Genomic DNA, 471,668 nt, shown 5'->3' with positions numbered 1-471,668 from the left:
ATATTCTGAGGAATAACACAAAACCCACAAGAATCAGTCGGTGAACATGGCTATTATTTCTAAACTCAGCCCTACTTTGAGTATCCTGTGATGGCTATTCCAAGTCTCAACTGCTCTTCTTATGCCTCTCCTAAATTCTGGTTTTTGAAACCCTAAGCTAGTTTCCACTGTATTTCCGTGAATGATGGGATTTCTTTTTTTTTTTTTTTGTAGTCAAAGAAGGCAGGTCCTTACCCATGAGAAAAGAAGTAACAGCTTTAAGCAGAGTTACTCATAGTGTTAAAAGTTTTGTCTTGAAATTGGTACAAGCATCCCTTTATTCAAAATTTAAAAACTTGTACTCATGTAATCAGGGGCAGAGGTGCTGGGGGAGGTGTCAGGGAAGTCAAAGCCTGCCCTAGTTGTTTGTTTGTTTGTTTTTTCCTTTGCATTGTAGCTCGTGCCTGTTTGCAGATAAAGCTAGGATTTGTGATGCTAAACCTTTGATATAGTCAATGTTGGGAAGTTACTACCCCGACTTATAATTTACCTTCATAAACTCTAGAATTATCTTCATCATTTACATTGTTGCTGATTATAGATGACCTCAAGCAAAAAAGTCCCTCTTGTATCAGCCAGAGCCTGACAGGGAGGTGGGGGTAGAGTGAGTACCTCCCAACATCTCATGTTATTTCCAGACCCTTCACAAGCATCCTCCATCTGGGTCTCCCCCTTACCACAGAGCTGCCTGTGCCTGGTGAGCATTAAGGAAAACGGGGTCATCAGAGAAAGGGGGAGTGCCACTTACCAAGGGTTAGTAAGGTTACATAGCGCATCAGACATGACCCTGATGGCTCAACGAGGGAGAGCCGTCCTTGTCTCCCTTAAGTCCGAGGTGGAGCTAGGCTGAAAACGAGCTGTGGAGACAGAAACCACCCTGAGCGCTGCACGGCGCCGTCCACGGCACTGCCCCATCTGCGGCACTGCCCCATCGGGAGCGGGCCCCGGCATCAAGGGGCACAAGGTGACCCGGAGGTACTGGTGGCTTTGAAATCAATCCAAGTTCAAGTCATGTGTGCCGGCTCCTAGTTACGTGAGCTTGGCAGTTTAACCCGTCAGAGTCCCTCGTGTTCGACGTGGTTTGAGGCCGTCCTTGTGCTCCTAAGGGGTTCTGCTGTGCTCCAGGACTGCAGGTTAGTTAGCTGTTCACAGTTGCCCTCCCAAGTATACTAGCAGCTCCTTGAAGTCCTGTCGTAGGTCTTCATAGCCCCAGGCTCTGTCATAGTCCCTGTCATCCTAAGGCCTCAAAACGTGTTGAATGAATTACTGAGTATGGAAAATATCAGTGGTCATTGAGACTTGGCAGGAATAAGCCTCATTATGTGCCCTCTTTTGTACATCCTCTTGCAAGCATGTTATCTTTGAAAGCAAATTGAACAAACGGAAGCATTAATACAAGAACATTTACCACAGATTAGGTGTGTTAAAAACAAATCCAAAAGAGCTAAAGGATACTGCCTATAATCTAGTGATTATGTCCATAGAATAACTGTGTTAAACATGAAAGAAAGGCAGTGTGTCAGTTTATGAGCTATTTTGCAGTCTGTTCTCTTAGAGATAAAACCTGACAAGAACCATGTTCCACTTCCATTAGTTCCAATGTTTATGTTTACATGATGTAAAAATGTATATAGTTTGAATTTCAGTCTCAAAATCTTATATTTAACACTACCGTACAAAAACCGTGGATGTGAACATTTTGTCCCCAAAAAGAGTATTGCCCTTAGATCATAGCTTTGCTGAATGTTGGTGGAATAACACTCTTCCTCATGTCTGATTTCCCTCCATAGGGAGACACCTTCCAGTAGGGTCCTGACCTTGCTGTGCCCTTTTCCTCACTGCTCGCCAGAGCAAGAGTAAAAGAAGGGAACTCTAGAATGCTTTCTACTCAAAGTATGTGTACATTCTACTTCCTCCTAACGCCATGGTCTGTAAGAACAGGCCCCGCGGGAGAGCTTACAGCTGTGCAGTGGTGCCCAGGGATGGCAGGGTGTGTCTGGGGTGTAGCCTCAGGAAGCCAGATGTCGCCACAGACTTCGGCCGGCCGTGTTCTTTAGTATCCGTTTTATCAGTAATGAGGATGACCGTTTTATCTTCATCGGCCTGAAAGCTCATTTCTAAGTCGTTTAGAAACAGTAGAGAACAGTTAGGTCTACTGGGCTTCCACAAGCCCCAACATGACAGTGCTGGTTTGTTAAACAGTATGGAAAGTTTCTAAATGCAGTAGCCCTTTGGAATTCCAGCCAAAAAGGAAGACATTCTCTGACCATTCTGAATAAACCCACAATAACAACTCTGTTTATACAGTCTGTTTTTCTGCTATGGAGTATAGACATCTAAAAACATTTTTAAAGATTTGTTTTACTTTTAAGTGCTTTTCTTGGATGTCAGACTGGTGTTTTATTTTTATTTGACATCTTGCTAAGATGGGCAACACAGCATCTAGTGGGCCTCCTATATCTGCAACAACCAATTAGGACAGAAGAAAAGATCTTAAAATAACACAACTTGACTAAAAAAAAAAAAGGAAGGAAGAAAGAAAGAAAAGAAAAGAAACCTATGAATAAGCTAAATGAAACATTAACACACAAAAAGAGCTTTAAGAAGGTATTGAAGAATATAATTGAAGGCATGAATATCTATGGAAAGATAAGTGGGGTTTTTTTTTAAGATTTTATTTATTTATTTATTTGTTTGTTTGTTTGTTAGAGACAGCACACAAGCAGGGGGAGCATCAGGCAGAGGGAGAAGCAGACTCTCCACTGAGCAAAGAGCCCGATGCGGTCCTTGATCCCAGGACCCTGAGATCATGACCTGAACCAAAGGGAGACACTTAACTGACTGAGATACCCAGGTGTCCCAAGATATGTGTTTATATAAGAAGATTCAATGTTATAAAGATGTCAATGTTTCCCATATCAAACTACATACAACGTAATTTCAATAAGCATATGAAGGAGAGGACGCCCGCGTGGCCTAGTTGGTTAAGCAACTGCCTTTGGCTCAGGTCATGATTCCAGGGTCCTGGAATCCAGTCCCGCATTGGGCTTCAGGCTCAGCAGGGAGCCTGCTTCTCCCTCTGCCTCTACTGCTCCACCTGCTTGTGTTCTCTCGTTCACGCACGCTTGCTCACTAGCTCTCAAATAAATAAAATCTTTAAAAAAAAAAAAAAGCATATGAAGGAGATATTTTAAGTAGTGAGGCTAATTCTAAAGTTCATAGGGAAAAATGATCATTCAAGGAAAACCAGAAAAAAAAATGGTATTAAGGAGGGCACATATTGCATGGTGCAGTGGGTGTTATACACAAATAATGAATCATGGAACAATGCATCAAAAATGGGATGTACTGTATGGTGACTAATATAATCAAAATAAAAATTATTTTAAAAAGTAAAAAAAATCCTTTTGACCCCTTTAAAAAAAAAGGTAAAATAAAAGTTAATGAAAGGATTACCCCTACTATATACCAAAATCTATTATAAAATTATATTAATTAAAACTAATACTAGCACATGAGCAGTCAGATAGTTGAGTGGAACAGAATAGTGTTCACAAATAGATCTATATTAAAGTAAGGATATCCAGTTTAAGGAAAAGGAAAAACCAAGTGGCTTATACAAAATGAAAGATTATTTCTCATTTGGATAAAGTGCAAAACAGGTGTTTCTGCTTGGTGAGCTGTCCTGCAAGGAAGGATTCTGGGATCATGCTCCCTGCATCTGTAGCTCTACCATTCTAAACATGTGGCTCCCCGAGATTTCCTGGAGGATATCTCACCCATTCCACCTAGCAGAAGGCTAGGAGGATGGAGGGTCACATGCAGAAGACTTTAGGTATGAGGCCCATCATTTCCTAACTGCACGGGAAGCTGAGAAATCACCCTGTTGTGTGCCCAAAAAGAGGAGGGAAGAGGCTTGGTGAATACCTAGCATTCTTTTCACAAGACCCAAGTACATACTGGAATGTGATGTATACTCGGTGGGGAAAGATGAAATATGCAATAAATGATGCTGAAGAACTGGAAAGCTAGCTCAAGAAAATGAAGTTGGATTCCCAATTCACTCCTTACAATAAAATAAATTACAGTTGGATCAAATTTGAATAAAAAGAAGGAAAAGAGGGAGGGATGAAAAGTATTAGAAAACATAGGAGAAAAAGGAGGCCTTTTAATAAACCAGCATGCCTACCCGGAAGAGTCAGAGAAATATTGGGTGAGGATTGTGTAGTGCATTCACCTACTATAACCATCTCAGGTTTCCCAATCCCATTTCTTCCCTTCCACGGCTCTGACGGTAAGATAAGACCCCTGCTCTGGCAGTTCATTAGGTCCTCACTGTAGCTCTGACATTTCTATGATTGTATTTTGAGGCTAATTTTTGGCATCGTCTGCCCTCCTGCTGCAAGAGACAAGGGTCTAATTAATTAAATTTGGCCATTGAAAGCCTTCTAGCTTTTATCGCAAGCCGTGAGATGATAGTTGGCTGACCCGATGTGTTATTCTCCATGGCCTCCAGGAAAGTCAACAAAAGTCGGTCTCCTCCACCGTCCTTAATCATTACCATTGCCCATGTCGTGCAAGAGCAGTAACTTTTCCCTAGCCCAGTCCCTCCACCTGTGCCTCATCCTGAACAATCATACATGAACGTCTTAGTAAATGTGCTGCTACAGCCATAGATTATCACAACCCCCAGTTAAACCCGCAGTGAGATTCCTGTTGCTCCCTGAACAGGGAGTGAACAAATTCTCCAGTCCCATTCTTAAGCGCCAACGTTCTCCAACCAAACCTGGTACCATCTATTTTAGTTGAGCTCCTCCCGAAGCAGATATCGAGGCAAGGATTTGAGTGCATGTGGTGTATTTGGGAGGTGAGAGCAGGACGCGAGGGAGTAGGGAGAGTGAGGAAGGAAGGTGGAAACGTTAGGAAAGGATATTTCAATGAGAAGATTACTGCTGTAGTCAACAAGAGTTCAATTCCACTCAGAAATCAGCAAGAACATGGCTTAGAATTGCCGACTGAGGGAAAGGGAAGCTTGCGCATTTATCCACGGGCTCCCCTTCCTCGTAAGTGGAAACCTGCCTCTGAGAGCCTTGATGGGCTGTCACTTTCCAGCCACCCCGGAAGGCCCACCCTTGCGTAAGCTAAGCAAATTCCTGTGGCTCCGCACAGCGATTCAGGAAGAGAAGCAGAAAGATCCAGACACAAGTTAGGTGGTCAGAATGTGCAGGAACTGCCCTCCACAGCTGCAGATCAAGTTGGTGGGTCGTCTGCAGCACCTGCTACAAAAAGAATTAAGACGCCAGTTCTCCCTATTTGTTTCAGGCGATGTTAAACAGCATAGGTTATGTTGCTGAAGGTGTGGAGAAACAGCGTGCTGATAGACCGTTGTTGAGAACGTGTACGGGCACAGCCCCTAGGAAGGCAGCTTGAGAGTAGCTGTCAATACTAAATATGCATATCCTTTTTTTTTAAGATTTTATTTATTTGTCAGAGAGAGAGCACAAGCAGGGGGAGAGGAAGGCAGAGGGAGAAGCAGACTCCCACCTGAGCAGGAGCCCGACAGACGTGGGGCTTGATCCCAGGACCCTAGGATCATGATCTGAGCAGCAGGCAGACGCTTAACTGACTAAGCCACCCAGGCATCCCGAAGATGCATACAATTTTTGATCCAGGTTTTAAGAATTTCAGTTCTAGGAATTGCGATTCTAGGAATTGATCCTGCAGGTATTTGTGCACAGACTTTCATATAAGGATTTTCACTGTCATAGTCAAAGATTGGGCAAAGGGCCCCTCAGCAGGATACAGGAAATTCTTGTACATCCCCACAGTGTCACCCTTAAGTAGAAGGAGGGTCCTCTCTGGGTGCTGATACTGAACACTGTTGGGAGGGAGCAGAAAATATAAAATGATTAATGGAGTATACAATACACTATCATATTGTACACATGGGGAAAGGAAAAGTGTGGGTATCTCTCCATGCTATGGATTTTATTCTTTATATGACTTTTCTGTCATTCCTAGGGCTTTGGGATATAGATGGAGGCTCCAGGGTAGTATTAGTCCACCAAATGATAGACCGTGAAAACAAACATGATGAAAAGTGGCAAATAATAATAGAGCTGAACAAAGTGACTAGATTGCAGCTAGACATCCACAAATTGGTAGTTGTCCTGTCCGCCAGCAAGAGACAGTTAGAAAATGTAATGGAAAGAAATTTCACAACAGAAACCTGAGTATAAAATACCTATGGGGTCGCCCGGCTGGCAGAGTCGTTAAGCATCTGCCTTTGGCTCAGGGCGTGATCCTGGTGTTCTGGGATCGAGTCCCACAACAGGATCCTCCGCTATGAGCCTGCTTCTTCCTCTCCCACTCCCTGTGCTTGGGTTCCCTCTCTCCCTGGATGTCTCTATCTCTGTCAAATAAATAAATAAAATCTTTTAAAAAAAAACACCTATGAATAAACATTCAAATATTCATTCAACATTGTATAATAAAATACAAGATCTTTACAGGAGAAAAAGGTAAATGGTATAGTACATAGAAGAAAACCTAAGTGAATGGAGAATATTATTATTCATAGATAGGAATCTCAATATTTTATGATGCCAAATCTCTCCAAATTTAGCCACAAAGACAGTGCAATCCCCAAGATATCCCAATAATATTTAGTATATAGTTTGACAAACTTATTCAAGAACTCATAAGAAAGGCTAGACGTGTATGCATAACCTAGACAATTATGGGGGGGGTGGCAAATGATCAGGAATCTTATAAACAAATGTTTATTTTCCCTAGTCATTACAGACATGTAAACAAAAATAAGATGTAGCTTTTCACTGCATAATTGACAAAAAATAAAAAATGTTGATAATACCAATCAAGAGTGTAAGGAAATGGTATTCTCCCACTCAGCTAATGGAAATAAATTATTTCATGTTCTCTCAAAAGCAATTTGGCGGTAACCAGGAAAATGTTAATTATTCATTTTCAGTAAACCAATGACTCCATTTCTCTTTATCTTCTAGAAACATTCAGAGGCACCTGTGTGGCTCAGTCAGTTAGGTGTCTGCCTTTGGCTCAGGTCATGATCCCAGGGTCCTGGGATCAAGCCCCCTGTCAGACTCCCTGTTCAGTGAGAAGTCTGCTTCTCCCTCTGCCCCTCTCCCACCATGCTCTCTGTCTCCTCCCTTCTCTTTCTCTCAAATAAATCTTAAAAAAAAAAAGAAAGAAACATTCAAACATGTATTTGAAGTGGCAAGATATTCTTACCTGCCTAGTTTGTAGTTGCAGGGGAAAAAAAAAAGAAAAAGAGGACAACCACCTAAATATCCATCAATACAGTAATAAATGGCTAAATAAACCATAGTAAATCCATACTGTGAAATATTATGTAGTAATTTAAAAGAATGATACAAATCAATATGTACTGATACAAAAAGAACTCCAAGGCATTAAGAATAAAAATCAAAGTTTACTATAATGTATTCAAATGACATTCCATTTATGAAAATATAAAACTCCCCAAAACAATATTGTATACATATACAGGTATAAGTACATGATCATATCTTTATTTTAAAAAAGGATATTCACTGTCCAAAGCAGTGGCCACTAACCACATGTGGCTATTCAAATTTATATTTAAATTAAGTTTAATTTACAATTCAGTTCCTCAGTCTCACCAGCCACAACTGAAGTGCTGAGACATTACAGATACAGAATACTTGCAAAAGGTTCTATTGAAATATGTTTAGCCTCGTAAGATCTCCAACCTTCCTCATCAAAGAGGGTCTATAAACCACCATCAGCATCACCTGGGAACTTGTTAGAAATGCAGAACCTTGGGTCCCTCCCTACACTTGCTGAACCAAAATCTGTATTTCAACAAGATCCCTGGGTAATTTCTATGGGGCTTGAAAGCCCTACACTAGTCTTCAATAATCAATAATATTAGCATCATTATCACTGGTGTTGAGAAGCTCCCTTAGCTAGTCTTCCTTTGAACCTGGTGAGGACTTCTTTCGTGTGTATGTGTGTGTGAACATCTAGTTTTATTGTAATAAAGGAACTCATACACTTTTAATGTTTAAACCCGAGCATCATCTTTCCAGTGAAACAAAATTTTAAAATAAGCCGGAACAAAATTATGATAGAGAATGTCAATTCCAAATAAGATCCTACAGGTTCTGCTGATTCTCACGTGGAGGGACAGGGTGCAAGTCATCATTAGGAGAGAATTTTGTTTTAAAAGTGTCATCTTAGGGCGCCTGGGTGGTGCACTCGTTAAGCGTCTGCCTTCGGCTCAGGGCGTGATCCCAGCGTTCTGGGATCGAGTCCCACATCAGGCTTCTTCGCTGGGAGCCTGCTTCTTCCTCTCCCACTCACCCTGCTTGTGTTCCCTCTCTCGCTGGCTGTCTCTCTCTGTCAAATAAATACATAAAATCTTAAAAAAAAAAAAAAAAAAGAAAGAAAGAAAGAAAAAGAAAAAAGAAAAAGAAAGAAAATTAAAAAAAATAAAAAATAAAAAAATAAAAGTGTCATCTTAAACTGCAGGGATGTCCGTTAAACATCACAGTAAACATGCCAAAGGAGAAGCCTTGTTGTCAAAATGCCCACTTAACCTCCCCAAACATCTCAAACCCACCCTTTGCTGACCTTGGTGAAGACTTTTCATTAATAAAAGCTGAGCCATCACCCACTGATTACCAAGCAGTAGCATCTTTGCTTGAATTTTCTTAATTAGATGAGTTTGAATAATTTTAGGTGCTTATAGGATGAATCAGTTTTTATTTAAAAAGAAGGTAAAGAAATGTGCACACATTTATTAATTATTCCTACAGGATAGCTTCCCAATTGCGAGATATTATAAACAAGCTTTTTGAAAAGAAATACAGTAAATGGTTATGTTGTATATATAACAAATAATATGTGAGTACTTGGCTCAGAAAGAAGTTTCCAGTGACAGCATCACATTCAAAATCAAAACTGTGCTCTCTTGAAAATTTAGATGGAATTGAAGTTAATGTCCTCTTGAAATGTGTTAGAAGACTCCAAAAGTATAATAAAACCACTGATGGGGTGTTTCTGCTACTAAATAATTTTTTGCAAAAGCCTTATCTTCAGCAAACTTGCATACTAAAAATACAGGATTTATGGGGGGGGGTTGTTGAAGCAGGACCCCGAAAGCCTCTACAGCTCTATAACAAGAGAATTTTTTTAAAAAAGACATAATCGAATAAGAATTATTGGCATAGTAACAAGTGATAAATTCTTAATAAAGAAATACCACAGTAAGATTAGAATCTTACCCTTAAAAAAAAGAAAAACTGAAAGTGGTTTTATGGAAGGAAATAGAATGGTTGGGGCTTCTGAGATGTGGCAACAAAAGCAAAATGCACAGAAAAGGTGAAAATGGAATATTATGCACATCCAAGACAGAGCAGATCACCAAACTGAGCCCAAAAGAAGGGGGAGTGAAAGGGAGAAAAAAGCAAAGTATAGAAGAGTATAGTATGTTACCCTTCACATAAGAAAGGAGATATGAGAAAATACACATGCCTCTTATTTGTGCAAAAGATATACATCAAAGATAAATCAGAAACTGAAGAGGCTGGTCACCTACATGGTGTGGGTAGCAAAGGGGTGATAAGAAGAGGGGAATTAGAAGGTAGTGAGAATCCTCTGAGTGTATATACCTTGTATGTAGCTCTGACTCAGCACCAGAGTAATGTTTCATGTATCCAAAATATAAATTATTAAAAATAAGGCAGGATGGGAAAATAACCCAAAGTGGAAGACAAATAGCAACAAATCAACAAATTAAACACATTACAAATGACTAACATATTCATACTGAAAGAGATGGGGAAGAAAACAACCTAAGTAACTTTGGAAAGCATATATTGACTGGATACTGAAATGATAAAGACTAAAAGAAAAAATACTGTACATTAGTTAGTAAATTTGTTTCACATTGGGGTATGGATTAGCAATACATTAACTACTTTGTGCGTTTCTTAGCACTGAACAAATAAGTGAATATACCATATAGAAGAGCCAGGTCTCTCATTTTCCAAGAAATGAGAAATGTTACATGTAAGAAAGTGGGGTTGAGGGGGTGGCTAGAAGAAACTCTGTGGTGTTGAATTGGAATCAGAAGTATCAGTATTGATATCGTTGTTTTTAATACATATCTAATGTATACACATGCCACTACATTTAGATGGGTCAGTGTACATACTTACATTTCCAGGCTCCATCTGCTAAGAAGGCCTCGAAATAGTGGTACTCTTGGGGCAATGAGCACAGTTAGAACCTAGATCTTGGATTCTAAACACTATTCTTCAATAAAAGAAACAGGGCCTCCTTTGGAAAAATACAGTCTGTTGTACTAGAAAATAAGGAGGTGCTGGAGGTCATTGAAAAAGGATGAGAAGATGACAAAATGATACAGGAGCCAACATAGTTGAATAAATATGTAATTGGGGGGAAACAGTGTCTCTTCCTTACCAAAAAAATCCAACTTATAAACATAGAAGGAATGAGAGAAATAAAAAGAAATCACCACCAGGCACACACCACCATATTGTTGCAGACATGATCAACTGATAGATGCTAAAATCAGTCATAAGTGCTGGGGAGAAATAGGATATTTCGTGGTCTCAAAGTATCTCTGTAAGATATTTGTCAATTACGTAGAGAAAAAATATAGCTTTACTGTGGAGAATTACCACAGATAACACCTTAGCCAAGTGATCAAGTTTAACATTACCAGTAATAAATCACATTGATATCATTATGCACTGAGATGGAGACATCACACTTTGTGATTGGTAATGTTGCTAAAACTGCAAACTCCCAATCTAATCATGAGAAAATAGATGAACCCAAGTTGTAAGACATTCCACAAAACAACGAACAAGATTAGGAAGAGTAGGTCTGCTCTTGGTTAATAGTATTTACCAATGCTATTCTTTCTAGTTTTGGTGATTGTATAATACTTAATGGAATTGTGAAAATCAGAGGAAGCTAGAAGAAAGGCATATGTGAATCCTTTGGACTATGTCTGCAACTTTCCTCTAAGTGAAAAATTATTTCAAAAGAAAAAAAAGGAACATGTGAGAAAGGGCATTGTTTTCAATACTCTTCATCTTTGTATTTGCTGTTTGCAACCATGTCAGTGGGCTAGCATCTTGCTGCTGTATTTGGTGGCACAAAATATTACACGCCAGAGATTTTGCAGATAAACAGTTTAATTTATAAACTGATAAATACAGTTTCCATCGCCTACTGACTTCATTCCCCTACTTTCCAATCTCAAATGAGCTAATCCACCTTAAAGGGTTGTAGCAGAATAGGCTAGGTTGAAGTTGCGTGTGAAATGTTTGATTAAAATGGAATCGTGAAGCCTAACAGCGGGAAAGTCAGTATTTAAACTTCAGTGTAGGACTGCAATAACCAAAACAGTCCTGAAAACGAACAAATATGGAAGACTCATACTTCCTGATTTCAAAACTTATTACAAAGCTATAGTAATCAAAACTGTGACTGGCATGAAAACAAACATATAAACCAAAGGAATAGAATAGAGAACCCAGAAAAAAAACCAAACAAATAAGGTCAATTGATTTTTTTTTTTAAGATTTTATTTATTTATTCGACAGAGAGAGAGACAGCCAGCGAGAGAGGGAACACAAGCAGGGGAAGTGGGAGAGGAAGAAGCAGGCTCCCAGTGGAGGAGCCCGATGTGGGACTCAATCCCAGAACGCCGGGATCACTCCCTGAGCCGAAGGCAGACGCTTAACCGCTGTGCCACCCAGGCGCCCCAAGGTCAATTGATTTTTAGCAAGAGTTCCGGGACCATTAAGTGGTGAAAGAGCAATCTTTAAAAAAAAACAAAAAAAACGCCGCTGCGAAAATTGGATATCCACATACAAAAGAACGAAGCTGGGCCCTTACCTTATACCATACATAGAAATTAACTCAAAATAGATAAAAGACCTAAGCTTAAGAGCTATAACTACAAAACTCTTAGATGAAAACATAGGAGAAAATCTTCAGGACATTGCATTTGGCAGTAATTTCTTGGATATGACACCAAAAGCATAGGCAACAAAAGAAAAATAGATATATTGTGCTTCATCAAAATTAAAAACTCTTGTGCATCAAAGAACGTTATCAAGGGAGTGAAAAGACAGCCCAATGAATAGAAGAAAATATTTGCAAATCATATATCTGATAAAGGATTAATATCTAGAACATATAAATAATTCTCTGAAGAAGATATACAAATAGCCAATGAACACAGGAAAAGATGCTCAACATCATTCGTCTGGAGGGAAATGCAAATCAAAACCATAATGAGATAGTACTTCACACCCCTTACGTGGGCTACTCTTTTTTTAAAAAGGAAAACAAATGTTGGAGGCTTTGGAGAAATTGGAATCTTCATTAAATTACTGGTGGGAATGTAAAGATAGTGCAGTGACTGTGGAAACCAGTTTGGCAGTTCCTCGAAAAGTTAAATATGGAATTATCATGTGGTCCGGCAATTCCATTCCTCTGTAGATACTCAAAAGAACTGAAAGCAGAGACTCAGAGACCTGCACACCAATATTCATCACAGCATGTTCACAGTCGTCAGAAGATGGAAACAACCTAAGCGTCCATCAGCAATGAACGGATAAACAAAATGTGGTCCATACGTATAAGAGGATATTATTCAACCATAAAAAGGAATGATACATGTTACAACATGGGTGGACCTTGAATATATGATGCTAAATAAGATACACCAAACACAAAAGGACACATATTGCATGACACTAATTATACGAGGTACCTAGAACAGGCAAATTCCTACAGACAGAAAGTAGACTAGAGGTTACCAGGGGCTGGAAAGAGGGGCAGATACGGAGCTGTTTAATGGAAACAAGAGTTTTTGTTTGGCATGATACAAAAGAACTTCTGGAAATGGATGGCAGTGATGGTTGCACAACATTGTGAATGCCCTTAATGCCACCAAACCGTATCCTTAAAAATGGCTAAAATGGTAAGGTTTCTTTTTTTCTCTAAATATTTTTTTATTATATTATGTTAGTCACCGTACAGTACATCCCTAGTTTTTGATATGTTCCATGATTCATTAGTTGTGTATAACACCCAGTGCACCATGCAATACGTGCCCTCCTTAATACCCATCACTGTCCTATCCCAATCCCCTAACCCCCTCCCCTCTGAAGCCCTCAGTTTATTTCCCAGAGTCCATAGTCTGTCATGGTTCATTCCCCCTTCTGTTTACCCCCCTTCATTCTTCCCTTTCTTCTCCTACTGATCTTCCTATTTCTTATGTTCCATAAATGAGTGAAATCATATGACAATTGTCTTTCTCTGCTTGACTTATTTCACTTAGCATTATCTCCTCCAGTGCCGTCCATGTTGCAGCAAATGTTGGATAATCGTTCTTTCTGATGGCTGAGTAATATTCCATTATATATATGGACCACATCTTAATCCAGTCATCTGTTGAAGGGCGTCTCGGCTCCTTCCACAATTTAGCTATTGTGGACAATGCTGCTATGAACATTGGGATGCATATGGCCCTTCACTTCACTACATTTGTATCTTTGGGTAAATACCCAGTAGTGCAATTGCTGGATCATAGGGTAGCTCAATTTTTAACTTTTTAAGGGACCTCCACACTATTTTGCAAAGTGGCTTTACCAACTTGCATTCCCACCAACAGTGTAAGAGGGATCCCCTTTCTCCACATCCTCTCCAACATTTGTTGTTTCCTGCCTTGTCAATTTTTGCCATTCTAACTGGCATAAGGTGGTATCTCAATGTGGTTTTGATTTGAATTTCCCTGATGGCCAATGATTTTGAACATATTTTCATGTGTCTGTTAGCCATTTGTATGTCTTCACTGAAAAAGTGTCTGTTCATATCATCTGCCCATTTTTTTATTTGATTATTTTTTCCCATGCATTGAGTTTGAGAAGTTCTTTGTAGATCTTGGATACTAATCTTTTATCTGTAGTGTCATTTGCAAATATCTTCTCCCATTCCGTGGGCTGCCTCTTAGTTTTTTTGACTGTTTCCTTGGCTGTGCAGAAGCTTTTCATCTTTTTTTTTTTTTAAGATTTTATTTATTTATTTGACAGAGATAGAGACAGCCAGCGAGAGAGGAAACACAAGCAGGGGGAGTGGGAGAGGAAGAAGCAGGCTCATAGCGGAGGAGCCCGATGTGGGACTCGATCCCATAACGCCAGGATCACGCCCTGAGCCGAAGGCAGACGCTTAACCGCTATGCCACCCAGGCACCCCAGAAGCTTTTCATCTTGATGAAGTCCCACAAGTCCATTTTTTCTTTTGTTTCTCTTGCCTTTGGAGATGTGTCATGAAAAAAGTTGCTGTGCCAATGTCAAAGAGGTTGCAGCCTATGTTCTCCTCTAGGATTTTGATGGATTCCTGTCTCACATCGAGGTCTTTCATCCATTTGGAGTTTATCTTTGTGTATGGTGTGAGAGAGTGGTCAAGTTTCATTCTTTTGCATTATAGCTGTCCAATTTTCCCAGCACCATTTATTGAAGAGACTGTCTTTTTTCCACTGGATGTTTTTTCCTGCTTTGTCAAAGATTAGTTGCCCAAAGAGCCAAGGGTCCATTTCTGGGTTCTCTATTCTGTTCCATTGGTCTATGTGTCTGTTTTTGTGCCAGTATAAAATGGTAAGTTTTTAACACAATTAAAAAAATTCAATAAGGCGTTTGATTTGAAATAGATATGCATGGGGTGCCTGGGTGGCGCAGTCGGTTAAGTGGCTGACTCTTGGTTTCAGCTCAGGTCATGATCTCAAGGTTGTGGGATTGAGACCTGCTTCGGCTCCGTGCACAGTGGGAGTCTGCTTAAGACTCTCCCTCCATCTCCCTCTGCTCCTCCCCCTGCTCACACACACTCTCTCTAAAGCAAATATATAAATCTTTTTTAAAAAGGAATATATATGTATAATCACAGTAATTAACAACTGTAAGTAGACATTTTTCTATTTTGTCTACATCCCCCAAAGTTTATATATTCTAATTGTCAAAAAAACATTTTTGTCATTGGGAAATGAGGGATCTCCTAGGTACAGTCTGTCTTACCTGTAAGCATGTGTATGTACAATGGGAAATAGAAGAAAAGAGAAGAGGGTGCTGCCTCTTCATATTGAAAGATCATCATTTTGGCTCGTTCTAGAAAAACAACAACACTGCCATGAGATACTTTTGCTGCAGACTGATCAAGAGAATAAGGAGAGAAAGCATACATTTCCAGTATCACAGATGAAGGCAGGTATGTCACTGCAGAGTCTACAGACACAAAAGGCAAGTAAAGGAATATAATGATCAACTTAACGCCACCAAACTTGACAAGTTAGATTAAAAGTAGATTCCAAAAAAAAACAAAAACCACACACTTACAAAATGATACAAAAAAGAAATAGAAATCTGAGTAACTCTATTTTTAAAATTGAAATGTTAATAAAACATCCTCCTACAAAGAAAACTGCAAGTCCAGATGGTTTCCCTTGGGAATTCTATCAAACATTTAAGAAAGAAATAATAGTCATCTTACACGAACTTTTTTATAAAATAGAAACTGTTTCCAACTCATTTTATGAGGTCAATATAACCCTGTCAAAAGTTTGACAAGAAAGCACTACAAGAAAATCTGAGACCAACATCTCTCACAATGCAACAATCTTTCACAAAATATTAGCCACTTGAAAGCAAGAACACTAACTACATCATAATCAAGTGGGCTTATTCGGGAATGCAACATTGTCTCAACATTTGAAAATAAATTTTTGTTATTTGCCACATTGACAGAACAAAGGAGAAAAACTATATGACCATATCAATAAATGCAAAAAAAAGAAAGAAAAGCCTCTTATAAAATCCAGTAGCCATCATGATTTTATTTATTTTTTAAATAATAATTTTTTATTATGTTATGTTAGTCACCATACAGTATATCCTTAGTTTTTGATGTAGAGTTCCATGATTCATTATTTGCGTATAACACCCAGTGCACCATGCAATATGTGCCTTCCTTAATACCCATCGCCATCATGATTTTAAAACAAAAACCTCTTCACAAACTGTGACTTGAAGGGTACTTCCTGTCAAAGGCACCCAGGAAGGACCTGAAAATAATACCACACTTGCTGGTGAGATATTGAATATTTTTCCCCCAAGACAGTGAACAAGGATAAAATGTTCCCTTGCACCACTTCCATCAGTATTATCCTGGAGGTCCCATCCAGTGTGAAAAGGTAAGAAAAGTTATAAAGGTCAGACATATTGCAAAGGAAGAAATAAAACCATTGGTATTTTTAAAAGCCTTAAACTTAACAAAATTTGAGGAAATTTAACAAAAGCTATAAAAAGCCTGTACAATGAAAACTGTAGCGCGTTACTGCCAAGACTTACACTGCAATTTAATGACTGCTAATTTATTGAAATACTTTGTAAGGAGATAATTTTGGAGGTGTTTTAACGTGTTGATGAAGCTTTCTTCAAGCAGGGCAGAAGCCTTATAAGGCCCTGGAAAGATTTGCATCACCACTGGTCAGTCCTGCTAATAGTTGGTAAAAAATTTTACAACCAAAAAATAAGTCTGAAAGTAGTATGTTCTTCCTCATCCTATCTCGATATTATTGATGTACCCTTCCCATAGCACACAGTATGTGACATTCCAGAAAAGGCAGGGGAAACGCTATTGAAAACACAAGCATTTTAAAATCAATAACACAAGCAACAACAGGTGTTGGAGAGGATGTGGAAAGAAGGGGAACTGTCTGGCGATGTTGCTGGGAATGCAAAGGGGTACAGCCCCTCTGGAGAACAGTATGGGGGTTCCTTAAAAAGTTAGAAGCAGAACTAGCCTAAGATCCAGCAATCACACAACTAGGTATTTACCCAACGAATACAAAATACTAATTCAAAAGGATACATGCACTCTGATGTTTATAGCAGCATTAACTACAATTGCCAAATTATGGAAACAGCCCAAGTGTCCACTGATTGATGAAAAAAAATGTAGTGAATATATATATATATTCCAGTGTGTATACACGCTGGAATATTAATATATTACTCAGCCACAAAAATAATGAAATCTTGCCATTTGCAAGGATATGGATAGAACTAGAGAGTATTATGCTAAGCAAAATAATTAGTCAGAAAAAGACAAATACCATATGATTTCACTCATGTGGAATTTAAGAAACAAACGAGCAGAGGGGGGAAAAATAGAGAGGCAAACCAAGAAACAGACTCTTAACTACAGAGAAGAAACTGATGGTTACCAGAAGGCAGGTGGGTGGGGGGAAGGGTAAATAGGTGACAGGGATTAGGGAGCGCACTTGTGATAAGCACCGGGTGATGTATGGAAGTGTTGAATCACTGAAACTGATATTACACTGTATGTTAACTAACTAGAATTCAAATGAAAACCTTTTCAAGAAAAGAAAAGAAAACTCAAGCATTTTATCTGGTTGCTATTCCTTGGAGGTCTGATTAGCGCAATCTGCCTCCAGCACCCTCACTCCGAAAGCCACTCCAGGAGCAGCCCATTAAAATCTGCGGGGCGCAGAGCAGTCTCTCTCACCCTTGCTGGAAAAGGACCTGTACCGAAGTGGGCTGTTCCTCTGCTACTAACAGAGGTAGGTCCGTGTAAACAAACAAAATCCACCTGTCCCCTTCCTCTTCTCTCGCCTCCTCGAATCCCTTGACGTTTTTCAATGTTAAGTTTTTGTGAGCTTCGCTCTGGCCAGTTTGTGAACAAAACCATTTGCCCTGTAAACAAACAGAAAAGACCCTCTACTTGTAGATTTTATATATTATCAAGCAATATTTGGGTTTACACCTGCCTTCGTCAAGGTGAAATAACTTTAAGATGAATTTAACCATATTCTTATGTTTAGTTTGGTTTTTTCTAGCTAAGATCAGCAAAGCATAGGTAAAAAATCACTGGGAGGATTTTTTAATGGGTGGCCTATTTTGCAGACATTGGCAAAAGAGATGTTTTTTTTTTTCTGTTTATCAATTCCAAGTTACGGATAAAGGCAGAGAAACAGTTTAATGTCTTGACCATTGGATTGAAACATAAAAAGCATATCTTTACCCCCTAAAAAACTAAATTTTGCAGTATGCAGGGTAATGCCCCCTTCCCAAAAATGTTTTCATCCTACTCCCCAAACCCTGTGAATATGTGATGTTACATAGCAAGGGAGAAGTAAAATTGCAGATAGAATGAAGTTTGCTAATCAACTGATTTTGAGACGGGCAGATTATCCTGGATTATACAGGTGAGCCCTATGTAATTACCAGGGTCCTTGTAAGTGAAAGAGGAGGGGCAGTGTCAGAGAGACTTATCGCGAGAAGACTCAAATGGCCATTGCTGGCTCTGGAGTTGGAGGCAGTTACCAGCTAAGGAATTCGGGCAGCCTCTACCATGTGGAAAAGGTAAGAAAAGAGAGTCTTCTCTGGGAGTTTGAAGGAACACAGCCCTGCTGACACCTTGGTTTTAGCCGTTGAGATGCGTTACAAACTCATGACCTCCAGGGTTAGAAAATAATAAATGTGTGTTGTTTTTAAGCCACTAGACTTGTGGTAATTTGTGACAGAGGCAATAGGAAAGGACATAGCCTCTTTACTGTTAAGTCATGTCATTGAGCAGTTGGGACACACAGTGGCAGTAGTTCGCCAGATTTATCAAAGAAGGCTCCGTTTTGTAATTCTGTATTACTAAGGGCCATGGTTAAATTTTCTTGTAATAAATTTTTTAAAATCATCTCCTCACATTTGCATCGAAGTATCTTTGATATTGTTAGTAAATCCCATAAGTTGGCTTTGGTGAATTTTTAAGTTGATTTCTGGCAATGATTCTTTTTTAATCTAGAAAGATGAACTATAAATAAAAAGAAGCTCCTAGAATATGTCACAAACACAAGAACTTTTTTTGTTTCCAGTGTCTTGAACACTGACAACAGCCCATAGCAGTCACCCAATAAATAATCATTAAATGAAAGAACATCTCATGTCCAATTTGCATACACAAATTGTCAAGTCTTTTCTCGCATTAACCTGAATAGTCTGGAACTTGAAGAAAATCCTTTTGCTCGAGAATTTCAAATTTAGTACTATTCATAGAGCACTCCTTTATTCAAATGTGCTTACAATGCGCTCTTCTTTGTGCTAGAAATGAAACAGCCATTCCGTGTTCTATAGAGCCCTCCCTGCCCTCTCCCCTGGCCAGGCTGGCATGTCCAGTACAAGCTCAACAACCTCAGGCTTCTTCTTCTTCTCCCAGTGTGTGCAGAAGACTTCAGGGAAATGAGCAGTCAGGGCAACAAGGGACCAGAAGTTAATCACCTTGGGAGACAGAGGTACTAGGTACTCTGTACATTTCACTGTGTCTTGCTGTGACCTTGGATGCTTTCTGCCTGCTGCTCCCTCTGCTGAGGGCATTAGGCTCTCTCCTTTGGCTTGTCTGACCCCCAAGTCAAAGCAAGAACATGTCCTCCTTGGAGAGTTTTCCCCGGTATATTCTGCGTCCAGACGTCCTGCAAATTCTGATTCCTCTCTATTCTCGTAACACTTTGTTCTTTCCCTTTTCATATTGTTTTATAGCTCGTTTTGGAGGGTGGCACCAGATTGTAATTTCCCTGTAGAAAAGATTCTATTTTATTACATTTTATGTTCTTAACCCCCAACCAGGACTGGTAACAAAGTAAATGCTTTTGGAAGGAGGAAAGAAGGAAGGGAGGGTACGAGGGAAGGAGGATAGAAGCAAGGAAGGCTGTTCCATCATTGGGCTCAGACCGCAGATGGGTACAGTAACTGTTGTTGATTTCTTAATATTTAAATATGGGTGTACGCACATATTTTTAATCCAGAAGAAAGAAGTAATCAGGATTACATTCATCATTTAGGTATAATTTCCATTTGCAAACTCTTGGGGTAGTAAATAGAATGAGGCCTAAAATCAAGGCTATCTTTACTCTTTTTTAAAAGATAAGGAATTTGAATGCAATTATAATGTTTTTCTTCAAAGGGGAATGATTTGCCACTCTTTAATTTGATAAAGTTCTTTATGCTTCAAATACAGACTTTTAAATATTAATAAACCTCAGAAAGCAGGAATCAAATCCTCAACCCTTCATGAATTAATTATCACAATTTTAAAAATCCAATCCTACAAAGCAAATCATAAAGTGCAAAATGGATTTTCCAAATCATATCTTCTTTTTGGTACTAATTCATATTATTAAATAAAATTTTATGCATATTAAATTGAGTATTAATACTATAATTTGACGTTTCCTATTTTTTGGTATTATATAATTTCAAAAATGCTTTTTTTTGCTTCCAATAAAATGACTATAATTATCATTAGATCAACTTTTATTTTTATCAGCATGTTATGTTTGAATAGTATAAAAGATAAAATATTACTAAAAGTGATTTTTACAAAAGAGCAGTCCCTTCTCTTCACCTTCTGATCCCATCATCCACCAAGTACACAATTTCAATTTTTTAAACTATTTTCTCTGACTTTTTAAATTTATTTCTAAATAATATGTATATACTGCTATCCATCGATTCATCTGAATAGACTTACCTGTTGATTTACAGAAGTAATAAGAATTTTAGCTCATTTATCTCCCCTTTCCCTTCCATCATCCTCTCAATAAAATTATATCTCAAATGTCTATTAAATCTATATTCAGTGTTTTCATAATTTTGACCATGTGTATGGAGCCTGTAGTTTAAACGGTGATTACATATCCTTTCTTATATAACTTACTTTTCTCTGGAGTTAATAATTGCTTCATTTTAAAACATTTTCTTAATTTTTTTTGAACAACTGACTAAATATTCCCACATCCTCAACAGCTCTATAAAATGCCTTTCAATTCAATTTTATACAAAACATGTTAAGTGCTTGAAGAATTATGTCTTCGCCTTCCACCTCCCATACCCGCCCACTCCAGTCCCAGAGGGTCCTCCTAGCACCTCACACTGCTGTTCCAGTCTGGATGGTTCCTCTGTGGGCACTTGGTTCCTGTTTTGTTGGGTCTTCCATTTGCTGTCACCCTAGGAATTCTCTTTGTCTTCATTGGATCCTGTCTCCTCAATCCCATGTATCCCCATATCCCAGTGTCCTTTTTCTAAATTGAGCCCTTTTGTGTGTGTGTGTGTGTGTGTGTGTGTGTGTGTGTGTGTGTCTTGCATTCATCCACACTTGAGCACATCCTCAAATAGCTTCCTAAGAAAGACGATTGGGAAGTAAATTTTTGAGGCTCTGCATGTCTAAATTGTCTCTTTTCTACCCTTTCACTTGACAGAGAGTTTGGCTAAATAGAGAATTCTTGGTTTGAAAATAACTTAAAAATAAATTTGAGGGTCTAGCCCTATTATCTTCTACCTCCCATTTGAGAAGTTTGATGCCATTCTTATTGACAGTCTTCTATTCATTATCTGTCTCACCATCCCCCCTGGCTCTCCCCCACCCCCTCCATTCCTACCAGAGGCTGTTAGAATCCTCTGTTTATTCCCAGTGTTTAAAATTTCACGATAATGAGTCTTTTGTTGTTGTTGTTGTTTTATTGTTGGTTGGGGTTTTTGTTTGCTTTTGTTTTTTGTCTTTTATTCAATGAGCTGGATACCCAAAGGGACTTTCTGAGAAGAAGCTCATGTTCTTCAGCTCTGGAAAATTCTTCTATGTTATTTTATTCATACTTTCCTCCACCATTCTTTTCTTCTCTTTCTGGAGCTCCTATCATTTAGTGGTTAGGACTTCTGGATAAACCTTCTAGCTTCTTATGTTTTCTTTCTTATTGTCCAGTCACTCAGCATTTTGCTCTATATTTTGGATTCCCTAACCATGTCCTCCACTTTTCTACTCAGTTTCTCATTTCCGCCATCCAAATTTAATTTTTCTAGTGTTGTTGTTCTCCTCCAAATATTCTTTTTAATATTATTATCTTGTTCCTCTTGTATGGCTGTATGCCATCTCTTATTTCTCTGAGGACAGTAATGACTTTTTCATTTTTCTTCTCCCTCCATAGTTTGTTTCTCTGAGTTTCTTTTTTTAAACAGCTTTATTGGGATATCACTCTTTTATCATTAAATTCACTCATTTTAAGTGTCTAATTCACTGATGTTGGGTGTCTTCACTGAATCATTCCACCATCACTACAATCCAGTTATAGAACATTTCCACCACCCCCAAAAGATCTCATGGACCCATTTGCAATTCCTCTCCATTCCCAACTAGTCCCAATCAGCCAATAATCTGCTGTCTCTAGACATTTGCTTTTTCTAGACATTTCATATAAATAGAATGTACAAGATGTACTCCTCTGTGTCTGCTTTCTTTCACTTCACACGCTGTGTTTGAAGGTCGTCTTTGCAGCAGCACACATCAGCAGCCTGTTCCTTTTTTTATTGCTGAAGAGTATTCCTCTGTGTGTTTATGTACCCCATTTTGTCATTCACCCATTGACTATGCCTTTGGGTTGTTTCCACTTTAGGGCAATTATAAACATCCTTTGTTATTTTAATATGTTGAACTCCCTGTTTCACCATTTAGAGGGATTTTACCAAATGAATGCACTCCCTTGCAGTTTGCTAATGTTTAGAGAGGTCAAAAAAGTTATTTGGAAACTGTATGTGTGGCGCGGTGGGGGCTTCATTGTCATTCTTTGAGAAAATTCTCTTTCCTGTGTTTTTCATTCTTTTCTATTGGGCTGGTAGAATTTCCCAGAGATGACGCTACTAATGCCTTGGCTGGAGGATATAATCCTAGATTCCAGTATTCTAGGAATGGAGAGGAAGAAGGCTAAGATGTCACAAATTTTAGGACATAAACTTTTTTGATGCCCCCATTTTCAGTAAGCGATCCCCTGCCTTCTTTGTGCTTTGTGTGCCTGAGTCCAGAGACCCTCTGTTTTATTCTCTTCTACGGGGCTGGCTGCTCAGAGCAGACGAGAAGACCCGGAGACGCTAATTTCTAAAAAGACTTTGAAACAATCTATTTTTAGCCCTACCATTATCTCTCCTTCTCGCCTATTTCCACAGCTAACTGGTACCCATTTCTGAGCCTGGGGGTTTTGCAGTGTAAAGTAGGTTACATCTCTGCTTTACCCACTGGCCCGTTTAGGATTAGCTTTCTTGGCTCCACTAATCCATCGACCACTTTTCCTTTTACTTTGCAGTGTCCAAAATGTTACTGCTATTGTTTCCGTTCCTACTCTCCTAGGTTTGCACCTGTATAGAAATCCTTCTGCTCTCATTCTCAGAGCATTTTTGTCGTGAATACTTATTCAACCAGCCATATTTAATGAGAATCTCCATTTAATTCGGTAATGAAAAATAAAACTTTCAATTTCAAATAATGTATGTAAATCCCTCGCCCTCAAAGAAGTGCAGCATTACTCACCACTCCGTAAATGTGTGTTCCACGCCGTGACTTCCTTTCAGGAGTCCAGAATGCAAAGGGACCGGGGAAGATTAGCTATGCGATGGAGAAACCTGCCAAACACCACCTCAGCCAGGTGACCAAAGTCAATGTTAACAGGGATAGGTCATGTTCATAGTGTCTACCCTTCATGTGATGTGAAGAGAATGGCACTTTACCTTTGTGGCCTCCCTTCCCTAAACCCACGATCCCAGTCTAATCATGAGAAAAACATCAAACAAATCCCAATAGAGAGACAATTACAAAGTACCTGACCAGTACTTCTAAAAACTGTTAAAGTCCTCAAAACAAGGAGAGTCTGAAGAACTGTTACAGCCCAGGAGGAACCTAAGGAAACATGACAAATAAGTGGAATGAGGTAACCTGGACAGGATCTGGAAACAAAAAAAGAACATTAGGCAAAAACTAAGGAAATCTGAATATTATATGAGCTTTAGTTAATAGAAATGGATCAACATTAGGTCATTAATTGTGACAAAAATACCACACTAAGAGGAAACCAGGTGGGGTGTGGGGCACATGGCAACTCTCTACTATCTTCACAACTTCTCTGGAAATCTAAAATTATTCTTTTAAAGAGTTTATTTAGAAAATTAAACCTCTCTCATTTTTCCTTTGGCTATTTATTGACACCTTCAAGTCCATTGAAATGTGCCAGACTTTGGCTCAATTCTACCTTAGACAAAAACTATCGGCCATCTATTCGAACTTGTTCACCAACCGACGGCTCAGAATGAGGTGTTCTCCTTTCATGAAAGTCAATGGCTTCAATTCCATTGACTTCTGACTTTTTGTAATTTGTACTTTACCACGCTACTATTGGCTTTTGTTTTATATAATTTTCTGGGTTTGTGTGTGAATGCAAGAAACTGCTGGTATGAGAGACCTTTCTGCTTAGATTTAGAGAAACAGGTTTTACTGTCATTGGCATATTTCATTCCTTCTTGAGTTCAAGAAAGTTGCCATTCTCACCATAACAGGTTTGGATTTCTGTTATGTTTACTTTCAAATTACCTCCAGTTCCACATGCACTTTTTAAAAAAATTTTGTTTGGTAAAACATTTATTGAAAAAATATACTCTGAAAGGAGACAAAACGTATTGAGGTTGTTTCCAGTAACTGTGCTTATTAATCCTAATAGTTTGTACATTCATTTGGATTTTTTACATACATAATCATGCTACCTGCAAATAATGACAACTTTATTTTTTCTTTTCCAAAAAAAGTTTTTTTTACTTTTTCTTCTACCTTTTGTTTCTTTTTTTAAATTTTTTAAAAAATTTATTATTTGACAGAGAGAGCAAGTAGCAGAGAGGGAGGGAGAAGCAGAGTCCCTGTTGAGCAGGGAGCCCAATGCAAGGCTCAATCCCAGGACCCCGAGATCGTGACCTGAGCCAAAGGCAGATGCCCAACAAACTCAGCCCCCCAGGTGCCCACCTTTTGTTTCTTTTATTCTTCTTGCTGTATAGCACTGACTAGTACCTCAAGTACAATGTAGAATGGAAGTGGTGGTAGTGATCATTCCTGTTTTAATTCCAACTCAAGAAGCAAGTGTTCAAAATTCACTATTAAGTAAAATGTAGTTCCTGATTTTTTTAAAAAAAGGTCCTCTTGATGAAGTTAAGGTAATTCTTTTCCTACAGTCGACCTTTTAACAACATGGGTTTGAACTGCATGAGTTCACTTATACACAGATTTTTTTTTTAACTACAGTACAGTACTATAAATGTATTTTCTCTTGTTATTTTCTGAACATTTTTTCTCTAGCTTACTTTATTGTAAGAATACAGTGTATAATACATACAATGTACAAAATGTGTTAATCAACTGTATCTTATTGGTAAAACTTCTGGTTAAGAGTAGGCTATTAGTAGTTAAGTTTATGGGGACTCAAAAGTTCTATGAGGATTTTTGAATGCATGGGAGGGTGCATTGCCTAACCTCTGCATTGTTCAAAGTTCAACTGTAGTTTGTTGAGAGAGATTTTTTTTCTTGATCATACTTTTTCTGCATCTATTGAGATAATTATACGTTATTTTTCAATGAGTTACATTGATTGAATTTTTTAAAAAGAATTATACTCCTTTATTAGCATTTTTTTCAGTTTTAGGAATAACTTCTTATATCACTATTAAATCAACAGAGCTAGAATGATTGGGTTTCAATAGTTGGTTTCTTTTCTAATAGACATGGCACCTGGAAAACAATGTTTTATTTTTCTGCTAACGAGACAGACTGATAAAGCTGTTGGTCCCATGGCTGCCAATCTTTGTTTAAAAGAAGATAACAAAAGATACAGAAAGCTAAGAAGTATTTTTTGGAAACTGAGTCTATGCTCTCCTCTCCCTCTGGGTGATAGAGGAAGGGGTGGGACTGCAGTTTCAGGACATTGGTCTCTCTTTTTTTTAATTCAATTAATTAACATATAATGTATTATTAGTTTCAGATGTAGAGGTCTGTGATCCATCAGTCTTAGGTAATACCCAGTGCTCATTACATCACGTTCCTTCCTTAATGTCCGTCACCCAGTTACCTCATCCCCTCCACACCTCTCCCCTCCACATGCACTTCTTCAGCATCTCCTCAATTTAAACCTTTCCACAAGTACAGGGGCGCCTGGCTGGCTTGGTTGGAAGAGCATGTGACTTGTCATCTCAGGGTTGTGGGTTCAAGCCCCACATTGGGTATAGAGATTACTAAAAAAACCCAAAAAACTAAAACCCATGAATAAACTTAAAATTAAAACATAATAAAAAATAAACTCCACAAGTGCAAATTCTTTTATACTTATCAAAAATCGAGAGAGAAATCACAAAGTCTTTAACCCGCCAAAAGTGAAATCTGTAATTAGGGTATTTTCTAATAGAGATACGTACCTTAAAAATATATTTTGCTTGCATTATGCTAAGCCGAAGAGGTAAGACAGAGAAAGACAAATACTGTGTATCACTTATATGCAGAATCTAGAAGCCAAACTCCTATGAATAGAAGTAGATATCTGAAGAATATTCAAGGATAAGGGGGTTTTTATGCTAAGTCTCAAAAATGATGGTTACCAGGGGCCAGGGTGAGGGGGCAATAGAGAGATGTTGCTCAAAAAGTACAAACTTCTAGTCATAAGAGGAAAGTGTTCTGGTGATCTAATATACAGCCTGGAGTTGCAAAATGATCACCACACTAAGTCTAGTTAACATCAATATTTTCACTATTAAATAAGGTGAATTGCTCCATCAAGCCATGTGGGATGTGATGCATCCCATTTATGCTGCATATAGCGAGGGCTTCACATGACTTGCTCATTGCTCTGCACACCACTCGGGGGTAGGGAGGTACCAAGGGAAGTTAAATGAATAGCTCAAAGACATCAAGAGTCCTCTCTCTTTCCTCATCTTCTCTCTGTAATTCTCAGAGTGTTGCCTTTTGATTCAGATGTTTTCATGGTTGCAGAAAGGCCAGTAGCTCCAAGGATCCAACTCTTGTACAACAGTTTCCAAACCTGGCAGAAGTGAAGAGGCCCGGCTTTTCCTCCTGTGCCTTTTAAAGAGTTATAAAACTGTCTTCAGACCACCCAGTGTACTCTCATGTCTCTGGCTGGATTCTCATCCCATGCTCCTTTCTAAACCAATCATGAACTAATCAAGAGGCACACTTTGTGGCTCTTCAGAAGGACTCTGTCTCTTCTGAAGTCCATGGTTATTGGATGTGGGGGGAGGAGGGACAGGATAATCTGCTAGCAAGAAAGAGGGAAAATCTGTGAGCAATCAGTATCCGTCTTCCACAATCAATGGCAATGAACACCTTTTCTCGAGGTTAGCATTTCCCCTGGTCGATTTTTGTATTGCTGTACGAATAGTCTGCTGCTCGAGTAGTTTTATAATATGTCTTGATATCTGTGAAGACCAGTCCTTCCTCAAAATTGCTGAGCCCTTTGCTCATCCGTATGAATTTTAGGAACCATTTAACCAAGTTTCCTGAAACACCCTGTTGGGATTTTTGGGTGATATAACATCATGCAGATTTATTTGAAGGAACTGACATCTTTATAGTATTAAGTCTTCCCATCTAGGAACATGGCGTAACTTTCTGTGGTAAACAAATTCTTTGCCCCTCCTTCTAGGGGGAGCCCATTTTGCCACCTCTTGTGTCTGGGCTGGCTTTGCTGTTTGCTTTACCCGGTAGAATGTAGCAAAAGTGACCTTTTGCAAGCTTCAGAGCTTAGGGTACATGAAGTGATACGGTTTCTGCTTTCACTCTTGGAAGGCTGCCTTGAGACCGCCATACCATAATGAAGCCCAGGATAAAAGAGCATATGAAAAGAGAAACGCAGCTGTCTCAGCTAGGTTCAGCACCCAGCCAGCTGACCTGCCAGCTGATTGCAGCTGTGTGAATGAGCCTATGCGAAAGCAGCAGAGAATTGCTTAGCCAACCCGCAGAATTACATGAAATGATGAATTGTTGTTGATTTAAGCCATTAAGTTTGAGGGTATTTTATTCCACAACAAACACTAGCTGAACAAGAAATTGGTCCCGAGAAGTAGGATCTGCTTTAGGAACAAGGTAACGCATGTGCTGTGGCCTTGGGACTGGATAGCGGAGATAGATGACCAGGGCAATGAAGAGACTGTTAGCGGAAGCTTGAAAAAGCAGTGGGAAAACTACAGTTGAAGTCCAGAAGGATGGTAAACCATGTTTTGTGCTAGTGAAAAAATTGGCAAAAGTGTTATCAACACCACATGAAGCAAAGGAACCAGTTGGCTACATGTAGAATCATGAGAAATATTGAATTGTTATTGTATTGAGACCATAAAACAAGTTTTAGGATGGTTTTATACAATGCATAATTGAAACACTAATAAACTAGTGTTATGGACTTAATTTTTTCCCCTCAAAAATGCATATGTTGAGGGGCGCCTGGGTGGCACAGCGGTTAAGCGTCTGCCTTCGGCTCAGGGCGTGATCCCGGCGTTATGGGATCGAGCCCCACATCAGGCTCCTCCGCTGGGAGCCTGCTTCTTCCTCTCCCACTCCCCCTGTTTGTGTTCCCTCTCTCGCTGGCTGTCTCTATCTCTGTCAAATAAATAAATAAAATCTTTTTAAAAAAATGCGTATGTTGAAGCCCTAAACCCCAATATAACTGTATTTGGAGGCAAGACCTTTAGGGATGTGATTAAGGATAAATGAGGTCACAAGAATAGGGCCCTAATCCAATAAAACTGGTTTCCTTATGCAGGGAAGAGACACCAGAAATCTAGTAACCTGTCTGTAGACATTCATTAAAAAATTTTTAAAGATTTTATTTATCTATTTGTCAGAGAGAGCACGAGCAGGGGAAACAGCAAGCAGAGGGAGAAGCAGGCTCCCCACTGAGCAGGAAGCCCAAAGCGGGGCTTTATCCCAGGACCCTGAGATCATGGCCTGAGCCGAAGGCAGACACTTAATGGAATGCTCCACCCAGGAGCCCCATGGATTTTTTTTTTTTTAAAGATTTATTTATTTATTTATTTATTTATTTATTTATTTATTTATTTATGTATTTGACAGAGAGAGACAGCCAGCGAGAGAGGGAACACAAGCAGAGGGAGTGGGAGAGGAAGAAGCAGGCTCCCGGCGGAGGAGCCTGTTGTGGAGCTCGATCCCAGAATGCTGGGATCACACCCTGGGCCGAAGGCGGATGCCTAACGACTGTACCACCCAGGCGCCCTGATCCCATGGATTTTTTTTATACGGATAATATTGTCAGAAAAGGATGATGTTCATTTCAAATTATTATAGTTCATTTATTTTTCCCTAGCAAAGACAGCAACATTTAATATTTTCATTTAATTTTGTAATAGATGTTATATTCACATGCTTTAAGAAATATTAAAAGGTGTGTGGCAGGGGCTCCTGGGTGGCTCAGTCAGTTAAGTGTCTGCCTTCAGCTCAGGTCATGATCCCAGGGTCCTGAAACCTAGCCCCTGGTCCAGCTTCCTGCTCAGTGGGGAGCCTGCTTCTCCCTCTCCCTCTGCCCCTCCCCCTCCATTGCTTGTTCTCTCTCTCAAATACATAAAATCTTAACAACAACAACAACAATTTTTTTTTAAAAAGGATGTGTAGTGAAAAGTCATGCTGTATCTGTCATTCTTTTGTCTTATCATAATGGCAAATACAGTATTGACCAATATGGCTATCAGCAGATATCTCTGCCTCCTAGCTGCCTTTGATTAAAATGTTTCTGAATTTTGCACTAAAATGTTGATGTTTTCAATAGGCCTTTTTTTTTTTCAATAGATTTTTGAGAGAGATACTTAGTTCATCATGTTAAAGAAGTTACTTTCCACTTTATATTGCTAAAAGCTTATTTATCATGATTCTGAATGAAATCTTATCAGATTTTTTGTCTATTTTTGAGGTACAACTTATATACAGTAAAATGCACAGATCATAGGGGTGCCTCTGTGGCTTAGTTAAGCATCTGCTTTCAGCTCAGATCATGATCCCAGGATCCTGGGATCCAGTCCCACATCAGCCTCCTTGCTTAGCGGGGAGGCTGCTTCTCCCTCTGCCTGCTGCTCCCCCAGCTTCTGCACTTGCTTACTCTCTCTCTCATAAATAAATCTTTAAAAAATGCCCAGATCATAAGTGTATATTTTAACGAGTTTTGATATGCATGTGCCCATGTAACCCCTCTCAAGCACAGAACATTCTCTGGGGGTGCCTGAGTCGGTTAAGGGTATGATCTCAGGGTTATGAAATTGAGGACGCCCCTCTCCCCGCCGCTTCAGGCTCGGCAATCAGCAGGGAGTCTGCTTGAGAATCTCTCCCTCTGCCCCTCCCCCCAATTGTGCACATGCTCTCTCTCTCTAAAATAAATAAATCTTAAAAAAAAAAAAAAAAAAGGACACAGAACATTCTCATCACCGTAGAAAATTCCCTTATGCCTACCCCACTCTCCTGGGACAATCAAATTTCTGATTTTTCACATTAGATTAAGTATGTCAGTCCTAGAACATGATGTAAATCGAATCATTTGGTATGTACTCTTTTGTTGTATCAGTAGTTTGTTTCTTTTCTCCCTCTTTTTTTATTATGAGTAATATTCCATTATATGAACAGGTACTATTATTTTAGCTTTAAACAGTCAAAAATCCTTTAAGGAAATAAAAAAAAAGTCATTTATATTTACCCACAATTTTTTTTTTAACCATTACTTCCACTCTATGTTCCTTTGTGTAGATCTGAGTTTCCATGTAGTACCATTTTCCTTCAGCCTCAAGAATACTTTTTTCGACCTGTCTTATCATTTGGAAATGCTGATGATGAGTTCGCTCAGCTTTTGCTTAACAGAAAGATGTCTTTAGTTTGCATTCATTTTTGAAGAACATTTTTTTCTGAATATAGAACTCCAAAATTATAGGGTTTTATTTTCTTTTAGCACTTTACAGATGTTGATCCTCTGTATTATGGCTTTCATCATTTCTGACTGAGAATTCAGTGCCATGTCATCACTGTGCCCTATATGTAATGTGTCTTCTTTCTCTGGTTGCTTTTAAGATTTTCTTTTCATCTTTGGTTTTTAGTCATGTGACTAATAGGACAATAATATGCCTAGTATGGGTTTCTTTGTGCTTATTCTGCTCAGGCTTCACTGAAATTCTTGAATTTGTAAGCTGGTATTTTTCATCACGTTTTATCTTCAAATATTTCTTTCTGCAGCATATTCTCTCTTCTCCTAGGTTTCCAGTTGTTATACAGGACCCCAAGTCTACTCATTTTTTATATTCTACTGATTTTTCTGTTTTTCTAGTTTGGTTAGTTCCTGTTTTCCTCTCTTTAAATGCACTGATCTTCTCTCCTATGGTATCCAATTGATTGCAAATCTCATCCAGTAAATTTTTTATTTCAGAAATTTTCTTGCATGTTGAAGGCACTCAAATGCCTGGTGATCCCTGTCTATTCATTTATATTTAAGAATGGGACACAGAAAAGCTGACTGGGAGCTTTGTGTTTGTAAACAAGTTTTTTGGCTTTGCTGTAGAGTGATCATGTGGGAGCAGTAGGCATTATCTCAGAGAACAAAGAAAGGCAAAAATACAGAAGTCTCTTCTTTAGGACCAAATTCTCCACGAAGAAACTTCTAAATTTTTTCCTACCTAGTAGATACCTTGCTGCAAGCATTTTTTCTGGGAGAGAGACAGTGACAGAGAGACTTAGGTTGGGGTGGATAGAATAATAGCCATCTTTCCTCTTGATCATCTGACACAAAGAAGACAAAACAACCAATGCTGATAACAGACTTAGACATCCTCATCATCTTTTCAAAGCCTCATTTAAAAATCTGAACAGATCATCAAGGATTACCCAGACATTTGCTTTTCCATCAGTTCTGTTTTCAGCCCTATTTCTCATTCTTGCCCTTCAAAGTATGTTCCGTCTTTTGTCTCAAATTCTCTAGTTCAGGTCTCCCATCAGGGAATCCAATCAGTGGAAGCCTGTTGTTAGGGGAGTCCGAGTGATGTGGTTCACAGCAGTCAGCCTCCCAGGAGCCCAGAGCAGGATGGAGAGTGCATCTCCAGAAAGCAAAAAGGAGAAGGATCAGCACATGAAGATTTTGAGAGATAGCTGCTGCATAACTTGGGGAGAAATCAAGACATGCAAGCAGTCTAACCATTCTCAACCGGCTGAAACAAAACTGCAAACCATCTTGTGAAAAAAAAGAAAACGACACCAAACAACTTCTTCACTTTACTTTTGATGCCTGTCATATGTAGAAATACATGAGGATGGAAACACAGGCATTTCAAATTAGAAAACAAGATTGTTTCATATTGCATGCTTATGCCTTAAGGTGACTCCTAATTTATCACTTCAGTGATGGAACCAATTGCTACTCAAGGAGATAAGAAAGGGGCAAAATTGTCAGCTCTGACTTAGTGGAACTGACCAGGCCAAGGCATCAAGCGACGTTTCCAATGTGTGCAATTTCAGGAAATGTCTCAGTCTTGTCATGGATGTCCCTAAGGATTTGTTTAAAAATTCAAATGTCACATATCTATTGTATGCTGAGAAATCCACTGTGCCTTCGGTTGTACGTTCTAGATGACAGGTTAACATGATCCCGTGAGTGAGACTATTTATTCCTTGCCTATTACTTAACGCTTAATGGTAGGCCAGGCTACTTTTCCTTTTGTTAATAATAAACCCCAATCAGTATTTGATTCAAAATTATGTTTCACTTGGCAAAGCTGTGGCTGACATTTTGATACTTTGTATCTGGTGTAAGTATTTATCAAGTAGTGTGTTGTATTTCAGGTTGATGATTTTTCCTACTAGGAATCAGTGGTGGGATTCAGGGACCCATGAAACCCCTAAAATTGGTTCCAAAATGTTTGACATGCATACATTTCTCTGGGAAAAAAAATCTATTGTTTCCATAAATCCTTTGAAACTAAGCCTTCCTTTGCCCTTCTAAATTAATTAGCTCTCCTCTACCTAGTTTTCATCAATGGCCCTTCCACTTTTATCTCATTGTTTGGGCTTCCATATTTTCATTTATTAGCTATTATAGGGGATTCTCAAGAGAGAGAAAGATAAACAAGTGTGATCAGCTGTTTTTAATGTTGAGAAACCATGGCTGAATACAAATGTATTGAAAAGGAAACTAGATGAAGGATGGGAGGAAAAAGGTTTTTTTCAAAATAGAGATAAGAATGTATAACAAAGATGCCCTCACTGACAGTCTTGATGGCTTGCCTTATGGTGCTTATGTGAGAGAGTTTGGGGTATAAGCAATACAAAGTAAGACCATTGTTTCCCTGAATTTAATGATTTTCCCCTGAATAGTATTAGTTTCACGGTCCTGGGTTAGGACCCATTGTCTTTTTGAGAATTCCATCATACTTACTTGGGGTTTTACAAGATGGTGGGATAATCTCCTTGAGCCTGGCAGGATGATTATGAGCAGCCCCATGATAAAATAGTTGGTACTCCCTCCTAGGAATGGTGCATTGATATAAAGGAATTTCTGCCTGTTTTGGCAATATTACATAGATATGGGATAAGCAAGGGGTCTTAAACTCAATGTCTGTTGGAAGCTGGGCCAGTATGCGGCAGACAAGTAGTACTGGACCAAAGAAATTATGTTCTATATCCAAAGGGGGCAGCCTTTACTCAACTCCACTTTTTTTTTGGATAAAAAAAAAATACAATTTGTAGAAGTTGGCAACTAATTCAAAACATTTTAAAACACTGTGTGGGATGAACATATGTTTTGAGGGTGTATTTGGCCCCAGGGCTGCTGGTTTGGGATCTCTGGTGTAAAGGAGTCGTTCCCAAGCCTGGCTGCAGATCAGAATCATCTGTGGAGCTTAAAAAACACAGATGCCCAGTCCCCTCCCCAGACTTGCTGAATCGCATCTCTGGGGGTGATGCTGATGCACGGCCAAGTTTAAGAACCACAGAGCAAAGAATTGGTTGATGGAACAGCATTAACCATCCTTAAAGCTACAAAATTAAAAAATGATCACAATAGAGGAAGTCAAGATAAATGAATAAACTGTCACCCCTGCAGGAGAGCAAAAATGGTGAAGACGTCTAGGAATGCCTTTAAATGTTTTTCTCCCATGTTTCAAATTTTATTTTTTGGATCTTTTTTTTATAGAGTTGAGTGTTCCAATGTAGTAGCCACAACTACATTAGATTTTAATAAGTTTATATTTTAATTAAAATGAAATAAAATTTAAAATTCAATTGATTATTTGCACTAGCCACATTTCAAGGGCTAAGTAGCCACATGTGGCTTGTGGCTTTGTAGGGGACAGTGCAGATCTAGTCCATTTCCAACATTACAGGAAGTTCTATTTGTCAGCCCAGGTATAGAGATTATACATGAAATCAAGAGAACTTTGTAGACCTTTTAAGTCACTCATGTGGGATTCTGATATTTCAAGAGAGTGGTAATTATTAGAATAGAATAAAACATTTCTGAATTGGCCACATGGGTCTATGCCCTTAAAATGTGTGATGCTTTCCCTAATGAAAATTAATTAGTAAATATGGAAATTTATTTTTAAGTGCAGAAGTATTCATGCAATCATTGGATAAATATTTATCCAGTACCTTTTATGTGCCAAGCACTCTGCTCTTTGTGTTTTTAAATTATTCACGGATCCGAGTAAGGTAAAAAAATTGGTTCAGTCAGCTTCCAAGAGTTCTATTCCCAGGTATATATATTACTCTTAGTTTTCAGTCTACTTTCCCCCTTTTATTTATTTATTTTTTAAAGATTTTATTTATTTATTCAACAGAGATAGAGACAGCCAGCGAGAGAGGGAACACAAGCAGGGGGAGCGGGAGAGGAAGAAGCAGGCTCATAGCGGAGGAGCCTGATGTGGGGCTCGATCCCACAATGCCGGGATCACGCCCTGAGCCGAAGGCAGACGCCCAAACGCTATGCCACCCAGGCGCCCCTACTTTCCCCCTTTTAATTCTATGGAATTCCCTTTAATGCAACAGCTATATTAGGTTGAAACATGTTATTTGGAATATGTCATGTAGTTTGACGGTTAAAAGGAAGAAGAGAAAGGCAGCACTAGCTACTAGCAGAGAAATATTCTCTTTGCTGAAAAAGCGTAGATGGCCCGTGATGAGTTTTGATCCGACCATGACTAGGCAAGGATGTGACACTTGCCCAGCAGTGTGACACATCTAACCAGAGCAGCATTCTAAACAGCCATTCAATCCCTGTGAATGCATGCTTCTTACTCCTACTCAGGAGACATTCAGTGGGATAAAAATCCAGAGAGGCAGACAAAACAGAAGGAATCCTAAAGTTAGAGGCTTTAGGCCTTGGGGTTAAGAGCAAACTTTTAAATTTGTACAAAAGTCTGAACTCTTGGGAATCATCATAAATAAAAGAAAAAAGTAGACTTTAGGTACAGAAATCATTAAATAATTTAGAAGAAAGCACTGTTGGGTAATGTCAAGAATTGTTTAATCCAACTTTATGAAGATGTTGATTAAGATAAGACCAAGCAGGGTGATAAATAGTCACCAGGCACAAGATGGGAGTAAAGTGGCCCCACAGAAGATGGAATGGCTTGGTGCCTGGAAGTCTCTTCTCTAATCATGAACAGTTAATGAATTCCTCAGGGACATGTGGATTGTATTTTAAAATGGTCCAACAAGTTAACTTATATTTTGTCTGTAGTATAAATCTGAGTATTTTATAGTCTCCATGTGGCTCTTAGAATAATAATAAAGGCTGGGATTGCTTCTGGAATGCAATAAGTACTTGAGTCCTTATCTTCCTAGTGGTTACATGTCTCTGATAGTGTTAAGGAGTCATTACTGAGGAACTTGATTCTGGGAGTTTTACTGTAGTCTCCTTGTAGGATTAGAAACCCTGGTTACCTAATCTTCTCTCATGGCATGAGCCACCTCCTTTATGAAAATGTCAGCCAGGCCAGTTGGTTCACCATCAATGAATGAAAAAAAAGTACCACAGTGACTTGAGTTTCTCTCTCTCTCTTTTTAAAAAAGATTTACTTATCTGAGAGACACAGAAGGGGAGAGGGTGTGCAGGGGCTTGGGGCAGAGGGAGAGGAAGAGAGAAACCTCAGCGGACTGCATGCTGAGCCTGTGGTAGGGGCTCGATCACATCACACCAAGACCATAACCTGAGCCGAAACCAAGACTTGGACACTCAAACAAGTGTACCATCCAGTCACCTCAAGTTTCTCTCTTTCAAACACACACATATACATCCCCATATTTATAGTTCATATGACATGCCAGGTCTTATGTTACATGGCAGGGGGCAAAAGATCACTAAGACACCCACTCTACCCTTGAGGAACTCGTATTCTGGAAGATGAACAAATAATTACTATATGATGTAAAAAAATGCAATAACAGAGATACAAAATTGAAAGTGACATGAATACATATAAAAGGAGATTGTCTAGGGATTGTGGATAAGTCCTCCTTTATTTAATGTTGACTTTACAACAAAGAAAGAGCAACAAGGGTAAAGAAAATTTTGATATGTTGTTAGATCCAAGGTTATAATATTATTGTTTTAATCTTGGTCATCATCCTGTGTTGAAATAGCCCCTAAACTTCCTACTTCCAGACAAACCAGCTGAAGGAAGAACTTGGAGTAAGGCCAAGAATGAACTAAGTACTAGATGGGAAATAGATTCTTAAAACCTAGAAGCGTCTGGGATATGAAACACCAAATAGGTGAGTCTATTGTTTTGGCTGAGCAAAAGAGGATAAAGGATATGGCAAAAGAGAGCCTTGGCTCAATATCAGGAGGAGTTTGATAGACTTGTTTTTCAAAGTAACGTGTGTGGAGCTGACTGGTTAATTGTGAGGAACAGTGATCTGGAACAAAATGCAACTAGATCCACTAAATGAAGTTTATACCAACGTAATTACTTAGAGAAATAAAGGGACATCTTGGGTTTTGGCTAATTTGCTTAGTGACTATTTATGTTAGGTAGACCTGCCCATGAGAGAGCAGTCATCTTTGTATCAACATTATGAAAAGCAGGGCCATCATCTGTCATTGCAAAAATATCATTGTGGGTGGGGGTAATAAGCTTAAATAAATCTTTAATATCTGAAAAGACCCTAAGCCCTCAGGTTGCTTTTTCTCTGGATAGAAAGCAAGAACTCTCTCTGGGAACTATTTGTTTCCTGAATGATCTTGTCCCCGCCCCAGTTCATCTCAGTTTACCATGTAGTCTAAGATCAAGAGTTCTTGAAGATGGAATTTGTCCTCCATCTGTAGTACTGGGGTTTAAGTACCCCAGATTCCAATTTGGTGGGTACACTGACTGTACCAATTGTTAACTATTTTGAATATTAACAAAAGATAGAGATGTACATGATGAAGAATAAAATAAGGTGACTGATTTTAATAGACAAATTAGTACTTTCAAACTGACAAACTTAAAAATAGTCTTCTTGGATGAGTCCTATTCAGAACATTTTAAAAACAACATCAAAAATTTTCCCTTCAGATATTTCTGGAAGGAAAACATTCATTTGGATGTATAAATTATGGTCTGATTGTTAAGAAATCATTTATGGTATTTAAAGTTGTGCATGTGTGTGAGATCTCATATTAGACCACCACGCTTGCATGGCGTTATTAATGCAAATACTTTTCTTTTGAGTTGTGCTCACCAACCCCCATTGAGAATGGAAAACAAATCACACAATGTGACAATCTTAAGCTGCACCTAAGTACAAGCAGCAAAATAAAACAAAATACCAGAAGAGCCGAAAAGCATGTAATTTTATGTCTTTGCAGCTGCCGGGGGGTTAGGGTGGGGAGGGGCGGGGGTGGGGATATTTGTGACTGATGAAAAAAATGTAAGAAGCTGAACTAACTCACTCTGTCAGGTCAGCTCTCTGCTATGTCAGGTGAAAATGTACCTTGAGTATCTGTACTTACCTTGCTATCTGAGGAAGCAAGCATGGGCCCCATTTAGATTAAGAGAGGGGCAAGAAGAGGGATATTCAAAACCCTTGTAATGGAGATCCCAACCTGTCTGCCCTTGGCATTTATCTGTGTGGAAAATGTTATGAAAAGTGCTGTCCAGGGACCAGACATGTATTAAATGCCAGGATCTATTTAAGTGATGAATCTAGATCATAAAACTATAGTTATACAGAACTTACAGTGTTAAAAACAGTTTTCCATACTCTGTCCTGGTACAGGACTCTGGATATTTTTCACCCTCTTTTTATAGATGAAGAACTTATGACTCAGGAAGGGTAAGGGATTTTGCTCATGACCACACACCCAATGAGAAGTTGAGGACGCACCCAGGCTCCTCCGATCTCACTCATTCTACATTGATCTATAGCAGTGAGCAAAGACTTGGTGGAAGGAGAAGTCTGACCTCAGGGTCCGTCAGGTAACATGGCTGCTTCTACACGTGGTCTGTGGCTACCCTGGCAACCGATTGGGCCCCCCTTCAGCAAGAGTGTCCCACTTGTGCATATGGACCTACCTTGTGGCAGAATCAGGACCTCGGGCCTTCTTGGTATGCACCCTCATTCCCAGCTCAGTGCCTGGCATATACAGAGCACCTTGCAGATGTTTGATTAAAGATCCTGAAATATTGCCAGGGCATAAAGGAGAGAGCTGGCCCAGCTACTTGACTCACCCACTGGGGGTGGGCAACGATCAGCATGTTTAGCTATTAACAACACTCTATTGGGAAACCTACTTTTTGCCAACTCAAGAGGTCTCATTCCTTGCACACATGGGCAGGAAAGAGAAACGTTTTCCTATTTAACCAGATGAGAGTAATTTTGATTTGTCTAATCACTGCCCCAGTCCTGCCAGCCGTGTGGAAAAGAAGGACATTCATTAAGTTTTCACTCATTCAGGAATTCGGCTTTGTTTAGTCAGTCCCAAGGGTCTTATTGCACGTCTGAGATGAGAGAGCGAGGCCTCTCCAGGAATTCACTTGATTGACAGGGGGCTGCCCGTGTGTGTGTGTGTGTGTGTGTGTGTGTGTGTGTGAGATGGAGCCTGGGAGTTAGACCCCACCCTCTGTCTTATGGGCGAGCCCGTCCTGGGGGCTTTGGGAGTGTCTGCAGCACCCACCTGCTCCCACTTCTGCCAGCCTAAAGGAATGTCAAGTTCAGGGAAAGTGCTCCAGTCAGTGGGGAAAATTAACTCGCCATCATCTGTCACATAAGACTTGTCTTGTTAGTTCACTGCTCTGCTTGGCTACCTAGTCGTAGGCCACTAACCACCAAACCAACTTGATAAACTAAACTATGCCTGAACCATTAATCCAGCTTCGCTCTGTGTAAGTAGGAAATTACCCTGGAAGAAAAGCTAAAGCAAAGGGTCACATTCCAAGTTGCTGGGTGCTCTGACAACCTTTCTCCCGCTTCCAGATGGTACCCCCTCCCCACCCTTACGTAGCATGGAAACTGCCTTCACAAAATCATTTTAGTGAGGCGTTATCACTTGTATCTTCAGACTGCAATAATTCTTAGCAATTACCACTGGCCTACAATTATTGATTTGAGCATTTCCGCATAGATTACTCATTTCCTCCTTTTCTGTGTGTTTTTAATCCCCAACAGGGCTCTCGTGTGGAAACAATGGGCACAGAAAGCACTTGGAAGGATTGTTATAGGAAATGGACAAGTGGAGGAAGAAATTGTGCTTTTTCTTTCCCCCACTGCGCTTGTCTTAGTTTCTGGGTCAGTAGTTTTCCTTGAGGGAGCCTTAATTTTTAATTAATAGAACAGTATCAGCCTCAGCCAAGGCCCTTAGTGCACGCACGATCCACTGTGGGCCGATCTCATGAACACCAGCGTCAGTGAGTGTTGTAAAGCACATAGCCACAAAAACAACACGCCGAGGGCCTGGTGAAAGCCAGGCACCCCTGCTTTCTGGCGCGGGCAGAGTGAGATGTGGCTTCAGTGCCTGGGTCCTGTCGCCCTCCGAGGCCCCAGCTCCAGCAGCTGTTCTTTGTACCTTTCTAGGACGGCTGTCAGCCTTGGCGACCTCCATCATTTCACTCTTTCTCTAGAAGTTCTCTCAAAGCTCAGGAGCAAGAAAATCCCAAGGTTATTCCTTGAGAGACCCAAGAGCAAACCGTGGTGCTGTGTACCTTGGTCTTGGTGGGAGTGGTTGTGGGCAGATTCCTTGGGCCTAGGGTGCTGTGCTCTTTGTAGATGTGGGGCTGCCAGAGCTGCTGGGCTTGGCTTTGTGTCGCTCACAGGAAAAATACACAGGGCCCTCTAATCCCCACGAGGAGTGTGAGATGTCTCTCTGCTTCCAGCAGTGACAACTGAGAATGACAGGGCTCAGCGCCTTTTGTTTGAGACTATTGTTACCCCGACAATTGGGTGCCATGAGAAGGTGGCATCTTGGCCTAAGCTGTCAATAACAAGCACCTTGTTTTGAGTTTGGAAGGTCTGTGGAGTTCTTTGTATTTAGGGCGCCTCTGAGGAGTTGCCCACACCTAGCAGAATTCCTCAGAGGACTGAGGGGGAGGGACTGGAGAAAGAAAGAAACTCTGTTTTGTGGTTTTGGTTACCAAACCGCATGACCTAACCCACATCTCATCTTACTGACCTTCCAGCATCATCCCCTACCCCACCACTCACCTACAGCCCTCTCTTCCCTACATCTCCGCTCAGAGGCTGCCCTCACTTCCCCTCTCTCCCAGAGGCTGTCCTCACCTCCCCTCTCTGTCACATGTTGCCCTTATGTCCTCTCTGCTCAGTGGCAATCTAGCCTCTCCTGCTTCTTGAGCTCTGTTCTCCTCCTGTCCATATGTCGTTCTGACTCCCAGAGTTTTCACACTGGAAGGAGACTGAATACATGTTTCTCTGACCCTATTTGCTCTCTTCTATCGCCGTTGAACTGATCCTCATGAATGCAATACGGTTAGTTGCCCCTTAGTTCTACCCTGACGCCTCTCCAGACACTAGCAACTGCTACATTCAGAGTTGTGGGATGGGTTGAGTCTCAAGAAAGACAAAGCTCACACTGGCGTTGGATGGATACGTATGGTGACAGCAGGCCAGATCTCTCTTCCCTTGGCAGAATGAGGTGGCCAATCATGCCTAGAGGGATGGGGGACTCTCCCCCATAACTGGAGGCCACAGCGACCAAGTACCCAGGATCGGTGATCCTGGGAAGTCAGTGTAGAGAAGAAATGGCAAGAGAGCCAAGGACTGGTTGACAAGAGGGCCGTCGTGGCAGGCAGGGAGGGGATGGTAAAATGGAGAAGGGAATGTGTTGTGAGTTGAGTCTTCCAGGAAGCAGACTCGGAGTTGGAGATTTGTGCATAGTTAGTTGATAAGGGAGTGATGCTGGGATCAACATCTGGGGAAGGAAGAGAAGAAAACACAATTGGGCAGAGCAGAGTTGGTCTGTGATGCAGTCTTAACAGAGGCCTTGGCCAACCCCATGGGGAAATCAGAAGCTGAAATAACTCTTCAGAGTTGTCCTGAACTGGGGCAAGGAGCCTGGATCTTTATTTTGCCTTAAGAAGAGGCTTGCTCTTTTTAGCTAAGACGATTCCCAAAGAGGGCTAACAGCTGAGCGCTAGCCCTGAAGGGGGACTGGGGGAAGCAGAGCACTGAGGTATCCAATATACTATGCAATTTGAGGAATCACAGGCAGGATGTCCAGAGAAAAGGAATCTCCAGAAGGTCTGTGAAGAATTAACAAAAGCTATAGGTATTGTGAGGGCTAGACCAAGAAAGGGTCTGCCATCACCCCTATCCCCACCCTGTTCCCACCCATCCCTTTTTCTTTTTTTTTTATTTTAATGTTTTTTTATTACATTATGTCAGTCACCATACAGTACATCCCTGGTTTCTGATGTAAAGTTCGATGATTCATTAGTTGCATATAACACCCAGTGCACCATGCAATACGTGCCCTCCTTACAACCCATCACCAGCCTATCCCATTCCCCTACCCCCCTCCCCTCTGAGGCCCTCAGTTTGTTTCTCATAGTCCATAGTCTCTCATGCTTCATTCCCCTTTCTGATTATCCCCACTCTCTTTATCCCTTTCTTCCCCTACCGATCTTCCTAGTTCTTATGTTCCATAGATGAGAGAAACCATATGATTATTGTCTTTCTCTGCTTGACTTATTTCACTTAGCATTATCTCCTCCAGTGCCATCCATATTGCAGCAAATGTTGAGAACTCGTTCTTTCTGATAGCTGAGTAATATTCCATTGTGTATATGGACCACAGCTTCTTAATCCAGTCATCTGTTGAAGGGCATCCCGGTTCCTTCCACGCTTTGGCTATTGTGGACAATGCTGCTATGAACATTGGGATGCATATGGCCCTTCTCTTCACTACGTCTGTATCTTTGGGGTAAATACCCAGTAGTGCAATGGCTGGGTCATAGGGTAGCTCAATTTTTAACTTTTTAAGGGACCTCCACACTGTTTTCCAAAGTGGCTGTACCAACTTGCATTCCCACCAACAATGTAGGAGGGATCCCCTTTCTCCACATCCTCTCCAGCAATTGTTGTTTCTTGCCTTGTCAATTTTTGCCATTCTAACTGGCGTAAGATGGTATCTTAGTGTGGTTTTGATTTGAATTTCCCTGATGGCTAATGATTTTGAACATTTTTTCATGTGCCTGTTAGCCATTTGTATGTCATCATTGGAAAAGTGTCTGTTCATATCTTCTGCCCATTTTATGATTTATTTGTTTCTCGCGTATTGAGTTTGAGAAGTTCTTTGTAGATCTTGGATACCAGTCTTTTAACTGTAGCATCATTTGCAAATATCTTCTTCCATTCCGTGGGCTGCCTCTTAATTTTTTTGACTGTTTCCTTGGCTGTGCAGAAGCTTTTTATCTTGATGAAGTCCCACAAGTTCATTTTATCTTTTGTTTCTCTTGCCTGTGGAGATGTGTCATAAAAAAGGTTGCTTTGGCCGATGTCGTAGAGGTCGTTGCCTATGTTCCCCTCTAGGATTTTGATGGATTCCTGTCTCACATTGAGGTCTTTCATCCATTTGGAGTTTATCTTTGTGTATCCCACCCATCCCTTCTTTACCTTGGTAATTTCACAGAAGCACTGTGGTTGGGATGAGAGAGGCCCTACCAGGATTTTAGCCCACCTAGTGCCAACAGGAAGTGACCAGCTCTTTGCAAAAGATTGGACTACAAAATTTTTGACTTTGCAATATGCTGATCAGGAAGCCACTCCCTACTGCCCAAGTTTCTGACATTGGCTTGGCCCCCGTGTGGCATCTTTCCAACTGTTAGCACAATAGGTTACTAGGAGACTGGCCAATTTTCAATTGTTTTGACGGTCATTTCGGGATAAAGATGAATCTGAATGAGCCCATGGGCCAGCATGTATGCTTAGAGAAAAGAGTCATGCCCTGTTTCATTCTTGAAAACTGAGAGCTTTTCTCCAAAACAACCTCAGGTGTGATTGGGGCCAGAGACAAGCTGATAACTTAGCATATTGCATTTTAATAATGACCCCACTGATGTCATCTGAGTCTTAGTCATATGGGAGTATTTATGCGTGTGTGTGTGTGTGTGTGTGTGTGTGTGTGTGTATGCATGCATGCACTTTACTCTAAAGCAATGCTTTGCTTTGGCGCCCATTGGAGAATGTTTTCTCACTTGGCTTCTCCAAGTTTCTTCCACCCATTCTGCACTTGCATCCTCCTACCCTTCACTGTAACTTAGTCGTCTTCTGTCCATATCGTTTGCTACTGATAGATTCAAATGTTGGAGGCTCCTTTCTGATGCTATATATCTCCTTTCTTCAGTCTTTCCAGCCTCTTGCAGTCTCACTTTAAATATCACAGCTCATCATTTTGAACACTGCAAACACTTTGAATGATTTCATTGGCTGTGGTTTAGTTTTTGTGTTAACAATCAGTGGGGTTATTTAAAAATAAGTATCCTCTTTAACAGGTTTGACGGGTCTTGGAGATAAAAAGTGGATATTTCACAGCTGCCACACAGACATGGCTGATGAAGCTCATGTGTTCGTTCATGTCCATTCTCTTCTTTGTCATCCATTGATTTATGGAGTTGCCCATCCTCAATAAAGACTGATAGAAAATAGAACATTCCAGGGTGCCTTGTCCTCACAGAGGTCATGAAACTTGTTTTGGATAACCTGGAGGAAGTTTGATCAGGTAATGGAAACAGAGAGAGCTCCCCTCTTTGGGACAGTGCAGAATGCATATTGCTTACTGCATGAAATGCCAGCATGTGCCGCAGGGGCCGATTACTTGGGTTTGAGTTCTGGATCTCCTATTAATGATGGAAAGTGCACATAATACAAGGATAATTGAAGCTGGAAGAGATCAAAGTCAAGCCATTTAAGATGAACTAAAAATTTAAGTGAGGCTTTTTTTTAATCTAAAAAAATAGAGCTACAAATTATGAAAATAAAATTTTATCTTATTCAAGAGAGCATAGATTATAATTGCAACTATGTATTCATTCTTAGAATGAACACAGATAAATTTCACGTGGCTATTTTGGCATAATTTTTAAACTAAAATGATATGTGGCGTGATACAACAGCTTTCGTTTAATGTATGATTTTATAGTAGAAATTTTTTGGCAAACATACTAGAAAGCTCCATTCGTTTTTCCAAGGATCTTTCATAATTTCTTGACATTTAAGTCATTGTTTTTTGAAAACCACATCCTGTTACCATCCTTGTTGATTTTTCTTCTCCAAATGTTAACTGTTTTACCTAGTTTGTCAATGGCTTTTCATGCATTTTTAAGCAATATTTCAATACTTTCATCAGCTTCATAGACTCTTGAATCTTTTGAAATAGTTTCAAAGGTATTTGTAATCAATTTGCATTTTTATTTGCAATGCACTATGTTCTTTTATTTTTTATTTTGAAATAGTTTTAGATTCACAGAAAAATTGCAGAGGGAGTACAGAGTTCCTGTATGCCCTTTACCCAGGTTCCCCCTAATGTTAACAACTTACATAACTATGATAAACAGTCAAAAGCAGGAAATGAACACTGGCACATGATTTTTAACTGAAGTATACACCTTACTCAAATTGCACCAGTTTTTCCACTGATGTCCTTTTTCTGCATCAGGATCTGATCCAGGCCCCCCTGTTGCATTGTTCTTTTATCTCTTCGGTCCCCTCAATCTGTGAGGGTTCGTTGGTCTTTCCTTGTCTTTTATGATCTTGACATTTTGGAAAAGTATTTGTTATTTTATATGCCGTTTCTCAATTTGGGACACTTCTGATGCTTTCTTACAATTACATCGAGGTTATAGATTTTCGGTAAGGTCTCAGAAGTGATGTCTCCTCTGGGCATCCTATCTGGGCATACATGATATTGGTATGTCCTATTGTGATGACGTTAATTCTGCTCACTTTGTGGAGATGATGTTTGCAGGGTTTCTCCACTAGGAAGTTACTGTTTCTCCCTTTGAAGTTAATAAATATCTTGAGAAAGAGCTTCAGAGTCTGAAAATATCCTATATTTCCTCAAATTCTCATTCTCCAATTTTAGCATTCATAGATGGAACTTGCGTGCAATAATAATCACCATATGTGATTTCCTATTCCCCTCATTCCTTCTACATTTATTAATTGGAATTTGTATTTTGAAGACTTAGTACAAAAAAAGCAGAATATAAAATATCTCGTTAATAGCTTTTATATGGATTACATGTTGAAATGCCAATTTTAAAATACATTGGGTTAAACAAAACATATCATTAAAACTAGCATCCCTTGTTTCTTTTTACTTTTTATATCATGTCTAGTAGAAAACTCAAAATGACATGCATGGCCACATTTGTGGCTCATATTGCATTTCTATAGGACAGTACTGCTCTAGGGACTCAGATAATGAACTTCTGTGCTATCTCATAGGATGACTGTGAGAATAAATGAGAATGTTATATAAAGTGTTTGGCATAGTGCCTAGCAAACAGTGAGTACTCAGTAAAAATTGCCCACTATTACTGAGTTACGAAAGGACAGTCGGTCTCATGAACTCTTGACTTCTCAGGGGAACTGAAATGTTTTCATTGAAGACATCAGTCAATCAGGACTTCCCCAAGAGGAGGAGAACCTGCTGAAGACACTGAGCTCCTCCTCAGGCCTAGAGCACTTGTGCTTTAGTTGAGAGCCAGGAGAGGAAACCAGAGCTTACTGATGGAAAACAGGGCTGGTCTCTGACTTCCAACAGGAAATCTAAGGAGACAGGAGGACAGGGAAGAACACACACGAATTCAGCCACTGAGAAGTAAAAAAAATGTGTTGCCTTGTGGAGCAGAGGCCCAAATGAAGACTTTTTGTGAATGATGGATAGGGACTCACACCAGGCCTTTGGTTATCAGTGTCTGCTTAAAGGCATCTCATCTTTCTGGATCAGTCCGGCAGGTAAGGCCACCTACTGCTCCCCCTTCTTCTTGGGGCATAACTGATGAGCTTGCCAGGCTGAGTCATGTACCAGAATGTGCTTTTCCAATTAGTAGCATCCCAGGTATATTCTCTGCCTGAAGGTGGTTAAGACACAAGCCAAATTCCTTTGATCTAATGATTGGCACTGCTAGCAAAGCTTCCGTGGGATCTGTTATTCCACCCTAGTTATTTGGGCCCCAAGCAAAAAATGATGAAAAATCATGGAGTGGTCAATACTCCAAATGTATCTGTCTAAAGATACATGGATAACTCCTGAAACAAGTTTATTCAACTAACGTATATAGGTAGTCTTACTTGGCTCAAAGTGCTTTGCTTATAATCTCTCCTTTAATCTTCATGTAAACCCTAAGAGATAGATACTACCATTATGCCCATTTTACAGACAACGAAACAGAAACACAGAGAGGTTAGATTAAGTTACTTTCCCAAGATCACATAGCTAGTTAGTGGCAGAAGTGAGATTCAAACCTAGGTAGTCTTGTTCCAGAATCTATGCTTTTAACTATGACTCATACTGCCTGTCTATGGGAGCTGCCTTTTGCCCCCCCCTCCCCAAAGAGAAAAATCAATAGTAGTTTTGTATTTGAGGCTTTAAAATTAAAGCCCGTGGAGATTTTTGCTCACCTTAATGGGTAATTCCCCCCCCCCTTTTTTTTTTACCAGTTTTCCAGAGGAGGAAACTCCATTTTCCAGGGGAGGAATGAAGGGTTGTCTGCAATTTGCTCAAAGCCTTGGGCACTTTCTTTTAAGAAGAGGATAGAGAATCTTCTATACTGGTTGCCCCTTAGCTCTAAAGAGTGAATTAATTCAGCTGGGTAGATATGTCTCTCTCTACTCCTTTGGCTTTCTGTGTTTGTGTGCTATCATTTGCTAAAGATACGACAATGTGCTCTTTGCTTGGGTTTGCAGCTAGGAGACCTATGTGTGTTTTCCCACCTCCCCCAGGAATGTAGCCAGAAAAAGTAATGGCATCCAAGAGCCATCTGGGAATGCGTCCCAGACCTGCTCCAAACTGGGGCACAGAGCCAACTGCACACCCACCAGCTTCAGAGTTCACCTGGATTAGACTCACTGCAGAGAGGTTTGTCACCGGGAATGATTTATCTGGGATCCTAGCTGTCCAGATTCTGGCGGGTGATCCTCTGGGGGGGGGGGGCGGGTAGCTAAGATAGAGCTCTGAATGTGATGTATAAGGTTCAGAGTTGAGGTGTAGCTCTGACTCCGCCATCACCAAGCTTTGGCATTGTGGATACATCTCTTACTTTGATTGCTTCCAGACTCCTGTTGTCTCCCTGAGAAATGGGGAGAATGGCACCTAAGCTCATATCAGCCAAGCATGCAGACTGTCTGAGAGGTAGCTGAGAGATCTAGAGAAGCACATGAGAACCTCTTGATGTGATTTCATTATATTTATTTAGGCAATGGAATCATATGAGTCAGGGTCCTATCAGAAAACAGACAGCACACTCATGTAGGAATAATTGGGGAGATTTTAATTGACAAAGGTGTGGACAAGTTAAGGAAAACAAAAAGGGATAATGAAGCGTGCCAAGGCTAGCAACTGCAGGGAGCTGTAATTACTATAGGCCAGAACAAGCAAGAGGAAGGAGTCCCTACAGAGAAAGGGCCTGGTAAGAGTGATGGGTGAGAGCAGTCCCCTGACAGGAGCCAGGAACTCAGGCAGAGGAGCAGAGTCACCATCAAACCACAGCCCAAATGAGGAGCTAGAAAGATCAATGCCTTCTTGCTATCCTGCTTCTGATCTCCCATTGATAGTGCCCTAGCCAGAAGGCAAGAAACAAGGAGGGACCCAATAGGAGGTCAGCTTCCTGAGGCACGGAGCAGAATAAATGGTGGGAAGCAGATCTAGAGGGCAAGCAGGGACTATCTAGCCTAGGAAACACACATTAGTATGACTTTTGGCTTCCAGGATTAAATACATGGGTTTGTAGAGGTCTCACACTATGCAAAGTCAAATATGCTTGTTACAAGCAGCCAAACAGAAGAAATCAATTGAAGAACAATTCATGCTACACATTACAGGAATAAAATGCTTTTTGGTACCTTTTGTTGTTGTTGTTGTTAAATCAAGAAGTCCAGGAGCAATGCAAAGTAAAAGCATAATAATACTACTTTGCTGGTACATGACTATTAACTAAATGGTCTGTGTATATTACCTCCCAGTATCATGAGCACCTTATTATGCTTTTGCTATTCATCCATTTATTCAACAAATATTTTCTGAGTACTTGTGCCAGGCAGTATGTCAAGAACTAAATATTACATTTCTGAACCAGATAGACAAAGATTTTCTATCATAATACCTGCAGTCTGTATTTTTTTAAAAAAGCAAACATTAAAAAAATGATTTCACAAAGAATGAAGAGCAATCAAGACAAATGCCTTAAAAGTGTCATGAAACAGGGCACCCAAACTGGGAGAAAGAGAAGGCTTCCTGGAGGAAGTGAGGTCTACACAGAGTCCTGAAGAATAAGTAAGAACTGGATGAGGGGCAAATCGAGGAGGAAAAATACCCTCCAAGGCAGAGGAAACAAAATTTTCCAGATTCTGGAAAATGAAAGAGCATGGTTCTACATGCGTGGATCTGAAAGGCAGATAGCACTAATGGGTCTGGAGAGCAAGAGGCAGAGAGGTACAAGGTAAGAATGACAGGTAGGCAGGGGTGATCACATGGGGCCAAGCAAACCAGGCTAGGAACACTGCATTTCTTCCCAAGCATTTTGTTCCTGCAGTGAAGAATTCCAAGCAAAAGATGACTGGCTATATATGGGGCATGAGCTTGAAAACCGAATACCAGGCTTGGTGCACGGTGCTTTCAGAAGGTTCTGGCAATAGTGTAGATCAAGGGTTGGATCAGCAAACTGTCTCTGTAAAGGACCAGGAAGTAAATTTTTTCTGCTCTGTGGGCCATATGGTTTCTGTGGCAACTACTCGATTCTGCCCTTGAAGTGCAAGCAGCCATAGACAATCCCTAAATGAATGATCATGGCTGTGTCCCAATAAAAACTAATTGCCAACCCCTGGTGTAGACAAAAGATAAAGGTACCTTGGACCAGAGTGACAGAGCCTACAGTACTTGAGAAAGAATTGATAGAATGTGCCCTTTGGAGACGATGAGTGAGGGACATTGAGGCTTTGGGTTTGGATGTGTGGGAATATTAGAGCTCTATTTACCAGAATGGTTAGCAATAGAAGAGAATTCTGGGGGAAAAGAGCGTAAGTTCAGTTCATACTTACATAGTGTGAGGCACCTACAGGATATCGAAGTAGAGAGATGCCCCCTGAAAGAAGGAAGAGGAAGGTGGGTGTTGATTTGGGGAAGATCTATTAATCTGGAGGTAGGAGATTAAAGGAGCTCCTATCTCATAACTTTGATTTTATCTGAGAATTAGAAAGCAAGGTCATCTTCAGGTAAAGAGAGGGCAAGACAAGGATAAGACAGGAGGAGTCAGAAATTTGAACATGGTGAGAAAGGTTTGAAATACTGCATAAATGGGAGAGTGGGTTGACTAGAGAAATAGTAGTGGACACTGTCTGGAGCTGGTTCTGATAGGCAACCAGGAATGCACATCTACCCAGGTATGGTTTTGGACTTTGTTTTGTTTTTTGTTTTGTTTCTTCCCATCAGTTCTTCAGTCATCAGGTATTGGTGCGGGGAAAGGCCAGTTTCATCCTGGAGTGGAGTTTTCAGGTAGGTGCAACCAAAGCACAAGATAGTTTAGATAAGAGAGTGATGGAAATGATAGGCCACAGACCCAATGCATGAGGGTCCTCATCCTGTTCCTGACCTTGAGTTGTAAGGTAATGTTTGTTGTAACCAAATAAACAGACTTCACTAGAGAGAGCTGCAGGGGAAGCTGTGTCTTCACCGGAGGGCAAGAGTCTGGAGGCAAGAGTGTTGAGAGAAGAGGGTGAGGGAATGGGAATGCATGTTGATGACAGAGTTGGGAGTGCCTGCTGGAGATATAAGGGAGGAAACTGCAGTGGAATGGAGGCAGCATATGATGGATCTGAGAGCATGGCAAGTGGCAGATCACCAAAACAGGCTGGCAGTAGGGCTGGACTACTGCAAAAGGGAAGAAGGCGCATTTCCATCTCCAATGCGTCTTGGAGGCTGCCTTCAGTTGAGGTGTAAAAAATAGAAAGTGGACATGGTAGGGCCAGGCCTGCCTCTGCTGATGGTCTGTGAAGTGTTGACAGTTGTGCACGCAGCATGGATGTGGTCATCCATGAGGCAGGAGGCAGGGCAGCAAGTGTAGCCTTGCATCATGGGGCATGGTGTCTGGGCCGCGCTGGCCCCAGGTTACCCCCATGGACATTGGCCAAACCTAGACCACTCTTCAACAGTTGTGTTGTTAATCACCATTGCTGCACCTCCCTGCTGAATCAGCGTCCACACCTCTCAGGTGTCTTCTGCATTCTATGTGTTTGTCAAGAAACCAGCACCAGGGCTAGAGCCAGACAAGAGACGTGCCTGGGGCACAAAATTAAGGTGGTCCCGGGACACCTGGGTGGCTCAGTCGGTTGGGCATCTGCCTTTGACTCAGGTCATGATCCCAGAGTCCTGGGATCTGTCCCGCATCAGGCTCTTGCTCAGCAGGGAACCTGCTTCTCCCTCTGCCGGCAGGTCCCCCTGTTTGTATATTTGCTCTTTCTCTCTCACTCTCTCTCTGGCAAATAAATAAATAAAACCTTTAAAAAAAAATTAAGGTGGTCCTTACTGTCAGGATTAGGCACAGGCCAGAAAGTGAGCGCCCAACCCTAAGAGTGAGCACTTCTTTGTATTTTGTACCCTAGGCACCTCTCTGACCTCCCCTTGGTTGGGCGCAGCAGAAACCTCTAACACGGAATGTTATCTATGGGACCATTCACTTTAATTTTAGAAAAAGATTTACAATTAGCCATTCCAGAAAAAAAGTTCAGTTTTGGAGTAGATTGTGAGTCCTTGTTAGAAAAATATATGCATGCCAAAGAAGCAAACTTTGAGAAACTCTGCTATATGACGGTCTATATTACTGCATTTTCAGTGAACTTTTTTGATCTCTAAAAGCACTTTCTTGCAAATTCATGCTGGAGATACAATATTGATAAGCCCCATGACATTCTGACTGATGGTATATGTCTTGAAAGACTTTAATAAGAAAAACATCATTCTTTAAGGAGCATTTGGAATTTATCATAAGGAATTAATTTATAGGCCTGCTGCCTTCTGTGGAGAATATTTCCTCTACTCTGGCACGAGACAGAGATATGTGTGCACCCTTCGATGACAAAGGAACACGGATGCCCTCAGTCCTTGAAGTCAGGCTCTCTATTCTCAGAGCCCATCATCCTGAGATGCGTCATCTTGATTGTGAAAACCAGGCATTAAATAGGCAGAATTAGCATTTCCAAAATGATGGGCAGATTTCCAAAGTAGGGCAAGTTGATTCCTAAGGAGTCTCCTTTGGGCTCTAGAATTTTGAGCTCTCGTCTTCTTGTGTTGGCTTTCATTCTTCTGTTTCTTCTCTATTTCCAGGTGGTCTGATTGTCTAAGTTACAAAAACAAATTATTTACAAGAAATTTAGGTTATTTGCTTTGTTGATAAGTACACAGTAAAGCAGGAAAGATGATTCATTGCTCCCTGGATTCATGAAAAAAATTTAATAAATAGAGAAAATGAGCATTTAAATATTTTTTAATGGTTTCCTATTAACCAGAAATGAGACAGACCCTGTGACTTAAATAAAGGCCACCCAAAGCATGATCCCTGGAGCTCTTTTCAAGAGCAGACTTAGAGAAACCCACTCAGATGGGCAATTAGAAAGAAGAAGGTTGCTATTAGCATTTGCTAAAATAACCAAAAATAAGCTGTTCTTATATATTTTCCAATAGACAATGACTGGCTTTTTTCAAGTCCACTGTATTATTTCTTCAAAGGTTCTGCTCTCTGTGGATTTCATTTACCAGTATATCACTCCTGAACACAGCAGAGATGCAACATGGATTTCTTATGTTTGGCCCACTAAATCATACATCATGCAAATAAGTTGTTAATGATGATTTATTGGCTGCCTTATCTACTGTCCTTCGTGATTCTTGCTGTACACTGAGATGAAACGTAAATCATCTGAGTCATGTATTTCCTGTGACAAACTGAATTGCTATTCAAAGAGCTATTGGTCTCACCTTCTCTCATTTGGAGAGACTGTAAGTTTTTTCCAAGTATTTTTGCATCTATGATTTCACTGGGGACTCGAGATCCTAATGAGATTTTTAGAAGCAGATATTATTATCCCTGTTTGAGAGAACCTTGCCTGAGGTAACCCCACACTTAACTGAGTTACCGTGATTGGCCGCACAACACAGCACTGGTCTGTGGCTTTTGTAGGCTGGGTATCATTACCTGCCTTCTATTTCCGTGTCCATTTCAGCTGTCCCGGTAAAGACAGGTGCTGAGATTGACAAAAGAGACAATAAGGAGTGAACATAAAATTAAGGAAAAAAAAAAAAAGCAACAACAACAAAACAGAAGAGAGAGAGTAGTAATATGTTTATTTTTATAATTGCTTTTTTGGAGATTATTAAATGAAGATATCTGGAAGTGGAAGTATCTAATGAAGGAGTAAAAATAGCTTATGATTGACTTAGAATGATGCCTTTTCATAAGTAAGTATAGCAGACTGAACAACGAGAATAATCAGCAGGGGAGATGGGAGTTAGGAATGAGAATGTGTTGTGCACAAAATGAGGAGTTAGGAGATATCTTACCTAAATAGTCTACCAATTTAGATGCACGGTGATTTGACTGAATTGGAAGAGCCACTGGGGGAAGACACGCGCTTCCCAACTTCCGGAAGGAAAATGTCTTTTACAAGTGTACCAGTATGATCCAAGCCCTAAGCACCGAGAAGATCCCCATGTCCTGTCTCTTGTGTAAATTCAAAGTAAAGACACTGGCCAATTAGAAAACAAAACCTCTATGTATGTGGAACTAAAATAGCTTCTCTTCTCTTTAGATATGCTGATTGCACAGTACTGGTTATGTTAATCAAAGCTGAACCTCTCTCTCTCTTTCTTCAGTAGCCTGGTTTTACTGGTGCCCTGAGCATATAGGGTAGTTCAGCACTGGACAGAATTATTGAATCATCTATATAATTTGTGAAAATAATAAGCAATATCTGGTCTGTACTTGCTAGTGTATAATTCATTTTTTCCTGCCAAAAATTTTATTAAAAAAAATTACCCTAGCAACCATGCTTACATAGTATAAATGGAAGGCTGAGTCAAAGATAAAATAATGGATGATTTACCCACCTAAATAAATAGAAGGAGAGATAGTATATTCTGTATGAGGCAGCCCACTAGGAGAAATTCATAAATTCTGCATATGCCGTAATACTGTACAACACTGAAAACAACAACACACATTTGCATAAGATCCAATGTCATGCTCGTGGACACAGTGAAACTCATCTTTTTCAATATACACAGGATGAAAAGTATGTAAATCTTTCCCCTAAACAAGTATTTTAAAACAGGATACATCACAATGTAGGTCCATTTTGTGTATTGGCTAATAAAAGATGTGGACTGAGACAGAATGAATCTTACAGAATTCTCATCAAGGTTTAAAATAAAATCTATCAGCATTTTCACCAAATACTAGATTATGATCTAACTTGGGCTGCCTCCCATTTTTGAAGTCACTCTATTTTGGTATTTCTTCGAATATGTTCTGTGGGCCACCCAAGTGACACTCACAGGGCGCAGGTCACCATGCAGTGTCCAGAGCTGCCTTACGGGCTCAGCATACGATGATCTCAGGGGCTGATGCCAGGGCATCTGAATTTTCAAATCTCCTGATGATGAATGAATGCTCTACTGTTATTGTTCCTTATTTGCTTTTTTAAAAACCTTCCATGGCCAGGGAATGGCTCATTCCAATGTGAGTTCCTGAATGGAAGTTAGTAGCCAGGAATTTCCAGAGGAAAAAAAGGGAGGCTAATTAGCTGGGTAAACGGGAAGCTAGAATCTGCTTTGGAGATAAAATGAACCCACAGAGGCTGGGAGGAGGGAGGGAATTGAGCCAGTTGTTGACGAAGGCTCCTTCTCCTCCCAACACCCTTGGAAGAGCAGCTGGAAAGATGGGAAGCAACCTTCAGGATTTCATTTGGGTTGGTGATGAAACTTCCAATTCAGTTAGAGCTGCCTGGCGGGGGTCGTTTCTTCTTCACAGAGGGGGAAAGCTCAGAGGTAAACCAAAGGCTGCTGTAGCCCCCGTGGGAATCTCCTTGGACTCCCCTAGAGTATGCTGCATTCTTTTACCTCTCATTGATATAGATCGTGGCCCAGAAGAATACTTTTTTTTTTTCTTGGTTCATTATTTTACTCTTCTCTTGTCCCTACTAAGCCTTAAAATTTTCTAAATCCAACCTCTTCCTCCAAATCATGTATATTATGAGCAATAAATTAAAATGGCAACTTGGATAGAAGTACTAATCTGTGACTAAATATTTAACAAGGGGGCAGGAAAAATTTACATTTTGATCTTCAAACACTGGAAAATAAATGCCCTCAGTTGTGAGCTTTCCAAACTGGCAAGACTGCAAGGGCAAAAGAAAATTTCCATGCATTTGACTGACCCCTTGAGAGGTGAGCTATTATTAGCAGCAAGAACTTGCCAAAAACTATCTGGAAAATATCGGATGAAAAGTGATTGAAACTAGAAGTATTTAAGCTGGTCAGCAGAGCCATGTCTGAAGGAGACAGATGAGAAAACATTACATATGCATAAATAATATTTATATATACTACTTATGCCTGCATATAACACATATAACATATCATATGTATCTGTATAGATAATGATTCCTTTTAATCCAGCAAATATTTATTGAGTGGCTATTAGGGGTTGTGCATTATGCCATGTGAGGTTTGGGAAACACAAATAATAAGATCTAGGTTCTCTTTCCTCCAGGAACTCACAAACTGGAAATGTGTGCGGAAACACTATGATCCCTACAACTTAATACAACCTGACAAGGGTTATATTGGCAACTTACAGAAAGATTAATAGAGGAGAAGAAACCCAGTGTTGGTGCCAGTGATCAGAGAAGCCTTCCCAGAACAGGTGACATTTAACTCTTTGGGATTTCAGTAGACACAGAGGTGTGAGAATGTCATTCTGGCAGAGGAAACAATCTGCAGGTTAGGAGTACATGGCTGAAATGAAGGAGTCGGGGATGCGCTGGGTAAGGAATAGAAGTGCTTGATGGTTTGAGTGATAAGTTCATCTACATATTCATTTTTTCAGCAAACTTTCAATGGGTGCTGAAGGAGGTAGGTGCTTGGTACAGAGGAGGAAAGAGATTTTGCCTTTTTGTGGTTCATGTGATAGGAAGAGAGTGGTGGAATATGGGAATGGGACTGTGAAACCAACAGAAACTACCAGCCCTGTTTGATTCGAGAAGGATTTTCTGTGGTGTCCTAGTGGTACCCTCCTAGGTAATGGTTGCCATTTCACTGAGCACCTCCTAAGTGCTGTGCTGAGTAGCTGTGACCCTGCCAACCCTTACAATTCTGGGCGGTAGGAATTTTCTCTATTTACAGATAGGAAGAGAGAAGCTCTGGGTGCCTGAGATTGCACAGCTTATACTAGAGGAAGCTGGGATTTGTGCAGACATTGATCTCAGTGGCCTGGTAATTATAAAAGCTGAAGAACAGCTCTTCAGGTACTCCCCCACCCCAACCCCTGCCTAAAATACCATCTCAAAATGCGCGGGGACTACCCTGGCCTCTGATGCTGCGGGACAGCTCTGCAGGATCTGTGCAGGTGATTTATGTCTGTCTGTGCTTCTGAGAGACTGGAGCTTATTGCCTTGCTGGGCAAAGCTACCCCGATTCCTGCCCCACCCCATTCCCATCCCCCCAAAGCAAAGATTTCCAATTACTGCTCTGCAGAAAATGTCAAAAGCATTATTCAACTATTCATTATCCCAGGTTTTGTAATTTTTCATATGTTTTTAACTCTTATCTGCTAGCACTTGAAAAAGACCAGCTTTTTCCTCTTAAGAGAGCTTAATTTGCAGAGCTGTGCAGTCTCCCTATTATGTTCTTATCATCCTCTCCCTGTGGTAGGCAGAATGACAAGGATGACAAAAAAAGAACCAAAAATATTTGAAGGGCTTCCTGAAAATCCACGGGAAGGAAGGATCCAAAAAGCCTGAGGCTTCTGTTCCTCGACTGACCTGGAATAAGGCCAAGGGCGATTGCCATTAGCTTTCACAGTCCACTCAAGCAGGGGCTCTTGGCTGGTTGTCCCAAGGACCGAAACCACCACTCCAGGGCCGGGACTTTGTCTCTGAGGATTTCTCTCAGGAGCTTAACTAGGGGATTAAGCAGCTCTGAGGTGCCAAGAGGTTCCCCCGAAATCTCAAAATTCCCATACCAGTGTTAAATCAACTTGCGTATCAGAAGAGCCAGAGGCCAACGGTTTCTTGGTGTGGGTGGTTAGTCCTTCCCCCACCTCCTTTGGCCTCCCCACCCCATTCTTGTGTAAGGCAATTGACATTTTTCTCGACGCTATGCAAAGGCAACTTCAAGTCCCCTAGCTCTCTCTTTTTCCACCTAGATGGCGCCCCAGGCCCCGCCATCTGGCAATTCTGAGCTGCCGTCTCCCTGGATCCTTTCCTCCCAGGATCCCCGGGTTTCTGAAGACAGCGCACTAGGACTCCGGGTTCACCCGGAGGGACACTGCACGCGGTGTGCCTCGCTCGGGGGAATCCCCGCCCACCCTGTCATTCCTGCAGGGGAATCCCCGCCCCCCGTCCCTGTCACTCCAGGAAGGGAGTTCCCGCCCCTCGAATCTACCAGAGGGAGGGAATCCCCGCCCATCCTGGAGGCTCCGTGGATCCCCAGCGCCGCGCAGCTGGGAGAGCTGGGCGAGCAGCAGGCTCCCAGCGCCGGTGCGTGCCGGCCGCGGGCAGCGAGACGCGGTGGGGTGGCGGCTGCGAAGACCCGCCGAGCCGCGGGCGCCGGGGATTGCGCCTCCCGCGGCTGAGAGCGAGGCGCGGCGCTGCAGCTCCGGGCAGGCGCGGCGGCCGCACCGGCGGTGGAAGCGGCGGAGGCGGCGGCAGCTCGGGGACCCGCCGGGCGGCGCCTGGATCCGGACGCGCGAGGAGCAGCGGGAGGCTCCGCGGAGCCGCGCGCAGGTGAAGCGACCGTCCCGCTGCGGCCGGGACTCGGGGCTTCGGATGGGCGGGGGAGGGGCGATTTGGCACCCCCGAGACCGAGCGAGCCCGGGAAAGTTTAGCGACGAATCCCTGTGTGGGAATCCCAGCCCGGGCAAGGCGGTGTGTAGGGCGCCGAACCCGGGTTGGGCGGCTCAAACTCCCCTAGTATCCGGCCGGGGGCGGGCAGGACGCGGCCGCGGGAGGAGGGCCAGCGAGCGCGGGATAACCCGAGCCACACTGCTGGGCACACTCAGGACAGGGCCAGGAGCCCCTGCCCGGGCCCGCGCCCTGCGTCCTGCGTCCCCCGTACCTGGGCTGTCGCCTGGTCCTCTCCTCCAGGGCGGAGGTGCTCAGGTGCTCCGGCCTCAGGGACTGCCTTGGGGTCCAGGCTCCCGCGCTTCCTCATGTCTTGCCCGGTACCCTGCCCGCGGAAGAGACGCGCGGGTAAAGGGAATGGAGGGGGCGCGCAAAAAGCAAGGACATCTTTGGGGGCAGTATTGGCATCTCCCAGGGAGATGGGGAACGTACACAGGAGGAAATCCTGCTTTCCCTGTGAAGTCGAGTTGCTCCTAAAATCTGGCCTTGTTCCTTTCTCTCTCTTTCTCTTCCCCCTCTCCCCTCCCTCCTCTCTTTCTTCCTCTCAGGTTTGCTTAGATGTTTTAGGTCTTTGGGTTGCTCGTCTTTCTGCAATGCTAAATTGAGTAGGGGGAGGGTCCAGGGTCCCTGGCTGGAGTTTGCCAGAAGCCTGTCCTCAGAGGCCTGATCGATGCAGAGACCATGATAAGAGACACTGGAGTGTGAAGGGGACAGGTCTGGCATGGGCTGCTCTCAGAGACTGGAATGGCAGGCACGAGGGCATTCCAGAGCTGCCGCCCTGCCGCCCTGCCGCCCTGCACTGGAACTGGAGGCGGTGGACTGCTGGGGCAAGGAGCGGCGTCTATCTCTTGCAGCTGGCCTGGCCTCTACCTCCCACAGACTTAGGTGCTTTGGGTGGATGTGTTCCCCTTGACAAAGCATGATGAAGCTGGAGGGGGTCCCTGAGTGGCTGCAGAGAGTGATACTGTGGATCTGTTTCTAGAGAGAGCTCCCCAGGACCTTCATTGCTGCTAGTCCTTCCCCAGTGGGGGCTCCCACATTCAGCCCGCTCTGGGCTTGGGCTCTCGGAGCCTGCTGTTTCTACAGGGCCAGCTTTTCCCATCTGTGGCTTCTGGGTGGGGGTCGAATAGGTCTAGGTTGGCAGGTGTGGTGTGGGAGGGTTGCTGGCCGGGGTAGAATAGAATGTCTCAGAACACACCCCTGGCTGTAGGTGGTCGTTCGAGCTTCATCAGTTCCTTCTTCCATGAGAATGGGCTAAGAACTGCTCCTCTACTGACCGCAGAGTGGTGTGAGTGTGTATAGGGGGTGGGCAGACAGGGAGATGGAGGAGTGGGGGACTGTTCTGGCAGGGGAAGAATCAGAACCATGTAAAATATATACATGCACCTTCCCTTGACATAGTTAATATGCTCCTGGAAAAATAGTGAATTATACTTTAAATCTTTGTCATTAAAATTGATTTTGCATGCACTTAAGGCAGTTTACTATTTAAGGAAACTTATGATAATTTCTCTATTCATTTCAACCATTTTATTTTTGGAGTACCTGTGGTTTGCAGTGCACAAGCCCTCCGAGGTTCCTGGGGATGTGCAGAGGCTCCCTCCTTGCTGTCAGTTTCAGTCTGTCAGGAGAAGTGAGATAAGTATACTGACAGCTCCCACCCCAACCGGCGTGCGTGGGGCATGTAATAGGTGCCCTGTATTTATTGGATGAAGGGACAATCTAATGAATAAGGTACCTGAAGAGTGGTCCAAATAAAAACACTTTAGAAGGACAGAGGAGAAAGAAGTCACTTTTGACTGAGGAGATCTGAGAAGCTCTGTGGAGGAGAACTGAGGTAGAGAAGCTGTGGGCTGAGGGGTTGATCCTGAGTGTGGATGTGGTCCTGGGGGTATGATGGAAGAAGACGCTGGCCTAAGGTCTTGGGGGAACTTTGTTCTGCAGCTGATAGGGAAATACTTGGGATTTTTGAGCTAGGGATTGTTGCTTTGTGCTTTAGGGAGATGAATCTGTTCTCTGGCAGAAAGAATCGGGACTGGGAGAGATGGGAGATGAGCTGTCCAGTGGGAGGTTATTGTAGTAAGATGGGCACAGGAGGTCATGGAGGTTTGGCAGCAGGCCGTGGGAAGAACGGAAATGTGCATTAGACGTGGACTTAAAGTATGGGCATTACTTGGATTTGGAGTGAAGAAGCAGCAGAGATCACCTGAAGGCTAGGCCTGTGAATACACAGGTGACTGAAATAGGGAGCTTGTGGAGTTTCAATATTCAGCAAACTAGCAACCTGGAGAAATCCTTCTGGGCCTCTCCTCCCCCCTCCCTCTTCCCACTTCCACTCAGTCTCCCAGGCCTATCAGTCACCTCTCCTTATAAAACCAATCTGTGGCTCCCAGGATGCAGAATGAATTCCAAATCCTGTGTACCTCCTCAGACTGCTTTCCTGCCATGTCCCCTAACACACACACACACACACACACACACACACACACACACACACGAGCTGTAGACCTCCTGACCTGTCGTACTCTTGGCCTCTACAATGCTGATTTGCTGGGGGTGGTAGTGGGAGGAATGAGGTCCTGGAATATCCTTTCTTCTGCGGTCTTCCTGATGAACCACTTCTTACTCTTCAAGATCCAGCTCAAGGGTCACCTCCTCTGTGATTCTCTGTCTCTCTCTCCCAAGTCGAGCAGTCCTACCTTTGCACTTGGCTCTACAGAGCCTGTTGGCACACTGATCATGCTGCCCTAGGCCTGTTTCTTTAGGACCATATCTTATTCGTGCCCAGATAAGGCCTCTACCAGCCACCCGCTAGCTTTCTCAGGCAGAGAGGCAGAGGCAGCACTCCATGACCTCCCTCTCCCCACCACCAGCTGATTGTACTCTGTGTTGTCCCAGACCTGGTGGGCTGGACAAGATAACACAGAGCTGCAGATATTCCCTTGGCCCAGATCACGTGGGCCTAAGTAACTTAGACTATGGTGTGTGTGTGTCAGGGGTGGGGGAGGTGTCTCTGTTGGAATGTGGCCTCAGGGCCCTCTTACTGTACCAATCACAAGGGGAAGCATCTCAAGGAAGATGAACCCACAAAAGGTCAGGACTAAACTCAAAGAGAGGCTGAATCTCTAACAAGACAGACTTGGAGATTGGACGGTTTTTAACCTCTTTCTTCTGCCTTCAAAAGTCTCCATAGTACCACGTAGGATGTGGCAGGCAAGCCCCTGAGGGAGGACAGGTAGAGGCAGGAATGCCAGCCTTCACAAAGACTGAGAACAGCATCTGTCAAGGATGGTTCAGAGCTAGGTTCAAGGGACAACGGAGAGAGTGATTGCCAAGATGATTGAAGTTGGGAGTGTAGACAGTGGATCCAGAAGTGTGCCAGTTAAAAATACTCTGGAGGGTATTTTGAGGGGGTGGTAGTGTTGTGGGAAGGTTTATTCAGGAACATCCCGAAATCCCCTTCCCAGGCATGTGTGGTAAACAAAAGAACAGTGGGAGAGAATGAAGACAAAATCAGGGGTATTTGGGAGGGAAGAAGCCAGAGGTGAACAGGGGCAGGTGCAGGGAAGGAAAAAAGCTGGCATCTCCTTCCTGGGAAGGTAGGAGGGAAGCAGAGGTTGGGAGAGGCACTGGAGAGGGAGCCTGCTGAGCAGTGGAGGGAAGTGTCGTCTTGGTAAAACAGGAGAGGTGCCTGCTGCTGGCGGCTGGGGCACGGGGGTCGGGGGTCGATGGGTACTGGGGCAGGCGGAAGTGCTGCTGGCAGCTGGGCAGGTGAACCTGGTGCCTGGCACCGGCCGAGGCAGCCAAGAGGGAAAGGAAGGATTCTGGAATTGGGGTCAGAGACTTTGGCTGGAGTCCTAGCAGTGCAGAAAACTTCTCACTGGCCAGATCATTAGAAATATTGAAGCCTCGGTTTCCCCTTGTGCAAGATTGGGACAATAGCCACCTAACAGGGTTGTTCTCAGGAAGAATGAAGACAGTTACTGAGGTATGTATGCAAACCCCTCAATGACAGTGTTTGGTACAAAGTAGTAGGTCCTTCTGTTAGTGTGTTGAGATGTGAATGTGCCTCTTGTCAATGTCCGTGACAGCCCAGTGAGTGTACAGGCAGGACTTTTTAGCAGAAGCTTGCTTTCAGCTTTGGACGAAAAGCTCTGGACTGCTGGGAGCAGCCTCTCACCTCCCTATTCCCACTTTAAGGAATCTTTCAGGTTGTCTGCCTTTTTTTATCTGTTGACTTGTTTCAGTGGATACATCTGTAGTTCACATCCCTTTCTGATGCGAAGGTCAAATTGCCAGCGTTCAAAGCAGGGAGATCCTGCAGAGTCTCCCCTCCTCTGTGCTTTGGAAGGGGTGATGCATTCAGACTTTCTAATTGCCACATTGGAGGAAGCCAAGGCCCAGAAAAGTGGAGGACATCCCCCTTCTAGCACAACTGGAAGCGGCTAGATCTGCAGAATTATTGTCTTCAGTGGCAATAGTGCAAGATGCAGGTGGGTGAAGAGGAATTGAAAATCTGTGTACCCCCTTGGTTTTATGAATGAATCATGATTATACTTAGAAAGATTAAATACATATTCTCCCCTATTAGTGAAGAGCAGAGGAAAAGGAGCACTTAGTTTGATTTACTAAACACTCGCTAGGTGTGTGCCAGATTAAATGATACTGGGGGAACATGTGTAGAATGTTTCTTTAAGGAAATCAAAGTATGAAAGTATTTTCTCAGATCATTCCTGATTTATTTATTTATTTATTTATTTATTTATTTATTTTATGTCGATTGTGTTGTTCTTTGGGCCTAAGCATAGGTCGCATATACAGTGATAGATCCTTTTATGGCATTTAAAAATTTTAAATTCCTAACCTTATATTATCCATATGCTAGAAATGGGAAAAAAGAGAGAATTGGGAAAGAATTCCTTTCCTGTGGGTTCTGCAGTTCTGGGCAGAGGCAGGACTGGAAGCCAGGTAGGTCATCGGACTTAGGCTCGAGTTGCCTGTGATCCAAAGAGCTCTGCATTCTATTTACAAATGTGTTCAAGAAAACACTGGGAGCATTTACGGTTTGAAAAGTCAATCTTTGAAGAGGCCCTTTGTGGTCTGATAAGGCGCCTGAGCTTGGAGATGGCTTGTTAAGGCACTAAGTGTGCAGAGAAGATACATTTGTCTTTGAAGCTCCCGGCTCCGGGAAGAGGCCTGCCCCGGCGGTGGCCTCTCTCCAATGCCAATGGAGTCCTCTCCACTCCGCATTTTCAGTGGGGCCGGGAAACAATCCCCGTTCTCTGAGCCTGGCTCCTTGATGCGCTCATGACCTATGTGAATACATTGAGTGAACAGTGACTGGGCTATTAACTTGCAGAAAATCAGAAACTTAAGAATTAGCTCTCTTCATGAAGCAATCCAATGAAAGCAGATAGCATTGAACATCTGGCTGATTAAGTTATTCTTGGATTATTTGTTTTTAGGTTTTAAAGTGTTTCTTTGGCTCGTAAAGCACTCTAGGACACATGAAGGGGTTTTGGAGAAGCAAGGCTTGGGGAACTGACCTTACAGCAAAGAGGACTAGTTTGGCACACACTCTTGTCACAAGCTTTCGATGAAATAATGGCAAGGGAGTGCGGAAGCAGCCTGAAATGCGTAGCTACTCACACGAGGATTTAAAAAATCACAAACTGCTAAGATTTTGCAGGTTCTTGAAGGAACACTACCCAGTCCTTTGCCCCCAGGTTGAAGGCAAATTTAGCTCATTTTAGGTCGGATCTACGGTGTTTTAACAGCCTCCTGAGGAAGGGCTTCCCTTAACAGAATGATTCCCAGGCTGTGTCCTTTGAAGTTTTTAGCAACAGTGGAGTTGAATTTGAGCCGAGCCACTTGTGGTCTCCTTTTTATCAACATCCGGACAGTTCTCGTACTTGGCTTTGCATACGTTAGACTTTAAGTCTGCTACTGCCACCAGACCGTCCATACATACACCACTGTCCTGGCCTCTGAAGAGTGATCATCTGCTTTGCTAAAAATAAACACACACGGATACAATGCAGAATAGGACCCCTACCGTGAACGGGCCCTCCGTAGTGCTGTGCAAGTCCAAAGTCAACCCTCTGGCTGAAACCTGCCTGCTGAGGGAGTAGAAGTTGTGCTGGGCAGAGAGTAGGAGAGGGGGTATCTTTGGATCATGGTATAGTTGAGAGACAGTGGGGGGACTGGGCTGCCTCATAGGGAAGCCTCTGGGCATCCAGAGAAAGGGGGTGAAGGGGAGAAGGTGCCTCGGAGCTCTGCTCTCTTGCGGCTGGCTCTGGCTACTGTCGTGCCTAACAAAATCTTGGCATGCCTAGGGGGAAGACAGAATAAATGCTGGCATTTTTTTTTTTTTTTTTTAGATTTTATTTATTTATTTGACAGAGATAGAGACAGCCAGCGAGAGAGGGAACACAAGCAGGGGGAGTGGGAAAGGAAGAAGCAGGCTCATAGCGGAGGAGCCTGATGTGGGGCTCGATCCCAAACGCCAGGATCACGCCCTGAGCCGAACGCAGACGCTTAACCGCTATGCCACCCAGGCGCCCGCAATGCTGGCCTTTTTGTCCCTTTCACCAAAGGTCAGCACTTTACAGATGCCTGTCTCATGTGAATCTGCTTGTCCTGCGTACATGTCCTGGAATGAGACTGTAATTCCAATAGTCTCTTTCCAGACAGGAGAGAGGCAAGTGCGTTTCAGATTAGCCAGAGTATCTTCCGTTGGTGCTTGCAAGTTTGAGCACCCAGTAAGGCTCCTCACCCTGACACTCCTTATACTTGCATGCAGGTGATCAAATATGATCACTGACTCTCTTCAAGTGTTTGTACGTTTTTTTCTCTACCTATGAAGATGAGAACGGAGCAAAGTTTCATTAAGCAAGATGTCAGTAAACTCTTTACATTTTTGTGTGTTGGCCAATGGACACTTATAAAATGTCTGATCTCAGCTGTGTTTCAGTTGGATCCCTGCTGCACCCGCCTTTGGCACAGTGTATTTTATAGAGATTTGGGTAAAACTAGATTGTGCTATATGGGTCTCTTGGTGAAGAAAATTAACTTCCCAGGCTAAAGCAGCCATGCAAATATTATTACAAAATCACTCAGCATTCAAAATTGGCATCTTTCCCCCCACAGTTTTCCACTGCCCACTCTCTACCCCCACCCTGCCTTGGTCACCGTTATTCCCAATATCATTAGGCTAAAGGAAGGGACAGCTGTCCCCAGAACATCTGCTCCAAGTGTCCTCATCAACATGGGTTCTCATGACAGAGCAGGCAATGAGATGATGCAAGCAGAGGAACATACTGTAAAGAATTGTGTTAACCCTTCTCTGGACCTACTACTCATCTTCAAAAACCTGAGCAGATGTAAAGCTTATTGATTTCTTTATTGGGAAATGCTGGGGAGCGGTGTTCAGCAGTTTGTGGCATCTGATACCCTTCCCCCTTCTGGTCCCTCACCTGCTCAGCGTCTGGGCGCCATCTTTATTTTCAGGGTCTCTCAGCATGATCTGTCTTTCCCCCCAGTCTTCAGGCTCCTGCACCAGTACATGGATGTGTCCAGTGCATGGATAAAATTTAAAATTGTTTGAACATTCCCTATTTGGCAGACACTGTTCTAGATGCTTTACATATGTTATCTCATTTAATTCTCCTCACGAGTCGGTGAGGCACACACTATTACTATTTCCCTATTCATTTCCTGGGGCTGCTATAAAAAATTACCACAGACTTGGTGGCTAAACAACAGAAATTTATTCTCTCGTTGTTCTGGAGGCCAGAAGTCTGAAGTTTAGGCGTTGGCGGGTCAAGCTCCCTCTGGAGGCTCCTGGGAGAATCCTTCCTTGCCTCTTCCAGCTTCTGGTAGCTGTTGACATGCTTTGTACCTGTTTCACTCCAGTCTGTGTCTTTATCTTCTCTGTGTATTCATGTCTTCTCCTCTTATATCTGCATGTCTCTTCTGTGTGTGTTTCTTATATGGACACTTGTCATTTAGGGCTACCCAGGTAATCTAAGATGATCTCATCTAGAGATCTTCAATGTAATTACATCTGCAAAGACATTTTTGCCAAAGAAGGTCACATTCACAGATCTAGGACATGGACATGTCTTTTGGGGGGACACCATTCAACCCACTACATTCCCGTTTGCAGATGGAGAAATGGTGGTACAATGTGGTTAAGCAAATTCTCCAAGGTTATAGATGGAGCTGGGATTTAAACAGAGCAGTCTTGCTCCAGAGCTTACATTCTGGAGCTACTATTACATTCTTTTCTCCACTTTCTTTCATTAATGGGCTCAGTGATCATTTATGGAATGAATGGATGGTGGGATGCGTGGGTAGATGGATGGATAAAACAATGCTTATAACAATAATTGGCCGACATTCAGCTTCCCAATGTACTGAAAATAATAACAACAACTAATATTCAGTGTTTTATGATGTTGCTCCAGGACTTGACCTTGGGTCTTCTTCTCTAGCTATTCTCCCTCCTAAGGAGATCTTATCTGCCTCAAGACTTTACCTACCATCTATATGCTGTCTCCCAAATTTATGTCTCTAGCCTTGATCTCTCCATGGAGTTCCACATTCATACACCCCACTACCAGCTCGACGTTTCCACATCTGTGTGCAACAGGCATCTCAGACCTAGCTTGATCAAAATAGGATCCTTGATATTTCTCTCTCTGGCTAGTTCTTTCCTTCTCCTTCTCCCAGATCAGTAAATGGCACCACCATCCACCTAAAGGCTCATTCCAAAAACCTCAAGAGCTTCAATCTTTTTTCCTCACACCAGCAACTAAATCTCTAAGTCCTGTTGGCCCTCCCTCCACATGTGCGGCAGCCAACCTGGCTGGATTGCTGCCACAGTAGTCTTCTATCTGGGCCAGTTAGAGACTACTTTCGACACCTAGTCCCTCCCCTCAGACAAGCCAGAGGGGTCTTTTAAAAACACACGTCATGGGGCACCTGGGTGGCTCAGCTGGGTAAATGTCTGACTCTTGGTTTCAGCTCAGATCTCAGGGCCATTAGATTGAGCCCCATGTGGGACTCCGTGCTGGGTGTGGAGCCTGCTCAAAATTCTCTCTCCCTCTCCCTCTGTCCCTCCCCCCATTGCCTGCATGTATGCTCTCTCTCAAAAAAATAAAAAATAAGTAATAAAAAATAAATAAAAACACAGATCAAGTCATATCACCTAACAGTTTACAACTGGAGATTTCTCATTGCTGTTTGACTACAACTAGGCCCTTAGCCCCAACCTGCCTCTCAGATGACCTTCTCTGCTATGACTCATCACCCTTACTCTCTGTGTGCAGACACACTATCCTTTCTGTTCTGAGACATGACAAGCTGTATCCCAGAGTAGGGCCTTACCTCTGCTTGGAAGCTGCCTCCAGACCACATAGGCCCTCTCCTCCCTAACCATGTAATCTAAAATGGCCCCCACCAGGCACTCTATCACATTACTCCTATTCTGTTTGAAATAGAGTTTTGATTTTTTTTTTTTTTTATGGTTGTCTCATCTGTTGGAATGCAAGCTTCATCAAAGCCAGGGACCTTGTCTCGTTCACTGTATCTCCAGTGCTGACAACAGTGCCCAGTATACAGGAGACACTCAATAAACAACCATTGAACAGATTTAGCACTGTTCCCAGTTACCCTTATTTTACAGATGCCGAAAAGTAGGCTCAAAAAGTTTAACTTATTTGCCTGAGGTTGCACATCTGTTAAGACTTGGAGCAAGAATTTGAATCCAGATCTCTCTCTCCTCTAAGCTTGTGCTCTTCACCCTATTCCATACAGAATCTCTAAGAAGCAGGAACTTTCAGGATCCCTAATGTCCCTATGATCCCCAAGTTTTCTGATTCATTTTTCTGCTCATAAACCAAGGACATAGATTGGTAAAACACAGGAAAAAATTTACTCACTCGGATTCCAAATGTACTATTTCTCTGAAAGGTTGGCCCTGGAGCTTAAGCTTCAGAAGCTAAAATCATTATTTCTTTTTTTTCCATTTGGGTATTTAGGCTTATGACTTTTTCTGATCTATCTGGAGACGTAATGGTTTAAACCCCCTTCCTTGAATCCATACAGGAAAGGCAGAAATCACCATGTCCTTTATATGTCCTTTACGCAAGGGTGAAATTTGCATTCTTAAAAGCCCTGCAGTATTCGTCCTCCTGGACACCAACATTTCCTTACACACCAACATTTTCCTCAGTTTGGCTTTTTCTGCCTCCACATCTCTTTCTAGTTGATAGAACCCCGAGGTGAGAACATGGACTCCATTTTGCAATTGGTTGGTAGCAAGACCCTCTCTATTGGGTCTTGCTAGGAGACTGGTTCATTTCTCTGGGCCAGTCATGGAAGAGGCCAAAGGACAGGTTCTTGCCAGATGTGGGACTCAAAGGAACTTCTGCTAATGTTGCAGAGTGGGGCGAATGAGAAAGCAGCTATTGGTTTCCTTCCCTGGTGTTGGACCTCCTTTTAAAAATAAGTTCCATCTTGAGAATTACATCAGCATCCCAATAAGTAAACATCAGACAGAAGCTACTATTTCAGGCAAATAGTAATTGTAAGAATAGCCAAGACCCACAAATGTAGGTTGGGCTTTTATTTGTAGAGAGGGCTGTAGTGGCTGATTAGTGTGTCTGGCAAATATAACCGCTCTCCTGCAGGCAGGCAGAACTCTGGCTATTTGATATGTCATGTGCTTTGTCTCTGCTGTCTGTCATGACTGGGGTTTGCTGTGGTAACCAGAACTTTGCCCAGAGCGTTGTGCGTGTAAAATGTCACTCATAGGCAATCTCCTTTATTTTTATCATAAACCAAAGAGGGACTGCTCACTGTTCTTGCTGACAGGCAGGTGGGTAGTCACAGTGAAGTCCAGGCTGAATCGTATGTGCTATTCCAGTGTGGAGTATCACCCCCCTCCCCCATTCTCATTTGCCAGATCAAGAAGCACTTCTGTATTTCCACTGATAAAATCCGTGCTGGAACCTGCATGCTAGGATAGTTGGACTTATTTATTTTTTTGTTTATTTAAATTTTTGAAAAGTTTATTTGTTTCTAAGTAATCCCTACACCCAACGTGGGGCTCAAACTCACAACCCCAAGATCAAGAGTTGTATGTTCTTCTGACTGAGCCGGCCAGGTGCCCCAGACTTGTGTATTTTATAACTCTTTCTCAAGTGCTCTTCTCCGTCTTCAGCTTGACACAGCATACGAACTTTGCTAACAGTGCTGGTGCTGCAGATGGGAGGTAGGTAGTGTCCATAAAGCCACTGACAACTCTGAGTGCTCAGCAAACAGTTGAAGGAGGTAGTGTTATCAGTTATGCTCGGTTTTATCCTAGAGCTCATACTTTGTCCTCACTGCTGCAAATTTTTTTTTCTTTTCCATTCAACTACTATTTACTTAGTGTGTGCCACATAGAGAGAAAAGATATATACATTTCATATTCTCTGCGTGGGGAATAAAAAATAAAATTCAGATTACCTTGAATTGTCAATCCTATCAAACTATTTAACTGTCTTTTGGGACAAGGGAGAGACAATGGAGAAAGCATTGCTTCAAGATCCTATTGAACCTCATGAACCCCACTTCTGTTGGAGACTTAGAACGGACTGTCAAGGCTATCAAGGTCACTAATGAGGTCCGCGTTGCTGAGTCCAAGGACCAGTTCTCAGCCTTTTCCTTACTCCTTCAAAGCATTTGATGCACACAGTTAATCCCTTCTTGAAATGCTTCCTTCCCTTAACTCTCCGGACACCATAGTCTGTAGGCATTCCTCCTTGCTCACTGTCTACATTCCTTCCCAGTTTTCTTGGCTGCCTATCTTCTCCCTGACCTCTTAATGCCGGAGGGCCCAGGAGTCATTACTTGTGCTGCTTGTCTTTTCTTTCTGCAGTTGTTATCTGTGATGTCAGTCATTCTCATGGCTTTAAATGCTATCCATAAGCTAAGAATTTGTACCAATATATCTTCATCTTGCATATATAATTATCTACTTGAATCTCCACTGTCTAGTACTCATTTTAAACATTAACATCTAAAACCAAATTCCAGATTCCCACCCCTGCCCCTTCCAGATACTTTGTCTCTGGCTAGTTCTCCAAAATACATCCAGAATCTGACCATTGCATACGGCCTTTCCCCTCATCCAAGTTGTCCTCATCTCTCAATGGGACTATTTTGAGAATTGCTCAATTGCTATCTTGCCCCTTCCCTCCATAGTCTGTTCTCAACAGAGCAGCCAGAATGATTATCATGAAACTGTAAATCAGATCGTGTCATTTCTGTGTTTCCTGGAGTGTCCCATCTTATTCAACATAAAAGGCAAACTCATTATTACATAGCCTACTAAGCCCTTCCCTTTCCGACTTCTTCATCTCTATTACTTTCCCTCTCAGCTCCAGCCACAACAGCATGTTTCTGCCTCAGGGCCATTGCACCTGCTATGTCCTCTGCCTGGTGTGTTCCTCTCTCATGTAGCTGAGTTGTTCCCTCACTTCCTTTAGTTCTTGATTTAAATGTCACCTTCCGAGAAGTCTCCCATTCCACCCTACTTCAGCCTGACACTTCATATCCCCATTCTCAGCTTTATTTTCTCCTTAGCACATTGTCAGTTTTTTAACATGTCATATATTTTACTGATTTAATTTGCTTTTTTCTGCCTGCTTGACTTCATTATAACGTAAAATCGTAAAATCTATGAGGGTAGTTCTTTGCAAGAGGGGACTGTTTGGTTCATTCTTCTATCTTCAACACTTAGAGCAGTGCTGGCATATAGTAGGCACTTGGAGAATAATTTGTAGAGAGAATGAAGTAGAATCACTGGTATTTTTAATTTAAATGCTGATACCCCAGGGATTGTGATGTAATGGGTAAGAGGTACAACACAAGCATTGGTCATTTCTAAACACCACCCCTCCCCCCAGGTGGTTCTAATGCGGAGCCAGTGGTGCAAACCACTACTTGTTTTTCTCCTTGGGATATTACCTCTGTGGCGTATGTTGTTGCATTCTTAGAAAATCCATTAGTCTCAAAACTTAAATTGCAGTGGATGATTTTAATGAAATTTGTGCTGTGTATAATGGTTTATTAGAGTTTTCATAGGAGCATCTTGTTAGAGTTAATGTGGTGGACATCGATTCCTGCGTGACTTTGGCTGAGCTTTGATGGGAGGCACAGACCCTGTACGGCAGAGTCAAGTGTTTCTTTGTTAATTTCCCAGTTGAGCATCAGGCTTTTCTCTTTATATTTGAGAAGTGAGATGGAATTTGGATCTGACTTAACTTCTTTTGTCTACATTAGCTATACACATTTATTCCATACCTCCTACCCAGAAGGCCATCTACCCATTGCTTAAATTCTGTTCATCCCTGAAGGCCAAAGTGAAGTCTCATTCCCTGTAAAAAGTGTCCTCCCCTCCCTCCTGGCTGGCAGCCTCTCCCGGAACGTCTGGCGCACCTGCTGCCTGGCACTTCACTTGGCATCCCACATGTGCTGCTTTTAGTTGGTGAACTTTTTGGTGAAAGCGGGGTTGTTTTTTTTTTTGTTTACCCCCTCCCAAACTAGACTGCAAAATCTATGAGGGCACCTGGCCATACTTTTCATTTTTGTGTGTCCCCAACAGTGGGCAGTAAACCAATGTTGATGGATTGGCTAAACTATTTCTGTTTAATGCATTGACAGCTTCTAAGGAGTGTTGCCTAGGGAAAGAGGTGTCACTCTTGGTGTAGTTGGGGATTATACCCTTTGTACACACCGTGGCGTTTTTCACTCTGAGTTATTATTGATCTCTGAGTTATATGTTTCTCATCTTACGGTTTTCTTCTAAGTGACTTAATACATAGGTTGTGAACCTGGTAATGGGCATTAAGAAGGGCACGTGTTGTGATGAGCAATGGGTGTTATATGCAAACAATGAAACATGGAACACTGCATCAAAAACTAATGAAGTACTGTATGGTGACTAACATAACATTAAAAAAAAAGTTGAAAACTCGAATTAAAATTCAAAGGGAGAAATAAAAAAAATAAAATTCCAAGATTTCAGTACCCTCTTTGAAAATGATGTATTCAAGAAAGCTCAGATACAACCGTTTATGGCTTTACTTTTAAAATGATACTTGAGGAAATAAAATTTAAACTGGGAGGAAGCTCTAACACAAGACAAAGGAGGTCCCCCATATAAGGCCCCCCCATCTCATTTGAAGGAGTTACTTTTCTGTTATAGTCTCATTATTAGGCTAACATTCTTCATTTCAACTGCCTGGGAGATCAGGTAACCTGATACACTGGAGTAGGAGGAAGGTTTAGAAACAGAGTTCTTAACACCTTTGTGGCCTTTTGAAGCTCTAGGCTTGGGGAAAAGTGATGTCATGGTGAGACAGGAAATGTTATAAAGCTGTAAAATGTCATAAACCAATTTCCATCTGGTTGTAGGTGTATAAGACACAGCAAAGAAAAGCACATTGTGTTTTTGTCCAGTGGGGATAAGGTTACTAGAGCAGTACATCATGGGAAAGCTGTTGACATAGTGTATCTGGACTTTTCAGCAAGGTGTTTGGATGATCCCTTGTGAGATCTTTGTGGGCAAGATGGAGAAATGGGGACTGCACGGTAGCAGCTTTTGGTGATTTGTAGCTGACTGGCTAAATGCTGGACAAAGGGCTTGATGGATTGGTGTCCATTTAGAGAGAGGGTTCTAGTGGTGAGAATCAGACATAGTTCTGCTATTGGATTTATCCTTCTCCTGCTCAACATTTTTTTTTTTAAAAAGATTTTATTTATTCATTTGACAGAGATAGACAGCCAGCGAGAGAGGGAACACAAGCAGGGGGAGTGGGAGAGGAAGAAGCAGGCTCACAGTGGAGGAGCCTGATGTGGGGCTCGATCCCAGAACGCCGGGACCACGCCCTGAGCCGAAGGCAGATGCCCAACCGTTGTGCCACCCAGGCGCCCCCCTGCTCAACATTTTTATCGCCAACTTGAATAAAGACATGGATGACATGTTATCCCATTTGCTCATGACCCAGAATCTGGGAAGCACGGTGACCTCATTTCACACCAGTATCAGAATCTAGACTTATAGGATAGGTCAAATCTTGTACGAGTCAGCCTAAGGGCTCAAGTGAAGGTCCTGTACATATGTCTGAAAAACCCAGTTACATTTATTATAGAATGGTCAGATACCTGCTTTAACAGGGTCTCCGTGTCAAAGATTTAGATAATCCATTTGACTCTACCATCAATGTGCATCAACACTGGGATGTGACTTTAAGTAGGCCCAGAAACAGCGTTGACCCTTTGTACTAGGCCCATACATCTAGACTATCATGTGCTGTTCTGGGCAACACCTGGTGCCAAGCAACGTATCCCAAAGCAAGGGTCCAAGATGGGGGAGTTAGTGGGAGAGATTTGCAGGGAAGACAATAGCTACCTTCAGGGTAGTAAGGAGGGCACATATTGCATGGTGCACTGGGTGTTATATGCAAGTAATGAATCATGGAGCATTGCATCAAGAACTGGGGATGTACTGTATGGTGACTAATATAACAAAATAAATATTATTAAAAAAAATCAATAATATTGGGACAAGTGGTAGCCATTGGAAAAATACAAAATTGGATTTGTACCTTATACCAGGATAAATTCCAAATGTATTAGAAATTTAAATGTTAAAAATAAAACCATTCAGATACCAGAAAAAAAAAAAAGAAAAGACAATAGCTACCTTCAAATCCTTCTCCTTCCAGCCCACACCCCTATGGACCGTAGCTTTATCCATTCCTTTGTCAATACTCTAAACTCCCTTATCTCCTTTCCTTTTGCCATCCCCACCATCCAAACCCTCTCTAAGTAAGTTTAACCACCTGCATTTTCTGCCCCGATCTCCTGGCTGCCAAGCATTTCTGTGACAGGAAAAACCTACCCATCTATTTGTTGGGGGCACCTGAAGAGAAATGGTCTCTGGCAGACAGGCAGTTAGTCTCTTTGCAGGATCCCACTCACCTTCCCCTGCCATAACTCTTCCCCTCTCCTTCTAACTCCTACCTCATGACTTTCTCCCACCCTCCAAGCTAGGGACCTTGATGTTTTCTTCACAGAGAGAATCAGTAGCAACTGCCTCAGTCTTGCTCCCTCACAAACTACCTATTTCCACATCCAGCCTGCACTCTTTCCTTCCTGCCTCTGAGAAAACTCCCCCTGGTCTCAGGAGACTGTTGTCGTCTCCTCCTCCCCCTCCCCCTCCCCCTCCCCCTCCCCCTCCCCCTCCCCCTCCCCCTCCCCCTCCTCCTCCTCCTCCTCCTCCCCCTCCTCCTCCTCTTCTTTTTAATGATTTTATTTATTTGACAGAGAGAGAGGGAACACAAGCAGGGGGAGTGGGAGAAGGAGAAGCAGGCTTCCCGCTGAGCAGGGAGCCCGATGTGGGGCTCGATCCAAGAATGCTGGGATCATGACCTGAGCCAAAGGCAGATGCTTAACGACTGAGCCACCCAGGCGCCCCAGAAGTCTCTTCTTGCATCTTTAATGATCATTCTTGATCAGGACACCCTTTCCCCTCTGTCTTAAACCTCTCCCTGTCCATAAGTGTTTTGCCTTTCCATGTACATACCTCACCCCTCTTTAATTAAGACTTCTTTGCCCTCATATCCTTAACAACCGAATGACCTGAAAACTTGGTCTATATCAGCTATTTTCACATATTTGATCTCTCATTAATTCCTCAATGGACTGTGCAATCTGATTTCCATTCCCATCTCTCCACTGAAATTCTCTTGCCATGAACACCAATGGGCCTCTGCATCTAAATCCAATGGAAACTTTTCAATAGTTAATTCAGTTGACACTCTGACCAGTTCCTCCTTTATGAAACACTATTCTCCAGCTTTTCTGACACTACTTCTCTCCTGGTTTTCTTCCTACCTGTTTAACTAACGCTTAGTTTTAATCTTCTCTCTGAGCTCCTCTTTATGGAGCCCTTTCATATACTTTTGCAACCACTTTTATCCCCCTTTATTTTTCGACTAGATTTTATAGTTTGCTTCTTAAACATGGATATTCTCATTTCCCCCCCTGATCAGTTTTAGCTGCATTTTCATTCTACCACTACCTATGTTCTGATCACTCCCAAATCTGCACCTTTAGATCCAACCCTTCTCCTGAGCTCTGGACTCACATGTCCACTGTCAACCTACCATCTCCATCTGGGTGACCCTCAGCCACTGCATAGCCATACATCCCAAACAGCCCATCACCTTCCTTCCCCATACAAACCTGCTCTTCCTCCTCTGTACCCTGTCTTGGCCAATGACACCCTTCTCAACCAGCACCCCAAAAAAGAAATCTGGACCCATCCCTCACTTCTCTGTGGTTCTATATATTTGCACACAGGAGGTTTGCAACTACAATCCATTGGATGGCCAAATAAAGTATTTCAATGGTTTTCTTGTGCGGGACCGCTAAGACTTATTCTCATTTCTGGTGCAGAAGCCAAAACGAGGGCCAGAGCATTGAAATTAAGGGAAAGAGATGCAGCTCCATGCTAGGAATGTTTTTTAACCATTGTAGTCTCAAAGTGTCATGGACTGCCTTGAGAGGTGGTAAGTTTCCCTTCACTGCAAACAGCAAGCAGAGGCTAGAGAACGGATATTGTAAGATTGGGCTGGGGGACGTCTAATGCCTCCGCCAACTCTGAGATTTAGTTCAGCAGCTAATAAGCCCCTTCTGTATACTTTGTCCACATCATCTCATTTATGCTTCCTACTAGATTACTAGCCTCATTTTATGGATGAGAAGCCAGGAACATGGAGAGTTAAGTAATTTTCCTAAAGTGATACAGTCAGTATTAGGGCCAGACCTCCAAAGCAGCCCTGGTGTCCCTAAATCTCACTGTTTTTGTTAAACCACAGCCTTCTATTTGACATTGGAAGCAGACCGTTCAGTAGAGAACAATACCGTCAGCTTGTACCTTCACTGGTGGAGGTAGACCTTTGAGGATAATAGAAAGGAACAATTCTTTGAAACAGAGCTTAAATAAATAAATTTGGAGTTTAAGTTCTTCTTAAATGTGTCCCCATATTTATTGGCATATTACCCTTCCCTTCCATTTCTACAGATACTTTGTTATTATAATAAGCAATTCTAATAGCCAAATGCAATTTTCTTCATAGGTCACCACTTCCATTTCCCACAGGCTTGGAAAGGAACAAGGAAGGGTTAACTCTTCCATTTACTTAGAATGGCTTTTAATGAAATCAGGTCCCAGCAGCAAAGGTTCCAGGTTGCTGTGTGATGGAGGCTGAAAGGCGAAATCCTGGGTTTTCTTTTACAAACTTGAAAGCAAAGGAGATATCCCATATTGTGGGGATGGGTGGGGCAGGGTAGGATTGGCTTGAAGTGGAGAAAGACTGTATAAGCAAATATTTACCCCATTTTCATTTTTGCTTGAATACATTGTCCTGGAAGGAACCAGAGGTCTGATTAAAACAGATAAGTATTAAAATGGGAGGCAGTCCGTCTAGGGTGACACTTGGGCTGGAGGAAGGGGTCCAAGGGGACAGTTGAGTCAAGGATCTGCAATCCAAGCTGCAGAGACTGGACTTGTAGATAACCTGTGAGTGGTTATTTTTGTTGTCCTCCTTAGCCGCCATTCCCAGAACCCTAAGGAGCACTTATCCTCTTATGTGCTCAAAGGTATGTGATTACTTCTCCATCTTTCACCTGATCCGAAATTTATTGTTTGAATACTCAGAGAGCATTTTAGTCTGTAGGCTTGAGAGTTAGGTCAGGCTTGAAGAATTAAAAGCCAACAATACTCTTCCACAGGAGGCTTACACGCCGCCGCTGGGGCTGCCGCCATGTCTCTAGTGATCCCTGAGAAGTTTCAGCACATTTTGCGAGTACTCAACACCAATATCGATGGGCGGCAGAAAATAGCTTTTGCCATCACTGCAATTAAGGGTGTGGGGCGAAGATATGCTCATGTGGTGTTGAGGAAAGCAGACATCGATCTCACCAAGAGGGCCGGAGAGCTCACTGAGGATGAGGTGGAACGTGTGATCACCATTATGCAGAATCCTCGCCAGTATAAGATCCCAGACTGGTTTTTGAACAGACAAAAGGACGTGAAGGATGGAAAGTACAGCCAGGTCCTGGCCAATGGTCTAGACAACAAACTTCGTGAAGACCTGGAGAGACTGAAGAAGATTAGGGCCCACAGAGGGCTGCGCCACTTCTGGGGACTTCGTGTCCGAGGCCAGCATACCAAGACCACAGGGCGCCGTGGCCACACCGTGGGTGTGTCCAAGAAGAAATAAATCTGTAGGCCTTGCCTGTTAATAAAATCGTTTCTACACCTAAAAAAAAAAAAAAAAAAAAAAAAAAAGCCAACAATAATCCTCCAGCCGTAAGACAGAATAACCAGCTCCTCTCACCGTCTTCTTTTCAGAAAGGCAAACATGTACAGGCTGTCACTGCAGCAGGTGCCGAGCAGGACTGGGAAGGGGCGTGACAGTAGTAAGAGTGACAGGTCAGCAGCCGACACTCGGTTCCAGTCTAGATACTGCCACCATCTAGCTGTAGTAACTAGCACCGTTAGGTCCTACTTTCGCTGCACTTAAAGCGAAGCAATTGTGTTTAATGATTCTGAAAGTCTCTTCTATCTCTAAAAGAAGAAAATGTCCTGACACACAGTCAAGGCTCACTAATGCACACATTGCCCGTTGCTTGAGAACGGATCCTCCCATTCTTGCCTCTCACTGTGAAGACCAGCTCATGTCTGCTGTGCCTTGGACCTCACGTTCTGTCCTAAACGAATAAATTTCTCTAAATTAAGCTACCCGTAAAAAACACCCTGTTTCTGTTAGGAGTAGGTTCCATGAATATGAAAATACTTGCAAGGCTTGAAAAATTTTACTTCCGCTGACTGTTATTTCTTCTGTGGACTGCTAGAGATCAGCTATTTTAATCTCCTGTTTTACAAATGAACAGATCTAGGCCCAGAGAGGTGGGGCAGCTTTCTAAGTTCACACAGCAAAGACTCTTCTGTCGGACTTTCCCCCACTGCCCAAAATGGCAAGATGCAGGTACTTGGCAATCAGTGTTCAAAAGAAAATTATTGTTTCATGTCCAAGAAAGTTATTTTTAAACAGGAGGCTGTTTCACCTAGAAAATTTTTTAAGGAAAAAAAAATAATAAACAAGTGCACTAGATTTGTCCTTTTAAGCCAATTTAAGAAGTGTGCCTTCTCTGTGCTGTTGAAATTGGCAGGCCGACATCTTGCAGACAGACTGTTCTGGTCTACTCGGTTAGTTGTTATCCCAAATGCAAATCTGACTCACGGGTGAGATCATGAGAAATCTGGACTATTTTGCTTGATGACTTTTTCTTTCCTATTCCAATTTTCTTTTGCGGTATTTGGCCCTGTATGTTACCCATGCTGGGGAACAGAATCTTGAAAGGGTTGTTCCTAGGATAGTCTCTGCTGTCATATGAATCTAAAAACAGCCGGAACAGGTTTGGCCATGAAGTGTATGTGGCTTCGGTGTGGAAAATCAGGTTATGTGTGTGCGTGTGTGTGTGTGTGTGTGTGTGTGTGTGTGCTGGCCTTATGGCAGAATAGGAAGATTTTGTTTACTGGGATTTGAGGGATTCTGGGAAGGCCCTCCTTCTAATCAAATGGATTCTTTTCATTCAACAGATATCTATTTGATATCTACCTTTTGCTAGGGGCTGGCATCTAGCGAAGGTTACCTATAATTAAATAAGTAAATATTACCTAGTCTGTGTATTAGGGTAATGTTAGCCGCTGTGACAATCAAGCCCCTGAGTTTCAGTGGCTTGAGATAACACAAAATGATTTCGCTCACCTCTGAGAGCCTCATGCTCAGCACGTAGTTCTCCACGTGGAGATTTAGGGCTGCATGCTCTTTCCATCTTGTGTCCCCACAAGTTCCTAGGGCTGCAGTGTCGTCTACCCCCCAGTGGTAGAGGGGGAAAGAAGGGAGAAGCCACAGTTACTTCTGAAACGCCTTGGTTTGACGGTGATGCACGTCACTTGGCACATTTTACTGGTGAGAAGTAACCACAGAGCCCCACTCGGAGGCAGAGAGGACTGGGAAAGGTAGCCCATGATGAGTCTACCCTTTGGAAGTACATGGAATTCTGGTGTGTGGCTGGCTGTCTCTGTGTTGTCTGGTAAGTACTTTATGGGGCAGAGCGCTCAGGATAGGGCACCTGACGGCGTGTGGTGTGGGAGTCATTGCTGGCATTCTTTCCCTCCCAACCTGATTTCAGGTCTCCAATATCCCACTCTGTCTCTCTCACACAAGTCCCTTTCTCTCTCTAGAACTTTCCTCCCACCTCTCCTTGCCCTTCCCCTGGCTAACTCACTATTCCATCGGGTACAAACATACAGTGCCTTTTCCCGAGAAGCTTTTCCTGGACCCACAGGCCAGCTTCCATGTATGTGTTCTGGCCTTATGTGAAGACAGAGCAAGAAGATTATGATTTATTGAAATTTGATTGCCCCCAGGAAGGTACTCGTGCTAATCAATTGGAAGTTTTACCGAGCATAACCTTCAGGGGGTCAAGGAGCATATAGGGAAAAGAGGGAGGTAAGGAAGGTATCAGATGATGGGGGAGTGAGGAAGGGACCGTTACAACCTCCCAAGAGCTTGGAGGTGAACACTGTAGCCCTTTGAAGGTAGAGAGGCAGCACGGGGCGCTCAGGCCCCTTCACTTTCAGATCCTGCCCTCCCAACAGCAGCTTTCAGGGGTTCCCAGAGTTCATTTCTGGAGAATAAATGAGAAAATTTTGCAAATGCTGGTGATGAAGGAATGGAACATCCAACCATGCTCTTCCTGGGAAAGCATCCTGTGCGACCAAGAGAGGAGGAGATGGTTACCCAGCCAGCCTCCGTCTCCAAGTAGAAGCCAGAGGGCATGCAGAACCTTCCAGGGTCGGAGCAATCATGGAATGTATCTTCCTGTTCCAACAGGCCCAGGACCTTATAAAGGAACATGGGGTTTTAATTTTTTGGATATAAGAAATGGGCATGTTCTCTTGAAGCTGAACTTATCTCTTTATTAAAAAAATATTTTCTTACTAATTATTTTTAATGATCTCAAGGAAAAGTGCCTTTTGTGATTATCTTGACAAGTTCATACATGCAAGAGGCCTGCTGAGCCTGCATTTATAGGGTGACGGCTGCTTTTACTGTTTAGGTTACCATTAGAGTGACCTAAAAATAAACCGGTGAGCTGGGTGCTTAGAAAAAGACTTGGCGGGATGGTTTAGGAGGGATTAACCCCCCTGGCTCTCCACAGAGTGCTCTCCATTTCTCTGCTCTTCCCCACCATGGCCTGAAGGCTTGGTTTCGGGAAGCCTGGGGCTGGGCCAGTAAACTATGGGAGGATAATCATAGATGCAGAAACTGAAGGCAAAGGATCCAAGGGATGGGGCAGATGTTGGAGATCGATTGAGCAGTACTTGACCAGAAGCCTTTCAGGGACGTGCAGGCTCTTGGCCTCCCTGCTGGTGCGCTGTCTCTGTTTCTTGTGACCTCTCAGCCCGAGAACAGACACCCCTCCATTCAGCACATATTCACGGAGCCACTGCTATGCCCTCTTCTAGGCAGTAGAGAGGCAGCGGTGTGGAAGGCCTTCGAAACCTCAGCCCCACGTAGCGCTTACATTTTAAGAGGGGCAAGGACAGGGAGGAAACCAGTAAACTAATGCGTGTGCAATATAACTTCAGGAACCAAATGCTTCTTGTAAAAAAACACAGGTTAAGGGGCTACAGGGTCATGGAGGGGCTTAGTTAGACCGTATGGCAGGGAAGGCTGCTCTGGGAGAGGGACATTGGAGCAGAGGCCTGGAAAATAAGCCAGCCAGGCTCTGATGTGGAAGGAGAAGGAACAAGTACGAGGACCCCGAGGGAGGAAGAGGGACGCAGTCAGGGGCCTGGCATGGAGCACGTGTGCCGTGGGCTTACCTGGGAAGGGCTGTCTCTGGATCGCAGGAAGGCAGGAGGCAGTGGGGCGATGCTACGTGAGAAAGGTTGGACCCCTGCACGAGGAAGGTGAGGGAAGTCTATAGCGAGCGAGTTCTCTAGCGAACTGGCTTCTGTTCATCGCTACATTCTAACGTGTGCTGACATGGAGGTCTGGTTTCCAATCCATACAGGAATTTGCTTTTTGGTAAAAGGAAGGAATTGATAAATGCAGCCACCTTGGTGCCCCCTCTTTGGAGAAAGCCATTTGGAAGCTGGTGGGTTATAAAACAACTCCTTTCTGTCCCTCAAAACCATGGTGCCGCTCCTGCCTGCCTTGTGGGAGGGTCCTGCCGTGGAGCAGGGAACTTTGGGTCTAATTGACCCATGGTAGAGCAACTTTGACCATTGCCTGGAAAACGCCTCGGACTCATCTAGTTAACGGCAGCTCCATTGCTAATAAATCCTTTGAAATCTTCTGCCGTTGTTGGGTTTTTATGACACATTTGCATGTCAAGATCATTTGGGTTTTGGAGTTTAGGTCCCCTGCTGTTTCTAATGTCATAAATGGATCGTAATAACCTGGAGGGGATTACGTTCTGGGGTTGCAAGTAGATGAGCTTTAAAAAACATCAATCTTATTTACAGGCAAATATAGCTAATGATAGGCTAGAGAAAAAATAATTCAAGATCTGCAGTGAATGGTTGGTGATTTCCAGAGGCCTGGCTTTTTAATGAAGTAGAGGAGAGAATGGAGGATAAGAGGGAAAAAAGTAGAAATAGCATCTCAGGAGTTTCTTGGATATTGGAGGGGCTTGTTTTGTTTTGTTTTTTTTTTTTTTTTTTTTTAAGAATTTATTTATTTATTCGACAGAGATAGAGACAGCCAGCGAGAGAGGGAACACAAGCAGGGGGAGTGGGAGAGGAAGAAGCAGGCTCACAGCGGAGGAGCCTGATGTGGGGCTCGATCCCATAACGCCGGGATCACGCCCTGAGCCGAAGGCAGACGCTTAACCGCTGTGCCACCCAGGCGCCCCTTGTTTTGGTTTTTAAAAAATAAAAACAGCCCAAACAAGACAAGGGAGCAGTGTTGGAACCCCCTACCTTAGGGGGAGAGAGGGGCTGAGCCCTTCTGCCCACCTGTCCGTCCCTGTTCTGAACTCACCTCCAGGTGTGGAGTGAGTGGCTCCTGCCACCCTTTTCTGGGAGCTATTTCATCTCCAAGTGAAGACCTGGAAGGGGCCTTGGAAATAATCTAATACTAATCCAGGTTTTACCGGTAAGGCCTGCAGGACATCAGACAGATTGACTTTCCTAAATTCACACAGCTCTTGAGTAACAGAGGTAGGATTAAAGAACAGGAAGAGTTGTTAGGAGCTTTTGCAAGACAAGTTTTTGCAGGCTTTTTACATTTTCCTTACAGATGGTCATTTCTGTCATTCCTGCGCTAGGGGACTGTTGAGAGTCTGTCATGTACCTGGCACTGTGCTACCATCCATCACCTGCAGAAACGTGAAGACAGCCTTAAACGGGCAATACAATCATAACGTTAATTATAGTAATGTTGAGAACATTTATTGAGGGTTTATGCTGGGCCAGGACTGTACTAAATCCTTCAATAAATCCTTTATCTTATTAAATCCTCCCCACAACCCTGCAAGCAGATACTATTATTATTTCCCCGACAGGTGACAAGACTGAGGCCCAGGCTACTTAGCAGCTATCCAGTCTAGGAATTTGAGCCTAGTTCTACCTGACTCCGGGGCTAGAATTCCTACCCACTGAGCTTTCCTCTTTTTCTACACGATGATGAAAGATTCAGTTGTTACTAATAGTTAGGTGACTGTTGTTTTAGAGTTGTGGCCAAAACTCAAAGAGAAGAAATATAGATGGATTCTTCTGGATCATATCACCCAGGCTATCAGTGGGTTTTTGGCTGATTTTTGTTTGCTGTTTTTGGATTTACCAGGCATATCAGGACTTTGACTTCCATAAAGACTTATTTTTGTGAGCATTGACCATGTTAGGGAGGTGGCTAAATACTGGGGATTCAGCAGTGAGCAAAATATTTGTCTTAGTTTGGGTTCCCCCAAAAGCAGGCTCTGAGGTAAGGATTTGGGTGAGGGAGGTTCATGTCTTTGCAGAACTGGTGGTGAGGCATGAGGAGAAAAGTTACTGGTATGGTGTGGGCAATGGCAGCTCAGGCGCTCTGTGGGTCTCTGAGATGGTGCAGAACACACCTCAGAATCATCCCACAAGATGATAAATAACGAGGGTTATTTGTCCATCAACGTCCACTCTTATTCCTTCATTGGACACAGGATGCTTCTGGGGGAGTAAACTCCCTGACACTTCCCTCAGGCAGAGTCAGAAGAACCCTAGAATAAGTTTGAGGGCTACGTAGGGGATCTCCAGGAAGGGTGGGCCAGGGACTGTGTCCCCAACCTCTGCTACAATATAATTCCCATCCTCAAGGAGCTTACCTTGCTGTGGGCAGGAGAATTAGCAGAATTCACAGTATAGGAAGACAATGAGAAGATGAGAATGAAGAATAGAAAATAGCAAAAAAAAAAAAAAAAAAAAAAGAAAGAGAGAGATGATGACTCCATCAGGGGAAATCAGGGAAGGCTTTCCAGAGGAGGTGACATTGAAGGGCTGAGAACATATTAAATATAATTACCTATCACCAACATCCTCCTTATTCTCATTGCCAGGATGTGGTACAGTAATGCCATTTTGAGTGTTGTCTGAACATTTTGAGTGTTGTCTGAGATCTCTGAGTTCTCCTTTTCCTATGCGCTGTCATGCCAGGATACTCTTGTGGTCAGCATCACGACCATGAGCCTGGCACATTGCTCACAACAGTGGCCACAACCTGTAAACCAGTTGTGTACCAAGGAGGCTGGTGCCAACCCATTGCCTTCCACAGCCAGCAGAGCTGGCCCTTCCTCAAATCCTGGCCATAGTGGTTACTGGTGGGAATCTTGGGCAAGTGGAGAACCTGGCTGAGCCTGCCTTTCCTGATGGCCGTCCTGAGGGCAGGGACCCATGGCCTATGCTAATGCTTCTCAGTGCAAAATTCGAGAAGCAAAAAGCATGTATGCAGTTCCTATGGAGAGATTCCTGGGCTCCAGCCCCTGGAGGTTCTGATGCCGTGTGGGTGGGGTCTGGTCAGAGATTTTGCGTTTAACAGCTTCCTCCCCTGCTGATGCTGCTGGTCTACAGTCCACGCTTGGAGGAGCAAGGACCTCTCCTCCAGCTCTCTCCTGGACATTTCCATCCAGATCGGGATTTCTCAGTGTCAGCACTGTTGACATTCGGGGCCAGGTAGTTCTTTGAGTGGGGCCTGCCTTGTGTGTCATAGGGTATCTAGGAGCTTCCCTGGCCTCTACCCACTAGATGCCAGTAGTACCTCCCAGTAGGGACAACCAAAAATGTCTTCAAATGTCTCCAAATGACCCCATGGGAGGCAAAATTACCCTAGTTTGAGAACCACTGACCTAGATGTTCCAGAACACTGCTTCTCAGACTTTAATGTCCAAACGACTTTGCTAAAATGCAGCTTCTAATTCAGCAGGTCTGGGAGGAGCCGAGAGTCTGTTTCTGTTGAGCTCCTGGGTAATGTTGATAATGCTGGTTGGGGGACCACACTTTGAGGAGCAGTGGCCCACAGCAGCAGTTGGACCCAAAGGCACAAAGGTGTCCCTGCAATTGCTGGGTGCTGTCCCAGCAATTCTGGTCTGTCCCTGTAGTTTCTTCTTACTCCCTCAGGTTGATTAAAGGTGTGGCTGTCGTGTCCCCTCCCTCACCAGTCCCTCCTCCAGCCCAGGGGCCTCCTGTCCTGCTTGTCCAGGGAGAGGCAGCCTTCTGTGAGTGACGCAGATCTGAGTTGGCCTTTGTTATGTACAGGGATCTCCCGAGGGCCTCTCAGTATCCAGAGAGCCCACTTTGCACGTCGGAGTCTTTATTTTTTAAATATGAGTTTATGGGGGGGGGGTGGATTGGTGGAGGGAGTGTTCCTTATGGAAGGTAAGAAGTTTAGGTGTGCCAGCCTGAAGTTCTAGGAGCTTCAGAGGAGATAGTCTCTGGGGTTAGGGTTTAGGGAATGGTTCTTAGAGCCAAAGAAGCACCTGCAGACCTGAAGCAGAGAAGGCCAAAGGCAGGTGGGGCTGGGAGGTGGGGGGACCCACCCCTTTAGGTACCACTGGACTCAGGAATTATTTTGCTGAGGAACTCTTTGTAGGCTTCTAGAAATGCTATCACCTTACCTATTGTTATTTTTAGCCATAGTCCATTTCCTATTGGTGACAGTAAAAATTCTTGGGAGACCTTTCCTCCATGTTTTAGTGAGAAGGTTTGAGATGGTGGTGGGAGAAAAAGTGGCTGTTGTACTGGGAAAGACACCCAAAGCTGGCATCCCAGTGTGGGGAAAGGAGAAGAGCCGCAGGGAACAGCCGTCATTGGCTCTAAATTGGTGTCACGGGGTCCCCGCGGGGGCATCTCACGTGGGAATGATGGCTCTTTCCCCAGAGTCGCTTTCTTACCTGTGGCTGCTGGTTCTGTAGGCCTGTGAGGACAGGGCTTTCTCCCTTTCCTACAGACACTGTTGGGGCACAGGAGTCTCCCCACTGCATGTTTCCATGTTTCTATGGGAGAATACATTCCAAGGTCTAAAAATGCAGACTGTTACGCTGGGGACACCCTCTGGCTGAGCCTGGGGTGTTATATTAAATGAGCTCTAGCCCACAACAACAGGGTGTGACCCTTGGATTTCCAGCAGGAAGGTGATGTGGGTAGGGTGAATTGTGGAAGGATTTGTGTGGGACAGAGAGGAGAGAGATCAGTCCGAGCTATGGACTGAATGCTTGTATGTCGTCCCCCACTGCAAATTCATATGTTGAAGCCCTAATCCCTGTTGTGATGGTATCTGAGATGAGGATTTGGGAAGGTAATTAGGTCATAAGGATGGAGCCCTCAGGATGGGATTAGTGCCCTTAAAAGAAAGTGCTTGCCCTCTCGCTCTGCCATGTGAGGACAGAACCAGGAAGGGAACTGCATCAGCAGGCACCTTGATCTTGGAGTTCCCAGCCTCCAGAACTGTGAAAACTAACTGTTGTTTAAGCCACCCGCTCTATGGACGTTTGTTAGAGCAGCCTGAGCTAAGACAGTCAAGAAAATCACTGAGACCGCCATGCTTCCCAATGCTGTCTGAACCAGCTGGAGCTGGTGAGTGCTGGAATCTCTAATCGTCTGGGGTCGCAGATGAGAATAAGGCCCATACAGTGAGTTTTTCTTTAGCTGAACATACTCATTTTAAAGACAGCTTTATGCTGCATTTGTGGAAGAGATTAAACTGTCTTGCCATTAATTAAATTATGGTGTTTCTTAATGATATTTATTTACTTAGTATCTTTATGGGCAAAAGAAAAGTTAAGAAGTTAACAAGAAAAACTTTAGTTCCAAAAATAATTTGTAAGCTTTTTATTGGCCTGTATAATTCAGATGTCCAGAAATGCTGTACTGGGCAATTGTAAAAGGGAAGGCAAGAGCTGATAGCAGTCTGGACGAGGGCGGTGGCCGTATGACGGGGCGGTAACAGAGGAAGGGGGCCAAGGCAGACCTCTGTGGCTGGCTGGGTGCCTCGGAACCGGGAGACTCACAGCAAGGATGGGAACTTGTAGGGGAACGCGGGAATTGGAGAGGGAAGGAGTCTGAGACAGCCGAAACATTTGGGATTCATAATCATAAAACGTTAATGGCCGCAATTTGTTGAGGGCACAGCCCTGTGAGCTTCATTTCCATTATTCATTTAATCAATGCAACAGCCCTTCAGGGTTGGTGCTCTGGTGGCCTCAACATAACAAATGAAGAGAGAGAGAGGTCAGGTAACCCCGTCATCTGCCAGAAGCTGAAAGGCGTGGAGTGGAACTTTGGGATCCTAAGCCTAAGAAAGCACCAAATCATGGTCTGTGTTGCGCCATTATCTATGTGAAACCCACATCTGTGTGAATATCATCTGAATTGTGATGTTTGGTTTCATGGATATATACGTATGTTAAAAGTCATCAACTTGTAAGCTTTAAATATGTGCATGTCAGTTATACCTCCACAGAGCTCCTTTTACAAACCCAAACAGGTGGGAAAGATGGTCAACAGCCATTCCCCAAGGGCCCACCTGTGCTGCAGGCTGGATTTCCTTGGAAGCCAACTCTGAGTGGTAATACCATGGGGAAGATTCTGAGGCATATCTCGAGATCAGATCCAGTGGGGGAAAGGTGGAACAAGGGACTGGGTCAAGGGAAAAGCTGGGCTGCAGTGTGGTTTCAGCCAAGTACTCACGCACTCCCCAGGAGCTCTGGACTAATACTGCCCTTAAGAGTTGCCGTGAGCTGTGATCAGGGAGCCAGGCCTTTATGTCTCATCTTGGAAGCAGCTGCAGAGGGCGATTCCCCCAGTGAGTGGGCAGCCGAAGGCTGTGTGCTGGGGGCACTCGCGCACCTGGGGCCTTCAGTCCTGCATCGCAGTGCACACCCCATAGTCTGGGGATTTTAGTTGATTTTATCATTATTTTTTAAGACTTAATTATTTATTTTAGAGAGGGGGAGAGAGTGCTCTTGCAAGCGGGGGGAGGGCAAAGGGAGAGAATCTTCAAGCAGACTCCCCGCAGAGCATGGAGCCCCAGGCGGGGCTTGATCTCACGACCCATGAGATCATGACCTGAGCAGAAACCAAGAGTCAGACCCTCAACCAACTGAGCCACCCAGGTGCTTCTAGTCTGGGCATTTTAAATCGTGTTTCTTTCTTTAGCTTTTCAGTTATGTCGTAGGGTGAGTTAGCTAGGGTCCTGCCTCATTAGGGCACTTTTTTTTCCCCACAGAAACTTAGTGATGTCCTAGCACACTGTTTGAGGGGAAGAGAGGTGGGCAAGACAGTGGTCTCTGGTTACCAGCCACCGTCCATTGGACTAACCGAGGAGAAGGGCTTTCTTGTCTTGTGAGGGAGTCGTGCTTACCAGTGTTATCTTCCTATTAAAATGATTTTACAGGTGCTTCTTTTTTCCTTGCACTTGACTGAAAGATCTGTGCTGGATTGGCACAGATTCCAAGTTTTCTTGTGGAAATCAAAATATTTTTTCACTTTCACAAAGCAGCTTATGCTTAAAGACATTTCCAGGAGCTTATGCTTTCAAAAGTTTTCCTCTTAAAAACTGAAGATTTTAAAGAGTGGATTAAGGCAGCTGCTCTTTCATCTTGAGAAATGTTGTCTCGGAGGACACTAGGATTCATCACAGCTATCTTGTGGGGGTGTTTGTGACCTGAGAAGATACTTGTCATTGTATTGTGTTGTCCTGAATCATGTTTTTTATAATAGGCATTTAGGCAGTGCTTACTATGTGCCAGGCATTATTTCCATGCTTTATAAATATTAGCTCATTTTGTTTACTCTGTAACATCCCAATGAAATAATAGCTTTTTAGAAATGAGGAAACAAAGGTATTTCTGACCTCCAACTAATGGGCTGAAAATTTGGAAAGTTGTGTGCATATGTCTACTTATCCAAGTTTAATTTGCTTCCTTTCAGGAATGCGTATTAGATTTCTGAAGGTTCATTTTTTTATTAAGTTGCTTAGATTCTGTAGTACTGACATTGTATCAATCAAGGACTATTAAACTCACCTTCAAGGGCTCTGTGGATTGCCAAAACTTATGTAAAAACACAGAGTTTGTAGAATTTTACCAAATCCTTAAATACCATTATCCCCCAAATATTCAGCTCTAAAAGTCTTAAATTCATCTTACACAGCGTCTGGCTTAGATATCAGATATGGAATTATTTTATGTTTATGATGTGCTTTGCACTCATGAAATGACAGAGAAAGCTTGCCAAGTCCCCATTCATTCATACTTTCTTTCATTCATTTGCAATTGGGGTATATGTCACGGAAAAGCTGAATGGAGGGTGAGCTTAGAGAGGAAAAGACCCTGCACTGGCCACCTGTCTCCAGAATTTGCCTGGATCCTAGGGCACAAGTATGATGATGACTCCAGCATCCCTTCACAGCAAAGGCTCTTGTCGGAGGGAACTAGTATAGAGCAGGTATTAGGAATCAGCCACACTTTGCAGACAATGCAACAGAAAATCTTCCACCCGGGATGCCTAGGTGGCTCAGTTGTTAAGCATCTGCCTTCGGCTCAGGGTGTGATCCCAGGGTCCTGGGGTCAAGCCCCTCGTTGGGCTCCCTGCTCCGCTGGCAAGCCTGCTTCTTCCTCTCCCACTCCCCCTGCTTGTGTTCCCTCTCTCACTGGCTGTCCCTCTCTCTGTCAAATAAATAAAATCTTAAAAAAAAAAAAAAAGGAAAAGAAAATCTTCCACCCATCCTTCTAATCGGAGAGGAAATCCGAATAGTGCTGGGTACAAATAAAATCCTGAGGCAACTGCTAATGGGAGAGTGGGCTGGCTGTGGACTCAGCCTCCTGAGGGTTGGGAGCAACTTTGCACTTTGAAAACCTATTATAAAAAAATATTCCTCATTCATGTCAGCCTCAGGAAGAGAAGTCTTCCCGTGCTGCCTGGATCGCCCTGCATGTTGCTCCCCTGTCTGTGGCTGGACTCTTGGTGGTGAACACACACAGGCAGCCAGAAGCGGGCCTGTGGCTCTGCAGCCCGGGCCTGCCAGGCTTCTCGTCTGGACATGTGAGCTGCTCTCTGGAAACGCTGCTGGCTTGTCCTTGAAATCCCTGACCAGGCGCCAGGTCCTGCTGGGTTTGTAAATACCTCCTGTTGTGGGTGTAGGGAGCCTGTGTGCCCAGTCTGGCAGCAGGTCTCCTGCAGTTTGGAGAGAGGCACTGTAGAGACTGGTCTAGCCTGTGCTTCTCTGGCTGGTCTGGCTTCTCAGACAATACCCGATGTCCATTGAGAGGGTCGGCCCCCTCTGAACTCCTGCCCAGGGTTGCCCCGGCCTTCTTGCCCTCAAGGTCCACACCTGCAAAATAATTACCACCATATATGTAAATGTTTTTGCTTTTTCCATGAATGGAGACCCTTGCCAGATTATCACTAAACGCTTCTGAATATGGAGCCACCACTTGGGTGGAAAATGACTTGTTTCCTTCCTTTAACATGTGATAAACATGGAAGATTTAAGACTGTTGGCTTATTGATACTTTTAACATGTTTAGAGAACTTTCTCTTCTCTAGTAATTTTAGACAAACAGAAAAATTGCCAAGATAGTGAGAATTCCTGTTTACCCTTCACTCCTTTTCCCCTTTAGTTAACGTTTTACACAACCGTGGTACACTTGTCGGAACTGAGAAACCAACATGGCACATTTCTATTCACTAAACTGCACACTTTATTCAAATTCAGTCATATCCTTTCTGTGTTCCAGGATCTGATCCAGGATACCACAGTGCACTTAGTAACATCTCTGTTTAATATCAGAGTATCTTAACTCAGGGCATTAAAAAAGCAAGATAGTGAATTGCAGCGACGTGGGTTCTCCTACAGGAATACATTTTTCCTCTCTAATGACAGCTAAAACTTGACTGTCATCTGTCATCTTGGGTTGTGAACAGCAGATGGTATCAACTTATTTGATATCACAGATAGCATAGATTTTCTACAGGATTCATTGTCCAGCTTGGGTTTGAATCCAGGGTGTTAGTTTTATGGCCTCAAGAAACTAAAACACTCTGAGGTTCATGTTTCTCATATAATATATGTACAAAATGTATGTATAATATATATATGTTTAAAATATTTATGTGTGTATATATATCTGCCTATCGATCTTGCCTTTCCTACCATATTGGATCATAAAATGCTATGTAGAAGCTTTTCAAAACTATAAAACCTTTTCAAAAGTTCATCCTTATAATAAAAAGTTCACCCTAAAAGTGTTCGAGTAGGGGTGCCTGGCTGGCTCAGTTGGTAGTGCACACGAGTCTTGATCTCAGAGTCATGAGTTCAAGCCTCATGTTGGGTGTAGAGTTTACTTAAAAAAACCTTGTTTGATTAGACATTGTTTTAAGATATTTACAAGCTGATTTTTGCAACTGTTTGGATCACAGGGTTTATATTTTCTTCAGTTTTCCGTTCCTAATTATTTTGACTTCATTAAGCCTCGAATCCTTGTTTTTGGGTCATGGGAGAGTGCAGGTAAGCTTGAGTTAATTAGTTTGGACAATCCTCTCTTCTATAACCCTAGCTACAGTTCTTCTCTGTTGCTCTCAGGGTGTGTCATGCTTTTGGTGAATATGGAAACTCCATTTAAAAATCCCCACTCCCCTGGGCTACAGTCTTTCCCAAGAAAGCAGTAGTAAGTTTAAAGGAAGAGTACTGCAGAGGTGCTCACTCCCACTAAATATATTGTAGTGGCATAGTTTAGATTCCTTTTCCAGGGGCAGAAAATACAGAGTATGGGACCAAAAGAAGGATGTAATTTTTTTTTTTTTTGGAACACCATATTCTTTCTTCTCCCTGAGACCCACAGAGATAATTATACGATTGGAAAATTAGACCCAAGAGGAAAGTTTAAAGAAGCTGGGACTGCCTGCACCAGGGGAGGTGAGGGTGAGTGTAGGTTTGCCGGCCTGAGCAGCTGTTCTGCATTTCCTGTGGGACCAGAGAGGAGGGGCAGAGCTGCTCAAGCTTCCCCAGAGAGGTGCAGGGTAGACCTGGCAAGGGCAGGGGATCAGCAACTGAGTGGGATGCTCTAATGTCTGGGATCACTTTTGAGGATGCAAGGCCGGTGCTAGCAAGTTTAATTCTGCCACGGTACCACGTCCACAGTCAGGGCAGACTGTCCCGCGAGCAGGTCTCCGTGCCTTAGTGAGAGCTTTGGGGTTTCCTGCAGCTTGGCTTCCCATTAAAGTGCTTAATTGGAAGAGGTGGAATGGGACACTCTTGCTTCCTGTTAAAAACAAGGCTTTGTTACAACATTTGTTATTTGTTACAACAAATAAGCCTAGCGCTAACTGATACTATTAACTTTGCATTTAAATAAGGTATATCGTTTCAAAGGTTAAAGAAATGTTAAAAAAAAAAGAAAGCTAATTGGATACCTTCCTTCCTCATTTAAAATTCTTAATAACCATTCAGTTGAATTCTGGGTTGTTGTTTTTTTTCCTTCTCCAGGGTTAAATACAACAAATGCATTCTCAATGTTTAGGTCCTCTGTGTGTGTGTGTGTGTGTGTGTACGTACACACATGTACATGGTTCAGACAGTTGGGGATTTCAGAGCAGCTAAGCCTCAAAAGCCCTGCAGGTGAATTTCCACCACAAGCTGCTTTATTCCTTTGCATCCTCAGCTCCTGCCTTTCCGTAGCTTCCCATCCGGGAGCTGCAGGAGAAGAACCCCTTCTGCTCTTCCGTGAGCTGCAGGAGTCCCGTGATGATCTCCTGCTCCCCAAATCAGATGGGAGTCGTTTATCTTCCTCCGGACCTGACCGGTGCTCTGACTTGATCTCTTTGAGGTGCTCTCCCGCATGACCCCTGCCATCTGGTGTTTGCGAGCAATTTGCATTGACCCTTAAGTTTTGCTCATTAAACACCCCGTTTGGCAGCTTTGTAGCCTCCCTGCAACGTTTACAGCTTGGCTTTGGGTACAGGCTGCTTCCAACAGAGCCTGAAGGTACAAAATCTCAGATGAGAACGCAAATAAATAAATAAATAAATAAATAAATAAATAAATAAAAAATAAGAAAGAATTGGAAAAGAAGGTCATGAGATTTTCATGGAGATTTCAAGTGATTTGACAACACTCTTAGAGGGTAGGATGTGGGACCATATTCTCTGACTTTTTTTTTTTTTCTAACAACACTAGCTAGGTTGCTTTTTAAAAAATATACACTGAAGTATAAAGAAAACAAAAGGTGAGTAATAATTTCACTGTTCAGATAATCCTTTTCTGATAGGAAATTTGTACACACAAAATTCAAACACTGCTGAAAGATTAAAAAAATGACAAAGCCTTTGTACATAAACATACACATATTTACACAGAAGGATAATAAAACACAGAGGTTCTGGACTCTGCTGTTTCTCATTTAATGTGTCTTAGAGATAGTTCGATATCAGCATATAAAGTTTTCCTTCACCTTTTTTCATCATCTACAGATCAGTCCATCGTGTGGACATCTGATCGTTCATTTACCCAGTCCTCTGTTGAGACACACTGCCTGTTTATAATTTTTTACGACGGTGAGTCTTCAGTGGCCATTCTTGTACATATATTTTCTTCCATGTGTATCTGTTAGGTAAACTTATACAGATAGTAAGATCACTGAGACAAAGCAAACATGCATTTTAAGTTTGGTAAACAATGCTATATTATACCTAAGAAAGACTGCACAAATTTACCCTCCCAGCCAGAGGGCAGGAGGGCCATTTTTCTGTGTACCCTTAGCAATTTTTAAAAAAAATTTTGACCAATTTGGAAATTATTTTGCTCTGAGCTTGAAGCTTTTTAAAAAATTCCCAAATGCAAAGTTGTTTGTCCCAACACCAGTTGCCAAACACTATTTTTCCTGTAGATCTGAAATGCTACCCTCATTCTTTATGCTGGTGATGTTCAAATATATATTTGCAAGTTGAGCTCCGTCCTCACGTAGCAGCTGTCAGCCCATTGCCAGCCTGTGTGGATGTCTGATGGGCATCTCAAGTGATAGATATCATAATGACAGTAGAGTCCTTGATTTGCTACCATCACTGCCAAACCTCTCCCTGTTCATCCTGTCTTTCTCAGTTAATGGCACCATCATCTACCCAGTGACTCAGTCTGAAACACTAGGCAAAATCCTTGATTCCTTTCTGTTCCTCCTCCTTCACTTCTAACCCATCAGCAGACTGGCACTAGGTCAAAATTGTATCCCAAGTCAGACCACTTATAACCATTTCCACCACTTCTAGCTGGTTTATGCCAACATGATTTCTTGGGTAGACCATTGCTGAGGGAAAACTGAAAATTGCATCTCCATGCTTGTCTTCATGGAGTCCTCTCTCTACGTAGTAGCCAGAGTGATTTTTTAAAAATGCTAATAGGATCATATCTGCAGACTAAAACCCTCTACTGGCTTTCCATTTCAATTAGGCTAAAATCCAGATTCCCCACCAGCCCCTGGGAGGTTTGTATGATCTGGCCCCTGCTTAATCTTCCTGGCCTCCTCTCCTGTCCTCCACAGACTTTTTTCTCTGAACATATGCAGTTCATTTCAACCTCAGGGTTTTTGCTTTTGCTTTCCTTTTTGCCTGGAATGGGCCTGAGACCAGTCTTTGTCCTGACTAGTTTCTTAGGTCTCAACTCAAATGTCACCCTGCTCACTCTTTGATCTCATTGTCTTGCTTTCTGTCCTCTGCGGCATTTATTACCATGTGAATTCTTTTATTTATTTAAAGTTTAGAATTTTTGTCTGTTCTGTCGGGGGCCATTATCCAGCCTCCTCAGGAGTGCTTGGCACATAGTAGGCACCTAAACCTACTTCTGGAATTTTATTTTACATGATTCCCCTCTTTGTCCTCTATCACTAAGTTGCCTTAGTTAAGTTTTAGTGCTTGTAAGACCAGGCTTTGTCTGCCCTAAACCCCGTCACTCCTTACTCTTTCATAATTTTCCTAGCTGTTATATGTTCATTTTTCCAGAGGAACTTTCTAAAGTACTCCTTGTTGGTGTTTTAATTAAGTTCACATTGAATTTATAGTAAATTTGGAGGAAAACAAAATTGCACCTTTTTATTTAAAAGCACGCTAGGTCATTCTCTTAACTTAAAAATTTCTTCTAGTCCCTTAATAGATTTTTTAAAAACTTTTTAGTATGCAGAATTTGGAATATACACAAAAGTAGTGAGAACAGTAAAATGAGCCTTTCTGTACCCATTAAACAGCCTCTACTACTCTCAACCCATGGCCACAGTTACCTATCCACACCCACCCCACATGTTATTTTCAAACAAATCCCTGACATCATTATTCCATCTCCTGGTGTTTCAATATGTATTTCTAAAAGATGAAGACTTCTTTTTTTTAAAGATTTATTTATTTATTTTAGAGAGAGAGAGGGAAGAGAGTGCGGTGGGAGAGGCAAAGGGAGAGAGAGAATCTTAACTAGGCTCCACCCCCATCATGGAGGCCAATGCTGGGCTCCATCTCACCACCCTGAGATCATGACCTGAGCCGAAATCAAGAGTCAGTCGCCCAACCACCTGCGCCAGCCAGGTGCACCATCATAAAGTTGAAAAATCATAAATCCAACCATTGTGATTTAGGGACTGTCTGTATCTCCACTTTTAATAGAAACTGAAAAAGACTTTTAAAACCTTGATACAGGGCGCCTGGCTGGTTCAATTGGTTAAGTATCTGCCTTCGGCTCAGGTCATGATCCCAGGGTTCTGGGATCAAGCCCCATGTTGGGCTCGCTGCTCAGCGGGGAGTCTGCTTCTCCCTCTGCCTGCTGCTCCCCGTGCTTGTGCTCTCTCTGACAAATAAATACATAAAATCTTAAAAAAAATTAAAACCTTGATATATTGATATTCAATAAGAAATATATATCTATAAATGTATAGATATTCAATAAAAAATATGCCTGGCCTATTAGAAAGAAACTTTAAAACTATTGATAAAGAAATATTATTAGTTTGTTTTGGTATAATTATAGATGGCATCGTAGCTGTGTTTGAAAAAACCCACACTCTTACAACCACTCTTTCCCCGTTCTTTCCCCATACATAACCATCCTGCTTTCCCCCTTCAGTACAGTATTCAACAAATTACATGAGCTATTCAACACTAGTATAAAGTAGGCTTTGTGTTAGATGATTTGGCCCAAGCATAGGCTAATGGAAGTGTTCTGAGCATGTTAAGGTAGGCTGGGCTAAGCTGTGGGTTATGTAGGTTGGGTGTATGAAATCCCTTTTCGACTTAGGATATTTTGAACTTATGATTGGGATGTAACTCCATTGCAAGTTGAAGAAGATTTGTATTGGTTTCCACTGTATTTTCCAAACTTGTTTTTGTATGTATTAAAACTAACAATTTTCATATATAAATTTTTTAATCTGCGATCTTATTGAATTTTCGTAGTATTTCTAGACTCTCCTGTTCTTCTCATGCCTGTGGTTGCAGAGTTCTGGAATCCATGTGGTGAGGGCCTAAGCACTCAGGATCTTTGTACACCTGACGTATGTAGGGCTGCGGAGTTGGTGCAGTGAGGCTAAACCCAAGCAGATAATTAGGTCCCAGAGGGAATTTAATTCATTTGGCGATTCATTTGAGACATAAAAATGGACAAAATCATGTACTCACACTCACACACGCACATGGAGTCCCTCAGCGGGTCCAAACTGCCACTGAGCTTCAGGATGCTTTCTGAGGACAGGAGAGCTCACAGCAAGATCAGGTCCATTGGTAGAGACTTCTAGTAGGTGTGGATCCAGTCTGGCAGAGAAACATAGGAGCACGTGCAACCTCAGAACTTCTCAGTTCCTTCCTGGAATCCTCAGGGCCACCTGTGTTTCAGAACTCAGCTCTTTTTTTGGATCCTTAGAATGGTCACTCGGTGCATATAATATGTTATATGCCACTTGCAGAGGGTCTCTGGAGTAGCACCTCATAATCAAATGAATTGATAATTTGGCAGCAAAATACAGGCATATTACCAGAGTAAGATGAAGAAAGACTCTAAATGGCCTTAAGGCAGTTCCCATCAGGCGGTTTTGCTGCCAAATGCCTTACAAAACAAGCTCAGTTCTCAGAGCTCTTTGGATTTAGGAATTGCGAATAGAACTGTGGACCCTTGTAAGCAAAGGCCCTGGTGAGACTAAACAAGCCCCCTGGGGAGGCAATAAAAAGATGAGCAAGGCCGGCCCCTTTCTTGTTGGATTGGCTGCCATTGAATTAGTTGACCTCCAAGGTCCCATGCTCTGAGAGTTTCCAGTTACACATAGAACATACCAGAACCTTAGGTTTGCTAACAGTCCATGCTTCTTACTGCCTCTTATTCTCCACACTAGCCCCCACCCCGCTGACCACCACTATGTGGTAAAACCCAAGGGGTTGGATGCTGAGCCTCTGGCCCACTTTTCCCTACCAGGTGACCAGGGTGGGTGCTGGATGTCCAGAGCAAACTGTAAGGCCTGAGTGCTGGGACGTGGAGGGATGGAGTCTTCTCAGTGCTGGAAGCTGAAGAGAACCACTCCACAGGGGTGATGACCTCCCAGGGTCCCCTCCCATCCTTTTCTCCTCAGTGAAGATTGTATGCATATACTGAAGTTGACTTACTATTTGCTCCACTTGAGGGAACGAGGCTTCCTCTGTGCAGAGCAGGGGGCAGCAAGGCACAGCTCCTCGTGCAGCAGTTCTTGTTGAGTTTATGGGCCTCCCTGGGTTAATTAGCATTTCTGTTACCCAAGTAGCACTGAAAGCATCAGGGCCACTGCTTTCTATATGGGATGGGGATGGCCAGGGCCTGGGACTGAATGGCCCAGCATCTGTGGGATTCGGGATAGTCTTGTCCAGACCCGTTTCCACATGGAACCACATCCGGCCATAAGATATGTTGTGTACAAGGGAAACTGAGGGTCAGGCCAGCCATCTCTTCCCATGTATGTGGTATATCTAATAAGAGAAGTTAAAGATATTGGTGTGAGATTTAGTCCTTGGACCCCCCCCCCCTCCCCCTTCTGACTGGATTCTGCTAAGCCCTGTCAAAGTTGATTGTATCCCGACATTCCTGAGTGGAGCTAACCCTGACCTCTGAGATTTTCCTCTCTATTCCTAGAGAAAGTACAGGAATCTTTTCTGGTGCTCAATGGTCTGGGCCAGAGAGACTTCTAGAAGGTTATGATGTTCTCCTTGTGTGTCCAGTTTACCTTAATCTCTGTTCCAAAAGAGGGCAAAGATACTGTGCTGTTTTTCTTCTCCAGTAGTCAGTGCTGAGGTTTCTGTTGGTGGGGTCTTGGCTTCAAAGTCCTTCCTCAGGAAGGAGAACAAGAAATTCCCGCAGGCCCATCTGAACTATGTAGATGCTGGCAAACTCATCAGAATGCCACTCAGGTCATATGAAACGTTGTCTCCTGGCCCCGCAGTTAGTCATCCCCCGACTTTTGGGAAGAGCCAAGCCTCGGTGATCACTCTGGTAAAAATATCATTTGGATAAAAATGAGCTCAACTCCTATGTGCAAATTCCCGAGGTGGTTGCAAGGAAGACGCTGTCAAAGCACTTGTGGTCTTCTGGCTGGAGAGAGCAGCCGGATGGTGCTGTGTGTCAGGGGCTCCCAGATAGCTCTGGCAAGTTCCGTAATGTCATGATGCTTCAGTTTGCTCATCTGTTAAATGGAAGTAACAGAGTTGTTGGCCACCTTGCAAGGCGCGGAACGCTGCCTGGTGCCTGGAATATGCTAGCGGATGCTTGGTGTGTGCTCAATAGAGGCTGCCTGTGATGATGGTGGCCTGGTGCTCGGTGGCCCCGGCTCCTGGGGCTGCCCTAACAAATTACCATACACCCCGTGACTTAAAACAAGAGATGTTTATTTTTCTCCCAGTTCTGGAGGCCAGAGGTCCACAATCAAAGTGTGGGTAGGGCTTTGCTGCCTCGGAAGGGCCGGGGAGAGAATATTCCTTTTCTTCTCGCAGCTTTTCTTTTCTTTTTTTTTTAATTTTTTTTTTTTATTATGTTAGTCACCATACAGTACATCCCCGGTTTCCGATGTAAAGTTCGATGATTCATTAGTTGCGTATAACACCCAGTGCACCATGCAATACGTGCCCTCCTTACTACCCATCACCAGTCTATCCCATTCCCCCACCCCCCTCCCCCTGAGGCCCTCAGTTTGTTTCTCATAGTCCATAGTCTCATGCTTCAATCCCCCTTCTGATTATCCCCCCTTTCTTTATCCCTTTCTTCCCCTACCAATCTTCCTAGTTCTTATGTTCCATAGATGAGAGAAACCATATGATAATTGTCTTTCTCTGCTTGACTTATTTCACTTAGCATTATCTCCTCCAGTGCCATCCATGTTGCAGCAAATGTTGAGAACTCGTTCTTTCTGATAGCTGAGTAATATTCCATTGTATATATGGACCACAACTTCTTATTAATCCATTCATCTGTTGAAGGGCATCTCAGTTCCTTCCACGATTTGGCTGTTGTGGACAATGCTGCTATGAACATTGGGGTGCATATGGCCCTTCTCTTCACTACATCTGTATCTTTGGGGTAAATACTCAGTAGTGCAATGGCTGGGTCATAGGGTAGCTCAATTTTTAACTTAATTTTAAGGGACCTCCACACTGTTTTCCAGAGTGGCTGTACCAACTTGCATTCCCACCAACAATGTAGGAGGGATCCCCTTTCTCCACATCCTCTCCAGCAATTGTTGTTTCTTGCCTTGTCTATTTTTGCCATTCTAACTGGCGTAAGGTGGTATCTTAGTGTGGTTTTGATTTGAATTTCCCTGATGGCTAATGATTTTGAACATTTTTTCATGTGCCTGTTAGCCATTTGTATGTCATCATTGGAAAAGTGTCTGTTCATATCTTCTGCCCATTTTATGATTTGTTTATTTGTTTCTCATGTATTGAGTTTGAGAAGTTCTTTGTAGATCTTGGATACCACTCTTTTATCTGTAGCATCATTTGCAAATATATTCTTCCATTCCGTGGGCTGCCTCTTAGTTTTTTTGACTGTTTCCTTGGTCTTGCAGCTTTTCTTATGCATGTTCCTGGGCTGTGGGTCATCACTGGGACCTCTGCCCTCGTGGTCACGTTGCCTCCTCCTGCTCTCCATGACTTCTCTGTGTGTTTCTAACTTTCCTCCACCTCTCAGCTGTCAGGGTACGTGTGGCTAAGCACCTTCTTTCAAGATTCTTGATCACATCTGCAAAAACCCTAGTTTTTTCCAGATGAGGCAGCATTCCCAGGTTCCCAGGATTAGGATGTAAACATATCTCTTGGCGGGGCCGCTGTCCGGTCAGCTATGCTCAGTAAAGGGTACCTGTGGTGGTGGTGGTGATGACGGCGACAATGTCAGTGATGACACAAAGCAATAAAGTACAGGTAAGTGTCGGGGTTTGTGGGGCTGGTCCCAGGTGGTGCCAAAGAGGGGACCGGGCTCTGGCCTGACTCAGTTTCCTACTCTTCATTGCATTCCAGGCAGTCCTCTGCGTCCAGCCTTGTGGCGTCCTGCCCCAGGTTTGTCAGGCTTCTGGGCCAGGTCAGGTCAGCCGGGATGCCGAGGCCCCCGGCTGTTCCTCAGGCCGGGTGCCTGCCTCTCTCATGAGAGACACAGAGTGAGGGACATGGACTTCTGTGAGGGCTCTGCCTGATGACGTTTCCTCAGGCCCAGCCTGGCCCGTCACCTGCTGCAGAGAGGAGCCACGGAGCTGTGTGAGAGCTGGTGACAGGTCCCAGTGGCCCCTGGCCACCACCCAGGCTCGGGGAGGATGAGCCACCCAATGGGATGGCACTCCTTCCAGCTGGCATGCTGCTGTCCTTAGGGCCCTGCTTGGCTTGTGTTTGGTGACTTGTTTGTTTTAAATTTCAGGATTGAGGCAGCTTTGGATCTGGCAAGGACCTTGGTGTGAAGTGAAATCCTAGGTTGAGGGAATACGTGCGACAGGCCTACTGTGCAGTTAATGATTGGCCCGGAGGTTTCCAGGCTCTCTGGCTGCCCCACTGGGGGATAGAAACTGTAGGGCAGGCGGGAAGAGTGGGAAAGGCCTTTTGTCTTGTTCTGTCTTGTGCTGATGAAGCTCTGGGGCCGGTCATTCTCCGGCCACCCGCAGTGCGGAGCTCAGAATGAACCAAAGTGCTCTGCGTGCATTCACGTTTGCCCCCATCAGCTTGCAGCCAGGAGCTGCCTTCTCAGCAGACTTTAAATGGAACTGAAGGGAAAAGCTCTCCGTCTTGCTGGCGCGTCCCCTACACAAATCAGTGAAGGGACAGGAGGCAGGAGACCTGGATTCTAGTCCCACTCCTGCCCTTATGGTCACGAAGCTGAGGAAGTCGTTTAAATGCCATGCGTCTCAGGCTCCTCTCAGAAAGTGGGAGAGGGGTGAGCTAACACTAGTCTGCCACCAGGTTAACGAGAGGAGCAGACAGGATCTCACCTGTGAAAGCCCTTTTTGGAATGGATCATCACTGCATGACTGCCGTCAGATTGAATATTGTGTTTAAAGAAAATGATATCATGTGGGCAACTCCTAAATAATGCTTTTGTAATGATGGTAGCAATTAAAATGCCAAAGACGAAAACAATGCTTGTAGAATGTGAAGGGCCAGAAATGACATCGGGTGTCTTGGCTTGACATGAGCTCGTAGAGGACAGAGGTGGTATCTTCTGCATTTTCTCGTAGTTTCGAATCGGCACTACGCAGCATGTAGGAATTACTCCCTAAATGCTGAATGGTCAACCTGCTGTTCTACCTGTGAGGCACAAGACCTCAGAGAGGAAACCAGGCCGAGCGCTCACTCCAGTAGGAGCTGGGGGCGATCCTTCCCTCAAGCACACCAGGCCCTTCTGTCACCTGCACAGGCTGTGCCCTGGGGCTACATTGCTTTCATTATTTTATTTTTTGCTTATGGTAGACGCCATTTATTCTTGAGAATCCACTTGGAGTGCTGAGTCCTCAGAGAAGCATTTTTCGGCCTCACAGACCGAGCTGGTCCCTCCTTCCTGGGTGCTCCCTCAGACCAGGCGAGGGTAAGATGGGAGTGAGGCACTTACCTTGGGCACGACATGTAAGAGCACCAAAACATGCAATAATCAAGATGAATGCTATTTTAGTGTAACATGGTTAAAAAATTAAACTTAATGCAAAAAGAAATCGTATATGTAAGTCTACCTTGAAAGAAATATCAACATTTGGGAAAAAAGACAGAATCTAACCCTGTCTTGCATGATCCCAGCCTTGTCCATGAATCTTGTCTTTATTCGGAATTTTGACGTTTTGTCCATCATACGTTTTTGTATGAATTTTAATTTTGTGAGACACTGCATCAGTTTTATTATTCTTGATTGCTGAGTTTTTTGAAGCCCCTTAAATGTTGTGCCCGAGGCCCTGGTGACTCCCTTCTTGGTATATGTCACCCAAGGTGCTCATGTCTTTGTAGCATCTTCCCCATGGGACCGTGAGCTCTTTGAGGGCAGGGACAGCACCTCTTTATCTGGGTGTAATAGAGGCCTGCTTGAGCTCCCTTGTCAGCCTTTGCTTTCAGCTGACAGCCTTGCCCAGAACAACGTCAAAAGCTTTTGGTGAAGGGTGCAAATTTTCCTGCAGGGAAGAGAGAGGAGCATAATGTCTTCAGAGTCCCGCTTAGACATCTATTGCTTCTCTTCTCCACAATTCTTCTCTCCCATCCGCCGGTTTTCTCTCTCCTTAGGCTTCTTTTCATTTCCACATTCCTGTGTCCCTCTCCGCGTGTATACTCACTGAGCAAAACAAACACCCAACCATTGTTGTTCCTTAAGATTTCCTCTTGAGTGGTGGTGGTGATGGGAATACGGGGCAGATGGCCTCCGTTAATCATCCTGCCTGACAGACAGGATGCCTGGTACCTAGAGGGGCTCAGTGAGTGACGGATGAGCAAGTCAATGAATGAACAAACAAATAAATGAACAAAGCCTGGACTAGCAGAGGAGGTCTTCCACACCTCTTCTTCTTTTTTTTAATTGAAGTATAGTTGACAACAATGTTATATTAGTTTCAGATGTACAACAAAGGGAATCCACGATTGTATATGTTACGCAATGCTCATCGCACGTGTGGTCACCATATGTCACTGTACAACCTTATTACAATATTGTTAGCTGTATTTCCTATGCTTTAGTTTTCATCTTCATGACTTCTTTATTTTATAGCTGGAAATTTGTACCTCTTAATCCCTTCACCTATTTCGCCCATCTCCTCACCCCCTTATTCTCTGGCATCATCAGTTTTTCTCTGTATTTAAGAGTCTGGTTATTTGTTGTTGTTTGTTCGCACACACCTCTTCTTAACTGAGCCAAAAAGACCCTTTACAAGAAACCCTGAGGGGCTTTGGCAAGTTCCAATGGTTCTTTCATTGCTTTCTTTCAACAAGGGGTAAAGTTCCCTAGAAACCTGTCCTGTGAAGTCTTAGTCTTCACCATTCTCTTCCCCATTATCTGTCCCCAGCTCTGGGCTTCTCTTACCCATAAGCACTGACCGCAGAGACCACTGTGGGTACTCTGAATGAGCCTGCATCCTGTGTTAGGGGAGGTCTTTCTTCAGCTCACATCTTAAAAGCTGTTCTGCTTGGTAATTGCAGGGTTCCAGGTTCATCATGGTGGTAGGAACCTAGGCCACAGAGTTCCAAACCTCCTCTGTCAGAGATTCCAGAACAAAACTGGATGTTACAACTTAAATGTGCTCACAGGGGCATAACTTGCCTGGAACTCAGGAAAACTGGTCCTTTACTAAGGATAACACAGACATTGTAAATGTTTTCAGACAAGAGAAGCAATTCGCTATAGAGTTAGAAAGTAAAAACATTAAGAAGATTAAAAAAGAAACACCTGGAATCTTGCCCGAGAGGTCACCACTGTTAACATTTCCTCCTGTTCTCTTTCAGACTTTCTTGTTTCTCTTTGCAGAAAACGGTAATCTTCAAAGTGGGGAAGATGGGGAAAAGCCCACTGTTCTGTGTCCTGATCTATTCCTCTGGCATTGAACGTGTGTGGCAGGGGGAGGGGCATGTTGGCATGAAGCCCCTGCGAGCTGCCTCTTGGGTGTGCAGAGTCCTGAGAATTCTGTGTTCTGAGTGAAGGAGCCCAAAGACTTCTAACCCAGTCCAGGTGCTGTGGGCCATACCTATCTCCTCCAGTTTTACAGTCCAGGAAGTGAATCTTTGCCTCCTTCCCTGTTTCTTTAGATTGAGTCTTACCAGCAGGACCTGCCTGTGTGTTGGGAACACAGATTTTATTAGGCTCTGACTCTGCTTTGGTGTCACTGAAAGGAAGGGGGCTGGGTAGGACCAGCTCTAAATGCCTGCCAAGTACTCACAGGTTTACATACATAATTTCATTTACTCCTCATAATAACACGGTGCTGTGTGTTATTACTCTCCCTGTATGATAAAGTAGGAGCACAACACTCAGGAGGTTAAGCAGGTGGCCCAGGGCCACACTATGACCACCGGCAGGGACACATGGCAGCTTTGGGTCATCTGCCTCCAAAGCCCAAGCCCTTTCTTCCTTCCCACCATAGTTTGTGCCCGGGCTGGGAGAGTAAGGGGGGATTTATCTTTGCTTGGAGTATTTTCTATTCTCTCAGTGGAGGAGATCTGACTCCCAAGTGTCAGTCCTTTTTAGGCGTTGCTATTGTGTTGTATGGATGAGGCTGCTGGTTTTCATTTCTTCATTCAACAGCTATTTTAAGTGCCTAGTGTGTTCCAAGTGCTGAGCTGCCATTACATATGGGAAATAAACTAATATGGAGTCCCTGCTTTCTTTAGTTGGGTTTAAGTTCTGGTGGGGAAGAAAGACAAGTCAATGCCCTGTACCTTGCACGGTGGTGGGGGCGATGGTAGAGAAGGCTGAGATAGGACAGAGAAGCAGCTAAATCCCAAGTGATCTTAGGAAGGGAGGAGTGGTGGTTAGGCATGTCTTCCCAGAAGAAGCTATTTTTGAGCTGAGTTTTGAAAACACTGAGATGCAAAACAGCACAAAGTGTCCAGGAAACTACATGTGGCTCATGATGGCTAATTAAGGGTGTAGAGTGAGCGTGAAGGACGTCATCTGGAGGGCTCAGAAGTTCCAGATCAGACAGGAGGGTGGGTAATCCACTAACCATTGAGTGTAATCCCCCAAACTGGGGCGTCTGTGGACAGGTTTAAAGCTCCAAGCTTTAGAAAGACCACTTTGGCTTCTGAGTAGAGTCTGGTTGGAGGGGAACAGATTGGAGACACAGGCCTGTTGTAGCAGGGAAGTGACTGGCTCAGATGACAGCGCAGAGCTAGTGGATTGGGTGGGGGGACAAAGTGTGAGGAGACTGGGAGGAAGACTTCACATAAGAAGGCAATGAGTGAAGTCCAGGGCAAGAAGGAGAGGGGTGAGCAAAGATAAGGCCTAATTTCAGACTCAGGCTGAGTGGATGGTGGGGCCTTTCAGGAGATAGGAGGAAACAGTGATAGAAGTGGGGGCCCAGTTTGGAAGGGGAGGGGCTGGTAGACAGAGGAGGATGAGCTTGAGATGCCCATGAGTTAAACAGATGGTTTCTAGTGGTCGGAAATGAAGGATTTCAGGACCTTACTTTGATCCCCCTCCTCTGTTCCTTTCCCATGTTCCTGCTCCCTTTTACCCCCACCCCCAGCCTCCAGCTGTCAGTCCTATTATTTATTTACCCCATTCCTCTGTGCACTTTATTTAAGCTAGGGCGGCCACATTCCCTGTAAGGCCGTGGTAATATCCCCAACATCCCTGAGAAGGGGAGTTTTATATTTTTTCCATTGTACAGATAGGGAAACTGAGACCCCCACCCAAATTTTCGAGCTGTGATGTATTAGTCTCCCAGCGAGGGAAGGGTGAGCCATTGTGCCTCCAAGGGGGAGAAGGGAAGGAAGAGGGGACATGAGCAAGGTGACCAGCTCATCCTAGTTTGCCAGGACTGTGCCACACTCAGCATTCAAGAACCTGCATCCCAGGAAACCCTTTAGACCTGGGTAGGCCTAGAGGGTTCGGTAGGGAAAAGGCAGGGAATCTTCCTGCAGTGTTAGGAGTGAGGCATGCTCAGGTTGGGCTCCTATCCCCTGGGGGGCTACAGGGTCACAGGCTCTAGTCCTTCTGGAGTTGTCCAGGTGTTGTCCAGACCCAGGACCAAGTGCACAATAGATCCCGTGTAAATATTTGTCGAGTGACCGAAGCCTGAGTTATATATGGAAAAGGGGCAGATTGAGGATAAATGCTCTTTCTTGACCGGTGAAACAGCCGACCTCTAGTAAATACACAGGTGTCTTTCTGCTCCCAATCCCTTCTGAACCCTCAAAGATGAAAGCTTCCTATTTTATTTAGAAAAACCCATACCTGTTCTAATCTCCCTGAAGCCCTAACTCTGTGAGGACCGCCAGCGCCCGAGGCAGCTTTGATGTCCTATGTTTGCATCTGGGAACATAACTCTGGTCCTCTCTCGCATTTGGAAACCGTGAGGATAACGAGCAGATGTTTTTCTAATAACCAAAAGATGTGCAGGCGCGAACACACGAGAATAGTTTCCAGTCCGTAAGTTAATTAGCAAGCTGGGGAGCCCAGATAAATAACGCTTTCTGTTTCCTTTCCTGGAGTCTAAAATATCTGAGCTGGAGCTTCCCTCCCATCTTCCCTCTCCGACCCAAGCCTCAGGATTTGAGGGGAAGCATTGAAATGCCTGGTAATCTGGGTGTATGGAACTGGCTCCCAAGCAGCCGTATGGCCTGTGTTCCACAGAAACTCCAGCTCACCGACACACAGTCAGTTCTCGGTTATCTGCTGGCTGATCATCTGTCTCTCCCCACCAAACCTGGGCTTCTAGGTTCTTTATATTGACTTTCTTGTGTAGCATTACTGTGGGTGGAGGGGGAGAGGAGTTTGGGAGTGCGGCATGCCAGGCCCTCTGTTTGTGGCCTTTTTTGTGTCATATTAGTCGTCAAGCAATCCCATGAAGGAGGCATCCTTGTCACCCCTATCGTACCAGTAAGAAAACGAAGTCTTAGCCGTGTTAAGCTACTCTAGCTGTTGAGTGGGGAAGTGGATTGAAAACCTTTTGTCTCATAGCAGAGCCCGAGTTCTTCAGCGATGAATGTCCATCCCAGTTCAGCAAATTCGGATATTCCCTACTTGAACAATGTCTTCATCGGCTCAGGCTGCCATAACAAAATACCATAGGCTGGGTGGCTTATACTACATTTATTTCTCACAGTTCTGGAGGCTGGAAAGTCTACAGTCAGGTGCCGGCAGATTCAGTGTCTGGAAAGAGCCCTCTTCCTAGTTTGCAGATGGCTGGCTTCTCCTTAGGGCCTCACATGGTGCATGAGGGGAGGAAGAGAGGCCGGTGTCTTTTTTTCTTCTTACCAGGGCATGAATTACATCATGAGGGCCCTACCCTCATGACCTCATCTAACCCTAATTACCTCTCAAACGCCCCACCTGCAAATACTGCAAATACCCCATCACACTGAGGGTTAGGCTTCAACATACGAATTTTGAGGGGACACAGACATTCAGTCCATGCAATGTTTAAGTAAAACCCTTACTCCAGTAGGGACTTCTTGTTGACATGTGCTGGCTGACGATATAGATCTAGGGGCTGACAACCTCCCAACTCTCGGATTCCACTTTGCCTGCTCTGTAGTTCATTAGTCTTCTCTTTTCTGTCTCCCACTTCCAAAAAAATTCTGCCCTACTGATTTTCTGTCTTTGAGAAATAGTAAAAATGGGATAATTATTGTTTTCAAGCAGATTGAAGAGTCTTTTCAAGAAGTCAGAAGGCCCAAGAGATTATCTCAAAATTTATTCCAGCCAGAAGATCCTATGTTCTTTGTAAAAATACAATACTCAGAATTTGAGACTTGGAGTTAAATGACCGTGTTCCGCTGGTTGATGGTGTGTTTACCGAATATCAGTGGCTGTTGCTAACCATGCTTTGAAACAAGAGACATGTGTTTTTAATAGAATTGCAAGTTTTATGCCTTGTTAAAAATACCAACAGGGATATTGGCTGGAGGAATGAGCACTAGCTATGAATTCTCTTCCCAGTCTGCTGGGGCAGGGGAGAGGGACTGAGAGATGATGGCCCATGCCGTCCTTGGGCTTATTTCAGATGAATGGCCCTCCCTTCTCTCTTTTGGAAATGACCACTGGCCACCAGCTGGTCTTCTCAGCAGCACACTCCTCCCTACCGACCCCCCACCCCCGCCCCGGCCCCCTGCCCCATACATGGGACAGCAAAGGGCTTCGTTCTTTCTGAATGGAAGGACAAAGTGCTCATGTTTATTTCTAGAGAAGCTTTTGTCTTATTTGTGAAAAGCATCCATTGGATTTTGTGGAAAGCCTTAATTACACTGTATGTTAAAAGAAATGCAACCTTATTACTTAAAGCTATACTTTCTGAATGCTAGGACCAGGGGCCAGGCCCTGACCCCTCGCCCGGGATAACTGGCAGTCCTCACATTCCCCAGTGCAGCGCCCGTCCCTGAAGGGATGCTTTGAAATCCTTCTTTAACTTTAGATTTCCACAGTGCATGTGTCCTTTTTTCTAATTGTAAAAGTCATAGCTCTATAAAAATGACATAAATTTTCATCAATAATTTCACCACCCACAGATACTTTTCATTTCTGAGACATTTCTGTTCAATCTTTTTTTCTGTGTGTTTGGAGATATGTAAATGAATTATTTACAAAATCGAGCGCATACTCTGCAGTTTTGAACACTGCTCCCCCCGCCAGTTAATAGCACATTGTGTACTTCTTTCCGTTTCATTAAAGTGCCTTCAAATGTTTTTTAATGAATGCATAATACTCCATCCAACGGCTGCGCCACGAATGATTTAACCAGTGCTCTTTTTCTCAAATATTTTGGCTGCAGATTTTTCCTATTATAGAAAACACTGTAATATTCTTGTCCTTTTACTCTTAATTATATGAAATGTTTCTTTTGTTTGAAGTATCATTGCTTTTTTCCCATGTTAAATGATGGATGTGTTCTAGCAATGTAAATCAAATTATCTTTTAAATGCAGAAGAACTGACTTCACCCCAATTAAGGAACCACGTATTGTTTTGTAAAGAGGGCCAGATTTGAAAAATCAAATACTGAGAATAGGAATGAGAATGTCCACATATTACTTCATCTCTTATGTGAACCTAGATTGTATTGTGGGGGTTAAGAATATACATTAAAGAATTTACAGTCTATTCCAAGGGAAGCCTGATTTATACACAGGAAAGAATTAGAGAATATAACAGTGTGTCAAACTATACAATGGGTGAATATGTACTAAGGGAAGATGGTAAAAGAAAAGAAAATCCTTGCATTTTCTGGTACCATTAAAGACTTCTGGAAAGAGGGGATTTGAGGTTGGTCTTAAAGATTATCTAGGATTTTTTAAAAGATAGAAACCTGCCTTGTATTGAGCTTCACAATTGTGCTTATAATGTGCTTAAGATGTTATACATATCATCTAATTTATTCCTTACAATGGCCTTACTTGGGGGTGCCTGGGTGGCTCAGTTGGTTAAGCATCTGCCTTTGGCTCAGGTCGTGATTCCAGGGTCCTTGGATCGAGTCTCATGGTGGGCTGCCTGCTCAGCAGGGAGCCTGCTTCTCCCTCTGCCCACCACTCCGCCTGCTTGTGCTGTCTCTCTCTCATGTTCTCTCTCTCAAATAAATAAATATTTTTAAAAAACCATAAAAAAACAATGGCCCTACTTGTTTCTTGTTTTTTTAAAAAGATTTTTATTTATTTATTTGAGAGAGAGCACGCTCATGCACGTGTGAATGGGGGAGAGGAGCAGAGGGAGAGGATCTTGAGGCAGACTCCCTGCCGTTCAGGACCCGTGAGATCGTGACCCCAGCTGAAACCAAGAGTAGGACACTTAACTGACTGAACCAATCAGGGCTCCCCTACTTGTTTATTGTTAAAAGCAAATGGACCCTTGCAAAAAATATACCATATGATAAGATTATAGATTTATACAGTATCATAAGATCAGAAATATTTGCAAATACAATATGATTGAAATAGACACAGGACAATTTCAAAATAGATGAAATCAGGGCAAAGGGAAAATATGGGCAGAAAGAATGTAAGCTCTATGAAGGAAGGATTCTTCACCTGTTTTGTTCACAACTGGATTAATGGCATATATTCAGTATTCAATAAATATTTGTTGAATGAATGAATGAATGAATGAATGAATGAATGAATGCATGAGTTGACCAAGATCTTTGTTATATGGTCCTCACTAGTCAGGTGCAATTTTGACTCTGAGCTTTTTGTAGACAAAGCACATAGGTTAACCTGTTCAGAAATAACCTCAATTTATAAATAAATAATAGGTTTTGAAGGCAGTGGGGATAGGATTTAACCAGATTATGTCTGGGAAAAGTGGGGGATCTATTTCAAGGTGGAGGACTGCCATGGGCGGCTGTTTGAAGGAGTGGCTGGTGAGTGAGAGGAGCAGAGAAGCGTATTGGCAGGTAGACATGGGGTGAGTGAAGAGGAGCCTCCTAACTTGGGCAAAGGGCATGGTAGGGAGCTATAACAGAGAACATGGGCAGAAGGCAGGCTTATTGAGAAGCAAAATAATCCTGAGGCGCCCGGCTGGCTCAGTCAGTGGAGCATGCTGCTCTTGATCTCAGGGTTGTGAGTTCGAGCCCCATGTTGGGTGTAGAGATTACTTCAAAATGAAATATTAAAAATAAATTAAAAAATAAAAGCAAAATAATCCCATCATTTCCATCGGGAAGGAAATGTTAGTCCTCTGTAAGGGACTGAATTGTGTCTCCCCCTCAACCTCCCCCATTCATATGCTGAAGCCCTTGTCCCCTCATATGACTATTTGCAGATAGGGTCTTTAAGGAGGTAATCAAGATTAAATGGGGTAATAAGGGTGAAACCCTAATCTGATAGAGACTAGTGTCTTTATAAGAAGAGGAAGAGACACCAGGGAGCTCTCTCTCTCCCCGAGAGTGAGCAAAAAACCATGTGACAATATGGTGAGAAGGCAGGTGTCTACACACCAGGTGTCTTCCTTCATCTTGGACTTCCAGTGTCCAGAACTGTAAGAAAACAAATTTCTGTTGTTTCAGCCACCCAGTCTCATATTTTGTTATGGCATCCCTAGCAGACTAATGCACCGTCCGTAGAAAGGTGAACCTGGAAAAGGTAAACACCAACCTGGAAAAGGTGAACACTCAAAAGTGAACTTTAGGTCACAGAAGCCTACAACATCACAGAGTTTTCCATTTTTAGACAACAATTGAAACATCATCAATCTGTCCCTGAATATCTGAGAGCTGCCTCACACCCTCCATGGTGGTAACCGTGGCTCGCAGCAGCCCTCATTCTCAGAAGAATGAAACAATACCAGCCTGCGGGTGGTGGGAAGGGCATGTTCATAGTTTGAACTGGCTGAGTTCAATCTCTTCAATTTTGGTCTGGCATTTTTCACTGTATCGTTTGCAACCTATTTATCTAAGTCCCTTGGCCCCCCGCGGCCCCTCCCTGCCCCTCTCAAGCACAGATATAACTCATCCACAATTATAAATGAAAATTGCACATTATGGATAGCTGGTAGGGGGACAGCAGCAGTCACAGCATACCCCTTACTTACAGCGTTTGATTCCAACCATAAATGGCCCATGGGAAACTGGGAAGCGGCCACGTGGCCGGAGCCTGGACATGTGTTTATCTTTGGCTGTTCTGGGCTTGGATTTTGTTTATTCTTTCTCAACTAACTTCTGTAGCCCCCGAATCTATTTTTAAGGCAAAAGTGATGCTTCTGTTTTGTCATAAGAGGAAATGCTATCTCTGAAAATCATTATTTGTAAAATTGGGCTGCCATGGACAGGGTGTGCACTGATCAACTCAAAGAAGCAAAAGTCAGACTCCCAGAATTGTGCAACATGGTGGGCCTGAGTCTGGACTTTCACCTTAGCTTCAGGTCAAGGTCATTTGGGGTTGCCTACAGCTCAGGACTAACCTCATGCTTCTTTTATTTTATTTATTTATTTTTTTAAAAGATTTTATTTATTTATTTGACAGAGAAAGAGACAGTCAGTGAGAGAGGGAACACAAGCAGGGGGAGTAGGAGAGGAAGAAGCAGGCTTCCAGCGGAGCAGGGAGCCCAATGCGGGGCTCGATCCCAGGACCCTGGGATCATGCCCTGAGCCAAAGGCAGACGCTTAACAACTGAGCCACCCAGGTGCCCCTAACCTCATCCTTCTTTGATAAGACATTAAGAGAAGATCTCAGCTTGGATCTTCTCCTTCCAACCTTCATTTTTTGAACTTGGTCCTCATGGCCTTGGTAATTTTCACCAATTATTTTTATATGATTATGATAATAGGGATTTCATGGTGTTTTCCAAGAAGCCATAGGAATAACTGTACAAATTCAATTCCATATTCTAAAATCATGGGCTTTTAGGCAGTCATAAGACTTAGGAAAAAAGTTTAACAAACTCTTTTGCCCCCCCCCATTTTTTCTTTTTTTATTTAAGATATAATTGACATACAGCACTGTATGAGTTTAAGGTGTATGGCATGATGATTCGACTTACATATATCGTGAAATGATTACTGCAATAGGTTTAATTCACATCCATCATCTCGTATAGATTAAGAAAAAAACAAATTTTAAAAACATTTTTTCCTTGTGATGAAAACTCTTAGGATTTAGTCTCCTCACAGCTTTCATGTACTATACCAACTCTTTTGTTGTATACTCCCTGGAAAGTATTTAGTGACTTTAAAGAAAGTATTTAGCTACTGGAGAGATGTCTTTCAATGGAAAACCATTTCTTAGCTTGCACTGCTGTTAAATGGATGACAGTCCCCCACCCCCGATAATTTTGTTGTCCCTCTGAAGGAAGCCAGTGTACAAAATATATTCCTGAGCTTTTTACAGCATTCTCGCTATAGAGTCTGTGTTTGGAAAATCACTCAAGATACACAAGCCCAGAGTGTAAATATGACAGAACAGAAATTATTAATTGACTATGTTTCCAACCTTTCTCCCATTTGCCCTCCCTGCCCAGGAAGATTTCAGCCCAGGCTGTTTCTGCCCCTGGCTCACCCTCTGAGGAAGACCCTGCCTTGACCGAAGCGTTCTTTGAGGTCTTTGTAAGGGTTAAGGTCATGCTAATTAGTCATCAACAGGTTTTTCTCTTCAGGAGATAGAAGTCTGGGGCAGGGCAGCACAGCTTCCATGAGTGGGAAACAACTTTAGAAAAAGCACCCCCTCCATGCCTCTGTGGCCTTGCTTTCCACTGAGCTCCTTCAGTATCTTTTCCAAAGCCATAAAGTCACATCAAAACATTTCCTTAAAAACTAGCTAGAAATGAACTGCTTTGGGAAAGTGTCGTGTACACAAGGAACAGCTGCTCCCCTTGACTTCAGTTTCTATCTGGGGAAGGAGACTTGGGTAGATCTTGAAGAGGGAAGTACAGTAGGTTTGGTTGGTGAAGGAAATGGTTTAAAGATAGAAGGGAGATTTTAGGAAACATAGCTATGGTCTACGAAATTCCTCCATGATGTTTAAAAAATGCATGTAAAGAACATGAACCGTATTTCTCAATATATACAAATATCAAATCATTATGTTGAAACTAATATAATACTTATATGTCAATTAAATCTCATTTTTAAAAAAAGAACATAAACTATTTGAACTTCCCTTTGGTTGCTGGACTGTATTTCTGTGATCTCTGTACCATCCTGAGATTGTTATGTAAGTTATGGTTTTATATGTTTGATATGAATTACATTAATAAACCATATAGAGAAAGTTTATATAAATCAATGCAGTATGGTGGCTCAGGACATGGATTTTGGAGTTGGCTGGACTTCTATCCCAATTCTAGCCCTGCAGCTTACTTGCTGGTCACCTTGAGCTTGTTTCTAAACCTCTCTGAGTCCCAGCCCCCTCATCTGTAAGGAAGAGATAGTAGAGCCTACCTCATCAGATCGTTGTGGGGATTAAAAGAGATAATCCATTTGCAAAGCACCTAGAAGAGTGTCTCGCGCATAAGGCATTATTGACGGTAATTGGAAGTACATGTTGCAACAATTTCCAACAATGCCTTGTGAAAATAACAATTGTTTGAGGAGCTCTTCTGACCTACTGAGTCTCTGTGGGATACCACCAAGCCTTAGTCTTCAAGCTAGGATCAGAGCAGGAAAGGACATTTGTGGGCACCAGGGTCCATGAGAATGTCCATCAGTAGATGGATATGGATATGTGGATATCGGTAGAGGGATCTGGATGTACCCTTTCTGTTGAAACAGGAACCAGCAAGGTTCAACCCTTGTGGGTTTGCATCAAAAAATGCAATCCAACATAATTAAAGGGCAGAGGGTACACATGCACAGTATGAAACCAGAAAATATCCTATAACCAGAGGTACTGTATATATGTATTGGGGGATGGGAAGAGAGTTAAAAATAGAGGAGAGGGTCTTTTTGCTCTTGCCTATGGTGCAGTTTTCCTTGGGCTTTTGAAGAGAAACCCCCAAGTGGAAGCAAGCCTGTGCTTGGCTTGTATATGTGCCTTAAACCAAGAGTGGTTCAGAGGATGGTGCCACACGCAAACCAGAGGGTACGCAGAGGAAGTGTTTCCCTGGGGGTGTCAGCCTCTTCCGCATTGCCATCAGTCCAGGGAGACAGACAGTACTGGACTCCTGGACTGTGACTCGGGGGACTGGTGTCTGGCTATGGGCTGTGCTGACTTCATCTTTGACCCTGAACAAACCATGCCTGGTCTTCAAGCCTCCGTGTCCTTATCTGCAGATGGGCTGGCTGGACTCTGTGAGTTTTTGGGCCCCATTGAGCTTCAGTAGATCAGGATTGGTTTAGCAGTCCCATCTGTGATTATACCGTGGCCGGAGCCAGTGAGGGTTATCTACATGCGGACTCACAGGCTTCTTTGGAGGCTCTGAACCAACATGCTGTCCAGTCCTTGCTCAAGTGCAGGCTGATGCTTTCCAAGGCACCAGCCTCAAGAGAGAGGAGAGGTTTGCCCTTTGTATCCTTTAAAAACAGATTAACAAATAGGCAACACTTGGAACCTTTGAGTTTTGAAGTCAGCGATTAACTCGGGTTCTTCAGAAATTGTATATGGTGACTTAAAGGAGAAAAGTGGATGACGAGCTGAGGCCAAGGCTGTGAGTGATCAGAAGTGTGGCATCTCGATGTAGAATGCAGGTCCCTGACTTGTCTTGGACACAGTAAGACTCAGGGGACTTGCAGGGATCGGTGTCAGAACCTGGAGCCCTGAGAAGTATTTACAGTCGCCAGTGGAGTGGGGCTCATGCGCAGATCATCTTGGAGAGCTCTTGCTGCAGCACGGTCCACTCGACGTTTAGTGGCTTAAGAGAAGAATCATTTTATTGTTTATGATTCTTGGGCCAGGAACTTGGGCAGAATTTAACTGGGCAATTTTCTGCTCCATGTGGCATTGACTTGGATCCCTCAGAGAGATTCAGTTCATGGCTGGGCTGGTCAAGAGGTCCAGGAAAGCTTCACTCTCTTGTCAGAGACCATGGCAGTGAAGAGCTCGATGGCTGGATTCAGCTGGGGGACTGGGATGGTGGGTCCTCTTTCTCTCTCTCTCTCATGGTCCCAGGACTACTCCCTCTCCATCTGGTCTCTCAGTGGTCTCTTTAGCGGGGTCACCAGATTTCTTACATGGTGGCTCTAGGCTCCCAAGAGAGAGGAAGTGGAAACTGCTAATCCTCTTAAAGGTCAGGATCACAACTGCCCCAGCGTCATTTCTGCCATATTGCATTGACTGAGCAGCTTAGGTTCAAAGGGATGGAGGAATAAACTTTACCTCTCAATAGGCAAGTGGCAGGGGTGCACAGGAAAAGAAGGAATTAAAGGTGGCCATCCTAGAGATAAGCTACTACCAGGCCCCTTTGGCAGATTTTGGAAGGATTTGGAGCCTGGGGTCACAGCAGAGGTGATGATGCCCAGATGGTTCCAAGAGTGTCAGCCTAACCACCCCTTAAGATCAAACCTCCTTCTTGCTCTGGGAGTGAGATGTAACCTACATGAACACTCATTGCTTCTAATAGCCAGGAAAATGTCCTGACTCAGTGATCTGGACATGTCCAGCCCCAGAATTCCCTGCCTGGACCAAGTTTACCCCATTCTCTCTCAGGGAGAACAAAATGATTTTTGTCACAAGTGCTAATTCTGATTGACTATTAGTGGCTTCCTGGAGCACAGTGTTGGGAAGAATTTTGAGACCACAGCAAGGCTCATCACTATGACACATTGATCATATGTTTTGGGTATGGAAAATGGAGGAGTGACATCACTTGTGCTGTCACTTTAGATTTATTCTGTACCTGGGTCTGACCGTGTCATGCTTTTACCAGAGGGAGGCAGGTATATTGACTAGTCTCTAAACTTGCCATGTGCTTTCCCACATGCCCCCATGTGAGGGCATATTTCCTTCTCAGTAGTTGTCTGCAACTTGCCTGGTCTTCAAGGTCTGCCTTCTCCTCCAAGCTTTGCTGGACCACCCTAGCGTCTGGAGTTCTAGAAACAGGCTGAGTGAGTTTCTTCCATTAGATACTGCCATGCATTTTCAGTTGTCTTTTCATCTACATATTAATTATTCCTAATTAGGCTATTAGATATTAGGTTCTTATATGCCTTGGTGTCCTACTTCCATTTCCTGGTCAGTTGGTGTATCTCCTGATGGTAGTAACTTAAGATGAGCACCAGAAGAGGATATGAAGATACTGAATCTGTATTTTCCTGTGAATAGGCTTTGAAGGTAGCAGTGGGTTAATACCCATAGGCTCAGCTCAGTGGGTTTTGCCGGGAGAGTTTGCCTGGATGGGAAACAAGGATGGGCAGCCAGGGCCAAAGCACAGCTGTTGGTCAGGTAGCCCCAGGTGCTGGCTCTGGCTAAGGATGTTGGGTGCCTGTGCTACTGCACAGGTAAATCCTCATGACGTGTCCTGGGGTCCACGTGTGTCTAGGCTCCTGTGGTCATTGTTGTTGCCTGTTGTTTGAATTACCAGTCTGAAAAGTTTTAAGTCAATATTCTGGTAGGTGGATCAGGGATGTTTAAAGATTCCAGAGAGAGAAGCAGTGTGATGAAGGAGGCAAGAGAAGCTTTTGGAGGTCTTGTCGATGGGAATGGTGATTGAGCATCCTTGTTTTTCAATCTCACAAGTCCCAAGGAGAGTGTGTCCCTTCTTGTCCCTGGAGGGCTCGTGTTTATCGGGTGCTGATGCTCCCATATCTGGAACTCAAAACAGAGAAAATGGATTTGCAGAATTCCTTTGTGTATTGTCTGTTGAGGCATATAAAACTCATAGAAAAACCTGTAAAGCAACAGACATCATAATTTATGTTACCTTATACACAATAAATAAAATATCTAAACCTGCAGAGCCTGGGTTGATCCAGAGTGAAGGAAGAGTCAATATCTAATTTGGAGCCAGGCTCTTAGTTGTCTCTTTCTTGTCTGTTTTTCTCAGGTCTCTAGCCAAGAGGACTTTAGAGCATTTCTTCAAGATTAGATTGATTCCTCTTGGAGATAAACGCACACAGGTGACGTACCTGGGAAGGGTCCTAGCTCTGCAGATGCCCACTGTTAAGTCATGCTTCTTCCTGGCCCAGTGATGTGGTTTCTCAGCATCCCCACTGCCTCACCTTGTGTATATCCAGGAACCAAATGTAATCGGGATATTTTTTATGATCATTAAAATACAGAGGCAATTAATATCGTTCATAATATATCCGAAACTGGGTGAGATCTTAAAGTGTACTCAGAATCATGAAAAACAGCAAAGGAAGATGAAATATTATGTGCAGCCCTGCCATATGGTTGAATGAATTTCATTTTATTGTCTTTTTTGATAATTGGTCGTTTAAATGTGGTGAAGAATCCATTTTGCCCATCACTGAGAACAACAGCAGTAACAACTATGATTTTTTGAATGTTCACTTGATACCAGATGTTGTGCCATGTGCTTCATGTACCCATGATCTCGTGTCATTTTGCGTGATTAATGGGAGCTTCTGATGCCACCATTAGGAAATAAACCTCATAAAAAGAATGCTTCCTTCATCTCCTTGTGTTGATGGTTTGCATGGCTTTAATAAAGTCGTTGCTGAAAAAGGAAGATTCTTTGCTTTGATGCACCAGGTGTTAGCTGGATCATTCCGTCTTCTCCCAGCTTGTGCAAGGCTCTGCAGGGCGTATGGTGAGGGCCATCCTTTTGCTTTTTCCTTGCTCTTTATTCTTGCCCCAAACCCGTGAATTCACATTAGATTGGGGACTGCCTGGCTATGGATGTATTCCATCTTCTCCCCAAACTAGCTTTTTCTACCACTTCCATTCAATTTTAACATAATGATAGAACTAACACCTCTTGTCTCTCTTTTGAAGAAGATGTACTTTGTACTGCTTGGAAGGAACCAGTTGTTAATTTACAGTTACCAAATGCTTCTCTACGTTTAGCCATCTGTTTTAAAATGTACCCAGGATTTGTTTGAATCGTGTACGGTAAGACACACAGACACAGAAATGCCGGTCGTGATGGAAGTTTACATGCAGAGATCCCTAGAAGCAGGAGGCGGGCATGCCACACAGGGCCACGTGGGGAACTGCCAGAGCTAGTCAGGAGGCAGAAGGAGAGTGAAGGGAAAGTACAGGTGAAAGCCTTTATTATGGTTTTAGTAGAAAGGAATGGGTGAGGTGGGGCAAATCGGCTTAGGATCGGCTAGTTTAAATAATTTCAGTGGGCTCCAAGGTGTAGGGACTGCCCCCGGGTGGCTGGTGCCACTGGAGGGATTAGGCTCTGGGGTGATGTAGGGCGGCGGTCGACATGCGAGGGCTCGGTAGAGGAGGTAGGTGGCAATATGGGTTCTGGGTTGGTTTGCATAGGAGAGGGGTACTCTCAGACAGCTAGTTTGCTGTCACTAAGAATTTGCCAGCCCTGGGAGTCATCAAGAACCTGGATGCCAGAGCATCAAGAATATAATTACCCCTTTAAACATTTATCCAAGAGACAATACATGTGTGTGTCTGGTGCCTGCAAGTCTAGAGCGGACGTAGGGCTTGAACCAGTCCTGCATGCACGGTGGGCCTGCAACTAGTGTTTGTTAGGTGAGTGCTGAGTGAACGCTCCAAACTTGGGCCTGCGGTATCTGGGAGTGCCTGCAATGCTTCTCTGCCCTCAAGGAGTATACGGTCTAGTTGGAGAAAGAAACACATGAGTATAACATGATAATTGCCATAATAAAAGCTATAATTATCTTCAAACCTACTCCTCCGGGAGTCCCTGTGGCCAGAGCATGACCTCTTGGTCTCTCCAGCCAGTTAAGCCAGAGCTCTTGTGATCCTAGAGTGATCCTGGCTCCTCCCTGTCTCCACCCCCCACCCACGAGCCCTGCCAAGCTCTGTGCATTCTACCTTCTGCATCGATCACCCAGCTAGTCCCTGCTTCTGCAACTTTCTGACTGCAGAGAGAGACACCACGTGGCCGCGCGGAGGGAAGACCACTGCCATCCAACTTTCTCACACACCCTCCCAGAGGCCTCCTAGAGTCAGAACGGGTGGGACACCCCCATTCCTGTCTGTCCTCTGTTACACAGCAGGGCCCCAGCCTAATTCGGAGCAGCTGCGCACCCGCCGCTGCTGGGCATCTGGGAGGGGAGCCGTGTGGGAGGGGCGCCTGGCGGGGTGAGGCGGGACCCTCCACCCACAGGGCTTAACCACCCAGAGAGTCTCTCATGCCTATAAACCGCTGTCTCTGGCAGGGCCCAGGGCCAGAGGCAATTTTGGGGTCCCTGGGTCCCTCCCATCTCCTCTTGGTGTGTCCCTTTCCAGAGGGACCTGGTGCCCGCGGACTGTGCTGCCAGCCCCCCGTGTAACTTAGTCAGGTGAATGGAATTTAACGGTCATGCCTCCTGCTGGTATTTGTGCCATAAAAGACATGGGAAGGAGCACAATGCGTAGCACCAAGGGGTGAGTTTCTGATGGGAATAGTGAGGGGAGAATCTGTTGGTTTGTGGAGGACATCGGTGCGTGCCGCCCAGCATGGTTATGACTTGTTCCCCCACCTTTCCAACCAGGAGTAGGAGAACAAACTGAGAGGGAAGAAGGTTGACAGCCAGAGCCTCTGGTTCACGTTCCATCGTACAGGCCTGCAGCTCTGATCGCGGTTAGGAGGCCCGAAGGAAGGCGTATTCGTGTGTTAGGGCTGTCATAACAGGATACCAGGCTGGGAGGCCCAAACAACAGATATTTATTCTCGCACTCTTCTGGAGGCTAGTAGTTCAAGATCAAGATGTCAGCAGGTTTGGTTTCTCTGAGGACTCCCCTTGGTTTGCAGGTGGCTGCGTGTCCTCACATTGTGTTTTCCCTGTGCGTTCATGACCCTGGTGTCTCCTGCAGGTCTAAATTTCCTCTTCTCAGGACACCACATGTACTGGATTAGGGCCCACCCTGATGGCCTCATTTTAACTAAAGCATCTCTTTAAATGCCCTGCTTCCAAATACAATCGCATTCTGAGGTATTGGAGGTTAGGGCTTCAACATGTGAATTTCGGGAGGACACAGTTCAGCCCGTAAGAGAAGGGTAGCATGGTGATGGAAATTTAGAACCACAATTCTCGAAAGAGTTCAGGTAGCCAGGAATGGTATCCGTTCTGTACCATGTTGAATCAGTGGGTTCCATTACATGGACTAAGAACAACTTCACTAGCAGAAAATAGGGTTTGTGTTAAGTGTGTAATCGACAGGCCCAGTGAACACAATGAGTACGGGGCAAGGGGAAATTGTTGAACTAAGCAGACTAGCAGTTTTGAGTTTTTGCTGCAATAGTTGCTTACTTGCTCGATTCCTGTTTCATCCACTGCACTTGCTGACAAAACAGTAGCAGGTGCCAGAGTGTTCTGAACTTTCTGAGTGAAAACCTGAAACTGACAAAATTCCGTGTACTGAATACATATTCTATATCTATTTGGAGAAACTCCCTGTTTTTCAGGGTTAGCAATGGAAACATCATCGATATTGCAGAGGAACGTAGTTTGGGAAGCTATATTCTTGTGCATCTTCTCTAGTTAATCAGAAGACTTATGGGACAAATACACTTTAATGATCACTGAAAAAAGGGGGATTTAAAAGGCTAATTATTTGCAGTCTGACTTTTGCATCCATCTTTTCATTTATTCCATGTAATTGATCGAGCACCTTCAATAATGTTTAAATCAATATTCTGGTAGGGGAGACGGGAATGCACATAACACTTTGCTAGGCAGTAATGATAGAGAAGTGAATGGGGTTCCATCCTTGCCTTGAGGACCTCATGATACCAGTTAAGACTTTTGGCTGTAAACAACAGAATGCATTCTAGCTGGTTTAAAACAGGGAAGCAATTTATTAAAGAGGCTTTAGGCAGAGGGGCGCCTGGGTGGCTCAGTCAGTTAAGCGTCTGCCTTTGGCTCGGGTCGTGATCCTAGGGTCCTGGGATCGAACCCCATGTTGGGCTCCCTGCTCAGTGGGGAGTCTGCTTCTCCCTCTCCCTCTGCTGCTCCCCCTGCTTGTGTGCTCTCTCTCTCTCTCTCAGTCTGTCAAATGAATAAATAAAATCTTAAGAAAAAAAAAAAAAAGAAGAAGCTTTAGCAGAGGAAGACCTGTCTGGAGAGCGAAGCAGCCAGTCCTGGCAATGCACTGCTCCAGGGTGACCCTTCCACCCCAATTGGTGCATGGGCACCAGTGCTTGACATTGAGCACATGGCTGGAAGATTCCCAGCTGCTGCTGTCTTTGAGAGCTGGATGTCTGCAGCTGCCTTTGTCAGAATGGCTTCCAGAGGCAACCCCTGCTTCATGCTTCTTACATCTGATTGGCAAGGGAAGCTTAGGAAGCAGGTTTCTGCCTTCCACCTTGAAGATGTGTGGAATCAAGAGACGGGAAATTCTGCAAACACAGGAAAGGTGTCAAAAAGCATTGGGAAGACAAAAAGTGTGGCAGATGTCGACTCTAAGCTTCTAGTCTAATGGAGGAAACAGATGTATATTCAAAAATTGGTGGGGAAAGTGTTACAATTAAGACAGGTTAACGGCAATGATGGAGACCAGAAGAGGAGTTGCTGACAGCCTGGAATGGTCAGAGAAGGCTTCCTGGAGGAGGTGAGCTCACCTTGCTAGATGAAGCAAGAGACGGGCAGCTTGGAGCCAAATGAAAACAGGAACCCTCACTGTCTGACTTTAAACATGCCTCCACAGTGAGCATGCCAGATTTTAAAAATGGAAACCTGCTGAAACAAAAAGAAAAGGCAGATTAGAATCAGAATGCGTTAGTGGAGGACTCACGTGAGAGCCGGCTGGGAAATGCTCAGGGCATCCTGCGTGGGGCTGTCTGCATAATCGACTTGGCTTGTGTTCTTTTCCCTCCCAACTCCACTCCCTTCAGATGTCCTAATAGGGTATGGCTTCCAGGAGGAAACATGCTGTGCATTTTCAGAGGGGTTTTTTTTTGGAAATACAAAGCCTGACTCCAAAGGAGTAGCTCTTTTTTCTTTCTTAAAAAATAATGGTATTATAAAAGTAATAAGAAAAGTATAGAGTGCAAAGTTCAAGTCCTTTCGATGACTACCATTTATATATTTATATAGTATCTTTTTAAAAATCTCAAATGCAATCAGCTTACACCGCTTTGCACTATTTTCCCCCACTTTCCATAGCTTAGATTTCTTAAAAAGTGAGTCTTCATTGTATTTGGTCAATAAATATTTATTTATGTTGAGGAGGCAAAGAATAAGGGTCTTTTTAAGGCTGAGGTTGGTTTCGAGAGTTGAGATATGGGGCCCCACTCCTCCCTACATCTGTTTCCCCTGCCTTTCCCCATCTTGGTGAACGGTATCCAGTAGCAATTGCCTTTGTGCGGGAGTTTAGGCACCAGCCTTCATTCCTCCCTCTCCTGCCCCACAACCTTCCATCAGCAGGTCCTGCTGGGTCTACCTCCACAATCTTCTTCACCCTGCCGCCATCCCCGCACAAGGAATCTTCATCTCATGCCTGGCCCAGGGCTTCCTGAGCGGTGCCCTGCTTCTGGTTATTAGTTTTCTCTAGTCTGTTCTTCACATGGTAGCCAAATGATATTTCAAAACAGAAGTGGCTCTCTGTTGTATTAAACTTTCCAGGGCTGGGTCCCTGTGGCTCTCAGATAAAATTTAAGGTCTTGCATGTTAGGGCTACTGACCCACTGCACACCCTTCTCCCTCCCACCATCAGTGGAGACAGTGGTCCTTTCTCAAGCATGCCCTGAGGGTTCCCACATAGGACCCATGGCCCCCCATCCTCTCCATGCTAGGGAGCTCGTTTCTTCTTATCTTTTAGGTCTCGGCTTAAATGGTACTTCCTCCAGGTTCATTCCCCTGATTTTTTGTCTAAATAATGCTCCTTCCAACCTGGTATTTTCTTATTACCGCTTCCTGTTTATTTTTCTCTGGCACTTAACACGGTCATCTGTATTTTTCTGGTGTGCTTATCATCTGTCGCTCCTCCTAGAATCTAAGTTATGAGGAGGTGGGGATCTTATCTGCCTTGCTGGCTCTGTGTCCACAGCCTCTGGCCCAGAGCACTCAGTAAATGTTTCACGAAGGAATGAAGCAATCTAGGACCTTCCAGCCCTCTGCCAGACGTCTCCCCATTCTGCCTTCGAGGAGCACTCTCTCCATTCCTGCCATCAGCCTCACACTGACCCCAGGCTGTCCCTCACCCCCACCCACCCCCACCACACACACACCTGTTGTAGAGCCTGGGGGAGTCCCAGGCTTTGTTCTTCTCCTATCCCATGCTCCGCTATGGCAGCCAAATACAGGTGACCCACATTTCATCCTCCCACGTCTTAGTGAGACCAGCCTATCCCCCTGGTCTCTGCTGCCTGCTGTGTGCTTAGTAGATGATGAAACAGGCTCCCGTGGGCCTCCCCTGCGTGAGAAACAGCAAAGAGCTCTGGATTGGAGGCTGCTGAGGTTTAGAGACCTTCCCGTCCCCTCCCTATGTAACTGGGAAACTCACTGTATCCTGAGCTTCCCTTTCCTCATCTCTAGGATGTGAGCAGAGGTCCCTGTTCTAGGCTTCTTACAGGGCTATTGAGTGATGTTTGCGCATGCCTGTTGCCGGCTCTAAGTGTGTTGTAGCAGGGGTTTGTCCAGCACGAGTAGGTTGTCCTTGAGAATGAGGAGCGTGTGCTTGAAGAAGAGAGAGCCAGATGAAACCCGTTGACTGGACAAGGTTTCTGTACCCCTCAGTACCCCTTTAAATCACAGTGTTCAGGGCAGGTGGGGGCTTGGTCCTGTACACTCAGCTATGGCCCAGAACACTGGTTTGGCCAACAAAAATATCCACCATTCGAATAGTAAAGAGCCAAATGAAAGTTTCCTAGCAAACAGTAGACATTGGCTGATAGTAGACTTGGGTTGTATTTCTTCATTTCAGTGAGATGTCATTTGGGCCTTTCTGAGAGTAAGGTTAGCTGAATTTCTTCTTTCTTCTGATACTGTCTCTCACAGTGAATCTGCAAGCCTGCACTCAATGAAACTGGGCTCTTACTGTAAGATCAACCAAAAAATGGTTTCTGACCACCTACGGGCATCTGCTGTAGTCACAAGGAGATCTAAGATTCCCTCTCTGCCCCTAAGGCAAGGTCTCTCAGCCTCAGCACTATGACATTTTGTGTGGGATAATTCTCTGTGTTCCCAGGACGGGACTGCCCTGGGTGTTGCAGGATGCTTCGCAGCATCCTCTGGCCTCTATCCACTAGATGCCAGTAGCACAACAACCCCCCCTCCACCACACACACTAATGACAGCCAAATATGTCTCCAGACATTGCAAACGTCCCCTGGGGGCAAAATCCCTCCCCTCTTTAAGAACCACTGCCCCGAGGAAAGTAATTGTCCAGTAAATGAGACGGACTTAAAGAGTTCTAAAGACAAGTGTGCTTTAAGCTGAATATAAAACACGAATGTACTTATGCAAGTCGCCTGACTGTCTGGGTGTTGAAGGGCACTTGATTCTGGACATGGTGAGTGCCAGTAGTGGTGGGACAAAGACGGTACTTGGCCACACCTGATAATGATGCTTCTTTTTTTTTAAAAGATTTTATTTATTTATTTGACAGAGATAGAGACAGCCAGCAAGAGAGGGAACACAAGCAGGGGGAGTGGGAGAGGAAGAAGCAGGCTCATAGCGGAAGAGCCTGATGTGGGGCTCTATCCCCTAACGCCGGGATCACGCCCTGAGCCGAAGGCAGACGCTTAACCGCTGTGCCACCCAAGCGCCCCCTGATATGATGCTTCTGTACAGCGTTTATCTAGCCTAGGAATATTCAGGCATATGAATATGCTGCTTGGTTGCAAAGATTAGTTTGCCTTAACAAATGCAATGTCCATGAAATTAAGCTTCATTTATAAAATGACTAATAACTAGGTTGTTGGGAGGATTGAACTAGTTCATGTAGTATACTCAGTCTCTAATTTATAGCTATCTTTATGAATTATTATTAATTTCTCTGTCCTGTGGTATTTATATTATAGCTATCATAGAATGCACATCTTCCATGTTCTATTAACTTTATCTGTATCCCATTTGATGCTCGGAATGACCATGCACAATAGAGGGCATAGTGCCCATTGTATAGATGGAAGAAGCGAGGTTTGGAAAGATTTAGCATCTTGTCAGGGTCACACAGTCTGTACAGGGTAGGGACAGTATTTGAACTCGCATTTTCCACTTTCAAGGACTGCATTTCCACTGCACTGGAAGGAATGAGAGCTTAGAGGTTCAAGGTCTGTGCCCTGCTTTTTTCTTCCATCTGTCAACTTGAGAACAATCTCTTCACCTAAGGGTTGTTTTCAATATACGTAGCTTCTCCACCTAAAGGGATTACACCTTCCAAGATGAGAAAGAGTGTATCTTGTAACTCTCTCTATCTCAAGCATCATACGCAGACTTGATGCTGAATAATTTTTTGCTGTATGATTTTTCTTAACGCCTGTCTGCTTCTAGCAAGACTTAGTTGAGGAGAAGTAAAAACTCTTCATGTTTCCTAAGGAATGGAAATTTGTCTTAGAAGTTAGCTTCAGGGATGAATTATTTCTTCTAACCCTCTAATTTTGGACACCAAGAAGAGCAGCTGTTTTGACAAGAAGAATAGAACAGTATTGCCACTTTTCACATACATCGATCACTCTTTCTGCACGACCTGACTGCATTACCTGTGAGGGATGGATGATTGTGATTCTGACTCAAAGCTCATCTCTGTTCAGCTGGGCCACAGGATCAGCCCTCTGTGCTGTCATAAGGAGGACAATTCAGCCAAGGAATAAATAACTACTCCAGAAAGCCAAGCCACCAAGAGGGGTGTGTGTTTCTGTGTGTGTGTGTGTGTGTGTGTGTGTGTGTGTGTGTGTGTGTGTGTCTGTCTGTATGTCTGTGTGTCTGTGTGTGTGTGAGAAAGGAAATTGGGGTTTGAGGTGGGGGAGAAATCTCTACCTTGTGAATGGGTAAGGGGTCCTTCTACTCAACAGACCGCAGGAATCAGTGTTTTCAGGCATATTCTGGAATAAGTCTCAAAGTAAGAAAGCCAGTAGCTTTGTCATGGGATGGACCATGAATTATTTACGTTTTGTAATTTTTTTTTTTTTTTAAACCTGAGGATGTCTTCGTTGTCTGGGTTCCATTGATGTGTTTTTGCTCTCAAATGATGAAAGAGCTTTTGGGGTGGATACTTGGGTGATGGCGCACGTGACCACGCTAACTGCTGGGTCTGTCTAAATGAAATCATTGATTTTGAGGCCTTCGAAGCCTGTTCTGTCTTCTGGAGGTTGTCTAGAGTGAATCCTTTGCTTTATTTCCAGGTTAGGGGAAAACACTACTCCAGCCTTTGTTTGAGCTCCCAGAGTGTTTTCAAGCTTAAAATTCTTGGCCTTCTGATTTGCAAGGGGTTGATTTACATCCTAAGAGCCTTTTCAGAGTGGCTAGTGTTTTAATTGATTTTGTTCTAGTCGTTTTATTTTAAATTTCCAAATCCAGGAAATGAGTGTGGGTTGGGCATGCCTGGTCAAGAGGCCCAGAATGAAGGGGCCCTCATATTTTCCTGGTGACCTGGGTGCCCATGGCAGCATAAAGCCTGCTCACTCAGCATTGGTTTTATTTACTTATTTTTTATTAAGGAAAAATTCACATAACATAAAATTACAGTTCAGTGATGTTTCATACATTCATAATGTATAACCATCACCTTTGTCTAGTTCCAAAATATTTTTATCACTGCTCTGAAGGAGTTTTTACGCCCATTAAATGGTCCTTCCCCATTTACTCCTCCCCCTAAATCTCTGGCAATGACTAATGTGCTGTCTGTGGATTCAGCTATTCCCGATATTTCATGTAAGTCGAATTGTTCAGTGTATGGCCTCTGGTGTCTGGCCTCTTTCACTCAGCGTCATGTTTCTGAGGCTCGTCCCTGCTGTATCAGAGCTTCATTCCTTTTTTATGGCTGAATGATATTCCGTTACGTGAACATCCCATATTTTGTTTTCCAGTCAGCTGTTGATGGACATTTGGGTTGTTTCTACCTTTAGGTTGTGGCGAATAGCAGTGCTATGAATAGTCATGTGTAAGTATTTGTTTGAATACCTGTCTTCAGTTCTTTAGGGCATGTACTTATGAATGCAATTAGTCAGTAATATGGGAATTCTGTGTTTAACATTTTGAGAACTCAGCTTTCGTTTTGATGATTTAGCTCTTGATTTGCTGTTGGGACCATTAGAGGGCATTGCTAGACTCATGGAATCTGATAGTTCAAAAGAGCCTTAAAGATCATTTCCTCTATCTTCTCACCCATCCCAAGAAGTCTAACTACAAGGAACATTATAGAAGCCCCTCTACCCCCTCTAGAGCAGAGGGGTGCTACCTCCCAAGAAGGGCCAGTCCATTTTTGGCCAGTGCCATCTGTTGGCTTGTCCTAGTTCTACCCTATAAAGGAGGTGTTTGTTTGTTCGTTAGTTTGTTTTCAACCTGGAATCTGTAGACTCTTGGGATTTATCCACAGATGAGCTTTGGTGTGCAGAGGTGGGAGAACAGTTTAACTGTCATTACTCTTCAGGGGATTCCTGAACCACTGTCCTGGATTGACCCAATAATGCCATCTCTCTCTTCTACCCATGAACCTTCAAAAGTTTGCTGGCAGACCATTGCTTGATTGACAACTGCCCTCTGCTCACCTCTGCTATCCAGATGCAAGGATCAGCAAAGGGTGATGTTTTCCCAAATACCCACCTGTAAGAGGACAGAGCCCAGGGTGGGAGGCTGTGCAGAAGGAGATGAGAGGCTGAAGAGCATGGCCAGTCCCTGGCATGGGCCCCACTGCCTGTGACCTTGGTCACTTGTGGTTTACTGCAGATGCATGAAACATTTGCTGTCTAACAGATTATTTTGTTTGGAGAGAATGCGATTTCTGAAAAAGCTGAGAAAATTACACAGTTTAAGATGTTCATAGGGTGGGGAAAATATCATGATTAGCTCTTTTTTTAAATAAACTTGTTATTGAAGTATAATGTACATAAAGAAAGTGCACAATCGTCAGAGTACATTCTATGTGATGCCGTTTATATGAAGTATAATAACAGAATGTATCTGTGGTATTAGAAGTCATGATATTGGTTATCTTCAGGTGGGTCGTACCTGCAAGGGAGCACAAGGAGTGCCCCTGAGCTTCTGGTTATGTTCAGATTCTTGATTGGAAATAACTCCTCATCATTTATCAAAATCCCAAATAGTATTGAGTATGCACCCAATCTAGAATAGAAAAATCCTGGGGTTATTGTGATTTGGGCCCGCTGTTTGGGGATACCCTTCATTTCTGTCTTCCTGGCATCCTTTCCCCATCTCTTGCTTTGGAGTATGCCCTTTCTCACTCTCAGTCCAAGTGTCATGTGTAGTCTGTCCCATCCTCTAACTCCAGGGCCTGGGACATAATTCAGAGGCTGGTTAAATGATAGGCACATGGTCCAAGTTAGACCATGAGAATCCATCCTGGGACTTTTGCTAGAACCACTGAGAAGGAGGCACATGCTCTCAGCTGAGGTTTCTAAGCCTATAGAACATAAGCTTGGGCTGCTGGTGTCCATCTTTGCTACCATGTGCAAAGTGCCAGCTGGAAATGAAGCCAGCACAGAAGACAGAAAAGTCCAGATTCCTGGTGACAGCATATATGGATCCAGCCATGTTAAAAGCTATCTCCATTTCCCCATGGACTTTCCATTTATATGGGTCAATAAATTCCCTTTGCTGCTTCTGTTCTTCAGATTGGGTTTCTATGCCTTGCCTCCCATAGTTCTAATTGAAACAGATTTGCTTCTCTATCAATCAAAATCATGAAATAAGGGGGAGCACCTCAGTGGCTCAGTCAGTTGAGCGTTTGACTTGGCTTTGGCTCAGGGCATGATCTCAGGGTCGTGGGATCAAGCTCCGTGTCAGGCTCCTCGCTTGGCAGGGAGTTTGCTTGAGATTCTGTCCCTTTCCTTCTGCCCTGTTTCCCACTCATGCTCACATGAGCCCCCAATCTCTCTAAAATAAATAAATCAAATCTTTAAAAAAAACCAACCCATTAGATATACTTGTCCAAAGTTGACTTCTTACCCTGTGGTACTCAGTCTCTCTGTGAGCCCCCATGAGTGCAGTGGTAGCTCCTCATTGTGGGGGTTGCAGGTGAAGAGATTGGGGGAACTTCAGGAGTAGCTATTGGGTTGGAGGGATGGGCTGAAGGGTAGTTGTTCTAAAGTTGTGTTGCCATAGTCCCAAGTCCCACACTGTTTTTGCCTAGCGTGCTTATTTGGGATACCCTGGGGGGGGTGGTACTTGTTGCTGTTACTGGGTCACTGCTTCCTTCCATTCTCCTGGTCCTTGGCTCTTGATGCCCTTTTCTAGCTATAAGACAGAAGTAAAAGAGCTGAGATCACATGGCTTGGTGGGAGTTTATCAGCCTCCTGGAGATAGCCAAGAAGAGCCCAACAATGACCTTCTATTACCCATTTTATATAAACTCTGTATTTTAAAATATCCTAAGCTATAAAGTACACAAAAGAATTCTAAGGTGACAGTTTTGGAATAAAATTGTTAATGTGGTCCTATCTGGGGGTGGGCAGAGGAATGCACTAAATCAGAATCACCTAAATTGGAGGTATATCTAATAGTATCTTGTGTTTTGCTGCATATATTTTCAACTATTATTAACTGGATGGAAAATATTCAATAAAACATTTAATGATTTATGCTAACTTTGTAAGTAAACAAAAGAATATCATTAAAATAATGAGTAGGTTTCCTTGCTTTCGGCTTATCTTCCCATCACTGCTTATGATCTGCCTGGAAGGCCAGACAGGGTTGGTGGGCACCTCACTATTGGGTGGGGGTCTGCTACAGTTCACGGCCATGAGTAGCCCTTCAATAAGTATGTTGATGTGACCTAATTTGATGCTAGTGTTTTTGCACTGAATCCTACACGTCAACCAGCGGCCATATAACCTTGTTTCAAATTGACGTTCAACCCTTTGACTCATTTTCTCACCCTGACGTGAATAACTACAATATAAAAGAAGAGACTTTTCCAAAATCCACAGGAAAAAAATACTTTACTTTTAAAATTGCTTATGAGGCTAGATCCACATACTCTCCTATCACCGAGAAGTTTACAGAGATGACCCCGAGTTCAGTGACCTTATTCTATCAGAGGGCAGAAATGACTTGCTTAGTGGCAGAATAAGGCCAGACCCTAGGTCACTGGTGCAGCTATTTGTTGTTAGTTGGGGGATGGAGTCAGAAGAAGGTCCTGATGTTGGGCCAAGTTCACACAAATGTACGTCCTTTGTGTGTCTTTATAGCCTCGGATAGATGCATAATGGAGACAGGAATAGCCACAGGTCATTTGATAATTTCATTTTTAGAAGTTGTTACAAATTCCTCTTCCCATTATGTGGCTTACAGGGGTGGCTAAAATAATGCAAATGTGACTTTTAGGTTTCATTTCTTTTCTTTCCCTTCCTCTGGTGGAAAGGCTAGAGGGCAGTGGTTTCCAGAAGTAAAATGTGCCAGTGATTTATAGCTGGATAAATCTGCTTTTGAACTATACCATGACCACTAGCATTAAAATTAGCTCTTCCTGAGGGCCTTTGATAGGCCAAGTGCAGAATTTTCACAAGACCCCTGTGAGGCAGGCATTACTATTTGGCCCTACTTTTCTGATGCCGGAATGGAGGTTTCAGAGAGGTTAAGCGATCGGCCAGTTCTGCCTGACCCTAAGCACAAGCCTCATTCACCGTGGAGACCACAGGCCGGAAGAACGGGGGTTCTTTGGACATTTTGGGAACGTTAGACAGACTGCAAAGTGTGAAATATATAATGTGTGTTCCTTTTTTAAGATTTTATTTATTTGAGAGAGAGAGAGCATGGGGGGAGGGGCAGAGGGAGAGAGAGAATCTTAAGCAGACTCAGTGCCCAGCGCGGAGCCTGAGTCCTGGCTCCATCTCAGGACCTTGAGATCATGACCTGAGCCGAAATCAAGAGTGCCATGCTCAGTGGACTGAGCCACCCAGGCGCCCCTCTATGATGTATTTCGAATCATGGGATTTTCCCCCAGATCATTTCATTTCAGAGATCTGAGAAATAACAGCACCCCCCCCCCCCCGGCAGCTTTAACCTCAAAGTTCTACATGTCTGCACAGCCTGGTAACAGGAACTCTCTCCCTGCAGGGAGTGAAAATCTTGAAGGTCCTTGGAGAGACCTCTGGGCAGACACGCATCCTTGCCCAGGGGCGCCCGGGGCGCCATGTGGGGCGCTGTGTGGGCTGTGCTGTGTGTGCGCGTTGGCTGTGTGTGTGCTCTGTGTGTGTGCTGGCTGTGTGTGTGCTGTGTGTGCTGGCTGTGTGTGTGTGTGCTGTGTGTGTGCTGGCTGTGTGTGTGCTGTGTGTGTGCTGGCTGTGTGTATGTGCTGTGTGTGTGTGTGTGCTGGCTGTGTGTGTGTGTGTGTGCTGTGTGTGTGCTGTGTGTGTGTGCTGGCTGTGTGTGTGTGCTGTGTGTGTGTTGGCTGTGTGTATGTGCTGTGTGTGTGTGTGTGTGTGCTGGCTGTGTGTGTGTGTGTGTGCTGTGTGTGTGTTGGCTGTGTGTATGTGCTGTGTGTGTGTGTGTGTGCTGGCTGTGTGTGTGTGTGTGTGTGTGTGTGCTGGCTGTGTGTGTGTGTGCTGTGTGTGCTGTGTGTGTGTGTGTGTGTGTCCGCGCGCTGTGTATGTATGTGTGTGTGTGTGTGTGTGATGGCTGTGTGTGTGTGTGTGCGTGTGTGTGTGCTGGCTGTGTGTGTGTGCTGTGTGTGTGTGTGTGTGTGCTGTGTGTGTGTGTGTCCGCGCGCTGTGTATGTATGTGTGTGTGTGTGTGTGTGTGTGTGTGTGTGTGTGCTGGCTGTGTGTGTGTGTGCTGGCTGTGTGTGTGTGTGTGTGTGCTGGCTGTGTCAGCGCAGGGAGCACAGCTGACTCGGGGCGGCTTCTCAAGGCCGCAGCGATTCATTCCCGGGAGAGGACGACTGGGCAGCACGGGGCTCCTCACAGGCTTGCTCGGCAAACTTTCTAAAAATATTCCTGACAAACAGCTCGTGGGCATTTTGGCCACGCAGCCCCCAACTGCCGCTGCCCTTTGAAACGGGGCGCTTCTCCTTCGGGCCTGCACCTCTGGCTTACAGGACTGGGGTAGATCCCGCTCTTCCGTGGAACTTGCCGGCAGCCTACGCACCAGAGGCCCTCTAAAAGCACTAAGGAGCATTTTTGCTTCTTTCGGCGACTGTCGCGTGTTCATTTGCTGGTCCGAAATGGAGTGAAGTGAGAGAAAAGCTTCTTAGGGAAGAGCACAGCCGCAGGACTGCCTCAGGATGGCTTTAGCGATACGCAAGGGAGGGGGCCGTGTCTCCGGAAGAGCACTCGTTTCTGACGTTAAGGCGGACTAGAGGCCAGAGGGTTTTCAGAATTGTACAGTTGTCATGTAACTTGCTACAGCCTTTCTGGAAAGCGTGTTGACAATATGCGTAAAGAGGCTCAAAGTAGAGCCCTGTCACCCCGTAATTCCTTTTCTATAGGTACGTTTTGAAGAACTAATTGGAAATAGAGTCAATTGTGTATTCATCGGAGCGTCATTTCTGACAGCAACAAAAATGGGCCATAGCCTAAATTCCCAACAATAGAATTAGTAAACTAAATTATGCTGATCCATTTTTGCAGTATTACACAGTTATTAAAATGTCAGTTTTTGAAGAATTATAGTGATATGGTAAAATGTTTAAGGTATAACAAGTGAAAATACAAGCTGAATAGAGTGTGACCTCCGTCAAGTACAAAACTCTCCAGCTGTATGCGTGTGCACACACACGCTCTGGAAAAAGACTGAAGAAAGAGTCCAAAATTGTGATCGTCTCTGATTAGTGAGATTGTGGGTGACTTTATTCTCTTCATGTATTTCTCTGTTTTCTCTTTTTTTTTTTTTTTGCAATGAAATGGATTCAGTTAAGAGTCACGGTTTTATTTATTTATTTATTAATGATTTTATTTATTTGAGAGAGTGGAGGGAGGAACAGAAGGGGAGGGACTGGGAGGGGAAGGAATCTCCAGCAGACTCCATGCAGAGTGTGGAGCCCGAAGTGGAGCTCGATCTCAGTACCCTGAGATCATGATCTGAGCCAAAACCAAGAGTCAGATGCTTAACCGACTGAACCACCCAGGTGCCTCATGATTATTTTTTATTTTTTAAAGGAAGTCTCTTCCTGAGGATCTTCTTAGGGGTCTTGTACACAGGCATCCATGGCTCTGTAGCGGATATGAGCTGGGGCCTGCATCAGAATCCTCAAAATTTCACCCAGACTTCCTTCTCTTACAAGATGAGAGCCCTGGGAAAACCGTGAGGCACTCCAAATTCCTTTCTTCGTCAGGGTCTCTTGGGAGAGGGGTGGACCCACCAGCACCAGTTCAAGGCAGGGCTCTGAAGCAGACCCATGCTCGCATGGCCGTTTCCATGGTGTTTGTTCTTCTCTCTAGTGCCCCCGTTCTCATTCTCCTGCTGTCTGCAACTCTCCCTCAAGGAAACCTGCTCTGTGGAAAGGGTCTGGTTCATTCATTCAAACCTGTATTTATTAAAAGCAAGGGCACTGACTGGTAAATACTTAACCTATGACCCTGCCTATGGACGGTGATATTTTCATGAGAAAGGGGAACAACTGTAAATCAAAGCACAGCTCTTTCTCCAGCAAACTGCACAGCGGGACACACTGACCAGTGTGGTGGGGTTCAAGGGAGCCCAGCTTTGCTCCATGTTGAGTCTAAGCCCTCTGCCTGTGAACAGGTACATTTTTTGGGAAGGACGTGCATCCTCTCTAAGCCTTCATGGATTCTTCATGCATGCATCAGAAATAATAATACTTCCTTTACAGGATCCTTGTGAGAAGTGAAACCACATAAGTGAAATGAGCCTTAGCAAAGGGCAAAGGTAGCCCAATAGAGGGGCATGGGCTAACGCTCATTGCAGATGGTTTTCTTGGGTTTGCTGAGTGGTTATTTTTTGAAGATTGAATTTGTCCATATTTAAAAATCAAGAGATTTCACATTCGAACTGTGGATTTTTTTACTTGGCTGGGCACTGGCATTCTGGCATGGCACCAATCTGCCGGCGCTCAGGAAGGGCTGTTCGCGGTCATGGGAGCCCATTCCCCAGCAGCCACCATGCCCCAGCACAAACTTCCATCCCTCTTAGCAGGAGGGGGCGTAAGTTGCAGAGCTGGGGCTCTGAAGACAGAACACCCTGCCGAGTCTCTGCTCTACCATTTGCGGGTTATGTGGCTTTGGCCAACCTGGTCAGCTTGCAAAGCCTTAACTTTCTGGGGCCTCTCTCTCTTCATCTGAGTGGGATGATATCTGTATCTTCTTAGAGGATGGTGGCAAAGGACTAAGTGAAAAAATGCACGTGAAACACTTAGAACAATGCCTGGTGCAAACAGGTGTTTGATCAGATTTACCTGCTGGGTCCCTGAAAGCATTTGATTTAACTGCTGCTGGAAGATGTGAATCAAGTAACATTGTTTCTATTACTTATCTGCCCATCTATCCGTCCATTAATTTCTCTGCTATATGTTATCTGGCAGGTTCTGCAGGTAAAAGTAGGATTCTAAATAAATTTAAAACCTCTTCTAAATATTCTTTTAGTTTACCCAGTCTATCCTTCCTTTTGGAGAATGTTATCTGAATAGCATTAGCACTCTTTTCCCCTTGGTGAGTTGTGCCATGCCGGCCACCGATCTTGACCTCCTGTGAGTCTACATGACGTGCTTTCAGGCTTGATTTTATTCTGCTACTTGTTGCCTGTCTTTTATCTTCAACTAGAGTATGAATTCTAATTGAAGCCTAGTCTAGTCATAGTTTTCTGTTCCCCTATCCTGCATTATACCTAGCATAATAAATTGCTCATAGAATGAATAGCTGAACTTACTGCTAAGAAAAGGTGACATCCAGGTTCTTGTAGGACTCATTTTTCATGATAGCAACATTCCCTGTCCCTTCATCCTTCCATCTATCCATCCAGTCATTGACCCCCCTCAGCAACCACTCAGAGAGTCCCCACTGTCGGTCAGAGTCTCAGCTGGGAGACTGGTGCCTTCGATACTGAGGAAATAGAGGAAACATGCCCCATGGAAAAAAATAAAAGACCAGGCATACATGATGTGAAGTTCGCTAACGCAGACAATGACTTTGCATTCTGAGAGGCTAGTGGGGGAGAGGATGTAATCGATATTTCCAGGCTCAGGTGACATCAAATGTGTAGTTTTTCTGTCCTTAATTGTACCTATTTTGTAACCACAGGCACAAGCAACTTCTTACTTCTGTGGTAACAGCAGTATACACAGCTGACCTCCAAGGTCCATGGAACTGGGTTTGTCTGGAACTTTCTGAGGTAGTTAGTTTCTAAAGAGTTTATAGGTGGAAATTTTTTTCTTGCCATAATTGAACCATAAAGCATGGACCTTTTGAGGGCTATGGCTTGGTTGTTGGCTTTACTCTGCTCCGAAGTGGTTTCCATTTCTAGATCACGCTCATGTACTGAAAATTATATCAGTTCCTTGAGATTTGGACAGAGTTGTTAGTTTGGGTTCTTTTAAAACCAGGGCAGGACTTGCCTCACCCATGTTTACTGGCCATTAACTGGAGGGTCAAGACTGGGTCTACCGCATCCTTATTAGGCAAAAAAGTCCTTTGCGTCACAACTGGTGTCCGAGAGAGGGTCTTATTAATTCACTTTAAAAATAAAAAAGGAAAGAAAATTACTTGCTTAAAGAGTACCTTTTGATATTAGTATCATTTGAATGAGTCATATAATCTTTTTTCTTTTGACATTTATTTTCTTCTCCAGTATTATCTTGATTCTAATTCTAAAAAAAAAAAGAAAGATTTTTTTTCCCTTTGTAGTTTGAACAGGAAAGAATCTTATTGGGAAAAACACTGTATTCTCTTTTTCTTTCTTTTTGTATGTATAATTATTGAGGCTAAGGATATATTCAAATTATCTCAGAGGGCTTTCGTGAACTACTAAAAAGTTTAGAAGTGCTAAAAAAAATTCTACTCCTGGTAGGCTAAGAAGCTCTCTGTTAGTGTGGGTCACTTCTGCTCCTCAATCCCTCTGTGCCTGGGGTACTCCCAGGTCTGCATGGCTGAGGCTTCCCAAGGTCACTGGCGAGAGGGGAAGGAGTACTCTGGGTAAGTTCATTTATTGTCCTTGTCCCCACCTTCATAAGTCAGATGAACAAACAGGTACTAGTGTTCCTTGGATGCCCATCGCCTTTCATCTGTCTGATACTTGTGCTCAGTATCCTCTTTTTAATATCTCATTTTAAAGTAATATTTTGATATTAACAAAGAAATTTGTGTTCTTGTAGAAAAATCAGAAAATGTGAATGGACTAAAAGGGAAATAAAGGCCAATAATCTCACTTCCAAATAAAAAAGCACTAGTAACATCTATGTGTGTATCTGCATGCGTGTGTGTGTGTGTGTGTGTGTGTGTCAAGAGAAAGATGGAGATAGAGATACAAACAGAGAGAAATAGACTCTAGTCTCTGCCTGTTGGGTTCATTGTTATACTTGCAGCACCTAGATGAATGCTTGATGCGCAGTAGGCCTCCCTCCTCCAGGAAGCTCTCACACAGCAGCTGGAGAGAACTTCCTTTTCCAGTTCTCACTAACCATGCGGCCAAAACCACCTTCACTCACCCTTTCACTGTGCACACCTACCTCTCACCCGTCCACACTGCCGCGCTCACTGGAGTCTTGTCCCTTCCTGGAGACGGGTGCCGTTAGCCTTTTAGTCTTTCTATTTTCATACCTTACCCTCTTTGGAGAAAATGAGTTCTTTGTAAAGCCAAATTTCTTCTGTTTCAAGTTAGACTTGTGTTCCCATGTCCTGTCTTAGTGAAAATTTGCATTTTCTGGTGTAATGTTCATTGTGTACTTTTGTAGGAAGGTGTTCCCTAACCCATCTAAATGAATGTTTTTTTCCTTCTGTCAAGAACGAAATGGTCTGTTCTAGGAAACTGCATGTTCAATTTCAGCAGAATTTGACTTGTGCCGTTTGCCATTGCCAAAATCCGGGAGAAAAAACAAATGAAACAAAAACTAGTGAAACTTGATCCATAAAGCCAAGTGGAGGGCCTAGCATTATAGCAAGCCACTGCATAGATTGTCCCTTAGAGCAACCTAAGTGACCAAATATAGGGCTCAAAATAGAACTATGGGGCTCTAGCTGGTTGGGACTGCTTGGAAGTCAGGGGCCATGGGTTAGATTCTCGGCCTCCTGGGTAGGAGTCCCTGCCAATCCCCAAAGAAATAAGAGAATAGTTTTGGCTTTGGCCGAGACAAATGCCTGGGTGCAGCTGGGACAAGGCTCTTATGGCTTTGTCTTCGGGATCTCAGGAAGCTGAAGCCCTCATGAGCGGCTTCCTGAACAGATGAGGTATTGACCAGCAGCGGTAAATCAGCACCAGTTCATGAGTCAATTCATTTTCTTGCCTGTCCGCAGGGTTGTCCTAAGAGGATTCTATGGCTTTGTCTCGGCTCAGTGGGAAAGAGGGCTGTGTGTGATCCATGAAGGATGTCTGTTACAGGATAGGAGTGGGAGAGGGACAGGTGTGCCAGCTGTTTGCCATCCTTGGCGTAGACAAGGGATTGTGCTCAAAAATGGTATTTTAAATTATCGCACTTGGAGAAGTATGTTATAAAGGGTTACAGGGTGACCATATGATTTTTCATCAAATTAGGATACTTTTGAGAGTGAAAGGGGGTGCTATTGCCCTAGGAGTAAACAAGGACTGATGACAATTTGTTCATTGCAGACAACCCTCCTATATGTGCTCGCCTTGAAGTCCAGGGGCTACTTGGGCAAGATCTCCCTTTCTAATGTGCCCTGTGCTATTTCTGGGGAACCCTTGGATTGGGGCGTGCTTGTCCTAACTCTCCAACCTGACAAAGAGTGACCCAAGCACCTGCCTCCTTTTGTCTTCAACACGCTTGGTGTGCAGAGGGGCTCACGGTGAGAGCTCCACAGCTTGGCGACTTTTCTGGAGAGGCTGGCAGACTTCCAGGGCGTGTTCAATGCTGGCTTCTGCTCCCCCGATGGCAGAACCACCAAATCCATCTACTGGCTCTCTTTCTCCAAATGCCACGGTTGCCCTCCCACTCCCTGTGGTGTGAATGGCTATGCAGCCTGACCTCAGAGAGCTAGCTTCCCAAAAACCCAGCCCAACAGCCTGCTGCCGAGACCTGCTGGCCATCATTCTGTACCCCAGAGCAGAGTGTTCACAGCAGGGCCTGCAGGCCAGCAGTGAAGGACGGTAGAAGTCTGCTTGCTGAGCATGAGAGAGTTGGCATTCCGTAGGTATGTTATTTTTTTTTTCTTTGTTAAAAGTCTGCATCTTATATTCCCAAGAAGGCTTCCCATTCCTTAGATTACCATGAATAAACTCAGGTTATGTGGGTCTGAAATCACAAATGCGAAATGATACAATGGGTGGCTGACTCTTGACTGCAGAGATAGCCTCTGGAAATGTCTGCTCTCCTATATTCCTAGTAAGCTTGTTGACATTGCTCAGACCTCTCTCTCTGGGTGGGAGAGCTAGTCCCATTTTCCAGACCGAGTATCGAGCTATGTGATCAGACAAGTAATGTGCTCGGCCTGCCACAATATCTTCTTTTTTTTTTTGCTTTGTTGTCGTTGTTTAGTTGCCAACATGAGTCAGAAGACGTGGATTTTAGACCTGACATTGTCATAAATGATCTGCGTGACTGCGAACACATCACTCCCCCTCCCCCACCCCTTTCTTTATCTGTAAAATGGGAGGTGGACCAGATCAGCGGCCATCAAACTTTTTTAGAAATGCTTCCTCCTTTCCAAAACATAACACATATTCCTCACATACAGAAACAAAGCTGCTCTGATTAAAGCCAAAATAAGGCCTAGAGTGCACAGGGCTCATGGCGCTTTTCCTGACTCCTGGCCTCTGCCCCTGAGACTGCTCTGCAGAGGGGGCTGGGGGTCTTTCTGACTTCCCCTCGCAGCGAATCTGTGATGTTTCTCTCCTGCCGCCTGCCTTCTGGTCATCTTCCTGGGTAGGCCGTTCCCTGCTTGTAGGCATTCCTGGCAGGGGGTGGGTGTGGGAAATTAAAAGGAGATGAAATTTAAATCTCTGCACTTTGCTGCTCGTCAGCAGCTCTGAAGACACGCTTGGTTAGGGTGGAGGTTGAAATCAAAGACTTAGAGAAGGTTCTAGGTTATCTGTGCATTGCAATTCCAGGGCTTAGGTTATCTGTGCATCGTAATTCCTGTGGGGCTGAGCTCTCTGCTCCTGGGGATGTCTGCCGCGGATTGACTGTCCTATGCTGTATCTCTCTCCAGCGTGGCCTCTAAGACAGTGGTGCTCAGGCCTGGAAGAGCAGTTGAAGAACCCTGATATTGGGAGGTACCTGTCCCTTGTCAGCACTTAATGGAATTAGGGGCAGCCCTAAGCAAGCAAGGTGGAAGTGACTTGGTTGACTCTATTTTATACGGGGCCCTTAATTTATACTCTCTTTTTAAATCCTTGCGACAACTCTGTGAGGCAGGGTTTACTGTTTTGCAGTGGTTTCCTTGCTTATCTGTCTCCAGCTGGAACTGAATACACCTTGAATAGCGGGAATGGTGTTTTATCTCTTGACTTAGATCAGTGACACCTAGTAGGTCCACTGACTTTTGTTTGTTTTTCATGAGTAGGAGAGGTGAGTGAATGAGAAAATGAAGCTCAGAGGGTTAAGTAATTAGTTTGGCAGTAAATCTGGGCCAAATATCTGTCTCCATCATGTCTGGCTGATTCAAGAGTGGGAGGCGGCTGTGTGGGTCCGCCGTCTCCATGTTCTTGCTGCTCACCCGCAGTCCCTTGGGTTCTCCCCTAAGTGTCCCCAGGCCCCGCAGGCTTTCTTCACCATCAGGATTCCCCCAACCAAGCTAGCCCTGGCTCCCCTTTCCAGGAGAGGTTCTCAACCAGGATAAGAACGTAAGACTTCCTTAGAAAATTGGCATCCTGCTCTGATTTTTTTCCCTCTTTTTAGGATTCCGGGATTCTCGGTACAGTGGTTCCCAAACGTGTTAGAGATACAGACTCCTGGGCTGTACCCCAGGCTCGCCGAATCGGGATACCTGGAGATGAAGTGCTGTCTGGGCAGGTGATTTTTAAAGCAACTGCTCTTGGAAAGCAGGACAACTGATCCTGCCCTTCCTAGGCAACTTCATCTTCGGCTAAGAGCCTCACCAGGAACTGACCTTTAGGCTCACATGGGCTGGTTTGTCCTCTCCAGGCCCTGCCACCCCAGCTCCCACTTCTATACTTTGGGTCATGGTTTTTCTCCCACCTGAAAAAGTCTTTGCTCCTGTCCATCTTTCCCTCTGCTGCAGGTGGTCCTAGGAGCCCAGCTCAGCCCCAGGTCGCCGCTTTGCCTCCTGCAGCTCACCCCTGGTTCCTCCCTTTCTGAATTCTGCTAGCTCGTGTGGGCAGGGTCCTACAGTTCGCCCCTTTCAGTCATTCAGCAAAGAGCAAGCAGTCGTGATGTACCACACACTTGCCCAGATGTGGCAGGAACTGCAATGGACAAAGTAGACAAAGACCCTAGTCCCATGGTCACCGTCCCTCGTGTGTTCCTAGCACCAAGTGGCTGCTGGGCACTGGAGGCCCTGGGTACATACCCGAATGACCGTGGCTGGAGTGAAGAGAGTGGGATGGCCGACAAGGGAACGGGTGGTTAGGGCTAAGGTTATGCAGCCCTTGGAAAGCCACTGTGAGGACTCCAGCTTTTATTCCAAGTACAATGGGATACTGTTTGGTGTCCTGAGTAGAAGAGTGGCGTGAACAAACTGACCTTTCCTCCTGCATGGAGAATCAACTCTGGGGGGTTAGGGCAGAAGCAGAGAGGCCCGTGGGGAGGCTCTCACAGTGGTTTAGATCTAGGGCACTTGGGCTGAGATGACGTCAGTGCCGATAGCAAGAAGAGTTTGGACTCAGGATGCATTCTGAGAGCAGAGACTGTGGGTTTTGAGGATGGATGCAATGGGAAGTGAAGTCTGAATTCCAAGGCTTTTTACATAAGGAACTGGCTGGACAGATGATGTGAAACCCGCACGGCTGCTAATTTTCTGCTTGTCAGTTTCCTTTTGATGAGGGCAGAACCCCTGCCACGTAACGGGGCATAGCCCAGCAGGGGCCTGCTCCCAGTTGGTGCTGTATTAAATAACAGTCTCCACAAGCAGCTAGCACTGCGGATTGGTAACGTAGAGCCTGAACCCCATTCTGTGGCATCAGCGTCTTGGGGGGTGGTTTGGGTGTTCCCGTTGCAAGACTGTGAGGGTGGCCCCTCTGCATCACTCATTTGTCATCGGGGAGTTGAGCTACCACCTCTGCCTCTGCAGGAGTTGGGCCGGGGGAAGAGGTGGAAACAGAACCCAGAAGTTCAGCAGCCCGACTCCTCTCTTCCCAAGTTTGTACCTCTTTGGGGGAGGGTTACTCCCTGTTCCCTACCCACCCTGGTGTTTCTCTGCCTTTGCAAAGGCTCTCCTTGTGCCGATCTCTCTTGCCTTCCTTCTGTGCTTTTCAAAATACCGCCCCTTCCTGGAAACCCATTCCAAATGCTGTTTCTTCCATGGAACGCTTCCTGATGTCCTAGCCAGATGTGGTTTCTGCCTCTTCTGAACCCCATAGTGGTTTATGCCTTTCTTATGACATCATATTCTCCAGGGTTTTACCCAGTCTTTTGAGCTGGAATGCCCACAGTGAAGTGATGGGCCCCAATTATCTTTGCGTTCCTCCCCCAAGGCCCAGTAGATACTTGATAAGTATTATTCAAATTGAAATTGACTTTCTTTATGACCGATCCTTTCAGCAGCTGTAGGATACTTACCTCCTAAAGGAGACGTGGGCTAGGAATCCAGCAATCAAATAAGATGTGTCAGATGGAGACCACAAATAAATGAAGTGGGACAAGTAGAAGAAGATTTTGGATGGACATGCCATTCTAAGAATGCTTTCACTTTCTTTGTGACCTTTTATAGGCTGATAAGACCCCATGGATATAGATTCTGTGACAGGAAACAGTAGGTGGCTCTAGGCGGTCCTTGCCACAGTGTTCCCGGATAGTCTGATTTGTCAAGAGAAGCTGCAAATCCAGATTTTTGACAAGGAGAATCCTAATTTCTAGATGTTAGCAAGTGATTCCGCCCCCCCCCCCCCACCACTGTTGGGAGAGTCTGGCTGCTCACTCAGGACCTCTACTTTACATGGTAGGCTTTCCCCCTCTGAGGGAAGTAAGGAAATTTATGTTGAAATCTCCAGGAAATCTAACTGCTTTTTGGTAAAAGGAGGATGTTTGCATCTTGTTTTTATTCTCTAGCATTTGCTTTCCATTGTTCTGCTTCCCTCTGAGTGGGAACCCCAGGGTTATGATTATTAATTTGTGCTTCAATCCCAGCTTCGGGTGGCATAAGCACTTCTGTAGCTTGCCTTGAACTCTGTCTAACGGGCTTTTTATTTTCCTCCAGGAGTGGTTTAAATGGAGGCTGCAGTCTTCTGCAAAGCATAATTGGTTTTAAATTGTAGGTTTAATAATAATGATGTTGGGCTTAATGCAGTACCTTTCAGCCTCTGCTGGCAGCCCTTGGCAACCAGTCAGTCATTGACCTGCATGCTGTCCTCATGGGGGGACCGCTGTTAGGGATGCAAGGCTCCCCACTCCATCCTGATGTGGACTACAGGGACGAAGGGGTCCAATGCTCCCTCTAGCCATGGGCCACTGAAGGAGAGGGAGGCCCATGGGCATCCATTTGTGCCTGAGCCGGGATGGAAGGGGGGGCGGCATCCAAGACTAGACTTTCAAGGTTCTTGGTTGTCTTTTTTTTGCTCTCTTTTCACCCTTGGGTCACCCAGCAACTTATTAGGAATTCTACTGGTGGGTGAGCAGAAGAACCCAAGTTCCACGATCCGGCTTCTGTGTAGATGGCTTAATTGGGAGGATGTGTTGACTTAATTGGTTATCATCAGGCTTCTGGCTTCTTTCTCTATTTTAAGTAACTTTTTCTCATTTTCTCTTACCATGCCCAATAGCGCATGCCTTTAAAAAAATTAAATCTTGTACTTTGGTCCCTCCAAGTAAAAAGAGCTCTGGTTCAGCAGTCAGAGAGGCTGGATTCTGATTATGACTCTTTCTGGAATGATCTGAACAAACTTAAATGGGATACTTACCTCTCCTGGCCTCATTTCCGCGCCGGATAGACAAGTAGCTTAAATTACAAAGCCACAGAAGTCCCTTCCAGTGTTTGCAATGGATGACTTCAGTGTTTCTGTGAAATGACACCAAAGTCCTCCTTGAACAACATTTGCAGTGTTTCAAAAGTCAATAAAAATACCAATCTACATATGTTATACAACAGACTAACTGAGGCTTGGACAAGTGAGGGCTTGTTCAGCAAAAACTCAGCATTCTGGTATAAAAAGCACAGAGAAGGATGTTGGTGCTGTGTGATGTGGGGCATCCTGCTAGAAAATTACAGGCAGTGCAGTCAATGACAGGGTGGGAGCATCCACGGCCGGCCTTTGGAGGTTTCCCAGGCCCCACCCACTGGACAAACCACAGACGTTCAGAACTTGCGGTCTCGTTCATCATCCATGATAAACAACTCCTCATTTGTGTTGGGTTCTGAACTTCCTCGCTTCGACTACTGTTTCTGGTTGTTTTTTTTTTGTTTGTTTGTTGTTGTAGGCGGGAGCAGATTATGACATGAGAAGGAGTTGGGGTAGAAACAGACTCATTAAGCCTGAAGAAGTTTCCTTGGACTTGGAAGTCTACAGTGGCCATTTGACCAGTATTGTGGAGGAAGTGGTGTTTGCAGAGTTTGAATGTCGCGCACATAGCATATCCTATTTTGTGTAAACGCGGTTGGCAGCAAAGCTGATCAGACAGCCGGATTCTGCTTCTCTTTCCTCTTCTGAGCACTCTTCGCTCCTGGAGACTCCAAGTGCACGCATCAGTAGACTTCAGCTATCTGTATCACTTTTTTAAAAATCTTTAGGCTGTGTGTTTTATATTTTTGTGGGGGAAAATGGACAACAGAAGTTAACAGGTTTTATTCTCTCAATATAGACGTTTTTAAAAAGGACTGAACCTAACGTGAATGATAGCTCCACTGGGAAGGGAAACGGTGCCCCCCTTTGCCGGAGACAATTTGCCGATCTGTCCGTGAGATGGAGTAGCGTCTTCTGAGTGGCAGGTATTAGCAGCTGAGGAGAGAGCCTGAGCGGGCTGTGCAGTGAGGGAGAGGAGGGGGAGGATGGGCAGAGCAGGCAGGAATACCCACCACTCTTAAGAATTCAACGTGATGTTCAACTCCCTACTTGGACTTCTCTTCTGAGAATTAGGGCCAGGACCCTGGGATCATGACCTGAGCTGAAGGCAGACGCTTAACCAACTGAGCCACCCAGGTGCCCTACCTTCAGATTTCTTAAAAAGCCTTGAATATGAAACTGCTGGCCACTAATGAATGGCTATAATTTAGACCTCCAGGGGAGCCCAGGGCTGTACAGGAATGGGACACAGAAGAGCTTTGTTCTGATGGGGAAAGGCAAGGCCAGCATGTGGGTACAGGTGAAGGAGGTGGGTGCAGGTGAAGCACTATGGAGACGGGTGGCCACCGGTCTTCAGGACCTGGAGTGCATCTCTGTGTGTCTGTGCAGGGCTTGAGGTCATGTGCTTTCTACCATTGACATAAGACACTTTGAGAATGAGGCCAAGACTTAAGATGGGATGGAGAAAATTAAGAATTTTTGTGAAGTCCAGTCGTACACACTGAGAAAGGCTGTCAGCTCTCTACAGGTAAAGACTGTTCCAGGTCATTCACAACCACATTCCCAGCAACTACCAACCAACTTTATTATTCATTACTATTTGGTGGCTAATTAAATCAAATGAAGAGAGAGAGGAGCTTGGGAAGACCTCACACTGGTGAAATGACCAGCCATTCCCTGGGGCCACACAGGGTCCTATGGCCGTTGTGGGGCTTGTGGCCAGGTCAGCTCTGGGGACACTCTGGTGTTTGGTGGAGTAACAGATCTTCTTTGGATGCTCGAAGCATAAAATAATTTATTAGATAGAAGAATTTAAGGACATCGGACACCCCAGGGAGCCAATGGGAGATTGAAGACAAGGGGGCAGGCCAGGTGGACTGTAGGATGACAGCCAGGGTTGCTCACAGGGATGATCGGGAGGGACACTGGTGTGGCTCAGCACCCCTGGCACTGCCACGCACCCCTGGATGTCCTGTTCTACTTCTGGCCTCTCTGTGCTGCCCATCTGCTGAGAGCTCTCTAAACTACTCCTCATCTGTACATCCTTCCTGAAGATCTGAAGTCCAGGATAAGAACACTCATGCCTCTGCTGGCTTGTGACCTTGGGTGCTGGCTGTCCTCACTCTAGCAAGCCTGGTGGGAGGTGGGGTACTGCCTTACACGTGGGGGAGCCACTCCTTCCAAGTCAGCTGAGCAGGGCGGCCATGCTGGATGGCCAAGCAAAAGACACAACATCCCCTGGGGGCAGCCATTGGAAGAACCTTCAATTCAATGAGTAATCTGGTTACTTAAGCCAATATGAAGAAAGAAAAGAAAAGCACCACTGCGTCTAAATTTTAGAATTTAATTTTGTTATCAAGTCAGAGCCAGCAAGAGCCAACATGTTCCAGTGTGTTAAGAGTATGTTAAGGGTGGTTCCCAAGGGCAAAGAGCTTTCTGGCTGATGGGATACTCAGCACATTCTTAAGGAAAAGTCTCAAAGTGGAAGAGAATGGTCAAGGGGGTTTTGTTACCAGTTCAACCCAACCAGCACGTCAGAGAGAATGTCTGGGTGGCTGTGATTCACCACCTACGAGGTCAGCCCTGACTCTGTCCCTTCCCTCCCCATGTTGCTGCCAGCTGTTCTGGGCTGTTGTTCTGTGAGTCCCGTGTCAGGAGTCAGCTGGAGCCTGTCAGCCCAGCCTCATGCCCTATAAAGTGCTCCCCGGCTTCTGAGGTGAATTAACTCTTGTTTTTATTACTCTGTTAATTCCAGCTCCTGTCTGTCTGTCTAATTCATTCCACATGTCTGGTCCCTTCTGCCCACAGCAGTCACGGCGCAGGCTGGAGGCTCATCTGTTTTGTGAGTCCGGTCCACGATTCTGCCGGCAGCTCTGTCCGGAAGCCCTCTGAGTTCTCAGGCGTTGCTCCCAGGGATGCGCGCAGGGTGCCTCCTCCTGCTCTCGACCACCCTGGATTCTAGACGTTTTGAGGGCCTAGACCTTAGCTCGTTTGTATTTTTTAAAATTTACTTTTATTGAAGTATAATTGACATGGAATAGTCTATATTAGTTTCAGGTGTACAGCATAGGGATTCAGTTTTGAACATTCTGTGGAAGGGCCACCCCAGCAGCTCTGGTTAGCATCCCTCGCCAGGCACAGTATACATTTTTTTTTCTTGTGATGAGAACTTTTTAAGATTTACTCTTAGCAACTTTCAAACACGCAATACAATGTTATTAACTAGAGTCACCATGCCGTGCATTACATCCCTATGACTTATTTATTTTATAACTGGAAGTTTGTACCTCTTGACTCCCTTCACGCATTTTGCCCTCCCCTCCCACCCCTCCACCTCTGGCACCCACCAATCTGTTCTCTGTATCTATGCATTTGTGTTTTTGTTTTTCCTTTGTTTGTTCTTAGAGTCCACATATAAGTACGATCCTATAGAATTTGTCTTTCTCTGACTGATTTCACTCGGCATAATACCCTCAAGGTCCACCCATGTTCTTGCAAATGGCAAGACTTCATTCTTTTTTTTAATGGCCGAATACTGTTTCCTTGTATATAAATACCACATTTCCTTTACACACTGACAGACACTTAGATGCTTCCATATCATGGCCATTATAAATAATGCTGCAATGAATGTGGGAGTGCATATATCTTTTGAAGTTATTGTTTTTATTTTCCTTGGGTAAATATCCAGTAGTGGAATTGCTGGATCTTAGAGTACTTCTATTTTTGATTTTTTGAAGAAACTTCAGACTGTTTTCCACGGTGGCTGCACCAACTTACATTCCCACCGACAGCATGCAAGGATTCCCTTTTCTTCACACTCTCACCAACACTTGTTATTTCTTACCTTTTTGGTAAAAATCATTCTAACAGGTGTGAAGTGATATCTCGTTGTGGTTTTGATTTTTATTTCTCTCATGGGTGCCTGGCTGGCTCAGTCAGTAGAACAAGCTATCCTTAATCTCAGGATCATGAGTGCCCCATGTTGGATGTGGAGCCTACTTTTTAAAAAATGTGTTTCTCTGGGGCATCTGGGTGGCTCAGTCAGTTAAGCATCTGCCTTCAGCTCAGGTCATGATCCCAGGATTCTGGGATGGAGCGCCGCATCAGGCTCCCGGCTCAGTAGGGAGTCTGCTTCTCCCTCTGCCTGCTGCTTCCCTGCTTGTGCTCTCGCTCTCTGTCTCTCTGTCAAATATATAAATAAAGTCTTTAAAAAATGTATTTCTCTGATTACTAGTGATGTTGAATATCTTTTCATGTATCTGTGTCTTCTTCAGAAAAACATCTATTCAGATCTGCCGCCCATTTCTTAATTGGATTTTTAAAAATTGTTTTAAAATTTTTCATTTTTTTTCAATTGAGTTGTATGAATTTTTTATATATTTTGGATATTAACTCCTTACCAGATATTTTCTGATATATATATCAGAAAATATATCTATATATCCAATATTTTCTCCCATTTAGTAGGTTGTCTTTTCATTTTTTGATGGTTTCCTTCACTGTGCAAAAGCCTTTTAGTTTGATATAATCCCACTTGTTTTTTTGCTATTGGTGTCAAGTCCAAAAAACCATCACCAATACCAATGTCAAGGAGCTTACTGCCTATGTTTCCCTCTAGGATGGTTTCAGGTCTTATATTCAGGTCTTTAATCTATTTTGAGTCCTTTTTGTGTATGCTGTGAATACTATCCAGTTTCATTCTTTTGAATGTTACTGTCCAATTTTCTCAACACCATTTATTAAAGAGACTGTCTTTGCCCCATTGTATATTTTTGGCTCCTTTATCATAAATTAATTGACCATATATGTATGGGTTTATTTCAGGGCTCTCTGTTCTGTTCCATTGATCTATTTGTCTGTTTTTATCCAGTACCACACTGTTTAGTTTGAAATCAGGGAGTGTGATGCCTCCAGCTTTGTTCTTCTTTCTCAAGATTGATTTGGCTATGCAGGACCTTTTGTGTTTCCAAACAAATTTCAGAATTGTTTGTTTTATTTCTGTGAAAAATGCCATTGGAATTTTGATAGAGATTTATTGAATCTACAGATTGCTTTGGATAGTATAGACATTTTAACAATATTGATTCTTCCAATCCATGAGCATAGAATATCTTCATTTATTTGTGTCTTCAATTTATTTCATCAGTGTCTTACAGTTTCCAGTGTACAGGTCTTTCACCGCCTTGGTTAAATTTATACCTAGATATTTTTTTCTTTTTGATGCAATTGTAAATGGGATTGTTTCTTAAATTTTTTTTCCTGATAGTTTGTTATTAATGGATAGAAACACAGCAGATTTCTGCATATTGAATTTGTGTCCTGAAGCTTTACTCAATTTATTTACTAATTCTAACAGTCTTTAGGGTTTTCTGTGTATAATATCACGTCACCCGCAAAATAGTAACAGTTTTACTTTTTCCTTACCAATTTGGATGCCTTTTACTTCTTTTTCTTGCCTGATTGCTCTGGCAAAGGCTTCTAGTACTGTGTTGAATAAAAGTGGCAAGAGTGGGCATCCTTGTCTTTATTTCTGCTCTGATCTTTGTTATTTCTTTCCTTCTACTAACTTTGTTCTTCTCTTTCTAGTTCCTTGAGGTGTAAAGTTAGGTTGTTTATTTGAGATTTTTCTTGTTTCTTGAGTTAGGCACTTAATACTATGAACTTCCATCTTAGAACTGCTTTACATTCATCCCATAAATTTTGGTATGTTGTATTTCCATTTTCATTTGTCTCAAGGGCTTTTCTTTTCTTTTTTTTTTTTTGCTTTTGTTTGACCCATTGGTTGTTTAGTGACAAGTTAGTTTCTCCTTACTTCCCAGCAAATTTTCCATTTTCTTTTTGTAATTCATTCCTAGTTTAATACCATTGTGGTCAGAAACGATGCTTGCTATGATTTCAGTCTTTTAAAATGTTAAGACTTGTTTTCTGGCCTAACATATTATCTGTCCGGGAGAATGTTTCATTTGCACTTAAGAAGAATGTGTATTCTGTTGTTTTGGGATGGAATATCTGTTAAGTCCCTCTGGTCTAATGTGTCTTTTAAAACTGATGTTTTCTTATTGATTTTCTGTCTGGATAATTTATCCATTCATGTAAGTGGAGAATTTAAGTCCCTACTATTATTGTATCATTGTCTATTTCTCCCTTAGGTCTATTAATATTTGCTTTATATATGACAGTGCTCCTATGTTGGGTGCATAAATATTTACAAATGTTATATCTCTTGTTTGACCCCTTTATCAATATGTAATGCTCTTCTTTGTCTCTTACTACAGTTTTTGTTTTAAAGTCTGTTTTGTCTGATATGAGTATAGTTACCTCAGTTTTCTTTTGGTTTCCATTTGCATGGAATATCTTTTTCTGTCCTTCACTTTCAATCTGTGTATGTCCTTACATCTGAAGTGAGTTTCCTATGGGAGGCATATAAATGGGTGTTGTTTTCTTCCTCCATTCAGCCAGTCTGTATCTTTTGGAGAATTTAGTACATTTACATTTAAAGCAATTATTGATAGGTATGTTCTAATTTGCATTTCGTTAACTGTTTTTTTGGATGTTTTGTAGTTATTCTGTTTTTTCTTCTCTTGCTCTCTTCCTTTGTGGTTTGATGACTATCTTTAGTGATAAACTTAGATAACTTTCTCATTTTTTGTTTATCAACTGTAGGTTTTGGTTATTGGTTACCATGAGGTTTTCATATAAACAAGTTAAGTTTGAATACATTCTAAAGCTCTACATCTTTACTCCCCACCATGTATTTTATGTTTTTGATGTCACATTTTACATCTTTTTATAATTATTGTAGTTACAGTTATTTTTACTACTTTTGTCTTTTAACCTTCATACTAGCTTTATAAGTGATTAACCCATGACCTTTATTATATATTTACCTTTACCAGTGAGATTTATATATTCATATGTGTTTTTGTTACTAATGGCACCTTTTCTTTTCAGCTTAAAGATGTTCCTTTAAACTTTCTTATAAGTCTAGCTTAGTGGTTATGAACCCCTTTAGCTTTAGCTTGTCTGGAAGACTTTATCTCTCCTACAATTCTAAATGATAACTTTGCCAGGTACAGTATTCTTGGTTGCAAATTTTTTTCTTTCAGTACTTTGAATATATCATGCCACTCTCTTCTGGCCTGTAAAGTTTCTGCTGAAAAATCTGCTGTTGGTCTTATGGGGGTCCCATGTATATTACAAGTGATTTTTGTCTTGCTACTTTTAAGAATCTCTCCTTATCTTTAACTTTTGATATTACAACTATAATGTGTACTGAGTTCTTTTGGGTTCATCTTGTTTGAAACTCTCTGGGATTCCTGGATCTGTTTGTCTGTTTTTTTCTGCCAAGATTAGGGAAGTTTTCAGCCATTATTTCTTCAAATAAGTTTTCTGCCTCGTTCTCTCTCTCCTCTTTTTCTGAGACTTCTATAATGTGAATGTCAATTCACTTGATATTGTCCAGTAAGTCCCTTAAGCTATCTTCACATTTTTTTTTCATTCTTTTTTCTTTTTGCTGCTCTGTGAGTTCCTCTGCCCTGTCTTCAAGTTTACCAATCTTTTCCTCTGCTTCATCTAGTCTGCTATTGAACCCCTGTAGTGTATTTTTCAGTTCCCTAGCTCTTGGATGTCTATCAAAATTTTGTGAACATCCAAGTATCATTGTGTTTTTAGTAGTCCCCAGTATTTGTGATTGTACAAAGACCAGTCTGAGTCCTAAAGAGGAGAATCTCAGTCAGTACCTAACTTCAGGCTGATTAGAAGCTAGACCATCAGACAATAGCTTTTAAAGAAAGCAAATATATACAGTCTGATAAGACTGCAAGTGTAAGCCCCAGAGCCCACTGCCCTGGAAGTGTTCCTGTGCAGCAGTCACAAAATTGGGGCTCCAGATGTGTATACAAGTTTTTTCTGTGAAATGCTGGTGAGCTATAGCAAAGCAGAGGGAGAGTGCAAAGATGGTGTCCCTGGTTTACATTCCCTGAGAGCACCTCTATAATCTCTAGATGTGGTGTGAGACCTGAAGCCTATCACTAAGGCCAAAGCTCCTGGACTAGCATGTAGACCTCTTTCACAGAAAGGCTGGGGCTGTGTTTCAGTCTGCTGTCTGTGCAGTGCTCTGGGGTGGTTGCCTGCCAAGAATAGTCTCTCTGATTGTTACAGTCCCATGGGATCCAGAAACAAAAGCCCCCCGGCTGTCAGGGCCAAGCAATCAAAGGATATCTTCTGGGTAGCAGCCACAAAAAACAGGGCACTGGATGCAAAAACTGGGTACCAGACATGTATAAAAGCTCCCCTCTGAGAGATACTGGTGTTGTAGAGCATGGCAAGGGGAGTGCGAAGATAGTACCCACCCTCCAACGTTTTAGGAAAGTTTTACAGTCAGCCCTTAGATGTGTGTTTAATTAGAAGCCTGCCCCTCAGGCTGCAGCTATGATGATAAGCTAATAGGCTTCTTTCCAGAAAGATTGAGCTTCTAAGTCTGTTGCCTCTTGCTGTGCCCTGAGGGTTATATCTATTTAAGAATTCTTTATAGTACTAGGGGACCCATGAGCATAAGCCCTGCTGGCCACCAGAGCCAGGTGATATAGAAGTGTCCCCTGGCAGCAGCCACAAAAATGAAGTCCCAGAGAAGGGTATGATCTCCTTTCTGTAAGATAGCAGCAGGCTGGAGTAAAGTAGAGGGAGAGTGCAAAGACTGCATTTACCAACCTTAGTTCCTTGAGAGCTCCACTGTAGGCCCCTATAAATGTGTCAAACCAGAAACCTGAAAAAACAAAACAGAGCAAAAAACCAGAGGCCTACCCCTGAGGCCAAGCTCCTGGACAAGCAAACTGTCCTCTTTTTCAGAAAGACTAGGTGTGTTCTTCAGTCTGCACAGCGCCCTGGACTGGTAGTCTACCCAGAATGGTCTCACCAGTTGTTAGTCCCCTGAGACCCAGGAACACAAGCCCCTCTGGCCACCAAAGCCAGGCAATCAGGGAGCCCCTGGGTGGCAGCCACAAAAACTGGGTCCCCAGATATCTAACCTGGAACATCAGACATAGGTAGAACCTCTCCTCTGGGAGATACTATGCTCTAAAGTACAGCCAAGGGCCAGTGCAAAGATGGCACTTGCCTAAAAAAGGAAAAAAAAAGAAAAGGAGAAAAAAAGCGGAAAAAGAAAAAAAAAAGGCAGGGGGTGTGGAGAAGAGAGCACCTGCTGGTTTTGGCAAGATGGAGAGTGTGGAAGATGGTGCCCACCAGCCTCTGTTCCTGGAGAGGTTCCCAGCAGGCCCCTGCCCCTCAGACCAACACTTTAAAATTATGAAATGAGTCTCTTTCATGTAAAATCTGGATGCTTTTCAAAGGGCTGCTTTTATGGAGTCCTTGGGTGGGTGGCTCTGTGCACTAGCCTGTAAGGAGCCATTCCTCAGATCACCACAGCCCCATAGGTCTTGTGGGCATGAGCCCCATTTGTCTTCAAAGCTAGATGCTGGGGGGGAGGTTGTTTCTCAGGTGCCAGTCTTAAAAGTTTGGGTGACTGATGTGGGTTACAAACACTTTGCTCCTCAAGGAGAGGCTCTTTTGAGTTCCCTCCCCGTTGTGGGTCACAGCACTGGGGGTGGGGTTTATGGCAAGATTGTGTTGCAGCCTCTCCTACCTGTTTCTGTGTGGTTTGCCTGATATGAAGGGGTTGTTGCTCTGCCATTTTTTAGAGGTTTTTTTTCCCCCAAGAAAATTGTTCCATATATAGCTATAGATTTGGTGTGTCTGTGGGAGGAGATGAGTTCAGGGTTTTCCTACGTCACCATCTTGAACCAAAAGCTTCCACTCGTTTGTATTTTATATCTTCTCTGAGCCTGACACTTAGCAAGGCTCAAGAAATTTTGTTCAATGAATGATTCAAACACCTTGGAAGGCTATCTGCCTTAAGCCATTCTCAGCCATGGTAGGAAGAGCAACACTTGAAAGTCTTCCCAGTAGAGATGGAGTCGGGGTCAGGCTGCCCTTTCAGCCCAGGTAGGTGCTGAGAAAGGGGATGCCCCAGAACTCAGCAGATGCACAAAACTGACTGTGAAAGAGTGGGTCCAGGCTCTGAGCTGGAGATGCAGCATGCCTGGGGGTGACATTAGTATGGTTGTACAGCGCCTGGGCTGAAGAGGGACATGATGGGAGGGTGACAGATGCTGGAAGATTTACTTTCCTCAGGTGTGGACCCTGAAAAGGTCCGCCTGATACCATCTCATAATCAGTTGTCATCTTCAAGTAGGAAGGAACCTTAGGGACCTTAAATCCTCTAATTTTGAGTTTTCCAAAATGTGTGCCTTGGATAAGTCTTCCTTTCTCCCTCCTTCCCTCTTCTCCCTTTTTCCTCCCACCTACCTCCCTTCCTTCCTCCCTCCATCTTTCTCTTCTTCCACTCCCTCCCTCTCTCATCTTAACATAGCCCCCATCTTCCTACCCCAGGTGGCTTAATGTGTCCATTTTAGAACCTACCCATCTCCTCCTGAAGTATGGAAAGTGTATGGTCTCTGCCCTTAAAAAAAATGGTAGAGTAATAAAATGTCAGAGAAAGAATTCTTCTCTTCCTAACAGCCTCCCACCTCTCCCTCCCTGTGTGTTCCCTCGTTACAGTATGTTCCTGGTCCTGCTTGACTGTGTTCCCCACTCCTTCCTCCTCCTTCTCCTCCTCCTCCTCCACAGGTTCTCTCCCTCTCTGAGCCATTAGCTTTGCTCCAATTCTAATTCTAACCCCATTAGCAAGACTTTTTCAACCCACAAGCAGTGAGCCTCCATACCAGCACTTCTAATCATCAGCCCCCACCTCTCTTTGTCTGTGCCCACTCACTCCCCCACCTTCTTACTCTATCATTTCCATTGTTGTTATTTCTGGGTGCCTGGGAGGGAAGAGTGTAAGCTAACTGCTGTAGAATCAATGTGTATTGAGACCACCCTACTCATACCCACAGTGTATTTTTAAAAGGATGAGTTTGAACAGCTGTTAGTGCACACACGTCAGGCTCTTTGAGGAGGCTTCAGGGGGAGTGAAGCTTCCTAGGATGAAATGAAAAGGTCATTTCTTTATCTTTCACCCCAAACTTTGGTCTAGCCTGATTTGCTGGCCCTCTTGTCGAAGGCCAACCCGTGGTCCATGGAATGTTATGTGCTTCGTAAAGGCAGAGAGGGTTATGAGTATGGTTTGGGGAAAACATAAACAAACCTAAAATCTCTGTACTAGAGACTTCTCAGAAGTATTAATAGGTTAAGTTTGATGAAGACAGGGGCTGGGTCTTTGTTGTTCATTCCAATACTGAAAAATAAAAGATGATAAAAAAAATGAGTAAATGCATTATAAATTTCCAAGAGGGGATATGGCTTATGGCATCTTTTAATCTCAGGACTCTGCATTTGCAAAGTATCTCCCAGGGGAGGCAGGAAGGAGGAGTGGTAGGGAGAGAGTTTCTTGGCCTCTCCTTAAGGAAACCAACCAAGAGTAGAAGAGAATTACCCTTAATGGATAAGGTAGCCATTGGGTTGGTAGCTCTTATGTTGAACTCAGGTACAATTGCATTAAAACATATTTAATGAGCATCTGAAGTGTACTCAGCATGATTCTTAGGAAATGTGCTGGCAACATGCTAGGTGCTTGAACAACAGTAAACCAAACTCAGTTCCTGGTGTGAAACAACTTCAGGAGTTTTCTTGAAGCAAGCCTAAAGGAATAATCAAAGAACAATACAAGGCAATATATAATTGTGAGGTCAGGAGTAAATGTTATAAGCAGTTTTAAAGGGCGAAAATGGACATGCCTAGGGTTATCATGAAGACATTTGGGAGAAAGTGGAAGTATAGGTGGATATCAACGAATGGGATGGGTATGGATTGTAGAACAATAGAATATAAATGTCCCAAGGGATCCCAAGGGATCTTCATTTTGTCCACTCATGTATCCTAAGCACTTAGACCCAGCACACTGTAACAGCAATAACATTGGTTGAATGAATGATAGAGTAGAGCAGGGAGGAAAGGTACTTCAGAAGCCAATAGTAGAGCAGAAACTCTGGGGTGGGAATGTGTCTACTCCATTAGTAGGGCAAGAAGTAGTGGGGAGGAGGTGATATGGTAAGGTGGGGCTGACTTATAGAAAGTTCTGAATACCAGGATGGAAAATTGAAATGTGATGTAGGTTCTTAATTTAGGGAGATAAGATGGGGTAGCAACCACAAGGAAAGGTAATCGAGATGGGAAAATGACAAGAGCAGCAGTGTTTTAGTCTGGGATATGAGCTTGGCAACTGTCTACCGGATTGGGGAAAAAGTCAGACTCATCCGAATGGGGACAAGAAAGAAAAAAACTATCTGAGAGATGATCCAAAGCAAAGAATAGAGCTTGGGGGATAAAGCAGAGGAAAGTAAAGGCAACACCAAGAATTTGAACAATTAGGAGAATGTTGGTATTCTTGGGGGAAAAAAGGGGGAAGGCATTTCTAAGATTCCAGATATCGGTGTAGTCTTAGACATGTTAGGTTGGAAGATATGGCAGAACATCCCACTAGAGATGTCATGAGGATAGTTGGAAATGTTATTTTGAAGTTTGTGTTAGAGGTCTCAGAGAGGAAAACAAGAGAGCTAAGGGCTCAAGACTGCCCCTGGTGTGTTCTCCCATCTGATCACTATCTAGGGACAGTTTGAGGCAGGAGAGGGATCCTGAGGTCATATATTTGAGAAAGCTGGAGGGCTAAGTTTGTGAACAAGTTGGAATTTATAATGGGATAGTTTGAAGCAGACACTAAAGAATCAGATGTAAAAGCCAAAGAGACCTTACAGAAACTTTCTGGATCAGAATCTCTGGGAGTCTGGACATCTAGATTGAAAACAGGCATCTGAGGGGATTCTATGTACACAGTGACTTGAAGACCATTTTTCTTTGCTGACCAAATCTCATCCCAATCAATTAAATGTTACAGGAAAAATTCTACTTCAATATTAATAGTCTACTAATTTATTCATACTGACTTAACATGCAGTTTCTTCCTGGAGGTGGTTGAAACTAGATAAGTCATTCAAAATTTTAACGGCACCAACAGATAAACTGAGAAGTTCTGAGCAGTTGTACTGAGACACCATGGTCCATTAATATTCAGATAGAACTTCTGGATAGCTGTCATGCCACTTGATGATTTTTAATTTGTAAAGTCATGAGCAGAATAATAAAATAGACTATACTTATATATAAATTTTAAAAACCCGATTGACTTAGCAGCAGTAATGTTAGGCTGAAGTGATGACCACATTCTCTTGGTTGTACGTTGGGATGAGATGTGAGTGGAAGACCCTAACGGGAGTGTGCTGAGGCCAGGGCCAGACTCGGAACCCAGCAGTCGGAAATCACTGGCACAACATCCAGACTATATAGAGTCTGGGTCTATAGAGCCTAAGAAGCACAAGCCATGGGCAGCCATCAGAAGGGAATTGCAGCAGGCATAGGGACAAAGGCAGGGTGCTGGGGGTAGGGCAGGCACATAATTGACCAAGACTAATTCTTTAGTGTGTGCATGTGGCAAAATACACAAAGCATAAAATTACCATTTGAATCATTTTAAAGTGTACAATTCAGCGGCATTAAGTACATTCATAATGGTGTGCAACCATCACCATTCTTTAAGTCCGGAGTTGTTGTTGTTGTTTTTTTTTTTAAGATTTTATGTATTTATTTGAGAGAGAGTAAGAGAGAGAGCACGAGACGGGTGGAGAGGCAGAGGGAGAGAGAGAAGCAGACTCCCTGCTGAGCAGGGAGCCTGACGTGGGGCTTGATCCCAGGACCCTGAGGTCATGACCTGAGCCGAAGGCAGATGCTTAACAGACTGAGCCACCCAGGCACCCCTCTAATTCCAGAGCTTTTTCATCATTCCAAAAAGAAACTCCATACCCATTGAGCTGTCCTTCCCTGTTCTCCCTCCTTCTAACCCCTGGCAACCACTAATTTGCTCTCTGTCTCTATGGATTTGCCTATTCTGGATATTTCCTATCAGTGGAATTACACAATATATGGCCTTTTGTAACTGACTTCTTTCACTCTGCATTGTGTTTTTGGGATTCATCCACATTGTAGTAGGTATCAGCACATCATTCCTTTTTATGGTTGGGTAATATTCCACTGTATGGATAATACTGATTTTGTTTATTCGCTCATTAGTTGATGGACATTCAGATTGTTTCTCCCTGTTGGCTATTGTGAACAGTGTTGCTGTGAACATGTGTGTACAAGTTCTGTTTACACACGTGTTTTGAGTTCTTTGGGGGTTATATACCTAGGGTTGGAATTACTGAATCATATGGTAATTCTGTGTTTAACTTCTTTAGGAATTGCCAAACTTTCTCACAGCAGCTGTACCATTTTACTTGCCCCCCCAGCAAAGTACGAGTTTGTTTCTCTACATCCTCACCCACATTTGTTGGACCACAACTCATGGTTGTAAGAGTTTCACAGCCATGTGCTTCTTTGAGGGCCAGGGGCTGACCCCAGTGGGCTGACCTCCAATGGTCTTCAAGACCCAGTTCTCTGTGATGTCAGTGTGACAACCACCACCATGGTGATGGATGGAGAGACTATGTCTCAGCCACATGCTTCATGTTCAGTTTCCCAGTTACTACCTAGCACTTACACGGTCTCTGCCTTCCTGCTCAGTCACTCCCTCTGATGCCAGAAGAGGCCTTTCCCTCCCTTTCGTGTGACTGTTCAACACTTGAACCAGTCCACAGTTGTGCATCAGCTTCGATGGAAGCCATGTGTCCTGGTCGTTGTTGAGTCCAGCTGGCTGAGTGCAATCTCTGGCCACAAATCAAAGTTCATTAGATGGAGGCAGTAAATAACATAAGGACCGGGGATGGAGGTCTTAAATGGAGTGCTGAAGTCGAGAGATAATCCGGTCTGCTATCTCTAGTGTCTTTCCCGCTTGGAGTGTCCCTTCAGCTGTTTAAACTTGACCTGACGTTCATAGGCATTTTTTTAAGCCACCTCTCCTGCCCCACCATCCCCCACCCCTCACCACACACTTCCCCTCAGCAGTGAGCAAGCTGGGAATAATTTGACTTAAAAATCAAGGTGAAGCTCAATAGAGCGGATAATTAAGAATGCGATTTTTTTTTTAGGGAGTTACGAGAAATCAGAAATGTCTTTCCTTTGAGTAAGAGTCACTGGTTTGGGAGGCCAGTGACTGAGACCTCATCATCTGTGTTCGGGAAACTGAGGGGCTCTGAGAAGAGCCCCCAGTCGCTCTGAGTGTGAGGGCGAACGTTGCCAGCGTCAGCAGGCGGCCGGCTCCTGCCTGCGGAGCCCCTTGGGGCCGCTGCCGTCGGGCTGTCGGGCGCCTCCTGAGGAAAGTCCCCAGCGCGCGCGCCGGCCGCCTCAGCCGCGGAGCTCTGCCCGAGCAGCTGCGCGCTTTCTTAGTGGAGCCGAGCGAGACGAGGTCAAGAAACGCGACCACCTAGCAGCCACCCCACCGACGACAGAGACCAGGTTTACGAGCCCGAGGGAGAGAACTGAGAGGGAGGGAACCACTTCGGCAGGTTCTTCATTCGGACGTCAGTGACGTGTATTCTGAAATAGAATTCAAGATCCGGAACTGGACTCTTCGAGGAGCCTGGGAGGCAGTGACGTCAGCAAGACCGAGGGACAGGAGGTCCCAGCCCCGCCTGTCCTCCCCCAGAGGCCTCGGCCCGACAGCGGCGTGTGCATGGAGTCCCTCTGTGAGAAATGCAGAAACCGGGGCAGAGGCTCGGCAACCCCGGGGAGCGGGACGGCGGCCACATGAAGCCGGCCTCGGACCAAGTCACAAGGGCTAAAACCGCATCCAATCCGCCTGCGAGGAACTTGGAGATAAAGGAAAGGAGTCAGCCCTCTGATGATCGGACACAAGATGCGCGGGTAGTGGGAAAGGAAAGTGGCCGGGTTGGGGGTACTAAGGGGGGAAGCGTTAGGGGGCGAGCTCCAGAACTCCAGGGCAAGGCACCCCACCTGCCGCCCAGCGTGTCTACACTGCTGCTCGTCTACACTGCTGTTCGTCTACACTGCTGCTCACGGTGGTCGGTGAGCAGAGCCTGGGGCAGGAAAGGCCTCCTGCTCCTCCACAGGAGATGTTCTTCCCGTCTCCCGAAACAGCAGGGGCCACACTTTCCTCTGGTCTGGAGCTTCAGCCGCCCACCTCACTCATGCCTGAACGTGAAAACTGGGCAAGGACTATTTATTGTTTTAAGTGAAGGCTTTCGAAGACGGTCATTTAAGTTATAATAAAGATAAAAAGCCATTTCCTGCCCACCATGGCTCTCTTTGTCCTCTTCCTCCTGCCCTATTCTCTGAAAAATGCAGTTGGAGAAAATACGACCCTGGGGAATAGTGGATGTGAGAAAGCTGTGTAGCCTGAGCTGAAAAGCAATTAGCTGTCGCTGAGCAGTCTTGGAGCAAGCAGAGGCTCGGCCCTGAGGCAGGAAGACATCACCATGATTTAGTCCTGTGTTTGCTGGCTTGCTGACAGTGTGCTGTGTGTCCTGAGGCCCCATAAGGAATGGCTGGCAAAAACTGAGGTCACCACTCTGCCCAGCTGGACTGTTTCTTTGTAGTGACCCGAGGGTCAGTGAGTAAGAAAGAGAAGGCCCAGGCAAGCTGTAGCTTTGACTGTGTGTCCAGCCATGAGCTGTTGCTCAGGTTTCAAAATGGCAAATGAAGATTGGACCCTTCTTTATGTTTAAAAAAAAAAAATCCAAACTTCCTTTATAGTACCATCCCCCATACTATGAAACTCAGATGTCCACATCTGAAAAGGGCTCATAAGTAAATATAAAAAAGAGTTCCATGGTCAAATAAGTTTTAAAAGCTCTGTTTTAAGCCTGAAGCAGGTTATGATGGAACAGGACTTCTTGGAGACTTCAGGAAGAATGATGACTTTGAGACAAGTATGTCGTAGACAACTGTTGTCACACATGTCTGCTGATGGAAACCCTTCTCGGAAGGGTGGCTCTTGGCCATGTTATCTGGTAGGACGCCAGCCTCTCTACCTGTTCCTCAGGTCAGAGGCCTTCACTGTCTCCAGTGATCTTTTGTGCAAGATGACCCAATACCGCGTGTGCCTTCCTCTTCCACTTGGTGGTGTTTCTAAGAAATGGACCCATTGTGACAAGGTTTCATGAGAGATCTGTCTGCCAACTTGAAGTAAGAGGACTATTTAAAGACATCATCTGCAGTTTTAATGATGAGGAAATGGAGGCCCAGAGATGAAGAAGCCGTGCATGGCTGCACCATCGGCCAGTCGGTGGAGGGCCGGACAGCGTGGCAGTACCCGATTGCCGGCTCCGTGTGCCCCCGGCCCCTTACCTTTCTAGGCACAATCTCAGCTGAGCCCCAGGACGTGCCTCCTGGCTTGTTGCCTGGCTTGTTCTGAATCCATACGTCTTGAGGGCAGTCATCCAGGTCCCTTCTGCCAACTGTCGGTTAGCCATTTTCACTTTGTCCAATTTTGAATAGAGAGATTCCTTGCCAGATGTGTTTTGATAACATATATGAAGGCTGAATAATAAATTGGGAACAACCGGAGCTACGCCTTTGGAACAGCTTCTTTCCTACGAGCCTACCTTTTCACCTGTGGGATCAGTGCTTCCTTCCCGAGTTGTCACCACATCTAGAGGCTTTGCCCAGCCAATGGCAAGAGGTCAGGTAGTACCAACTGCATGGTCCCAGGACCTGGAGTTAGGTCTTGGTCCACCAGGTGAGGTAGGCAGGTTTCACATCACAGGGGTTCAGTAGCAGCCCACTGTGGTTCAGGCACACCGTTGGCACCAGAGTCTCCAAAGGCTCGTGGACCTTAGCGAGAGGTAGGCTGGTGGGCCACTTGGAACATGCAGCCACCAATGGAAGAGACGAGGTGGGAACCAGCAAGAGATAGGGGAGGCTTTGGCCATTAGAATTGAGGGTGTGATCTGACTGAAGCAGGGATGAGGATAAATTGATGCCGAGTCTAAGGGTGTGCTACTGAGCAGTTCTCCAGTCTCGCCTGCCAAGTGTAGCAGTTGCGCTGGAAGTTGCTGGTGGTGCCAAGCAGAGACAAGGTGGAAGGCTGCGGGGATCACATGGGCTGGCACGTAGCGAGAGGGGAGAGGCAGAGGCTGAGAACCGGCAGCATTCTCTTCTTTCCCCATCCTAACACTTGTAATCCTGAGCCTGGTCGTCACTCTCACGAAATCTCTGAAGGTGGGGACGATGCCCGTTTTGTTCTCCTTTGTATTGCCTGAGCACAGTGCCACCCCAGAGGTGCACAGTAAATACTTCGAGTGAATGAATGAATGAATGAATGAATGAATGAATGAATGAATTGGAGCTGTTGAACAGTAGTGGAGATGGAATTACATCTGCACCTGAGGCAATGCCCAGAATGCTGAGGGCAGATGCGACTGATGGGGCCTCCTCTGACACAATGATTTTCCAGACCCCTCAGGCTTGTGCGGCTGGTGTTTGAGTTAGTGCTGACCAGACAGTCTGAATGCAGCGTGAAGCTGAACTAACCTGGATAGAAGCAAACACAGTTGGATCCCAGGGCTGCAGGTCTGTTTCTATTTTGAACAATTTATTCAGTCAACATTTAGTAGGCTCTGTTTCACTTCACTGAGGATAAAAGGGAAGCTTTGGATCCGAATCCCAGGGTCTGAGTTTGGGCCAGCAACGATATTTCTAAAGTCATCAAGCAAATGTCTCCTACTACCAATTGTAATTTGGAGTTTCGATATCAAAAAAGGACGGTGGGTCAGACATTAAAATTGTATGGCCTCCAAGGTGATGATAACAGGGGAAAATCAATATCAACTTAATTTTGAGTCATAGAGCCAGGTTTCGACCCAAGCTGGGTGCTTGGGTTTTATTTTTAAATTGTTCCCCCTGATATTTTAAAACCCTGTTGCATTCTGATTCACAGAAGAGTTGGAAGAAGTCAATTAATTTTTAATGCAAAATGCAGAGTTTGGAGGTACCTGAGTGGGTTTTGGACTGTGGCAATGTTCCAGGCCAGAGTCCACTGTCACAGGACAAGGGTGGTGGTGAGGAACTTTGGAGTCACTTAGCTCATCAGTAACATCTTGATTTTTGTTGATGAAAATTTTCAGACTACATGCGAATGGCTATCAAGGGGCCAGATCTGGATTTTGTTGTTCCTTTTCTTGTGTTCAGTGAAAGTCTCTTATGAAGCCCTCCACCCCTGTGAAGTCTTTGTAACTCATGTGTCCTCATTGGTCATTTCACCAAGACTTATGTGTTCTGGCAGGCTGACGTGGACTGTTCTTTTCCGAAAGATGAAAAGCATGTCACTGAAAATATTAGTCAGGCTCAAGGAAAAGCTTTGTGAGTTCTGCATAATCACAAAGAAAAAGTAGGTCACATTTGGAGCCTGTTGTGTTTGTGGAAGAAAAAGGAAAGAAGATGAAGAAGAAATTGTCAGATAATTTAGTTTTATCACAGCTTCTTAAGCTGAGCCGACTGTGTCAGAGGCTCTGGGTCGGACACCATCCCCCCATTCTTGGCTCTCCCACGGGTTTGCAGATCCCCCACCCCCGCTCAGTGAGCCACAGGGGGTCAGTGGGGGGCGGTGCTTCAGGTGGGGTTCCTCTGCAGCTGAGCCGCAGGCGGTTGGATGAGAAGAGAGTATTTGGGGGTTCTCTGGACTGGGGGCAATCCATCCTGAGTAACTGCAGTCTCAGGTAACCCTAGGGCACGCCCACTTCCCAATTCACTGGCTGCTGCCGCCTGTCAGCGGGGCTTAGGAATTGTAAACAGGACTAGAACATTCTGCAGGCCCAGGGGAGACACTAACTTCCTTGGTCTTTAGGGCTGTGGGAGTTTTTTTTCGGATCAGGTCAGATTCTTAGACAGAGGTGCTAATAGCAGCGGTCATCCCAGAACAGCCTGGTAAAAACTGAGCCTAGCGGCTTGAAGAGCTCTACACACTTGCATTCGGAGGGATGCTTTATGTGCTAAGAACTAAAACAGGGCAGTCTCTCTGCCGCAGCTCCAGGTTTCATAGATTCTCAAAAGAAGTCAAGTATGCTGTGAATGGCTTCAGCTCTGGGTCCTGTCTTCTGTCTTTTCTGTTCTTTTACCTACAGTTTTCATTTTTTAAGTGCACCTTCTGTTTTGCAGGAGTTGCAGTCTTGAAAATTTGCATGTGTTTTGTTTTTTGTGTTTTGTTGAGAAGAGCATGTGGTTGAATCATTAGGAAAGCTTGCTGTTGAAGGAAGCACTGCGGTGATACAGTTTGTAAAGGGAAGACTTCTTGCGCTGTGCAAACAGGCACGACTTAATGGAACTGCTTGGGGGTGAGCTTTGAATCTAATGTGTTTGCTGTTCGTAAATTGGGAAGCTCTGTGACAATAGATGAAGTCCTGCCACTCTGTATTTGACAAAAGAGGAAATAGAGAGTGATATAGAGATTGCGTGTGACTATCTTAAGAGTGATGTAACTATCTGGAACTCGGGGGGAGGGGATCTCAGTCTATGTGTAGATGCTGCAGTGCATTTTGGTGCTTATCTTGTGTGTAGCTATCTTGTCATGCCTAAGTGTGTCATCGGCATCTTTAGTAACTGAGTCAGAGAAGACTGCACGGGGCACTGAGTTTATTAGAGTCTATCGCATCCCAGGTTGATGGGGGCGTTCTGGCCCTTCCCAGGACCACCAAAGTTGATGCAGATTTGCATTGTATGGAGAGGCAGAGAATAGAGAGGTAAGACAGGGTCTGGCAGGTCTGCTGTTGGACTGGCCAGGGTCCATGGACCGGAGATCTAAGTCAACAAGGAGGCGAGTGCAGGTAGTGCAGCCAGATCCAAAATTGAAAACTATTAGATCATTTCCTCACCGGCAAGAGTAGGGCTATGGTGGACCAAAAAGATAAGTGTTTCATGAGGCCAAGGTAAACGGCCTGCCAAGTCAAAGGATGGTTGAAGCAAGAGCGGATATGAGTATGATAGAAAGTCCTGGCTCCTCCACTCACTTCTGCCTGAACTTTGCCTCCCTGGGCCTCAGTTTCAACCTTTTAACATGGTTCGATTAGGTGAGTAACTTTCAAACTTACTATATTTAGGCACTGAAACCCTTTCTTAAAACAAGAGTTTGGTAAGCAAGCCCAGTGTGTAAATCAGGTCAAGGTGGGTGTGCTCCAGTTGGCACTGAGGGGAGGAACACGATTGGGTATCTGAGCCCCAAATACTCAGCTCCTGTATTGTGTATCAAGGTGGTTCCTTGACCTGCCAGGAACAGCATTGAAAGAGACTGGATTGGATAAGATTTTAAAATCCTGTCTAGCTCAGAAAGTTGGTCAACAGAACTTTGGAATCAGTGCTGCCTATTTTCTGAAGCTGCTTATGGTTTCCTGGGCACTTTTGCCTGGAGGGCTGTCCCTCCTGTTTTTAGAAGGGTTACATCTGCACAGGGTCAGGCCTCTGTGTCAGTTGCCGGCCAGCCTGAAGTTTCTGCAGGCCAGCTGAGTAACCAGAGCCAAGAGGCTCTGTGTAGACCAGAGTCGGACTGTGCGAGGGACACACATTGTCCCTGGCTGCTGGAGGAGACCTCGTGGAGTGTGAGACAGCCCTTCCCGCCCTAGCCTTCATCTTCCTGTGAGACGGGAATTTGGAGGCAACAGATGGGTCTTTGAGATTCACAGTCTGTGGGATTAGGAGGAGAAAGGTTGAAAAGTGACACCAGCAATAATGCCCACATTCACACTCAAAAGTCTCTTCTTACACAGGGAGTCAGAAAAAACATGGTGGACTTTTACCTTCCTGTAGAGACCATAAACTGGTTCCAAAACCAAGTCAAACTGGGGTTAGTATCCCCTTTTCCTTCACTTGAAAGGTTATCTTGGACTTCCTTAATCATGAGAAAATGGGAGCTCATTTCATTCAAACCATTCAGTCCAAAATTCAGGGTCTTGTGAAACATTCAATATAGTTGAGGGGAAAACACCTGAGTTTCAGTATCAATCCCAGATTGTTGTCCCAGCTCTGCTCTTGGCTGTGTGACTTTGGGTACATCACATGGGCTTTCCCTGCCTGGGTTTATGTCTGTGAAATTGGGAGAACACCCAACGCTGGCAAGGATACGGTGAGGTGCTAGATGTGAAAGTGTTGAACGGTCACCTGCCTTACAGATAATAGGAGTGGCCAGTATGTACCTGGTGAAAGCTGAGATGAATCCCTGCAGAAATGGTGTTGTCCCATCCACAGAGCCTGGGGTCACCGGGGCTGAGATTCCTGTTGTCCTTGGCTTGCCATCGCTCCTCTGTTAATTTACCAGTAACAGCTTTGCACCCAGGACAAAGGTCCAAAAGCCAACTCACCCCCGCAGCTGAGCCTGGTGTGGGCAGAGTGTGGGCTCTGTGCACCTGGAGCCCGCAGTCAGCTCACCTGTTCTCATTACTTGGCATTCTGCCTGCCTCCGGGATTTCAGCACCACCCTAGGAAGAGAATAAAAACCTGGGAGGCCAGGAAGAGAGGAGATAAGAGGAAGGAGAGGAAAAGGGTGAGTCAGAGAGCTCAGAAGGGAAAGGAACTGCTCCCTTTGCCAGAATGTTGGTTATTATACAAAGAATACACGTTCACTGTAGAAAAAAATATATAAAGTATAAGAAGATATAAAAAATTATTTGTTAGTCTCACTAGCTAGAATTAAAACAGTTAACGTTTTAACTACTTTACCTCCTGATTTACACACACACACACACACACACATCAGGGTGCATATAAGTAGACCTTTACATGAAGAGAGGATCACACTCAGTGGTGTGCTGTCAGTGTGTAACAAATGGCTAGGGGAGAGGCTGACCTGATTTGTAGCGTTTGCCAATTCCCATGGTGTAAATACTGCCACAGTGGCGGGTTTCACACGACCCACCTGATGTCAGCCAGCCTGTGAGAGTCTGGAAAATCGACCAGTCAGCTTTTGGGAACAAGCGAGAGCCAACTCCAGCACACCACCGACCAAGTTGTCTTCTAATTAGCCTTTCTCGATCACAATATAGTGCAAAAGTCTTTATGCCTAAACTTTTGAAAGTTGTCTTTATCAAATTACCTTTTGAGTCAAAATTGTTTTCCTTTTGAAACGTAGAGCTGAGTCATGGCCTAGTGCTCTAATGCTAAGTGCTGCCCCCTAGTCGGAATTTGCCTGCTCCTCATGGTCCCTAGATCCCTATGCAGTGGCGAGTGGACCCACACTCAGTTAGGTGTCGGAATAGAAATGTAGTTGGGAAAAAAAAAAAGATTACTGTGATCAAGCAAAAGAGAGTGTGGTGGCCTGGAACTGATTCTATAGTCCATCATCCCCGGACGGATTTGACTTAATAGAGGCAGTTTTCTCCTTTGCAGCTCCTTCTTGGTCCGGCCAGCTCAGTTGTGCAGTTGTTACTCGTTTCCCCTGGCTTTTCTGATGGAAATCGCCCCCCTCCTATCTGTCAGATGAGAATGAGGCTGCAAGTGTTTGGCCAGCATAAGACCTCCTAATCAGATCCGTGTTCAACGGGAGCTTTGGGGAATTGCGAGGGGAAGAGGGAGCGGAGGGCTGCACTCACAAAGCAGCAGTGTGTGTGTGTGTGTGTGTGTGTGTGTGTGTGTGTGTGTGATCTCTCACATGGTTCCCGGGTAACGCATTGGCCTTCCTAGGCTGGTGGACTCTCACGTCTGTGGTAAGAGTCTCTAGGTGGAAAAAGCAGTCGTTGCCAAAGGTCTCCCACACTGAAGTTTGAATTGCCTTCGAAGAGACCGAGCTTTGTGAGCTTCTGATAACACACCTGGCTCTCTCAGGCCCAGGGGGCTTAGACAGGGAGTTTCCGACTAAGACTTCACAGGTGTGGATAGCAGGGTGCTGCAGCTGAATGTGGGGGAGGGACAGTCCATTGTCACAGTGAGAAGGAAAGACTTGGCCTTTCCCTCACCAGTGTGACCAGAGGAAGGCAAGAAGTCGTTTGGGTCTCTGACAAGAAGGCCAAATTCAGATGCCTGGAGTGTGAGGCAAATGACAGAGCCAGCGTGAATAAGTGGCCCCTCTCTTGGGTAAGCCCCCAGGTCTCACCAAACCCTGGGGTCACCTTTGATTCCTCCTCTTCTCCAGCCCCTTCCCCACCAACCCACTTGCATGGGGTCTTGGCTAGTCAACTGAGCCTCTGAAATGGCCTAAGAAGCTGCCCCATTCCCACTGCTCCGATCTGGGTGGTCATGATATCACACCTGAGCTGTGAGGACGGTCTCCCAACAGGTCTCCTTGCTACCCAGTCTCAATCTGTAGGAATCCCATCTATATCCTTATACACACACACACACACACACACACACACACATACATACACACACTATTTTTTAAATCAGCAAAGTATGTTCATAAGCATTTAGAAATCCAGAAATTTAAAGGTGGAAGACCACTCAGATTTGCTTCCATGACATCAAAACAATTATCATTTTAATGACTATCCTTCAGAAAGATTGTTTTCATTCTTTTACACAATTAACATGCAGTCAAAACTACTTTGTGACCTACTTTCTTGCCTGTTATGGTGAGCATTTTCCCATGTTGATACCTTTCTAAAATGAAATCACATATCTGGTTATAACATTCCCTCACTTAAACAGTTAAACAAATAAAACCACCACCAACCAAAACTTGTTACCTCCATGAGGAAAGTCCGTGGATTGGGAAGGAGGGGACCAGGAGGGAAGGGCAAATGTCATCTGCCCCAACCTTCACATTCATCTCTCTCCTGCACCCACCACCCAGCACACTGGCCCGCCCTCTACGCCACCCCTTTTGCCGATGGCATGAACACACTACCTACATGGTTGCTTTGAGAATTCCGTATGAATTGGCTTGTGTAGATGACTCCCACCTTATGCAAGTCCCGCTTTGTGAATTCTTTCATTCCTTGAGACTTAACCTTATTTAAGTGTCTGTCCTTAGGAAAATTGGGAATCTCTTGAGGGCAAAAAAGAGAACTTATTCAGTTTGTATTTTTAGCAGCTCGTGGTAATGCCTGGCACAGGGTGGTAGACACGCAGTAAATATTTATGGAATGCACTGGCCTTGATTTGGTATGTCTATTTTCATCCTCTTGCCAGTTTCACGTGTTTGTTTTTATTAGTGTCCATGATTAATCTATATTATATTTTCTTTTCGCTCTTCACTGTGTTTCAGTCTTGCCATACTGAAATAAAAGCCCCTGGTTTGGAGCCATCCACTACTTTCGTTATGTCTTTGCTGGTGGATTGAAGATGTTGTTAGCTTCTAGTGGCTCTACTGTACTGTTCAGAATCCCTGAGAAGCAAGCTCACTTTTTCAGAGTCAACAGCCCAGAGTCTGGCCTCCAATTCTCTTCTGAAAAGTTGATTTATAGGTTTATGGAGATGTTTGAAACAGGAGAAGGCAGCATGGGTAGAAAGTTTCCAGAGTGGAAACTCCACCTTCAAAGCCAGGGGGTTAGCTCAGCTCTCCCTGGAGGGGGAAGGTGGCAGAAGGTGCAAGCGCAAGAAGCTGGAGAGGGGTGGAGCTGGTCCGGGCTCTGCCCAGGGCTGGGGGATTCTGCACCTTCAAGGGGCCTCTGCCTCCACCTCTGCCTGTGCTCCCCAAAAATGCATAAGGCCATTCAAACACCATGTGCTGCTCCTTGGGGTTCTGAGGCTGCTTTAACTTGGAGGTTTTGTCAGAGAGAGGAGTACATTTATTTTCAACATTTCATCAACAAACATTAAACTAGACCTATTTTTACTCAAACGCATAGGAAAGGGAAAGCTAGTTCAATTCTGTTCCTGCGCTGAGAAGAATGCACACATTTCTGCCCTCTGGAGTAGAAACAGAGGCAGGTAGATCCACCTTTACTGCTGCAAATCTCAGAAGTTTACATTTGCGGGTCTGTCTTTGACATTCCCTTTTTGTAGAAGCCCCAAGCACAGAACCACATCTGAAACAGGTTGTTTTCTGGATGCAAGTAACAGAAATCCAGCCTGAACAGGCATCCACAGAAAGGATATTCAGTGGTTCTGCAGGGTCCACAAGGTCATCAAGGTGTCAATTTCATTTTCCTTCTCAATGTGCCATCCTCAGCAGTAAGCTTCATCTTAGGCTGGTATCAAGATAGCATCAGAAATTCCAGACCTCGGACTCAGCCCTGAAGACATCTAGAGGAAAAAGAGGGACCATTGCTTCCTGGCACTTTCTCTTAGGAGTGAGGCAAGGTTTTCCAGAAGACCCCGAAAAGGCTTTACCTTATGATTCTTCAAGCAGTGTTGGGTCACCTGTCCATTCTTGAAACCACTGCTGGCAACGGAAGGATGTTACCATTGATCAACCCATCTTTAGAGCTGAGACACCTACTGTCCAGAAAAAGACGGATGAAACTCTGAACAAAAAATCAGAATTCTGCTAGGGGGTAAAAACGAGGGACTCGATGCTAGGCAGACAGTCAACAGTTTCCTCTACAACTCAAAATAAGCCATAGAATTGGTTGTATATATACTCTAGTGATTTTCAAACAGTTTTGAGCTATGCTGCTCAAATCAAATGTGACCCAGAGAAATAAGCAAATACAACTGATACAATAGAGCAGCTGTGATTGTAAACCCCAGGAGGTTATGGTTCTAGGATCATACTCTGACAATCATTGGTAGAGTACTTCTGGTGTTTACATCAAACGGTTTTCTGTTCCTTGTCTCCTTTCATCCTTATGACATCCTTATGACATTCTTGGTTGTATTGTGTGGGACAAGAGGTCAGCTGGTGAGAGAGGACCAGTACTCACAGCGTCCAGGCAAGCAGGGGCATTCAAGGGAGGGAATTGGGCTGGGAGTAGCAGATTTGGGCACATGAGACCAGAGGCCGAGATGACAGGGAAGCAGGAAGAGAAGCTCCTGTGAGTGGGGTGGTGAGCTCTGATCCCAGGGCTGACTCATTCACTCTCTGTCTGTGTGGTGTGGGTGGCTGTGGCCCATGGATTATATTTGCATCCAGGAGGAAGTAAAAGGCTGGTTGAGGCAGGAACACAGGTGCTGGGTAGGATTACTTCACAAATGGCACACAAAACATGCAGGTCAAAGGCTCTAAGAGCTTCATTTTGGTATGGGGTAGATGTAAGGTTACCACATAAAATACATGACACCTAGTTAAATTTGAATATCAGATAAACAATGAATACAATTTCAACATGAGTCCCAAATATTGCATGGAATATGCATGTACTAAAACATCCTACAAAATTCGAGATAGACTAAAACATTACTCATTGTTTATCTGAAATTCATATTTAACCAGGCACTATACATTCTTATTTGCTAAATCAAACACCCCTACATGGGTGGGAAATGAGGAGCCTCCTGAAACATTAGGAGGTTAGAGCTGATTTTGTTCCCGTGGTGTCCATTCTGAGTCACGGAGTAGCCAACACCTCTCGTTCTACCCAATAGTTTCAGCAGAAAAGCTCTGTTACATCAGAGGTACCTGAAACACTTGTTATAAATACAGAAATCTGAACGCCCCCATGGCCACCAGTGATCCTGAGGCTCAGCCCAGCTTGGGAAGACTGCTTCAGCTTTTCAATTCCTGAGGGTGAGGATGTCACTTTATTTATTGCATTCAATAAATATTTGTTGAGTGAAGGAGTGAATGAATGAATGACTCCTCCCTGAGGAATCCAGTGTTTATCTAGTACAACCCAGGAACCCCAGAAGCACAGACATCTTTCTTTCTGTTTCTCTTCTGGTCATGAGACCCGTGGGAAAGACTTGGGTGAAAGGCGTAATGGCAAGTCTTGGAGAACAGTGGGAAGGGAGGGTAATGACAAGACAGGGCAGGAGAGAGCAGAGCTACGACTGGGGCCCACCAGGCAGGGGGCAAGAGCATCTGCCTGGGGAAGTAGGCCAAGTTTTTAATCACCTCCTCAGGCAAAGAGACTTGCGATCTCAAGTTGAGAACAGGTCTTTAGTTCTTTTCACAGGATTCCTTTAGCATCCAACTTGGCACATGCTCCTTCGAAGGGGAATGATCCCAAACCTGGAGTCATCTGACCAGGGTGCTTAAAGCCTGTTGGAAATGCTTCAACGGAACTTGGTGGGTGGCAGGTAATGGCCATTTTGCTAATCTTGGTAATTTCCCAGATCAACGGGATGTCTGGGAGCATCTATTGCCCACAGCATCTACTCTGCAGGCCTAGCTGTGTAAAGACTGGATTTCTGTCCTAAAACTTTAAACCCATAATGGATCCAACTGTCTACTTCCCCCCCACCCCCATTTAGACATGCCCCAGTGCCTACATTTTCTCCAATACAGAGAACTATAAAGGGTCTTTTTAAAAAAAATTCCAATTTCCTATTTTCCTGGCAAGAGGCTTTGCCTTAATGGACAAGAACCTGCTTCCAAGCCGAAGTGAGTTTTTTGCCGAGTGATGTCATGGACGCCTAGTGCTCTCTCAACTGAATCGCAGGTCCCCTCTCAATCTGTTCCCCCATCTGTGTAGTAGGGATGCTGCCACAGGGCCGTGGGGCTCTGGGAAATGCTAGAGCTCCCTGGAATTCCAGCAGCATAAGGCTCCTCAGCAGGGCTCCAGGTCAAGAGTGATAAGGAGAACATCGACTCCCCTGGCTTTTCCTTTGTGACTTTAGTTCTGTCCCTCCTTTCCTCGCCTCCCTCAAGCTCATGCACACCATTCTGAGCACGCTGCAGAGCCGTGCGTCAAAGCCATGCTGCAGAGTGCCTGCTTCGTGACCACTCTTTGGTCTCCTGTGGTTTTGTTAAATCTGGAAGGTGTCACTGGTACTCCCGGGCAATAGTGAGATCACATCCCCACAACCCTGAACTTAGAAACAAAGAAGACAAGTTTATATGTGGAGAATGAAACTAGTACATAGATCATACACGGTCGAATACCCAGCCTCAGGAATACCTAAGTTAAGAAATTTTCTGCAAAACATAGAATCCATAGAATCATGGTAATCTTGAAGAGGATAGGCCAAAATATGATTATGCCCATAATTAAGAGAATTGAAATCAACACTTATGGATGTTATGGTATGCAGTGTGGAGAAAGGGGTATGAATAGAGGGGGGGTAGTTAATGCAGAGAGCAGAAAAAACCCTCCAGGAGCTAGAAGTTAGAGATACCTTTTCGAGTTTTGTCTAGTGCAGGGGAGTCTTAGCTAAGCGGTCTTCCTTTGCAAAGCCCAGGTCGGAGTGGGAGAGCAAGGGGAGAGTACCTCAGCTGGGGGAACCCTCCTGTGCTCACCTGGTTCTCCTTGTTCTGAAGCTTGCCTTCCTCTGCATTCTGTCTGCAGGGAAAGCAGGCACTGAGCAGGTCGACGCCAGCATCCTGCCCACTTCATAATTGTATTTCCAATTGAAAATTAATGAATGAGCTCTCTTGCTGGTAACCATCTCTTTACACTTGAGAGGCAGATACTCTTTCGATGTGCAGACAGAACTCATGTTTCTGAGTCTGGGAGCTGGAAGACATGAATGAGGGAAGGTGACCAAGATCAGGGTGACCTTGTGGCCATCTCCCTGGCCTACCAGTGGCCTTACCCAGCCACATCTTTTACCTTTGCACATGCTCCTGCACACTGATGCTGACGCTGACACAGCAACAGCAGGATCTTAGGAGACCGCGCATCCATCCTCCTCCTCTCTCCTGATCTCTCAAGGTCGTCACAGCAGTCCCCAAGTACAACCTCCATTTGCTGATTTCCAGGCTAGTTCCTTTAAATTTCAACCATCTCTTGTCTTCTTTTCTCTCTACTTCATTTCTCTCCCACCCCTTTTAACAACGAAGGTGGCACATGGGGTCCATCGAGAGTGCGGGCATTGGTCTATCACACTCCTTCAATCTTTCCTTCTCTTAATCCTTATCTCCTGCCTGGAAGATGACAAGTGAGGATTCTTTTTCCTTTCACTCCCATGACTTTGACTTGCTTCTCATGACCATCATCTGAGTCCTTTCCCACAGTCCTGGGAAAGGGGGTGCTTGGAGAGGCACACAGGCTGTGCTCCATGATCTTTTGGTTTCCTCTGAGGATACTGTCTCTGCACCAGACGTTCCAGCCCTGACTCCTGGAGGCAGGCTGGAAGGGAGGGAGTGGAGGCTGGTCGCCGCACAGTTTAGGCCCTTGCCAAACTGGAGAATCTGTGGGGCCTCAATGGAAACACCGGATTTCCTATTGTACCCGACCCCTCCCAGGCAAGTTGCTTCCCCTTCTTGAAACCTTGTGTTTTTTTTTCCTGCTGTTCCAAAGAGCTTTTATTCAATAGGATATATTTCTTCTTGTCTTCTGGAAGAGCTGAACTGTGGTTATAAGCACATGAATGTAAAACCACCCCAGGGCCCCCCTTCCTCCCTTTGTCTTGGCAGATATTCAAAATCTGATAAAGCAATTTGGCCCATCTCTTCTGCAGTTTAAAACTTCCCGGTGTTGTGTATATGCTTCTAAATGAGGCTAGTGACTCCCTCTTTGTCTTGCTAACTCAGCTCCAAAGTCCAGGAAAATGCTAGAACCGGAAAGAAACTTAGTAGAACCACTTCATTTGGCAGAAAAAGAAACTGAGGCTCAGTGATGCTACATGACCTGCCCGGGGACCTACAGCTAACTAATGGCAGAGTATATTACTGGCTATTATAAATATTTGAGTCATTGCTCATTAATGATGAAGTCAGAGCCTGTGCAGTTACATGCTAAGAATTTAAATATAGTGAGTAGATTATTTACCCAAAAGTCTAAACACCAGAAGCAGCTAAACAGTACAATTGTTCTGAAAGAAACAACTGTAAAATACTGTAAAATAAGTCTGCATTTTCAAAAAATAACTCAAGTGGGGCAAAATGGGAGTGGGAGATACAGCCTTTCAGTTTGGAATGAATGAGTCATGGGGATAAAAGGTATAGCATAGGGAATCTAGTCAATGATATTGTAATAGGGTTGTGGGGTGACAGATGGTAGCTACACTTGTGATGAGCCTAGAATGTATAGAGAAGTTGAATCACTACATCGTATACCTGAAACTTATGTAACATTGTGTGTCAACTAGACTCAAAAAATTTTTTAAAAACCTCAAGTATAATTGAAAAAGAACTTATGATGCATGCTGTATATTGATGGTGTGGTCAGTAGGTTTGTGGATGACAGATTGGTGGCTCATGGCTGCCCAGTCCACGCAAAGTGGACATGATGGTCACAGTAAGATGGTCACATTAAAATGGGCAAGCACAGTGACTCATGATTATGGTGCTGCTAACACAGAAGTTGTGACTGTCTCCGTCAATTATCCATGTGATAGCAACTGTTTCAAAATATTGGATTGCGGTTTCACAAATATGTGACTCCATAAATGCCCTCTTTTCCCCAGCCATTGTATTATTTTAGAATTGAGATACCAGGGTACCTGGGTTGGTTAAGTGTCTGACTCTTGGTTTTGGCTCAGGTCCTGATCTCAGGGTCTTGAGATGGAGCCCCGCATCAGGCTCTGTGCTCTTAACAGTCTACTTAAGACTCTCTCTCCCTCTCCCCCTCTCATTTGTGCTCTCTCTCTCTCTCAAATAAATAAATAAAATCTTTTTTAAAAAAAGAATTAAGATACCTAAACTCCAGAAATATTATTAATCCAGAACTGGCCACATTTTGGCATTCTGAGTAGAGTCCTAAACCTCAGATGTACAAACTTGTTTTCAGTATTTGAAGCCACGGCAAATATATTTTAGAAGTAACAGAAATAATTTACAGTATTCATTTTGATTTTCTGGTCGCCAGATGTTTTCTTGCACTCATGATAGCAAACATGCATGATGTTTCATGAATTTCTGTAATCTCTATTCATTCCTATTTTTTGTTATTTGGACAAATAATCCATGTTTCAGGACATGCAATATCTTCAAGTATTAGCTTCTCAAAATAGCTGCCAGGTCATTCTTTTTACTTTTATTTATTTTTCCTTTCTTCCTACTTTTCAAAGGTTATCAGACCCAGAAACCAAAGGATCTTCATCTTGACTTGATGTATATTTCTCTCTTCTTTAAAATTGAATACTGGTTGTGGTAATCCCTGAGGTCCCCTCTAGGTCCTCATCTTCTATAATTTATATGGGAACACCTCTTTCATCCCCTAAAGCCCCAGGCAGCATAGACCTTGTAAAGCCTCACTTTCCAGAATCTATCATATGCCCACAAATGTACCATTTCATGGCCCTTCACATGCTTTTTATTTAACAATCTCTTTGTCCAGTGGACCATAGCCTCCACAGGGCTGTTTGTCATTTCTTCCCCAGTGTAGCATAATGCCTAGCACAATTAACTCCTGTTGCATGAAATAAAAGCTAGATCAACTTCTGTTTCATATGCACAGCCACTAGTCTAGAACCAGCCATGTAGGTAGTTAAAAATTAGCCAGTAGCTTGCTCTTAGAAGACAAAAGCCAACTAAAGGAATCGCAATCATTTGTATTTGCAGTGTTTCTCAATCAGTTGTGGGTTTGTCTGCAACACCTGGGACAGCACAATGGTGCTAGTAAACCATTGAATGAATTCATGTGTGCTTTTAGCTCTTTCAGGGGCTAAAACATACATTGTTGTGGTGGTGGTGGTTGTTTTGTTTTGGTGAGCCAAATCAAGGTAGAAACTTAACAGTAGCTGCTAATTGACAAAGTAGCAGGGCTAAAATTGAAACACTCAGGGGTATTTTCTGGCTCTTGTGAGGATAAAGAGTGAATTAAAGCAATATATTCATTAGGGATTTTGTTCACCTATAACAGAATGTCTAATTAACATGGTTTAAACAAGGTAGGGGCCTGTTTTTCTCTCATTTAATAAGTCTGGAAGGAGAATGTCTTGGTGCAGATTCTCGAGGATGTCAGACCTTTGCTTTATGGTTGGTCACAAGATGGCTGCAAAAGCTCCAGCCATCACATATGCATTTTAAGCAAGAAAAAAGAAAAAGAGTGCCCATAAAAAAAGAACCTTTCTGGTAACCCTACCAAACAACTTCGTAAGCCAAGACTGTATGTTATGGCCACCCCTCTCTTAAAGGGGCACTAAGAAACACAGTGTTTTAACTGGGTATTTGCTCCTTAAATACAGATGGACTTTTGTTAGGAAGAGGAGAGAAGAAATATTATGTAGGCAGCTAGCCACAGTTCCCTCTTTTGATTACTCAGACATACCCTTCTTTCCATGCATGGGATAGATTCCCCATTCCCAAGGGAGGTAGCACCCAACCTCATCTAGTTAGTCTATCAAGATTAGAGCCCTGGATCTCTGGGTCATGTGTGGTCCCTTCCATCAGTTCTGGTTATAACTCCTTGTGACCAAGCCCTGACACATCTAACCTGCAACACTAGAAAAGATATAGAATAACTATAATAAAAACTTCCATTTATAAAAGGAGGGATGGAAAACACAGCAGTCACTCTCCATAACATTGGCCAAATCCTCGTGAGCAGAATAGCAAGAATCCAACCCCTCCCTCTTATGGCAGGAACTCCTGTTCATTGCCTTCCAATGCCCTCGCCTCTCTCTCTGGGAGGTTATTCCTCTTTCATTGTCTTCCATGGCCACGTCTGTGGTAGGTTTGGAAAGACACCCTTTCTGGGGGCTCTACACATTGCCTGTTTCCTATGGATGTGAATTGCCCAGGGGAGGGAGGGAGAACAAGAGTTATGAGATTGCTGTGTGGATTGAACCATCTCAGGCTGTTACAAACCAGGTTTGTGGTTTTGGCAATACAATTTCCCCACAACTTCATAGGCTCCTAATCAATTCCTAATGATTTGTTTTCTTTATTTCTAGATTATGAGTTCTGCCCATCTCCCTAAATTTTATCTTAACATCTACTACTTAATGTGTGCTGCTGGTACAGTTGAAACAATGGCTTCCAGTGGGTAATCACACCTTTGGCAACTGGCTTACACAACCTCTGTCTGGATAGGGTACCACCCACCCCCTTCTGATAAAATAGGTTTTCTCAGCTGTGCAGAGTCCAGAATACAGGCCTCTTTGGCAATTTAGATGGCAGGCTGACTGTCCAGAGTACCTTCCTTAGGGGCACCTGGGTGGCTCAGTTAAGCATCCAAGTCTTGATTTTGGCTCAGGTCATGATCTCAGGGTTGTGAGATTAAGTCCTGCATCAGGCTCCATGCTTAGTGCGGAGTCTGCTTGAGATTTTCTGCCTCTGACCTCCCCACTCTCTCTCTGTCCCTCAGTTAACTAATTAATTAATTAAAGGATACCTTCCTTAGCAAAGTGATATTTCTTCCCATCTCACTTGCCAGCTGAGTTGAGGAGCTCTAGACTTTGCTGAGAATGACAAATTATCTACCCATATTCTAAAAGTTTCCCACCATCTTCTCTAATCCACAACCTCAATCAACACATCAGTGATTTTCCAAGGTATAGCAGGTGGCATTTTCACCAAATATTTTACATTAAATGTCTAGGGTCACCTTTTCAGCCTGCAAATATCCAAGTTCTTGGTATCTGCTTCCCTCCCTTCTTTTCTCATCCAATTCCATGTTTTAGATTCTATTGCTTTTAGTTCCCTCACTTCTGGATATCACATTGTGTTATTTGTTTGGGGGTTAGTTCAGCTAGTTAGTGGGATTTGGAAAAATCCAAAATAACAATGACTAAGCAACATGGGGATTTATTTTTTCTTTTCATTTCTGTTCTTCTCATAAGTAATGCTGATATAAGCCCCATGCAACAATTTCTCCTTTTGTCTCATTGGCCAGAACTGTGTTGTATACTATCCATGCCTCCAAGAAAGGCCAAGTTTTAGTTGAACATACTATCCATGCCTCCAAGAAAGGCCAAGTTTTAGTTGAACATATCACACCCAACAAAATAAAGGAAGAAAGAGAGAATGGATATTAGGTAGAACGCCATTGACTTCTGACATATGGTACCTATTTATTTATTACGTGAGGCCCATTGGTGGCATAGTGCTAGCCTACATGGCCAAATCCAGTGGATCTGGGTTCTAGTCCTGATTAGACTTAAAATTAGCCTCTCTAGTCCTTAATTAGCTTCTCTGATTTTGTCATTTATCTGAGTTTCTAAAAAGGAGACACTAATAATATCTCCTTACAGTACCCTTGAGGCAATTAAATAAAGTAATCCTTGGAAAGTGCTCATTTAGAACAGTGTCTGAGTGTGTATATATGCTCAGAAAACATTAGCCATTAGCCAGTGTTGGTAAAAACAGTGTCAGATGCCCTTGTTTTATAAAGAATGAGACAATGGGGAGGCATCTAGCTCAGTGGGGGCATTTCCCCCTCACTCGCTCTTTTGTAGCCACACCTATCCCCACACCTGTCCTTGGCCAGCCAAGCGGACTCTCACCTCAGGGTCTTTGCATGTGCTGTCTCCTCAGTAGAGAACAGCCCTCCTACAGAGATTCTCTCACCTCAGCCCCTCACTTTATTTAGGTCTCTTCCCAGACAGCCTTTCTTAATCCCCTCATACATCCATCGTCCATCATTCACTACGCTCTGACACTACCATAATTCTCTTCATAGTATCAATCCCCATCTGACATCGTAGTATTTTATATTTACTGATTTGCCACCATCACAATACAGGCTTCATGAGGCTTCGTAGGAACATTGTCTGTTTTGTTTAGGACCTTGCATATGACAGGCACTCGATGAACATCTGTTGAATGAATAGTAAATATTTAATCAACATTAGTTTACTTTTAAAATGTGAGATATTCTTTTTTTTTTAAGATTTTATTTATTTATTTGACAGAGAGAGAGACAGCCAGCGAGAGAGGGAACACAAGCAGGGGGAGTGGGAGAGGAAGAAGCAGGCTCATAGCGGAGGAGCCTGATGTGGGGCTCGATCCCACAACGCCAGCATCACGCCCTAAGCCAAAGGCAGACGCTTAACCTCTGTGCCACCCAGGCGCCCCAAAATGTGAGATTTTCTGAAAGTCAAAAGAGGAATCTGGTCCAGAAGAAAGGAAGACTAGGAACTTGGAACTTAGCAGAGTTCAGAATAGGAGGACAATCAAGAATCAAGAATTCAGGACAATTGCAAGAGAGAGTTAGTACAAGACCGCCCGGCGTGCATCTGTTTTCAAATATGGTTTGGATAAACCCGAGGACCCTTTTGTGCACCCCCTTGCCAGTTTCAGGATTTAGCCTCTGGATTTCAGGTGACTGTGGGGCTGTGACTTTGGCCAGATGATTGGTTTCACTTCGTTCGGTGTTTCTCCATCTTTTGTATTATTGTCCTGCTCTCCTCACTCTGGAGAAAAAAACTTAATTTAAGTTCTAACACAAAATATTAGACACTAAGGGGTAAGATTTTGTCATATAGGATTGAGCTTTGCAGGCAGACACTAACCATTACAAGATCTAAGATTTTTGCCTCCTCAGTCCAGAACTACTTTTCACCCCGTTGTGGGTGGTATTGCCCTGCTGTGCATGCATAGTGTAGCCGAAAGAGGATCTGAGAAAGTTGGTAGAGTCTAAATACAGTATTAAAATCTGTTAAGGAGCATTCATTTTGAATTTTGAATGGCTAAGGCTGTCAGCTTCAGGCAAGTCAAAATTAATTTAAATTATCATGGCTATTTGCTGTGAGATGGGACTCTAATTGGAGAATTATATATGATAGACAAAAGTGAACTGGAACATTCAGTGGACCTTCATGTCCACAAATTTTGCTCCCTATTGAAATTATCTTCAAGATGAGAAACATTTAGACCTTTGCACAGATCAGCCACAGAGGGATGTTGGTATTTGTAACTATTCGCAGGTTTCTGTTCTTCTGTATCTTCTCTGGTTCAATGTTTTGTTCACAGGAATGTTTCGTTGGCTGTTGTGAAAGAACCACTCATTTTAGAGTATTGCCAAATTGTGTATCTTTTCTTATGCCCTGAGTCATCTCAGATCATTGTAGTAGATTGGAATGCTTCTACTCCTGCTGTTTATAGAAACAGGAAAAGGAGTTGATAGAACAGGGGGCTGGAAGGATTACTGGAAAATTCCCAGTGATAAGTATGGAGTTCAAAAAGTACATAGTCCATGAACACCAAAATAAGACTAAATGTCTTGAAATAATTTTTCCTTTTCTGAAAATTCCCTCCCTGCCCCCACAGCATTCATAGTTAGCGGGTGGGCTCCCAGCAGCCAGGTTCATATCTCCTGACCCTGCTCCAAGTTGAGCCAACCTGCTTTGCTCACCCCTAGCGTATTAAAAACTTTAGAGTTTCAAAGTGCAGGAAACAACTCAAAGTAAAATTTATTTTCATTTAAAGGGTTTTTTTTTTTTTAGTTTTGCTTTACCTTTCTTCTTTTTTTAGTTAAATTTTTTAAATGTAATTTAATGTTAAGGATTGATCTATTGTACTGGGTGTTATACGCAAGTAATGAATCATGGAACTTTACATCAAAAACTAGGGATGTACTGTATGGTGACTAACATAATATAATAAAAAATTATTATATATATAAAAAAAGGATTGATATAGTCATTTGGATAGAAGAGGAGGGTAACAATGCAGCCCTATCCAGGTGTCTGAAACTAAGACCAGGAATGCTGTGGGGAAACCAGAGTGTTCTCTCCCCAGTCTTGCACCTCTGCCTTCTCCTAATTAATTTTATTTTACTTCTTGGCAGGATGGCTTTCTTTGCTGCTTTGCTACTTAGTTTATAGCCCGTAGAACATTGCCATCCAGAGCCCCTAGTACAAAAGTTATAGTTCTCTTCAAGACTATACCCTCTCTCTCTCTAGGTCCCAGTGCTTAGTTCTCAGGGAAGAACTAGAGGCTTCTGTTCCAGCTTGTACAAGACCCCCAGCTCTGGACCCATCACCAGGGGCTGGGGCTTTTATTACATACACATGGCTTCCAGGAATGTACCTTTGTCAATTCTGTTAAGAGGGTTGTCCTAGACTTATTACACACTGGTTTCCACTTATTTAGGCATCTATCTCCCCACTAGACTGTGAATTCCTTCAGGGCGAGGAATTTGCCTTATTGATGGTATATTTTCAGTGCCAAGTTCAAAGCCTGGTTCTTAATTGATGTTCAGTAAATATGTATTGAGTGAATACAAGTTAACAGCAAGAAGAAAAATTCTCTAGGGTTTTCTTCAGTCAGATTTATTTAAAGAGCAACTTACCTGAGATATTTACCCAGTTTTCATATGTATGGGACCATCTGAACTGTGACTAATATCCTGAATCATTGACCATTAAAATTGTAATTTAAAGGATATTTAAAAAAATTGTTTTAAATGATTGAGAGTCTACAAGTTGATGGCACTGTGCTGGGGTAGGGAGTACAAAAATGAATGAGCACTGTCGCTGTATTTGAGGACCTCCCTGTTCAGTTTGACAGACCTTGGCCATCACTTAGGTTAACTTTCTCATTTTACAGATGAGAAAATGGAGATTCATAAAGATCGCTAGGCCTGATGGAAAATGTTTTGTTTTATTCATAAGATCTTAATATGTCTGTGTGGAGTCACTTTGCAGTGAGAGGTGTTACTTATTTTGGCCAAAGAGAACGTTCAGTTTTTGTACATTTATGGATTATCTTTTCTTTGATCTTGCATTTCTTTTTTAATAGGCATGTGATTATGTAGATGATATTTGCTAAGCTTTTGATTTACTTGGAACCAATTAATAGCTGGCACTCAAGTTCTTTGGAAGCTCAGAACTTGCTATATTGGAAATTTCTTTATGGTTACTGAGTAATAAGGTCATGTATTATTGACATGGCTTCTGACACCTCTCCCACTTATTATTATTCCTTGTTAAATCACTTCCTGAGAAGGCTAGAGAATGTTTTCCATCTTAGATGGCATAGTTTATGTTGACTTTCTCTGGGTGAAAGTGAAATTCAGAGAAGAGAATGAAAAGGGTCATTTTTCTGTGTTTACGAAAGATGGAGGTGAAAGTTTTCTTTGGTGCATTGGCAATGAGATTCAATTAGCCTTTCATCATGGAGACGTATTGTGTGCCAGGCACTGTGCAGAATTCAGTGGGGGCTGGATTGCTGCCAGCTCTCACGGGGGAGCCCTGCCTGCTGCCGCTGGCAGTGCAGGGGGGATGCCTCACTGCTCTAAGCAGTGTGGTCAAGGGCAAGCCAAGGAGAGGCCAAGTCTCCTTATCCAGAAGCATGGAGAAACATTTCTCTGGAGGAGATAGCTTTGAGGTTGGACTGACAGTTCACCAAAGGAAAAGAGAAGCTGCAGGGTGCATAGGGACATGATTCCCTCTGAGGCTACGTGATGAAGATGGAATGATGGCTGAGCTTAGGACGGGTATTGTCCTAAGCCAGAGCCCAAATCTCTCTGTGCTGTTGATTGGCTCTTCCTCTTCTTGGCATCATTGTCAGTCCTGGAATGGAGAGGCTTCCTGTGTGTGCAGTTGAGCTGATGAAGGCAAATGGACATAGATTTTAACTTCCTAAGAATGTAAGCTCTTACATATGTCCGTAACCCCTGTAACAGTCTTCCAAGGAGTCTTTCACATAGCCTCCTGGTTGGATATGAGTTTGATAGGAGTTGTTCTAGAAAAAGTCACTTTCTTTCCCTGATGATCAGGTAAACTTCCTGGAGAAAGTCATTGTTCCAGAAGTTTCTGTCTGGGGGAACCGTGTGTATATGTGTGTGCCTCTGTGTATCTGTGTGTCTGTGTCTGTCAGTATGTCTGTGTATACAGGGTGGAGTGATCTTAGCTGGGGAACGAGGAGAGGCATGAATTTCCCGGCTCCAAAAAGCAAACATAGTCCTTCTGTATTACAGGAGGCCATTCTGTATCAGAGGGCTCACTGTTGTGACTGAAATTTTTTGTTTTTTCCTCTTCCAGGCATAAATGGGACTAGGTGAGGTCATGCTGTGGCTGCTGGAGGAATACCCCATTTCCGGGTCATTTGCATGGGCCCTGCTGTGAAATGAACCAAACAAGAACTTGTCAGACACTTCCTTCCTTCTCTTGGTGAGCACTCCAGGCACAGCAATTGTTCCACTGTTGTTTTAATTGTGTCCCGTCCTCCTCTTGCCAAAGCAAACAGCGCAGTCTCAAGTAGGCATCCCTTAGGCTCATCTGCCAGCCTGAACATGAACACAGGCAAACCTGATGACAGCCAGCGTTCCCAAGGGACATGGGGCCTTCCAGGGTCCAGCCCCCAGAAGCAGGTCTTCTCATGATGTTGGTGTCTGGGAGTGAGCACCATGCCCATCACCCAGGACAATGCCGTGCTGCACCTGCCCCTCCTCTACCAGTGGCTGCAGAACAGCCTGCGGGAGGGCGGGGATGGCCCAGAGCAGCGGCTCTGCCAGGCGGCCATCCAGAAGCTGCAGGAATACATCCAGCTGAACTTTGCTGTGGATGAGAGTGCAGTCCCACCTGACCACAGCCCCCCGGGGATGGAAATCTGTACTGTGTACCTCACCAAGGAGCTGGGGGACACAGAGACTGTGGGCCTCAGTTTTGGGAACATCCCTGTTTTCGGGGACTATGGAGAAAAGCGCAGAGGGGGCAAGAAGAGGAAGACCCACCAGGGCCCTGTGCTGGACGTCGGCTGCATCTGGGTGACAGAGCTGAGGAAGAACAGCCCGGCAGGGAAGAGTGGGAAGGTCCGACTGCGAGATGAGATCCTCTCCCTGAATGGGCAGCTGATGGTTGGAGTTGATGTCAGTGGGGCCAGGTGAGTGGGGGTGCGCCAGCTGGCACAGGGGCTGGACAGGGGACCCTGCGGCTCACTTAGGTCTGCTGCTCCAGTCTGTAGCTGCAGAGGGTGTGAGACCTCCTCTGGCAAGAAGCCAATGGCATTTATTACGGAGAGGGAAAACACACAAAGTTCAAGTATTCTGGTATTTGTATGTTTCTTCTTCGCTTCATTCTCTCTTAGAGGACTCAGACTCAGAGTATTTTCTTTTTTCTTAAAACTTGGGTCAGAAATAAAAGAAATGGTACATGACACAAGAGTATGAGAAATGTCGTATTAGTTAGACCTTCTTCCACTCAACCCAGCATCTCCCCTCCAGTTAAAGCACCAAAGGTTGGGTTGGGTGTATTTCGATCTGCCTGTCCCATGTCACCTTACTCACAGACTGACAGTCCAGAAGCCCCTTGAGACACTTAGAACTATCTCTGGACCACCAGCCACCCCTGCCCTTGGCCCCAGTTTCCCCATCCTGGAAGATCCACTTGGTGATGAGCATAGTTCTGTTTTTCATCTGTGTGGCCACCCATCATGGTAGTAAGTTATGATTGGACTGTTGTTTCTCAGGGGAATCAGAGTCCCCAAGACCAGCCTCAGCCTCAGTGATTTACTAGAAGGACTCAGTGGACTCGGGAAAACTCAGGGTTACAGTTTATTACAGCGAAAAGATGCACAAAGGTAAAAGGTACAGAGTGGGATCCAGGAGAGGAAATAGGTACGAGTTCCCAGTTGTCCCTCCCAGTAGAGTTGTACAGAAGGGCTCAATTCTCCCACCAGTGATGTGTGACAACATCTGTGGAGTACTGTCAACCAGGAAAACTCATGAGCCTTGGCATCAGGGTTTTTCTTGGAGGTCAGTCACCCAGACATGGAGTGCCTGTGTAGCTGACCTTAGTTACTCAGATCCAGTCCTTCCAGATTTCAAACTAATGCCACATGGACCAATGCCCCTGCCATAAATCACATTATTAGCATAAACTATTTGGTATCAGGCAGAATATTCCAAGGACGTATAGGTTACCTCCCAGGAGTTAGTCAAGAACCAGTTCCTTCTTTGGAATATACGTGGGTTGAATACCCCAAATTTGCTGTGTTAACCCTTTACTGCACACCAGGGTTTTAGTAATGGGTATATATGGAAGAGACAAGAAAAGAGAAGTTTGAAGATATTCTGAGATGCATAACTTTTGTCAAGCCTTCAGGGCCTCCTGTGAGGAGGGCTCCTATGTCCCAAGAGAAGGGAATCATGGAGAGAGGGTCACCTTGAGAATCATGGTGACCTTTCAGTAAGGAAGACATCTAACCCAAGGAGACCCTGAGGGGAAGAAGCCAGAGCGGAAGTATCTTAAGTTTAACCTTCTCCTTCCCTTCAGTCTCCTACCAGAGATTTCCATTGGCAGAAACCAGCCAGAAGCCAGTGGCAAGGGAGCCCATTGAGACTGTCCCTATGTGTCAACCTGTGGCAGAGGGCAGGGTGGAGAATGGTGGAGAGTGGACATGGAGGGGCAACAAGAAGTCATCAGGCACATAGAGTGTGGTACAAGTTTAAATGAGCCAATGCATGGAATAGTCATGGCACAGGGCTGGCTGGCATGTGTGAGCACTTACGCACTAGAATCTCACCAGTGTTCTCTCTGGGTTGCCTATCCGGCTGAAGAGATGTTCTTGGCTCATGGCTGGGTCCTGAACTGGCAGTTATTGGGAGAAGCTTCATTTTCAATGTTGAAGAGTGTTGAACAGAAATGATTCTATTTAAAATTAGAAATTGTTCTTAGAAAAGAAACAGGACTGGCCACTGTAGTATTTGTTGACACTGAGAAGGTGACTTCAGTCCCTGGTGGCTGGGTTCTCAGGGTTAGAAGCAGGGATTAACATGGAGCTTGAGGCAGCCCTCCCAGAGCTATCCTGGAGAGCCCCCACCATTTGCAGCTGTCAGCTTTGAGGGGAGCCCCCTTGGATGCAGAGGCAGAAGGAAGAGCAAGGAGGGGACATCCAGCAGGAGAGCGCACACAGCTCTGGAGCCAAACAACTAGTGCTGTCCTCTCAGGCTCCCACACTCACAAGCTGGTTGACCCTGTCTGTGACATGGGAATGATAACGCTATTGAACCAATGACTAAGTGATGCAATAATGTGTATAAAGGGCTTAGCACTGTGTTTAATACATAATGCTCAATAAAATATTAGACTGACAATGTCTCTTCTCCATGGAGAGTGTTTGGAAAGACTGGGAGTTTCTTATCTAAGAGGTTACTAGAGTCTTTAGGATTTGGGAGAGTTTTTCCATACTGGATAAATTTTCTCCTATTTGTTCGGGAAGCTCTTCCCATTGGCTGCTTAAGGCTGTGGAGTCTTTAAGAGGCAAAGTTCTCTGTCCCAGGCTCTGAAAGTATATCTGACCCTGAAATGAAAAGGCTTTCCAGCTACCTGGGGAGGATTCTTTGGTGATTTGAATTTATTCCTTGAAGGGAGTGATAGGATGATGCCCATTTTTTTTTCAAAGAAAGAAGATACAGAAGAACAGAAAGGTGATGGGCCCAGGGTCATGACAGAAGGTGGGACACAAAACTAGACTCCTTAATGGAGACTCCAAGGAGGGGGCAAATATGGTGTGATGGGGAAAGCAGTAAACTGAGTCTGGGATTCTGGGTTTTCTCCATGGGTAAGATCTTGGGTAAGTGTGTTGGGATGATGGAGTGAGGGTGGGAGGGAGGTGAGCTGCAGCTGCCTATGCTAACATATTAGGAGTGAATCTCTGAAACATTTCATTTGACCCACCTGAGCTGGTTTTATCATTCCAGAAGCTCACAGAGGTGAAGCAGTGTTCCTGTGATGTCACAGTGATAACTGGCAGACTGAGAGACTCAGTCTCTCTCTTCTGACTCCTAGCTAGGGGTGGTACATGGTCCAGCACACCATTCCCTTCTGTGTGGTCAGGAATACGTATTTGGATGGATGTGGTCAGTGGGTATCTGGACTGAAATAGCAGAAGCCAAGGAGCTTGGAGAATGGAAATAGGAGAAAAGGTTGGGGAACAGGTCTGTGAGATTGCTAATTGTTATGCCTGGGTGTTCTCAAATGTACCTGGGATTTATTTTAATCGAGTATGATAAGCCATGCAGACAGGGAAATACTGTCATAAAGGAAGAAGTTTACACTCACAGATCCCTAGAAACAGGAGGAACTGCACACCACGCAGGGCTACATGGAGAAGCAGCAGTGTTAGTCAGGAGGCAGGGGGAGAAGAGGGGAGAGCGTGGCCCAAAGCCTTTATTGGGGTTTTCAAGGGAAGGTTTGGGTGAAGCGTGGTAGCTACTCTGAGCAATCTTAGGATTTGGTACTCTGAATGATTTCAGCAGGTTCTGAGCTATAGGATGGTCTCTGGTTGTCTAGTACCTGGCCTGGGGTGACTGAGGGGCAATATTGTCTTGATATATGAGTCTGCAAAGGAGAGAGTTGGGGTGTGGGCTCTGGATTGGCTGATTTGTATATCAAAGGTACACTCTCAGGGGAGTTGTTTGCTATTTCTAGGAATTGGCTAGCCCTGGGAGGGTCAATCTCTCTGGGATCAAGGCCCCAAATGCCAGAGCATCAAGAATACAGAAAATAAGGAAATAATCATCAAGGCACTGGGCTTCTGGAAATTTTCCACAGCTGGGGAAGTAAATCTTCCAAACATAACTTTTTTACTAGTGAACAGTCATGACTCTGAAATTCCTTTCTCTGATGGTACAGTCGTGTGTGTATGCGTGTGTGTGTGTGTCTGTGTGTGTGTGTGTGTGTGTGCGTGCACGCGCTGAATGGTGACAATCTCCCCAGAAGCCACAGAGATGCAGGGGTGATAGGAGGAAAAGACCAGGACCCACTGGTTGGTCTTCAAGAGAAGTATGAAAGTGAATCAAGTAATGAGGAAGGACTCCTAGAGTCCTGGGCTCCCAGTGCTCATAACAACCAAGAAGTTAACAAGACAGAAGGAGACTAGCTCCATTTTCTGAGGTTCCCTCCCTAGTTCTATGGTGCAATTATAAGAAGTACCACGGATTGAGCAGTTGCTACCATCGTGGACATTCTGCCATCCACTATCTCATTTCGTACCTACCACAGCTCTATGAAGGACAGCTTTAGATGAGAAACCTTGGCCGCAGAGGCCATGTAACTTGCTGAAGGTCACCTAACGAGGAGGCAGAACCAGAATGGCCACCACGGTCTGTGCTCCTGACTCCTGTGCTATATGACTTCAGCTCTGCCCCAGAGCTATACGCTGGTCCTCGCCACGTGGTCCGGTGCTTCATTTCACGCATGGTTTTCAGCTTCACAAAATACCGCCTCAGTCTGATGGCAGACACCAGGGAAGAAAATGACTAGAACGTTATAAGGCTTCCCCCTACCCAAACTGACAGGCAAAACAGAAGCCCCCCACTCCGTCTTATAAAAGGAAACCCAATTTTAATATAGAATCCTTTTGGCAAACATATCTAGTCAGAACTTTAGAACTAGAAGCACTTTGAGATTAAGTATCAAGGAATTTAAAGTGTTTTGAATGTTTTCAAGACGCTCCTTTTTACTCTGTAGCTGGCTAACAGTTTCCTTAAACACTAAATTTTCCCACATACCTATGTAGGTTTTGTCCTAAAAACTGGTGAATACGAAGTAGGGTTTTGTAGAGACCCCAGTGGATCTCTGCAAACAGCAACCTCAATTAATGTGTATCCCCTCACTCGTAAGCATGAGATTTCGGGTGTCTGCGTACTAACATCACACCCCACCCCACCAATATGATACGTTAGTTGTCCACGCCATCACTTGGAATGATAATATGAGGCACTCTTTTGGGCAATCCATTCTGCTCGTTCTCTTGAGTTTGATTTTGAATTCAAAACTACCTTAGATGATGTTGTAGTTTGAACCGTGTCTTCTAGTCACCCACCTACCCCCCATTGCCAAATTCATATTTTGAAGTCTTACCCAGTACCTCAGAGTGTGGCCTTCTTTGGCAATAGTGTGATTACAGATGTAACTAGTTAAGATGAGGTCATACTGGAGTAGGGTGGGCCCCTAATTCAGCAGGACTAGTGTCCTTCAGCAAGTTTGGACACAGACACGCGCACAGAGAGAGCACCAAGTGAAGACTGTAGTTATGTTGCCACAAGCCAAGAAACGATCAGAAGCTAGGAGAGAGGCCTGGAGCAGATCTTGCCTTGTGCCTCAGAGGGAGCACGGCTCTGCCCACACCTTGATCTCAGACTTTTAGGCCCCAGCACCATGAGACAAATTTCTGTCACTTAAGCCATTTGGTCTGTGGTACTTTATATGGCAGCCCTGGCAAACTAATACATTTGGTGTTTTGACCCTGTCACCTATGGCTAGTCAATTATTCGGGCGATTTCCTCCCTGACAAGAGTTACTCTGGAAACTAGAGAGTGGTGGATGTTTTCGGAAGAGGACACTCTGAAAATTGTGGGTGTGTTACGTGTGGGAGGAGCAGGTGGAAAATGTGAAAGATGAGGTCATGGTTTGCTTATTTTAAAAATTAGCTTAGAGTCAATCTGTAAACTTCATCCCCAGGGGAAAGAGCAGAGAATTCAGAGCTATGGGTTTGACATCCTTCTGTACCCCGGGACCAGTTCCAAAAGTACAACTGTGACTGACCCAAAATCACAGACCCCATTCTGCTTTCTCACTGGGCGATACTCCCCAGGTCTGCAGTTTGCTTCTAGCTACCCCCCACCCCCACCCCCTGCCGGCCCCTGAAGCTCTTGGAGCCCCTTATTCTTTTCAGTGGTAACAGCCCCACTGCAGGCACAGCCGTAACACATAGAGGAAAGTGTGTGTTTTCAAGCTCTTATCATACCTACTCTAGGGAAGATGGGATTTTCTGGAATGTTCTATTTACTTTTGTTTGGTGGAGGGAGAACTGAGAAGGTTTTTTAGATGATTTCCTACAAGGAATACTTTGTAACCCCAGTCCCTCCCTCCCTCAGCCAGCTTTCTATAAGTAAACCAGATCTGTTCCCTGAGGACAGATTGTTCCAAATTGGTAACAAAGTATGGAATTAATTAAAACATAACCCACACAACAAAACAAGTAGCCTTTTCTGAAAAGTAAAAGGGCCCATGTTTCACTTGAAATGTATTTTCCAAGATGTGAACCATGACTGGACTTTTTGGTACATTAATAAACACTTTTTTGTACATTAATAAACAGGAGAGGAGCCTAGTGCAAAGAACACAGAGCTCAGAAAGATGGAACTGGCTTCCAGGCCTCCGTGTTGGCTGTGTGACTTTGGGCGAGTTACCTCAGCCACAGGAGGTTGACGCTATTTCCCCAATAGGGTCATTTAGTGGATTAGATAAGATGAGTTAGTTAACGTACTGAAGAGGCATCTGGCATATGGTAGATGTTCAGTCAAAGCTAACTTTTAACACCCGTCCTGGTCAGCCTCAGGCCATCTGAACCCAGAGCACAGCGTGCAACTGAAAAGAGGCCTTTGAGTTGGAGGGACAGAGGAGAGACTCAAACTTTAGCCATGCATTCATCAGGAAAGAGAATAATCTGCAGCCCAGAAGCTAGGGTGATACCAAGTACTGAGCAACTGGGATGGCATGGGGACCCGCCAATTGGAAAGGATGCTGGTTCCCTGCAGGAACAGGGTTCGGGAGCCAGAGTGCACCTTCAAGTTACCAGCACGTGAGAAGTCTGTGTGATCCCAGGAGACAGGTCAGGGTGCTGAGCTGGCTGGAAGCCCCAGGGGGCTCTGGGCAATTGGCCAACTAGCATAGGAACATTACATTACATACCCGGCGGACTAACTGAATATCAGCCCTGACCACGAGTAACCTTCAGCACAGTACCCTTTGCCTTTAAATTGTGTGTAAAATTAAATTTAGGGTTGTTACAAGCTCAGACTCCGGTTACCCATGGCAACCTTGAGTTCTCTCTAGGTTATAGCAGATTTTAAACCGAGTGTCAAATGCTGCTAGCAGGTGTAACTTGGAGAAATGACTGCTGGTGGTGATGTAGGAGCTACAGAAAGGAAGAATTGTCAATTATACCTTTATAATGTAGTCTCTGGGGCCATTTAGCATGAGCGTCCTGCCTACCCGAATATGCCCAAAGGCACCAGTGCTCTATTCAGGACTGTATATATAGTAAGAGGTGGCATCACGATGACCTAGAGACATTCAAGCAAGGTTAAATTATATTCAGCTTGCTCTTGAAGAAGCCTAAGAAGCGTGTAATACACTTTAGAAAGATTTCCATTACAGAAGGTTAAAAGGAAAACAAGTTTCAACATTTAAAATTCAATTATCTGGAAAACTCGTCATGTGGAACAGCCCATTCCCCCAAGGATGCCGTGGAAATGAAGCATTGCAGGACCTTACGTTTGTGCCCACTTTGTTCTTTGCCTGCTTTCCCCACACGCTGTTTCATTCCATGACTGGTTTCTGGAAGGAATCCCAGAGTTCATCCAAGTCCAACCAAGAAGGAAACTGAGGCTCTAGGGCATGGCTTCCTGGAATCAAGTCCTTTTGAGCAAGGACTAAAATTCAAGGCCTCTGACTCAAATTCTAGAACTTTTTTTTCAACACTACAGACAGTAACCAATGAAACTAGATTTGTTTTTTTTACAGTTTACTGTTGACAGTAAAAACAAACAGAAAATTAAGTTTTTCTACGTATTTCTCCCCCATTCTCTAAATGGAAGGTAATTACATCTAGAACCTTCCTTCTCTCAACAAGAGTTTAACTGATAGCAGCTTCATGAATGTATTATTGATGGCCAGCTGTGGGACTGGACAGTGGGAGCTTGATTTCCCTCAGGTCTTCAGACCGCTTTCTGGGCAAGGCTGTGGGGAATCTGCCACTGTTGCCTGCCATCTTGTGGCTGAAGTCGAGCACCGTGCTGGGAATTTTAGTCAAGTTTATTACTCATTAGGCTGTGTGGGTTTCTCATCTGTGCTGTTAGGATGGTGTTTTCAGGCTTCAGAGCTCTCTCTTGAATGGCAGCATCTGAGCCATCCCTGAGCAGCAAGTGACTCGGGTGCCATCTCTCTCCACTCGGTGCCTGGTGTCCTCATGCTGTCCCCAGGAAGTGCCCATCCCGGTTCCCCTCGTGGCGTCCTCTCCTAACACTCCTAGCCCTGGCCCTCAGGTCTCCCACAAGTCGATGAGTTGTAATCTGATTAACCCACTGTGCTAGGCTCTTTGTGATGGATGGTGGAGGAAGTTGGCCTTCCCCCGTCTGACTCAATCCTTCTGAAATCAGAAAGCCTCAAGGAACGTGAATAGTAGGGCCATGTCAAACACTACACTGGCCAATGGGGTGGATTTTTTTAGAAAACTGGCAACTTTGGCACATCCTTAATCACAGCCCACAGGTAATGTCCAGAGCCACTTAGAAAGCAGCGTTTCATTGTCTGCTTGTCCTCAGGAGGGAAGAGATTACACAAAAGGTGGCACTCCCCATAATTTAAAAGGGATCAAAGTTCCTGAGCACCATTTCATTTCATCCCAATGCCGTCTTCTCTGGTACCCATCAGAGCCTCCACTGGGTGACTGACTTCAGCCGTGGGAGATGGAAAACCCCGATCTCCCACTTAAGACACTCGTTTTGAAACTTCTAGCATTACTTTTGGAAATTGTTGTAATTGTAATTGTAAACTATAAAGAGAAAAAAGACAAAAGCATCTTAGTGTGATTACAGTGTTACTGGCCTGGCTTCATACTCTGCTCCTCTCCATGGGCACTTCTGGGCCATTTTCAGCCATTTCTTGACATCTACTCATTTTTTATGTCCAGGTATTAAATAAGTAATAAGCACTTTTATTCTCTCATTGTGAGCACCAGATACCCTTAAACGACTCTTGAGTCTTTCTTTTCCAAAAGGTCATTGAATTCCAAGCTTTGGCACCTGTTTTGGCCCTGGTCCCTCTCAGTCTTGTGACGCAGACGCAGGTAACGCATGGCCTGGCTCAGCTGTTCATAATCAACCTGTTTGCCAAGCACAGAGGTTAAAAGGCTTGAAACTCCTGTCTTTTGGTGTTCACCTGTGGGTCACTGCCTCCTCCTGGAAGAGAATAAAACATGATATTTTCAGGACCCAAGTGTGTGTGTGTGTGTGTGTGTGTGTGTGTGTGTATTTGGTACAATTTATACTAAAACATGGGTTTTAACAGTTATATAGATTTCTTCATGGGATTCTTCTTTGAAATTGGATCTTCCTCCAAAGATTTTGAGGGGTGAGTTTGTTATAGATTTAAAATGGTTATGAAGATGTGACTCCTAGTGGCTTTTTGGATGAACAGGCTTATGTTTATTGAAATGCACAAAGAAACATTTAAAGGTGTGACTATCCAGGTTCTTTGCATCTCAGAGCCGCAGACACCTGGATGCAGGGACATGAGCAGTGATCTAATACTGACTCTCCCCACTGTTACCTCACTCAGAGCTCTTTCTTCACCAGAGAAAAGATGATTCTATCATTTACAACGTTTCTTGGACTTCAATTTAGCCCATTTCCTTTTGCGGAGGGGAAGGGAGACAGAGGGCCGGGCTGTTTCCATAGCTGAAGTGCATGTTTTCTCAGCCCTTGGGCCTGACTTGAAAGTTAGTTCATTTAAATGGGGCCAGGATTAACTAAGAAACTTTTTTGACTTTTGTGATCACAGATATACTTTCACAAATGTCCCTGAGGGAAGCTGAACTATTATGGGGAGAAGAAGGAGTGGGTGTCCTTCTTAAAAATTCAGGCTCTGTTAAGTACAGGTCTCTGTCAAATTGCATGGCAAGTCTTGAGGGTTTTTTCTGACTCACGGGCTTTATTTAGTCCAGATGTCCATTCCTGTGAAGTCCTTGTCTGACCCAGCAGAATGAGCAGAGAGGACAGCAGTTGCTAGAAACGGTTCGTGCTTTGGAAGATCTGTTGCCCAGTGGGATGCCCAGGAAGATCCATGAGATAGGTGAAAAAATTATTAACATCCCAAGATACATTTTTATCTTAATAAGAAATTGAGCTTTTATTCTAATATTTTAGCTATGGTTGACTCTGGCATCCTTACTCAGTGCATATGTCAAAGGGTCCTGTGTCCTGTGTGGTATGTGATTTGTCCTAAGGGAAGAAAGGATGATCCACAAAGACCACCCCCCCTTACTGATTAATTCACTTTTGACTTATTTCAAGGAACCGCAGTTTGTGTAGGTTTACTCAATGAAATAGGTTTATGGATTAAATTTTTTCATTTTAATTAAATTAAACTTTACCAAATGGAGAGAAATTCTAAAATTCTTCAGAGGAAAAAAAAGAGGATTAAAAATCACATAATTAATGCAGGTGTAGGCCAACCATAAGAAAATGGCTGGTTGACCCTCCTTCCCACTGGGATAGGCTCAGCCACAGTATGTGGTAAAACCATGAAAATCTATTCAGATTGACAAGAAGTCAGACAAAAAATTAAGATCTAAAGCTACAAGAAACGATGTGAAATACAAATTTCTAGCCCTTATCATGAAAGAAAATCCTCACCATAAGCATAGATTGTGTCTTGGGATAATACTTAATGATGGTATGAGGCCATCATAATTAGGAAGATATTTAAAATCTAAAGATCCACCGCATGAATACAAAGAGTTTTAAATGTTTTAGCAATGTTTAAAATCATGACATCCTACATGTAGTCCAGAATTATACTAAACTGGATATTTAAAAGCCTATTTGGAATTTTTCTTCATTGTTTAAGGCAAAAAGTCACATCACTAAGAAAACCCTCATTCTTCCTAATGCAGTAAAAATAGCGAAAATAACCCATGGAAGACAATATAACTGCAAAATAAAATGCCTGATTTTGTCAGCAAATTCTGTTGGAAGATGCACAGAAACATTGCTCAAATTTTAAAGAAACAGTGTGCAGTGTGGGAGGTTTGCTAGGCAGTTGGAGGAAAGTACTGCTGTTTCTCACATGTTCCAAATAAGGGTATTTGCTCGATTCTGTTTCAGTAATGAAATGGAACACCTACTTGTTTGTGAGTCACTAAAGGAAAGAGATACCAAAAAAGATATATTTTCAAAAGTTAATGACTTTGTTAGTTAAAATAATGCTTTATGGGAAAATTATGTAAGGTAACAGCTGCTTTAACCAGAATAAAAAAGAATTCCGAGTAAGGTTACAAAAATAGGCCAGAACAAGAAATTGATTCACTTATTGGTCCTGGGAGAGTTAGCGCAGCAAAGAAGCTAGAAGTGAAGACAGAAGACAGAGATGCCAGAAGTGCCAGCGCATGTCATCGGTGTGGTTAATTTTATAAAAACAACAACCTTTAAAATCGGTTGGATTTTTACTCTTCTCCGTAATAAGATGGGGGATAATCATGAAAACGTTTTGCCGTAGAGAGGTCTGATGTTTATCTCGGGGCACAGCACTTACAGTCATCGCACTTAAAGATGACCGTGTGCTTTCTCTTCTACGAAAAAGACAAGTGTTTCAAATTGGCCCACCTCATCTATGAGAACAAGTGGTTTTCAGGGACCTGCTTTCTGGAGGCTGTTTTTGTAGACCAAACACTCAGAACCCGTTTCTCCAATGTAAAGATAAGGTTGCATCAATAAGAGAATACCTGCTATTTGAAAGAAACTCATGCTACGGAAAGAGCATTTTCAAAATGGATTTTTGGAAATGTTTCCCATTTATGTGACTTTTTTTTTTTTTTTACAAAAAAATGCTATTTGTCAACAAAATATTTCATATGTATATTTGAAATCTTGGAAGCAAAATTTTCTTTTTTTTTTTTAAATCTACCAAAGAATTTTTGAGAATTTATGTGTTTAAAAACTGTTTGTAAAACACTGTACCTTTCGACGATTTTGCAGGAAAGCTCAACTAAGTTGAAAATTAACACAAAGTTTTGACCAAAACCTTAGTACAAGTGGTGGATATGCTTGGAAAATAGGTATTATCATTGATGAAATCCTGCCCTACTGTGCTTCTTCCAATGGGGTCTACATATCCTTGTGAGGTGTCTGCAGCTATGGCAGCCCTTAAATCCCACATCCATTTATCTGAACTCCAGCCATACTTGGGAATGATCATATCCCAGAGTGTAAAGTATTTGACAGTTTTGACGTATATTTAACTGTATTGCTTTTCCTAAAAATAATATTTGCTTTATATCATTTATTTTACTAAAGGTGAAAAAGGTTTTAAATATTAAGTACTTCACATTAGATGTCTCTTTTAAAATACTTCTTTATATATGTTTTATAATGTATATAGTGTACTAGTACAATAGTACATGCATACATTAAATAAATAAACACATCTATTGGGGGTGCATGTCATATATATATATACATATATACATATATATATGTATGTTTTGTTTTTGACTGAGAGGCTTGAGAAGTCAACAGTTCTAGAGCAGTCATCTCACAGATACAGAGCTTGTATCTGTCCTAAGGAAATGTCTCCTTTGAGATTTGTGGGATCTAGATGCTTCTCATTAACCCCATGCCCATCCTTCCTCCTCACTTGGCTCTCCAGCAGGCTGGTCTTCTTGGGCTCTGAAGGCTGGATCCCCTTCCTAAGCTCTCCCAGTTCCTCCTCCTTGCTTCCCAGGTCTGAACGCAGTGTCACGCCATGGGGTGTTCTGGCCAGCCACCCCACCAAACACAGACACCGTGGCTCCTGTCCTCTCATTCCTCCTGCTAGCTGCCTCCTCCCAGGACCATCGAGTGAGCTCTCTTTGGCTCATTATTCTTCTGTTTATTCATTTCAGTGCAACATATTCATAAAGCTATTACTTAATTCCTCAGGCACCCAATCCCTCCCCCATGCTAATCTTTATTTATTTCGGTGGCAACATTGAAACAGCATTTTAAAGGAATGACTTGCAATTCTATTACATTAATTCTCAGTTAATTTGATTTTTCTGTGTTAACATCTAATCTGTGACCATGCGAATATAGTCCGGCCACACTAACTCAACGGATTTGTCTGTTTCCGTCTCATCTCTGTTCATCGGCAATATATTTTTTAGACTACCTTTAGTATTTATTTCCATTTTAGAGGAATGAGTGCACATGGGGAAGCATTCGAATAGAACAGAAGGACAGTGGGTGATAAGTAGCCCCAGTTCAGACCCCATTCTCTAGTAACTACTACCAGCTGCACCCCAGGGTTTCAGTGTGTTACCAGTTTGGAGGTGTCTTTCTAAGAATTCTGTAAGCATATGTAAATTCTCTATTTCACTTTTATATAGATAGAGATACACTATCCACACTATTCTGCATCTTTTCTGTTGTTCTTAAAAATCTTAGAGATTGCTTCAAGTCAGAACATGTCACATCCTTTCTTTTTAACAGTGGTATAATATTCCACCAAATGGTTCTAATATGGTTTATTTAATTGGTCATCAATTGATGGGCATTTTCATTGTATGATCTTTCATTTATGTCATCAGTTCTGCAAAAAAATTATGTTGATGTGTCTTTATGTTTGTACGTTAATGTACATGTACATTTATGTGAAAAATTCCTAGAAGTGGAATCCTCACACAAATCACATTTTCAATTTTTTAGTCATATTGCAAATTGCTTCACCCAAAAGGCCACACTAACTGGTATCCCCTCTGACAGTACATAAAAGTGCTGTTTTTCCCACACCTTTAACACCATAGGAATGCTTTTCAAATATTGAGTCATACCACATGCAGAAATCTGTATTATCCTTTTCCATTTAGCACATTTAAACAGGTTCCGCCTCATTAAATAGTCTCAAAAACGCATCATCGTCACTGATAATTCAGCAAGAATGCTCTTTCTGTTATTCTCAGTTTGTCAGTACTGTGCACAAAACTGTATGGAAAATGCTTGTGACCATGACTATTTTTTTCTTTTGAATCATGCTCTTAAAGCAGATTTCCTGGATTGAAGGTACCATGTGAAAGCATGTTTTGCCAAATCACGCTCTCACCAAAGATGTATGAGTGCCAGTGTACCAGGGCTATTTCACGATTGGGTATTGTAATTTAAAATTATGTTTAATAGAAATATGGCTCACTTTTATGGTTTTAATTTCCACTTATTTGATCAGGGAGCTTGGTCATTTTCCCCTAGTTTTTTTATTTGTTTGTTTTGTTTGTTTCTGTTTTATTTTTACCTGTTGTCTAAATCATCTATTTGTGTCTTTTGTCTACTATCTGGAATATGCATTTAGATGTTACAGATCTTAATCCTTTCTCCCTACCTATTCTTATAATAGATTATTGCTGTGACTATGTAGAAGTTTTAACTATTGCTGTGGCTGAATCTGAGGGTTTTTTTCTTTTGTAATTTCTTTTCACAAGATTTTTTCAAATCTTAGGACATCGCCATCTTCCCAAAGACCAGAACTTTTCTTCTACCAAGTTTCCTGATAATATTTTAAATTTATCTTTTTTTAAAAAAGATTTTATTTATTTATTTGACAGAGAGAGAGACAGCCAGTGAGAGAGGGAACACAGGCGGGGGGGTGGGTGGGAGAGGAAGAAGCAGGCTCATAGCGGAGGAGCCTGATGTGGGGCTCAACCCCAGGACTCTGGGATCACGCCCTGAGCTGAAGGCAGACACTTAACGACTGAGCCACCCAGGCGCCCCTAAATTTATATTTATAAAATAAAATTTAATTTAGGTGGCATTTGTTTTGATGTTTAGTGAAAAATATTATCTATTTTTTCTAAATTGTGTAATTATCCAAACACCACTTATTCATAATTGTGCTCAATTAATTTGTGAAGCTTAATTTATTATGATATATACATACACACACACACACACACATATATATACACACACACACATTTCTATTTTAGGGTGTTCTCTTTTTGTTCTGATCTATATGTCTATTTTAATGCCCATCACACAGTATTTTGATCATGTTATAACATCTAGTAGTGTTAGTTACGTCCTCAATGCTCAGTTCATATTCCCTTCCATGAAATCTTTCCTTCCTCCCCTTCTGGTAATAGCCGTGACCTACATGCACACATAGTCTACTTTCATGGGTATAGTAGGCAGGATTCTAAGATGGCACCCAGGATTCCACACACTCCTACCTCGTACGCACCCTCATAACCAGGACTGTAAATTTGATGAATTTTACTTCTATGATCAGGTTATGTCATAAGACACAGTTGACTTTAAGAAAGGGAGATGATCCAGGTGGGCCTGACCTTATCACACGAGCCCTTTTAAAAGTAGAAAGTTTTCTTTGGCTGGTAGCAGAAGGGGCAGTCAGTGAGGCATGCTCCAGCTGGCCTGGAGAAAGCAAATATCCACGTTGTGAACAGGCAGCAGCAAGGTGCAATGTCTGCAGAGCTGAAACCAGTCTCCAGTTGATATTAGCAGGACAATAGAGAGACCTTAGTCCTACAACTGCAACAAACCAAAGTCTGCCAACAACCCGTGAGCTGGTTGGAAGAGGTCCCCTGGCCTCGGATGAGATTGTTGACGGCCCAGCCAATGAATGCCTGGATGTCAAGCTCACGAAGCACTGAGCAGGGAGCCCCCCACGCTCTGCTGTGTATCTGCCCTCCCCACCTGGAAGCTAACAAGGGGGTGTTGCTCCGAAGCCTCTCTACATTGGTGGTAATTGGTGACTCAGCACTAGAAAATGAATACAGAGGCAACACACTGTTTAGTACTTAATCACTTTCATGTCATTTACTAATCATTTCACGTGTAAATCTTGTCTCCTCCAATCAGATTATCAACTACCTAAGACCAAGACGGTGTTTCCTTGGCATCAGCCATTTTATTACCTACCTTGCCTTCAGGGCTGCGCTAGGAGGCGGGATGGGGTTGGGGATTCCCCGCTGGGCTTTAGAATCACGCTGCCCTGGCTTAAATCTTGGTGCAAACTCTCCAAGGCTCAGTTCCCTCACCTTTAAAATGGAAATAAAATGCATGGGGCAAATTACTGAATGATTCGCAACCATTGTTATCAGCAGCTACTTTTGAAGGTGAGAGATGAAAACAGGATGAAATTACAAAGGAAGGTTGTAAGGATTAAATGAGATGGTGCTTACAAAGTTCCTAGTGGAGCGCATGGTGCCTGGTGAACTCTATACATATTAGCCCATCGTTATTAGAAAAATGGACTCCTTGAAGTATCTTCCACAGTTCTGTATGTGCTGGATTTGTTTTGTGCCATGGGACCCTGGTCCTACGCCCCTCCCCCTACACACACACAGCACACACACACACACACACCACTGGTTATCCAGCAGAGATGGATAAACTAAGTCCAGCCACTAGACTTGACTGGTAATCATTTTGTCTCCTGGGAATTTGGAATCAAGCCAGTGAGAGAGACCAAGCTATTTGAGATGAGCTGAAAGGTCAAACCAAGTCAGGTCAGGAATCATGTCCTGAGAGAGCCAGAGCCACATGCCTGAAGGGACGGAAGGGCAGACATCAGGAGGTAGCTGGTCCCTTTAGAGGAACACAGAGTGGACGTGCATAAGGGGACAGGGCTGAAAGACAGTGTCCCCAGAGAGAGAGGGATGGGACAGGAGTTTCCGGGGGCTTAGGGGCTTGCAGTTCCCAGCACCGGTTCCCACGGTGCCTAACTGGACTCGTTTCCAGATTTCCGTGTGCTTGTTTGTATCCCTTGCAAACAAATAAGCTCGGCCCAAAGGGCTGATGGTGGGTGATGAAACAGTCAGGTTCTAGTAAGTCCTAGGACACCAAGCTTGAGTGCTGACTCTGCTAAATCCACAAGAAAACTAAATTGTGTTTCTCTTTGGTCTTTTTCCAGACTTTCAACTGTCCCTACAGTTGAATTCCCAGTGGCCTCTGGAGGGCACTATTCAATTAAGTTTATTCCGTGGTAGCGCACACTGTAGAGAGAGCTGTTAAGAAAAGGGTGTTTGAAATAATAGTTACCATTTACTGAGTACCTACAACTTGCTAGCCACTGTGCTGGTTGCTTTACATAAATTGTATCTTAAAGAATCACAGTTCTTCCCTGCAATTGTAGATTATTCTCTGGCATTGTAACTTGTTACCACAGGTATGTTATTCACAGGTGTCAAGCACAGTGAAAGCTGCTTCTTCTCTTTCAATGAAGTTATAGCTTCTGATGGGAACCAGTTCAAGTTTAGTCAGCCCTCCTCTACTTTTTAATTTTTAATTAAAAAAGAAAGAAAGATGGCAGCATTATAAAACAGGGGGAAAACATTTGGTTGAGATGGGTATAAATTACCTGTGTCCCTCTTCTCTTCCAGAGGTGAGGTATTTCTTGTCTCTTACCTTTTGCCACCACACCCCCTAGATAATTATGTTGGCCTCAAGCCAGGCTGATGGCTGCTGGCAAGTCGGAGCTGTGGTAGGGGAGGGTTATTGCTTTTCTCTACCTTGCTCCATGCTGCCATGTTGGGAGGGTAGGAATGAGATTCCAGACCTTCTCAGAGCCTTCTGACAGGTCTGAAAACAGCTATTGGCCCACCTCTATTTCTTTTCTTCTTCTTTTTTACAACATATTTGAAAAACCTGTTGTTCATTAGATGTTATCAATGTCAGCAAAAGTATTTATCTACTATTATCCATATGAGCCATATACATTGCATATACTCTTCTCATTTAATTCTTACCAGAACTCTATGAGGCAAGAGGTAAGAATTATCATCTCCATTTATAGATGAGGAAATTTAGACTGAGAAACATTAGGTAAACACACCTGCAAGAAACAGAGCCTGGAATTGAGCCCAAGTTTACCTGCCCAAATTCATTTTGCTATGATGCTTTCTCTGTCATTTACTACCCACCCCCCAATAGCGTGTCTATTCCAATAGAGAGCACCTTCATCCCCGAGAGATAGTATGTCCACTCCCCTGTAAGGAGTATATAGTAATAATTTTATAAGTGGCATTCTGGCCAGGGCACCTCAAGCTCCTTGCTCATCACTATCTCCCGTCCCTCTCTACTGTATATGGGAAGAATCAGAGATTGTTCTAGACAATCTCTTAATCTCTATACTTTTTTATTCATATAAGGATATCTGTTGACCATGTGCTATGTTTTAGCCCTGGTTCTACCTATTAGGGAAATACTGATGTACAAGACATACAGTGTCCCTAATGATATGGAGCATGCATCCGTGCCTTAGAAAACTGCCTTACCCTTGGAGTAGGGTAATATGATTAATAATAATATGAAGGCATTTTTAAAGTAAACTCTATTGTTTTACAACAGCTTTATTGAGATATAATTCATATACTATAAAATTCACCCTTTAAAAGTGTACACGTAAGTGGTTTTATAGAATTACAGAGTTCGGTATCACCAATATCTACTTTTAGAAAATTTCACCATTCCAAAAAGAGCCCCATATCCATTACCAGTCATTTCCCATTTCTTCCATCTCCTAGCCTCTGGCAATCACTAATCTACTTTCTATCTCTAGATTTGCCTATTCAGGATATTTTGGTATGTGGTCTTTTGTCACTGGCTTCTTTCACTTAGCATAATGCTTTCAGTGTCATCTATGCTATAGTATATTTCAGAACTTCACTCCTTTATATTGCCAAATAGTATTCCCTAGTATGGCTATCCACATTTGTTTACCTATCCAACCACTGATGGGCATTTGGGTCATTTCCACTTTTTCACTATTGCAAATAATGCTGCTGCAAACATTGGTGTACAAGCTTTGTATAGACTTATGTTTTCAGTTCTCTTGGATGTATGCTTAGGAATAGAATTGATGGTTATATGGTAATTTGATGTGTAACTTTTTGAGGAACTGCCAAAATTTCCAAAAGGACTGTATCCTATTACTTTCCCACCAGCAGTGTATGAAGGTTCTAATGTCTCTCCATTCTCACCAAAAACTTATTATCTGTCATTATTACAGCCATCCTAGTAGGTGTGAAATGGTATTTCATTGTGGTTTTGATTTGCATTCCCTGATGACTAATGACATTGAGCACTCCTTCATGCACTTTTGGCCATTTGTATCTTTGAGAAAATGTCTATTTAAATTCTTTGCCTATTTAAAAATTGTATCAGTTGCCTTTATTTGTTGTTACTGAGTTGTAAGAGTTCTATATATATTCTTGATATACAAGCATATGATTTACAAATATTTTCTCAGGCAGCGACAGATGTTTAACAGTTGTCACTGATTATTTCAACAAATGACCTAAAAAGTGGAGTTCTGAAAAGTGGAGATTTTCATAGAATTGCCAGACAGGTCAAATACTGACAGTTCTCTGGGGATAGGGATTTTATAGGCCTTCAAACTTTTTCTAACCCAGTGGCAGCTAAGCTGCTTATTTCCATAGCTACCATATAGTTATCCGGTTGTTGATTTTCAAGGCTGTGTGGAACTGGGAAGAAAAGGATGGTGGTAATGTAAGTTAAAATGCCACAAAGCTCACTGTACTGAGATTCAGCCATTTTTCTAAGGGCTTCTTAGACTGTGTCAGGTTAATTTTTGAGTTCTGAAAAAATGCTTTTGATAAATTTTTTTCAGTGTTCTTGTTGCTTTTATGGAGGAATAGATTTGTGGATGTTTTGATTCTATCATTCCAGAAGTGTTTCCTCCAATAAACTTTTCTTTTTTTGGGAGTATAACACACATAAAGAAAAAGGAACAAATCATAAATGTTTAGCTAGTGAATTTTTCTATTAAGTCATCACCTAAATGAAGCAAAAGAACTTTACTAGCGCTTCAGAGCCCTCCCTCACACCCCTTACCAGTTATTAACCACCTCTTACTTAACCAAAGTAAATTGGTATTAATCATCACAAGATAACTTTCCTGTCTGGTACCATCAAGGTTTTTTCCAACAATTCTGATTTACTCTAATTGTTCAAATTTCTCCCCAAACCACCCCTTTAATGCATTTAATCTAAGGCGTTGTTCTTTATTTTATTTGTTAAACTTATTTTTAAAATTTTTCAACTTTTTATTTTTTGTAGTAATTAGCCTACTTGGGCACCCACTTATCTCTGTCAAATCCCTCCTGCCTTCCAAAATTCTTCTATCATTACAACGATTCTCCCATCACTAAACCAGGCCCTGGAGTGTTGGCTGTAATTCTTCTCTATCCCTTTTTCCAAGACTTGTTGATGCACTTAATCATCCACATAAACACAGAAGCTAGGGTCTTTTCAGGATAAAGCTAGATGGGTCTACATGGGACTTTTGCACAATGTCCAAATGTTTTGATTTGCACAGATAAAGGGGCAGTTTCTCAGAGGCTTCTGGGAGAAGTATTATCCTTCCATACAGATTTCTTTGCTTTTCCTGACCAAGGCTTCTCCAGCGAATGCAGAGCTATTGTGGCATAGCTCAGCCTCAGTGTTTACCTTGAGGAATTCCCTCAGTGGGAAAGCAAGGGGCATGAAGGCCTTCCTTGGGGCAGTTTCTGAGGTGTGGGTACCCAGTCCATTTCATGGTTTTTCATTATCATGGATCATTACCCAGTAGAAAAGGAGATGTACCGATGGAGACTGAAGCAAGATGTCCATCACAGTGATATGGACATTTAAGAGTAATTGCTTGGGAAGTGAAAAGGGGTCAAAGTAGTTGACTTAATGTTACAAGGAGTAACCAAAGGTTGGGAAAACCTATTAACTGAAAATGTTGGGCAAAAATAAAAGACTTAAAATAACTAATAAAAACGACTAAAAACCAATTTTGTCCTTATAAGGAAATTTTCATCATAGTAGAAGACAAAAGTGCTTTAAAAGAGAACAGAGGTCATATTTTACAGAATCCAAACTAATATGTATATACACACATATTGTTTTATATTTCATCTATAACCTTTTGCCATGAGTGATGGATAAAATAAAAATGCAAAACAATATGATGCTTCCTCAAAAAATTAAACTACATAAATTTAATGTTAAAATTAGAATTACCATATGACCCAGAAATTCTACTTTTAAGGTGCCTGCCCAATAAAGCAGGGATTCAAACAGCTATTTGTACACCAATGTTTATAGCAGCATTCCTTAAAATAGCCAGAAAATGGAAACAACCCATCAATGAATGAATGGATAAATAAAATATGGTATATACATGCAATAGAATATTATCTGGCCTTAAAAAATATATATGTTTGCTAGGACTTCCAAGAACCATGGACTAGCTGGCTTAAAGAAGAGAAATTAATTTTCTCATAATTATGGAGGCAGGAAGCACTAGAAGCTAAGCCATGTTTTGTTGCCAAGAGAAAGAAACACCTGAAAAAGTCTCCCCCTACCCCTTGCCTCTTTCTCTAGGCATCCCTAGGTCTGGAAATGAATGTGCCCAGTTGGAGTGACTGGCCCCCACCCCCACCATTTGCTAGCTAACCACTTATTGCCAAGTTTGAAGATATAGAATAGGATATACTTATACCCGCCATTTTTAACTAATACACCTTTTTAGTCAAAGAAAATAATAAAGAGCTTCTGCTTAAAAAGAGTCCCTGGAATTTAACACAGCTGCTTTCATGACAAGACATCAGCTTAAAGATGAAGTGGCAAAGTTTCTTGAATTTGTGGACACCTTCCAAAAATGTTTTTGGACTCTGCGAAAGAAATAGAAGGTAGAGAAATGGCTTTAAGCTGTGACTTAATAGTGACATCTTCATGCACATCTTTCTGTCCCTGGAATATTTCACAGTACTCGTTCCTGGTGATTTTTTCATTTTGGTATTTCAAGCCTAAAAGGTGGTGGATGACCACAGCTTGTAGAGAAAGGAAAAAGCTCCATGACTAGGAAATATATCTTCAAGAGATTTCTTTCATTCTGTTATTAGTTGTCCTAAGTAAGGAGTGATCGAAAAGAAAAAAAAAAAACAACCCTGAAGTCTTCAGGAATATTTGCTTTTCAGAAATGTCTGCTGGTATTTCATACCTTTGCTTGTCCAGTCAGACGGACTCAATGCTCAGTTGCTTTTGAGACAAAGAAAGAATACTCAGTGTGTTATGATTTAGAGCAAGACAATTTGTATCATTTTTATGCTTGCCTCCTTCCAGTGTGCGCAGTCCACAGATAATACAGCAGAATGGTGGTCACAGATGTGTGTCATTGATCCGGTCATTACCATGAGAGACCATTGCAAGTTATTATCCCTCAAATATCTTCTATATCTTTCTTCTCTGTACTGCTCTATTTAATCTTTTTTCAAGTTTATCTTTTAGCCCGAGGACCCTGCCTCACTGACCAAGTGGTAAGAGTTCATCTAGGGACAGTTACAGAAACAAGCTCATCTTCTCCTTCACTGATTTCTAAAGCTGATGTTTAACGTTCCATCAATGACAAAAACCAGAGCTTCGAGGTCTTGGGTTGAGTGGGCATCTCTAACTAGCACAGCATCTCACACATGTTTGTTGAATAAAATAAATTATTCCTTCTTAAAATGGACGTCTTGGGTTTGTGCATCTTCTGTCGCTGGCCCTGAGTCAGTCCCATTATTTCTGGCAGAAGCGTCAGCCATTGAGAATGTAGTCTTAAACCCCAGTGGATCCAGATTTGCAATTTCCATAATTGTCCACTTAAAAATAAATAGAAGTATTATATGTTGTGTGCTTTTTAATTTGCTGTGTTTGCAAAAGGCGTTCTCTATTAGTGTTCCCAATTTACCAGTCTGACTTATATGTTTTGAAATAGATCGAAATGTACCCTTACAAAAAAATAGTATGCTGATGGCATTTGTATAAGTTTGTTTCAGTCTTTTCTCCATAAACAAGTAATAATTTTATTATTTTTGCAAAAACAAGCAAACATGACTTTTGCACATTTCCACAACTCAGTCTAAATCCTCCTTTTTCTTAATACCTCTCGTACTAAGATGGTGCTCTAATGACAAAAATGGAGGCGTAGGCAAAGGCTTTTATGATCATCTCTAGAAATTCTGTTTAGAAAAAGGTATCTAGTCTGTCCAGGATTGTTAATATCATATATATTCAGTTTTGAAAGGAGAAGAAATGCATACTTGAATTAATTCCCAATAAGAATCTGTATTTAATAATAATAATAATAATCTACATTATAATAAGAATCTATATTGAATTTTCAAACACAATTTACTCCCCTCAAAATTCAGACTGTTGTGTCTTCGGTGTGCATTCTTAATGCTGACCTAGCCCCAAACACTCATTTTGCTGACGAGCGGGTCCAAGCCCACTAGGTAGAGTGACTCCCTCTAGGCCCCAGGGAATGCATGGTGGGGCCAAGAGAAGCAGCCTGGCCTCCAGACTCTCAGGCTGTGGCTCTTTTCCCAGGGAACAGCAAACTCTTGCCTGTCAGCTAAGGATGAATTTTACATTTTTAAAAGGTCATAAAGAGAATGAGGCAGACACCATATGTGGCCCACAAAGCCTGAAATACTTATCTCTGGCCCTTTACAGAAAATGTGTGCCAACTCCTACCCTATACCATTTTGGAGATAAAATGTTCACGGCCTCACTCAGGGGCCAATACCTCCAGATCTGAGGTTGAAGTGAAGGTGATGGTGGATTTGTTTTGGGTTGACTTAACTAAGCTAGTGCTACATTTCCCAAAAGTCTTCCTGGCACAGTTGTACGTTAGTGTGGGCCATAAGAGGCCTTGGGCCCGAGAGGCCTTGGGCATGAGATTTGGAATGTGTGTGTGCATGTATGCACTCAGAAGGTTGGTATAGAGCGCTGGGCACCATCTCTGATAATTCACCTTTTTGGAATGGTACAGCAGCTGGACCTCTGCATCCCGGGTCCTCTGGGTTTCCTCTCTCAGTTCCCTGACCCCCAGGCCAGCGCAGGGCCTGTGGTTCCTCCAGGCCCTGGTCTCCTCCTCCAGCTCCCCTGATGCCTGGTCCAGAAGCATGTTCAGCTCTAATGCAGGTCAGCAAAATCATTTGAGTTGGAGAGTGAGGTGGGGAGGTAGGTTCCTGTCCTTTCTCTTGGGTTCCAATCTTCCTTACATGTGTCTGTGGGCCCTGGCTCTCCCCATTGTACTTGAGAATTTCCTTCTGGGTCACCTGCCCTGATGATTTCAGGCCCTGCCTCAGGCAGAGAAGCAGCAGCCTTACAAGTACGTAAACTGTTGAACTGGCTGCCACAATTGTGTGAAGTCAAATCCCTATCCCAAATCCCATGTTATGTATTGATCCTGATGATTCTGCTTCTCTGATCGAACCCTTGACTGATACAGGAGCTCAAAATAAAGTGAGTCATGAGTCAAGACTAAAGAAGAGAGGAAGAAAGGCTTAAAAAAAGAGAGGATGAGGGAAAAAATATATATACATATGGTGTCTGTTAATTCTGGAAACACGGATAAAATGTACAAAATTCTGTCAAGGACATCTTCAATCTGTAAAAAAGAAAATACTAAAAATAATATTTTGTATTTCCAGACTTTATGGACTGTGGGTATATTTTAGACTCTGGAAACCCGTGGAGCTGGAAATGCTATCCAGAGCAATTTGCATGAGCATGTGGCCCCACCAGCACAGACGGTCTCAGGTGTCTGGAATCAGAGTCTAGAAGACTTTGATCATTAATCCCACTTTCCACTTTGAAAATCACCAGAATTCAAACAGGTAAACAGTCATGCAAATGTACAGATGAGTTCTCTAAAACTTATGTGGAGGCATTGCTCTGTGAAACTAAAGAGAACAAAGGCTAGGCAGACAAGTTGCCTCGTTTTCTTCACAGGTCCGTGGTTTTTAGTGGTGGTTTTTCACTGATTTAGTAGTCTGCTGTTGATGCAAATTTGGCTTTCCTACCTCCCTGCCACCTTCATGCATCTAGCCCAGCCACTGTTATTCCAGATAATTCCAAGTCTGAGCGTTCCGTTCCCAGGAAGTCAGGTCTGTGAAGACAATCTGGACACCTTGCTTAGTTGAACTCCAAACCATTTGTTCCTGTGAGAGCCTCTTTGCCTCTTCTTATAAGCAAGCTCCAATGGGATAGAAGGGAGGGCACAGCCTCTGTCTCCGTCAGCCTTCCTCTTGGCTTCTCAGGACACCTCCATCTCATCCTCCCAGATCATAAGGCCTAGGGGACCCCAGCAGCTGTCACCAGGAAGAAACTGGGGCCCCAGCTCTGGAGAACAGGTGAAGCTCTCATGCTCCTCATGCACTATTGCCAACAGCAGAAAAACAGGGAAAGTCATCATTTTTTGAATTCTTTCGATTTGCTTTCAATTCCTTACTCTCCTACAGAGGTCCTCGTTGAAGACTAGCTCTGTTTACAGGGGGTACTGAATCTTATTTATCATCACAGTTCTCCTTGAGGAAGACTTCGGAGTTCAGAGCAAATAGTAAGATGAATGTTTCCTTTGCTGATCTATCATCATTGTATCCCTTGGTAATGACCATAGAAGAGAAAGGGGTTTGCTCATAAGTTATAAGTAATTCTGCGAAGAGAAAATGTAGTAAAACAAAAAAGATTTTAAGAACTCATTGGTGAGGGGCGCCTGGGTGGTGCAATCGTTAAGCGTCTGCCTTCGGCTCAGGGCATGATCCCAGCGTTCTGGGATCGAGCCCCATGTCAGGCTCTTCCGCTGGGAGCCTGCTTCTTCCTCTCCCACTCCCCCCTGCTTGTGTTCCCTCTCTGGCTGGCTGTCTCTCTCTGTTAAATAAATAAAATCTTTAAAAAAAAAAAAAAAGAACTCATTGGTGATGTTATAAGTAGTTGTAAAATCTTTGGTTTAATGTTGATGCTCAAACCATGAGCAGATTTAAGATTTAGAACTCAGATCTGCCTGAAAGGGCTGAAGGAACCTGAGCTTTCAGGTGGCAGGGAGGACTGTAATTTTTATTTTCAAGAAGTTCATTTTATTCTGTGAAGGTTTCTTGGATTGAAAGAAGAAATTGAAAGTTTAATACAATGGTCCTTGAAAATGCCATTCCTATTTGTATCTTTCCTCCCGCCACCTGTACCCACTTTGGGTTTATTTTTTAAAGTTTGTGTTTGTTATCAAAATGAAAAACATCTTAAATGATAAAAGCAGTACATGTTCAATTCAATAAGGCATAAAGAAGAAAGTGAGCATCACCTGTAATCCCACCACCTAGAGGTAACCACTGCTAATATTGGTGTATTTCCCTATGAACTTGCATGCAAGCATGCACACACAAATGGTTTAGTTGGACTACACATGTGTGTTTAAGAGCATGAATTTAGTGAGTCCTGATCCTATCACTTATAAAACATGTAACATCAGGCAATTTCCTAACCCCACTAAACCAAGGTTTTCCTAACTATAAATTGGAGTAAAGAAGAACAATACCTAACTCATAAGGTGATGGGAGATAAGATGAGGATATCCATGTAAAGGTTCATCACAGTGTCTGACAAATGTGAGCCATTATTAATTTGCAGCTTTCTCTTGTCACTTCAGAGAAACATATAACTCAACAAGGCTTTTGGTAGCTTTAAAAAACTACCAGTTTCCATCCCTTTCCTCCCTATCGTAGTGGGAATTTGAGTATATTTGAATTCCTCTATGCAAGTTAGGTTCCTGAACCTACAATTAGAGCCATTGTTAATAATGATGTTTATGCATATTGCAGTTCTGTGCCAGGACACCACACACGTCAGCTCATTTTATAGTTCACAGCACCTCTGCGAGGTAATTGTCATTATCCCTGCTATAGATGAGGGAATCCACACTGGCAAAGAAGAGCCAAGATCCAAACCCAGGCCTTCCTCTTCCCACTGGGTTTCTCACTCTGACGAAGCCCGGTCCCAAATCCCAGTACATTCTTCCAAGGGTACTGGGATGAGTCTGAAAGTGGCTTTCTGGCCAGTGTCCAGCTGGTACCTAATAGAGCAAAAACTATCTGCTAGGCAAGGGAGGCATCCAGGAAACCTGGTCCCTAGAAGTTCCATCCTTCTCAGGGTGTTTTCTTTCCCTATAGAGTGTGCGTGACAATGATCTGTCCTATCTTCCTCATGGGGAATGAAGTGACAGTCAGATGAGAATGATGACAACACTAATAATATAATGAAAGTTTAAAATAGGAAAGACATGCCTCTCAACCACCATGCCTGTTTTTAAATTGTGGCCCTGGTCATTCAAAGTAGTTTTTTCCCCCTTGATACACTAACAACTCCTTCTGGATCTCACTAACGTCCTTCTTTCCTAACCAGCCCACCCAGAGAGCATTCATGACTTATCAGATCTTGCCAACTACCCTGGTTCTCTCTGAGTCTTACCTACAGTCTTACTTAGAATTTCAGTTATTCTCTAGGGAAACTGGAAAGTAATAGTTCCCCTTCATGCCCTCATCCCCTAAACATGCATTTATAAATGGGTTAAACTCTCTACTCCTTGGGGTGATGTTAGGCGTGGCTTTTGTAAACAACATGGTTGAGGTGGCCCCTAGGGACCCAAAGAAGAATCAAGTCTTTTCCTTTGTGAGAATATTGTTTGGAGCTTTATCCGGTCCTTTGCTTTCCCCAACTTTCTCCAGCTGATGGGAAGCAATGATAGACCAGATCAGAACCAGGGTTGGGGTCCTGGTGTTGCTTTTCTGGAAGGATTTCCCAGAGTTGGCGAGCATGGGGCAATTGGGAAAAGGAATCTGATCCTTGAGGTCAATTTGGAAGAATTGATTGGGGAACTACTTACTAGCCATTCAGTGTTTCCTTAATGTAGTTCACTGACTTGTAAAGAGGAGATGTTTTGATACATCATCATAAGACCGAGCAAGTCAAGGTGAAGTACTCAATTGAATGGTAATTACTTGGGAAGGAAAGAAGGGTCAAAGGGGTTGAACTTAATGATGCAAAGAGTAATCATGGGAAGAGAATTATAAACCAAGTGAGAAAGGTAGGGCACAGAGGTGAGGGACTCCAAGTGAGCTATAAAGATGATTAAAAACCTACCTTTATAAGAAGACCTCCATCAGAGTGAGAAACAGCATAAAGAATATTTTTCAAGGGTCCCAAGTTCTAACAATGTATATGTTTTGTTTTCTGGGTAATTATTTACCTATTAATGAGTGTAGATGTGATTTTTATAAAAACTGAGTAACATGGGGTGTCTGGGTGGCTCAGTTTCTTAAGCATCTGCCTTCTGTTCAGGTCATGATCTCGGGGTCCTGGGATCGAGCCCCACGTCGGGCTCCTTGCTCAGGGGGCAGCCGGCTTCTCCCTCTCCCTCTGCTCCTCCCCCTGCTTGTGCTTTCTCCGTCTCTTTCTCAAATAAATACATAAAATATTTAAAAATAAATAAAAAAAACCCACCTCCGAGTAACAAGTACAAACTAGGGTAGTCAGATTTAGCAAATAAAAAATCCCATGCAGTATTTGAGACATACTTATACTTAAGAAGTATTCATTTTTCACCTAAAGTTCTAATTTAACCAGGTCTCTTATATTTTATTTGGCAACATCAGTGCAAACCTGTTTGGAAGGAAGGGCACCAACCCCTGGTAGGTGAAGGCCTCTGGGGAAAAGAAAAGTCCCTGGGATACTATTCCGTTTTAATTCCCTTTAAGAGTCTATGAGGGCCCTTCTGGGTGACACAGTGCTCACTGTTATAAAGCCAGAAGACAGGGCTGAGGTGTGGACCAGGCCTAGAGGTAGATTGGATTAAATGCTTCTAAATCCATCCTTGACAAGTCCCAGTTCTCAAGTGTAGGTCAGAGTGAAGACCTCTGTCGGCTGGAAGAAGTTTCTTTGGTCGAGGGAACAGGGCAAAGGGAGGATGGACAAGGACCTTGAGGATAGAGAAGGACCTTAGGATATCAGGCAAGGGAGGAAGAGGCAAGAAGGTGAATCTGCGGTACTCTGGTATTATGTCCTTGATGAGAAAACACAGAGAGCCATCCAATCATATCCCGTTGACAGGAATACATATTACTGGGACTAAGTTTGGTTGGGATTCTGTACCAGTTTAGCTGGAGTTCATGCATGCTTCTTGCAGATGGTGAGACTTTCATTTTTTCACTTAAATAATGAAACTGACTTAGGATATCAGATGGGAGGGAGTAGGTGGCTCCACCTAGGTGAGGTCACCCCTGGGAAACTTTCAAGATGGTGGGGGAGGGACCTGTGTAAATTCTTGCCTGCATGGAGTGGTGGAATGAGCCGGGCCACGGTAGGAGAAAAGAGCAGTGTGAGATATTTAGGGGGCTATGAAGACTATAATCAAAATCTGTGTTTGATGAAGGGAAGTAGAGTCAACTCATCCTTTGGACCAACTAAATGTAAAAGGGAACAGTAGTTGCTGCTAGAGATATTTGCAGACAGCAACAGCAGAGATGTGGAAGGGATGGAGGGGTGGGGTAGAGGTCTGCTGATGAGGAATCCAGCAAAAGGAGATCATTTTTATCCATAAGGAATTCTGTCATTGGACATGCACCAACCAACCCTTTACTGGGGGCTTTATCACCTGCAGGTACTGAAGCTCCAGAGATAAGTAAATTCTAATTTTTACCCTCAAGGGATTCACAGTCTAGCAGAGGGAGGGAACCTGTAAACTGAGCAATGCCTGAGTTTTATCCCAGATACAGGTCCACAGAGATGCCCCCAGGATAGATGCCATCTTTTCTTCGCTGGATTCATAGGACAGCTTCCTCACCCCCCTCTCTGCGTCTACCCAGGTGGTCTTCTAGGATATTCTCCCTGGAGCCAGCATCATCATTCTAACTTGGAGATCCATTCAGGGCACTCCTGCTAAAAGCCCTTCAAGAATAAAGCCCAAACTACTGCCTCACAAAGCCCTGCTTCTCTAGCCACTGCCCAGTTTGCTGCTCTCCTCACACTGGCCCCAGGCTGACCAAACTTGCCACCAGGGTGAACCTTTGTAGACCTCAGAACAGGGAATCCCCACCTCAGCTCTGCTCCTTTGTTCTTGCCATTTTCACTTCCTGGAATCTTTTCTTCAACTTGCTAATGTCCGCTTATCCTCAGGGCTCAGTTTACAGTCACTTCTAGAAGCCTTCTTTCGGCCTTCCAGGACTAATTAGGTGCCCCCTGGTTGGCTTGTCACAATTCCCTGGACTTAGGGGTTATCCCACACTGCATTGTAACTAACTGCCTGGTGGGCCTTCCTTGTCCCACTGTGGTCTCCGCGCTCACTGGGCCCACAGTCAGTGCTGCTTATCAGTGTTTCCTCAGTACCTAGTGTGGCCCTTGGCTCAATAAATCATGTTCTAAAATAAATCCACTTGCTAAATTGGGCTTTTTCAGGATGTAGAAAGAGACCTGCCCAGGTTATCTTAAGCAACTAGGGTTTATCAGAAGGATCTCAGCTGCATGCAGGCAGCCATTTCAACAACTAGATGATTCCTTGGAACTCCTGAGGGGCGATGACTCATCAAGAAAGCCTTCACAGTAGAGAGGATTTTTGAGCTTGGTGCAGAAAGATGAATGGGTGTTTGCCTAGAGACCCAGGTAGCAAAGAGGGTGTTGTAGCCTGACCTGAGCTGATTGTCAGGCTCTTTTGTTAAATATCAATAGCAATCAGGAAAGGTTGAGCACTCCATACTTCCTGTCTGACAACCTCACTGCCAGGTGGTAGGTTACCATGAAAGCAAGTCTTTGACTCCTGCTACTCGTAGAGTAGGTATTAGCAAGCACACACAGAGATAGTCCCACAACCTGCTTGTATGTTTGGTGACATCTCCACTGCTTGTTCCGGTAGGCGCTCCAATGAGCCCCTTCCCAGCAGGTTCACTCTGTGGCAAGAATTACCTGACTTTAATGTCAGTCCCAGTGAAAAATCCTCCATTAACTGGGGATCCCCAGACCAATGGAGTTCCACAGCTGAAGCACCAGTCAGAGGTGTCAGGGAGCTGGATCTCCCTGGATTCTTACAACTCAGCAGCGGAAGACAGAAGTGGCTACACAAGCCTTTCTAACCAATTTATCTTAAAAATCTCTCATTCCACAGATGAAAAAAAAATATTTCTAACCCCCATTTTGGTAACAACAGAACTTTCTGCTGCAGATTTAGATAGTGATATTTCAAGTGTGGACTCTGATAAGTGTCTTTTAAACATTAGCTCACGACCTCTAGAATGCAGAGTAGGGTTGTCATCACTTGATGTATCAAAATATTTTAAAGTAAATTTCAGACAATATGAAGAGTGGGTGGGGGCTTTCTAGGCAAGGAGGCAGACATCAACAAAAGTCATGGGTGAATTCATAGGTAACCTTTTCTTAGTCGATGGGAGTTAGGCCCATGTAAAAAGACCTTGAGGAACTTAAATGTTAGAGATTCTTTCACATAGAATCTGTGTGGTTAAGGTCCATAGGAGAGGCTTGGCATCTTTCCTCATCTGTTCAGTGGGAATGATAATAGTGTCTGCCACATGGGTTTTTGGGTGGATAATTAAAGGAGAATACTATAAGAGCTTGGCCTAATCCTAGTACATAGTAAATGTGCAATAAACAGTAGCTGTGATTGTGTTTACTGTTATTAAATAATAATTGTTGTTTTCCCATTGTCTAGCCTTATTCCTGGTTCATAGAAGGCACTTAGTAAGGGATTGCAGGGATGAATGCATGTGGAAGTCTCCTGACTTATAGTCGCTCATTCAACAAATATCTGTTGGGCATCCATACGTGCCAGGCACAGTGCTAGGCCCTGGAAATAAAATATTACAAAAGGCCACACAACCTTATCCTAAAAGCGTTTATAGTCTACAAGGGTAAGAGGTCAAGTGAACAGGCAGTGGGAATGCTACCAAAGCTTCGAAGGTCTAGGGAAGAGTCAAGGGAATCCCCAGAGAAGGTGATGTCTAAGCTGAGTCCAGAGAGGGGAGTAGGGATTAGCCAGGTAAAGGTGATTAGAGCAGGAGGACAATCCCAGTTCAGATGTGTTCAGGGGCCTGAGGCAAAAAAGAACCTACCTTGTTCTCACAGTTCTGGGCAGGTAATTTAGTTCAGGTAATTAAACATCCCAGAGAGGCTTAAACATGACTGGAGAGTAAAGTTTTAAATTTTCACATCTCCAACTACACAAAAATCATTTATGTTTTCTGACTGCAAAAGATGGAATGCAAGCAAATGTTGCCACCAAGTCTGGAGAATGGGAGATGGAAGGAATGGTTTCCTCTCTCTTCCCTTCCTATCCCTTCCCTTCCTCTCTCTCCTTCTCCCTCACCCTTTCTCTCATTTCTGGTTTCTGTTAATGTGATTTATGCTCTATTCAGGAATGTAGGCTTTTAGTCTTAGATTTCTAGTTCTTGCAACCGATACAACTGAACCTGCTGAACGAAGGCTTCAAGGAATGACTGCGTGTCCTTTTGCTTCCACCATGTTTTCCAATCCATGGTCTTGAGAGAGTTCATTTGATTGGGCTCCAGGTTGTGTGTGGTTGTTGCAGGGGTGGGTGGTGGACAAGGGATGAGAGATTGAACAAATTCTTCCACGGTCTTCTGGCTCTTTTACTGTATTATTCTTTGGAACAGGTATTAGAAACAGATGAGCGGGCATTTGCAGGGTAATAGCAAGTCATTTGGGAGGCCACCAACAAGGAGGAGCTGGCCTTTGTCTAAGCTCTTCAGCTCTCCTAGGACCGACTTTGACATCCCTTTCATTGGGCACAGGCCCCTGGTATTAGATTGGATTTATTTCAGAATTCCTTTCACTGAGCATGGATATTGGAACGTTCTGGTTCTAAGTTAATTAATTCCCACCCAACCCCTGCCATGGCTAGACTACACCCTCAAGTCAGGTGTTTACTAGTAAGATGTCTTAGGATTCATACATTCACTTATCCATTTATGGATAAGTTTACTCAACAAAGATTTACTGAATACCTACCATAAGCACAGTACTATAAAAAATAAGAAAAGGGAGGGGAATGGAAACATATTTCTAATAAATTTTTAATAGTGTATAGCAGGGTTCTCAACCTCAGCGCTATTGCCATTGACATTTTGGACCCGATAATCCTTTGTTGCAGGGGCCTGCCCTGTGCTTTGTAGAATGTTTAACAGCATAACTGGCCTCAACCCACCAGATGCCAGAAGCACCCCCTCCCCAGTTATGACTATCGGAAATATTTCTAGACATTGCCAAATGTCCCTTGAGGGGGCAAAATAGCTGGTGGTTGAGAATCACTGGCTTACGATATTAGGCATCATCGTCAACACTTCATATACATTTTTTCATTTAATCTCTCCGCCCCAATAAGCCCTTAAGGAATATCATCTCAATAGAAGTCTAAGAAAAATCAAATGATTTACTTAGAGTCTCATGGGTAATAATTATGGCATTTGGACTTTAAACCTAGGTCTTTCTACAGACTACACCCCCAGACTTCCATACAACACACTGTCCTACCCCCAGAAGAACTTAACATCTCGTTGGAGAGATGTGATAGGAGCCAGGTAAGTGCCACTTGCATTCACTGGAGAATAAGTGATGTGAACATTCCGAGAGAGGTAACAGTGGGCGAGGGAGGTCAGGGAACACATCCTAGAGAGATGAGAATATTCTTTGGATGTTTGCGGATAAACAGTTTGATTGGAATAGTGATTTTGTGCTGAGGAGTGGCGGGTGGTAAGACTTGGACAGGTAGCTTTGGGTAGCAGTTAAGAGTCCGCACTGGGGGGCACCTGGGTGGCTCAGATGGTTAAGCATCTGCCCTTGGCCCAGGTCATGGTCTCCAGGTCCTGGGATTGAGCCCCACATTGGGCTTCTGGCTCGGTGGGGAGTCTGCTTCCCCCTTTCCCTTTGCCTCCCTCTCTGCCTCTCCCCCTGCTGATGCATGCACATGCTCTCTCTCTGTATCTCTCTGTCTCAAATATTAAAAAAAAAAAAAAAAAAAAAAACAAAACGCCCACGCTGGTTCCAGGTGGAATTTGTTTGAATTCTGGCTCCTCCACATACTAGTTACATGACTGTGAGCTAATGAAGGAATTTTTTAGCCCAGTCTCATTGCCTGTAAAATGGGTTGACAATCATGGATAGTACATATTCTTAAGATTGCAATAAGGATTTAATGAGCGAATATACAACAAGGGCTTAGAACAAAACCCAGAATCCAGTAAGTGCTCAATAGATGCTGGCCACTTAGTGCTTGATTCTGTTGGACTTCAAATAGTTTAGAACCTATATTGTAAATAATGGTAGCTTTTGAATCAAGGTTCACAGGTACTACAGTTCCCCTTCCTGTACTTATGGCAAGATCACGAATTGGCGTCTTTGGGTTGGAAACCATCTCTGGCTGCCTCAGCTGTTCCCAGAGTACCAGCGTCAGAGTGTTCAACCCCTCTGTGGGGGCTTTGGGCTTGAAGCCTCGGAGACATCTTTCCAACAGAGATTTAAAGGGGGAAAGAGGCAGCCTGGGCTTGTGTTCAGATATTCATTCACTCTTCTGTACATTCAATCAACATTTACTGAATACTTTTTTTTCATTCTGGGCATCATGTTTCTATTAACTACATCTGGAACACCAATAAGTCACCATTCTGCCCATGTGTCAGCTGCAAGTTTATTGGATAGAATTGTCATTGTTTAGTTTTAAGACAATTCAAAGTTATTTCTGTGGCTTGTGTTAAAATCTTGAGGTTTCTTCTCATGCTTCACTTGGTGCCACTGCTGGGCTTTGTACTTATGGAGATCTGATGGCCCTGGATGTGGTTGGGGATCTTCTCCTGGGAATTTCCTCTTTCTTCCTCTCTCCAGCTTTTTATAGCTACATAAGGTTTAGATCTGTTAGCAAACACATGGATAATTATGCCCTTCTCTGTTTATAGACTGGGGATAAATTGTCCTAATGGGAAAATATCTGTCCTTTGTAGTAATTTGGATCAAGGCATTTAATTTTTTGTGTGTGGTTCATTTGCCTTTCTAAAAATCATTTTGATGTTTGTTTCACTCATGAATCATCTATTGTTGATAAACAACAGTACTCAACAAACCCCATTAAAAATCTTTTCTCAATCTAAAAGTAGTTGACATTGGAGAAGTATGTGACCCATCCATATGTTTTCTCATAGATGTTGAATTAAAGGAAACAGTTGTATTTTAAGACTCAGGGGACCTCTGATAAGAGGCCCGTAGAAATGATCCACCAGAGTCTGCCCACCAGCGTGCTGGAAAAACTCAATTCAGCTCAGTTTGTCTCAAAGCATCACTGTTGTAATGCATTTGTATTCATTCTTTCAATAGTAATGGAGAACCTACTATATGCAAGATTAGATTATAGGTGAAAAGCAAAGTGTTTCTAAATAATAAAATAGAGGTAAACCTTGATTGGATTCTTCAGCTTTGTGAGAGACAGCGATGCATGCTTCCGATCAGAAGACAAAGTCAGTCCTTTCCTCTGCTACGCTGGGGAAAAATAATTGCCCTCTCCTGGTGATGATGTAAATAAACCTGTAGAAGTCTTGGTTTTTACTGAATTTAGGCCAACAAGCATCCATGCTGCTTTTTGCAATGTTTCCTCCCTCCTGAGAGGTAAAAATACTCGATGAGAGGCAGTGGTATAATTGTTAAGCACACCCTTTTGAGTCAAACTAGATGGGTTTGAATTGGGAACTCCAACATTTACTAGCTTCATTACTTATCCCTGTTGTGACTCAGTTTCCTTGTGTTAGAAGAAGGCTAATAATTATTCCCACTTCACAGGGCTCCTGAAAGAAAAAAAAAGATAATCTACACAAAGTTGTTAGCACAGTGTCCAACCTAATTATAGTAAGAGCTTAATAATTCATAGCTATTATTATCATTAACATCAACTGGTATTTGTGTGCCTACTAAACAAAAAGCAACGTTGCCTGTACAGAGAAACAATATAGAAGAGCGAGTCTCTTAAATACACTTATCACCTATTCAGTATCTAAGAGTTGGACATATTCTTAGAGATACCCATTCCAATAAACAAAGGTCCAAGGAGATGCGGGCATGTGTTTGTGGGGAGGATTGCATTCTTGTGGTGCCTTGTTTGTGAGCGTAGAGCACAGATGCTCACGATATTTGCTCCCACGTTCAACAGAGTAGAGATGACCACTTTAGCCCTGGAAGGGAATGGAAGGCATTCTCTAGCCCAGCTGCTGCCTAAACACGCAAGACTATCACTTAAGAGGGAGTCTGATAGGTGAAGATTGTACAGTGATGTCAGAGTCAAGTCAGTTACCATTAGCATCAAGCAAGCCTTCTTCATGTCTGACCCAAATTTTGATGTTGCATTTGTGTCTCTTACCTCTTTTGTCTCCTGTGGAGATGAGGAACAGCTGGTCGGTATCCTCTTTATAATAACCCTTCAAATGGGAGACGACTGTTAAGTTTGCCTTTAGGCAGTTTTTACTCTAGACTAAACAATTGCAAATCCTTTAACCTTCCCTCAAAGGTTCTATTTTCTGTCTCTTTAATCATTTTGGTTCTCCTTTGGAACCTTTCCAGTGTCTCCCCATCTCCCTTAAAATAAGGGGCCTCACACTGGACATACCACCCTAATAAGAGTCTATCTGCTGCCAAATTCTTTATTATGGGGGAGGAAGAAGTGGGGAGAGGCACTTCCCTTTCACGTCAGCCTCCCGCCAATGTGAACTCGCCCCGGTGTTGTGTTGCCTATTTCTTATCAGTACAAGACGCAGATGCATATTGAATACATGGTCTGCTGTGACCCTCACGTCTTTGTTTTCTCGAATCTAGATATTAAGCTCCATTTGCGCCTGTCATTTTGATCACCACCCCTCAGGACACTCCTTTGTAATCAGCCCTCGTGCTGAACTCTCAACTCTTTTTAATGAACCATTTCCTGCATGTGTTAAGGCACTTTGGATTCTCTTAACATATCAGCAGTTTCTGCTCAAATTAATGTTACTTACAGACTCTGGGTGTACACACAGCAATTGTAAGTATTATTTAAACCAGACCTAGGGTAAAATTAGAGACCACTTTTTAAGCACCCCTTTGTTTACCGAACCATTGATCTGTTTTCCAGTCAGCAGTGAAACTGGCGAGGGAAAAGACCAAGCACATCGTATCTTTCTAGCCTGCTGATGAGAATGTCATATGCATTCCAAAGCTTTCCTGAAATTAAGTTATTATACAGATGTGCTCAAATTTTAATTCCTGGCATATACACACCCTAAAATGAGCTCAGACAACAAAGTTGGTGGGGGAAGGGAGAATACTTATTTGTATTAAAATCCTGGATTTACTCTAAACAGCATTGGTTGGCACATCATAAATTACACACCAGATTGATGGAGCAGAGAAAGTTAGAAGTAAAGCATTAAGAAACTGTCAGTGGGGAAAGCAATCCGAGGGAAAAAAGGATGACTTCTGAAATTATTAGAAAATCATTCAATTTGAACCTAATTCCCATAAAACTTATCAGATCCTGAGATGCCACATGAAAGTATGCTAATGAATCCACCAGGGCTACCACCCCAAAGCAGAGGAGAGGGAATGGGGAGGGGGGTGAGGAAACCACATTCACTGAAGCCTTATGATATTTGTAAGCCAGACACTCTTAAGAGTTCTGACATACTTGGCTTTTCCTAAAATCATAAGCCTAACTGGCTTTGACCCAGGAATTGCTGTATTTTGAGGCGTGGCTTGCAAACTTGTTCTCACCGGACACCTGTAGTGTTCTCAGTTCCACATATCATTGCTGGTTGCAATCCCCACACCTCCGGGAGATACACTTTATCCTGGGGTTTTGTTTCCTTCTAGTACTTCCAAAGGAGGACCACCACCACCTGGCATTCCTGCCTGTCTCTGGTTTGCTGTTGTGCAACCTGAATGAAGCAACTGAGGGTAATTCAGGACTGATGATTATGATAATTAGTTACTAGTGCACTCTGTGGGCTGCTTCTGCGAGAAGACAGATTTCCAGCCTGGCCTTGACATGGGTAGGCCCCTCCCCAACTCTAAGTACCCTTTCCAGTAACAGTAATGGTATTGAGAACTGAAGCCTTCTTTTGCCTCTTCCTTTATAATGAGTTACTTCGAATTGCACCAGATCTACCTCTTGCAAAGCTAACTGACTTTAAGGCGTTGCTGGATGCCCATGGAGAGAACCATAGCTTAGAGATACAGGTTTGGGGCAAGATGCTGATATGAACCCCAAGGAGTGGGATGAATGTGTATCCATCTCAAGTCCCAGGAGGCAGAGGGCTTCATTTTGTGCCTAGATTTGTGCCATTCAACCACAGGTGGTCTCCATACCTCTAGCTCCCTTTGGGAGCTCTGACCTGGATCCCTTTGGAAGCCAGGTGAAAATGTGTTGTGAGCAGAAGTTCCTTAATGGTTTGAGGTTTGGCACAGCGATGTTTTTTACTTTTCAACAAGTGTGAAAAGTGGAATAAAATACAATTGGAAGTTAAAAAAAAAATCTCTTCGGGCAATGAAATGTGGGGTGAATCCCTCTCTCTCTGAGAGCCCTCCCTCCGCTTTTGGAAAAGCAAACACTCTTTTCCTGTCTTATTTGTATTCCCATTAATTTAAGACAGGAAGCCCTCAGTGGGTGTGATGTAAACAATTCAGCCTCGTGGGTCGGGCTTCCTCATCAGTTTGCAGCTGGAGAGATGGCTGCGCGGCCCAAGCCCATTCATGCCTCTCCCGGGGACGACTTGTTGACTGAACCCCGCAGATGACGGGAGGGGCGCGGGAGCGGGAGAAGGTATAAAGGAAATGCTTAAGTTGTGCGGTCACCGGCGATTGTAATTCAGCGGTGGTAAATTCGGTTCCTGCAGCAGAAAGACTCTGACTGGAGGTTTCTGAAAAGTTTCTTGACATCCTGCCCGGTGTGATGGTTGTGATTCTGGTTTGGGGCTCCCCCACCCACCCCCTGTAGGAACCCACGCTGCTGCTGGTTATGAAACGGAGCGGTTATGAAATGAACTGGTGTCGGGGAGGTGGAGCTTCTCGCGGCGGCTCGAGGGAGAACTTTTGACCGGGCGAGGGTATCTGGGAAGGGCGTTCTGCGCTCCAAGCCGGCTCCCGGTTACAGCGGGCAGCCCCTGAGCGCTTCATGTCCGCGAAGGTGTCTGCACCAGCCGCCACAAAGTCCCTGAAACCCTCCCGCGGGCGGCTTCCTTCTCCCCGCCGGGGAGTGACCGGGGAAGGGGTTCTGGAATGCTGTGGAGTTTTGACAAGTGAGCAGGGGAGTGACGGGCCGAGCTGGGATCCCATTACAGTCTTTTCATAACCTCCCAGCCCGGGCTGCGGGCGGGAGGAGGGGTCCTCCCACGGACATGGAGCGGACCGCGAGGACCCGGCTCCAGAAGGACGGCGCGGAGGCGCGCAGGGGGGCGGCGTCCCGGGCGGGGAGCCCGAGCTGAGCGCCCCCTCCCGCGCCCAGCCCGCGGCGGCAGGTGATTAGGCAGCGGCTCGCGCGCGCGGAAGAGCGGGGCCCCGGCGCGCAGGATTAGCGCAGCCAGCTGCTCCAGACCCGGCCGCCGGCCCGGCCGCGGAGGCATCGGAGCGGAGACCCCCTCCCCCCGAGGTGACTTCAGAACTGGAGGTAGGAATAAACCTGGCAAACAGAAACCTCGGGCTTCCCCTCCCCATCGGGTTGGGGTGCAGACCGAGGCTGAATCCACAACCGTGGAAATGTAGCCACAGCCTCAGAAAAACTGATCTCGCAAATCACTTGGGTGTCTTGTTTTTTACTTGGGGGATCGGCGTGTTTATAGATGGTTTGTGTTCCTTGGGAGGAGTAAGCGACTTGGAACTGGTTTGCCAATTACTGACGGAAGGAGGTGCGTGGTGGTGGTGGGGTGCTGGGGTGCGGAGAAGGGGGGCACAAGGGGCAAGTCTGGAGGGGCTCCAGAGCCACGGTTCTCTCAGACACCTCGGATAAGAGGTGCTGTTGAAGCCCACGGAGTGTGCGTGTGTGTGGGGGGGGTGCTCCAGCAACCCCCGCATCTGTTACACTGCTCTTACCCCATGCTTCTCTCTGGCTCACAGGGAAGGGGATCTGGGAAAGAGCAAAGATGCGTCTTGTACCAGCGGGAACTTTTTTTGAGCCCTCAGGAGGTCATGATCTCTTTTGGGGACAGATCTTTGCCCCAAACTACTAAACAGCCTGCTTGGACAACTCCTCCACCACTGATTCACAGAATATATTGATTGTGTCCACAAATCTAAGAATTTAAAGATGAAAGATGTTTAGAAAGAGAATGGCCTTATCTATCATGTTACTGCCTAGTAGATAGTATATAAATACCAGGGGTGAAGTTAAGTCAATCTTGCCTCATGAGATGCTGATAAGGAGGAGATAACTATAGCTGTCATCCTGGGAACCATTTCTGGGAGAAAAGCTGTGAGTGTAAACAAGTAAATACTTTTCATAAAAATAGGTCAGGCTGAGTTCAGTAGCATAAGGGGCATGACTTAAACCGTAAATAATATCACAAAAAGCATGGCATAAACATCTTCAAATATACATGAATATAGTACTTCCAAACTTTGACGCCTAGACTGTTTTGCCCTTGCAGATGAATTGAAAAATAAGGTACACGGGGATTTTTCTACCTCCAAGGTTAATCTGACCGCTATACACTCAGTAACCTACAGATACCCTGTGGCCCTTTCTTTAGCTGAGATATTAACAAAATTAACAGGATCTACCCACAGTTCATTGTTTTCAGGATCTCTAGTCAAATCCATTGTCCCTAGGATGCAGCCATAGCACTCACAGGTAGGGTAGGCTTTGGGAAAGGAGGCCTGTGTCTGGTTCTAGAAGAAAAAAAGGAGTTCTTAGAGTGGGCCACACCTGGAAGAAACAGGACATACCAGGGAAAGTGGGGAAACCCAGGTGGACTCAGGATTTCGGGCTTGCTTGTGCTCTTCCAGCCTTGAGCTCTGTGAGCCCGCAGAGCTGGGCGTAATCTTCCTTAATCTAGCAGGAAAAGGAGACCTCGTCAAGAACAGCAAAGTTTCCAGAAACCACCTTTCTGCTTGCCTTCTCACTTCCATAAATTGCCCGACACTGCACTTGGCATGTACAGCTCCCTTTAATCCTCTGTTCCTACTAATCTCCTCTGTAAATCCAGGCAGGTCAAACTTAGGAACTGTTTCCTTGAAAGGAAAGGGTGACCCCATTCTGGCCCGTTTCCTGGGACATTAAGTTCTCCTCTCATCTGCACTGCCTAGAGCTCATCAACTCTTCTGTTTCCCAACGGTTCGCCAAGTACCTTTGCTGCCTTCTAGACGTGGGTTCTCATTCTGGGATCTGATTTAGACCCGAGTTTCCCATTTTTCCTTATCAAAACAATGCATGTATATAATGTCAAAGTCAAATATCTCTATAAGGCTTATCAGTAGAAACAGCAGTCACTTGCCCCACCCTCCACCAACCTCAACTCCTGTGCCCCAAAGACGAGTGGTTTCAACATTTTGTGTGTATTCTTCAATACTGCAGGCTCTCTCCCTCACCGGTCCTCTGGCCTCCCTCCCCGCTCTGGATTGCTGCTTGTGAGGCCTGCCACACACCCATCATCCTGAAATCTCCTTTCTTCGTCCTACTGGGCACTGACTTTTGCCTCTTTCCCATGTGGCATCCCCTGTGTTCTAGACTCACATCTTCCTCTTTATTGGTTTCTGTTCTCTTTCTGGTAAAACACAACTTCTACAAGTTTCTGAGAAGGAGTACGTGGGAAATCAGTTTTTTAAGACCTCCCAAGTTTCTGTGTTTGATGGGCTATGAAGGTTGGAAATACTTTCCCCTCAGAATTTGGAGCACATTGCTCTTTAGGTTCACTATTGCCATTGAGATGTCTGTCCTTCTAATTCCTCGTGCTTTGAATGTAATTATTTCCCTCTCTCTGAAAGTTTTTAAGATTTTTTCCTTATTCTTTGTAATGTCCTTTCTCTCTGTAATGAAATTTCATTTTCATATATCTTGCTGCGAGGTTGTTTTTTTTCCCATCCATTTTACTTGGCTTTCAATACACCTTCTCAATCTGGAAATTCATGTCCTTTGGTTCTGAACAGTTTTCTGGAATTAAAAAAAAAATAATTTCCTCTTTTGGAACATCTATTTAGTTGGAAGGGGATCTTCATGGATTGAATTTCTAATTATTTTTTCTCTTCTTAAAAAAAAAATTGCTACTTCCTGGGAAATTTCCTTCTTTTATCTTCCAACCCATATACTGAATCTTTATGTCTGCCATCAAATTTCTAATTTCCAAGAGCTCTTTAAAAAATCTCTGAAATATTCTTTTTATAACCTCCTGTTCTCGTTTCACGGATGAAAAGCTTTCCAACTCTGCAGATCTCAATGACAGCTTCTTTGAAGTGTTCCTCTATTCCCTGCACAGTTTTTTTCCCTCAGATTTCCTCTTAGTTTTTGTTTTGTTTTTAAATCTCGTGCCTGTTAAAAAAAACTTTAATATCTAATGATCCTGGCCTGATCACTTAAAAGCTAACTGGAAGGTCTGCCTGTGGATGGGGCTTCTACCCAGGAATAAATAGCTCCTTCTTTCCAAGAAAGACACCTAGAACACTGTTCCGGAATCTAGAACAATGCCTGGCACACAGTAAACTTTCCATTCTTATTTGCCAAGCAATCGAATGATGTAGGATATTGCTAGGGCCCAGGTAGTAGCGAGTATTAGAAGCTCCCCAGGTGATTCGAGTGTGGGGCTGGCCCTGAGCACCTGTGCTGTAACAGGATTTTCGTGCTAAGCAGTTTCATTGGAGAACCCCCACATTCGGTAGAAGGTCGTTCCTCCCAGAGGAAACTGACCAGGTGAAGAGAAATCCCCGTCCCCGTCTCCGAGGGGACTCGGTTGGCTGTGGCATTCTGTGAGCCAGATTCAGGTAGGAGACCAGGACTCGAACGTTCAGTATGGAGACTTTCTTTTGTTTCCCTGTTTGTAAAGTGGCACCCCTACCCTCGGCTACCTTTGGCATCTGAGTCCAGAGTTGCTCTGATTTAGCAGAGCAAACCCGTCATGGAATGTAGGCAGTCACATGGGAGCTAGGACTAAGGAGATTATGGGGGTCTGACAGCTTCAGGCACAGGCTCTTAGCCAGCCCCCCTGCCTTCGGCACCCCTGTGGGGTGGCCCCATTTCCAGAGACTCTCTGTCTCTGGACTCTGTCTCTCAGACTCCACTTTCTCTCATCTGCTAAGTGAGTTACCACTGGACGGACCACTTCCCAGCTTCCAAGAATTTGTTGCAATCATTGCTTCTTCAGTTCTCTTTAAGAGTTTAGCAAACGCTTTCCCCTATGCTTAAAACAAATTCCTTTACTCTCATTTCAATCCATGTTTACTGGGGAGTGAGTCTGTCTGCCTCATGTCCCAGCTTTGCCCTGGAACCCTCCTCTCAGATCTTTCTGTATTTATCCCCCTATCTACCACAGGTGTCCACTTGGAACAGAAATGCAAATAGGCCACATTGTACAGTCATTTCAGCAATAATCATTAAAAAAGCCCAAGTCCTGGGGCACCTGGGTGGCTCAGTCCGTTAAGCATTTGCCTTCGGCTCAGGTCATGATCTTGGGGTCCTGGGATTGAGCCCTGCATTGGGCTCCCTGGTCAGCAGAGAGCCTGCTTCTCCCTCTCCCTCTGCTGCTCCCCCTGATTGTGTTTTTCTCTGTCAAATAAATAAAAATCTTTTTAAAAATAAATAAATACAGATGCCCAAGGCCTGAATAGGGTGGTTATTGGGCATTTTTACTAAATATGTTAACATCTTCTCCCTCAAGTCATTAACCCTGCTTCTTTGTATGTGTGGAGTATCTGGCAGAAGGCTTTTTTGAACGTGTTTGATGTGGCTTACCAGAATTCTATCTGTGAGAATAATGTGTACAGCATGTTAATTTTTTGAAGTATATTCCTGTTTGTTTCCTTTTTGGGACCCCAGAAGTCCATTGGGTGGTTTAATGGTCACGTGGACTCGGGAGCATCCATTTTCTGAGGTGTTTAACACATTCCGGTTGTGGTACCTCCAGTCCACACCCCAGAGACAAATGAAGGAAAGAGTATGTGGTCCAAGTCTGGGCAATGAGGTGTGAAGAAATGTCTCTCGTGGAGTGTCTAGGGTAGGCTTGCTCGTTATTAAGAAAAAGACATGAGCGAATGACCCCTTTGCTTCCTGAGTGCGTTGGTGTCTAGAACCACTGTAGGCATCTTGTCTCCAGCCTTAGGATGAAGTCAACACACAGGAGAGAGCAGATCCCAGAGTGTTCTCAAGAAGGTTTCTCTTGCAGGTCACATGATGTGAGATGATTAATTTCCTCCTTGTTCGAGCCATTTTGTTGGTTTTGTTTTTGTTTTGTTTAAAGTAATGTGGGTCTTGAAATCACGACCCTGAGGTCAAGACCTGAGCTGAGATCGAGTCAGACACTTAACCGACTGAGCCACCCAGGCGGCCCTAAAGCCATTTTGAATCAGGGTTTGGTACCATTTGCTGCCAGACTGATAGAGGTGAACATTTCTTTATGCATGGTCTCATTCCTAAGAGAGTAAAGGCAGATGGTGGGCTTACCTTCCTGAAGAGCTAAGCTGCCTGATTCTTTATTCTAGCTCCAAGTAGGATTCCTCTTTACTCTGTTTTCCAGGCAGATGAAATTATTAATGTTATTCTCTCTTCCAACTTCGAAAGAAGGAATAACTGTGGAGACATTCGGTGGGGGAAAAGAGGAGTCCTTGCTTGGGAGCTTGTTAGCTGATCCCAGTGAGAGAACATCCTCGGGCTGTCACAGAAGTGAAGACCATTCTTGAAACAACAAGGCAATGAAGAAACCCCACGCATCCCACCCTGTGAAAGGCCAAGCACTAGTTTTCATTCACTCCTGTGGTTTTGGAAGCTGGCAAGTCTTCCATACTTCCACACTTCCAAGGCACACTTGGCATTGTTGCCTCTGTCTTCCATCCTTTGTCTTTTCGGCATCCCAGACTTTGGGGAGCTTTGAAGATGAGATGAACTCTGGAAGTGCTCAGTGGTGTCAGTAAGACTGAACGCAGGACAAAGTAGACTGTCCGTAACTGTTTGCCCCAGTATGGCTCCAGTGGCAATGGCATACTCTCTTTATTTTTATGAATAGAGATTATATGAATAATCTCTTCCATTCCCAGTATAACGTTAGCCTGAAGAGAAGCCCTTAATTGTTCTTAGCATTATACCACCTTTTTCCCATTTGTATCTTTTACTAAACCTTGACTGTAAGGCTGGGAACTTCCTATTGTAATACAGCTAAGGTTTACTGAGCACTTACTACTTGTCTGGCTCTATCATAAGCTTTACATGTATGAGCTAATCTGATCCTCACAATGATCTCATGAAGAAGGTGCCATGAGTATCCCGTTTACAACAGAGATCACTTGAGGCACACGTATTTAAGGAAATTGCTCAAGGTTGTCCAGCTTTTCAGTGGTGGAGCAGAGATTCAAATGTTGGCAGTCTGGTTCTGTGTGCTGTGTAACAGATATGCTTTATACAATATATAATTCATCATTATACCCCAAACACCCTTACACCATCTGTAGTGTACAATAGGGATTCACATGTTACTGTGAATGAATAAACACAAGGCTTTTTCATGTCATTACAGACTCATTAATTTTAATGGCAGCATATTTCCCCAAGGACTCATAATTGTGTAACCATTTCCCCAGGATTAGACACTGTGGTAGTATGGGCTAGGATATCTGACACCGGGACTGTCCCGAGAAATCTCGATACATGATCATTAATTGGGAGGTGACTCCCAGAGACCTTTTCTAACCTCCTCTCCCTCCCTCATTATTCTCCCCACCCTCTGCCCCCCTTAGGAGCGATCCTAGTCCTCAGCCCATTCCAGATTCCCGTTGCCATCAATAGAAGCCTGAATAAAAGTAGGTGGTGTTATAGAGACTTTAACGCTTTGGAAACTTTTCTGAAGGTCCCTGTTAGAGGGTGAGCATCAGTTGGCAGGAAACTGCTATATGAAATGTGGATCCCTGAAATGTCGCCTGCCAAGTGCCGTTTTCCAGGTGGTTTCTCATAACCTGTCATTGTGCACTTTTGAATCCAGAGATAGTATATCTGATTCTTATTTGTTAAGACTGTTGGCTGACCTCTGGGATTCTTGTTTTAATTGCCAACTGATAGAAAACATAAATGGAAAAATGTGCTAGTATGCAGACTTTGGAGTTTGTTTTATCTTTGAAAATTGGGGGGCTTGTAGGGATAGAAGATTAAGGAAAACTTATGAGACAGTTTTATATGGTTAACGGGCTATCTTCTTAACAGTTTCACTTGTTAGGTCCTATGTAAACACCACATATCAAACAGTAGGAGCATTATGTAGAGGTTATTTGTAGTTAAAGAAGTTTGTTTTATAAACTAAATTATATCTGAGATATGTTAGAAGACCTTGATGTTTAAATTTAGATTAATCCTGGGGCACCTGGGTGGCTCAGTTGGTTAAGCATCTGCCTTTGGCTCAGGTCATGATCTGGGGGTCCTGTGATCAATCCGGCCCCATGGCGGCTCCCTGCTCAGCGAGGAGTCTGCTTCTCCCTCGCTCCTCCCTTCTGCTCATGTGTGCTCGTGCGTGCTCTCAAATTAATTAAAAAATCATTTAAATTTAGATTAATCCTACGGTGAAACCCTTTTGTAGAACAGATACTTTTTTTGAAAAGTCAAAGATACACTTGTTCCAAATATATCTCAAATGCATAGGCATGTGTGTATAACTTCTAAGAGTGTGCATGTATGCGTGGGTGTTGTCTTTCCTCCCCGGACCCCCTCATTCATTCTCTGCCTTCCTCTGCACCAGGAGGTTCATAGTGCTATGAACTACAGCATCTGGACTCCCTTGTCTTGTTTCTGGTTGGCTTCAGCCAATGGGAAGCACAGGCAGGGCAATCAGAAGGCAGGAGACAGTGTTGGGGTATTTATCCCCGTCATCACCGCTCCCTTGGTCTTGCAAAGATTCTGACTGTGCCTCATTTTTTCTAAGCTCTTGATGGGCAGCTCACTGTCAAGCCTCCAGTTTCACTGCTTCCTCTCACTGCCCTTCAGACCTAAAGGTGGTAATGGTTTCCCAGCTAGCTGGTGGCTAGCCCCTGGGTACTTTGTCCTGCCCACATCTCTCTAAGTAGTCCCTCCATAAAGTTCTCTCTCGTTAAACCCTTTGGAGTATGTCTTCTGTTTCCTGATGGTACCCTCATAATACAGTGTATGTTCATCTCTTTCTCATATAAAATCTTATCTTGTCTGGCTCTGAAATGCCAGTTTTACATTAGTATGTCTGAATTTGAATTGTAGCTTGTCCTGTCTAAGAATTGTCCTTTTATCCTTGTGTCTTATCTTTTCTGTTAGATCACTAGTCCTGGGGAGTGAGGCAAGGGTGTGAATTATTCCGCTCCCTACAACCTCTAGTATGTTGTTTTATGTACAGAGGTCACAACAATAGGCAACTCAAAGTAAAATAACCCATAAGAGTACGTGTATGTATATGGTGTACACATGGCATAATATATCTGTGACTATTGGGTTTTTTTAAATAACCTTTATTTGTATCCTTATCAGCATTGGTTCATTCATTTATACAAGAAACAGTTATGAAGGGCCAGTTCTAGGCAACACATTATGCTCAGTATTCACATGGGCTCCTCAGAGTTCATGAAGGGTCGTAACGGGGTTTCATGAAGAACTGAAACAGAATTTTCAGGCAGGAAGGAATCTGAGAGCATATCTGCCCTGGTTTAATCATTTTCAGGTGAAGCACGGGCTGAGCGGGCCGTGCTTTGCTCTGGAGCACAGGTAGAAGGTGGTGTAGTGACCAGAGCTTGGTGCCCTGACTGTCTCCGCGGGGGCTTCTTTCCCTCCTGTCCCGCCGCCTGCTCATCTCCTAGGTGCTTTCTGGCAAAAGGAGCCTCCGTAAGGTATCCTTTAGAAAGCCTCTCTGCTGCCCCTTATTGCTTCTCTCTGTGTTGCAAATGCAAACCAGATAGTCATGCTCTGAGCTCATGAAAGTGCCTAATAGGAGGCAGACGGTGGGTTCTAACCCAGGCTCCAGCGTTAGCCCCACGTTTAGACAGCTGGGGGAATATTCAAACCAACCTACAGCCACTCTAGGACATCTCCCTTCACCAGCTATAAACTCTGGAGCAACATTTTATGTGGGGGTATGAGGTGTTGGGGTTGGGCTGAGAGTGAGATACGTTCTGCAGTTCCCTGAGCCAGAGTCTCGGGCCTCATCTGTAGAAGATGCAATCTCCAAGTCAGGCCTGGGCTGCTCACAGACCTGGTCCCTGGAGGGCCTTTCCTGACTGGCACTTTTCCTGTGATGATGGCCCTTTATCAGTCCACTTAGCACAAGGACCAGAGTACAGGTATTCCCTACAAAACCAAAAACCTTTGGCTCCATTATATTCACCTTAAAGTTGGTTTAAGATGGACAAGAAAAAGCCTTTCCTTAACAGAAACAAAGCAGATTGGCCTAGGTCTGTATGTGATGATAAGATGTTACATTCTTCCACACATGCAGGTCCGCTGGGAGGGGGCTGACAAATTGTTAGTACTCACCTGTAAGACTTGAGCTCAAGATTAGGGAAAGAGAAGGCAGGATCGTGTCTTTACTGAGTCCTGCTGTTAATCAGGCTTTGTGCTGGGGCCTTTTTTAACTAAAGGATCTCACACCCAGACAAGCTAAGTGTTATATGCCCATTTTGCAGATCTGGCCACTAAGGCTCAGTAGGGCCGTGATATACTCAGAATTATGTAGCTAGTGTAAAGTGATATATCACCTTCTCGGTTCGGACTCCCCAGATAAACCTTGTCAGTAAGTAGTGCCATTCCAAGCTCAGCTGGCCCACATTCATGCCAAGTGATGCTGGGCAGTTAGCTAGCTTCTCTGCGTTGGTTTTCTCAGCTGTCAAGTGGGAATGAGGTGCGTCACCCCCTCCCGTAGTGGTGACAGCAGAGACACTGTGCACCTAAAGTGTTCATCACTGTGTCGGGCACATAAGCCTTTAATGAAATTGAGCTCCTAGCCCCTGGAGCTGGGTTTGCTGCTTCTCTTTTCTAGACATGCTTTGTCAACTGTCAGCTGTTCACTTCCCAGAGTTGTTTCCTTCGCCATAAAATGAGGCTTGGGGTAAAGGTCAGTTTCTTAATGGAGAAAAACGTGAGAAGAACAAGGCAAACCCCCGTCTTTCATGTTATAACTATCAAGCTTCCAAAAGTGTGCGGTCTGTGTGTTACTTCAGGATGTAACCCACTCACGTCTACTGTGAGGATGTGGACTCGGTCAGCTGCCCTGGACGTGGCTTGGTGAGTCCAGCCAAATTCCAGCAACACTTCCTCAGTTCCTGCCACTCAGGTTTTCCTCTCTTTCATTACTCACGGTCCCTGTTGTGAAGAGAAACTCCATTTATTGTTTTCATTTACATTATACACAATACTCTCTGAATATTACTTCACTTCTGGTCACCAAATGTATGTGTGTGTGTGTGTGTGTAGGGGGGAAAGGTTTCCCCACACCAAACAATGCTGGGACACCAGCTGGGTGTCCTCCAATTCAGTCTAATTCGGACACTGTCTACCTGCAGAGATGGTCAGACCCCACAGGTTAAGGGCTCAAGTCCCACAGGACTGTCCCCCTCTCCTCCCTACAAGGCACGCTCCAACTGAAAGTCCCAATTGTCACTTGTGCTTCTGACCAACTGACTATAAATAGGGTCCCATGACCCCTCCTGTTAGTTTCTACTGTTAATTGGGTTTGATGAATTTGCTAGAGCAGCTCACAAAACTCAGGGCAATAGTTTACTTAACCAGATTACTGGTTTATTATAAAAGAATGTAACCCAGGAACAGTCCTCTGGAAGATACATAGGGAAGGACATAGGGAAGGAGGCTCGGAAGCTCTCTGAACCCCATCCGTTTGGGTTTTTATGGAGACTTTGTTACGTAGACATGCTTGATTAAATCATTGGCCATTGGTGATTAGATCTCCAGCCCCTCACTTCTCCCTGGAGGTAGGGAAGTGGGATTGAAAGCTTCAGCCATCTAACCTGAGTCTGGGTCCCCTGGCAACCAGGCCCCATCCTTAAGGACTTTCTGGAAGTCACCACATTATCATAAATTCAGATGCGATTGAAAGGGCCTTTTTATGAGTAACAAAAGACACTTATTTCACCTTTATTGCTCTGGAACTATTTCAGAAACTAAATACTATGAGGAAAGATGCCCCTATGGCTGTTATATAGGGAATTACAAGGGGTTTAGAAGCTCTGTGCCAGGAACAGTGAACAAAGACCAAACATTATGTCTTATAATTAATCACAATATCACACTGTTGCTGTATATGCATCATTATTATTGCCCTCTTTTCTCCTCCCCCACCCCCCCCCCAACTGAAATTTAAGGGCTGCAGTTAACACCTTGACAGCTTAGAGTGTTTTCCATTGTTCTTTTCCACTTTGGTCACTAACAGGCAGGGGCCCAGTGAAGCTCCTAAGGTATTTAGGCCCTTCCCTAGAATGTTCTAGAAAGTTCTCCCCATCTCTGGCTTTCTTTGCCATTGGTAAGGCTTTTTAGCAGTGTTAGAATGGAGCTCAGAGTCTTGCTGCTAGAGCATCTGAGGGAGGAGAGAGGGTGGATCTCACCTCCTTCAGAAGGTAATGATGGGATCTGGGAAGACTCCTGACCATACAGCTGCCCAGGAGTCTCCCCGTCGCACATAGTCTCCTGCTACCCTTAAAATCATCACACCACAACTGTATATACTGTTTGTAAAAGAAGAAAGACTGAAGACAGAAAGGCAGTAGCCCTCCCAGCCCGGCCTGTGTGGCAGCCGCCATCTATCCTGTGGGGGAGGCACCTGATTCTGGATCCTCTAAACCAGGCATTTTGGATTCCCCTGGAATCCCCCAATTCTGCCCTGAGGAAGTCCACTTATGATTCCGTACCATGTTGCCATGGCTGCCTGCTGAGGAGAAAAGGCAGACCTGAGGAGATGTGGGAAGTGAAGTTACACAATTTATGTCATATCCCCAAATGGAAGGCATGGTTCCCTCACCCCTCAAAGAGTTATGAACAGAGATGAGAGAGTCGGCTTAAATTGGAATCTATACGTTTTCTCCTGCTGGGGGAGGGTCTCGCAATTATTTTATTTTGAACATCAAAGTACTATTAGGAAACACACATTAGCCTGAAATGACCTTTGTCAATGCTGGTTTTAGATGCTTATAGAGGTCAACTGAGGAAATCGTATTAAAAAAAAATCTAGTAATACTTCTGGGCATCTGACCTCACAATAACAAGTGTTGGATTTCTTTGTAAACAAGACTTTTAAAGACCATTTAAAAATGGAACACGTTAAGGACCTTATCCAAATAACTGGAAATGAAGAAGACAGTGGAAAACTCAGAAGTAGCCATGTTCACAGGACAGATGTAAGAATGCCGGTGCCGGTGCAGACTTTGAATCAATGTTTTTCTAAGGTGTGAGGAAACCAGAAATATTTCTAAATTAGCAGTAACTTATATGATTACATAATATCTGCATATATATTTATGTACATACAATTATGTATATTGCAATATTAATATCTTAAATAGCTTAGGGTAAATATTGTAAATGTTCTGTTTTTAACATCGTAGATGAAATGTCTACCTTTACATCATTTACGTTTATCTAACCAAATCCCCCCCTCCGATATTTTAAGTGTCTTCTGATTGGGACAGTAAGGATCACTTACGTTTGAGTCATCTTTGTCCAGCTGAGATGTCTTTTGTTCCCCAACTCTATAGGAAATGCACACTGATGTCAAGAAGTATTTTTATAATATATATTATGTTTTGTCACCTTGAATCATTGCTTCAATAGTTCCATTCTTGTTTTTACTTAAACTCTCTTGGTTTGCAAATGCCAAAACAAAACACAGTGAACAGAAATGCAGAAGATTAAATTGGCTCAAATTTTAATATTGTCTCTAAAATCAGTAAGGGATTTAAACTGGGAAAGGAGTACTAGCTTATACTTAGGGGTCCTTCTATCTAGACATGTGGCATGTGGAGATGCATGGAGCAGACGAAGACGAGTGCAGGCTGTTGTAGAAAGCTAGAGCCCGTGACACTGTTGATGACCGTGTGTGCAGAGCTGAGAGCCCGTCTGTGGAGAAGTGGCCTACAGAGCACAGCCAATCTTGGGCAGCCTGTCTGTTGGTAGTTTTGGTGAAACAAACAAGAATTTCCCTCATGAAGAATCACGGGCACAGGAAGAACAGACTTCACTCCTCTGGCCCTTTTTGATTCTCCACATGGGAGTATGAATGTGTATCTTCCCCACAGCGTATCTGGCCAACAAGTAATCACAGGCCAATAGGGAAATTTCCACTCAGAGAAAACACATCACCAACCAGAAGCCACCTTACAAAGAACTTTATCTTCTCATGAGATAGATTTTTCTAGAAAGTAAATACACTGTGTTTAATTCCCATATGTCAGTGTTAACTGGTGTATCATAGTCCCACCCCTCCCCCAAAGCAGGCTTTTCTCCCCTTTGACATGTTACAGGAATTGGGGACCATTTCAGTTGCTGAGAAACCATGGTTGCCTCAAAACTTGCAACGTTGGTATTAGTCAGGTTCTCCAGAGAAACAGAATGGAAAGGAGTGATATATGTATATGGTGGGGGAGGGGGTTATTTTAAGAAGTTGGCTCATGTGATTGTAGGGACTGGCAAGTCTGAAATCTGTAGGGCAAGCCAACAGGCTGAAAATTCAGGCAGGGTTTCCATGGTACAGTCTTGAGAATAATCTCTTCTCCTTTAGGAAACCTCAATTGGATGAGGCCCACCCACCTTATGGAGAGTAATCTGCTTCATGAAAAGTTTACTGATTGAAATGTTGATCACATCTAAAAAATATATATATATCTTCACAGCAACATCCAGACTGGTGTTGGACCAAACATCTGGGTACCACAGTTACCCACGTTGATACATAAATTAACCATCACAGTTGGAATCAGTAACTGCATTTATGTGTGCCCTATTTATATACTGTATTTTGAAGTAAGAATAAGATTATAGATAATCCAGAAAATACTCTGTGGGTTGATGGGGAAGTTTATGAAGAAAATCTAGATTTAACATTTAAGTTTTGAGAATTCTTTCTAAAAAAACTTAAAAGAGAACATGCAAAAATAATCCAGCGAACACCCATCCATAGTCCTGCCACTCAGATTTAACAACTATTACTAGTCTTTTGCCTTATTTGCTTTTAGGGTTTTAACAAAATACTAGTTACAACTAAAGCTCCTTTTGCCCCTCCCCATATTTCCTTCCAGTTTAATACATATCCTTCCAGACTAAGTTTTAGATATTTAAATACTATAATTTATACATAAACATATGCATCTTAATGTGTGTTTTAATGGACATAAATGGTATCATATTGCAACTTGCTTTTTATACTCTAGTTTTTGAGAACTGGCCAGGGTAATAGAGCCATTCATTTTAACTGCCTTTTTCTGTTTTAAAAAAATTCTCGGGGTACCTGGGTAGCTCATTTGGGTAAGTGGCTGATCCTTGGTTTTGGCTCAGGTCATGATCTCATGAGTCACGAGTTAAGAGCCCCACATCTGGCTCTATAAGGGGGGAGTCAGCTTGAAGATTCTCTCCCTTTGCCCCTCCTCGCACTCATGTTTTCTCTCTCTCTCTCGAATCTTCAAAAAAAATCTCTACCTCTCCTATGTTTCTCATCGAGTAATTTTTCATATTTAGGTGGGCGGTTTTTGGCTTTCATGTGGGAAATATATGATTTGATCATAAAGTCTAAAGAGAAAAACAAATTTAAGATGGATTAAAAATAAATTTCAAATGGATTACAAGTCTAGCACAGTGATTAGTATACCCCCATTTCACATATATCGTACCATCCCTAAAAATAGTGCGTATAGGTAGGTCAGTTTCAGGGCTCTTTATTTCATTCTGATACTTCGTCTATTCCTACGTCAGTATCACATTGTCTTAATTACTGTAGTACTTTTTAAGGCAGCCCGTCCTCTTTGTACTTTTTCAAAATTGTCATAGTTATTCTCAGTTCTGGACTCTCCCATGTAAATATTAAGATATTTTTAAAGTTTCTTAAAAATTCTTATTGAGATCTTATTAGAATTTCACTGAAATTATTGATTAATTGGGAAACACTGACTTCTTTAAAATGTCTTTTTCCATAAACAAGGTTTATCACTCCATTAATCCAAATCATCTTCTATATCATTCACTGAAGTTTTATAATTTCTTACTAATGTTGCTTTTATATTTATCTCTCTATATAGTTTGTCTTGCTATGGAAGCCAACTTTTTTTTTTCCCATATTACATTCTCTATTTGGTTACTGCTGGCATAAATGAATGCTACTGATCTTTGGATTTGGGTTTTTGTTCTTAGCAATCTTGCAGCATGTCCTATTCTAATTGTTTAGAGATTGGCCTTGATAATTAAATATAAACTGACTACAGGTCTTTACTACCATTCGGAATTATAAATTTTGTAATTACATTGTCCACTACTGAGCACAACGAATGCAAAGGACCTTGACTCTGGATTTGGGCTTGGTGTCAGGGGACATAAAGGTGAAAACGGACAATGGACCACCAGTGCCAGGTGCTGACCAGGAACAGCCTCAAATTCAATTCTTAAAAAATTTTAACATAAATGCAGTTTTTCAGACTGCGGAGCTCTGAAGCCAGACTGCCCAGTTCCTTGTATCATCACATCCGAATGGTGTTGGAAGCTCTCTGTGCCTCAGATTTCTTTGAAATGGAGGTAACAGTAGTATCTGTCTACTCATGGTGGATTGTGCGGTGGTCCTGAGTTACGGCATATACCTGGCCTAGTTTAAGCTTTCAGTAAGCGGTGACTATTACTATGAGATATCTTTACTGAATTTTTTATCTTCGGGTATTTTGAAATCTTTCAGATGTATAGCATAGGACTGGTATTAGTTTAGACTTAGTGCTTTATCAGAATGTTGACCTTTTCTCCTTCATAACTTGCTTCAAAATGCTTTGCTGTGTTCACTGTAATCCTGTCACTTCCAGTAAGATCAGACCTCGTACCATAGTGCAGGTCTCCAGGCTCCTCCTCTATTTGCTGGAAATGCTCTCTGGCCCACGCCTCCCACAGTGGCCTTTCTTCTTGGTCCCACATGACTAACTCCATTCCTTCTCAGTGTCTCCATCACCCACCCTGGCTTCCTAGACTTTTGCTCTAAAGCACTGTTCTTCCCTTCATCAGACCCTCAGAAGAACACAGGCAGTCTGGAAACTCTGGATGGCATTGCTTGCTGTACGACTCCTGGGCCTCCCGCGGCTGAATGGCCTCAGCTTATTTGAGAATTTGATAGAAAGTAGCCAACCCAGTGTTTCAATATCTGCTTTTGTACACCCTGCCGTTGGCTGCTTGCCACCGTAGAGTGGTGGCCCTGTGGCGTGATGAAGGTGGATACTAGTTGGACTATGACGTTGACGTGGTATTCACTGGGGGTGGCCACCCATTTATACTCTAAGTCCCGTCAGTGCTGGAGAGCTTGGGTGGGTGCTCAGAGTTGAAATTGCTCCTTAAGTATGACCCGCCAAGTTGTTTTGCACTCTGTTTTTTTTTTTTTTGAGAACAGAGGCTGTGGTTGAGAGCAACTCTAGTCATTCTGAGAACTTTCTTCTGAGTCTCCTCTTAGCAGGAGACGAAGAGCATCCAGTGTTAAGAATAGTCAAATCAGGGGCGCCTGGGTGGCGCAGTCGTTAAGCATCTGCCTTTGGCTCAGGGCGTGATCCCGGCGTTATGGGATCGAGCCCCACATCAGGCTCCTCCACTGGGAGCCTGCTTCTTCCTCTCCCACTCCCCCTGCTTGTGTTCCCTCTCTTGCTGGCTGTCTCTCTCTCCATCAGATAAATAAATAAAATCTTAAAAAAAAATAGTCAAATCAGTTTTAGCAAGAGGCCAATCTGGTTGATGTTTCATGCCTGTTGGTTGTCTCCTTCACTCCCCACCTCTGCAACATGCAGAGATTCAGAGATCTCTAAGGGTTGGGGATTTTATTTCTTCTCAAAGCAGATTTTAAATGTGTTTCTGCTCAGCACTTCTCTGTCCTCAGTTATTGTTAAATATAGAAAATCTTGGGGGTTTTTCTGAGATGAAAAGTGGGGGTGCCTTCAGTGACCAGGCTGATCTGGGTGTGATCTGGATCTGATGTTGACTCTGCTAACAGTGGGCTTCTGAGACTACTCACACTTTCTCCAGCAACGTCTGACTTTAAAAGACCAGAGTAAGGTGGGCATTTTCATTTATGATTTGTACTAAGATCCATGAAGGTTTGTCCTGCTTTGGCCAACATGAAGACACAGATTTCTGCATTATGATTTCCGTCTTTTAGGATGCGTCACAATTCTACAACACGCTTTACAATCGCCCGTGTCTCAACATTCCGCTCCACGATGCATTCATCACTGCTTCATGACCACTTCTGTGAACGGGTAGGAGGCAAACATGTTCAAAATTCAATGAACAGAATGTTTGTTCCTTTTTGCTTTTCCAGAGTGGCTTTAGCCAGTGCTCTCATTGGCAGAGATCCGAATTTGATCTGTAGAAACCCTATTTTGATTGGCTATAGGGCATTTATAACCCCATAGCTAAATACCAATGTATGAAATGGTTATTGTTCCCTGGAGGGGTGGGTCTGGGCCAGAACACATTCTTTGTGATTGCCTGGGAAGCAGATGGGTGTAAATGTCCCTACAGCCAAGTCAAGTAAACAGGAGCTCCAGTAACCTCAGACACAGAGATAGAAAGGTAGCCCTCTGGCTATGGCCTGGGACTGAGATTTCTAATCAGCCGGCTGGCATTTAACTGAAGGCGCTCAGTCAATCTTCCCCTCTGTGGTCTAGGGAGTTCTAAGACCTACATCTAATATTTGCCATTACGATTGGATTTGACTTGCTTTGTAAATTGGGGTTATTCTCCCAAGAATGTACTTTTAATAATGCTGGCTCATCTCATCCCAGTTCCTCATATTCAGTAGTGTTTAGTCTGCTCTCTCCCCTCATCCTGGGATGCAAAAACCCATCCTCAATGTTGACAGCTCTGCAGACCTGATAACTGGTAAAACGAACAACAGTGATTCCAGGTGTGTGGCGTTGCTAAGCAACTTACATTCGTTGACACTACACCTGAAAACTTAAGAGGTTCAGGCCCTGTTACTGTGTCCGCTTTACAGATGAGGAACCTGAAACCTGGGTCCTAAAATTGCTTAACCTCCTCCAGTTCCCACAGTCGGTAATTGGTACGGCAGCAGGTGAGAGAAAGACCTCGGACTGAAACAGCTCACTCCATCTGCACGAGGCTCGCGAAAGGGGCCTTCAAGGGCTCAATGTCCTGAAAAACAGGCAATACAACCAGAAGCCCAAAGAATTCCATGAACAGGGAGGAGGAGGATCGTGGTCATATATATGTTCTCAGCAGAACTGCTCTCAGTTATTCCACTGGGATGTTCGTGACCCTGATAGTCCTTCTTACATCCCACTTTCTAGGCCGTCTGCTAATGGATGGCTGTTGTAGCAGAGGTTACATTGATAAATGCAGCTGAAATTTCTTAGAAGAGCAAATTGGATCACTTTCTGCTTGTTTTTTAGCTATAGTGAATGGTTTCGGAGGTAAAAATGTATTGAGACCTATCGTTTGACAGGCCTGGTTCTGGGTCTTCCAGATCCAGGAGAGAAGGACAGACAGGATTCCTTGCTCTCATTTAGCTTATATTCTAATGGGGAGAAATAGGAAGTTGACGCAGGAGTACGTAACTGGAAAGCAATGGTAAATGTCTTTTTAAGTTGAGTTTCTGAGTGAAATTATCTGTTTATTTTATTAGCATCTTAACTTCCTTTTTCTTTGATGGGAGAAAAGTACATGACTCAGATGCCAAATAGCTGAGTTTTGTTGTCAGATCAGAATGGAATGAACCTAGACTCTATCCTTTAAAGACTGCACTGGGTTCATAGGACCAGAATGGACATCTTAGTTCTGGTCTTATTTCTGGTACGAGGCCCGGAGCTCCTCCCTCTAGCAGCCCTTATCCTGCATTTCTTCATTTGCTACGTGAGGGGGTTGGACTGAATCTGCGGTTTCCATCTCTGCTCTTGGAAGCTCTGAGGAGTTCCTCAAAATCAGTGTGGGAGAGTTGGTGGGACCTTAAGAGCCTGGTCCATCCTCAGCCAGAGCAGTTTTGCTGTTGCCGGTTTTTGTTATTGGGGGTTCCCCTGGATTGGAGAAAGGAATCTATTGCTAAAAAGAATAATTTGGAAGCCACTGTATTGTGCATTGGAAGCCACCCTGTTTGTGGGAAAATTCCATGAACAAAGTTTTAAAAAGACTGAGATGTGTGAAACATATAGAATAGATGATGGATTGTCAGAATATGTAAAAACCTATAAGTAAGGAGGGGAGGGGAAGCAAATGACCCAAAAGAACATGGGCAGAGAAATGGCAAATCACAGAAAAGAAAATGGAGATCACCAATAAACGTAAGACAAAATGCTTAATCTCTCAAGCAATCACGGAAATGCAATTTAAAGCAGTGGGGTTTTTTTCTAATACTGCCCACCATCCAGTCTGGATCACGTCAGGCTTAAGGTGAGGCTTAGGCAAAAATTAAGAGACGATAGAATCAGGTGTGGGTAAGTTAGGGCAATGAGCCTTCTCATACCACCAGTGGGAGGAAGCCTGCCACAGGCATTTTGTCAGTGTCAAAGTTGCATCTGTGCTTTGACCCAGTGATTTCACATTTAGAGTTGTATTCTAGCAAAATACTTGCATCTGAACATATATTCACTCCAGAAGTGTTTGAAAGGCGGGGTGTGTGTGTGAAGAGTAAACATTAGTGTAAGAATGAATAAATACAGTAAATCTGCATTGTATAGAACTATATGGCAGTTTCAGAGAATGAAGTGTGGGTCTCTTTGTGTAGATAGAACGAACTCTAAAACATCGTTAAATGGAGAGAAAAGCACAGTGTAGAAGGGTAAGTACAATATGTAGCCGATTAAGTAAAGCAATATATTTTTTTTCCTATTTGAATATAACAGTATGTAAATACTGCATCCAGAAGGTCTAGATGAGAAACAGAAAACAGTGGTTATTTTGGGGAAGGAGAGTGGAATTAAGGAGGAAATTAAGGCTTAGCTATATAGAGTTTGGGGAAAATGTAGAAGGTATGTATCCATACAGACCTTAAGCAATGAACACGTTTGTTTAAAGCCTGCACTGTACTAGAGGCCCTCTAAGACGGGTAGCAGTTCGGAGGTGTGGCTCGGTGTGGCTTGCCCTGCCCTTGCCGAGTTGTTGATGTGCCTCCAGTGGGCCTCTTCCTTCCCTGCCCCTCCTTCTTCCTCCCAGCCTGCTGAGCCCGTTGCCCTGACTCCCTTCCTCTCTCCTCCCGCGTTGAGGATCTGCCAGCTGAAGAAATTCCTCCCTTGGCCCTTTCACCCTTCTAAGAACTGTGGGCTGGCAGAGGACCAGCAAACTCCCTGCAGGGAACTGCTTCTGTGAAGGATGCTGTGAAGCGTGGGCCCTCCGCCATGTCTCGGGACCTTCGCCACATCCCTGGCCCTCCCACCCAGGGTGGAATTCAATTCTTGCATTTAGGACCAAGGGACTCCCCACGCCAAGCCTAGAAGTACTAATGCTTCAAGTAGCTTCTGTCAAAGTCTTTGAATGTCTACTGGGTTCAAGACTTTGTGCCAGGCTGTAGGCTTCTGAGTTCTTGGATGGGCATATCCTTTCTGTGCCTAGTTGCTAAAACTCTGACATGAGCTGGACTCATTCTTACTTTGGACTGCTATTGACCACTGATATGTTCTGGAAATCCTACAAGCCTGTTGGAGAACGGATGCTTTCAGTGTGGACTTAGTAGTTTGCAAATTGTCCAAAACACAGATACTTACACGCGCACACTATAGAGGCAGTGACAGAGTAAGAATTGTATTAGGAAAATGATTCTTGCCTCAGAAATGCTTGCAGTGAATTTCATGCCCTGGAGACGCTCAGAGGAGGGATTTGGGGTGTTGGTGGAAGGGATCACATTATGAATATTTGAGCAGTTTTTACTCATCCACACACTGTATTTTGTTTCATTTTGCTTTTTGAGATTGAGAAGCAGACCTGAGGTTGGGGGAGGCTATTGAGACAGCTTTTCTGATAGGAATTGGGTTTTTGTTGATTTTTGTTGGTGGTGATGGTGGTAGTTGGTTTTCTTTTTTTTTTGGTTTTTTGGGGGGTTTTATTTTTTATTTTAATTTTTTTACATACAGTGCAATATGGGTTTCTGGAGTAGAATTCAGTGATTCATCACTTACATACAACACCCAGTTTAATACCCTCTTTAATGCCCATCACCCACCCACCTCCCTCCATCAACCCTCAGTTTGTTCTCTGTCATTAAGAGTCACTTATGGCTTATTTCCCTTTCTCCTTTTTTTTCTTTTCTCCCTCCCCCCAATAGGAACTGTTTTAACAGCAGAAAAGTACCATCTCTACATTAAGGAGGACATGTGATGTAATGAGCACTGGGTATTATACAAGACTGATGAATCACTGACCTCTACCTCTGAAACCAATAATACATTATATGTTAATTAATTGAATTTAAATTTTAAATATATTTTTTAAAAAGTACCATCCCTGAGATCCACGAGTCTTCTTCCCTTGTCTCGCTGCGCTTATCATCATTGCCCATTGTTCTTGTGGAACAATGGGACAGATTTTTCCATAGGAGCCTGTCAGAATTGAGTATAGCTACACAGAGAACTGTCCATTAGGAGGACAAAGTGGAGATCGCCACCGGCACCAATGCCGAGGATCACACGCACGCACACTGTTTCAGAACTTCCGCTTCTCTTTGGTTTCAGCCGTCAGTTTTATGTTTTTTTAAAGCTTTTTCTGACGGAAAAATAAAATATATTGGCCTACCGGGGGCCACACATAGCTCTGAAAGGCTGCTTAGCTAAGGGCAGTGAGAGCGGGGTTAACCTCAAACACAGGCTGCTGTTTGGGGGCATGTGAGTGGGAAACAAGTCTATTTTCCAAGCCTGGCTTCCCGGGGTGCAGCTGTTTCGGCCCATTTAGAGCACTGGGATTTGGAAGGAGCAGCCAATGCCCATGAAAGTTTTCCTAAACAAGAGAATAGGGTTGGGTTGCTCAAGACCAAATACTAGGTTTTTCGAGGTAGTGGTCTTGTTGTGGGCTTAATCGTTAAATTGCTGGTTTATACTCTTCAAGGCATGTTAAGTGATTTTGGGGGGGGGGGCGAGGGGGAAGTGTTTCTCCAAGCATTTCTAAAGTAGCTGGTACACAGTGTAGTCAATAACCAACCATTGATGATATAGCTTTTCTTAATACTAAATCATTTATGGGGAGAAGTCAGTAGCTTAGCTGATTTGAATTGCCTGCTACTTGAAAATCTTTATAGTAAAGACTGTGAAGGGTAGGAAGATGAACAAAGATACTGTCAGTCTCGGATCTCACACACAGGGCCTAGGACCCCACCATTTGGGAGAGCAGTCCCACTGGATGATGGATTAACAAATATTGGGCAGAAAGAAACGTCCAGGGTCAAGATAGTCTAATGCATGGAGCTGGGAGAAACTCTAGACCAACAACCTCTCTCTGCTTCTCAGTGCCTCCTCCCTCGGTCTGCTTGCCTCTCCTCCCCGTGTCCCCCAGTCACACACATTTTGTGAATTGTTCTGTTGTTTGTCTTTGAACAGATTGATTTATACATTTGTACAGAAAATCCCAGAGCCTTTTCCTCTTAATGCTATAAAGTTGCCATTTAATGAGGCATTGGGAAGGCCACCCAGCCACTTGAAATCTGAAGTGTCACACTGAAGGATTGTTACCAACAAGTATTTACATTGGAACCATGGTTTTACTTTCCCTTGGCAATTGATTAATTTACTGCAAGAGCCAGTAAATCCTTGGCCAATGAAGAACACATTGGAGGGGAGGAGCTTCTGTTTCAGGCCATTTTCTTTAGGAATGCTTTTAACACTTGGCCCTGGGGAGGATTGCATCCTTTGGTTTTATTAAATAGCTAGAACCGGCCATTTTGGGGCGCTGTTAGGAAAGCCCTGTCAGGTGGGAACAAAGTGACTGGGTCTCTCTGGTCCCTGGATTTGCACAAACCTAACACTCCCTTTGAGAGAATGTTTCAAAATGCATTTTCTTAAAAGTAGGACTGTGTAAATAATAGATTAGGTATGAAAGAGTGATCTGAGTATAAGAGGCAAGGGAGCTGTGGGAGAAAGTCCCCCCTGGCCTGTGCCTGTTTTATGTGTTGGGAAGAAAAACTCAGCTGCTTTCTTTGGATCACACGGTTGTGGTCCTACTGTGGTCCTACTGTGTAAATATAAAGGGCTTCTCTCTTTGTAGGTCTTAAAATACACATGGACCATTGCCTTCCTGAGCACTCGACAGGGCTGGAGTGTTCTTTTCTGGTTTTTGTTTTGTTTTTTGGAGAGAAATTCAAAAGAGGCTCTAGAGGAGTGCTGCCCGATAGAATGTTCCATATGATGGCAGTGTTCTCGGTCTTTGGTGGCCAGTGTGATAACCACTAGCCACAGGCGGCTACTGAGCCTTTGGAACGTGTGACCAAAGGATTGGATTTTTTAACTTTAGTGTAAGTTTAAACAGCCGCATGTGATGAGTGGGTATCATTGGGTAGTGCCGTTCTGGAGGGCTTCTGTGCTTTTTCTGTAAGAACTCTGAGTTAATCCCCTTTGACTTTCACAGCCTGCTGGGGTGGGGGGTGGGGGGGTCTTTGGTAGGTAGTCTGTTCCCAGTAGGGAAAAGTGAAGGAACCAGGACCCAGAGGAGCCAAAGGACAGGTTCAGATCATTGACTAATGAACCGGCAGAGCTGGGACTAGGGCCAGAGCCTCTCTGCCTTGAGTCCCACCTCTAACAGCCCCTCTGAGCCCAGCTTTAGATGTTAATTAGAAGTGCGACTTAGCAGGGGACCCCAACCACAAAGGGATGCTTTGCAGAACATCTGGAATCTTGGCTGTGGGCTGTGTATTTAATCTTCTTCTTTAAAATCAAACAGGCTTAATGAGCAGCGGGATTCGGGAAATCCCTCTGGGCCCTTAAATCCAGGGAGGAGTTTCTCTGGAACCAGAGGAAATGGGCCAGACAGGTGAAGCACTCCCCTTTCCCTCTGGCCCCCTTTACACGGCCCTGTCTGTGACGATTACGAGTGGGAGAGGACCCGTGGAGACTTGTGGTTCTAGTTTCCTATCCTTAATGCATTGTAAAAAGCCAGACCCCAGGACAAATGGCATACACTTGGATAATCCTGATTTTATCAGTGCTTCTGGCAACTGAATTAACATGCCCCTTGCTGCGGTATAAACCAGGGCCTTAAACGCCAAGTCCATTAATTGGCTCCAGCTCCATCCTCACCTTCTCCGGTTCCTGCTACTTCTCCATCCTTGAGGACGATAAGAAAAGCTCAGGGATTTTTCCATTTCTAAGGGGCGCCTTAGAGAGTGAGTGGTTTCATGGGCAGAATTCTGAGCCATGGAGCAGTGACATCTGGGTTGGAACAGTGAACACTTGTCGATATCACTGATTCTCAGTTGTTCTGGTGTGGATTTCATGTCAGTGTGGCTATTCCCACCGCCCCCTGCTAGCTGTTACCAGCCTCACCCAGCATCCACACCGTGCCAGGGTACCCAGAGAAAGCAAAGTCTTTTTACTGCTATCAAAGGATTGACTAGATGATTAGAAGGAAAATCTGCTGTGACAAATCAAAGCTACCCAGCCTGCTTTCTACTTCTTTAATAACTACTGGATAATTTGCTTCTCACTCAGTTTATGTATCTGCCTAACCAAAACCTACCTGCCTATCCACCTACAGGAACTACAGTAGATAATGGAGAAAGGACTTTTAAAATATACAAACAAAAATGAACAAACGCCATAAAAGCCAACAGCCAATATTCATCTGTCTCTTGAGAGGGTGGTGCCAGGATTTGTCATACAAACTAGTGCACTTCTGTGAGTGCAGGGGCACTCATAATTACGCTGGGATAACTGGTTTAGACCAGAACGCCCCAAGGACAACAGGACGCATGGAGTATCTTCTGTGTGCCAGGCACCGTGCTTGAGTGCACCGTGCTTGGGGTGCACACTGGTCATGAAGACCTAGTTTCTTCTCACAAGGAACTCACAATCTGGCAGGGAGACAGGGACAGAAACAAATGGAATACTGTGACATTGAATTGAATTAAAATAGGATAGGGGTGTGCACAAGGTATTGGGGTGGGAGGAGGCAATGGAGAGGATAAGGGAGGGTTTTCTAGAAGGAGGTAGGGACAAATTAACTATTGAATTTGCATCCACTGGCCAGGTGGGATCTTGAGAATCACCCTTGTTGGGGTTATTTGTGGAGGCCTTGACCGACTCACGTATTGGTGGAGACTGTATATCCCGAGTCATCCTTGAGATCATCCTATACCCAAGTTACCGTCTAGACCAGTATTGACTGTGGTTTGTATAAAACTAAAATATGTGGTTAATGAATTCTAATGGGTGCAGGTGACCTTCCAGTAGAGTAATTGTAAAGTGATCAGTTAGGTCTGAAGTCTGTTTTAAGGCGTAAGTTGAGTTCTGTAGGTTCTTCTCCTGATACTGGAGGCTGTTGAGTTCCTCAGGAATATGTGTGTGTCTGTGTGCTGCAGAGCTACTAAAGATTTCACACTAGTTAGAGAACATTGATTTATTTTTTAGCGTGAAGTTGTATAGACCAATTTGAGTCTAATTTGAGATCAGCAGAGTGCATTCTAAGGGTGCTGCATGTGGGTTAAATTTGCATTTTGACCAAAAGAAATATAGCCTTGAGCCTCTCAGCCCCCAAAGCTCTGGACTGGGTGGGCTGCAGCTCCCTATCCTACTGCTGAGTGGGTCAGAAGGGGGCCTGATGGAGTGTGTGATTTCAAGGGTGGTCTCAGTTCAAATTCTCCCGCAGTAGTCTACGTACGTGGTATGGGCGAAATTGGGCTGTTTCCTGACTTGATCTTTTTTCCTTTCCCAGCTTTTGCATATTGTGCTAATAAAATAACAATTTGAAAATAATTTTTAAAAGGGGAAATTCTACCTTCCAATATGAATCAACTGTATTTTGCTTTTCTAAACTCCTGTCTGCATGTATACTTATGATAACATAGTTACCATTGTAGTGTATCTTGATTTTATTTTATTCTGGTTTTACCACACCCTGAAATTATGTTTGGGAAGAGCTGGTGTTACCTAAAGGATCGAAACGTAGTGTCCTGAGAATGGCTCTATCCTCGCTTCAGTGAACCTTTAATGGTGGATAAGGGAAGTGTCCCAGGAGGCAAACTGAAGGTTCTCTCAGATGCTGGAGGGTCTCTCAGCTTACTGCCTCATCATCGCCCCACTGTTGGGCCACTCTATTGGTGACACAAATGCTTTGTGTCTACCATTTCTCTGTTTTCTTTTGCCAAGTCACCTTCAGCTCACCAAGTCTTCTGTTGGGGTTTTCGGATTTGTCAAAAAGAGGATCTTCTGATTTGTCTGAGCCAATGGAATGACTAAGTTCTGCCCAGCACCTGACTTGAACATATGGTAAATCTTCTTTGTCTTTGATTTCACTCAACTACAAAGTAAACACATCTCCCCAGAGAAGGCGGCTCTCCTTCTTCCCCTCCTCACTTCCACTCTGCTCCTAGCCCTGCCCAGAGACTGTAGTGTTTATGCCTGGCCTTAGGCCTCTTTCACATCCTGAATTTTTCCTTTCTTCACAACCCTGGACAACGGGCTCTGTCTTCCTGTCCCTGTCAGGGAACTAGCTTTACTGACCACCAACCATGCACCAGGGACTTTTCCGCACATTCTGACGTGTACTCCTTCCAGCAGCACCGTGGCTCACCTGCTCATTCTGTTTCACTAATGAGGGAACTGAAAGTTAGAATTGAAAAAACGTGCCTAAGGACACAGACCCAGTAAACTGTAAGATCCAGAGTTGGCTGACTTCAAATCCTGCCACTTTTCCATGGGCCCCAGGCTTGCCTCCGACCCTCTCTTTGACACCTCCCAGGTGCTGTGACAGAAAAGTAGAAAAAAACTATAAAAGTGTGTGCGTGCATAAAGCAGCATCCATGGGACAAGGAAGGTTTATTAGTCCTCATCAGCTCGGTTCCCGATGGTAACCATGGACAGAGTTAGCCCGTGGTTAAGTCCTAGGTGACTTACTGGCCTCATCAAACTCCCATTTGATGATCTCTTGGGATTCTTTCTTAAATCCAGCTGCCCAGGGTCACAGTTCAGTGCTTGTCTGGGCTTGCCCACCCCAGCAGGGTTTATGTTTTGGCCTTTACCCAGCCTCTGCCTCTAATCACATAGGACACATTCACTCTAAAAAAAGTTTATTGAACACCTACTATGTGCCAAGCCCTGTGCTAGAAGCTGGATATTTCGATATAAGCCATCAAATAGGTTAAAGTTATGATTCTCAAACAAGGGTTTCTAAAACTTTAGATGCATAAAAAAATTTAAACTATTCATTACAATAACCTTTTTAAAAGTATTTGGTCAGTTACTAAGAACAAACTCCTCTTTTACAACAATGATTTGCAACCGAAAGATATAGCAATAAAGTAAGATTTTATATTCTTTTTTTTTTTTTTTTAAAGATTTTATTTATTTATTCAACAGAGATAGAGACAGCCAGCGAGAGAGGGAACACAAGCAGGGGGAGTGGGAGAGGAAGAAGCAGGCCCATAGCGGAGGAGCCTGATGTGGGACTCGATCCCAGAACGCCGGGATCACACCCTGAGCCGAAGGCAGACGCTCAACCGCTGTGCCACCCAGGCGCCCCAAGATTTTATATTCTTAAGTCAATATTATTCAAAATGAGGTCTGTGGGTATTTGGTAGGAGTCTGATAAGATTTTTTTTCTTTAAAATTGGTCTATGCATTACCTCTATGTGAAAAATGCAAGGTTAAAATATTTTTCCTCCTGCAGAAACATACTCATATTTTATTTTGAAAATTTTCTTTAAGATTTCATTTATTTATTTGAGAGAGAGAGAGAGAAGGGGCAGAGGGAGAGGGAGAGACTCTCAAGCAGACTCCATGAGGAGCCAGACGCAGGGCTTGATCTCACAACCCTGAGATCATGACCTGAGCCAAAACCAAGAGTCAAATGCTCAGCTGACTGAGCCACCCAGGCGCCCCAAGACATTCTTATATTTTAAAAGACTTTCTGAAATAATACCTACACGAATGGATTAACTCACACCTTGGAATTTAGGGCCACGAGACTGTGTCAGGCTGATGGAGGAGATATTTCTGGGAAAGTAAGCCTTATCACAGATGAAAACTGTGATCCTGCCTTTGGAGAATCTGGGCAGTTTGGGCTGTTCGTCTCCTCAGTGATACTTCCCGAGCCACTCGCTGTGATCACTCTGTGGCCTCGGACCTTTCAGTGCTACACGTACCTCTGTTGTTGCTATTCTGTGTTGTCTGATGTTCGGGGCTAAGTCAGGAGTAACATATGTTCAGAAGAAACATTGGCTGAAGTTGCACTTGAGATCCCAATTATGACTGACCTCAATACTCCTTACCTTCTCCCTGGCATTATCGAGTGCTTTCTATTGGTGTGTAAATGTTTTCTTTTTCTGGGGTTAGGGCAGATAAAGAAGTAGTGTGTATGAAGTCCCCAACTACCAACAAATCACAAGCTCGTTAAGTACTGGAGAGATGGGTACGAAACATTCACGTGATACAAGGTCGCATTTTGAGTGATTATTGTTTCACATGTGTATCTTTTGTCTTCACCCTCGGCAGAGGCGGGGCGGGGGGGGTAGGACTCTTAGTCATTTGTGTCCTCCCTGTAGTTGACTATATTATAGGCATTTTAGTCAGTGAAGATCTGAAATAAATCACACCCCCCAAAAGTATAGAGTTCACCAGGACGTGGAGCTGGGTAGCTTCAAAGCCTGTCGGTCTTCCAGCAGACCGGGCTCGCCTTTACAGACCTGGCCGCTTCTATCGTTTACCATGTAATTGCACGTAATGACTGACATAAAAGTGTGGACATACAGGTGTGAAGTAAGGCTTTGGGACCGTGAAGCTCTAGAAGCAGCAGTGGCAACAAAGCCTCCGCTAGCCGGTTGCCAGGGGCGAAGGACAACTGATGGAGCGGATAGAACACGCACGCTCCCGGACGCTGCTGTCCGAGCGGCTGAGCGCACGTAGGGGCTTCACGGCGTTAGCACAGAAGGCCGCTCCGGGAGCTGCTCCTGCCTGGTTTCCTTCCAAGCCGAGTGTCCATTTTCCACCCCAGCTGTCTGTAAGCTGTGGGCATGACAGTCCTCAGGGATCTGGTCGGGCTGGTGTCTGTCGCTTGCTTGGAACGATGCTCCCCTCGTCCCTGGGGAAGTGCATCTGCATACATAGTGTGTGGACTCTGAGCCTTGCTGAACCAACTCCCTCCCAGCCAAGCCTTCCGGGCTCCAAGGGACTCACTGACCAGCTCACCCCGGCTGCTTTTTGGGTCAGTCCTAGGGATAGATAAAGTCTCTCTTCTAGTAGAAAGGCAGCTGACTTCTTGTGTTTTGACCATCCTGTGTCAGGAGGCGTGTCTCCTCTCTCCTGTGATTAACTGGATCAGCCACGAGGGCCTGGCATCCCATCGCGGCTCTACCGTGTATGGGCCACCTGTCCTTGGGTGAGTTTCTTAGCTTCACTGAGTGGTTTTAGATACAAATCGAGAATAATAACTATGCTTCCCACTCAGATTTGTTTCTGGGCCGACATGAAAGAACGCACATAAAGCCAAGGACACGCTGACCCGCAGCAAAGGATGTAGTGAACGATGGTGGCCGCGAGTCAGAGAATGGCAGAGAGCAAGCGGACGGGATGGGTGGTCGTGCGTCCTCATGTCTGCCTCCTCGGGAGGCTCCTCTCAGTTCTGGATTTCAGGGAGGCATGGACAGCACTGGTGTACCCCCTTCCATGATCCTGCGACTGCCCTAGACAGGAATCACTCGTGAACGCATGCAGTCTTGACGGAACGCGTCTATGCACTTGCTGACTCTTCCTATATAGAAAGCTGTCTACACACAGACGGAATTGTAAAGCGCTCACCAGTTAGTTAGTGCTGATGGAAGTCAGGCTTCCTCTCTTGGCTGAAGGTGACAGGCAGAAGGGCCTGGAGGGAGGTCAGCTCCAGGACGGCGGAGGGGCTGCTTTTTTGAGAGAGGCGAGGCCGGGTAGGGGGGTTGGACAGAGACTCCTGCGGGGTCTGGCTGGCCTTTATCACTCTCCGTTTGGTCCTGTTGTTGAGCATCTGGCTTCCTTGGCCTGAGGAAGCAAGACCCTGCCAGAACAGAATGCAACTGGAGACCATAATTAGGGAGTTTCACATGTAAGATGCTACTTGTTTATTTCTCGAGCGACAGAACGTAGGCTCTGTGAGCTTCTGGGAGTGCGGAAGCACTCTCTCCTAATTATGACCTTGAGGAATAGCTAGTTTTAGTTCCTTGAATTTTTGTTTCTTTATCTATATAAAGACTTACTTGCGTTGACCCTGACTACAAGGAAACTAAATGTTCCTTTTTTTTTTTTTTTTTTTTGCTGGGCCCCAGGGTTGATATGGAATGTGGTGCGAGAAGGGAAAACCCAGCAGGAATGCTTTGACTATTTTACTTATTAATTTTCTACTAAAAAGTGTCTTTATAAATCTTCCTGGACAGATGCTTACTATTCTTATTTAAAAAGAAATAGTTGGATAATTTTTCTAGTTTTGCCCAAGCACTGGTGTGTTGCCAGTTCAGAAAAGAGGATGGGGGAGTTGGAGGCAAGAGCTGATCTTCTAAGAACTTTGTACTTGCCAAGCATTTAAAATATGCATTTGGGTTAACTGCTATCAGAATAAGTGACTTTAAGTAACCTAGATAGTTTTAGTTTCTCTTGATTTTGCCTGTTTAAAATCTGAGAAGTTTGTGCCTTCACAAGGACAGATAATGTTAGGGAATCCACATTCCCACATCTGTCTTCCTAGGAGTTTTTTTTTTCTTTTCTTTAAATATACATACAATTCACCTATTTAAAATGTACAATTAAATGGTTTTTAGTATATTCAGAGTTGTGCAAACATCATTACTCTCTAATCATAGAACATTCTCATTAACCCAAAAAGAAACCCTGTACCAATTAGCAGTCACTCCGCCATTTCCCCCAATCTCCTAGCCCCTGGCAACTACTAAGCTAGTTTCTGTCTCCATAAATCTTTGGTTCTGGACATTCCACAGAAATGGAATCATACAATATGTGGTCTTTTGTGACTGGCTCCCTTTACTTACCTAGTATAATGTTTTTACGATTTATCCATGTTGTGGCATATATGAGAACTTCGTTTCTTTTTATCACCAAATAACAGTCAGTTGCAGACTACCAACCGAGCCAGCCAGGTGCCCCCATTTTTGAATATTTTAAACCAGTGTTTAAATGTGTCTGCTTTAATGAGGCAAAATACAAATAAAAACAAATCTGCAAAATGCAGCAAAATAATCAATATGTCTTTATCGTGTGATATTTATTCAACATTGAGTTATGCCATTTCTTACCAGCTTCATTATTAATAGGACCATGCCACATCTTTCTACAAATGACAGATTGGTCAGTGTTAACTTGATGAAAACAGCCACAACTGTTAAAAAATCAAGGAAAGCTTATTTACTCAGCAATCATTCAGTCAAATATTTATTGAGGGACTATGGGTAAGGCTGGTCAGAGCTGACATCAAGGAAATGTAATGGACTTTTCTTCCTAGGGCCTGTTAAATGAACCTGTATCTGTAAACATGCCGGTACATTGTCTGGAGAAAACAATAAACACTGCTGTTAGCATCACCTAGGAGTTAGGATGTAGAAATTTGAGCCTAGGGAGTTTAACTCAAGCAGTAGATGATGACTGCTGTTAGAAAAGTCCAGATAAAGAATTCTGGGCACATTTACCCTGAATAAAGCTGAGGCTAGAAAAGAAGTCACACATGCTCAGTGTTGCTACTTGCCTTTTAAATTAGCCTATGAAACTATACTAGTGAGTCTGCCTCTACCTACGGGAGTCGGTCTGGTGAGCGCCCCTCTCCCCTTTCTTTTTTGACAGATGAAGGAACGCGAAGCAGACTTTTCTACTACATTGCAGGTGTTCTAGTTTAAGCATAAGTGGTTTGATCATCTCTCCCCTTCTACACCTAAACCCCAAGGATGCTGGGGCTGCCCTTCTTCCTCTTCTAGCTAAGCCAGGTGATGGAATCTTCATGTGTGCTTTGGCCTGTATTTTCCTCCTTCGGGGTTGAATGCAGCTGCCACTGGGAGATGTTTGCATCTTCCAACCCAGCAGACCCCTAGTTAAACACCATTGAATATAACCTCAGCCTGGCTCTCCGCATATTCTTCTTAGTCAGAAATGTGTCGTCTTAAGGCGACAGGAGTTACACCTCCTTGCTGAGAGCTTCCCAGAGTAAGAGCAGCTTTATTCAAAAATTGCACGCCTTCTAAGGATGCCGATTGTTGGCAGCGCCGATTCGTAGCACGTTAGAGGACTTGAGAGGCTTGGAACAGCCCAGTCAGAGCCTGGAGGACATGGCCCATCTGCTAGGCGTCATCTTTGTTTCCGGGTTTGGGGGAGGGTAGGAAAGGTTCATATGCTGTTACCTATTGTCTTTCCTCAGTCCAGTTACACATCACCCCACTTTTATGTCAGCTCTTCCTTTTTTTGCTTTCCAGTTGTTGGGCTACCTTTAGTAATTCTTCCTGGTTTTTGAGAGTGTGTACCCGGGTGTGTGTTGCTAAGTAGGAAATTGAGATAATTTTAACTGAGATTCCACACCAGTGAAACATGCCTCATCTTACTGATGTCTTAATCGGTTTGGTTTTAGCAGTGATTTGGGAAATCTATTAAGAGGCTGCTTACAATATCTTGAACAGAAGGTTTGGATTTTTCCACATTTGGATAGTCTGATATCCAATAAGAACTATATTTAATGTTCTGTCTAAATTTTTGAGAACTGTGCAAACTCTCTTAATTCCGGGTAGAACGCTTGGTGAGCACGAGTGTATAACCACATTCCAACAGAACTGAGAACAAGGTCAACATAAAGGGGTTATTTTGTTAGAATGGACGGTTGTCTTTGTTGACCGTTGAGTTATGATCCCCTCTTGGCACTTTAAGTGGCCTCATTCCTAACCTTTGGATTCTCCTTCATACGTCATAAACATCATAAATGTTTGACAAGCCTTTCAAGGTTATCCTGTATCTCCTTCAAAGGAACCACTGACACTACACTGCATGGAATATCTGGTTAAATTCATCTCTCCATTTCTAGTGAAGTTGAGATAAGACCCCGTGTAATAAAATATAATCTTTTCTGTGTATCACATTCCATGCTTCATGAATGTAGAAAATCTTATTATTTTCATTGGATTTTTTTTATCCCCGTCCCCAAGAAAATGAAGGCATAATGAAGGTATCAGATAAATACAGTTGGGTAACGTCTTTAACCATTTCAGAAGCTATATATATTTAAGACAGATATTTTACATTTCCCTCCAATTTATTTTATTTTGGTTTGATGCCACTTATTTTTGTTTGAAATCTAAAAAGAACAGGAATGGGGTCATGAGAGCACTAATTTAAGAGAGCATGGACATATGGTTTAAGATGCTTCTTGATATCCATTTGAATTTTCTATGCTGATGAAAAAGAACATTTTCTTTTACCATATATAATGGAATATAAGCCCCATATTAAAGTAAGAAGATCTACAAAAAGGTTTTTGGCCAACATAAATGTACATGAAATAGTATTTTTAGTACACTAATAGTATAATAGTCAGTGTACCAACAATGTAGCAGTATTCATGGAATAGTCATGTCTATAATATCTGCTTTATTAATTTAATTCACATACATATTTAAAATCCCACTTAAAATTTTAATGATATATTAATTTTGAATATTCCTTCTCACACTCATATACTTAATAAAGGAAGTTTATTCAAACTCAGAGCCACAGTTTAAGTCCAGTAAGTCTGTTTTTCAGAGTGGAATAGTTTCCTTCATTTTCATGTTCACTATTTGAGCAATTTTTATATCCACATATAGTGCCGTCACCGGACCTTTTATCCAGGACTGCAAGAATCCATTCATATAACCCCGGCACAGTTCTCCCACCGCTTCATCCGGAGAATAACTTGACTTAGGAGTGCATTTGCTATGTGCCAAACACCAACATACGGGCTTTACATGAATTAAACTTAGTTACTCCTCAAAACAACCCTGTGGGAAAGATACCTTTATTATCCCATTTTACTGTGGGAATTAAGGTCCAGAGAGGTCAAGAAACTTGCTCAAAGTCACACAGTTCATGAAAGGCAAAGCCAGGATTCAAATCCAGCTATAGAGCACCAGAGTTCATGCTTTCAAACCACCATGCTGCTCTGCTACAAAGAAATCCAGCATCTAAATTATGAGGTCCTTTCTCCCTGGAATAATTGTTCAATTCACCATTGAATTTATTTCCCCCCTTTATTTTAAACCAATTCCGACCTCTATTTCTCTGTATTAGCATGTCAGCCAAATCAGTTAGTGAAGATTGGCCGGGGGCGGGGGGGTGGCTAGCTGTATTATTTCTGAAACACCTGCTGGTCACTAGGCACTGTATCCGGCTGTTTACACATATTACCTAGTTTTTTTTCTCTCCACAACCCTATTAAGCAAATAGCACTGTTCCCATTTTGTAGATGAGTAAACCAGGCTCAGAATATGAGAAACTGGCCCAGCAGATCCAGAGATTGGGCAGTCAGGTTGAGATTTCAGCCCATGTCCAGCCAACACGAAAGCCCGAGCTCTGTGGACGACCCCGTGTGGCCTCACTGGGCACACAGCACTGGGTCAAGAAGCCCCGACTTGGCGCGTGTGGGCACCGCGCTGCTCCTGCCAGCTGGCTTCCACTGTCTTCCCGGCTTCCTCTCATTTCTCTGCTTTCTGCCTTGCTGAGCCCAGCAGGGCTTTTGGCTGCAAACAACAGAAATTCCTGTAGCTAGTTTAAGCAGAAAGGGATGCATTAAAAGATGTTAGGTGGTTCGTAGAATTTCTAGGAGGAACCAAGTATCAGGCTCAGATGTTGCAGAGCCAGGAAAAGAGCCAAACCACACGGCGGGACTGTTCTAGCAGAAAAAGCCACACTGCCCCAGGCCCAGGACTTTGGGGTGAGAATGCAGAACTGTGCCCCTCTTCCACAGCACTCACCCCAAGGGTCGGTCTCAGGGGGTGACCACTGCCCCCTTCTGCAGGCAGGTCTGGGAAAACACGCTCTGTGCCTGCGCTCTGGCTGCATGGAATGTGAGAGATGAGGGTTTTCCGATTTTCCACTAAATGGGGGTTGATGAACCAATATACAGCTTCTGCTACACTTAACTCACGCCGGTCCCAGCCCCAGCCTTGGCTGCCGCACACTAAGATCAGGTGGGCAGTGTTTGTCCCCAGTGCCTAGTGCCTTGGTGGATACAGAGGGTCACTTCCCTGCTCCGTGGAGTGCTGGGCCCCGTTCAGCCTGCTCTGACCGTAGTTGATACGACCAACAGCGGGGCTGACTTGAGGGTCCGCGTGGAAAACTGGTCACCCCTGTGGAGGCATCCGTCTACCATGATGGTGTTCTCCCAAGCTAACGTTTTCATATCAGAAGCCTTTCCTCTAGACTCTGGCGTCCTAGTTGAAAATCCCACAGTGGGGTGTTCAGGAAGGAGCAGAACCTTTCCTCCCACGAAGCACCTTTCTTAGGGCTGCCGTCCGCGGAGTCCCGCATCCCGAACACAATGATAACAAAAGTAACAAGTGACAAAAGGGTTAGCATCCTTCTTCGTTATAAGAACCACATTGTGTACCCTTTTCGTTCTTCAAGTTTTTTTTTTTTTTAAAACAAGTCCTTTGTGTATTTGTTGATATAGGCCATTTATTTTATTTTATTTTTTTAAATTTATTTATTTGACACAGAGGGACAGCCAGCGAGAGAGGGAACACAAGCAGGGGAGTGGGAGAGGAAGAAGCAGGCTCCCAGCGTAGGAGCCTGATGTGGGGCTCGACCCCAGAACCCCAGGATCACGCCCTGAGCCGAAGGCAGACGCTTAACAACTGAGCCACCCAGGCGCCCCCGTTCTTCAAGTTTTTAACCGCTGTTGAGAAAAGCATCAAGTGGAAAGTCCAAGGTCTGAAAATAATAGATTTGAGGGTAAGATGTTGATTGGAAGAATAGTTTAAGAGCACAAGGAACACAAACCAAGAATCCGCTGATGGTCTGCTTATCAACGGGGCTTGGTCAGGCGAATGAAGTTTGTATTTCTGACTGGTTACCTAGTCCGTAAAACTGGAAAAGATAACAAACATTAATACCTAAGAGTTATCCTAAGAGTTAAATGCTCAGACTCTGGACACAGTGTCTGGCACACAGTTTTCAATCTTCTTGTCCTTTCAAGAAGCCACAGTCCAGCTGTGGGAGGTCGTTCTCCCCACCCTGCCTTTGCTGCCCACGTGGGTTTTGTCTTTCTCAGCTGGGGGTTACACGGGTAGTTTACATTACCAAATGAATACACAGGCCGAAGTTTAAGTAACTCAAGGTGACTGAGGAAAACAAACTGAATCTTACGCGGTGACTAGGGTTGAGGGCTTACGCATCGGAGATAAAGTCATCATGAAAGATCTTAGGCTGGTTTGCATTTTTCTGGTCATCTTGAAATCTTGATTTGGCCAGGGGCTTGCAGTATCTGTGCTAATTTTCCTTCAGAGTTCATTTAGCAGCAACAAGCAGAGGAATCATTTGCATTTTAATTGGGTCATTGTCCTTCCCTTGTCCCCACCCCCAGCATTCTCTCAACTGCAGAGAGCTGGAGCCAGATGTCCCTCCCTGCCTCTCTGTGACACAATCATGAACATCTGTAACTCCTCGGTGTCACCAACCCAACCACACAGCGCCTCCATGAACTCCCCAAGGCCAGCGATGCTGGAACTGAGCAGCTAGGAAAGTGCTCTGTTCAAGTGGCACATGTCCATGCACTTCCAAAACATTAAACACTTGGGAGTTTTTTGGGGGCATCTGGGTGGCTCAGTCAGTTAGGTGTCCGACTCTTGGTTTCAGTTCAGGTCATGATCTCATGGGTTGGGAGATGGGGCCCTGCTTCAGGCTCCACGCTGAGCAGGGAGTCTGCTTGAGATTCTCTCCCTCTCCCTCTGCCCCTCCCCCCCAATAAATAAAATCTTAAGAAACAACTTGGAAGTTTTGCAAATTAAAATCACTAATGACAAAAATCTGCATTGTCATTCCCAGTGATTCATACTAAAGGTTTTAGGAATCAGATGCAAGGATCTCATTTTGAAAAGGAAAATTTTCTAAGTGGATGGTGCATGTCTCATGGAACAACTTGGAAATTTGGGGAGGACAGAGAGAAATGTGGGGGTCAGTGAAATCTGGTCCCACTGCTGATCCCATTCTCTCAGATGAAGAAACTGAGGCCATAATTCAGTGACAAAGGTGGTTCTGGTTCCAGCTGGAAGCTCATTTGAACCCGAGGCTACCCTGGGTAAGTGCCACTCTTGACACACAGCCGATGTGGAAAGCTGGTGGAGCGAACGTGCGTCCAGGCTAGCAGCCTCAGTAACTCTGACATGTGCTTGTAAGGGAGGTGGGGGCAGCATGAAATATTTACAGCAAGCCTGGCGGGGATTAGCATATACAGAGGGTGAGCTGAGCAAAATGTAGGACACGGAGAAAGCCTTAAATGGTGAAAACGTGCCTAGCTGTCATTGGGAGAGAGGCAGAATTTGGGATATGAATTCCTGTTTGTTTTGAAAGCCCTAGGGCAGCTTCACGGGATATCTTTACTTTCTCAAAGATGTTTCCAGAACTATGCAGGGAGCATAGGGAAGGGAAGAGCGATGTCACCTCCCCTCCTGTCACCTACGCTCTAGGTAAAATTACCTTTGATCTGAAATGTCCAGATTTTCTTAGATTGCCGCTCTCAAGCCCAGGCAAAGAAAATGACGACCCTGGGCCCACAACAGCGGTTTCTAGATCAGTTTCAACCTTGTGGCCTCCCCTAGATTTTGTTCCTACTCCCCAGTGAACCCGTCAAGTAGCCACAGACCTTCTGGACTGGGTGGTGGTCCCACAGAGGCAGCACGCCTCCTGTATGCCTCGGTGCTCATCCCCTGGGCGCTTAGCCAAAAGGACCATCTTTGTCAGGGTCTAGATGTTTCCACCCAGAGTCAGGCGAGCTCTCCAAACTAGCCCTGCTCTCTCCCGACGATAAAGGTATTTCTGGGTTTGACTGCAAACATTCTGACGGCTTGTGAGCACTCCACTTGACGTGTGCACAGTCTAGAAAGTTTCAAAGACCAAAGGCTGAAGATGTAAGAGAAAGGGAGTTCTTATCTGCCTCTGTGTGTGTGTGTCTGTCTGTGTCTGTCTGTATGCCCTCCCGTGAATGTGTGTTAATTGATTTTTAAATTTTTTTTGTTTCAACACTTAGCCTGCTTAGAAACAAATAGTCTCAGACCTGTTTTCGAAAAATAGATGAAAGGACCAGGAGTATGCAGACAGGTTAATGAGCTCTTGGCCCCTCTCTGAGCACAGTCCTGTTTTCACTCTATCAGTGGGAAAAATTTCCTTTTCACCTGGAAACTTCAGACCAGTGCTTTGTTCAAAAACCCTTTATTCAGAGCCTCTTGTTTTTAGGAGAATTTATTGGACGCTGCTCTGGTAGGGGCTATAGTCATCTCAACACAGATGTGTGGGGGCTGCTGTGGAGAGGGCGGGGGGCCCATATATGCTCTTATTGCTTGCAAATGCTCATCAAAGTCTAAAGGCAGAATCTTGAAAGGCAAACAACAGTTAGGGGGCTTTTATGCTGGCATTTATTTTTTTTCCATTTTTTTCCCCTGGACATTTTCTAGATGCAGCACACTGTGTTTACAAAAAGCCTTCCTCCCTCATTGGTTCATTCCAGAATAGGGTGTTGATGTCCATGTTGGCAGCTGTGTTTGCCCTGCTTGGAACAGGCCTAGCTTCCCGGGTCATTCCGATACTGTTGGCCATGTCTGAGTGTTGGCTTCTCCACTCCAATTACAGTTGTATTGAATGCGAGAGTACCTTTTGCGTGCCCTCAGCCAGGCCTGAGCCTGAGTTCTACTCCCACTGGGTTCCTGATTGCCTTTGAGCAATTGGTGAGGGAGTACACCTGTGCCATTTTTGTGTCACGTCAAACCTCGGGCACCGGCTGTCCCAGCCCAGCAAGCAAACCATGGGAGCTAGGTGTGGCATTCCTGTGCTCTCCGATACCTTCTGATGTCCTAATTCAGGTTCACCTATTTTTAGCCTGGGCTTGCCCTGATTTGAGTGTTACTTTTGCAAGGCTGTGGCCTCCTGCATGTGTTCAGACGTTTTCCTCAAGGATCCCTGGGTGTTCACTGATTCCCACTCTTCGCAGGCCTTGTAATCTGCCAAGTGCTGCGAGTGCAGGAACAAGCTGCCTAGTGTCCTTGGGCAGGAGTGTTTCGTTTGGCTAGAGATAAAACGTAACGTCCAGACGCCTGAGGAAGGGAGGGAGCTCCGGGATGGATGGGGCGGTTTCCTTGAGTGTGAAATAGGATGGAGGTGTGAGCCTCCTATCAGAATCTGTCACTGTTTCCCGAGGGTCCTTGTGATCATTGTCACCATGATAGGTACAGCTTGTGTGTAATGGTTTATAAACTCAGCAGTATTTGCAAACAAAGCATGCGACTTTGAGGACAAGGTTGATGAAGACAGTCACCGCCACTGAGTGAGGGTGGGGACACAGCAGCCTGCTGTGAGAGGCGTTGGAAAGTGGCGGAGCTGGTGAGCAAGACGGGGGTCTGCCAGTCTAAGGGCTTGGTGGCCACACTCAGGAGTTTGCATCTGATCTAGGATTGGGATGTTTATGGCATTTAATACTTGCCTGGGGGGAGAATATTGCTAAACCTATGGCCAAGAAGGGCTAGAACGAAAAGAAGAAACAGGGTCCCCCTCCACCGGAGGCTGCACGGGAATAGAAGAGAAGTTCTGAAAGGATTTCCCAAGAGCTCAGAGCGGAGGTGCCCTTGAGGCTGAAGGGAGCGCCTTGGGGAAAGGAGAGGTGCTGAGCTGGGTGACAGGTTATTGGCACATTCAGTTGCAAGTGTCAACCCCCTACAGGTATCACGGAACCAGGCAGGGTGAGTACACAGAGTTCCTGGGACTGAGAAGTTAAGTCAGAGAAAGAGCCATCTGGACATCATTCATGGATAGCATTCTGGGTCTTTCAGAATTCTCCCCAGAGGCATATTAGAAAAAGTCTATGGGAAGGGCAAAGAAAGACACCCACGGCTCTCCTGGGGGTTGCAGGGGCGCTCAGAGATAACATTTCTTTTTAAGTGGCAGAGCTCATTTGTTTCAGGCTTCTCTAATTTTTAAAGTAACCTTAGTCATTATACTTCTTTTTTCTTCCATTTCTTCATCAATTTAAAAAAAAAGAAAGAAAGAAGAGGACATGGCTCTTGCCTATCCTGACAGGAAATAATTTGGAAATAAGATAGGTGAAGCTCTTGGCGCTCCTGGGAAGTAAAGGAAAGTGCTGTGCCCTTCCGAGCGGAAGCCCCCATCTTGTGGATGACACGAGCAGTTACCCAGAAAGATGGCCAAGGTGTTTTTCATTGGAACTCCACGTGGGTGTTTTGTGTGGCTTTTCAGGGAAAACCCTGGGCAGCATGTGGTTCCCTCTTTGCTCCTCTTGTCAAGTAACCAGTGGCTTGATTGGGGCTGGCAGCCCCTTTGGGGGACGCTCAGCACGGGCTCCTGGATCTTTTAACACTGCCCTTCCCTGAGAGTTCCGCTTTCTCTTCCCACTTTCCCCTTTGTCACTTTCAATTAAGCCAGGAACTTTTGGAACCAAGACAAGCCATGTATAATTTGGTTAGTGATCTAAATAAGCCAAAACAGCGGAGAGGAAACTTAAACGTGAAGAAATAGGGGTGGAATGAGTAGGTTTCATACAAGAGTCCCTATAACCATGATTTCTTGGATGCCGCTCTGTGGTCAGCACTGAGATGATCTCGAATATTACCATCTCTCTATTTTAGCAACAACCCTGGAAATGCATTGTACTTTTTCAGATGAGGAAGGCGAGGCATGGAGATTATCTGATTATTATTCACATAGTGAGTAAGCAGAGAATACTCTTAAACCATGGAGGTCCAACTGAGGTTCACTGTCTTTTCTACAGAATATGCTGTCCCCCTAAGAGACTGTGACAAATGGGACACAGTAAGAAAACGGTGCCAAAAAAAAGAGAACAGAGGATTTAAGGAAGTAACAAGCAGACGTGGTTTGGTTGGCAACTCTCCCCCCATCTGTGATTTAGGGAAATTACTTAAGCCTTGAGACATAGTCTCCGCTATCAAATGGCGCTCTGTGAAGCATCCAGTTCCCTGAAATCTGCATTTTAACTGTGTCACCAAAGGTTGTAGCTAAGTAACTCTTGAAGTTCTGGAGCCCAGTTTATTTTCTTTGAGGGTCTGATATTCTAACTTATTAGAATCTGGAGGCTCTTCTGTGAACTTGTTCTCATGAATCTTAAAAATTACACTTTAATGGGCCGGTGCTAGGAGGTCCTCGCTGTTCTTGGTTGAGGACAAACCCAAGACGCCTTGCCCCAGGGCCCGCCCTCCATGAGGTACTGGGAGTTCTGTGCTTTGGCTGCTGTTCTGACTGCCAGAGTCTTCATTGTTACAAGGCCAGTCAGGCACATTCTTGGGTCTTTTGTTTTTAAACTGTTTTAGATAACGTTTAAAACCTGGAAGTCACCATTGCCCGATTCCCATGGGAAATCTCCAGTTATTTAGAGAAATTCTTCTTGTGGGAAAAACAGGGGGGGAAACAAATAACTAATTGTTTGGAGGCTCATAGAAAGAAATTTCCATATATGACCCAGCTTCCTCACCATTGCTTCTGAAAACTGTGGTTTTGTAAGTCAAATTTCCACCCCGTGGAACCATACGTGATTCCGAGAGAAGATTCTTCCTGGTAAAGATGAGAAATACCTTGAAAGTACCGCTGAGTCCAAACATATCATGGAGTGTCATGTGATTTTTGATGGATTTCATCCTCCAAGGGCTTTACCTACCCTTTCCCACTTGAGTAAGAGAGACTCTAATAATTTTTATTTTTATTTTTATTTTATTTTTTTTAAAGATTCCATTTATTCATTCGACAGAGACAGAGACAGCCAGCGAGACAGGGAACACAAGCAGGGGAAGTGGGAGAGGAAGAAGCAGGCTCACAGCGGAAGAGCCCGACGTGGGGCTCGATCCCGGAACGCCGGGATCACGCCCCGAGCCGAAGGCAGACGCCCAACCGCTGTGCCACCCAGGCGCCCCGACTCTAATAATTTTTAATCACAAAGTAGATGTGGTAAGCTTAGGGGACTGTATTTTTTTTTTAAGAGGAATTACTTTCAGATCTGAAAATTATAGACTGGGTGCAATAAACCTTTAAAACTCAGAGCACCACAGGGAACTGCATTGCTACTGTTAAGCTTACAGAAGAGCTCCAGGAGATGGGGCAGGAGGAGGAGTTGGCTAGTTCTAGAAACTGCTTTGAAAAAACGTTATTTCCCGTTCACACCTGTTTCACCAGCCCTTCTGAGATGCCCCTGCAGCCTGATCACGAAGTGTGTCATGTGTGGAGTGTACAGTCTGATCAGGTGACCAAAGCAGTGTAGCGTCCGTGGCTTCCCTTGACTCCTTAGCGTCTTGGCAGGAGTCAAAGTTAAGCTTATACCCTGGTTGCAGGGGAACAATGCCGAGGACTCTGCCTGCCACTCTGAGTCTTCCGTGTACCTCTACTTCGTGTGTTTAGGGTGTACCTGCCTCACGAGGCAGAGTCGTTATGGAGTAAGCAAACATCCACACCACCTTCAGTTTCTGCAAACCACGTGAATGGCAACACCTTCTCCATATGACAGTATCAGTGTAGGAAAAATAAAATATAAAAGGTTGGAGATTCCAAACCCTGCCCACTGTTTTTATTTCCTCATGTGGCATTTTAATGGAACTGTGACTATGGCCTCTGTCATGCTTATCTGGTTCCTATACTCCAGGTGCTATGGGCAGCCATCTGATCCCAAACCTGGCTGGCAGCGGTCCTTTCCAGAATGTCTGTTTAACAAGCCTTTGCCATCGGGCATGTTCTGTTCACTCTGCCGGGGCCAAGTCAGGTGGGCCTGGCCAGAACGCAGTTGTCCTGCAGGTGCAGTATCCAGGAGGCGTGGCCCACTCTCCTTTCTTCTATGAGGGGGCAGAAGTGTGGAACTGTGGGAAACGCCAAGACCAAGAAGCCACCTTTATTTTTTTATTTTTTATTTTTTTTAGTTTAAGTTTGTTAGCTTTTTATTTTTTTATTTTTTTATTTTTTTTAATGTTTCTTTTATTATATTACGTTAGTCACCATACAGTACATCCCTGGTTTCCGATGTAAAGTTCGATGATTCATTAGTTGTGTATAACACCCAGTGCACCATGCCATATGTGCCCTCCTTACTACCCATCACCAATCTATCCCATTCCCCCGCCCCCCCCAAGGCCCTCAGTTTGTTTCTCATAGTCCACAGTCTCTCGTGCTTCATTCCCCCTTCTGATTACCCCCCTTTCTTTATCCCTTTCTTCTCCTACCGATCTTCCTAGTTCTTATGTTCCATAGATGAGAGAAATCATATGATATTTGTTTTTCTCTGCTTGACTTATTTCACGTAGCATTATCTCCTCCAGTGCCGTCCATGTTGCAGCAAATGTTGAGAACTCGTTCTTTCTGATAGCTGAGTAATATTCCATTGTATATATGGACCACAACTTCTTAATCCAGTCATCTGTTGAAGGGCATCTCGGTTCCTTCCACGATTTAGCTATTGTGGACAATGCTGCTATGAACATTGGGGTGCATATGGCCCTTCTCTTCACTACGTCTGTATCTTTGGGGTAAATACCCAGTAGTGCAATGGCTGGATCATAGGGTAGCTCAATTTTTAACTTTTTAAGGGACCTCCACACTGTTTTCCAGAGTAAGAAGCCACCTTTAAGGCCTTCCTTAAGACCCACTTCCTGTGATGGTCACTCTTGATGACCCCAGCCCATCGCAACACCTCCCTATGGAAATCCTGGAGCCCTGGATGCCTTTATCCGTCACTTTGCCTCCAGCACATGTTGCGTTGCAATGGTGGGAATCTTTTCGGATGAACGGGGTCTTGCCTGCCCAGAACAAGTGCTTACAGGAGACCCTTATTTAATTACTTGTCTGATTCTGGTCTTGCAGGGTAGCTAATCTTGTGGAAGTCTTTGGGGAAATGTCTATAGGGATGCTCACAAAAATTGATTTCTTGGAGAGCCCAGGCCCATGAGAGGCCTTAGAGAAGTCTCAAGCTGAAGGTAGCTGGTGACACTGGCTTGTTCCCTGTGCTCAGCTGAGTGAGTTAGCAACACTCATGGCCGGGTCCATGGGGTCCTCAGGTCTGGGGCAGGATTCCCAGGAATGAGTTCAAGTTGTGACAGGGGTGGATTTAGTTTCCAAAACCCAAAATGCCTCCATTTCTATGAAAGAAACTACCCCAATTCAAAGGACTGATTGGACTGACAAGCCAGGACAGAAAGTGGGGACTGAGCATTGCTCTTGTGGCTGAGACCAGTGGCTAGTGGGTCTAAGCAGTTTGTCCTCGTCTGGGGGCCAAGGAGGTACAAATGCCTTGAAGTGAGGGCCCGGGCTGGTCCAGCTCCCTGGGGGGAAGTGTGGCAGGTGTGCATCTGGTTGTGTACATCCTAAAGGCTTCTCTGAAGTGAGACTTTCCTTGTCCATGACGAGTGGTCCTTTTCTCCGTCTGTGTTCAGAAGAGACATACTTTGTTTTTGAAGGGACTGACCTAATCCTCATTAGGTCAAAGAGTGCCCTCTTCCGGAAGGAAGGGCATATCAGATGGCCAAGCAGAAGGCTCAAGAGTGTTTGGAAGGTCCTCAACACACTTGTTTCCTATTAATACATTATATTATAAAAAGGCAGGGGTGGGAACTGTTTGATAAAATAAGATCGGGATGCAGCAAAGGGAGAGCTGGTACACAGCACTTCTCAAGCACACTTGACCCTGGAGCTCTTCTTCCATTGGGGGTCTTCTCAAACTGGTATGTCATAGAATGTATTTGTGGGAAAACTAGAGTAAGGAAATTAGGAAGATTACAAAGAAGGAACGCTTGAGAAAAAAATACTCAAAAGGACAGTGAAACTGTTTTAAGGCCCCACATCGTCTGTTCTTTGTTGCAGAGGGCTGTCTTGTGTGTTGTCGGATGCTTAGCACTCTCTCTGGCCTCTGCCGTTCAGATGCCAGGAGCAAGCGCTCCTCCTTCCCACATAGGGGGGTGGGGGTAGAGGTAAAATCTCCCCCCCTTGAACCCCACTGGTCTATGTGAAAAGCATAGAGAGCGGAAAAGGAGCAGTAGCCAGTGTGTTTCATGATGCGCACATCGGGGCTGGATCAAGAATAAAGATGTTTGGGCTTTATCCTTTGAGCGATGAGAAATTATCAAGCCGATCTTCCATACTCACCAGCAGATGTCTCTGGGCACAGGTTAGACTGGAGGAGTAAACAACTGAGGAAGAGAGAATAGTTGGGAATCAAGGTCCTAAATGTGACAGAGTCCAGGAGAGGGGACAGCAAAAGACGTACGAGGTAGAGCAGGCAGGACACAATGACAAGTGCGAAGGGAAGAGGCCAGTGGGTGGCGACTTACATGCTGAGTGACCTGGGATGACATCAATTAGAAGAGGGGCTACAGGAGTAGGGGCTGATCTGAGGGAGAGCGTGATGGGTTTTATTTTAGGGGATGCTGAGTTTGAGATGCTACGGGCCATGGCAGCTGGAGCCGGACAGCAGACAGCAGAGGTCTGGGTCCGAGGCTCCGGAGGAAGATGGAGGGTGAGGAGTTGGAGGCTGTGGCTTGGAGGCAGTTGCTGCGGAGGCAGAGGACATAACTCAGGGAAGCAGGGGGAGAGACGCCGGTGCCTCTCCGGGTCTCACCCTGGCTGCACCGGGAGGAGGCAAGTTGAGCTTGGAGACGGAGCTGGGCTGATCAGAGAGCTGAAGGCAGTGGCATCCGCCAGACTTTTGGTCTCATTGGTCAGATCCAATTGCAAAACAAAACAAAACAAAAACCAGTTCTGTACACAAGCAGGGACCAGAAACGCATGATGTGTCAGTTGAGTGAGGGTTGAGTGAGGCGGGAGAGCGGCGTGGAGCTTCCCCAGGGGCTCTGTGAGCCCTCTGCCTTGGTGGCCCCAGTTGGAAGGGAGCTGTTGGTTCACATTTCCAGGCCAAGGTTCTCCCTGTTTGCACAAGCTAGAGGGTGTTGCCCGTCCCCATCACCACCATCGTCTCTGTCACAGAATATAGAAACAAACTGAGCACGCTGTTGACGTTCATAACTTCCCGGGAGTTACTTTGACTGGGGGATGGGGAGAAGAGAGGAGGAAACTTTAGTGCTTCTTGTTGTTTTCGAGTCATTTATGAGTTTTACCTTACGGCAAGGGGTGGTCCTTTCACATTGTGGCTTTCGTAATAGGAAGCATGATCGCCATAGGACTGGCTAAGGGACAATTGCAAAGAAAGTCCAGGTTCCATTAGCTTTTTAAAAAGTACATGTAATATAAGATTTACCATTTTAGCTATTTTTAAGTGTACAGTCCGTGGCATTTAGGTCTCTCCACATTGTTGTGCAACCACCGCCACCGTCCATCTCCGGAACAGCTTGCCTTGCAAAACTGAAGCTCTGTCCCCATTAAACACTAACTCCCTGTTCTCCCCTTTCCCCCAGCCCCTGGCACTCACCATTTTACTTTCGGTCTCTGTGGATCTGACTGTTTTTAGGTAACTCACATAAGAGGAAGCATCTGATATTTACTGTTCTGTGACTGGTTAATTCGCTTAGCATAATGTGTTCAAGGTTCAGCCCTGTTGTAGCATGTGTCAGAATTTCCTCCTTTTTAAAGGCTGAGTAATAGTCCACATTTGTCTGTTAATTGGTCAGTGGGCACTTGGGTTGCTTCCACCTTTTGGGTATTGCTGCTATGAACATGGTTGGGCAAACAGCCGTTTGTGTCCCTGCTTTCAATTCTGTGGGGGAAGTACCCAGAGCATCTCTTGGCTTGTGTGGCATTGTTGCCTTCTTTTCTCTATGGGGGATTGCTAGAATCACTTTCTAGCTCCCTGTCCTTCTGATGCTGCCTTTGTTACCCCTCTGCTTTGGCTCCTAGGAGAGCCTTAGGTATGAATGTGGGCTGGGCTTTGTGACCAGCCGGAGTGCCATTACTGAGCCCCTGCCCATAGTTCTTGGCTCTGAAGGTCTACAGCTTGTCCACCTAGTGTGGTCCTAGAATTTGAAATGAAGATCCATGTTCTACTCTCAGTACTTCAACTAATATGCCATAACCTCAGCAAGTTTCCTCATCTCTCTCTGGGTCTCTGTTTCAGCATCCCCTCAATGAGAAGATAGAGCTAAACGATGCTTAGAGTTCCTCCCAGATCACAGAGGGGGAGAGCATTGTGGTCTCCTGAGCCCAGGAACCACCCTCCTAAGGGGGGTGAGAAGAAAGAGCTCCAGATTCCTACCCTGGACAGTTTGACCGAAATCTTATCTTCCTCAAACCTTGGATGGCTAGGTGTTTCTCATGGCTTGTGTACTTCCTGGGTCTTGGTACATGCTGCATGGCTAGTTTCATGAGTGAATGTAGCAGCAATTCCCCTTAAAGCAAAATTATATAATATATATATTATCCGCTCTTTGTTGAGAGAATGGGAGAGAGGCGGAATAACTGGTTTCACCATAGATTTTTGGCGATCTCACAAATTAATACTGGAGAGAATATTCTATAGGCAAACTTTACCTCTGATTAAGACTGTAGTTGGTCATGGACCAAGAAAATGTTAACCCCCTTTGTTTCCCCTCACTTCCTACGTTGTTTGAAGAACAGACCTTCTTCTTAGCTTAAACTCTGAGCAAGTCAACTGTCCTGGAACTGGAGAGGTGAATCGCAGAAGGGCACCCATGTGATCAACTTTCAGGGCTCTGGATGGCACATGAAAATTTCGACTGGTCTGGAATTTGGTTTGGAGACTAGGAGCTGATCTTCCTGTCAGTTCCCTCTCTGCCCCAGCAGTGAAACATTGTCTATGTACCAGTGTCTTTGTGTCTTGCTTCTCTTGGACTCCTCTGTAAAAGCAGATCACCTGCTTTGTTCAAGGATGTGGTATTAGACTAGATGGCTGGAACCCATTTGAAACATGAAAACTGTATAGCGTTTTCTTCTTAGGGGATGTTTTAACCATCTTATTAAAGAAAAATCAGTCTTTAAGTCTGGATACTAAGTCATCAAGTTCTTAATATAGAAAAATTTAAAAATTTTTTAAATTGAAGAACTCCCCATGGTGATGGGGACTAGCTTTTGATGACATGAGGTTCATGGGGGGAAATCCATATTGGATAAAACTCTAAAATAAACGAATAGAGAAAAACAGACTAACATTAATTCTAAAACCTCATAGTTTTTCCAGCTTTTCTAACAGTATGACCTGAGAATGACTGCAGATGAGCAGAGGACATGGCTCCTTTTTTGTTCCTGACAAGTGTAGCTGCTAAAAGGCTGTCAGTATTTTAATAACAAGACATCATTCCCATTTTAATAGCTTTATGTAAATTTTCATACCCACTCTGAAGGCCATGGGTTTTCAGGACCTGTGTCTCTGGTTGATGGTACATGAAAGACCCCTTTTGCTCCAGCTACAAATAAGGCGAATTTTATGCATAGCGGAAGTCACGACTTATATGTGTTGGTTGGGGGGGGGGCTATTTTTAAAAATTCTATTTCCTGATAAAACCTTATCATCTTTGTAGCTGCTGTCATTCTAGCTAGGTAAGTGTTCTCCGGAGCTGGCTCATAATCTCTGTTTTTGGCATCAGTGGTCTGGGGTAGAAGACGGAAGTGTTTTGGAGTAGAAAAGTTGTAGATTTGGGATCATCACGACAATGGGTTTTCGGTTTTTTTGGTTTTTTTACAAATGGTCTTTTACTTACCAATGGGCTTCTTTACAAAATTATTTAAAGTCTCAATTTTTAATCCCATTTAAATGCAATAAGAAACCCGGCCCTTTAATAAGTGCCAAGTAAAAGAGGTCACTGGGTGGTAAGTGTCTCAACTGATCATCCTGGCCTCACATCTGGGGTGTATTTTGGTCATCTCGTGCCCAAAACCTTCGGGGCACTTCGGGGCACATCATGATGCCGTCGCGGTTCTGTCACCCCGGTGTGGGTCCTCTGTGGATGGAAGTCCGGTCTGCAGACACCTGCAGGCGGAAGCCACGGATGACTGCTGCCAGGATCTAATTCTCCCCTGTACTCCCGGCAAATTAAAGCCGAGTTTAGCAGCATGGTTCCAGGGCACCGGCAGGGCAAGGGTTGGCTCACGCTCCTACAAACACAGTGTAGCTGGATGCACTCATAAATGAAAAATGATCTGAGTGCTGTGGGTGGGGCCCTGGAGCTCAGGAGGTGAAGCTGGAGGAGGAGAGAGAAAATCTGCTCCGAAGCTCAGCAGAGCATGGGGAGCGGGCAGGAAGTCGGAGCATGCACTGGCATGGCTCACATCTTTGTTGATAGCAAATAACCCAGGACTTTAAAGCGCTGAATGGAGAAGGGAAATGAAGCACAACAAAGTTTGGAGCCTGTCCTGGTCCAGAGGCTGTGAAGCATTGTGGAGAGCGCTCACCTGATGAGCTCGGCACCAGGTAGGAGGGGGGACCCGAACAGGGGAGAGAATCGTATCTTCTCTCTGAGCACCATTCCTGTGGCTTTATTTTTTCTTTTTAAAGCATATGAGAAATGAGTAAAGAATATTGACATAAGAAACAGACCTCTCCTGAATTGTGCTGATATCTGCCCAAGCGAGAGTTTTTCTCCATTACTAGTTTGATGACCAAATGACTCTTACATTCTGGGTGTTGCTTTAAAAACAATCACACAAAATCGCGCAGCGTTTAGTTAAAACTGATTTTCAAATTGGCAGATGATAAATGAACTGCAGGCACTGTTTTCGAACACACACTTTGAAGACAGCCAACCAGAAACTGATTTTCAGGCTTGACCGTTGCTGTATTTTCGTACTTCAGTGCCAACAAGGTGCTTGCTAATTTTTGCTGGCTTTTGTGAGGAAGGAGGTAGATGTATAACAGCTGTGAAGTATCCAGAAATTGACTGGGATCCAGAGCGAAGCCTGAATGCACTAATGTTTTCTCCATTAAGGCAGGCTTTCTCTGCTCAGCGTCTAAGTCAGGGAATTGCAAAGTAAAGTGTGGATCCTGGGGGCGGGAGAGGTGAGGGGCGGGGGGTTGGGAACTGTCACAGTGACATCTTCACTCTCAGAAGTAGAAAATAAATGGGGAGGGCCAAGGGTCACAGCCACACGCGAGGATAATTTAAAGACTGATCCGTGGTTCCCACTGTAGCTGCGTCTCAGAGCATCCTTTCCATTGTTGGGGCTTGCAAGAGAGGAGCAGAACGGGATAAAGGCCATCTCCAGCCTGGGTTTCTAAACCATTGCCAGGCCTTGCCTCGGATAGGTGCCTGGATAATTTGACATGAATTTCCCCTAATGAAGTGGTCAGAGTAGTGGAATTGAGCTGACATGGGGAGGTCGGAAATGGCATGGGTGGTCAGAGTGACAGGAGCACCAGAATTAGATCGAGAATGTAGTATTTCGGTCAAATAGTCCAGCCTGAGTACTGGTGCTCTTTGAGCTGAGCATTTGAGAATGCTCTGTTAGCCACAGGGGTGTGTCTGGGGAGGCAGATGCGAGAGCGGCTTCACCTACAGGCTGGCTGTGTCCTCCTGCTGAGGCCAACTCTTCTGGCTTTGCATTTTAGGCCTGGAGGGCTGGGAGATGGCTGTGCTTAGTCAAGGCAAGCCCATACCTTATCGCTAGTTTCTTTTTCTGACTTCTCTGCCTTCCACCATGACACCCACAGGGTTGGGGGAAGGGGTGACAACACAGCCTCTCCTATTCCCCACCACCCCCAACTCTTGTTCTTTCTGGCCTGCTCTCCGGCAGTAGGGTGGGGCCCCTTTGTCTCCTATCCTTTACGTGCCTGTCCCAGGTGCTTTTGCAGTGAATTAAGGCGAGCTGGGGAGCAAACTCCTTTTCAGGGTCCATTCTGAAAGCAGTCACAGGTCGGCCAACTGTGGCCTGTGAACCAAATCCAGCCTGTCTCAGCCTGTTTTTGTGAGGCTCAGGAGCTAAATATACTTTTTACATGTTAAAGCGTCGAAGAAACCAAGGAAGAAGAATATAAGATATAGGACAGAGACAGGTATGACCTGCAAAGCCTAAGATATTTTCTCTAGTGCCTCTTAGAGAAAATAGTTGCTGACCTCTGATTTTTAACATCATTCATGACCAGAATGATCAATGGGTTGACACAGGTCAGGTTCCCACAGCTTCCATGAGCTGTTGTTTTGGAAACTGATTTTTGTTTGTCAGTCTGTTAAATGGCATTATTGCCTTAAAAAGGGTGGATCGGGAGCAGGGAAGTTGGAAGATTTTCTGCAGGGTCCAATCAATGGGAAAGAAACGTCAGAGGAACTATGCAGTTACGGTTGGATTTTGCCCCGCCCCTTGCTGGTGAGCTGCCGATGTGGCCATCTATGAGACAGACCCGCCGCCGCATGTTGATGGTGCCTCCCCCAGCCCACACCCCGGAAGAACCTGATAGGGAACAAAACACCCAGCTGACTTACCCAAAATTGATTCACTTCCTTGTTTCTCTTTTGTGCATGGAATGCTGGCCGGAATTCTACAGTCCGAGTTGTTTGGTATTGCCACTCTGGGAAAAAAAAGATGTTTTCTGTGATAAAAAAGACAGTGAGTTAAGTGAATGTCATGTTTTCTGATGTCCAGAACAGTGTTCCTTTATTGCTCTCTAAGGAAGCCTACTCTAGGTCCACCAGCCATTCCCCTGAACATGCAATTCTCCTCTACCCAGCGCAGTATTTCATTGTTAATGTCATTTCTAATAAGGGGAGAGGAAAATCTGGTGACCTTGCTCATGTTTAACTTGTGTCAAAACTGCAGGCTTGGCTGTGGAGCAGACTTCTGTAAGTAGCTCATTGTCCACTGCAGAAACACAGAAAAGTTCTCACAAGGAGATTGTAGTTTAAGAAGAGAAACAAAACAGCCAGTATTAATTTTTTTTTTTTTCTCCAAGACACTTCAGCCATCTAGCATCCTGTATTTGGAAATCGGATGCTGTCAGTGGAGAAGAATGGGGGTGGGGCCCAGTTTGACAGGTGAAAACAAGTGAGGAAGTATGAAAATATGTATAGTCTGGTGTCCCAGGGGAGTTCGAGGCTGGAAAACAAGATGGCGGCAATGCACTTGACAAGCCGACTTGTCAGAGCTGGCAAGGGTGGGTCCCTTAATCTACCATGTGAGCCAGGCAGCACCTTTGACTGTATTTAGAAAGGAGTTTGGCTCTGAATGTAGAGATTAAGCAACCTGCTATTCCTGTATGCGCTGGAATTTCTCAGACATAGTCAGAAACCTGATTTGCGTAACTGCTGAAGCTCGACTAGCAGCCGAGCAGACTGAGGCCTGGACTCCCCGAGCAAGGAGCAGCTGGGCATCACAGCACGTGAGGGGATTTATTCAGCTTGCCCAAGAGGGTGTGTTGTTGTATGGCAGGCTCTGGGGTGAAGGGTCAGCTCTGGGTTCCCAGCAGGGCATGATTAGAGGGTGAGTAACTTCTTCCTCTACCTGAGTTGGTGGTATGTATCGAAGAGCTCTAGAACTACCTGGTATCTCAAAGTAGCGTGAGGGACCTTTTCGTTTCTGAGCCATGTGACCAAGCTGGCTCATAAGGAGACAGAAACGGCCAGGCAGTCAGAGTCTGATCATGAGCTAAACTGGACGATAAGCCACGAGCAGCACTTAATTAGCCAACTCGTTTGCAGAATATTGGGAGGGCAGCTGTGTCAGCTCGAAGCCAGAGCATCTGTCCCCTCCTTTTGGCTGTCTGAACGGGAATGGGGTCTGACGTCTGCTCATCAGCTTTTTCCTGATGGTGAATAGGATAAAAGATGGAGCTAAATGTGTGCCTATGTGTGCAAAAGTATGTAAATCTAGAACAGAGGAACAGCCAAGCAAATAGAAGGTATGATTCTGAGTTAGAAAATGAAGCATGAGAGACTATGGACTCTGAGAAACAAACTGAAGGCCTCAGAGGGGAGGGGGGTGGGGGAATGGGATAGACTGGTGATGGGTAGTAAGGAGGGCACGTATTGCATGGTGCACTGGGTGTTATACGCAACTAATGAATCATCGAACTTTACATCGGAAACCGGGGATGTACTGTACGGTGACTAACATAATATAAAAAAAAAATTAAAAGAAAAAGAAAGGGAGACTTGTGATCATGTCCATGAAAGGGAATCAATAATTTCGTGTGTCAGTGGCTGGCAGGGATCCCTCTGTGTGGTTTTGTGTTCACGTACAGGTTGTGTCCCTCTGAAGAACTTCCGTAGACAATGCACCCTCTCAACTCCAAACATCCTTTGTAGGAATTTCCTGCAGGGGCACAATATCCCTCTCACCTTGGATGTCCTGACTGGAGCTCTGCTGTTTCCCCAGCAGCCAGGGAATAAGATGGCAGCAACCCTCTTCCATTGACTAGGGAGAAGGCAGAGTGTGCCCTACTAGGACATCTTCTGACGGCTTGGCGATCCCTGGTGGCCCACTGCCTGAGGTTACCATGGTTTGTTACATCTCAGTGTGTGTGGGCATGCAGCCCACTACACTGCATTCCGCAGATGGCCTCATTGGGGCATGGGGGGGAGTGCACAGTCTCAGCTTAGATGCAAGGTCCCTGTGCAGTGAGTCGGGCCCATTGCAATGGCAACCACTGACCTGGGCTCTAGATCTGCCTGCCTTTTTGGCACTTAGAAGGGCCCAAAGTGATTCTTTTGGTAAAAGAGAAGCATTACTTTATACTCTTGGTAATTTTGAGGTTCGGAGGCTACGAGGTATACTTAAAGCAAGATACGCTTCGACTGTCTTTGCCTTTCTAATTTCTACTCTAGCCTTCTTCCCAGATTAGAAGATGGAAACCAATATGGAAATTGGCAGAGTAGGGCAAGTCCAAGAAATGACCAGAGTGGCCCTTGAGAATCAATTCAGTTAAAAGGCCTCAATTTCAATGGGACTCCTTAGACTTGGGGGGAGGGGGGCAAGAACATTTGCAGATTTCACCCTTAAAGGGTAGATAGGTGGCCTTCTGTTTCTACGTTGTATCTTCCCAAGCCTTGCCCTTTTAACAAAAGCTTAAACCTTCTTATAGGCTCTCCCCTCTTCCCCTCCAAAAAAAGAAAAGTGCATTTGCAGTGAACAATTTAGAATTCTCACCCAAATCAGAGCACAAGAAGTGCCCAAGCCAGGCGGAAGTGGGAGGGAATTCAGAGGCACCATAGCTGACCTTCATTTAAATAGCATGAATCTCTGTATTCATCATGGTGTTCTTGATGCAAGAGCAACACTGTACCCATGGCTTTTGCTCTTGTGTCTGTTCCTTTAGCTAGAGTGTTCTTCTTTTCTCCTGCGGGCTGGTTCCATCAGCCAGTGGAGGCTCTGTCTTCCAAGGAAGCACGCCTTCACCTTCTACTTGCCAAATTCCACCTTAGTTTTCACCTTACAACACTTTGCCTAGAGTTCCCAGACGGCTGCCTGTGGGGTAGAGGGCTGAATGTTGGCAGTAAGCTGTGGGCTTTGGAAAACATCACAGGTATTTGATTGTAACACATGCAAGACAGTCTTGGCAGGGGAACAATAAAGACCTGGAGGGGAACAGAAAATTACCTCTGAGCGCTGCAGGGGAGATGGTGGCCAAAATGAAGGGTACAGTTTGGGTTTGCAAAGCTAAGTGCTTTGCACAATCCTTTCTACAGGCTAGAACTTGCTTGACTTCAGTTTCTCCCTCAAGTCAGTCAAAGAATGTTGGAGAACGGAATGCTGGAGCTGAGACTGTACCTGGGGGCATCTTGGTGGGTGAGGATTTTATGGAGGTCCCGGTGGCCCAACCAAACATTGTGTGGTGGGAATCCTGCTGTTTTCGTAATGCTGAGGCATTAGACATTCTCATGTCTCTAACTAATTAGACATTCTTAAGGCATTTCCTATGGTAACAAAAATTCAACACTTCATCTTTAAAGCGAGTAGAGTCAGTTATTTCAAACTTTCACTAGGAGAAACATGAGTCATCTCTACAGCATTCTGTGGCTTAATTAATTACATTTGTTGCATTGGGATTTCTGGGTGGAGAGAGAATCTGCTGTCAGCTTTAGTCTTTTTACTGTGAGTTCTTCATCTACTCCGGCAGCAATGTCTGGGTTACTCTAAAACCAGAGTGGTCTCAAAGCTAAGATCTCAAACCCTCCAAATAGTCACTCTTTCTAGGCCCGATGACCGTGAATGATACAGTGCTGAATTTTAAAAGCAGTCTTACTGCAATACGATTTACTGTGATGGACTCCTGACATCCATAGGTTGGCCCTCCAGTCTGTGAGGTTTTCTCTGCTTCCAGCCTTTCTTTCTTAGAACCATATCCTAGATTACCGGCCCCTGAACCAGGACGGGTGGGCAGCTAGATAGACGTCATGCAACTCATTCATCGTCGGGTGTTCAGATGCAAGGTTTTGCACTCGTTTTCAGATGAGCAAACCTAGCTAGAGAAAAGCTAAGCGTGAGCGACCAGCATGTGTGTGAATGTTGGGGAGAAGGGCTGCAAGCAGAAATTCATTCATGACGCTCGCATGGACCTGGAGACATGGCTATTTTTGAGCAGAAATCTTAATGGAAGCCTGTGGCTCAAGTTTGTAGGTCTTTCTTCCTTTTGTAAACATGTGGCTGAAACATGCCCACATGATTTGTGTTTGGTAGAGAAATGCCTCATTGTGTAGTAGCGACTTCTCTGCGAGAGGTCAACCCGAGTGTCAGATGAGTCCCCCAAGGCTGCCGCACTCAGTTCCATTTTGCTTTCACGGCACTTTGGTTAGTGTGAGGGGAGATGGCCTGCAGAGCGGTGTAGATGCCTTGGATGTACGATTGTGAAATTCAGAGACAAATCGATTTTGGCTTTCTCTGAAAATGGATCTTATTTTGAGAACCACCGTTGACATGGCTGTGGGAAGTGTTGCTTATTCTTGGCAAGAAAACCACCCTGAAAAGGTGCCGTGCTTACGATCCAAGAGACAGGGAGCCTGCCCCAGGCCCTCTGGCAGAGCAGGGAGAACATTTCAGAACTCAGAGTCAGTAATTTATATTAAATCCACATTTGTATGGAAGTACCTACGCAGATGGAGAAGGCAGCTTCCTACAAAACGGGATTATTTTAGTTACTCTGTGTAATGGGATTCAGAACGTAGCCTGGCATGTCTGTTTCAGAAATATTTGGGACCCCAACCTAAAGGATTCGATCAAAAGTACTCCTTAAACATCGAAGTGCTCATCTCTGTAGTAGGAGCTTGCATCAAAGCCAGCGGACAGAAGCCAAAAAGGCAAATGCAGTCGCTATCAGAGGAGGAAGTGATTTGACCAGCTTTGCTCAAACTAAGATCAGACAGACAGAGAGGCAGGTTGGGGCACAACTTTCTACCTCCCTTTGCATAAGATCCCTAAGCATCTCTTACTCTTAACCTAGATTCTACTAATAGATTTCAGTGGGACCGTGAACCTGGAAGGAAGGACAATTTAATGTTTGTTGTCGCTATAGTTCAAATTTCGTATTTCCTTCAGTAATGGATGTAGGGAACAAGGTACAGTGGTAGAGCGGTCCCTACGCCCGGCACCAGTAGAAATGATGAATGTCATTTGTAGCAGGTATCTTCCAGCATTATGCTCGTTACAACTTGGAAAATATATCAGTTAATAAACCTGTTGCTAGATCTTCTAATTTAGTGTGTTAATAAAAAAGCATAGGGTCACCTGGATGGCTCAGTCCATCTGCCTTCGGCTCAGGTCATTATCTCGGGGTCCTGGGATCAAGCCCCGCATCAGGCTCTGCACCCAGTGGGGGGTCTGCTTCTCCCTCTGGCTCTGCCTCTGCCCATCACTTGTGCTCTCTCTCTCTCTCGAATAAATAAAATCTTAAATATATATATATATAAAATAAAGAATGGTATACATTTAAAAACATTTAGGGTATTCTATTTCAACATAATTGGTTTTCTTTGCGATCCTCGACATTTAATGCATTTAAAGATATAATGATGAGATTTTACCAGACAGCCAGGGAGGTCCATGGTGAAGCAAAGAAGGCAAGCCAGCCAGCCAGCTAGCCTCTCTTAAAAGCTACCATTGATATTTAGATCTTCATTTACCAGGAGAAAAATATTAACCCAGGACAGTAGGGTGTGTCCCAGCCTATGAATCACCTGAGGATAAAATGCAGATTCTCATGCAGTGAGTCAAGGTGCAGGCTAAGGTTTCTGCATTTCTAGTAAATTCAGAGTAGCCGGGCTGTAGCCCACAATACTTCAGTTAAGGCCTATGTTTTCCAAACTCGCTTCTAATGATTTTAATCTTTGTTATAGGTAATAGCCTAACTATTGTAACACTTGGTTGTGGGAAGAGATGTCCCAGGAGAGGGAAAGTGGGAGACTGTTAAAAGACAAACTTCACCTGCTTCAAGGTGTCCTATATTCAGTCTCTGGGAGCCTAGAGTAGCTGCCAGGCTGGCGAGTGAGCATGGTGGGGGCTCAGCCTGGGAGAGGCCACCAAAGTGAAGGGCACAGTAGCAGATGCGTGTCTCCCACGTGTCTCCTTCATGGGAATGCCTTGTCGGGGCAGCTGGGGCAGCTGCTGCCCTGCGAGGGGCCGTTTCCTGAGCCCTTGGGGCTGGCGTGTGTGAGGTGACTTTATGCTCTGCACCGAGGAGCATTGTGGATGGCCTTCTTCTTTCCCCAAGGGTGATTTATTACATGTGTAATTAGATGATGCAAGTTGTGTATCTTTGTAAGCTTTTCATGGATGTTTGCAAATTAGGGAAAGGTCCTTTGGTAGAATATGAAGGGGAAAAAGATCACTGAACCTCCATGGCCCAAGCAATTTTCTTGAATAACCCAGGGCCCCCAGTCCTGACCTGCTCTCTCCTAAAGGGGCTACTGACCTTGGTCAAACCACGTATGTCATGTAGCCTGCTGGTGGCTTCCCAGAGTGGCCACAAGGGTCTGGAAATCCCATTTTGCCCATATACCAGAGGTTATCAGCTGCCTGGAGACTGAATCGTGCTAATCAAACTCCCAGGAGATTGGCATCCAAAACCCAGTCTATTAACTCCTAGTGAAGAAAGGAGCCTCGCTGTCACCAAATATAGTGCTGCCATTTTTGTCATTGTTCCTGCCGTCTCAGCCCTATCTTCCCAGGAGAGAGGACTTCACGTGGAGTAAGTCTTAAGGAATGTTTCAGGGATCTAGATTCAGTGTTCTCTCTCATGTAGAGGGCTGAATAAACACACCAAGATACCCTCAGCTTCGGGGCTCACCTTGACTAGCTTCCCTTAAGTCTACTCCTTCCGTCCCCGGTTCCAGTGTGGTGACCCACCCAGCTGTTCTGCTTCAGCTTCCCTATTTCCGGGCCCTGCCTGCCTGGGACCATTCTTGGGTCATCTCTGAGGAAGGGTGTGTGTGTGTGGACATGGCAGGTGGGACGGCACAGGTGCACAACGATTACAAGGTGACTCTTATTATTTCTACTCTCTTCCCTTTTTTTTTTTTAACCCTTTCTTACTATTTCTACTTTTGGGGCCAATTCCCTGTAGCCCCAAGTGTGGCGATCCCAGCCTCGAAGAAACACAAGTGACACCTCATGACCGGGAGACCGCTCCCTGAAAAATGTGCTGTACTTGTAAAACATTCTGCAGGAGGAGAGGAATCCCTCAGATGGTGGCCACCCGTTTCAGAATGTTTTTGTGTCACTGCTGTCTTGTCAGCAATGGATGATGGTGATTGGAGATCTCTTTTATTTCTTACGTATGCTCGGTTTTGCTTAAATCTTATATGTAATCAATGTGTGTTGTCTTACAAAGCAATCTCTTTTTTTTTCTTCTTTGGATGAAAGGCTTCCCGGATTATTCTTATGATCAGCCAAGCTTGAAACCATGGCCATAGACCTGTTGTCCCAGACCCAGAGCCCTCATTTTATGGATGAGAAAGCTGAGGCTTCATGGATGAACTGGCTGCCTGGAATCGGGGCAGGGGTGCCACCTGCATTAATGTGTGTAGACCACACCCAATACAGACTCTCTGCTGCTTGACTAGAGCCACTTATTCTGAGCCCCAGGGGCCTTCTGGGGCGTCTCAATAGAGCAACAATCATCTGATGCCCATTTGTGCGAGGTGCCAAATTTCACCCAAACATTGTCCCCAGTTCTAGCACTAAAACGTCAGTGACATCAGCCATCCTGCTCCTTCCACAGCTGACAGATTGAGGCCCCCAGAATGCCCAGGGGGCCCCAACTCTTCATTAGATCTCTTCAGCCTCCAATGCCTCAAATTCCCCATCTGTAAAATGAGGAAATTCTGTCTGCACTACCTCCTTTATAAACTTGTGCAAATCAAACAAAACAATGTATGTGAGGGGCTTTGGGGGCAACAAGCACAAAGCATTTCATAATATTAAGGTGGTCTCATCATCACCAAATTATATTACCCCCCCCCCCAAGATGCTACATTTCTGCTGAGTGGCTCCAGATAGAATCACTCCAGGTAGAATAAATGCTTTATTCTATTAGAACCCAGTGAAAGGCTTACTTTGCGGAGGGGGGGGGGAGGATTGGAGGGGAGAATCAGGATTCCCATAGAATTCTGTCACTTCTGAATTTCCTGATTAAAGCCGCTCTAATGGCCCATTAGTGAATCATTTCACACTCTCTGCCCTTCAAAGGCCACTTTCCAGCTGTACTCGAGAGCCAGGGATTGTTTGGGGAAGCAAGTTGGTACATGTAAGTCACAGGGTGTTTTTCTGTCTGCTCCAAGGCAGGGACTGTCTTTCATGCGTCTCCTGCTGTGCTGGGCGGTGAAACTGCTTCAAGATTTGTCATTTTGAGAATGGCAGGGTTTTTGACCTTGTGTTCCAGACTAGATTAAGAACCAGACAGATTTTAGTATCGTAAAAATGTCTGCAACTGTTCCAACAGAGAGAGATCTCTAGAATGGATTAAACTTTACTTTTCTGCCCAAGAAATAACACTGCTTGGGAATGAGGGAACTCAGTGTGTGGTAACGTAACCTTAGTGATACTGAGTACCAACGATGTCTCCATAGAGCTGCTGGAAGAAAACTTAAGGACTTGGAGAGATAAGGTATAAAGACAATGAAAATTGAAATAAAATGTAAGAAATTCTAAGAAACGAATATCTGAGTTAATGACATGACGTAGATGGCATGTACTTTCTAGAGGACGCTTCCAACTCTGATATTATACAACTTCATTTATATATTTATACAAAAATCCTAGGTTGGAATGGATGGGGAAGAGTGCATGAAAGAAGCCATTCTTAAATGGACCTTGATGCGTAAGTAGGATCTGTGTAGGCAGAGAGAATGGGAAGTGCCCTCCCAGAGAGTAGGAGTCCAGAGTAGAGGCTGGGGGGTGATGCAGGTGTTTGTGGGAGAAGTTATGTGCTAACAAGAAGAGTGGGAGTTGAGATTCACCCTGTTGATGCTTATAGGTTGGTCAGATTTGGCCTGAAACAGAGGAGATTGAAATGATTTTAGTAAACCAGACAAATTGTTTAATGGTTCAACTTACTTTCATTTGCTTTGAAACCCAAATGCCAGACTCCTGAGAATAGGCATTAGAATTAGCTGGAAAACTTTAGGGAAAAGAAATGTGCTGGCTTCAACTCAACCACCCCCACCCCTGATTTAGTATTTCAGAACCTTGGAAGCAATTAGGGGTAGTGATAAAGGTAGAGATCCTGATTTTTTTTTTTTTAAGCTCTCCAAATGCGACCAATGATAGGAGCCAGCCATGTAATTTTTAAAGAATTTCATCCTCGTATATGACATAAAGGTAATGTAAAATAGCTCTTAAGTACCCCCTTCCCCAGGATGTCTGGGTGGCTTAAGTCAGTTAAGCACCTGCCTTTGGCTCAGGTCATGATCTCAGGGTCCTGGGATTGAGTTTCACATTGGGCTCCTTGCTCAGTGGGAGCCTGCTTCTCCCTCTGCCTGCCATTCCCCATGCTTGTGCTCTCTGTCTCTCTGACAAATAAATAAATAAAATCTTAAAAAAAATAAGTACCCCCTTCCCCAATTTGTGTGATCCTAACAGAGTTTTGAGGTTGCAAGTAATAGAAACCAATTCTGCATCATTTACACAGAAAAGAAATTTAATGACAGAATGTTGGGTAGCTTACAGAAGCCAACAGAAATGTTAAGGTCTGAGCTCAAGAGAATGGGCAAGAATCAAGTGGCCAAGAACACACCCAAGGTCATGGCACAGGACCAGTCTGCTTAGCGTACCACCACTGCTGCCACTATGATTACTAGACTCCTGTGACTAGCCTTTATCTGTCCCTGTGTCCTAGCATCACCTCCTCATGATCTAGAGTGCCAGGCAAGAGCCTCCAGTGGGCCAAATCTAAGTCATGTGCCTGTGGGCTGACTCCTGGGAGTGGAGACAGATAATAAGTGTCCCTTCCCTATTACCCCTCATGTAATGAGAGCCGCTTCAAATCCAAAGGTTGATCAAATGACAGGCAGCCCCCGGCCATGCAGGCAAAATGAGCTAGAGAGTTTTTCTCCTGGTTCACCATCTCCTTTCCATGTGTCCACGTCTTTTCCTCTCCCCACCTTTCCTCTCCTCCTTCATTTCCTTTTCCAGATGCCCCGTTCTCTCTTGGGCATTGGCGTAGCTGATTAACCACCAAGCTCAGTGTGGTTGGCTTACTACTGGTCACCTCTCTTCGTGGAAGCCCTTTCACCCAGCTGACCACCAAATCCGAAACCCTGCCTGCAGCTTCCCTGCGTCCGACGGCAGCCACTCTGTCATGGGATTCTCCTAGGTGTTTAAAACATTGTTGTCTTTTAAAGCCAAATATCTTTCATCCTTTATCTTTTTCTTATGGGTACTAATTCTGTAAGCTGTGACACCTTGAAGTGGGCTACCCCTTTCCTCATATAACCATCCATATATTTGTTATAAAACCATTATATCCCTCCCACATGCCCCTGCCCCCCATTATCTTCTCCAGGGCAAGCATCCTAAGTCTCTTCAGCTGCTCATCATCAGACAGGATTGCCATTTTTTAAGGCCTGAACTGAATCAAACTCTTCAGTGCAATCTTATCAGAAAAGGACTATCACCTCTTTGGATGTGGACAGTATACTTCTCTTAAAGCAAATGTCTTTAGTTGGTTCTAAGTTGACTGTGCACAAAAACCTGTAGATTGGATTGAAGCTATGTGGGGCTTGTTTAAAATATCCCACAGGATCAGATTCTGACCCAGGAGCCTAGGACCAGCATCCTGGCACCTGCATTTAATACAGTTAGCCCGATTCGCTTGAGAGAAGTTCCACATTGCTCTGTGGAAAGACTGAGAAGTGAGTTCTAGATGTTGGAAAAATGAAGAGCACAAACCAGCAAGAAGACCCAGTATTGGACACTTTACTTCTATTAAGTGGATCCTTCCTACAGAAGTAAATAACTAGCTAACACGCTATTGCTGAACAGAAGATGATACCAGAAGACAGAGTTTGGTTTGCAAGAGTATTCTTCTCTATTATTTTTTTTTCTTTAAGAGAGCGTACACATGAACAGTGCGGGGAGGGGCAGAGGGAGGACAGAATTTCAAGCAGAATCTGTGCTGAGTGCGGAGCCCGATGTGGGGCTCAATCTCACAACAGTGAGATCACGACCTGAACCGAAGTCAGACACTTAACCAATGAGCCACTCAGGTGCCCCTCTTCTTTATTATTATTAAATCAAGTTTATTGAGATAGAATTTGCTTATACTGTTTAGCATAATGAATTTTACCCAATTCCAGAAGAAAGGAGTAAATGCAACATACTTGAAGCACAAAACTGAGACCTTATGCTAACGTAAGAAAGAAACTAAAGGAAGACCTTTCCAGTTGTACCAGTCTATAAATTCTGACAAACACCAGTCATGTAAACTACCACCTCAGTCAAGAGGGAACCATTCAATGGTGGCTAATTGAACATAATAAACAAACAAACAAAAAGGAACCATTCCGTCACCCTAGAAAGTGCCCCCCTGTGGTCAAACCCTCTCTTCACCCACAGCTTCTGGCAAAACCACTAATATGTTCACCATCCCTATGATTTTGCCTTTCCAGAACGTTACATAAATGGACTCCTACAGCAGGTAGCCATTTAAGTCTCTCACTTAGCAGCATGCATTGAAGATTCACCCACGTTGTTACGTGTATCAGTAGCCCTTCCTTTCCACCTTGAGCAGTCTTCCATCATCCTGCAGTGGTGTCACAGCGGGCTTATCTGTTCGCTCCTTGAATGTGTCGTTACGTCGGAGCAAGGTCTGTGTAATGTCTCGCAAAAGAGAGGTTTTTGCCCCTCCTCTTCGCCAAATGCAGTCTATCAAACAGAGAAATCGTTGCTCTTACGTGTGATCTCTGCTCTTCCATCATGCTAGATTGTTATCTTTATAATATCTCCTGAAGCGTGGAAAAAAAATATGAAAAGTAGACTAGACAGAGTATGTATGTTTTCTTTTTCTTTGCCCACAAGCATCGGTACTAGATTTTTGTCTATTTTAAAGAGAGATCTTATTTCTATCTCTTATTACACTTTGAAACCAGTTTAAACCCTTCTTATTTTTTGGTTTTTGTTTGTTGTTTTTTTTCTTGTTAAGGAAAAATGTGTTTCACCTTATCTAAAGGAAATCTGTCACTGTTTTAATAGTATGACTTTTTTATTGAATTGTAATTATCATATAAGCAGGGATGCCAGAACTTAAAAATCTCTTTTAACGTACTGTTTTCAGTTTAAAATTGGACTTGTTCCACTAAATGTCTATGGTAATAATTTTGAGATCTCTCTGCCAGGAGATATACTATATCATAAAAACTGCACTCTGAAATTCAGGTTAGAACGGAGACGGGAGAGAGTGATTTGAAATAATTATGTGATGGGAACGTCTGAATTTGTAACCTCTGTATCCTTTGATTTATAATTTGGTAAAAATAACTTTTAAAGAAAACCTTCTTGGATTTCATAACCTCTATTGGAAACTTGTGGGATGCTGATTACAGCATGGAGATTTACTTTAAAGAGTCTGCGCTTGGGCTGGCTAGGGTGAATTTGTTTGCTTTTAATGGGGGTGATCTTAACTTATTGCATCCTTAGCTAAAGAACAGTTGTTCAGATGATGTGTCTATAATCACAGTTCTTGTACCTACAGCTCTGCAGGAGGTCCGCTAAGGATACTAGATGCTGCTGCCTTCCTTTCCTATCTATAACCAAATACAATTTCCATCAAAATCCAAAAAGAATTATTTTGGAACTTGAACAGGTGAACCTGAATTCATCTGGAAGGGGGAAAAGTGAGTGAATAGCTAAGAAATTTTTGGAAAAATAAGAACAGTGAGGAAGGATATGGGCTTTCTCACCAGAGAGCAAACTATACTTTAAACCTATAGTAATTCAAGCAGTGTGGCACAGGAAATGCCAAATAGATCAGTGGAAAAAAGGAAGGAATCCCCAATAGGCCCATATATGTCAGGAAATTTGGTATATGAAAAAGGAGACACTTCAAAACTAAAGGATAAATGACAGTCTGCTTCGTGGATTTTATTGCAATAATTAGCTAAAACTTTTTACAGGAAACTATGAAGTTAAGTCCTCCCTTAAAATAGAGGAATAAATTCCGGATGGGGTAGAAAGCTAAACATAAAAATGAAATCTGTGAAAATATTACAAGAAAATAGAATATTATCCAGGGTGGGGAAGCCACCTAAGTAAGACCATAAATGCAAGAAGTCATAAAGGAGAAGGTACACCAAACTATGGATAAGATAAAAGTTGAAAGTTACAGGAATGCTTTGGAGGGTGATAGGAAGGAGTGACTTTCACATCTCACCATATGAGTTTTTGCTAGACTATATTCATAAATTGCATAAGTTTCTCAATGTGCTTACTACAGTGTGTGGACCATGGCACGTGCATATCAATTTTGGTAGCTATTTTTGTAAAATTCTCTTATGTTTTGAAAATCATTGCCTTGTTGTTGATACTCTGCTGTTTTCTACCACTCCTCATTACTTCTCAATGCCAAGGGTAAAAGATTCAATTCTATTATTAGATGCATTGTGGCTGTTGGCTTTACAATGTGCTTGGGAATACGCTGCATTCTAGGGGAGACCATGGGGGAGGCAGGTTGCAAAAGAGCCATGAACCTACTTTAAGGTGTACACAGTCTTATTAATCAGCATGACAAGCACGTAGAAACAACTGGGGAACAATGTGAAGAAGTGTTATCATCAAATGCCAAGTTGAATGTAATCAGTCCGAGGCTGGGCACTGGAGGATGTCTAAGACCTGTGTTCTGTGTAACTTCAGAGGGGACCTGCCTCTTGAGGGGTTGGAAAGAGATGAATCAAGGAGCCCAGTAGTGGTAGACAGACATCTCTGGAAATTTTCCCTGTCTTCTTGCTCCTTTGAAACAGGCATCTGTCTAGCTGAGCCTGTACTCTGAGTTTGGGGCAATTCAGATGTGACACTCTAGAATGCCAGATTAGAAAGTTGGCTTCCTCATGGGGGTACAGGAGAGCTGACTTTCTCTGAGTGTGTGGGGCAGAGCCCTGGGGCTGGCATCCACTTCCACAGCATGTTCAACTTCATCACTGGGTTTTCATTCTTGTCCTTCATCAATGGGGATTTTTATGTGTAGTTAGTTGACTTGTCTGCATACGTAGCCCAGCGGCCTTGGATGTAGTCATTGTGAACATTTTTCAGGTATTGCATTTGTAGGTGTCATGCTTTATATCTAAATATAATTTAATTCTCAAAGCAGCCCATTTCAGATGAGGAGACTGAGGCAAAAAAGAAGAAAAACATACATAATTCATTTCAAGGTTCTATACCGGCAAGTGACAGAATCTGGATTCAAACCCAGGTCTGCCAGGCTCCAAAACCTGCATTCTGTCCAATAGGCTGCTAGACCACACCCAGCCCATTCCCTGGTGAGCATCACATTCTCCCTGTGGCACAGGAGAATTCTGGAAGATCTTCCTGACTGTGGTCCAGCCATTTCCTAAAACAGCAGCTTTACTATCTCTTTCCTTCTGTACAGAAGGGGGAAGGTGCCCTGGACCAGGAGTCCAGATGGGCTCCGTGAAGCTCCACCATCCTTATTCCTAAGTTTTACCCCTTATGGACTGGTGATAGCTACATCTTCCTTACCCACCTCACAAGTTTGCAGTGGTCAGATAGTGATGATGATAGAATGACGACTACTGACTTTGGAAAGACGTAGAGTTATAGCAAAGTAAGATCGCGTTAATGATAGTAGTGAGTGTCTGATGTGTCATCCCAGCAGTTCTGATTGGTCTTTTATACCTCCACTGATACACTTCGCCTGACACAATTCTCTTGACCTTTCCTTCCACTCTCCCCTCCATAAAAGGCTGCGAGTAGCAAATCCAAACTTTATTACACAAGGAAGGGAAAATAGCCCTGTGAGATGAAGGCGCCCATTAGAAATGTGGGCATGAAAGCAGATATGGCTGGGGACTCCTTTCTTCATAAGAACTTTTAGGTGAGCTCTGAGCAATGCAAATGACTCGAGTCTTTAATGCTGTTAGGTAATATGCCTTTCCATGCTTGGCTGACAAGATGGCAGTCCATTTCTAGTGCTACAAGAAAAGGAAGGAGCTGCTGTCAAGTTAAAACATGTGTTCTGATAACCTGTCCAGTGCTGTAGGGGAAAGGACACAGAAGAAACTGAGCCCCTTCCAAAGTTTAGGGTCCTTTAGAAACCTGTGGGAAACATGGTAATACGCGTTGACATCTTTATTGGGTTTGTTTGCTTTTTAAATACCTTCTGAAGCATGTTCAGTGAGGAGAGAAGCTGAAATGACAGCAGTTAATGCCTGTTGGCTCTGACCCAGGGGGAAATCACCACTCAGTGGTTTGAGCTCTCTGAAGCTCACTGTACCACAAGACCCCACCCTCGGGCAGGAGGTCACATGTTACAAACCTGTGAGTGGGAAGTTACCGAGAACTGGCGGTGGTGTTCCTGAGGTCATGCTGTTAAAGGTGATCATGGAGTCAACTTCAGTTGTCTTGTTGAAAATCAGAAAATAAAATAATTGCTTAAACATTTTCCCTCCCACATGGATTAAGAATCTCAGAGCAGATTCTGAATGGGAAAATAGTTGGTGTTCTTGTGACTCAGATACCCAGATGACTTCCTCTCACAGGTGATCAGCTCTGGCCACCCTACTGGTTTGCCCATTGTATGGTCCTAACTCATTTCCCCTGCTTGGTAATATCTGTGTTGCTATCCCTTTTAAAAGTCATGAGAGATAAGGAGCACAGGGGCACTGATGATTCAAATTAACAAGGAATGTAACACTGATGATTTTCCTGAAGGTGATCTTCACCACATCTTCAGTTTCCGTTCGTCTCATCAAAATGCAAACATAACCTCTGTCTCTTGCTCTAGCCAGCATTGCTGCTATTTATTGGAGTAAAGACTATTCACCCTGCAAGGTATTATGTAAGGAGAAATGATTACAAGTTGCAGCTGGAAATCTCTCTCATCTTGTCATCTAAATACTAAACATAATAATTTTTAAAGTAAATTGGGACATTTTATATAATTCAAATGCAAAAATTCTAAAGATCCAAGAAGTCAAACAGCAGGGTATTGTTTTTCCTATTATTGATGCCACAAGTATCACAAACGTAGTTTTTCTCTGTATTTTAAAATATATAAATATTTTTAAATGGTGTATATTTTTAAATTTGAGTCAGTAAATCATCTTTGTCCTTGAAGATTAATCTGAAGTAAATGAAACAGCATGCATTACTTGGGAAACAGGGAAATAGATCTTGATATTTTTAAAGATTGTATTAAAAGGGATTTTAAAGCACTTTAATAGCATATCTAATGTATTTATTTAAAATTACTTGCTTATATAACCATGAAAAACATGATGAAATTATTTTAAGCCGGCCTTAGAGGTTTCACAAGATTTCATCTTATTGTGAAAGAAGTTCAAGAGTCAAAAAGTCTTAGAAAAGCTGAAGGGGGCAGAAGGAGGCTGTATTCATTTCCGAGGACCGACATAAAAAAGCACCACTAGTGCAATGGCTTACAACAGCACAAAAGTCTTTTCTCATGGTTCTGGAGGTTAGCAATCCAAAATCAAGTTGTCAACAGAGGTGGCTCTTTCTGGACTCTCCAAGGGAGGAAGCACCTCGTGCATCCCTCTCAGCTTCCGTCTTTGCGGGAAATCCCTGGCATTTCTTGGCTTCTAGATGCATCACCCCAGTCTCCGCTCCCAGCTATACACCACTGCCTTCTCTGGGTCTGTGTGCTCTCTTCCGTCTCTTATTCAGAGTCCACCCTCATCCACTGTGATCCCATCTGGATCCCTCAGTAATTACACCCTGTTTCTGAGTAATGTCGCATTCTGAGGTTCTAGGTAGATGTAAATTTGGGGGGGTGGGGATAGGGAACTATTCAACCCAGAGGCTTTCCACTACTACATCTCCAGTTTGAGGGGGAATTAGAATTCATAGTCAAATTTCCAACACAGGGCCTTAACATCGTCTTAATTTCTGCCTGGACCGTCTCTCCTCAATCCAGACCCCATGCTTCAGCTTCCTCCCAGCCTAGCTAACTTCTGCTGGACCTCAGACCCGCCAGTACTTCCTGAGGGAAACCTTGCCCGTCCACATCTACCCCCAAAGCAGGCCAGTCCCTCTTTTAGAAGATTCTGAAGTAAGCTATGCTTCTGTGGGAACGTTCTTCATATAATTAATATTTTAAAATGTATAGAATATAAATTCATATTATATCTCTTTATTATTTTATATATGGATATTTCATTAAATATTTCCTAGTAGCTAATAAATTTTATCAATATCTATTTTTATATTACTATTTTGTTATGTAAAATTTTATTTCTGTAATATAGTATAATTTATTATAATATAAATAATATATATGCTATATATATTAATATATAGTATATATTATACCATAATTTATTATAGTATAAATAATAATGTTAATAGTATAACAATAATATAACACAATAATATGTTAATATCACATGTTAATAATATAACATGTTATAATGTCAATTATGTCAATATGTCAATAATATAACATGTCAATATAATTCATAATACACTGTAATAATTATAGAGTTAATTAGAAAACTGACACATCAGTTTGTAACATTAATTATAGGTTGACTGTGAAAATCTGTGAGGGCAGAAATCAACTGCCTTATTCACTGTTTTGTCAGCACTGAGCCAGCATGCCTGCACTCAGAATTTTGAACCTTACTCTCTTTATATCTTCTCCTTAATTTTCAGAGAAAATCTGTTCCTTGGCACAAGACTGACTCCCTTCTGGGTCTGCTAGTGAATGCCTCAGGGGAGCTCCCTTGAGGGGGCTGGGGGAGTAGTTGTGTGTTTTTTCTCTTCAGCCTCCACATTCATCTGTGGAAGCTGGGGAGTGATTTATGGTTGGATTCGCTGTTGTCTGAGGGGTGTCTTCACATTGTCTTGAAATCCAAGGCAGGGCGTTTTAAATACAGTTTCATTAATTGGCCCTGTTGGGATTTAAGAAAAGAATCAAATCTGAAAACTCACTTTTCTTATTTTTTCTTCCTCTCAGTTGTTTTTTTCTTTCTTTTTTTTCCCCTTCTATCCCTTACCTCTACCCCAGGGAGAGAGAGAATTGGGACATCTCAATTTTAAAAACCAGACATTTTCTTTACACCAGGTCTGTAGACTCTGATCTGGATCTTGAGCCATTTGGAAAAGCCTGTGAGAGGCCCCTTTGGACTTTGCGATGTGTTTACTTATATGTTTTGAAGTTATTTCAAGTGAAATTGGACCTTATAAGCTTTGTGCCTGATAATTTAAAAGTCTCTGTTTCAGTTCTTGAAGAAACAGCAATCTTGAGATTTTCCATAGATCTGCTTTGTCAGACTTAGCTTTTTGTTCCCTTAAGTCATCTAGGAGATCATGTCCTTTTGCCCAGAGCCAAAGTACCTTGTGAGAAGTGGTGATGCCAAAATGTAAATCCTTTGAGGAAGTTGGACAAGGAGGGTAAACAAATCTCGTGTTGATGCTCTCAGTATACCATAAAAGCAAATTTTAAAAGACCACAGTAAGTCTCTTTAGAAGGAAATCTCTGAAGAGAGCTCAGGATGTAAGGTGTCAGTAACAGAAAACAAAAAAACAAAACAAAAAAAAAACAGTTACTGAGAGTTGCTGTGTTCTCTGTCAATATGGTGTCCTAGGTCTTTCCTAGAGCCCACATGGAACTCTTTAAGTATCTGGTGACCTGGGTGTCCTTCCCCCTGACCTGAGACCCCTGCCATCCTCATAAAGCTCCAATCTGTGTGAAAAGTGGGTGAGGTTTGCTCCTCTTCGGGAAGCCAGAACAAGTTAAGATACCCCTTTATCTGTCAGAAATGCTTGAGTCTAAATGAAACAAGGCCACAGTGGAAAACTCTCATGTTTTTCCCCCCAGAGAGTCAAGAAGGTCCTGTGGTCAATGCTTTTGTTTCTCTCACTTCCAGATTCTTCCAGATCACACTCTTCCTGGTGTGCAATTCAAGAAATAACTTTTTGGGGTGTTTGTTTTTCCAGGCGGCCCATGGCTCTGATTTTGTTTTTGGATGTTTTCCGTTTGCTCTAAGTTGGAAGGTTCCAAGTTTAGCGTGTGCCGTCTGCCAGCTATTTCCTGTTGAGAACACTTGGTAACAAAGTGAGTTCCTCATATTCTAAGACATGCCTGTGACTCAAATACCCACACCTGTTTGCACCTCATACAAAAAGCAAAGGAGCTGGCTCTTCATGCTGGGAATGTTTTCCCCTAGAGTTGAAATCATGTGTCTGCAGAGACCCTCTCTAAACATTTAAAAAATACCATAATGCTCACTGTCTAATGGCATTGTAATATGTTGAAACATTTAATATTAAAAACAATTGGGCTTTTGAAATCTCTGCTTTAGAAAAGTGAAAGAAGCCCTTTTCAAGGAGGTAGCTGAACCAAAAGGGAGGGTTATTGTCCAGATACCTGTGACAAATGGCAGAAAGGTACATCAGAGAGGAGTGAATGCTGAGAGAGGTAGCGTCTCTCTGGCACACACGTGCATCTAATTTCATCATGGCAGTTGCCTGTGTCAGTGTGAGCAGCCCACAGATTTTGCAGAACATTAGGGGTCAGCTCATCTCACAGCTTGGTTAGGATGGGCAACCTCCCAGGCTCCACCCGGAGTGCTGGGGCAGTTCCAGGACCTCTGGGACCATCCTCAGAGTTCAGGTCAGGCCAGAAAGCTTGCAATTGCCCTGGGAGCTGGGAGGCTGGCCCTAGCCAGATGGACATGGAAGCAAAACAAGAGGCCACCCTTGGTCTGTGTTTTGAAAGACATGTGTCTCATCTTTCTCTGGCAGAGAATATAGCCTGCAGTTGGCCATAGTCGGTGCTGGTTTGCTCCCCACAGCACACACATACCCGTCCTTCTCCGTGGAATGACATAGGTCCGTGAGACCCTCCAAATGCCTCTGTGCGAGAGCTCTGTGTCTAAGGTACATTTGCCCTGCCTTTTCAGCTCTTTAGTTTTGGAATCATGTCTGACTCTCTGCGTGTCCCTGTGAATTTGATTTTTCCAGAGACTCCTTTTCCCTGACTTGACTGTGGTTCTCTCTGCTCCACTCAGACCACAGAATCGGCATGGACAACTGTCTGTGAGTTGCCCTGTCCCGGATTTCAGACTGGACAAGAGCAGCAGACAAATCTAACTGGTCGACCTGTGATTACCTAGCAAATTTCTGAAAGGGAAAGGAGCTGACGTTGGCATTTACTATGTGCCGAGCGGGAAACCAGCCTGCTTAGTTCCTTACCGTCTCCAATCCTCCCCGTGACGCCATCGGTCTGAGACTGAGGGGTTAATCTCGGAGGTTAAGCGTCCTGCCCACGGGCCCCAGTGGCAGTGCTGACACCTAAACCAAGCATAATCTTGCTCCAAATACTTGATACTGGGCTGAATTTTGGTGTTGTTTGAGTAATGAGTAAATAGAGTCCTAATCCGAGGGAGCTCCTTTGCAGAAGGAACCTTTTGCGCGTTGGTTTTTCCTGCTACTGGCCAACAGGTTTAAATGAAGTCTTTGTGAATTCCATTCATCCAACTTGTCTTCTCAAGAATGCTCTGCTGGCTGCTTCTGTACCCGCTGAGTCCTACCCATCCCTAACAGACCTTTTTTAGCTACTGTTATTTCCCATCATCTCCTTTTGGGGAAATTGTTTGTTAATCTCATGATACTGCCTTCACTCACATTGAGTTCTCCAGGAAGCAGATGCTGAATTAGAGCTAAGAGTGCTAAATGTCTGTGGAGATAACACCTGTGAAAGGAAACAGGAGGAAGCAGCGCTGGGCAAGGGAGACGCACACCGTGCTGCCCACCTGACAAAACCCATCAGCCCAACAGGGAGCTCTAGGCAAAGTGTGCCTGGAGGAGTCACGCCCTGGGTGGAAATGGCCAGGCCTCATCTCCCCATTGTTAGGAAGCAAGAATATCCTGTCTCAAGGTCCTTCTCACCTGACTAAGAATCAAATTAACAGCAGGAAGATTAACAGGAGAAAATCAAATTTAATAGCATGCAAAGAATCCACACAGACATGGAAATTCCAAAGACAGACACAATGAGGTATATATGTCATTCTGAAGTAAGGAGAAGGAGGTAGAGGTCTGAGATTTCAAAAGTAGGGAATGTAGTTCCCAGGAAGATGAAAAAAGAGTGAATGTTTGGTAAACAAATGTTTCCTGGGCCACTCAGAAACAATGGGACATAGAGGCTTTGATCAAATAGGCCTTGCTAGGTTCCTCCCTGTCCACCATATCTAGTTCATAGTATAATGTAGTTATCTACACTGATAGCTCTCTTCCTGGAGCAGTCATCTATCTAAATGCTTTTTAGGCAGTTGTGGGGGAGGTAAAGAGTTTTTCCTGAATCTGCAGAGTTTTAATTGTTTTTTAACTCAAAATAATCTTCACACCCAAATGGCCCATCTTGGGGCATCCAGCCCTTGGCCCCATTCCACCTTGCTCACCATTGGCCAGGAATTGCCCCCGCATGACCTTGACTTGAAAGCTGAGGTGGACTCTGATGAGATCACAGCAGGAGGTCTTGAACTAACACAGTCCTCACCAGCTGGACAGCAAGTCCTTACCTGAAGGGACACCTGAGTGGTACTTCAGCCCACAGATTTGCCTGCCTCTCCCTTACTCTGATCTGTGTCGGCCCATCACCGCTTGACAGTACATTATCTTGTACAAGAATCCACAAAACAACGAGTATGGTATTAAGAAACATTTTGCTTATGGCCAGAAGGTGTGCACAGACTGCCTGCAATCAGGAGGGGCAGGTCCTCATGGAAGGAGAAGTGTCCAGTGCATAGTGCTGCTTGAGAAGCGCTGGTTTGGGGTGAGGGGAACCGTGGGGAAGGAGGGGGATGGCTGGGCTCCAGCGTACACCAGAAGGAGAGGCCAGCATTGGAGGACATAGGTGGTGTTAGCCATTTTGTTTGGCCTTGGCTGGGCTGGGGGCCAAGTTGGTTCCTTAATCCTCTGATTCTAGCTAATCTAAGCAAGCATTGACTCTACTTTTCCGGAAATCTTGGGGACTGTCTCAGCTCATACCCGAGAAGTGGAATGAGAGCTGGCCACTTCCACCCACACCCCAAGAAACCACCCCACCCCTCCCAAATACTAACCTGACTTCTGGGCCTGCCTGAAAATACCTCTTGTTTTCCCTAGGCCCTTTTCTTATGGGTGTGGCACATATTTTGGGTGTTAACATACCACGAAAGTGGAATCCCTTGTGATAGTAAAGTGGAGAAAGGTTTCTCTTGGCTGTTAGAAGTTGGAGCCCTTTTCCTTCACCCAAAGCTTATCGTAATGCCCAGCATTAGGATGGATGGGGCTTTGCCACAGTGAATCCCAAGGTCACTGGCTGGGTTTGTTTGCAATCAGACGAGAATTTGAATCCCAGCTCCACCCCTGCCGGCTCTGTGACCTTGGGCAAGTGACTCTCTCTAAGCCTCAGTTTGCTCCTCTCTAAAGCATGACTCACAATGTCAACCTTAATAGGACTGCTTTAGACTGAAATGAGGTAAGGTGTGCAGGCACTTAACTCAGTACACAGCATGCAGTTAAAACCTAATATTGGTTTTCACCCCTTTGTCTATTATAACTCATGTTAGTTTCTGGAGCTTTTAATATAAGCACACCATTAAAAGCAAGTTTTACATTTTCCTATCAACGTTGATGCTTACACATCTGATAATTTAAGGTTTCTTCAATGCTTATCTTGCAGTTATCTTAAAAATCTCAGTAGACAAATACAAATGCCTCTGTATGTTCCTTGTCTGAACATAAACTAAGAACCAAGGGCCACAAAGATACTCAATGATGCCACAGTTCAAACTGGTCAGTATGAAGAATGCGCTGATTGGAAGCCAAGATTTTTACATTGTTCTGTCCATATCTGTAAGGACTTGGCTTATCTGTTTTTCTAGGCCAGAGTTCTGTTGATCTGGCTTTCTTGTAATTGAAGTCTTCCAAACCGAGAGGAGTCCTAGAGGCTCATGCAGATGGATGAACAAGAGGGAAAATATCCAACAAATCCAGCTTCTTAGGAGCATCCTTTGCTTAGAGAAGAATGTTGCAAAACTTAAAAGTCAGCCTGCAGGAACCTTTGTAGATTATGAGACCTGTCCAGCCCAGCTCCGCCTGACAGAGAGCCTTGGAAAAGAAAGAAAAAGAAGAAAAGAAAATCACACTTTAAAAAAATTCTCAGTGCACTGTCTAGAAGAGATTCAAGAGAAGAACAGTGCGTGACATTAGCTGGAACACACTGACAGAGGTACTTGTTTTGCAATTTCTTAAGTATCTCTTCTCTGCCGACTTCAAAACAGTGAAAGAAATTTGGAAAAGAAGCCCGCTATCTTGATGGAAGCTGTTTTGACATAAGTGAAACCAGCCTTGGCGTGAGGTGAGGGCAGGCTCTGGCCAAGCCAATGGAACAGACCCTGGAAGGATTGAGGCGAGCTGGGGAAATTGTTTCAAGATGGAGCTGGAGCCACTTGAAAGGGGAGGGAACTGAGGGTCCAGACATTTCATCAGTGTTTGAATGAGTGTGTGAGTAGCTTCATGTGCGTTCTCAGATGCAGAGACCCCTTATTTTAGCATCACCTCTGGGGAAGGGGAAGAAGGTGGCTGCCTTTTGAATGGTGCACTGTGAGAGTTTGAGGATGACTGGCTGTTGTGAACTCTCAGGTTTGGTTGGTTTTAGGGAAGAGGGAAAGAAAGGGAGAATGTGTGTTACTAATTCTCATTGCTTCCAGTGGCTTTGACCGTGGAGGAACTTGGAAGTGGTGGCAAGGGCAATGTGGAACTGAGTCCCTGCGTCATCTTTGACACATTTCTCAGGGCCTGGTGGCCCTGAAGCTAGAAAACAAAGTGAACATAATCTCTAGGACATGGTGTGGCTTCAGTAATCCTTGAGCATTGATCATAGCCTCTTTCAAGGCAAGGCCAAGGGCAGCATCACGTGGAGGGAAGCATAGGAATTGCCATAGGAAATGCACCTAGCAAGGCTGGGAAGTTAGACGTCAGGCAAGACTCAAGACAGGCAGAGGGCTTCCCTGCATCTTGTGTGTCTGAGACCTGGCCCATCTTCAGCTCTCAGGGGCACATCCTAGCAAAGACCTCTGTGATGCAAAGTGTCTTTTTCTGGCCAGGGAGCAAGGGATAGGGGAGCTATAGAAGGTTCATTAGCACCAATCCAGGCAAAGGAAGTACAGAAAAGACTCTGGGTCTTATAATAATGTGGTGCTGGTAATCTGGCCTGGACAAAAATAACATGGAGAAAATTAAAAATGAAATGCTGTTGATGTGAGTGTGTAGTAACATGAATATATTAACATATGATACATATTATATACTAGCACATTAGCATGGTATTTGGAACTTTTGCCTAGTTACTGTTAATGAGGACAGATTTCCTTTTTCCTTTTTTTTTTTTAAGATTTGTGTATTATTTTAGAGCGGCAGGGGAGGGGTGGAGGGAGAGAGCGGGCGAGAATCTCAAGCAGACACCCCACCGAGCAGAGCCTGAAGTGAGGCTCGGTCCCCCACTGCTGAGATGGTGACCTGAGCCGAAATCAAGTGTTGGATGCTCAACCGCCTGAGCCCCCAGGCGCCCTGGAAAGATTTCCTTTTGAAGCAGAGTTGGTTTATGATAACAGTGGAACAGTGGGGAAAATCTAGGAGACCCAGTGGGAAGGAGTGCGTGCTCTACTTATGTGCAGACACATGAGAACTTTTAAAGGTGGGAGAGGCTACCAGGGGTTTCCATAGGCTAAACGGGAAGGAGCGCTGGGTATGATGGAAGGTATATGAGACGGGATAGGTGAGGTGCTAGCAGGTCTGTGAGGGCTGTCTCCTCAGGATGATCGGGTATAATCTGCAGAAAAGGGAGAGAGATCATCAAAAGGGCATGTCTGCATGAATCAAGATTTTGTAAGGGGTGAACGGCAGAGAGAATGCAGAAGGAGGTAGAGACTGGTGACTAAGAACCTAGTAAAAAGGAATTGTTTTTAAAATGTAAGATGCAAAAGACCACATATTATATGATTCCATTTATATGAAATGGCCAGAAGAGGCAGCCCTATAGAAACGGAGAGTGGTGCCTGGGATGGGGAATGGGCATTAATGGTAACGGGCACGGGGGATCTTGATGGGTTTATGAGAATGTTCTAAAGCTGATCTATGGTGATGGTGGCACAGCTCGGTAAATTTCCTAAAAATACTGAATTTGAACTGGATGAACTCTATATTGTGCAAAGAGGGCCTCAGTAAAGTAATTTTTTTAAAAAGGATTTTTTTTTAAAAAGAAGTTCTCATTGACCTGTCCTTTTTATGTTGGTGCTTATGAAGTGACAGCCACCATGCTAGGGGGGTACAAATATGAAGATCTTCACAAACAGAGGGCATAAGTGAGCAATTTTCAAAGAAGGCAAATGACTAATAAGAATTTTGACCTCACTAGTCATCACTGATTTGCAAATTATCACATGAGGTAGGTTTTGACAGGCTGGCAAAGATTTAAAAATGACAGTATTCAGGAACGAACAGTTCTCTAAGACACTACTGCTAGGATGCTAAATTGTAACCCCCTTTTAAGAGGAAAGATTAGAATTATATAGGAAACCCTTGAATATGCTCTTGACCAGCAAGAACCTTGGACCCAGAAAATCTACCTGAAGGAATTTATCTTCTGGGGTCTTAAAATACTGTTAATAGTCTTACATCTCCCAGATTTCTGTCTCCAGAGTAGTCCTCTGCTCCAAAATCCAGATTTAGACATCTAGCTGCCCACGCAATCATCTCAAGCTCAGCATGTCCAGAACTTAACTCCAGAATGGATCTATGCATTCAGAATAGGTCGGAAAGAATGGATCTATGCATTCGGAATAGGTCGGAGAGCCCCAGGCCCGAAAGGCTGCTCAGCTCAGGTGATGGCAGCCCCACCCTTCCAGTTGCTAAAGCCAAACACTTAGACACCGTGCAGGACCTCTGGATTCCTCTCACCCTGTATCAGATCCAAAGGCACAGGCTATTGACTCTGCCTTCAAAATCGATCATGATTCTGCCCATCTCTTACCACCCCCACGGCTACTCTAGCATTGAGCTTATCTCTTGCTGGAACTTCTGAAGATGATCTTCCATCTGGTCTCCCTCCTTCTACCCTTGCCTCCACCACAGTCTATTCTCAACACAGAAACAAAGAGGATCATTTTAAAACATAGTACCTATCACATTACTCCCCTGCTCAAAACTAAGCAGCTCCCCCATTTCACACACAAGTCTTTACAGCAGCTTAGACAGCCTTCCCTAAACCAGTCCCTGTTACTCTCCTTCTCGCTCGCCCCTTGTCTCAAACACACCTATTCCTCAAACGCGCCAGGCAAGCTTCCAACTTACCACTATTGCGCTGGCTCTTCCTCTGTCTGGAACGCTCTTCTCCCAGGCAGTGGCACGGCCAACTCTTTCGTCTTCCTCAAGTCGTTGTTCAGTGTGTTCTTCCCAGTGGGGCCACCTCAGGAGCAGCATTTAAAATTTCAACCTGGCTCTTCCAACTCCTGGCGTGCTTGATCCTCTGCACCCTGGTCAGTGTTTTCTGTTTGCCAGAACCCGTCTCGCCTTCTCACCTACGCTACCGTTGGATGCTTTAACAGGTCTACTGTTCATTGCGTACCTCCCCCTGCTAGATAGTAAGCTCCACAAGGACGGGCATTGTTTTGTTCACCGCTGTACCCCCAAATGCCTCACAGTGCTTGGCATATGAGAGGTACTCAACAACTGTTTGTTGAATGAATGAATGAATGAATGAATGAATGAATGAATGAATTTGTAATGAGCAAGTAGTGATTTTATAAACAAAAACAACAGCTTTATGGCATAAAAGAAAAAAGTGAGGAGTTCCCATGTACATTTTCTGAGCTCATCACTCCGCTCATGAGGTGAGACTGACTCACTCATGCACAGCAAAGTCTGACTTTCCCAGCATTCCTTCTGCCCCCCAGGGAAAATGTGACCATCATCAGGTGACTTAGCCAAGCTACGTGGCTGGAGTTCTGATTTGATTCCGTATAGGCTGCAAGTTGATCTCATAGAGTTATAAGAAACCCTGATTCATTCACAGTAATTTAATAAAGAAATGCAATCAATTGCAAAGAGAAGCCTGGGAGTTCTCTTTTAAGGGCCAGTACAGTATCTCTGTAGTATGTTTTCTTAGGTCCGTTCTCATCACTGATCAGGCATTTTCTACTTAATTTAGCTTCTGAGTTTCTGTTTTCAACAAGGTAGGTGGTGGCTTTTATTGGTTTGTGCAGAAGTAAGATGCATGAAAACCTTTGAGGAAAACTGAAACTTCTGTGACCCTGTTGCTACACATTAGAAAGGTCCACAGCTCTGTTCCCTTGCTGTTAAGCTGTCCTGGGGTTGAAAATGTGTGGTGCATCCTAGCATAGAAGCTGTTTAAATCATGCTTGTTAGCTTGAGATGGGAATTTTTAAGATAAATATGAAAATCAATGATACCTTATTGCTTGGAAATCAAAACAGCTTTTTCCATTAATCATAGGATTTAGCTGCTTTGTATCCAATGTTTTTCTACAGTGTCTCTGCCACCCCCATCCCTTTATATCCAGAAGCTCTTAGCAGGAAACAGAAAGAGAACCAGCTCTGCTTCCGCACAGAAATGGATTTTACAGCCACTGGTTGCAGGAAATGGAATTCAAGTAGGGAAAGGGCAGAAGGGAGTATACTTAACCCTGCTGAACACAAATGTGGCTTCTGCCTTTGAGATGCTGTGCCGAATTTAATCCGTGTCTGTAGAAGCAAAGGGTAGAGCACCCACCTTCTTTCTCACTCCTCTTACTATAATTTCACCTCTGTCTGATAGGCCTTAAAGAAAGATTCAGTATTGGTTTGTGTAAGATGCATAGCTATTTTTATTTCTTAGCCACTGGTGTCAAGGAAAAATATATCATCAAGCTCCTTCTATAAGTTCGAAGTTGGGGAGCAGGATCAATTATAAACTGAGTTACTCTGTACATTATCCTGCTATACGCCAAGAACTATGATTTTACTCTACCAGTAAGCTAACCAAGCTGGCCTGCCACAGTTTCATGAATGCGGGCGGAAAGCATGAGATTCTTGGATCAAAGATGAAAGGCGGTTTATTATTCATAGAAATAGCAGTAGCCAGAGTATCAGCATCTTTGCCCCAATTCCCTTCAGGGCAACGTGGATCTCTGTCCTGGTGTAGAGATGGGGATGATTTAAATTTTACTGCTAAGCTATGTGGTGGTGGCAAGTTTTGGTAGCTGATAATTTGGGTTGGGTTTGAACGGCTAATATTGTATCATAGTTCAGAAAAAAATTCTTGAATAAATATTTATCCCATTCTTGACTGTCAACTTGTGTTTCCCAATCCAAGTTGTATGATAAAAAATAATTAAATACAGATTTTATAACAAGAGAACAGATTCCTGTATTCATATTCTCTGTTCTCGACTCCAGATGAGGGAGAGAGGAAAGCGTTGCTGACCTGCAGCTGTTTATGCTGGATGAGGAGGTGAGAATCAGCAAACCTGGGCTGCGTCCGTCACCTCCCTCATGCAGCAGCTGGAATACGCTGTTCTATTCGCTTATACTCTAAGCTTAGACTCTGGTCTATTTTCAGCGCCTTATTCGTGCCTGAGCCCCGTCTCCATCCATCTAATCAGGGCTGATTAGACAGTTAGAAATGGCTATATGAGCACACAGGGATAGCAGTCACTCTTCTCAGCACAATATACAGCCCAAAAATTCTGCCTGCAGAGTCCCCGAAAGAAAGTTTGGCTCATTCCAGGGAGGGTTGTGGAATCGGGGAGAAGTAAGCCTAAAATTCCAAGTAGCTGGGAGGCAGCACCTGAGAGAGCCTGCCCTTGGGGAATCTGGCTCCCCAGGAAATGTTTGTCGTCTTCCCACCCCCTCTTACGGAGCTGTCCGAACTTGCCTCCCTCCGTTTCCCAGCCAAGACTTCACTGGGAAATTAATCTGTATATATTTAACACTTCCTCTCAACCCGCTCCTCCTCTGGGAACCTGCAGATTTACAACCTCAGACAGCCCTCTGGGTTAATTAGGCTTAGCAGGTTTTCAAAGGACTGCAAACATCTTCTTAACCTCCCCTTGCTTCTTAGGCGAGAGGCAGTCATGGGCAAGAACAGTTGATCTCCATTCATCCTGTGTGTTAGAGTGGCTGTTAGCAGTCCCATTCTGTAAAACTCATACCTGGTCATAGGAACTCATCTAGAAACATCTTGCAGTCAGTGTTTGTTCTCCTATTGTCTATACTGGGGACCAGACTTACTCAGATGAAGTAAGAATGTCTGCTTTGCAGAAAAGTCTGAGTTCTAGAATTCTTTTACGTTGTCTGCGTTATACAGTGTTTTCATGGCATTGTGGTACAGGCCAATGCCCAAGGGTGTCGATCCAAGTTACTCTGAATTACACATACACCGATGGTTCTGCCTGGTAACACCCCTCTGTGTGTTCACACTATGTACCAGGCATCGGTAATTGATGGCCAAATGCCCAAGATGGTTTTCAAAGGCACCTGGAGATTGCTTCTTCTGAGATAATTGGCAAAACAGAGTAGAATATCAAAATTGCACAGCTGCCTCAAGCCTTCTTTTGATAGAATTGGGGCATGGGCAAATAATGTGTGTCATTGGCCTTCCTACACCCATATGTCTTTGCCACTTTCTTATCTCCTGCCTGCCTGTCCTTGTTCTTTAAACTCCAGGAAGCTTTATTCCTCCAGCTTTTCCTAGCACCCAGCCTTACCTGCTGACCCTTCCTAGGCCTCCCACTCCTGGAGAGCTCAGACTCCAGAATTATGATAGAAGATCAAGAAACAGAGGAGGTGCTCAAAACTTTTGGGGGGGGGGTGTTAAAGCACATTTTGAGGGAAAAGGAAGGTGGGAAGGGATTTAGTCACAAAAGATGCTTCCAAAGACCAAGTGAAGTGAGGAACCTCAACACATTTCAGAGGGAGGGTTCTGGGCTAGAACTTGGAACTCCATTTCTGGATATGCTTATCTTTCGTCATTTATCTTAAGACCATCCTGGGAGGGTCAAAATCAAATAAATTTTAACTGAATTAAATTAATAACTTTACACGCCAGAGGTCAGTTTCAAATTTTGGAAAGAAACCAAAAAATAATTATGTAGTAGAGAAGCTCCCAAAAGGTTAAGTTTACCTGTTGTTGTTGAAGAGACCTATTTTTCTGGACCAGGATTGTATTCCATTTCTTCTTTCTCAAAGACTGAGTTGGAAGTTTAAAGATTCTAATGGTGAGTAAGAGTTCTTTTGAATAGGAACAGAGACTTGAAAGTATGAATTAGCTAGGAAAGTGCTGGAAAAGTTGGGTAAGTCATTTTGGTACGAATGGATAGGGAAAGTGGAGGCATTACATATAAGGTGATGAGAAGAACTACAAGGAAACTACCCCTTGCCTCAAAGTCTTCTCACCAAGTTGCTGTGGTAGCCATAGTTCATTCATTACACTTTGTCTTCGGGACGACCTTCGAAGGTTCCGTGTCCGGAAGGAATAAAATAACCTGTCACACAGTTCCCTGAAGGTGTCAGAGCCTTATTTATTGCTAGGAAGTCAGGAGATAAACTCCTCTTGCTTTGCAATTTTGTTGAGCGTGGACCCTGCAGAAAGAATAAAATAACCTCAGTCACAAGGCTCTGGGAGCTTCCGTGAGAGTAGAAATATTCCATATCCTATACTGTGGGTCAACGGGCCTCCCTTTTCAGCACTGAAAAGAAGGCCTCAGCACAGAACCCATCAAATTGTTCAGAGTTTTCATGCAAAAGCCAGAATCCCCAAAGCAATTCTAAAGGAATTGCCTCTGCAGGTGGGATCTTTTTAGATTGATGGTAAATGTCCAGAAGACCTAGGACAACTTGGGCATAAAGGAATGTTTCTGTTTTTCCAGGGTTCAGTTTTGTCCTTGGCACTGGGTTGGGACCTTCAGGATGGCCTGCTCCTTTAATCCCTAGAAGTCTTCCCAAGAAACTAGCATTCACAGTTATTAAAATGTAAAAGCACCTTGGAGATGACCCATTTTCACACCCTCATGTTACAGAGGAGGACACTACTGTGATTGAAACCTCACACAGTGCACGTGGGGTTTGGGAAGCTGGAGTGCCTGGGTCGACCACTTGGTGGTTATGTGAACCGGGGCTCATCACTAATATTTCTGAGCTTCAATTTCTTCTTCTGTAAAGAGTATCTTAAGGAGCACCTATCAAAGAAGCAACTCAAAACTTGGCAAAAATTATTATATTCGCTATTGTTTTTTAAGTGAGACAGAATTCCATTCACATAAAATTCACTGTTTTAAGGTGTACAATTCAGTGAGTATATTCACTATGCTGTGCGACCATCATCACTATCTAATTTCAGAACATTTCCATGACCCCTAAAAAACCATGTACCTGTAGTCCCAATTCTCCCTTCCCCCCCAACTCCTGGTAACCACTGATTCACTTCCTGTCTCAGTGGATTTGCCAATTCTGGACATGTCCTATAGATGGAATGACATATGGCCTTCTGTGGTCTAGCATCCCTCACCTAGCATCATGTTTTCAAGCCTCACTTAAGTGATAGAGTATACTTCATTCTTTTTATTGCTAAGTAATACTCCATTATAGAAATATACTACATTTTGTCTATCCGTTCATAGGTTGATGGAAATTTGGTAAAATCACCATAGTTTTACATGGTTAGGCCAAAGCCAGAATGAGACCTTGGGCGTCTGACTCTCTCCCTGGTCCTGTTTTTACTACTCTATACTGTTTTTTCATAACATCTGGCATATGTCTTACATTAAGAGTAGCAATTTGCTCAAAGAAACCCTTACAACCTGGCTAATAACGACTCTTAAGATTTTATACCTTTACAGAAATTTTTCCAGGGTGGAAAAAAAAAATACACAACTCAAGAAAATGAAACCTAAACATTGTAGAAAAATTGTGCTGAGAACCAAGTTTAATTTTCATTTACTAGACTCTGGGGGACTGTTCTTTACCTGTTCATCTCACTGTATTACATAGAACAACCCGAGGTCTGTGTGGTACCTTTTATCTACCTGGCTTTTATGTGTAAGTTCATTATCATGGTTTATAGCCCAGGAACAAAGAAAGTTTTTATTGACTTTGGTGGTTGTTCGAGGACCCGTCTCTCTTGTTCACTCTACTCCATGGTAAAAATTCAGAATTATTCTCTTCTTCAGTGAGACTGGCACTGTCATTGCATTAACCTGACCATTAGGTATGGGTGATACATGCCTTTGGCCCAGAATTTAGTACATTCCAAACACAGCTGGTCACCTCTCCTTATAACCTGGCCCCGTCCTGCAAACTGACTGCACCAGCTCTCGGGTCTGAGCTTCAGGCCTGGAGGGAGAGCAGCTAGCTTGGTATACTTGAAAAAGTTCTCTGCTTTTCACTTATTGAGGACGTAGGCAACAAAGCCTCCTCTCTGGGGGCACATGAAGGCCGGAAGCAGGTCCAACTCCTTTAGGATTTGGTTGTTGACATTCCTTGCTTCTGACCGGGTGATGTGTAGAATGTGGCAACATTCCATGGTGGAGGCATTTCCCTGGGTTCATCTGGGGTTTGTGCTTCCTTATCTTGGGTGGCATGAGTGGAGGGCCTAGCCCAGCCTGGTTTCCTGACTTTGAGCAAGTGGGTTTTTGTGGGTTTTTTTGTGGTTTTTTTTTGTGGGGGGGGTTGCTAAAGCTTTAATGGCCCTGAACACCACTAATTACTTATCTCGTTTGTTGTTCTATTTATGGTTATTCCTTCAATCTGGACCAGCTATTGTGTGTCAGGCTTCACAGGCATCATCTCATTTATATTATTTCCTACTCCTGAGTGTTTGGCACTCCCCAGATACATGAAACACAACCGAGCCTGGCTTGTCTTCTTTGAGCTAAGCACCCCTCTTCCCTCTCAGACTTTCCTGGTTGACACAGTTTCCAACAGCCTGCTTTGTCCCAGTCACCCTATGTCTGCATGTTTTTCATTATGCTGGGGTTCCTCTTAATGCGATACACAGACTGCAAATGACACTCCTTGTGCGCCAGGAACAACCCAAACTAGGACCATTATCAGGAAGTTGCATCTTGATACCAGCCAACATCCCTCCACCCTCTCTTCTTTTGTCGCTTAAATGCTGTGAGGCAGAGGTCCTTGTTGTTGTGCAGTTGATATTTTGATCCTAAGAGCAGAGCTTTACATTTCTCTTAATCTATTTCAGATATTCTTTACCCTGGGGACTTGCAGAGTAATTATGGCAAAACTATATGAACAGAGAAGTGCCTGGCTGGCTCAGTCCCTGGAGCATGCAACTCTTGATATAGGGGTCATGAGTTCAAGCCCCACATTGGGCATAGTTCACTTAAAATTTTTTTTTCTTAATTTTTTAAACTATGTGAATGGGAGGCTAGCATAATTCAGATGCAAGAAATCAGTGAGGAAATGGAGAATTATTGTTTTTTTAATCATATGTTAGGATTGGCTCTGTGAATAGAGAAATCCATTTCTAACTACCTACCCTAGGGCATTTTCATGAGTAATTTCTAGTTCATGGGGGTTTTGGTTTGTTTGGGGTTATTTTTAGCATCGACAATTACGTAGATTACAAGAATGGAGTACTGAGCCTCTTTAGGAAGCTTAGTACCTCAGCTGCTTGGGGTGGGGGTCCCGTGTGCGCTGCTGAACGTGTCAGCCCGACGCGCTGGTCACGAAGGCTGTTCGAGGGTTTTAACCGGCACCCATGTTCGTTGCAGTTACCTGGCTGAGCAGTGCTGGAATGGCGGCTTTATCTACCTGATCATGCTGCGTCGCTTCAAGCACAAAGTGCATTCTCCGTACAACGGCAACGGTAGCAGCAGCTCCGAACCAGGAGAGACGCCTACCTTGGAGCTGGGTGACCAGACTGTGAAGAAGGGGAAGCGCGCAAGAAAGTTTGGGGTCATTTCCAGGCCTTCTACCCAGAAGGCCACTGAAGAAACCAAGAGCAGTCCTGGCTGTGAGTTGGACAATGACCCCATCTCTGAGCTGGACAATGGCCCAGACCCTGAACTTGGAAATGGTCATGCTTTTGAGCTAGAAAATGGCCCAGAGTCTCTCAAGGAGCTGGCTGGATCCCATCTAGACAGTTCAGAAGCAGACAGAGGGACAGAGCATAGCATTCCAAAGACAGATGCTTCTCTACCCACAAGCAATGACAAACGCCGCTTCTCAAAATCTGGGAAGACAGACTTCCAATCGAGTGACTGCCTGGCGCGGGTAAGCTTTGGTGTGATTATAGAACCTGAATTTTAAAAGAAGTACTGTTGGCGTTGCTTTTAAGGCTTAGAAAATATATCTAAGATGGCCTTGTATTTAGAAGCCAACACATTTATTGTGATAAATGGTCAGAGGACATAACAATAACAAAAAAAAAAAAAAAATCCAAGTCATTTTATCCTACTTAAATAAAGAACTAGTTGAGTGATCCTAAGTGGAAAATTCAAGCCTTCTGTGAATAATTTGAGTCATATGAGACCCAGATAAAGTACTTGAACTGCATCATTATTTATCACTACCATCCCCAGTGGAATTGCCACAGCAGGGCCAAGAATTCCTGGTGGCAGCTGATAGCAGCAACATTCAAGGCTCAGTATTACACAGGAAGGATGTTCACCATGCAGAGAAGCATCTGCTTTTCTTTTTAACACTTCAAAACCAGTGACATTTTTATGGGTTCATGTTATTAAATTGCTGAATTCCAGGGAAGTTTGGAAATTTCACAGAAATCTCTGATACTATGGTATCCAGCTGTGATGGTCAGGGTCGCTCTTCCCTAAAGGCAAAGCACATGTGGTTACTCTGAATGGTAATGGGTACACTTCTAGCCTCAAATCGTCTCCTTCATTATAACCAACGTTCTCTCTCGAAGTGATATTTCTTTAGGGTGAGCACGTTCCTTCCAAGAATCCTCTTGGCAGATACTCTTGTGGGTTCCTGATGAAGCAGTATCTTACTACTTGGCTTCTGACTGGTTCCCTCTCTGAGTCCCTCCAGGAGACACCCTTTCGGGATGAAAGAGAAAGTTGGAAAGATAGAAAATGGGCACAGAAGAAGTATCAAGTTCAGCTTTGCATGCTGCTGAACTGGTACCCTGGCAGGGAATAGAATTTCTGGTAAGGCCATTTCACCTATTGCTCGGCTTCATAGCTAATCTGGATAATGGGAGGAGAGGAATTAAAATAGCCCCTCTCTCAGGGACCATGTTCCTTCATCTGAGGATCTCAGTGATCTTCATAAAGCCTTACCCAGAGGAGGCATGATTTGTAAATGGAATGTGTAAATGAAGGAGAAGAAAAAAATAATGGCTCTATCAATGATTTTCTACAAACTTTATGGTTCCCCTCAAAAAAGAATTAAGGACAATAAAAAGATTATAATGTGTTTCTTATTGGTAAATACTCTATTTGGATATGACTTTTTCTCCTAGTGATTAAATTATGACTATGCAGAAAGCCTAGAATGAGTAAGTTAGGGAGTGTTGGTTCTCTTAATCATTTTGAAGGTTTAAGTTACCAAAAGAGACTGAATCTCATATCAGTCCAAAGAACGGGCTTTCATTTGGCCTAGGACACAATGGGCATAATTTGGAAATGACTTTAAAAGAAAAAAAAAGTGTTTAAGAGGCTACTATTCTCTGCTCATCTTAATTAAAGGCAATAACGTAAAATTCAATTTCTGGATTAGACTATCTGAAGACTACACATATCAGAGTTTCTTTGCTTGGTTTTTGCACTCAAGGTCAAATGTCCAAGAAGATATAAATGAAACGGTGATTTAAAAAAAAAAAAACGAAAAAACCTAGATCTTTTGCTTTTGGGACTTTTTTTTTTTTTTTTTTTTAAGCCACGTGCCTATAGAAAAGAGAGACCTGCCATCTGGAATTTGCGTTCTTCACAACTGTCCATAAACTATAGACTGAGTATTGACCCTGGGTTATACTTTCCATCTTAGAAAGTCAGCATAGGCCACATACCCTCTCAGGCATGAATATATTTTAACACCCTTTTCAACCCCAGAAACATCATCATTTGATGCATTTACCCAGGATTGATAGAGTTGGCAAGAAGTAGGTCTTCAGAGCTTCCTCCACATCCAGATGGCACCCAGATTGGAACCAGTAGACCATTACAGAAAGTCCTGTAGGTTCTTGGGCTGAGCAGATTTTTATTTTTACTCCGGGATGAGCCCAAGGTCATGCTAAAATGGAATTTCCAGAAAAACAAAGATTAGGTATTTACCTCTTAAGCCCTTGGGGCAAAAAATTCCATTCCATTTGAATAATGGGAGATTAAACATGTCAGCATTGTTCCGTTTCTGCTTTATTAATGATTTAATATATCTACAAAGACTTAATAAATTACAGAAAAGGCTTATAATCATTCAGACCATTTTTATTTGTTGGATGCTTCTTTTTCATAGACTGTTATTTGTTACATGAAAATAAATCTTCAGTCTTTGTTTTTATATCCTCTTTCCCTTTAACAGAATTATAGGAAACATATTTCCTCTAATAAATATCTTCTTTTTAAAAAACCGTATGTTTCTATAAAATATTAACACATAATAATACATATGCAACCAGATTAATCTTTTAAACTACAAACGTTGGGCCCATTGTCTAGAACATAATCTCCTAGGACCTAGATAAGCAATTTTAGAACTGAGGTCAGAGATCCTTACTCCCTGTCTGGTGAAGACCATTATTCATGCAAGGGGAGAGTTCTTACAAACTTAGTAAACAAGTTCTTGTTTACTACAACAGATGTGTGTTTTTGTGATACATCATGGTAAAAAAATAAATACAACTTAGTCACATAACAGTGAAAAAAAGAATCCTACCATTTGGCAGCCAGGCAAATTTATTCAGAGCTGGCGTGTGTGTCTATGGGTCCGTTTGTGGTCTCACCCTGACACTTGTAATTCACCCTGTACAGTATCAGACGTCTTCCCGAGGCCCTCAGCAGAGACCTCAGGAAGGCTGCCCCAGGTCCGAATCTGCAGGAAAAGGAAACTCAGAGTCACACCCAGGACATCTCCTGGGTCGTCCCGGATGTTTGCATCCAGCAGAAACAGCATGAGGACGGTCCTATTCTAGTAAGCCCCCCATGGTCACTAGTGAACTTGTCCTTCTTTGTGGTAATGTCTCTCCTCAGTCTGTGTCTGCTGCTTCACCTCTCTCCTGATTCCCCCACCCTGAGCTCTCTACCACCTGTCTGCAGTATGTCTCCATCTTGGGTATTTCACGTCATGCCTGAAGCTCGATGCCTGACTTTCCTGCACCACCAAACCGGCTCCAATGCTCCAGGTCCCACCACCCATAAAGTTGCCCAAGCCAGAAACCTGAGATTCAACTAGCAGCCACTTACCTGGTTTGTCTAGAACTTTCCCTGGTTTTGTGCTGACAATCCCACATCCTGGGAAATGCCTTCATCCCAGCAAATTGGGGTAGTTGGCATCCTGGAGTCAATTGAAATGCTGCCCTCTTCCTTCCACCCTGTCCAGTTGATCCCGTCAACCCCGGCTCCCTTCAGGGTCTCCCTGCACACCCACTCCTCTCTCCCACTCCTGCGGCTTCCTGTCGGGCCGAACTCCTTTCATTTCCCACGTGGGTGGTCATAATATTCTGCTACCCATCTCACTGTCCACTGTCATCCCATCATCTGTCCCCACAGCAACCAGAGAGACCTTTCGAAAGAGAGCGCATCAAGCGTACGTGTGCGTGCTCACACACACTGCAGCGTAAGCCCTGTGGGTGGGTGCACTTTACCTTCAGGGGCATACCCGAACTTCTTCGCTGGGTGAAGCACCGGAGGCCTTTCACTGTCTGATCTGTACTTACATTTCTGCCTTCGTCTCTCACTGCTTTCTCCCTTCCCCGTTTGGGCTGAATTAGCCACAGTTTTTTCCAAAAGACTATGCTCACGATCTCTTCTGAGCCTCTGCAGATGCTACTCTTGCTATATCCTGTTTCTCCTCCCCTCCCCCATGTAGCTTAGCTTCTTCCATCTCTCGGGGAAGAAACACCATGACACACTCCTCTGGGAGGCTTCCGCGGCCCTTCTGCCACCTGTCCCATCTTAGGCATCTCCTCTTCCGGCTCCTACAGTGCCCCCTTCTCATCTTTGTCAATGCGTGAATCTCACATATTCCAGTGACCATGTGGCTTGTTGTGTCCCCAGTAGACTTGAAGGGCAAGGACCTTGTTTGTCCTTGTGTCCTGGCTCGCTGCCTTCCACCTGTTTATTAATGAGAGCACCCAACAGCTCCAGGCCTGAGAGATGGGACACCGGGTTCTAGCCCTACTAGTCCGTCCCCCACTCTGTGGCCATCAGGCTGCCAGGTTCTTCCTCTGAGCTTCCATCTCCTCACCTATCAACTGAACATTTTGGTCTGATGACTCAGGAACCTCAACTCTGACATGGATCACGTATCTTTTCATTTCTTACTGATCATTCTAAATAAGAAGGGATAGGCAAACAGTCTCAGAATCTAAGTTTGCAGCTAAAGCCAGACCATTTACTGCAGTAAAATTCTAGTTGGATGATGTTTCTTCTCACATTTGGAGAAAAGATGCTATTGTGAAATATTATTTTTGGCTCCAGCAGAAGATGAGGTCATTTAAATGCTGCCGAGACAGCTCCCTTTAATGTACTGCCTCTGTTTTGTAAATAAATCTTCTCCGTGAAGAGATGCATGTGTGAGCATCACACAGTAATTGGCGTTTTATAGGAAAGGGTAGCACTGCGACAGCATTAATACAAAAGTCCATAGCATCCAGTTTTGCGTGGTTTGGCTTTTTCTCAACAAGCTGACAGAGTCTCATTGCCCTTTAAGCCAATGTAAAAGGAAGCAAAGGCTTGAGCCATCTGTCTAGACAGGATCTGTTTCAGAACTCAATCGTCCCTACAACTGGATTGGGTGTTCACACGCTAAACATTGGCAAACATGCAGGTTTCCCATCTGGGCGAGCCTCTTAATGTCACTCTCAATAACTTCTGAAAAACCATAAGATTAGTGTATAAACATCCTATATTTGTTAATTCTGTGGCATTTATGCAATATTGTTATGTGCTTGGCACTGTTCTAGTTGCTGGAGAACCCACTGATAAATGGGAGACAAGGTTCCTGTCCGGTGGTACGTACCACGAATAAGGGGCCACAAGCAATAAACAGGCAAATAAGCGAATCTGAATGTTAGCTGGTGACAGCAGGTGCTATAAATGAAATAAAGCAGTTAAGTGAGAGATGTCTGGGCAGTGACCTGGGGGGGAGTTAGCTGAAACTGGGATCAGTGAAGACCTCATTAAAGAGGCAGTGTTGGTGCTACAGCCTGAGTGTCAGGAAAGGGCAGACCTGCAAACTCTGGGGGCGGAATATTTCCAGGGAGGAGCCAGCACACGCAGCAGTCCTAGGCAGGAGTGAGGGAGTGTTCCAGGGGCAGAGAGACCGAAGCACAGTGAGTGATGGGGAGAGCACGGGGAGGTGATTTGGGAGCGTGGGTGGGACTAGATGCACAGGTTTGTGTGTGCCATCTCAAAGATTCGGACCTCAGTCGGAGTCTAGTAGGGGGCTACTGGAAGGTTTATGCTGAGTGCATCATGTTTTTTAGAAGTTCACCTTAGAGGGGCATCTGTGTGACTTGGTTGGTTAAGTGGCAAACTCCTGATTTCGGCTCAGGTCATGATCTCAGAGTCCTGAGATCAAGCCCCACGTCAGGCTCCACGCTCAGCAGGGAGTCTGCTTGAGGATTCTCTCTCTCTCTCTCCCTCTCTGCCCCCGATTACATTTTCTCTCTCCCTCTAAAACAAATAAATCTTAAAAAAAAAAAAAAAGTTCACCTTAGAAGTGTAATGGAGAATAGGAGATTGAGAGGGCAAAAAATAAAAAGGGAGACCAGGTTGGAAGCTATTGTGATACCCCAAGCTAGCGATGCTTGTGGTCTTGACAGCAGTGGCGCAGGCAAGAGCAGAAGTAGATGGATGTGAGTGTGTTTTGCAAGTAAGACCTACAGATCTTGCTTATGGTTTGGGTATAGGAAATAGAAGGAGGAATCAAAGATAACTTGTGACCTTTTAGGTTGCATATCCTCTTTAGCTTGAGTAGATGATGGTGCTCTTCCCATGGAGGAGGGAAAACCAGGAATGAGAGGGAGGCAGAGTCCTGTTTTGACCATACTGAAGTGTGTATTAGATACCCAAGTGGAAGTGTAAGGAGGCAGTTGGAAATATACTTTAATATCATTATGTTTAAGTTGGCCTGTTGATTTTCTGCCAGTGCGAGCTTTAGCCTCATAAACTTCAGACGCTGATTTTATTTGTAACTGAACCCTGCTTTTAGCTGTGGGCAGCTAGGTTTAATACTGACAGTTGGACAATTGAGACTGATAACATCTGCCTCTTTCTTCCTGTTTGTGCCTTCCTTTGTGTGCCTCTGAACTCCTCATCAGATGATCAAGAGATTCCAGAGCAGGGAAACTTGCATGGGCTCCTTTGAACTCCCCCCTTATAGTTCCTACTTTCAATTATGGAGGAAAAAATTCATGTTATTGGATAAAAGTGGAAAAGAAGATCTGCTTCTCGACTAGTAGAGGTGGGGGCTGTATTACAGATTGGTCATCCCTGCCCTCTGAAGCCATTTTGTTTAGATGTGTTTTATTTTGCATTTAACTATTTGTGTGTGTGTGTTGGGCAGGGGTATGAAGGGGGCATGTGAATGCTCTTAATGAAAATAGTCTTTAGCTCTTTTGTCAAGAGTATACATTAGGTCATTATTCTTTCTCCGTGATCATCGTTTTGCATGTTTCTTGCCACAAATTCTATTTCTAAAAGCATTTAAAAACGAGAAAGGACTGTATATCTAGTATTGTCATACCCTCTGTGAACTATACGTAACGTGTTCTGTTTAACAAAAAGATGGTAGGATGGGGAAAATGATGGTGCAGCTAGTAATGGAATGGAAAGGTTTTTACTAATTTGGGCAAAAGCCAAATGGATTTTCTTATTTCTGGACTCTAATAATCTTCCCTGTTGCTTCAGGGAAGGTAGTTCACAGCTTTTCTGTACCGGGAGAGGGAGGAGGAGCCCTGTCCCATATCTTTAAGACCCTAGTTGCCATGGCTATCTTCCATAGAAAAAACAAGTCAAGCTACCATTGTGCTCTAGTTTCTCAGCTGCTTTGTTAGGCCCAGGGAGGCAGCCATATGGTAGGCCCATAGGAGCAAGCCAGGACAACAGCTAATCAGCACATTCCTGAATTTGTTCCCTTTGAGGCCATCCACTAGGCCATACGGCCTCATGTACTAGAAGCATTGAAAGTTGCCATCTTGTCAGTAGCACTGACTCTCAAGGATGGCTTTTTGGAAAGAGAGGAGCTGTGAGAGACTTTGGAGGCCAGGAGGTTATTTCTGAATGGAGAAGAGAAAAAGGTGTTCCAGAGGTCAGAGGCAACAGACCAAAAACCATGGAGTCCAAAGTGAAATGATTGGATGATATAGGGATTGTTGACAAGTTCATGAACTACTGTGGTAAGCCAGTGACTTCTGAAGTTACATTTGGCCAGACAGGCATCGTTTGTCTGTGGTCAGCTGATGAAGGAGACTGTTGGCACCACTGCATGTTGCCAGAGCAATGGAGCCCCGCTGAGCAGTGCTGTACTAGAAAAAGTATAGGATCCAACAGGTCTCTGTCTGTTAATAATTTCCCCAGACATTCCTATTGCTGCACATCAGTGACTGTTTAACATCTGGTTTTATTACTATTGCATAAAGTTTCATTTTAGTTTCTGACGGTGTGTATTTCAGATTTTCTGAATACTTAACATTCTTTCTCTTTTGCAAGCAGCTTAAATGGGAAGGTTGCCTATTTCTAGGAGGAGGATGACTTTGTCCATATTGGACCTTACTGGTTCCATTGGACCTTCCTGATGGATGAGGAAAGGACATGGTTTTGTTTTATATGTTGAGGAATGCATTGTGACCCATACCCATAGACCTAGAGATAAAAAGAACTTGCAGGAGTGAGCCTAACGTAAGACCCCCCAAGGAAATCACCTTGGAAGGTTTTGCTTTCATTTCTCTGAACAACCAAGTATCTGAAGGAACTCAAACATTTTGCATCAGGCATATGTTTGCAGCCTCAGAGTAAAATGGGGAGTCAAGTGGAGAATTAACCAAAGCAGAAGAGCTACCCATGGTCCAGAGGACTTGGAGACTTGATTAGTGTTTTTTTTTATAAGGATTGAAGCATGTTTTAATGTATTTAAAGAGTGTACAGACCAATGTCTATAGAAGCAATAACAAATTCATCAATTTCCTGTTTTCGGTTTCTCCCACCAAAGATCTCATTTTTATGTTCTAAGGAATTTTGAGATTCAATTCAACATGATGGGTTTTGTTTTTTTTTTTTAATGAAGTATAGTTGACACATAATGTTTTATCAGTTTCAGGTGTACAACATAGTGATTGGACAACTCCACATTATGCTATGCTCACCACAACTGTTGCTACCGTTTGTCACCATGCAATGCTATTCCAGTACCACAGGGTCTATTACAATATGATGGTTCTAACTTGTATATATGCATATATAAATAATATAAGCGTGCCAGTCAGCATTCAGTATGTCTCTCCTAGGTGCCAGAAGCACTACTGCTTCCATAAATATCTCATTTAATCTTAATGACAAACCTGAAAGTGTTACTAATTATCCCCACTTTAGAGGCCAGGAAACTGAGGGTTTTAGGCATAAGGACTTTCTTAAGTACTAAGCGGCAGAGCTGGGCTCAAATTAGTTGAAGTCTCTGAGCACCAAGACCTATCTTTGCCTTCCTTTCATCTTCCTTTATTAATTAGGAACCCAGACACAGCCCGTGTTTACACACACAGCGGTATCCGGGTATCAGGCAGAAGAAGCTTTACTTAACAGAATCCTGGTCAGGAAATTGGATAATCACTCTTGCCGTCCAATATTATAGCCACTCGCCATAGGTAGCTATTTAATTTAATTAAAAACTAAATGTAATAAAATATTTAGCATCTCAGTTGCCACTACCCACATTTCAAGCACTCAATAGCCGCCTGTGGCTAGTAGCTCCATGTTGGATTGTGCAGATATAGAACATTTCCATCATCATAGAACGTTCTATTAGACAGGACTGGCAGCTAGAGACTCTGATCCAACACACAGAGCTTTTTCTTCTGTGGTCATCTGCAATACCTGTTGACAACGGATGAGTATTTGGCTTGACCTGACAGTTCCACTCTCCTGGGTCAATGCCATGTGTCTGTCCATATACTTCACAGTGTGCTCACTTTTTCTTCCAAGGAGGAAGTTGGCCGGATATGGAAGATGGAGCTGCTTAAAGAATCGGATGGGCTGGGAATTCAGGTTAGTGGAGGCCGAGGATCAAAGCGCTCACCTCACGCTATCGTTGTCACTCAAGTGAAGGAAGGAGGTGCCGCTCACAGGTGACTAGATAACTCTCCCTTTTTCTCTGCCTCCTTATCCTCTCCCTTCCCTTCCTCCGGGTGTAGGACTCTTCCATTTGGTCAAAGCCCTGGTAATTAGAGTTCATAAAGATTTTGCTGGAGCTTGGAAGAAAATCAGGCATGAGCAGTTCCAGTTCAACACCCCTCTGGGCACAGGAAGTGGCTAATTGCTGGAGAGAGTGCAGGCCCCTCCCAATCCAAATGGGAGGGCAGATTTCTTTCTAGTCTGTTTTGAGTTTCCAGTGATTGTTACTTATCCTGACTTTCGGGATACTGGTAATATGTGGTTCCCCACTGAGACTGTGCGATGCCACAGAACACCGCGTGCCTGACATCCTAACCCCGGTAGGATTGTGGCGAATGACTTGGGAAAGTAATTGATTTTAAATGTGACCATAGTTCCTGCGCTGTGTCAGTTCTCTCAGGATTCTACACACACTTATATGTGTGTGTCCTGTAGATGCCAAGGGGAAAAAAGTAAATGTGAATTTTTTTCCTTGTGACCCGAACGATTCATACTTCAAAACTTCTTTTTTAATCTGAACTATCATCTTAAGTAGGAAGAAGCACAGTGCTTAGGCAGAGCATGAACAAAGAAGTCCATTTGAAGTTACAAGGATCTAACTATCCCAAAATACACGGCCTGCTTTTGCCTTGCTAGCTGATTGCCTCCATGTATACAGGGTGTCTACTATTGGCAAGGCACGCTGGGCTGTGTACACATGTTGCGTGCCCATGCGTATACAGTAGGTGTATAAAGGTAGAGTTTCATGGATGAGGGAGGTAAATCTAGTTGGGGATTTGGTGTTCAGTCCAGGTACCCTGGTTGTAAGGGGAATAGGGAAAACCTGAGTGATGTTGGCCTGCCCCAGACGGAGAGGGCTTTGAAAAATATATCTCATGAAGTGGAGTTGAAGGAGCCAGAGGTAAAGATTGGAAGACTAAGGAGAGGACAAGGGTACAAACTATCAACGTGTGTCATGTCCCAGTTCTAGTCTCAGAGTAAGATGCCAACAACTAGAGATGAGAATAACCGCGCTTGTCCGTTTTCTGGGCGGCGGTCGTTATGGAAGAATTACGAGCTTAGTGTTTATCCTGCGGTATGCCTTGAGGAACTCCCATCAGATAGCCACTTTCCCATTAATCCTAGGTCTTAGGTTCTAGCATGTCTTTGGAAAGTTGGCAATTAGGAAATTCCTGTGCCCAGAGATAAACTTATGTAGAACGGTTCTTGTCTGTTTTCTATGTGAGCTGTTTCTAGTGGGTTTCACCGTTTTCTCTTCACATTTAGCCTGGAGTTGTGTGCATGTCTCTCTCTGCTTCTGGAGTATGTAATTCACATGTGGGGCATTCTAGTTAATAACAGGAGATGAGACAGATGGAATTGAAGCGGGAGATAAGAAAAGGGATGGGGGTAGGGATGGTGTTGAATAAATTCAAGGACACCGGTCAGAACTTTGTGTTCTTTTTTTCTCCTGAATCCCTCTCCTTCTCGGTAGCCCACCCAGACACCTCCTTGAGGTTCCAGTTCTCTGTGGGCTTCCTATTCCCTTTCTCTTTCCAACTAGCAGGGTTCTTAGCATTTCTCTGCTTTAGGGATTTTTGAAGGACAGAAATCAGAGGCTGTCAGAAGTGTCTGGTGCCACCTGTCTTCTGTGAAAGCCTAAATTCATGGAAAAGATTATGATGCATGCCCTGGAGGCTTGAGAAAAAAAAGTAGTGAGGGAGGGAAGCATGGAGAGAAGCTGGTTGACTTGCTAAAAGAAAGCAAGGTGGGAAGAGTCAGCATGTTAGAAAGTTGGGTGAATCTAGGTATATTAGGGACAGGCAGGTCCCACAGTAGCACCTTGGGTGTTGATGGAAAGCCTTCAGAGGGGATGGTGGAACCCTAGGCTTAGGGCCCATCCCCCTCACCAGATTTCCTAGTCCATATTTAGTAATGGAGATGAAAACCCTCTGGCTTCTTTGGGATCATGAGAGACCAGACCACTGGAGGTTCAAGTGGAACCCCTAGGACTGTTGATCCGTCGTGACTGAAGGCGCGTGCACAATGCTCTGGCACAGTGTGCCACCCCAGACCCTCAACCCACACTAGGGCAGGCAGCCCCAGCCCAGTGGGAAGGAAGCTCTAAGTCAGCTGTAATTTACTTTGGAGGAAATAAAGAAACAACAAATCTGTAGACCAGGTCTGAAACCTGCAACAGCAGGAGATTGGTCAGTCAGTTCGATTTTGTATTCATCCTTCTGATGAAGCTTGGCTGTAGGATGGAAATGGTACTGAGAGACTTTATCCTCAAGGTCCTATAACTCTGCATGTGTGTTGGGAGTCGGGCCGGGGGCGGGGGGGGAGGGGTATAAGCACATGTAGTGTAGTGTCCCAGGTGCCACAGAGGAAATCTGGCCAGGGCCATGTCACCTGAAAAGATAGAGGACAGCAGGTTAGAGAAGGCTTTCTGTTGAGCTTAAGATAACTTTGTTTGGGGTTCTTAGTTCAGCGACTCAGCTGACAACTTAGCTGTGAGGGCAGGATGGCAGTAGGATTGAGAACAGAATGACTGGACTATGCAAAAACCTTGGGGTCTTGGTTCCTCTATCATTGTCTCCCCCTGGCTGGGAGGCATTTCGTTAAGGTTGATGCAGGATATGGTGGTAACTTAAGAACTTGCTTGCTACCAGGCGACTGTGTGAAATCATGGAGCTTTCCTAAGTGGGTATCAGGAGCCAGCCAGACCAAAGGATAAATCCCAGCCCAAACCGTCGCTGGCCATCTCTACTTTTTCCTTAGCCTGATTTTAACTGTGCCGTCTCATGACCCTCCCCAGCTCCAGGAAAATGTCCCTTCTCAAGCCCAGAATATCTTGACAAGGGATTTTTTTTCCCATCTCCATTTCCTCAGGGACGGCAGACTGTCCTTAGGAGACGAGCTGCTGGTAATCAATGGTCACTTACTGGTGGGGCTGTCCCATGAGGAAGCAGTGGCCATCCTCCGCTCTGCCACTGGAATGGTTCAGCTGGTGGTAGCCAGCAAGGTAGGTGGTTTGTTTCTGTTTTCGGTTTTTAACATTTTTAATATGGTGGCGAATTTGGATTTGAGCCCTCCCCGTGCCACACACACTCACACAAACACTTGCATGTTTACTGGAGCCATTTAAATGGCTGTGATTCTACAGGGCAAGTCCATGAGGGCGGCCTTTAGCTGAAATATTTAGTAGATGGAAGAGTAGTAATAGGACTGAGGAAAGGGGAGGCGTGGTAGGGTGGACAGAAGAACAAGGTAAAAAGAGTAGCACCTCTCCCAGAGAGAAGCTGAAGAGGAGACCTGGATATCCACTGGACAGCAGGGATGAAGGAGAGGTGTGGAGTGGCACCTCTCCGAGGTCCCAAAGGAAGAAAGGTTCAGGGCTGATTCTGACTCATGGCCTCACAGAGCATTGGCCCTGTGAATCCTGTTTGTCCAGCCACCCTTCCCCTCTTTTTCCTCTGTTTTCCTGATGAGACAGTGAGGCCGAGCTCCCATGATGGGCTTGCATCTCACAGAGGCCTAGATGCTGTCTGCAGCACCAGGACCCTGGCTCTTGATACACAGCATGGCTGTCCCCTCCCTCTGGCTGTCCACTCTTTGTCACGAGGGCTCAGGCTGGTGCTGCTTGTACCCCCATCCTTGGAGTGTGTTAAAATAGTACCGATGTCCTGGGCCCCCAGCATCCACTTTGTCCCTGGTATCACCAGCCTTAGCGCCCTGGATAAAGGCTGCAGGCCTCCACAGCAGTGTGACCAGAAAGAGGAGGACCTGAGCCCTCTTGCTTCTGCTCCATGGTCCCATCTGCTGTTGATAAGACAGGAAAGCGCCCACAGGACTTAGGCGCTAGTGCAGGGGAGCCACTGGGCTTCGTTCTTGTCCATGGAAGCAGGGATGCGAAGCCACCCCAGTCCTCAACTCTTCTCAACAATACACTCTTGCCAGTAGGGCTAATTCTTTCCTTATTATTCCTATTATTTTTTTGAACCTAACATCCATACAGTTTTTCTGTATTTTCCCTCTTATATTACAAGATGTATTACCTATTTGGGGAGTATTTAATAATTAGAATATTTTGAACTATCTGGAAAATCTGTTTTCCTCTTTTTACACCTCTCACCCCAATCCCTTAACCCAGACTCTCAGGCTTCCGACAAGAGCACAGAGCCTTGGCACAGACTTAGGATTAAGGGTTGGCACTGAGGCCCCGGAGGCAGGGTTGAGACAGTCTCCATCCACAGGCTTCCTCTCCCCTCTCAGAGATACCACGGGGCACCCTGGTGTCTCCTCACTAGGGACAGAAAGGAGAGCAGAGCAAGGATGTTCCCTCTCAGTGTGTTGAATTCCACAAGAGGGAAATGCGGCAAGGGGAAGACGAGCAAGTCCCCTTTCAGCCAGAGGTGATGGGGTTTGAGAAGCACCGTCGGGTCTCAAACACTCACACGCACTGAGTCCTGTGTTTGCACAGCCCACCTCCAGACAGTCTGTGGCTCAACAATGCGGGGGTTCCTGCACAAGCATTATACCGTGGCCGCCAAACCTTTATTTCTATGCTGACTTTTCTCATCTGCTCTCATCTCATCGGAAAATGGGAAAGAGAAAACCTCTTCTAGGTCAAGCTGTTATCCACAAACACATGAACACAAAGAGATCATAAAATAAAAACAAAAAAGGTCCACTCTTCACTTTCTTACACCATACAAAAAAATAAATTCAAAAATGGATGAAAGACCTTAATCTGAGACTGGAAACCATCAAAATCTTAGAGGAGGACACAGGCAGCAACCTCTTTGACCTCAGCCATAGCAACTTCTTACTAGACATGTCACCACAGGCAAGGAAAACAAAAGCAAAATGAACTATTGGGACTTCATTGAGATAAAAATCTTCTTCACAGCAAAGGAAACAATCAGAAAACTAAAAGGTAGCCTACAGAATGGGAGAAGATATTTGCAAATGACATATCTGATAAAGGGTTAGTATACAAAATCTACAAAGAACTTACCAAACTCAACACCCAAAAAACAAACAACCTAGTTAAGAAATGGGCAGAAGACATGAATAGACACTTTTACAAAGAAGACATCCAGATGGCCAACAGACACATGAAAAGATGCTCAACATCACTCATCATCAGGGAAACACAAATCAAGACCACAATGAGATACCACCTCACACCTGTCAGTTTGGCTAAAATAACAACACAGGAAAGAACAGATGCTGGCGAGGATGAGAGAAAAGGGAACTATTCTTATACTGTTGGTGGGAATGCAAACTGGTGCAGCCACTCTGGAAAACAATATGGAGGGTCCTTAAAATGTTAAAAGTAGAACTAACCTACAATCCAGTAATTGCACTGCTAGGTATTTACCCAAAGGATACAAATGTACAGATTTGAAGGGATACGTGCACCCCAATGTTTATAGCAGTATCATCAACAATAGCCAAACTATGGAGAGAGCCCAAATGTCCATCAACCGATGAATGGATAAAGAAGATGTGGTGTGTACACACACACACACACACACACACACACACACACACACAGTGGAATATTACTCAGCCATCAGAAAGAATGAAATATTGCCATTTGTAATGACAAGGATAGAGCTAGAATGTATTATGCTAAGTGAAATAAGTCGGTCAGAGAAAGACAAATACTATGCAGTCTCATATGTGGAATTTAAGAAAGAAAATAGATGAACATATGGGAAGGAGAAAAAGAGAAAAAAGGAGAGAGGAAACAAGCCATAAAATACTCAATAATAGAGAACAAACTCCCGGCTGACCGCGGGAGGTGGGTGGGGGACGGGCTAAGTGGAGGATGGGTATGAAGGAGGGCACTTGCTATGACGAGCACTGGGTGTTGTATGTAAGTGATGAATCACTGCATTCCACTCCAGAAACCAATATTGCACTGTAATATTGTACTACCTAAAATTTACATAATAAAAAGTACACTTATGGGTAAGCATAATTAAGGAGCATACAAGGGAGTTTCCTGGATGATGCCTGACCTGTGGTCTCACTCACTGACTCGAAGACAGGATACTAACATGTACAGGCACACACTGGGTGCCGGGTGCTTTTCCCTCTGATCTCACTTAATTCTTCAAATCCCATGAGAGAGGTATTAGTTCTTTTTATTCAAAAGATGAAGTTAAAATCGAAGTGGCTGATTAGTTTACCCAGTGGTCACACAAGCAGTGGGGGGCAAAAACAGGTTTCATCGTGGGTCCATAAGACTTCACAGTTTCATGCTTCTTCCTGTGCACCAAGCTGCCCGCTAGGCAAATAAGATATAAAGGACTCGGAGCCAATGGGTTTAGAGAAAGGTAATGTGTTCCTGCTGGAGGCTTTGACTTTAGGGACACTCACTGGGTCTTTGTAGGGCTGAGAAGCGGTCTGGGGCCCCAGAATGGGTGTTCTCGCTGTCAATCTATTGCTCTTGGCCATCTGTCCTGAACGACAGGCCTGAAGATGCTGCAGACGTCAGAGTGAGACCTCTCATTTCTTCCCATAGGTTCCGTTTACACCTAGGCAGTCCGTTGCTATAGTAGCTGCCCAGGTTTTGTTCCTAAACTCACTCCCCACCCTCCATGATGCCCGTCCACATCGGAGAGAAGTCCGTCTTTCCACAACTCTTGGCCTCTGTGCCTCTCCATTATCCAACAAGAGCAAGTGATCCAGAGTCTTTGTTACGTCTTTACATTTGAAGAGAGGAAGGGAGGAAAAAAGAGCTTTTGATTTGCTGAATAAAAAGAATAATAAAAATGTAAAATGTTGTAGAAAATAGTCACTTTGCCACCAAATTTAGGGCATCATTTTGAAAATACAGCTGTTACTTTCCTTGATACAGGATGTCCCATGTCTCCATACAGATACGTTGTTTGCATGTACATACGAGCCTAGAAAGTTGCTGTCGAAGAATGAAGTCAGATTCTCCCAGTGTGTTTTGATATTTCTGGAAGCACATGCATATCCATACAGATTTCTCTCTCTTTAGCACTTTTTATTAACAAGTAATATGCATTTATTACGTCTAATGTAGAAAACCTAGAAGAAAAGGAAAATAACATTTTCATTACACCGTCAGTCGTTCTATCCATTACCTGGTCTGTCCCTCCAGGCGTGTATTTTTAACGGATGTGAGCCCGGGAGCCCAGAACGCCCCTGGAGGCAGAGTCCGCTGGACGGCAGAGCCAGCGCAGCCTTTCAAAGCTGCGTGTCTTGAGCAAGTTGCTGCCTTTTTTTTAAACCTCGGTTTTCTCACCTGCACGGTGAGAATCAGTAACTCCTTCATGGAATGTCCGGAGGGTTAAGTGACATGTAGAGAGCCCGGACACTGCAGCTGGTCAGAGGGGTGAGACCTAGAAGCACTTGGAGAAACGTTCGCCTTTATGGTTGTCACATGCCACTACAGCCAGTTTATTGTGACATCCATTATGAAAATGCTAATACCAGGGGCGCCTGGGTGGCACAGCGGTTAAGCGTCTGCCTTCGGCTTGGGGCGTGATCCCAGAGTTCTAGGATCGAGCCCCACGTCAGGCTCTTTCTCTATGAGCCTGCTTCTTCCTCTCCCACTCCCCCTGCTTGTGTTCCCTCTCTCGCTGGCTGTCTCTCTCTCTGTCAAATAAATAAATAAAATCTTTAAAAAAGAAAATGCTAATACCGTCTCTCACCTGCTTTTTCGTTAAGTAGCATGCCGTAAGCATCTCTCTGCCTCAGAAAGTGCATTTCTGTAGCACCATTTTTAATGACCATGGAGTCTTCTATCCTGTAGCTGTTGTGCCATTTACTCACCAGTTGGGACCTTCATCTTTTTTAAAAACTCTTTTCCGTTATCGGTCTAGCACAGTTAACCTCACACAAGAGGGCTGAACTCGCTTTTTGCTTCATGGCTTTTTCCTTCCCCGAGGTAAGGTCTAACTGTACAGTATTCACCATGACCGACCTGACATGAACGAGCTTCATGTGCCTCCAAGGTGGGACGTGTGTCAAGCTAGTAACAAACGCCACTGTCACCAGGCGCCAACTCACGGATAGTCTGTAATACCCCTTGTTTAAGATGGGTGTCTTCTGTTATTCTCCTTTCTGTCAAGCCCCAAGGAATATGGTGATCAAAACTTTCCACAGGCTTCCTTCCTTGTAGAAGTGGCTGGTGGGGGAGAAGGGAGGACACATTTCTCTCTTTTCTGGCCTCAGATCAGCCGCAGCCCTGGTCCCTGGCCTCCTGTGCTGTGGCTTCTCCCCAGAGAGTTCTCGGTGGCTGCGTGTGCCTCCTCTGCCTGTGGGATTGTCACATGGCCTCAGTGACCTCGCCTGCCTCCCACTGACCCCGGTGGCCTTGTCTGTGCGTAGGAAGGAAGGGCTATGGAGGAGTCCTTGTTATAGTCTAATCTTAATGGAGTCTGATTCCATGTATTTTGTTGACCTTTAAAAATTGTTCAAGGGCTGCTTTCTTTGAAGAGACGTTATCAGTCTCCACTTGGGCGTCGTGATTCAATCAACAGTCTAATCTCTTTCTAGGGAACATATGCTAGTGAGATGAGCAGTGAGGGGGAGGAGCACACGGATATTAGAGCTGTGTGCTGGGCCTGTGGACACGTCGAGGAGGAGAAATGGCATTCAGCTTGAGGACGCTCAGATAAGCAGGAGAGATAGGTATAGTCAGACGTCCATGCGAGGCGATGAAGGAAACAGTAAAGGACATTCGGGAAGAAGGGAAAGGCAAACGGGATGCCTCCTGGAAAGGTCCAGGAAGGCTTGCAGGAGAGGGTGCCCAAGCTGAGCAGGAAGCTGAGCTCGCTGGGCAGAGGGAGCTGCTAGTAGGAAAGGGAGCAGGGCAAGGGAGAGCCTGGCGCGTTGGAAGGTCAGTATGGCTGGGGTGGAAGGTGTGGGTGGAGGCGAGAATGGAAGGAGGTGTGTCTAGAGCGCCGGGCAGAGGCCACAGCTCTAAGATGCTGGCCTGCCCATGAGGGGGCTGAAACTGTACTTGAGCGCAAGGCAGGACGCTATCAAAGGATCTAAAGTTCAGGGAATTTGTGTTGCCTGGAGAACTAGCTGTCTAAGAAACAGATTTTTCAGGGAAAAAAAATTGGTTTGTGTTTAAATTGGGTCTACAGCCCTGACATGTGAGGTAACCTCGCCAACCTGGAAATGGGCAACATACATTCCCATATGGTCTTTGGGCTCAGAGCGTATAACCACTCCCAGCTGACACTGCTGGCTTTTCCTTGACCTTGACCCAGAACTGCTTGGTGCATGGGGTAATTCATGACTCTTTCGTTGTGTCCCCATAGGAAAACTCTGCCGAGGACCTCCTGAGGTTAACATCCAAGAGTCTGCCTGATCTGGCCAGTTCAGTAGAGGACGTGTCCTCTTGGACCGACAACGAAGACCAGGAGGCAGACGGGGAAGAAGACGAAGGACCCGGCTCATCTTCGGTCCGGGGAGCAGTAAGTGCACCTCTGGTTGCCCCAGCTGCTCTGCTGGAATGATGTTCCCCCGAAGATGTTGATGGTAGGGTCAGAGATGCGAGCTTAAAATACTGGGATAGAGACCGGGATGGGAGGGGACCACAGGGCATTCATTTATTTATCTATTTTAGCGGGGGGGGGGGGGGGGTCAGGATCTTCCAGACAAATCTGTGAGGGTAATGATTTTCATTTAAGACAAAACATTGATACTGGAACTGAGGTGAGAGAGCCACTGTGTATTAAGTTCAGTGTGTCTATCAATTTCTAGGACACTTAGTAATTCATGTACGCACGAGGGTTTGATTGCTGCTTTTTGATGTAGTGTTTGAAAACGATTGGTTGTGAATTTAGACAGAGAGATTCTGCTGGCGAGTGGAATGTTACAATAACATAGAGCCCGTTCAGGCACGGTGGTGTGGATGTCTTACGGTTTTAAGGAAACCAGGACTCTCGCCGGGCTCGAGGCTCTTCCTCACACAGCCCGTGTGTTGCACACCCTCGTGGTCAGCTCTCACGTGCTGCCTGGCCCGCGGAGTCAGGGGTTGTAGTGTGCCTTCTTGTTTCCTCTTTGGATCCCAGATCTGACAGCTGTAGCATTTTTAGTGTAAATTCTTGTTAGCTCTTCTTCCTATCCAACCAGCCATGGGGAGGGAGCCCCCCTTCGACCATTGGAGCCCCTTACTCTTTCCCACCAGCACTAAACCCAGGCAGCATGGGTAAGCGTTGGAAAATTCGTTGTGGTTATAATTAGGCCTCAGAAGACCAAGAAATGCATGTTTTATTACATTTACACAATATGCGATTTTATTTTCAGGAAGAAATAGGTGTTTTTCTCCTTTCTTTTTGATCGCTGGAGATCCAGGGCCACTGAGCATGGGTGTGCGGGTGTGGGCTACACAGTGCGCTACTCTGAGGGAAGCACCATTCGCATCATAAAAATCATAGGCTTTTGTATTTATTAGGCCAATTTTCTGAAAGATGGCAGTAAAGAGTTTTGCTCTAACAAAGTTGATATATCAGGACAATGTTCCAGTCAAGGAAGGGAGGCATCTTCAAGAACAGATACTTTTTTGTAATTTGCCCACAGGCATTGTATAAGCCCATTGTTGATCTGAAACACTTTTCTAGCTGTTTTTCCTTCAAAGGAGAACTTTCTCGGAATGCTAACCTCTAAAGCAAATAAACCAGAACTGAATAAATGAGGTTAAGGTGAACAGCTTAAAAACAACTGTGTAGTTATCCCCATCTCTATGTATTTTGACACCATTCAGTGGCTGCCCTTACTATATGTTTATTTAGTAAGGGCAGAGACCGAACTAATTTTCGTGGCCCACACTGCTTCTCTGACTCCTGCTTACTTCTTGAACCAAACTTCTTACACCTTCTCACCAAGCTCATCATTACTCCTAAGCAACCACCACACCGCCCTTCCTGTAGCCCCTCAAGATGACTCCGTGTTTTTCTGCCACAGGACCTTTGCAAACGCTGTTCTCTCTCTCTCTCTCTCTGTCTCTCTCTCTCTGGAATCCTCTGCCTGAGTAAGATGACTCCTATTCATCTTTGGGATCCACTAGTGTTATTGCCTCAGAGAAAGTTTCCTGAATACACTCATGTATATTAAATCTCTTAGCCCTCACAGCATGACTGCGTGGCTATCCTGTGAACCGCTTGTCACATTTGAATTTGTGATTATTTGATTAAGATCTGTTTCTCCTGTCCAACTCTACACTCCATGAGGTAACGTGATGACTGGATTGGGTTCCCAGTGAATCCCTAGAGTTTAGCCACTACATCTGGTGCTGAGTTATAAATAACGAAATGAATTTAAAAACAAACAACAGAATGAGCATTCATTGAATGCTAATGAAAATGACATCCAAATCTAACTGGATTTATCCACCATAAAATTTATGGTTACTCCAAGTCCCACAACCGACCACAGCATGGCAGCCTCAAAGGGCCTGAGATATCACCTCACACCTGTCAGAATGGCTGAAATCAAAAACACAAGAAACAACAGATGTTGGCAAGGATGTGGAGAAAGGAGAACCCTCGTGCACTGTTGGTGGGAATGCAAACTGGTGCAGCCACTGTGGGAAACAGTATGGAGGTTCCTCCAAAGGTCAAAAATAGAAGTACTCTAGGATCCAGGAATGCCACTATGGGGTATTTACCCAAAGAACACAAAAACACTAATCCATAAACATAGATGCACTGTTATGTTTATTGCAGCATTATTTACAATAGCCAGACTATGAAAGCAGCCGTCTGCAATGAAATGCAGCAGGTCGTCTTTCACTAGATTATCTTTTAGTTTTGTTGCCTGTTTCCTTTGCTGTACAGAAGATTTTATTTTGAGGTAGTCCCAATAGTTCATTTTTGCTTGTTTCCCTTGCCTCAGGAGACATGTCTAGAGAAATGTTGAGATGACTGATGTCAGAGAAATTACTGCCTGTGTTCTATTTCAGATTTTTATGGTTTCAGATCTCACCCTTAAGTCTTTAACCACAAATTGTGTGTGTGTGTGTGTGTGTGTGTGTTTAAGATGTGGGAAAGTGGTCCAGCTTTTGCATGTGGCTGCCCGGTTTTCCCAACACCATTTGTTGCAGAGACGGTCTTTTCCCCATTACATATTCTGGCCTCCTTCGTCATTGATTGACCATATAGCCATGGGTTTGTTTCTGGGCTCTCCATTCTGTTCCACTGATCTCTATCTGTTTTTGTGCCAAGACCATACTCTTTTGATCACTACAGCTTTGTAGTATATCTTGAAATCTGGGATTCTGAACCCTCCAGCTTCTCTCTTCTTTTTCGAGATTGTCTTGGCTATTCTGAATCTTTTCTGTCTCCATGCAAGTTTTAGGATTCTTTGTTCTAGTTCTGTGAAAAATGCTGTTGGTAGTTTGATAGGGCTTGCATTAAATCGATAGATAAGCACACATGTATTTTTTTAAGATTTACTTATTTGTGAGAAAGAGAAAGAGAGAGTGCTGTGCATGTGGGGAGGGGGACCAGGGAGGGGCAGAGGGGGAGAGAGAGCCTTAAGCAGACCCGATGCTAAGTGTGGAGTCTGACACAGGGTTCGATCCCACAACCCCGAAATCACAACCTGAGCCAAAACCAAGAGTCGGACACCTAACCGACTGAGCTACCCAGGGGCCCCAGCACATGGGTATTTTTAAATGATCTTGTATTTACTTTTGAAACTTAGTATGACCTCAGTGATATAACCATGAACATTTCCCCCATGTCATTAAAGGGGCTTCTGAAGCATGATTTTTAATGGTTAATATTCCATAATACAAAAGTGCCATAGCTTATTTCACCAGTTTTCTACCAGAAATTCCATTTTCATCAATCACATGTATATTTGATTTTTTTCAAAGTTATAAAGAATGCTATACAGAATATCTTCATTTCCATATACCTCTGTGCACATTTTTTAAATTTTCTTATTTCCTTAAATAGCTTGAAGCAGAATTGCTTCATCAAAGGTTTTCCCCAGAGAATGTGGATATCTCTACTCATTTGGAGATCTAGCAGTGGCCAGTTCCCATCATCACCAATAACATTATCTTTAAAAAAAGGTTACCAATTAATCATATATTGTTTTATATGTGTATTATCGTTTTGCCAAAAGCATGTCAATGCATTATGTGATGACGTAATTTATTTGGGAAACTCAGCACCAATTTTCTGCAAGTGCGTGTTTCAGTGCAGGTGTTAGGGGATCTCTGTCATGACACCCCAGGCTTTCACAGACAAATCCCAAATCCATTATCCACGTGAAACCCAAACTGATCCTGCTTGGACAGTTCTCCCTTCTCTGAGCCTCAACACCTTCACCTTCTGCTCTGCCTTCCCCGCAAAGCACTCCCAGAGGAGGGGACTCCTGGGTTTCTCCCTGGCTCCCCAGTAATGCCTCAACACCAATCACATGTTACCATCATCTTGAGCTCTGGTTCCAGCCAGAACTGAGCCCGAGACAGAGCGCTGCAGGACCAGCAAGTGAGGAGCTGACATGAAGTATTTTCTGGATTTCACGGTGTACCCAGGGTCTGAACCACTGAGGGGAAAAAAATTCTCTTTTTCAGTTCTATGTTTATAATCCAGGACTCTCTGTTTCATCATTTTTAAATACCAATGAACCATTTAAATGAAAGAAACCTGGTACTGTTTAATCAAGTTACAAAGCCTTTTATTTCACAGATGATAATGATTAAACCTGTGCCAAACTCCACTCAGACATTGACTGTCTCTGCACCTGTAAGTCACGGTGTGCTCCAAGCACGTAGCTGAGCAAATGTGATACAAACGCTGAGGCTGTGTAGCAGGCTCACACAGCAGTGCTGGGAGATGAGCACCTGTAGGATTTCTCTTTCGTGGCTACAATAGACAGCAAGGAGATTTGCCTTTCAAAAAGGTCCAGCTGTGCTTGGAATAAAACCGTACGGTGAATATCAAATTCGAGAAGTGGAGGCAGGAAAAGGGAATGGGAACAGGACAGTGAAATTCCATGGTCGTTTGCATAATTGTCATCCATCTCAGAGGGGCCTGACTTCAGTGACAGGGCGCTCTCTCCACCATCCACTGCTCACCCCCCCACATCCAATATGGAAGATTGCCCCCTCCCCCATGCCGGCTGTGGTCCTGGTCCACGTAATTGGCCATTCTTTCTCAAGTCTGTCTTCTCCACTTTGTCTTCTGCTCTGCAATGACAATTTGTAAATTAGGAGCTGGCCATGTCGCTTAATGGTATAAAATTATTCAGTGACTCTCAATCAATCACACTGAGGTTAAAATCCCAACTCCTTAACATGGAATGCATCAGCTCCAGCCTGCCTGCAATGACGTCTGTACGTGCTCCTGGCAGCCCTACACACACACACACACACAGACAGTCCTCCCGTAGCACTGTGAGCTCCACATTCCCCAGGTGTTCCAGAACTCTCCACTACTTTGTGCCTTTATACCTGCTTTTTCAACTTGGAAGGTACTTGTCAACCCAGCCCAAATGTCACCCCTCCCCATCAATAAACCTTTCCCTGACCCGCCCCCCCCGAGTTATTTGGTCTGTGCTCTGCACTTGCATAGCACTATGAATAGACTTCAGCCATAGTGCTTACTATCTTGTTTTCATAATTTATCGTTTTATTCTTCTGTCTTCCTCATCAGACATAAACATTTCAAGGCAAAGACCATGATGCCTTAAGCATCTCTGTGCCCCTAGGGTGGTAGCATGTCTGGGATCTAATAGGTTGAAAAGAGGAAGGATTCTCCTGTGATCTCTTGCCATTCCTTGCCCACTTCTGATCTGTCCCTGGGTGCTCACCTGGTCCTCTTATGTCCTTGAGGTACAAGCCTGGGTCCGCGAGCCTCTGAGGACTCTTGTGCTTCACTCCTCTTGCCCCAAACACATGCCGTGCTTGGGCTCTTCTCCATCTGCTCTTCAGAGGGCTTGGCCCCTGCTTCTTCCACCATTGAGGGTATCACGCTGTGGGGCATCGCAGTGCTGTGAGATCTGGCCTTGCTGTTTGGAGGAGAATCAGGAAGAGTAATTCCTTTCTGGTCCCTGTGGCTAGTAGAGGGAATCTCGACTCAGTTGCAGGTTTTGCACACTTGAAACGAAGACAGCATAGTGTAGCTGAGTGTGGAAGCCTGTGGAGGGCAGAGTAATAATTCCTCTGCTACCTGCCAACATCCCCGTAGAAAAGAGAGTTGGTGTTGAAAGGAATTGAGATGTTTTGCTTTGAGGCATTATGTGTGTGTCTCATCTCTGGTTATGTAAGCACTAACCTTCTTCTCAAGGACCAGATCAAGTTCAGAGTTATTTCCAAGGCCTCCCTCTGCTTGAAACTTCTATCAACATTGCACTCTGTCCCGAATCTGCTGATCACTGCTCCCTGAGCATTTAGTATATGCTGTTCTCTGTTTACTTGTGGCTGCTTATCTCTTTGGGGAAAGAAAGAAAATACTTGAAGTTTGTAAACTTTTGTAGACAGGTGTATCTCTTCGGTATATCCCAGTATCCATTGGAGTACCTTGTATTCAATACTTACTCAGTACATAGTTCTCTTTTTTTTGAGATAGCGTGTGCACATGTTCATGTGTGCATGTGAGCGGGGTGAGGGGAGAGGGGCAGAGAGAGAGAGAGAATCTCAAGCAGCACAGAGCCCTGCACAGGGCTCGATCTCATGACCCTGAGATCATACCTGAGCCAAAATCAAGTGTTGGAGGTTTAACCGACTGAGCCACCCAGGCACCCCCAGTACATATTTCTTGATCGGCTGTCTCTGGAGCAGTGGTTCTCAAAGTGGGGTCCCTGGCAAGCAGCAGCAGCATCACCTGGAAATTTGGTAGAACCACAGATCCTCAGGTCCCACCCTCGACCTGCTGATTCAGAAACTCTGAGGTTGGCAGTCAGCAATGTTGTTTAACAAGCTTTCCAGGCGATTTGGACACAGGCTAACATTTGAGAACTTCAGAGCCCTCCAATAAAAGGAGTGGTGACTGTTGTTATTGGCTATTCCAAAAAACATGTATCCTTTCTCAAGTGTAAATAATCATAGCTCCTCTTTTTAAAAATGGGGTTTTTCAGGGGGAAAGAAAATCTAGCCTCCTGAGAAAGTGGCTCCTCTCTTTTAAAATGAAGAGCGGAAGAAGAGTTTTAATATAACAGAGTACGGACTGGGTGACAACCTCTTAAGTAGTTGGGAGCCTTTTTCTATTTTAACAAAAGCAGCACTGGAAGTAATGATTGTCTTGCCAAACCTGCAATTGTCAAGGCTGGCTCGGAAGAGTTTGTTTAGGACATCAATCAGCAGGCCTGTATCCGGCTTCCTTTGACATCAAGGGAATCAGTCCTAACATTTTTGGAATCACCGGTTCGGGAAAATCTTAGACAACTTTTGGGTGATTAGGGTTTAAGAAGGAATAAAGGACCTCGTCTTTCAAAAGGGAAGAAGCGCTAAGCTGAATCTACGACTCTGTAAGTGATTTCGGTGTTTGATTCTTTGTTGGAGGGACAGTCACGAGGCGTGAGAACCTGAATCCCAGTCTTCTAGAAGAGCTAGCATCTTCCGGGGTGGATATTAATCTACATGGGGAAAGAAAGGACAGGAGCTCTTGTGTTTTGTTTGGATTGAATAACTGATAAAGTGTCAGCCCTTAGTTTCCAGAAGCGTCTGGGCACTGAGGACTTGGATTGCCGTATCTAGAAGTACCGTTTCTGGTTGAGTCGAGCTGCCCTAGGTGGGAAACCGTCTCTTGTTTTGTCCCTAAGCTAGATTTTTTTTTTTCTGGTGAATCGAATTAGAGCCTTAGGCAAAGAACAGTGAGCACCAAGTATGTGAACTTGCAACTAGTGTTAAAATGGGAAGACCCCATATCTGACTGGAAATAGGATCGTCACAGAATGAAGTTGTTAATGCACGGAGCCTGACACAGGGCCCCCTGCACTTTTTGCAAGGGGAGCAGATGTTCTTTCCCTAAAGCCTCGAGGAGAGGTCGTTGAGACAGGCAGCTCGTGCAGGCGCAGTGCGTGGTGCTACTCCCCTCAGGGTGCGTCTGAGCACATGGCAGCTGCAACAACCGCTTAGAGACGGCTCACTCGCAAGGGTCACACATGGTCTTCCCTTCTTTCTGGGCTTCCTCTTTTTACTCATCTAACCTCTGAACTCACTTCTCCTAGGAAGTCTTCCCAGATACACATATCCTTCATGCCCGGACCCCTAGCGTGGAATATGCCCTGTATTTTCCTTCATGGTCCTGAACACAGATTATCGTGGTGCATACGTGCATGTGCTGGCTTGTTAATGTCATCCCCCCCCCCACTAGTAGAGGCCCCAAGTGGGCAGTCACCACGTCAGGTTTGCTTCCTTGTGTATCCCAAGGGTTCGCTGCTGGCTCTCAGTATGCACGTATCTATGGGATGGAAGGATGTGTGGACAGGTGTGGACAGTGGACATTCCCCCTCGTCATGTTTGGTCATCTTCCACTGACTTGCCCGCCTTCACCAGCACGCCATGAATTTAAAATGGGCATGGTGCTTATTGTTTGTGTCTGCAAACTAGGAGGTCTATCTGCCTCTTCCTTCTGGATTTTCCACCTGGCATAGGAATATCAATGATAGAGAAATCATTTTTCTACATATAGCCCTGGGAAAACACAGCATACCCTCCCTTAAAATAGCACATTCGTAGTAGCACCTCATTAACAAATGAGTAGATCTCTTCACTTTCTGTTCAGTCAAGGTTTGAAAGCTACAGGCTAGAGATGGAATTTAGGACTTGATTTATTTTATTTAACAAATCAACAGTAACAACAAAAGATTAAACATCCCAAGGGAGTTGGTAAAGTAGTACGTGGACCCTAAGTGAAAAGACGAGCCAAAAGGTACCAGGGAAAAGAGCATGGAGTGGAGAGTCTCAAAGATGGGGACTCTGATAAATAGAACTGCTAAGTGTCCGAGCTACAGGGGACCTTGGGGACCGGCCGGTCCACACCTTGCCTTTTATAAGCTAGAAATGTGTGTTGAGAGAGAAGCCTGCTTAGCTCTGCTCGTCCCCCCAGACGAGTCCTGTTTATGGCTCAAGGCAGCTACGAGGGAAAAGCAAGAGCGGGAAAGAAGAGGTGAATGGCCTCAGAAAGGTGTTCACAGCCCTTCTCAACTATGCCGGAGGAATGACTGCGTGGCAGACGCATCAGTGTGCGTGGGGAGCTCCGCACTCTTCTCTGTGGCTAAAATGCACAGGGACGGCGTGGTTTCAGCGGGTCCTCAGGTCTCCGGGTGCTGGTAGGAGTGGGGTAGGGCCCAGGAATTAGTTTTCAGAAGCTTCCCAGGTGACGCTGATGCTCACCCAGGTTTTGAAAAGCAAATCTTGGGGAGAAGGTGACTGCTGTCGGAAGCGGCAGGTTTCCATACACCCTTTCTTGGCCCTGTGGCAATCTCCGGGACCGGCTGCCGAGGGGCAGGGATCCCCGAGTCTCCCAGCGGGGGGGCTGGATGAGCCCCCAGACCTGTCTGTCCATGGCTTTGAGACAAGGGGAGGTGTTAGGCCCCCAGCTGCCTCCTTCCTTTCTGTAGTTTGGGGTGAGGGAGTGAGGCCATGTGTTTGAGGTGCTCGTGGGAAACTTGGAAACAGATTACCCCAGCCCACTCTGGATCCTCTGTTCCCCGGGTTGTACATTTTCCATTCCACGGTCCCAGACGGTGAACTACCCTCTCTTTCCCCTCGGAGTCCGAGACTTCCCCAAGAGGTCTCCGTTCCCGTAGATGCTCCTTAAGCCAGACGTCAGCTGGCTCGGGCCACGTGTAAGAAGCTGCGTGAAGCTCAGTGCAGGGCGCAGAATTGCCAGGACAAGATAAGACACGGCTGCAATTAATGCAGGTCTGCGAAAATGAGATTTAAATCTGGGGGTGTTTTTTGTTTGGTTTGGTTTCGTACTTAAGGAGATGAAGTGATTATTTAGATGGGTGGGGGGAAAGTAAGATAAGGGTAATTATTCGGCCTGGATAAATTGCCCAGAAAACTGCTGAAGTTTGCATTAGGTTGAGTCCCGTGGCACATTCTCTGGGGCCTGTTCCAACTCGTTACCTGGCTCTCCGCTGCATTTTCCAGCGAGCAGTTTGCACTTCTCAAGGAAGTAAACAGCTCAAGTGATTTGCATTAAAAAAAGCAAATACTGTTTTCTACAGTCTCAGCACAGTGGTCTGCACAGTGCGGTGAACACAGCCAGTGGGGGGTGCCAGACTGTCCCATGGGGCGTGGGCAGAAAGTAGTAGAACTTGTATAGCTTTTATTTCATTTTAGGTTGTTGGGGGATTTACAGTGTATGTACACATTAGTACAGTCGCATAGGGTTATAATTTATGAATCCGCGTTGGGAGTGCCTGGTGGCTACACCATCCGCAAAGGTTGGCATCCCAGCATGGAGCCTTGTGAAATACAGTTCAAGAAATCCCCTTAGTATGCAGTCAACCTTATTATCGCCTTCTGCATTTGAAAAATTCCTTCAGATTTCAATAAAAATAAAATATGGTCTACTAGAGCATGTAATACTATTTCTTTGCCCTCTTGTTAATTTCTTTTGTGAAAATAACACCATAGAAGTCATGACGCAACTTTACAAATTCAGGTAAGTTGGTTCCAATCTCTCGTGTATTCAATCCATTACCATATTCCAAGATGCCTTTCAGCCCTGCCCCCTATTACGAATTTCCCTCTTACAAATATCACCACTAATAATTTAGTTTTATATGTCCTTTGGGAGTTTAAATCTGTGATCCACACATCGAAATGTATAAAGACAAATATATTAAGGCTTGAGGAAGGTAGGCAGTTCCAAAATGAAACTGAAATGAAAACTTTTTCTGCCCTAGACAGAATGCTGGCAGTTGCACAGGAGGAAAAAACAGGGTAATATGATTCATTTGTGCACCGTATAGCTTCGGAAATCTATCTTATTTGCTTATGAGCTTCACTCAGCCTTGAAGGTAACAGAAATCCTTGAGATGTATGTGTCTTTTGAGACTGTAAATGGAGATCGTGCTGATACAGTCAGATTCTTACTCTCTTAAGAGAAACAGGATATCCCCACTTAGTTTCAATTCCAGTTATTGTGTTGGTTTTTTTTTTTTTAGGAAAATGACAAAACCACTTTGACAGTGCATAGATGAGTTAGACAAATAGGCAGTGTATGCTAGGGAAAAAAAAAACCACACCTCGCTTGAAGACCTAATGAGCAATGGAAGATTTGGCGTTTGGGGGGTGTTTTTCCCTTTTTTCACTACATCTTATTCAAAACGGTAGTCCAGAGCCTGGAAATAAAAACAAAGCAAATGATAAGAGATCAGAAGTTCCCCTGTAGAATCCAGGGCAGACATTTCTCAAAGAAATAGTTTTGTTTAAAATTAATAGAGTTCTCCTCACCCCTATTATTGTTTGCTTGCCTAGTGTTTTTTTTTTTTTTTTTAAGATTTCATTTATTTGACAGAGAGAGAGAGCGAGCACAAGCTGGGGGAGTGGCAGAGGGAGAGAGAGAAGCAGACTCCCAGCTGAGCAGGGACCTGATGTGGGGCTCGATCCCAGGACCCTGGGATCGTGACCTGAGCTGAAGGCAGACTCTTAACCGCCTGAGACACCCAGACGCCCCTGCTTGCCTAGCTTTTTGTTTGCTGTTCATTTGCTTGTTATTGATTGCCTAGCTTTTTATGTAAGTACTGGCTAATCTCAGTAAATGACATTTGCAGAAAAAGTAAACCATGCTTCTTCCTTCTGGTTCTTTCTCTTATACCTTCACTTGAAATATCCTTCCTTCTACTTCTGCCTATCAAGATTTTGAAGCCCCCCTCATCTTTCAAAGAGACTTCTCTAATAGTGCCAGCCTCTGTCATCTCTACTTTCTCTGATTGCCAATTTCATTTGTCTGTTTCTTATATCATAGCACTTAAAATCAGAAAGACCCCTCCAGATTTATAAATAAGGTAGATGTTTTCAAAAAATTTTTGGTAAAGCTGTTGTGTGGATATTCAAACTTATTTCCTCTAGCAACAGACATATTTACTTAATAGATATTTGTGGAATTATCTTTTAAGCTAGTAGAGTCAGATAGATAGCCTGCATGTCACATACACACACACATCCTCTCCTCAGCTCCAAAACATCTCTAATTCTTCCTGATGCTCTTTGCTCTGACACCAGATACAACCACAGAAGTTGGTAACATGGCCCTGCAGGTGCCCACAGCCAGGTCCTGGAAGGAGCCAACACTGGACCAAAGCCCACCTGGCACTGCCATCCACATGCTACTGAGAGCTGTGCTGGGGACTCTGAGGGATACAAAGAGATAACAGACACAGTCTTCCTCTCTTAACAGGATTTATTATATTCCATAATGAATCATAGTTATTACTATACTTTTCATATTCCCCTCTTCCATATAATAAATCCTTAGGAGCCATATGCCATATCGACCCAGAGAAGGGACATCTGATTCCTTCCAGAGATCTGGGATGGCTCAATGGATGGGGTGGTGTTAGACTATTCCATATATTTTCCATAGGAACACCCACAGAAATGGGTGATACCCTAGAGCAGAAGAACAACATGCACGGTGGTCCTCAAATAGGAAATTTTATGGCCCATTCAAGGATCAACAGATAGTCTATGAAGCACAGATGTTCCGTCCGTGTTTTAAGTTGCAGACTAAGGAATTTGACTTATCTTACAAGTACTAGATTCAGTAATGGTTTTCAAGTTGAGTGACAGAGTCAGAGTATTTGTTTTAAGGTTACTCCGACAGTGAGGTAGAGAAACAGCTAGACTGCAGAGAAGCAGAGCAGTGGTGGAGGCAGAGACAGGTGTAGAGGCCTTTGCTGTAGCCCCACTGGGAAGTGACCAGAGGCTGTGCTGCAGGAAAGGTGGCCTTGAAGATGGAAAGTCAGGAGGAAGTATGACTGATGGGTCAGGGGAGGAAGGGAGCAGGGCCAGCCTATCAGGCAGAGTGCTGGCTTCTGTGATCAAGGGGTCCTTGGTGGTAGAAAAGAAGGATAAGAATTTCCTCTCCACCTTTTTTGTGAAGGCAGGACCAATTCTAAGCAATAGTTGGAATAAGATTTTGTTTACCTTCAAAACCTCCAGTTTCCTGTCCTCTCCTCCTCTGTTGCTAGTCCTTCTCTTCACAGGTTTCCTGAAGCCTGGTGCCCTCATACTGCTCTCAGCTCCCCTACTGAGGGTACCCACAGTCTCCCCAGCTGCTAGGAGACTCCAGGCGCTCCCAAGAAGTCTTCTTTTCTCCTCCAGGTCATTTCCCCCCACCCCTTTCGCTACCAACATCAATAACAAAAAAGGCCATCCAACAAGTGAAATCTTTTCCATTTCTTCCAAGCGGTACATTTGCTAATAAAACAATCTGATTAACTCAGCTCTATGGTGGCCAATAATTCTGTGACAGTTAGCAAACTATGTGCATCTTAACAAGAGAACCCTTGTTATTTCAAAGAGTTTCCTACCGGTATCATTTAAAAATGAAATTTAAAGATAAAATCACAAAGCTTGGAATCCAAAGATGTTAGAGGAAATACCATGGTAGACCAGTAAGCCTTGTCTCCGGGAGCAGCTTCCTTAAGATGCCTCTGCTTGTCAGTACCTTCCTTTCAACTTACTAAGTTATGTTTCCTAAAACTTCTCGGTTTGTTCACAGTGACTTCGGATAGGGATTGAGAGGGGAGGTGAAGGGCTAGGGTATGAACTATTCCTATAGATGAGAGGTCAGCAGTTATAAGGCCAAATCGTACACATTCCAGGCTTTGCTGGCCAGTCTCTGTTGCAGCCATTCACCTCTGGCTTTGTAATACAGAAGCAGTCATAGGCAATAAGTAAACTAATGGGCATGACTGTCTTCCACTAAAAATTTACAAAAATAGATCTGGAGCCAGATTTGGCCCCCGGACAGCAGTTTGCCAACCCCTCTATAGATGATCATGTGTGAGCCTGGGACAGCCTCTCTTACCTGCTTCCTGTGTGGGCTCCCATGAGCACACCCTAGCTTTCCAGTCAGATTCTTCAAGAAGTGCATAGCCTTAGAAATATATATCAGCAAATAAGCATGAAGTTAGTACCAGTCTTGGAAAATAAAGAGTTGAGGGTACAAATCTTATTGATCTGGAAAAGGCAGCGGAAGGCCTCAGGGTGCCCCCTGGAACTTGCCAGTACATCAACACTTAGCTGCAGTGTCTTCAGCCCAACTAGTAACCCTTCATTTAAAACCCGCCTAAATGGTATGTTCAGTTAAAATGATCTTCCATTTTTCTAAGCCAGATAATCATGTAAAACTTTCTCTAACGAAACATTTGCAGAGAGAAAACATTTGTATGGGAGTGTCTTAATTCATGCCTTGTTTTCTTTCCTCCATCCCTCCTGTTTGCTTCTTGGGTCTCTTTTAGCATGTCTTTCTTTTCTGACAGCTCACCCACCTCTACTTTTTGTGTGTCTTGTGATTTTCCTACACACACACAATTTTTTTGTTTTGCAGTTTAGGATAAAGAATATCAGGGGCCTCTGGGTGGCTCAGTCGGTTGAGCATCTGACTCTTGATTTTGGCTCAGGTTGCGATCTCGGGGTTGTGGGATCGAGCCCCACATCAGGCTCCATGCTGATTGTGGAGCCTGCTTTAGATTCTCTCTCTCTCTCCCCCTCTCCCCTGCTCTGCCATCTCTCCCTCCCTAAAAAGAAAAAAAAAAAAAAAAGTCGTCCTGCTCCCAGAAATATGTCCAAGGAGAGCAGGCAGCCAGCTTCTGCTGAGAAATGACCCAAAGATCTGCCTTTAGTAGCCAGCCCACAAGCCAAAGAAGAGCTCCAGGCTCAACATGTTCTCATCCACTAGGTCATGGAACACGGCGAGCATGATAGATTCCTGCTTTGTAGAGAATGTCTGCACTCGCCTTGCCTCCATTTGAAATCAATACCAAGGAGGAACGTGCAGATTCTCCTTCTTGCGATCCACATCTCCTGTTATTTTTGAAGAACTGAGTCCCTTGAGGACATTGTCCTCTCCTTGGGATGGTGACACATACAAACCCGCCACAGGGGAGGCAAATGTGGGCCAATGACTGATTACATTCCAACATCCTTAAAGGTGATTTCTTTGCCTCAACTTTGCAAGGGACTAAGAAATCTATTTAATCTGTATATGTAAAAATCATCCAGATAATCACCCACAAAGTCTATTAGGCCCATTCACATTGTTTGGGGATGACCAATGGGAGGAAACCAGAAACAGGCTCGGAACAAGGGCAACACTGTTTCATTTTCAGAGCCCCAGCCTGAATGCCTGGGTCTACATCAGTTGTGGCTTTTCCCCAGCTGCCTCTGATGCTCTGCACACACGTTCTATGTGTGCTAGAACATTCTGGGGTCTGGCAAGTTTTACTTTTCAGTTTTACTGTTTTCCTCTTCAGTCCTGAGTCCCTTTTGTTGGAAAGCAGTGACTCTAGTGTAGCAGTAGATTTCTGTTTTAATTTTTGCAGTCAATTCACAGGCTTCTTGCTGCTTTGGGCTGATTTTTTGTTGTTCTGATCCCTTTTTCTGAATGGTTATTCATTCCCAGCCCTGGCCTCTGTGATGGCCATCTGGTTCTCCTTCAGTCACTCAAACATCTGCTCCAGAGATTTGGAAAATGAGCTTCCTTTGGCAGCCTCAGAATAATCTGAGTGTGACTGAAGCATGAAAGGGAAATGGCCACGCTCCGCTGTCCTGTAGATACTGACCAGGGGGAGGAGCCAGCACAGCTCCCTAGGGATTTAGAGCTTGGATGTCTTCTGTCACATCTGCAGATTTTTTTTTTTTTTTCAAGTGCTGGGAACTGTAAAAACATGGCACGAACTGGGTGCAACCCATCCTCCTGCAGTTTTCCTTGGGATCGGATTTGCTTGTGTAATGGAGATAGTTGGAGATGAAAGCCACACTTTGCATGGTTTGTTTGCAAGGCTTCAAAAGTTTGCTGAGAAAGACAGATGATGCTCAGGGTTCAACATTGTATTAGTCACAGTGTGTTTAAGGAGATCTCATAACTGGTTTGGACAGCAGTTATAGAACATTTCTAAGTACTAGACTTTTAACTTGGACCCAGGGGGCCTGTCTCTAAGGTAATGATGGTTTGCTCCTCTCCTTCAGAAGAATAAAATTTACCAGAAGCTAAAACTCAATCCTAGGCTGTTTCTCCTCTGAAATTATTTCTAGCCTCATTGTCCAGTGCAGCTTTTCAGAGGTGCTGCCAAGAGAGAAAAATGTCAACATAATGACGAGATTCAAATAATTACAATCCCAACAAATTCAAACCTTCTTGTAAGTCATAATCCAAAGACATTAAAATCAAAAGTAATTAACATCCAATCTTAAATTTCCTTCACCTTTTCAGTTAAAAACCAAAGCACTTGATAGCCTCCTGCAGTTTCTCCTATTCTTTATTTTGCTCCATCTTCACAAATGAGATTCTTGATGCCCGGGAGAGGTTGTGCTCGTCAGCACCCGCAGCCTGGGTGATTTCTGTCCGGAACAAATATGGCTCTTTCAGCTCCAAGAAAGTTGGATTTGTTCAACAGCAAGTCTCTTGTATGCTTTCTCTTTTAGTGAAATGTAAATGAACAAAGACTAAATGGACCTATACCCTTGACATTTAGAAAAATGAGCCAGTCCCTCATTCCTAGACAGTTGTCCCAGGCAGACTTTATTCCCAGAACCTCATTTAATTTTGCCCGAAGACCACATCAAGAACTGTAAAAAGTCTGAGATTTTACAGTATGGTTTCATGGATGCTGGCACAAGACATGAGATTCCTGGGTCAGAGACAAACAACTTTATTACTGATGGCACAGCAAGTAGCTGTTGGCTTTCTGCAATCCCAGTTTAGAGCATCATGTTTGCATACTGTCCCCCGCAGCCCCACGTCCCATAGGAGTGATACAGAGGCGTGCAAGTAGACGCACAGGCTTGGGATCTGTGTCACAGCTAAGGAACCTGATTGTTGGCAACCAGCATCTTTTATGATAGGCGCGAAGCAAATCTGACTGCCCTTTGCTCCAGAGAGAGATGTTATCTTTATTATACTGGACCATAAACAAACCTGTCTCTTCCTTCAGAGACACTATCTTTGACTTTCAGGTGGTTTGCTCTACAAACATCCTTGAAAAGATAGATAATCCAGAGTAAAAACGGCCTATGCACGCTGCTCACAGGCCACACAGAGATGGGAGAGCCCCGTGGAGGATGGCTGCCCGGCAGCCCGTAACAGACCCAGTCAGATCAGACAAAGGGCAGCTGATGAAAATATTCTTGTCTTCTCTAAATACAACTCAGTCTGTGGCAGTTATTTGGAGTCCATAACCATGAATTTAAACGCAACTGGCAGAAATCCTCCTCCCAATCTGGATGAGGGAAATCAAGTTGGTCCTGTGTCCTGTGGTCCTATCAAGTTCGTTTATATTCAGAATCTGCTTTATTTGCCTTTGCACTTCGAGATGAAAGTAGAGGCTCCCCGATGCACTGCGGGTGTAGACTGTGCCTCTGACAGAGCTTCTGTGTTCGCTGGTGCAGGCGTTTGCAGTCCTGAGCCACATTTTCCATTTCCACCACCTCTCAGACCTGCAGAGAAGGGCTTTGACTAGAGAAAGCTGCGTTTCTCCTCCCCGTTTATTCAGCTGGAAAACACCCTCTGCAGATTCATGAACCAGACCTGCCGCTGATGATGCGGAAGCTTACCCCCCAATGAGCTTGGAAGGCTCATACTTCTGCCACCTGCTCCTGGAGATTTGTCTTTCCTCAGGTTTTGAACATTCCAGGAGTTGAGTAACACGGCTTTCTGCTACATATTTTGGGGCAGTAATTGGATATGTCTCGAGAGTTTCATATCTATCTCCTTTTGGGAAGACTCACTTGAGTTTCTGTTTAACCTGCTGTTTAAATGGACTCCTTTCTTCTTTCCCAGCCCTGCTTGCTGAGTCTGGGGGCTTGCTTTATTCATTTATTCATTCATTCATTCATTCATTCGTTCATTCGTTCATTCATTTATTTGAACTTCCCTTCTTCCTTTGCTTTCTGACATCGATTTTTTTTTCCTAACATACTATTCTAGATTTCAGTCATGTGGGGCTCATCATTGTGAAAGATACGGAATTAACGAGTCTTCTGTTTTCTAAAGTATCCGTTGTCCATATGCATCTTGACCACCACCACCACCACCTCTGAGTTGCCTAATTCCAGCCAGGAATTCCCCCCCACCCCCCGGACCAGCATCAAGTTCTGGCCTATTATCATCCTGCCTGGCTCCCCTTGGTATGTCTCATGTTTGCTTCCTTTCCAGTCCTAATCTCATACTTTTCTCAGGCCACTTCCTTCAGGCCAACAAAAATAACTGTGTCCCTTTAAAATTGACCCAGGAATTTTTTTTAAATCTCCTTCTGGGCTTCTTCACCCTTCACCTTTAAATCAGTCCAAACATTCTGATCACTCTCGACAGGTTTTCCAAATCCTCCTGCTCAAGCTCTGCAGTTTTTAACCACCTCTCGTTGTCGTCTGGGCCTGAGACGTCCATAGGAGCGTCGTTGCGTTCCGTTCCCCGTGCTTTTGCCTCTTTTTCTCGGCTGGATTTCTTTAGTCCCCAGTCACGCCCTCCAATCTAGTAAAAACTAAAGTGTCTCCCCACTCGTGTGACGCCCACTTTGTGGTCAGGAACTGGCCTCCCAGGCCTCCCAGGCCTCACAGACTCCTCTCACCTGCACGGCCTGTTGTCTAGGAGCTCCGCTTTTCCTTCACGGAACCCTTTCCGTTCCTCTAGTTCATCATCGCACGTTCCTTTACCATCTCTCTGCCACTGCTTCTACTCTGATTATAAGGCCAGAGTGTGTTCTCAGATCATCCTGGATGTCCTGTGAAAACCTCGCTTCCAAAAGCATGCATTTCCAGGTACACGCATTTGGAACAGTCTTCTCAGCTGATGGGTTTGCAGTAATTTTATGGAATTTTTTTCTCATCGTGAATCCAGCAGATGGCATATTCGTGCCGGGTCACCATTTGTCTTGCTTTGTTCATTCATTAAACGTGCTGCCATGTGTAGGTAGGAAGTGGAGATGCTTATCCCTGCAGTCTACAGCTATAATCCCAGGCTGCGTAATCATCAACTCTAGAGGCACCGTGAGCATTGGTGGGGAGAAAGCTCAAGGTGTTTTGTTTCAGCTGGACCTTCACTCTACTTCTATGATGCACGTTGGGTACTCTGCTAGTACTCCAAGTGCAGTGTTATTTAATCCTCATAATAACCCTGTTAGATCATTACCAGGTAATTTTAACCCCTTAAACCCTTTTAAGCTCGGCTCTGTTTGAACCAGGGCAGTAGTGAACTACAGAGGCCCTGGCCCTGCCCTGCTTCCGTCAGCCTGGGCCTCCATGTTCTTTATTAACTCTCGGGGTGATTCTGTTGCACTCCAAAGTTAGTCCAGGTCATTCCTGACGCTTGGGAATCTCCTCAGAATCAGATCCATTCTGAGCACCTGCGTCAGTCCCTTTCCACTCTGGCCAATGCTTCAGCCTGGCTACATCCCCACTTCCCGAGACCCTTTATGGGCAACTCCTGAGCTTTGTGGGGGGAGTTCTCTGTTCAAACTGGGTTGCGTTTGAGCTTTCTCTGATCCCAGCTTAGAATTCAGTTTTCTCAAGTTGGATCCACTTTCACATATTCATCTGCATACCGGTTTCCAGAATTTCGTTGCTGTCTTTTGTGCTCTTTGCCCTGTGAGATTATGTCTTTCATTTCAATATCTCTTCTCTGTCACTTGAGTGTGGTTTCAAATGAGAAAAAAAGGGAAATCTGCCATCTTTAATCAGAAAACTATCACTTAGGGACATCTGGGAGGCTCAGTCGGTTAAGCGTCTACCTTCGGCTCAGTTCATGATCCCAGGGTCCTGGGATCAAGTCCCCCACCAGACTCCTTGCTCAGTGGGGAGCCTGCTTCTCCCTCTGCCTGTCGTTCCCCCTGCTTGGGCATGTGCTCGCTCGCTCTCTCTTTCTCTCTGACAAATAAATAATCTTAAATAAAAAAAAACAACTATCACCTAATTCTTAAACCCCATCTTTCAGATGAGGACATTGAAGCTCAAGGAGAATGACTAATGTACCTAAATCGCTAATAAACCAGGATTTGTATCCAGGCAGCTGCTCTACCACCTCACTATAAAACCAGAAGCTAAATATTCTTCTGCAGTGAGAGAGAATGTCATAGGCTGCAAGTGTAGAAAACCGTCCAAACAGAAAGGCTCTGACTTGGAAATTGGCAAATTATATTAGATTCCATTAATATAATGGCACTGTTGTATAACACATGAATTAGAAATTGCTGATGAATAATAGATTATACCAGCGGAACCAAAGGCTTTCCAGGAGAACTTTTTGCACATTTCATTTTAGAAAAACTAAAATGACATCATTTCCAGAACAGTTTGATTTGTTCTGTGCATCTAAAAAAATTAAAATACAGCAAAGGGACCGTTTAGAGTGTGGGCATTTTCCGACAATAGTCAGAAGACTGAAGAGAGGAGCATTGTGGTCAAAATTGCACTTTGTATATTATTGCTGCCTGTTCCCTGAGTTCCGAACCACCTCAAATCGTGACAGGCTGTTTTCTGTTACAAGAGGAAAAGGTTCTGTTTAAATTCGGAACCCCATGCAAACACTTTCCAGGGGTTCTGAAATCCGACGCTACTGCCTTGAGCTCAACAGTGTACCGTCTGCATCTCTTCGAGATGTCTCTAGGTCCATTCTGATTGGTTTTAGTTACGGGCTTTCCGTAGTAATGCAACACACACCATCTTTCGCGTAAGATTTCCTTGGTATAAGAGATGGTATTTTATAGATTATAGAAACCAAATGTCATCTCATTCTTTGGCACATTTGAGATTTTAAAAAAAGAAGAAGAAGGTTATTCCTTAAGGCTGTGATTCTCTTACTTCTAAACCGCCTCTCTCAGATTCTGAAAATAAAGAAGAGTTGGCTGCAGTTGGGCTCGCATCACAGGAGCACAGATTTGACACAGTGCATGTTCGCTCCTGTAAAACTACGCCGCTCATCCTGCACGCTCATTCTCTGCACACGTGATCTAGCCTAGATCTCGGATATATGTTATAAACAAAAAGGTGTTACTTCGGGGTCTCCATTCATTTCCTCATCTGTCAATGGAGAGAATATTTTTTACCTTGGGGCACATATTTGCTGCGAACATCTAATGGGAAAAATGTCAGGAATACGAACTCTACAGTATGGTACGGTATCGATCATCCAAAGTGTTAACTTAATTAAAAAACATCTAAGAATGTAGGGAGGGAAAATCCTCGTGACGCATGAAGCTGAAAATCAGGAGACTGAGGAGTCTCAGCCTTGCCTGTAACGAGTTGAAAAGCCTTGAGCAGGTCACTTTCCTGTCGGTTACTCCTATGAGGGCTTATGTCATCTCCAAAGTCCCTCCGATCGCGTGAAAAGCTGGGGCCACGCCAGAAAACCAGAGGAAAAATGGAAGAAGGAAACTTCCTAAGTCCAGAAACAGTGGGCCAGGATTGTTTGCTTCCCTTGACACGAGCTCCTTGGACCTGTTTTCTGAGGGTCTGGGCGTTGGCCGCTGTGGAGTCATCCAGCCCCTGACTGGGCACCGAGGAGGTAATGACGAACCCGCTGAGGAATGCCCTCTCCGAGGGCTGATAGCCCGGGTCAGGGGGTGTGAGAGGAAGAACCAGGAACTTAACTGAGTCTCCAGTAATTGCTGTTTACAGTCCGGACACAGGTTCTTTCCATGAAGCTTTTGAATTAAGCAAAGGGGAGGCCCTGAGGCTTCTCTCTGGATTATTCCTATTTGCATGTCTCCTCCTGTGCCTCAGATCTCTGGCAGGTCTCCAAGAGGGTTCATTTTGCACTGGGTGTGAATTAAATGTTACAATTCGGGGTTGGGAAAGACATCCCTCTTGAGAATCTCTAAAATCATCCTCAGGATTCCATTCTTGCCTTTACTTCGTAATTTAAACCTGGAGACCTGCCAATCCCCGACCTTGTAATAGGGATTCACCCAATTTATCTTTATGTATCGGGATTCATTTGCTTTCCCACGGCCCCTTCCTCAACTTGCCTGCAACTCCTCATTTCTCAGACCTTTTTTTTTTGCCCTCTTTCTCATCCAGAGAGGTACTTGAACTTGAGGGGGAAGGGGGAATTTTGCAAATCTCCTATATTACATATAAGATTTACATATAGGGGCATCTAGCTGACTCAGTCTGTGGAGCATACAGGTCTTGATCTCAGGGTCATGAGTTCGAGCCCCATGTTGGGTGTGGAGCCTACTTAAAATACAAAAATTTACATATAAACAATTACCTCTTAGAAGGAGGTGGGGTTTATCTGGGAGATTACTTTATGCATTTTCATATACTGAATTTGATATACAGTGTATAATTTTTATTATCAGTTAACATTCAGGATTTGGGGTGGGTTTTTTTATATTATAATTACGTGATTTTTTGATGACCATGAGTGTTTCAAGATATCGTCTATGTCTTTTTAAATTCATATATGTTTCTTCACATGAATCTTACCTGTTTTAATTAATATGAATTTTTCCCTTCAGAAGCTCAAAGGAAAATAAAATTTCAAATGGGAAAACTCATTGTTTGATGTATCTCTTAAGCTTTGTACATGTAAATTTACTTCCCAAATTTTTTATATACACTCTCAAGCATGTAAGTCTCTTTTTCTTCTCTAATAAATGTAGTTTTTTGGGGTTGTTTTTAGCATTTTTGGCTTTTCTCAGTGGACCCTATAGAACCTTGAGACCTTTCTTTCTGCATCACCTCTTGGGGTCTGGTAGCAGAGGAGTACAACGTGTGGGCTGACTTTCTGGGGCTACCTGCCCGTGACCTGAGCAGAGCTAATCAGTACTCAGGAGTATAGCACACAGACAGCATGGTTGACCCAAGGGGTGTAGTTTTTGGCTGCCAAAAAAATTAACGTTTTACTGTATTTTGGAATTGAGTTTAAATTTCTGGCTTAATGTTTCTTGCAATTCACGTTATAGGAAAAAGCACTAGTCCACAAGGCAAGAGGCCGGGGCTATCGCTGTGGCTTCGTGACACCCTCACCGCCCCCCCCACCCCCGCCCCGTGACCTTGACCGTTTCCTCCAGAAATGAAGTGGCCCCTGGGACCATTTCCACTTTGAAACCTGCTGCTTCTATGCTGTGCAGGGCCTGCACGCTGAGGAGGGACTTGCCGGCCCAAGGCTGTATGGTTCCAGGTTATCTGAGGGCCGGTGCTTCGATCCCGGGAAGCTTTTTTTCCTCACGTGATACCTGTACTGCTGATCTTCAAGCCTTGAGATAACTTCTGGGAGGGGATCTCATCAATGATTGCAAGCCCGCCTCTCCCATCAGCTCGGTGTTCTCTGCATTTCAGATGCCCGGGACAGATGAGCCCCAAGATTCGGGTGGCCCCGAGGAGTCCAAGGGAAACCTGGAAAGTCCCAAACAGGGCAGCAGTAAAATGAAACTCAAGAGTCGTCTTTCAGGTGAGTGGAACTCTTTGCGGCCTGTCTGAAAGGGAGCTTCTAGCCTCAGGAGTGCAAAGATAAAGTCATTAACAGAATGAGCTCTTTTCTCCAGTTAACAGCCTCCAAATTGTTTTTCCTTTAGAGAGCCCATGCCCCATGCATAAACTGCGTTGAGCCCGGCTGCCCAGGTGAATATTTTTATTTGAGTCATAATGAAGTGAATGTCAACATCTCCGTTTGTCTCTGCTCAAACCTAAATTTCCTGTGTCTATGGTTCATTTACTTCCACAGAACTTGGGTGATCCATGCCCTGTGGAATATTCCTAGTGGCCTATCTTCCTGGCAGTCTCCCCCAGGCCCTCGGTCCACCAGAACCAGGGGTAAAGCGCTGTTTACCTAATGTTAAATCTGCATCTCAAAGAAGCAGGTGGGAAAATGGGATGGGAGTTGCAGCTCTGAGAACAAAGAGATTTCACATTTCTTGGTTATAAGCTCCTAGCAGCTGGCTTGTGCCCTGAGAAAGAAAGTTCCTGTTGAAAGCCGAGGCCACGTGCAGGCACCCGTTAGGATCTGTGGGTCCTAGGCACTAACTCCCTGATGGGCTCTTTCCCCTATTAAAAAACAAACAAAAAAAAACCCTGAAAGTTGTATTTTGTGGCTGCATTCGTATAAAGATGCAAGCTGGATTCTTATTTATCTCTCCATTACTATGATGTTTATACTTAAAACTTTCTTGTGGGCCCTCGTACGGTGACTGCTGGCCTGATGGAGAAGCCAGCCCCTGCTGCCTGCCCATGAAAGGCAAAGGCGTCTCATGTGACCTTGGGCCGGTCACCTTAAGACCCTGAACTTCCTCTCCCTCACCTGAAAAAAAGGAGATCATAATCCTGGCTTTGAAAGGGCGAGCAGATTAAAAACAAACAAACAGACAGGTACGAGCAGCCCGCCCAAGCATGGCGTGGTAACCTCCACAACCCGCCAGTCTCCTCGTCCGCACAAATCCGGGCGGAGGGGCGGTGTCTGTGCCTGCCAACGAGGACCCCACAGGCTGGCCCTCTGCTGAGTGTTCTCAGGTAAAGTGACTGGTACAGGACCCTAAAATACATCTGTTTCTTTTGACAAACCCGAGTAACAGTGAATTAGTCTGCATTTGTAACTCATTATAGTTAGGCCATACATACCTGAACGCGGGTTTGCGACAACACAGTGACACGGCCAGAGGCTGATAAGTTGGAGGGGAGACATCGTGCCTAAGGCCCTCATGTGGAGGGCCAGCTCCCCTAAACCCCAGCTCCCCTAAAGCCCTGAGGAATAACAGAGAGAAATACATTGAATTCCTGTGTGTGTTTGGGGCCTGGACGTCACAGGGCATAGCGGATGGAGATCTTTAGGTCAGCTGTCTTGGCAGTTAATCCACACCTTATAAACAGTTCCCAGGAGGGCCACAGAGCGCTGGGGAAGTATCAGGGACCTTTGAAATCTGTGCAGTCACATTCCTCATTTTATGGATGAGACCAGAGAAGTTAAGGGAATCCCAAAGGTCACTCATGCAGTGCCAGCAGAAAGATCTGCCTCCCAGGTAGTTCTTAGCCACCCGTGGCTTCCTGAGAATCTTGACAAGAATCCTACTCCCCAGCCTGGGGCTTTATAGATAGAGATATGGGGAGGGGGTATAGCTGGGGACCTTTCAAATCCTAATTCTCTAATGCTGTCTCTCCTATTAATTTAGAACAAGCAGCACGTTCAGCTGAATAGTAAATCCACAGCTGGCCACTGTTTGCCACAAATGGATGTCACCCTCTCTTCCGGTCCTTCCCAGACGCCTGGGGCCATAATAAGCAAATTTGTCCAACAGGCATGAGGTCAGGTAGAACTGTGTTCAGTTCTCAGCTCTGCCATGAGGGGCTGTGTGACCTGCGACAAGTGACGTGACTTCTCTGGGTCTCTGTTTCTTCAGGGGCAGAGTGAGGATTATAATGTACATTTATTCTGTAAATCAGCATATGTGAAGGACCGTGGCACTGCCCCTGCAGAATATGGCAGACACCCCACCACTGCCGTCACTAACATCACATTCATCACCGTCGTTTGCAACCTTATCATTGTTGTCTCCTCTTTCCCTCTCGAGAGGGGAAGACGCTTGAATAGGTTCGGACAAGAATATTCTCGAGAACTTTACGCCATGATAAGGCACGCACCAGAGGTAGGAAGATGGAAGTCTCTCTGGGTCGTGGTACTCAGGGGAGGCATCCAGAGGACACAAGATGAAGGAGAGCCAGGACCTTGGCAAGATTTGACAGAACCCAAGAGGAAGCAACCAGTGGTCTAGACGAGGGAGAAAACACACGAGAAATGTTTAGGGACAATGGGGGAAAATTGGTTAGAGAAGTTTTTGGCAACTGTTTTTCCTCCTCGGCTTTTCTGGAAGATCCAGTAATCCAGCAGGAACATGATTGAATCCAGCAGAGCTTGTCAGAGAGATCAGGGGTAAGGAGCCCCTCGGGGTGGGAGACGGTGGTGCCGGCAAAGTGAGATAAAATGTCAGGCGATATTTATAGGCTCCCCAGTTTTGGAAAGGATGCAGGAGGAGGACAGATCGTGTCCTTTGAGAATCCGCAGGCCAGAGCCACGAATTCATGGAGCAGGGCAGTGGGAGATAAGGCTGGAAAAGTAATTTGAGACCTGTGAAAGAGGCTTACGGAGCTGGGTCTTCATGCAATGCTGTGAAATATGTTCAGTCTAAAGATATTTGAATACAGCAGATTTTAATGTGATCAGCTGCTAATTTGTCCCATAAACTTGGCTATTTATTTCCCGTTTGCTGCAAGCGAGTCAGTCTGGTATTCACCTGTCAGTGTGTTATCTGCAGACACTACCGAATGTGGTTTCTCTTCGGTTGAGGCAAGTGCCTCCCTGTCAGCTCAAAAGGCACTTTCTTCTAATAAATCTTTCTCAGATGAGTAAGCATGCCAAGAGGGATTAATCTGGCCATGAATTAGTAAGTCATGAATTATTAAGGAGGTTCTGTAAAGAAGTTCCAGCCATTTCCACTAAGATTTTTGCCGACTCTGGCTCCAGAATGACTAAAGTGATTTTATACAACATTTTTCCTGCTATTCCAACCTGAATTTTCCTTACTTCCTACTGCTTTTTTTGCCAGCAGGGTTCCCTTTTAATTTTGGTATTTTTGATTCATCCTTGTTAATGCCCTGGGTTTGTGATCTTTTTAAATGGAAATTTCTCTTTGATTGCAAAGGAGTTTCAGGTGTTTGAAAACCTGTATCACAAAGTTAATATGTAGCTTTTGAAAAACCCAGCTTTTAGTGATGTTCATGTTAATATAACTGAATCAGCACTCTTCCAACTTTTCATCACCGTTGCAGACTCCATATATTTAAAAGAGTACAGAATCATCCTGTTTTATTCCATGAAAAACTTTCTGAGAAGTGTTTAGGTAAATTGAATTTTAGGTCATCAAGTAAAACATAGTCTAGGAGAATTTGATACTACAAAGAATCTGTATGTGTATATAGCTATACACACACACACGTATATATACATTTATAATGTATTTTGTAAACACTGTAATGTGATTAAGAGCTATATTCAGTGTAATTGAGCCATCATTTAAAATTAAAATCCCTTAAATTATCTTATTTTAAAATAGCATGTAATATAAATTAGGTACTGATAAAGGTGTCTTTAAAAATTACTATAAAAATTTCCTAAGACACAAAAGGTCTAAGCATAAAGGGAAAAATTGGTATATTGTACTACATTAAAATTATTAATTTTTGCTCATCTAAAAATACCATTAAGAGTAAAAAGCCAGGGCGCCTGGGTGGCACAGCGGTTAAGCGTCTGCCTTCGGCTCAGGGCGTGATCCTGGCGTTATGGGATCGAGCCCCACATCAGGCTCCTCTGCTATGAGCCTGCTTCTTCCTCTCCCACTCACCCTGCTTGTGTTCCCTCTCTCGCTGGCTGTCTCTATCTCTGTCAAATAAATAAATAAAATCTTTAAAAAAAAAAAAGGTAAAAAGCCGAGTCACAGACATGGAGAAGATATTTACAATACATAGATACCATGAAGGACTTATATCCAAAACATATGAACAAAAAAAAATAAAAACTCGTGTAAATCAACAAGAAAAAGAAACCCAATAAAAGAATAAGCAGAACATTCACTTTACAATTTTATCAAATAATAATAACAGGCACTTTATAACTTTATTTTAAAAAAAAGACCACCATACAAATTTACAAGAGTAAAACAGCCAATGGACATTTGAAAGAAGCTTAGTCCAACTGGTCGTCAGTGAAATGTAAATTAAAAACCATAATGACGGCCCCTGGCTGGCTCGGTTGGTGGTACGCAGCACTCTTGATCTCGGGATTATGAGTTCAAGCCCCACGTTGGGTGTGGAGATTACTTGAAAATAAAATCTTAAAAAAAAAAAAAAAAAAAACCACAGTGAAATGTCATTATATACCCATGAGAGTGGCTAAAATTTAAAAAACTGGCACCACCAAGCATGGCGAAGATGTGGGGAAACTAGGACTCACACAGAGTGGTGTTACAACATTGGGAAAGGCGGATGTGTTCCCGTAGCTCAGCATCTCCGTCCTGGGTCTGCCCCCCACAGATAGGATTTGTATGAGAATGTTCCATAACAGTATCTTCTAGATCACGGGTCAGCAAGCTACCACCCACAGCTATATTTGTACAGACCACAAGCTAGAAATGCTTTCTACATCTTCAGTGGGTTGTAACAACAACAAAAAAAAGATGTTTAGAGAATATGCAGCAGAGACCATCTGTGGCCCATAGAGCCTAAAGCATTTACTATTTGGCTTTTACCAAAAAAAAAAAAAAAAAAAAAAATTGTTGCCCCTTGTTCTAGAACTGAAACTGGAAACAAAGTAAGTGTTCATCAGCAACAGAATGGATAGCCAAATTGTGGTATGTTTATACAATGAAATAGTACACAGAAATGGGATGAACAGACGTTTAGCAACAACATAGGGACTTTCACAGACAGACGCTGAGGAGCCAGATATAAAAAAGTACATATCGTATGTGTTCATTTATATAAAGTTCAAAAATAGGCAAAAGTCATCTTTGATGTTGGAAGTCGGGATAGTGGTTACCATGGGTGAAGGGTGGTTAGTGGTGCCAAAGTGACTTTTGGGTTCCAGAAATATTCTGTTTCTTGGTCTGAGTTTTGGTTTTTGGAACATTCACTTTGTGAAATTTCATGGAACTGTATGCTTAAGACTTGTGCATATCTCTGTAAGTTTTTATTCTTTAATTAAAAAGTTTATTTAAAAAGTCATTACATGGAAAAAAAAGCACCTGCCCCAACAATGGAACTGTACCAACCACAGAGTAATGTTCCTCCATCACTAGAAAACTATTTACTGATATCATTCTCGCTGGTGCTTATCGCCTTATCAACCCTGGCTACATCTTACTTAGATGAAACGTATACATTTTCTCATATCCAGTCCAGTGCCTTCAAAGACTGGCACTTTCTTCATAATCTGTCATTAATGGCCCCAATGCATACCCATTAGGCAGAGCGTGTTGGTAGAAAGCAATGAGCTCGTGAGCTTATCTAGTACCTTGAAGGTATTAGACACTAGGCCTTCTGAAAACCATGTAGGGTGTGTGTAAATGCACCAAGTTTATACCTGATGCTCTCATGAGATTCTTCCCACCCCATATCACGCCATGGTTTTTTCCATGTTTTTACAAGGGGGTGTACACCGTCTAGAGTCTGTTGAAGAATATAATGAGCTGATGGTGCGAAATGGGGACCCCCGGATCAGGATGTTGGAAGTCTCCCGAGATGGCCGAAAGCACTCTCTTCCCCAGCTACTGGACTCGACGGGAACATCACAGGTAGTACAGTACCATGGAGCCTTTTGTTTTCTCGTACTGTCAAAGATGCCCGGTTAGGGATGGAAGCCTGGGTCTCTAGGCTTTCTTTTACTCTTTCAGAGACCAGCAAGAGCATCCATGTTGTGAAGAGCTGCCCATCTGTGTGGGCAGGGTATTTGGGACTAGAGATGTAACACAGAGAACGAGGTCTGTCCATGGAGGTTAGGAGGAAGTCAGCCTAGAATTTGAAAACAGTAGAGAAAAATAATCCTTTGTTGGATCTCAACATCTTGATCCCCTTCCTACTGTGTGTTTTGGAACTGAGAGCTGCTTTCAACTGCCAGGAGACAATGGCGCCTCACGGTCTGTGGTCAACCACCATCGCTTGTTTAGTGGGCGCGTCAGGTGTCGGCGTAACCACTGGGTGGGTGCGTGGGTGTTGGGTCATGGTGGGGGGAGTGCATGTGTGTGCCTGTACTGTGTCTGGGATGTTACCTGTTATACACTCATGACTCATACAGGCAAGGTCAGAGGGACTACGGATGGCGGTGAAGGAGGCAGTGATGTTACTATTCCAGGGCCTGCCCCAGAAGAGCTCGGGGGTCCATAATTCTTCACAGGGCTCTTCCACAATTACATCATCCTCAACCCAGTTAAAAGTGGGTAGGGAACTCCTAACCAAGTTGAAGCAGGCTCAGTCTCTGGGGAACTTGTGGAGTGTTCTTTCACCGTCAGCCAGAGGGCTCAAGAGGAACCTTGGCATCTTGCCTACAGTGGAGCAAAGATGGAGGCAGAGGGTGGAGCGGCGACGTCCATAAGTGCATGTAGACTCATAGATCGTAGAGATGAAAAGGACCTGGGGCAGGTCATCTGTGTCGGGTTGTTACTTTGAGTGTGTTATCACCATTTTATAGACAGGACAGTGAATCTTAAAAAGAGTGAGTATTTCACTCGAAGCGATTTGCCGGAATCACTGGGAAGAACGTTTTACCTAGCCAGTCAAACCACCAGTGCCCGTGTTCCAGAGGCAGTTGCTGATCAGGTTATTTTGTGTGGAATCTACCCAAAGACAACTTGAGTTGGGACATGGAGAAAAAGCAGAGCAGAAAACCTGTGTGGGTCCTGGTTAAAACTCCTCCAGACCCATAGCTGGAGACAGGCCCATGGCCTGCTCAGAATAATCCAACTGGACCGACGGAGTCAGGGGGTGGATCAGAAAGTTGTAGGAGAACCACGTTGTCAGGCTGTTTTAGTTAGTGCAGAAAATGAGAGAGGGTTTCCTGCCATCACAGCCAAGGAGGCCTAGCTCTGGGGTGATTTCTTAACTGCTGAGAAACCCGACCATATTTATAGCCCAGAAATACCTATTTCTAACAAGGCTTCTAGAAAGCTCAGGCTGGTGAAGATTTGGGAGGAAAGACTTTTTCCCCTTGTCAAACTGTCCTTTTTCTTTTCTTCTTTTCTTTTTCTGCCAGGATTCACCCTTCTTTTCCCTTGTTCTCTCTCCCTCCCCTGCAAAGCATTGCTGAGAGTAGAGCTACCCAATACAGCTTTCCGCAATGATGGAAATATTTTATGTCTGTACCGTCCAGTGTGGCACCCACATGTGTCTACCAAGCACATGAAAAGTGGCTAGTGAGACTAACGAGTGTATTTTTAATTTTAATCTCCGTTTAAATCTAGACTGCCACAGGTGACTACTGGCTGCCATATTGGACAGCTGTGGTCTAAAAAGTGCAGTGGGACCCCTGAAACTCACCAAGAGAACAATGAAGCATGCAGGCCTCTGGTTCCCCCGGGCTCCCAAAGGGGAGATGGCAGGAGGTGCAGCTGGAGATTGGTGGTCAGAGAGAGTTCCCTTACAAGTCCACACATGAACTCCGTATTCGAGGGTTGGAAACCCATGGGCTGTGTCTGGCCATCTCCATGATGGTTTCAGTAAAGCGGTAGTAACCTTGCCAAGCCAACATTTTTTAAGTGAATCAGAGTCTGGGAGGCCAGCACAGCTGGCAGATACTTTGTAAAACTGCAAAATAATAATTGTTCTAAGCAGCCAGGAATACAAAAATATCACTAGCAGACGTCTCATTTCTACCTTGGATGTAGAATATACTCATTAAGGGTAGAAACTAGTTCCTGATGTCTCTTTTCTCAGATTAAGCACGAATTGATTTTTTTTTCTTTTTTTGCTTATCCTGGAATATCCATCTCATTTAAGAGATTTATTACTCTAAGAAGAATGGCAAGAAGATAGATTGTAGAAGTGCTTTAGCAATAGATCTGCTTGCACTCTTGTTTATGTCCTAGTGTGCCCTGCGGGTGATGGACAGGAAGGGGACTGAGACTTGAGCTCCTGTGTGCCAGGACAGGGGAAGGCGTGGCTGAAGGGAAAGGATTTTATTTTCCAAATGTGAGGGGTTAGAACTGAAGCTGCAGTCTGTCACTGGGTGTTTTATATGGAATAACCATTGTTGGGGTTTGCGGTTTGGGTTTTATAAGAAACAAGGACTTGCTACGTTTTCAGTTGAGCGAATTAAGCTTCAAATGGCAAGATACTTTCTAACCATGATTGTGAACTTGGGATGGGGGTAGGGAGCGGCTTCCAGGGAGAACCTGACCACAGGATAGCCCTCCTACGTCTCTGAGGCCTCTTGGCTTCTGGTTCCTGACTGCATTCCAGAAATCAGGAAGTAGGATGTGTGGGGTACGGTCAAAGAAAGAGCAGCCCTGGGTGCTTGCAGCCTCCAAGCAGCTCCTTCTGTGGAGAGGGAACCATGGCAGCGTGTGACCGCAGGGGCTGGTCCACGGGTGGCATTTATCATACACTCCTTTAAGCGGCTGGACCGGGGATGGAGCAGAGAGAAATGGCTGTCTAACCCAAAAGACAACGAGGTTTTCACAATCTGAATGTATTTTTATGCCAGAGGCCCCAGAAGTGTAAATGAGACTATCCCTGACCTTGCCATGTGCTGACTTTTAGGAATACCACATTGTAAAGAAGTCCACGCGCTCCCTAAGCACCACGCAGGTGGAATCTCCCTGGAGACTCATTCGGCCATCGGTCATCTCAATCATCGGGCTGTACAAAGAAAAAGGCAAGGTGAGCTCTTTCTGCTCACTGTTTTGGCCCCCAGGTGAATGTTAGCAAATATTTCCTAAATGGTTAACTTTATTGTTGTTTTTACATGAAATAAAAAAATGAAAGGTACAAGTAAGAATAGATGAAGTGGCCTTTGTATAGATTCGAGTGGATTCCCTGGCATCCTTTCCTGTGGGCTTCTGCGTGGGTCACACCTTTTTGTCCTTGTGACATAGGGAGTCACCAGCGCCCGGGAGCTAGGGCACAGGCGAGGGTGGAGTGAAGGCTCCAACATTTACTACTATTGAAAGAGAAGCCACCCCTGTAGCTTCAGGGGATATATTCCTAGTTATCCTTTTGAATGAATTTCATAGCATTGCCATTTTCACAGAGAATAATACAAATAAGTTGGTATTATACGAACATCAAAACATCCATTTCTATGTTATACAAAATGGAAAGACTGACACAAAAGAATAAAATAAATGTGGCACCCAAATTGTACAGAATGACTCTCCTGAGCCATTAATGGATCCACGTGAAATTGCCATTTTTGGAGATCAAAGGTTGTCAGATACTGGCAAGTTCATATGTTTCAACCTAAAACTTTCTCTCTTTAATGTAATGCATAGCTAGTGCAATGCAAATAGAGCTGAGGAAGGAAGTGGAAAAGGGAACGCAAATTTAAATTTATAGCTGGTTAGCTTAACTCTGAGCCTAGCTGGGAAGCAGGCCTCAGTTAAATACTAATACAAGAACAGATGCCCTCCGTTAAATACTGCAATGACAACCTGGACCCCCTTCTGCTTGGGGTGTAGGGCCTTGGCTTTAGCATTGCTGGAGGTCGAGACTGCATTCGAGGACAGATGGGGATTTTTGTCAAGACCATTTTCCCAAATGGATCAGCTGCAGAGGATGGAAGACTTAAAGAAGGTAGGAGAAAGCCTCTCGTGGTTCTCAGTGGTGGTGAGCTCTGATTCCATCAGCATCTGCCCCCTTGCAAGATGTGAAGCCAGTGGCACAGCAGCCAAGGCCGTGGGCGTGGGGGTCAAGTAGACCTGAGCTGAATCCAGCCCTTACTACATCATGACCTTGGACAGTTGTAACCTGAGCTTCACTTTCCTCAGTTTGTAAACTTGGAATATTAATACCTATCTCGAGGAGTCACTGTGGGGATTAAATGAGATGATGTGTGGAATGATTTGATATTTTTTATTTGGGTCTTTAAATGTCTGTCTTGTCCCCTTGGTCCTTGATTCGTGTTCCTTGCCTTGAAACTTACTGAGAGCTTGCAGGCCCTTCTTGCCTCGGGGCCGGAGTACAGACTCAGTATTCACATTCTCCATAGCACCTGCCGTTTGCCGTGCATAACATACTAAACGAGTGCTTTTTTTCCGCCCAGCCTTATTGACATGTAATTGATCCCTAACATTGTGTGAGTTTAGGGCGTAGAACATGATGATTTGATATACACGTATGTTGCAAAATGATGAGCACACTGAGTTAGCTAACACGCTCCTCACATCATACAATGACGGTGTGTGATGGGGGAAGGTGAGGACATTGAAGATCTGCTCTCAGAGATTTTCAGCTGGACAACACAGTATTGCTAACGTGCTGGACATTAGATCCCCAGAACCTATTCATGAGTCCTGACTTTTTTTCTTCCCTTATTAACACACTTCCTTCGTGAAATGATTAAATCACGTTATTTGTAGTTACTTTTAGAAATGCTGTGACTGGTCAGTTCAGTTGACCCAAATTGTAGGTACTGTTACGTTCTGCTGGCTTATTTTTTCTAATTGATAAGAATCCACTGGAGTCTCCTTTTTCTAGGCAGAGCTACCCTAGGAGCCTGTGTGCTAATAGTAAGACATGAGCAGGCTTCTTTTGAGGACAGAATATTTATTTCTGTCTCTTAGAGAAAGGATTAACTCCCAGGTGATATTTGTATCTAGTTTCAGAACAATGTAAAATTCTAACAGCATTTTTATAATGGATGTGCCATGTGTTCATTTGATTGAAATTCATCCTGCAATACTGGTAGAATGGAGAAAAATGGAGGAAAAATCAATAGTTAGTAAAGGTTCATAGCACTTGATTCTCCTAAATACGGTTTTTTCACACATGTTCATTTACAATCAAGGTAAATCATTGGAATGTATGTTCAACCTGTTGCATGATCTTTTAAGAATCTTGTATAAAGATATTTAAGAGCATGAGCAATCATTTTGATGACCGTATCCTCTTCCTGTGTGCAAGCAAACCAAAGCCCTCACCCAGTTAGTGATTATTTTTAAACAGATGATTTCACGTCTTTTAAACTTCTGTAATTGCGTTAGAGAGAAAGCACCTAACAAGTGCATGGGGCATGGCCACATTTCCAAACTCATCTACAGGGGTCCTTTCATGGAATACACAGTGTGCTCCTGGGATTAGCTGTCCATGAGAGGTGAAAGGTGTGTTCTGATGCTGATTGGCACTTTGTTGTAGGTCAGGGAAGTCCCTCTTTTGTCCTGAATTGCTGTACAAAGTTCATCTGTTTCTCTCGGGGGCCCCTTCGTCGTGTTTTTGATGAACTGTTATTCCAAAACACAGACCATGTTACAAGAGCACAAACCAAAAACAAACTCCGATAAGTCAACAGGATGTCCAAGTTCTTTTCTATTCCCAGCAGACGCTATCAACAGCTGGGAAAATGACCTGACTCTGCCTTCTGGGGCTTGAAGATGCGGATGAATCCAGGATAGTCTGGGAGAAAGAGAGAGAGAGAATGAATGAGAGAGCAGTTCGGCATGAGCCCACAATAATCTCCTAGCTAGCGGCATGTCGTGATTGCCCAGCTTCATGACTGAGGACCTGGAACGGAATCAGGAAGACCAGGGATCTAGACTATCTCTGGAGGCAGGGCTGCCATTCTTAAATAATATCTCAGCAGCTTTTTGTCTGTGTTATGAAAACCATTTCCCACATGCCATGATGATTCTCCAAGCTCAGAAATCTTGTGTTTCTGCAAATACAGAAGTGGCTTTCTCGCGTGTTGTATATGCTCACGTTTTATTGCCGGTGGCCTTCAGTTTGTGAACAAACACTGTGAGGAAAGACTGGGGGCTCGTTATTGCATTTTGATCCCTAAACTCAGGACGCCTCTTATCAGACTTGGCAATGGCTACAGAATACAGTCTTGATACTTCCCCGGTTGTTTTCAGTAAAGGTGGAGATACAGAAATACTGAGAAAGAATATGCATCATTACTAGTTGTCCCATTTTGTGAAATTCCTGGGAGCTAAGCTGATGAGAGCGCGCTGGGAACGATGAAAATCATTTTATAGAATTGTAAATCAGGTGCCATATGCTTTGGTCTTCTAAAGCTCGATGTTAATGTAATTCTCCTATTTGGTCACCAGGGGATGAAATCCTCGATGTAAACGGAATACCAATAAAGGGCTTGACGTTCCAAGAAGCCATTCATACCTTTAAGGTAACAATAATCTTACCTCTTTTGTCTTCTTTACTTTTCTTCCTTTATTTCCTTCTGGTTTGGGTTCGAGATTTTTTTTTTCCATCTTTGGTCTAGGAACAGTCTGAATGTTTTAGCCCTCCTCTCTTGTTTTTTTCAGCAAATCCGGAGTGGATTGTTTGTCTTAACAGTACGCACAAAGTTACTGAGCCCAAGCCTCACGCCCTGCTCAACCCCCACACACATGAGCAGATCCAGTTCCCCGAGCTTCAACACCAGCGGGGGCAGCTCAGCGGCAGGCCCCGACGAAGGCAGTTCTTCGTCCCTGGGTCGGAAGGCCCCTGGGCCCAAGGACAGGATCGTCATGGAAGTAACACTCAACAAAGGTGATAGCAGCTCTTCCTCACTTTCATTGTATTCTCTCAAGTAACAATTTGTAATCCGTTCTGAGGTTAACCTTTTATATTTTTCCTATAAATTCTCCCTTTGGAACAATCTGCTGCCAACAACATATGGGAGTCTAAATGGACAGCGGGGTCAAAAGTAGAGACGTTGGTCCTTTTACTAAAATGAGAAGAAGTCACCACTAGCACAAAGTCTTTTAAGCTCTCCCCAGATGAATCACTGTGTGTCAGAAACTCATGTTAAAAAAAAAACTAAAAAACAAAAAAATCACAGACTGGCTTAATTCTAGGGCTAATATAAAATTTTAAAAGAACAGGGGCGCCCGGGTGGCTCAGTTGGTTAAGTGTCTGCCTTCAGCCCAGGTCAAGTCCCACGTTGGCCTCCCTGCTCAGTGGGGGAGTCTGCCTCTCCCTCTCCCACTACCCCTCCCCCTACTCGTGCACTCGTTCTCTCTCTCAAATAAATAAAAAATCCTTAAAACAATTTTAAAGAACAAAAGATTATAGTTAACAATACAGTTAACAACTAAAAGTTGTGGGTCTTCACCAAATCTTATGGCTTTTCATCTTTCTTTCCTTTTTCTCTACACCGACTACAGAAATATGATGAGCAATTCAATAACTAAGAGATTAGTTGCTAAAAAAAAAAAAAAAAAGCAAGTGAAAGAAAACCTAAAGTTGTGTATCTAGAATAAAAACTACTGGGGCGCCTGGCTGGCCCGTCGGTGGAGTGCACGACTCTCGATCTTGGGGTTGTGAGTTGCAGCCCCACGTTGGGTGTAGAGATTACTTAAAGTCTTTTGAAAATATATATATATATATATATTACTTCAACTCTGCCCATTTCCAAAAACAGATTTGAGGAGGCTCCTTAGACGAAGCAGAGAGCGGACCGCTGAATAATTCACAGCCCATAGTTGTCAGCCTCTGTTGTTAGCGGAGTCCACTCCGCTGTGGACTTGTTTCATTTACAGAGTATGATGATGTTGACAAAGAAAAACAGGATTTCCATTCTGAGTCTGGTCACAAATAAATGGTTATTGGTCTGAATATACATTCGTGCAGCTTCAGATGCCTTCTACTTTTTTTTAAATTTTGTTTTCTTTGACCGGTGTCTCTCTCAGAGCCGAGGGTCGGATTAGGCATCGGTGCCTGCTGCCTGGCTCTGGAGAACAGCCCTCCCGGGATCTACATCCACAGCCTGGCCCCAGGATCAGTGGCCAAGATGGAGAGCAGTCTGAGGTTCGTCGCAAATCCAGCCGTACAGGCTTCTCGTGCGTTCATGAATTAATCGATGGATGTACATGCAGCGTATCTGCCCTATTACATCCTTGCGTGAGGTTCCCAGCGTTTGTATTATTGGCAGGAATATAGCCAAGATTACAATTAATAGCATTTCCCGAAAGGTGAAAAGCTAATCTGAAATGAAATTGGGTTGAAGCAGAAAACTCTGGATCTTGGCTTGCCTATTTTGATCTATTTGGACTCAGAAGCTCAGTTTCGGAAACTTGACAAAATAAAATCTATATAGATATCTATGATTATCTAAGTATTTTCTTTCTTGTTTATATTCATTTAAGTAAAATTCGTATGTGATGCTGGGAACTGCTCCTAACAGCTCATAATCTCTGGATACCAAAGTGTCCCGAAATCCTATCCTTCAACAGGAGGCTTTTATGATTAAGTATAATCTCTTGAACCTGTCCTGTTGTTTCATTCCCTTTTGAAAGATGTTGTCTAGATGCTTATTGTCTGAAATCACTGCGCATCTGATTTCTCAGTCACGCTAGTTGACTGGTAGCATGGGTGTTCTGTTTATACAAGAGAGGTCTAGGTGTTCTATTGTAGAGTAACTGCAGTGGGTCTGTGCCCACCGAAATTTCACAAGAAGTACACACATTGCACAAAGCACCCTGTGCAAACAGTATCACCTTTCTCCCCTGTAAGCTTCCAAGTCCTTGAGCAGTTGAGGAATTGTCAAAATGACATTCCTTAAGGTTGCCATTTTGGGGCCCTGTCAATAGATTATATTATGTTTTTAGTTAATCATCAGAGTGAATTTCCATACAAAAAAATTTTTAGCAAATCATCCAAAGTACATTAAAGAAAATATACTTTTAGAACCCCAGGAAAAAAAATCCTTTAATGACATCCCAAGATGATGTTTCTTTCTTGAATGGTTCCATATGTCTGAAGACTGCCAAATGAACATTCTGCAAACCCCACATAAAGAGTCTTTGTTCTCTCATACTGAGCTCTCTGCCTGTAATTTCAAGTCAAAATGGGCATCTTGTCCCCAATTTCTCATTTGTCCAAATTTGAAACATTTTTACAAACTCTTGGGTAACCTTTGAGCTTCAGATATTTCCTCCTCAAATTATATTACAATAATCATTTCAAGATGGTAAGAAAAAAGAAAATGATGGTGGTCAAGGGGCTATCTTGTGATGATCAAAAGGTAGACAGACCTGAGTTCAACAGCGTGTGACATCAGGGTGACCTCTCTGAGCCTGGGGCCTTATCTAAATAAGAGGAATAATCATGCCTGTTCAAAGTATTGCTATGTACATTGCTTTGTACGTACCTGGTTTACACCATGTGCTCAAGAAATGATAACCTTTGTTATTGCCCATTATCAATTTTATCTCAGATATGCATGATGGCTTTGCCAGGTTAATAGCCAACGTGTTTATATGAATGTGTTGCTTTTTTACACATATGCAAAGATGAAAGGATGTCATTTGCTTATCTAAGGTATTCAGAAAAGATTTCATATTATAAACCTTTCCCAGAAGGAGATCTTGTAAAAAGCTAACTGACTACAGAGTGTTGGTCATTTGCCCTCCCTAGCCGCGGAGATCAAATCCTGGAAGTGAACTCAGTCAACGTCCGCCATGCTGCTTTAAGCAAGGTTCATACCATCCTGAGCAAATGCCCCCCCGGACCTGTTCGCCTTGTCATCGGCCGGCACCCTAATCCAAAGGTGAAGTATTTCATATTGTTCTGAGTATGGGAGGGTGGCGTGGCTATCTGTCCTGTAGCAGTGACACACATGTTCCTGTGATGACGCAGGCTCTTTGGTGAGACAGTTTACCCAGCTGGGCATGGGAATCATCAACTTGTGGTCACACAGTGACCAAGGTAACCGATACACATGGGAAACAAATCACTGACCTGGACTTCTTCGTCTTCACACTCTTAGAAATTTTATTAGGAAATTTTGACATTGTTACTGGTGAATATAAAATGTGGTAGAAGATAAGAGTGCTGGGTTCAGAATAAGTCCCAACCGGTTGTTTGATCTCTGGTGAGATAGTTGACCTTTTGGGGTTTCTGCATCAAGAAAATCTGAGAGCATTGGACTAAATGGTCTGTCCAGTCCATCCTCGACCTGAGCGAATGCTTCTGTAATTAAGGCTTAAGAGCCCACTAATTTTTTTCAGCATCAGTATCACATTGTTGAGCTTGCAGATAATCATAGCCCCTCTGTCCTTGGCCTTTGCTGATATTTGGTTGTATCTTTTCTATACTTAAGCAGTTGCTTTTAATTTTTTTTAGGTTAACCAGAAGCCACTTCAGCAGGTTTGACTCTACTGGCATTGAGCACTTTTTTGTTGTTGTTTCGAGTACTTGATGTAAAAAATCTTTTTAAATTAGCTTGTCTCTAATATTGCAGTCGGGTTGTATTTTTACAAAATTTAACCTTTTCCTTCCAACAACTCAAAATGCTCCTTAAGAACATTAACCCTTTTTGTGCCTGTCATATGACCGCCTCCTCTGTATCGTTTGTACTATTATGTCCTAAAGGCCCGGGCTGCTGGGCTTGATGGGCTTATATGCCATTTTGAGAGTGAGAAGTCTATGCAAAGAGACCTTGTGAGTCCTCCCATGTCTGAGATTTCTTCGGTGTGTTAATTTTACGGCATTATTTTTAGTGTCTCGGTGGGGTCTGTTGTACTGGTTCTCCACAGTGCTTGGTCAAGGATTGCCATTATACTGATTCAAAGTCAACTCCAGTACTGTTTTTTTTTTTTTCTCCAGATTGTTTTCTCTTGTCTACATGCATCTTCATATATGTCTTAAATAAAAACTTCTTGAATATCATTAATATAAAATCAAGTCCTGCTTCTACCTTTTTCCATTTTTTCTCTTGTCACTTCCTATTTTTTCTCCTTTCTATTTTGTAGTTTTGACACTTTCCCTTACAGCCTATTCTCCTTTGTCTCCCTGCTGTCCCCATGGCTCTCTTTGGGTCATTTTTAACAGCCTTTTGCCTCATACAGCCAGAGTGGTCTTGGCTCCTTCCTCCAGGGTCCTCTCCTGGATTGCATCACCTGCATGGCCAAACCCCCCTTCCCCCTTCCAAAGAAGTCCAGTAAGCTGGGGCTGACCTAGCCTGTCCCTCAGCAACATTATAAAAAAATTAAGTTCTCAGTGGTTTGCAGTCATTGGTTTCAAGGCATGTCTGACTTCAAAATCCATTCCAACGTAGCACAGGTCACGATTTGTTTGGAGGTCTGCTTCATCTCAGCCCAAAAGCATCTGCCCAATTTGCCAATACAATCAAACATCAAAATGGCATTTCAGTGCAAAGCATAATAATCCTGATGTACTGGTGGTCCGCGATCCTGTTGAGCACAGGTTGATTCACGTTACTAGCCACAGTAAAATGGCCGTCGTGATGGTGTGGGAGATACATCCAGCAAAACCAGACTTCAGTATTTGTTTGACTAGATTTCACATTTCTTCCTAGGTAAACATGGTGTTCTTAGTTGTAACATCATACTCTATTTTTCTTTTGGTCAAGACTCCACTTTATGTTTAATGTATTTTTATACCACTCACCCCAGCATTTAATGCCAGTAGTACATTTTGGTACTGAATGTATGTGCTTCCTTAGTTTTCATGTTGTTCCAATAGAAATACCACAAGGATTTTCTTTTCTTCTGTTTCTCATAATGACTGGAGCAGTGGCTGCCCAACTGGGATATTCAAACCCTCCAGGTCTAGACAAGCTAAGATTTGGACTTGCCAGAAGGTCAAAGGGGTCCATTTTTAACTGGTACTGAGGCTCTCAGCATGAATATTATTATCCAGGAAATCTTTTGCTTGTTTCAAACCCCAACCATTTTTCCCTACTCAGAAAAACATTTGCAGATATTGAAAGTCTAATGTCAAGAAAAATTTGCAACCACTGTCTAAGCTGGTATTTTTCCCTGACTCATTTATACAGAATTACTCTTTGCTATATGAAGTATGTGTGTATGTATTCAAGTGTATATGCCTGTGTGCATGTATGTGTGTTTTGTTTCCTGTGAGACCCACTAGAAAGTATTCCATAAACATGATGTGATTATGATTTGTCTGTTAGGTTAAAATATAATGCTGAATCCTGCATAGCTTTATTTACTTATTAAGACAAATTGCTATGCTTATCCAAATATTATTTATGCTAAATGTTATTTTACTACACAAAATTACCATTCTAAGTTTACACTGTCCTTATCTTTAAAAAAGAAATTCTATGCAAGTTATGTAATAATCATTTAAAATATCTCATAATTCAGCATATCTCAGGCTTTTATTTTTTTTTCCATGAATAATGACAGTTATGGATAACAACTGATGGGGAAAAAATCCATGAATCTACCATGATGCCATTAAATATAGAAAAGAGTTATAAAATGACGATTTTGGTCAGTTCATTGTAAAAATTGATCCAAGTAAAAACCATCATTGATGCTAAAACCCGTGAGTAAAAATATACTGGGGAGCAAGATATTGATGTCATCTCAAGCTGTCTCCTCACAGATCACTCACTGATGACTACAAAAAAAAAAAAAAAAAAAATCCAGTGGCGAAATCTGGTGAACTCCATCCTAACCAAGTGGTCAAAGTTATCACCAGTCATGAAACATGAAACACTGACCCTGAGTGCCTCTCTGAAGCATGAGAAGGAAACAGTTTTGTAGTTTTCTGCCGAAAAATGCATAATCTAAATCTCAGCATGAAGAAACTATCACACAAATCCTAATTGAGGGTTTGATTGGCCTGGGTCTCTTCCAAAATACCAGTATTGTGACAAAGGCTCAGCAATGTTCTGGATTAAAGGAGTCTAAAAAGACAGGACACCTAGACCCTGAATTGAATTCTGGATTGACACAAAAGAAATTTCTGTAAAGCATTACTATGCCAGGGTGTTGGCTGGTGTCAGTCTACTAAGGTCCAGAAGATGAGCTTGCACCAGAATGCAAATCATTACATCTCGATGTGTACCACTCAGTTCAGGGGACGTTTCTTCCCCAGCAAGACACTGTTGGTGACAGAAACTAAGTGCTGATAAGCATTCTGGACGAAAAACCTATCTCATTACAAGCTGGCATCAAACTTCCTAGGAACTACTTCCGTCTACAGGCACACTTCGAGTAGCATTTCTGAAGGATAGCATTAGGACAGCTGGCTAAATTGGAATATGAAATGTAAATCAGACGGTCGTTTGTGTCAATGTTGAATTTCTTAGAATGCTGATAGTACCACGGTTATTGAAGAGAATGTTCTTGTTTTGAGGAGATACATGCTAAAATATTTCTGGGTGAAGGTTCATGATGTCTGCAACTAACTTCCAAATGGTTTAGTAAAAAGTGAAGCAGTGTGTGTGTGTGTATTAAGAAAGAGCATGAGGTGGGCACCTGGTGGCTCAGTCAGTTAAGCCTCCGACTCCTGGTTTCAGCTGATCTCGGTCTTGTTTCGAACACACTGTTGGATGCGATCGCTAACCCAGCTGTCCTTATATGCCCTGAGTTACTGCTTCCGAGGATGGTCATCATCTTTGGCCCTGTGATTTCCCTTTTTATCTATGCTCAGCCTCTGACTCAGGTCCTAGCTACTTTTATTGGGGAAAAATAAATAAATAAAACCATCTAATTTGTGCCTTCTGCTGAAAATCAGGTTTCCGAGCAGGAAATGGATGCAGTGATCGCACGCAGCACTTATCAGGAGAGCAAAGAGGCCAGCTCCTCTCCTGGCTCAGGTATTATAATCACACATCTTTGTTCAGCGTGCCGGAGAGCTTCCCAGGGGGCCCTGCCCCCTGCAGTGATGCTGGATTCTTTGTCATTATCAGTTTTGGCAGAAGTGGTTGTCAGAGAGATCCCATGCTTTCTCCTTGCTGCTACTTTTGATTTTGCTGTTATTTAATGCGTTTTGTTAAAGTTCTCATCATGCATGCTTCTTACACTATGAGATAATTTGCAAAAATGAGTTAACAGCATTTCATGTGTTTATGTACAATTCATCTGAAATATTCTAGGTAAAAAGCAATACCCAAATATCAGTTGTTGGGTAGAAACAGGGTGTTCTCTGTTCCAAAGCCTGGGGTTTCTCTATGTGAATTAAAGGTTTCCACCCAGTATGGGAGCCTTACTTCAATAGTAAGTAGATTTTTTTTTTTTTAAGTTTCAACTGAAGAAGTGTAATAGAAGGTCCCCAAATCATGATTTCTCCCTTCTTAATTGGGAAAGTTCAGGCAGAGAAGGATTGAGATAGTAAGAATTTCCTATGAATTTCAAGTGGGAAACATTGCATTGAGTTTTAAAAAGTAATGTTTCCGGTAGAATGGAAATCCAAAGGGACTCTGCAAACATGTCTCAACTCAAGATATTACTGATGTCAAGATTGATGTCGGGAGAAAAAGGAACTGAGACATGAGTTACTGTTTGTCAGAGGAAAAGGAAGGCATAGGATTTTTTGGCAGCCATGTAATACCCTGATTATTTGCATCCATAATTAATATATTTAGAGTGGGCACAGCCATAATGGGCTCTTTATTCGGCCAGCTCCTTCTCCTGACCTGCCTGCACGCTGTCCTCTCATAATCCCGGCATACCCCCTTGATCATTTATGAAAGATTTTATTAAGCTACGAACCACATGCGTAAGATCTTTTTGCTCCCGGCATATAATTTAAAGTTTCAATGCCAAATCTTTCCATGCTTCTATTAAAAACCAAAACAGGTATTTTTAGTCCTCCCCCCAGTTCCTTCATGAGTTTCTTGAGTGGTGTTTCTTTGTTCATTGATCCTTCAATCTGTTCAACAGATATCACTGAATACTTCCTAGATCCAGGTGCAATGCTGAGCACTGTGGGGTCAGATCAGTGAAGGTCTCAGCCTTATGGATAAATAGTTGAGGAAGGGAAATGAGGGGCATCCACTTACAACTAAATTATACTGTGTATATGGAGATTGGTGTATGGGTAGTATAAAATACTTTTAAGATTCAGAAGTTACTTCCAACTGGGGTCACCATGGAGGTGGTAGCATCCAAGTTAGGGCCGGAAGCAGGAGTAGAACCTTGGGAGGTGGGATGGAGTAGGGCTCAAGTACCCAGGTCGAGTGCATGCATGTCCGTACCTATGCACGTGGCCCATCAGTGTCAGTCTAGCAAAGAGGGGTTAATATATTTGGCTCCTTCTTTGGGGGTTAAGACTGTGAACCTATTTGTAAGGATGTGAGCTTTGCTGTTTCGACATCATGGTGCATTTTCTCTCCAACAGGTACCCCCTTGAAGAGTCCCTCTCTTGCAAAAAAGGTGAGTCAAGGCATGCTGCTGCCTCACTCAGCCCATGAACCAATTCCTGGAGCCCGTAAGTCAGACCTGAGGGCCCAGCCCGTATCTTTGTCCAGGAGTCATTTTGACTACTTTACAGATGATGGCAACAATGCTAATTTGAGAACAAATACAAAAATGTGTGTTTCTTTTAGTAAATCCTCATCTAAGAAAAGAATAGAGCAACACAATAAAAGAACTGAGCTGCAGTTTAAAAAATAGTTTTCAAACTGCTCCACAATAAAGGTGTCCCCGGTTGGTTTTGGGGGGACCTGTGACTTTAAGGGGACAAGACTCTTTCCCGGCTGGTGATTCCTCATCCCAGTGGATCAGAGCACAGGATTCGGACTCCCCTCTTTTCTGTTCCATCACTAGGCCGAACCAGTGGCTTGAATGTCATTCCATTTTCCTGTCTCTTCCCCCAGTGTTTTTCCTGGGATGGTCGATGTATGGCTGCTGTGGCTTTTCTGGTCATCGCTACACATTTGGCCCAAAAAAATCTCTTCAGCACGTTGTCTGGCAGCAACCATTGCCTTTCTCATTAGCTGTTTAATTTAGCCGTCCTGGAGTCAAGGCAGGCGGTGTCTGCTCTCACCACTGCTTCAGCTGCCCGTGGCTGAGAACAAAGTGTTCTTGGAAAGCTAGGAGTGACGGTGTCGGAGAATGGGCTCCCGGCGTCCCTTTCTCATCATCCCGCACCCTCTTCTCCAACAGGACGCCCTGATTTCTGAACCCGAAGCCTCCCCGGACTTTGCCCACAGCGTGCCGGGCTCCCTGTCCGACTTCGTGGTGGCCGGCTCTGAGGACGAGGACGCCCCGGGCAGCGGCTGCAGCGCCTCCGAGGACGGCGGCCCGCCCCCCAGCACCTGCGGTAAGCGGTGCCCGTGCTCTGACTCGGGCCAGGTCGGTTCACGCAGCAGGGCGGCATGGTGGGAACAGGGAGCTGGGAGCCGTGCCTGGGGTCGCGTAGAAGACACCTCTCTACCCTGACTCAATTCCGAGTGTATTTGGGGAACATGCAGCCCCCCACTGCTGCCTGGCCCCTCGGTTCTGTGGCGGAGGGTCCGGGCCCACGATCTGTACCGGGAGGGTTGGGGGTGGAGAACCGGAACAGCATTTAGATGCTGTTGACATAGCATCGTCTTGAAATTCATGGCACAAAATCAGGGTGGCAGCCTAACAGCCTTCTGTTTTAGGGGATTCCTAGCCAAGTTCCAGCCCTTCCCTCACCAGGCCCTGAGTTCTTTTTAGAAGGCAGCTGAGTGAAAGATTCAGAACTCGTGAGAAACCCATGTTATCAAACAGGTGTTTTTAAATCTTGATCACGCTCTTACTATAACATGAGAGAATGATCTGGCACAAGCCACACTGATTCCTTGGGCTTCTGCTGGTGTGGTTTGCTTTTTTTTCTTCGTTCCTTTTTTTTTTTTTTTTTTTTTTTTTTAATTCTGATGTCTGCACAACAACATCCCTGTCTTAGGACCGGCAGACTTGACCACCCTGGCTCTCATTTGGAACAGCTGACAAGCTTACTCTTGTCTCTGACAGAAGCATTTCAAGGTGGAAGCACATGTAATTTTCTGTACATTTAGCAAGATGTGAAGAGTTTGCTGAGCCCCACAGGCTTTCCCTCCTCCCTGCTTGGAACTTACATAGATGATAATCTCAGGCTTCCCTGCAACATGCTCTAGAAACTTCTGTGCCCCCCCCCCCCCCGCCCCGGTCTCTGCAAACGAAGGAAGGGCCTTGTGATAAGAAGGTCTGGGTGTGCAGGGCTGGTTGGTCTCCGGGCAGCGTCCCGAAGAGGACTTCCCAGCAGCAGCATCTAGTCTGAACCTCAGCAGCGTGTTAGGCATCCTGGGAGTTGAATTAAACATTTCTGTCTCTAGGGGCACCTGGGTGGCACAGCGGTTGGGCTTCTGCCTTCGGCTCAGGGCGTGATCCCAGCGTTGTGGGATCGAGTCCCACATCAGGCTCCTCCGCTGTGAGCCTGCTTCTTCCTCTCCCACTCCCCCTGTTTGTGTTCCCTCTCTCACTGGCTGTCTCTGTCAGATAAATAAATAAATTCTTTAAAAAATAAATAAATAAATAAACATTTCTGTCTCTAGGCAGCATACATGTTTAAGCTAAACAATCCAGAGGCTGAGTGAAAGAAAGAAAGAAAGAAAGAAAGAAAGAAAGAAAGAAAGAAAGAAAGAAAGAAAAGAAAAAAATTTAAGGAAACAAAAAGGGAGGCCAGTAGGAAAAGGAGAGAGAGAAGCCAGCTGTCCACTCGGTACGAATCCCAAGAGGCCGTATCATTGAAGCCTGGTGGTCAGTGGCCAGAGGATGAATGGCTGGCAGTTGTCAACGTGGGAATGCTCCTGTGTAATGGGGAGGGGGGCGTAAATTATAAAACCAGGCCAGACGGGAAACCCTATTTCATTTGGCTATTTCTTTCCCCATCCCCACCAGCCCACAAGGAGCCAGGAAAACCCAGGGCCAACAGCCTCGTGACTCTAGGAAGCCAGCGGACCTCTGGGCTCTTCCACAAGCAGGTGACGGTTGCCAGACAAGCCAGTCTCCCTGGGAGCCCGCAGGTCCTCCGAAACCCTCTCCTCCGCCAGAGGAGGGTGGGCTGCTATGACACCGAGGATGCCAGTGATGAGGAAGAGTTTGACGGTGAAGGGGACTGCATTTCCCTCCCGGGGACCCTCCCCGGTCCCAGCAGGCCTCTGACAGAGAATGACTCTAGGCACGTCCTGATGACCTCTTCCAAGGTCATGGGTATCAACAGCCAGGGGGAGCATCCCCAGAAAACTGTGGTCAGCAAGGCCTCCTCAGTGCCTCTCCTTGGCAGCTCACTGGACTTAGAGGAGAGTGTCCCAGAGGGTCTGGGGGACACTCCTTCTCATGCAGCCAACCTGCTGGCCTCTGCAAAAGCCCCCAAGGGTGGCCCTGGCTGCTCAGGGAGGAAGGAACTCTCAGGATCGAAGAGTTCGCCCAAGTTGGAGTACAAAGCCGATACTGGTGCCCAGAGTCTGGGGAACACAGATACCCCTAGGTCCGCCCAGCAGAAGAATGACAGCCTGGCGTCCAGGCACAAACCAGTGGCCAGGGTCAGCCCACACCACAAGAGGCCCGAGGCTGACGCCAGGCCCAGCAGCTCAGAGACAGCACATCTGACTGATGGAGGCGATGGCTCGTGTGTCCAGGCCACTTCCATCAAAGAGACCAGGACTGGTTCTCATCCAGGTGGAACTGTGGAGAAGGTAATTGACTTCTTCTTCGTAACTTGGGACCTGAGTCACTACTGTGTGAGTGACGATGGGGTGTGTGAGAAGCAGGCTCTCCGCCAAGCAAGGAGCCTGATGTGGGACTCGATCTCAGGATCTGGGGATCATGACCTGAGCTGAAGGCAGACGCTCCACTGACTGAGCCACCCAGGAGCCCCTCCCCATACCTTGTTGTGAGAATCACATGAAATAATGGCCATGCGTTCACCTAGCAACTAAGCACGGGCCAGGGCGCCTGGCTGGCTCAGTCGGTGGAGCGTGTGACTCTCGATCTCGGGGTTGTGAGTTCAAGCCCCATATTGGGTGTAGAGATTAAAAATAAAATCTTAAAGAAAGAAAAAGAAACTTATAATACACCACTTTAGATGCAAGTCAATATTATTTATGTTACAACTTGGTTACACATAGGCTAGAATGACCCAGAATTGTCAAATTGCTCGTTTTTACTCAGTATACCTCCATCTAAGCAAGGAGAGAGTAAGAGACGCATGTGTTGTTTACAATCTCAGCATAAGTAGTTTCTCTCTGAGGTGATTGTAAGGCCATATCTGTAAAGATGCGTGTTCAAGTGGTTCATACAAACAGACATATAAACAGACCCAGAAAATATGAAGTCATAAAAACTATTAGGCAGAAGGGATTTTTGTTAACTTTATAGAAAAAGTAGACACATGCATCTTTCTTCATCCTCCTAAAAAATGTTATTACTTCCAACTAGCATGTATATATATATATATATTTTTTTTTAAGATTTTATTTCTTTATTGGGGGGAGCACAAGAAGGAGGGGAGCACAAGTGGGGGGAGGGGCAAAGGGAGAGGGAGAAGCAGACCCTCGGCTGAGCAGGGAGCCCAGTTCCGGGGCTCGATCCCAGGACCCTGAGACCATGACCTGAGCAGAAGACAGAGGTTAACCCTGAGCTGTCCAGGCCCCCCTAGCATATGTGTTTTAAAATGCAATTTTCAGCTAATAGGCTAACGCCTTCTTTCAAGAAAGTCTCCTCAGCCAGTTTTGAATAACTATATAATCCAGGGGGGTTATTCACAATAATTTATATCTATATAGAGCTTTTGTCATTGTGAATGAGTATTCCCAATAAGAATTTTGAGAAGCATTTAAAACTTTTGCACAAAAGTTTAACTCTTCTCATTAAAAATTTAGTTCAAAAATATCATTTCATTTACACATGAGGAAGAAAATAAAATGCAGTCCCATTAAGTATTTATGCTCAAATACTGGAATCTTCAAAAGAAAAAAACCTTAGGTAAGTAAGTTGTCTTCTGTTGTTTTTATTTAATACTTTTTAAATAGAGATGAAGTCACATAACATAAAATTAAACATTTTAAAATATGGTTCAGCTCTCTCCTCTACTGCCGCCTTCAGGCCACTTTATGACTCCTTACCTCGGACGGTGAATTTCAACTAAATCGGATTTAACTTCCTAGTGAGTTTTTTTTTTTTTCCTTACAGTAGGTTTTAGATAGAAGAAAGGAAGGTAAAGTAATTGACACTTGGCTAAAGTGAAATTTTGGACTATTAAATGTGAATTTCATTTATCCAGATAAGTCCTAGCCCTAAATACCAAACTGAGGAGCTGACCGTACATGCTTGGTTGGATATCACTGTGCAGTATGAAGACAGTAATACCTTACCTCTAGGTAGCCTTTCGTGGGCTGCATGTCATTTTTATAATGGCTCATTTAATCATCTTTTATTTAAAACTCTATGAGGGCTGCCTGGGTGGCTTGGTTGGTTAAGTGTCCGACTCTTGATTTCAGCTCAGGTCATGATCTCAGGGTCATGGGATCAAACCCGGTATCAGCCTCCCTGCTGAGCTTGGAGCCTGCTTAAGATTCTCTGTCTCCCTCAGCCCCTCGCCTACTGCGCTCGCTCGCTCTCTCAAAAAAAAAAGTTAAAAAAATAAAATAAAACTCTATGAGTTAGGACAAGTCTTATCCCCATTTTGTCCCCGTTTTTCTACTGTGGTAAGATACACGTAACAAAAGCATACAGTTCCCGTCGTATAGGTTCATAACGTGCGACCATCACCCACATCTCCAGAAATTTCTGTACCCATTATACAATAACTCTCCATTCCCCGTCCCACCAGCCCCCAGAAACCACCAGTCTACTTTCTGTCTCTCTGATGTTGATGACTCTCAGTACCTCATCTGAATGGAATCAGTATTTGTCTTTCTATGAACTGGCTTATTTCACTTCCCAAAATGTCCCTAAGGCTCATCCCTGTTGCAGCATGTGTCAGAATGTCCTTCCTTTCTGAGGCTGAGTAATAGTCCGTTGTAGGTCTAGTCCATGTTTTGCTTATCCATTCATCTATCAATGGACACTTGAACTGCTTCCACGTTTTAGCTCCTGCGAACAGCGCTATCAACACGGGAGTACACACACTGCTTAGAGAACCTGCTTTCAATTCTGGGTATATACCCAGAAGTGTGATATCTGAATCGTATGGTATTTCTATTTTTATTTTTTTGAAGAACGTCCATACTGTTTTCCGTTGTGGCTGCACCGTTTCCCATTCCTGCCAGCATTGCACACGGTTCCAGTTTCTCGACAGCCTTGCCAACACCTGTTAGTCCTGTTTTGGCTCATAGCCACCCTTGCGGGTGTGACGTGACATCTGCGCGTGATTCTGATTTGCATTTCCCTCATCACCTTCATTTCAAAGTTGAGAAAACCAAGGCTTAGGAAGCATGTAAGACCGTGCAATTTCTATGGCCTTACACCCAGAATCTGGATCCTGTGGCTCCTAGTTAAGGGCTCTCTGAAATTTCCCAAAGCAGCTCTTTTCTGTGTGTGGTGTCTTAGGGCGCAGAAAACCTGAAAGCTGTCGACAGTGACTTGTGGTTGTCATTGTGCCAGGAATCTCTGGGGAAGCTGACCGTGGGTGATGGGCGTGTCCCTGCCAACTGGGGGCCTGCCAGTGCCCCGCCCCACCCAGACGCCGGCCGCTGCACAGAGAACGTGTTCGAAGCTGCACCGGAGCAGGGGCAAAAACCTGGGACAGGTAAGATGATTTTATTGCTTGTTAAGTTCAAGATAGGAGGGCAGAAGTTACCCTAATAAAAATGTTACATGTGGAGAACTTGGAGGGGGAAAAAACCTCTTCCAGAGATTAATGATATTTACAGGCTGCCTGCATTTAACAACTTTACTAGATTGTTGTGCCTTAACTCATAGTTTTAATTCCCCATCAGAGCACGTCCATTTTCCGCCAGTTGACACTCTTTACCTATTTTGTGACGGGTACCTTAATGAATGAGACGTGAGATGACATAGAGGAGCTCCTGCCCTTCAGAATTTCAGCACTCGGCCCACGTGAAATCAAATGCACTGAGAAGTATTTTTGACCTCCTGCATCCGCAGAATAGAATATTTGAGCAGCGTGCTGAGGTCAACAAGATGCTCCCGGCCTGCGTGACTGGCACTGGCCCCCAGCAGGCCGTCCTAAGCACTAATGCGTCTGTCTCAGCACCTCTGTGACCCACTCTAGCTAGGAAACAGCACCGATGTCTTCTGGGTCCTTCTGCACCTGCAACAACGCTTGCAAAGGCTGCTGGGCCCTCCCCCCGTCATGTGCCATAATTGAGTCAACATCCTTCCCATTATGGGACACTTGGGGGGGGGTTACAAGGGAAGGATCATTTGAAAGGTGACATCAAGGGCTGCCTCCATGTCATTTAATCTCCCTCAAAAACGCTTTTCAGTTATTAGGGTTTGTTCAGCAAGTGAATCTGAAGCTGAAGACTAGCCTTCAAATCCCCTCTGTTGTCTCAGCACAACTTTTCCCCATAATTGGCACCAGCAGAAGCGGGAAAGTCATTCTTTTTTCTTTTTTCCCCAAAGATTTTATTTATTTATTTGACAGAGAGAGACAGCCAGAGAGAAAGGGAACACAAGCAGGGGGAGTGGGAGAGGAAGAAGCAGGCTCCCAGCGGAGGAGCCTGATGTGGGGCTCGATCCCAGAGCTCCGGGATCACGCCCTGAGCCGAAGACAGACGCTTAATGACTGCACCACCCAGGCGCCCCAGGAAAGTCATTCTGAAGGGAATTCAAAAGGTTGAGCAGAGAAGGACAGGAGCCCATGGATTCAAATCTTTGTATGTCCCTCGCCTTCCACAGGCACCTGGGGAAGTTACATACAGTCTCCACGAGTGTCCTGATGGGCCGGCCTTGTTGTGGCCAGGTGCTCTGTACACAGAGGTCATCCAGGCAGGGTTTAGAGAATGGCATGGACTGTGGACCTGACTTCCCAGGTGACCCCTGGCTATACACTCTGTGATGCTGGATCCATGGCTAAACCACACTGTGCCTCAGTTCCCTACCATTCCAAAGCAGATGGTGACAGGACCTACCTCACGGTGTTGGGAGGAAAATGAAGTGCATGAAAAACTCTTAGCACAGTGCTAAGTCCTAATAATTAGTCCTTAATTGTTGACATAAGAACTTCAGGAGGGGAAAGGCATATGCAATTAAGATGATTTGCGTGGGAGATGTGGAGGGGGTGTAACATTTCGGTAGACAGTCTTCTCAAAGCAGGTGCTTTCATTGTGACTGTTTCACTGTAACCCCTAGTTCCGAAGAAAAGAGCAAATAATGTTCTGTTTTATGCCAGTGTCCCCTGATTATCAGATGCCATGTGCCAGAGGCAGACAGATTAACCTGAGAGTGTGCAGGGCCTTATAAGGAGGCATCTCCAGGACAGAGGCCGTCCAGAACCCACTTCATGGAATGACAATTTCCCGCTGTTCCTGGCATTGACACCTTTCCCTGCACTCCTCCGATCACAGGCTCGCTCTTCACTGCTTTCATTCCATTTTCTTCTTCATCTTCCTCCTCATCACTGTGTGGTCAGCTCTCCCCACAGAGCCCCATCCGTCCCCAACCCTTCTGTCCACGCTTCCCAGGTCATGTGGCCTTCCAGTTCTCCCAGTGCTCTGAACACGCTCACGACACAGTTCAGGCGCAGTGCAAGCTTGCATCCTTCTGCAGCTCCTGTGTGTCTCCCCAAAGTAGCCTCCTCTCTCCTCTCCTGCACTGAGCACTAAGTGCCCAAAGGTCAGCACCTGACTGTTTTATACTTTACGGCTTACAACCCACACCGTGGGGCCAAACCCACGATGAGAGCTAAACCGGAGACCCGAGCCCTCCGCAGAATGAGCACAAAGCTAAGGGATGGAACAGAACCACAGCCTGACTCCTGAGGCTTTTGCCACCAGAGGGCTGGTATAAAGAGGATTTCTGGTGTCCCCATCCTTAAAAATAACGGAGAGAGAAAAGGGCAGAAACAAAGGTTTATTCTGCCAGCCGGTCTGAGTTATTTCAGGGCATCTAGGGCAGGGTGGTGTTTGTTAGATGGGAGTGCTCTGTAATTTCAGAGGCAAAAACAGAACGACAAGAAGGCATTTAGGTTGTAGAAGGTCTTTCTGGGGGGAAAAAAAAACCTTTCTTTTGAGATTAAGTTTTCCTTTTTTTTTTTTAATTCACAGTTTTTCTGTTTTCTCACATTTTCCCCTCTCTCTCCCCTGTCACCCCACCTTTCGTTTATATTCTCAACCCAGGACCGGATGGCCCCCCAGACCTCACCCCTACCCCAGGACAGAAGGGGGCATCTCACCCTGACCCCAGCAAGACCTCAGTGGACACAGGGCAAGCCAGGCGGCCTGAGGAACCTGGAGAGCCAGTGTCATCCAGGGTTCCTGAGTCTGAGGACAGATGTCAAGTCAGACTCGCCCCGGAGCGCAGCTCACCCCCCGGGAAGATGGCAGTGGCTCGGCATGACTTCAGCAACACTCCGGCAGCGCCAGAAGCCGACTCGCCCAAGAAGGCAGCTGCCCACAGGGGAGGCCCTGAGGCAGAGGGGGCGTCTCCAGCTAGTACTGTCCTGTCTCGAGACCTCATGTCCCAGGAGGAGAGACAGAGAGTTCCCGGTAACCACAGCAAGGCTCTGCAAACAACAGGAGTCCTCGTCCCTGAAAACTCCCGGGGCTCTGCTCTGCTCAAGGGAACAGACTGTGTGTCTGAGAGGGCCCCGCAGGCCAGCCCCACCCTGCCGTCAGCTGCTGACAAGGCTGGCAGGGTGTGCGGCAGTGTCTCCGGCCACTGCTGCCCCAGGGAAAGTGGGGGCAGTCCTGTGACTGACATCGACAAACTCATCAAGGAGCTGGATGCTTCAGAACCAAGACTTCAGTCTCCTCAGAAAGGGGACCGGTTGAGTCAAGAGGGACATTCTCAGGGCCAACCTCCAGCAGGAGCCGGAAGCGGAAGTTCGCACCCTGCTGGGCCAGTCATGGGGAACCAGACCCCCACCCTGAGGAGGGCCTGGGCAGCTGCTGGACAGCCCCCTCACCCACAGTGGGCTTCCCAGCCTTCAGTTTTGGATTCCATTAATCCTGACAAACATTTTACTGTGAACAAAAACTTTTTGAGCAACTACTCTAGAAATTTCAGCAGTTTTCACGAAGATAGCTTGTCCCTGTCAGGCCCGGGTGACAGCACAGAACCATCCCTCTCATCCATGTATGGTGATGCGGAGGACTCGTCTTCAGACCCTGAATCACTCACTGAAGCCCCACAAGCTTCCACTGGGGACAACTGGTCACCTCCTCATTCCCGTGGGTCTTCTCACAAGGAAGACACTACGGAGTCTGAGGAGGAGCAAATCGAGATTTGTTCTACAAATGGTTCCCCCAATCCACCCTCAACTACTGCTCATGCACCTGCCCAGGCTGCACCCTGCCCTGTGTTGGCCAAAGTTCTGCCATTAAAGCACAGTGCCATGAGTCACGTGGTGGGAAAGCCATGTGAGAGAGCATCCTTTGTGCCGGGCACCTCCTGCCCTCCAATTCCAGACTCTTCCCAGCCATTTTCTCTCTTGGATATAAGCTCTCAGGAGCATGAACTTCACGCAGACAGAAGGATATTACATTACCCCAGGCCCTTGTGTGAAGAAGGTACCCTGGTATCCACTAGCCCTAGCTCAGCTGTGGAGAACGGCCAGCGTCCTAAAGCTGCCAGGCATTTCCACAACCTTCCGGTCACTCTCAGCAATCTGAACATGGTAAATGGTTTAGAACATGACCTGCTGGGTGACAAAACCCCAAATAAGAAGCAAGAGACAAATGTCAATGCAACTGAAAACCGGTCCCCCTTCAGTGTGGATGCCCCTAAGAATGGAGGATCCGTTTTGACGAATCTGCACATCTCTGAAAGTCAAGACATGGAAGACGTGCTCCAGAAACCAAAACTGACCTCCAGGAGGCCCATCATGGCCTGGTTTAAAGAAATAAATAAAAATAGCCATGGTACACATGCGCAGGGCAAAGCTGAAAAGGAGCAGCCCACGGGGCCCGCCAAAAGCCCTGACTCCAAAAGTCAGGGGTCGAGTTCCAGCCACAAAAAGGGGGTTGCTGGGCTTCAGAGCCCCCCTCAGCTGAAACTGAGTCTGGAAAATAAAGACCCACCAAAAAAAGGTTCCGTGGAAACACTTTTAAATAACTGTCAGAAACCCAAATCCGGTCCTAAGCTGAAGAGACTGAGCATCAAAAGTAAAAGCAAAGCCACTTGGGAGGCGCCTGCTGCTCCTGTGGTCAAGGCTGGTGGGCCGGACCCCAGGAGACCCCTCACGTCACCCCAGACCTCCCACAGGATGCTTCCCAAGGGAGCGGCCCACCGGCTCCACACAGCGGAGCACGAGGAGCCGGACAAGAACGGCCCAGCCCCTCCCAGGCCCCCCCAGTCCGTGCTGGAGAGCAGGCCGCCTGCTGCCTCGGGGGCACCGAAGCCCCCCACGTCCGAGACGAGCGTCACAGCCTTCGTTTCACCCCACACCTCCCCCAAGGCTGTCCCCGAGCAAGGTGCGTGCCGTCGAGCCCACGCGGCTTTCCACTCAGAGCCCGACGGAGCTTGCGCAGCCGCCCCCGCGTCTCCCGGGTGTGGGCCCGAGGGCAGGGCGCCCCCTGCGGCCTCGGGGAGCAGCGCGTCCACGGCCGCTAACTGGCAGGTCCCGCCTCCCGGGCAGGGCGCACGGCGCGGGTCCAGCCAGGCGGATCCAGCCCCCGGGGCCGCCCAAGCAGGGGCGTCCGGCGACAAAGGAAGCAACGTAATTGCTGGTGATCCCCTAGAAAGAACCAACCAGCTGAAAATCGTTGACATTTCTTGTGCAAGAATGCCAAAGAATGCCTGCGGTGACAAGCCCGCTGAGAGTGACAGACTAGGGGGGTTCTGGGCCCACAGCAACTGTCAGGAGAAGAGTGGAGTCAGACCTTGTCACCAGTCACTGGAGCCGTCCCCAGATCACCCGTCCTCACTCCCATCTCGGGCCCCCCAGGTGGAGCAGGACCCCCAGCGATCTTTCAGCGTGGCAAAGCTGGCCTCTTCCTGCTCCTCCCCACAGCTGCCGGCTAAAGCAGCCGATTCCTCCCCGGCGAAGGCGGGCCAGGCGTCGGGCTCCCTGGGGCTGCCCAAGAATGGCGCACCAGCGGGCCCAGCACCAGATGACCATCCGTGCTTCACACCCAGGCCGGCGACCAGGACCTACTCCATGCCCGCCCAGTTTTCAAGCCATTTTGGCCGGGAGGGGCATGCCCTGCACAGCCCAGGTCGTTCTCACCGGGACAGCCAGACCCCTGCAACAAGTGGGGGCCTCCTCGAGGCCAAGGCATCCAGAGGCGGTGTCCTTGGCCTGGCTAACGGACAGGGTATATATAGCGTAAAGCCCCTTCTGGAGACTTCGAGGAACCTTCCCACCACAGACGAAGGGGATGTCCTTTCAGTGCAAGACAGGAGCTGCCTAGTCACAGACAAAATCAAGGTCACCAGAAGACATTACTACCCTGAGCAGAACTACGAATCTACCTCATTTTTCTCTGTGAAGCAGAGGATCAAGTCTTTTGAGAACCTGGCCAATTCTGACCGGCTGGTGGCCAAGTCCGGGGCGTCCCCTTTTTTGTCAGTAAGCTCCAAGCCTCCCATTGGGAGACGGTCGTCTGGCAGCATTGTTTCCGGGAGCCTCAGCCACCCTGTTGACCCAACGGCGAGGTCGCTGAGACGCAGCCTGAGTTCCTGCAGCGAAAGCCAAAGCGAAGCCAGCAGCCTCATCCCCCAAATGACCAAGTCCCCGTCCAGCACAACGCTGACGCTCTCCCGGCAGCACCCGGCGGAGGCCAGTAACAAGGGCCCTGACTCGGACCCAAAGAAACCACTTGGTCCTTCAGGGGTTCCCACCCCGAGTGTGACGCCAGCCTCTCCCGTCAAGAGAAACAAGTCCTCGGTGCGCCACGCCCAGCCCTCGCCCCTGTCCCGCTCCAGGCTCCAGGAGCTGCGAGCCTTGAGCATGCCCGACCTTGACAAGCTCTGCTCTGAGGACTTCTCGGCGGGGCCCACCGCCGTGCTCTTCAAAACCGAGCTGGAAATCGTCCCCCGGAGGTCGCTTGGCTCTCCCGCTGGAGGCCTCAACGGGTCCACTGCCCTGTCATGCCCCATGAAGCGGGGGGACGGGGCCTGTCCAGGAGGAAGCAGCCCTAAAGCCAGTGAGCCTGGGGTGCCCAGTTCAGCCCATCATGTGGGTGAAACCACCCGGGATCTGCCTTCTGGAAAAGGCTGGTCGGTTAAGTAAGTATCTGCCTCTCCCCTTTTATTCAAATATATTTTTTTAAATTATGAACTAGCTTTAGGGTTATAGAAGAGCTCCAGAGATAGTGCAGAGAGCTCCCGTGCAGAACCCCTCCTCCAGCCCCTCCCGATGTGAACATCTTACGTGATCACGGCTCCGTTGGCAAAAGGAATGAACACTGGAAGAACACAATTAACTAAACCTCAGACTTCAGATTTCACTGAACGAATTTCACTGACATGCCTTTCCTCTTCCGGGGTACCGCACTACACTCAGCCCCCTTTGTCTTTAATATCACGACTAGAACCCCACAGTGCCTGCGGAGAAAGCGTGTGCCAGAATGGTGCTCTGAAGAGGAGGCCTGAAGGGACTGGGCACTTAGGCAAGAGCACCCACCGTGAGAGATGAGAGCGGACAGGGCAGGCTGCACCTCGGGAGAACCTGGGCCTCTGGAGGTGACCAGAGCTCAGAAAATTGCTAACATATTTTAAAGAATATTTTTTTAATATGTCAGAAATTTTCTTGTAAGTTCCAGGATTGGTTCCCTAACATCTTGGAGGGATCCCAGAAGCCATCGTGCTTCCCAGCGCTGTTGGCAGCGAATGAAGTTCCTGTTAGAGCTCTCCGGTTTCTTCCTGTAGTTTGAATGCAGAGTTGTTATGACCAAAAGAGAGCATGGCAATCAGAAAATGCCTGCGATTTGGTAGAAAAGAGGTGGCTTTAAATACGTCCTTATGAAATGGAAAAATCACCTTTTTCTTTAATGTTCTTCAAACATATTTATATTCTTCAGTTTGGATCAGCTTCTCATCTCAGCGGGGGACCAGCAAAGATTGCAGTCTGTTTTATCATCAGTGGGGTCCAAATCGACCGTCCTCACTCTCATTCAGGAAGCGAAGGCACAATCAGAGGTGAGTGAAACCCGACAAGCCAGGCAGAGGGAGCGGCGGCCCCCCGCCCCGGGTCGTGCAGGGAGCTCTTCAGCTGGGTCTCACTTCTGTCTCACTTGCAGCTTGCTCCGCAAACTAGGCCTTGTCTTGAATTCCAGGCGCAGCTGCTGTTGTAATTCCCCAGTAGTGACTAGCTGCCATCCTCCTCACCCCCCACATCTGGAGTTTGTCCACAGAGGGCCCTCAGAACAGAACTGGGTTGGAGATGTGCGGGAATGACCACAAGCACATCTCTGCACCTAGGTGGACAGTACGGACTTCTCAGGGGAGCCCCCTGGTGGGGAAGTGGGTTAGCGCATCTGTGGAGACCTAGCCGGGCCCCCAGTGTAAGAGCTTCTGAAGCCTGGGGTTCAAGACAGTGTGGCTAACGGGTCCTTACAGATGAAGTCCTTCCATAAGTTGGAGGTGACAGTAAACAACAACAAAAGCAAGTATGGGTTCATATCTAGAATATGTCTCTGAAGAACATTAATTTCTCAGGAGAGAAATTCATAGAGATTTGAACCCTAATAAATATTTCTATTTCGAGAAAAAAGCAAATATGAACAATTTTTCTCGGCTGGTAATATACTTGGGTCAGTGACAGGCCTGAAAACACTGTTCCAGAAATCCTAATATTACCCAGAAGGGCTGTGGTGTTGGTATCTACTAAGGAGTGAACCAGGGTAGAGAGGAGACCGGTTACCCTGAGCTCACACTCCCTCTGGTCCTCAGCCCACTGGTTTGGGTCTGTGCAGTGAACCTGGAGATATCCAGCATTTTTCACTTTCAGCGAAAGGGACTAGTCTGTCCTCTCCCTTCTTCCTTCAACTTGTGTCAATAAGTAATCGTCTCCTGCATGCGAGTCTTGTTCTGGCATTTCCAGTCAAGGTGGCACGGTGGGATCACACTTTGCCCGGTCCCATTTCCTCTAGACATCTTACAGTATTAGAGAAAACAGGGCAGAAAACCAGAAAGTCTCAACCAGCTCACAAACGGGATGCACATTTTCAGGGACCACAAACAAAAGGGGCAACTTTTTGTGTGGACAGGATGTCAAGCGCCACCAGAAGGGGTGGGGAGGCATCCTCTGGGGCCTCCGACCCCCCTCACTCTGGTTCCACATTCACCACCAGACAAGTACTGTGGTTTGGTGTGGAAGGGCATTCCTGCTTGGGTCAGAATGCGGCTTTTCCCCTTATAATCCTGCAGTCTCCAGTGGCTTTCACAAAGCACTGTGAGCAAAGATGTCCTCACTTTACCATCTTCAGGAGTTTCCTGCTTGCTTTTTTAGTGAGTGTGGTTTGTGGGGGTGCTGAAAATGGAACTGCACACAATTCCCTGTGGCTTCCTGTTGGGGGCGCTGTTAGAGGTGGAAAACAAGCCCCGCTCCTCTGACCTCAACCCACCCAAACCTTGGGGAGCTCTCGGTGGTGGGTGTAGCTTCCCTGATGCTGTGCTAAGCTACTTAGAGGCAAGATGTGGCCTGACAGTCAGCTTCTAGCACACCTGTATCCTCAAACACAACTAGAAAATATATTTGAGTAAATTAAAATTGCGGTGCTATGTCCTGGAATGCAGGAGAATCCCATTTTCAAATACTGTCTTTGCTCCCATAAAGGCACTTAAGTAGCTGAGAAGTACTATTTTAGTATCAAACAAACATTACTTCCCAGAAGCTACACAAAGGTCATTTGCCAGACCACATGCTCCCATTTTCACTGAGAAAACCTGGTCCTCCCTCTCTCCACTGAACAGTGTCTGAGCGTGTAAACGGTTAGACTTATCCGTAAAGTCAAAATCCCCCCAAAGTCTGCCCAATATTCTAGTGTCAACATATGGGAATTTGGGTTGAACGAACTTCTTTAGGGAGGTGTAAAATGCTTGGGGTTACTCTTTAGGACACACTAAGAGCACTAAACTCTTTTTCTTTTAAATACTGGGTTCCTTCCCCAGCACACTACGGAGCTGGTTCTCTTTTCAGTGTTTTCACTTTCTCTCGTCAAAGCAACCCTGAAGGGTTATGATTAGATTCTTTTTCTCTTGCTGGGCTGAGAAGACCTTGAACTGATAGATTATAAATCACTTCGCGGGGAACCTAGCAATGCAGATCTTTAAAATGTTGTTCAGTCATATATAGTGTGTGAGCGAAGAAAGTCAAAATTCAGAATTAGCCCAACTCAGTTATTTTAAAATATTTTATTTCAAAATATCTTTTGTTTAATGCTTGAAACATAGGACAGTCTTTTGTTACTTACCCCTGGGACACTACTAGGAATGTTCTAGTCTTGATACGAGTTGACAATTAAAGTACTTTCTATTTTTTAACATAGTTTGTATTTTATGACAGTTCCTTAACTGAACCTGAAATCCAACGAACTAACTGCATATGGCAGGGAGGGGAGCCTACACCAGTGGCTTCGGTGTCCCTCATCCTGCCTCTTGGCGCTGCTTCTCTCTGCTCTCGTTGACACTGGCTTGGCTGAATGGTAGACTTACACAGTTGTACAGTAGAGCATCCCCTCCATGATCAAATTATGTGCTATGACCAGATGTGGGAAGACCTAATCTGGTGCCTGGATAGCTAAGTTGTCCCCTGTCCCTGCCCCATCCTGGTTCACGTCCACCCTGCCCGTGGGTCTGTGGGTACAGGATGGACCCTCAAAACGCCATCATGTCAGCACCACCCAGGAGGGGTGCAGGAGCTTGAGAGGAAGCTCCTCCGCTTCCAGGACTGTGTGAAAGCTCCTGACACACCGGGGTCCGTGTGAGCAGCTCTGCAGCCCCGCACGAGGACTCACAGCGCAGCTCCCTACCCCTTGGCACGAGGAACATACGGTTGACTCCTGAACAGCACAGTCGACTTACGCACGAGATTTTCACAGTATTACAAATGCATCCTCTTCCTTATGATTTTCTTAATCACGTGCTTCTTCTCTAGCTTTAAGAACAGAGTGTATAATACAACAGAGATAACAGGTAGTACCCGGCTGTTTCTGTTCTAGGTAAGGCTCCCAGGCAATGGCAAGCTGTTAGTGGTGAAGTTTTAGGGACGACGTTCTATGCAGATTTGACAGTGCAGAGGTCGCTGCACCTCCCCCCGCGTTATTCGAAGGCCAACTGTACTTTTTCCTGTTTCTTTTTACTAGAATAAAGAAGATGTTTGCTTCATAGTCTTGAATAAAAAAGAAGGCTCAGGTCTGGGATTCACTGTGGCAGGAGGGACAGATGTGGAGCCCAAATCAGTTGTGGTAAGTGACCACGTCGAGATGCTCGCAGGGCAGTCACTCTTGACGCAGCCTCAGCGGTGATCAGGACAAAATTCCTGTCCGTGAGTTCACAGAATGCTGGTGTTTGTTTCCTCCTAACAGAGCAAAAATGGAAAAGTGGGGGAAGTAGGACATAATCTAGCCATTGGCAAAGATCCACATTTTTACCACAGAGCTGACTGATGTGCAGACTGAGTGACCCATTCGATGCCAATACGTATAAGCACAGTTTTCTGCAATTTCCTCATATTCACCTGAACATTTTATTTAAGCACTAGAAAACACTAGAATTAACTGACCAAATCTGCATGTGCTTCTGAAACTTCTTCCTTCTCAGGAACAGCCTCCAGTTTTAGATCACTCAGAGGCGTCTGAGATCATCAGGGAGGCCACCCCCGTGAGACCAGACCACGTCCTGTTCGTTTTTGCGACCTTACTGCCCCACAGAGCACCAAGCACAGATGAGATGCTAGCGGGAAGCTGGAGAAAAGCAGTCAGATGGGGGCGCCGACATTTCTAATCCCAGCCTCACACCGTGTAGGCTTTCGATAAACCACGTTTGTCGGATTTTGAAAACTTGCCCTTAGAAAGTTCCTCTACTACAGATTTGCATCTGCCCTTTTGCTTTTACTGGAGGTTCCAAAGACTTGGGCTTTTGTCTTCTCCACACCCCAGGTACACAGGGTGTGTTCTCAGGGGGCTGCTTCTCAGGAAGGGATTGTGAACCGAGGGGATTTCCTTCTGTCCGTCAATGGCGCCTCGATGACTGGCTTAGCCCATGGAGATGTCCTCAAGGTTTTGCACCAAGCACAGCTGCACAGAGATGTCCTCGTGGTCATCAAAAAAGGGAACGATCAGCCCAGATCCTCCAGCAGGCAGGAAGCCAATGGGAAGGGCTCGCTCTCCAGAAAGCCCATCCCCCTGGAGCCCGGTATAGGTAAGTTAGTTCAACAACCAGTAGGGTGTGAGCAGTTGGCAGAGTAGATTCTGGTTGAACAAAAAGGAACCTAACTACTGTTATCGGGGTCAGAGAAATCAAATGTAGGGGCATGTGGGTGGCTCGGTCGGTTAAGCGTCCGACTCTTGATTTCGACTCAGGTCATGATCTCAGGGTTGCGAGACCAAGCCCCACCTCAGGCTCCACAGTGGGCTTGGAGCTTGCTTAAGATTCTCTCTGCCCCTCTGTCCACCCCCCACTCCAAACCATCTCCCTCTAAAAAAAAAAAAAAAAGAGTAAGGAATCAAATGTAGTGAAGTCTGTTTGTGTACACTTCTTGAAAAGGCAGTGTTCCTAGTAAGTAAGAAACTACCACCCCTCGTAGTTAAAGCCATACCATCAAAGATTTTAAACGACTGCTTGACAGCTTCTCTACATTTATGAAGGAAGCTCTTTCACATTTATATCTTCTTAGGACTTAAGTGGCCAGTAGGTAAAACACAAAACTCTTGTGATAAGGGGAATCATGGAGAGTATGTAGAAATTCCACTGCCTTTTGTCCTTGGAAAACACCAGGGTTTGTATTCTTTCCTGTTTTAGAAGAACATAAGGAAATGAGGGGGCACAAATGTTTGAAAACAGACTGTAGCCTTAATCAACGAAGAAGAGCTTATAAAAAGTGGTTCAGAAGTGGATTTTCTAAGCTCCCTCCATACTGTCATCCCAAGGCTCACTGGGAAGGCATACGAGGTATTTACTGGGAACTAAGTACCGCTTCGGTTTCTGAAGCACTAGGCAGATTGCAGCCTTCACAGAACGACTTCAGACCGCTGTGGTGCCCTCTCCGTCGGAGCTCAGGAGTAATGCCTTTAGTCTTGAGAGCAAGGAGAGCCCATGGAAGCTCGGTCAGGGCAGTGCCTTCTGGGGAGGCCTTTGGTTTCTTCTCAACATCTCTCCCTAATAAAGTCAAGGGTAGCGGAATTCCTCTCTGTTCACCTTGGCTATCTGTGATTGCTTTGCTGAAAAGAGCACTCATTTCCACTGAGCAAATGGAAAACTCTTGTCCAGATGCCTCCGTGGGCCAGGAGTATTCTCACCCTTCTCCTCTGTTGTCTTACTTTTGCTCTTCTAGAAAACTGAAGCCCATATTGCCCAGCACTGTCTCAATTGCTTGGTCTATTTTCACTGGATCCTAGAAACTTAACATCACAGGAAACCACTAGGCACTTAATCCCAGCAGCTTCCAGAGTTTTTAAGACTCATGAACTCAGGATATAGAAGTCTATCCTGTCATTCATAATCATTAAGTATTCCTGGGACACCTTCAGAACATCTGGCCTTGAGCCAGATTCTGTAGAGTTACCAAACTGTAAGCACTTTTGGGCCTTAGCTTTATTTTTTTTCATATTCCTGTCCCTTAAAATCCCGCTGCCCAGGGCTCTACCTGAACCCAGGCGGCTGTCCCTCCACATGGCCTGAGAGCATCCCGCTTGGGGACGGATGCCGTAGGCTGCACAGGACAGGCGCCTAGGAAGCTTTTTAAAATCCTACTGCCAAAAAAAAAAAATAATAATAATAATAATAAAGATCATGTTCTTTCTATTAAAAAAAAAAAAAATCCTACTGCCCAGCAAATTCACCAGCTCAGTTGAATCAGAAACCCTGAGGGGTGAGGGTGAGACCCAGGGCCCTGAGTCACTAGCTTTCTAAGGTTCCTAGGTGATTGCAGTAGAATGCAGCCAGAGCTGAGAGCCACTGTAATGCGCCCGTTCTCCGGGTTAACAGCAAGTGAAAGCACCTATTGAAAAACCATGCTGCTCCTGTTAGCACATTTCCTTCAGACCACGGGGAACGTGCAGTGACCTTTAAGCCACACTAATGGACTGACCTTTCTGTTCAAAGGCAGGGATGCTGGCTACCTTGGCCTCAAGCCCAAGTGGGCAGTTTAATCTGTGGTCCTTCCCCTGCCTCCCAGACAACTTAGCCTGCCTTTCCACTCACCTCCTCAACATCCTTCACTAGTAAAGTGTGTGAATAAGAGAAAGAAAAGGCAAGCTCGCCATCTCTACTCGGATCTCCAGGATGGATCCTAGCCAGGCCTCTCCGAACCAGCACACAGAGCAGGCACACGTTTGTTGCAGTGGAGGACCCACTGCCATGGACGCGTCCCCCCTACACCCCCACCCTGCAGTGGAGAGAGGAGATGGCAGTGAGGGCAGCTGGTGTATGAAGACGACACAACAGGAGCATGTGCGGCAGCAGGGGAAGGAGCGGAGCTCCGGGAGTCCCCAGGAGCTTTAGAATCCACGATCACAGTCTCACGTGAGGTCTGGCAGTGGGGTGTTGCCGGTTATCAATGCCAGACTGTGACACGCTGCTGCCATCGGCAGTCACGGTCGGCAGGAAATCGAATTTGATGCCCCAAGCGTGACTTCACTGAGACACACGACTGCAGTGTATGGGGCTTGCCAAGAGCAGTCTGGCCTCTAAGCCGCCTCCATGCTGACGGAAAGCGCTTAGGGGTGCCTGGGTGGCTCAGTCGGTTCAGTGTCCAGCTCGTGATTTCGGCTCAGGTCATGATCCCAGGGTTCTGGGATCGAGCCCCACGTCAGGCTCTGCTTCAGTTTGCTTCTCTCTCTCTGCTCACATGAACACATGTGCACCCTCTCTCTCAAATAAATCGATCTTTAAAAAAAAAAAAACTTTGAAGAGCAAATGGTGCGGGTACAGCAGGAACAAGCCACGAGGTCAGCTCCAAATTTGGGAGACCAGTCCTAACGCTGGTTTCAAAGGTAGATGGGACACAGGGATGCTGGGGTCATATATCTGGGGGACTGGGGAGCAGGTGATGAGTGTCCTTGTCATTTCCATCCTCACAAATGTCGTTGCTGCAGGGAGAAGCGTACCTTCACGTGATGCGCTGTGTGTCGAAGTGCTGAAGACCTCTGCTGGGCTGGGCCTGAGTCTGGATGGAGGAAAATCCTCCATGGCTGGAGATGGGCCCCTGTTCATTAAGAGAGTATACAAAGGTAACGCCCTAGAAAAGCCCGTCAGCTGCCTGTTTTCTGTGTATGACTGTGCTTTCCATTTGGAAAATGTTTTCATTCTTTCTCACATACAGGGAGTGCTGTGTGTCAGCCCTGTCGTGTTTTACACGTAGGAACTCACGTTGCACCCCTCCCCCCAACAATTCTATCAGAGAGGTACTATTATCCCTGTTTCACAAAGGACAGTGTGCGCCACGGGGGACTTACACAAGCACCTAAGGTCACAGAGAAGTGGCAGAACAAGGCTTAAACCCAGGCAGTCCGGCTCCAGGGTCTGCGTCCCAAACCTCCATACCAGATCCCAAACTCCGTGGCCTTAACTGGTATTAGCTGTAACTGATATAAACATACTAAGCTAATGCCATCAAGAATTGCCAGTCAAGGGTAATTAACACGGACCAAGACTGTATTCATTTAAAAGTGTAAATACTACACTTCAGGAAAGTAACATTAGAGCAGTAGAGATCACTGAATCATGTGCTCTTAAGAGGTCTCTATGAACTCGAATAATCATTTTATGATCTTGGACAGTTCTCAAAAATCTCTTCAGGTTCGTGAGCTAAACAATTACATTCAAAGTATAATTATACTGGGGCACTTGGGTGGCTCTGTCGGTTAAGCATTCGACTCTCAATTTCGGCTCAGTTTCTAATCTCAGAGTCATGAGATTGAGCCCCATGTGGGGGCTTGATGCTCACACGGAGTCTGTTCGTGATTCTCTGTCCCCCTCTGCCCCTTCCCCCCCAGCTCTCACACACACTCACTTGCTCTAAATAATCTTTTTTTAAAAAGTATAATTATACTGATAATATCAGTACATACAAAAACCTACTGTATATCTATGTAATATACTATTATAATAGTTGATATTAACAGTATAGTATATAATATATATAACATACACATACTCATCAGGTCATTACACAGAAAGCTGTGGTGTAGAAATACGTAAAGCTGTGTAAGTAATCTCCACAGTCACTGATTAGCGATCACGGTATATTGGACAGAAGTGGAACCTGTTTTCCTGCATTTACTGGGCATTTGGATTGTGGATTAAATACCTTGAAAATATCTTCTCCTAGTCCATTGTTTATGTATTTTAGGAGGAGAGGAGGAATGAATGAATGTTTTTATGTAGTTAAATTTTTCATGAAGAGAGATAGATAGATATACTCTTTGTGTCTTCAGAACTATTTCCCTATCCTAAGAATATGGGCCTATCGTTCAGAGAGTTTTCTCACTTTCTTTTAGCTTACCTGGAATTTACTTTGAATACTATGAAAGGCCCGGGCATTATTCTGTATTTATTCTCACAGGTGGTGCAGCTGAACAAGCTGGAACAATAGAAGCTGGAGATGAAATTCTTGCCATTAATGGGAAACCCCTGGTGGGGCTCATGCACTTTGATGCCTGGAATATTATGAAGTCTGTCCCAGAGGGACCCGTGCAGTTAGTCATTAGGAAGCATAGGAATTCTTCCTGAAACCTGCGGCACCAGTAGTGACACTCACTAGTGGTGCTCGTTTAACATTTTTTAACAAGAACCTGCTTTTCTCAGTTCCCTTACGTTAGCAAATCAGAATCACTTCTTCAAACACTGGGTTCCTAAAACAACACAGGAACACTGGTACAGGCAAGGACTACAAAAATCTCCAAGTTTTTACCTTTACGTGGCGCTGACCTCCGGAGGCCTTCTACCTGGACACCGAGGCCAGGAGGGATCCTTGTGTTCCGGGGCCTGTCCCCTCCGTGTTGTGTTTACTGATCGGGATACAAGATGTGGCGTGCCCTTCTTCATTCGAGACATTTACATAAGATCTTCGCATCCTTCCTGCCTCCTCGCTCACCGTACCTAATCCTGGCAGTTAGGGAGCTAACCAAGTCTGAGGGGCAACACAAATGTCACAAATAAAGGACTACAGTTTTATATAATTTTGTACGTAAATAAGAGAATGCTTTTAGGCACATTCAGTGGAAGGAGCTGTAGGTCTGTATGTTATGGTGAAAAGAAAGGGGGACTTAAGAAAAAATCAGTTAAGCTGAGCTCAGGAATTATCCAAAAAATGAAAAAGCAAAATACAGAAAGTGGTATTTTTTAGTGAGTGTAATGTGCAATGTCTGGCTGCAGAGTTCAGCTCGGTGGATTACTGATCGTCATGAAGTGCTGATCGTGATCTAAAAGTGTAAGTCGTAAGGCTGTTTTACAGAAATGCCGTTCTGATAAACCATACTAAATAGCCATGAACTTCGCTGCTTAGAACGAGCAGAAAGTTCCAGCTCAGAAAGCACCTTGCATCTAGTTCGGAACTTGTCTTGAGTAAGTACTTGAATTCAAGACCAGTCAATACAAGAGTGGGCAGAAATACTACAGTCACTGGGTTTCCATTTATTTTATGCACTCCAAACACTAAGCTAAATTTTTGGAAATCTTTTTAGCATCCTTGGATTTATAAACATAGGCATTACATTTACAATCCAAAGGGCAGAACTTAAAAATAATCCTTGTAGGGGACTTTGGCTGGTTGGTTTTCCCCTTGCCCAAGAAGCCTAAGAAATCTCCCCTCTGTAAGCACTGGCCCGCTCTTCCTGACCGGGGTATAATGACGCGTCTGCAGTGACTGAAGTATTTGCTGGTTGTTTTCCTGTTTTGCAAATTCATCCTTTGGCCAAAACCGTTTCCCTGCAGAAGACTGTTACGACTCACACTGCCCGTGAAACTCGTCCCGGCTGCTCTCCTGTCAAAGCATGACTTCTTCCTAGTAGCTGCTCCCATTCAGTGTGCTGTTCCCGATCCCCAAACTGGCTTTTCTCCTTCCTGCTGCACCTTCTTTTCTTAAATTCCAAACCTCCATCAGCTTCATTTACCAAAATGTAAAACGAAGACAATGGGGAATGCGGGTGAGTCACTCTTTCAAGGTAAAGAAGCAGAACTGTCACACAACCCAGACCCAAGGGGGACGCAGACCAGCTGCTTGAGTCCTGGGAATACGGGTGAGGACGCCAAACCCGCGTGGGTGAGGACGCCAAACCCGCGTGCATGAGGACACCCAGGTTTGATGTTGGACACTTCTTTCAACAACCTACAGCCTGGGTCTATGGCTTCAAGAAAAGAACTGAGGTCACTGTACACCCGCCCCCCACCCCAATCATGGAGGTGCTTGAGCTGTCACTGTTGTACGTCGTTCTTCCGAGTGACTCACCCCTCACAGTAAGCCTCTGTAGAGGTGGCCCACAGGGGTCTCTCAGATGAGAATGAAGTATCTGGCTGGTGTGAGCCCAGATTTTTTTTTTTTAACAGGTTATACAAAAGAGAATGTAGTACAAGAATTAGCTAGAAAGACCTGATTAATTTAGCTTCTACTTTTCACTACACTTCCAGGTAGGATACTATAGGCAGTCAGTGCAAGGTGCATGCTAGATTGTTTTTAAGTCTCTGGGGTCAGTTTTATGGTTTCTGCTTTCCTGCCTAAATGTTAGAATATTTGCCTCTACTCTTCCAGCTATGCCTCCTAGTAAGAAATTCACAGTCCTGTGTGAACAGACCGGAATTTCCAGAGCAATTCGGAGCAATGGAACGGTCTCCGAGTCTCTAATCATCTTATCTGAAGAGTGCAAGGGTAGACCTTTCACTCACTTCAAGTAGGCTAAAGTCATCATTTCTAGTAGATCTTGCCAGAAGGGTTTCCCTGGCCCACAGTTGGAACTTAAGGGAGAAAGCAAAAGGCTAAATTATCTCTGACCCTAAGATAGAAAGCTACTTACTTGTCTTCAGTGTTCAAGGCATGACTAGTATTTCTAATTAGTCTAATTCCCACACTTCCTGAAGTGAGCACTAATGGTATTATATTATCCTACTAAAACGTTCATTGTTTTGGTTTTCTAATTCATCAGTCATCCACAATAAGCTATGAGGGTAAATATGTGTTATAACAAGTAAATTGTAGTTGCAAGGATATTCTGTGAAGGTTGAAATAGGTTGGGTTGCATTTCTGTCCTCCAGAACACATCTCATTTATGGTTGACTTAACTGGCACCACACGTGTTGTATGATATTCTACATTATCCTTTATTTATGTAAAATAAAATGCCTTATATATTATTGAAGAGTAAGTGCAATAATATGAAATAGCCTGTACATTTTTAAAATGTTGTCGCCAAGTTATGTAAATCCACATCTCTGTAAACAACCTTTTTTAAGTAATTTTAAAAAAATAAACACTCTGCTTACTACTTTTTTTTTTAATTCTGCCATCTATAAAGTAACCTTTTAAAATCTCAAGAATGTTTATTATTATCTGAATTACTACATCAATGAGTGAGCAGGTCCAAAGGCAAGAGAAAATCAACAGCTCTCACAGGGCCACACTGAGGATCTGGCACAATCTAAAGCCATTCCACCTCCTCAAATCTTAAACACCCCTTGCCTTTGCAACTTCCTCGCCTTCTGGATCCTACCCCCACCTCCTCCCACTACTAAAGTCTTCCATTTCAGCAAGCCCTCTAGTCCCCTAGAACTGTCCATTTTCTCCCCATCAGAACCCCCACCCTTTCATTTCTATTCTGTTCAGACTAGACCCATGGTAGAGTACAAGCCCCACCCAGCCCAGACTCCTCACCCTCGTCCCAGCTAATCCGGATCCTTCCTTCCCACTAGCCAGCCTGTTGGTTCCTACACTCTCCATATTCCTCAAGAAAATCCTACAACCACACAGAATAACGCTGCCAGAAATTCATGGTTTCCAACCACAACTGGACTCCCTATGCTACTCAGCAATTGCTTGTCAGTTTTTCTCTCACTTCTTTATAATAACTACAATTCCTCGTTTTTCTCAAAACCGCTACATGCTTGGGTGACCTGGGATCCTCCTTCACAGAGTAAAATAAAAAGCATCTAGTTTATTTAGGCTCTTTTAAGATGCAGACACCAACACAGAGTAGCACAAGGAAGCAGACAAGATGGCATCTCACAGAAATCTAAGAATGGGACTCAGCATGTGACCAGGCCTCTGAGACTAGAGGAACAGTGGGGTTCGTGGGTGTTCGCTCAGTGCCCTCCACTGATAAGACTCCCCTACTGTATGTGGGTCTGTTTCTGCAGACCCACTTCTCCCTCCACCCGTTGGTGGCCTTATCCTCCAACTCTTCATACCTTTTTTTTTTTAAGAAACCTTATGAATGCTATTTTGTCGTAATTTTGGCCTCTGTATCACAGAATTTCTCTGGACACACCAGTTGCCTGCCTGACTTTTTCCATATATACCCCAAAAGTAAGATTATGACTGGCTCACTCTGACCTGGGTAGAACTTCTTCTGGGAGAGAGCAAGCTTATTTGTTCACATAACTCTTCTCTCTAAAACATAAACAAATACAAAAGGGAAACTTGCATTTTAATACAATATACAAATCGCCCATTCTACGAATGTTGGAGACTATATACCAGGTACAGTAAGATCCCAGACCAACCCGGAGAAAAAAGAAAATGAAATGGGATACAACTCTCTCTAAATGAGAGAAAGCAAAGGAGGTATGAAATGAGAGTTCTGAAAAATGCTACCAAAAGTCCTAACTTGGAGAAAGGGGATTACAGGAGAAAGTGGGCCCTAGAAAAAGCAGAAAGCACCCACAATTGGAGCCATTAACACTTCTCAGAATGATAGTGATGGTGAGGTTGAAGAGGACAGATTTAAGTTTTAATTTTTCCAGGTACCTGGGTCAGCCTAGGCAGACAGAGGAGTAACACACAAGGAATGGTCTAATCTGAGGGAAGTCCCTGCCAGATAGGCACCTACCACAAAAGAGCTCAACTAATTCAGTAAGTTTAGCTGCCACAACTCACCATCCCATAAAGGCTACAGTAAGTACCACTCCACACAGCCTCCTCCCAAATCCCCCCAAAACAGCTGACTATCTGAAATAAGATTAAAACTGGCCGCTGGGGACACCTGGGTGGCTCAGTCAGTTAAGCAGGTTTAACTGATTGATCAATTGGTATTGGGATCTGTGCAAGGGAAGTAGAGGAAGCAACAGGGCATCTAATTGCCAAGGACACCCCGCCATAATCAACATAACCAACAGGGGAGCAGAACCAGATCTCAGAAAGCAAGCTGCCCTATTTCTTTAGACTCCACGCAAACAGAACAGGAAGGAGTAGAGACTAAATACAGTCAGAAAAGCTGCCCTGACCCACATCCCTTGTAAAAAGAACAGCGACAGTAATTTCATACAAAGATAGGCAACAGAAGATAATCTAGGTAAAATCCCATACAACATTATTATAAGAAAAAAGCACCTTAGCAGCAAATACAATCCCTACAGACAACAAAGCACACCAGAAAGCCATGCTCAGGAAACCAGTGAAAAGTGTACCTGAATACTTTAAAACGAATTAAAATACATCAACAAAGTGACATAAAATATAAGATAAAATGATATTAGAAGGGGGCACCTGGGTGGCTCAGTCAGTTAGGCATCTGCCTTCGGCTCAGGTCATGATCCTGGAGTCCAGAGATTGAGCCCCGCCTGGGGCTCCCTGCTCGGTGCAGTCTGCTTCTCCCTCTGCCCCTCTCCCCGCTCGTGCTCTGTCTCACTACCTCTGTCTCAGATAATATCTTAAAAAAAAAAAAATTAGAAAAATATTCAGAAATTAGTTATTAAAACTCAGAAAAAACAATTTCAGAAGAAACTAAATTAGAACGAGAATTACCAGTGAGTAAATATGATAACATCTTAAGAGAAAGAAGACGAAAAGCACGAGAGATTTACAGATCAACAATAAAGAGAGCAAAGAACCCAAACGGAACTGACAAATGTGAAGAGCTATAAAAACAGTACCCAAAGAAGAAAACCTAAACAAAGGGACAGAACAAACACTAAAACTTTAATTTTCCTGAAATTAAAAGACTTGACATTACTTACTGAAGGAACACACCATGCACTTGGGAATACCGATCCTGAACCACCAACACCCAAACACAGGGTGGTAACATTACTGGGGGGAAATGGTGGGGGGGGGGGGATTCTGTAGACTCCAGACAAAAAGAAGGCATTCGTGAGGGAAAGAAGATCATATTACAATCTGACTTTGATAGTAATGCTTTATGCCAAAAAGCTTACTAAAAAACAAAATATGACCTAGAATTTCATCTAAACAGACTTTCAAATGAAGGGCTGCAGATAAACTGTCATCAGCATACAAACACTCAGGGACTATTCTTATCACAAGTCCTTTCTGAAGAATTTACTAATGAATGAGGAAGACAAGCAAACTGACAGGACAATGACACAAAGAATGATGGTGAGCACTGAGTATGTATTTCCTCGAAGAGTCCAGACTAAAGAAAGAGTGAGAAGGGAGACTCTACTATACAATGGTGATGTTCTTACCATACAGACACAGCGCAACTACAAAAAATGGGGCACTGAACTGTACACTTTAAATGGTTCAAATGGTAAAGTTTGTATTTTACCATAATATAAAAGGAAGAAAATTAAGTACCTCGTAAGTTTACACTGGTACATCCCATTTAAACTTAGAACTACAAGGTTTTTTTCTGCCTTCTGCCTTAAAGCCAGCTGTACCTCCCACTTTTCCATATCAAGAATCATGGTTCTCATCAAGGAAAATGATGATAAAAGAATGTTTATTTCCGTTAAGTTCATAATAATTAATCAGTTACCTTTGGAGAATATTAGGGAACCTACTCTGTTTTGAAAATTGATAAATAAAACGCAGAATTTATCCTACCCTTCCTCCACGAACTATACTAACAGGTAATGGTAATGATCTAAGGCGAAGTTCTTCTTTATAGAAATTCTCCAGCTAATAAATAAATGGTAAGAATTAAAATATCACCACTGTACAATCCCAATAAATCATAGGATGTAAGAACTGACCAGTAAGGTTACTAACATCAGGGGCGCCTGGGTGGCTTAAATGATTAAGCGTCTGCCTTCGGCTCAGGTCATGATCTCCAAGTCCTGGGATGGAGCCCCACATCAGGCTCCTTGCTCCGTGGGCAGTCTGTTTCTCCCTCTGCCTCTCCCCCTTGCTAGTGTATTCTCTCTCAAATGAATAAATGAAAAATCTTTTTAAAAAATAATTAAAAGGTTATTAACATCACAAAAGACCTATGAGCTTCCTAATGGAAGCACACACCACCACCACCTGCGAGATAGGGTTGCCCACACAAACCTGAATCTGACAGCCTCTAGATCCAATTACCAATACCTGGGAAATACAGAAGTCAGAAAAACACATTGGACTACACATGTAGATACAATCAGCAAAATCCAAACTTCAGAAAACTCCACAGGACAAATGATCCAATTTCATCAACAAATGTTTTGCAAGGGATAAAAACGAGAGATGAGGGAGGGGAGGGAACCTACAGATTGAGAGACTTAAAAAGACATGAAATGAAAAATGAAACAAAATTATTAGGCGTACTGGGTCAGAACAGTGATTACTCTCAGGGTTTAAGGATCGTAACTGGGAGGAAGACTTGAACAGATTCTGGATAGCTCACAAGGTCTATCTCCGACCTGGGAGATGGTTGCAAACATATTTGCCTTCAAATAGTTTATTAGCCTAGGGGCACCCAGCCAGATCAGTCAGTAGAACGTGCAACTCTTGATCTCAGGGTTGTGAGTTTGAGCCCCATTTGGCTGTAGAGTTTAGTTAAAAAAAAAACAAACAAAAAACCTAAAAAAAAAGTATTAAAAATCATTTATCAGCTTATACATTTGCTTATGTAATTTCCCATTTGTATTTTAATCATAAAAATTAAATGTTTACATACACTTTCACAAATTATACATCTATGTGATTTTTAGATGTTATATTTAATCATACCCCTCAAATTTGTATGATATATACATATCCCAATCTGAATACCAGCCAGATCTCTTCAGTCGGACAATTAAGGTCTGCACAGATTCCATGCTTGAGCACTGGGCCACACAGTTTTCCAAACTGGTAAAAAAGAAAAAAAAAAAAAAAAAAAACACCTTACCATAAACTCCAAAGACTCGGAAAAACCAACTGCATCACAGACACAGGGTTAATATCCATAATATATGGAAAGTCCTGATGAATCAATACAAAAAAATAGGTCAATGCCCATTAGAAAAAGAATGAAGAACATGAACAAGTAACTCACCGGAAAAAAAAAAAAAATACAAATTACCAATGAAGACAGTAGATGATAACCCCTCACTAGTTAAAATAATTTGATCATTCTCCTCTATTAGCTTGGCAAAGAGCAGAATTGATGATACCCTCTACAGTACTGGCTAAGGCATAAAGAAACCAGCATTCACATTATTGGTGGAAGTGTAGTTAACATGAATCTTAGAAATCAAACTGGTTTTATCTTTTACATTTTCAAGGCATACTCTTTGAGCAAATTCACTTCTATTAATTCCTCCTATAGAAATCAAATATAAAGAAAGACATATGTACAAAAACATACAATACTGTTTGTAATTACAAACATGAGAAAAATCCAAATGTTCGCTAATGGGAAAAGTTATACAATGAAGCCAAAAATGCTAAGAATGATTTATGCTTATTCTGAAAGCTCTCCACACATAAGTGGGAAAAGAAAATTGCATATGACGCTCCGGGGAATCACAGTACACCACTGGTCTACCAGGAGTAAATCCTAACATCGGGCTGAGAAGGTATGCGTATCAATTTAACTGTGTTACCATCCAGACCCTTCTAAAGGTTGCCTGCAAGGTTATGACATTAATACCACTACCTTACCGGTATTGTTAAAGAATACAGGAAATTTGTGCGAAATTTGTAAGACCCAGGGATGTTGTCCTGGGAGTCAGTGGGGTGCAACGAATTGCAAATTACCTCAGGTTGTCAGTCATCTTGATCTGGATGAAAGTGAAATGGAACAGCATTATCTGTAAATATATTTAATACATTAATACAAGATGGAGGCCGTAAAGGGATTAAGCTTCATAGAGTAAATACCTCACACAGACTTTTGACTACTGGTTTCCATGTTCCTGGGGCAAGAATAGCCATGTCTGGCAGTCATGGACTCTCGTCATCATCAGGCTCAATGTCATTACTAATTGGTCCTAGATTGGCACTGAACCAAACACCAACCCCTTTCACTTTCCTTTGGGTGTTGACCAATTTCAGAGGTATATTCATCTGTTCACAAACAACAGGAAGAACTGAATAATGGACTGTGTCCGGGACCACTGGGCAATCCTGCTTCAGCAGGTCGAGTGCTTTCTTGGACTACACTGACATGTTTCTTTCTTCTAAGAACATATAGAATCTCCAAAAGGTAATTTATATAAGTTATACCAAGATATTAGAAGAAAGCAAGGATATCCTTTATCATTGAATTATGCACCACCATGAGAATTTTTTGCATGCCTGCTATTGTTTTTGTCTCTGTTAGAGAAAAGAAGTCCCCTCCTAGTGCCAAAATAAGAAAGGAAAAATTGTAATTGAATGCTACAACTACTATTCAGTCACTCAGGGTTTAAAGTTCACACACTTACCAGGTAATGTGAGATTGGGCAAATTACCCTCTCCAAGCTTATTCTTCATTAAATGAAAACAGTAATTGGGGTTTGGGGAGGTCAAAGTATAGACTACTTTACTAGACAGATTGTACATTCACTAAGCTCCCTTTCTCCTTTCTGTTGAAGCACTGTTCTAGATCAGATTAGAACATTGTTAAGATCAGGTTATTTTAAGGAACACTCAACAATCAATATACAAAGAATTCAAAAAGAAGCAGATTCTTTACACAATACTTAAGTTTTTTATATTAAAATTCACTGCCTGATTCTTGGATCAAAGTGGCATAAACCCGTGGAAAATCTGTTCCTACCACACAGCACAATTATTTCCATGAGGTCCTACCATTTCTCTTTTAAAGAGGACTGTAAGCACTAGCATTTTATAGGAGAAAGAGTTCTAGGTAACAGCCCCCACCTTCAGATCATACTACTTTTCCTCTCCTCTGGCTATAGAAACACGTACTACTGAAGCTGGGGCCACTCACAGGTAGGAGCTGGTCGGGCACTCAGCTCTGAAACAAACACTGACAGAAGTTCAGGCAAGGCCCATTCCCCCTTGCTTGAGAATAGAGATGCTGGTGATGAAGTAAAGAATACTTTAGAAAAACATCCATTAGCTCACTTCTAAAATGTTTTCAAGGGAAAAACAGTAAATCTTCACCTGAAAAGAAATTCCAGGACAGAATCAGTTATCAGTTGAGTATTCACTTTATGTAAAGAAATAATAAATTAACAGTTTCCATACTTAATTTCCACCAGTAGTGTCATTTTTGGAGGTAAAGGAGGTTATTTTAAAGGATAGACAATCTGTTTTTTTCCATGTATTAAAAAAACAGAGCCTGGCAAGGGGGCACCTGGCTGGTTCAGTCGGAAGAGCATGTGACTCTTGATCTCAGGGTCCTGAGTTCAAGCCCCATGTTGGATATAGAGATTACTTCAAAAAAAAAAAAAAAAAAGATTCTAGCAAACTATTATCAATGCCCAGCTGTCTGTTTTTGTAAATAAAGTTTTATTGGAACACAGCCTCACCCATTTGTTTGTATTGTCTATGGCAACTCTCATTCAGCAGAGTTGAGTAGTTGTGATATCACATATGGCCTGCAAAGCCTAAGTATTTACTACCCAGTCCTACGAGAAAAAGTTTGCTAGCCCCTGCACTATTCTGAAGTATTACGACACTATACTAAGGCTAAGTAAAACTTAATTAAGAAAGAAAACTATAGCAGAATACAAAAATACAAATGACATGCTTGCTCTGATTCAGGCACTTTCAAGATCATAGTTTATTTATTACTTCAGATAAAAAGATAGTATACATATTAAGGAATCCCTTAAAATTCAACTCTAAAGTTATACACCATCTAGTACTTTTGCATTGAATGTTAACCAAAAAAATCTCTAAACACCTGAAAGCCCCACTATTAACATGAACTATGGTAATAAAAAATTTGACATTTAATTTGTTCAATATATAGTATTTACATTATGAAACCAATGCTGATACCATAAACAGTGATAAAGAAATAGTAAAAATAAACTTTAAAAAGCAAAGGTTTATATTCTTACAATGTGCTAATCATCATAATTGTATATAAAAATTAAAACATAGCAGAGCTTTCTGTTACAAAATTCTTAATCATCTGAGTTGTAGTCATTACTTGCTAACAATTTACATGCAACATCTGCTAAAATTGACATTTGATTTTTTTTTCCCCCTAAGAAAGTGTGAGTAGATAAATGACATTTAAGAGCAGACATTAATTTACCTGTGGACAGAAAAAGAAAAAACTGTACTCAAGATTAGTACTGGTCACAAGCCTCTTCCCTATAGATATGATAAAAAAAAAAACAGTTAAGACCAAAAATAATTCCAAAAGGAGATGCATAGAAAGAGTACCATGAATGGCACAGCTCAAAAACTCTTCGGCCAATCAGACACATCTTTTCTCTTTCCTTCAATGATGAGAGGTCTGTTTTGTCATCAAATAATATTGACTGAGCAGGTGAGGGGCCCCAGGTGTACAACTAATTAAATCTTGCAAAATACTAAGATGGAGGCAGGAGTGGCCAGAAGGGGCAATTTATATTTAATTCGAACTATATACAGCATAACTGGAATGCAGACCATCCCAAACTGGCTTTGTGAAACAACTGGACCTTTATGATTTAATAGTTAAAATTACAACAAGTGTAATAATACAATAGATTTACATGGGAAACAAAATCCAAGGGGCATTTTATATTATTTACTGTGTTGTTTCAATTTAAAAATAATTTTGCTAAGTATACATCTCAACTGAGGTCTATGTATAAAATGTCCTAATAGATACAGATATTTACCTTTGGTGAGTTAAAGGCCTTTTTGTGACTTCTGTCTGAATTGTAGGCAGAATGCTAGATATACATGCACATGTGGGAAAAACTCAACCTGAGGTAATCCAAAAGATGTGCATGTGAGGAGACTGGAGTTACTCTGAAAGTCAAAGCATACCAGCAACCCAAAACAGGTTAACAGTGAGAATGGCAACAAGGAATGGATTGCCAATATGGCAGTAGAACTTTTTTTTAAAACAGAAAGAGGAAGGCCTCTCGTACCAGCAGAATCCTGCATACATACAAAAAAGAAAAAGCCATCCACCATTTCATAAAACAAAAGCCAATTATAGTGTGGAAAGTACAAATCGCAGAAAACCAGAAGTCAATAGAAGAAAAACTACTGGTTTACATGAGAGAAAGGAACTTCATTTTGAGCCGTCACTTGGTGAACGCTGCCACCACTGCCCACAGAACCTCATTGGTGTTGGCCTTCAGACACTCCACTTCCGGATCTAAGTCAAGGAGCTGCCGCACTCTCTTGGTGGCTAAATCATACTGCTCGTCCAGAAGGGGAGCGAAAGCATTCTCCAGGACATCAGAGGCGTGCGCTAGGTAAATGAGGGCCAGCAAGCGCTTGTCCATGCGATGAGGGTCATTCACCCATTTGTCAAGAACAGCTTCCTGTACCTTCTTGATGAGGCGCTGCTTAATATTGTTGTTGGTGAGGGGATGTGTCGTCATGTCAAAAAGTAGGAAGTTCTGTTTCTCTGTTGTCAATACGCCCTTCTCCACCAGATTTTTAGCTAACCGTTCCCGCACGTTTCTTAATTGATAATGCAATTTTAATGGATTCCAGGTCTCACCTAAACAAAAGATTTCAGAAGTTAGAAATGATAGGTATTATCTCTGCTAACTTTATAAAATGCACTATTAAAATAAACAATAAAGTATGGGGTTCTTCCCCCCTCTAAAGAAATAGAAGAAAATCCAACTATTCTTCTTGCCAACTAAACCATGAACCCCTTGAGAGCCAGGCCTTTGGATTCTAAGCACCTGGCACATTTTCAGGCACAATAGTTACTTAAAGGACCAAACTGAAGGCAGTCTTCAAACCAGTTATCCTAATGTGGAAATAAGCTAAATATTAAATATATTTGGCCTCTCTCCAGCTGCTGTCAAAAAGCAACCATAGCAAAAGGTTTCTTTTCTACTAAAACACTAGTATGCAACAAATTAACAAAAGGAAAAAAAAGTTTCCTTACTAATATGCTATTCCACAAACTGCTACATATACCCGGCCTACAAAACTAGGAAAGCCTATTTAGACAATGCTATTCTTTGATGACAAATAACATAAAGCTAATTCTAGAAGGGCAAAACATTTCACCATTTTAAACTTGTCACCTATGCACATTCCCTTTCAAAACAAATATTTAAAATAAAACCAAATAATTTTCACTAAGACAATTTTTTTCTCTATAGAAGACTGGAAAGGAATATATCAAAATATTAATCTTGGTTTTCTTTTGAGATTATGTGTGACAAATTTTATTTTTTTATAATAATTTTTTATTATGTTAGTCACCATACAGTACATCCCAAGTTTTTGATGTAAAGTTCCATGACTCATCACTTGCGTATAACACCCGGTGCACCATGCAATACGTGCCCTCCTTAATACCCATCACCGGCCTATCCCAATCCCCCACCCACCTCCCCTCTAAAGCCCTCAGTTTGTTTCCCAGAGTCCATAGTCTCTCATGGTTCATTCCCCCTTCTGTTTACCCCCCCTTCCTTCTTCCCTTTCTTCTCCTACCGATCTTCCTACTTCTTATGTTCCATAAATGAGTGAAACCATATGGTAATTGTCTTTCTCTGCTTAACTTATTTCGCTTAGCATTATCTCCTCCAGTGCCGTCCATGTTGCTTCAAATGCTGTGAAATCATTCTTTTTGATGGCTGAGTAATATTCCATTGTATATATTGACCACATCTTCTTAATCCAGTCATCTGTTGAAGGGCATCTCGGTTCCTTCCACGATTTAGCTATTGTGGACAATGCTGCTATGAACACTGGGGCCCCTTCTCTTCACTACGTCTGTATCTTTGGGGTAAATACCCAGTAGTGCAATTGCTGGATCACAGGGTAGCTCAATTTTTAACTTTTTAAGGGACCTCCACAGTTTTCCAAAGTGGCTGTACCAACTTGCATTCCCACCAACGTAAGAGGGATCCCCTTTCTCCATATCCTCTCCCACATTTGTTATTTCCTGCCTTGTCAATTTTTGCCATTCTAACTGGCTACGGTGGTACCTCAATGTGGTGTTGATTTGAATTTCCCTGATGGCTAATGATTTTGAACATTTTTTCATGTGTCTGTTAGCCACTTGTATGTCTTCATTGGAAAAGTGTCTGTTCATATCTTCTGCCCATTTTTTGATTTGATTATTTGTTTCCTGTGTATGGAGTTTGAGAAGTTCTCTGTAGATCTTGGATACCAGTCTTTTATCTGTAGTGTCATTTGCAAATATATTCACCTATTCCGTGGGCTGCTTCTTAGTTTTTTTAACTGTTTCCTTGGCTGGGGGCATCACGTTGCCGGATTTCAAGCTATACTACAAAGCTGTGACCACAAAGCCAGCATGGTACTAGCATAAAAACAGACACATAGACCAATGGAACAGAATAGAGAACCCAGAAATGGACACTCGGCTCTTTGAGCAACTAATCTTTGACAAAGCAGGAAAAAACATCCAATGGAAAAAAGACCATCTCTTCAATAAATGGTGTTGGGAAAATTGGACAGCTACATGCAAAAGAATGAAACTTGACCACTCTCTCACACCATACACAAAGAAAAACTCCAAATGGATGAAAGACCTAGATGTGAGACAGGAATCCATCAAAATCCTAGAGGAGAACATAGGCAGCAACCTCTTTGACATCAGCCACAGCAACTTTTTTCATGACACATCTCCAAAGGCAAGAGAAACAAAAGATAAAATGAACTTGTGGGACTTCATCAAGACAAATTTTCTTTTTTGTACCTTTCTGTATTTTCCAAATGATCTCCAAGGAACATGTATTTTTTTTTTAATTGAAAAAAAACACTATAGCAATTCTCTAAACTAGAACACGTTAAAGATCAACCACAGGCACTTTTATTATATGCAAAAGCAGTAAGGTTGAAATTTTATAATATTGAGAGAAAACAAACTATATTGTCTAACCACTAACTGCTATGTAATTTAAAATAATAAAAAATTCAGTTCCTCAGTTGTCCTAGCCATGTTTCAAAATGCTCAACAGCCGTGTATGCTGTCTACTGATTGGACAGTATAGAAATAGAACATTTCCATCATCACAGAAAGTTCCAGCGAACAGAACTATCTTGAAATATATTACTATTCAGTTGGCCATAAACAAAGAGTATTTTACCATATGAATAATGAGGGTATGGCAAGAGTAATCAGACTTCACAATTAGACCCTCTGACCTTACACAAATAGAAACCTGGATAAAATATATGAAACAACTGCTTTCCAGTGCTAGTCAAAAGGCAGTCCTGAGCGGGGAACCTAAGTGAGCCATACTACTGCGCAAGCTCACTATCTAAAGGCATATCTCAGGCAGCAAAGCAGGACAAAAGACCTCAAACAGAGCACAGGAATAACACTGTGTTTAAACAGGTGGAAAAAAATTTTTTATTTAAATTTAAAAATTTAAAAAGGCAGAGACTAGAGTTCCAGGAAGCTAAGGCAGCTGAAATACAAAGAGTACTGGAAAAGAGAGAGCTACGAAGAACAAAAGTTCTAGAAATCCATATGGTGTTCCTCTGAGTGTGCCTGAAAACAAAGCCACACAAGTTAAGGTGAGAAACTCTGCAAAGCTAGGAAACAAAAAATTACCCAAAGGCTGTAAGCTGAACAATTCTAAGGGTTCACATGGGGCTGGCGCAAATGAGTGCCAAGCAGACTAAGTGGAAAGGTCTCACTGAACACCCAGGACATTCAGAAGGGACTCCAGAAGGATCACGCTTTTGCAGTAGGCCTAAACCAGCCCTTGAGGAAAGACTGTTCTAGACCTGGCCTAATGGAGCTTAAAAACAAAGTGATGCAGAAGTAACTCAATTGCCTACCAAAACAAATTTCAACACTCTTTAAAGAAAAACAACAGAATCCAGCACTCAACAACATAGCACTCACAATGTCCAGCAACCAATAAAAATTACTAGGCCCTGTAAAAACGTGACCCAAACCAAGGGGGGGAAAATTCAACAACAGTGAACCAAATCAGACATGACCCAGAAATGACATAGAATTAGCAAAGATTTTAAAACAGCTATTTATAAATATCTAAATAATTTAAAGGAAAACATGAATGCAATGAAGAGAAAGTAAGAGCTATTTTTTTAAAAGAATAAATGATCTGGAAGTGCCATTTTGCATTTTGTGATTCACTCTGAAAAACTAGGGACTTGAAAGAAAACTGTCAAATAAAAAAAGGTTGGTACCATGAATTATTAGTAAACTGAAGTCACCTCCTATATTAAAATAATAATAATATTTTCCATAAAAACCCTAGCAAATCAGCTTCCACAAAAGAAAAATGATCATTGCATTCGATTTCCTGGGTAACCTTAAAAAGGAAAAGAAATATATTTGGGGCCCTATTAGACTTTAAAACCTAAGAGTATAAAAGAAAAATGTAACTCAATAATAAATGAAATTCTATTATTTCAATTTCTAGTGTTAAGCCCATACCTACATTTAATGTTAAGAAATGATTAAAATAGTTACTTGATGAAGCTTTATCGCATAACCGGTTTTAACAGGCACTCTGGAGCCAGACTGGTAAGCTTTGAATTCCAACTTGGTCATTTTCTAGCTTGCAACCCTGGGCAAGGTTTCTTAACTTCTCTATTCCTCTGTTTCCTCATCTGTAAAGTCAAGATTAACAATTCTACCCACCTCATCAGGTTATTATGAGGATTAAATGAGCTAAAGACATATCAAGTTCTTAGAACAGAGCCTGGTACACAGTTAACACTCAGCAAATGTTAGCTATTATCACACGCAGAATCGGCACTGTGACAGAAAGAACTTCACGTATTCATAATGCCCTAAAAATCATATTTGGTACTAAGAATACAAACGTAAGTAAGACATTTCTAACTCTGAAAAATTTTTAAATCAGGTAAAAGAAACATCCATAATATAATTAGTTATCCTGGCAAGAATAAGATGTGTAGGATCATAAAAACCATATGAACAAGGAGCCCAGAGGGAGTAAGAAATTATCTGGGTTTGATGTAAGGGGCATTTCTACAGTAGGAGAAAGAACTTTCAAACTACATCTTGAAAGCCCTCAGGAATCAACATCCTATGAAAGGAAGAGGAAGGGCGCCTGGGTGGTTCAGTAGGTTAAGTGTTTGCTTTCAGCTCAGGTCATGATCTCAAGGTCCTGGGATCGCACCCCAAGGCGGCGGGCTCCCTGCTCAGCGGGGACACTGCTTCTCCCTCTGCCCCTCCTCCCCCCTCACACTCTCTCTCCCTCAAATAAATATTTTTTTAAAGAAAGAAAAGAAAGAAAGGAAGAGGAGCCTGCATTACAGGCAAAAGAAACAACCAAGTGGAAAGGCAGCAATGATATGCAGAATATAACGAGCCCTGGAATGGAGTCACACATCTTTCACAGGTGCTACGATTTTCATTTTTTAAGTTTGTACCAACCCATTACCTCCCCCAAAAAATGCCTGCCTGCCGTACCTTTCACCAGACAGTTTGGGGTTTGTGTTTTCTAGTATCACTGGCATGAGGTACGCAGCCTAACACACTAAGCAAGAATTGGCTAGGTTGTGTTTTCTGACCTTCTTCTGACTTTTGGCAATTTAAATAAACATAAAATAATCAATAGCCAAATTTATGTAAAAGCCCATAAATAACAGTTCAACTTTAAAATTAACTAACTATGCTTATAATAATTTGTCAATTATCAAAGTAGTGCTTTTGCCTGGCAACTCACTAGTCAAACAGAAGGGTATTCCGTGCCTCAGAGAATATCTTGGCTATCTATAGAGTTCCAAAAGTGGGGGGCTGGGGGGGAGGATCAAGATTATTCTGGCAAGTCCACAGTTAAACATCTCTTTGCAGACTGAAAACACAAAATCCCTCTAATGCTGCTATACAATGATTTTTTTTTCCTCATGGGAAATGAATGGGATTAGCAATTTACAACTTACTGTTTATTGTACTGAAGTCATACTAAGATTTACCCACTCTATCCACAATTAAATCTTATATAATACAACAAATGGAACAAGTAATGGTTACAAAGTTCCTATGAGAAATTCTCAATTCCCAATATGCTACTTTACAATTCAGTATTGCTACTAAAAATGAGAAGAGCCTAAACACAGACCCACCTTCAAATACGGTGTTCTATGATTGGACCTTCTTATGGGCTACAGTTTCTGCCCCAGAAGAAGTAATAAAAAAGGGCTCAAACATCATCTCCCTTTGCAGTAATTCACTCAAAGGGAGCAATCTCACCTGCTCACTCCAATACAAATGTTATTCAGACCTCCTCAGATATATGAAAAAATGAAGAAATCTCATATGCAGAAGGCTGAAACAGTGTGGGTAAAACGCAGATGTTGTTCAATACTTTTCTTGGCACCCCAAAAAAAGGTACAACGAAATAAATGAGTGGTGAAAGTGTCTTGGCATCCTGACATTTCTGCCGTTTGTTTTAAAAAATAATAATAAATTAAGCTAAATCCAAAGAATAAAGTCACCTCTTAAATTAGCATACTTAAGACACCACTATAAACTGGGATGGGGGTAGCTGGATGAGTGAATATACAATAAATGTTTAAACTATCACCTAAGCTGCTTCAATTTAAGCAGACTATCAGATACCTTTTAAATACTTTGCAATAAATGCCTGATGACTTTAAGTGTTCAGAACTCTAGATTTAAAGATGTTACTGTGATCCATATTGCTATTCATCAGCTCCTAAATTATTCAGGATGTGAAAGGATTTTATAAGTTATACAAGCAAATTAAAATGTATAGAAAGTATTTGCAGTTCACTTTTTTGTAAAGGAAATTGTGAGAAGTACACACAGAGAAGAAACGGTTATTTACGCCCACTGCCCAACAATTACTTCAGAGAAAATGACATACTGAGAGGTACACCTTAATATTCTGCTGCGAAAAAACTTCGATATTCCTTGACGTGTAACAACCAAAAGCATCTTTGTTCATAAATCTGGAAGTCTAGTGACACCTTGTGACCAAACTCATCAACTACATGTCAAGATTTCAGAAAATCACAGTAAGTAGTCTTTGTCTCAAATATATGTGTATTTATTAATTTTTAAATTAATGAGACATATAAGTGCTTATAATATACTGGTAGTATGAGCATGTATAAATGTATAGTGTAAGTAATGGTAATATGAACCCCTGGGTACCGCCACCCTCAGGTAAACAAGATCCATCTGTCAGACCTTAGGCACCCACGTGCACCTTCTCTGCCTCACAGGTAACCGGCAGACCAACATGCTCTCTTCTACATACAGACTCTCGCCTCCTCTGCACATATCCGCCAACAATACAGCACAGTACCACAGTCCTGGCAAGTGGCAGCAGTCCCAGGCTTAGCTGCAGGAGGACAGACAGGCCCACCAATTTTACCTCTCTGTAGCCCCTCTGAACAAGAGCACTTCCTTCCATCTCCATCTCATTATTACTCTTCAAAGGCCTAATCCAAGTTCTACTTCCTCTTCCAACAACTAACACTCCCAAGGATTCCTCTTTTCTCGGAGCTACTGCACTTTCAGAGCACCGTATTGTTAAACCCTCATCTCTTATCAAATTATTAGAAATACACAATTTTTGGGATGCCTGGGTGGCTCAGTTGGTTAAGCACCTGCCTCCTGCTCAGGTCATGATCCCAGGGTCCTGGGATCGAGCCCCGCATCGCGCTCCCTGCTCAGCAGGGAGCCTGCTTCTCCCTCTGCCTGCCGCTGCTTGTGCTCTGTCTGTCAAATAAATAAATAAAATCTTAAAAAAAAAAAAAATACACAACTGCTCCCCAAATGCACTTTAAGATGTTTCAGTATGGAAGCACTTCAAGTTTCACAGCACCTCTGTCAGTAAAGCTGCAATAACTGGTATCTGATATTACTCATTACCTGGAACCAACTTAACATCTTCAGAATTTAATATTCAACAAGCTGGCTGCAGAACTGTACAATTAAAAAGTCAAAATGGTAAATGCTATGTTGTGTATGCTTTACCACAATAAAAAAAAATGCTTTAAAAAAATCAGCAAGCTATCCATACTTTCATCAGGCAGGAAGTAGATGCTTTCTTATAAAGAAATGTGCTTTTTTTTCTCCTTCTCTCATTCTGAATTCTCTACTTTTAGGCTAAAATTACAGGTCATTCCTAATGTATGTCAGGAACACATGACTAAGGTGCTACAGGTGCTGTAGGACTAAGGTCCTACAGATAGGCGAGCACTGATGGCCCCCTAAACATCGCAGGATATTGCTTTAAAACCGTTCTGAGCAATTAGCCTCGCAGTTTACCCAAATTCCTAATTCAAATGGACACTCAGAATCATTTACTGAGAACAAAGTGGCCTGGGATGGACTCACAGCATGAGTGAGAAGTCCTAAGGCTTCTGAGGCTTTGGGGTTGCTTGTTTCCACAGCTTAACACAGCCTATCCAATATAAGGTAGCGTGAGATAGTTTCTGATGTATTTAAATACTTCTGAGAAAATCGTCCAGACTTCTGCCATCTTTTCACTCTCCAATCAGGTGAGAAGAGTGCAACAGCCCAACTTGGTTCAATTAGCACTTATATCGAGTACTGAACAAGATACAGCCACCTTATATGTTGAGAGTCAACCTTCCTGCACTCCATACTCCTTGTATGCCATACCTGCATGACAGACATATAACCTGTCAAAGGAAATCCCAATGCGCCATTAGCACATATGATGTAAGCTTGTATAAAGAGGTGGCTGATGGACAGAGGGGTCTGAAACATCCCCACAGTGCTAACTGGCACCGAAGTGGGTATCAGTAACATTAACACAAGACCCAACTACATTCCATAAAAGAACACCACTCTGACCTACCTGCCAAAAAAATTAACTACAACTTTGAAAAAGCCTGCTTTTAGCCAGTTGGGAACTTAACTACAAATTCCAATATGCACTACCAGAAGTGGTAATGGGCCAACAGGAGCATGACCCAAAGATTGCTTAGGTGATCTCCAGAGGAAGTACAAAATGATCCATCAGGGTACAGTGAGAAATTATTAGCACTTCTATTTTTATCTGAAAAAATATTTGCTAATATTTAACATATGGAGTTAAAGCCCTAAGTCTCTGTTAAATGGCCATTGTCACCAATAGACATTAAGTGGAAGGCTAACCCAAAGAAGGTTGACAACATGCTGGGCAATGTGACATATAGTATTGGTAGGTGCTAAGCAAGAATCTAGTTTATAACCAAACAAATCCTGATCAAATGGGCAAAGTAATTTTAAAAGATTCCTGCAAAAGAAATTATAATTGAACATAGCACCAAGGGGGAAAGGGGGTTGAGTTAAAGTTTCTCTTACTCAATGAAGTAAAAAGAACCTTTATTAGAACATCTACAAGAGGATGGCCAAAAGAGAAAAACTGCAAAATTAATCAAAACTATCTTGTGAATAAGACTGTTTTCTATCAGTAACAACAAAGAATGAACACTGCCCTAAGTGTAAAGTGCCCACTGTTGCCCTATTAGCTAAGAATGGAATATATGTATTCAATCTTAAATAAACAAAGATGCAAAACTCACAGTTTTTTACTGAGAGAACATCTTATAATAGGATTATTTTTAGAAACTATAAGTTAAAAAAAACTGTAAGTGAGAAAAAAATGACGTTAATTACCAATCTAACAACATCCATTATGTTTTTAAAAGTTAAAGAACAGTATGTTTGAACATGAACTAATACATGTACACAGAAGCGATGTTCTATGTAACAGTAAAGAGGAAGAGCAAGAGAACTTACGTCCTATATTCCACACTTAGGTCCTATACTAGGGCTCTCTACCTAGATTAGACAAATACACAAATAACTTTCAGTGCTGTCAACCAAGTATTTCAGGTTCTCCTTCCTGGCTTCACTTTCCTATCTCCTTAACATTAGGGGAAGCCACGTGACTTGCTCTGACCAATGAAACTGGAACCATGTGTCCTCTCTGAACAGAAACTATGAGCCTGAATGATTGGCTATGCTCATCTTCCTTTTACAATAGTGACAGACAGTGCTCCAGATGGTGGCAGCTCTATCTGCCTGCCTGGCTGCCAAAGTGAGAATGAAGTGGCCTGTGACTACTTATGACATGAGTGAAAGTCACCTGTTGTTTAAAGCCACTGAGGTTTGAGGGTTGTCTGTTATCACAGATTAACTGAGTCTACCCAGTGTAAGGTAGCATGAGGTTATTATGATAAAAAATGGTGGAAGCTCTAAGGAAGAATATTACGTTTCACTGAACATCTATCTGCTCAGTCTTGTTAAAACGGGGTGAAATTTTAAAAACCACTATTTTCCCCATTCAGTGACTAATAACTTTCAAGTCGGCCTAAATAACTAAACAAGCTTTTGGCCATTTTGTGTAAGTTCCTCTCAAAAGAATTTAAAGCTTTTAGAAAAGTCTTTTAAACAGAACTTAGCTTTTAGTTTACACACAAAATCTTACCACTAAGTAATTCAATCCAGTTCTGGACCGTTTCTGGAGGCTGAGTCTCCTTAACATGCTTTAGAGCTTCATCAAGAAGAACATCCCCTGTTGGAGCATCTGACTTACAGATCACCTAAAATGTAAGCAATAAGAATGAAATGATCCACTAATTCTTTCTTCCGACCATCTCTTTAAATGAAAAACTTAAACAATTATACAAACAGTTCATTATACTTAAAAGTCCCTAGTGTGTTCGTGCAGTGTCAAGGTTCAGATTTTAAATTAATTCTCTACTAAGAAATCCAACATTAAAAAAAAAAAGAAAGAAATCCAACATTTATACCTAACCAGATTAGCCACTATCATGAATGAAAATAAAGTTAGTGTGCAAGAATTTGTAAAGCAAAAGGCTAGAACAGTTTTTACTCACTGTTAATTCTTTTCATTTCTAAACCTTGGGCTAATCAAGAAATTCATTTTTTAAACATTTATTAGTTACAGAAATAAACTCAATTATATGCAATTGCATACTCAATTCAGTATATGATAAAGGTGGCATTTTACAGCAGTGAAGAAATTAATTTTTCAATAGATGTTATTGAAACAACTGGTTAACCAATTAGAATTAAAAATTAAGTAAGACTTGGCTCCTCAGAGCTTATACCACAACGGAAGATAAAGATTTAAATACAAAATATAATTTGGGGGGGTGAGAAAGTTTTTTCAAAATTGTGGCAACTAGCAAAAACCTTGAAAATACCAACAGGTCTGGTAACAAAAAAAAAATTTTTTTTTTTTTAAGATTTTATTTATTTATTTGACAGAGAGAGAGACAGCCAGCGGGAGAGGGAACACAAGCAGGGGAAGTGGGAGAGGAAGAAGCAGGCTCATAGCGGAGGAGCCTGATGTGGGGCCCGATCCCATAACGCCGGGATGACGCCCTGAGCCGAAGGCAGACACTTAACCGCTGTGCCACCCAGGCGCCCCTGGTAACTACGAAACTTTTTAAAGCTAAGATGGATACAGAATCCATCTAGAAGTAGAAAAACACAAAGCCGGGGAATAAGAGAAGAAAATGCTGTAGGGGCACCTGGGTGGCTCAGTTGGTTAAGGGTCTGCCTTCAGGTCAGGTCATGATCCCAGGGTCCTGGGATCCTTGCTCACCGGGGAGCCTGCTTCTCCCTTTCCCTCTGCCTACTGTTTCCCCTGCTTGTGCTCTGTCAAATAAATAAAATCTTAAAAAAAAAAAAGAAAAAAGAAAAGAGGAAGGAAGGTGGGTGGGAGGGAGGGAGGGAGAAAATGCTGCATACTGCTTTAGCCAAGTATTAGATATCTGCAGCCTTCACTGAGTTCTTGGCTAAGCAACAAATTTCTAGTTTAAATTCTAGAATATCAAATTTTAATCTGTTATATTACTTTATGTTAGCTATTAAAATGTCATACAATTTTAAAATATTATTTTTTAAATGCAGCAGTTCTCCCTTAAACTTGTCTTCAACACATGTCCTTCACCTTTCTGCTCAATCTTCTGAAAGGCTAAAAAATATATAACGATATGTCTATTTCCGAGACAGCATGACCCAATAGGAAGATAATCATAATAACAAATGCAAGCCACAAAGCTTTTTAAATTTTTGTAGTTATATTAAAAAGGAAAAGAATTATGTGAAATTAATTTTAATATTATTTTACTTAACCCACTACAGTCAAAATATTAACATGTAATCAGTATTTTTAAATTGAGATATTTTACAGTCTTCCTTACCACGGTTAAGTTTTCAAAAATCCAGTGTGTTTTTATTCACAGCATGTCTCAATCTCACTAGCCACATTATAAGTGTCTGGCTCACAGACACATGTGGCTAGTGGCTACAGTGCTGGCAGATATAGAACATTTTCATCATCATAGAAAGTTCTACTGGACAGTACTACTCTGGGCCATGCTTTTAGTAAGGGGTCAGAGAGAGTAAGAAAAAAGGAGAACCTTGGCAGAAAAAAGTTGTCTGTTTATATAATGTGTTCATGCCACCACTTCTGACCTTCCACTTACTCCTTAAATTCACTGCAATCTGGCCTCAACACCCACCCTATGCCCACCCTCTGAGACACATCTTACATCATGTCACAATAGCCTGGGTATGGGAGGATCCTTTTTTCTCATGAAATTCTCTCCCCTCAATCTCTAGGAGATGGGACTACTCTTCTCCATCACCTTTGCAATTACTCCACTCAATCTAGTTATCTTTCACTTGGATTAGGTTTCCTAACTAGTTTTCCCAAACTAGTTTCAATCCATTCTCCTTACTGATATTTTTAAAAGGCAAGTCTTACATATTATCTCAAGGTTTCTGCTTAAAACTCTTCAATGCCTCAGAGTAGTTCTAAACCCCTTAACAAAATTCAGCAATCTGTGGCTCACTAATAAATATGCTCTGCCCACACCTTTAATTTCTATTTAGTGTACTGCACCTTAGAGGGGAACCTCATTCTTAAAGATGAACAGTTAACCAAGAATGACAAGATACTGAAAGAAAACCCTCAATGTCAAAGAAACCAAAAGACAGAAAGAACAAACTTGAAGGAACAGATAAAAGAAATTTTCAAAAAGAGCCACAATATTCTTAGAGACTTAAAAGAAGATATTACATCCATGAAATAAGAGGTCGTGATAAAACAAAACAAAACACAAGAAAAGGCTCCTGGAAATCAAAAACATTAGAACCACATTAAAAAAAACTCAAAAGAGGGTTAAAAAAAGGTAAGGAAGGCCAAGAGAATGCCAATTATATCTTAATAAAGCTAGGAAACTAAGAAACAGAGAGAAAAAAGACTCGTCAAGAGGTACACATCAAACTTAAAGTTCTAGAAAATAGAGCAAAGATGTAAGAAATAGAAGAAAACTTTATAAAACCAAAACTCAACATTTCTAGATTGAAAGAACCCATGCATAACAAATTTTAATGTATATGCTGCCAAAGTGAGCACAGAATAATGAATTTTAACAGACCCACATCAAGGCATATTCGTACAATATCGGAACACCGGGGATAAAGAGAAGATCTGAAATGCTTCCAGACAGGAAAACAGGTATCACACAAAGAATGAAAATCAAAAGGGCACCAGATTTTAACAGCAACTTACTCTGTATACTAGAGGACAATGGGGAAATGACTTCAAAATTCTGTGGGAAAATAATTTAAATCTAACATTCTATTCCCAAACTGTCAAACGAAAATGAGGTAAAGAAATTTTCAGGCCTGCAAAGCCTCAAAACATTTTCCTCCCACAAGGACAGAAAAAAAATTTCCAGAAACAGGGGGTTTAAAGCAGTAAAATGAGACAGGAGTCCCAACAGAATCAAACCATAACCAGTCCAGACTGAAGCACAAGGCAAATTCTAATGGAGTTACCGGATGTATTTGAACATCTGAAAATTAATGCTAGTTTTTCTCAGGGGGAGCACATAAGAAAAAAAAGGTACAGAGAAAAGATTTTTTAAGAAGAAAATTATTAAAACTCTAGGGGAAAAAAATGAGGGGCGCCTGGGTGGCTCAGTTGCTTAAGCGTCTGCTTTCGGCTCAGGTCATGATCCCAGGGTCTTGGGACTGAGCCCCACGTTGGTCTCTTTGCTCAGCGGGGAGCTTGCTTCTCCCTCTCCCTCTGACTACCGCTCCCCCTGCTTGTGGGCTCTCTCCTGTCAAATAAATAAATAAATTTTTTTTAAAAAAATTAAAGAAAATATCATAGGATATAACCAAACTCTGAAGGGTTAACATAACTGTAATATAAAACAATCGTTATGGTTTTACAAAAAATTATGACAGAACTCTATCAGGAACGTTGGGGGGAGAGATGAGTGAGTAGTATTAAGAGAGCCAAATGTTCAACTTTTTTTTTTTTCTCTCATCTTTTCTAGTAGAAAGTAAACAGCATTTTAAAGTGATTTATCGGGGCGCCTGGGTGGCACAGCGGTTAAGCATCTGCCTTCGGCTCAGGGCGTGATCCTGGCGTTATGGGATCGAGCCCCACATCAGGCTCTTCCGCTATGAGCCTGCTTCTTCCTCTCCCACTCCCCCTGCTTGTGTTCCCTCTCTCGCTGGCTGTCTCTATCTCTGTCGAATGAATAAATAAAATCTTTAAAAAAATAAAAAATAAAAAAAAATAAAATAAAATAAAGTGATTTATCAACAGACGGCAGGGGAAACCTGGTTGGCTCAGTCAATAGAGCATGTAACTCGATCTTGGGGTTGTGAGTTCAAGCCCCAAGTTGGGTGTAGAGATTACTTAAAAATAAAATCTTAAAAAAAGAGATGGCAGTATAACCTCATTTAGAAATATGGACATATCAAAATCATTAGCCATCAAGGAAATTCAAATCAAAACCACACTGAGATACCACCTTACGCCAGTTAGAATGGCAAAAATAGACAAGGCAAGAAACAACAATTGTTGGAGAGGATGTGGAGAAAGGGGATCCCTCCTACATTGTTGGTGGGAATGCAAGTTGGTACAGCCACTCTGGAAAACAGTGTGGAGGTCCCTTAAAAAGTTAAAAATTGAGCTACCCTATGATCCAGCCATTGCACTACTGGGTGTTTACCCCAAAGATACAGACGTAGTAAAGAGAAGGGCCATATGCACCCCAATGTTCATAGCAGCAATGTCCACAATAGCTAAATCGTGGAAGGAGCCGAGATGCCCTTCAACAGATGACTGGATTAAGAAGTTGTGGTCCATATATACAATGGAATATTACTCAGCTATCAGAAAAAACGAGTTCTCAACATTTGCTACAACATGGACGGCACTGGAGGAGATAATGCTAAGTGAAATAAGTCAAGCAGAGAAAGACAACTATCATATGATTTCTCTCATCTATGGACCATAAGAACTAGGATGATCAGTAGGGGAAGAAAGGGATAAAGAAAGGGGGGGTAATCAGAAGGGGGAATGAAACATGAGAGACTATGGACTATGAGAAACAAACTGAAGGCCTCAGAGGGGAGGGGGGTGGGGGAATGGGATAGACCAGTGATGGGTAGTAAGGAGGGCACGTATTGCATGGTGCACTGGGTGTTATACGCAACTAATGAATCATCGAGCCTTACGTCGGAAACCGGGGATGTACTGTATGGTGACTAACATAATATAATAAAAAACCATAAAAAAAAAAAGAAATATGGACATAAATGCCAAAAGAAATAACTAAGAGAGCTATAGCAAGTTGAACAATGATCCCCAAGAGGTGCTCAGGTCCTAACCCCTGGAACCTAATCCCCAGTAAATCTCTGTAGATGAGATTACATTAAATTAAATATGGAGATGATGGGGCACCTGGATGGCTCAATTGGTTAGGCGTCTGACTCTTGATTTTTGCTCAGGTCATGATGTCAGGGTCAGGCTCCATGCTCAGCGGGGAGTCTGCTTCTCTCCCTCTGCCCCTCTCCCACGCAAGCCCACGCTCTTCCTCTCTTTCCCTCTAATAAATAAATAAATAAATCTTTAAGAAAAAATTAGATATGGAGATGAGATCATCCTGGATTGTCAAGAGGGGCCCCCAATGCAATGAAAACATCCTTATAAAATTATGACACACAGAAGAGAAGGCAGCATAAAGACAGAACAGAGAGAGAGAAATGTGGCCAAAAGCCAAGGAAATGCTGGAGCCACCACAAGTTAGGGAGAATTAAGGAACAGAATCTTCCTTAGAGCCTTCTAGGAGAGCACAGCATATGCTGGCCTCCAGAACTATGAGAGAATACATATCAGTTGTTTTAAGCCTTCAAGTTTGTTGTAATTTGTTAAGGTGACCCTGAAAAACTAATACAAGGACAGAGAATGACTGCCTCTCAGGAGCAGGACTAAGGAGTGGGGAAAAGTGAATAGAAGATGGCTATTTTTTGTTATAAGCCTTTTACAATTTGATTTTACAACTATTATATATGTATTACCTTAATGAAATCAATAATTATTTTATTTCAATAAATTAAATCACACTGGAGTGTTTTTCCAAAGGACTTACCAACCACCTAGTTAAGGTCACACAAATAGACTAAAACAGAAAGCCCATGCAGGCAGGGAACATGTCTCTTGGTCTCCACAGTATAGGGTAGACTTAAGCATTAAATAAATATTTGATGAAGAAATAAATGAACAAAAGAGCAAATAATTTGCTGATAACCAACACAAAGCTGGTTCTTGTTCCCACAAAAAGAACTAGTATCAAAATATTTTCACTTTAGATCAGGGCTTGGTAACATTAATGCAAAACTTTTTATAATTACTATAATTAGTAGCAACCTCTGTGTATATTTCATTGATAACTATAACACATTAAGGGTTTTTTTTCCTCTGCATAAATCTATGGCTGAGAATAAAATGGAATAAAAAATTGTATTCTGCTTTATGATATAGTTCTCTAAAAGAGAATTTTAACACCAACATCATACCAGCTCATTTAACTCTACTTTGAATGACTAGATTAAATTTTAAAATAGCATGAGTAGTACGTTCTGCTATACAATGTTTACTCTGCAAAGAACTTTCAAGAAAGCCATTAATGTGACTTTCTTTCCTATAGGATTATGGCGTATCAATAAAAAAATGTTCAGTTCTAACCTAAAACTTTGTAGGTTTCATTAAGATGTTGTATTAAAGGAAAAAAAAACAGTTTTGAAACACCACGGCCCCAAGAAACACAATGACAGATTAGAAGAGAAACAGTCTTGAGTATCTGAGATTGAGGATGGAGTTAAAAATTCTAATAACTAGCCAAAAATAACTATTTACACAGACCTTACAGTAGAGAAGGTAGAGATCTAAAAAGTATTCAGATTCTGCTAAAAAGCCCAACAGCCTACGGATAGTTAACCTGCATGATAATACCTTTTGAGTTTGAAACAAAGTTATGTCAAGTCTTTCCAAAGTATGGCATGGCTTTCAGAAGGAGCAAATGAAGTCTGGAGTCTTTCTGAATATGCCGATGCAGGGACCAGTGAGTCTCACAATGAATTTATTACATTAGTCATTATGTACAAAGAACCAAGAAACCAAGAATGCAAAAAAGACATGGAAATATGATTTCCGATAAAGTCTTAACTTTAAAATCAACTTCTTTAATTCTTTAAAAATCTATTAGTAGAAACTTTCATTTTTAGTCAGCACAAACTTTTTAAAAAGGATATGTTATTTTGCACTCCTCTTACCTTTCTTGTTAACAGACTTTTACGTCTCATTCCACAAGCCTCTAGTTGTAACCTTCCTCTGAGTGCTAATTCAATTAACATACAGCCACGTAATCCAGATGATATACAGTCATTCCAAAATGATGTGTAACCCTAGTTAAAATAAAAGGTGGGGGGGAGAAAACAAAAGATCTAGTTTACTTTGAATTCAGATTCAAAAATAGAAATAGCCTTAGCCAAAGTTGTTTTTGGTGCCTTTTACCTTTTGTATCTTTTCATAATTATAATTTTAAATAAAATACTAAAAAATTATAATTATTATACATTACTAATCTAGATTTTTCAGGTGTTTATTGTCTTTTCACCACTAATCCTTACATGCAGATAAACAACTTTGGAAGTCAGAGGTTTAAAAAGATAATGTCTATCACTCTTCATTAAAGTTACATGCTTACAAGGCTCTTGCAAATTGCAAGGACCTGGGCTTATTCAGTTAACCCCTAATGATAGCGGTTTATCATTAGTATGTGTGGGCAAGTTTAAAAAGCTCAGGAAAAACAATCTAGCCCAATGTGGCCTCACAGAGAATTAAAACATCATTTATTCAATGCTTTTTAGTATAAAAACACAAAGCTAATTATGATAGAATACATCAGGAAATTTATGTGAGGGCCCATGCCTAAAGTTCTGAATAATAAGCATTGTAAAGTTATCAGATGCACACACCTCCCCGCCCCCCAAGAGAAATTTAAGGGCAATATCCAAGGTGGAAGAACAACCAGACACAATGAGACTGATGGACATCCAGAGATCTGGGGGATACTCAAATCAACCGGATAAAGTCTGGGCACTTTTTCAGTGAATAACTGGAGTTTTCCAAACTATGAAGCCATGAACTCTGCCATCTACCAATTTAAAGTATCCAACTCAGGAAAAAGCAGAACTTGGTTCTCAGAACAAGGTAACATATAATCGTGGTAGGAGGGAGAGCAGGCCAAGCAATTCTGTGAAGAACATTCTGTGAACAACAGACAGCCTAGGATTAGGGAGAGGCCTAGACCCTTGATTCTGTCACTCTCTCAAGGTCAATCTTGGTTTTGCCAGGTCACAGTGGTCAGCCTGTGTATCTGAAGATGACTGACTGACCATCAAGTTCCATGGGATTCCACTACTGACACAGGGACTTAAATTAGCGTAATGAAGCTACCACTCCTGAGGGAAAAGGCTTTAGGAAAGCAAGAATTTAGATTAAGGGAGCCACAAAGGGATAAACAAAATAGGGATTTAAAGAGGCCAATTATTAAATATGAGGCAGGGGAAGCAGAAACTGACTGGATTTGGGAGAATACTTTTAAACTTAACAAATGGTAGGGGTCTGATTAAGACTGCCACAGGGAGCCTGCTTCTCCCTCTTCCTCTGCCCCTTCCCCTGCTTGTACTCTCTCACTCTCTCAAATAAATGAATAAAATCTTTTAAAGTAAGACTGCCAGAGGTTTAGCGAAGTGGTTAGTGAGACCAGTAAGTTACAGAGGTTAGGTAAAATCCATGGCTTGTGTACCCATGCCAATTACAGTCCTGAGAAGCCTGGGAATAGATGCCACATGAAATTGAAGTTATAGATGTCTGGCTTCTACTGACCTGGACATAGAGCTGGAGCTCCCAGGTAAGCCTTTACAAACGGTAAACAACAGAACACACCTCGTGAAGGAGTAATGCATGTGGACAGTACCACACCCTGTCTCTGCCTACAAGCCTGGAAATTCTGGATGAACAGTACTGAAAAGCCCACATTTGCTAGCAGAGGATGAAATATGTCTCAACCTCAACTGCTTCCAAAGTAATGGTATACCCAGAAAGGTTAGCAAAATGGAGTCTTTAATAATAGACTTTAAAGATCCACATTTAAGTGAATAGCTTTTGGGCATTACCACTAAAAGACATACACTGAAACAGAATTAAATTCACATGGGAAAGCTGACAAATGAGCATGGACAGTTCTGTAGCAAAACATGATCAGGAATTAACCAGGTTGGGGGAGGGAAGAGAGAGAGAGGAGGAGGAATACTAAAAAGGGCAAAATTAATTTTAAAAATTTGAATGGTATAACTGGATCAGATGACAATGCTATCCCTGAAATTAAGTATATTAGAGGAAAAGCAGTAGACTGTACATAAGTCAAGTGAATCTGGCTGTGACGTAGACTAGAAAGATTCTGCAGTGAATTCATGCCCCAACACACGTACGACAGACCACCAGTGGTGACAAAATTACTCAAAGTTAAAGTGCTAAGGAGCCCTTTAGTCTTTTCATTTCTAATGCTAATCTTAAAACTACACCATATCAATCCCAAAACATACATTTTAAAAGCTTACAGTCTCTATATGGATGATGAATATTAACTAAATCTATTTTGGTAAGCATTACACAATATTCAGAAATCAAACCATCATGCTCTACACCTTAGATTTACACAGCGATGTATTTGCCATTTTTCTCAATAAAACTGTTGGGGCGGAAAAGTTAAGTATCTCTAAAATTGGGATGCATTTCAATATAAGATTGTACCTTAAAGGAAATGTCATATTATAGCTATTGAGCTAACCTAAACCCATGGAAGAGAGAACAGACATGTGGCATAGGCCCCACACGTCTAGAGCAGTGTAGTAATGAATTAGGGTCCAACCTGTCAGTTACACGGAGTACTTTAAAACTTCGTACAAGACTGGATAACCATATCCAGGCATGCCACCAATCTACCTACCTACCTTGTTAAAAGATTTTATAAGGGCAGGTCAAAAGCAACCACTGCCCAGAAATAAGTCAAGCAGAGAAAGACAACTATCATATGATTTCTCTCATCTATGGAACATAAGAACTAGGATGATCGGTAGGGGAAGAAAGGGATAAAGAAAGGGGGGTAATCAGAAGGGGGAATGAAACATGGGAGACTATGGACTATGAGAAACAAACTGAGGACTTCAGAGGGGAGGGGGGTGGGGGAATGGGATAGACCGGTGATGGGTAGTAAGGAGGGCACGTATTGCATGGTGCACTGGGTGTTATACACAACTAATGAATCATCGAGCCTTACATCGGAAACCGGGGATGTACTGTATGGTGACTAACATAATATAATAAAAAATCATTAAAAAAAAAAAAAAAAAAAGCAACCACTGCCCAAAGGATATTGTCCTCAGACAAACCATTATCCCCTGAAACAAATTACAAGAGCCTGTAGTCCAGTTAGGACAGTTACATAGTCAGGGCATGTTGAGTTTGTGCACCCATAAAAATTTACTTCATCTGTTAAGCAGAGCAAGCCAGGCACATTAAGAATAACAGTTTAAACAGGTGAGGAAGACCTGGCAATTTTTTTTTTTTAAAGATTTTATTTATTTATTCGACAGAGATAGAGACAGCCAGCGAGAGAGGGAACACAGGGGGAAGCAGGGGGAGTGGGAGAGGAAGAAGCAGGCTCATAGCGGAGGAGCCTGATGTGGGGCTCGATCCCTCAACGCCAGGATCACGCCCTGAGCTGAAGGCAGACGCTTAACCGCTGTGCCACCCAGGCGCCCCAAGACCTGGCAATTTAAAGCAGTTTATGATTTGGCTCAAAAGGCACAACTATATACATTTGTAACCACGCTGTGAGAAGGTAAAGAAGCCCCGATAATGATTACGTATCCAGTGACACCACACAGCTCTTGCACTTGGAAGTCAATAATCATTTCAGATCCCTAAATGGGTTTGAGATTCTACCACCAGCAATGGAATATTTTCATGCCTGTGGTGGGTCTAAGGATAGGTACTCAAAGTTCAGAGTCACACTACGGGAAGCCCACTGGCCAGACAATCTACCTACTGATGAAGCTGCAGAAGCTGCACTAAGAATACCAGCAGCCACAAGACCTTGAGGATGCCCCCCCACTCGCTGTGGAAGCAACAAATGGGGGTTAGAAGACCACAAGAAAACCATTTTGGGGCCCTACAAGTTTGTGATGAGAAATCAGTTCCAATATTTTCAGACATAAGGATGGGAGAGGCAGAGATATTCCAAGCCGAGATACCCCATAAAATCCAGAGAAACATGACTTCATTTGGTTCATGAGTCCAAAACAAGAGGGGACATACAAGCATAGAGGATGCGGTAAAGCGTCTGCCTTCGGCTCAGGGCATGATCCCTGCGTTATGGGATCGAGTCCCACATCAGGCTCCTCCGCTATGAGCCTGCTTCTTCCTCTCCCACTCCCCCTGCCTGTGTTCCCTCTCTCGCTGGCTGTCTCTCTGTCAAATAAATAAATAAAATCTTAAAAAAAAAAAAAAAAAAGACCCCCAATATGGTCATACTGATGAGCTGGGATACTAGAAAATCGAAAACGGCAACATTTAAAGATATCATGTGCAGCTCACAAGGCCTCCAACAAAACTAAGAAAAGAACACAAGAGACAAGGAATCCAAGGGCCCTGGAAACTAACTCAAAGCACCTCTACTTGAATAACAACAAATAATAACCAGATAAGTAGAAATTTTCCCAAAGGGATGTAGGCTAAATTAATTACAGAGTCCTACTTCAATCAATCTTTTGTTGTTCAGAGTCCCTGGAATCACAGACTCACTCAGACAAATGGCCAAACTTTAGGGCAGACCTCCTGAGGTTGTGGAACAGAAACTGAGATAAATTACCTATATCATATAGTACACCATTCAGACGCAAGGAGCCACGAAGAATGAATGGTACAATAACAAATGAGGCAATGATCTCAGGGACATGCTCTGCAGACACAAGTCTTCCTTTGGTGGCAGTTCTAAGGTCTAAATTTAGAGGACAGAGACCACAAAAAGCCCAACGATGGTACATGTCTAAGCAACAACCTCCAACACAGCTTTTTCTCAGTCATAAGATGATATTTATTTGGATCTCTATTTGCTTGATTGCCTTTATTTCTCTCAAGTGGCTCAATTTGAATGGGGGAAAAGGGTGTTGTTTTATTGGGACCCTAAAAATGCAAACACTGAGTTCTCACCAATTAAGTTACAAGCTCCACAAGTGCTTAATGAGAAGCTTTTTGTCAAGAATCAAGCCCACCGGGGCACGTGGGTGCTCAGTCAGTTAAGCGTCTATCTTCCATACCATGTTGAATTCTGGGGTGATCAATGTTTTTTAGAAATGGCTTTCTAAACAGACTTTCCTCAGCAAAAGAAAATGTCAGGTTACCAAAACATTGGCGTTTACTACCAAACCCAATCCAAAAGTTGTACAAGTGAGACCTCTCTTGGTTCACATATACCCGATTTCGAAACTGTGCCCTCTTCTTCAGATTCTACAGAAAGGGGTGACTGTGTCCTGTCACATCTAATTGGACCAGGAAGGACAAATCAAAAGTTTCCCTCCTGGAATCTAACCTGGGGACACAGTCTGGGTCAGTCACATGTTTGGGCATGGGCACTGGCACATGAGTTCTAACTGACTGTGTGACTTGCAAAGCCACCGGATATTTTGTCCAAACAGTTTGAAAATGAAGGTAAACAGAAAGGAAAACAGAAGGGAAAAAAAAAAAAAAGGAAACAGAAGAGATATGCAGAACAGAAATGAGAGAACACACAACGTTGAGGCAGACCAAGACATACAGAACAGACATACAGAGACAGACACAAATATAGAATAGCATCCTAACATCAGAACCTTCCTGTTTGGGCTGTACTCCTGAACACCTGCATCTCCTTATCTTAAACTACTTCGAAGGGATTTTTGTTCTAGCAAGCAAGTAACTTCTAATAAAGCTAAAAGGAATTTAATGAATTGACATTATGTATCTGACAAAGGTCTCTAAGTATAGAAACTACAACTAAAAGATTTACATAGGCCAACAAATATTGTGCAGGGCTAAAAAAATTCAAATTTGCATCCACTTAACTAGTCTGTTATGACGATAAGGGCATCTGCTTATTTCATAAATAAACAGTCCAATCCACCCGTGTTATCATTTGTAAGAGAGCAAATTAGGCTTATTAATGAAACAAATGCCACTTACAATTTAAGTAACACATTCCAACTAATCTCATCTAATTAGAAGCAAATTAAATCCTGATATCCCCAACCTTATGAAAGTAAAAAAACACACATACACGTAAAAAAAAAAAAAAAAAAAAGACACACATTAAAAAAGTATTTACAGGGGCGCCTGGGTGGCACAGCGGTTAAGTGTCTGCCTTCAGCTCAGGGCGTGATCCTGGCTTTATGGGATCAAGCCCCACATCAGGCTCCTCCGCTATGAGCCTGCTTCTTCCTCTCCCACTCCCCCTGCTTGTGTTCCCTCTCTCGCTGGCTGTCTCTATCTCTGGCAAATAAATAAAATAAAATCTTTTTAAAAAAAAAAGTATTTACAAACAGACAAATTCAAATTGAGGGACATTCTACTAAGTAACTGGTAAGAACTAAAGGAAATCATATCTAAAGAATTAAAGGAAAGAATGACAATGACTCAAGAAAGACAATGATTCATCAAATACAGAATCTCAGGAAAGAGATGAAAATTTTGTAGTTAGAATTAATAAGTGAAATGATAAGTTCACTAGAAGAGCTCAACAGATTTGAAATGTAAGAGAATCGAGGAACTTGATTTTGAAGAACGGGAAGAAAAAAGAAGAAAGAATGTCAAGTATACTTCAATTAAAAAAAAGAAGAGAAAGAAAATGAAGAAAGCCTCAGAGACTAAGGTCTTCAAAACTCCCAGAATAGGAGTAAAAGGAGCTGGGAGTAAAAGGAGTCTCAAAAAGAGAGAAGGCAGAAAAAGTAAAGCTAAAAATTTCCCGAACTGGGAAAATATTCATCTAAGATCCAAATGCTCAACAAACTCCAAACTGAATGAACATAAAGAGATCGTCAACCTAGAAACGTCAAACCGTTCAGAAAAATCTTGAAGGCAGCAAGACAAAACAATTTATCACATATAAAGGAACAACACAATCAGCAGTTAACTTCTTACTGCAAACTGTGGAGACTGGAGATTAGAAGGCACTGAGATAACATACTCGAAGTGCTGAAAGAAAAACTACTATCAACCAAGAATCTATACTCAGCAAAATTATCCTTCAAATATGAATGTGAAACAAAGAATGAATCTGTTGCTGGCAGATCAACCTGATAAGAAATTAACCAAACAAAGTCCTGCTGCTAAAAGTCAGATGATATTTCAAATCTATACAGAAGATAAAAAGTTAATTTAAAAAACTGTGTTTACCATCAGAGAAATTCAAATCAAAACCACAATGAGATACCATCTTACACCAGTTATAATAGCCCAAATTAACAAGACAGGAAACAAGTGTTGGCGAGGATGTGGAGAAAGGGGAACCCTCTTACACTGCTGGTGGGAACGCAAGCTGGTACAGCCACTCTGGGAAACAGTATGGAGGCTCCTCAAAAAGTTAAAAACAGGGGCGCCTGGGTGGCACAGCGGTTAAGCGTCTGCCTTCGGCTCAGGGCGTGATCCCGGGGTTACGGGATCAAGCCCCACATCAGGCTCCTCCACTATGAGCCTGCTTGTGTTCCCTCTCTCTCTGGCTGTCTCTATCTCTGTCAAATAAATAAATAAAATCTTAAAAAAAAAAAAAAAAGTTAAAAACAGAGCTACCCCATGACCCAGCGATTGCACTACTATATATTTACTCCAAAAATACAGAGGTAGTGAAAAGAAGGGGCAGATGCACCCCAATGTTCATAACAGCAATGTCCACAACAGCCAAACTGTGGAAGGGCATCCTGCCCTTCAACAGATGAATGGATAAAGAAGATGTGGTTCCTATATACAAAGGAGTATTAATTCAGCCATGAGAAACGATGAATACCCACCATTAGCACTGACATGGATGGAACTGGAGGTGATTATGCTAAGTGAAGTAAGTCAAGGAGAGAAAGACAGTTATCATATGGTTTCACTCATACGTGGAACATAAGGAATAGCGTGGAGGACCACAGGGGAAGGGAGGGAAAACGGAATGGGAAGAAATCAGAGAGGGAGACAAACCATGAGAGACTCTGGACTCCGGGAACCAAACTGAGGGTTACAGAAGGGAGGAGGATGGGGGAAAGTTGGGGTAATCAGATGGTGGGTATTAAGGCGGGCGTATGTTGTGATGAGCACTGGGTTTTATACGCAACTAATGAATCGCTGAACACTACATCAAAAACTTATGATGAACTATATGCTGGCTAACTGAACATAATAAAAAACTAAAATAAAATAAAAAACTATTTCCTTTTTCCTTTTAAAAACTTATTTAAAAGCAAACGTTGCATAAAAATAAGTACAAAACACTACTGTTGGGATTTTAACATAAATTTGTAGTATTTCTGACAATAATGTACATTAAGAAAAAAATGCACAAAAGAAGGAGTAAATAAAACTATATTGAAATTTCTGTATCTTGCTGGAATTAAATGAGTATTAATTTGAAGAATGTGATAAAGACATATGTTGTAATTTCTAAAGTAACTATTTAGAAAAAGACTTGAATTAATATAGGAAAGAAGAAGAAGAAGGGAGGAAATTTAAATGGTAGAATTATAATTTTCTATTTAACACAAAAGAAGGCAGTAAAGGAGGATTAGAGGAACCAAAAGGATTGATATAAAAAACAAAGAGCATAGTGGCTGGCGTAAACTGAACTCTACCAATAATTATGTAATTGTGAATAAGTTAAATACTCCAATCAAAGACAGAAGATTGGGGTGCCTGGGTGGCTCAGTTGGTTAAACATCTGACTCTTAAGCGTCTGAATCTGGTCATATTTCACAGTGGTAAGATGGAGCCCCGAGTCAGGCTCTGCACTCAGCAGAGTCCGCTTCAGATTCTCTCTCCCGCTCCTTCCCCTTCTACCTCTCCCCTCACACACAGCACACACTCTCTCTAAAATACATAAATAAAATCTTAAAAAAAAAAAAAAAGGATAAAAGATTGTTGGGGCCCCCGGGGGGCTCCGTCGGTTGAGCATCAGACTCTTGGTTTCCACTCAGGTCATGGTCTCACGGGTCGTGGGATGGGGAGGAGGTCTGCTTGAGGATTCTCTCTCCCTGCCCTCTCCCCACTCAAGCATATGAGCATGCACTCTCTCCCTTAAATAATGTTTTAAAAAAAAATAAAAAAGATAGGGGAGCCAAGGTGGCTCAGTTAGTTGAGCATCTGCCTTCGGCTCAGGTCATGGTCTCAGGGTCCTGGGATTGAGTCCCACATCAGGCTCTTTGCTCGGCAATGGGTCTGCTTCTCCCTCTCCCTCTGTGATCTCTCTTGCTCTCCCTCAAATAAATAAAATCTAAAAATAAATAAATGAATTTTTAAAAAAAGATAAAAGGCTGTAAGACTGGATAAAAGAACTAACCATATGCTGTCTACAAAAGACAGTTTAAATTCCAAAATACGAATAGGTTTACAAGAATGAAAAGAACATGCAAACAGGATTCAAAAGAAAACTGGAACAGTATGTTGAAAGACAAAGTAGACTTCAGAGTAAAGAAAAGTAAGAGGAGCAAAGGGGGACATTTTTATATGATAAAGAAGTTAACCATCAGGAAGATACAACAATTATAAACAAACATATACATACCTAACAACAGAATCCCAAAATACATGAAGCAAAAACTGACAAGAGAAATAAACAATACAGTAACAGTAATTGACTACATCGACATTAACTGACAGAACTAGACGAAAAACAAAGATACAAAACTGAACACTATCAACCATGTTAACTTAAATGGCATTTATAAAACTCTCCAATAAACAACAGTAAAATATATACGATTTTCAAGCACACCAGGAATATTTTCCAAGATGGACCATATGGTAGCCCACAAAACAATGAATTTAAAAGGACTGAAATCATATGAAGTATGTTTTACTCCAAAGGAATTAAATTAGAAATCAACAGAATGAAATCTGGGAAACCTCCATTTGGAAATTAATCTACGACTTCTAAATAATCCACTGGTCAAAGAAATCACAAAAAAAATTAGGAAATATTTTGAACTCAATGAAAATAAAAACACAAAATATCAAAATCTATGGGATACAGCTAAAGTCGCGTTTAGAAATAAATTTACATCTCTATTACATACCTGTATTACAAAAGAAGAAAGGTCTCAAATCAACAACCTAATCTCCCACCTTAAGAAACTTTTAGAAAAAGAACAAACTAAATCCCAATCAATCAAAGGGAAGGAAATAATGAAGATTAGTACAGAAACCAATGAAAGGCAAAATATAAAAATAGGAGGTAGGGGATCCATGAAGACAAAAGTTATTTCTTTAAAAAAAAAAAAAATCAAGGTTAAAACAGGGGAAAGGAGGAGAGGAAGAAAGGCAGAGAGAGGAAAGAGATATGCAAATTACCAAAGTCAAAAACAAAAGCAGCGACACCACTTCCAAACCTACAGAAATGTAAAGGACTACAAGGGAACACTATGAACAGCTGAATGCCAACTAAACAACTCAGATGAAATGTTAATTCCTGGAAAAACACAAATTACCAAAACCAACTAAAAAAGAAATAAAAATCAGAATAAACCTATAACCAGAAATAGAATTAGGTAATAAAAATCATTACACAAAGTATGTCATTGAGATGTAGAAAGAACCAGGCTGGACCAGATGTGAGAAAACTGAATACCAGCCCTGGCCACAAGGAAAACTTTCTACAGGATTTGAAGCAGGTCAATTAATACCCTCTCTGTGTCTCCATTTTCTCATCTACACCATGAAAGAGACAGACTTCAAACATTCTACAAGTATGATTCTAATCAAGAATTCCCTAAGTGGGTATGTGATTTAGGGCAAAACCAGATACATGATCCTGTTAATTTCCAAAAAAGCATTTGCAAGTCAATCATCAAGGGTATTCTAAACCCCCCCCCGTTTTTTTTTTAAGATTTTATTTATTATTTGAGAGAGGGAGAGCATGAGCAGGGTGGAGGGGGAGAGGGAGAAGCAAACTCCCTGATAAGCAGGGAGCCTGATGCAGGACTTGATCCCAGCATCCTGAGATCATGACCTGAGCTGAAGGCAGACAATTAACCGACTGAGCCACCCAGGCACCCCTTAAAAACTCTTTAATAGCATATGAAGAACTGAATGAAGAATAAAGTTAACGTTATCTCAGGAGAGATAAGCATTTATAATAAGGTACCTGAAAACTGGTGTTTGGCACTGTTATACACAGTCTAGAAGAGGACAAGAAAAATTGCAAGTTTTCATTTGACAATGTGATCTTCTTAAAATGTCAAACTGGTAAGAAAATTTGGGAATATCTTGCAACGCTGTTAAGTTACAGAGGCATGGCAAGTTGTACATTTAGATTTTAAGAATTCAAATTAGACTCTCAGGTTGATAGGTCCTGGAGTACACAGAAATCTAAAGATCACCACTGTTTCCTAAAAACCATACATCCTGCTACGTTGGGTAACTAAAGAGCCCTACAGAAAGTAGCCTATCATCAGAAAGAATATGGGTTAAAAAGCCAAAAAACAGGGGTGCTTGGGTGGCTCAGCCAGGTAAGTGTCCAACTCTTGATTTAGGCTCAGGTCATTATCTCGGGGTCATGGGATCAAACTCCGTGTCAGGCTCTGCACTCAGTGCAGAGTTTGCCTGTCCCCGTCCCCCCTCCCCCTGCTTGTGCTCACCCCAATCCCACTTGTGTTCACTCATGCTCTATCACTCTTGCTCTCTCTCTCTCAAATAAATAAAAGCTTTAAAAAAAAAAAAAAAGCCAAAACCAAAATAGATTGCAAAAAAATTAGTTATCCTATCCTTGTACAGAAGCAGCCTCTAGGATAGCCCCCCATAACCCCCGCCTCTTCATATCCCCTCCCCTTGTGAACGTAGGCTGGACTTGCTTCTAACACAGTACAACAAATACCATGGTATGTCACATCAGAGGTTACAAATACACTGTGGGCTTCCATCTTGGGCCTCCTTCCCTTGCTCTGCCAGCTACCATGTTTTGAGCTGTCCTACATAGACAGGTCAAGCAAAGACTGAGGCTCTCAGTCCAACAACCTCCAAGAAACAGAATCCTCCTTCAGTTGAGCCTTCAGATGAAACTGAAGCTCTCCCTGGTCAACAACTTCATTGCAATCTCATGAAAGACCCTGAGCCAGAGGCTCTCGGTTAAGGAATGCCCAGATTCCTGATCCACAGAAAACTATGAGATAAAATAGTCTGTTGTTTCAAGCTGCTAAATTTTGCTACTGGGTATAAGATAACTAACATAGGGCCTCCCCTAGTATTAGAGAGACAGGAAGAAAGGGAGGTGATGGAGAAAGGGTCCGCGTTTCCCGTTGGGGGTAATAAAACTGTTCTAAAATTGATTGTAGTGACTGCTGCACAACTCTGTGAACATACAAAACACCCTGAACTGTACACTTTAAGTGGGTGAACTGTATGGCATGTGAATTCTATCTCAATAAAGCTGTTACCAAAAAAGACAACTAACACAACTTGTATATGAAATTACTTCTGAAATCTTACAAGAACTTTTAATTATTTTCAAAGAATTAAGAGTGAAAAAGTTCTTAGCAAAAATAACTAAACTGACCAAGAGAAGGACAGTGACTTCACATAAAGACAGACTTCAAAGATTAGATGAGAATAAGCAAAAAGAGAAAAACTGTTAAACTATCGACTTTTGCAGGTGATATAACTAGATATCGGAAAAAAAAAAAAAAACAGAAAAACTGAAGAGTATAAATGGAAAAATTCCTATACAATAAGAGAATTTAGAAAAGAACCAGGACTATAAAATTGACAAACATCAATAACTGCCATACACAAACAATAAAAAGGAAATAATATAAAAAGTTAAAATATGATTTCAAAAACCTCATTTATAATCTTAAACAGAAAAAGAAAATAACTAGGCAAAGCTGTACGAAGAAAGCTTAAAACTTCCCTGCAAGACTTAAAAACAGACCTGGAAGATGGAAAATGTCTCACTCTTAGATACAGAAACATTGTGTTACCAGTTCTTCCTGACTTATAAATTTAATATCATCCTAATAAAAATAGCAAGTTTTGTTTTTATCTACAGCTATAAGTAGTTAAAAATAAAGTTCATAAAGATAAATACAAAAGAATAACCAGGAAAACTAGGGAGGAGGGAACAATATGTGAGGAACAGAAATGAAACTACCCTACTAGATAGTAAAACAGATTTAAAGCCTCTTGAAATTAAATGACAGGATGCCAATACATGAACAAACAGACCAAAAGAATAAAATACAGGAAGAGACCCAAGAATATACCAAAATCTAATATATGATAAAACTGTAATCTCAAATCAGTATAAGATGGAAAGATGGATATTTTAATTAATAGTACTGGGACAACTGGATAGCCATTCAGAAAAAGAAACCTGGACCCATACTTCATATTATACTTCTAAATAAAGATCCAAATGGATCAGGGACTGAAATATGAAATGAAACAATGTAAATACTAGAAGAAAAAAGAAGTGAATACCTTCATAACTTGGAGTGGGGAAAAAACTTTGCAGCTATTACTTAAATCAAAAGAAATAAAGAGACTGATAAATCACACAAGTTTTTTAAAGTCTGCATGGCAAAAACCATAAGCAAGTCAAAAAATAAAAGAAAATGTAGGAAGTTGATAACATATCACAGATACAAGGCTAAGTATCTCTAACACACAGGTAAGGTCAATACTCAATTTTTAAAAAGCAAAAGATATAGGGGCGCCTTGGTGGCTCAGTCAGTTAAGCACCTGGCTGCTGATTTCGGCTCAGGTCATGATCTCAGGGTCCTGGGACTGAGCCCCGTATCAGGCTCCCTGCTCATCGGGAAGCCTGCTTCTCCCTCTCCCACTCCCCCTGCTTGTGTTCCCTCTCTTGCTGTCTCTGTCAAATAAATAAAAATCTTAAAAAAAAAAAAAAAAAAAAAAGATTCTCTCTCTCTCTTTGACCCTCCCCCACCACCACACTCCCTTTCAAAAAAAAAGCAAGGGGCACCTAGGTGGCTCAGTCAGTTGAGCATCTGCCTTCAGTTCAGGTCATGGTCTTGGGGTTCCAGGATCAAGCCCCACATCAGGCTCCCTGCTCAGCGGGGAGTCTGCTTCTCCTTCTCTCTCTCTGCCCCTCTGCTTGTGCTCTCTCTCAAATAAATAAATAAAATCTTTAAAAAAAAAAAAGCAAAAGAAATAAACAGAAAAATTCACAAAAGAAAAGGACATAAACATATGGGAAGATATTTCTGTCATTCATAAGAAAATACACACTTAAATTACATAAGAATTCATCAACAAAAAAACAAACAACCCAGTTCAAAAATAGACAAAACAAGTGTCCATCACCAGACGACTAAATAAGCAAAATATGGTACATATATATACAATGGACCATTATTCAGCTTTATAAAGAAATTCTGACACATGCTACAATATGGACAAACCTGGAGGACATTATATTAAGTGAAATAAGCCAGTCACAAGAGGCAAACATGATGATTCCACTTACATGAGGTACCTAGAATAGTCAAATTCATTGACAGAAAGCAGAATGGTTGTTGCCCGGGGCAGGTGGCTGGGGGAATGGGAAGTTATTTAAAGGGTACAGAGTTTTAGTATGTGATGATGTAGTTCTGAGCTGGATGGTAGTGATGGCTGCATAACGAGAATGTCCTCATGCCAGTGAACAATACACTTAAAAATGGTTAAAACAGTAAATTTCATGCTGTGTATATTTTACCACAATTTTTAAAACTACAGAAGACAATGCTTACCTATCAAGACTGGCAAAAATCCAGTAATATGACAACATACTGTGTTAACAAAGATGAGAATAAGCACTCATACACACTATGACGGGAATGCAAAGCTGACACCACTCCTACCGAAGGGAATTTGGAAATCTAGAAAAAATCATATGTACCCTTTAACTAGACAATCCTACTTCTAGGAATCTGTGAAAAAAAATTCATAAATATGAAACAATATATGCATATAGTTATTAAATGTGACATTATTTGAAGTTGAGAAAGCCTGGAACACCCCATAAATCCATCAGTAAGGGACTTGATGAATACAGAAAGATATACACATAATAAAATACTACGGAGCCCTAAGAGACCTCTGTAAAATGATAAAAATAATCTTCAGGCTGTAACACATAAAAAGGAAGACACCCAACAACACATATAACAGGCTACCTTTTGTATATGGAGGAGAGGGGCAAGAATGAATATATATATAACTTTACTAAGAAACACTGGAAAGATAAACCCCAAACTAATTTTTTAATAATTACCAATAGGGGAAGGAGGAATGAAATAGAAAGAACAAAGGCCACATTTTAAATGTACATCCTCAGTAAAAGTACTACACAGTGAGGCACCTAGGTGGCTCAGTGGGTTAAGCGTCTAACTCTTGATTTTGGCTCAAGTCTTGCTCTTACGGTCATCAGACTGAGCCCCGCGTCTGGCTCCGCGCTGAGCACAAAGCCTGCTCGGGATTCTCTCTCTCCTTCTCTCTCGGCCCCCCCCCAGCTCATGCTGTCTCTCTTGCTCTAAAATTAATGAATTCATTCATTCATTTTTTTTTCAAGTACTACACAGAAACTTTAGGCTGAAATAGTCAATTAGTAGTAATACTGACATTATTATTATTTTGAAACCATTTTATTAAGATTTTATTTATTTATTTGAGAAAGAGAGAGAGAGGGCATGGGGGTGGAGGGGCAGAAGGAGAGGGAGAAGCAGACTCCCTGCTGAGCTCAGAGCCCAATGGATTCCCAGGACCCCAAGATCATAACCTGACCCAAAGGCAGACGCTTAACTGACAGAGCCACACAGGCGCCCCTGAAACTTTTTTAATACACAAAGTAAGCCAATACAAATAAGTTCATACTTTAGAAATCGAGATTTTCAATGAGAAAAGGAGATACAACTATAAAATCCAGTGAGTAAAATAAAAATCCACGATGTTAAATTTGAACCAAAAAATATATAAACTGATTGTTTTCCCCTCCCAAAAAGTGTTTGCTAGCTCTGTCCCCTGAAGAAAATATATTCTAGGGGCGCCCGAGTAGCTCAGTGGGCTAAGTGTCTGCCTTCAGCTCAGGTCACATGATCCTGGAGCCTCGGGATCAAGCCCCACCTCAGGCTCTCTGCTCAGTGGGGGTCTGCATCTCCCTCTGCCCCTCCCCTGCTCGTGCTTGCTCTCTAATAAATAAAATCTTTAAAAAAAAAAAAAAAGAAAGAAAATATATTCTGTCTCTGTGCACTAAAAAGTCCTAGAACCAATGACAACCTATTAACACTGAGTATATCCAGTACCCAGACACTTTCTACTCCCCACAAATAAAAACTAGGATTCTTTAAAGGAAAAACTGATTCTAGGTCTGAAATTGGATATATACAAGAGGAACCTGGGATATTTGTTGGTGTTAATCAGAAAGTTATCAAAGGTTAACAGGTCATATCAAAAGAACACTAAAGCCAAAAGAAATAAATTTCCATAGGCCAAAAGTGGGACGTGAACATCAAAAAGATTAATACAAGTGACTGAAACACAAGAATATATTAAAAAAGAAAAACACAAGTCATAATTTAAAAAAAAAAAAACCACACCTTACAGGAAGTAAGATACTAACCTCCTTTATCTGAAATCTGGCATTTAAAAGAAAATTGTTTACCCTGTTAAGTGCATTTTAAAAAAACAGAATTATAAAAGAAACCAAATCATTTAAAGTTATTAAAATATTAAAAGTAAACAAATTTGTGATATGTGCTTTATTAGCACATTAAGCAAATTCTAGTGGCAAGTCTAAAAACCACTATAATTCCAATGTAGTGATGAGCAGACAATAACATGAGATGTCTACAATAGCTGCATTGTGATATGAAGAGATCTCTAGTTTCTACTGATACCAAACTCACAGGCACTGCTCACATTACTTTAGCTTGTTGCCTGCCTACAATCATAACTGAAGCAGATGTTAATTTTCAGTTATAGGTCGTTACAAAATAAATAAACTGTTTTTTCCAGCAGTTCTAAGAGGAATGTTACAGTAATACAGGCCTACCTAAAGAAACAAGAAAAATCTCAAACAATCTAACCTTACACCTAAAGGAACTAGAAAAAGAACAAAGCCCAAAGTTAGAAGAAAGGAAGGAAATACTAAAGATGAGAGCAGAAACAAAGACTATATATAAAAATAAAAAAGATCAATGAAACTAAGAGCTGGTTCTTTCAAAAGATAAATAAAACAGATAAACCTTTAGACAGACTAATCAAGAAAAAGAGGACTTGAATTAAATAAAAAATGAAAGAGAAGTTACAACACCACAGCAATACAAAAGATTATAAAAGACTATCACAAAGAATTACATGCCAACAAATGCGGCAACCTACAAGAAATATATAAATTCCTAGAAATATACACTTTTCCGAGACTGAATCAAGAAGAAATAGAAAATTGGAACAGACTGATTACTAGTTATGAAATTCAATCAGTCATCAAAAAACTCCCAACAAACAAAAGTCCAGGACCAGATGGTTTCATCAGTGAATTCTACCAAATATTTAAAGAGGGGTGGGCGCCTGGCTGATTCTGTCAGTGGAGCATGCAACTCTTGAATTCCGGGTCAAGAGTTCGAGCCCCATGTTGGGCATAGAGATTAATTAAAAACATAAAAATAAAATAAAGAAGAATTAATACCTATTCTTCTCAAACTATTTCAAAACTAGAAGAGGAATGAAAGTTTCAAATTCATTCTCTCAAGCTAGCATTACCCTGACACAAAAACCAGATAAAGACACTACCAAAAACAAACAAACAAACAAAAAAAAACACTATAGGCCACTATCTCTAATTAACACAGATGTAAAAATCCTCAACAAAATATTAGCAAACCTAACCCAACAATATATTCTAAAAAATCACCACAATCAAGTGGGATTTATTCCCAGGATGGGAACGTGGTTCAATGTTTACAAATGGATCGACATGATACAACATCACATTAACAAGTATAAAACCACCATAGTAAAAAAAAATAAAAAATAAAAAAAACCCACCATAGTATCAGCTCAACAGATGCAGAAAAAGCATTTGACAAACTATAAAATGCACTCATGATAAAAATTCTCAACAAAGTAGGTTTAGAGAAAACATACCTCAACATAATAAAGGCCACAAATGACAAACTCACACATGGCTAACATCATACCCAATGGTGAAAAGCCAAAAACCTTTCCTCTAAGTTCAGGAACAAGACAAGGATGTCCGCTCTTGCCATTTTTATTCAAAATAGTACTGGAAGCCCTAGCCACGGCAGTCAGACAAGAAAAAGAAATAAAAGGCATCCAAACTGCTAAGAAAAAAGTAAAACTGTCACTATTTGCAGATGACATGATACTATAAAAACTCCACCTAAAACCCTAAAAACTCTACCAAAAAATTGTTAGAACATGAAATGAAATTGGTAAAGCTGCAGGATACAAAGTCAATACACAGAAATCTGCTGTTTCTAACCACTAATAACAAACTATCAGAAAGAGAAATTAAGAAAACAATCTCACTTACAGTTTCATCAAAAAGAATAAAAACACCTAGCAATAAATCTCACCAAGGAGATGAAAGACCTATATGCTGAAAACTGTAAGACACTGATGAAAGAAAGTGAAGACACAAATAAATGGAAAGATACATCATGCTAAAGGATTGGAAAAATTAGTATTATTAAAATATCCACACTACACAAAGATCTACAGATTCAACGCAAAATGCCAACAGTATTTTTCACAGAACTAAAGGAGCAAAAAATCCTAATAGTTGTATGAAACTACAAAAAGACTGCAAAAACCAAAGCAATCTTGAGAAAAAAGAAGGAATTTGAAGGTATCACAATCCCAGATCTCAAACTATACTACAAAGCTATAACTGAAACAGTATGGTACTGGCACATCAATCAATGGAACAGGACTGAGAGCCCAGAAATAAACCCACACTTTTCAGGTCAATTAACATACAACAAATAAGATTATACTATGGGTAAAACACAGTCTCTTCAAGAAATGGTTTGGGAAAACTAGACAGTTACATGCACAACAAAGAAACAGGACCACTTTCTTACATAATACACAAAAATAAACTCAAAATGGATTAAAGATCTAAATGTAAATCCCAAAACCATAAAACTCCTAAAAGAAAATAAAGACAGTAAACTCATAGGCAGCAGCCTTAACAACATTTTTCTGGATATGTCTATTGAGGCAAGGGAAACAAAAGCAAAAACAAACAACTGGGACTACACCAAACTAAAAAGCTTTTGCACAGCAAAGGAAACCATCATCACTACTGAATGGAGGATATTTAGAAATCATGTATATAATAAGGGGTTAGTATCTGATAAGGGGTTAATATCCAAAATATAGAAAGAACTCAAACAACATCAAAATAATAACCATAATCTGATTAAAATAGGCAAAGGGCCTAAAGAGACATCTTTCAAAAGAAGACATACAGATGGCCAACGATACATGAAAAGGTGCTCAGTATCAGTAAGCCCAGGATCACGCAAATCAAAACCATGAGGAGAAATTACATCACACCAGTCAGACTGGCTAGTGTCAAAAAGACAAGACATAACAAGTATTTGGCAAGGATGTGGAGAGAAATGAACCCTCATGCATTATTGGTGGGAATGTAAACTGGTTACGGCCACTCTCAAAAATAGTATGGAGGTTCGTCAAAAAACTAAAAATAGAATTACGATACAATTCAGTAACTCCACTTCCGGATATTTACCTAAAAAGAAGGAAAACATTAATTTGAAAAATATACATCCCTATGCTTACTGCAGCATTATTTACAATAGCCAAGATATGGAAGCAATCTAAGTGTCCAAAGACAGATAGATGATAAAGAAGATATGGCATATATACACGATGAAATATTATTCAGCCATAAAAAAGAATAAAATCTTGCACTTAACAACATGAATGGGCCTAGAAGGTATGCTAAGTGAAATAAGTCAAAGACAAATACTGTATTTCATTTATGTGTGGAATCTATAAAACAAACCAACCAAAAACAAAACAAAACAAAAAAAAAACAGAAAAACACTCTTAAAAATAGTGAACAAACTGGTGGTTGTCAGGAGGTTGATTAAGAGGTACAAACTTCCCATGATAAAACAAGTCACAAGGATGAAAAGTACAGCAGAGGGTATATAGTCAATAATACTGCAATAACTTTGTATGATGACAGATGATAAACATACTTCTTGCGGTGAGCACTTTGTATATAATTGTTGAGTCACTATGTTATCCCTGAAACTAATATATGTCAACTATATTTCAATTTTTTATTTCTGAAATTCTTTTTTCCCACTCAAGTGTTTTATCCATTGACTCCAGGCTAAGAATTCCCACTCCCTAGGAACTTGGATACCAGCCTCAAATCCCAAGAACCTCTGTTAGAACCCAATCCAAGTTGGGGCTCCCAGGTGGCTCAGTTGTTAAGCATCTGCCTTCGGCTCGGGTCACGATTCCAGGGTCCTGGGATCAAGCCCCACATCAAGCTACCCCTCCTCCTCTGCCTGCTGCTCCCTCTGCTTGTGCTCTGTGTCAAATAAATAAAAATAAAATCTTAAAAAAAAAAAAAAAAGACCCCAATCCAAGTAATAAATTCAATCTACATCCAATTCTTCCTCAATTTTGTGGGGACTCCAATCCCAAACCTCCCTCCTTCCTTCGTATCAGTCCCCTCCATTTTTACCCTCACCTCCAGCCAGCACACAATCATTTACTGAGCACTCACATGCCAAATATTATTCTAAATACTAAACATGTAGTAACTCATTTATATCTTCATAACAACCTTCTGAGGTAAGTAGTATTATTATTCCCTATTCAAAAATAGGGAAAATAAGCCCAGAATACACTTCAACTACACTCTTGCTAATTTCTTAAATGCATTTTCTATTTTTCTTCCATTGCATTTGCCTTACAAAACTCAATTCCAGATCAATCCAACTGTCCACTTTCTCCTTTTCTGTGCTTCTGAACTGCTAGTGAGGGAAAAATAATCTTGCAATCTCCGTACAACTTAAACTAAGCCATCAATGATACCTGGCAAATCCTTCTGTGTTTCCCTTGTCAAAGCTCTTACCACTCCCTATGGCTACTATTTCAAAATTCCATTCTCCTCAAATCTCTGAACTTGGCTTATTTTCACCTTTATGCTTCTGCTTTATGAAGCAGATGACTTCATAAGAAGTAAATGCCATCTGATAGGAATGGCCTCAACTTCCAGCAATGAACCAAACCAACAAACTCAACTTTGTCCACACTCATTCTTTTGTCTGGTTACAAGAGAAAAACTGCTCACCCTTCCATCCATGCTCTCCCACCTCACACAGTACCTTTCCTCACAACTCCTGTCCTTCAAAAGTATCTTAAACCTCTTCCCTAATAGTACTACGTTCCTACTGACATTCAAACACCCTCAAGTTTGCCCACTAAGAGAAAAAGACAGGCATGGACCAGTCCTGCCCTATATCCTGCCCATTCATCAAAAACTCCAAACTACAGTTGACCCCAGGGCCTGGGTGGCTCAGTGAATTAAGCGTCTGCCTTCGGCTCAGGTCATGATCCCAGAGTCCTGGGATCCAGCCCCGGGTGTCACGAGTCAGGCTCTCCACTCGGCAGGGAGCCTGCTTCTCTTTCTCCCTCTGTCCCTCTCCCCCTCCCAGGTTCACTCTCTGGCACGTGCACTCTCTCTCTCTCTCTCAAACAAATAAAATCAAACTACAGCCGACCCTTGAACAACATGAGTATGAACTACACAGGTCCACTTATCCACAGGTATTTTTTCAATATAGTATAGCACTGCAAATGTATTTCCTCTTCCTTAGGATTTTAATAACATTTCTTCTCTCTTTTTAAGATTTTATTTATTTAGAAAGGGAGCAAGCGCACCAGTGGGGAGGGGGCAAAGGAGAGGGAGAAACAGACTCCCCACGGAACCCAATGCAGGGCTCAATCCCAGAACCCTGAGATCAGGACCTGAGCCGAAGGCAGACACTTACCCGAAGAGTCACCCAGGTGCCCCTTTTCTCTAATTTAAGAATACAGCATATAATACATAATACATATACAAAAGTGTGTTAATAGACTTTAAGTTATCAGTTAAGGCTTCCAGTCCACAGTAGGCTATTAATAGTTAAGTTTTGGGGAAGTCAAAAGCTATACATGGAATTTTCTAATGCACAGGGCAAGGACTGGTACCCCAACCTTCACACTGTTCAAGGGTCAACTGTTTGGTCAAAAAATAAGTCTCCATCACTTCCCTTTCACTCCCAAACCCATGCAATCTGATAAAACTCCCAAGAAGCCTTCTCTTCAGTAACTGCGCCACAACATCTGATGCTGCTGACATTCCCTCCCCCCCCCCCCCCCCCCCGGTTCCTTAACACCAGTCTGCTGTGTTCCTCAGCAGCTCCTGCTCAGGCTTTTACAGGTTACTCTTCTCCCATCTATTCCTTAAGTGTAATGCTCAGTGGTCTCATCCTATACATACTTTTTTTTTTTTTTAAGATTTTTAAGTAATCTCTACATCCAACATGGGGCTCAAACTCACAACCCCAAGATCAAGAGTTGCATACTCCACCAACTGAGCCAGCCAGGCGCCCTTTGTCTTATTTATACACTCCTCTTGAGACAGCTCAGTCACTCTCACTTGTTTAAAAATTGTTTTCAGGGGCACCTGGGTGGCGCAGTCGTTAAGTGTCTGCCTTCGGCTCAGGGCGGCGCAGTCGTTAAGTGTCTGCCTTCGGCTCAGGGCGTGATCCCAGCGTTCTGGGATCAAGCCCCACATCAGGCTCCTCCGCTAGGAGCCTGCTTCTTCCTCTCCCACTCCCCCTGCTTATGTTCCCTCTCTCTCTGGCTGTCTATGTCAAATTAATAAATAAAATCTTTAAAAAAAAATTGTTTTCAGGGCGCCTGGGTGGTTCAGTCAGTTAAGTGTCTGCCTTCGGCTCAGGTCATGATGCCAGGGTCCTGGGACTGAGCCCCACATTGGGCTCCCTGCTCAGCAGAGAGCCTGCTTCTCCCTCTCCAGGTGCCCCCTGCTTGTGCGTGCACTATCTGTGTCAAATAAGTAAAATCTTTAAAAAAAATAAGTAAATAAAAATTTTAAAAAATAAAAACTGTTTTCAAATAGAAGGATACAAGAGAAAATTAAACTCCCCACCTCTTCTCCCTCCCCTTCCATCCTCACCCAACTCCTTCAAGGGTTAACATCTACTAACATTTCAAACATATCCTCCCCAAATTCTTTTTTCTCAATGTGCACATAGTCATAGCCTGCCACACACCAAGTGCCTACTGTATGCTAGAACTGGATTGGGCATTTAATGGTACACCATGTCTAATCCTTAGAAGACCTTATAAAGTAGGCATTATTGTTCCATTTTCACAAGATAATGTGGATAAGGAACCTGCCACAGTTACTGAGTGGCAAAGCAGGAACTGAAACTGGTCTCTCTAGCTCCAAAGCCCTGGCTCTCTTATTCTGTCTGCCTTCCAAGACCTATTTGTTTAATGTGTAATCTAGGTGTGCTTCACTTGAGCCCCATGAAAATGAAAGACCTTATAAAGTAGGCATTATTGTTCCATTTTCACAAGATAATGTGATAAGGAACCTGCCACAGTTACTGAGTGGCAAAGCAGGAACTGAAACTGGTCTCTCTAGCTCCAAAGCCCTGGCTCTCTTATTCTGTCTGCCTTCCAAGACCTATTTGTTTAATGTGTAATCTAGGTGTGCTTCACTTGAGCCCCATGAAAATGAAAGAAAATATTAGAGTAGTCCTTCTCCTCCCCTTCATCCACAGTTTCAGTTACCCATGCTCAACCACCTTCCAGAAGCAGATAATCCTCCTGACTTTATTGTCAGGTCAATAGTAGTCTAATGCTACATCACAATGTCCCTACTCATTTACCTCACTTCATCTCATCATGTAGACATTTTATCATCTCAAATCATCACATGAAGAAGGGTGAGTACAGTACAATGAGACATTGAGAGAAAGACCATATTCACATAACTTTTATTACAGGAAACTGTTACAACTGCTCTGTTATTAGCTGTCATTCTCTTCCTGTGCTTCATTTATAAATTATCACAAATATGCACGTACAGGAAAAAACATAGTACATATATAAGGTCACGTTCTATCCAGGGTTTCAGGCCTCCACTGGGGGTCTTGGAACATTACCCTGTTACCCTGGAACATTAGTCCATAAGGGAGGACTATTCTACTCATTTTTCTCTCCACACCTGCCACTGATTACTTCAATACCAAAAACACAAAACTATGTTGGAGGACAAAGTGACTTCCTCTCAAACAAATGAATTTTTAACAGATCCATAGCAAAATGTATACTCATTTGATCAGTGAAGTGTTAAAAAATGTATTTAACAGCATATTATTAACAAAACCTAACTATAGTCCCAATCTTAATTCTTCTCTAAGAAGCACTGAAAGGCTTACTTAATAAACACAATACAAAAACAATTCAGTTTACAAAGCTGTTTTCACATACATAAATTATCATCTCATCTCAGAATAACCTATTAAAACAATATCATTTTACATCTGAAAAATCTGAAGTTTAGGGGCACCTGGCTGGCTCAGTTGGTGGAGCATGTGACTCCAGACCTCGGTGTCATAGGTTCAAGCCCCACTTTGGGTGTAGAGATTACTTAAAAATAAAATTAAAAAAAAAAAAAAAAGAAAGAAAAGACAAATCTGAAGTTTAGAGAAGAAATATGGCCACGTTCACACTGCAGAATCAGCAGACATCTCTAACTAAGCCACAGAGCTGTGACTCTACAGTGCTTTCACCACTACATCGCACTGGCAGTATTTTAAGTTGAGGACATTTTGTAAAGTATATATAGTAACGAAAGCATGTTAAGCTTTCTATCAAGTCACCATAACACATTTGTTTCTTAGATGCTGGTGTGTGCATGATTTTCTAGCAGAAAATCAATCCCATCTGGGAGGCAGAGACACAAAGTTGTATAGAATAAAACATATTTTTTAATTCTTGAAGAAAATATAATTTTAATTCAATAAACATCTATTGAGTGCCAAAACATTGCTAAGCAGAGATAAGACAGAAGGCACAGGATGGAAATAAAATAAAATTATAATTCAATATGAATACTAATATGAATAAAATGGCAACCATTCATTCCTTCATTCCAAAAACATGCTGCTATAAACTGAACTGTGTACCCCCAAAATTCCTATTTTGAAGTCCTAACCCCCCATGTGATGGTATCTGGAAATGGGGCCTCTGGCAGATAATTAGGGTTTAGATAAAGGCATGACTGTGGGGCCCTCATCAGAAGAGACACCAGAGATTTTGCTGTGTCTCTCTGCCACGTGAGGACCCTGAGAGAGGAATCTCACCAGAACCCAACCATGTAGGCACCCTAACTTCAGACTTCCTGACTCTAGAACTGTGAGAAAACTTCTGTTTAAACCAATTCTCAGGGCACTTGGGTGGCTCAGTCGGTTAAGGGTCTGCCTTCAGCTCAGGTCATGATCTCAGGGTCCTGGGACTGAGCCCCACATCGGGCTCCCTGCTCAGTGGGGAGTCTGCTTCTCCCTCTCCTCCCTACTTGCGCTCTCCCTTGCTCGCTCTCTCAAATAAAAAAAAAAAAACTTTAAAAAAATAAAAATGAATAAATAAACCAATTCTCTTGGTATTTTAATTCTGGGAGCCCCAGGAGACTAACACATATGCATAACACCTAGAACACACTAGGCATTGTGACAGGTGTTAGGTACACAGTAAGGAAAAGGGATGCAAAAGCAACTAATATTGCCTAAGGCGTTAGAACCAGATGAAAAAAGAGATTCAGCTACGCATCAAAAGATAAGAATTGGCTGCCAGGTAAAACAGAAGGAAGAACCTATATAGGAGAACCTGCTAATACAAACATGAAAGCCTGAAAGTAATACTGCAACTTCCTGGCCTTAGAAAAATAAATGAAGGTCCACAATGTACACACCTATTAATTACAGTACATCAAATAATACACTCTATAACACAGTCACTGCAAATAATGGGACACCATATTTCTCACAGTGCCATCTGAATTTTTTTCCATGAGTACATACCAAGTAAACGTGTATTTACTAACATGGGAAGGTGGTCACTATACATCATTACAAGAAAAAGGGTTACAAAACTACTGGAATGAGATCTCACTGTTTTTAACTGAAAAATAAACATGGGCAAATTCGTTTAAAAGAAGACGAAGAGAAGAATATAATCCAAAATGTTCCCACCCAACTTCTATCACCTGCCTTGTTCAATCCGTTTTCCACCCAGAACTTTTGTTGCTGTTGTTGTCGTAGCTGTTAATGAAGATTGGGTCTATCACTCCCCAAAATCCTTCAAAGGTTTCCCAATTGCACTCAGGATACCATACAAAATCCTTAACCTGACTTGTAAAGCCCTGTGTTGTGTGTTCATCATCTCAGGCCTTTCTCCCCAACACCCCATGCCTGCCTGAACCATTTTTCAGTTCCTTAAACCAAGCCAAGCTGTCTTACCTCAGGGCCTTGGAGCGTACTCAACTAATCTGTCTTCACTGGCTGTGGCTCCTATTCATTCTTGGTCAGCCTAAATATCATTTCCTTGAAAGTTCTTCCCTGTATCCTCCCCCCCATCTAATCTCTCGTAGCATATATATGCAAATTTACGTGTTCATACACGTATCTGTCTTCCCTAGTACAGTGCCTAACTTCATAAATGTCCATCAAAGGAATAAAAGTTGAACTGTGGATTTTATTTTCTACCTCTTTTACCACAAGGAGCACAGACTTGTACAAGAAAGTAATTAGGATAGTATTACTACCCTAATAGTTCTTTAAACTCAAACCAATCACCTTCTTTCCTCTAAGCTTTAATGGTAATTAAATCCTATTAATTCGTCTATAAAAATTATCTTTCTGACAAAGCCTGTGCTCTCAGCACCCAAGACCCGGGAACCAAATTTCACAAATTCTAATAACCTCAAGCCTACTACCAATATTCCTGCCTCTTGCTTCTCTATCTACCAATTATTTCCTCACAAAAAGGAACCATCTTTCTAAAAATCCAGTTTACACATTATTGCTATCTTTAAAACCTCCACTGCCTCCGGTATCATTTCCAACTTATGTTTAAAGTCGTAGGGTACTAATAACTTTTCGTTTTCCCTATTTCACACAAACTACCCCTCATAACTTAGTTCTCATTATTAGACAACAGATTTTCTTCTTTAGCTGTGTAAAAGAACATCATTTTTAGAAAGATGACTTTTCCCATACAGTTATTTTCATGTATACCCTGTCAATAATATATCCTGTCTAGAATGCTAGTTTCCTGTCGAGTGATATGTCACATCTCATTAAATATTCTGCTCAAAGTGTTCCCTACCATTTCCAGCATTTTTCTCTGGGCACACCCCTCACCTGCAGGTCTTCTTTACGCCACTCCCCACAGCACTCAGCAGTCCTACCCTCTCTACCAGTGATGAGAGATCACTTTTCCCTTCCTCACTGAAATCTGGACAACAGCCCACAGGAGGAACTCCTCCCTTCAAAGAAATTCTCTTACCAGCAATTAAGATGGTAACACATTTTCCACTATAGGAACACGAAAAGACTGCTACTGTTCCACAGACTAGGCACAAGCATCAGGCAAAATGAGATCTACGAAATCTGGAGGTGAGAGAAGCGTCACTTCACACACCAAATAGTGAAAGAAACCACATAAAAATACAAACCCTACATCTTCATTTCAACGCAATTCTACTGAAGGGAAGTAAAGTTTCTAATAACAAAGTTTATAATCACAACACATCTACAAAGGTATGGGGAAAATAAAGCCATGATGACAAATGGCAATGTGTACTCACTAGAAGAGACAGATGGATGGAGGAAAAGGAAACCTAAGAGCTTGGGAGCACAATTCCCAAAGAAGGAGAATATACTGAGGTGGGGAAGGGGGTTAACTTGAAGCAGAAGCCCCTTCCCCTGTAACAGAAAGGAAGGAGTGGTAGATAAAGGTAGGTAGGGAGAAGACAGGTAAAGGAGGCCTCTATTTATATATAGACTCAGAGCAAGGAAGGAGTAAAACAAGAGACTTTAAGGGAATGGTGAAGATTTTAAACAGTCACTGGGGAGAATCAATCCAGGGGAGAATAAGAGGACCGGAACTAAGGCAGTGGCCTTGAAAATGGAGAGCAGAAGACAAATTAGAAGAATGCACACTGAGTTACCTACTGGATGTGGCTAGTGAAAGAGAAGGCTGTGGAGTCTGACATAAGCAACTATGTGGCTGGAGGGGAAGGGACTCTGACAAGGAGTAAAGGAACAATCTTAGGGGAAAGATGCAGCTCCAAATCTCCATTTCCAGTCCAGACACAGCTCCTGAACATCAAACCCAAATCTGCAACTGCCTACTGAAGCATTAAGGTATAAATACAATACATAAGGATAGGTATGAATAATTGGTTACTGGATCTCTCCTGAATTGCCCTGTTTTCCTTCCGAATTTCCTAAACACACCCCCAACCCAGGACAAATCAGCAGGCAGCTTAAACAAAGACAAGTCAACAGACTTCAGGAGACTGTCTGACTCAGACTTCTGAGCTGCTTTCAAGGGTTCTAACTAACCTTTTAGGCAGATAGATGGGTTTTTTACTAATTTCATTTTCAAAAGCTTACAGCTTGAACAAAGTTGAAAGATTCACACTTCCTGATTTCAAAACTTATTACAAAGCTACAGTAATCAAAGCAATGTGCTACTGCCGTAAAAACATACAAACCAATGGACTAGAATAGAGCCCAGAAATAAATCCTTGCATGTATGGTCATATGATTTTTGACAAGTGTGTCAAGACCATTCAATGGAGAAAGGACAATCTTGTCAGCAAATGCTGCTGACAAAACTGGGTATCCATATGCAAAAGAATGAAGTTAGACCCTTACTTTATACCATACACAAAAACTAACTCAAAATGATCAAAGAACTAAACATGAGAGTTAAAACTATAAAACTCATGGAAGGAAACATAGCAGAAAAGCTTCAAGACATTAAATTTTGAAATGACTTCTTGGATATGCCACCAAAAGCACAGGCAACAGAAGAAAAAAAGAAAGCAGACTTGGGGCGCCTGGGTAGCGCAGTCGTTAAAGCGTCTGCCTTCGGCTCAGGGCGTGATCCCGGCGTTCCGGGATCGAGTCCCACATCGGGCTCCTCTGCTGGGAGCCTGCTTCTTCCTCTCTCACTCGCCTGCTGTGTTCCCTCTCTCGCTGGCTGTCTCTCTGTCACATAAATAAATAAAATCTTTAAAAAAAAAAAAAAAAGAAAGCAGACTTAATCAAAGTTAAAAACATTTGTGGATCAAAGAACACTACCAACATAGTGAAAAGCAACCCACATAATAGGAGAAAATATCGGCAAATCATGTATTTACTAAGGGATTAATATCCAGAATATAGAGAGAACTTCTAAATCTCAACAACAAAACCACCTGATTTAAAGAACAGACAAAAGGGGGCGCCTGGGCAGCTCAGTTAGTTAGGTGTCTGCCTTTGGCTTCGGTCATGATCTAAGGGTCCAGGAATTGAGCCCTGAGTTGGGCTTCCTGCTCCGCAGGAAGTCTGCTTCTCCTCCTCCCTCAGCCACTCTCCCTACAGGAAGTCTGCTTCTCCCCCTCCCTCAGCCACTCCCCCTGCTTGTGTCCTCTCTTTCCCTCCCTCTCATACTCTGTCAAATAAATAAAAAAATCTTTCAAAAATAAAAGCAAAAAAATTTTAAAAATAGGCAAAGACTTGAATAGGCATTTCTCCCAAGATGACAGACAAATGTCCAATAAGCACATAAAAAGATGTTCAACATCATCAATCATTAGAGAAATACAAATCAAAACCATTTAACACCTGTTACAATGGCTATCATTCAAAATAAACAAACACACACACACAGTGGCCAGGACAAGCAGACACTGCAATCCTTGTGCGTTGCTGCTGGGAATGTAACATGGCCTAACCACTGTGGAAAACAACATGGTAGTTCCTCAAAACATTAAACACAGAATTACCAGATGTTCTAGCAATCCCACTTCTAAGGTATCTAACCAAAAGAACTGAACCAGGGACTCAAACAGATACTTGTACAACAATGTTCAAAGCAAACTTATTCACAATAGCTAAAAAGCAGAAACAATCAAAGTGTCCATCAACAGATGAATGGATAAACAAAATGCAGTATATACATATAATGGAATACTATTCAGCCTTAGAAAGGAATGAAATTTCCAATATATGCTACATGAATGAACCTTGAAAATATTATGCTAAATAAAATAGACACAGAAGGACAAACACATGATTCCACCTGTATATGGTACCCAGGAATGTCAAATTCAGAGATATAGGAAGTAGAATATAGATATTCCTCAACAATAAATCCCACTGAGCTGAAAATATAATTTTAAGTTGAAAATGCATTTAATACACCTAATTTACCAAACATCATAGGTTAGCCCAGCCTACCTTGTACATGCTCAGAACCCTTAAAATTAGCCTACAATTGGGCAAAATCTCTAACACAAAGCCCATTTTATAAAAAAGCATCCAGTATCTCATGTAATTTACTGAAAACTGTACTGAAAGTGAAAAAACAGAATGGCTGTATGGGTTCAGAATAGTTCTGAGTATATCAGCTGTTTATTGTTTACTCTCATGATCACAGGGCTGACCGGCAGCCGCTGCTCACTATCCCCTGCCCAGCATAAAGGGAGAGTATCACAGACCACATCGCTAGCCTGGGAAAAGATCAAAATTCAAAGTACGGTTTCTACGGAATGCAAATCCCTTTCACACCATCATAAAGTCAAAAAATTTTAAGTCAGACCACTGTAAGTTGGGGATCATCTGTAGTGGTTGCCAGAGGCTAGGGGAAGGGGGGAAATGAAGAGTTAGTGTTTAATGAATGAATGTCTGAACGTCCTTAATGCCACTGAATTATACACTTTCAAATGGCTGAAATGATAAAGTCTGTGTGACATATATTTTGCCACAATAAAACAGTTAAAAATCAAGAACCTACAGCTTTCCTTTTACTCTTTCAGACCTATCAGTTACAATTGAGACTGTGGAATGGAACCATTTTAATGTTTCTAACCCAGCAGTCAGGACACTGCCCAGATCATTAAAGATCCTCAACTTATTTGAGAATGAGAGATGGATGATGGATAGACAGATTACTTTAAGTTCAACCTCAAACGCAATAATTTCTAAACACATCCAGTATTTTATGAAAATCACTCCAATGCATGTTAAAACAATTTTCTAATTTAAAATTTCATAGATGCATGGGACACCTGGCTGAGATGCCTCCTTAAAAATTATTTGTGACAATCAATGAAAGTTAATTCCAAAACCAATTTCCAGTCAGCTTCAAACTACTTTGTGAACGGAATTCTGCTGCAAGCCCCAGTTCCCCCATCTTTCCTAGAATGGAATGCCCATCCTTCTGTAAGTAGTATAATACCCAGCTCAACTCCCCTCTGCTCCTGACACGCTCCTGGACAGCCTCAGCCTAATTCACTACTTCCTCAAACTAAAAATGCACTGTCTCCATTACCCAAGTGGCACTTAGGATGGTGCTACTTTATGCCGGTACTTTAATTCCTACATGCCTTATCTCTCCAGTACTAGACTATAAACTTGTGAAGACTAAGACTTTTCTTGTTACTTTATTCCTAGACTCATTAACAAAAAGTCTTGCACAAAGTATAATTTTGTAATTTAGTGCAACTTTGGAAATTGTTGTTCCCACATCTCCCCACTCTCAACCCCTCAGGGAAAGGGCCTCGTTAGTAGCCAAACGACCTACAGTGAGGAAAAAATGAAAAATAAGTTAAAAGACAGGAAACAAATAGGAAAATCTTTTTCAATGAAATAAGATATAAAAGAAAGGACTGTGGGCCAATGCCTTCTCCAGAGAACCTACCATCCTAAGAGAAGATCCTGGCCTGGAAGTCAGGTTCCAGGTACCAGAACCCCTGGGGGGGGGGGGTATCAAAAACAGGTGGTAGGACCATAGAAAGATGGGAAGAAATGGTGATCACAGGTTAGAAGAGGAATGTTCTACTAAGCCCAACAAAGTACAAGAGGGTCAAGAAACAATAAAAATAGGAAAATATTAAATACTATAAATTTTAAGTCACTTCTGGAGTCTAGGTAATTACCCATTTGCATTTGTTCAGTACTTTGCTGTTTTCAAAGCACTTACACTTATGCCAATTCACTAGATCCCTATAATCTAGAGGTTATGGGACAGCCCACAAATGTAGGCCCATTTTGCCCAGGGGAAAACTGAGGGTCTAAGAATTCAAATCATTTATCCTGGTTTTTCTAACTAGTCAAGGGCAAGACAGGGAGTCAAGAACACGGCACAGTCTTTTGACAGCTGATCCAAGGCATCCCCACTATGTCTATACTGCACTTAACATGTACTTCCATTAAAGGCAGCAATCTATTTTATGGAAATCATACGTCTTCTACATAGACCAAATGCTCCTTGAGGGTAAGAAATTTTTCTTTGAAACTCCACCACCAAGAAGAGACTGACATACAGAACGTGTTCAATAACTAGATTAAACTGAACATATGGACACTAAACCTGCTTCCATTTTATGTAATACAGATCCAAAAATTAAAGGACAAGCTCAATGCAGTGAACAAACTGAAATTTAAGTTCAGTTCTTTTTTTTTCTTAAAGTATAATTCTTGAATGTTATTTTGAGCTTATTTTGTTAATATAGCCTAAAACCTTAACAGCTGTGTTTAAGAAACTGAAACTAGAAAATGAAATCAGAGTAAAAATAACCATTAGCAATTTATATGCAGTCCCTTAATTTCCAGCCCCTAGACAATACTGGGGGGGGGGACAAACAGAGGGATGACACACAAAACTTCACCTACACATTAACCAACAAGAATAATTTTGATCTTGGGGCGCCTGGGTGGCACAGCGGTTAAGCGTCTGCCTTCGGCTCAGGACGTGATCCCGGCATTATGGGATCGAGCCCCACATCAGGCTCCTCTGCTATGAGCCTGCTTCTTCCTCTCCCACTCCCCCTGCTTGTGTTCCCTCTCTCGCTGGCTGTCTCTATCTCTGTCGAATAAAATAAAATAAAATCTTTAAAAAAAAAAAAAGAATAATTTTGATCTTAAAATTTCACTCACAACCTCCTACAGTTGTATGCTAAAATTGTTCCTCCTACTACTGAACTAGAAGCCAAATTTCATTACAATAAAAATTCCATCAGAATTTTCTAAACCTCAGGTAAGAGCACAAACTTAAAATTTTCAATATTGATACATTTTGGTGTTTCTCAACTTTTTTCCATTATTGCTCACTAAAGTGGCTTTTTCAGACTTTTTTTCCTAACCACTTTCTCCCCCATGAAATTTTAATAAAATGGATACACCATCTGTTTATATGACCTACGTGTATTTATGCTTATACATAAAAAGAGTAAGAACTTTATACCGCCATCCCCAGAACCAACTTTCACTCCCTTAGGGAACACAATACCCCCATCAAAAATGCATGATTTACTTAATAAATTCTTATTGAGTAGTAGTATATGCCAGGAGAATATTCACTACCAAAAAATTCTAGAACAGCAACACAATTTAGTTTCATAGTTTACTATGAGTTTTGACACACAGAACTAAAATAAAATGGGCCTGAAGATAGAGATCTTCTTTCTAGTGTTTGTACCTAGTCAAACTGGCTCAGTAAATATCTGACAAACGCATCAACACTGGTAGAATTTTAGATGTGGTAGTCATACAGTTTATGATGTCATTCAACAAGATGACCAGGCTACAGAAATATCAGCTTCCTATCTCAAATCTCAAAAACTCAAATACAACTCACTGCAACCCTAAAAGCTGAAGTTTTCTGTAGTAAGTTTTCAGGAAGAAAAAAAGGGGCCCCCACGGTGGCTCAGTCAGTTGAACGTCTGACTAAATTTCGGCTCAGGTCCTGATCTAAGGGTTGTGAAATAGGGCCCTGTGCTGTACTCTGTGCTGGGAGTGGAGCCTACTTAGGATTCCCTCTCTCCCTCTCCCCCTGTCCCTCCCCCAGTCCCTCTCTTAAAAAAAAAAAAAAAAAAGTAAAATCTTAAAAAAATAATTAAAAAAAGGCAGGGGGAGTGCCTGGGTGGCTCAGTCATTGAGGGCCTGCCTTCAGCTCAGGTCATGATCCCAGGGTCCTAGGATCTGAGCCCCCCCATCAGGCTCCCTACTCAGTGGGAAGCCTGCTTCTCCCTCTCCCACTCCCCCTGCTTGTGTTCCCTCTCTTGCTGTCTGTCTCTCTGTCAAGTAAATAAATAAAAATCTTTAAAAAAAAAAAAGTAAAAATTTTTTTTAGATTGAAAAAAAAAAAAAAAGAAAGCAGGGCACTTGGCTGCCTCAGTGGGTGGAGCATTCAACTCTTGACCTCAGGGTTTGAGTTCAAGGCCTACACTGGGTGCAGAAATTACTTAAAAATAAAATCTTTAGGGGCGCTGGGTGGCTCAGTCGTTGAGCGTCTGCCTTCGGCTCACGGGGTGATCCCAGAGTCCTGGGATGGAGCCCCACATCAGTCTCCTCTGCTGGGGGCCTGCTTCTTCCTCTCCCACTCCCCCTGCTTGTGGTCCCTCTCTCGCTGGCTGTCTCTCTCTGTCAAATAAATAAAATCTTTAAAAAATAAATAAATAAAATAAAATCTTTAAAGAAAGAAAACAAAACCAAAAAATTAAACTAAAACAAACAGTTCCTATTCAGTAATTTTCAACCTTCTGGTTCACTAAATGCTGAGAATATGATGAAAGCTATATCCTCTTTCTCAGAAAAAAACACAATTGCAGAGTACTCAGAGTTTCTAAACTCCACCTGTTAACTTCAATTTAAGAACATTTCCATTAATATATGTAAACCAAATAGTTTATTAAGTTTAAAAATAAGTTAACTTTTTAAAATTTAAGTTTTTAAGCTTAAAAATGTATTTACCAGAAGCATTCTTTCTAGTAATATTCTGTACTTTAATCATGATTGTATTCTTAGAGATCAGAGGCTTACCAAACAAAAAGAGAAGCAACTGTTTTCTATATATACCTGTAATACCTAAATTAAAACCTCAATATTTACGAGATTGCATGATAACACTGCGCATGCTACTGAAAAAGGCAGCAGTCTTTCAAGCTTTCATTAAAGAAACCTAAAGCCACAGACATCAATTTCAAAATGAAACCAGACTCCCACCTTTGGCACTTGTCATTATACTTATTAAATGAAAGAAACACGGGATAAGCACAATCTCTTTGTGTTGCTTTAAAAGGACTCACATGAAAATAGAATGACCTAAACAAAGGCTATATAGCAACTTTGAATGGTATCATTTACTCTGATTAATAGCACACAAATTATGCTGATAGAAAGCAGGAAAAGTCTGTGTGGATACAGAAGAGTGCTGGGCCAAAAATGTACCAGGACATAACAGGAAAAGCATGATTTAGGTCTTTGAGACTTACACATAAGCTGACACTTACTGTAACAGTTTATTTCTTTAAATATCAAATATGTCAAACTTTAATCAAAATAATTTCCAAGTAAAAAAAATTATTCCAAAGTGTATCAAATACTTTGAAACATCATTTTTATGATATATATCAAATGATCTAAACAGGGACCATCAGATGGTTTAAAATTAACAAATACCAAATATTTATTAATTGATAATTAATAAATTAATAATTAATCAGTTATGTAATAGATTATCAAATATTAGGATGGCTTGTAAGATTAGTGAATATGTTGGCCACACTGTGAAAGAACCCCAAAGCACTGAAAATGATTTCAATAGTATAAAATCTTGTTTACAAGGTACAAATGGGGGGTGCCTGGATGCCTCAGTTGGTTAAGTGATTGACTTGGGCTCCAGTCATGACCCCAGGGTCCTGGGATCTAGCTGGCATTGGGCTCCCTGCTCAGCGGGGAGCCTGCTTCTCCCTCTTCCTCTGCCTGCTGCTCCCCCTGCTTGTGCTCTCTGTCAAATAAATAAAAATCTCTGTGGGGGGAAAAAAAGGTAACAAATGGTTTGATGAACTCCAAAAACTAATTTTTGAGATCCTGTGTGTCTTATACTGTATACATACTCTTAAATACACCTGAAGAAATAAATGAAAATTCAATCTTTTAAAAATATGAAGAGCATATTATTTGTAGTAATAAAGAAATCAAAAAATTCCAAAGCTCAGAAGCCTTTATTTAAAAGTTACTAAAATCTGGGGCGCCTGGGTGGCTCAGTCGTTAAGTGTCTGCCTTCGGCTCAGGACGTGATCCCGGCATTATGGGATCGAGCCCCACATCAGGCTCCTCTGCTATGAGCCTGCTTCTTCCTCTCCCACTCCTCCTGCTTGTGTTCCCTCTCTCGCTGGCTGTCTCTATCTTGTCGAATAAATAAATAAAAATCTTTAAAAAAAAACAAACAAACAAATCTAATATGCAAAGATGGTATGTATCACTGCAAGCAGAAAAAGATTTTTAAACAAAATTATATATCTTGATAAGTACTGTTTCAAAATAGTGACCTTAAGAACCTTATTCCAAAACTGGAAAATCTCTGTGATCAATCTTTGGAGCCAGTTTAAAAGCCACAAAAAAGTCAGTTCCATCATTTTAGTTAACTATTTTATAGTATTATTCAGCTGAACCACCTACTTATTTTCAACATACAGGGTGAAATTATTGCATTAAGGTTTTTGTCTACAAGCATTAGAAACATTAGTAATAGACTGTGGCTATCTTTTAAAATAACTTCGTTTTTTTAAGTAATCTCCACACCCAACGTGGTGCTCGTGCTCACAACCCCAAGACCAAGAGTCGCAAACTCCACTGACTAAGCCAGCCAGGTGGCCCTTAAAAAAAGACTTTAATACAAGGATCTTGAAAATTACAAAACTGAAAGGTGCCTGAAGGGTGCCTGGCCGGCTCAATCAGTAAAGCAGGTGACTCTTGATCTTGGAGTTGTGAATCTGAGCCTCACGTTGGGAGTAGAGTTTACTTAAAAACAAACAAAAAAAAAACAAAACAGAAAAGTAGGGGAAAGGTACCTGGAAAACCCACCAACGGACTAGGAAGAAAAAAGCTCAAAGAACCATGTCAGAGAACAGTCTGATCCACCCACTGGCACCACTTGATAGGTCTCCAAAAACCCCACAACCTGTTCCACTATCAAGATGCAAAGCCCTGGGAGGAAGTATCTGATTGGAAAAGCCTAGGTGTGGGGGCGCCTGGGTGGCCCAGGGCATAATCCCGGGATCCTGGGATCAAGCCCGGCACCGGGCTCCCTGCTCTGCTGGGAGCCTGCTTCTTCCTCTCCCACTTCCCCTGCTTGTGGTCCCTCTCGCTGGCTGTCTCTGTCAAATAAATAAAATCTTTAAAAAAAAAAAAAGGAAAAGCCTAGTTGTGACAGCACCACAAAAGGGGAGGGGTAAATGCTTCAAAAGGGCATCCTACAGCTACACACAATGGGGGAAACCCTATAAAAGGAAGTAAAAGAGGGGTAAGGAGCAAGAGGGAACACAACGTAGTGGAGAGTAAAATAATAAATGTCCACAACAGTCCAATCAGAACCATGGGAGAGAATGATTTCTCCATTTTAAAGAACTCTGAGGCTCAGGGGGCTTAAAGAATATATGTAAAACCAAAGATACGTCTCAGACAAGGACTACGACACCTCTTTCCACTTCTATTCCACAGGCACACTCTAAATCATACCTGGCCACTTAAAATAATTATACGAAGATCTGCCACCAATGAAAATATTTTAAAGTATCTAACACCCAAGTAAACAACAAAAGTAGAAACACTCATGAACACAAAGAACAAACTGGTGGTTGCCAAAGGGCAAAGGTGGGGGGGTGAGTGAAAGAGCTGAAGGGGACTAAGAGTTACAAACTTCCAATTATAAAATAAGTAAGTCAAGAGGCGCCTGGATGGTTCAGTTAAGTGTCAGACCCTTGCTCTCAGCTCAGGTCTTGATCCCAGGGTCCTGAGTTCTAGCCTGGCGTCGGGTTCCACAATGAGCATGGAGCCTTCTTAAATAAATTAATTAAAACAAAATAAAATAAAATAAAATAAGTCAAGGGAATAGGAAGTACAACATAGGGATTAGTCAACAATATGGTAAAAACTTTGTTCGTTGACAGATGGTAACTAAACTTATCAAGGTGAACATTTTGAAATGTTTTTAACTATCAAATCACTGTTATACAACTAAACTAGCATGTCAACTATACTTCAATTAAAAATGTTTAATAGAGATGCTTGGGTGACTCAGTGGGTTAAGTGTCATCCTGGGATCCAGCCACACACTGGGCTCCCTGCTCAGTGGGGAGTCTGCTTCTCCCTCTCCTGCTCCCCCTGCTTGTGCTCTCCCTCTAGGTCAAATAAATACTTTAAATAAATAAAATTAAAATTTTTAATAAATATAATAAATGCAATAATGATGTCCCGAGGAAATAATGAAATAAAATGCAAAAAAGTATAGGACACCACTTATTTGAGGTAATTCTCTATGAGGCATTCTGAAAACTCTGTTGACTCTTCGAGGCATCTATGGAAAAATCAAAGAGTCAGGGAAGGGAAAATATTTGGCTCACCGGCTCCCCTTCCCCTTCAAACATAGGGGAAGATTACAGGAATCTTCCTAATTTGGAAGTTGAATTCATGTTTAAACCTATCGGCCATCCTTGCTGTGGCCTCTGAAGATTTACTTCACTATCTGTGTCATTGATACTCCGTCCAGACTGAGCACCGGAATCCCCAGAAAGGCCTACGCATCTGTATTTTAATAAAAGCCACAAAGCAAAATCATTGGTAAAAAGTGTAAAATGTGTACCTAAATCCAAAAAAGAAGAAAAGAAAAAATTCCTCACAATGACTTTAGAGTCACCCCCAATAGGTAATCTGAGGCCAGACCATCTGCTTGTTGGCAAGCTGAGACTTCTGTTCAGTAAAGAGAAGAGAGGAGGGACACTAGATTCAGGATATAAGTCAATGTCATTTTTTAAATATTGTAGATTATAGATGTGTTAGAGATTGATAATTCAAAGAAAATGAACAAATGACAATACAGATGAATATCACAATGCAAAACAGAAGATGCAAATGGAAGTACAAAAATGAACAAAATTATTCTACGCTGAATTCTAAAGTTAAGCTAGTGGCTACCCTTAAGGAACAGGCAGTAACTAGAAAGGCATCAAGTGGGCTTCTGGAAAGTGGTCATGCTCTGTTTCTTGATGTAGGTGCTATTTAACAGTTGTGTTCAGTTTGTGAAAATTTATCACACTCACAAGCACTTTTCTGTACACATTATTGAACAAAAAATATTTTTAAAAAGCCGTAATATCTCAGGTTTTTTTTTTTTTTTTTTTTTTAAGTCAAAGTAAGCAGCGCCTGGGTGGCACAGTGGGTTAAGCATCTGCCTTAGGCTCAGGTCATGATCCCACACTCCAGGCTTCTGCCCCTCCCCCTGCTTGTGCTCTCTCTTGTGTGCACTCTCCCCCCAACAAGAGTAAATAATATCTTTAAAAGAGAAAAGTCATGGCGCGCCTGGATGGCTCAGTCGTTAAGCGTCTGCCTTCGGCTCAGGGCGTTATGGGATCGAGCACCTTATGGGATTGAGCACCGCATCAGGCTCCTCCACTGGGAGCCTGCTGCTTCCTCTCCCACTCCCCCTGCTTGCGTTCCCTCTCTCGCTGGCTGTCTTTCTATCAAATAAATAAACAAAATCTTTTTAAAAATAAATAAATAAGAGAGAAAAGTCAAAGTAAAACTAATTTTCACCATTCTACAATTTCTTTACACTTTTTCTCAATGTTTGGATTCAAATACAACAGTACACACACACACACACACTATGCATCTATCATTAATGACCTGCCTCACCTTAAAATTAAGGTTTTAAGAGCACCCAAAGATAACAAAGATGGATGCTAAGCTAAAGCAGTGAATTTATTAAGCTATATATTGTTCCTAAAGCTTGGAACTTAGTATCAAACAAAAATTAAAATCCAATACTAACAAGCATAAATGCCTAGGCTCTAGGTAAGAGTAATAAACACACGGCGGGGGGGGGGGGGGGGGGGGGGGAGGGATCTCCCAAAGCTTATGGAGAAGGTGACAGGTTTGGTTATCAGTATTGTAAAGATGTCAGGGCAGAAGTATATAGGTTGATCCCTAAAACCTAAATCTAAAGCAATGCCAAATCCCAAGCCCACCCACCTCCACTTCAACTCCCTGCCTGCAAAAGGGGAAATAAAAATTTTCTCTATGTGACTGTTGAAATCAGCAAGAGATAGAACTGGCTAGTGTCTGGACTTTAGCCCTGATATGGCAAAGTATAGTGGCTCCTGAAATAAACACAACACATGGTTTCAATTACCTGCCACCGAAGAAATTTAAATTGTCTGCATTTTTTTAAGTACCATTAAGCTTCAACAAATTCTTTAGATTATCTTCACGAAAACCAAGCACAGAAACACAGCAAGTCAATATGCTTTAGCCTAACCTTTCCAGTAACATATACTTGAGGAAAAAAAAGGGACTTTTTCATCATAATTTCTCACTTAAAGTGACTCAAATCCAAAGCTAATTTTGGTTTTAGTTGGGGTTTTTGTTTCTCGGTTTTGTTAAGTTTTAGTTTTACGCACAGGACATATCCACATAGAAAACTATCAAAAACTATAAACCAAAAAATTTATACAGGAATATAAATGACTTGCTTTCTTCATTGTTTCTGTATTTTCTAAAATGTTACTTTTGTTCCAAAGGAAAAAGATAGAGACTTAAAGAAAAACGTTTATTACCAAGATTCTAAATTGTGAAGCCTAAAAACTTGGCAAGTTGAATACTTCCTAAAATCACATTTCTAGGACACTCTACATCGACGGACCTTCCCCAACTTAACAATTTTTCAACTTTATGACTGTACAAAAATGATACTTCAAATTCTGATCTTTTCCTGGGCTGGTAATATGCATACAACCTGCTAGGCACAGCCACGAGATCACAAGCGTAATCAACAATACACTTAGAATCACTCTCAATATAGCATTCAATAAATCACATGAAATATTCAACACTTCATTATAAAATACGCTCTGTGATAGAGGATTCTGCTCAACGTTCTGAGCATGTTTAAGGTAGGCTAAGCTATGATGTCTGGTAGATTAAGGGTATTAAATGCATTCTGAACTTAAAATATTCAATTTATGACAGGTTTATCAGAACATAACTCTATCACAAATTGAGGAAGATCTGTAGGTTGTTTTCTCAAAGAACAAAAAAGAATCTTACAGTCTGCTTCCATAACTCAGTAATTAATAAGCATACTGAGCCCCTTTCACACCCACAGGGACCTCTTTTCAAGTGATCATTATTAAAACATGCAAATGGAAACCTAGACATTACAAATTTTAATTCACTAAACTACTAAATACCAGGAAGTCACAGTCCATATAAAACTCACCTGTATCTAGTAAGTTTTGGTGAAATAAGGCTAAATTGTATTATAAAAATTAAATTTTTTGCCCACCTTTGTGAATTGGGAAAACTTTTGATTAAAAATCAAAACAAAACTTGGATATTTCTATATTTTCTATATTTGACTCTCAAAATGTACTGTTTGTAGATTCCATGCTGAGATAAAACACGCTTCTAGAACTACTTTACCGCATGTGATTTATAGAACATAAACTTTAAAAAAAATTTTTTAAATTATATAGAATTTTTTAAAATTCTATAAATTTTATAGAATATAAAGGATTTATAGATTTATAGAATATCCATTCATCTCGATTGGCTGCAAATCTCTAAAAATAATCATTTTGTAAATAAATGGATATGTGATGAAGCAAATATAGGAAAACGTTAATGACAACTTAAAAGAATATACAGATGTCCACTTGAGCATTTTTCTTCAACTTCTGTGTGAAAATTCTTGTAAGATACTAAGGTGAAAATCTTTCGAAATCACAACACGAAGACAAATTTATAGCAACTTTTATCTACCTATGGGCTGTGAGGTCTTTCATCAAATCATAAACCCAACATTTTAAGCACCCCCCAAAAAAAGTCCTTCCTTAAGATGGCAAGATTTTCTGGAGACTAGTCAACTGATAAAACATAAAAATGATACTAAAAATAATCTCTTACCCAAAGCAAGGTTACCTAGGAAGTCATTTTCCAGGAGGTCATGAGAATTTTGTTGGACTTTTAACTTTATGAGATGTAAAACAACTTTTGCCTCCATTACCATTTCACCGAAATTTTTCAAAATTCCAAACGATATATCTTAAGTTTGGTTGTTTTTTGGGGGGTTTTTTTGTTTTGTTTTTTTTAATCTCCCAAAAAGCAGATCCGTGGAGCCCTCCCAGGTCCTAAAACCTGCAAAACCCAAGAGAGTTCGAGACGCTGGTGCTTCCAGGTGTTTCACTCTAACGGGCGGTCTCCAGGTGGGATTGTGCCCTGGGATCTACACGGGTTAAACAGGCTGAAAAGGAAGGAAGGCATACAGACCGCAGGGAGTCAAAATCAAGGAGTGACTGTTTAAGGAGGAAGGGAAAATCCAAGCAAACGCTGCAGGGAGATCTGGAAGCACCGGGCCAGCTGGGCGCTCAGCTCAGGAACTGGGAGGGCAGACGCGCAGAGCCGGAGGGCAGACGCGCAGAGCCGGAGGCCGAGCTCCCGCCTGCGCCCGTGCCCAGCGCCGGCCGCCAGACTTCGGCCGCCCCCGCCCTGCCCGCCGCGCCCGCACCTCTCGGTCCTTGAGGCCCAGCAGGAGCACCTCCTCCATCAGGGTCAGCCGTGTTTCCTTGGAGTCGCCCTTGTCATCGTCGTCCTGCTCGTCGCGGCGGCCTTGCGCGTCGTCCTCGCCGCTGCCGCCGCCGCCGCCGGCCACCCGCTCCTTGTCGGCGGCGTTGCGGGAGGCCTCGGTGCGCCGCTGCACCAGGCCAGAGCTGCGCTGGGTCAGCGAGGTCATGGCTCCCGCCGAGACGCCGGGCCGAGAGGGACGAGGGACCTACCGGGTGTCCCACCTCCTCCCCCTGCGGCCCCCGACCCGGGCTTCCGTGTTAAATCCCGGCTCCCGGGCGACGTCCGTCGGCAGCTGGGCCGGGGGCAGTCATGGGGAGACGGGTCGGAGCGAAACGCGCGGGCCGGGCGTCGGCGAGGCGGAAGAAGGGCTCTTCCCTCCTGCGGACGCGGGCCCCGAGGCAGCTCGAGCTCCTAAGTAGAGAAGGAGGTGGTGGCGGTGGCGGCGGCGGCGGTGGCGACGGCGGCGGCAGCGCCTTCCCAATATGGCGGCGCTGGCTGACGTCACCGGAGGATGTGGCACAGCCGGCGCGGGGCGGCGCGGGGCGGGGCGGGACGGGAGGGCGCCGGAAGCGCCGGGCGGGGACCTGGCGGCGGGGGCGACGGTGGGGATCCGCCCACTATGACCCCTTCCTTTGCCCTGGGGTCTCCGCTGGCGCTAGCCGCGGCTTGGCGTCCCTTGGCCGCCAAGCCCGCGGTCCCCCTCCCGTGGATCGTGACGTGTCCTCCCTTCGTCCGCCTCCCCCTTCGCCCCTCGAGAAATCGGGCCTGCAGCCAGAGACTGGCGAGGCGCCCCACGAATGGGGGAGCCGTGGCCTTGGCGAGGGTGGACCCCGCTCTGCCTCAAGACATGCCCTTACCTTCCCAGACACCACCATCCTCGGAGTTGGCCGCGGGCGGGGGGAGCGGCGGGGAGGGGGGCGGGAGGGGTCAGGGCACCGGCTTGGAGTCTGGGGTACCCAGGAAGGATTTTGCTCGCCTCTGATGGAGCGGGGAGAGAATTCGCTGTCTGCCCACGCGCCCTGACCCTTCAGAAGGAATAACTGCATTTAAACGGCTTGAAAGTGGACTTTTAGCTTTTACTATGTGTATTAAAGAGAAGTTAGAACAAATTGAATAGTTTCGTTATAAAACTTTTTCCTCGCTTCCCGACTTGTAAAGTGACCAGGCGCAGTGAGTACAGTTAGTGCTGTACCCGTCAGTACACTTGACCTTAACGATCTTTTTATAGAGACAATAAACCCGTTAGGTTTCATGCCACGTCTTTGTACAAATTAAGTCTCCCCCAATTTTATTACTAGGTGAAATCCTCTTGTCGTGCTTGACAGTTTATGCAAGTTATGTTATAACGTAGATGTCAAACCTGAAAGGGAGTTTGGAGGGCCGGAAGGGTGGAGCTTATAAACAAAACATCCAGAAATGGTATCGTAAGCCATGCGGTGTTATTTAAAATCAACAATGACCACAGCCTGTGGCTACAGAATGATTTAGACGGGAGAAATAAATTGTTGTAACAGGACTTGAGCTGTAATAAATGATAAACGGCCACAGTAAAACTATCCCGTAGAACATTCTGGCCACAGAGTTCTTCCTCCTCCACAAACCCATTATCCAAAATTACTGGCCGCACACCACCACCACCCCAAACCCTGGAAAGTGAAAATGCTAAATCTGAGGTGGGGAGGAGAGAGCAAGGTGAGCACAAAGTAGACCCTCCCTTTTTCCTATCTTTCAGGGCAAAGGACAATTTCACCTCAACCAATTTTTCCCATTCACATCCTGTTCAACGTTTTTTTTCCTTTTATTTCTCTCCCAATTCTTTCCCAAATAACTTAAAATGTTTCTTTTTAAAAGAAATGTAATTAGGGACGCCTGGGTGGCTCAGTCATTAAGCACCTGCCTTAGGCTCGGGTCATGATCCCAGCATCCTGGGATGGAGACCCACAACCGCCTCCCCGCTTGGTGAGCCTGCTTCTCCCTCTCTCTCTGCTTGCTGCTTCCCGTGCTTGTGCTCCCTCTCTGTCAAATAACTAAATAAAATCTTTAAAAAATAAATAAATAAATGTAATTAATTATTTGTTTAGTATAGTCAAATACATATACTTCAAGGAGTATAAAAATAAATTTTGTGAAAAATCTTCCTTCCAGCCCTGCCCCTGTTCACCCCGTTGTTTCCCTCTTCTCCTCCCCTGGTGGTTTCAAAATGCTTCAACAAATTCTCTGATACTCCTCTCAAAGGAGGAAGCCTAACTCCCTTTGCCTTGAGTGTGGCAAAGGACTCAGCGACTCTTCAAATGCGTAGAAATGTGGCAGGTGTGACTGTGTTTGACTTAGACTAGATCATAAAAGTCTGCAGCTTCTTTTCTTGTGCTCCCTCTTCCTCTCCTTGTCCCTCTCCTCTGTCTCTGAGAGAGGCCAGCTGCCATATCATAAACATTCAAGCAGTTTTATGGGGAGGTCCAACTGGGAAGGAACTGAGGTCTCTGGAGCAGAGCAATAGGTGTGAGCCATTCTGGGAAGCAGATCTCCCAGCCCCAGTCAAGTCCTTAGTTCACATTTGATTGCAATCTCATGAAACACTCTGAGCCAGTCAGTAGCACCCAGCTAAGCCATTCCTGAACTTCTGAGCTACAAAAACTGTGAGATAATAAATATTGGTTGTCTTAAGATGCTATGTTTAGAGTCATTTGTTATGCAGTAATAGGTATGAAAATACTTGGGTGCTTATACAAACAAATTTAAATGACAACTAATAGTATTGTTATGAAAATCGGGGATGTGAAGCTGGCTTGGTCAGTAGAGCATGCAACTCTTGATCTTGGGGTTGTGAGATGTAGCCCCACGTTGGGTGTAGAGATTACTAAAAATACATAAACTTTTTAAAAAATAGTGTTATGAAAATCAATACAGGGGTACCTCACTAAAGTGGAGGTGAGGAGGCTGGAAAGGGGAGGCTACAAGGGGGAGCCAGCCCACTCAACCTCAATTAGAGGGAGAATTGTCAATCTCAGACCCCCAACAGAACACTCCTCAAAAGGAAAGGATTATCAATTATAGGCCCCAACAGGGAAAAGATGTATATCACATCTCCTTCGAAAAATCTGCCTCTACCACTCAGACGGTGAGAAACCATCATCACCCTGACTGTTGCTTTTCTCCAGTAAACTTTCACTTAAAAAAACCCCTCCCTGAGCACCTCGGTGGCTTATTCCGTTGAGTATGCCACTCTTGGATTTGGCTCTGGTCATGATCTCAGGGTCATGGGATCAAGCCCCATGTCGGGCTCCCTGCTCAGCTCAGAGTCTACTTGAGATTCTCTCCCTCCCCTCTGCCTCATCCTCCCTCTCGAATAAATAAATAAAATCTTTAAAAATAAATACATAAAACAATCCCTCCCAACTTCCTCCTTCTCCATAAAATAACATTTTTCTCTCTTTTGTATGTTGGACTTGCCTATGGTTGTGCCACAGCTTACATGTTCTGAATTGCATGTCTCTGGTGTTCCTAAATAAACCCATTTTACTGGTAAAATAACTGACTTTTACTAACACTTTCTTGGATATTGTTCCAAGATTTTTTTTTATGTATATTCAAACAAGTATGGAAACAGTTTCCTTCCTTTTTAATGCAAATAATAGGACATAATAGTGTCTTGATTTTTTTCACTTAAGTTGGAAAACATTCCGTATCAATACTTAACAGCTTCTTCATACTTTGTTTCAGCTGCATTGTATTCTATTGTAATACACTTTTCTTTTTCTAGTCAATCCCCTATAGAGGGACATTTAGGTTGTTTCCAATTCTTCGTTAGTACAAACAATGCTATAATAAATATAATGAATAGCCACATGTATTTGTCCACAAAAATGCACACTCATGGTCTGTCTATTCATGCACACTCTTTCAATTACTGAGACTTTATGTAACTTCATTGTTTGTTTTTTCAGAGGTTTTCTAGCATTTC

At 43.4% G+C, this 471,668-nt stretch overlaps 2 protein-coding genes, 1 long non-coding RNA gene and 1 pseudogene across 10 annotated transcripts; 2 read left to right on the top strand and 2 right to left on the bottom strand.

Annotated features, from left to right (window-relative positions):
- Nucleotides 1-18,431: 18,431 nt before the first annotated feature.
- PDZD2 (PDZ domain containing 2) lies at nt 18,432-398,120 on the top strand. Of its 8 annotated transcripts, XM_087867951.1 has the most exons (29): nt 18,432-18,545; nt 46,274-46,467; nt 47,173-47,590; nt 50,159-50,221; nt 55,491-55,643; nt 183,366-184,206; nt 309,012-309,513; nt 318,618-318,760; nt 321,678-321,810; nt 328,103-328,258; nt 351,262-351,373; nt 357,112-357,257; nt 360,217-360,336; nt 361,134-361,248; nt 363,723-363,796; nt 363,936-364,161; nt 365,304-365,421; nt 367,030-367,162; nt 371,128-371,209; nt 372,733-372,767; nt 373,500-373,656; nt 375,240-376,036; nt 378,945-379,089; nt 381,644-385,694; nt 386,489-386,606; nt 389,774-389,875; nt 390,569-390,830; nt 393,725-393,859; nt 395,194-398,120. In XM_087867951.1, the coding sequence occupies exons 6-29, from the start codon at nt 183,731-183,733 to the stop codon at nt 395,358-395,360; spliced, it is 8,505 nt and encodes a 2,834-aa protein (XP_087724077.1). In that variant the 5' UTR covers nt 18,432-18,545; nt 46,274-46,467; nt 47,173-47,590; nt 50,159-50,221; nt 55,491-55,643; nt 183,366-183,730; the 3' UTR covers nt 395,361-398,120. The 8 variants fall into 8 exon arrangements, with proteins under 8 accessions (XP_087724077.1, XP_087724078.1, XP_045643138.2 ...); XM_087867952.1 differs by lacking the exons at nt 318,618-318,760; nt 321,678-321,810 and having other exon boundaries at nt 55,491-57,723; XM_045787182.2 differs by lacking the exons at nt 18,432-18,545; nt 46,274-46,467; nt 47,173-47,590; nt 50,159-50,221; nt 55,491-55,643 and adding an exon at nt 57,371-57,723.
- Nucleotides 76,669-83,446, top strand: LOC123785448 (small ribosomal subunit protein uS13 pseudogene; annotated as a pseudogene).
- Nucleotides 332,456-334,007, bottom strand: LOC148108876 (uncharacterized). The gene is made up of 2 exons (XR_015726884.1): nt 333,612-334,007; nt 332,456-332,988 (listed from the first exon to the last, which is right to left on the bottom strand). It is a non-coding gene; the product is annotated as an uncharacterized LOC148108876 (long non-coding RNA).
- Nucleotides 398,121-405,686: 7,566 nt separating the features above from the next.
- GOLPH3 (golgi phosphoprotein 3) lies at nt 405,687-468,206 on the bottom strand. Its single transcript, XM_045787191.2, has 4 exons — nt 467,649-468,206; nt 424,709-424,840; nt 417,522-417,636; nt 405,687-407,611 (listed from the first exon to the last, which is right to left on the bottom strand). Exons 1-4 carry the CDS (start codon nt 467,871-467,873, stop codon nt 407,187-407,189), a joined length of 897 nt encoding a protein of 298 aa, XP_045643147.1. The 5' UTR covers nt 467,874-468,206; the 3' UTR covers nt 405,687-407,186.
- Between the last annotated feature and the right edge of the window lie 3,462 nt (nt 468,207-471,668).

The sequence above is a fragment of the Ursus americanus genome, chromosome 15 (assembly GCF_024610735.1).
Source record: "Ursus americanus isolate L20-20 chromosome 15, mUrsAme1.1.p, whole genome shotgun sequence".
Taxonomy (NCBI): Eukaryota; Metazoa; Chordata; class Mammalia; order Carnivora; family Ursidae; genus Ursus; species Ursus americanus.
This window is presented reverse-complemented; position numbering and strand designations above follow the sequence as displayed.

Bases quoted from the DNA above. Each gene is read 5' to 3' on its own strand.
- PDZD2 (XM_087867951.1), top strand. From the start codon at position 183,731: ATGCCCATCACCCAGGACAATGCCGTGCTGCACCTGCCCCTCCTCTAC. The intron at 184,207-309,011 runs GTGAGTGGGGGT...TGTTCGTTGCAG, and splicing joins GTTGATGTCAGTGGGGCCAG to TTACCTGGCTGAGCAGTGCT. The intron at 386,607-389,773 runs GTGAGTGAAACC...TCTTTTTACTAG, and splicing joins AAGCGAAGGCACAATCAGAG to AATAAAGAAGATGTTTGCTT.
- GOLPH3 (XM_045787191.2), bottom strand. From the start codon at position 467,873: ATGACCTCGCTGACCCAGCGCAGCTCTGGCCTGGTGCAGCGGCGCACC. The intron at 424,841-467,648 runs GTGCGGGCGCGG...TATTTTAACTAG, and splicing joins TGGGCCTCAAGGACCGAGAG to GGTTACACATCATTTTGGAA. The intron at 417,637-424,708 runs GTAAGAGGAGTG...CTTACATTTTAG, and splicing joins AAAGTCTGTTAACAAGAAAG to GTGATCTGTAAGTCAGATGC.